Source organism: Phaethon aethereus, assembly GCF_964289735.1.
Source record: "Phaethon aethereus genome assembly, chromosome: 3".
NCBI classification, from domain to species: Eukaryota; Metazoa; Chordata; class Aves; order Phaethontiformes; family Phaethontidae; genus Phaethon; species Phaethon aethereus.
In genome coordinates, this window is record NC_138576.1 from 89,667,269 (window position 1) to 90,243,984 (window position 576,716).

At 39.8% G+C, this 576,716-nt stretch overlaps 4 protein-coding genes and 1 pseudogene across 5 annotated transcripts; 3 read left to right on the top strand and 2 right to left on the bottom strand.

The window, feature by feature from the left end:
* Positions 1-16,832: 16,832 nt before the first annotated feature.
* Positions 16,833-437,551, bottom strand: SMYD3 (SET and MYND domain containing 3; the record flags this gene model as incomplete). Its single annotated transcript, XM_081998098.1, has 12 exons — positions 437,305-437,551; positions 386,104-386,167; positions 378,823-378,930; positions 377,665-377,722; positions 372,184-372,320; positions 105,012-105,079; positions 102,433-102,535; positions 93,730-93,840; positions 71,265-71,352; positions 67,635-67,809; positions 23,906-24,014; positions 16,833-16,934 (listed from the first exon to the last, which is right to left on the bottom strand). The coding sequence occupies exons 1-12, from the start codon at positions 437,466-437,468 to the stop codon at positions 16,833-16,835; spliced, it is 1,287 nt and encodes a 428-aa protein (XP_081854224.1). The 5' UTR covers positions 437,469-437,551.
* Positions 437,552-444,921: 7,370 nt separating this feature from the next.
* Positions 444,922-455,313, bottom strand: TFB2M (transcription factor B2, mitochondrial; the record flags this gene model as incomplete). The annotated part of the gene is made up of 8 exons (XM_081998570.1): positions 444,922-445,108; positions 446,563-446,714; positions 447,994-448,056; positions 450,622-450,711; positions 452,296-452,444; positions 452,812-452,965; positions 453,860-453,948; positions 454,989-455,313. 8 exons carry the CDS (start codon positions 455,311-455,313, stop codon positions 444,922-444,924), a joined length of 1,209 nt encoding a protein of 402 aa, XP_081854696.1.
* Positions 455,314-469,753: 14,440 nt separating this feature from the next.
* Positions 469,754-503,830, top strand: CNST (consortin, connexin sorting protein; the record flags this gene model as incomplete). Its single annotated transcript, XM_081998357.1, has 10 exons — positions 469,754-470,186; positions 477,451-477,656; positions 481,583-481,613; positions 484,168-484,254; positions 484,731-484,845; positions 487,582-487,603; positions 487,785-487,881; positions 493,546-494,423; positions 501,787-501,922; positions 503,625-503,830. The coding sequence occupies exons 1-10, from the start codon at positions 469,799-469,801 to the stop codon at positions 503,828-503,830; spliced, it is 2,166 nt and encodes a 721-aa protein (XP_081854483.1). The 5' UTR covers positions 469,754-469,798.
* A 27,338-nt stretch (positions 503,831-531,168) lies between these two features.
* LOC309403624 (saccharopine dehydrogenase-like oxidoreductase) lies at positions 531,169-542,174 on the top strand. Its single transcript, XM_081997849.1, has 12 exons — positions 531,169-531,879; positions 532,130-532,242; positions 533,138-533,218; positions 533,696-533,825; positions 535,142-535,191; positions 536,739-536,869; positions 537,397-537,514; positions 538,679-538,798; positions 538,922-538,978; positions 539,509-539,620; positions 540,237-540,318; positions 540,803-542,174. The coding sequence occupies exons 1-12, from the start codon at positions 531,666-531,668 to the stop codon at positions 540,906-540,908; spliced, it is 1,314 nt and encodes a 437-aa protein (XP_081853975.1). The 5' UTR covers positions 531,169-531,665; the 3' UTR covers positions 540,909-542,174.
* Positions 542,175-547,112: 4,938 nt separating this feature from the next.
* LOC309404186 (protein ELYS-like) lies at positions 547,113-568,478 on the top strand (annotated as a pseudogene). Its single transcript has 15 exons — positions 547,113-547,597; positions 548,415-548,668; positions 550,002-550,181; positions 553,174-553,381; positions 554,650-554,766; positions 555,752-555,836; positions 559,433-559,583; positions 560,907-561,039; positions 561,127-561,308; positions 561,751-561,812; positions 562,749-562,877; positions 565,141-565,289; positions 565,467-565,517; positions 566,671-566,866; positions 568,023-568,478. The product of its transcript is annotated as a protein ELYS-like (transcript).
* The last annotated feature ends 8,238 nt before the right edge of the window (positions 568,479-576,716 follow it).

Here is a 576,716-nt window from a genome sequence, read left to right on the forward strand (position 1 = left end):
GGATATGGGCTGCGTCTCTCTTTACAGGCTTAGTCCCGCAGAGCCCCAGATACACGCTGCCACGTCGCATGCACCCAGGAGAAGCACCCCCCAAAGCTGTGCACAGGAAATTAAATGTTGCCTTCTTTAAGCTTAAGCGTTTCTGAAAATGTGTTCGCTGGAAGGTGGTCATTGGGTAACTGGGATGCATTGTCCTTCCTCTGCTGAGAACAAGCAGCCCAAAAGGGGCATGGTGGGCTCCCTGGGGACCTGTGGTGAGATGGCAAGCGGTACAGTAAAAGTAAACATACACTTGATAAAAAGAAAGTGAAATCCTAGCAAATGGTGCATGCACAGAATGCATTATTACAAGAGATGCCCTCTCACATAGTCTGGGACTTATACAGAAGTAGTGATGTTTCTATAAATCTAGTGGACACATTTCAGAGCTATTGTAAAATATCTATTACATGTGATATTCCTCAGCATCAACTCAATTATTCATTGTCTCCAGATTTGGTACCTCTGTAGATTAGGAAGCATAGCAAAAAGTGCGTCTAGCCATTATTTTAAACAGTAAGAGCATATGTTTGCCCTGTTTATCATGAAGGACCAAAATTGATTCCTGAAACCAAATGGATTATGCCAAGGATGAATTTGGCATACTGAAAATTATGTACTAACTAACTGAGCAGTATCACAGTCCTTACGAATATTTTATTTCTAAGGACTTAATTAGAGTAGCCATTAACACTCCCATCATAGACTAGTGCTCATATCCTAAAATCCATACTCATCTTCTCTTTTTTTGACGTTCTGTCAGTGCCTTTCAGAATTTGCCACTATACACTATATTTTTAGGAATTGTGATGGCTTAATGCATGAAAGGGAATGAAAATTTGTGGGAATTTGACATCTATGAAATGTTTTCTTGTTGAAAATAGCCTTTTATTTCAGGATTTATATTATTATGCTTCAAATATTTACCAAACAGATAACTAAAAGCATCAGGAACTTATGATATTGATCTTAGTCTACAGTAGTCAGCATTTTACGGAAGACCCATACAATTCTGCAAGTCATCCACGAAGTCCCGTTCTTTAAGCAATCGCCAGAGTAATGCTGGTTTTATGCTGATTTTTTAGAAGGCATCAAGTTGCCCAAAATCCACAAGAGCGCCATGAATGTAATGCTTACTCATCTGCGTATTCAGAAATCAATCTTCTTTCCCTGGGACAGCTTTAGTAGGCAGCGGCAACGTTAAAGCAATTAGGTTGGAAGGTTAATTCTTCGATCGCGCGTGTGACGGGAGGTCACAGCTCTTCCGTGCCGGCTGTGCAGTGGCGGCTGCAGGATACCCCACTGCCCCACGTCCCCACCGCTGCGCTCGGGGCTGGGCGGCTGGGCACTTTGGGCCTCATTCTGGGAACCGCTCGTCTTGGCGTACGTGAACCTGATTTGTACAAGTGGCAGAACTCGCTTTATAGCCACCAGCTCAAGGGAAACCTCTGGCTGGAGCGTCTGGCTGCCGTCCGGCCTGGGACACCCCACCGCTCTGCATGGGCTCCCGCAGTGGGCAGAAAGACGCGGGCGGCAGGTGCTTGGCCACCTTGTGTGGGGCAGCCCTCGTTCCTGGTGCGTTTGTCGTAACGGCACGCGTCTTTTCTCCTGCCCATCACTCCTCCTTCCTCCTCCAAGGAGCACCTATAAAGCCCTTCTCCTTACACCCTCCAGGATGAAGCTGACATGCCACGCTATAGGGAAAGCTTACGCGTGAAACGCTCTCGAAGGCTTCTGTTAAAGAAGCAGTCCTTTCTTCCCCATGTTCTTCAGCCTGCAAAGCCAAGCTGCTGCAGTTCCCATGTAGAGGCTGTCACCGAAACAGTAAAGCCTGTAACAGTAATCCCGATGAACTACTCTGTGTTTCAGGGTGTCATGAATTTAAGGCAAGATATTTTACAATCAATCACAGCTGTTTGTTAGATACAATTTCTGCATATGCATGAGGCATACAGCATAGTTACGTAAATTGAAAGCCTGGACTCTTAGCTGTCTATGAGATAAAGCTTTCTGTCTAGTCCTAATAGCTTTAAAATTGTGACATGAAGCTTCTGCATTGCAGAAGTGAATATGATTCTCATAAACCAGAGGGTGAGCGACCCTCTGATGCCAGTTCATATGGGAGGCATGGTTGCACAGCATTGGGGATGCACCAGCTCACTGCAGAGATCAAAGCATTCGTATCACTAAATACTGATAGGAGTGGATGATGAGAGGCATTATTTCTCAAATCCACTGATGGGTGACATGACATACCTTGCTTAATCCTGATGTCCTCATAGTCTTTGTTTTGTTACTCCACAGGCTTTTGCATTGGCGACACCCAGCAGTTTTTGGAGACACAAGGCTGGCTGTTGCTAGTTGTCGCAAGGTTTGAAACAGGTTTCCAAAGAGCTATGGCAAACAAAACTGTGAATGATTTGTCAGTACAAAGTTAATAATCTCTATCTTTTGCATTTATTGTGCGCTCATCCCAGGGTTATCTGAGCTTCCATGCCTGCTCTTGGAAATAATAAACCATTTTATTATTGTCTTTATCTTTTCCTCTTTCTCTTTCTCAAGCAAGCTTTAAAAAAAAAAAAAGATCAGTTTCCCTTGAAAATGTAGCACCCTTATCCTAATCCCATTGAAGTCAATATGGATTTTGCCACCAGCTTCATGGACAGCAGACTTATGCTCACTTACGCAGCATTTTGAAGCTTAAAAGGGTGCGATGATTCTGCAAAGAATGGAGGTGCTGAAAGTGAAATAGTAGCATTCATCTATAATATTTCAAATGACCTTCAACCCCCTCCTGAACAGGAAATAAAACACAACCCAAACGATCTTACTTTGAGTGGTCCTACTTAAGTATTGAGCAAACTTTATAATAATGGTAATAAATTGGTGCTTGAGGCAGTTTCAGCTATATTACATATTCTCTATATACTATAGATATGGATGTATTCACCCTCTATATTGTATATGTGTGTGTGTATTTACATATAGCACACATACATATATGTTTTATGTATGCATAGATACTAACTTTTCCAAGTTTTACTTCTTTCCCTCCCATAGCTGAAACTGCTGGTTACTAACATCCACATCATATTCTATGTATGAAGGATATAATTTATTTGTAAACTCAGGATGTTCTTGTTTTATAGAGTTGCTTGTATTTTATAATTTATTTACACATCATGGTTGGAAATGCTTATCTAAGTGCTATGCATTGAAGTGTATGTTTGCTGAATCCATTTCACGCTGTCCGTGGCTATGTTCTTTCTCGTCATAAAAGTGGTATAAAATAGGGCTAAGGAGGAGACAAACTGATGGATAGAGAACTTTTATGCTGGTCTCACCAGTGGGTAATTCCAGAACAGGATATATCAGTAGCAGATATATATATTTTATCAACTAAATTTTATGAAAAAAAAAAAAAAAGAAAAAGAACAGCATGAGGACAAGTTCAAAATGTGGAAAGTCACAGCCATTTCCAAGTTGGTCAACAAATGCATTGAGCCTTTTGCCATTAAAATTGTAAAGTTTATTGTTTGCTGGCTAAAAAATATCCCTTTTGTGGTATCTGAGGTGTGAAACTGTCAAAAATATGATGTCTGGAAAAAAAAATCAAATTATAGTGGCATTAAATGTTTACTTTTATCTTACCAATATATCTGCCTCCTCTTCCTGACTATTTCACTTTGGATGAGAGCATTTATGAAATGGCAGAGAAGAAGGTGCTTTTGACCTACAAGAGGATGTGCTATTATAATAGTGAGAGTGAGCAAGATCAAAACTGAAAAATAAAACAACCAAAGGGCTTCTACCAAGCAAGTATTGCTGAGAAGCAAATTCACCAGAAAACAATAAGGAATTGCAGGCTTTGATAGCAATGACAGAAACATTACAACCAAGCATAGCACCATCAACTTTTCCCCTGCTGCTGTCCAGAAACAGAAAGAAAACACAGTCACGGGGCCTGAGCTGGCCAGGATTTTACAGAAGCCAATAGCGCACACGTGCCTCCCCGTATTAGCATGGGTTGCGTCCGCATCTGCGAGCAAGGGGAAAATCTGAGACCAAACAAATTGTAATAACGTGTTCATAGGTATAATTTTTTGTCACCTCCAGCAATTGTGTCGGATTTGGCCACTGTGCAGGTATATAACACAATGTAAAAGTAATAAAAAGCGTTTGTGTCCATTACTGAAGACATGCTTCTCTCTCAGGGAGGCAATGGGGGCAGGTTCAGCTGACTCCTGAGCTTCTGCTAAGGTGTGTGCAATACCTGCCTGCCTTTTGCTTACATTTGTGATGTTCCCTGTCGACAATTAAAAGAGCGCCTCACTTGCAGGACGAGATGTGAATTAGCTCTCTGGCCAATTCTCAAATGCCCCTTGACACTGGGGTAAGCCCCAATAAGGATACTGTGCTCTTCCCGTTGGAAGAAAACAACAAGTCATTTCTTGTGGGGAAGAGAAAAAAGGAAATTATTTAAAATCTCCTTTAAGACATGTCATATGCTGGCAGATGACTCCCTCATATGCCCTACTTTAGGGCGGACATGCTGGTGTGCTGTCTAAATATTTGGTTGACAGTTTGGTGCGCATGTAAAATAGTCCTTTCTTCTTTCTTGTTACTATACCAGCTCGGTGGCAGAGCTAGCAGTCACAGCGGCAGGGCATGCAGTCATCTACAATGACCAGCTCTTCCAAACAAAAAATATCAAGGTGGCTACAGAGGCAAAGGCTGGCACATAATGAGATGGTGTAGTGGAGAGGAGGAGGGAGATTCTCCTTGTTTCTCCTCGTTTCTCCTCTCCCAGCAGCAAACCCTATGACTCAAGTACCACCTTAGTTGTTGCCCCTGGGCCAGTGAATTTGCGTACTGGTGCCTCTCCACAGTAGCTGTAAATTAAGATAAACGGCCATTTATTTTGTCTGTGGGCAGCTCAGAATAGCTCTGATTTTCTCTAAAGAGCTAAAAGGCTTATTGCCTATTTCTGAGGTAATTTATCTTCATTGCTGTTATCATGCAGCCACATCAGTATTAAAGAGCCCAAAGTGCCTTACAGGGACAAAACCAGAGAAAAATCAGTTAGCGCAAGTCCTAGACTTTGTCTAAGGCAGAACTGATGGTGAGGATCTCTATATGAGCTAAAACCAAAATCAATTCACTCTTGGCCAGTTTTGAAGCCTTATAGACCTTGATGCTGCACACCTCCAGTTTGGGGCAAGACTGCCAGGAAAGGTTTCAGGCATGGAGCAAGAGCAGGAGTTTACACCCAGCAAAAGGCTGGGTGTCCTTATGAGGCCTGCTTGAAACTGGGACAACACTGGCACCTCTTGTAAACTAATGACCCTGCCATGAACAAGTCTTACCTTGTCTTTAAAACCAGTATCTTGCCAGGCTAAAAATCAGGAGAGGGTTTAGCATGGGAACCTGACAGCCCCTATCTCTTTATGGGGTCTTGAAAAAGCTCCCCAACTACTGGAAAACCAGGAGAAAGGGAAGTAGTTGCTTCCTCTCCCACATCTGCCAGCAAACTATCGGGGGTCCCATGACCCCACCCTCAGTTTGGTTGGCAGCACTAGCTACCTGGAAGCTGCTGAGGAGGGAGGGAAACAAGAAAATTCATCTCACTGTCTCTCAGATGAACACAAAATTAATGTTTAGTTCCTCTAGAAAAAGGCCATCTGTGAGTGGATTTTATGTTTTATGATATATGTTAGTATTCTTGACAGTTGCCAATCTGGCAGTTTTGGAGGCTGGTATCTACTATTTAACCACTGAGCAATGCTACACTGGCTGTGACCGCACGAATTGCTCAAAGACCGCTTTCATAACCTCCAAAAGCAAGTAGGTAACTTGGAGGTTCTATCCACTCTCCCTTGCAGAACAGCCCTGGCAAGTGCTGACCTGGGAAAAGCTCTAAGATGGCCAAAAGTGGTCCATCCCCAGTGGATGCTTGTCTAGCGAAAAGACCTGCACTCTGCATTTCTGCATCTGCATCTCCTCTGCGGATGCTTATTGCGCAGGTTTGGCACCCATGCTTTGCGTCAGGTTGTGGGTTTCATGCCAACCAACTGGCAGCCAAATGTATGCAGCTGTGTGCGCTTGGCGCACATCCATACTTCTGTTTCTATCTCCTAGATATCCAAGTGCAACCAGACGCGTGGGCGCGGTGCATGGGACTTGGGCCTTGCTGTGTAGAGGAAGTCTCACACCTCCAGCAATGGAGGACCTTTGTCACTCACTTCAAAAGGGGCAGGGACTGTCTTTGTCCCTGTATCATCCCTGCTCAGCTTTATTCTCTGAATGATGAGAAAGCAGGGAGAAGGGAGTAAACCTGACATTTTCCTATATTTAATTTGTCAAAAGAGGAATTGCTCATTGTAGTTACAATGAAGTTGGGTGGCGGGGGGACACAAGCCACCCCGCTCACTGGGCTGTGCTCTGTAGACGACTCCGCACAGGAGCTGTTGGATGTTCTGGGCTGCCCAGCACAGCCCCTTGCAAACTGCCCCTTGGAGCTTGCTTGAAACGAGAGCGCCCAGCGATGCTGAAGGAGCAGCCGTGCTTTTACCCGCCTTGTCTTTCAGCGCCCGCCCATGCATCGTGGCCCAGCTCACTCCCATCTCTGTGCTTTAACTGGATGCTCAGGGACACAACTATGAAGAGAGTCATGGCAGCTGCGGGAAGATGCACAGCCCTGTTTTTATTAAAGAGCAAGCTGCCTGCTCTGCAACCATATTTGATGGAAACCTCACAATACCCAGCAAGTGGCACCATGGAAGCCAAGCAAGACGCTGTAAACATAATTTTTTCCTAATTTCCAAGGACAACAGAAGGCACGGCAATTACGCGAATAATGAGAAAGATAACAGTCCGGCTCCTTGCCCTGCGGCTGGTGACTAGGGCTGCCCACCGGGGCTGGCGTAGCTGGGACTCAAGCCTGCCCTGAGTTTCCAGAGGCTCAAAGAACATTTCTGAAGGTTATACGTAAAGCCATCAAGATGCTGTGAAATCCAGCATCTGAAAAGGTTCTGGACAACCTCTAAGCCTCAGCATTGCAGATTTTGCATTCACTGGACTCTATTCTTTCTGCTGGCAAGAACGGAACAATGGGAGCACCAAGCCTAGTCTGTTTGACAATTAGCATAGCAGTGGCATGAAATGGTCTGCAGAGTGGCCAGTCACAGGAACAAACACTACGTGTATACTAAATAAACCCCTGAAATCTTTGATGGGGATGCAGTTATTGTGAGAGTACTGGGGCACTGAAATACTTCTGCACTGAAAAAGTTGTTTTGGGAGTGATTTCTCCACCCAGTAACATCACCTAGGCACTCATGACTCAGTCTATGAAATATTTATTTATTGCCCCTCTGAACAGTTCCTGGCTTGCTTTTATGTCCTCTTAATAGTTTGCTTTCCAAATTTTTCCGTATGTTTGCAACATACACTGGCCCAAGAGGCAGGTTCCCCAGCTCCCTGGAGCAGGCTAGTGTAGACATCAAAGTCAAAGTTTGTGAGCCTCCTAGGAGGGCAGTGCAACGCTACCCTTCGTTTCTTACTGGGGTTCTTTTAAGGCTATTCTGAGCTGGCCATTTTCACCAGTGTACATCACACAGGCACTGGGACAGCGATGCTGCCTGAAAACAGCCCCCACCACCAGCGCAGTGCGGTTGCAGACTTGTTCTCCACTCTGTAACTGAGGCCAGTGCTGCTGGAGGGGGACGAGGCAGCGCGGCGCCGCAGGGAGGTGGGACCGAGGGGAGACGAAGGGAATGGCAGAACCAGCCCAGGTTCATGGAGGCGGGTGGATGCTCCTAGACTCATCAGGGATTTAAGAATGATACCGGGTGAGCTGCAAAGAGGATGGATGCGCAGGTGCCTCGCTTGCCCCTACGAAGGCACAGGACCCTCTGCGGCAGAGAGGGTCAGCCGGAGGCCTGCGTCTCATTTTGGGAGTCATTTCGCTGTCATACTGGAAGCAGAAAACCCACTGGGTCTAGGGGTGAAAAAGCAAACAACCCAAACCCCTGTAATCTCATAGTTATGTCAAAGCTAGCTATGAAGTTTTGGGATCTCTTTTCCCTTCCTCAAACAGGAACTCTGACTAAAATTGCCCCTGATGCCAAGCTGTTTTGACCTCTTCATAATCTAGCACCATAAAGTGTGGAGGCTGTTATACTGCCTTATCTTGCTGGGATTGTAAACCTTTGAGCTTTAAATTCCCTCTGTGACCCTAGAAATTCTTCCCCAGGCAAGACAGAGTAGAACTTTTTTTGAAGCACACAGTCAGGTAACCTGTAATTAAACCCCAAATAATCAAAGTGTTTCAGATGGGAAAGCTGTAAACCCGTTTCTCTGAGAAATCATTCACCTGTTCACATCCTAGAAGCTTTGCTTGGCTGCAGGCCACGCTGGCTGGCCAGGAGCTGGCCCACTCGCTGTCGGCCACTTCATGCCGTGAGATTTCGCTGCGAGAAAGTTCACGCGGCGCCTGGGGTGTGCGGCGGGGCTGGGTGAGGGCTGGCACAGGGGCACCGATGCCAAACCTGGGCTTCCTCTGCCCGGGACCGCCTGCCGGCCCGAGGCAACTGGGGGTTTCCACCATTTTCACCTGGCAGCCTGCGGAAGCTTTTTCACAGGAGCTGCAGATGGTAGAGGGAATTCAGGCCTAATGAGAGCCAGGTTCGCTTTCCTCCGGTGCCTTCTGCAAACCTTGACGCCGTGGGCGTCCCCAGGCCGCGGAGCCCGGCCCCGCAGCGCTGCAGGGGTGGCAGGGCCGAGCCCCTGCGGCCCCCAAGGCAGCCGGCGCCGGGGCTGGCCTGGCTCAGCCGCTACCAGGCACCGCGGGCACAAAAAACGTTGCCGTGATCCAAAGACAACGTAGTAGTTGAAGACTTGTCCTGCTTAGTTGTTGTTCTGACACTTGAAAAGAGCGGAGCCGCAAGATAAACATCTCCATGCCACTTCAGAAGTGATTATTTGGGGTTTTTTTTTGTTTTTTTCAAACAGAGCTTTTTGCTCTCTGTTCCTTCCCTCCTCCCTCCCCAACAGAAGCTGGACACTTGACCTCTTTTTGCAAGGGCAAAACCTCGACATGTTCAGGAGCGATGGCCGCTGACGAGAGGCGGTGTTCGTTGCCAGAGCAGGACACGAAGGGGGTGGTGAGGAAGGCACCGGTTTCCCTGCGGCACGGACTGGGGAAGCAGAAGCTCCCTGAGGCTCATGAAACACCCACTGCAGCACGAGGCAGGGTCCTCAAAAAGTGCCCGAAGGCACCTTTGTCCTGTGCTGTATAAAATGCTCCAGAGCTGGCTTTGGCACGTTGCTGCATTCCCCACACATAGAGGAAAGGTGTTTGTTGAAGGCATCATATCAGGCAAGAACAAAATCCTCGCCTTTGCTTCCCCCGGCTCCCCACTGGGCTCTGGTCTGAATTGAGGCACTTGCTCGGCTAAGTGACAGTCCGACCGGGGCTCGTTCGAGAGGAAAGAGGCCCAGGGTAAAGCCCATCTGGGTCATGGGCTAGATTTAAGTAAGTCTGTAGGTCTGCAGAGCTCTGAACCTACGTCGTTTCTGCAGCTCTGCAAACACCATCCAGGGGCTTGTCAGCAAACAGGCCTTTTCCCAGCTCAGGAGCAGGACAAGCTCCTCACTCCCACCACCCAATAACCATCAATTCTTGTGACTTAGCAGAAGATTTCAAAGGGCTGTTCCACAACAGATAAGATGTTAGTCTCTTGATGAGCTTTTCCACAACCTTGGAAGGACACATTTTGCCAAGGCTTTAGATTTGAATGGTAAAACAAACAGCTTTGTAGCCTGGGCGTATCACAGTCACGTTATATGGACTGCACAAAGAGCTTTGGGAGTCTGATTAAATGAACTTGGACAACGCCCATCTGAAGGATTTTTATCCATCTTCCCATTTGCCAACCATAAAGCAAAGTGGCATCCTTGCCTGGTGGCTGGCAGGCTGCCCCATCCCAGACTTGGGATCGGCATTCCTCTGGTCTTTGCAGAAAATATCAAAATCAGATTTTTATCTGTTTTTCACAAATTATGTAACAGTCCCCACAGAAAACATTTGGTAAGGGTGAAAAGAAAGTCTTTGTGTAGCAAAGTGTGTACATTGACCTTTTAAAATACTGCTATTTGCTGGTGCCTTCAGCCACAGATGTTCAGAAATTAACATTCCCAAGTTGTGCTAGAGAGTTGCCCTCACCCAGCATTCGTGTCGCGTGATGGGGAACATCATTTGCCGTGATCCAAAGACAACGTAGTAGTTGAAGACTTGTCCTGCTTAGTTGTTGTTCTGACACTTGGCAAGAGTGGAAGGCCAGTAATGGTGCTTTGATCACAGTCCTACACAGGGTATAATCTGGGTACAAGACGTTAATGACATTAAAGAGAATAGAAATCCATACCTCACTGAAGACTTTCACCCCAGAGCTTGATGGGATTTCAAAAAGGAGACAGAAGCACAACAAGGGCCCTTGCATCCGGATGGGAGAATGAGATCGCCCAGGAGAAGCGGAAGCAAACCCCCAGCGGCGACGGCTCCCTTTCACACCACTGCCATCGTCTCTGCTGCTCCAGATCCCAGACCTCCGGCTGTCCCTCAGCGTATGGCTACCGCCATAGGTGCGGAGGCGAATTCCTCCTTGCAGCCGTGAGGTGCCTGCAACTCTCTCCAAAGACCACAACAGCCTTTCCATCCTCCACCGAGGGCTCCGGCAGCGTGCTGCTGCCGGGGCAGGGATGGCAGCTCCGTGGCTTTGCCCCACGTCACTTGGGTGTCCCCAGCTCGGCAAGGAGGGTCAGGCCAGGCCTCTCCTCTGCCTCTTTCATCTCAGGATGCTCAGCACCACACCTGGCACCTGCTCCAACAGGAAGGTAGCACTACAAAGGCTTTATTAAAAGGAGCTTCATTAAAAGTAAACAGGCAAGTGCAGCACAGAGCAGAGCACAGGGCCTGGGGGAGGGGAAGAGAGGAGCTCTGCTAATTTTCTCATCAGAAAATTAGCATCTCCTGGCTCATGCTCTGAAAGTCAAGTGGAATTGTGAAGAGGAATCACCTGTGATTTAAAGTGCAGTTTTCCTCCAAGAGGTATGTAAAATTGCCACCTTCCTGTTCGGAGCCTCTGGGGACGGAGGATCAGAGCTGCTGAATTGGAGAGGCGGAGGAAGGGAACAACTGCTCTTTCCTCCAGCCTCACCCGCTCCACCAGACCAGCCCGTAGCTGAAACAGAGACGGGGGAGCCGGCTCTGTAGCTCCAGGCAGGGAGACCAGCACGTGCTGCCTGCCTGAGCCCAGGAGATGGAGGGGAACTTGAAGTAAAGAAGAGGCTGCGTCATTATCCCCTTCCCCCTGTCGTGGGGGCAAGGAAATCAGAAGAGATTGTGCCCTGTCCTGATTTAAGCATCTTTGGAGTTAAAAAGGACTCGGAGAGGATGCTTCAGCCCTGCTCTCTTGCTGTGAGCCCCATCAGAATTTGGTTAACAAGGGGCTGGAGTGTCTGAGACTACTGAAAAGCTTGTGTGTATGTGCGTTTCTCTGCGTGCCTGTCTCTGTGGCTACATAGAGATATATTTAAAAGAAGGTTAATTGGTCTCCTGGGAACTATAAAGAACTTGTTAGGTTCCTCTGTGTGAGCAGTGACTGTATGAAGCCTAATTACCAAGCCTGAGTTATTCTTTTTTTTTTTTTTTCTTTGGGGGGGGGAGAAATCTCTAAGGTCCTTATTAAAACCTACAAAAAGTCTAAAGAATGATGGAATTAGAATTGATTTGTCTGTGTTGATCACAAGTGCAGAGAAAATAAAAACATTGAACTTTCACCATGAAATACTAATGGGGGTCATATAGGCATGGCTTGCTTACACATCACTATTGTGGGGATAAACAGAAACCACTGTGCTGAATGGCAAGAATAGCAGGCTGGAGACTTTCATGTAAGGTACGCTCTATGCTCAGGGCAGGAAAAATACACACTTACATGTTCTTGCAGGGAGCATTTTACAAAACAGCCACCTCAAATGTATTTTCAAGCTGATTGACTTTGTAAAAATCATAAACGAAAAAGAAAAGGACTTTTGTGTGGGAAAATGTACATTGATAGAAAAGAGAAAGTAGCCATTTAAAAAGGGGGGGGGGGGGGGGGAAGAGGAACTCTAACATGGCTTTGGTCTGAAATGCCCAAAAGCATTTGCTTGGGATTTTTTGACTGTTCTTTAGATTTTGCTGAAGTGCTGTGCGTGGGGACCAGAGCTTTGTCTACGTGGAGGAGGCACAGCTTAGGCAAGGGCAGCTCGCAGCACTCTGCCCACGTGGGGCACCTCAGCTGTGGAGGAACTCTCAGGCCATACCTGCACATACCCCAAGAAAGTACAATGATGCCATTCCACCCCGTGCATCCTGCGCATCCCGCAATCAGGAATATGGCAGGACTGGAATGGAAACATTTTACGTAGCTACAGGTCTGTCACCAGTCTGGACATGTTCATGTGGGTCCGTGATTAATGTTTGTAAATTAACATGGCGACCAGCTGTTTGCTGACCTTCCCCAAAAGCTAGGCTGGCCAAATATTTCTCCCCTGTAATTAGTAGTTTCTGCAACTTTTTTATTTTGTTCAGGGGGGGGCTTCTCTGCAACACCATCACTGAGTTTGCTTCTCTCATTAACACCTTTTTTTGTGGGAGAAGGCACTGACCCACACACCGCAGGACTGTTTGCCGTCCTGCCACTGCCTGAACTCGAGCCCGTTGAGTCACTTATCTATGGGCCTCTTTTTCCTCAGCTGTGAAATAATACTTAGCTTCCTCGTTAAAGTAATCAGAAGTATTTTGAGAACTACATTTTCTGCATATAGCTCTCCTGCTGTCCTACAAATAATGCAGTAAGGGAATGCATATAGACTCTTTAAGGCCTTATAGGTATGGAGGTAGAGAGGCAGACCTATGGAGAGTGTCATATCCAGTTCCTTTTTTCTTTTTTTTTTTATGGTGAAGAGAAATTTCCCAAGGATCAACAATGATAAAGCCCAACTATGGTCATCTGTCTAACCCTGGCTGATTTGCCCAAGGTCAGACAGAGTTTTTGGTGCAGCGGAGAAACCAAGCCATAACTCCATGTCCGTAACTCTAAGATTTTCCTTCTTCGCCTTGTCTTATGGGAGATTTAATTCTGAATCAGGGGAAAAAAAAATCCTCATAATTGGCACAACCTCGGTGAAAAAAAGGACTCTGTTCATTAAGAGCCTTGCAGTGTCCAGGGACCATTTGGAATACATTGTGCAGGGAAATAGCCTCTATATTTCATGAATGTGCTATGTAAAAAAAAAAAAAAAAAAGTCTAAGAAAGCTAGTTTAAAACCTAGCCATCAGAGAACAGGGTTAGAGCGAGAGACAAAAAGGGCTGAGTAGTGGGCGAGTTTTGTTGGCATAGACCCATGCACGATAGACTCCACACATAGGTTGATAGACTCAAGGACATCAAAGCTCTAAAAAATTGGTTCACTGCATTCTTTATTTTCTACCACCTCTGCTATACACTGCAAGTTCTGTTTGCTAAGGGCCCAGAGAGTTTTTACTTCCAACATCAGGTCAGCACACCCTGAGGGGTATGGATACAGACAATTACATGCTTAAAGAAACAGCAGATTTTAGGGAACTTTTTTTTTTTAAGGCGGCAGCTGTTTTGTTCAACTGGATTCAATTATTCTTAGCAAAACTATATAATCCCCCATGTTTGTCTCCTGTGTGTTGGTACTGCTTTTCTTCCAAACACATACTACAATGCAGTTCAACTCCCTCTAAGTACAACAAAACGTTGTTGCTCCTGGATTAATTTAAGGGATAATGACAAATCAAAAGTAACTCAAAATGTGTTCCTAAAGCTTGAAGTGAACCCAGATTACCATTGTTTTCCAAAAGGCACTGGAAGAGTCTCTGACCTGCTGGAAGCAAGCAGCAAGCCTGCCAGCATTACAGATAATGTTGCAGTCTGCCTCGGATTTCCAACTTTAGCATCTTTATCTTAGCAAGCTGATACCACCTGAAAAATTTGACAGATATTATTCGTGAAGACCAAAACATGATGTCTGTGCAAAGACAACTCCAGCTACTTTGAGTCTGAGCTGAAAAAATAAGATTACTTGATTTGAAATGAGTGCTTATCTAGTGTTCCTTCCTCGCTGGCACACTTGCTTGCTACCGCACTTTCAAATGATGCATTTAACTACATCTCTCCGCTGTCACCAGCCAGCTTTTTTTTCAGAAAACAGGCTGGAGTGGGACCACTGGGAGAGAAAAATCCGCCTGCAACTACCTCCCCTGCAGCATCAGCAGCCCTGCTGGTGGTGGTAGTACATGTGAATCTCCAAGGGAAGCCGCTCAGTAAATGATTGGAACCAACCAGAAAACTTCTCTCTTTCCTTGACCAAGCCGACAGAAACATGAGTTTTGCATCAACAGTAATGAGCATAAAGCATGAATCATGCTCCTGTACTAAGCAGTCTCCACAGACCAGCCCAGAGAAGAAGGCCAGGCAGAGCTGGCAATGCAGCGGTGCCCTCAGGACCCTGCGCCAGAAACCTGAGCCACAGACCAACCTGGGGCCAATGTGGTTTCTTGCATCGCTCCATGGGCTCCAGACCAATTCCCTACAGCCCTGTGTGCGTGGCAGCACACTTACTTACTGCCGTGGTGCTCTTCTGCAGCCAACGTAGCACGCTCGTCCTCCATTTCCCAACAGTCGCTGAACGGCTTCTCTTGTACGTTTCCCTAAGCATCTGCTATAAGAAAATACCAGTGTAGGTAGATCCTTCAGCTTGATGTAATGTGATGTGGCCTTTCTCACCTGACATCAGGTGACTGCCCGTCCCCTCGTGCCCACCTTTCCCTGCTATTGCCCGTGGAGAATTGAGGTGTCCCCACTCTACAAGAAGCCCCAGAAAACAGCACTGCAGTTCACACATACAGACGTGTCTGTGTACATGAGAGCTGGCGGGTCGTCTCCCAGTATAAGCTGCATCAACTAATGCATCAGCTTACCTTACGTTCTGAAGCCCCTTCCATTTACAAAGCTTAGTACTAGATATGTAATTGTGAGATAACATAAGCGTCATCTTTATGCAAAAAGACATAAATTCTAATATGCATGTGCTCCTTTAAATCTAGAAAATATCTCTTGAAGACTGGGTACCCCTCACATTTTCTGGTTGTCCATAAGTGATGCCATTACTTTGTGAGAAATCCCAATAAATGCAAAGGTCTGACCTTTTCCCCCAGATAATTTCCTTTTCATAATAGCAAGAAGACCCAACCAAGCAGTGAATTTCTGCGAGGATTATTGCACTTCTTGGGTGGCTGATATGACTTGGCCTCTGGCATCAAGCCATGCTACGTACTCCAGAAATGCACTGCATTTCATAGGTTATTGCTTGCATATTACTGCCGGGCAAGTGAACGCTCCATATACTGGAACAAATTCAAACGCCTTGAAAGGAGATATCTTCCTCAGCGCTGGCATTCATGTGCTGTGGCTGTAAATTACGCCCAGAGTGTTCATTTTCTTCTAAAATGTGTTCTCATCTTGTAATAATTAATGGTGTCAAGTTACTGGTGTGAAAAAAGCCTGACTTTACAACAATGATGGATTAATGAAATAACAGTCATGGCTGGAGTAGCAGCAATAAATTGTTAGAGAGGAGTGACACACCTGAAGTGATACTTTCAAAGGCCTTAAATTGTTTAGGTTTCAATGTTTCTCATAAATATTTGGCTTTAGTTAACATTTGTTTCTGTTGTTCTGTGTGAAGGAAGTCAGCGGCTCTGGCCAGAACAACTCTCTCGCTGATGAGTGTGGGGAAATAGGGAGCCCAAGCCAAATAGGCTTTCCAAGACATCCTTCTCTTCCCCAAGGATGACCTCCTAATTCAGCGGTCATCTGCAGGTCTCAGAGCTTCACTATTTGGGGAAGTGAAATCCAAACCCCACAGGCTCAAGAAAGGTCTAGAAACTATACCTCACCACTGAGTTCACAGGTCCAAATCTCTTTTTAAGACTGGTATGAAGTATGAAACTTTTTTTCACTGGTATGAAACTCCTGAAGCAGATAAAATGGGGAGAAAACAGAGTAAGCAATTTCCGCATAGATACAATTTTGATTAAATTTTTATTCAGTCTATTTTAATATTCAATATTACAACATACAAAATGCAAGAAGGAGAGGGACAGAGCCCTGCAGATATATTGTGAGGGAGGAAAATCTCATTTAGAACATTGGGAAACTTATTTGATGTCAGAGAACACTGGATCAGGCTTTCAGAAACCACACCTAAGGACAAGACAAATGCAAAAAATATATTCTCTCTACTTACAATGTGTCTGACATGAGATCCTTAATTGCTGGTTTAATTAATGGCATAAACTGGTACAAAAAATTGACTGCTGATATCAATAGAATTATATCACTCTGTAACTGATGAAGACTCTGTATGAATTTCCCAATACTTATTATCAATTGAATTAGGTGTTGTAAATTGATAATTAGGTATTGTCAATTAGATTGTTTGGTAGGAAAAAAAATCCTCTGAAAATTGCAGGTGTTCCTCCAAACATCAACTCAATTCAGATCATACAGCAAAACTAATAAATACTAAACATTTTTGTAAAGCAAGTAGGACCTAATGAAAAGACACCAAAGTCATCAAGAAGCTTCCCAATGCAATAAAAAGCATTTGTTTTCCTTTCTCCTTGAATATTTCATTTTCCAGACTAGAGGTTATCCTCACTGTATTCTCATGATGGCCTCACACTGTTCCTTTATCTCCATCAAGGCCTGCATCAGGCTATGATCTGTCCCGTGGGTCACCTTCATAATATTATAGGCCTTGAGGAGAGAACAGAAAGGGACACATTAGTCATTGTGCAGACCGTGCAAAGGGTTGGTCTCTGCAGTGAGGCAGGGATATAAGTACTGATCCTGAAGTGGTTGGCAGCTGGAGGCTTGAATGCATGGCTTAGTAGAAAAAGGAGTGAAGCATCCCAAAGCGTGTAATGATTTGTGCCTGACGGAGGAGGAGGCACTGACACATTATTCATAGGTGTTAAAGCCCATGACTACGTTACACAGATGGATGTTTGGAACAGTAGAGGAGATACTTTTGCACTGAGGCATGAAGGCCATTTTAAGATTGGTCAACTACAGCACCCAAGGATTTGATACATTATTTAAAAGACAACTGTGATGTTCATTATGTTAGTGGCCTCAAAGTCCCGTAAATAGAAATGGATTAATGCTTAACCAATGGAAAAAAAGTGCCTTAACTGTATCAGGAAAAACTATGCATGCCATCAAACAAATGAGTACATTAATAGTTTCACTCTAAAAAGTCATGCAGGGGATGCTGGGGGTTTTTTGCTGCTTTTCCCAGGGATTATTTTCTCTGTGTGTTTGTCATCTTCTATTCCTAGGCCAATTTACACTTGCTGATACTGCCTGTAATGCTGCTGATTTCCTGCCACAGATATGTCTGAAATGCTCTTTGCCCAGCTCATATTTAGATCACCACATTTCATATGACATTTCTGCTTCTTCCTTCTATTAAATTCCTCCTGTAAGGAGAGAAGTACCAGATGGAAATGGATTCAGCACTTCTGAAGAAAGAACAAGGGAGCTAGAAATGCACTGGTAGGAGAAAAGACATCAGAGATTTTTCCTCATCCCCAAACTGAGAAATTGCCAAAAACTAAATGCAGCCTGTGTTTCAACGGGTTCCTGGTCCAGTCAACTGACAAAGTTCAGCTAAATCAGTTTTGGACTGCAGAAAAAAGGATCTTTTTGGAAACTAATGTTGAGGAAGGGGCCTCATTTCAATTGGAAAGATAAAAATAACAATAAATATATTCTTTGAGTGGAATGAATGAAAGCCTACTTCCAAATTCTAGAGACTGGCAAGCATATGGAAGTTCTAGCACAGTTTATTTTTGCTTCAAATAAGCTAATTCTTAAAAGAAGAGCGAAACAGCAAAAGATTGAAAGAACAAGTTGAAATAGCAGTCAAAATAAATCAGAGTGTGCAAGGAGCTCTAAAAAGAGTCAAATATGTTCTGAGGTACCACAGTGCCCTACTACTAAATAATAAAATACTCAGTTAAAAAGGAAAATGGAAATGCTTTCATCATCATTAGAAATGCCTAAGAAATGCAAAATAAACCCAGAAATCCTCCATTTTTGCATATTTGTTTTAGCAGAAATACAAAACTGGTCCTGTTTTTGAAAAATGTTTGCAAGTAAGTCATAATTATACTTCCTGAAAAGACTACCTGAATTGTTGTTAGTGTTCTGCTTTTCCTAATATAACATATTGGGGAAATGTTGTAAAGAATAGATCATAGAATTATTTCAACACAGTGGAGTGTGAGGTATTAAGCTGTACAAGAGCTTTTTTTTTTTTTTTAATAAATAAGTGAAAAAATAGTGTGAAAAGCAAAAATAAGAGGCAGTCCTTCCCTGGCAGAGACAGTGGGATGAAGAAAGATGAACACTTGCATGGTATAGGAATCGCTGGATGGTGCAGGGCAGGATAGCTGCAGGTAGGATCTTGTGGGCATTGCAGTGCAGAAACACGCAGCTGCGCCCAGGCTAACTAGTAAGAGACAGGATCACCCTGGAGGAAAGTGGCCAGGTGAATTGGCCATGGATCCAGACACACTTGGTGCACAGTGTTTGCATGCCCTGGCCAAGAAAGCTGATGAATTTATTGTGAATGACCTGTGCTAAGAGCTGTGCATTTGGATACATCTGAATCACGGTCCTGGGGCAGACGACCTCGATCTTCAGCTCACGTACAGGACAGAGGTCAGGCAGGCAGTGATGGACTTGGACACCTTGGTGCAAAGCCAGAGATGTCCACATGGATATGCCTCTGTTAAAAGGCAATATCAAACCTAATCTTGAGATAATGCCACCATTGCTGACCTCTCTCTCACCTCCAACATTTCCTTTCCATTTCCTTTTTTTTGTCAGTATGGCAGATAAATGCACCCAGTCCTTATCCTTCCTCAGGGAGAAAACCATTCTCATGCAACATACTGTCTCACATGTTGCAGTACGAGTCAGAACCAGCTGCAAGGAAGTTAGAATAACAATGACTTCTGTAATCCCCAGACTAAACTGGTGTTAAGTTCTGTAGCTGTTTTTGCAAAGGTCGGTGCAAAACTGGGGTAAGTTCACCTCCAAAGCAAGGAATTGTTTTACCGGGTAGAAGCAGCAATATGCAGGCGCTCGAACACTCCTCTGCTCTCCTAAATTGCACAGCTAACCAGCAGAGTTGAGGCTGAGCAGAGTCGAGGCTGAGCAGAGTCTTGTGGCCTGTGTGGTCTTCCTCTCAGCTAAAAGAACAAATCTAATCATGAAAAACTACAGTAATCGCAAGACAGCAACACAGGCCACAGTGCCATCAAGCACACACTGCCTCCCTGAAGAATATAAATCCCATTCTAGTAGTGGTATGGCTGTTGCTCCATGAATGCAAATAAAATGCAGGGCGGTCGTTTGTGCCTGATTTGCATGGGGATGGGATGGGATGCTCATCCCCACAGCTGCGGGGAACTCTGCGCAGATGCAGGACGGCACCATTCCATCACAGGGAAAGCAGAAAGCAAGTGGCCATGTGCCAAAACGGCATGAAGTGAGGGCTAGCATTTCAGAGAGAGTATCTGTTTTTCCATCTCTCTTGACTGAAGGGGACACTTGTTAAAGCAGGCACAGGAAAACCAAACACGGTCACAGTTACTATCAACCACAACTGGCAAACAATTCAGCGTTTGAAGCAAACATCTAGAGAAAGGAGATTTCTTCAGTGTTGCTGTGAAACTAGGGAGGGATTTTACCCCAGTTCCTGGGCTTTTTGCCTCCACACCAGGGATTACAGTAAGAAGGGAAACAATATTGTACCTATTGCAATAGGGCAAGGGGTAATGTTTTTTTCACTAAAAGAGTGTAGATTTAGACTAGATTAGATGTAAGGCAGAAATTTTTCACAATGAGGAGGGTGGTGAAACCCTGGCACAGGTTGCCCAGGGAGGTGGTAGATGCCCCATCCCTGGAAACATTCCAGGTCAGGTAGGACGGGGCTCTGATGTCCCTGCGCACTGCAGGGGAGTTGGACTAGATGCTGTTTAAAGGTCCCTTCCAATGCAATGATTCTATGACTCTACTGCAGGCCTTCATGAGACAAGACAGCCATGCCCATCAGCTCATGGGAGGACAAAGGTGGTCCTGCAACCATGCCAGCCAAGTGCAGGGTCTACAGGGGAAACTGGCTGGTTAGTGTCCTACATGTGTGCATCCTCCTGCCTGCCTGCCCCTGTCCACAGCTCAGCTCAGCAGCTGGGTCTCACTGCAGCCTGGAGGATGAAGCAGCAGCTGCAAAAACACGCAGCACTCAGCATCTTGCTTCGAGGAGATGACACTCAGAAGTGAAGTCATCTCCTTGAATCCAAGCCTTCCCCTCTGGACCCTGCCTGTCCTCCCAAACCAAGTCCAGCTCTACTCAGGTTATGGGCAACCAAACAGGTGAGCTTACAGTGCTGTGAAGGTAACAAATGATACCTAACAAATATTGATGCTAATGAGTGCACCTCAAGACAAATCTATACACTTGCTAAGGGCTCCCATGAGCTCCAGAGATGCAGACCTGTCCTGGGCTCCTGCAGGAGTGCTGCTTCCCAGTTAAGAAGCTTTTCTCTTCACAAGACAGCTTTTTGCAACTTTTGTTATTGCCTCTTTTTACAGACATTCCAGGCTCTTTAAATTAGGTTTCTCGGACTGGGCTCCAGCTCTGGTCTTTTGCTGACAAAGGTTTTCTTGATCTGTAATTCCATTTGTCCTCCCACCATTACATCTTTCATATATATATATATGTATATTTATATAAATTTAAAAATAATACATTGGTTGTACAATAAACCAAGGGCTACCCTTCAGGTTTTATTCCAGAAGTGGAGTATTGCCTTTCTGCAACACTTCTATTTCCAAAGCATGGCAAATTAGATCCTGCAGGGCCTAATATACTTTTAGGGTGTGATTTCACTTTAATGGCTAACATAAAGCCCTCCACGTTATTTAAGCCTTCTTTGGGGTGCAGGGCAGAGCGCTAAACCCAAAGGACACTAAGAGTAAGGTGCTTATGATAGTGATTAATTTTCGGGTGGCACCAAGAGCAGCAGCTAAGGGCTGGGCTGCAGACCTGCGTATGAAGATGTACCGGTCTTAACAGGCTGCGCATCTGATGCAGAGAGGCTGTCAATCCCCAGCAGCTCTGAGGCTGTGCCTGATTAAACAGGATTTATATGAGTGCGGTGAATTTCAGTCAGATCTCAATTCCTCTGCACCTTCCACATCTTTCTCCTTAATGCCACACTGAAATTAGTCTGACGAGGGCTCCAACAGGGTGCTATTCAGTGTCAGAGTGTATTAAGAAGAGTAATGAAGCAGAGAAGGTAATCGAGTTTCTGCTCTGAGCATGTGGCATGCTCTGTTGACACATCTAATCACAAAGGGCCAAACTGTGTTCTCGTATAATTCTAGGACATTATCTGAGTTATATTAGGAATCACATCCTTTACTCGCAACAAACTGGGAATTATTTTTTGCTCTAATGTGTTCCAGTGTAGACAGCAATGAAGGGAATCAGTTTTCAGATCTCATCCAAAGCAGCACTATGTCCTATGCTTACAAGTTGTATGGAGAAACGGGATGACAAGAAGCTTTTCCTCTTCTCAGCGGTGTGGGACTGAACTCCCAGAGAGTGGGAGTTCAGTCTCTCCCTGTCTCACACATGTGGGTGAAAAGGGGGAGGCTGAACGGGGAATAGGCAAAACCACAACAGGATTAGTTTGTAAATGGTTCTGCATCTCAGCTGTAAAGCACTCACTGTGTCCTTGTGGACCGCTAACAGCTTGGAGACCACAGTTAGAGATGCACTGGGGTATGGCACAGAACGGTAAGCAGTGCTGTATTCTCCCTTTTCAGGGAAAGAGGAGATCACAGCTTGAAAAAAGGTTTCTGTGTTAGCCATTGCTCAGAATTCAAAGGGTAATACAACAGCAATCTGTCTTGCAACGGGCAACTTCTTCACTAAAAACATACAAAACCCCATCACAACTTCCACCTTCACCGATAAGCAGCATTCAGATCTGTCTAGGGGGATTCACTCCAGTTTAATTTAATGCAGTATCATATTAGAAACGTAATTAGAAGAATGCTAATTGATATATTGCGGCAGTATCAATGAAAATAGAAGCTCCTCTAACTGGGGTCTCACTCCACCTGCTAAAAAGGAAAGTCTGAATGTTTGGAAATTATAAATATTATGGGGGAAACAGCAGAGCAGATTACCTGGCACATGACAGATACATGAGTTACTTCTGAATGATGCATGGAAAATAGAATTTATTACTCTTCCATCTTCTTTGTAATGATCAGAATTGGCCATAATTTACGTTAAATATATCAAGTGAAGATTTGAGTTACCAAGACTGGCATCATATGAAATACTAATTTATTGTTTCAACATGTGGAAATTATCAGTTATTCAGCTTGCATAATTAATCAGATGTACTAGGTTGTCTAGAGAGTCATGGCTGATAGTAACTTTACAGGGGATCCAGGCAGGAGTAAAAACCACTTCCCCCCCAACCCACAGTGCAGCCATTCCTTCTATCCCAAGCAGCTGCCCTAACTCTTTGCCACAAGACTAGCTCTTCATATAGTACAGATGTTAAACAAAGGGGACATACAGCCAGCTTCTGCACTTCTTTCCAACACTGGGGCCAGAGCTGGGGCCCGCTCCCACCCCACAGCAACAGGCAAGTAGCTGGACCAGGTGGCTTTCTGCAGCACCCGGCAAAGGCAACGAGGAGGCTGTGTCAGGCGCTGGAGGTGGGCCGAGAGACGAGAGGGGGAACTGCACGGAGCATGTTGGCACAGTCAGGCCAAGCTGACCACAGGACAATCAATAATACAAGGGAATAAGCGTAAGACATCTTTGAGGGGAACTGGAGGCAGCACATCTTCCAGGGGGGAGAAAAACACCCTGGTAGTGATTGAGGACTTGAGATGGGAAGCGAGTGAGATCCCACGTCCTGAGGACATGTTGCACATGGAAGGGGATTCTTCAACATATTTAAGATGGTCCTAACAGCAATATAACAGCAGGACAAGTAAGAGCTTGGGGTAGGGGGAAATTAATCTAAAAGTCAGCTCAGGTACAAGAGGGATGGCTTAAAGCTGAAATGTAACCAGCAAAGCACCAGCTGCAAAAACCAGATCAAAGAAGAGAAAAATGATGAATGATACAGAAATAGGAGGGATCAAGAAGCATCCCTGTTGATGTGAGTGTGGCTCACAGTAAAATCCAAGCATTAAAGGCAAAGTTCTCCAATCTGAAATGACAGATCCCCGATAGGGACTAAGGAGGATAGAAACTGCAGCTCTACTCCTGTTCTTTTACTTTCAGTGATCCCAGATTCACTTTGCTTCAATAACAAGGAGAGTATGAGGCACTGAGATATTTTTATCTCTTCATATCTAATAGTAATTTTTCATCCAGGCACCTCTGAGCTATCGAACTGTAATTAGCAGTGACTGATACTGGAGGAAGTAGTGCCTGAAATGCTGAGCACCAGTGACCCATCACCACACTCTGCTGCAGCCTGGGGAAACACCACTGATGGAAAAAGCAGTGAGGAGTATCCAAAGGCATGAGGTACAGTCAGAGCAGAAAGGAGGGACACATAACAGGTTCGGGGGAAGTGAGAGAGGGGGTCAGAAAAGAAACAGTTCATACTACTGACCTGTTTCAAGGTCTCCAGCGCTTGAGGAAACATGTCTTGACTGTACTGCAGTTTGCCCACTCGCATCAGCTGGACAGCCCTCAGTGGATGGAAACCAGGATAATACAGTCTGCAGAGAAAAAGGAGGAAGATGTGTCACTGTCAGCTCTCACCTTCACAGTCACTGCCTCTGCAGAGAGCTATTAGGGTGGGACTGCAAAGTCATTGTGAATGTTAATAAGGTACTCAGAGAAAATTAGCTGCACTACTGAGAAGCATGAAATACTGAGGGGAATTAACAAATTATTACTCTCCATCTCAGAGGAATGCCTTTAACATTATCCTGTTAGAAAGTGACAGGAGTGGGATTATTTAATTCACTACTGTTGGATAATACAATAGCATTTACTGTACTTAGTGTTGCAAACAGAGGTCGTTCACAATCTCAAGTCTCTGGAGAGGTATAATTTTAAGAGGAAGCTTCAGCAGGGAACCAAGTCCTGGATCCTCCAAGATGAAGGAGAGGGACTGCAGGGAAAGCAGGTATGTAACATCCAGGCCACTGTTTCTGAGGGTTTGCTTGCTGCTCCCTGTTGCAGAAAGAACTGGTGCTGCACGTTCAAGGAAGCATCTCAGACTTGGCTTGTGCATCTAAACAAGGTATCTGCTAGTGTGAGGATACACTCCCATTCTTCCTCAATTAATTTCACAGAAGCAGAGGTTTTCCATCAATCCCACTGGAGTTAATAAAAACAGAACTATGCTCCCTTTTTTTTCTAGGAAGCAGACGGAAAGCAATGTCATCATTAATTCCTCTCAAGATGCTCTTGAAACGTCCATGCTTTCATGGTGGCCACTCTGCATTTCCAAATCCCTCTGGCCCTTGGCTCACAACACCTGGATCTCACCCCAGCCCTGTGTCCTGGATGTGGAGAGCATGGCATCTCGGAAGAGCAACCTGGGGGCTGCAGAAAGCTGTGGATGTGACTTGCCTGCAACTGGCCAGCAGGAAACACAAGGTGAAGGGACACACCTGGAAGTTAAGTAAGTCACCTGCAAAAGATTTGAGATCTTTTTTGACTAACTACACAAGTGCCTTAAGCATGACTCACTGAAGAAAAATGTCCTATTCGATGAAACAGCATTTTACTTCCTCAAGTACACCAGTGGTATGCTTGAGGAGTGTCTCAAAAAATACAAAATTTGCCACAACTGCAGGAAGAAGAGCCACTAAGCTTCCCAAAACCTACTCTTGGAAGATTTTTTTTTGTGTTTACGTCAAACTTACGATCATCAGGGAATTGCTAATGAATGATACCACTGCAGTCAGAAAGACACTTAAAGCTGCAATAGTATGATTAAATGCATGACAAGACATTAAACGATGTAAATTTGTACAATGTATAGGAATCTTCTGATAAGTCTGCATGCAAATGAGGAAATTATCTTTCTCCATTATTTTTCACTAATGAAAATGCAAATACTATTAAATAAAAGTAATTGCTTAAATGGCAGTGTATCTGTCTGTCCTTACAAATATCAAATGAAGATGTGTAAACATCATGGAAAATGTTTTGACACACAAAAACCCCTTTCTGCTGATGTCACTCAGTTTCAGTGAAGACATACAGGAACACATGGGAAGCGTGCCTGGCAGGATCTCGGGAGCAACAGCTCTTGATCTCACAAAGCCTCTCACAAAGCAGCAGAAATGAACTCCTCGATGAGACTAATCCATCCTGAATTGCCACAAGCACCACCAAACCCTGTGGGTGGCAGTTCAAGAAGGTTGGAAAGCCAGCAGACAACAGAGAAGAAAAATGATAGCACTTATCTCAATCCAAACTGACCACTCAGGAAATTCAAGGATCTGGTTAAACAAACACTGGAAAATTATCAGTAGGTTTAATTTTAGATTTTGTTTCTGGTTATTACATCAATTAACATGGTGCTATCTGCTACTAGTTAAATAGGGAGAAAATGCAATTAAGTCAGAGATTTTGGTGTGAATTAGTGAAGAGTAATAAAAATTGCAGCGCTGACACAAATGCGAGTGGTGAGCACAACTTTGTAAAAATTGCAGAAAGATACCTATATGATTGCGTACTTCTGCCCTCACCTGTGACTGCCGCAAAGGAAGGAGCAAAAAGATCATTCATTCCCTCTCCTCTGGGCCACCAAAATGCCAGGATGCCTGGGGCAAGCATCACGGCCACAGGAGAATGAGCCAGGGTTGTCTCTCCTTTAAAGTCTCTCCTTTTTCTCTCCCTCTGAATAACCAGCTCCATCCAAAAGACCAACACAAACAGGGAACTTGGGTCATGCCTTGCCTGCAGCCACCACAGGGATGGCAGCTCACAAAGACAAATCCAGGCTATGCTTTAGTTCAGCAATATGGTGCCTTCACACGGGTCCATCAGAATTCAGAATCTGCCCCTCCATGCAAACAGGTTCCTTTCTATAGACCATACATTCACCTGCAGTCAATAAAGATTTAGGATTGTGGTATAGGCAATATTGGAGAAAACAGGTGGCAATTTACCAATGTCAGGTACTCGGCCCAGACAACCAGCCATAAACTAAAGCAAGTGAAAATAAGATGAGGACATAGAAGGACTAAGTGTGAAACGAAGAGTCCTGTGCTCATAAATATTTACAAAGCTGTTTTACTGAGCTGATTTATGCTCTGATCTTATGCATGTACATAGTTACATTTTGCAAGCCTTAAAACTGACATTTGAAACAACTGTTTATCATATCCTGGAATAAATCTATTAAACTATTGGAACACTTTTTGTAGAAGCACATGCATTGAGTGAGTTTACTAGAGAAATCCAGACAGCTTGCAGCTCTTCTGGGAGACGTGTAAGTGGGGAAAATGCTGCTGGCTTCTTCCAGACATCCCTAGGATTCAGTATTATGAAAAACTGGCACAGCAAAAAAACTAAGAAGCAGTGTCAGGTACTTGTGAGCCAATTTATTATCCCCACACACTGCTCTGAACAAAACAAAGTGGATAAATTTAAGAATAAGGGAGATATTTACCAGTCAAGGAACCAGTACCTAAAGACTGTCAACAAGAGACTAAGACAACTATAGAGAAATACATGCTGTAAAACAAGTTACAGCTTGGGAAGAGTAGGATTTCAATCTGAAAAGGATTTTATGAGATTTACCAAGGCCTGAGGGACAGGAAGAGGAACAGTAACATACTGAAAGCTGAAATAAAGATAGTTCTGTGGAGTGATGTTTCCTGGCCGTTGGCACTGGTCAATGCCCAGTAGTTCACTTGCAAAGAGAGATTAAATGCAATATAACAACTAAAAAGTAAAGCTGCCTGTAAACAAGAGAACTAGAGGAGGCTGAGAAAGAGCTGTACGTTTTGTATGACATCCTCTGCTCATATAAGGCAGCACAGCTTTGTTAGCAACTATGACTAGCATCCATGCTGGCCTGTCCCTCCATCCTGCCCTCCTGCCTATCAATTGGTCCCCCCAGTTTGGTGTTATCTGCAAAACCCACAGAAGTGCCTTCTGTTGCCTCCTCCAGGTCATTGATAGAGATAAACAGGATGAGTACCCAGTCCTCTGCGGTACCCCACTGTCACTGGCATCCAAACAGCCGTGCCCTCTCACCCCCACCACCCAACCAATTTTTTACCTCTCTAGCTCTCTACTCACCTGGACTGTACCATCCTGACTTGGATGTTAACTCCCTGATCTTCTCAACCTTGCAAAGATAATAGTGAGCAAGCTGGCCAGCTCTCTCAACGGCTTTGCTGGAGGTAGCCACTGGGACTGATGGGTTTGTAGGGGTCACACTCTCTCAGGTAATCCCTGGCTCAACCCTTGTTCCGGGATGTGCCCGGGAGACTTCATAGGTGAACAATGAAGCAAAGGCGGCACTGTCTAGCTTACTATTCAAAACTTCAAATGAAAGCTATTTCCTGGTCTCCAGGTAGCTTGCACCGGTGTTTTACTGTTCCAGGCACCAGCAGATCCTGCATTTCACTCACAAAATAAAAGGATACCAATTTTAACTTGGCAAAGATATGGCCCATACTTTGTAAAGCAATAGCTGCTTCTAATACACCATGAAATTGATAGCTCCTATTTGTAATTTAGCCACAAGGTTTGCCTTGATTAACCCCAAAGCGCAGTCACTGATCATATAATTTATAAAGAAAAGAATATTTTTCTTCATTCTGTATATTAGCTCTGAATGTCTCCAAGAAATCTCTTGTGTTCTCAAGTAAAGGACAATGTAACAAAGACAACCCTTGACAAATTTTAGCCAGTTCTTTCTATTTCTTAATACTGTAGTATCATTAATTCCACTAAACTTATCTCCCATTACAGGGTAAATAATCAGAGCTTTTGTGTTGTCTTGTGAATTAAAACCTAGTATTAAAAAAAGAGACTGCAAAATCACTGCCTTTTCTGATACCTCATATTTTAAAATAGACACCTACCTAAATCAGTTTGTGGGTTAACATTTATACTGTTGTCTTCAGCCTGATGTAATTAGAAGCAGGCAGGATTTATAAAACCTGAAATAAGGGTTAAAAATGGAAATGTTACAAGGCTCTTTAATACAGTGACATGTAAAAAGTGATGCTATAAATAATTGTAAAGTGGTTTGCAGTACCTTTTAGTGCAAGTAAATATGACAGCATAAAAGACATAAAGCAGTTTTAGGAGCCCCGGCAACAAAGAAGGAATTAAGAAGAGGCTCCTGGGCTTCAGGAAGGGTGGTGAGCAGAATGCAAAGGGAACAGTGTCAGCCTCATGACAGAAACGTACCCACTACAGCTGGTGGAAATATTCACCACAAATATAGCACCCAATAAGTTCAACGTTCTCGTCTTTCTCTGATTCATTCTTGATTTCTGAACTGCTCGGTGTTTGAGTACATTCATTAAACCTGTTCACTGAACAGCAGCCTAGGAATTATTTTTATGTTGTCCAGTTATTTGTTGTTTCATTGTTCAGTGATGTGAGACTGGTCATCTAATTCGCATTATATTAGTTATACTCCTTGTCTGGGATGACCAGTGGGTTCTAAATATGGGAATTACACGAAACATTTTTGTGAAAAGTTTAAGGACAAATTATTATTTGTGCTAAAAAGTATAAAACATTTGGTATCTATCAACATTTCCAGGGAGGAACCAGTTATTTTATGAATAGTCAAAGAAATCCTACACCTCAGGAACATAAGACAGCTAAACTAACTGTGCTTATTTAGGAGCTTACAGATCTTAATGCCAAAGGTCCTGCAGCTGTTCAGTCTGATCTCCTACACAGAATTTCACCTAGCATTTCCTGCTCCAAAACCAGCAATTTGAGGCTGAAATAGTGTTTAACAAGCAATGCTCTATTTATAGAAAATAATCTTAAGCAGCTTTATATATAATTTGCTCAATATTAGTATTTTTTAATAAGCATGAGCCCTGTGCAAGAGTTCTGCCTGGGATGGAACAAGGTTACAGGGTTATTTTTGGAGGAAGTGGGAATGTTGTTATAGATACTGGACTAAGCGACTCTGTTTTGCATACAAAGTATTACAAGTCTAGTTGGAATTGTAAAATTTCTAAGGGCAATGTATCTATATTAACCTGTGTATAATCTTTAGGGGTCCCTGTCAAAGCTTTTCAAAAGAATACTAGCCTGGCTTTCATGTTAATAACATGTTTTTTCTTGGAATAATAATGGTGTTAACCTGTTATTTTTTTCTGGTTTCTCTTTCTCTGTCTTTCTCCCTGTCTTTCTTTTCTTCTCTTAACAACTTCCTATTTATCGTTGTTGACCAGCTAAGTTTAAATCAGTTCGGTACCTTACAACTCTCCCTATGCCTTCTGCAGCAGCCATGTCATTTTTGGAGTGGCAGACTAAATCCTCTGCCTGGGTCAGACTTGATATACTCCAGCTGCCCTGAAATGTTTATTATGCATTTTATCTCCCCATCACAGTGCCTCACAGAGACAATGAAAGAATCAGTGAACACTTTAATGCTGGCATTCCTCTTTTCTATTTTTTCCCAGATTTGACCTCTCTCACTTGGATTTTGGGATCGGCTCCTCAGCACTAGCAAGGAGGTTCTCCTGGAGGTAACCGCTAGTGCACATCCCTAAAGCATTACAAAAAAGCTTTGCCAGTGATGAGAAGACACTATTATTAGTAGAAGCTTTATGCTGGAAAATCTCCCACAAACTAAAGCAGGAAAAGTAACTTTCTATGACTATTACATAAAACTATTAAATACCCCTCAGAGACTTTCTCTTCTGTTTTAACCAAATAACAGCAGAAAGCCAGCATCATTTTCCACGCCAGCTGGGACCTGATATCAGTAAAGAAGTGTAGACCTAACACCTCTGATCAAAGTTCACTCGGAAGTCTCCATACTCTTACAATATATCCTGGCTGTACATTTTGCAGTCTAACTTACATATGCTCTCTATCTGTATTATTGCTGTATTGGCAAAACTCTCAGTATCCTCAATATTGAAATTTTCACCAACCACCACAACTCATGTACGAGTCTCATCATACTAAGCACTAAAGAGTTTAGGCATGACAGCCTTTGTTCTGCACAAATAAGACATGGAGGCCCAGGCAAATGAAGTCATTTGTCCAATATTACATGAGAAAATCTCTGGGAAAGCCAAGAGTTGAACCTAGATCTCATTGCAAGTTTAAGATGGTTTTTGGTTCAAGCAGAGCCCAGTTCTTGTGTCTATGCTGTCTTGTCTATCTGTCTGGCTCTGCCAATCCAAATGAAAATAAATGTAGTTTTATAGGCTTGACAGGCTTGCTGTATTTTGCAAATGAAATGCAGAGACAGTAACCTTAGTTTAGAAACTTTTGTGCCAATTTATTTTTCTGTTGTGTTGTTTTTTTTTTTTATTCTGTCCTCACTCAAGAAATGTCCTGTTATTTCAGTGAAGCAATTGCCTCTGGAAACAGTTCAGGATTTAGATCCGTGAAATTATGGCTCAAAATATTTTTCATCACATCTGCATCTCACACTGTTCCATTATTATTTGTTTCAGTAATTTAACTGATGTGATCAAATAAGCAATCACACTTCTTAATCGACTGAATTCTCAAGAAAATGTTAGCTATCCATCTCAGAAATCATTTCTCCCTGGCTGCTGATCATTCTGCCGTATTCCTATGGTGATAATTTATGTCACATTAAAATGGATATTGTTCCAGATGTTGGATCTGCCAAGATTTGAACGATAACTTCAATGAAATGACAAAGTGGTATAAGCTGTAATTTTCATCTTGGCTCTCAATCTGTGTAACTCACCCACTCAAAATGCTGACAATGACTGTTTGAACTGTCCACTTTAAATGTTCTGTTTTCTTCTGGTGTTAAGAGATGTTAAGGAAAGAAAGAGTGCTCAATCTGGAATGGAAGTAGGAGAAGATTTTATATAGATTGCCCCTGTGTCCTGGCCAATCTTCAAAACATCTTGTAGCATTTGGTTTTTTTGTCATGAGTTCACCACCTTCACAGCTAAAGATGGTAGGACGGACTGTTGCTGCAGATAGAAACATACTGTCTCAGTCCTTGCTTAACCAGAAGACTAAGAGATTAAGGTCAGCAGTTTAGTTCAAAAGATTTATAAAAAGATTTTAAAAGCCATATAGATTACATTGGAAGAATGCCAGAAAACACAAGAAATGTAGGAAAGACAGCAAAGGAAGAATGGGAAAGCTAGTTAAACAGAACACACATGGAAAGACAAGTAAAATATGGAAGGAAAATGTACACTAGAGATACTGTAATTTGTGACAAAGACCTTGGTGTCACCTTCTCCTCCAGCAGTGAACCTGTGACTAGCTGTTGATGTTAAGAAAAATGGCCCACCATCCGTATCGCATACAGCTGAGAATAAAACTGCAACACTGGCTGCAGATATAAGCAATGCAAGTTCAGATTCCAGTTTTCTCAGAGCAGATCACAGATCTACAGGTTTCCATGATCTTCAGCCACAGACCCAGAGAGTGAAAGGAAAATGAAAAGCACTGCTGGATCCCTTATGCGACTTGCATATAACTTTCCTCTAATTGATTCCCTCTGCTCTGAGGGACCTGAGTTTCCCTAGTATCAAAGCCACACACACCTAATTGCTACTAGTGTCAGTAAACTTCAAAGAGGTCGTGCAAGTGTGTGAGTGTGCGCACGCAAGCACAAACTGCACAAGGAAGGACACAGCTGGTCGTATTGACATCTTCAGTGCAAAATGTCTTCACTCGGCAGTATCTCTGCTCACCTCAGAAGGCTTTTGTAATACAAGAGACTGACAACATGTGAGTTAGATCACTGGGTTAAGCAAGAGTATCAAAATTCCTTGTTTCCTTTTCTATTCTCTCTCCAGATAATTCTCCAGAGAAACAGTCAGGTGCCGGTAAATGACTTTCTCTCTCTTTAGAGAGATGATTACAAATACCAGTTTCAGACAGGATGGTTGAAATCTGGAGAGACATTGTCACTTTTCTTATGACAGCAGTGGGTCAGGAAAGAATCAAAACAGCATGTTCTTTGGATGCATTTCTGTCACTTTCAAGTTCTGGGGACTACAGAGTTATTGTGAGTTTTTTATTATTTTTGTATGCATATATCAGTGTTTTAGCAGACATTTATATATACAGTTATCGGTTCTGAAGTAACCTGTATAATTTGGGAAATAAATCTTGGAGCTATAATGGATATTTCTGTGAAAAAATTAGCACTGTGAACAAAATCAAACAAAATATTAGGATATTTTTATGAAAAGAAAGGAGAGAACTGCTGTAAAAATACATCACGCCTCCACATCTTGGGTATTGTGAGTAATTCTGATCCTGTCTTCTCAAAAGAGTTCAGTAGAAAGGTATAGACAGGGATGATGAGGACAGTTAAAGGCAGTGCAATGAAAGAGTAAATAAACAGACCAGAACAAGCTTGCAAAAGATAATGATTGTGGAAGGACTTGTTGATGGATGTACAAAATCACAGGTAGCATGGACAAGGCAAATGAGGAATGGTCACTGCCTCATAATACCCAGAAGATATCAGATGAAACCAACAACCAACAAACAAAAAGGTGTTCTGTCTGTCTCAGACACCAGCTGAACCATCAACCCAGCTCAAACTGCAGTTGATTTTTGATCAAAAAGCAAATGGATAATCAAGTCCAGGATCGTATTTTCTTCTTCCATGACTACATTGTTTGGCATGTTACAGTCACCCTGTGATCACCAAATCTTCTTCCCTGTCTGCTATTTCCAAATGATAAGCTTCCAGTTTAGAACAGGTGGAAGACTGTGAAAGGACTCATAGGAATCTCCCTCTTTTTTTGATACCTCCCCAAACCTGCCTCTTTCTTACACAGTTTCTTATCCATCTTACCATTTTTGTGCAAATAACAAACAGAATGACAGTAACTCTATAATACTCCATTACATTCTTCATTGAAGTTAGCTCTATGGTATTTTCTTTCATTTAGATTATATTGTCTTATCAAAAATACGGTCTTGCAGAATCCATTTTTAGCAAATCTACACTATTTTTTACAGCATTTTCCATTCCTTTCACTTTTTTCTCCCTTCACAATTTGCCCTAAATCTTTGAGGTGATGGCCGTCTGGTTCCCTCTTCTAAAGTACTATGGGTCTTAGTCTTCAATTGTTCAGTGTCACCTCTGATGGGAGGATGCTCTCTGAGCACCACTTTAAGCCAAGTGAATACAGAAAGGAATTCACTCTGCATCCAGTTAGCAAGATGGTCCTTTTTGCTTTGTGAGATCTTGTGCCATTGTTGTTCCCTGAGTAAACACCTTCTTGTTTGCACTAACTACCACAGTGGCATTGTGTTCACCAACAGAGTTTCACGTCAATAGCAATATGGGGGTTATGGAAAAAAAGTGAGACCAGGGATCTCTTGTTTTCCCCACAATCTTCACACCAGCAAGATGCTGGTTCACTATCATCCCAACAGCAGACATCCGATGCAGCTTCATGAGTACAGGCTTCTGATTTGGTTGGGTAGCTGTTGAACCTAGTGAAACTAATCTCACTGTTCTGCCAATGTATGGATGGCTTATCCCCTCACTTTTGACCATCCAGCTGCCTTCTGGACTCACCTCTCTTACACCTTTCTTTGCTTTCATCCAGTGTTGTCACCTTTCAAAATTTGTCAGGCCTGTGCTTTACCAGCTGCCATTTCAGTTTTTCTTGCTTCTTGGATACTCACTGTCAATAATAATAGCAATAATAACAGCTGAATTAGCATTTACAAAATTTAGTGAGTTTCTTAGGCATAACTTGTTACCAGCGTGTCTAAACAGGAAGTCCATTGCCTAATGTCAGATATCTCATTTAGACATCATCCTTACTTCTCCTGTCTCAGCTTTTCCATCTTCAAGATGAGATCTATTCTAATTTAGCCCCTGATATAAGGGCTAAATTCAGTCATGTTTGTGAAGTGCTTTGAGAGTTCAATAGGAAGATTCTGTAGAAATTCAAAATATTAGCACTAGTTCTGAAGAGAACTACAAATCCTTGGTAAGCTACACAGTTAAAATGTGACAGCTAAACGAGACCATCTGTCTGAACTGGAGAACACTTAACTTCCATCCAGCCACTCAGTGAGCTAGCAAATTTCTTGCATGACCCAAAAGGTATGTAAATCGCTCCAGAGTTTCCTAGGAAATAAAACAATCTGGAATAAAGGGGAAGGGGGAAATAGCATTCTTTACAGAAAGAAAAGACCTGCTATGAACTTTATGAACAGCAATCATGAGCAATAACCTCTCCCAGGCTCTAAAGTGCTGCCTGAAATGCTGGCTGACAATAAAGAAGATATTTTTTCAGGTAACATCACTATGCCTCTTCACGGCATGGAAAACTTTGTGCAATACATCAAAAGACCAAGGCATGCCTGAACTCTCTGTTTGTAATTGAAAGTAGCATGTTCACTGAGCAAGCATTTTTCAAGCAAAGCCAGGTTTGCTGCACACCTTGATTAATGAGAACATTTGTACCTTGGCAGAGCAGGCAGGGGGTAAAAATTTTTTAAAAGAAGATTGCTTGAGGAGGAAATAGATCCATTAAATGAATATTTCGGTTCATATGAAGTAAAACAATTCTCAAGATTTCATGCTTTACATGGTATTTCATATTAGTAGCTAGTTTAGTCTGTGAGCTATGGTCTCCAATGGCTAAATCCAACATGCATGTTTACAGATAGCAGAACATCTCAAGACACTTTCCACTGATTTAAACCATACAATGACTGATTTTAATGCTTGATGCATAGACTGCCACAGTTATATCGCCTTTGCTAGCACATGGCACACCATGCTTCTAAGAGCTATAAAACAATGTTAATGTCAGCATCACAGAATCAAAGCCAAGTTTCCAGAGCATCGCTCAGAATGCATAATACTCAGGATTAAAAGATTTTTGTCTCACTTTTTGTTCAAATGTCGCTTTCTTCCTACAGTGGTCTCTGGGACAGAGAGAAAAGTTTTATGCCCAGATTTTGGCTCAAAATTGTTTTTAATCTCAATCCACCATTTTTTAATCATATGTTTTTGTCCTAGAAGATTCTAAGGTTTTGCAAAATCATACCTAGCTATAGTTATGGGGCCCAGCCACTCAGAGCTTGTTTGGAGATGTGTGAGACAGGAGGATAAAAGATACTCTCCAGTAGGTGTTTTGCATCAAATTTCCTCAGTATGAGGTTTTGGGTTGCATTTCTAAATTAGATCATTAGAGGTTCATGTCTTGACTTGACAAGGATATATTTCTATAGACAAGATAAGGGATGAACAATTCATTTAAGCTAAAGTGCAATGCATTCAGGGACCTACTGAATAAATCTCTTTAGTAAAAACAGAAGTAAAGAGTTCCTAGACAGAAAATATAGGGCATGATACACAGGACCAGTTCAGCTGTTTTTCTCCCACTTAGTGGCTAATACATAAAAATACATGACGGGTCTGTTGGAAGGATAATGTTTTCTCCAATCATGGAAACTCCAGCCCTTGTGAGGAGAGCCATGGAAGGGTGGCCACTTCTCTGTGCCAAACCACAAGTGCAGTGGCTGAACATGACACTGAAGAATATGGCCATGAGGCCATGAGAAATAAAAAAAAAGAAAAACAAACAAACCAACCAACCCCTGGAAGCTGCACAGGAAATCCTGTGGAGTTACTTGACAGGGACCTGATCAGTCCTGTCCTTACAATGGTACTTTCTCAGGCACCAGTGGAGGCATGGACATTACATGTCAAACCTCCTTTCCCTAGGGGTTGCAAGTAGACAAACCGTCGGTACAGCACACTTCTGACAGGAATCCTCTGAAATGATCTGATAAATGTTTACCTTGCACCCCATTCACTGAGGGCAGCAGGCACAAAGGAAGAGCTACAACTGCACTATTATGCCTAAAGCACATGAATAAATGTCTTGTAGCTGTCTAAAATTACGAAACAGTGAGCAACTACATTTCTCTCTCAGCCAATTGTGTGGAGGCAATTAGCACATTGATTTCTGGATAAGTGGAGGAGGGGAAATGAGCAAAAGAAGCACATGTGCACTCTATCAAGTACTATTTTTTCTATCAAATAGTAGTTGTGTCCCACTGAGCTAAAGAAAGACTCTGTAATACTTGGTCCACAGCTCCCAGTAGATGATTTCTGCACAGTGAGACAAGGTTCACAGTTCTAGCTCAGAAGTAATAGTCAGGACACTGGGAAGAGCTCCAGCAAGCTGTTGTGCAAGCCCAGCAGAGCTGCCCAAGTAACCAATTTATGAGTCCTGGACTACTATATCATCCTGTGTCCCAGGTTACACCTCTTTGTGGGCTAAAACACTTTGGCATAATATTTACTGTTGGTGTCCCATCAGACATACCAGCTATGTCTGAGGCAGAACCTCCGGTCTATCTCACAAGTAATTATTTTGAACTGTAATAAGAAATTCCCTTTTCTCCCTCTTTCCAGATACTTGTCTCCTGTTTTTTTCTCTGTTTTCCTCTTCTAGTTTTTGTATCTTTCTTTCCTACTTCCTCTATCTTTACCCTTACATTTTCTTCTTTCACTATTCTCTATCCCACCAAGTTGCTTTTTTCCCCCTTCTAACCTCCTTTTGCCATCTTTTTATTCACCATTTTATATTTTTCCCACTCCTGGGTCCCATCTACCTACACATAACCAAAGTGGTGTGTCCTGTGGAGGATGATTCCTTATTTGGATGGGCTACATGCAAGATACGCATCCTTGAAGCAACAGTTAGACCACTAATAGCTGTTTCAAAGTAAACTCCCTATACACACTGAAAATTATATGGTAAGACATGCAATGGTGTACTGTGCATAAAGCCTCAGGAAACTACCCATTGATCTATGCTATGTCCATTAATCTCTGCAGCCTAAAGGGCATCTTTCTAAATTGGTACAGGAGGCAGCTATGAAAAGAAACCTGTCAATACTCTTTTGTGAGGCACAGGAAAATCACATACTGAGTCTTTGCCATTAAATATGAATCCATGGCATGAGGCATGCATCAAAATCTAAAATGGCATTTACTTGCCTTGAGCAAAAACAAAATGTCATGGCTCTATCTGATTTTGTAAAGTAGCACAATGGGACCCCACCATTTGATTGTCAATTTGTGATTTCTCTGAAATATGGCTTAGATATCTCTTGGCTTTCATGGCATCCATTCTGAGGGTTTCTATATCACCTCCAGTTTGTATTTCATGCTGGACCAGATGTAACTCAATAGAGTGCAGAAAAAGGCCTCTACTAGGTGACAGCTTCTCTCCCAGAAAAATGGAGATCTTTCCTGGAGTCACCTTGCAGATGCACATCATGGCACTGCAAGCTTTTGTAATAAAAAGGACTTCACGCTCTTCCTTGGAGCTGTATCTCCTTTCTTTCTCTGCTCATGGTGGCCCACTTCCTCCCATTTTTCATCAGACTCTGTCAAAGAACCAGCAACTTTGACTCACATGAAAGACCAGTTCTTAGAAAGGGCTCTGCTAATTGCTTACTGGCTTTCCACTGCCTTTTTGGGGCAAAACCTATCACATACTTTATCATAGCCCTTGATATTTAGGGCAGTTCTTTACATTGTCCCTTATCAGATGAACAGAGTTGTACTTTCATATAAGAAGGTATATGGCTCAGTTCTAGCCCTTGGTTGATGCTACCATCAAATGCCGTCCTTAGCCTTGAATCATCAGATCTGCTCTCATCCAGATCTGCTATGGATAGACAACAGGGTAGACATGTTGATGGCTGAGCTCCTGCTTTGACTTTTCTGAGCAGCTTTGCCACATGTTCATTTTACTTCTCTCAGGCATGTTCTAGATTCCATCTTAAAGATGAATGACCACTACTTTGGTGTTTAGGCCATGGTTTTGAGATCTAATATCACTTCCCCTCAGAAAGCACCTTGATTATTCTTTCAATCTTTTGGTATAAATTTCATTTTAAGTTAAAAGATAATAATTAGATGCAAGGAAAACACAAAGTTATGAATTTCTAGATGCTATCAGTCTTTTTAACAGTGCACTTCCAGAATAGAGGTAAGAATGAAGCCCAGTTCTAAACACAGAGTTATTTAGCTACAACACAGCAGAAGACCTGAATAGTTTACCCATGTAAATTATTATTTTTATATGTTGCTATAAAGTACAAATAATGCTAACTATGCAAGTATGTTTTGCAAAATACATATCTTTTTCATTACTGTTTTGAGGCATGATACAGTAGATTCATTAGAAGTGCAGAGTATTAACTTCTCCATGACATTTGTTTATCAATAGAGATGAGCCAAGAGTGAAATTTTGCTGTGCGTGAAAGTACACTGCCAGCATGAACACTACTGTGTAGTAAAAGTATTTCCACCATGACATAAGTAGATTTAAAATGAATGTGTGCAGATATGCAGATTGCCTTAGCATTTAAAAATATGAGCCCAGACAGATTAAATATAGCCATACCACAATCTTTTGGATTCCTACATGACAGAATATAGATCAAGTAATTTCATACAGTATGTCATACAGTATTACACAGCACACAAGACAATATTTTAAGCCAGTTTCATGTGCAGAAATATTTATATCAGGAAAAAAAAATTGAAAAAGGCTATATTCCCCCCAACAGAGAAGCAATAAATGGGGAGATTACTGCATTACAGAGTACAGGAATGCCTTGCTTTGTCTCCACTGCAGAGCATAAACACTCATCTCTTCTTTTTCTCTCTTCTTTTGGCAGCCTTGTCTTCTCGTTTTGGGAACAGAGAAGCCTCTTCTGAACCCTCCACCACCAAGTCTCCTTTAGCTTTTAACACGGCTGGCCCATGCCCAAGGCTCCTTCACTGAACATCTTCCCTGTGTATTTGCCTGCAAAGGGCTCCTGTCAAGATTGCTAACCTCCAGGTAATCTAACAGTTGTATTGCAACACAAGCCTCATGTATAGAGTAGGGTATGAAACCTGAGAAATAAGCTTGGTACACTGAATCACAGAATCACAGAATGGTAGGGGTTGAAAGGGACCTCTGAAGATCATCTGGTCCAACCCCCCTGCCAAGGCGGGATCACCTAGAGGAGGCTGCACAGGAACGCGTCCAGTCGGGTTTTGAACGTCTCCAGAGAAGGAGACTCCACAACCTCTCTGGGCAGCCTGCTCCAGTGCTCCACCACCCCCACAGCAAAGAAGTTTTTCCTCATGTTGAGGTGGAACTTCCTGGGCTGCAGTTTGTGCCCATTGCCCCTCGTCCTATCACTGGCACTACTGAAAAGAGACTGGCTCCATCCTCCTGACAGCCACCCTTCAGATATTTATAGACATTGATAAGGTCCCCTCTCAGCCTTCTCTTCACCAGACTAAACAGCCCCAGGTCTCTCAGCCTTTCCTCATACGAGAGATGTTCCAGTCCCTTAATCATCTTCGTAGCCCTCCATTGGACTCTCTCCAACAGCTCCCTGTCTCTCTTGAACTGGGGAGCCCAGAACTGGACACAATACTCTCCAGATGAGGCCTCACCAGTGCAGAGCAGAGGGGGAGGATAACCCCTCTCAATCTGCTGGTCACACTCTTCTTAATGCACCCCAGGATACCATTGGCCCTCTTGGCCACCAGGGCACATTGCTGTCCCATGGATAACTTATTGTCTACCAGGACTCCAAGGTCCTTCTCCATGGAGCTGCTTTCCAGCAGGTCAATCTCTAAGCTGTACTGGTCCATGGGGTTGTTCCGCCCCAGGTGCAGAACTCTACACTTGTCCTTGTTAAATTTCATGAGGTTCCCCTCTGCCCAACTCTCCAGTCTGTTCAGATCACTGTACTGAATGACTTCCATCACATACTCTCACTGTCAGTGCTTTTGTAGCATGGCTCCACAAACAAAATCTTTATTTTCAAAAGCAGCAAATGACCATTTACATGAAGAATAGAATAGAATAGAATAGAATCCCATAAATCAGAGCAGTGAGCAAACTGATGGCAATTTGGGCATTTAATACCTGTAGAGCAGCTTACCCAGTGTATCTTTGCCACCCAGCAACCATCCCACAACATTGCTATTGATTACCTCACTGTATGTGTATTACTGTATCATATTTAATTTTAACACTTGATTTAAAACTCCATGAACTCCAACAAATCTCTCAAGGTCAACAACTCAAAATAGATTAAAGACAGTTTACACATACTTTAAAGAGAAGGTGTTTGGTCAAACCTCAGTTCTATACTTGCCAGTGTATGTGGGATGATCCCAAAAAACCCCAAGCTGACTTGATTAGAAATTATGACTGCAACATGAAACACTTTTCGAATTACAGTTTCAAATTTTCAGCTTTTATAATATGTGGGCAAGCACACTGATTTTCAGGAAGAGTTTGGAAATAACTGCAATTCTTGGGCAGACATAATTCTTCCACGTAATACCAGAGTTAGACAGCTTGTCTACCTATACATTTTCAAGGTTAATTTGAATAATGTTAATGTTAAAGTAAACACTTCAGCCACATTGTAGATGCAGTCATTGAAAACTAACGCAGAGTTATTTCATACTTAGCTTGATTCATTTCCAAAGTAAGTCGGGACATACTGCATTAAACTGAGAAAAACAGAGGTATTTGAAAAGATTAATTAAAGCACTTTAAAATCTATTTGGGTTATTTACCCTTGAGGCAGAAGCATTGGTCAAATAAAAATGGTATGTTTAAAAAACTAAAAGCCCATGTTCCTTCAGAACATTGGTCCAAAATGTATGTAAAGATAAAATCCTATGACGAAGATAGTGTAACTCTCCTCTCTTCAGAATAAAATTTCATGTTTTCTATACGACTTGCTCTAAGTGGACAGGAGGTAGCTAGAAAATTGGTTAATGTGGAGAAAAAAAAGATTTGTCCTTTCAGATACTAGACAAAACGGGGCAAGGTGCAAACTAGATACAAGAATATATTTTGCATTATTAGGTTAATAAGCTGGTTGTGCTACATTTTGATCCAAAATTGATGGTACAATAAATATAAATTATTAAGTATTAATAAAAAATGGCATATTGTGCTTAATGTACTAGCAAATACTAAACTACCAACAAAGACCTAATCAGCTGCTATAGTAATTCTAGTCTCCATCTATGTCTTAAGACTTGTTAAGGGATATGATGAATTTTGCCCTTTACAAAATGTGTGCTTTCCCATAATCACGTTTAGTGGTTTTTCTGCACAATCCCCAAGTGCATACTGCACAGATCACAGTGTCTAATCAGATCCAAATATCCGATTTGAATTTTTAGTGAATGCTGACCTTTCCAATTTGCATTTCATTTGTGCTTGTTTCTAATATATATATCAAAATATTCCACTCTGCTTGTGTTTAAACAGAAGGCAGCATGAAAGCTGTTCATTAGGAAAAATGGAAGCAGATCAAAAAGAATAAAAGATTTTTAAAGCAAAGTACAATAGTTAATTATTGCAAGCCTAAAAACTGGGAGCAATTCTCCCATGTCTATAAGGGCCAGTACAGGTCCTGTACATCAATTAGGCCCACTTAAAGCACATTTTAACGGCTTAGACAGGATTTATGTGGTGCATAAGCCTGGGGCTTCTGTCTGCATGTGAATTTCATCCTCTATGAATATACCTGTCAAGATAGCTGAAATCTGAACATTAAGGAGGTTGTTAACAAATCCAAATCGAAATTCTCAGACGTTGTCACCTCAGTTGTATTTGTCACTCTTCCCTTTCTCATAGCAAAACAAAGTGGTTACATGCACAAAGCAAGTGCAAGCAACTGCAGTCACAGTATTAAATTTTCTCATTTAAGCTGCCCTAAAGAGGAAGATGGATGGTAGTCTCTAAAGAAAAAGATCGTCTCTTTCTCTTGCTCTCTGTAAAGGAAGAGGTTTTAGTGGAACTCAATAAAATTCATTTCTATGTCAGGAAATGCAGGGCAGGACAAATACTGTACTAAACTCCCAAGATACACAAGCCTTCGATTACCTGTTTTGTTCACATAAATATAATTCTTCAAATGCATGATTAAATGCATTCTATAAGGAGCTGGAATTTGATTCCTGATGAGCAATTATTTAGGATTTGTGGATTCTTAGTAATTACAGGTTTCTCCATTCCTTTACATTTCTACATTAGTTGTCATTTCTAAGGAAGGTAGAATCCTGAAATCTGGGACCTCTATTTATCCCCAGAATACAACAGAAAAGTTTTTTTTTTTTTAATTTGAGACATGAAACATTTTGACAAGTATTCAATTACTTGGATCCATGCTAAATTATGAAATAAAGGAAAATCTAGTGGAATAATTTTCTTCAGAATTCCTGGAGGAAAGCGATAAATACTTCAGGTGGGGAATTTGCACTGAAAGCACTATAGAATTCAGGCTTTGCATTCTGCTGGACTTTCTCCTATCAGATCCTATCTGATCTATTAATGATACCAGATTTGAGAATTTTTTTTTTTCCCAATTTCATTTCTGGGCATTTTTCTCTGTATCTCCTTATATTTCCTTTCATGCCAAATTGCCAAAATATCACCATTGCCTCATTTAAATCCCTCTTAGGAAATTACCTATTCTGCTGTTCCTGAAAAAAGCAGAATATGAACCTTTTCCCGCCCTAGGAATCCTCTAGTAACGTCTGCCACTGGGAAAGCATTCTGTCCACCTATCCTTCAGTCTGTGCTCTGAGGTCATTTGATGACTTTGTACTGTACATTGCACTGCACCTTCTAAGCATTTGAGCACTAATTCCGTCTCTATTCAGGAAAGCATTTAAAGTAAGTGATTAGGCATCTGCTTAGCTGACTTCTGTGGGCCTTATGCACATGTCTAAATCCCTTCCAGAGCTACCTGCAGTTGGTTCTAAATAGTTAACAAATAATCAGTTCTGCTACTATATTTGAACGTGACTTCAGAAAATGAGTAGGATTTATCCCAACAGTACATTCATGCTGTCAGCTCACAGGCATCTAACTTTAGATGCCTGGATGGGAAGCTTAATCTTCCCAGGTTCCCAGCGTAGGCAGTGCAGAGTCAAGGGCTCCTTGAGAAGGAAATTCAGAATACCTAACTCACTCTGCTGAATATTCCCCAGCATTAGTGATTCAAGATCACCTTATAAGCTCAGTTTTCTGTCGTGTTGACTCAGACTCCTAACTGTGGGGCAATTTGTGCCACACTTTGATTCTCCAAATTGAAATGGGGATACAGAATAATTGATTTTGCTTGTGATTTACTAATGTTTAACACATATGGGAAGCTTCATGACAATGCATTTCTATAGGAACAACATGCTTCTAAAAAGAGAAGCCACCTAACTGCAAACCTCCTCCTGTAAGTATGTTGGATGTGCAAAGTTGATCAATGTTCACATTCAATAAATGCTGTAGCAGTAAATGTCTAGAGACTAAAAGCACAATTCTCAAAGGGCCACACTTTCTAATTTCTTTGGAAAACAGACACAATCTACACCATGAAAAATTTAATTGCACTTTAATTACCAGCCAGCTGAATAGCATGAGATATGTATGCCTTCATTTTTTAATAGCTTCTGTCACTTCCAGTAAATTGTGGAAAGAAATAATGGATGCCTTGAGTATTCTTTCTGTCTGCTTCTACAAAAATTAAAAAAAAAAAAAGAGTAAAAAATTCAAAATGAAGATTCAAATTCTTCTGAATCAGTCATAATCCAGGAGGAACACTAGCAATAATGAATACGGATACAGAAACTCAGCTGCAGCATTCACATCAGTGGCAAGGTAATGCAAAAATTTGCCCCTTCAGTCGAGTTCTGCTACATTAAACTGATAAAAAGCTCTTGGCTGGCTGACTCAAGGTTGCTTCTTTGTTTTATAAGGTCAGAGCTTTAGCACTTGAAAAATATTTTGTATATTGCAATATTTACCTCATTTCCTTCTACAGAGATGTTGTAATCATTCAGGAATAGCACAGAAAATTGCATAAATAGAGAAACCCTTATGAATAAAAACATACCAGCATTTTGAAGGATTTTATTAAACGGCTGTATAGCCAATGAAAAATGTTAGGCTGGATACAGCGCAGTCTAGCCTGGCTTTTATGTTACACCCCACATGAGGAGGCAACTGAACAGCAGACGAAATGACAATATGTTGACAAAGTCTCTGTAGTGCTTAAATATTCTCATAACTGAAAACAAACTTACATTAAAAAAGGGTTTCTGTTTAGAGTTACGGGGAAACAGGCAAACCAGTACGTCTTCATTTTGGCTTCAGTGTCTTTTGTTCAAGCTGACCTCAAGCACAGGAGGGCTTCCTAAGTATAAGAGCATGGCCGAATTATTTAATTCAATACATACTATTGTATTCACTACATACCGTTGGGGAATTAGCAAGAACAGGAAGTGTGTAATAGGGAGAAATTATTTGTCTATCCATGCTCACAGAAGGAGGATGGAAGGAAAATGTATATGTGCAGCTTTATGCTCCTTACCATAATAGATTTGTCTGACCACAGGACACATGCATTAGCTACAAATGAACATTAGTTACAAATGTAAATATCCCTCTGGGGATGAGAAGATGTTATCTTTGGTAAATCTGTATCAGGCACAGTAATGTAGACATCATCATCATCATCATCATCATTATTATTATTACTATTACTACTACTACTACTACTAGTACTACTACTACTACGATTTCTATTTTTTAAGGGAGGAGTTAAATAGTGATATGAATTATTTGGAGAACCAGTGCTGCTTACTGTGACAAATCCTCACTGCTGCTTTGCTGAAAAGATACATCACACAAGAAAGCATTTGGCCTCTAAAGATACAGTACTGTCAAGACTGAAAACAAAATGCTCCCACTTTGTTATGACATCAGGAATCAATATTATGCTGAAAGTGTCAATGGGGCAGAACCAGGTATTTTCATTAGCAAATTATGGAGGAGAGTAAAGATCTTGAAAGGAACACTGTATTTTCTCCATATTTCTTATGTCTTATTATTCTATGTAGCATTTTAAATGTCCTGTTGTGATTAAGAGTGATAATGAAAACCAGGAAAAAAGCACATGCTTAACTATGGATAAAGCACCTATTAAAGCACAGTTATCCAACTTGGCAAATCAGTAGATAAGGAACATTCACTGGAAGCAAGTAATTTTGAGCTGCATCTTAGAATCATAGAACAGTTTGTGTTGGAAGGGACCTTTAAAGGTCATGTCTTGCATGTTTATATATGTTGAAAGTGCTCAAGTTTCTCCTGCAATTATTATCATGAAGACAGAGCAAAAAATAAAAGAAATCTATTATGATATCTTTTTTTTTTCCCCCCTCACATGTGAAATGTGGGCTGCTTAATATCAGAATGTTATTTTTTAAAATAAGAACCTGGAAAGCCTTGACGTTTCAGTGGCATTTCGAAGTCTGACTAGAGGTTACAGGGAGGTTAATATTAGTCATCACTTTCTTACTGTTGTGCTCCTTTATTCCCACAAGTTTTCCATAAACAGCATGAATTTGCATAGGCAATACAGCATTGAAGGAAGAGATTAGAGCATGGATAGCTGAAGAACAGTTACATGAAAAGTCAGAAATGTTAGCTGGTGTAGCACAAGTGTTTCTTAGAGGATTTGCATTGAAGAACAATATTCTTCCTGAGCGCTTGCTCTATTTCCCCTGTCCAGGATGACTAATCACAAAAACACTGGTATTAAATCAGTTAGCAGAGCTGAAACCCAGTGAAATGTGTAAAAGTAGATGAATTTAACCTTGCAGTATTCAAGGAATGGAAACTATACCCTGGGGCACATTAGAGAAGTACATGAATAGTAATTATCTAAAAGGAGATAACCAACGTGAATTTAGAAAGGCAAGAGCCTCCCTAACTAATCTACTTGACCTTTATCATGAGGCTAAAGACAAGGCTGATAATGGGCTCTGCAAATAAAAGACTCTGTTTGTATTTTCAGGAGGTCATGTGGGCATACACAACAAATAGATGAAAGGAGTGAAAAGAAAATAGCTTTATAAAAAACTCAGAAAACTCATAAGAAAGCACGTACTGCAAGGGAATGCTTTTAACCCTCCGTTGTCCACTGAAGCACAGGCACACACAATAGCTGCGACGCAACAGCAACACTGTGGGAGCGTTTGTTGCACCATCCACATGGTAAGTTTGAACAGTAACGTAAATGGTAACCAGGGAGCGTAGTTCCATGCGAGCTGATGGTCCATTTAAATATAAGTAAAGGGGAAAATTACATACAATCTACAGGGATCTCATTTTAGGTCAAAATTTGATTTAACAGACTAAGCAGCTATGGTACATGAAATCCCTTTCTACATTCAGCTTTTTTTTTTTTTTTGTTCTTTTTGTCAAAACAGCAGATGAACTGGGAGAAGGCAATGCTGGAGCACGGTAACAAAGGTAAACTAACTCTTAAAAAAAATTCTTTCTGGAAACTGCTCTTCTATTTTATGACAATCTGCAGATGCTTGGGGTGGGGAATACTTGGGCCATAGCGAAAGTCCACCTTCTGACAACCACATCCAAAGCCCACCGAAATTAATGAGGTTTGGACAATGTCCTCACAGTTTCACTTCCCTCTAACCAGGTGCCAGGGTGCTTATCTGTCCATTTGGAATGGAGCAGCCAAGCTCTAGTGAGCTGATTATTTTCCTCATTCCTGCACTGCCTGAGCAGAGGAAGTGGCTCCCCTCACTCTTCTTGGAAGATGGAAAAGATCCTCTGCTACCTTGGTTGGCGAAATGACAGTTTATGAAATGAGGACTTTGTGAGACAGGAACAACCTCTTCCTTGGAGAAAACAGAAGTCAGGTTATAGGGTCTTCATCCTTTTTCCACAGGAGCTACTGGAAAGAGGACTGGTTTTCTGTCCCTTTCTGGTGCAGTAAAGGAGTAAAATGACACACATTTGTACTCAAGTTGCTGAGGTAATGGGGGATAAAGGAGAAGAAATTACAGAAATGCACACACCCACGCATCCCAACTCATTCTTCACCAAGGAACAGAGAGCGGAGTCAAAGAAACGAAGATAAACATGTCACAGTCAAAGAAGCAGTAAGGAGTGTAAGAATAATCTGGGAGAGGAAGGAACCTGATCCAGAACATCTCCCTGAGGTTAGCCACTGAGACAAAGAGAAAAAGAAGAACTTCAACCAAGGGATCCTAGAAGATCCATACTGCCTCTAACACCAAATGTTCACAGATCTTCAAACCCCAGAATGAAAATGTATCATGCTCCTTCCTGGAACATTTTCTACATCCCCCTACCTTCTTTACTGAGCAGACAGAGGCCATCGTCAACTCTCCTTCACAGGGTCGTGAATACCCTTGCATGTCGCCAGTTCACTCTTCTTAGGCAGATATGCTAACAAAATATACCCATGTCAGCAATCTTGCATGGTGATGGGTGCAACCGGTGTATCAACACAAGTCTCTGAGGTCTAATGCCAGGTTTTGCAGCCTCAAGAGGAGGCTCATTTACTGCCCTGACTTCACCTACAAGTTAATTAAGAAATTTTGAACAGCTGGATTTTTACTTTGGTCACTGTTGCTAGTGACACCGCTGGATCCAGCACAAACACATCATATTACTATTTCTTGTCTTTGTTTCAGCATGAATTGCTTAGATGGAGTATTTTAGGTAGCTCAGGTAAGTCAGGAACCACTCGGAAAGTGTGAAATACCAGAGCTGAGAACACAGAAGAGAGGTAAACTATATCTGTAAACTAGTCCGTACAGTAAGCTAGACCATATAGGTAAAAAAAAGATCTTCTACAGATAGCATTCACTTTCTGTCATAAAAAAAAAATCATTTTGCAAACAATTAAAGTATTTGACCATCTAAACAGCATCTAGAAACATACACATTGCTCCTTTTTCCTCTTCATTTCAGAAGTGTGCTAGAAGCAGCACAAAATGTTCTGTTCACTATGAAGTGGAACATACTTGGCTGCATTTTAACTGAATTTATCAGGTCCCTGATTCACAGTCAATGACAACTTGAATTCTACTGAAATAACTATTCATAGTATGCATATTCTAGTCATATGTGTGAATTTGTAAAGTTAAAGCTTGGTTCCCATAATTAGAGCCATTAGTAAGGATTCCAAGATGGCTTTGTGTGAGTGCAGAAACCTGCAGAAGAATTATCTCCATTTTTTAAGGCCAACACTTGGCTGGAAGTGCCTTAATGCTCAGCTAGCATGGAAGCAAGTATTTTTACCTGAGGGATAAAACCTGAGCTTTTGGTTTTAAAGGTTCACAATACACTCAGTAAAATATTCTAAAATATTCTAAAATACATTCATTTAAAAACTCCACTAAAAATAAATCTGAGAAAACTGCAAATATGCAGTTCTGAAGGCAAAGGAGAAATGAATTTTGGGAAACAAATTCATTGTTATTTGTTGCTTTCTCAGCTCTAGCCATAATTTGCTCTGTTTGAGCCCAATTCTAGTATCAGTGACGGTGGCTTGTAACCTCTGGCTGAGTTAAGTCATGTTGTGTGGGGTTGACACATGTTCAACTGCTGAAAAATTGTTATTGGGAACTACAAAATGCAAGACAGTGATATAGTCTAATGTAGTAATCACCAGGATGTGGTCCCTTGAGGATTGCTTTGGGTTATGCAAGGGTCTCCCTGGAATCAAATATTTCAGTTTTAAAGGTCGGGAAAGCATCTAAAGGTGAATATTGTCTGGGGCACCACCTGGGTAGTAGGAGTGGAGATAGTATTTGTGGGTAAACACAGAGGCGGGAAGGGAAATCCTGTGCTGCTGCTTGTCACTTGTAGCTTTTCTTCTAAGAGGAAAAAGATTGGCATTTGGAAAAGAAAATACATGCCTGTAGCTGAGTGGACAGGGGTGGGAAGGTGTCTTGAGATGGGTAGGAATGTAGGGAAATAGGAAGATAGTGTTTGGTGGTACGTGAGATAGGGAAATGAGAGTTCAGTGTCAGGTGGGAAAGAGAATAAGTCCTGGAGATTTGAAAGCTGCCAAAACTGTCTTTGCAAAAAGAAGTTCATGCTCCACTGCAATCAGTAAACCGATCAGCTAAAGCTATCTAATCAGTGCTACGGTACCTAACAGACTGAGATGTTCAATTGTCACTGCTTAGTTACACTAACAGGAGAAACATCCCTCGCAAAGTTTAAACTTTCCATTTTTCCCAGCTATACTTTCTCTGAAGCTGCCCTTCATGCCTGGAAGAAGCTTCCTATAAGCATCCCTAAAACTACTTCATAGGCTTTCAGTAAGTTCCTCATTAAAACTCCTCCATTATCCAGGAACTTTGGTTCCTGGATAATGTCTAGATTATGTGGGAACTGGTAACAGGTCACTCATACCCACCAGTAGTCAGACCGACTAAGGCTGGGAAGGATTGATGTCCGGGTCATACTCTATCTTATTGTTAGCCTGTCCTTCCCTGACCTGGCTTTATCTTCTTCTGTGACAGCTCGGGAAAAAGATCCCTTTTTTAGTCTGATAAAAGATTTATGGAGCTATCATCTGTCTGCCAGTTCTTCTCTAGTAACTTCTGAATCCATTGGCCAATAATAGCTGAATTTGGCAGTGAAGCAGAAGTCTCAAAGATGTTTTAGTACTCTCAAAAACCAAGATAACAGAAGATAGAGATACCAATACTACATTTCCCAAGGTAAAGAACACAGTGTGAGCTTGCCTCGAGATATATATGATGGAACGCATGCAGGAAAAATGGTATAAATTCTCCACTCGTGGGAAACTCTGGTTTGTGCACTATAAAACCCATTATGCTGTCTCTCTAGTGAATTCTCTGATGTGTAATAAGTAGTGCATGAACACTGCAGCAGAGCTATCATTCAGTCAATCAGCATAAAAAGTTAGTCAATCAGAGCCAAAAATCTAATGGAAAAATAGCTCCCTTAGTTCTGGAGACCAGTGAACAACTCGATTGCTGAGTGTTGGCATGGTGGTATTTTTCCTTTAGAGCTGACATGCCACTGTCCAGAGCTTCTTACAGCTTTCTTACAGAAGTTGTCCTGGTGTTGCTCACAGCTACCATGAAGGACTTGTGCATTAACAAGCAGTGAAAGGCTACAAGGAACATACTGAGCTAGGCTCTGAAATCCTGTGATTTGAGGAGTCCACAAACTGCACGTTTCCAATATGCTTATTGCACATGTCTGCAGACAACATTTCCATATGCTTATACATTTATGGATAGCACTTCAGAGAAACCTGTGGCATACAAAAGGCAAACATTTAAATGTAAAGAAATAAAACAAATCTCCTGAGTGACTGTTGTTAGTACGCTGTCTTCAGGAGGAGAATAATCCAGACAACAATCTATAAAGAATGTCTACTTAATATTTTTTCCTGAAATAATGTAGTCGTCTTATTAGACACAGAGGGCTGGATGTATCTTACATAAATATCCCTTGTCCCTGGTCACTGGTATGATTTGTATCAGCAGAAAGTTAAAGGCCAGTGATAGCCTGGTCATAGGGCATGCATATGTTGGTGCCAGGGAAGGAACAGGGCAACATGCAGTGACACAGAAGGCAGATCTTGTATGAAATTGGAGATATTTTCACAGTAGAGAAGGAACAATGGTGGCAGCTATTAGAAACAAGGCAGTACATAAATCAAAGCTTGCTCCTTCAGACTGTGATGAGCCATCCCCAACACTTCCACTACCAAATACATTGCCAGCATCAGCCAGAGGCTGGATTTATTCTCACTATTTAGACTTACACTTACACTACACACTGACTTCATTTTTCTCTCACTTCAAGTTAGATAGTATCATTAGTCCCTGTGATCCACCAACCTCTCTTTGTCTTCTTTTTAAAAATTTTTTGAAATCAGAAGTCACTGTACTGAAGTCACTGAAAACCAAAAGCTGCAAAAGAGTAAAGAGGGCAACAGTCATGCAAGTATGAATCGTCACAAAATTGGATACACAATGTTATGATGTTTTTGGCCCCACATAATTTCTAAGTAAAAAAAGTTTCTGAGAAATGTTAAATACATAAATACCAGCTTATTAAGGACTGCTATTCAAAAAAAGACCATAATTTATTACAAACTCCTACACTGCTCTTCATGAAGAGGAAAGTAATGTAGTCAGACAGTTTAATAATTATTAATTATATGTTCCCTTTTCATTTCCCTGAACTCTCACTCAGTAGTTTTCTTCACTGACGTTAAGTTAAAGAGTGATAATTAAAAAAAAGGGACTTGATAATGTTTTTTATTTGCACTATCCAAAACCTTTTTGCTTAGCAGAAGAAGGTGCATTATACAGTGAAAAGCATCCTTTTGATGCCTCACAAAATCTTCTTTGATTTCTAAATCACTGCTTTGTCTGGGTTACATGATAAAGTAATTTGTAATCTCTATCAGACTGTGAAAAGCAGGTATCTTCAACTATTGAGAATAAAGTAAAATTGCAAAACGTGGCTACACTAAAATTAAAGAGCAGATGAAGCTTCATTGAACTCAGGGAGAATTAGAAACATCTGTCAACATATCATAACAAAAACTCCTACAGTGAACAAGTCATAAGTGCAGCGCTCTTACTTCCAGAGAATTTTGCTAATTTAAAAATTATGTACATGAAAGAGAAACAGGTCTTGAATTTATGAAAGTGTCCTTACCCATAAAGAACTGAGGAAGAGAAACATGCTACAGGATCCACACACACAAGATTCACACATTGGATGATGAGTGTATGAGCATGTGACTGAACTTCCAGGCATGTGAGAGAGGAGGACCTGTCGTTCCATTGCTCCTAGATAATGAATCATATAGCAGTAAATTATTCCAGCTGAATTTTCCCAGGGACTCTCACTGTCAGATGCGACAGACAGACGTAGAGACAAGCAACAGCCTCTGGATCGGGGTTAGGAGTATGAGGAAGAGGTCAGAAGAGCAAATTTCCTACCCAGCGTGTGAGACTTGACAGCTCTGAAGGTACCGGCGACGCTTCCATATGACTATGCACAAGCCATCTACAACTGACTGATCTACAACCAGCACAACAGATGAAACTGTAGCCCTAATGAAGCCAAGAAAATTTTGCCAATAACTACAATAGTGCCAAGTATTCCACCTGATGGCTTTGAATTTTTTCCAAACACATTAACCAAAGATTATGTTTACTTTGATATATAAAAGAATGCAGACTTAACAAACCCTCTCAACTTCATCCAGGCAGTGTAGTAAGAACTGCTATGTTATGCAATGATCTTTTTTTCCACATAATGTTCAAGCAACACTGAAGTTGCAGAGAGGATTCAAGATTTGCATTGGTTTTTAAATTTTCGCTCCATTTTTGCCATAGTATTTTTTTGCTTCATACATTAAAACAAAATAATTAAAACAAAGAAAATCAACAATTCTGTAGCACAAAAAGCATGCAGGAAAGTAAACATTTCCATTTATACTGTGCAAATTCTGTTATTCTGAAACATTCATTGAGATGTAATATCACAGAGTACTATGCCTGTAAAACGCAGACGTTGAGCTCTGGTGACAACAATTCTGAGAGAAATATGGGCCTCAGAATAAACAAATACGTTTGTGGCTATTCATGGCTGTCTGTCACCTTCTTTGAACTTTCTCTCTTTCCCCAATGGGGGTGAGAAAGGGCTTAGATTCAACCTGTAGCTGCATCACTGAGGTGAGCAGCAAAATGATGGAATTCAACTAGTTGTGGGAGCACCAAAATTTACCAAACACCTGGTGGCTCACGGTTGTTTTACGCTACCATAGCAAGATAGGTGTGAAGCTTTTTCCCTGCCACTGGGACATTAAAACCTGCTTTTTGCTATGTTGATATTGTGGTGCCTATTAATACATTTGAATGTGAGCTTAAACTTCTCTCTTTATAGGCACTCTTATTTTCTACAAATTTGTAGGAACTTCATATGCTTGACACCTCTGTCTTTATGCAAGTTGCTAGGTAGCACTAACAAGCAAAGGCATAGACAACACAATCATAGAAGCCTCATTGACACCAAAATGTCTATAATTTCTTAGCAGTTGCTGCAAGACCAAGCACTTACTGGGACAATGTATGGCACTCTTTCAGCATGTCCCTGACCCTTGCAGTTCTGCTCTTCTGTGCTCTGGGCAGAAAGAATATGCATGATACACTATTTATGGGAAAAATGGAGGGGTTTGGTCTGTGGTGTTTTTTTTTTTTTCCAGCTATACAGGTTTTACCATACTTTGCATAGTCAAGATCCAGTTAGGTTTGAAGAGATATGACCTTTATTGAGCCTTTCAAAAGCATGCTAAGGATGTGTCCTCCTACCAACAGCATATGCAAACTAGCTCAATAGAACATTATACACTATATCCTGAAGAACATACAAAATATAGTATTAAAGTTAACAGGAGACTGCAGCACACATAATTCACAAGAGTGGAGTTATATTTCTAGAGACACATTTTTAATATTATTTCTTACCCTGCTCACCCTAGGCAAATTTCTCCCAACCAGATGAAACAAGATCTCTGCTACAGGTACAGAAATTCTGCACTACACAGAAAGCAAGATGTTAGAAATCCACATCCTCTTTTTTATTTTGGGAGACACATTGATTTGATTGCTTTCAAAAAAGAGAAAAAAAACCCCACAAGATTCTGAAAATCTAGTCTTTCTTTTGATTCAGTTATTAACCTGATTTAGTTCAGTATAAAACAACAGCATAAATGTCAATGAGACTGTCTGCAAATTCCATCCCAAGGTTCAACTTGGTGCAAATTTTGGAACACAAAAATTAAATCGTCACTATCACAATGGCACACAACTCAAAATCCATAAAGTACTGACTGTGAACCTGTGCACAAATATAAGGGTCTTCCAGATCTTGATATGGAGTTTATTATTGCTTCAGATTAGCAAGTGGTGGAGCTCAGAAAGTCACCGTTAAGGACACAAATGTACTGTCTCCCTTACAGACATACCCTACTGGAATTCAGCTTGCAAATGTATCCATTGTCTTCAGAGTTTTACAGTGTGCTTCAACAGATCTGTAGGATGCTTAACATTTTTCTATTAAATGTTACAGATTTGTATGTCATTTCCATACAACCATCCCTCATTTTTATAGATGCTATTGATTTATACTAGAATTTTAAGACATGCCTGCTGTGGACTTAATTTTCCATTGAACTGTAATAAGACTCCAGGATCTTATTCTTTATGTTGTTGTAGAAGCCTTAATCTTTTTTTCAGTTCCTTAGGATATATCCATAATGATACTGTACTTTTTACCCATCTCATTATTTTAGGAGAGAAGCACACCTTTTTAAGTAAAAGTCCCTTCCTGATGAATTTCTGTGCACCTATTAATGTTGGGTTCCCCACCTGCAGCTACTGGCACCTTACTAAAAATTCAAGCATATGTTGCCTGTATTTATTTAGGTTAAAACAACGAAGCATCCAACAAATCTGATAGAAGCTGCACACTTTCATGAATCAGTCTATTTTACAGGTTCCATCTGCTCTTGAGTGCTTCCCAGAGAACAAACACTGTGTCACTATACTGCATATTTCCATTGCACTATCCCAAACACACTTAAGCTGCTGACAGATTAATGCTTAGTTCACTTGTGGCATACATTCTTGGGTTCTTACACATGTTCTTATAAGGAAATGGAACTCACTAAGCACTTAATCACAAGTTGTGGTAGTGTTATTGTATTGAATACAACACACTAACTTTGTTTCAGGAACAGGCGAAGGTATCTCTATATAAGCCATTGCTGTCACTAGCACTGCCAAAGACACTGGAAATCAAATCACTTTTGTCAACCTCAGCTAACCAAAAGCAAGCAGAGTTTTGCCAAAGGGTAGCCCTTGAGTCTTGGGATGAGCCACATGAGGAGTGTGCAGAAATGGCCAAAGGATTGCGCTGTTTACTGGAATGCAACTTGTATGGCTTAACCATGCATATATTTGCTTGAAGCCATTACAAAGAGATCTTGATAAAATGACTGCAAAGACAGGGATTAGGCAGATCTAAAAAACAATAGCAACAAAATGGAAGTAAAATACAACCCAACTTGCTAAAGACATCAGCAATCCAGGTTAATTGTGAGTTTACCTAGCTAGGAAGCAGTAACAAGAGAAACTGGTATGACTATACGCAAAATGTGAATATACACCATAAGTATCTGCATTTATGCCTGGGTGAAAGATAGAGTTTCGTGGAGAATCCTTTACATCCTTACCTGATGTGAAATAAGTTCAATTAGTTCAGAGCAGCTAAGAACCTCACGCTGTCTTGTGTTTAAATATAGGGCACAAAAAGGAAGGAATAGCATTTTAGGGTGAATATCAGAGAAATCGTAAGAAAATTTTCTTCCACATTCAGCCTGGTAAATATTTGTCCAGTTCTGACCTTTGAAATCGAGTTTATAGAAGAAAACTTAGCGTTTGACTCCCTAAGCAGACTGACCCCCCACTTACATACACCACACCATCATCACCAACAGTGAAGGCCTTTTGCCGCTGAATTGTATGTTGCTGAGACCTTCAGTGAAATCAGAAAGCACAAACCATCACTGATTTCTATGCAGCTGTGTCTTTTTCATTTATCAGAAAATTTGTCGTCACTCTTCCTTTGCTTAACTTAGCAGGGTCTGAGTACAATTCCCTGTGGGTTTTTATTTGTGTCACTGGATGCAGTAAATGCTCTATCCCTGGTGTTTTTCAAATGCAAAGATCAGGCACAGTGACAGTCCTTGCCACTGCAAACAGGAGGGGAGAAGTCATGTCCTTCGGCAATATTTGGAGTTGGTTGTTCATCGATGGACGCAGTTAACAATTTTAGTGAAAGTCAATATACTTTTATTTGTGTCACAACTTAACGTTGATGCTTCGTTACATGAAAAAGACCTTTTATTTCCCCACTCCCTCTCTTTCTTTCTCTTTACTGGCATAAGCAACCTTGCACAATTTGATAGCATCTCTTGATAAATATCCAGCATTGGTAGAGCTCACCTGCACTTTGCAAACATGCCAGTAAGACAATACACAGATGAACTGAATCCAGATGGGTAGCAACAGATAAAGCTTGAGTATGCATACAGGATGTTATCTTACTGCAAGCATGTAAACCTGCTTTTCATCTGAAAATTCTGAGATGTTGAATTGGTAGCAGTAATATTACCCAACTTGGCTACACATTTGGAAATCCCTTGAAAAATAAAAGGCCTTATGCTGGTGCAGTACTATATGTTAGTATCAAATATCTAACATAACTTATCTGTAGCTATTGTCATGAGAGCAAACAACTAACCAGTAGGACATTCCCTTGGTCATAAGTTACTTTGTGTGATTTTTTGTAAGATTTGAGAAGTTACACTATGTTTCATAGGACACAACATCTGTGTTTCAGAACACCTCAAACAGTACAACATGCAGCAATTTTCCATTATTCCCAAGCAAGATCTATGGTAGTATTTACATAAACATTTTTAAAACACGTATTTTGCGCCACCATCTAACGCCAAGTTCTCCACAAAATGCTGTGGTAAATCTTGCAAATTCCCTCTGTGACTAGAAAATTAATCTCCTAAACGTTCTTCCTTTCTATGACTGTATATACTGAAGCTTTTGTTTTGTAGCAATGTAGGATCTAATTCCATTTTTCAAAGTCTGCCAAGCACACTACTTCATGAAAAGATTTTATTTTCTCTTTCTCTTTTCTATTTCATCAACAATGAATTGAGTAGAAAGACCTGGTTTAGGATGCTTCTACTTGTTGGCTGTCATTTATGCCAGTTTTCAGACGACTTCTGAAATGCTGGCCAGGCTTAAAAGTACATTAAATCCTTGGTGTGCATCATTCAACATACCTGAATTAATATGGAAATGTGTTCATGATGTGTCCGTAATGAACGCACTTTGATTCCAGAACTTTATCTTCACTTCTGGCAGCCCATCAGCCACATCTTCCAAGAGTGCACTGCACAGCTAGAGAAAGCTGATTTTCCGCTTAGGGAAGTGTTTGCAACAGTGGCAGTGTTCGTTTTCTTTGCCCCCTCTCTCTTTTTTATCTTTTGTGATGCTGGGGAGAAGTTAAAAAAGAGGCTCTTTCTCCCTAATTTGGATATTTCTGGGCTTCTTGTAATTGTTCTTTGGTTGCCTATACTCTTCCCTCTCTCCCTTTACTGGTCATGTGTACATTGCGTTCCTCCGTTTTCCTCCAAGATGACTTGATTTTGTTTGTAAAATATGTATTTTTTATGACTTGCATGATTTTCTGAAGGTGATTTTTTTTCTCTCTGATATATTTATCTTGCTCTCACTTTTGCCAGCTTTCATGGCCCTTTGGGCAGCCCATTTTCTGTTTCTCAGAGTCTTTTTCCTTAGCAGAACTATAGCCTGTCTTTTGTAAGCCTTCCAAAATTTGTCACTTGTTGTCTTTGTTCAGCTCTCTACCCACAGTCATTTGCTTTTTGTTTCTTCTTTCTTACTTTTGTCTTCAAAGTCACATTACTAAAGGTGATTCAAGCTTCTGTGTCTTGCCTGATGATGTAATGACAAACTGAACCTGAGAAAAGAGGTTCCAGTATACTCAAGGGAAGGGAAGGTCATCTGAGAGAGGTAAGGGGGTGGGAGAGGAGAAGCACTGAATCACCTGCTTAACCATAGAATGAGATTATCTGAGGCTCATCAGGCATCTCAGGGTTAGATACCAGCAGACAGTGTTTGGGGTTCTGGCCCCTAAAGCAGATAGATTTTCTAGTAGAAAACCAAAGTGGAAAGGAAGAGCATTCCTTTTGGTGGCAGACAAGGGAATACATGCAGGGAGGTTTCACAGGTGAGCATAAGGTCACATCACAATGTCGATCCTTTCACTCTAAATTGCATAATCCAACATTTATATGTTGCACAAAGAAGTAAGGAGAAGATTAGCCATTGACTAAATTTCTGAAGGCTAGGAACGGTTGTATGCATGAGATAGTGCAACTAGTGTTTGTGCAGCAGTGAATATTCTCAGCATTTCCTTGAGTAGTCCCCTATGGCACAATTCTACTGCTCATTATATGAGGCAGAGCGCTATCCTATATGAGTCATTTCTTATACCAGGATTAGATAATTTAGAACTAGTCTGATATCTCCAAATGTTCCCTGTATAGGACTGGATTTTCTGGTTTTATGGGGTTAAGGAAAACTGACTAACAGACTTTGACCAGGTCAAGAGAGCTATAGCTCAGAGAGATTTGATATGGTGGACAGAAGTATGCATGAACTTGTTAACCAAAGTAGCATTATGCACAAGCTTAGTAAACACAGAACCTGAAAATAAGGATATTTCTGGTTTTCAGGGACATCCGAGTAATGCATTCCTAATAAGATCCTCCATTACCTTTTATCTCTTTTACTCAGTAACTGGTAAATTCAAGAGCCAGTGAGCTCGTACAGTAACTGTGTTGTCTCTAGGATTTGCTCACTACAGTAATTTACCTTTTCCTCTCACCTGCATGTTCAGTTTTTCTCCTCCTTTCCTGTCAACACCAGTCTGGGAAATTTCAGCTTTACTTAGCATCACCTATTTTCCTGCAGAACCTCTCTGACCTTCATTCTCTGGTTTCCCTTCTTGATGGATCATCATCTGGTCATTGATTGGCACGGTTCTTGTCTGACAATACTTCTTTCAATTTTCTGGTTCTGCACACCCCTCTTCAAAGCACCATCTTTCCATCACTCACTCTCCCTGGCCAACCTCATTGACTGATTCTTTAAACAGACTCTACGTTCTTCAATTTCTTTGCTCTCCTTATCTGCTGCTCCTTTCCTCTTCCCTCCCTCACAACTGTGTTTTTCCTTTTCAGTAACTTTTCCATTTTTTCAATAGAAAAAAATATTGCTTTTTCATCTTTTTCAGTCTTTATCTCTAAGGTTGCTTAGACTGTTTTCTTTTTTAAATACCACAATTTTCCTTTTTCACCACTGTTCACATCACCAGCACTAGGAACTCTTAATTGATTTCCTCCTCAGAAGTACTGCCAAGTCTCCACTCTCTGCCTCCTCAATTCAAATTGGCAATTTATGCAAACAAAGAAATAGAAATTTTTTTACTAAAATCAAACTCTTCCTAATTCTTTCCCCAGAGAATGTATTTTTCCTTAAAAATTCTCTGCTGCTATTTCCTGCATGCCCTCTCTCTTTTTTTGTCTCTTTCATCAGGGATAGTATTATAAGTTTATCTTTCTTTTTTAATGATTCTCCTGCCCTTTGTCTCCCCTTTCACCACAGTTTCTGCCTCTAAAATAGCTTTTTCAAAGCAATGCTCAGTTACTGTCAAAGGAATCCAAAACTCCACATGTGCTTCATATGTATCTATTTTTAACTGTTAATTGTTCCCTTGATATCACTTCCCAATCCCATTTTATCTCAGGTTCCAACCAAACCTTTGTTTAGAATCTGTAATACCATCAACTCCCGCCCTTTTTTCTTAGCGAAATTCACACAAACACTATGAATTCCCAAAAATCATTCTCAAAATCATCCCGGCTGAATAACTGTGCTGCATTTTTCTCACAGCACAGAGGTCTTTGTACTATTGACTCATCCATTTGTAGCTTAGTATATAAGAGATTTGTATTTTCTTAGTTCGTGTTTAATACTCACTTCTATTTTATTCATGTGTGTCCTTTAATTGGTATGTAATAGTGAGCAAATGAAAAGAGCTCAGGTAAGGGCTGCATTGGTTCTTTGTAAATTGCAAATATGCATGCACAAAAAAAAAGGATCCCCTGATTACAAGACAAAGATACCAACTATTACTGCTTAAGTAAAAAAAAACAAAACAAAAAAAACCAAAACCAAACGGAATCTTTCAGTTCTGTTAGGCAGGTAGACTAGGACTGAAATCCTTATTCTAGACAAAGCCTGAAGCCCTGAATTGTCTAACATCTTAATTTGAAAGAGATCCTACAGTGCAAAAAAAAAAAAAAAAAAAAAAAAAATCTCTACAAGATGAAGTTATCATTGACAGAAATCACAGCTCTTTCAAGAAGTGTCTTAAAACACCTTGGAAATGTTATGTGAGAGATGGAGAAATCAACACTTGTAGTTGTGTGAGAGAAAAATGAAACTGGGAAACTTGGTGATTTAGTTCACTAACATCACTAGCAGATAACTATCTGTAAGGTTCAGATTCAAATAGCTCTTGGCATAAGTGAAAGGCCAAACTGGAAACTAAAGCTGAAACTAGAAGCTAAAACTGAAGCTAGTATATAAATATAGAGCTACTGGATGAACACTGTCAGAAAAATGTTGCAGCAATGAAGCTATTTAAGAAAGTCTTAGCCTATCTAAGAAATGTGGTATATACTGAAGGAGGTACTGCAAACTAACACTGATGCTGCTGAACTTCTACTCACGTGTGACAGAATATATTGGACAACCTAGAGACATCAAAATTATGGCTGAAAAACAGCTAGCATAACTGGAGAGAACAGTAAGAAATTTTACCCATATACACAACATGTGAAAATGAGGAAAGGTAGATGGTGGAGCACTTACAGGAGTGTGAGCTTACAGAAGTCATTGAGGATTACGCAGCTTAGTATCACATTTGGGGACAACACATGGTTGTAATAGAAAGATACAAGAAAAATAACTAGAAAAGGACCAAAGAATTGAAGGTGCTGGTGCTATGCAGATGTACATAGCAAGCAAGCAGCAAACCAGAAAATCCATCTCCTATGTGGCAAATGGATTATCATAGAATCATAGAATAGTTTGGTTTGGGAAGGACCTTTAAAGCTCATCTAGTCCAACCCCCCTGCAATGAGCAGGGACATCTGCAACTAGATCAGGTTGCTCAGAGGCCCGTCCAACCTGACCTTGAATGTTTCCAGGGATGGGGCATCTACCACCTCTGGGCAGCCTGTCCCAGTGGTTCACCACCCTCATTGTGAAAAATTTCTTCCTTCTATCTAGTCTAAATCTACCCTCTTTTAGTTTAAAACCATTACCCATTGTCCTATTGCTACAATAGGCCCTGCTAAAATGTCTATCTCCATCTTTCTTATAAACCCCCTTTAAGTACTGGAAGGCTGCAATAAGGTCTCCCCGGAGCCTCCTCTTCTCCAGGTTGGACAACCCCAGCTCTCTCAGCCTGTCCTCACAGGAGAGGTGTTCCATCCCTCCAATCATTTTTGTGTCCCTCCTCTGGACCCTCTCCAACAGGTCCATGTCCTTCCTGTGCTGAGGGCTCCAGAGCTGGACGCAGTACTCCAGGTGGGGTCTCACCAGAGCGAAGTAGAGGGGCAGAATCACCTCCTTCAGCCTGCTGTCCACAAATAACTTAGGCACCAGACTTCAGACATAAATAATTTATTTTTCTGTTTTGGAAAAGGCTGTTGAGATTGGAGGGGTCTGGAGGGGAGGAAGTAGGGAGGAATGGAAGATAGGAGTGGGCTGCTGAAGTGTGTTAAGGGATTCCTAAAGATATCAGGCCAGGGACAAGCACGCTCCCTGTTTATCTATAAAATAGGTACACTGAAGCCATAAATTGTGCAAATATTGATGTAAACATCTGCCTTTTGGAAGAATACCTACAATTAACGAGAGACAATACACTTTCCAATTTATACTGGGTTTTCCTACCCAGACGGCCAACAAAAAAGAACCAACTAGAGTTTACAGTTTTCATGGTTTTGTGATGTATATTTTTGTCCTTTCAGATCTGCACAAGAGATATCCAAATTTCTCCAGAACACAAACCTAATTTCTGATTAAAATAACTAGTATGCAACAAAAAAATTTACAGTGAACCTGTGTTATGTCACATAAAGGATATGTGAAATAAAGTGGGGATGAAGTAGGAACAAAGACAGTTACCATACAAAAGATAAAGATGTTCATATATACCCTAATTTTTTGAAAAGCTGTATAACAACTATATACAGAGTACAGTGCATGAGAAGGTCTGACTTACACTAGGACACATGTTCAAGTGAAGAATGTTTTTGTTAGACTAAAATATAACTTACAACATTAACAGTGTCTCATGAGGATTTCTAACTGCTGCATGAGCTGCGGTGGTTTGTAAAGGTGGTCTAGCCTCCACTGATTTGTGCTAATAGTGTCAGCTAATTTCCTATAACTCACTAAACACAAGCAGTGAAGAGTGATCTGCTATCAATAACCTGTGAGGAAGTGAAGAGGTGATCTTGGTGTTGTCCACTGTTTCTACCTGCTTTAGCAGTTTGTTGCTATCAAACTCTCGTCCCTCTGTTGATTTCCTTACATTGAAGGTGCATCAAGGCTGCTTAGTGCTCTTCACTCGGTTTACAGCAACAGCTCCCTGTGGTACCAATGAGCTGTGATGCCCCCAGCCTTGTACATTTGCACAGACACAACCTACTCTTTTAGCAAATGTACCTCGTTCTTCCTTTCACAAACCTCTGATGTTTACTTGGAACTACTATCTTACCATCTCTAGATGACAAATCAATGGAACCATTCATGAAGCAAAAATCAATTTCTAATTCTTAATTCACACCTTTTTGTTTAAATGATGGAAAGAAAGGCCATTCCAGCTATTCAGATTTTCCCAGGGGCTGTATTTTTTTAATCTCTTACAGTCCTTTGGTAAGACTTTTTTTCTCTTCTTTCCATACATTTAACTCTAAACATTAGAGATAAATGCCCATGGCCATTTTCTAAAACCCAAGAAAAGTGAGCAAGGTAAATTTTATTCTTTCTGTTCTTTGTTTCATTATTTCTTTGAATTGCTTTCCCCACCTTCACATTTTTGTCTCCCTCTCAGGTGATCCCCAGAGGTAAGATTTATGTTTACTACTGATGTTTTCTGATTAAGACACTGAACTTTGGTCACTGAATTACTACTATCCGTAGAATCAGAAATCTGCCAGCCACGCACAAGTCCCCAGGGGACCTCCCCCAACCAGCGTGCCGACTGGCGCCGAATCCAGACTTTAACCCTTAAGCACTAGCATCCCCCAGTGGTCCTACGTATCACTGCAGTTCACTTTTTTTAAGTTTTCCAGGTACTCTAACTTTCAATGTAAATGTAAATTCAAATCAAGTGCCTCGGAACTAGCCAGTACTCAGGAGCCTGCTGAACTCAGTAAAGAACCGTATATATTTAATCATATGTAAAGGTGAAAAATTTTAATCTATTTCCAGTCATTGCATATATCATGTATATTACAAAACACATACCTGTAAAAGCATGATATTTTTGTGAAACACATTTGAAAATGGAGGAAGATCAGAGTATTTATTGGAGAGCCTTTACAAAGAAGAGAAAATAGGTTCAGAGTCTCTTCCAAGAATGTTAGGTTCTACAGCTATTTTTTGCTTTTTTACAAGATCATGACTCAGTAACTGAGATCATACTACAGTAACCATCAATTTCTAATATGCCTTTTGATTGAAGTTCACAATCTTAGAAACTACAGTCCATCATATTAGAATTCTACACCAAAAATTCTTTGCTGACATTTTGTTCACATAATGAAAATTCAACTATGTTCTTAGAAAATATTCAATAAGAAGCACATCCCAGCCACCATTCTTAAACACAGCCCTTTGCAAAACAATCTGAAATTGTGTTGACTGGGATTGTTCTCCCTGTTCTCTAAAAGACCTCAGTCACTGAGGAAAGGTGAAGTAATGGGATACTGCAAAACATCATTGGGAGGGATAGAGAAAAGGAGGAGTGAGAAAAGCAGACAAATGATGCACGTCTGACACAAATATGGGATGCTCACACCTACCCAGCTCCCTCCCACTCCAGAAGCAGAACAGCCACATCAGCAGAAGCCCTGTATTGGTGCTGACTCAGCAGTGGGAGGATGGAGGGGGAAGGATGTGCAAAGCTGCCAGGGGAAGAGACAGAACAGCACTTCTGCACCACACTTTTGTAGGGATGAAAAGAAGGAATTTCCTCTTCTTAATGTTGGAGCCCTCCAGTAACTCCTAATGCTGTGGCACTGGCGATGAAGCATTATTAATTGAAACAGCCCATCTGAAAATCAATGGGACTTATACATTAGCTTTAAGTTCAGCAGGAGATGATGAGCAGTGCAGAACAGAAATGGACAAACATGTTGTTGTCCTCTCTGTATCAGAATCTTGCCAGACCTGATGCCACAGGAGCTCAGAGGGGTGACACAGCTTTACGCAGTCCCTCTGCTTCCTAAACCCATTAGGTCCATAGTGTCATCTAGCTACTTCTTTTCCTCCTATTACTCTTATGGCAATAGCTGAGAACATCTAGCAGAGTTTTATAATAGATGCATACTTCCACTCTTTGTCTGCAGTGTAAGCACTGAATACTTGAGGCAAGGGGGGAAAAACCCAAACTCAATCCCCAAAACATATGTACCTTCTCTGCAATTTAAGGGCTAAATGCTGGGGCCCTTCTTCAGAGGTAACCTAAGGGAAGTCTGCCTTCCTCAGTATCTCTGAATTCGATCCTTCGTGAGCAGCAGTCAGCCCAGAGTGTGAATGTGCTGAGACATGACGAACCTATGTCTCACCTCTTGCTGATATTCTGTTATTCTGTGGTTAAGGCTCGTGAGGATTTTTGAAAGGAAGTTTATTTTTGCAAGCTGCTGAGTACTGACTATGATGTGGGGCAGCTTTCACTTGGGCAAATGTCTTAACTTTTGTTAAGGCTCTTGGACAGACAGACTATTACTACGACATTTACAAGAAAAGCTGTGGAGATATATTTGGCTTAGGCTATTCAGTGAAAGTCCATGTTGTAGGTTTTAACAAATAATGAACGGTTATGGTTCAGCACAAAAGGACAAGGCGGCTTTTATTCTTGACATCTCTCCCCTTCTTTTGGAAGTTCTAAAAATATTCAAGAGGGCCTAAACAATGTTTCTCATAGGTTATCATCACTACCTAAAACATAGAGGTTGGTATTCAGTATGACAAATGAGTTTTGTGTAGTTTAACCATCTGTCTCTGCCAGTTACTTCAAGTGGATGATTCTGAAAAAGTCAGAAATCATCATAATGAAAATACACATGATACAATGTGTCACACAGCACTGAAAATTAATCCTGCTGCTAAAGAAATGAAGAATGCACAATAAACACATTACCTGAAATTAAAATTGGTTTTGACCAAATCTCCAGAGCCTTTAAAGTTGTAACAATGATTTCCTATTTATAAGGACTACTCGAATTCTCAGGTGATTCCCTGTGGAGAGCTGTATGAATACTTTTTCCAGAGCTGAGGAAAGGAAAATAGATAGCTATAATGGAACTGCAGGAGCAGTCAAGCAGCAGATTGATTCAACAGGAGAAATTCAATGCATCCCAAAAGACTTCCTAGGATTTGCTCTCCTGCTGCTTAGGGCACAATTTGTTGTAATGAGAAACTGAAGATTTTGTTTCAGGTGTGTCAAAGCTTGTAGTGACAACTTGAAAGTGTAAAGAAAAAACAACAACTGAAAATCTCTCTTAAATAATGCTTTTGGATGAGGAGAGAACAAAGACAAGCTCTTCAAGGTGCAAAAAAGGTCAGATACCTCATGTAAATAGCATTCCTTAGAAGGTACTAATTGAATGCACAGTTGAACTCTTTCCTTCATCTTCAGACTCCTGCATTAAACAGCTTGAAAACTACAGTATACCTCAGTAAGCAAAACAGAGAAAGCTTTATTAAATTATCTGGCAAAATTGCACTTGGTCTCACTGTAATCTTTGCTCACACAAATGTCTGTAGAAAAATCCTCAGTTTACAGTTGTGAAGAACTGAGTTAACAAGTTATAAAATAAAAAACAAGTGAGGTGTTTGGGGTTTTTTTATTAAATAAGGGAAGATTTAAACAGGCAGACTACTCTGTTCATCTGGAGTGTGCCACACAGTAGAAGGCTGGCAGGAAGCGTGTACTGCTGCAGTACTACATAAGCCCTGTTTGAAAGGTTAAGTGGGACATGCATGATGTGAATTTCACCCTGAAGAAATGTGAAAATTTGTAGGCACTCATGTCCTCCTCTATGAGAAGTAATAGTCATTATGAACACTGACCTTCTCTACAGCTCTGGTGTACCACAGCCTATGAAGATTTCTTGCTAATGACTTTATAGTGAAAGCTCTGAAATGCTATATTGGTTCTCAAGTAAAGCCCAGAGTTTTATTGAGAAACAGGCTGCCAGATGAACTTTCTTCAGGCAAAATGCTGAATGCTGACAGCATCCTGGTTTGATTGGGGAAGACATGTAAAATCTGAGATGTTCGTATTCACAGCAGCACATATTGTTCAGAACTAGCATGCCCCTCACACTTCTCATCACCACACTGTGTACTAGAACATCACATGGTGTAAAAGAACCAACAGAGAAGAAGTGGATGCTCTAAAAAAAATACCTTACGAAGAATGAACATTCATATGTGAATGACATTGTACTTGGACATTCAGCACAGGTTTACATTTAGTTACAAACAATACAAATATCCAGAACCCAAAGATTTGAATCTTAGAGCCTTTAGAACACAGACCAAAACAGACAGCACCTGCCCTTTCTCCCCTAGATGACCAAAGTTGCATTACAGCTCCAGGCTCCAATCAGTTTCAAGACCTACCACATGAAGTAGGATCTCCTAGAGCATCTTTCCTTATCGATAAAAGGCCATCAGACTCAGGAACTCTCCCAGCACATAGCATAGGAGCAAGTACAGACCAGGAGAGAAGAAATGCAAGTGCTTCACCACTTTGGCCTCTTGCCAAAATAAGGGCCAGGGGCTTTTTAATTTCCAGTTGAAACTGCATTTTGCAAGATTTTTTTTTGTTGTTGTTTCTGTAAACTCTATGTATGGAGTATACAGAGAATATACATTATTTCCACCAGCTACCTGTCCCTCAAGCTTCACCTAGATCAGCATAAAACACTGATACCCTCATGGCAATGGAGTCTGAACCAGAAAGTCAGCTTCTGATGAGGGATGGGGCAGCATCTGAACAGTGAGGTGTGAATAGCCACTTATTATTATAGTTCCTATTATCATTTTATTTTCTCTCAGTCTCACTGTGGAAGCAGAATGGGAGTTCTGCCTCCTCCATTAACCTGGAAAGCAAGGCAAGATGTACAGCAAGAAATAAAAACCGTAAGAAGCACCTAGACGAAACTCAATCTTTGCTTTTAATGAGACAGTCCCCTCTGCCCTCATCTTGGGAAACAGTTGAACCAATTACATCTCTTACCTGTATGGTCCCAGAGTCCTGCTGCCGTAATACAAAGCTTCTTCCCAGGATTCAAGGTTAATACAGGCATCCATGGCACAGTCAAGCATTTTCAGCTGATAGATATTTGTGTCTGGAAGACGATGCACATTGTTGCTCAAGAGATTCTGGCATCTTGCCAGAACCTGCTCCCACTCTGTTATTAGCCTTAGTTAAAGAAATATCTTTAATCAAACACAAATACAAGTTCTAAATGTTGTTAGCAAGGAGTAAAAGCTACAGGGCTTTAAGATAAGAAAGCTGCCATCATTCCAGGCTCTGCTTCAGTTCTTGAAAACATACTTGAACTCAGAAGTGGTAGCTTAGGTAACTATGCTTTGTTTACATTTAGGAAAACAATTTCTAAAGAAGGCAGTATTTCAGCAATAAAGGGTAAAGGAAAAATGACAAAATGAAAGGATATTTTAACATACAACAAACTAAAATACTTTTTATTTAGCTGCTGAAACTTTGTTATTTACTTAAGATAATCCTCCAAATCTTACACCCAAGGGCAAGAACCCATGGAAATATGTCTTAACAAAATGTCTCAGAAGCTAAAAATAGAAATCAAATTTTTTATATAATAAAATAATGATGCATACTTTTAAGCTGCCCAAGATTTGGTTTAGAATTGTCATGCAATTAGAACCTTTTCTTGCAATTAATTAATCTTCTTTCTCCTTGAAACATTTGTAAAGAGCATTGTTTTTTTCATGTACAGCTGCATGTTTCATGCATGAGAAAGAAAAGCAGTTATATCTCATTGCAGTTCAGGATTAAGGATCTTGGCAGTAAGGAAGATTTTTACCTCTAATGCTACAAGAAGATTTTTTGTGTGTTAGGAAGAGAGGAAAAGTAAGCTGGGGCTTGCATTCACTTTAGTCAGATATTCCTTACCACAAATCACTTATTTTCATTATATCCTACACTGGTTTGACTTTTCTGTTGATCAGATTCTTCTCTCTCCAACCACACCTAAGCTGAATACCAAACTTCCAGATTTTAAATGAGTACTGTCATCTGGGACTTTATGGGAATCCCAGAATGCAAGCAGTCTAAACACCAAAAGGTACCATACACACCAGTAAGAACAAATCAAATTAAAAAAAAATTAAGACTTATAGTAAAAGGAGTAATAACATTGTCCTTTCCATACAATCAACTGAAGGAAGTTCAGCAGTTATCTTCATGACATTACTGAAAATACTATTCACTCCAATCCAGCAACGGACTTAAATGTACAATGATAACCCTGTGATGAAGTAATTAGTCCTCCTGAACATGGGAATATTTACATACTTACATTTAAGAATGCGACCACTATGTGGCTGGGCCAGAATTTACAGCATTGTTGTTACAAGGCTAAACTAATTATTTGTGAATTACTCTCATGCCCTTGGATTGAAAGAACCATATAAGGGAAGGAATGTGTTATTATAAAATTGCACCTTAACCTTTGTATCTCTGGCAAACATCCATGTATTCTTTATAACTGATTAAGGACAGACAAACAGAAGAATGAGGGGTATTATTTCCACTTGATGCAATTTTTGTAGAAGTACAAAGCACTGACATTTTTGAAAGATTACCATTTTAGTTGAGGCACAGTATCAGTCTGTCTGCTTTTACTTCTCATTACACTGCTTTGTTCACTCACTAGCATCTAACAGCAGATATGCTACATTGCAAAACCTGCTGGGACCAAATTTTCAGGTACATAAATTGCAAACTAGAAAACCCACTATCAGCTGCAACAGGACAAAAGAGAAGCTGGCTGTCTTGTATCTGCCCAAGACCAGAGGAACACATCTCAAGCAGCTCTGCTACTGTTGTGTGGCCTGAGATGCAGAGGAATCCTTTTCCCCACAACAATTCCCCTCCACTGGGCTTTAGTGTCTCCATTTGTATGCTTAAAATGGTATTTGTGTCTGAGACAGTTCAGTCGCACATGTTGTTTCAAGCTCTCTAACTGCAGATTTAGCATTACAACACTGTATCAGTTATAATCAGTAGCTCGGGTTTTGGAAGTCAGTAACTTCCTCAACTGTAGGAACAGTTGGTTTAATTTGCTAAAAAAAAATACATTTGCAGAAACTAATGACTATGTGCCTCAGTCAGCAAGGAAGGTTTTCTATTCTTTCTTGGCAAGCAGACAAAGGTCAAGCCCACTCTTCAGGTACTGCACTTGCCACAGCAAGCCAATTAGCACTGGTATTGTGGTGCAATGGAAGGAAAGATGACACATTTCAAAGAGCCGATGTCCGAGAATAGAAGCTGAACAGACAACAAGGACATATTTTTTCAACCAGTTCTGACATCTTTTACTACAATGTGTTTGATTCATTTTTAAAATCAGTTAAATCAGTCATCTTAATGAAAGACCCTAGCAAAATTCAGTAGGTGCAATTTCTCCTGCAATTAAATATAGGAACATTAAATAAGACCAGTATTCTGGCTGCATACTTTCAGTATAAAAATGATTGCAACTGCATGTTGCATATCTGTAGTTTAACCTTCAGGTTAAAACATGGGCACTGAAGTATAACTGAATGCCTGAAAGATCTATTTCAGTACTGCCTGTCTCAGTCCAGTGACTACAGAGGAACTCAAGACAGACTAGAAACCACATGAAAATTAAAGTTAGATGAGATGAGTGTTTCCCTTTTGCAAACAAACAAATCTCTCTGGATTAGAAGGAAACAAACTCAGTTGTTTGGGGTTTTTTTGCTACAATAAAAATTGTGATCATTTGTTTGCAGCTCAGAATATCACTATGCAAACTTGTTTTTTATGCTACTTAAAAGGAGTACTGGAAGATTTAATTCTCTCTAGCTCCAGAGAAAGCCCATGTTTCTGAAAATAGTAAGGCATCTTGCTACAATAGGCCAAATTCAGTCAATGAAATTCCACTGAACAGACTAAGATGAGAGAGGGATCAATATACTTATCGTCTTCTAGTAAAAATCTCCATCTCTCTTCTACTCATCTTTTCATGGTTGTTGCTGTTCACTAATTTTTTTAATTGGATTGAATATCTACATGATGGCCATTAGGCTCCAGTTCTGTTTATTAGTGCAAGATCATCTCATTCAATTTGCTTAATTATAAATTATTATAATATATTATTATTATAACTTATTATAATGATTCTATAATGTTCACAGTGAATCTGACTGTGATTATGTCCTTGTTATTGTCACTTCTGTGCAAAGAATGAGGACCTGGAAATGTTCACAGTGGGAGTAATGGGACAAAGAATTTAACAATGTTTCAGATTAAGCTTTATTTGATTTAGAAGTGGATTTATATGAAGTGGTGAGCTGAGATAGCAGCAGTCTAAACATGAGCCAAAATATCCCTTCGCATCCTAGGTACCTACCATCCCTGCCATGAAGCAGTTCCAGTCCACGTAATCAGAGACTCTATTATTATTAATACAATTAAGAATATTACGTTTTAAACATCAAATGAATTAAAATACATTTTAAAACAACATAAAAATGTAAAACTTTAGGAAATAAATCTCAAAAGATGAAGTGTGTACTAAGGGTCTCTCTGGACTGTTTTCAGAACTGAATGACAGACTGTATCCTGTCACTGAAAGGATACCTTCTTTTGATTTTGGATTTCTCACTTCATTCACAGCATCTTTGACTTCTTTCCAGGCATGCTCTTCACCAGCCAATTTCTCAGCATCCTGGTTAATGGAAACAAAAGCATTTGATGAGAAAAACAGTAAACTGAGAATATGCAGTAATGATGAAAAACAGGGTAAAAAGACTACACTGACAAAAACTACTTGTGGGGATTGTTTCACTATTTTTTGTAAGTACACAAAAAAACATTTCACCTGGCATTCATACTCACTCATTAAATGAGATGATATCAAGAAAAATGAATGCAAACTTGGAAATATTAAATACTCAAACCAGACATTAGGTTTCAACAAGAACTATGATCAACCAGAAAAGGGAAATAATAGCATGAGATTTTTACTATCAAAATGTATTTGAGCAGATAAAATTCTCTCAGAGACCTGCTATCTAATACTTCATAGATCCTCAACCACACTGTAAGAAAGAATTTAGCAAATAATTTTGATTAACCATGTGGTGACTATTACAGAGACTTTACAAACAGTGGGAGGCTACCTTCATCCATTACAGTTATAACCTTGAGCCTACAGGAGAAGTCTACTACTCAGAAAAAGCTGAACTTTGGTTTTCTTTTACAACACATTGTAATTTCTTCCCTATTCCACTGAATTCTATAAACAGCGATATTTTCCCATCACTTTGTCATAAAGAAGGCAAAAATGATTAATGGTTACAGCAGTAAGAGAAAGTTACCCTTTTCAACTCCCTAGCAGTGACTAACTGCACCTTAGGCAAACCACTAGGAACAAGTTTATTAAAGCACCTACAGACATAGCTAAGCATCTTGAGGGATTTCCAAAAGCATCTAGATATTCAATTTCCATCGCTATAAGCACTGAAATACATTTTAAAATCTGGCCTTTAAGACACTGCAGTTCATTCTCTCTCCTTACAAAAGGCCCTGCTACTTGCAAAAGAGTATTGTAAGTGCACATTCTTGCAGGAATATTTTAAATGCAGTTCTAAAAAAATCATCCCTCAGCAGGGCTGGAGGCCTGGAGATGAACAGAGAAAGTGTGTGAAAATCTAACCAAGCACTTTGCAACCCAGTGCTCACTGGGCATCACAAGAGTACCTCTGTTACAAAGCCTGTAATCTGTATCTGTCTAGAATGCATAATTTTCTTATTCCACTGCTCCTTATTTACCGTAAATTCAGAACAGAAAATATGTACAGTGAGAATCAGCACTCACTTTCACATTTAATTTGCAGTTTTGTCTTTCTATCAGCTCCATGAAACAGCAGACCTCTGTGTATTCCTGGGATGATTAAATCAAGACTGGTCTCAGCTGCCCCACCATTCTGTAGGGCCCTACAAGGAGGGCAGCCTGACTGCACTGCATTTTGCACATGTACTTCCCCTACAATCAGTTCACTGATCAAAAAGATCACCTGGAAATAATTTTGTGCACAGCTGAATTTGCCACCTGAAGGCATAAGGTGAATGTTAGGACAAACAAGCTCATACTATAGAAATTTTATCAGCACAGTCAATGTACCTACCCAGCCCTCTTACAGCTTTGCAATTGACTTACACTGAATCTGTTAGCTTCGATGTAACCTCTACCAGGTTTCATGAGATTACATCAATTTCTGAACTCAGCCTGTTAAACTGTAACAATCTCTAAAACATCTTTGTAGATCAAGCACTGCTTATTAATTGATCTAAAAAATAAATCTGGCCTGTAAGATACTAATAATGATGTCTGTGAAATTTTAGGTTTAAAGGGCTACCGAAAAAGCAAAATTCTTTTAAGCTATCTTTTCCCACTGGCCCAAGTATAATTCTCAATATTTCTGTAACATGCTGTAATCCTTACAACTAAAACCTCACAAACATGGGAATACGGACAGATTTATAAGTGAAAGAAAAAACCCAACTATACACCAAGTTATAAGCCAATGAGTGATGCATCATTAGGGCTCACTTTGCACACAGTGGGACTGATGGATGAATCAGATTAAAGTGTTCATTGACACGGGATTAATCTTTCTCTTTCTTGTGCAGTCTTTTGAGTTGCTTTCCATTGTCTTCTAGCATTTTATTAACAACAAAAAGCAGTGCAAGGTTGGGGTTTCCTCTAACCTTTCCACTAGTGCATAGGGTTAAGTCAACACTGGCTTCATACCCAGGTAGAGAATAGGGAGTGTCTGTTGGACCAATAGTCTCCCAGCCCTCTCTGGATTCATCATCTTTATCCTTTTTGTAAGAAAATTTAGGATGGAGTGAGCTGGGCAGGATGCCCAGCTCTGTGAAGGATTACAAGTCACAGGTTTCTGTGAGGTATTTTCTGTGTTCTCAAAATGAGGCATTTTGGGGATTGGCTGATGTAAGCACAAGCAAAGACCTGGCTAGCTGAGCCTTTTACACCTCTACTGTTTTTCATCAGGTTTTCATGCACCAGAGAAGTCCTGTCCTTTCCTAAACACTCTAGTTCAAGGCACAGAGGCTGATTCCAAACAGGCAGCCAAGCAGGGACTGCAAAACAACCAGGAGACCTTAACACTGAGAACACTTCTGCCTTCCAGCCTAATAAGCTTTTTCAAGTAAGTAGTTTCCTCACTTGGACAATGCCTTGAAAGTCATGGCCATGTGATACGACTAAGCCAGCTAAAAATACAAAGCTGCCTTGGAGTTGGAATTATGGAAATAATTGAAGCAATTAATAGTTATGCCAAAGTTTAATTTAATCTAAGGGCATGGCAGTAACAGCTATGGGAGATTTAGCTTTCCACAGAGTAACACCAATTCAAAGCATCTCTTTTCACAACATGTTCCCAGTCAAACCACCAGGTGTGCAGAGCTGCCAATAATAAAGATGGGCTTTTTTCATCTGTAGAAAAGGAGAACCGCAGATGAAGAAAAGGAAAGGGTTTTTGAAAAAGAAGGAAGAGTTAGAGACTTGTGCCTATTTTCCTTATTTCTAACGTTGATACTAAACGTTAAGAGTTTGTTCTTCAGAGCAATCAAATACTTTGTCTTGGTCTAAAAAATAATTAGACTAGATAATCTAGTCATAAAAATGCATTACAACTTTATGATGACTGCAACTGGCATGCTTTACAATTCAGCTTTCACACGTGCTGGAGAAATCTGAGAGTACAAGTGTTGAAGGCTCATGGGGAGAGCAGAAAAGACAGCCACAACACCTGCTTGTCCATGGCAAGAACACAACCTCGCAATATGCTTAATAACACAGGTACAATCCATTGGAGGCAGAAGCGTCACTGTATGTGCTAGCTGAACCCACAATCTAGGGCGCAGGGAAAGACAAAATTGATCCTGTGACTTATTTTGAGGAATTATTCCAGACGGAAGATATTTCCAGCACCTGATTTCCACTTACTCCAAGCATCTGCAGGGGAAACTTGTTCATTAAATGGTGAGTTAAGATGCAACAGCAACATTTCAATTCCATCTCTCCATTCCTCCAATACCATGGCAGGTGCTGCTACAGCTTGATAGTGTTGATAAAACCCACCTGGGGATTCATCATCTTAACACTGAAGCTTTCTGGAAATCTCTTATCTACTTACCCCTTGGACTACCTATCCCTAACTCCTTAGACCTGTGCTTCTAATCCTTTAGATGGAACAATTTCCAGTTATATTCAAATCTTCTAGTTAAACAAGCTATAAGCTAAACTCTTCACACCAGTCACCTCTCAAAAGAAGGACACTGTGTACCCTCACATTTTCTTGAATTTAGTTAGGGTACATAAAACACGAAGGCTCACCTACATAATTCAACAGGACAAAATTCTACCCCTGAAAGCTATTCGGCTTCAAAATAGGCAAATGCAAAATATTCTGTAAAGCAAAATTTTCCTGCCATAAAGAACTGTATTTCCTCCTCTAAATTTCACAATAATTTTACTGTATAAAGGATTCAAGAACAAGACTAATTTTTAATTCTCCAGATTCAGAAATTTGTAGATACTTGTTGAATTCTATGCTTCAGGAGCCTGCGAATGGGCATGATCAGCTCTGCCGAGCTCATCCTGTAAATGCTCATAAAAATAGTCTGTGGTACACAATACACCACTAAATGTCAGTATTTTCTTTAAATATTACAGTTTTCCACAGTTTAGGTTCTATTAGTGGCACTTGTAAAAACGAAGCTATAACCACTTATAACAAAGCTATAACAAAAGAGAGAGAAATAAGAAAACCAGAGGGTATCTGATGAGGATTATAATCTGTTTGCTTAGTAATCAAATGCAAAATGTTCTGCAGTTCTGTCTGTAAGCGATAGGAATATTTATTATGAAAGCAGTCTCCTGAAACAATTACAGACATCAGCGACCACAGAAACAAGCATTTGAAAACGTTCACCTGTTCCATTCCCTCTTATGCCTTCGCTCCCATGTTGTTGGTATGAATTAGTTCTCTCTCTGTCTCTTCTGCTATTCTAGTGTCCTAAACACATCCCATCCTTAACTGAACTCTGCTTAGAAAGGAGTATAATCTTCAAAGTACAGATACAGGTTTCTCTTTCCTTCCTGTTGCTTTACACCACTCTTTCCCTGACTACTCTTCTGTTTCTTATACTTCCTAAAAGTGCTCCCTACTTATTCATTTTGAGTGCCGCTGCTTTTACATGCAATGTTAGCAGTCACTGTTCTTTGCTATCCCTACATTTAAAATCCTGAACGTTAAAAGATTCCCACATGGACAGCATGTCCTCTGGGAGAAGAGATCTCTCTTACCAGAACAAGCATATGCCAACCAGTCAGCGTCATTGCCCCCTCTGCCCAAATGCGCTCCCACAGCCCCAACATTGCTCAACCGTAATGCATTGCACCTCCCAAAATCTCCTGAACATTGGAAAGGTTGATTAAGGGCTAGTCCTCCTTTCATACTTAGGCTACATTATAGAAATAGGACAGGGATTTTCTGTCCTCTCTACAAAGTTCATCTTTCTCCTTCTCACAGATGGAGGTAGAAAAACAGGCCAGAGATTTGGCATGGAGAGGAACCATGAAGCACTCCTTGCCTCCCTCCACAGAAGGGAAAAATGGGGGCAGGAAACTCCAAACAATAAGTAACTCCTACACCTCTTTTTCTCCTTCCCAGCCTCTCTCCTACAGGAAGTAGATCTGCACTATGTGCAGAACTTTTTCCAGTGTTCAGGTATCCAGTCACACATGGGCAGAAATGAGCAAAGCTTTGTAGGGGGTATTGGAGTGCCAGGCTGCCCCGAGAGAAGCAAAAACAAGGTCTAAAGTTTTCCATGACCAGTACCTTGTCTTCTAAACACACAAACGGACTACAAGAGTGTAATGTAAGCACCAGCAAATATCAGTTGTACAATGGTAAAAGCCTATAAACCATAATTCAAACAGAAATTAGGGGATTAATATGAAATATTATTGGGTATGATATTTTTGCAAGACAGTAAAATCACACTAAATAATCATAATAGTTCCTTCTGGACACAAAATCTATGACTATATAATGATAATCCTGTGAGACAGCAGCATATAATTCTGTTCTTGTTCTGTTTTTGTGGAAGCTTTAAAAATATCTTTAAAAAGGAATTTTTCTGGACTGTAATATTTTAACACTTTAAAAGCTACAGATACCTCAAATAGCTGAACATTTCATATAAATTGCTGACTATGGCTTACAATTTGCTTAATTTCTAAAAATTTAAGTGGCAACTACCGATACGCATCTGACAGAACAATTCACAGAATCATTAAGGTTGGAAAAGACCTTTAAGACTATCAAGTCCAACCATCAATTCTGACCAACCTGATGGCTCCAAATCAAGAAGTTTTCTTAGGTTTTGTTTGAAGAAAGTGTGAGAAGAGCTTAGACACATTTAAATTAGGGCATGACATTTTAAAACAGATCACTGATACATTATGCTCTGAAAGCATAAATAACGATTTTCTGTTTCTGATTCTATTTAAAAGTGCAGCAGCTCCTGAACGTAAGTTTCTAGTAAACTCAGTAACTCATTGTTTTATACTTGGTGGCAAAAGGAAAGCATTAAAAGAGTAGAAGATATTGCAGATATTCTGAAGATTCACCTTCAGTAAGATGAAGAAAAATGTTGGTGAGAAAATGTGATATGGAAGCTGCTATACTGCAGCTAAACTCTGTTTGTGACTTGAGTGCTTCAGAGCAAACAGGGTATGAGGACCTGCTCAGCAATCACAAGTGCATGCAGTTACAAGCACAGCAAGGGAAAATACACTTGAGCAGTTTCCTGAAATATCTGAGGTAATCTCTTATAAAACATTTTCAGTCTTTCTCATTTCTGTAGATAATTTGTGCTCAACTTTGAAGCCACAGCTTTATGATGGGACAGCAGTTGGTGATAGAGGACTGTATAGCTGAAGAAAAATGTATACTCACAGGCTACTGTGAAGCAAATTGTGGTACTAGAGTTTGACTCCACACTGGAACCTGGGCTGAATTTATATTTGTATACTCGATGAAGTTTAAACTCAGATTCAAAGAGGCCTCATCTCTTTTTATGAGGGCTGTGGTTTATAGAAACGTACAGCTTCAGTTGAGGATTTCACTCACCGTCAGTCTTGTAAATGTACTTCATTAAGAACGACGAGTATGCGAGATGATCAGTGCACATAGTCCTGACGTGATTCGAGACTTACACGTGATTTCTGACGTTTCAAAAGGTCCCGTGCCCCACCCCATGAAAACTAATGGCAGCTTCATAAATACCAGTTCAACTATCCTTTCCAACCTGCATATGGTTGTCCTCACCAGAAGCTGAGCTACCAGAAGAGAAGACCTTGTGTTTCCTGTCATATGGCTCTGAAGAGGGTGGATAGGACACATGGCAATTCCAGAGCTACTCTGTCTGCAGACAAAAACAATGCTGTGTTCCCTGTGAGGCTATTGGGATGGCATGAACCTGACTTCTGAACAAACTGAATTTGTACTTTCTATTTTTGAATTCTGAAAGTAAATAAAGTAAAATAAAGACATATTGCAGTGGGATGCCATATTGCAGTTGTGCAGAACATTGCTCAGTATTATATAGGCTGCATTACCTCACAAAATCGATATCAGCTCTTCATGGATTACTGACTGGTGTCTGGAAATGCTTAAGAACTGCACAGGCTAGTAATACTCTAAATTGTATAGGTATTGGAAAATTTAACAGTCGTTCACACCATTCGTGTCTAAGTGCTTTACTTAGGCATTCAAAGCAAGATGGAGGTTTCCCCAGACCCTGTGTACAATTAGTGCAAAAAACCAAGCACCTTCACATGGTAGCATGAATAACCTTCCCTTAATATTATCCAAGTTACATATTACAATATTTACCTGGAAATGTAAAAAGAGGCATCAAAAACAACTGTGGGAAAATGATTAAAATGAGATGTTTTTAATAAAGAGAAAATTAAGATCAGCAAGTCCATTTTAAGAAGTCAGTTTAATTTCATAAAAATAAATGGGACTAAGGTAAGTTTATCCCAATAACATCTTAGATTTAACTAAGCCTTGAAGTATAAGGTAAAAGAGGAGCAAACGGACTAACAGTTCTCAACCTCTCCAGTTGCAAGTCCAATACCTGTCAGGCTCACAATTCTGCACACCAAAAATAGTAACTGCATTTCTGTCAGACCCATATTCCACTCTCATCCACTGCAATCCCACTTCAGCTATTAATTTCTGTGATTTTTTTAGACACGTACATTTTTAAACAGCCTTTTCAAAGATCACTGCATCTGTATATTGTACGTTACAGAGGCAATCTCATAAATGTTTTATAGTGAAGCAAATTGACATCCCTTTTCCTGCTGACTCCCCTGCTTAGAGATTCCAGGGTCATATTAGCCTTTTTTGCCAGAGGAGAACACAATGTTTTCCATTTCTGTTGAGATACTCATGCTGACATTCATCTGACCAAATGTAGATATTTGGGCTACCCTTCTGTTTGACTGAGAAAAAGAGGCACTCTCAGGGTATAATTTTTATTATCCTAAAGCAGGCTTCTAAAATATGTCAGATGAATAACAGTCAAACATTCTTCTCCATTTAGACTCCAGTCTAGAGTAACTAGCTCAGGTGCCAACATTTACACTGTAGCTGAGATTTGGTGAAATAAATCATAGCTCTAGATCTCCATTTCAGATGTGGAATATGTGTTCTACCTTTGCAGTGGTGGTGCACTTTGTTTTAATAGGTCTAATTTACCAAGCAATTCCACTTACTCTGTATTATTTACCTGTCCTCATAAATGTTTATTATTCGGTCAGTCTTTGTCATCCATGAATTTTACTAGCTATGATTTTGCAGTTACTTCCAATTCATTTATGAAAATGCTGGGTACTGTAGAAACAGAGTTATTATGGACACAATCTGAAACTATTTGGTAAGCATTATATATAACTGACGATTATGGTGATTTAATGTTTAAATGTGTTGTCAGAACAATCTTTAGAGTGTATATACACACTTAGAGTGTATATGTTTAAATTCCTGTAGTAAGAGAAAAGACACCAAAAAAGCTCAAAGCTTTCATTAGTCTTGAACATCACAGCCTAACTGAACTTCTTAAAGACCAATAATGCTCATAGATCAAGTGTTATTATTAAAGCTTATATGTTTTACATACACTCTTTGTGATAAAAACCTAAGTAAGTAACATTCCAGACAGTATTTACTCTCTCAAAAAGCAGCATACAAGGATGCTAGGCTACTTAGCAAGAAGGCAAGATAGTATCCAAAGAGATCTGTCAAAATATAAACAAGCCACAGGGCTAAGCATCTAAACTTCACCAGAACATCTTGCCTGGACCTGGAGGCTCTTCAAATGAAAGGCACATGTACTTAACACATTTTGAAGTAATTTCGGTTAAGTGTTGTTCATTCTGGTTGCTGACCAAAACATTTCCCACATTTATTTTTAAACTAGGTCCCTTAAATACTACTACTCCTTTTGGTGAAAAAGGAGTCATAATTACACAAAGGCTATCCTAGTTCTTTTCATTTCCCTTTCTCTGTACTGTTTTACAAAATCCTTGTGCTGCACACAACTAAGGAGCCTGGGGTGATTGGCACTTTGCAGGCCCAAGACCCCAATGCCTACTCCAGGTCAAAATTATGGATATTGCAGTTTATTCCATGAGCAACAGGACTGAGTTTTGTGTCTGTGACAGCACTGCCTTTATAAATCTCCTAATTTCAGGAGCTTAGAACTGACTGCAAAATTCCCATCCAAGCTGCATAGGTTACAAGCTGAAATAAAAATTGATTTGACTATGGGAAGAGCAATAAATAGAAATTCACTATTTATCAACTCATAAAAGCCAGAAGATGGGAGGAAGGGAGGAAAAGCAAAGGAAAGTACTTACAGCTTAGCATCAGAGAAATAGGGCCTTATGCCAGACCACCCAAAAATTCTTGGCACGTTTATAATTCCATTGTAATTTCCAGCATCAGTCCAAAAAACCCTGTGGGTAATTTGGTTACCTGAGGAAGGATACTAGTCAGCCTAATCCCTAACAACTATGAGGCTGGTATTTCAGACTGTCTTAGACATTTGTTAAGGCAATCTCTAGGTCTATCTTACCAAACAAACTGACAGTTATAAGGCAAATCTGATTTATTCCTTAATTCTGCAACCTGTGGAGACACAGAGTGCCACTAAGGACATTTAGTGACTCAAAAGGGGTATGTAGGTCCAAAATCCTCAGAATATTTAGGTATTCAGAATGCATCATCAAATCCACATTCATCAGTGCATTGAAATATGTACTTAAGTTTAAATGCATTCATAAATCCCATTAAAGTTAATATTTATGCGAATGACTAAACACTTCACTAAGTAGAGGCATAGTTATTTGTGTATCAAAGTTCAGTTTATGCTTCAGTGAGTTGAAGAATTTGTGCCCACTGAATTATTGGTTCTAACTGAAGATATATTGACACGAAGTTAGATATTTATTTTGAACACTATATAAAGACAATTTAATATCTTATGCATGATATATTGCATGATAAAATGGTAGCTATAGAAATTATGTTTTTTAATGTATACTGCAATGTAAAATAACAATATTTACTGCAGAATATGTTTTCTGCATGAATGGGTATGAAATACAGGGAATTTAGGGTTTAGAAAAGCACATGCAACATGGTTAAGACCATACACAGTTGATCAATCTACTCTATATCTTAAAATATTTGACAGATCTCAAAAGTGAAAGTGGCAATTCCTAGAGCGCTGATAAAAATTGACTGCCTAACTCACTAGCATGTTGCTTGAATATTCAGTGTCAATGCTAAAACCCACACTGACCAGTCTCCAAGTTTTTTTAAGTCATGAATAAATAAAGGCTGACCAGTCTCCAAGTTTAAGTCATGAATAAATAAAGGTTGAATTCATTTTGTGCAACTGCAGCTCTTAAGAGAACACAGTATATGGAGTTTCCTCCTCTAGAATTTTAACAAATTTGATTGTTCCCTAGCTGAATATTAGTTTCATATAATCAAAGGAGAGGTGTGCAAATACCTCTAGAAGATGTTATATGGTGTTTTAGTCATGTCAAGAACTTCTACTTTGGAGAATTACTATTGACTATCCTCTAACACCAATTTAAACAAGTAGAGGTTCATCCAGTCTTTAGGGGAAGCAGCTAGAAACACTCCATAAGGCAAGTGAGTTTTTGAAACAAACTGTTTTCAGTACCTTTCTAGTACTCTATTATTCTGATTCAGTAATACAGCCATTTTAGCCATTGTCACGAAAAGTAGGAAAATGGCCACATCCCAGAGAGTGAAAAGGACATTCTCTAAAATGTCAAAATATTATGGAAACTATTATAAGACTCTTGAATATTTCCCAGAGCCTGTATTTACTGTTTGAAGAGCTATCATGCAGCTGGTTCCTGTTGACTGCCATTGTTACAAGTTTTTACGTGCCTCAGCCGTCAATGGTGATTGACCAAGGTGATTCAAAGCAAGGAGAGGTAGCCTAGATCACAAAACGTGTACTGAAAGTTAGACATCTTGACTCATACGGAAGCAACCGTTTATGGAACTTGCTGGAACAATATAATATGGTGATACATATTCTATACAGGGTTTCCAATTTTCCGAAACAGTTCATGGTACTAGTCATCTATTTCTCTGTCTCCTGATATGTACTCTCCACTAAGTACTTCACTAATCGCTTAAAAACAGACTAAAAAACCACACAGTTCTCCTAAAATATTTTTCCCACTCAGATGGATGTCACCCCTCTGAAAAGCACGCTATCTCAACCCCCCCTTTTTAAAATTTCTTTTGCAGGTGAGGGTTTGGGGGAGGGGAGAAGCAGCTCACTTTACATAGATACCCACCTTCATTAACCAAATACAAGATACTAGTAACTGACCTTCAGAGTATCTTTCTCCCCTATACCAAATGTCTGCAGATTCAAACTACTGTATTATTAGGCAGTAGCTGGAATCACATCAAAAGCTTTCAAAGCTCAGAAGGACTTATTTTGTGCATGGGAATGATGCAAACTTAACATAAAGTTGTACACTAGAAATGTTTTTAGAGTAAAAATGCAGTTGTCTAGATGTTGTCAAAGGAAGTGCAGAAACTTTATCTTATATCCAACGCTTCTCAGCACTGACTAAGACAAAGATTCATGCCTTATCTTTTCTAAAGCAATATGATGTAGCAACTTATTTTTCATTAATGATTATGGTCAGATAAATCTTGGGCAGAGTTGTGATACATTGTTTTATCACGCTCCCCAATTCAAATTGCTGTTTGCAGTGTAATCAAAGGCTTTCACACAATTCACTGAACAATCTTGTGGAAAATAACAGGACATCCTGCAATGGGTCAACAAATTACACAGTCCTCTGCTGTAATTCACATGGCTGGAGTAAATTCAGCCTTTTCATTCCTGCTGCCTTTTACACAGCAAAAAGTTCCTATTCATGTCTAAAAATAAAGCGCACAAATGCAAAATTTATAACTACAGCTTTAGTTACTGCATTGTTGTGATATTAATTAAATTACTGGCAAGAAATTGATATGGCACATTGCTTACCATAGCAATTTTTCAATCCAAAGCATTCAGTCTGCAGTTTTACAGTCTCAAAAGTTATAGACTTCCTTGCTATTCAGATGAGCTCATTCTTGCTTTAATAGACCTCAGAGGATATTAGTTAAGGACTGGAATTGATTTAGGCACTGAAGAGCCTGATTTTGTCTTTCTCAATCTATGGTGCTTCCTACAAATTCACTCAAAGCCCTGAACTTTGAAGAATTACAATGTCAAAAAGAAATTAGAATGAAGTCATGATACGTGATGACCTTGCCACAGAGTCCTAAATCAATTAATCAATCTTTGAAAAATAAAATTAAAAGTAAAATTTGGTTTGCAAAGTATGCCTAAAAGTTTAGAGGCAGCTGAGAGGAAAGCCATCTTTCTTCATTTAAATAAGAAGAGTAGGGTGAAACATGCACTTCCACAATGTGGCATGGGAAATAACAACAATGTGAGTCTTTGTAGTAAGCTTCATACTGAGATTTACTAAAGAATAATTAATCTTTTTAATGTTACTTGTATAATGGGCATTCCTATGTCTATTTTATGGAGGGAGATATGAAACAGGGCTGTACATTACAAAGATCACAAAACAAATAGCAGCAAAAGACAACCACCATCATCATGTACTTACTGCATGTGTAACACATTGCTCATGAAAAAGGTATGCTATCTTTAAAATTGTCCCTGTATCTTCCATGCATGTACCTATGTACATACATATATGCATCCAATATTGCTTTTCCCACTAAGACCTGTTTTTGGCCAGTGCAGGTATGTCTCCACTTCGCCACAAAAAGAAATGGCAGTGAAATGGATCACAGAATACGCTGTTCCTCCTAGCAGTAGATGGGCTAAGGAGATTGTTTAGTTCATAGATTTAACAATGGGGCAGATGAACAGATTAAAATCTGGACTACTGGATTAATTTTTTTTCCAGACTTTTTTTTACCCATTCTTGACCCATATAAGGTAAATCCGTGATCTTACTTCAGGGTCCACTGTGCACAAGTCTGCTTTACAAAACCGCCCATTATTCCTCTCCTCTGGAATTATCAGAAAACTAGGACAACTGACATAGCAATGAAGCTAATCTTTTGTTTTCACCAAACATTTACACCTACGGTATATGTAGTACTTCATTCTGATTTCCAGGCATTGTATGGACAGTAATTCATCTCAGAAAAAATTAACTGTAGGAAAGGTAACATTTATTAGCACAATTTTTCAGCTAAAGAAAATAAAACGAAAAGAAGACCAACTGCCCAACGTCGTAAAGAAAGTATATAGTATACAATCAGGATGGCATCAGGAACCAGAAATTTGGAGTATGAAGAAATTATATTCAGAATCTGAAGAGAAAGTCACAGGATGCGCTGATAGGAAAGAGCATCATAGGAACCACCATTCAAAAAATGAAAAAGGTTCCTCTGGATTAATTTTGGGTGATGACTTCAACAGGGAACAAGTTTGGAGGTGACAAAAGTTTTTCCTGAAATTATCTGAAAATGGCCTATTGCAAAAAAATTCAGTGAGCCAATAAAATTGTGTGCTATTTTAAGTGACAAATTTGCTGATAAAGAGTAAAGAGTCCTTTTCCATCTCGTTTCCTTCCTCCATGTTGGTGTGACTCAGAATATTTGTAGACTTTACTGTTGCTATTATTTATAAAACTGGCAGTATCAGAATCACAGCTACACTGTTTTGCAGGTTTTTCAACTGTACACAGTAAAAAAAGTACTCACTCCAAAGAGCCCAGAGTCTAGCAGGAGAGAAAACAGTGAATTGGAGGGAGCAAAATATACAGCATGCCAGCAAAGGTTGAAGTTATAATCACCCCATATATTGTTGATGCCCTGGTTTGGGCCTTTAAAGGTAAATGGTAAAATTCACTCCTTGTCAGAAAGGGATTTAGCTTACATCCACCAAACTGATGAGAAAAAGGTATTTCCACTCACTCTTTTTTTTTTTTTTTTCTTTTTTTAAATTCATACCCCATTAGTGACAATATATACTTGGGAAGACAAAGATTCAAGCTCCTATTTCTACTTGATTTGGAGCAGGAATCTAGAGAAAAGATACAGTGATCTGTCTGTACCCTCGACTCACCTGAACCTCACCCATTGCCTAAGCACTGACAGAATCGTGGGGTCCCCTTATGCCATAGGGAGTACTCTGACACCTAGGATAAAATGTCATTCTTGCTCTGATGCAGGTATTATTTTGTCCAAAGTGGAAAACCTTCAATGGGAGAGATTTTTGAACCCAGAAAATTGAATCCCAGTCAGTCCAGAAAACTCTGCAATTTAAAGTTGCGATATCTTTTTTTTTTTCCCCATTGAAATGGGATCTGAATTAAAATCTATCATATTTCAAGTAAATTACCTAATTCATGGGATTTAAAAAGACCGAACATCCTGCAGAGTAGAAGAAAGTGACTGATAAACAGATCAAGAAAAGGCATCCAAAATCAAGACTATTCCCTTAGGTACTACTGATATTAGAAACCACCTTGACAGACTGAAACACACAAGACTTTACAGCAACCTCAGTGAAAGAGAATTCAGAGATTCAAGATCAGATAAAGCAATGACTGGCTTCAATATATATTTAGAAAAAAATTGTGAACTAGGCTCCCCAAATCGCTGCAGGAAAAGGTGTGTGGAAATTATTTGCTTGATCTAGTCTTATGTTTTAAATTACTGCTGTTTCTCTCTGCATATCGTATCTTCTGGATATTTGTTTTAGATTGCTAACTCAGAGCAAGAATTTTCTTATTTCTGTTTATCATTCAGCAGAGACCAAATAGTGACTGTTACAGGAATTACACCATCTGAAAAAAAGAAATCATAACAGTTATAACTAGTTCTAATGACAGTCCCAAGGAAGCTGGACATCAAGAAAGGGTGAACACTGCTAGCCAGGCACTTAAATGTAGTTGCTATAGCCTGAAACAGCGATGAGAGTTGACTCTCTTCCCTTGACAAAAATGTGTTTCTGCTTAAAACATCTGCCAGAAGATTCACATTCCCTCTTAGATGGCTGGATCTGAAAGGAATGAGATTCTGCTCCCCTCAGATGAGCAGAAAGCCAGACTCTCGGGAGAGTGTCACACTCCAACTCCTACATTGGCTCCAAACATGAACTTGTTGGACCCAACTGATACAGGTTTCCCTATCAAGGATCCCCTGAACAAGCAAGGAGTCTGCACACAGCGCTGAACTCATGTCTATTTATAAGAACAGCAGTATCTTTTCCATGACCTTTGACAACCCAAGTGAGCTCCAGCTGACTGCTGCCAAGTCGTGACCAAAGCACACTGAGGGAGTCCTGAAGCAACTGGAAGAGGTAAGCTGTCATGGAAAAATGATCACGGTTCATTTGCCACTGTCTGTGGGACTGCCCTTTGATGGAAAAAAATTACAATGTTGAAAGATGGAAGAAGCCTCAGAAGAAGCTGAAGAGATGATGCCTTTATTAATGAACAAGAGAGTCCAGAAATTAGAAGCGGTTGCCTTGTTTTTTAGTGTCATTTTTGACATGAGAACAAAAAAAAAGCCCTCTGTCCTTGGTGATTTGGAAATACATCCCAAGAGGGTAAGATCCTCTGAAAGGGAACAGAAGAGTATTAGACTGACTGTTGGATTTCAGGAACCGATCCAGGGTTTATGTCACTACCAAGTGTCTTGCCAGAAGGAAGGAACTGTTAATCCGCCAATCACCTATGGAAAGAATCAGTGTTGTGTCCCAGTGGGCTGCTAATTATTGCCACTGGCTTTTGTAGGCACTGGTTATACTAACGTTGGTCTGAAACGGTAGGTGGGTGAAACATGACTGAGCTCTGGCTTGACTTCCTTCTGTAGTTTGCTTCAAAGGCAGTTCTAGTTGCAAAACAGTAAAAAGATTATGAGGAATGAACAGACTATTTTTAAAATAAACTTTTACAAACTCTATCTTTTGATAGGAAATGGATTAAACCAGCATTTTCTTGGAACAAAGTCCTGATTTATTTTTTTTTACACACCCTTAGTACCTTAGTACTTAGCAACTACCTTAGGATCATGACTAGAGATATAGATCCTTTACCTTATTCTTTGCTTTGATCGAGGGGTTTTATGTTCAGTTAGCTGTATGAACAGACTTGTTTTCAACAATCCTATTTAATTCTGCTTCCTAGGCTTCATCTTTTGAATTAATTTGGAGATCTCATCTTTCATATTGTACTTGGAAAACTTAGTGAGAATGTAAATGATTGAAAATAAATAAATATTGGGGAAACTGGGACACAAACTTCTGGAACTTGACAATTCAGCAATTTAAAAAGGCAATTCTTAACATATAATTTTATATTTCATGTGTCCTAAATATATGATCCCTGAGGGAGGGGTGATATTTTTGTACTAAGACTAGTACAGTGATCTCACGTGAAACCTTTACATGTTAATTCAAAACAACAATAAATAATGTTTTTTATGTAACAATGCCTCTGTGATTTAAGCACATGTTGTTCAATGGCATTGCTGACACCAAACATGAAGATCAAAGGTGAAAATGTTGTGTAAATTCTATCCTTGGCCATATTGAAGCATCTCTCAGAAACCACAGACATATTCTCTAGTAACAAAACTGATCAGCTTATGTAGAGGACCATTTACATTTGATGAAATTCCTAAACTACAGTTGTGTTGTTTCCTGGGATAGGAAAAGAATGTCAAAACTTCTAGTAGCTTCAGGAACTTACTCAGTGTTTTTTTATAAAAGAGGACGTATGGAAGTGCAATACCAGGTAAAGAATTGCAGGTGTCATTTTTATGTAGCTGTAGATAGCTTGGCTGCTGTTCAGGTGACCTAATTTTGAGAGTCTGTGAGTTGGAAACTGGACTTGTGATGTTCTCTACCAAAACTCAGGATGCAATATAAGTAAGAACTAAGCAAAGCAATAAACTGATTAAAGGAATAACGTACTTACTGGCATTATGTTATTATTAGCTTTGGCAACTATCAAATACTGGCCAAATATAAAATGATTCAGATTCAAACCCAATGCTTTTGACCTTGTAATAAATAAAAGCCTTCCAAAAACCAAGCTAGACTAAAATATTAAATCCTGGCTCCAAAGGAGAAAGACGACTCATAACGAAGTGATTCTATAAGCACAAATCTCCCTGAAATCCTTGGCTGAAAATGTAGAACATGAACAATACTCTGGCTCATGACTGTGGAAAAAACTGTTCTCCATTTAAAATGTTTGTCATCAATGTAATCCCATCTTTAATTACAATTAATGTAAGGGGCTTTTATGTGCTGGAATGGTAATATGTTGCCAAGAGTTCGGCTTTTAGGAAGGCACACAATTCCAAATTACAGTGGAAACTGATCTTAAAATGGAGCAAATAATAATGTATAAAGCTGTCAGAGATACAGCTAACTAACTGAAGACATTACAGTAGCAATAACAAAGTACTGACAGTCAGGAAATATTCTATGAGTGACTTTTAGAAAGGCATGTTTGTTTCCCTCTTTTAGTTACTGTTCCCCCCCCCCCCCCAACTGGGGCCAAAATCAGTTAAAAGTATTGTTTAGATTTGTAGCTAGTGTCATTGAATTTGGCAGTAACTGTACTGCAAAGGTTCACAATCTTATCTTAACCAGTTTACACTCATGTGTTAGCACTTGCTACTCTTCCCTTGTCAAATCAACAGCCAGGCTGCTTGACCAGTTGCTAAAAAAGACTGGCCAGCATTATGGTATGACCTCTTAGAATCAAAATGCAGCTGACGTTAAGGCCAAGGCACAAAAAATGGAGATCCACAGGTCCAGCTAGATGCCACTGTTTGCCTCCATATTTTCTCATCCTTGAGGAAAACTATGCACCTGGATTATTCCATGGCTGTGCTCACAGTTGGAGAGGCAGATAAAAAACTACTACTGTACAGCAAGCAGAGATCCCCTTTGAAGTCCTTTCATCAGCAGCTGATGGAGGAACGTTGGCTCTCGTGAAATGCAATGCAGTTGTGACCACACAGCCATGGACCTCTCCATTCGGTCCAGGGCTGTGTCTGCTCACACTGAGTGTGCCAGTGTGCATTAGTTGAAGTTGATGCTCAACTTCAACAACTTCAGCAGGGTCCCTGTGGTTGGGCTGCAGCCTGTTTCAGTATACTTGAAAATGCAGCCTTTGCCATATTACAGTCTCAGATCTAGACAATTGTGCAGGTGAACTGTGTATACTTAGGCAGTGGTTAGAGAAGATTCTTATGCTGTAAGAAGTTGCCATATCTAGCTAAAAAGTCCAAGTGACTGTGAATTTTAAAGTCATTGCTGGTGTTGGTGTGAATTTTGCTGTTTTATATAGCTGTGGCAGGAAATATTACAGTAAATGAGAAATAAAGAATATTTCTTAACAGATAAGTTGCCTCTTAAATCACAGTTCATCAGAGACCTGAAATATTAGAAAAAACCCTCACAGAATCATGTAACCTAGTATGGCAAAAGAGCACTTTCACACACTACTCTTGTTTGTATCCATAGCTAAACTGTGTGACTGTAGCATGATGTAACCACTATCTGAGTTGAATAAATTTTAGCGCAAATAACAGTGAAGAAGCAGTGACAGTGGCTGTAAGATATATTTGTCTACAGCAGCAGCCAGAGACACGTGCTTGAAGTGATCTGCATAAACAAATTTTACCAATAATCTGGATGTTAGCGTGCTGAAACCTACATAGTTGCAATTGCACTCTGCTATCTATGTCAGCTAGCCCAGAAACATAATCATGTGATCCTTGATTTTTTGTTAGATATACTTTATGGAGCAGCATAATTTACCTCACCCAACTTCACCAGTCTAATGTTTGTGTATGTACTTGAGGGCATTCCTTTAACTTCTTACGTTGATTCCAGTTTTCATAGATTCTACTGCAAGACAGAATGAATGAGCTGCTTGTCCTTTCTTTGGAGGGAGGCTAAAAACTGGCTTAGATTAGATGCCTAAATAAAGTTAGGAAAAATGAGTAGCATTTTGTAGGCTAAATCTGTTATTTGCTCAAGCAGATGTGTCTGAGGCTAAATGTGACTTTTTTTTTTTTTTTAAAAACAGCACTAAGATATCACATGGCAATGGGAACTGCATAAAGCACACAAAGAAAACTCAAACCATTCCACTGTAAGGAATTATCCTCATTAAAACAAGTCCATCACTTAAAACTAAAAGATCTTAGAAAATGCAGCATCTTTGTTATTCTTTGGACATAAGAATACTCAGCAGAAGTACACATTGCCATCTTGATGCTGCATTTGGGGAAACTGAGCAAAACAAGAGCTTCACAGAACAGTCACAAAAATGCTCCCTGATTTAGACAGACTGATCTGGTTTCTAGTCAAAAATCTGTTCAGTGCCAACTGAAATGGTAGCTTCTCACTAATTATGAAAAATAAGGGCTGGGTCTTAGAAAACACAAAGGTTTGTTTTGAATAAAATGAATTACCCAAGGTCATTTATGAAGTCAGGAACTGACTTGATAACAGAAACTTGATACCATCTTCCTTCTTCACTTGCGCATATAAGACTAAATGAACAAGCCTTTAGAAAATATAGTAGGAGACATGAATTTCATTGATAAGAAACTTGCAAAGTATTTTTATAAATATGAATAAATAAGCATACATGCAACTAAGTACTAATACATATAAGGTTTATATGCCCTTCATATAAACTTCAATGTTTATTTCCCACAGGATTCTCAGGATAGCTTTTAAAACATTACAGGAGATGTAGAATAAAAGCTACAATGGAAATTCCTTGACTTATAGTTTACTGTAAGTTGATGTGTGCATCTCAGGACTGATTCCTCTGCTTTCACTGGTCCCTAGTATGTACTCAGCAGCTGGCACACACACTCAGCAGGACTGGAATTTGGGAGTAACAAGAAGCTACAATCTCTATAAATGTTAGAAAAAGGATTCTAGCTTTTTTGATGAGATGACCACAACTGAAAAAATCCCCAACACCCAAGAACTTATTTGAAGGCATAAAGCATTTCTTAGCCAAACTGGAATTTGCACTTTTACTTATAACAAAGATTTATGAGACGGGTTGCTGTTGACTGAGCCATTGGATATGCAAAGCAATGTTGTAACATGGGAGTTTACTGTTAGCTGATTATATTTATTGAATCACAGTGTTGAATCTGCCAGCCTTGATGACCCAAAGTTGCAGCTGTTTTCTATTCTGTTGACAAAGACTTTGCCCTTTAATTTTTTTCCAAGATGTCTTGGAAATTGCCTCAGTATCAGGGGTATTTCAGCAGGGATAGTATTGGATAATTTTGCCAAATGATGACTTTTAAGCATCTAAATCCAGCCATTCTGTAATTTTAAAAAACAGAATTTCCAGAAATATTATCTCCCATTGTAGCTGCAGTTATATGCCTCTCAGCTTACCAACAGTGACCAAGATCAATGGGGAAAAAAAAATAAATCTACATTTCAAAGTTAGTCATGTAAACAGTTGTATTTATAAAATCTGTCACAGAGAAATGAAATGCACTACTATGAGGACTGCTGCAGATTATATCCAATCATCCTAGACTGAAGCTGAGGATAAAGATGTCTTCTTCATACACATCAACAGATAAAGCTGACACAAGGTTCCTAGCCCTTCACAGACCTCTTTACATGGTAACAATGAGGAAACTGCAGAATTTCAGAATGCAGTCACAAAGAGCTTTCCAAACATTTTGCAATATTCCACAGGGAATTTTGCCAATGGGCAAAAGATCTATAGAATTTGAACTCAAACCACAGTTAAAAATTTCGAAGAGAAAAAAATCATTAATTAATTTTAACCTATGTATGAGACTATTGTTTTCATAAATATAGATGCACATATAATTTCAGTACAATATTTTTTGATGTGGTATGTTGACTTTTACAGTGAGGTGTACTCCAGTCTCTGGATCTTGTTTCTTAAAACATTCCACATGCTGAATGGTCTTTATATCACTTGCCTACCCTTTCACAAACTATTAAGTGATCCTTAAAAACTCTTTAGCCTGCTTATTTTTCTTAATTGCCACTGCATCTGTGGGGATGCCATTCCCCAAAACTAATCTAAGATTTCACAGCACTTGAGTGAGCATCTTGAAAAGAAAGACAAACAGAGGTCTTCACTTCCCTTTACAGCCTCTGAGTAGCATTGCAGCAATCTTTTTCGGGCACAGAATGCCAACAACTTTTGCACATGGACAGGAAGTAATTTAGCATTATGTCATAAGCCTGAAACTTTTCTATGTTCTCTTTTTTGAGCTGCTTACTGATGAATCAAAAGATACATTATGTATTCAGTGGGTGTACTTTGGCTTGAGCAAAACTACACACACACAGAACTGTCCTACCCAACACAGAGTTTAAACTTTGGAGGTTTTTTTCGTTTGTGGTTTGTTGTTTTTTTTTTTTTTTCTGTACAGCAATTATTTCATGAATCTTATCATGCTCCTTGGAATCACATTTTCATCAAAACCTTTCTTATAATTTCTAATTTACTGGGAGCACATTTATCTATGGCATGTGACTCACCCCAAACATTTGTAAAAGAACAAGTGTACATATAACTAGAGAGACAAAGTGTATAAACTGCTATGAAGCCAATCTCATTTTGCATATTCCATCTGAATTCTTGTCAGGCTTGGAGCCAAAATTATTCTGGCCAGGCTGTATAAATATGAAGGAATATAAGTAAACCAGGCTAGGCTGAACACTAGTAAAAGGTCATACTGAACAAAATTTTATCTACTACAACTACTGACCTGCTACTCCAAGAACTTGTGAAAGAGAGCATAAAAACTACAAACAGTCATCTGAGGAGGTTCACCACTCTTTCTAACAACTGCTGAATATGTCTAGTAGTTCTTGAAAATTATTGATGCAGGTGTTTTTCAGACTTAATTTAACATTATTATGAGGATAAGCACAGCCTTCCTGTAGCATCAGACAAGTGGCTTCAGTTAAAGTTCCAAGATTATTCTTCTGAATAGAAAAAAAAATCCTTTCCTTTCAGATTAAAGTCATGTTGACTTTCATGTTCAGATGTCCTTGAATCTCAAAACTATCTGAACCACATCTTGGAACTGAAAGTGGTTCCTAGCTTTATTAACAATGCATGTTTTAGCAAGAAATTCTTCTTACCATGTTGTCAACATTTCCTGCTTTTCTTTCCTTCATGGTTGTCTTTCATAGCAATATAAACAGCACTGAGGTCACTTTCTTCTCTATTCTGCTCATTCAATTAGTAGCAAAAGATAAGTATTACGTAAAGGAAGGGAAGCTGCTGATAGGCTTCGGAAAATTCTGTTTCATTGGCAAGGAATTTCTTTACTCAACCTACCTTTTCTTGATTCTGGCAGTGAAGACAATCACATTCAAAGCAATACTGGCGCATCAGTTGCTTTTGGCGTTCACTGGTGGGCATCAGTGATTCAATATAGCTGATGGTGAGCTGTGTGCAGTACATACAAAACCAGAGTTGGTATATTTTACAAAAATTCCATATTCGGTGTATGTATAGCTATGGTAACATTTCTGAATACAACATTTTTCCAACATAAAATTTTATCTTAACAGCTGATTTCCTAGAAGAAAATGACTACTTCTACAAAGGTGGGGGGGAAAGGCCAAAAATAATTTCCATGGAGGAACACTTTTCCACATTTCCAGATCAATATTGGTTGAAATTATTAATCCCCCCAAAATTATCACTATTTCAACTTTTCATCCTAATTTAGAAGATAAAGAAAAAAGAAAAGAGAGAGAAAAGAGAGAAGCAGCTCAGTATCTGAATTCCCTGTGCATGAAATCTCATTGTCTGTCTAGCTCCAAAGCTTAAGTATGTATTTAGCACTGGTGTTATACAACATCCAACCTTCTCCAAAAATTTTATATCAGGGAAGCCCCTACTTTCTTGCACATATATGTTTGAGCTTAAGGAAAGCTCCTCTTATGTCATACCCGTCTTCAGTATGTCTGTGATGTTTCCTTTGTGACTAAGGAAGTGCAAAAGCATTTCAAAGTTGTTGACAAGAAAATTTATTAAAATGATAAAAGAAAATGCTTACATTTGTGCAATTTTCAACTCTCATGCTGTACAGAGTGAATTCCAACAAACTACAGAGAAGTCTGTAGTTTGTTCACTTTGACGCCTGCCAGAATGAGTTTTACAGGGCTAACCATTTGTAGAGTTCTTCAAATGTCTAAAGTGCTGCACAGGCACAAACTAATGATAAGGAAAAGAATATAACAAAATAACAGCCCAGCTCAGACCAGCATTCAGTCATACATGCTATTGAGTGATTACACTATATGTCCAACACACTTCAAAACACTCCAGAGAGGTCAGAGCTAAAAAAATCAGGTCACATTATTTCATCCTGAGCCTAGGCACTTCAACTAATTGGGAGAATTTTCACATGGCTCTCAGTTAAATCATGAGAGTCCACTCAAAGAAATTACAGGAAAACCTAACCAATTTGTAGTAATGACTGTGAAATCCATTGTCAGAACCTGCATTTTGCAAATTAGTGAGCATTCTAATTAAATGAGCAATTAACAAGTAACTAAAACAATGCCTGCATTTTTTCATATATTATTACAGTGTCATTTGATTACATATTGAAGGAGGACCGTATTAAAAGAAGACTACTGAGATAGCAAAGTCAAGTATTTAAAATGATAAGCAGATAGTCTGCTGAAAAAAATAACTATGGTCTCATAATTGAAGATTAATAGTATAATTAATGAAAGAGGCACATTAAAGTTCCACAGATAATCAGTAGTTAGAAAGTGTGAGAACTTTGTTAGCATTTGCATTCTATATAATGCTGTTCTGTCCCAGCTTGTGCACATCTGAGCTGAGAGGGGGTTAATTTCATCACTGTTGGTTTACAGCAGAACAGTCTGTACTACTCATTTACACAGGAGCTGTAAGCTTCCCTCTGAGCTTTCTGTGGTGAATGGATGGAAATTTTTTTGCCGATTTCTTTTCCATTCTTCTCCCAAGCTTGGTCTCTTGGGAGATTCTCTCCAATCTGCCCCTCTTCTCATTCTCTCTCTTCTCTGCCCCTGGGCATGAGTATCCAGTCTTATTCTCCACCCCTGGTTACCTAAACCTGGTTTCCACCCGCAGTCCTAGCTCCTTACATAGACATTCTTGGTACAACGGGCTGATTTTGTCATCCTGCCAGTCCCAGATCTGCCCTTCTGCCACCCCTGCATGCCTCATCTTACACCTTTTCCCCATATTTGATCACCAACACTATTACTCTCCCAAGTTAACAGTCCTTGTTGCCCTACTCTGATTTCTCAATCATCTTCAGTGACCCCACCAACTTTGTCCTCTTTTCTTTCCCCATCTGGTCCTACTCTGCATCCTCCTGAGTGTGGTAAGAAAGATCTGTCTCACTTGCCACAAAACAGTTTCCAGTCAAGCTGTAGTCCTAACCTCATCCTTCAGCCATTCCAAGTCCAATTTCCATCTCCCATCACAAGCCTCTGATCTTCATGTTTCCTTGTAACTCACAAGTGTTTTCTATCAAAATCATTAAACACACTGGCTTGTTCCCTGTCTCTTATCCTCTGGATAAGCATCACTGGTTCTGACCCATGTCCTGCTGGGCTTTAGGTTCAGGTGGCACCCAGCAGTAAAAGGGATTTAATCAAGTTCAGGCACAGTGCAAGATAGCAGAAATCTTCTAGGAAAAAAATAATTCACATGAGATTAGTCTATTCTTTGCCAAAATACTTAAGACAATGGTTGAAACCCCATCATTACTGTTGAATCCATTATTAGGCAGGGTTCATTTCTAGTACTGCAAAACACATAGCCAACATCAAACATGCTTTATCTATCTTTAGCCTACAGGCTTCATCCCTTTCTCTCTTTCCACTTTTGGCTTTTTTTTTTTTTTCTTTTTTTTCTTTCATGTTGCAGAAACCTTGGCAGTAGGAACAAGTTTGAAACCAGCAATTGCTTTTTCAGAAGTTACCAAACAGTTGTGGATATGAACAGTCACGTAACAACCTGCTCTGGATTAGAGCATATGACTCCTCAGAAGGAGGAGAAGAAGAGGCTTCGTCACATTCATACCTCCTTTTAGTGTTTTAACAACTTGCTGTCAGAGGCCCAAGTCCAAATTCCCAGTCCTGCCAGCAAAAATCCATAGGTGAAAAAGTGTTTGTAGCTGGCAGATGGAGTAGGAAAATGTAATCAGAATATTTAGAAACATGACCAACCTAATGGTGACTAAGTCTGTACTAATCATTTTATCATTTAAACATAAAAATTCTGTATTCAAGTCTTTCTCCTACACTTGTTTTAATTTTGGATCCCTCCATTAGATACAAGGCTCATTTAACTTGTACATATTTAGGAAATACGCCCATTTATCAAAGGTTGTCTTAATGGTATTTGCATGTGGGATGTATGGTATTAATTAAAACATTATTTCAGCTGACCAAAGCTTGCCTCTTTATTGCATCGCTTATAAAGAATGCAGTAAATCTTTTCCCCCGAGCTGGAGAATATATATTAAATAACATTTATGAAGGCAGGGAATTATTTAACAGCCGTGAGACTTATTGACTCTCAAGACTTTCTCCTTAGAAATGCAGCACTGTCTGAGCCCTGCTTCTTGCTCTGACACAGAAATTCTTTAACCATGTTAAAGAATAGTAGTTAGTTTCTCATGTTCTTCATCTGCCAAATGAGGTGCACACAATTTTCCAGTACTGCCATGCTGCAGTGGACTTAATTTATGGGTTTTGTAACAGACGATAAGCTATAAAATTTCCTACTACAGAGGATTCTGTAGAAAATTAAAATAAATTATTTTAATGCAAATGGCTGGGAAAAAAAGTGAGTCCTCTTGTTTTTGCAATCATGGCTCTCAGTGTTAGGCAGGGTTGTGTACAAAAATCTGCTCCTGAGACAGAGTTCTGTAAGTTGTGAACAGCCTGTGCTCTTTCTGTTTTGGCATATGTGATCAAAGCGCCTTCTAATTCAGAGCAAAATTTCATTTTAAAAAATGTAATGTGACAAACATACATAGGTATAAAACTTCCCCTCACAGAATTATAACAACAGAAATATCACATATCTTGGTTGAAATCTGTCATGAAGATTTAATTGCTGGTCATCTGAAATGATGATTTGTATTTGGTATGAATTTTAAAAATTAGCTGTTCTGTAAGAGTACAGTCTGTTATGTGACTTTCTGCAGAAAGATAAAAATTTGCTCTAACCGAACTCTGTGAAGCCATGCACTCATTTTGGAGCAGAATTGGACCTCAGCTCATGCATCCTGTCTCTCAGCAGGACTAATTGATTTGAGCTGTACAACTTCTGATTGGAGAATAGGCAAAATGAGCTCATGTCTGCCTGCAAAACACCAGGTAGACACTGTAATTAACAAAAAGTCAATTGAAATTATAGCACACATCTTGATGCTGTTTAAAGTGGTTAGTTAAGGGTAGGGAAATGATGAAGACCTCTTCAGAGCAGGATGCTTGTCTTTTTGAGAAAGTAAAGTAGCTGATAGGCTACCTTATCACTGAAGGAGCACTGGTGATCTCTAGGTGAATAATTTTTGCTTTCTTATAATCCCTCCCCATATCCTACCTTTCTTTGCAACACTTAAATTTCATTTTTACACAGAAGAAAGTGCAAGAAAGGAAATCTTTGTATACTGTCAAAGTAACATCACCTAAAGTTACAAAAGCTGTGATAGTCAGCACTACAACTGGCATTATCTTGAGGAGCAAAAAGGTATTATAATTAGTTTTGAGCTTCTGGAAGCAAGTTTCAGACAGTCCTGTAGTCTTTTAAGTAGGGACATATAGAATAAAATCCCCACAAAAATCTATTATTTCTTTCTTCCTGCTATTAGATTCAATTATGCTCAAAAACCTGGTACAGTGTACGAAACCCTTTCTAGCCACCTCGACCCCCAATCTATGCATGGAGATCAACAGTTGCTCCCAAGGCTTTCCCTCCTTCCACTTCTTTTGTCCTCTCCTCTGTTCCCTATCTGTTTCATCCCCTTTATGCCAGTTGCAGGACAGAAAACACATTTAGTGGTAATCACTACCAGCTGGTCAAGCACTAGAATTTGGGGTATCAACACAGAATCACACAGAATCACAGAATCACTAAGGTTGGAAAGGACCTTCAAGATTATCAAGTCCAACCATTAATCCAGCGCCACCATGATCAACACAAACCCATACTGCCTTATATGAATTATAACAGGGTCAGAGCATGGATGGGGAAGAAAAAAAAGAAAAGCTACAAATCTTGAAGGAAGTTTCCTGTCAGAGACAAATTTTCACTTTAAAAATTGTACATTTAATGAGGATTATAAATGTCATTTGAACAGACAAGTAAGTTATATAATGATAGGAATGAAAGCTGTTATTTTGAACATCAACTGAAGCATTCATTGGCAAAAGCCAATGGGAATGTAGTATGTTTTTGCTTAAAAAGGTAACCTTCTGCCCTCAAAGAGCATGCAATTCCATAGAATGACATTGGTATAAAACCCAAATAATATACGTAGAGATAAACCTGAACATTTGGTTTCTGAAGCAAAATTTAAGGACCAGACACTCCTCCATCTTGCCAGCTCTCAGTATTTTATTATGATTCCTGCAATACACTTTGTTTTCTTAAAGCTTCAACTGGGGAAACCATGCAATTATTCAGGAATCCCTTCTTTCAATGCCTACAAAAAAGTAACATTCATGACTCATGATTTCTTAGTGCTTCAGGACTGGCAACACTGTCTTTGGCTCAAAAAAAGGCCTAGATGGCTAGAATTTTTGCATATAATTTTAGGAGTGATTAGTTTTCCAAATATACAGCACCATCCGATTTAGAACTTTCATTCTATAAGGATTCAGGCAATCATTTTCTGGCTCAGGAATCCTAATTTTCTGCTGCCCAAAATACATTTTGGTCTTAGAATTTGAACAGATTTCAAAGCCCAAACCAAAATTAAATTAAAAAACACTAAATGCCACATGTCTTCCTGTCAAAAACATGCAAAGCCAACAAAATCTGCCTAGACATGAGACTAAAGCTGAACGGAAACAACTTCCATCAGGACATAAAAACTTTTTGAGGTTCTCATAATCTTGCATGCTTTTTATCACTGACTTGATAAACATGATTACTGTGTATAGCATGAGCACTCTAAAGTGTGGTTGGGGCATAAATGCTATTTCTGGATAAATCTGTATCACACTGCAGCAGCTACATCCAATGTAATGATATCTCTTCTGGTTTACAACCAAAATGAGGTCTGCTGGTATCTCCCTCTTTACATAATTGTGAGATGGCCACAGTGGCCAGTGACCTCCAACTCCCCATGTCTCGGTTTTCCCTGTGATTATAGGTGGTCAACAACTCCTTAACATGAGTAAATTGTTATAGTGTCCTCTGATAAGAGAGCACTACAAATGTGCAAAAATATTTTTACTTCTCACTGGCCTAGTGAACATATCATATTGCAGTGGTTGATATTTTCCTGGCAAGGGTCCAGAAGCCCTATCAAGTTTGTTCCTGTATGGATAGTAAAGCCATGTTCCTCTTCTACTAATCTCAGCTTGACTTACTATTTAGCTTCTCATTTCTAATAAATCTTACTGCTTATTTACTTTCTATTAATTATTACACAGAGGATCTCATTCTGTCTAAATCTAGTATAATTGTGAACAGGGTAAGGCAAGTTTTCTACTGCTTATAATTATTTAAGTTTTCTTGTTGCCTCATGACTTGAAACAATGTTCATCTTACCACCTCGGAGCACTCAATTTGTTCAGAAACCCAGTCAGATTCGTCCATAATGTGTGTTTTCTCTCCCATTAGCTCAGATCGTGACCTCAGTAATGTGAGTAAGAAGCTCATAACGAGTAATGTAGTTTCATGTACATAGGTGTGCAAATTCAATACATGGCTATTAAGAAAACTGAGCTTACCCTGCTGCAGACAAGCAGTAAGGCAGTGTGGAAAGAAGTTGTACCAGATCCACCAGGCAGAACACAAAATGAAAAAGAGTAGCAGTTGTGTAAGAAGAAAAGTAATTGGGTGTTGAAAATAATATTAAACTGCTGACTTGTATATACCCTCATAATTATTTTCTTTTCCTTCCCTTTCCCGTAACAGTTCTAAACTAATATTCACTTCGTATCTTTACTTTCTCACTTATGCCCACTTTTTTCCTTAGACACATCCTTATTCAAAGCAGTATGTACCTCAGACTGAGACTTTTATTTCCAGGTAAGTCAAGAGGGCACCTGCTTTAACACAGTGTATATATATGTATATATATAAATTCTTACGTGTTCCTTAAGGCAAGTTTTCCTTTCAGTATCAAAACCAGAAGCAACAGTCACAACAAAGAGACCAGAACCTGAGCTTTTTAGAAAGTTCTGACTTTATTTTAGTGCCTCATTGGAGTCAAAGTTTTTTAGAAAATATAATACACCCACATTAGGTGCTGCCATTTTAAAGCCTGTATTCACACAACTGCAAACAAACTGGTCCTAGCTGCCCTACTTTATAACTTACATTTTTCCTGATTGCCATACAAATTACTTGTAACTTACACCATACCTGCTTCACCACTGATTTTAACCTAGAGACTTCTATGGGTTACAGACAAGTAATGCTAAGTCTAAAATTTACTCATAGTTTCACAGCTGTAGCACAGTCTGCATGGTGGTCATACCTGCAAGGGAATTCTACTTCATTTCTCACTCCAGAACCACCCAGGGCCACCTGAGGCCCTCTCCCACTTTGTAAAAGCTGCTTGTTACAAAGAATTGCTTTATGAAATTTACCCAGAAAAATATATCCACATACCTAAAAATAAGATAGCTTCAGAATTTGGAATTCTAATAATTAACTCAAATGCATCCTGGGAAGATGCATTAAAATCCACTGTATATTTAAATAAACAACCCATCTTGGTGAATTTGGAAGCAAAGATGAAAGTTATGGTATATGGATAAAATGAAAGTGTCTATAATTTGGCTGAACAAGAATGCCGGACCAAAAGATGTCTACACTTAATAGCTCCACAAAGGTATACTGCATCCTAAAATATTTCTTTTGGCGAAAAGGTAAGCATGCAAAAGCATTTCTGTTGGTTCTCCATGATATTTTGCCTAACATATTTTACCATTTATTTATTTTGATGGCCTACCATCTTAGAGAAGGATACATTTAAAAAGAAAACACTTCCTAGGAAAGAAAAGAGATACTAATTCTAAATTAGAATACGTATGCCCTTGATCTTCCCAGAGTTTGAAGCAGAGGCATGAACTGTATTTCCATTAGGTCATGATTTTGAAATGACCAATAGCTAGGACTGCACAGATCATTAGTGCGTGTAAAGTTACGTATATACACGTGTCTTTGCAGGCCTTACTAAGCAAATTCAATATTGCATTGCTGCAAAAGACATTTACTTTGAAATGCTTACCTAGCCACAAATGATTGTTTTCAAAGTAATACAAATGCTGTCATAAAAACAAAGCTGAAAATACCTTAGCTCAAACCAGAAATCTCTTGAAAAGGATATTTTGAAGTATGTTGTAGTGAAATGGACAAGAAAGAAAAACCTTGTCTTGGTACTTTCACTGTCAATGAAAGGTTTACTACAACAGCATGGTTGCAGCCTGACAAATGCTTATTGTTGCAATGACTTAGTGAACACTGCATTCCACCCAGAAATATTGCAAGTGTTTCCATCAGGGTAAAGATGTTCAAATACAAACAAAATTAAGTGCCTAGAGGAGGAAAGGAGGAACAAGAATTTATCAGGATTGCTAGTGATTTATGAGAAGTAATGATTATGGGGCCCAGGCAGTGTGAAGAGATGATTCTATTTATCATTTTCCCCTGATAGCTATGTGCTAGAAAGTGGCATCAATATATCATCAAAATATTAAGCTGGTGGCCCTGCAGTCTGGAATTTATTTAGGGAGATGTCATTGTTGCAGGTGTCTGTGATGGAAGGGAGGACAAGTTAATTACCTCTTCACCCATCTGGATCTCTCGGACAGAGCGAAGTAAAAGTTGGTATCCTTCAAAAACGATCACGCAGTTTGGGTCACAGCTGTGGTTCAGTAAAGACATGCTGTGAGGGGTAGTAGAGGGGGAGAAAGAGAGAGAAAGAACTTTACACAGGAGCCTCCACTGCCATTCTCCTTTAATAATTTAAAAGTAGCTAACATGATTACATCCGAAGTATCAAGCAATTAAGTTACAAAAAAAATAAAATCCCTGGTAAATCAGCTGCTCTTGGTTAGGGGAGGAGAATTAATGCTTAGAAGATTTATATTCATTGCTAATAGGAGCCATGCCTAGTTCTCTTCACATGATTCTGCCTTCTGTGTACTCAGGGTGGGAGTGAGGTGATGGCCTCCCAGTGACTCTCTGAGAGGCCTGACTCAGGGGAGAGGGCAAAGCAGGCAAGTAAGGAAGAAGGCAACCTGGACAGTTCAGAGCAAAAGGTTAGTACCTTGGGACTGTGTTTTACTTCTGCTGCTTCTGCTCAGTTTCAGGGCACTAACCTTATCGGTTACCCCGACCACATCAGTGGAACTGCAGCTCACAGGGGCCAGCAATCAACCTGTATTTCATATCACATAGAAAATGGAGTACGCTATGTCCCAAAACCAAAGTACTTTGTGTACAGAGTTGAAAGAAACAGCCATTGCCTCTGTTTTATGCGTATTTCGGTTGAGCCTCTGTTCTTGTGGCGCGTGACAGCTGAAGCAGCACAGCTCATTGGGGCGCTGCAGCCACCCTCAAGAGACACACACCTTGGTGGATCTTGACACAAACATGCCCTTCCCTCTTTTCTGAAGACGGCTGTTAAGAACAACATCAACAACATCCACTATATACTTTTGAGTCTGATGTTCCATTAGCTGAGAAACAACTGACTTTGCTAGCCCAACATCAATCCAATAGCAGATACGGGGCTGATAGTTCTTCCCCTGTGGGAATGACCCTGGCATCGTCAGGCTGGAAGAAGAATTTTTGGCTTATCCAGGTCCTGGCTTCCTTTATTTGTTTTCCTTGTCTGCCCAATTCAGCAACTCAAAATCCCAACTGTTGTTGGTAAAATAGAGGATGTTGCTGAGGGTCAGAGCCCTGCACCAAACCATGTTTATTCAGTTCTTGACTCTTAAAGGAGCTATCAACAGGAGCCTGACTCTTTTGATATCCCTTCTGGCTTCATAAAATATCTGTGGTTAATCTCCACATGAACCCAGTAATGTAAACTGGGAAAGAGCCTCCATTTCACTTCCTGTGAGATCACTGGGCACACTCTCAAAGCTGCTGGCAAGGTGATGCAGAGAAGGACCACAGGATTTTATCTGTTTTAAAACATATTGGGATGCTGGAGCTATCAAGCCATGCAACAATATACAACCTCTTAATGAGACTAAACAAATTTCATCTCGTGGAAACACTAGTGGTTTTGATGACAATTTCACCTGTAAGCCTATGAACTGATTTGGAAGGACATTTGCCTAGGACTTGGGAACCACAGATTTAAGCTCACAATTTTCCCATCTCAGAGTGATTTGCTACAGCAAAACTCAAATTGCTCTGAACTGACTTGGGAAAGAATGTCTTGCATACCTTGGCATTGTATTATCACAGAACATAGATAGCCACTTTCTTCAGAGTCAGGGGCTTTTTTCAACCAGAAGAAAACCTTTGACTAATAATAATGCTCCAAAATAATGTTCTATTTTTCCCAAGTATGTGAAAGGATTTGTTTCCATTCAACTATGAAATCAAATGACTGTTCTGTATTTTTCATAACACTAATTCCCCCATCCTCCTAACTGCCTTTCCCTTATCTTTACCACAAAGCAGGCCTCAAGATACTAAGTGTCCTTAGTCAAATCTTACATGTGACATTAGTAGAAAAAGAAACAACAGTGACAGGCCCACTGAGGTATTCACAACATAGTTCAAGTGCGCATTTACCAAAAATTGAGGTGGTAAAATATAGTTTTTAAACTATACTTACAAATTTTCCACATTAATAATTATAGCTAACTAAGTCTATGAAAGCAAAGCCTTCCCTGGTACGTACTTCTTCCCTAGTAGAAATAATTCAAATATTAACATCCATCTCTCAAGAGGCTTATCTTTTCACCTTAACTGGTTTCTTAGTTATGGTAATTTACTAATAAATGCGTTCAATCTTTTTCTTTCAATTACCAGTTCAGAAGGTTCTTGGCTGCAAAATATCTCTATTCTAAAGCAACGCTGAAGGTGTTTCTTTTTACTAGTCCCAGTCACACATTTTTGACATCAGCATTTATCCTTACTTAGAAAAGACTACCTCCTCTGTAAAAATAAAATATAAAGATGTATCCTATTTAAACTGTTTTAACTCTATAATCAGGACTATTAAGAATGTTTTCAACTTGATCGTAATTTTTATTCTCCTTTAATTTATTTGCATTTCCCAGTTTCTTGTTTGGACATGTTACCTGTTGCTTTGATGGCCCTTAGAGCTACCTAGGAAAAAAGGAAAAAAAAACAACATAGATATTTTCCTGTGAATGAAACAGTGTCCACAGTACCTGGGATATAGGCCAACACCAACATCCTGCATCTCTCCATTACTGATGGTGAAACAGTTACAGGTCACCTGTAAAAACAAGGGAAAAAATCCAGGATTACCAGAATAATTTGGAAACCCCATACTCAAGTGAAAAAAAACTTCCAAAATAAAATGAAGGGGCAATTGTTAATTGGATGGGAAACATTCAAGCCCAACACTGGTGCTCTTTCATTTTAGCGCAATCACATCTGGGACACACTCTCCTGTAAAACTGCAGTCAATTAAAAGCAGAAATATTAGTATCCTGCAAAAATGTGGGGTTAAACACATGCAGAGGCCCTACTTCCCTGTCCAGAGGTGAAAAAGAAAGCCACCCTACACAGAGCCTGAGAAGCTCAGCCCAGAGACAACATAGCAGATGACAGTGACTGCTGATGAAAAGAGTGTCTCTTTCCATGTAGGGACTCTTCTGGTGCCAGGCTGTCACAGCACCTTTTAATGAGTACCAGTAGAGCCCAAAGAATATATATGGGGCAGTTTTGAAGTAACTAGCAGCTTTGACTGTGGCAACCTGATATGGGCATAAAAAATACAAAGACTGGGCAATAGCGTATCTTTCATGTTTCAGGTATTTTGCATGTAAAAAAATACCACAAAAAAGCACGTTCAAATTGCCATTCAAGAGAAAAATAACCTTACATTTGATCTCAGATATTCAGCTTGACAGTGTATTCTTCCATCATATATTACATGCAAAACTAAAGTGGATTTAGAAAAGAGTGGAGAAAAATGGAATTTGCTTGCAAGTAGATATAGCCCTACCCCAAACTATCAGACTGAAGTTTCATGGTGTTCCACTCAAAGATAGATCAGCACTTTGTAAATGATTAGCAAGTTCCATTTTCATGGGCTTAAACAAGAACCAGAACCCAATTCCTAATGTATTTTATAAATATCTGATTATGTTCGGAACAGCTGATTTTGTATTTTTAAAAATTTTTTAGATAATCTGTTGGTCCATTACCAATGACACACTAATAAAATATTTTGTGTAGAAAACACTGCATGATAGTGCGTTTACAAGAAAAGTCCCAGGTCTCTTCTGCATAACATTAGATTGCTAATATCATTAATTCTCATTAGAACAGAAAATGAGTTAGAGTAGGATTTGGCAGACATGAAAATATGATTTGAAAGTTGCAGTTTTATCTATAGAGTAATTGCCCAGAACAGTAAATTACACACCTCTATTTTAAAGAGGTACACTGAACAATTTAATAGTATATATCATCCTATAAATTGACAAATTATTATTTATGGGAGCATTAACCATAAGGTGAAAATGAAATCCTCTTTCAAAATTTCTCATAAATTCTGACAGAAACGTTAATTTAAATAAATGTACATGCAGTAGGGCATGTGTTTTTTTAAATGGTTAGACAATACTTTGATTAGTCTATTATTTATGTAACCCATTCAAATGTTCCTGATCAATTACCAAAAGCACACATCTTAATTATTTCTTTCCTGCTGGCATTGCATATAAAGCGTCAGACAACTTCTGAGCAAAGACTAGTCCATTTAAAGTGGCAATTATCCTGGTTCTAAAAATATTGACTTGATTTTGGTGTTTATTGAAAAAATAATGCTTTCCAGGTAAAAGAGAAAGAAAACCAGCTTATGTCGACCATAGCTCTCTCTAATGGATTATGAAGTAGCAGAGGTCAAACATCTCTCAGAACTAAATGAATACCTCTTCCTTGCAAATCTCCTATTATTATCATAAACTTGTTTATATTAACAATGTTGAATTTTGATCACTGTAGAGTTATAGAGACTGTTTTGTCATTTTCTATTAAAGGTATGTATTCTATTATGTGAAAAGTTTTACGCTCAGAAGTTGCAATAGTTTTACTTTCTCCTTTTCATAAAAATGCATTCACTTTTCTACCACGATATACATGAAGAAAAATGTGAGATGAATGGATGCTCTAAGATTCAGACATCAAGACCATCTTTCAAGAGTAGTTTCCCATGAGGCACTTTTTAAGCTCTCTGTTTTAGATATTTTCACAGTATGCAGTTGCATCTCAATACCCCAGTGAGGTAGTGTGCCATCTAATTTCTAATTATTTGCAGTTTCAGATATGAGACTGGGAATCCAAAATATACAGGGCCAGATCTAAAAAGGTATTTAAGTATGTAAACAAAGGCAGAAGTCTAACTGGTCCCATGAATTTTGAGCTAGATGATTTTGCTCACAGCCCTACCAGAGCCATAAGAAGTTTCAGGTTTGATTAACCTCCTAACCTCCTAGGTTAGTGTGCAGACTACACCAAGTTGGGTGGGAGTGTTGATTTGCTGGCAGGTAGCAAGGCTCTGCAGAGGGATCTGGACAGGCTGGATCGATGGGCAGAGGTCAACTGTATGAGGTTCAACAAGGCCAAGTGCCAGGTCCTGCACTTCAGTCACAACAACCCCAGGCAACGCTGCAGGCTTGGGGAGGAGTGGCTGGAGAGCAGCCCGGCAGAAAGGGACTTGGGGGTGCTGGTTGACAGACGGCTGAATATGAGCCGGCAGTGTGCCCAGGTGGCCAAGAAGGCCAACAGCATCCTGGCCTGTATCAGAAATAGTGTGGCCAGCAGGAGTAGGGAAGTGATCGTGCCCCTGTACTCGGCACTGGTGAGGCCGCACCTGGAATCCTGTGTTCAGTTGTGGGCCCCTCACTACAAGAAGGATGCTGAGGTGCTGGAGCATGTCCAAAGAAGGGCAACAAAGCTGGTGAGGGGTCTGGAGCACAAGTCTTATGAGGAGCCGCTGAGGGAACTGGGGTTGTTTAGTCTGGAGAAGAGGAGGCTGAGGGGAGACCTTATCGCGCTCTACAAATACCACAACGGGGGTTGTGGTGTCACGGGTGTTGGTCTCTTCTCCCAAGTAAGTAGCAATAGGATGAGAGGAAATGGCCTCAAGTTGCGACAGGGGAGGTTTAGATTGGATATTAGGAAAAAATTCTTTATTGAGAGAGTGGTCAAGCATTGGAACAGGCTGCCCAGGGAGGTGGTGGAGTCGCCATCTCTGGAAGTGTTCAAAGAACGTGTGGACGTGGCACTTGGGACATGGTTTAGGGGGCATGGTGGTGATGGGTTAATGGTGGACTTGATGATCTTGAAGGTCTTTTCCAACCTTAATGATTCTGTGATTCTAGGAGACAATCTTTCCCTGCCTTTTAAACTCAGGTATGAAAAAGACAGTGATACACACATAATGTGTACTACAGACAGTAAACTTTGTTATGGTTGCTTTCTGTCCTCTGCAAGCAGAGAGAGGAATTGAGATGGTGATGGTGAGAGAAAGATCTCATCATTTACGGTGTGAGAAATTCTGATATAATGACAATCCTTCACAGACAGTTAGCAGCTGGTAACAGGTATCAAACATGAAATCATCTGTCAACTGAGGATGGGGTTGTTTGGTTTTTTTTGTTTTAAATTTGTTTTGAAGTCTCTAAAATCTACTTAATTTCCTCTACATTTCTATTTATGTAAACAATGAAACAATGTAAACTTTTAAGACATTTTAAATCTCAAAGTTAAAGATCAGTCCCACCAAAGGGAGTTCTGAGATTTCAGACCAAAAGTCTACCACAAGAGTTATGTTGTAGACCACACCTCCCAAGAAACAAAACGAAGGCGGCATTTCTTTTACAGAACATCTGAAGAAAAATCCATTTTCCTAGCTTCCCAGGATGCACAGACATTTACATGCAGCTCAAATAACAGTTAAATCTGGAGTATCTAACACTGCTTGCAGGGGAGCACAGGTAAGCTTCTTGTTCCTGAGGCAACTGTTTACAGATCAAAACCTACTGAGACTGGAAGTTAACAGACTTCATTTCTAGGGGAAAAAACCCCAAGGCAAAGCAAACAACGTTTTTCTCATGAATCACAGTATTTCTTTCAGGTTTCATCGTCACCTTGCATTGGTTTTTTTCTGCCTTAACTGACCTACTTCATACTACAATCAGGTTCTGATTCTGTGTGATCCCAGATTTTAAAATAAGACAGAATAAAGAATTCTCAGCAATCTGGCACTTCAAGAAATGGGTTCTTCCTTACAAAGGCATGGCCTTGTTATCTTAACTCCTGCAGGATCGTTTATCTCGGGTATTTAATCTGCGTTGTTGTTCAGCTTGTCCCTTCTGATTCCTCTAAAAATTCCTCTCTCTACAGCTATGCAGCACTAAAACTGCATACCCACATAGGGAGACAGAACAGTTTTCACAGTGTTTGTTATACCCCCAAATAAGGAAAAATGCCCACATATTTCAGAACTTCAAAGTTGCAAAGTCAAATTCCTTACCATTTCTAAAATGTCTGAAATAACACATCTCCCAGCTTGAAAACTGAGGGAAAATTCCCAGTGGAGAGTCACAAACTTTTCAAACCTTTGCAATGCAAAACTTACTTAGGAGTATCCTAGAGCTCTCAAGGCTTATCATCATAGCCTGGACTGGCCATACAGTTCAACTAACAATTTAAAGAATCAGTTCTCAGTGTCTGAGTTGCCTCCATGGCAATAAATCCTGCACGTTTATTTAAAAGGAACTATTATTTCAAGCGACAAACAGTATTATATAAACTGGTTGAATTAAATAAAAAGATCTGTTCTTTTGAGAGACTGCACATGTTTTGGAGAGGTATCCTCTAGACAGTAAGGTAACCCAAGTAGAAGACATAATCTTTCCCAGACTGGTAAAAACACAGAGAGTAAACTAACTTTACTGACTGACCATTACTCTCAGGCATACTTTATCAGAAAAGAAAAATTACTGCAACCTGTTAAATTTTATTTCCTCTCTGAGTGACATATGAAAACTCTGTAAATTTGCACTGTAAGGAGGTCTCTGTTCTCAAGGCATCTGGAGCTACTGTCTGAGCAATCTCTGTCTGTGCCAGACCCACAGTCTAGTGGACAGCCATGAAGATTTATTTGGGGGTTTGCATTTGACAGGGTATGAAGGCTTCAGTTTAGCAACATACCGAGTTCAATTTGCTTTCAGTTCAGACCTCATTCTTATTGCTTTATACCATGGATTTGCATTTGGGTTAAATAAAGCAGACTCAGACGGAATAGCAGGACATCCTAGATTTGGAATTTTGGACACTAAGACAATGAAAAATGTCAATAAGGGAGTAAGGGAAAGAAAACAAATCATTATTGGTTAACACTTGCTGCACAGATCAAATTACAAACACCAGGACTAATAATCAATCATTTTTTCTCCATGTGTTCCTGTACATTACTGCAACACAGTGAGGCAGCTCTTATAACATGCGTAAGAAACCCTCACAAGAAGGGCTACCAAAGGTTATATTGCACTGATAGGGTCGATATAATTTTCAGCTTTGATATACAATGACTCCAGCCAGGCCTGCAAATAGTGTGTCACAGCTGGCATATTCTAACCCACCACCAGGAAGAAAGCCATAACTAACACTTTTTTCCCCCTAATGTATGAACACAGTGTAATGTAAATTAAAGATAAAAAATTAAAGATTAAAAAACCCTTCATGGATGATTAAGTTTCTCATTCACACCAAAGCTGACTGGGTATTCCTGGTCATTGGCATATATTTAACAAAAAATGCTGTAACCAGTTCTCATGTTAACAGGCTTCTCAAGAGACTCAAATGTTATCCAGGAAGAAGGGGTGGGCAGTAAATGCTATGCGAGGGGCTCACTAATTCAAATGACCAGGACATAACCCAGGGACTTTCTAGCACCACTACATCCCACTGTAGCTCTGCACCGATAGCTCTTTCCCACTTGAGGATGAACAGACACCAGGCACAGATGGTTGATAGATCCCAGCTCTGCTAATGACTTCATTTGGCACATGGAGTGCTAGAGCAACAGCACTAAGCACGGCAACAGTGCTAAACTGTAAAGGCACAGTATGCCACAGCAGTGACTGACCTGTCAATCCCATTTTGAGTGTATTTCTTTCAGCTGCTCATGGCCACAGCCCATGACACCCAGGCTTCCCCTGCAGACAGAGCTTTTCGCTTTGAAACCTCAGCTCTGTCCACTGGACAGGGTATTGGAGAGGGAGAGGAGATGGGACAAGGTGGGAAGGCGTACACTACCAGAATGCTGTGCTGAAAGCAGCCCTGTTACTAGGCACATTTGCAAACTAGACCTTTGCAGCTTATATATACACACTTGCATGTTTTACTAGATCAGGAACTTTGAATTCAATTCTACATTGCATTGGGACCTACCTACTGGCTTCCACAGGAGCCACAGAAGCAAAACTAGATGACAGAGACAGCAGAAGGATCAAAATAAACTGAGGAACGGAAGTGTTTTGTTTCAGACAGAAATCAAAACATATTAGAATGTCTTTGGGAAAGTTCTATCTTATTTGGATTTTCAAACTAAGGAAAGGGTACAACTAGTTAACTGTGATATTTGCTCAGATGCCAAATTTTGCTGCAATACCATGAAAATTGGAGGTTACATTTCTTTCACACCATGACTCAGCTTGCATATATTTCATTTTACTTCAAGAACAATTCATCCTATTAACCTCTTGTGCCAAAACGTCAATGTTTTGGCTGAACTAGAGACTAACATTACTTCAGAGCTAGTTACAGCAAAGATGTGTATTTCACAGTTTTATAATACACAAAGATGTGTATTCCAACTATTTTCATAGTTCTTCATCTTATGTCTTTGGAGATCTTTCTTCCCATCAACTACCAATATTTCAGGCCTTTTTTGCTAGCCTAGCACATAAAAGTTTCTGACAAGTGTGCAGAACACAGGTATCCCTTGCACAGGGTGTCACCACCTACAAGCCAGTAGACCAGAAATTTGGCCTGACATTAACAGATGATTTAATGTAAGTGTGCTTCAGGCATCCCTTTTTAGTACTCAGCTAAGTGGTGCAATTTTGACTGGAATGGAATGAAAATAGGTCATGGCAAATTACCTCCTCTCTTCTTAACCCCACACATACTTCTCCAATCTTTCAAATAAAAATATTTATCTATGCAGCTAAATATATTTGCTTACTAAGAATTTCAAAGCCATCATTACTAGGACAAATGTTATGTTTGCTATTGGTACTTTTTTTTTTTTGGTAAGTGTGCAAGATGTAGTTACAAACCTGAGACTTGAAAAGGTAAAGCCTGAAACATGCACAGATATTGCACTCTTTGGGTAAAACAAAATATCTTGAAGTTTTGTAGAATTCCCGTTAAGAGTTTTGTGCAACCTGTGCTAACCTTTTCACAAATTTCTCCTCTGACAACAGTTAGCAAGTCTCATGTTCCCTTTGGTGAAATTCTATCTTTTACCCAGCTCTGAAAATATTATTATTCCTGCTTTTTTGGAACTGAAATGCATCTATTTCTGGAGCAGAAGTGGAGAGAGGGAGCTGCAAAGCCACTAATGGATCATATTACAGTACGCTTGCAGCATTTGGCATTATTAATCGGAGTGGAGTGGAGGCATGACATCCTTTGCTTCATCCTCATTTTCCTACTGGTAACTCCACTCCTGTGAAATGGGGCAGAGTTATTAACTTGATTTCAACAGCCACTGCATGCCCGCCTATTGAAAATAAACTGCCTGTTTATCGAATGAGATCAAACTTCATGGGCATCCAGGAGTGTTAACTGCCTTTGTATTTATCTTGCGTATTTTGTTACAGATAGCGGTTTATCTGCTTTGTAATGGTATACTCAAAAAATAAATGTTGGACTTAATATGAAAAATTAGGTTGAGATTCAGCTATGGTTGCTGGTATGAAAATTACATAGGCAAAACCAAAACATTGATGAATTAATCTTGTATAACTTCAGCTAAAAATACATGTGGAATAAATTACTATCTGTCATCTCCTTCCATTATCCAGATGATTTCCCCATACCAGACTCATAACTGCTAGGCAGCCTAAGTTAGGTGAGATGAAAACTAAGCTAAATGTTTCAGGGTTTGCCGACTTTATTCTCACAGATGCAATATAATTGTTATTCCTTGTGGAGGTGCTTGTTGAGCTAGATGTTCAAGTATGTTTACATCTTGAAGTTCCTCGACCATAAGTCTTTGGATTTGATCTGTTTGGCTTAGTGGATTTTTGCTTCTCCTTCCTCTTCTCTTTTTCATCTTTAACTGTTGCCCAACAGTATCTTTTCTACTGGGGGGGCGCAGAGGGAAAGTAGGGGGAAGATAAAAATCTGGGAACAACTTTTTTCATACCATTTCTTTAAAGTTGTTTCCACCAGGAAATTTCTGAAAGCAGTAAAGCTGATAATATTTGAAGAGGAGGAAACCTCAAAAAGAGTAGAAAAAAATTAAATGTCTCTTCCAAAATGTGATGGCGTAAAATGAGTATTTAAATCTTAAAAACTTAAACATAAATAAAAGGTTTGATTTTGAAAATTCTTCTGAAAAAAGGCAACAAAAACATTAATCTTGATTAATTTAGAAATGTGGAAAACTTTTTTTTTTTGAGAAAACCCCCACATTTTCTAATAATTTTTTCATAAGTGGCATGTGGTTTTTGAACCAGCTCTAGTCTCACTTTGTTACTTGAGTCACAGCCTAAAACAGAGATGACTGGGGAGTTTTAGAACTGAACCCAAGACCTTTTTTTTTAAGTGTGGCGAAAAAAAATACACAGAAACCACTCATGCCAGCATACGACACTGTAAACCCGTGTGTGTCCATATCACTGCAAAGTAAGGCTAACCACAATCTACTTTGTTTTGTATTAACCAGACAAAATCTGAGGCTCTTGTAATGTTTGCACATTGAGGTCCAAAAGAGCACTGATAACACTGCCAGTTCCTTCCACTTTTCTTATGCCCTTTCCCTATACATAAACTACTACTACTCCTTTTTATAAAACTGTATGTCAAAAGAAAAGTAAGTATTGTTCTATTCATCAAATCATTAAAGCAAAAAAAAAAATTTAAAAAGCACTAAAGTTATTTAGATATAATTTATTTTTCAACATTCCTATCATTCAAACTGGGTGATATTACCACTTCTAAGAATCAGTGGGCAAGACATACCCAAGATTTTGTATGTCTTGGGTATATTATCTCTATATATAATCCAATAAATACATATAGATTATGTATACTCATACAAGATTTTGTAAATCCATCACCGTCAGTAGTCTAAACCCCGTTCTCCCCATTAAAGGCCTTTGGAAATCAGTAAGGCAATAGGAAACACATGCTATGTTCTTCCAGATAGTTGGCAGATGAAACATCTGCTGAGAGCAGGTCATTCAAATTACATGTAAAAGTATAACTTGAAAATTATATGAGCTCGTCACAAAATTTCATAAATAAAATACCATCCTTTTAAAGATTTTTAGTACTCGATTAGCATATGCCTGCAAAATGCTTTTGAACTCACCCTTACTCCTTCCTTCCACAGACAGCATATGAACAGTGTTGTCAGATACAATGCCTGATGCTACTGTACCATAGGGAGTGTTCTGCACAAGAAAGGCTAGAGCTGCCTGTGGCCGGTGAAAAAGAGTGGAGTACCAGCTGATATTCATCAAATATATTAAGTCCAGGTGGCAATTAGAAGTTTAACAGGACGAAGAAAAAATGTGAAACAAAAAGCCCACTATGTATTTAATCCCGAAATACCTAGCTGATTGCCTTAATGAGAGGAAAGAAAGGGGTGACTGCCTATTAAAGGCACTGAATAGATAGTTAAATCCAGACCGTAGTTCTAGACCCCTTTCCAACTGAAAGGAAAAACCAATTAGACTGTGAGCATGTGTGCTGGCACACAGAAGGGTGAATATGACCATATCAGAAAATAGCAGAATATGGTAAGGCAGAAAATAGAAGTCAAACTCTATTTCCTTCTCAGGACAAAATAGAACAATATGACTTTTAAGGTAAAGATGTGATGCATACAACAAATTAAAGCCGAAGCAGTAATTTTAAGGCCTGTATAACTCAAGTACTCAGTATTCAAGGGGTTCTTGGATTTCCATAGGATGTGTGCATTCTTAGTATGTCTGAAAAATCAACTCCCCAGGCGTTTCCCAGCCAGCACTTTTTCCCCCCCCCCCCCACATCTCTATTTTTTTAGTCTATTTCAAACGTTACTCTGACCAGGAAACAGTTGAAACAATTTAATTTTCAGAATTCCATAACATTGGACATGTTTAGTCTCAACACAGTACATACGCTTCTAGTTACTGTGAGGCATAGCTTTCATGCTGATGCCACTTGTTTTCTCATTCCCATAATGGTAGTCTGACATTCTTGGACAATCCTATTTGATGATAAACCACAGTCAGTCAATGAAATCTAAAAATACCAAAGACAATGTGCTAGCATTGTGTGCTATATTTGACCATATTGGGAAGTTACATGGAGTTAGGTCAGGGAAAAACACCAATAATCCTGCTCTACTCCTTTGGATCCGCAGGGTGCATTTGACACCCAGGATTTAAACCAGAGCATCTCAGAGCCTCATTTCCCATCAGTAGGCTAAGGTGGGAGACTTTGCTTGAAGAGGCTCTCTATGTTACAACGTGCTCCATTCAGAAATGCCTGAATAGTTGATACTGAGTAACAGAAACCTCTATTTCACATTTTGTTTGGATTCTTTTATGACTTTTGAAAGCACCAGTAGAAAAGAACTGTTTTGTTTCCCCAAGAGAAGGCACCATGGACATATTTTGGGTGGTTCTATGGGAACAAGGCTTACGGCACCCACAATGCCTGTACCCCAGAAACTAGTAGAGGGAAGATCGCCATCTCATCCATCAGGATTCCTTAGCAGAAGTGCCATTACTTCAACAGAACAGATAATAACTCCCAGTATATTGTTCTACCTACAACTGAATAGAATAGATTCTCCCCTGAAATAGCATTTTTCTTTATTGTACGAGACTAGTAGTAGCCATTATATAGATTTTCTGTATTGTTACTATATGCAATTACTAGTTAGGGAAAAAAATGTAATACTTGAAGGCAGCATTAAGCTACACTTTAATTTGAGTAAAAGCCACAGAGTAAAGAAAATATAATGATTTACTCCAAAATGAACTCATAAATTAAGTTCAAACAGAGAACTCCTAGTCAATGTGACATCAAACAATGAGTTGACAAAAGAGCTGTAAAATAGCTGCATATAGAGTAGCTTTTAATAGCACAGCTAGAATCGGAGCTTGCAGAAAAAGTCAGGAAAAAGCTAAACTCCTATGTATGCTTCCTGCCTAACGAACTCTCTTATGGTATACAGACTGTAAATTGGTGAGAAAATGATCAAGTAATTGCATTATATGATCTTTCACTTGTAAAGAAAAGAAAAAGTATTTCATTTTTGAAAAGTCTCTACCAGATATCTTGAAAACACAGAATTAAAGGAAGGTTAGACAAACACTACGTTGAGCTCACAGTTCAAATGCTTGTGGGTAGCTTACTAAAGTTACATTACATTACAGACCTGTATGTAATTGCTGTCTACAGGAAATACTTGCATTAGGAAAAGAATTTTCTCCTCACTCCTTCACCTTTGCCCTTTCATAAACTCACCAGCAAAGAAACTTCCTAAGAGCATTTCTGTGACGAACAGGGCTTTCCCCACCTCTATGACATGAACTAAATCCAACAGCCAGGAATAGAATCTTTCCACTTCTCAGAAACATGATTTTAGCAAGTATTAATTGATGAAGGATATGCTTTTATACAAGGAAGTTTGAGACAAAATCATCCACTCCCTGTTCATTTCTCCTTGTTTAGAGTTCACATTTTTTCGAAGCTTGTAACACAAATAAGCGTTTGTACTTATATTAATGTAAATTGGCAGTGACTTCAGTGGCATCAGATGAGTTTCACAAAACAATTAGGAGAAAAGAAAGTTCACAAGTTGAACTAGAATTAAAATTTCTGTGAGCATTGAAATTGGGTGATCTAACTCCATGTGGTTAAAATTCTGTACATTTCAGACAAAACAAATCCTTGCCATTAAATATCCACAAACTTTGGGTTGCTTAATTCTTAACCTAAGCTTTTCACCACAAATGAAAAAAATTTAAAAAATAACGTGCAATTTTCTTTCACTCTTTATTTTTTTCCTAGCTTGAGATAGCTTGAAAGGCACTGAAACTTCGCATTTATCAAAAATGTCTGTGTTTTCCCAGCATTCAAATGATATACTGCCATTTACAAAGTGACTGCCATAACCATGTACTCTTTCATGTGAAAGTGACAATTTTGCCTACCAACGAGTATCAAATTTTCTTTATTGGAAAAGTTGTATTATCTTCCCTCACATATACAAACCGGGAAAATAAATACCAGTAGTATACCATAGAAAGCTGATGCATACCAATATGCTTTAATTTAATTTTCTTTATCTTACAATTTTTAAGCCAATTCAATTGTTTTCATAACCCTGATTCATGATTTCAGAAAGTTGAAGAACAGACACAACCTCTAAATTTCAAGTCCAAACATTCACTAGTTTGAGAAAATTACAATCGTGTTGTGTTATATATTTCAAGCAAGAAAGATGGCCCAGATGGCTGTGCTTGCTTTACAAAACTAACAACAGATTTACAAAATATCCCTTTGATTCACAACACTCTCCCAGTGCTTCATGCTATGTTTTCCTGATATGCAGATTCACTCTCAGCAAATCTTTATCTACAATTTTCATACTCATTTTGAGCTTTTTTTTTTTTGTTTTGTGCAAACCAGGTCTTTACATATACCCAAGAAAAAGAAACCAGCTAGACAAAGTGATTTCAGCAAGCAACAAGGAGCAGCTGACAATTCTATTACACCTGACAAAACCCAGAGTGACAGGAAAGAACATAAAAATTTCTGGTCACAACAATACTAGTGAATCCTAGCAAATTCCTCACCTCCTCCTTCAACGAAAACTCTAAGTTTATAACTTGAAGCTCTCTTAAAAACATCACAGAACTAAAGAAAGCGCAAAATTGTATCAGAAATAGGAACCACAAGGCACAAAGTTATTCAAATCTACTGTTGATTTTCTCCTCATAGTTTGCATTTTGGCAATGACTCTCTTCCTTATGGTCATACTGGTTTTATCCCAGCACAATGCCAAAAAACTATATGCCAAAATACATTCTTCCTGGATGAACTAAATCCTTTAAAAATCAATATTCTGGCTATGATTATTTAAGCATTTATTATTTAGGAGCACATTTTCCTTTCATCTAGGACTTACCTCTCATCTGATTTGACTGCCTATGAAAATATTATGTTTAAATTGTTACATTTTCATTAATAAATGATGTAAAACTACAAAGTATTTGATAAGCCAAGATGTTTCACTCTAAGGGTCCATTCATGATACACTATGAATTTAAAACACAAATTACAAAATCACACTAGGTAAGATTTCATTGACTGTTAGCTCTTGTGATGAAAGCTATATGAGGACAAGCAAAATAAACTAATACCTTTCTTCACCAAGAAATGTGGAAATAATTCTCTTTTTACGTTATGTCTGAAAAGAGTGATCTGTTACCTTAATTCCTAATTAAGTTACAAATAAAATGTATTTTTAAAGTATTTTACATGCTGTGCTACTCTTGGCCATTCATCTCAAATATAAATCAGCTGTGTGAAATTACAGAATTGCAACCTTTAGGTAATCTAACAAGAATTTCAAATATCAAGCTTTCAAAGACCAAATACCTCCACTTTTTTCTTTTTTCTTTTTTTTTAATATTTAGCTCATCCTAATGAAAATATGAAACATTTTGAAAGTTTGAATAATGATCTAGTCTTTGTGACCATTCTTTCCAGACTGAGTCCAAGTGTTTTGTCATAGACAGTCAGTAACAACACCTCCCCAGTGAAGCTGAAACAGGTGCCCCTTTTCATTTGCGAGGTTCTTTCTAGCCATGAATGAAATGCCCAGTTCTCTTAAACTTCATTGTTATTACTTTTTTGAAATTTTATACTCTCTGTGATAGCACCATATCGAACAGTCTATTGATCTATTAGCACATGATGGGTCATTTAAATCAATCACTCAGCATAAGACACTGAAAACAAAAATATGAAAATTATACCTTAGGAGAAAATAGAGACTTCTAAATCTGTTTCTCCAAACTACGTTGCCAACCCTCCAGTTGCATACCCATGATTCTTAATAAAAAAAGATAAGAAGCAGGAGAAGGTAAAGTCACAAAAACTACAAAGTGACTGAATTAAGTAAGAGAAATAAAATTGAAACCCAAACTACAGGAGATAATGCATTAAAAAAATAAGTTCAAATAGATAACTTGCTTCTTTATGAGCATTTATTAACAGTTTTGTTGCAGAAGTATGGAGGAGAGAACTTGAAAAAATAGCAGTCGAGGTCAATGGTGCTTAATTTCCACTAGTTATTGCTTAAAGGTGTTTCAATACGCAGGCCCCAATAGAGTATAGGAAAAGATAGCGTTTTGTTTATAAAATGATTACACATCTTAATTCACTCAGCAGTTCTAAGCAGCAATCCAGCTCTGACACAGTAGTTGCCCCTAAGTGCCTGCTGGCATGCTCTTGAAGGTGCCAGTGCAGCAAATGACTGCCAGCAGCAGCTTTGGCCTCTGCACGTGAATGCAGGGCTGAATTCAGCCCTGTGAAGCTGAAGCTTCACCCACCTGTGGATCTCAATTTTCCTGACTCCAAGCCGTGGTCACCAATTCACAAAAACTGCCTCTTATTGACTAAGGAGGCCTTTATCTGCAGGACAACTGAGGCTACATATATCACATGCTTTGCCTTGTAAAGGGAGCTGCATAAATACTGGGATCTATCCACTGACACCTTCTCACCCAGTTAGCACGATTGTCTTCTGCTGCTTTATGAGTAAAAAGTTTGTTTAAGATTGTCACTTAACTTTGTACAAACTTGTCACACATTTGAAGATTGAGAAATAAATCTTCTCTCTTTGCTCTTCTTTGAGAAAGAGTTTGTTGCAAGCACATACAGAGTTTTGTTTTCCGCTGAGCTTTCTCACTAACCTCAGAAGGGTGGCTCACAGGTTACCGCTGCCATTTCTTACCCGCTTCAGTAAACCACCCTGCGCCCCACGGCCCACGAACGGTTCGTCCATTCGCTTGCATATAACTAGTTGTGTCTTACTGTGTCTAAAGACCTTGCAATATGACTACTGTAAAAAAGGCAATTTTAACTTTAGACTTATTTTTTATTGAATAGACATGTGATTTTCATGCAGAATCTGGTCACTGGGAGGATTCCCAAAGCAGAAGAGTCAGCGACAGCCCCAGGACCTGTGCATGAGATGGGAACATAACAGTAACAACTGTGTGGGGCAGCTTTTTAACATGTTGCTTATTGGTAAATGTGCCACTGAGTAATACTTGACAGTATTTAATGAAATAAATGCAGAAGTCTTTTACTAGAGGAAACATGTTAAAGTGAGAACCAAGTGAAGCACATGCAGTCTTGATAAATAAAGGATGATCTGTTTGTACCACAATACTTCCATGAGGCTGGCCAACAACAGCAAAGGGCAAGAAAGCTGGACCAGCCTTTAGAAGAGCTGCATTAGTACTGGCATGTGGGGAGATAGAAGCAGGGATGTTTTTGTCAAGACAAAAATAATGATTGAACTTCTACATAAAAGCCATTATTTAAAAAGCCCCATTTATACCAATCTGACAACTCTGCTCCAAGATATACAAAGAGATGGTTGCAAAACAAAGCTCACTGCTATTTACTCAGACTTCTCTCTGCCAGACCTGTGTGCATGACTATGAACATACTCTCATGCCACTTCATGTGTTTGTCTAAAAAAAGACATGTTATTTAACAACACAGTCTTTGGCAGAAATCTAGCTATAAAGCCACATATTTTGCAAAGCAAGTATCCATACTAACTAACCACACAATAATCGAATGTGGATATTATCAGTTTCAAGATTATTCACAAACAAAAATTATGCATATTTGAATTAATAAATATCTGAGCCTGTACATTCCCTTCACTTCCATGAGTAAAATTGTTTATCCTAATTAGAGCTGAGCAAATAATTTTCAATAAATCGTTTGCCCTCCAAAAGAAGCTTCTGTCTTTACTTTTGGAATCCCTGAAAGTAGATTATAAATCTGTCAAAATTCATTCAAAATCAGCTCAAATCTTTCTTTCTTGTTGTTGCTATTTTTGAACTCAGTAAACTAACCATGAATTATGTAATAAAAATTCACACTTGAACATTAACATTGTGACAGTTGCTGAGTCTGCACACGTTGGCTGCAATAAAATAAAATACAATAAATAAAACAAATAAAAATAAAAACTGAAAAAACTGTAGCTTATTGTGATTGCATCGTAGCATAGATGCTAAATATAAATCACAACCCCAAAGACAAGCTGGAAGAAGCCCTGCCCTAGAATAGTAGCAATTAGTGGAACAATGAATCTTGGAAAATATTCTTTATTTTTTAGCCCACACAGAAATTGTTACCCAGATCATCCCGAGAATTATGATTTTGGGGAGGTTTTTTTCTTTTCTTCTCACATTATCATCTTGTTATTGGAACAGCAACCACTTAAATGCTTTCTGAGAACTGGGATCAAAAAATAATAATGCTTCAAACTCAGGAAGTAAAATAATGAAGAATTTCATCAGTAGGGAGGAAAAAAAGGTAATGCTTTTGGAGATCCTTTCCTCATTGCAGCTTCTCACAGAACTTTTATCCTGCTTCTCCCTTTAGCAATTCAGCTTTGTGACTACAGGCTGAAACTGGAGTTCAGCAGGCCTGAAATACTATTATTTGTCTGTATATCTGTAGCTTTATATTTCTATTTGCTTAAGGACATAAAACAATGTATAGACATTAATTAGTTAAGCGTTATAACAGCCCTGTGAAGAACAGAAATGCAGAACTGAATCAGCGAGAGGTTGCATGTAACACCAAGGCCACAGAGCACATCAGCAGCAGTTTGGCATGCAAAGAGTCTTTGACTGTATCTCAAAGGTTTACAGTTAAAAAGAAAAAAACAAACCTTAATGTTCTTTGGAAAATAACAGGAGTATAAAATCCGCAGTTGAAATGGGATTCCTGGCTTTATGCATCCCTGTAGCACACGTCGGTGGTACCATGCTGCAGTACAGCTGCAGGCACGGTGTTGGTCATGTTATGCCAGTTAAGGGGCTATGTATTATTTCATACCTTCTATATTGGCTGTGTGATGCTATGAAATCAGCTGGTAGCTCCAATGCACTTCTCTGGAGCATTTTCAGTCTGCATTTGCCTTTCTCCATTTATGCAGATTACTGCATGCCTGTTGATTGCCATTACAGAGTGAACTCATCATATAGAAAACAAGAAAGTGAGCAACACAAAGAGGAAGGAAAGAATCTCAGCAGCCAAAACCTATAAAGCACCAGAGCACCTTTAAAAGTTCAACAATGAAGTAGGAAGGGAAAACGCTGAAGAATCAGGGACAAGAGCAACCAAACTAGGACTGAGAGGCTGTGCCACCCACCTCATCCACTTGCTGTAGGGCATCTGCTGTCCCTGCACTGCAGCCAGGTTTGCCATGGGTGACTTTGCCGCTCAGCACCTGCAGCACTGACGGTGAAGGGGTGCCTGCTGTGGGGAACAACCCGCCTGGGGTCTGCCAGGTGACGGGGCAAGCGGCGGCAATGGGGGGCTGCCATGTCTACACCCACAAACACAGGCAACTGCCAGGCCAGGAAGGCACCTAGGAAGGCATCCAGCACTAAACTTGTCAGGCCCCACATTTAATACTAAAGCCAACGCAGCTGGTGTGCTTTTTGCATGCCCTATTACAGCTCATGTTTTCAAAACACTCATACTGGGAGCTGAAAAGCTCCAAGTTGGCTCCTGCCTCACAGCGAGCTGAGAAAGGCACATGCCCCCTGGAGTGGAGGCTCGGTGGGAAGGGCCCTCACCATGACAGTCACCAGAAAGCCCTGAGGCTGCCACATGTCTCCCTGAAGCAGAGTATAAATGTGGTAGACACTTCCTGTCAGGGTCCTGAGGGCACCAGTGGGCCTTCCCCTGGGCCTCCCCCCACCTGCCCACGGCCCAGGACCTCCCCTCAGCCCCCTGGGGCAGTCAGCACCTGCCACAGGAACATCGCAGCAGGGCTGCTCTCCCGCTCCCCACAGCCCTGCCCAGCCATCGGCCAACGAGCCGGGCCCAACCACAGGCCCATGTCCCGGCACCACCTCAGCCTGTCCCCATCCCCAGCGAGCTGCCGGATGCAGATGTCCGGCGCTGGGGCTGCCCCAGTGCCCTCTGTGGCTGCCCTGCTCCCCGGTTGGGCGGTGGGACAGGCCCTGGCTGCCCGGCCCTGCCCTGAGGTCCCAGGGGAGCCCCTGCCATTCCCGGCACCAGGCAGCCACCGGCCTGCGTGGTGTCAGTTTGCTTTACTTGCTTTCTTCAGTGAACCAGGTCATGGCAACATAGCGCTGTGAAAAGATTACGGTGCCCAAGACATAATCACATCAGAAACCTAACTATGCCAGCCTGATAGCACAGACTTTCAGTTGCCACTACCCACCCTCCGTGACAGAGTATCCTCAACCAAATATTGCAGAAAAAAGGTTTAGTAGAAAACTAGCGTGTAAATTGATAGCTCCAAAACAGGTCTCACAAGAAAATCACAGTGATTCTGGAATTTTTTTTTGGTTTTGTTTTGTTTTTTTCACTGAAAGAAGAAAACACGGTGAGATCTAAAAGGCTGTCTCCCCCCTTCCCCTTCTTCCATGAGGAAATAGCCCTCAGCAGTCAAACTTCTGCTGTGACAGAAGAAAAACAATTCGTCATCAACTGTGTATTTTCCAAAATTATGCTCTTCTCTGTATATTGAAAGCATGTGCAGTTTCTGGCTCCTATAAAAGTTGTCTATAGTGAATTTTAGAAAAAAGAGAGTATTTTTTAGTCTGGAAAGTGAGAGATCTAATACATGTAGGGCACATATAAAGGTATATAGGGAAACAATGTATGTAGGAAAATAATGTATGTAGAAAAACATTCACTGCTATTCATTTTTAGTGGACAAGTAATATGAGCTGTTTTTCTTGGAGTCATTCAAAGTGCACAATGAAATCTATGTTATTTGCCACTTTAGGAGGGGCAGGCTGGGATGAATGGTAACTTATTTCCATGGGTTGTTTTCACTGTCGGCCCCAACTAGAGATTCTTACTTGAAACCCATATGCAAATTTCTGAAAACCATGAGAAAAATACATAGTCTATTTTGGTTTCAGATGATACGCCCATTTGCTTAATTCTACATCATATCTCGAAAATAATTTCAACAAATTTCCGGTGCTCCAAAATCTTCACAGATGCTTTTACAGCTATGCATACTGCTATAAAAGCATGCTATATAGCCTTCTGTGAATAATGCCAAAAAGTACAAGACTTTTTCAAGAAAATAACGCAATTCTTGTATAGTCATGTTGCATTATGCTTCACACAAATCATAGTCTCACTGGAAATACGAGTTTTCCTTTCTAGGTATGGTCCATAAGCCTCAATAACACCAAATAAAAGAAAACCACAAATTCTTGCATGATTCATGCTGCTTTCAGGAACAGTCTTAATGCAAGACATAGTTGAAAACAACTCTGTAGATGCCATGAATTTAAAAGAATGCAAAGGCATTTACATTAGCAGACCAGAAACTTCATTCCCAAGCAAGTAAGATTTTAACAAAAGTATAGTCCTTTGAGTTACATGGCACAGGGTACCTGACCATATGTTTTACCCAGACAATATCTCATCTGGAGATTATAACTGAAAGCAGCTGTGGCTTAGACAAATCAGAGGAGAATATTCTCCATGGGAAGGAGAAAATGGGTTTGACAGTGAACACGTTGAGGATAATCTGTAAACTAGATTTAACTGATGGTTTGTTAGAAAACGCCATGTTGCAGAATCCAAGTATTTTACAGAAATGCCAGTCTCATACAACTGTTGCTGTGATATTGTAGAGCACATTTAACTTGAGCAGTAACCTTATGAGGTTTGGGGAGTTTTCTGATTTTTTTCCCAGGAATTTCCTATTTATAAGAAAACTTTTAGAATCAAGTCTCATTCTAAATTGACATGAGTCAGGCACTTGGAGCTCAGACAGCTACATCATTACAAAGTACATCCAACATCACGAATAAAGCCATTATCATAAAACTACAATAAAAGTTTCTAGCAGTGTTCCTAAAAAGACTGCATATCGTACTATTGGACTAATTTGTTTTCTCACTTGCACTAGTAAGCAGAAGACCCCTGCACTCTAATGTAGTCATATTTGTAATGATTAGGCCCATCCAACTTCTGAGACCCAGCAGGTGCTTGCAGTACTGGACCAGTTCCCCAACTATGCTTATCAGCACAGTTCAGGCAGATTTCACACAGTACTGTTACAAATTATAACAGTGAAGGATCCATCAGATAGTGATGAAAATATAACATAATTAGGGAGGAAGTTGGTTGCTTTCTATGTAATGTTAAATATTCTACCTAGGCCAAACTCATTTGCTGAATTCTTTTTCTCTGATACTCACTCTCATTGCTTTTTGACAAGAACCTCTGTTAAGGTTCAAATGAATTAAACATTATCACAAGAAAGAAAATGGCAATAAGAACATTAATTGGTAATGACAGCAGATTCATGATAGCATCCTTTTTTTAATGTACAGCAGTACATTTGTCAAAATGTGAATCCTCTGCTCTGAGAATATTAGAACGTAAAACCAACCAACTCTTATATAGACTTTAAGAAACACCATCAAACCAATCAAATAAAAATGTAGAAGATTTATCACAGAAGCCCTTGACCTCCAAGATAGCTTTTCAAACTACTTAACTTTCCATATTGAAGTAGAACAATTTTCTTGTACTTATCTCAGACTGTGTGGGTGGATGAATGAAATCAAGTGTCTGTGAATCTCTCACAAAGATACGGTGTCTCTGTTCTCAGGCTCTAACAGCATCTCTTGTTTTTTTAAACCAACGTGTCTGATGAATGATACAGTTTTCACCATCATTTTAGATATTCAAAAGAATGCGCATAATTATTTCCTAAAAATAAGCCAGATACAATCTCTGCCTAGGTTTTTAAACTGTCTAGCTGGAGCGCTGCTTGGGCAGCGCTAACCGTAGGATCTGAGCACTTCCCGACTATCAGCCCGCACTCTGTATTCTGGAAGCCCGTGTTGTAAGAAAACCTCCCCCAAAAGCTCATGTCTGTCTGTGGTCCCATTATGAAAACCTATTTCTTCCGAGGATAAAGGAATCTTAAGTGAGCCAGAAGGCTCATGCCTTGCCCTTCCTTCTAAAATGTGTCAAAATTGTATGCTTATAGAGCCATTTAGTAGGGAACAGCAACACTTCTGAGACTTCCCAAGAAAATCCCCTGTCCTTCGGTTGCTTCCCCATTTATTTTATCATGCTAGTTACTGAATATAAAGACGTCAACATCTAACACTGTCTACTTCAGCAAACACAGAAAACTCAAAGGCAGTAGAGAGGATACAGAGGCCACACTGTCGCCAAGGACAGAGTGTTCAAGGCCTGTGCCAGAGCAAGCAGGCTGGCTGGTGTGCTGCCATGCACCTGCACTGGAAACAAAATCTAAAACCAGCAGCAGCCTCCAGTGCCACAAACACATCCCTGAACAAAATTCATTTTCCAAAACGTCCAAGAATCAGGTGTGTGACCTTGTATTGACACTGTCGCAATCTGAGTTCTACATAGCTTCTTAGCAACTTCAGACTTCATTGTGAAAAAATAAAATTACCTAGGTACGTAGAAGAATAGATTGTAAGGTATGGTCAGACAATGACGCACTGCATAGTGACTTAAATTATCATTAAATTAGGCAGAGTTTACCTGTCATGAAATAGAAGCATGCAATAATCAGTTGCTGCATCTCAGCTCAAGGGTGGTAACTTCTTAAGACATGCTAGCTTAATAATTTACAATCGTCTACTCACAATTCTAATTTACCTGACATCGCTTCAGCAAATAGATTATGCAGGTTGCAAATGACCTGCAGGGATATCACTGTATTAGTTAAATTTTTAACAATGCAAATTAGGACAGGTCCTTGGCTATACACTCTGTCACAAGTCATTATTCTAGTGGTGCAGAATGTAGAATACATAACATACGAACAGGGCTTCCAGAAACTATGGCACATCAGTAAAAATATACCAGCCTTCCTGATTTTTTTTTTTTCAGTGTCACGTAAGAAAATAAAACAAAAAGGTAGCAAATATGGAAAGAGAATGATAAAGACAGTGAGGGAGAGAAAAGACACAGTGGTGCCTGGCTGCAATGCTCACTAAGTCTTGCAGTAAAGGAAGAGTAACTGAGAATCTGAGCACCAATTTTCAAACCTTTGACTTGCAACATACTTCCTCTGTGGTTTTGGGCAAATCACTTTTCCCCTCTGTGACCAAGAGCTCTGCATTTACTAGAAATAGTTTGATCCAACTCTACGGCTCTGTATCCCAGTTTTCTTTCCTTTCTCCCTGTCCTGTGAGGATTACAATACCATTTCATAAGAATGTGATGCAACACCAACAAAAAGCTCAGACCCTTTGTTCTTGTTTCCTACAAGAACAATTTCCTACAACTTGCCCTAATGTCACACCCTGTTTTCTGCAGTAATTTACTAGCTACTCAAGCTACAGCCAAACCTCGTGGAATATAAAATCTGTTCATCTGACATAAACCCAAACAAGCTAAATATCAGTTTTTCAAACATATCTGAACTGTTAACCAGAATTCACTGACTTGGATTAGATTGTCTCATATGGTTGATAGACAGATACCAATTTCTCAAACACTGTTGTGTAAAAATGTACTTTGACATGAAAAAGATATCCAGAGATCTTTTTTCAACTATTTTGGATAATTTTATCTTCTGTTGTTTATTTGTAAGAACAATGACCTTCTGTAATGCTGCTTAACCAACAGTGATTTCCAATTAGTTTAGGGAAGAAAACAGCAGGTTTTCTTAAATGTAGATTTACAAGGTAGCAGCATCTTGAGTGACAGACAAAATTACTACAGTTATGCTTATTCTAATCGAAGTATTCATCAGTGAAAGATTGTTCTAACTCAATTATACTTCCATCTAAGAGGAAAAAACACAGTGTAAACATCAAACCTTAAGCGCTTAAAGAAACTCTCAGTGGTTTATGGGAAGAATGGTACAAGAGAAAGTTGTCTTGAAAGAGGCCCTGAATACCTGCTGCAATTTTACTTGCTTGAAAGCAACTGAAATGAGGGGTACCCTTGCCCCTAAATGACCACAGAAATGTAATCATGAAGTGTGTGGGTAAGAAGTTCTGAATTTGCATTCCTACAAGAAATTGCTTACTAATGTGTGTCAAATGTGCCCCAACAAAACTAGTTCAGGTATTCAGAAGTAAATTCTGTCTTTAAGGATCATTTTGTCCTTGGTCTTTAACGCCACCAGAAGAAGTAGGGAAGAGTATAGTAGTATCTGCTGTCACAGGCAGATGCCAAAGACTGCCATGACTAAGGTCATTCTCTCTTTAGCATCTGGGCCGTAATATTCAAAATCATCATGTGCAATATTCAAGAACATCATGTGCTGGCATTAGAAGGACAAACATTATGCTTGGTCTCTGCACAGGCTGAAAGGGGTCACAAAAAACGTGTTAGTTTGCTCATCAGCACAGAACTAGGTAAAACCTATCGCTGTCCTGCATCTTATGGTGCAGAAAAACAACACTACTCCATTTTCAGCATTATAACAGTGGAGAAACATATTCCCATGTCCAGCATGTTAGCACAAGTTGTAAGTCGCAAGTGTCTGACACAAATCTTAGGACACTCAATGGATAAACTCCTACTGACTTCAAACTGTTTTGATGCAGTGTTTTCTTATACAAGCCCGAGAGATGATGGTTTGCAGAAAATGAAGAGAGAGAATACATTTTCATAATACTACTTAGTCAGTTCTTTGGCAGAATAACATCTGCTCTCTAAAATAAGGAATTGTCTCCCTCCCATTCCTAAGGTCTTTTCCTCTAATTTTTGTTTATAATCATTATATTTTAATAGTAATCACCTTTGTAAAAAACAGATTATAATCCATGAAATATTTGATATGTTATTAAACATCATTTTCACTACTGCTAGTAAAAGAATGTTTTCTTAATAAACAATCATATATACACCAAAAAAACACTGGAAAAAAAAATCTGGTAATCTAGAACTCTAGGGCAGTACTAAAATTGCCTACTGAACTAAGCAAAAAAAATATTGTTACCTGCATATTCATCATTACTACTCATATTGTAGACCATTTTATTCTAGTCCAAAAAATCATTCAAAGGCATTTATCACTACAAAAAAGCAGCACTAGGATGATCATCAGTATTTTCAAGACAACTGTCTACATTTTGATAGGAGAGATACAAGGTCCATCTCTGCCATCACTTTTTACTCACTACAGTATCGACTACTGAGACCAGCACAACCATACCTCATACACTTGCTCTCCATAAAAGTTGCAAGCGGAGTGGTGCCAGGTGGTGCTATCTGTTCAGTAACACGGGAAAATGCCAGTTTTAGAAATATTCATGACTGATGAAGTTCAAACCTACCTTTCTCTATTACAGTGTTGATTTCAAGTTTTAGACTCTTTTAAATTGACAGCACATGAGAAGATAGTCACCAAGGAAAGACAAGAAAACTCAATCAATAAACAGAAGTCTACAAATTGCAAACTGGAGAGGAAATCATGCTGATCTTCTGAATGATGCTGCAATGTTTTCTCAAGTGTTGATCTAGTTGTCTTCCATCTGATTTTTAACTGATCGGCTACTGTGCTAGGACTCCCCAGCCTCATCCCTACACTAGGAATAACCCTTCCAGCTTGCAAACTGTCCTTTGCCAGCCACCTCAGCTAACTGGCTGTGGCACAAACTGCCCTTGCTCTTCCTGCTCTACCTCAGAGCACACATTTATGACCATTTCCTCCTGTGAAGAATAGTTCCTCAAAGACTAAATTGCATTTCATTGTGGCATGGGTACAGTGAGAGAAATGATGTGAGGGACAGGCGTTCAGTTGTGGCATCACCTTGACAGGAACTTCTAAGTGCTGCAGGCAGTTAAAATGGAAGTATGTACTTATTTATTGAATGGTTATTAAATCAGTCTATCTGATAAAAGCACTTGTTCTGAAAGAGCTTCTCTCTGTGTTTCATTCAAATCCATAGGAAGACTACAGAATGTTACTTGGATGACTCACCCATGCAAATGTATATCCTGAAGCATTAGGCACTGATATTTAACTGCACAGTATTTTTCCTGGTGTTCTGGTTGATTGAAAATGGCCCTCAGTGACTCAGAGTTTAAGGATACCTAACTGCTAAATGGCTATATACTTACTAAGGAAATCAAACTGCAGGCATCAGAGAGCACAGAACTCTATTGTCCGTTAAGCTGTGCAGGAAAGGCCATGCGGTGGGTTGACCCCAGCCAGCAATGAAGCGCGCACCCAGCACTCAATCCCCACCACCACCACCACCTCAGAGGGATGAGGAAGAGAATATGATAAGCAAAAGCAGGAAAACCTGTGGGTTGAGATAAAGGCAGTTTAATAACTGAAGGGAAGAGAAAAAAACCCAAGTGATGCAAAGGCAGTCACTTACCACCTCCCACAAGCAAACTGATGCCCAGCCAGGTTCCAAGCAGATGCTACCTTGGAAGGTACACCCCACCACCACCCCTACCACCACCCCAGGGTGTTTTTTTTGTTGTTGTTGAGAAAGATGACATATGGCATGGAATATCCCTTTGGTTGATTCAGGTCAGCTATCCCAGCTGTATCCCCTCCGCAGCCTACTCACTGGGAGTGGACAGAGTGCAAAAAAGAGAAACCCTTGGGACTGTGCAAGCAATAGCCAAAACATTGGTGTTAAAACAGTCAGCTCTGTTTTAGTCACAAATCCAAACCACAGCACCATACGGGCTGCTATGAAGAAAGTTAACTCCACCTCAGCCAAACCCAGCAGAGTCCAGTAAATCTGTAACGATTCCATGTGCTGTCAAACTAAGAAAAATTGCTGTCCTCTATGCTCCCTAGTGTTCACTGCACTTCTCTTCCAGTTACTTTTACCCAAGCTAAAAGGGATCACAACTAAACTCTACAAACTTGACATCTCTATTGCTCTCCCATGCCATTCTTGACCGCTCAGTAAAGCGAGGACATACCACTGCCATAATTATTTTCCATTCCCAAATGAGCTGCAGCTCACACCAACAGTGCTAGAAATGACCCTCTACACCTGTGGGAGCTAAGATACACTAAGGGTGTGTGATGGAAGCAAATGAAGCTTTTTAATTTTTGCACCACTGCTAAAGTAACAACCACATCATGCATAAACAGCTTATTCCTTGGAGTTTGATAGCCTCTTTAAATATGAGAATTTCAACACACACAGACTGGAGTCATTAAATGATTTGTTTCTAACTGATTATACACAGCTACACACATTTATTAAATATCTATCTTTGCACATACAGATACTTAAAACCAAAAGAATTTTATTTATTTTTTGCTTTTATAAAGTGAGTTTTAGCAGAGGAATATATTGATTAAATCAATCCTGGATGTAACTCCACTGAAATCAGAAGATTTCTAGAAGGCAAGTTTGGCCCAGTATATTATATTAAGGGTTAAATCAAGGCGATTGATGATAACTAGTTTCTTCTGTATTCTCTGCATAGCATTAGCTATTTTCTTCTGTCTTGCCCGTCTCTTTTGCAGAATATGAAAGAATTTCTCTTTTCCCCTCACTGTGTCTGCCTCCTACCCTACACAAAACCTTTGCTGTTTCCTATCTTTCCTCCTGGCAGGACTGAAAACATATCTTCAACTTCCAAAATTCAGACGAAATCTTCTTTGCAGATTTTTCTGGTTTGGTTTTATTTTTCTGTCACTCTTCCCAACTGTTATGGACCACATTATCATTTCCTACTTCAATTGCCTCATTGACACATTTCTTCCTCAAAGCTTTCAGTGATGATCTGCTTATTCTTATTTCTTAGAACTTTTAATCCATTTGCTATGGTTAAGTTTAAGGTCTCTAATTTTGTTAGGAAATAGGAGATGAATCTGTCGGACTCTCACTCAGCAAGTAAATACAACATTCATCTGAGCTGTGAAAGCTGCAGATTTCAGATCCTTCATTCTGTCCATAAAAGGCCAAAAACTCTTATAATAGCATTTTTCAGTTAACATTTCGTGCATTAGAAAGCACCAAAAATAACAGGAGTCCAGCCAGTGATCTGTGTCAGGCTACAGTACACACAGCATGCTTGAAATCCAACATCTTCAGATATTTCTATCTATCTCCCATTTAGTTGGCACTGCATGAATATGTGGGCTGCTTGAAGCATGTGTAGCACAAGACGACTAACATCTGGAGTATACAAGTGTGTCAGAGTTTAGAGCTGGAATTGTACGTGCAGGTTGAAGCTATTAAAAATGATTGTGCTAAAATTTCTAGCCACATGAAGAACAGAAAGTTTAAAGCAATTGGTTGTGATCTGTTTATCAAAAATCTTTCGCTTTTGGGAACCTCTCAACCTTCAGGGAAAAGATGCAGAAAGATCTAATGGTTAGAAGGTCAAGTTAGCAGAGACACTTTTGGAAAAGTTTTGAGGGACATGGATAAATTCTTCTGCATTTGCACTCTTAGATCCAGAGCATACATCTTTCCAAAAGATAATGTTTTAATTCAGCCTTAAATCATTGACCTTAAATGAAAGAACTGGGATTGAAATGCTGGAGTCTGTGTTTCACAAAAAGAAAGACCAGTGTATCACACTGAGTATTCTGATTTTCAGAATGAGAAAAAGAAATCCTTAACCTCTTTTCCAGCTTTGACAATTGCCTTAAAATTATATCTGTAAACTTCAGTTTAAACCTTTTCGTATGTAGCTTCATGCCACTGTATAGTACAGTTGTAGCCACTTCACTGCAGTCTCTGCACACCAGATCTGTGCTTTATAATAAGCCTGGAAAGTCTGTCTGGGTTAAGCTCTGCTACACATTCATCAAAGCTCCTTTCTTTATTTCCTTTACCTTTGCCACATACAATGTCTCAAGTAATCAATATTAAAAGGTGCACATTTGACGTAAGAATGTATGTCCCATACACTTAGAAAGATAAGTATAACAGCAAAGGTTTGTAGAAAAAAAGAAGTATCTTTCACAAGAGTGAAAGATATTAGAGGAAAAAACAGATAGGCTTTTGATCATTTTTGCAATTATATCAGATGGTGTAGCAAAAGACTACCTCTGCCTACAAGCCTCAATTATTTCTTTTGATGTTCATAGTTACAACACAGTTCCTAAACCCAGGATCTCTCATAGCACTGCACGGTAATCACAGCTCAACACTGCAGTGACAGTTCACATTCTCCCACTGATACTGATATATATATACACACAACTCATACTGAGTTGCAGAAGCAACATGAGGCAAATTCTGCTCATGCTTAGGACGCACACCCAGATTGTAATCACTTTGCTATGATTTGTGCAATACTATTATGGAGTGGACATTTTATGTAGGTAACGTGTTTATCAACATACACAATCACAGATCAACTTTACTTTCAAAAGGATTCCACCATTCTGAGACATAATTTAGTTTTCTGGTTTGCTAGCTCATACATAAAGAGTTTAGAGATGTTATTAGGACCTCTCCATAATCTTGATATACCATTTAAGTAGTATAAATCCATCTACCATTTGTACATAATCTTCTATCCACAAGTATTTTAAAATTCACAACACAGGGTATTTCACATGTCCATTGCTTGATGCTCAAATTTGTTAAATGAGAACATCGACTAATATTGCACAGGCTCCTTTATCACAAAGAACTATCACACTGCCTGCCTGGCCTGGCCAAATGGACACACTGGACTCAAGGGGAAAGCATTACCCCATTCCTGCTCCTTTCTTCCACCTTTCTGTTATACCATTATTTGCAGATTTTTAAAGGCTTACATTATAACCCCTCTCCTCTTCCTCACGAGAAGTAACGTGAGCCAAATTCTGCCTTTAAGAAGCTGTGTCCCCACATTCTGCCACTTACTCCTCTTTACAAAATGATTAGTTTCATTTTCAATATAGTTAATTTGCACATCTTTTCACCTGATATATTTGGGTATTACTCTCTTTCTTGGAGATACCCACTCAGGTACCCCCAAACACAGTAAAAAGGGAGGCCACTTAGGAAGTTACTTTCAGTACTAAATTACTACTTGCATTATTAATATGTAATACAGAATTTATACTCAAAGCTCCCAGTGCACTATAATTGATGAATCTAGTAACACATATATTTAGAATGAGTACTTCTCATGAAGTGCATGATTCATAGAGTTGAGTATCAATTGCAGAGGTGCTGTAAACAGGAAAAAGCCAGCCAAGCTAGAAGGAATGTGCTAATTAAAGAACATGAGTGAAATGCAAGTTAAAAGCATCCAGATAAGGAGAAGGGAAAAATCCTGGCCCCAAACAGGAAGGAAGGAGGGAGCGTACCCCTTGCTAGATTTGCATATTATATCCCAGGGCCCAGCCACAGCTAGCAGGGGAGGGAAACACTGATCCTTCGCATCTCTATTTAGTGCAGGTCCCCAGGCAGCCTTCCTATTGAAAAAGATCTAGGAAGGAAGTTGAAAAGAAAGACGGCAAAAGGAACAAAAGAGAAATTGAGGGAGCGGAGCTCAGAGCAGAAGCTGCTCCAACGGAAGGGCGGCTTCTCGGCAGCTCGCTCCGCAGATACGCTCCAAGGACAGCCAAAGTCATTCCAGCCAAAACTAAGACACGGTGACTAAGGAAGAGGGTAAGTTCAGAGGCCGAATAGTGGCATTTACTGTATTCCAGATGGGTTAGGGTATTTAAGCAAAGCTTGTAAGTAAATCTAATGCCTTTCACCAGAACAACTGATACAGTTTGGGGCGGGGGGGGAAACAAGTTTTTGGCTATCCAAGCCCTATGCAGGTGAGGTGCTGAGGTGTGACGCTTTGGGGCAGTGCGTGAGGAAGGACAGTGCCCTCAGCTCTGGCCCCTGAATGAGATGTCCCAAAAAAGACACAGAATTAAACCACAGGTATACCTGACCACATGCTTTCTTTTTTTCTCTTTTGTGTAACATTCTTTCTCATTCTGTAATTCAGTACCTAACCTAAACTTGACTCATTATTTTCTTTGACTTCTCCTAGCAATATGAGTAACTTCCAAATAACCTTACAGATAGGGAACTCTCTGTTCCTGAGGAAACAATTGCAAGTATACTCTTATTTCCAACACCTATTTTACGATTAGGGGGATGTGAAGTGTGTTCTTCCCTCAACCTGTAAATGGCACCACCGGGAACGGCAGGGACGTGCGTGGGTATGGAGAAGGCAAAAATTCACGTGCCTTCCACAAGCAACAGGTTCTGGGAAGATGGCCTCTACCCACAGCAGTATCCATAGATGTGAGAACAGGTCTAGCCTCTGGTGGCGTAGTCCAAAGTCATCCAAAGTCCCCCAAAGTCTGTGGTGAATCTGCCGACTTAGGGTACTTTGAGTCAGGTCCTTAAATCAGATCCCATGTGGGAAGCCGCGGACAAATCCATGAAGCAAAGCAGACTGACAATGCTTAGAGTTTATATCTGGAATAACTCTTCTAATTTCCCTGTTTTTAATTCGCACATGTTCCTTGGTATTCAGATCACTGGCTTTTCTCAAGCCCAGTTTGCCAATAGTGGAAGTGAAGCCTAAAGCAGAAGCATTTAAAATAATTAATAATTGTTATGGAATGGGTTTAATTTAACACGGTCTTAAACATTATCTGTGGTCTTAGAATATTTCTCTGAGGCTTACTGGAAATTTATGAACCGTGGGAAAAGATATATTGATAATGGAAGGAACAGACAAAAGCAAGAATGTTTTAAACTGCAGAATCTTAGGGAGTTTTTTTAGTTTTGTTTCATTTTAAAAAACCTAAATCAGAGTTTTTTTCTTAATTTGTCCAAACTCTGAAGCCTAAACAGAATAATAGACAAGAAAAATATAAATAAATAATGCTTTTGGCTTCTTATAGCTCTGTAAAGTTCTAAATTAGTGAAGGTCTTAAAAGCCAGTTCTTCAGCAAAGGGAGTAAACAAATTAAATAACCATTCTGCTATTCCCTTATGATGTCTGTATTGTTAAATGGTGTCCAAGCAACATAAAAGAAAAGATTTTCAACTGTTGAGGATCAGAAGAGTTTTTCAGAGTTTCACTTTAATTAGCTTAAAGCTTAAAAATATGTCCCATAAACTAATACCAAGTTCTTAGTCAATCTTTTCACATTTTTGCCATTAATTATTTCTGTTATGCCAGTGGAAAACCAAAGATACAGGCCCTAATCAGTGCTCCCAAGTTGTTTGTTCATGAACTCTGAGGGGACCAAACAGCCGTAATTGTCTTTCATAACCGGAAACCTTCCTTCTAAAGTGGCTCTTTGTCTGCATATCACATCTTTGTACAGCTTAATGTTGCTTTTATCACTTTATTAGTTTTGTTACTATTTCATGTGGGAAATGTTTTGATTAGATAGAATATATCTTCAGAGAATCTTCCTTATCTTTGACAATAGCTATTTCTGCATTAACAGCAATAATGCAATCCCCATAATCCTGAATTTGTAGAATTTGCTCATTATTTCATCGTAGTACCCTCACTAACAGCTATCATCCTCTAAATATATAGCCAGCTTAGCAATTATAATGACTGTATTATTACCATCTAACAGTGAGTTGTAAACTTTGTGCCTAAAATAGAAAACTTGACCAGAATCCTAATTTCAATAACAGAATGCATCATTGTGACAACACCAAGGACGCTGTTTAGTGACCTTCAGTATTTCATCTGGATCTGTGACTACCACGGTGTTTCTGGAACAAGATCTTGATTTAAAGGTGTCCCAGGCACGTTCTACGCAAGCAAGGAGGCAGACTCCTTGTAACCGTTGCCTAACACAGCCCCCGGCAGGTTCTTTCAAGGTATATCTACAACGCAATTGGATTGCAACTCACACAGGTGCATCTAAGACAGATTAATTTCAACCGTTAATATGACATTCAATCCCAGTATCAGGCAAAGCAGCTGAACTCCGGCACCGGCCAGCTGGCTGGGTGCAGGTCAGCTTGTACAGCCTGAACTGGGGTGTATGCTATGCGGGTTATGTTGCTTGAGTCCACTTGGGCAGCTTTACAGGTGTAATGCACACATCTCAGGTAAGTGTAAAAGACAACTATAAGTGTAAACCACAACAGCTAAGTGTAAAAGACGTTATAAAGACAACTATGTTATACATGCACAGGGTGGGTCAAGAATGCTTACTCAACAACCTCAGATGACAGGAAGGGGCATGTCAGATTCTCTCAAGGCAGGAGGACTCCAGACACAATATAAATGTGATCTGGTAAACCGCTTATGTTTCTCTTTCCTGAAAAGACGTACCTGCCAAGCATGTATTGTTGCTGTCAGCTGGATCTAAACACCTGTGCAGACCTGTCCATCACATAAAAACATTCTTTTGCTTGCATACGAGTTCCCAAATGTCATATTATGCTTGCTCTTTGCCAGACTGTGTGAATGAATTGCATTGTTTTGAGTTCACACCAACACAGTCCCCTGCTAAGAATGCTACAAACAGCCACCATCATGCTGAATTCAGTCCCACTTGGACCTTATGTGGCATCTTTACAAACACAAACGTTATCCGTAAGTTTACTGAGAAATGACACAGAATAGATAGAGATTAAAATCTGAAGTAGAAGTCACTGAACTGTAGTAGAGGAAATGAATTTCAGAGAAGATCAAGCAAGTGACCCAAAATATTCCAGGAAAGGGCTAAACAGCTTAGTTTCTTCCTGTTAAAGTATACGCCAAATTGTAATCGCTAATCTGTTCCTCAGTATAATCTAGAAAATTTATAGCATGCCATGCAGTTCCTAAGCTTTCAATTCAAGTTAAAACAGAAAGCAAATGAGCACAGCCATAAAGATCTGTTTTGGTATCTTGAGATGAAATTATGGCTCCATTTAATTCAGTGGAAGATTTGTCATTGACTTATGGACTTAATAATGTCAGCAGGCACTTCCTTCACATAAAAGACCAAACTTTCAGAATAAGGGTGTAGGGACCGGCTTTGAAACTAAATTCAGGATTTCTCATTACTTTCATTCCTCTCCCTCCAAAATAAAAGAGAAATCAATATTGGTTAATACAATGTTTATATTTCTGTCATCCTGTTTTAAATCTAAAGTGAAAGGGGTTGTTTTAACATTGCAAATGCTTCTTCCCTCCATAGAACCGTAGATCAAGGTTTGACATAAGAAAAGCATAACTCTATAGGGAAACTGAAAAATATTTGAAGTATTTTTTTCATCATCTTTGAACACATGGAGTTCATGGCATAGATTTATTACTATTAATATATGATGTATGCACTCACACATTTTTTATCTTGTGTCCTGTTCCTTATTACTGCATCGATGCCAACCTCCTCTTTTTTTCTAGTGAACTCCACCTCACATCAACGCTCTAGTTAATCAACATGTGCATTGGTCCAAAAGGTAGGGCAATGACGAGGACTGCAGGAAACACTGTTTGCTGGGTGTAACTGGTTTTCATACAGTTAATGATATCTTTCTCTGTTGGATAACATACTTTGTTGAGACAATTCATTGAGTCCGCTGCCAAGAGATGTTTCTTGGGAGTGATCTGAGGAATGAGCCGTTGGAAAGGAGGCAGGCGTGACCTTGTTTTGCCTGCACACAATATTCCCTGAACAAACCCTCAAAACTCCCCACCTGTTCTTGGGAAGAATGAAGATGACTAAATTGAGACCAATACTAAAGACCACATTGAAAAACAGGTGAAAGTGCCAACAGTTCCTTCTCCCCTTCTTTTGGTTTTAAGGCTTTCTTTCAGTCTTTTTGTGCAAAAGCAGGAGCATCCAAGTACTGAATTTATGCACTGCAGAAATAATACTAGGCAATATGACAAAAACTAGGCAGTATCACCAGAGAGGATTTTTGATCACATAAAGAAGCAGTATGATTCAATCAAAAAAAGAGCTACAATTTATCCTTAAATAAATAAAGCCCAAAACTAACATACACCAAAGTTTGAATTACATTACATAATGAGTCATATATAAAATGAAGTACTAGGTTTGCACTTCCAGTGGCAGCTGTGGACAACTATGGACTTACTTTTTTATTTTAATCCTCTTTTTATTTCAAATTTATTTTACTTTTAAATTTAATTCTATTTTAAAATGTATTAATGTATCCCCTGGAGCCACTGGGATTATATTACTGATAATTACCACTAATACATGTAGTAAGTAATACCCACATGCACATAAGCTTCCTTTTTCTAATGTGCACTTTCACACAGCTTGTCTGCTGGTGCAAAGCAACTGCATAGCCCTACTGATTCAGTAAAACAAGGCTGATTTATACCAGCTGGGGATTTATCCTTTCTTGTTTCCATGAAGTTGAACAGTATCTCACAGAGCTGTACAGATCTCTTATACAGGTATGTAACAGAAAATGTAGAAAGCTCTAAGATGGCTGAACATTTCCTCAGAGTACTGACACTCCCTTCCTGCTCATTTCACTTGTAAGACAGAAATAACTCTCCGATGACTTGACCTCTTCAAAAGGAAAAACTTCTCTGTACTGAGATTTGCTAATCAGGTCAAATTGCAGAAGCCAATTTATTGTTATGATCCTCTGAAAATTGAAAAAAAATGAATAATTCCTTACCCAAAGGCCTGAGGATAAATTCTGAAACAAACACTCCCTGTTTTACATCAGAAAATCACTTTACCCATTTGATTTAATGTTGCTGGTCACACATCACTGTCTAGTGAAGAACCAGTATGTGATTCCTTATGTTATGTTCCTCATCTACAAACTGTACAACCATTCGTTAGGATATAAATCATCAGCCTTTATAGTGTTTCTGCCGGTGGTATGTCTAGGCTCCAGGTCATCTATACAACCACAAAGGTAAGTACGTAAAAAGAGTCAGTATTTAACAAACTTACATAAACTTATATAAAATCAATTTCTTGCTAAATAAGGTTAGACATTGCATGGACATGCGGGTGTACAGAGTCCTGATGAGAAAATGTCAATACTTCAGGCATGTTGCCAATAATTATTCAAACACCATCCCTGAAATGGATTTTCTTCTTGCAAAAGAACAACCGAGTATTTCCAGAAATGAAGCAAAGTGCACAGTGTTGTCTTGGTTGGGCAGTAGGAAGAAAATATTAAATTATCTTATTTTGTCCATTAAAAAAGGAAACATCTATCATAAAAAGGTACTTTACAAGACGAAGCAAATCATGTAATCTTCAAACACTGACTCTTGCAGAGGCCTCAGCAATGACAGGCGGATAGTTTTGCCCCTTGAAATGTGATTTATAAGAAATGCTGGGTTTGTCAGGCTGTTATGGTGCTACTAAATACAAGTCAGAAGTGCTATATAATTCATTAGCATCTTTTCTTGATTGGAAACTATGCAGCCACCTGTCCTTGCTGTTATTCAAAAAAAGAAGACAAGGTAGTCATTCAAAAAGTACTGGACTGACAAGCATTCAGCAGGGATGAATACCAGCGTACCAAAAGACAAGTACAGAACAAAAGCAATGAAACTGCAGATGGTTCTGTGGTCAAACTACTGCTGTGAACTGCTGGGACTTATGCAAACCTCATTTCTGCATCAGATCATCAGAGACTTGTATCTGTCTCAGGCAAATCTCTTGTTTCTGGGGCACTGAGTCGTGCAGCAATTCTGCACAAGCAAAACTCTTGATGCACCAGTTGTTACAACTCTCACACAAATTAAATAAGTACAAGAGCTACCAGAGAAAAATCTTTAGCATTAAAAGGAAATCACTACCTAGAGTAAAATATAATTTCCATATTTCACAATTCACACCACTGGACGCAGTATTAGCTTGCAAGGATTCACCTTCTACATTTCTTAGTCTTAATTCTATCAAAAAATACAAGCAGTCTGACTTTACTAATAATATATCTTATTTGCTCCAAATACCAGTTTCTAATACCAAGAAATAAAGAACCAAAATTGTTCTTTTATACCGACATCTGCATAAAGTTGATGAAGATATAATAACTTTTTTTTTCCCTGTCTCAGTTCATGCTGTAGACAGGCTGGATGTGACCATTTCCCCCCTTTTCATTTCTTTACTTTTAAAATTATGTACCTAAACACTGAAATGCAAATTCTATACGAAGTGTTACAATACTGATGTTCATTTAAGACTGGACCTTTTTCACAGACAACGAACTGCTAAAGGTTATTGTTGTGATCACTGACATTTCACATACTTACCCAGGTCCAATGACAAGTTGTGATAGATTAGACCATTTGCTATGCCATGTTATTTAAGCATATAAAAAACATACGTATGCCTGAAAGTGTAGCTAGCTTAGCTGAAATATAGTTTTCCTTCCAGTAATGTAAAACTTCAGAGAGATACACAGAGCCACTATTTACTTCCAGTATGCTCAGTTACTAGCCCATAGAGAGACATGTTTTCACTGAGCTACTTATATGCTTAAAATGTGAAGCTTTTAAAAGGTGGATTTGTTGATAGAAAGCCAGTCAGTAACAGTGAGCAAAGTGAAGTATTGCAAAGCTTTTTTCCGATGTATATTATGTCACATGTGTGGCAGGCCAGTTTTCTATGCAGAATTTTTACAAGCAGCTGAAAAAATGTGAGAGAGAACCATGCTCTTGAGTTCTTCCATTTTGAAAACCAATAACTAAGTTTTCAAAATCTGTACACATGCTTTTAAGCCTTAGAATTATTATATACCAACTTCACAGCAATAGCTTCTTCTTTTACTGAAAAAAAGGGCACATGAAGAATAAAACTTCTCATGGACTCTTAGCTGAAACTTGAACTATGAATCACATCTATAATATCTATGAAGAGTTTACCTGAAATTTGTTCCCCCTATCACTTGTGTAACATTCTTACGCTGTGCTTACTTGTATACATGTAATATATGAACACATAACTTTAACACATTAACTTATTAGTTAAAATTTCAAAGTTCACAGTTGTTTTTCGATCTCTCTATAGAAGGCTGGTAAAAAAGAGACTGAAAAGAATCCTACATGAGGAAAGCAAAAAGGAAATACCTGTGAACTGGGCCTCCTGTCATTACAGGGGAGACCAGATAAGCTGGAGGATAGGTAGGATTGCAATTTTCTAGCCTGCAAAAAGCCCAGCATAAAACCCCACTATGTACACAACTCTTTCAGTCTTCAAGGAACGATTTAATGGCCTTCATTGGGAGGTTTAGACTGGGCATTAGGAAGCATTTCTTCACCAATGGGGTAGTCAAACACTGGAAGAGGCTTGCTAGAGAGGTGGTCAATGCCCCAAGCCTGTCGGTGTTTAAAAGGCACTTGGACAATGCCCTTAACAACATGCTTTAACTTGGTCAGCCCTGAATTGGTCAGGCAGTTGGACTAGATGATCATTGTAGGTCCCTTCCAACTGAAATAGTCTGGTCTGGTCTGGTCTGGACTGCTCTATTCTATTCTATTCTATTGCATTTCCCCCCTAACAATCAGTAAGAAAGCATGGGATCTAGCTCAGATTCTAGCTCTTTTTTTAATTTACTTGTGCTAAAATCTTTTGAGGGGGTCAGAGCTGAGGAAATTCTGCCAATATCACACTATAAACTTCAGGCTTCACAGTATGAAGCCTGGTGCAGTGGGAACCCTCTGAAGATAAGTATTTACAAATAACAGAGAGCATTGAATGAAAGTTTCAGTGTTCTCTCTTTCATCAGTAGTTATGCAGATCACCTTCTGCTCTACCACAAATATTGATATATATTAATCATGGAAACTTCACGGCTTGCAGGCATGAAAGAAAATCAATGCAGTAATGTTCTTCTTGGTTTTCCACTAGCCAACACATTTGCGTGACAGAAGAGGGCACACAATGAAGCCCTTTTGTGACTCTGTAGGTAAACAGAAGAGAAATGTGAGAGCAAAAATGCTGGTAGTGAACGGAAAATACATCTTTTAACAGCCCTAACACAAATATGCTTTCAATTCTGATTTTATTCTTCCATCTCAGAAGACTATATTTAGCATTCCATATAAGAGAACAGCTCCAGGAACCACATTTCTAGTAGGCTTTTCGTACATTTCAGGATTATTATTCAGATGTTACAGAGAGACCTATCTCCTCTCCATACATAAAAATTGCCATAGTGAAGCTTACTTATTCAATACTAACAGAACATTTCATTCATACATACTTCTCCGTAAAATAACAGACGCAGTACTGTTGTGTGACTTCATGACTAATGTAACAATGGGCGCTTTAAAATAACACCCTCCATAACCACATACATACCTGTGTCAGAAAAGTCAGGATACTGGATGAACTGGTGCTTACGTGTCACTGGAACTGATAAAATAGCATCTGTAGCATGAAAACCAAAGCACAGATGCAAGCTGAATCATGTATCTATCTAATATAATGAGACTTAAAGGAAAGTATACATTCATTTCCGCTGCATGAGGTACTGACGACTCAGGCTGCTCTGTCTCCTGAAATGCACAATGCCAGTGGAGTCAGTGGAGATATCCCTCTTTAAGTTTGCAATAAATTTTCATGCAGAACTTTTTCTACTGAATTGTGGTTCACTGCTCTATAAGCTTAGCCTGCTTCTGCCTAAAAAGGTATTATTACTCTGTGTAAATCTGTAATGGAGTGTGTAACAAAGAAGATTATAAAAAGCCACTAAATTCACTCTCTTAGAGTATCCCAAAAATCCCCTTTGCATGTAAGAAATTTGGGGAAGTCAGATTTCTTTTTGCATTGCACCAGGAAAGCAAAGCTAGATGCCGCAACTTGACTGCAGTTTTGCATGCTAGGTGTCCTGGTTTCAGCCAGGGTAGAGTTAATTTTCTTCACAGAAGCTAGTGTGAGGCTGTTTTGGATTTGGGATGAGAAAATGTTGATAACCTACTGAAGTTTTGAGTTGTTGCTAAGTAGTCAAGGACAGTCCAGCTTCCTGTGCTGGGCTGCCAGCAAGAAGACTGGGGGTGCACAGGGAGCTGGGAGGGGACACAGCCGGGACAGCTGGCCCAGGCTGGCCAGAGGGATATTCCCTACCATACAACGTCATGCTCGGTATATAAAGCTGGCACGAAGAAGAAGGAAGGGGTGGAGGGAGTTTCGAAGTGATGGCATCTGTCTTCCCAAGAAACCCTTACGCATGCTGGAGCCCTGCTTCCCTGGAGATGGCTGAGCACCTGCCTGCCCATGGGGAGTGGTGAATGAATCCCTTGTTTTGCTTTGCTTGTGTGTGCAGCTTTTGCTTTACTTATTAAACTGTCTTTATCTCAAACCATGAGTTTTCTCACCTTTACTCTTCCGATTCTCTCCCCCGTCCCACCATGGGGGAGTGAATGAGCGGCTGCGTGGGGCTTAGTTGCTGTCTGGGGCTAAACCACAACACTAGGAAATCAACTACACAGTCAGCAGTTTGCATTTGTAATAAAAGAAAGCAGAATCTAATTCTTACTACCAGAAGAGAATGTAACACAAGCAACAGTATACATTAGCAGCATTTCAAGACATCGTAATATGGCTGAAGCTTTTCAAAACTAACTTTCAGTATTAATGAATGCACATGAATTTCAGCCGTTACAGCTTATATTTAGTTTTCAAGGTTGTCAGATTGTCTTTAAACACAACAATCTGAAAGGGGAACCAAAATTAACATCACATAATGAATACCTGCTTAAATCTTTCTCTTCTGTAGAACCTACTACACAAATGAACTATTTTCAGTAGTGCATTCCTCTCTCGATGAAATTTTAAGATTTACAAGGAAAGAAAGAGATACAATTTTCTAGTTCTCTTCTAGAAACACAGGAAAAAACATGTGTTTGCCATGTCTTAATGAAGCTGGAGTAACTCACCAGAGCATATGAGCCTTACAAAAACTGTAAATTTGGAAAAACGTTGTCCTTGACAGGTTGGTTGATGTTCTTTCTACTGAGGGTTTTCTCCTGTGAAGTTACTGACTGCACTGAAGGTGAATAACAATCAACCAGGAACAGGTAACAAAAGTGTAACTGATCACCGTACCAACAATTTATGTGATTTCACTTTAAATCATCCTTTTCTATTAATTTCTGCTACATATTTAAAGGCCAAACTATCTCAAAATTTTATTGGAATTTAAACAATTAGTAAAAGTCATAAAGTAGTAATGTTAATGTAGGCTTTAGAGGGAAAAAAGCAACAAGAAGAAGGATTTAACAAAATATTCTGAAATTCAAAAAATGATTTTAAGCTGCTCTGCAAGTTCAAAGAAGGTGGGTATGCATTTTATGGAATTTAAGTGGCAAAATTTACCTGCTAACATTATTTCTCCTTCTGTGCATACAGAAGCCCCATACCATGAGGGAAATCACTGAAAAATATTTTACCATGTAAAACAAGACCAATGTAACATCATGCACCCTAGGGAAAAATTGGAGTTTTTAAAAATCAAAACGTTTTACAGAATGAAATCAATTTTTTTATTTGAAAATTTCAGTGTTTTTTTCTGGTACTTTCAATTCAAACAAAAGTATTGTGACATTAAAGCCTCAAAACATTTAATGTCAGTGCTGGAATATACTTCCCTGAGTCCCTGTGTGATGCTGCTTTTCAAGAAGAATAACTCAAGTTCTGTGTAACACCTGCCATCCTCAAGCACTGACGCCTGGTGGGAGCTGTAGTTCCAGTGACTATCGCCTCACCCCCTCGCCTCACCTACGAAGTCTGCGGTCAGACTCTCGCCGTCTCGCCGAATTGAGAAACGCCTCCGCGCCCCGGCGGAAGCGGGGCGCGGGCAGCACGGGAGGAGCGGCGGGCGAGGGAGCAAAACACCCGCCCGCAGCCCCGCCCGGCAGCAGCGCGGCAGCCAGCCGCCACCCGGGCCTCACGCTCACCCGAAACGAGACTTTGCAGTTCAGCCAACGGGAACGTTTTTTGTTGTGTTTGATTCAAACCAAGACGAAAGGTGTTCTTTGGAATGCCGTGGCAGAGCATTTGCATCTGACGGCACCGAGAGGCAGGCGAGGCTGTTGCACTCGACGGCCGGAGGGCCGGGGAAAGCAGGCTTTGCAGCGCGCCGCACCTCGGGGGATTCGTCAGCCGCCTGTTTCCTACCGTGCGGGGCCCCTGCAGGGCCAGTCGTGCAGGAACTCCAGCTCCGCACAGCAGCAATAAATGCTGCTTCACAACAGAATCCTGTGCCAATGTAATTTGATCCAGTCCTACTGAAGTTAATAACGCTGCAGAAATTTACAGCAGCAGATAGTTTGGCCGAGGAAGAATGAACCACTAATTAGTAAGAGCAAGGGTTGGCATGACAATCTCAGCCAGCTTCAACCTTGGTGTTAAGTACAGAATATCTCCATTTATCTCATTTGTTCCTGTCATAAACGTATTTAGGAGAGTTCTACCTGACGCGTAAGAATTTCTTTCCTCAAATTACTACGTAGTGCCTCAGAGTAATTTCAACACTTATTTCCTTTCAACAATTCAGGTAATTATGTTTAAGAACTTAGAAGAAGCTTACATAAAGTCACTTTATTTATTATGTGACAGATACTGTATGACTCATGAGTAACCATAGCCTGTCACGTTGGAAAATTTCATGAATAATACGTCATTTGTTATGCATGCATGTATAGTTCAGCATAGTCAAATATAACCAAACAATTAATAAAACAAACAAAGAATGCATAATTGAAGTGCTAAATCTGAGAACTCAAAACTGAATTGACTAGCAGAGAATTATTCATCTGCCAGAAAAATACACATTGTAAAGTAATCTGAATGCATTCAACCAACCTACAGCCTTTTAAAAAAAATTAAGTATTGCTATTAGAAATTGATTATACTTTTTAGTAGCAGTAAATCCCCATGAAATTAGTTATTGCTTACCATAGCTATAACATTAACCTTTTGAAGAAAACTTAGGAAATTGCTAGCTAATGCTAATGACCAATTTTGAAAGGGATTACTCCTTAATTAAATTATATCATATACAGTAGTAGTCATAAGATAGGATCTTTTTGATGCCAGCTGCATCTTAATGTGAACAGTCTGTATTGGAATGAACTACATTAATCCCAAATCAGTAGTTTGTGTAATTAGGGGGAGCATGAGCACTACTTAAATAGGTTCTTTTCGAATGACCATGAAAAAAAGCTTTGGTTTACATTAAAAAGATTGTGCTCTCTTAAAAAAAAAGTTAAACCATGAATGACTCCTCCCAAATACCTACCTAGTGTCAGACTTCTGCAGTGTGTTTGCTCAATTGCCTACTTAATGTGACCTAAGCACCAGGACATAAGGTAGCATGGGACAGTCTTGTTTTCAAGACAGATATTTGCCATTTAGGACCCTCCCTGAGTTACTGAGTTTTTACAAAGGGCCACTAGCTTCTTTTGTTACAAAAACAACAACAACAAAGCAAGTAATATCGTCAAAATCTGTCCGTTCTACACAAGATGTCATGAGTCACTCTAGCTATAGTATTAAATTTCAGAGTCTGATCAACATGCAAGGCTGTTTAAATAGATCGGTGGTGGTTTTATCTGTTGTTCAAATGGAATGAAATGAAAAGTGATTGACACAGTTCCAGTCTCTCTTCCTTCCAAAGAAGCTGCTGGACATGCGTTGGACCCCAAACCTGGCAGAACTCCAGCAGGCAGAGGAACTGCCTTTTAGGATTTCAGGTTGTGAAGCTCTAGCAAAAGCAGGTCTCTTACAAGAAACAGGGTCTCTCTAGCACCTCCAAGAACTAAGCAGCTCCTGCCACAACAGAAGAGCAAGAGAAAAGGGAGAAGGTTATAGGCAGCTGCCACACCAACTCCAGCAACCGAAGCCATTCCCTCAAGTTCAAATAAATTAAGCAGTCTCCAGCATACTCCACCTCACATGATTAGGCCAGGAAGATGAGCACAGGACGTCTATGTTTATGCCTATAGCAGCAGAGACCCTAGAAATGGGGCAGAAATCAGATCTCCCAGGCAGAGAGGAGGGCTGGTTAGCCAAAGGCATTGGTGCCCTACAACATGCAGCCATTTCAGCCCACAGCAGGACCCACGGTTTGGTGACACTGGCCAGTGGCGGCCACACCGTTGCCAGCACAGTGCCTCCCAGCCAGACTCTTCTCCCTTAGTAGGGTTGAAGAGCTGGTTTTAGAGTAGGGCAGGAGCTCACTCTCTCCTGCAGATAACCAAGTGCTCCCTAAAGCACAAGATCTAACGTGGAGGCACAAGTGGCATTTACTCCAAACCTGATTTCAGGCTCATTTGAGATTGAAATGCAATACAAATGACAAAGTATTTGTCATATATAAATTTGTTAAAATAAAACAAAACAAAATAAAATAAACCAAAATAAAATAAAATAAAACCCACAATAAAATCTTATGTAATCCCCTGATTAATCAAAACTGTTAAAGGGCTCAAAGTATTACAGCTGCAACTTGAAAATTGTATTTGTTCATGTTTCTTACTTATTTTTGTGCATAGTTAAGATGAGTAAAATCTGATACCAGAGGGTTAACTATTCCTAAACATGTAGAAGTTTGGCTCCAGATCTGAACTTTGTGGTTGGCCTTGCCTCCCTGCTGGCTGGAGCCCAAGCCTCCAGTACCAAGCACCCCAAACTGTGATATGGATGAGAACACGTGTGGGAAACTTTGCTCTTACGCACATCTAACTCGGCAGTTGTCATCATTTCCCTCTTCACAGTCTTGGCTGCAAATTTGAATGAAGCCCAGTGGTGCTGCAGTCCTTTCCTCTCCTTTATATTTGTCTTTTTCTTCCCACTTTGAAATATTTTTGCATACAATGCCAACTGAAAGCCCTCAAAGCTGGAATGCTTACTGTCACTTGGACTATGCAAGGGCGGCAGACTTTTATTGGAAACATTCCTTCCCTTCCTTTTCATTTTTGCTGCTCCCACGCTGTTGTTGGCAAGCTTTAGATCCGTATCAGAAGGAAAGCATGTAAAATGTATGCAGTTAGGCAGCATCCTCTAAGGCACTTCATGTGCACAAATATCTACAGCTGTGCGCTGCTTCTGATCTGTAGGAGACTACATATGGGCACTGAGATCAGAACACATCAAATCCCTGTTTATTAAATGCATGTGTCTTTAAAGCAATGAGTATTAATTCCTGTTAAAAGACTCCAATAATAATAAGAAAAATAAATTATATTTGCCTCCAGCAGAAGGGAAATTATGATTTTATTCTCTCTGTTCAGGTCATGCCAGCACAGAAATGCAACAACACAGAAGACTAATAAGTCCGATAGCGAGATGTACTAAAGCACAATTAGCATTCAAATCATATTTACAGTTTTTTCCTCTCTTGTACAGCTTCACACTTGTGGTAGCCAGAAAGAACTGGCAGCTAGAAGCCAAAACCAGGTGCACTCAGATTCCTACATGATGTACATTTTTAACAGTAAAGATGAGGAGCTGGGAACAAATTAACAGGCAAGTTTTTCATCTCCAAGCACATTAGCTGTCTTACTGAAGGCAATCCTTACAAACTAAGGAGCTGATAATTAAGAAAATGCTATATACAAGTGAGACTAGCTGATGCAAAGGTCCACTTTGGCTTCATGCCCTGAAATCTTGTGCTGTAAATGAATTAAAAATAAGTAGTAGATATATGGAAAAGCGAATGGGAAGCAACGCTTTCTTGGAATTATTTTTCTTTCTTATATATGAATTGAGACAGAACTCCATGCTGACCTTTGAAATAGATGCCTAAAAAGTGCAGCATTTTTGACATGAATTTAGGAAATGTAATGTAAGACAAGAGACTTAGGAAGGCTTACACTAATAATTCACAGGAAATACTGCATTTCAGTCAAGAAATTTTACAACCAACATAAATTCTTACGGTTACATACTTCAGCTGGCTTATGGAGAGTTACCATCAGTACAAATCCCCATAGAATGAAGCAATGATATACCTCAAAAGGTATAGACATTAGCAGAACCACGTCTTGCAGTCCTTGCTCAGGCAGAAATCCCTACTGACCTCTGGATAAATTTTACTTGTACAAATATTTTAGGATGTAACAAAGAAGTTCGCAATATGCTGAACAAAGATCACTTTCTTTTTTTGGACTCTGCTTACCAGGATACTGATACTACCAAGTCTTTATACATGTTTGTGTTTTTGTCCTGCTTTGATTTTCAGATTTGCATTGTATGTGCACTATATTATTAGTACATTAGGTCATTTATCCACAGTTCCGCATAAGGTGTTTCAGGACATCCCTTCAGCCTGAGCACCACTCCTAGAGGAGTTGGTTGTGCTTATGGGCAGTGACTCGCAGAAGACTCACAGCTATCATCTACAAGGAATATTCAATGATATGCATGAAATAGGTTGGTGGTCCCTACCTTAGCTGATCCTTGTGCTTCTAGTGGATATATAGATCCAACAGGACACACATCCTGGCACAAGTTTATATATTTGTAATTTTACTTAGAGAAGGAACAAATCTTGACTATAACATTTAGGAGGGAAATAAAAGAATAGCTGCTTTTCAATTATTTTTAAATACTTAATTCTACATATATAATATGCAATTGATTTTGCCTAGGCAACAGTTAGTTTGAAAAGGCTGGAGATTCTTCTGGGGTCTTTTTGTTCTACTTATTTCCCAGTGTAGTAAGATCTTAAATTACAGATACCTGACATAATGTTATGCCAATCCCAACACTTCACACTTTCATTTATATTTTTCCAGTCAGCACATGGCCACTTACTGGGTGCAACCTCAAACTTCTGCACTGGGCTGTATGAGAGCTGACCTTAAAACGTTTACCTGTGGAGTGAGGTGGGCTTGGCACCCTGTAGTTACTTTCCTGCAATATGAGTCTACCATTGAGATTTCCATTTTCTTGTCCATGCTATGAAATGACGTGTCTTGGTCAGTTTGTATCAACAATATCGCAATTCTCCTACAAGCGTGATGAGAATTTCAGCTGATGATATATCAAAAGGTTCTCCACACAAAGAAGTCTCCAACCAATTCACAGGTGACATAATACAAGTGTCTTTCCCCTAACGCTGATGTCAGGAATCTTTTGTCACCTGAAGAGAGGTGGAGACAGGCTTCAAAATCACATTGATACCCCTCCCAAAACAGTGACATTTTAATTCCTACATCCCTCTGGTGTGCCACTGGTAGGCCTGGGCAATTCAACTCTGCTTTCCTGCGTTCCCAATCTTCTGTTACCAGCTGTTCTTACACTGAAAACCAACTCTTGTTTGCAACTAGTCATGTAAAATACGACTTAAAAAAATATATCAGTAATAATGAAGATGGTAATATGAAAATGTTAAATGCCAGACTGTTGTTGATTTTGGTAATTCATGTTTGATGGACAAGCTGGAGATCCCAAATTGAGGAAACAATAATTAGCATGCTGGCTACCTCAAATACACATCCATCCCTCTTAACAGGTGGGTCTTGCTGTCTCTTAAGAGGTAGTAATAGACTGCATTCTTCATCCTTATAACATGTAAAGCCATGTGAAGATAAAACATGCGCAACTTGCGACAAATCTGCAAACGTCAAAGTTCTCTTGGTGGGAATAGCCCTGTTCACATAAAATGGCCATTTATTATTCTTAAATTCAGAAACGGGATGATGACTCACCATTTATTAGCAAAGCTACCTGCAGGCAGTAAGAGTGGTGAATGGAACAGAGGTTTGGGGGATGTCTTGAAAACACCACAATGAACAACATGGAACCATTTCTATTTGTTACATATGTCTACATTTTCTAATACAAAGTGAGATTGTAATGTCATATCCCCTCAGCAGCTTTATTGAGGAATAAAAACATGAAATAATATTTACAAATCTCTTGTGTTGCTCCTCTACCTTCTCAAAAAGACATGAATACTCTGCTTTTACGCCCATGTTTAACGGTGATGTTACAGTAATATTCACTACATTTTTAGTTTATAGCAGTAAAAATAACTTCACTGAGGAATTATGAAGTCAACTGCAATGGCCAAACTGAGGATTTGGTTTCAGTTTCAAACAAACTTTTGTTGGGACCTGTTTATTCAGTCATTACATTTAAAAAAAACCAAAAACAAAACCAACAAACCCACAACCTCTTAATCTTACTGGACCTTTATAGTTCCTCCCAATCTTTACTAAAACACTTTTTTGATCAGTGGAGTCAGTAGACTGAAGGAATTTTACATTTGAATATCATGATGATTTTGCCTGGGCAGCAAAGATCAGACTGTGCTCACATACCTCTTCTAATATGAATTTCACAATCTTTAAAAAGGGACTAGGGAAAAGGGAAATAAAATTCATACAAAAAAAGGAAAGTAGGAAAAACTATTAAACAAAGAATTTATGTATGGCACACAGCTTTTATTTAAGTCTTATTTCTGATAATTTTCTGGTGCACCTTTGCATACAAAATCCATCATTGCACACTCCTTTTCCCTGCTTTTGCTGAAACAATTGAAAACAAAATAAAAAGTTGTGCCTGCCTTGTCTGAGAAAGCCGCTGCACACTAAAAGAAAATGTATGGGTCACTGAAAACGGAGGTTTATAATGGAACACATCAGTATACAAAGTACGTTAAAATAAGAGGAAGCAAAACTTGCTAAACACAAATTTCATAATGTCATGCTGTGGCGTATCTGTATAAAACAGAAGCCGGAAAAACTTTGCAGGCTTTATAACCGTCCTATTAGTGGCTCTCAAGGTGCTGACTTACCGGCGATGCATGTGCACGAAGGGGAACTGCCACATCCCCACCCCAGGCGAGTGAATGCCTTACCTTCTCGCCTTCCTCCCATCCCTAGCTAACGTCTCGTCGTAACAACCCCATCCGCTACCACCGATAACCTGCCCTACTTCTTGCCTTCGTCTCAAAGGCAGCCTCAGAAATTGCTGTAAGGAAACAATCACGGCCAGCCTGGCTGGGAGCTGCAGGCAGAGAGGGAAGCTGGCCAAAGCCGTACGTGCAAATGGCTGACCTTCAAAACAGCGGTTTGCGAAACATATGTGCTGCCACAAAATAATATTTAGGAACCTTTCCAGTGCTGCCACTCTTAGATTCACACTGGGGCTAACCAATACTGCCCTGCAGCGCCGGAGAGACATTCCCACATCCACACGAAGGTTCCTGGTTTAATTTAATTCGGCATTAATAGTACCACTAGTTTCAAAATAGATCAGCGCAATGCATGGAGGCAGCAAGAAAACAAAAGCCAAACCCAGCCGGGCACCTCAGAGTGTCCCTCAGCGGGGGACCCCGCTGGCTGCCTGGGACAGAGCGCGGCCCCCTCCTGCAGAACCCCTGGAAGGCAGAAGCCCTCTCAGACTGGTGAGCCAGACCACAGGGAATGTAGCTGACGGGGTCAGCAGATTTGCTGCTTCCATGAAATAAGTGAGCCTTCCCCCAACCTAGCCTGTCTATAGCTTTGTGGGTTTTATTTTATAAAAAAGGTTTAGCTTAGGCCCATGAGGCACTGTGGGGCTCACGGTAACTGCCCTGGTGCTGAGGAATTCTTTTCCTAACATATACCTGGAAGTGAGACTGCAGCATCCTGCGCTCCCTCAGACTCCAGAAAAGCCTCTGTGCAATACTACCAAGACCAAAGAGGCTTGAGCAACCAGCGTGGCTTCAGCCGCAGTCTTACTCCCTTCACCCCTGACGGGCTAATGACTGCAGCTCACAGCATAAAGGATACACAATAAAGAGCGAGCTTGAAGACAACTTCTTCCTTCCATGCCGCTCATCAGCTCTCACCGGTGGTGCTCAGTCCTTGCAGCTCCCCGGATGGCAGCAGGAGCTTCAGCTCTCGCGCATCCCGTGTGTTTGGACGGACACACTCCAGCTGCTAAGGCAGTCCCTCTAATGGACTGGCAGTCTCATTCATAAACTTCTTCCAGCATTAAAAAAATTAAAAACTCATCTGATTTGGCATACATCTGATATACTTCTTCCATAACAAAGCCCATCTGCAAATATGTATTTTTTAAATGTTCCTTTTTCCATTGCTTAATCCCTCCATAATTTGCGCTTTTACTTTGTGAAGCACAGAAAGTTCTGTTGTTCATTTAAGAGCTTAAAATCTGTACCAGTTTCTTGTAACTAAAACCAAGACACTGCTGTACTCCAGCGAGATCCCCTGCACAAAACACAATTACCCTATTAATTGGCTACACATCAACAGGACAGCACATGATTAGACAACAGTGGGGAATCCTAATGATCCCCTGTGAGAATTGGGGCAGTGCAAGCCTCTCATTTTCTGCTCCATGATGTGTAGATGAAAAGTACACTGGAAAGAATACAAAATGAACAGCAGTATTTCTGTGCACATCCTAACTTCATTTTCATGGGAATGTGGAATCTAATGAAAGAGCAAGACCATGATTATCAGACGGAAGACAAAAATCCCACTGATTGTTATGTCTTACTTAAGAGCACAATGTCTTGTTCACATTTTTAGCCCCGATCTCTTCAAAGGATTGATATTTTTAAAGCGGCTGTTAGACACACCCACTCACCCCCCAAGAATTTGGGGGTTGACCAACGTCCACGGGCAGGCGGCAGTTACACTGTGCCACAGCTGTAGGCACACTTCACCGGACTCTACATGGAGGCTTCCCCTGCAGCAACGCTGTTCCTCTCACAGGGCACTGCAGTCAAATTAAGACGGGCCTCCCAGGACCAGACGTTGTGCCACAGCACGCTGCAAGGATGCTGACCAATTTTTATTTGTGTTTATTCCATTCCCCATCACCTGGGTAGTGGAGAGTTCAACCCATGCATAGGGTTTTAATCTTCTGAAGTAGAACGTTATTTTAAAATGAGCTATAAACCATGCTTACAGACTCTATTCAGTTCAGCTCAGGACATATTAACACCCCAAGAGAGATCTGAATGTTACCGGAGGCTGTCAAATTAACAGAAATACATTGACAAAGAGAGTTTGTTCAGGGAATATTAGTGCGGCAATAATGGTGCTAAGTGATGGCAAAGCACCATTTTGCTTACAGCAAAATTTCATTTTCGCCTGTGCACAACAATAAATGCAATTTCTGCCACCTGATTTTTGTCCTTGCTTCATTTGTTTGGCATATTTTAAAGGGATTCTGTGTCTTTCTCTTTCATGTTCTTTTCCAGCAGTTTCTAAGAATCAGTACTTTAAAATCTGTGATGCTTAGAAACTCCCCAACAGAGCTGATCAGATTGCTTTGCAGTTTTGGGAAATTTAGCGATGCATATACCACGGTACAAGTCCAGACATTAATCGGGATGTCAAGCATGTACTATTTTAGTGAATACCTGCTATCTGGTTGTGTACTCTCTGTCAGTCATCAGATTTTTGACTGCTCTGCATCTCTTGTGTCACACACTAGAGAGAGCTGTGCTTCCTTTGTTCCCTGGGCAGCCAATTTTGTGGGGCACATGCCAACGTCATCAGTGGGATTTTCCAGACGAGGTTAACCTCGTAGTTCACCTTGTCCAATACCAAGTGACTAGTGTTATCCTTATGGTATTTTCAAATACTGCTTATTTCACCAGCCTCAATACAACCTAGTTTGCTTTCCTTTCTTGGCCACAGATGTGCACAGGACAATCTCAATTTAGTGAGCGAGAACTCTCTCAAACGTAGCTCAGTTCTGTCTTGTTAACTTCATCTTCTCCCAAAGCTTTTCTATCTCACTGCTGAATTGCTATGCAGTTAGTAACCTCCCTGCTTTCCTTATTTTTTGCTATCAATACAATTCATCAGAAATTAGTCTGTTTTGAAAACTCTTTGAAGGAATTAAATGGTTGATTTAGCCTGAAACTTATTTAATGCCACGTCTGGTGATGATCCACACCGAAGGAGTTACAGTACAGCACTTTTTACACTGCTCTAAGCTATAGTCAGTAAGGAACTGGGAGGGAAAAGACATTTCTATCTTCCGAGCATGCGTGAACATCTACTGTTGTTGCAAGCATCTGAGACCCACAGGTCTGGCTCAAGGCCATCTTTCCTTCCATTTCTCGGATTTTGTGGTGAAAAAGCTCAGGTTATCAGAAGGATCTGACGGCACATCTATCTTCCTAGTGTTTGCATTCACCAGTATAGCACTCGAGCAGTTAATGGTAACGAGCAGTGTACCAAAACCAATGTGCTTTGGCAAACATCACTTCAGACACTTCTGTTGCAAGCTTTACACGTGTAAAGTAAATATTTCACTTTTACTTTGAGGAAGTAATGAAGCCTTTGGATCACAGACATTAAAACTACTCATATATTGAGATATCTATAAGCTGAAATACAAAGGCTGCTATCCCATATTTTGGATGACCTTCTCAACCCTAAAGTGCCCATGACTATGTGATGTTGTTTTGCTCCCTGTCCCAAGTCATTCCCCTGTAAATTCAATTAGCAAAAATAATTGCTTCACCACAAATTGACTAAAAATGCCAAGACCCATTTACTGACAACAGCAATCATTAAACAAAACCCATTTGCAGAAGAGCGGAAGGCATTTCCAATACACGTACGAGATTTAAAAATAGAAGACACTTCAGAGTGCTTAAACTGCAGACAAAACCCTGTTTAATTTCAGAGGTGGCAGGGTTACTAATGCATCAGCTACTTCAAAGATGGTAAAATAAATTGCTTTTTAAAAATGATGGCAGTTCCATCCAACCTGATAGGAAATATATAAGATTTAGCAAATATGAAATTTAATGAGAACAGATTGTTCAAAAGTTGCCTTAATTTGCATGAGTGAGAATAGCAAAAGGCATAACCTATCATCACAGTTAGGCTTAGCTTTGGAAATTACTGTTTAGTCATGAAACTCAAATAGTCAACTCACAAGGCCACCTCTCCCTGTTTTATTCCATAATGCTGGAAAAATAAAGTGTTGTTTATATAGCTGGAAGGCTTTGCTTTATTATAAAACACAACAGGAGAGCAATTTATTTAATATCATTATTTAGCATGTCCATGACCATAGATAAATAGCAATCCACTCAAGAATTTAAGGCCTCCCCTGAAATATTTTTACAATCCTCTCAAAACCAATGAACTTTTGACTCAAGACTGGGTTTTCTTTTCAATAATTATTTTTCCTAAATCTATTAGCAAGATCTGGTTACCTTTACAATAAATGCAATTAAAAACCCAATACCACGCACACAGGAAGGGCATATGCCCGGTTACTGGGATCCTCATTCTCATGCTGAGCTGGCAAGAGTTGTTCCTCCACATGGAGCTTTATTGGCTCCATACAGCAATTCAATGAAGTCCCCAAATAAAAACTTTAAAATTTTATTTGGTTTATGTTTGAAAAAGTTTCCCTTGCCTTTAAGAGGTCATATAAACACAGCACAGCATGGTTAACACTGACACCTAGACATCTAAGGTGTGCTATGCTGAGTCCTTTGAAAGATGCCTTGATGAGAAAATGGTCACCTGGGGAGATTCAAGCCCACTCATTTTTACGTAACAATAGTTTACTCTAATAGCAAAATGAGAAATGGAACAGGTGAGCCTGTAAGATGCTTTCAGAAGAGAAGCATAAGGAAATATATCAGGAAAACATTCAAGTTTACCAAAAAAAACCTGAAATCTGGGTTAAAAAAAAAAAAAGAAAAATCACTATCAGGAGAGAAGAAACTGGAGGCTAACTGCACAGTTCTTTGCAAATAGCGGCTCTGTAAATAAATTCAGGCACAGGAGTAGGTACACATTGTGTGACAAGGGGACTAGTTTTCCTGACAAGTCTGAATTTTCATCCGGGCATGCAGATGTCCATCTGATGCAGATAGACAAAACAAAAGCTCAAGCTCCACAACCGCTTTGAAATTGGGATGAACTGCTGCAAGGATATTGAGCGACAGGGCAAACCTTGCAAAAGAACAATTCTTAATGCTTCATGTTCAATATATGATGGCTATCGATCCAGTTATTGAATGTGTTTTACAAGGCATTGAAGTATTCCTGAAAAAAAAAACCAAAAACTGACAATATTTAGGAACAAATGGAACTTTTACAGTCTTTTTCTACCACCTTCACATATGTGCCTCTGTGTGTGCGCGCGTGTGTGTGTGTGTATATATATATATGGTATAATACTTAGATCAGTGTCTCCCACTTTTGTCAAACAAAAGAAGTGTCAAAATAGTAATATCATCTTTTTCCTATTAATAAAACAAGAAGATACTATCAACTTTCAGGAGAGGGAAGGCCTCATCATGTTCCCCCTTTTTCTCCAAACTCAGTGAACAGTAAATAGTTCAAAGGGTTCAAGCTTGCTCATTCACTCTCTTTTCCCAGCTTTGCATAGTTGCTTTGAAGCAGCTGTCCTCAAAGGATCAGATACTGAGATTTCTAATCCTGTTTCAACTTCTCAGCAAGACTTCTGAGCTCTGTTAAAGATTAGGCAACATTTTTTCTGTGCTGAGGCCTTCTAGGCATTCGAACAAGGAACGAGCCTCCAAATATACTAAACGAAGGTGACACTGCTGTTGGCCATGAAACCCCTTAAAGGAGATAATTTCCATTAACAAGAAAATTACAAAAATATACGTGATTTAAACCAGTCCTTGTTATCCCATCTGAATCAAAAAACATATGTACACAAGCAAACTCCTACAACAGAGTAAACAGGAAACAACTGGGATTTTAACAATCGTGCTATATTGAGAGTTGGTTGAAAGTGAATACTACCATAGCAGTCCTGCAGGCAAATATTTGCTGTGTATATGCGCTATGCCAGGCAATTTCAAGCACATGCGTATAAGCGCGTGTGCGCGTGCATGTGCAGGCATGGGCGCAATTATGAGAGCAAGAACGCAATGTTAGGAAACGCCGCATCTCACAGGTTCAGCGTTTCAGATTTCAGCTGGGCTGACGGTGCTTGTCAGTTAAATTATTCTTTACTTACTGCTGTGAAATATTTGGTGACACACAAGATGGAGATTTTATTTGCTGAAATTAAATAAAATGAATCATAGTAGCTGTTTGGATTACTAATATCATCCACATATGGCAAATTTCTTCTCTAGACACCATCCCCTGCCGACCCCTAATTTAAAGGATTTTGCAGTGGAACTGACAACTCAGGCTGCCAAGTTCATACCCACACAGAAAGCTCCTGCCCAGAAGGGATCAGGATGCGGCTGTAAAAGTAAAAGTAAGTGCCCAGGTAAAAAGCCACGCTGCTGACCATTCACTGTTCCTTTGAGATGTGATGCCCTATGTAACCCACAGGCGGGGCATGTGCTGGTACCTGCAGAACTTCTCCCCCAGAGACAGACGCAGAGGGCACGCTGTGAGCCGCCCTCCCCTCCCGCAGCGGGAGAAGGGGCAGGGAGAGGTCCTTCCTCTCAGCCAGGGGGTTCAGAGATGAGACCAAACTCTTCAACAGGGGAACCGTAACGGGAGAAAAGGTTGCAAAGGTAGCACTAACGGCACAGTTCAGAGTAGGAGAGATACAAGCGAGTATCCCGCCCGTCTCCTTTGAATGCCTGTGCATGCCACCGTTCTGTGAATGGCTCCAGCCAGGAGCCCGTGACTACAGCCAGGAGGGCCACGGTGGTTCACAAAGCGGCGGCGTGAACAAACACGGCAGCATGGCCGCTGCCAAGCGCAGCATTGCACCTAAAAGACCGAGAGAGACACACACGGCAAAACTGTGACTGGCACTCCAGGCAGCTGCCCTGCCAACGACTCGGGCATCGCGCAATGGAGAAGCCTCGAGTCTTGCTTGCTCCGGCTTTCAGGGAAGTAGGGAATCCCAATCTGCAGTTTGTTCCTTTACATGGTAAGAAATTCACTGCAGTGGATTTTTTTGAGGAGAATGGGGGTCTGCCTGACATTTCTGTTGTAGACACACAAAGGTGAGTGGTCCTCCAAAGGGTTGGGTTCTACCAACACAGAAACACACACCAGCGGTTCTGGTGCTGACAAGTTTATCTTGAAGACCCATTTTGTCTGGTTTTGAAACTTAGCTGACCAGAGCACAACTTCCTGCATCCCAAGGAACCTGTGCCAGAGAGCAGCCCTGGAACCAAGGGTGATTTTAATTAGGTTTATTTTCCTTTATAGCTGATTCTAGGAGTGCTGGAGAGGGGAAATGTGCAATCCTTCGTATTCAAACATATCAAGCAGCTAGGGATAGGATTCCTCAAAAGAATTCAAAGAGAACATAAAGCAAATGAAAATTAGAATTTTAAAGGATTGTGATGCATTTAAACAGCAGGGAAAAAAACAAGTGTGTAACAGACAATGAATGGGAGGAAACTGAAGTAGGAATGAGCTCGTGTGCTCTTACTGTTGTGCAAACCACACAGTGTGGAGAGTCCAGATTACATGCTACAGTTACTACGGAGGTGAAAAAAAATTATCTGAACAGCAGCCCTTGAATGTATATGCCCAAGGTGTGAACACAAGAACATCTAGCTGGATCAGTGATTCAATCACTGGAAGAAAACCCAGAACTTCTGAACACTTGGTATGGTAATATTGTTTTAGTTCTTACTTCTCATTGCCTGTTTGCAAGGCAGACCATGGAACTACCAAAAATGTAACATCAGAAGTTTCATAGATGACGAGATGGTTTTATAGTATTTACAGTCTGGCTACGAGACACGAGGAGATCAAAGCTAGAGTTACAGATCAAAGACACACGAAAACTTCTAACCATGGCTTTTTTAATCAGAAAGTCACACACTCACACAGAATTAGCATGAGTAATTAATGATCCAGTCTAGGATTAGTCAAGCCAATTCTAGACATACATCCCAGAAAGCTGACCAACCTCCTTTAGAGTCACTAGCCTTTTCTAGATCATGAGTCATCCCATTTTAAAGTGATGTCTGGTTTAGATTTGATGAATTTCATGCCAGCTTTCTTTTGAACTTCTGACTGCAAAGAGAGTCCAAACAATCTGCTTTGAAATAGATATCTATATTTTAAACGTCTAAAATGACACAGGATAGATTCCACCTCTAAGACAAGGCCCATTAGGGACAGCAGGAGAAGTTTATTCTAAATGGTGAGCAGTTCCATCAACACATTTGACAGCTTTTGCTATTTGCCTACAATTGGTTCCTGACAGCAGTGGTGCCTCATGGGAGCTGATAGCTCATCCTAGTCTTTGGTAGACTTTCATGAAGTTTATTTTAATCTAGAGAAGCTCAGTTCTGGAAATAAACACTGTAACAGTTATGCAACAGTGCCTCTGACTTTACCCCTTGAAAAATAAGGCCTGTGACAGTCATAAACACGTGATGCTCTTGTCTTAGTCTTTTTTTCTCTAATTGGGTTTGGGTATTGTGGCACAGCTTAGCCTTATACAAGTAGATCCACCACACCTTATGACAAACCCATTGTACACACCCAATGATTCGCGGTGGTAGAATTTATTATATGCATTGTGGGTAAACACTTTCCGCTCTTATTTCTCATTACTTATTCTCTTTTAGCAGAGATGAGTATCCCAGTATGTCCTCATTTTGGAAGTTTATCTTTTTTAAAACTGCAGTTGTACACTTCTGACAATGGCCAGAAAGACCCGACTGAAACATCTGAAATGTTTCATCCTGTGAAAGAAACATTTGACTATATATCTAAACAACATATTTGGGCCCTAAGGTTTATTAAATTAATGGTTCTGAACTAAAGTGAAGAGTTTCGAAGTAGTATGCCTGTAGTATGCCTACAGATATAATCTGCAATGCCAATAATGAGGAAGCTCAACTTCCAAATGTGAAAATAATTCCTATCCAAATTTTACACCAAATTCTTCCCCTGCCTTTCCTGCAAAAGTCACATTTAGTGCAGGGGACTGCATACTTGCTACATATGTGGTACCCCCAGCATCTTCAAAATTTCTCTCTAATCCTGTAACTTAAGAGCTCTTTGGGTGGAAAAATGGGGTTAACTTCCAACCGACAAGAGAGTAGACCTTCTGTGACTTCAGTGTGAATATGTGACTGTAATTCTGCAGTGTCAGACCATGTACCATAATTAAGATGAGGTTTCAGAAAGGAAAAATTGGAGGAAGATATGCCATGAAACACTGCTCAAAGAGCATTGATTACAAACTTCATCCTGTATGTAACAAAGATTTACTGTCCCTGGAAGAGGACAACACCTTTTGACCAGATGGTGTTCAAGACTGCCTAGCTCTTTGGAAGAGCCCAAGGAGGAGCTCAGGTCTGAAATTGCTAATTCCTGATCTATCCATCATGCTCCCTTTTCCCAGTGGAAGCTAAGAAAAGAGAAGATTGATTTGGAGCAAATCCAACTGATCCATTTTAAAGAATAATAACTTATATCCTAAAATATCATAATAGTATGAGAAACAAGCCTGAGATCCTAGGTGAAAGAACAAATATTATTACAAATAGCACAACATACTGGAAACAAAAGATTTTTTCCAAACTCTCAGCTGCCAGAGAAAAGCAGAGGATTCCAAATTCAGAAAGATTAGACAAGTATTTCAAATAAATATGAATAACATCTCAAGTGAGCTTGGGTAAATACAGTGTCAGGTACCTGAAGACAGTCTGGCGCTTGATCCATTACAAGCCCCTCTTTTCCAGCACTAAAGGTCAGGATTTAGAAGCCTTTATCTAACTTTAGTAGTGCATGATATTGCATTATTGTGGGAGGTGGAAGGAGAGACAAGGAACAAGGGAGGGACCAGCAGGGGAATTCCACATGTGTACTTTATTGTGAAAAAATACTGTAGGAGAAGGCCCTATACAACTTTGCTTGCCAGATAACATAGCAGTTGGTTTTATTTGTTCCAATAAAAAGTTTCACTAATGTTATATCGGATCTAAAATTTAAAGAGGCTAAGGATTTTCCAGTACTGTGCTTTTTTTCTGCTGAATGTTTTGGTAAGAAAAGAGAGAAACTACTTAAAATAATTTATTCACTGTCCACCCTGTTTTTTAGAAAAGCAAGATCTGGCTGCCTGTTTCTACGCAGGAACACTCAGGTACTTGTCATCTGGCATCAGCAAGCCAAATAATGCTGAGTCCCTTCTACTTTTCATTCCTTCAAAGGATTAAGTTCAGAGATTAACCATTACATTTTTCAACTACAGGCTCACATATTCACGAATAACAAAATTTAAATCAGTACTTAACACGTAATTTTATGCTGCATTTTGCATGCTAGCACCTATAACAGTACAGAGACAGAAGTCATTCTATACACTTAGTCTGAAATACTGCATGCATAGTTCTGGGGTTTTTTTTAAGAGTTCTATTATTTAGGTTTGGGAAAATAAGGTCAGACAGTGTTGTAAGTCATGATTTCGAAAGATAATTAAGAATGCAAGCAATTTCAATCTTTGTAGTATATGGCTTACCATGAAAAAGATATGTTAAGACAAACATTTCAAATATCTGTGATAACAGGAAGCCATACAAGATAATTTTAAAACAAGGTATTAAACAAAGATTATTTAGTTATGTTGGTATTATAGACATGAACTGGAACCCTACTTATGCTCAGCTTTGATTGGCATCCAAAACTGGCAAAGACTTGTGAGCACCCAGAAATAGGCTTTGACTAGAAGATGGAGTACAGAAGAAGAGAAAATGAGCCTTGCTACGCTCCTACCTTTTCAGTGCAGAGTTCAGGAGCCAGACCCACTCTGTGCAAATCCACCACCCTCTATGACCCAATTCCTTGCTGCTGTATCGTGCAAAACTTGCAACGCAGAAGTCACCTTGCATTCCAGAGAGGCTCATCCTGGCTGCAACAAGATGTTCTGTGATACAGAGGGGATAGTTATCTCGGTTTGGCAAAGGGGGCACAGATCATCATTCAAGTCATGATTCATGTTTTAACCTTTTCTTGCACATATTTTGCAGAACTGATAAGCAGCCTGTGGGCCTCCTGATTGTCAGTAGCCACCCTGTAATCTGACTTCTAACAGTGACAGTAAGGGCCACAGCACCGGTTCTTCAGGGACCTCCAATAATAAGCAGAACTATCTAAATGTCTAAGAAATACAGACTTAAGGGGATATTTTAGCCAGTATTAAAGAAGCGAAATACCAGAAGCACCAAACTCTCAGGAAAATAGCCTAATGATTAACATTCTGGTCTGCTTTACATGAATGTTATTGAAAAAAAATCTGTTAAAGACTAGAAATCTTTCTTTCCCAAAATTGAGAAGAGTAAATATAGAATAAAATTGGTGCTAAATATGCAGTTACATTTTTAAGCTTTATTCATATATCTGAAGTGCAAATATTATATATATCTCTCTGAAAATATTCTAGGAAATGCAACATCCACTCAAATTTTTAAGCTGTTATTCACTGTAGACAAATACTCAATTCATCACTGCAATCATTTGCACATGACAGCTGAGCTATTCCAAACACATATAAAATATTCTGAAATGTTTCTTTTTCAATCTTTTCTTTTTGCTCTTAAGACAGATTGGGGGCCTAAACATTGTTTTTCATAAATTCGTTTTTAGTAATATCAACATTTTCATTTCAACTTTTATTTTTTACTATTATTAAACTATAAAAGCAGAATAATTTTATATTATGTAAATTACAATACAAAAGTAAAAAAGATTTTTTTTCAATAGTAGAAAAAATGAAATACACACATTCCTATTAACATTCTGATTCTGAAGAATCTGCATATCTCAGTGCAATGTGTGCTGATGGAAAGAAAAGCAGACCTGGTTTAGAATCTGAACTATTGGAAGCAGGGCATGGGCAATATAAATTCTTTCAAATCACTCATCCAATTATATCAAACCAAAGTGAGATAAATGAAAACTACAAACTTTGCAGATAATATTCACACAGAAAATAAAAAGAATAAGTGCACTTATTCCTTTTGTGAGGCACTGAACACGATCGAAAAAAAGTCCATGGTCTGATTGGTAAGAACTTACATATACTCACCAAAAAGACCGAAACGGTATCTATTGGCTTCAAACACTTAGCTAGTTGTAGAATCTCAGGAAATTTAACGAAAACTTGTTCTGACGACTGTAATGATGCTTTTTATATGCAGCTGTCTCTGTCAGATCCTAATATATTGAGGTAATATACATTTGAGCAAATTATCATGGGCTAAACTGAAATGTTAGCACCTCAGCTGAACTACTGCGCCTTAAGTTTTGAATTGCCCACAGTGAAGCCATTGAATTATTTTAAAGCTCTTCTACACTTAGATCCCAAGTTCTTCATTTTAGTTTGAGCAGACATCGGAATTCTTACAATAAACACTGAACTCCCAGGAGAAATAGCAGGAATGAGAGCGGATGCAGTATGGTACTGGACTGAGCACTGAATCACTGTTGCAAAACCTGGATTCACTTCCCAGCATTACCTGTGCTCTTGGATTACCTTCAGCAAGTTTCTTCACCATCCTGCACCCCTCTCTCTTTACTTCCCATTATTTGCCTTGGCTGTTTCCAGCGTTTCTTCCAGGCAGACACCAGCTCGCACAATGTGTTTGGGCCGTTCTAGCACAGGGTGGCACTACTCCAAATTCAAGGCCTTTAGATGCTACTGTAGAATTAACTAGAATGTGAAAATAAAAGCTTAAGGTGTTTTCTAAGTGTCACCGTTTCCATCCTGAAGTGTCCAGTACTTTGACTACTACTATCCAATACATCACTGTTGCAAAGACTCAATACTGTTAACCCCTTAATCAAAATATTTTTTCAATTTATTAACATGAAATTTACACAGAAAACAGTTTTAATGTATCTAAATATTTGCTTGATTACTTACTACGATCTTATGAACTATTATGAGAAATTAATGCTGCGGGTTGAACTGATATTAAAAAAAGGTTTAAAGACATTTCTGCTTTCTTTAAGCTTTTTTCTTAAAATGTCTTCATCAGCATCAGTGACTTTTTTGAGGGAAGGGGGAAAAGAATTGCATTTGCTTAGGTAAATCTGCTCATATAGTTATCCCATCTGAATCACTTGTCTTGCCATAATATTTTAAACAAGAAAGCAGTCCTTTCTTAAACAAGAAACATTCTCCTCAAAGTGAGAGCTGAGATCTGTGTCCCTCATCTCATTTCCTGTCTTTCTGGTTTTTAATCAAAATATATGAGGTCATTGCTTAAAAAGGGTATTCAGTCACGTGAATATTGTGGAACTGGCAGAATATAGATGTTAGGTGGTAGAAGAGAGGCATGTCAGAGGATAAATCCCACTGATCTCATTCCTTATCGGAGACAATGGATCAGATTCACATGATCTTCATGGGATCTCACATAAAGACCACGAACCACACGTAGCCCGCTATACCATTCCCAGCAGTATGCACTGGCTATCCTATTATATAAGAATTTAGCGCTATATAATGCTCCTAGACACCTAAAAAAATAAATCTGTATTCTGCAAAGTGTTGAATGCTCTTGCTATAATCTCAGGAAAAACTCAAGCACATAGTTCAGGGCTCAGCTGAAACAGCATTAGACTGCTCTGCACCGGCCTGATCAAATCTTAAGGCCACCAAATTGCAAACATCCTCCTATACATACATACACACACATACATATAAAGAACAGGAGAGATATTTCCCTCTTTTGATGAAACATATTTCTGACATTTTTGTATTATACAATTTCCAAAGAACTTTTAAATGACAAGTAACAAGTGCTTAATATGAGCACTCGTAATTAAAGTCAAGTCATTGCAGCTCCCGAAGTGCTAACAGTTAATATTTATTTCTTTCACCAATCTGAAATATTTTATCTCAAGTCAGTTTTAATGTTCTCTGTTATCTTGCCTCTTTGAGGATAGGAAAGAAATACGATGCCCACAAGGCAGACACACTTTTACCTGTTGTAGGAGACAACTTGGCACAACAGCACTCCCAGGGAAGACTGGCAGTGCTCTTTCAAACGGTCTTCCTTTCACAAGCTCTCGTTTGCTCATTGTGGTGGGTTGACCCTGGCTGGACACCAGGTGCCCACCAAAGTGGCTCTAGGACTCACCTCCTCAGCTGGACGGGGGAGAGAAAATATAATGAAAAGCTTGTGGGTCGAGATAAGGACAGAGAGAGATCACTCGCCAATTACTGTCACGGGCAAAACAGACTTGACCTGAGGAAATTAATTTAATTTATTGCCAATCAAATCAGAGTAGGATAAGGAGAAAATAAAACCTAAATCTTAAAATACCTTCCCTCCACCCCTCCCTTCTTCCTGGGCTCAACTTACTCCAAGTTTTTCTCTACCTCCTCCCACTGCGAGAGAAGCCACTCCTGTAGCCCCCCAGCTACCAAAACCTGGCCACGCAAACGCAGTACGCTAGTTTACATGTAAAGTTACAAGAGTTGACACGATCTTCCCGTTAACAACTACCTGAGAATACTGCACAAGTATCAAACTGCTCTTTCCTGTTGTGAGGCACCAGCCTTACGGAGGTGACAGTCTGAGAACATGGCATTCTCACTTTTCTGAAGGAGCCAGACTTCCCAAGAAGATTGCGCATTTCCTACATCAGAAGGCCTCCAGGGGACCCCCTAGGCGTGTGGTTCCCATAACACCCTCAGAGAGGTATACCACCTTGCATTATAGAACCCCACCTGGAGTCCTGCGTCCAGCTCTGGAGCCCTCAGCACAGGAAAGATGTGGACCTATTGGAGCAGGTCCAGAGGAGGGACACAAAAATGATCAGAGGGATGGAAAACCTCTCCTGTGAGGACAGGCTGAGAGAGTTGGGGTTGTTCAGCCTGGAGAAGAGAAGGCTCCGGGGAGACCTTATTGCAGCCTTCCAGTACTTAAAGGGGGCTTAAAACAAAGATAGGGACAGACTTTTTAGCAGGGCCTGATACAATAGGACAAGGTGTAATGGTTTTAAACTCAAAGAGGGCAGATTCAGACTAGATATAAGGAAGAAATGTTTCACAATGAGGTTGGTGAAACCCTGGCACAGGTTGCCCAGAGAGGTGGTAGATGCCCCATCCCAGATGCCCCATCCCCGGAAACATTCAAGGTCAGGTTGGACGGGGCTCTGAGCAACCTGATCCAGTTGAAGCTGCCCCTGTTCATTGCAGGGGGGTTGGACTAGATGGCCTTTAAAAGGTCCCTTCCAACCCAAAGAGTCTATGATTCTATTTTGGAAGTTGTGCTCTACCAGAGAGAATGTCATAACACCATATCTAGCAAAATAATACAACTTCAGTCTCTTTAAACCGATATGAAACAGATTATTTTGTCTGAATCACATTCTCATTTTCCTAAAAAGTTTGATGTAACAGATAAATCTTCACAGAAAGAAAATATAAATATTTCTTCTGCATGGAACCATGTGCTCAAATGATAAAAGAAAACATGCCTTTCTTTAGTAATAGAACATGTAAATATAAACATCGTCAGCAGTACTAAATGATGTAATGAATATATAATACATGTTATGAGTGAGTTTGTATTGCCTTTTCCAAATTGTTTTTCCACTTGCACTCATAAAATTGTACAAGTCTAACTTTTTGTATTTAACATTCCCTTAGCACCCAGCACTCTGGTTATTTCCTACAAACTCTCTTGTAATCCACAAGGCTGTGCAAGGTCAGTACTTCCAGATATTGGGCCACTGCCACCTGAAGATTTTCCCACTGTGAGGATTAAATAGTTTCCTACCATGAACATCTCCTTCAGTTATCAGATTGCTTTTGCCACCTTTCCGTTTGCACTCCGTAAATGAAAATTATATGCACATCTATTTTGATGAGGAAAAAAACCATAAATTGAAGATCTCGTGTCAGAAGCCTAGTGGTTCAAGTAAGACTGTTTTCCTTCCATTTTAATACTTATTTCTCTTTTTCCTTGTCTTCATTAAACTGTTCTGTCTACGGTAATACAGATCAAAGTCCACTCTGAAATCCACAATCATGCAAAATTATCTACAAAGAACTTCATAATGCTGTTAAATTTGCCCATCTTTAGGGTAAGTTGCCCAAGATATAGAGATACCATTCGCATATCAGCTTTCCTAATGGCTGGAACTCAATTCTTAGATCAGCCCATCAGAAAGAATACTCATCAAGGCTAATTTAATCACGTGTGGCTAATGGGTCTGAACAGCCTCCTGTCAACGGAGAGAGAAACATTCACCAATGAAGCCTAATCTAACTGTTCTGAGTCCCACCCTGGAGGAGAAAACGCCCTCTCCTACACTGAGTATGGATGGAGCTGATGTTGGTGTTCACAAAGAGTTCCTTCAAGTTTATCTGCTCATTTCTATTTTCCTTTTTTCGGGCTAGACTGTCAGAGGACAAAACTGCTGCCAATAATCAGACTCCAGAGGTCTTAAGAAATATTTACATAGTCTCCAAATCTCCAAAATGTATATATTTAGCCAGTTCTATCTGAAATTGAGAATCACGCATAGAAATGTCATATTCCAGACATCAAAATCTCACTGCAGTGGAACGGCCCAGGAGATCAAAATAAAACTATAACAAAAAGCTCATATATAAACAGAGAATTTACAAAGTAAACTAAAATCTGAGCATCTGGAAAAAATCTTCATAGGCACAGTTTTTGCTGTGCAGGTGACAAGCACAGAACTTTATGAGATATAAACAGAGGTCTGCACTGTTGGACATTTATGTGTACGTATGCCAGTAAAAATTAAGACATGCGTGCGTGTATTGACACACATTCACACATGCAAGTGAGCTCAAAAACACATTCAATGACATGGCAGCTGTGTCAGTGTGTATGCATTTATGACTGTGAAGTGGATAGTATTTTATAAATTTCTGAAGCAACCAAAGAGCTGAAAAAGGAAGCTGATGCTGTGACGCTGACTGTCGCGCTGTCCCGGGTGTCCGCGCTTTGCGGGAAGAGGCAGGCCCCTGATGACAAGCAGCAGTGTCACTTATTTCCAGCTCACAGTCCTTGGGAGCAGGCATAGGGAACATACCAAGAAGACAGACAAGACACATACAGAATAAAAATTAAAATATATGTAGGGAATCACAAGGAATGGACGCAGACATTCATATAATGAAAGATTACTGATTAGTTTTCACTACTTCCTTGGCCCATGTTACTCTGGTATCTGGGGGCACCACAGTCTTGCAAAGCATTGACCCTCACAGCAACCCCAGGTGGGTGAGAAGTAGTCCACTTCTTATGTAGGTGGAATATGAGGTCTGAGCGGAAAAGAACAAAGAAGGAGGGGGTCTGATGCAGTCTGGGAGATGACACAGAAACTTTGCCAGCTGACGAGAACCAAGGAGCCAGAGATGTCTCTTCATTCAGCCCCTGAAGAGAGAACCAGGGACTCACTCAAGTAAGATGAGAAGCAAGGCCCAGACCTTCATTTGCCTTGTGAAGGCAGCACACAAGGTACAGAAAATACAGGATGACTTTAATCCCATTTAAATCTTCAAAATGGGATGAAAACACTGAGTGTACCTGGCTGACCCTCCACAAACAGGCAATGGCCTCGCTGTCCCATAGGCATCGGGGCTGGACTCTGCTTTCCCACAGACAAAGGTACAAGAGAGGTCCCATCTGTTTCTAGATGAAGTCTCTGGTTAAAAGCACAGATACTTTCATGAGTGCTTTCAATACTTTAAGGCCATCCCTGCATTACTTCGATATCCACTGGGGTGATACGGTACCATGGAGATGATGGAGAGAGGTGACCTGCCCACTCTAAACGCAACAGGTAACCTCTTTCCTTTAGGTGGAAAGTCGTTAAGGCCTGAGAGCACAGAGAGAAAGGGTTGCAGGTCATTGTAAACCCTACGTGAATCACAACCTGATTTTATAAATATTTCTTTTCACAGAGATAATAAACTGAACTAGATTTTCCTATGTGAAATGGAGAGAGAATTCTCCACAACTAGGAATACATAAAATGTAGTTTTCTTATTTGAAAGTATGTACCATCCAATTTCCTTATTGCAGTACAGCTATGTTCAGAAACACCAATATAGCAGAACATACTGGCCATAAGCTGTTCTTCTCAAAGCATATCACCAGCCAAAGCACCGGTATTAAAGGTAACTTTAAATTAATCTGAAATGGGATCAGAATAAGGATCACATTTCCCATGTTGCACCTATTGTCAGCTTTACATTTTTCAAAACTAAAATGTTTACCTTTTCATAAATTTAAAAGCAGCATACATGGAAAATACATTCTGGTCAAAACTGCTCATCAACCAAACATTTCAGGGTTTTCCTGGACATACAGAGTTCTCACTGCAATGACTCAGAGCTGAATATAAATTTTCACCCTGAATCAAACAGAGGACTTCCATACTAACTAGTGAATTACTTTCAAATTCTTCTTTTAACTCATTCCCCATTTTCAGTCACGTTTCCTCTGGGCTTTAAGAACGAATGCAGGCTATTCAGTTTCAGTGAAACTGGCTGGATAAATCAACTGCATCACACATTTTGCATGAGACAAAATATTGATCTATGAAGAGTTATTTTTGAAGGTTATTAGAAAAGGCAAACTATCACGTGATTTTTTTTGTAGCTTATTCACCTATCCCCATACAAACTGAAGTTTGTATTTATGATTTTTACAATTTGGTATATACTTAATATATATTGGAATATATATATTATATATATAATAACATATAACATATAACGTATCTGGAAAATTATTCAGAAGCACACAAAAATTACCATGCATTTAGGAATTTTAAACTGTAAATCTGCACTTTTAAACTACAAATTCACACTTCAATACTTACGGATAAAACAATATACTATTTTATGAATTATATTTAACTTGTTTTTCAGAGAAACTAAAGTAAAAAATTCAAAGATTTGGGAATAACAATCCCACCACAAATTTAAGGTTCTGATCTTCCAAGGAAATCCAGACTCAACTGAAAACATGATCTTTAATGCCCATTCCTGATTTCAAGGAGAATTAAAAGCACACCAAACAGAAGTTTGGTACAGGTTTCCTCATCACATTGCATACTCTGCTGTGCTTTGTGAGAACTCAGTAAAATTAACAATTTTCAGCTCAGAAAGACATGACATTATGTACCTGAACTGGAAGCCATCTTCTTTGTATATCATGTAAAGATATTCAAAAGGATGTAACCCAGAGTTTAGATGCTGGTCTGGCAGCATTTTTCAGCTGCTTTATATGAAGTTTGCTGCTTCTAACTAGACAGAATGCAAAGCACTAAGGAACATCAAAAGATGGTTCTAAGATAAAAATGGTTATATTAAAATCTTGTTGGACATTTAGATGGGAGTGGGCTTCTCACAGCTTTCAACACTATGCCTTGTTTTCTTCCTCTGATGAAAAATAGGCCCATCAGCAATATGAGTTCATTTTCACTAATCTGGGTAGAAAAGCTGCTTTTATTTTTTTTATGAAGAACTGATTCTGCAAAGATCCTTTACCCGTCTCCTCCCGCCAAAATAAACAAACCAATTCAATTAGGCTTGGGAAACACCATAGTCTTGAATAGAGACTCCATGCTCATTCACTGCCAACACAAGAACAGAGAGTTTGTGCAAATCTAAGACAGAGTTTGTTTTTTGTTTAAGAACTGATGCTTTGTCAATGCTTTTAAACATGAGTGGTTTCCATAATGCAGTCGGTATATTAAATTACCAGTTTAGCTTTCAAGCAAAGTCTACTGTCACAAGACTTTTCTTCCTCCCATATGTTCTAAACTTCAAAGATTTTTCAAATCTCTGTTTTGGTGCCGATGCTATTCTATTGAGAACAGGCACAAACAGAATTGTGGAACACAAAGGTAATGAAATTACAGGATCTGTCACTTAGATCTGTTTTCTTCAGTGTGGCACATAAACCAGACACAGAAATACAAATCCGAAGATAAACAGCTCATACACCGTTGAAGCACTGTGCATTTTCAGCATTTCCTTTGCTGAGACCCAGCCTTGAGTGGGCTATGTAGAGAAATGAACACCATGAAGAGCACAGATAGATCTGCTTGCAAGATACTTAACACTGCCTGTGGGATAAACATTCATACAAATCAAGACTCCACTGAGTACATATAAATTAAATATATCATTTGGAAATACAATAAACAAAAATGTTTCACAACCTTGGAGCTGATCTAAGCAAGTGCAGATCAAGCAGAGCACAATGTTCTTAAGTTACAGAATTTATTGACACTGCAGCAGTATCTGCAGACACTCGATTTCACCAGATGTGCCCCAGCTTCCACGCCACGTACATTATTCTACACGTTGTATGGGAAAATCAGGATAACACTCAGTGAACTTAACTGCATGAAAATATAGATGAAGGCTCAGGTTGATGCTGACTTTTGCTGAAATGGTTTGCAGTGACACTACCCAAGTGAACTAACACTGAAGAGCCACTTATTCCCTTCAGTGCAACTGGCAGCAGGGAAGTGATCCAGCCCTAAAGCACAGGGACACTAACCCATCCAAAGAGAGGCACTGGGGCCACTAAAAGGACCTGCAAGAAAAAAGGACAGCTACTTGTCTTCCCCCAAGCTAACTGGTTAGTGAGAGGGAACATCATTCACTCCCAACATCTGTACCCTTCATGTCAGCTTCAGCAGATTGTTTTCTTCCTCATGCCAATACATATTAAACATATTTACCAGTGATTTCATTATACACGTGAAAGATGACTGAATCACTGTGATCCCCAAATCAGTTACACTTCAAAAGCTCAAAAGCAGAATACTCTTTCACAGATCCAAAAATCTGACTGTGACTTATTGCCCTTTCAATATGAACGGTAGTATTTACTGACAAATTGGCAGTATTTTTTCAAACAACAAATGGAAATCTAGAAATCTCTTTCCTTATAGCAAAACCAAGACCAAACCAAAACTGCCTGAACTGCTTCTCAGTCACAGCTCAAATCTAATATCCCTAAAGGTGATGTCAAGAGCCATTCCTCAAAGTTAGCTATGTTAGATAATGACTATAAACAAGTAGATAACAATAGCTAAATAGCCATTTCCTTTTTGCAGCATGTTCTCACCGACATCAGTAGGTCTGCTTATGGGAGCAGATGTGAGCTGTGAGCTAGGACAGCAGAGGGTGCATCGTCCACCTTGCTTTCGAAATACACAGCAGTGAAGGGATAGGACTCACCTTGCATACGGGGAAAATCACAGCTGCTGCAGAAAAAGCATAGCTGTTGTCAGCCCTGAATTGGAGAAAACCTAAGTCAGCTTCTCCAGTTTGTCCCTAGGACAAGATGGATATGAGGACTAAGCATATAAGATGGCAAACGCCATGTTTTTACCTTTTCTGCTCAGCTGCATTGTCACAGCACAGACTATGAGCACAGTCAATAAGGTCTGGATGAACACTGCAAAAGGTATTAGATCAACTACGAAATGGAAAAATAAGCAGATTGCAAAGGAGATCCACAGAGAGCAATTTTGACTTTGGTCAACATCCAGGGAGAAAATTTTCATGCATCTTTCAGTCTCACACTTTCATAGTGGCAAAAGACTGAGTCCTACAGCATGACCATCCCCTACCCTACTGAACACAGCTGCTGATAGATGCAGCACCAAAAAATCTAGAGGAAAATTGTTGTTGTGGGAAGGTCCTTTCGTCTGTACGGGTCTTGGGCACCATTAATTCACACTTTGGGGGCATTCTTTATCCATGGAAATGTCTAACAAAATGGGAATCAAGTTATACATATTTTTCAGTCATCGTCAGGCAAGCAGTGGCTTACACACCAGCAAGGTGTGTATCTTTTCCCCACAGCAAGATTCAATGATCTTAATCTAACTGCTCATGTTGGAAGCATCTACTTCAAACAGTCAATTTAGTTTCTTTAAGGTATGATGAGGCAATTAGTGCATAGTCTCAGTGTGGAAGGGATTCTTTGCTTTTTCCTCAAACTCATAACAATTCACATCAGTGGAAGCTGAAGCTAACCAAATTCAGGCTAGAAGTTTAATTGCTGCCACGCCACCCACACTGAAATGCAGAGGCTTTACCATTGCCTGACGCCTTTAAATCAAAGCTAGTTATCTTTTCAAAGATGTGTTATAACTCAGACACACATCCATGGGCCTGGCATAGCAATTATTGTTGTGGCTTATTGTCCAATATTATAAAGGTCATCACTAAAGATCTTGGCTCTACCTCTGGCCATAGAACATTTTAATCTATGGTGCTATTCAATTTACCTGCACTGTTTCAGACGAAAAGGTAAAATGAATCATTCCAAGATACAAACTCTCTTTGTTTTAAGAGATTTTTGCTAGGACAGTTTTACAAGTATTTTTACAATGTGAGTCTTTTTTAAGAGAATGACTCACTTGTTATAATCCAATTGTATTATTAATAAGCAAATAATTCAAATAAAACAAGTGACTGGAAAGAAAATCATTACTAGAGAGTGGTTGTCTTACCTATTTACCACAAGCTGGGAAAAACCTGGCTTGTTTGGGAAGGAAGGGTGGGAAGTAACCATCAAAATGCTTTTCAACTTATTCCAGCTAAGTCATAGAGGGTGTGTCCTCTTGGACACACAGAACAGCTCAGTTCACAAGATGTAAATAGAAAGCAAAGAGAAATTCTTCCTCAAAAACATTTAATATAAACTAATAAGCATATGTGAAATTGATGGAAATGATTGATAAATTAGATAAAATATCATTACAATAAACTCCCCATAGAATTGAGGAATGTGAAATTAATAGTTAGCTGGCCACAGGCGGTATCAATTTCTGTTTTCTTTTTGCAACTATTTCTGGCATAATTCTATGATAATATAGACTAAAATTAAGGCCTATTTTTAAGTGATGGCCAAAATGTCTTTGAAAATACTTAGAATACTTGAAAAATGCTTTCTAATTTGATGATCATTTGCAAATTCTCTTTGTTTGGTTTATATATTGAAGGTAAGATTGTAGCAAGTGTAAAAGCAAGAAGGAAGTGGAAGGAAAGGAGGGTTGAGAGCCCTTGAGCCTTCTCTGTCCCAGCCTTCCTATTCCAATCAGCACCTGAAAAAAATAAATTGGTGTTTTCGTGTTCTCCTAATATTACTTTTCTCCTCTAGAACATTTGCTGATAGCAAGTCTCCCAAACTCTTTAGTTTCTGCAACAGTTTATCTGGAAATGACTTTCTGAAATTATCCTACTTCAAACAATCAAACAAACAAACCAACCAGCTCAGTGCTAGAAAACATTGGATACACAGATACACGACACCATAAGCAAATAACTATGGAAGAAAGTTTGTGAGCAATCCAGCAGGCAAGGCATTCAACAAAACCACAAGAATAGAGCCGCGAGGAATGGGACTAAGTGAAAGCCCCAGGAACGAGCATATGAAGAGGACAAACTACACTTCCTCCGTGTTTCTCCAAACATTTACAGCCAGAGCTTTTCTTAAGCCAAGCATGCTTTCATGCATTTATTAACTCTCGAGAGAATACTCTCAAGAATTTGTGTAACTTTTTAATATTCACAATGTCCTATGGCAAGGATTTCCACTGATTGACAACATATCACCCAGAGAACTAGCTTCTTTGTTTTGCTTTGAATTTACCACCTGCAAATTTCATCATGTATCCAACATTCAATAGCTATAAGAGTCTTAAGAAGGATAAATACTGGTGAAGTTTATCTTCCTCCTTTTTTTTTTCAACTACTTTTGGCTGAATTAGACAACTAATAGCAAAACAATCCAAATTAACCACTCATCCCAAGTTTGCTTCCTGCAGGATTCCTGTGGCACCATCCCCTTGCCCAGGGTTTCCCCCAGATCAGGTATCATGAGCTCCACCAGCTACAGGGAGTCCACTGGGACTCAGGCAGCTTTCAGGGACAACTTCTGGCACCTATCAAGGCAGTGGCACCCTTCCTGTCGCAATCACAATCTCAGGGCCAAATTCAGAGAATGAGTGTTAGGAATAGCTTGCCTTGCTCTAATACAACAGCTGTACTGTAAGTACATGAAGACTGGTAGCCACTTTTACTCCATTCTCACATCGGTCAGGAAGGCAAAATCTGCTCAGGCTGAGAGACCCTGCTTTGGCTTTTGCCAAGTTTGAATGCTGTGTTGTTACTTATTTGGCTTTGGTACTTGCAATGTACACAGTCAATTCTGGTTACATGTATCTTTTACTGCATTAGAAGCAGATGGTACCAATACTAAGTGTACCTGTAAAAAACAAGCACCCTCTGCTCTAAGGGTCTGGTGGAGAGCTATCTGAAATCAAGAGAAGAGCTCTCACCAGTCTGAACAGGTACCGTACCGTGCTGTGAGCACCGGGTGATCGTGTTCAAGGTGGCAGGCTGTGGATGAACCGCCTGGTCCTCCCCTTGGCACACACAGCGCGCGTGCTCCCGGGTGACACACCCTGTGCGCTCGCACTAATGGGAGGCAGGGAAAGAGGGGACACATCCATACCTGCGCCTCTGGTGCCTGAAGTGATTTTGTCCCTCGGGAGGGAGCTCGCTGATGAGTTGAGTGAGTGTGAACTATAGGCAGGACTCTTCACCATTCACAGAAATCAGCATCACCTCAGGTTTGGAGCTGGATGACAATTTTGCAAATACAGTGAGAAGAAAGCACAAGAGCTGGCTCCCCACCTCTGAGTGCTACTGACAAACTTCCACAGCTACACAGCCCAAAATAAACAGACTTCAGTAACCATCCTGGTAACACCTCAGCAGAAGCCTCGGCAAGGTTTGTAATGATCCCACTTTGGCAGCCTTCCTCACTTATACCCAACTCCTCACTTTCCATCAGCAAAGAAGTGAGACGGACACTTGCAAAATAGGGATATTCACACAGTGCTACATTTGCATCCATCAGAAAGCAAAAGCGCAGTTAAGGTTGAGTCCCACTAAATCAAAACCTACGATTAAAGAAACCGTTGTCTGCACTCCATAGTCACCTTGTGTTTGTACAGCAATTTTATCCAGTTTGTCATCTCATCAGCTTTCAGACAGTCACATATTTCAGAAAATTCATTGTGTAGCTACATTTTGCTGTCTCCTTAATTATTTCCATTAGATATTGTTAATCGGTCATATCATAAAGATATTGTTTTAGAATTGTTTTTTTGGTTAATGACTACATAAAAATTCTTCATCTGAGCCAACATTTTAATGTTTTAAAACATTTTAATTGCATCTAGAAAGATTCCAGAAATTGAAACACTTCTCTGACTTGCATACTGCCTTTATGTTATTGCTAGAATTTTTAATCAATTTGAATTAGCATTTACATTTAAAATGAAATGTGTCATAATCCAGTCTCTTTCTCTTAAAAAACATTACAATTCTTGAGAGAAGACAAGCTACTTTTTTTCACTTCATCTAGGAGGGTTTATTTCTATTCAGTAATGGTATAGATTCATATACTGTCCATTCAAAGATGGGGAAATTGATGGAAAGTAATTACCAGCACAAATTAAGCTTTTCTACTACCCTGAAACAAAATGACTATCACAAGATGCTAATTAGCTGGCAAAGTATCAGGAAAGAGCGTCTGGCAAGGGCATTCAGAAAAAAGAAAAGTACCAAGTTTTATTTATTACAATCATCCAATTTTTATGTGCTGCGTGCCTCTGGCTCCCCTATTCAAGATCACTCTTTAAGCATGGAGCGGCTGTTTCTTTCCTCCTCAGCAGAAGATAAAGAAGGGCTGAAGAGTACATACAATGTCAATGACATTTTTAAGTCAAATTAGCCAGCTATGAGCATAATTCACCATATAAAGTAGTGAAGATGCAAACCATAGAGTCAGGGCTTTGTTTTTTTTTTCCTCTGACAGATGTGACCTATGCATCAGGCTGAATCCTGGGTATCCTCTCCATATGCTAAATTATGCAAACCATTGCATCTTCTTTGAGCTTCCTGACACACCTCTATAGAAAAAAATGCTGCCACCCCACCAAAAGGCAGGCTGTCAGGAACAGTGGTTCTTGTTATTTCTATGCACGATCTATGGCACAGCAGCCAACGTGGCAGTGGGACGTCCTGTGCTCCCTCCACCAGGAAGGGAACAAAAGCAAGGCACCAGTTCGATGGCCTTTGGGACCTTCCTAATGCTTACAGGAACTACAGGATTCAACCCTAAAAAAGCAGCCAAGTCCGTGGGAAGGGGTAAGAATTGATGTGCTATGCCTTTTGTTTGAATTTGCCACAGCTGCTTTCCAGCTTTTCCAGCCACTTGCTGGTCTGAGCAAGTCTGTATATACATAGTTTCTTCAGTAATTTACTTAAATAAAATAAATAATGGATATAAATGCTAAAAGAGGAAAGAAAACATTTGCTATGCTTCTGGGCCACTTCTTTCCTCCTATAACTTCCCATATCCCGAAAACTCTGAGGATACAAATGCAGCCAGTGCAACTGCCAGGACACAGCTGAGGGGTAATGGTATCTGCCGGACTTTGAGAGCAAAAAGCGAGAGCAAACACAGGCAAGGCACTCTCAAAATCTCCTACTGACAGGAGGGGAAAAGCCACATTTCCTACAGGGTCGTTCCTTGTTTATGTCTAGGAGTTTGTTTGAGACTAGAAACTAATAACTTCCCCGTCACTTTTAAGATGTACTGCATCTCCCTCCTCCCCCACCCATGTATTTTTTCAATAAATTAAATATGTTGGTAATAGAAAACACAAGCTACACAATGTGGATTCCCAAATCCTTAGAGTTAATTAGTACTTCACTGAAGGGCCATTTAAGAAAAATGGACTTTTATTACTATGACTAATCAGAGCAATGCTGTTTACAGTAAGGGTATACTGTGGATGCCTCTAGACTGCTTTTGCAATATAGAAGAAAAATTGGCAGCAAATGGCATATATTGGCTTGCATCCATGCTGTTCCAGGTTGGTTGTATTTACAGTGCTCTGTAGAAAGCAGGCCCCAGTGGATATGTGGAAAATATGTCAATATATCCGTGTTCAGCAGCCAGGGTTTCCTCTAAGAGGGAACAAGCTGGTTTTGTGCCAAGAGGAGGCCAGAAGACAACTGACACCAGACAATCAGAGAGCCGGGGCCATGGCACAGAACAGAAAGTGAGCCAAAATGACAGCGTAAACATAGCCGTGAGATGTGTGTCACGCACTCAAACATGAAAATCACTTCAAAAGATTTTGGAAGGACACCAATAACTTCAAAAATAATTTGTAATCTAATCACTGTGTGGGCATTTACTGCCACAGCAGACAGTACCCAGGGTCACGGTAAGGGAAGTAGAGAGATATGAAGCTTTTGCTTCTGCTTTCATTTTGCTTACTTTCCCAACGATATTTTGTGCACACTGAGTTTTGCTGTCCTCTCTCCACATGTGCTTCTGCAGTTCTGTGGGTCTTTCACCCAAAGATAGAAAAGAAAAACAACAGAAATCATGGACACAATGATACACAGCGGGAATATGAATGGCATCACATTAGGCAAAGCTCTTACTTCTTGTTTGGTTGGTTTTAAATCAGCAGCATTTCACCGTGTCTCTTTTTAAATTAATTTTTCCCCTGACAGGCTTAATTTATTGTGATTTATAATTTACTACTTCACAATATTTAAGGTATTTTATACCAACACAAAAGTAATGTTAATCATTTTCCTCTCCTTTTTCTCTCCAAGTCCCTGCACTCTCTTTAAGTTCGACCAAAGAGTCAGTCTAGCAGTCGACACAACTGCACCTACCCAAGTAAAGCAGCAAGAACCTGTTCTCACTGGACCACTATTCAGACTGATGTTTATTTTGGCACCGGTAGGTATGGTATGTCTCTGCTAACATAAACTACTAACTGTGATCAATAAATGGACAACAAAGTTCTCTCGCAGAAGCCATCCATCTGTTACTTGCTGTTGAGGTATTGATTTGTATTCTGCACGTGTAGCCACATTACCACACAATATACATAATACAATGATGCAATTACTGAAACTAAGAGCTAAATCTTCATTTGCCTCATAGGTTGGGCAAATAAAAATAATAGACTCGTGACATTCATACCCAAGCAGTATTATCACTTCTATTTTCCCATTTTGAGGCCAAGGAAAACACATCCACATAAAGCATACCTAGCAGTATCTTGAGAACAACAAAAGGTTTCAAAAATTATGGTGGTGTAATAACTCTTCTTTCAAAAAGCTGATTAGACAATTTTAATGGGAGGTTCAGAATTTCAACAACAACAAAAAATCCGCTGCCTTGTTTAATGAGATACTCAGAACGAAGAGTGCTCAATTACAGTTTTATGAATACTTCCTCATGTCCCTTTAATTGCTTTTACCCATTCCTAATTAACCTCTTGAATGCCAATCTAGCTTTCTTTCTGGCATGTCCATTACTATGTCTTTTAAGTGTGATCCAGTAACCCAGAGTAATAGCACGATGTACAGCACACATCCACCACATTGTGCATGATCCCTTCGAGGAACATGCTGCAAACGTCACGTCGCAGGCACCTTCATGGTACAGCCTGGTGTCTGATGAGCTACCACATGCACACACTGCTTTATGAGGGACTATATGCTTTACTCCCTGGTCTTAGCAGACCTTTTTTTTTTTTTTTAATTAAATTATTAAATGGAAAGGCATCCAATTCATCTTTTTAATTAGTATATTTCACAGATCAGCTACTGATAGGTAAATTCACTAAAGATTGTGCACTTTTCCCACAATGAACTCAAAGTCCTCTGTGACTGACTGAATGCAGATAAATTCTGCAGCATCTTGTCACTCTTGCACTACAAAGACGACCCTTACTCCAAGCTGCCTTTCAGTGACAAGCTTTTGGCTAGTATTTCTGAGGAAGTAGTGTAAATGATTCCATAGTGGGGAGACAAGATGTATTTTGAAAACAAGCCAAGGACTTTATTCTAGTTAGGATGCAACTATTAATGTTGAGATAGATGCCAGAAAATCTAGATCACTTACAGAATAATGTTAAGTATAAAGCTTTTGTTAATCCTTGCTTTCCAAGATGAACTACTATAAGACTAAACTACTACCCAGGACACATAGTTTCTCTGTAGTGTAACAGAAAAATATTGCAGGCAGACATGAAAAGTATATGTAATACATCTGTTCCCTTAGTTCCCATCTGAGGCAGGGCAAAGATTGCACAGAGGTAAGAATATAATTCTGTAGGGGAAACTTGTGTCATAGCAAATAGAGACAAACACATTTGCACTATAAAGACAGTAAATTGCCATAAGCAATCCTAGATTAAGCTACATAAAATCAAGGAGAAGAATAAAGACTGAAAATGTAGAGATTTCTGCCTAGGCAGAGGAGAGTAGTCACTGAGATATAAACAATCCTGCTGTGTGTTTGGTTCCTCACGTGCCTTCTCTGGTTCTTGTCAAGTGCCCCCATAGCAGGAAGATCTCTGTCCTCATAAATATACTCCTGACCATGACTTATCTTGTTTTCATTCAGATTTCCTTGAACTCAGAATTAAATTTCTCTGGAAGAAAGTTTGCAGGCGACTATATCTCCCTCACATTATCTACCATCTGTGGATAGCTATTTTTTGTAAGAGCATATTAGTAGATTATAAAAACAAAGAAAGTGAAAAGGACAGCTACAAAACACAGTTACTTCCTGAAATCTCGTTAAAAACTCTATATGCTTTAAACAGATGCTACAAAATAGGGTGAAATCTTAGCTGTAAGTCAACCAGGTGCAAGAATCACACCTCAACCTCATGTGTCAGTCATCCCTGGGAAGAACAGCTTTCTCAAATATTGCTTTTGGCCCAGCACAGTTTTACTGGATTTAGAGTATTAATTGCCATTATTAATCAATAAACCAGTTTCCCGAAACAACATCAGCCTGGCTGCTTATTCTGTTATCTTCTCATTTTCCCTTACGATGGCCATTTCTTAGATGGGAAGTCTCACTGAGCACCTCCTCATTGAGCAAGTGTATTTTGAAAGTCAGTCTACATCAAGTAACGTTCTTGCAGCTCTTAGGCCTAAATGAAGATGTCAGCAGTGTCTGTGCCCAACATTCACCTCCATTATCTTCTTATAAATAAACTATTTTCAGATCACACTTCTGACAGTCGCTAAGGTTTCCAAGTACGGCTGTCAGTGACAGTGGCACTGCCCAGCATTGACAAGCATCGGGGACTTGAATGGTGGGCTGGAATGAATGGTGGCTTTTTGACATGCCCTGGGTATCTGGGTGGTTTGAGGGTGAGAGTCAGCCAAAAGGCAGCCCTAAGAGCAGCGCAGAGGGTACAGAGAGCTGCAGTATCTGTACAACAAAAAGCTAAAGGCAGAGCAAATGCAACCGTACAGACGGCTGTACAAAGACAGGCAAAAATATATCTACGTCTCTTAGACTTTAAGGTTTACAGGAAAAGTATGTCTAAAAGACTTGCTAAGACTGAGAAGAACTGTAGATCAGAAAGCTTGGGAGCCCTGAGCCATATGCCATATGATCAGTCTCTTCCAGCTGAATTCTGTGATTCTGTGAATTAAAAGTTGCCAGGACACATAGTTTGAGATAAATTGTGAAGAACAGTACTCCCTCCCAGCTTCTATTTTTTAAGCCACACAGAATGCTACAGACAAATACAATCAACTTAAAAGTCCAGAAATGCCTTCCAAGTCTCTAGGTTATACTTTACAGAAGCAGTTCTTAGTTTTGTTCCCCAGAGATAGAAACTAACAGTATATAGGCATTTTGTGATACAAGGAATAATGCAACAAACTTAAAAAATGAACTGCATAGATCACACACAGACAAATTACAACTGCTATCAGAAAGCAGGTATGTTGTGCAAGTAAGAAAATTTTTCATCTCATAATTTTTTTCAGTATAATGTCTGGAATATTCCAGTGTTTCTGTTATAAATTGATCTCATTAAAGTCCTGGCCAAATCACTATTTATGAGAACAAGTCCCTCTTTCCCATCACTCCTGCTATTTCAAACAGTTCATGATTTACTTCTTTAAATATCTTTATTTTTAAAGTTTTATTCATTTAATAGAATCACTGTATATCATATAATATCAACCGACTTCTGTGGCATATATTTACTCACAAGTGATGAATCAAGGCTTTCTCCCTTGAAAAAGAGAGGGCTTAGGTCAACCATAGATTTATTGTAACAGGTTATTATTCTAATGCTTCTAATACTCTGAGATTTTTAATAATAGATGCATGTTACAGCAGAGCTTTTGCTTAATTTTTTCTACTATCATTAAAGAATCCGATATGGAGACATAATTTATTTTTCTGACACAAAAATAAACAGGCTGACCACAGTACACTGAAAATGCATCTGCAATTAGTGCTGTGATTCAGGAGTCAATATGTCATGACTGCTTTTTAAAAAGTCTTTTGAAAAGACTCTTAAAAGACTACTGTCACATGAGTAAGAAACAAACCATGATCACTCTAAACTCTCAAAAGAAATATGGCTTTTGGAGCCTGTTTTTAAAGTGCAGAATCTATCTATACATTCACACATACATTCACAAATAACAAACCAAGTATTTTCAGAGACTTCAGAGAAAAGTTCTACTTTTTTTTTTTCATCCAAAATCTGGACAGAAAAATCTGAGTCTTGTCCGAAGTTTGATACTGTATACGTTTAATTTCAGTTCAGGTACAGCTCTGCATAAATACAGCACTTGATTTTACTGCAAGATTGTTTTGCTCTCTATGTCACACTGTACCAAAACTTTCAGTTTTCAGTTTTGAGATAGCAATCTGCCAGATTCTAAATTATTTTGTAACAATCCGCATAGAGGTTTGAAGAAGGAAATAAGGAAAACCAGAATTAAAATGGGCAAATAGCACATAAAACCAAAAATGGCCATGTCAAACCATTAGGATGGTTCTGCTACCTCTTCTGTACTGCAGAGGTAGACTGGAATAAAAAAACATTGCCGACTTCTATAAAGATGAGAGTATGTTTCTAAAAATGTAGCCAAAACTGTGTCTATGGTGAAAATCAGAAACTAAAAATCAGAAACTATATATGAAGATCAGAAAATACATCCTTCTTCTGAGGGAATTATTACTATTATACCAAAAAAAACCCCAAACCCAACACCAGAAGCAGTCTTCTGGTAACAAAGTTTCTTTCTGTACTTTTTAAATTTTAAGAACTACTGTCTCGGTTTAATCCCAGCCAGCACCTAAGTGCCACAAGAAAGCTAAGCTTAAGAAAGTTTGTGTTTCCTTGTTGCTAGTTGGTGGGGACACGGCTGTTACACCACGCAGCTGCTGGCTCACTCTGGGGGAGAGAATCGGAAGAGTAAACATGAGAAAACTCATGGTTTGAGATAAAGACGGTTTAACAGGGAAAGCAAAAGCCGTGCACGCAAGCAAAGGAAAACAAGGAATCCATTCACCACTCCCCACGGGCAGGCAGGTGTTCAGCCATCTCCAGGGAAGCAGGGCTGCATCACGCATAACGGTTTCTTGGGAAGACAGACGCCATCACTCTGAACGTGTCCCCGCTTTCCTTCTTCTTCCCCCAGCTTTATACGCTGAGCATGACGCTATATCATATGGAATATCCCTTTGGTCTTGGGGTCACCTCTCCCGGCTGTGTCCCCTCCCAGCTCCCCAGGCACCCCCAGCCAGCTCACTGGTGGGGTGGGGTGAGAAGCAGAAAAGGCCTTGGCTCTGTGTGAGCACTGCTCAGCAATATTATCAACGTTGTTTTCAGCACAAATCCAAAACACAGCCCCACACCAGCTGCTATGAAGAAAATTATCTCTATCCCAGCCAAAACCAGCACAACTGCTCTCAAACCCTGAAATCTAAATAAAGTCTACACAGCTGAGTGCAAACGGATGTTCATCCATATACTGTGTTTCACAGTCATAAACTCGGGTTCAGGACATAGGAAAAATTAAGGAAGTTTCTGTAGAACCTCAAAAAATGTCCTTCAAGACTTTGTATAAACCCAGATGCCTGTCACCAGCTGTCCCAGTGTAAAAGACTCACTGGAAGGCATGCAAGCTTCACCAAAACGTCCGGGCGCTCGGTCCCAGTATCCTTCTAAGATCAGAAGGCAGGCTCACTGAAAGCTGTTTTTCTCCACTTTTTTCTCCAATCTTAAGAATGTCAGCAGAGTTTCTGAGGGAAACATTACTTAATAAAGGATGACTTGCTGCTTTTCAAATACTTATGGAAATGTGATTGCAAAACATATTTAGCATCCAACCATGAACAATGAGTTCAAAGACAAATAACAATAGCGTATGGCACAATTTACACTTACAAAGCCTTCAAGTTCTTCCAGACCAACAGCATTGCAGGAAAGATCCTAATCTGATACAGTTACTGTAATTTCAGAAACTAATCCAAGTTCTGAAAGCAATTCACTGGCATTCGGATACGATCTGACTTACTTTGGTGTAAACTTCTGCTAGCCCAGTGAACCCCTGGTGAAAGAACTGACGTGTAGCCATGCCCTCTGCAGCAAAGGTATCAGCAAACGCCACTGCCACCACCTTCAGTCACCTCCTCTTGTCCTCAGGTGTCTCTCAAAATCGCAGGCCTTCAATGATAGACACAGCAGAGACTCCAGCAAGGATGATGCTGCATTTCTCCCCTCAAGACACTGCTCTGTTCCCAGAAAAGGCGGTTTACATTTTGCTTCTGAGCTTCTGGCTGAGTTAAAACTCCCATTTCCAGACAGATCAGCATTGTCTAAGTGCATCTGCCACAACTTTGACATGACTGAGATGCACCAAACTTATACCACTCACCCCCTTAAAAGATCTTGTTAACAAACTGAGATGTTTTAAAGTGACCTTTTAAAGTGACCTGACTGAAATTGAAGTATTTTGTTTAGATTTTCTCAAAGTAAATAAAAATATTGCAGCAAAATTGAATAGGTTCCCATGTGAAAATTCAGTTTTAATGGAATTTCCCTTTTCATTGTAGGTACACTGGGAGAAGGTTCCCAATAAAATATAAACACCATAATGAATGAAGCTAAAAAGCTGTCCAGATAATCCACTTCGCTAATCTTACTTTAAGAAACAATACCGAGAAATGGGAACTCAAGCCTAAAAATTAACAAGGCATGTAAGAAAACAACAAAAATACTGCTCTTTTCACTAATGCAAACATGAAATAATGAATACACACGACTCAGAGGAATAGAAACTGCTACCTCAGTGACCCATGTTGCGTATGGGAATGGGAAGGAGGGCTCAGCTTAAGCTTGGTTCCAGAAGTCTGGTCTATCCTGGCCTCACATGAGAAACAAAAGCAAGGCATCGATGGGCAACATCACTTCTCCTAACTCACCCACAAGAAGCAGAGAGGTGGGGTGGCAGCCCTGACTCTCATCTTCCCAAGATATATCCAAAGGGCTCTTGGGGAAGTTGAGGGTTTCCCTGATCCTCCCAAGGAAAAAAAACCAACCAAACTAACTAATAAGCAGTGGCATGGCTAACATCTATTCAAGAGTTAGTCATCTTCAAGCCTGCAACAGAGGCACTGATATTTTGGGTAAAACTGGTATTTTAGTACCCAAGCTGTCCTCTGGCACATCCTCTTTTTCACTATTGCTTATGTAAACCCCATTTAATCTTGTCATAGAAATAACAGTAATTTGAAGCAAAAGGTTTATTTGTTAAGTATTTTTGATAGCACTGGCTGCCGGAGGCTTTTCTTTGGGACATGACTTTTTTTTGAGGCACCTGTTAGCAGATGGGAAAGCAAATGGCAAGCAGACCTGCAGGCACTTCATCCGTGGTGCTAGCAGGCATTCTGCCGCTGGTCCAGTCGATGACAGTCACTCCTACGACTACATGCACCTTCTTCTGCAACACTTGCTTGTAATTTTGCCCGCCTGCCAACCTGTTTAAAAACATCCAGAGCTAACCAAACTTTTTTGTTTGTTTTTGGCTGCATCCTTATCAAAACTTTACCAAACTTTAATTTCAGCCTCATGAGCCCTGCAGCTGTAAATTAATTGAATAAAATTTACAAACATTATGCACTGATAAAGCACTTTCAAGGCTTTTCCCTATTCAGTTGACTTAGCTGCTTGGCATGACAGTTTTGCTTGACATGAGTTCAGAGCCTCTGGAAACCTTCCTAATCCCACTCTCCAGGCCTTGTGCCTATTCATGGAACCATGTTAATGCAAATCCAGGAAATTAATAAATCTCAAATGGTTTAAGGCCTCAGAAACATCCCTTGGTACACATTCCACCTTTTTTATATTGCAGGCATCTTGCTGCACAAAGTAATTCTTACTTGAAAGACCCAAGTAGAAACCAATGTTACTAACATTTAATAAAATATCTCATCTAAGATTATTGTGGGTTGAAGCATAACTGCATTTACTGCAGTCATTCTGAAGTCATCTGTTTATATTTCAGTGTTTACGTGTCAGTGTTCAAACTAAATCTTTTAAACAGAATCACTGGATAACTTATTTTATACTAAAGAGCAAAAAATCCTTTCTGCCCATATACTAATCCATGAAACCCCTGAGCCTCACCATTTCTGCAAATATTTCTGATTAGAGCAGGACGCACTACTTCTCAGAGACACGTCAGGCTGGTAGCTGTCTAAAGATGATTTCTTGCATTCTGTGCAGAAGTGGGAGTACAAACTATATATATTTCATGAGATATTTGACTGCATGGTAAAGGACTTTTCTTATATCTTTTATCTGTTTAGTGTTTTGAAAACAACGGTTAAGCAATAATCTTTAGGGACTATTCCTACAACAGTCTTTAGGGACTACTCTTAAAATGAAATTCAAGCAACGTGTCCGAGGCGTTCTTATTAGAGCTCACGGGAGAAGCATGCGGAATTAAATATCCAGGCTGTAAAGAAATTATTCATTACATGTAGGCATGAAGAAAAATGGAGAGCTACATTGACCTATAATATACATGCAGATAGGTCAATGAAGTTTCAACAGGGATGAATTAATCCCAATAATTTTTTCTCACCCAAAGCTTCCTTTCATTTCCGTTTGTGTGGGCAATTAACTACAAATTACATGACGCTAAAATGATGCCAAACAACAGAAATACGACTCTCTTAAATGAACAAAAAGTTTTCCAAAAGTGTCAGGTGCTTAATGAAGGGAGGACCAGCTGTTCCCAATAGTGATATACCAGAAGAAAGTTTCATAAAACCTTCATACATGCAGCAAAAGAGCATAATTCAAACCAAAGTCCATAATATAAATAAAATACTGGAATATATTCAGGCATATAGCAGATGGAGAGAATACGAAACATTGTTAATGTTTTGGCAGACTAATCATTTTAACAGAATCAGACCATTTGCATCAGACTTCTAAATGTACAGATGTGATGATGTCATGAAACTCCAAGAAGAATTTGTAAATATATTTCAAAAATCAGATCAGAGCTATTGAATGACACAAAGAAACATAAAAAAAATGGTTTTTCAGCTCATCCTGTTCATAATTCAGCCAAGGACTATAACTGTCAAGAATTTCATGGGCACTAGTTAAGCAATGAAAACCAAAATAAATTGGGAACCTAAAGGAAAAGCATTTTCAAAGGCACAGCATCCTTTCAGTGCCCTATTCCCACAGCAGGAAAACAGAATTTGGGCACATTACTACCATTTTTGCTTTGAAAAGCTCCCACATGAATTAGTTGTGCCCTTGAGAGCAAGTATTTGAAATGTCTTAGATTAATTTTAGGAAGGAAAAAAGAAATCTGTATAAACTTAGAGCAACTGGTACAATAACACCCTTGGTGGGACTGACCGCATGGGACACAGTGTCACTGAACAATGGACACCAGTGCTGGAGCTTCCGTGGGGAATACTGCACTAGAGTTACTCAGATGATCCCTGGTAAAATAAAGCAAGCTTCACCAAACAAAGAGATAAGAATAAGAAAAAGATAATTGAATATGGGGCAAGTTTCCAAATCCAAATTATTTAAGTCAATTTGATGTACAAACCCCAATTTTTTAGTTGTTCCTTCTAATTAGTATAAACTGCCTTGCTGATTCCTGGAAAAATAGTATTTAATTTATACAGTTCTAACCTTTATCTGTCATGACACAGTCAAGTAGCTAAATCCACCTTAGTCAACACTTAATGCACAAAGGAAGCTGAAATACAAGTCTCTTCCTTTTAATAGTCATAGGGGAAAATGTTAGGAAATGCCGGAAATTTTTACCTTTAATATTTATCTATTTAATATTATTGCCATTTCTAGAAGTATAACTCTGAGTGGCTCTAGGCATTTTATACAAAGACTGTCTGTATTGTAGGCATGGTACTGATGGAGGCCAGGGTAGCCGAGGTAACGATAATTCCCAAAACCTTGATATGAATCATATCTGAAGCACAATGAGGAGTCACAAGGTTAAAAAAAACCCATCATGCAAGCAGCAAAACATGTTTTTAAAAGCTAATGGTTTTGAGCTTGTTTTTAGCTTTGACCCAACTGTGTAACAAGGGTTATGCTCCATTGCATACCATCTCAGCATCGTTCGAAGAGCAATCCTTTACACACGCTCATCACACAGGCACCCAATCTTAACTCCTCGCGCCAATATTTTGATAGCACGAAGGTAAGCAAGTTTATAAAACACCTGAATTAAAGATCAGGAACTCTGTTGTCACTTCCATGTGAGTATTGGGGAAAATACTGAGGCAGGCTATAAATTTTGTGTATTGTCCACTTACAAGTCTCTTGATTTATACTCAAAAATCCTGCCAAACCAGCTCTTTACACCTAACATCACGGTCTGTGTACCGTGTTATATTAGCTCGTTGGCAGGTTCCACTGTTCATTTATCAATATGTTCAGGAAATAAAGGCTGAATTTCTTTCTGCTCCTCTACTAGTGATGCTGAAAGGAAGGAGCTCGAAACCAGATAAATAAATATATATGTATATCTGTCTACATCTATCTATCTCAATTATATGGTCACTTCAATACACATAAAAGCAAAAAAGAGTGCAAGACTAAGAACTGATAAAGTCTATCTGAAATGCATAAGACCTCTGCTAAGTACAGGTAACAGCCAATAACATTTATGTTTTTTTTTAAATGGAGACTGTTTTTTAAATATAATGGTGGCACTGCATAACAATCTAACATGAAACTCTGGGCAACACTAAAGCTCACAAAATAGACAGATATGTGTAATAATCAGCAGATACAGCAGATACATCCCTTCATCAGAATACATTGATTTTTAATGAAATGTGATTTAAAAAATGGAATGGTACATTGTTTCGCACACAATGAAAACTCTCAGACCTTAATAATTGTCTTTTTTCAATATATGGTTCTTATCTGAGTTTACTCAGCTGTTCTATCATTACTGTTTGTTATTTACAACATATGGTTGCCCCTTTGCAAAAGAGTAGTGATTTGGTGGAATCGGCCATAGGTTACAAGCTTTTCTGGAAAAGGAGATACTCCTCCTTATTTTCTCCTAGTTTATTTTTATTCACAACATGTGCACAAACTGAAATAATTTAAAGAGGATGCCGCAAACAGTTGCCAAACCATGCAGGGACAATTCCAAAAGCAAAAAGCCCAGATGAAATCACTTTGTCCAGGCAGGTGGTCGGAGACCACTCTTGCAGCTCGCGATCCCTCATTACAACCTCAGCCAAGTGCCTGCCTGCATCATTTCCACTCCCTCCACATGACCCCGTGTCAAAGTCATGTCCCAGCAGGTACGAATGTTAACTCAAAACACAGCAGTCATTTTCCCTTCTCCCTGTTCCAGTTTAGCTCCCTTGTTCTGAGGACAGAATGCATATATAGTGCTAAAACGGCACTTAAAAAAAAAATTATTGCAGAAGACGATGCAGGTGTAAAGCTGTGACCTTGGCTCTCCAAGTAGTCTTACATGTGATAAGCCAAATGAATTAGAAAGATAATTACCCGACGGTGCTTTGAGGGAAAACTAAGAGGGGAGCTGGTGAGCCGAGAGCAGGCGGCACACGTAGACCTGGGGATGCCGCTAGAAATCGAGCACTGATGACTGCGTAACTCATGGGTGAGAGGCTGAAGGCTTTTCAGGTGATCAGGAAGTGAGCCGCGGCACCGATACGCATGTGCAAATTTCATCTAATGATGGATAGTTTTGCTCTACATTATTCAGAGAGCAAAGCACTGAACTTGTTATGGTTAAATGAATGCCTCTGGAGGTATTTCCCATGTGAAATAGTGACATAAAGCGTTTAACTCACATGAGTATTAAAGAAGAGGTAAAATTACACTAAAACTGAAGACCAAGTAAAAAAAAAATGAAAGAAAATATATATGGATGGCTTATTTTTCTATCTGTCTGAAGAAGGGAACAAATAAAAGAGAAAACAGGTAAACTTACTTAGAGCAGCACTGTAAGCCCTGAGCACTTCCACTCATGCAACTCAGTCTGTGCTCTGACCTTCAGTGGGTGAGCACCAATTCCCCAGCTTCACCTCTGCACCTTTAGAAATTATGCTGCAGGTACCTAATACGTGTTTTATTCACCATCTTTTGGATACCCAAGCATCATGAAGAGAACTGGCCTTCAAACAGTAAAAAAAACCATTAGTTTCAGATTTTAAAATGACTTATTAGTGAAATAAAAACACTGACAATTTCAAATAACTGAAACAGAAATAAGACCTGTCTTTGGAATGACCAGGGAGCAAGAGGACAGGCTGCCCATATCTGCCCCAGTGCCTTCATCCATTCCATAATACACCGTTTGTCAAGATAATATGAGCAACAGCATCTAATATTAAATCAAGTTAAAAATCAAGTAAGAAAGGCAACATGCTGTTATGTAACAGTGAATACTGCCAGAAGGATTGCCTGTTTAAGGATCAAGGTCTTTTTGCAATTCTGCTGACAGATTATCACTTATTTAATTATTGAGGTCTGTACAAATTATGGAAAGACATGCAAATGTAATTAGGAAGGCTAGCCTTTTAATGAACTAACAAGAAGTGCTATAGGTAGTTAGACACTTACTCATTGCTACCAGCAACACTAGCAGCTTTCTCATTAAAAAGTTAGTTTGCAAAGACAATTTTTTTCAGGTGATGAAAAATGCATGTAGAAACCTAATACAAGTTCAGTCATGGTTTCTGCTCATTTTAAGGCCTCCCTTTATGCCAGAAAAATAGTAAGTGGTGCTCCACTTCATCAGTGCCTAGAATGTGAAGGTAGCGTAAAGTCATGGCTCCACACCTACATACCAGGAACAGGGAGTGTAGAATACTACACGTTACCTCAAAGGGCCAGGCAAAACATCACCCTAAGCTCCATTAAAAAAGAAAAACAGAAAAAAAGAAAAGTGCACGTGATGACACCATTATCCAGCTGTAGCCAAACAGATGGCAATGTTACTTTTCACATAACCGAGTCGTGAACTGGAATATTCACAGTGTTAAACCTGTCTTGAGCAGATAAAATTAAATGAATTGGACTGTAGAGTTACTGTCCTGATTCTTTGGGACTTTATGCACTGAAGGCTGCACATGTGTTCACTTCAGAGTCTTAGAAAGGACGCCCCAATTCCTCTCCTGGGTTTCTGCGTAACAAAAACATCTGGGAGAAAACTGTCTTGAGAGTAAAGGTTTAGTGGCAGCTGTGTGATAGTTTCCATCAGACCACAGCAGAAGTTACAGGAACCAAGAAACCACACCAGAATTGACTGAACTATTTTCTTCCTCCTCTCAACCAGGGCAAAAGCCGAAGGGAAAGCATTTCTTCCCTTCAGCCCATGTGTCACTCAATTACTCAGCCTCTTCATTCAGGGTGCGACAGGGAAAGGAATAACACTAGGTTCATGCAATAATTTGAAAAAACATTCTGGAACTTTTTGTTGTAGACAATCATCAAATCATTCTGCAACGATGTTATTGAAGGAAACCTGTCTTTGCCTCAGCGCATTAATGAGTTCAAATAAACTAAGCTGAATGGTATTTCCAAAACACAACACAAATCTCCATCACTGAAGATACCTCACCTGGGCAAGTCCCTGGGCTACCTGATCTCCCTGGCCCTGCTTTGAGAACAGATAGGACCAGACTGACCTCTGGTTCAGAAGGTCTATTCCTCTGATCCGGAGGTCCCCTTCAATCCCGAAGTACACTATGATTCTCTGATTGATTCTGCCAAATGTATGTACACATTCAATGCTTTCCGCAGCAATAGCAGCACAGCAGACTCGGGCATATATAATATTTCTCTACACAAAATGAAACACACAATACAGCTTGTATTATGATAATAGAGCAACTAAACAGAAAAATGTTCAATGTAATTGTTTTTGTTACAAGGATTAACATGGTACAGACCTTTTCATAAGGGTTCTTGAGTTTATAAATATTAGAATGTGTTTTCCGTAACATTTTAACCTCAACCTAGATAAAGAATACCAAGGTAGAATTTTGCAAGAGGATGTTCCATTCTCCAATTAGACCCGGTTAAGAGTAACAAGCAATATATTGACAACTTTTGTTTTTCAGTACCAGCAGTGGCTGCTAATACCAGCATCTTTTCACAGCAGGATCAATTCTAATTCTGTTAAGTGTCAAATTAAAAAACAAAGCGATGCATGGAAATGAAAAAAAACCACAAAACTCTGCTACCTGAATTTGAATTAATTATACGGGGCAAATATGCAATTATTGATTCAGTTCCATAACACTAAGAACTTGCCAGAGCTACCAGTGACCCAGAGATATAAGCATAAATGCTCATAATAGAAGCAAATCAATAATCAGCCTCCTGGTTTCCAAGCAAACCTTGGCTTTTATTTTCATGTTGCAAATTTTATGCTGTGAAGGTAGCTATGCATTTGCACAATATGATGTGCAATTTAGCTCAGCATCTTTAAAACCCATTCCACTCCCCACATACCGTGTTTTTTAATTATTATTTTTAGCAGCCACCTAGTATTCACTGTACAAGTCCTGGGCCTGACAAACCAGTGAAGGCAGGTAACGTTTTGCTACTGCTCTGATGTAAAGGATGTCTCAGTACACAGATGCAACCAGTGCTGGATGAGTAAAGCTTTGCTACCTTGAGAGCTCCAACAGTAACACTCAGAACCTGCAGAAGGAACACCTGAACAGAAAAGATGCACTAAATCTGGAATCTCTGTTAGTCTGTTGGCCCTCACTGAGCCAATGTAAAAGGTGACCTTGAACAGGGTAAGGCAGGAGTATTACAGTCATCTTCACACTCCCAACTGCACTACATAGTCTTCAGGAACAGCAAACAGCCTGAGCTCGTACATAAAGTCTTCTAACAAATATGGAATAACTGACAATTCCAAAAACCTGACAAATCGATGAGGATACTTCTATGAGTGCACATTACTCACAGAAGAAAGGGCTGCAAGTCTGTTTGAGCTGTTGGCATTTTCCAGTCATTTATCTTAAAAGGTATAAGGTCAAATCTTAAAACTTGACCGTTTTCATCTCAAAGAGATACCTAGAAATACAAAACCAATATTTCTAGTGAATCTTCAACTTGGCTAACTCTATAGAACAGGCACTGACAAACTGTTTCTGTGATGAATGGGATTCAGATGGAGGCAGACAAAACAATTCGAGATCCATATACATTGACATTTGCTGATAACATATCTCTCCCCTCTTCCTCTGTGCCCTAAAATTTTCTTCTTGCAAATGATTCACAAAAAGCAGCAACAAAACACTGCTTTTATGTCAAGCACAATGAACCATCAAGAAGCAGAAACTGCAAAATTCCTCTGCTCCTGCTCTCAACAAACATGTGCAATGTTGTCCTCAGATATAAATAACCAACCGTGCCTGCAAGTAGAAATCAGTTAGTAATTTAAGAATATAATTACTTAAGTCCCTGCAAACTCTTTCTGATTAAGGTAATGTTTACTATTTGTTTGGAGTCACTCAATTAGGATAATCTCATGATGTTATGTATGAGTTAAATAGTAAATGTTTTGGGGATCTGATCATTTAATCGCCATTTGTAGCTCAGTGTATTGATTTGTTATTTGTATAGTTTGCTAGGTCATGGATGAACAAAAGGCCACTGTGAACACTGACACTGTTAAGATCTAGCACACCGCAGAACAAAATGTTGTTTGAATTAGACATCTTACCACCTTCTACAGGAACTTAGTTTAATATTCTAACTTCTGAAATAAATTTTTAAAAAACCCACCTGTATTACTTGTTTAATGAATTATGGAGTTCTCCATAAAATCATAACTGTAACTAAAATTTGATGCTCAGATGATAAAAAGAGAGAAAAGACAGCTCTTAAAATAGTTAACAGAAAAACCCTGAAGTATCTTTTTCTACTAATGTATATACATTATACCAACTACTTGTAGGGGATGACGGGTATTAAAAATACATTTTAAAACTACATCATGCCCAACAGAATTTCAAATTCCTAAGTTTTTAAATCAAGTCATTTGCTAGTAATTCATAACTTAACTACGGCTAAAAAAAGTCTGCTTTGAGTAATCACAAGTAGATACTAACGAAAATCCCTAAACATGGAGTGCACCCTCAGCAAGTTTGCATGTGACACCAAGCTGAGTGGTGCAGTTGACACACCTGAGGGATGGGATGCCATCCAGAGGGACCTGGACAAGCTCAAGGCAGGGGCCCATTTGAACCTCATGCGGTTCAACAAGGCCAAGGGCAGGGTCCTGCACCTGGGTCGGGGCAACCCCCTGTATCAGGCTGGGGGATGAAGGGATTGAGAGCAACCCTGCTGAGAAGGACTTGAGGGTACTGGTGGATGAAAAGCTGGACATGAGCCAGCAATGTGTGCTCACAGCCCAGAAGGCCAACCACATCCTGGGCTGCATCCAAAGCAGCGTGGCCAGCAGGTCGAGGGAGGGGATTCTGCCCCTCTACTGTGCTCTGGTGAGACCCCACCTGGAGTCCTGTGTCCAGCTCTGGAGCCCGCAGCACAGGAAAGATGTGGACCTGTTGGAGCAGGTCCAGAGGAGGGACACAAAAATGATCAGAGGGGTGGAACAGCTCTCCTATGAGGACAGGCTGAGAGAGTTGGGGTTGTTCAGCCTGGAGAAGAGAAGGCTTCAGGGAGACCTTATTGCAGCCTTCCAGTACTTAAAGGGGGCTTATAACAAAGATGGGGACAGACTTTTTAGCAGGGCCTGTTGTGATAAGACAAGGGGTCATGGTTTTAAACTCAAAGAGGGCAGATTCCGACTAGATATAAGGAAGTAATTTTTCACCATGAGGTTGGTGAAACCCTGGCACAGGTTGCCCAGAGAGGTGGTAGATGCCTCATCCCTGGAAACACTCAAGGTCAAGTTGGACAGGGCTCTGAGCAACCTCATTTAGTTGAAGATGTCCCTGCTCATTGCAGGGGGTTGGACTAGATGACTTTTAAAGGTCCCTTTAAACCCAAACTATTCCATGATTTTAGGATTACATAATTTTCAGTAAAAATCCTACATTATCATTAACTTATTAACCCAACAAAAAAAATGTGTAAATTGTAGCATTATTAAATTAAATGGCAAAACGTTTGTTGAATTAACAGCATCAAGTTTTGAGCCAGTATTTGTCTAGATCTAGAAATGCTGAACATAATAGAAATTCTGAGATTCTGGGGGACTCTAAAACCAACTTGAAAACAGTAAAAGACAGTTTTCAGTGCCAAATTCATATGAGACTATCTTAGGAAAAATAAAGAGAAAGAAGAAAAGAGTATATCTTTGTAATTTTAAAAATATAATTAAAACCTATAAAATACCCGGAATTGAAAATGAGAGCAGAAAATAAAGGCAATGATTAAATATTCACTGCATGCAGACAACAGCCCTTTTAATAAAGCTTTCATAGTCCAGCTGAGTTGATTTCCTCCACTAAATTATGTTGTTGTTATTTGGAAATGGTTCTGGCAAGAGTCAAATAGATGCAAGAAAATAAAATTACATCATCAAATTTAAAAATAATAAAAAATAATAAAAAAGGAAATTTAATTTGGTAACAAATATAGCTCCACATGAGGAAAAAAAGCAAATAATAGTTGAAAAAATCCTAGTATAGCTGTGAAGAAGTTTGAAACCACAAACTTCCCACACTGACACGCAGATCCAATTATTATACCTAAGTACTATATTATTCTTAAGTATTACACATAGCAGCAGCCACCAGCTCATGTCTCTGACAATGTAAGACAAATGTAGCCTGAGCAAAGAGATTCCAGTTTGAGCCTGGGACAATGTAATTGCCCACAGAGAATCCAAAGGGTGACTGTATCTTGGAAGTTGTGTAAATTACACCAAACACCTGGGCAAACCTAAACCAGAAGCCAAGCTACCTTTCCACCAGGGACCCTTCGCACTGCAGTGAGGACATGGGAAGCTTGCCTACATGCCTCTAAGAAAAGAGCCAGGTTTCTATCTCCTTGTTCAACTGTAATACTTGTGCAGACTCACAAAGTATTCTCTTGAACTATTTCTATTACTGAGCAGTACTGTCCAGCAAATACATTAGACGCCCCTAATCAGCTGATGCAATTGTTATGTCTATTCTGCTAATGGTGCCTCAGATCAAACCCTCGTAGTACCTCAGAAAAATAAGGAAAGAAAAGGGAAGTTGTTGCCAGGGAACACAGGATTAATTCAGAGTGGCTCAAACATACACTTACACAGCAGTACTGGCTGCATTAGTCTTCACATAACGAAAAACAGGAGGTTCAAAGTGAATATATCCTCTGGAAGAGGAATCAGAACAATTCTCCTATAAATAAGACTTCAGCATACACAGGGGAAAAAACTGGATTCACTTCCCAATAGAATTAAAGTAATATACATACACACCTTGCTAGTATTCTACATAATGTTAAAAGAAAATCACTTCCATTTCCAAGAGGGGAATGGAATCTCTCTTGATAAAGAGATATAGAAATACTACCTCCAAATCAAACAGAAAGATCTCTTCCAGTTGTATAAAGAAGCAACTTGAGCAAGCGTTATCATGAAGATGGCTTTTTATCGCTCGTTTCCAAGCAGTGAAATCTGTGGCTAATGCGGCTGCTATGCAACGGCTGCTAATACTCGAGAGATGCTTTTTGCTGTTCTGATTTGCAGCGCTGCAGCACAATACTGAGGGAGCACCAACGACAGCAGGACACCACCAGGTCAACAGACATAGCTGCAAAACCCCCACAAACTATCCAGTGCAGGCACACATTAAGGACATTTACTTCTGAAGTTAATAAAACTTGTCTTACAGGACGCTACAGTCAGTAAAGCAAATGACTACCGATGACATTAGAAATGGACTGCCTTTTGTACTCAGTAATACTTTTTACAGCTTTCTCTAGGAACAGTGATGCATGACAAAATCCTAAGATTTTAATCTACCTTGAAGTGCCTTTTAATAGTCTTTATAATCAATCCTGTGCCAGCAGGAAAGATGTAAATTATAAAGAGCATGCAGTGTTGGGCATGTGCATTCATAAATGTGTTTTACCATATTTTGTAATCTTCTCTCAAGATGTGAAAAACTCAAGAGGTGAATTCAGAATTGAAAACAGTGTATCTGCATAATATTAGGAAGTTTAATAGCTGTCCCTTAATATCCCTTTAGCTTGCCAGAGCCACAAGGAGGTTGGGAAGGTACGAAGCAAAAAAAGTTGCAGAAGTATCATGAAGAAGCACAGAGGTGCTCCGGTGACACCGCAGGTAGGCTAACGCAAGCTTTGGATCTAAAAGTAGTATATACATGCGGCGGCAGAAGAGCAGGGCAAATTTTTTCCATGCTTCAAATCCATTATGTTGCTGTCGTGCCTCCTAAGTAATCACTGAAACAGGCTCTGAATCTTTAGGTCTTCAAACCTTTGCCCACAGGTCAGACCCACTACTGCCCTGAGAAAAGTCTCTTCTCTCCTGCCAAGGGGTTGATCTGGGTTTCGGTGCCCAGTGTTATGTTCAAACCAACACGATAATGTAGCAGGTGATAACTGGTCAGCTATAACGCTTTCCGGCGAGCACACCCTCTTTGGGGCTGTGTTGAGGACTTCAGACCACACGCTACTGCTGGGTCACCAGCAGGACGCAGGGCTTGTGCTCCCTGCCCACGTGCAGACTTGCCCAGATGGAGCTGGCAGAGGTTGTGGCTGCCGCGGTTTTTTCGCAGCACTGTGACAGCAGTGCTGGCTGTGACCAGCATCACGATGGCGGCTGTGACAAGGATGCCTGTGGCTGTGACAAGGATCACTGCGGTGTCCTGCTGCAGGGCTGCTGGCAGAATCCACACTGGAGCTCAGCGACACTTGCACTGTAAACCCTAAGGCAGACACGTTTTCCCCGAAGGAGTTTTTCTAGCAAACAGAGAAACTTCAGAGGATCAGGTATGTCCTCTTGAGGTCTTGTGGCTAACACCCCCAAGTTGGGTTACAGCACCATCATGCTCGGACTGCCAAGGTAAATGTGCAACAACACATCAACAAAAATATTAGAGGTCTAAGTTATACTGATGGAAGAAAAGAAGGACAGTGGGATTTTTTTTTTAATTTCAGAAGGACTTGTTTCTATTGGCTCGAGCTTCATTCTGCCATGTTTAGAAACAATATTGTCAATATTGCTTCAGGTTCAGTGGGACTGAAAAATCTGAGGATAGGATTTGATGCACATGTACATATTTATCTAAAAAGAATGGTTCTCTAAGATACTCAATACTTTCCATGAGGTATCAATCTGGTCTTTTTTAAGGCTAATGTCTTGCTCCACTTATATTAGTATAAAGCTAAACTAGTCACTGATCTTTTGTGCAGAGTGTGGAACAGAAACTACAGATCTGCTTTTTTTTTTAAATTGTGGCTTCCGTTATAGACACTTATTTTCAGAGGCTTATTATAAGTGGCTAGTGTTTGAAAATACTGGTATTTGAAACACAAGAGATGAATAAGCAAAAGAAGCTCACAAAAGTTTGTTTTGCAGTTTTGGTTTGTAGGGAATCAACAAACTTTTAGCTGAATGCAGTTTGCCTGTGTTGAATTAGAAATCCATAAAACCTCATAGAAGTTACCAAACTCAAACATTATATTAATATCATGTAGCTATACATGGTTTCAATTTAAAAATATCAATCTAACTGGCAAATCCACAAAGTCCTTTTGGCATCCTAAAATAAAAAGAAAATGCTGTGACACTGCCAGCAGGGTCACCAGACTGTGAGTACATCATACAGCCTATCACACACTCCCAGCCAGCAGCCAGCAGTCAACACGCGGTCTTCATGGCCAGGAGTACACTACAGCTGCCCACACGAGCAAAGGGAAGGCACCTGTACTTCACCTTAGCACTCAAGGCAGCAGCTGTGACTGCAAAGGCTTTCAGGTGAAGGAACACTCGGCTCCAACCATCTCTTTATTGCCCATACAAGGTTAACAGAGCAAATCTTTCCTTGTTATTACGGTTCTTCCTGCTTGTTCCCCTTCTCTTCGTTTGAAGCTTTGCTCTCAAAAATCTGTTACCATCAGAGCTCACTTGCCATTATTTTCTCAATGAGTTTGTGTAGCTCTAAGAAGCCAAAGGCAAAGGCATCACCGTGAGAAGTCATCTAAACAGAATGCTGCTTTTCAGATCAAATATCGACCTCGTCTACTTCCTTCTATAAAGCAAAGGTGGGAGGTGAAACAAGGATCAAGTTTAAATTTCTTAAATTTGGATTTCTTTGAATCATAGGTTACATTTTCTGGAAAAAAAAAATGTACAATCTGAGCTAACACAATAATGGTTGCTTCTGTTGATTTCAGTGGCCAAGCAAGACATAGTATGTTCTTTGGGTGGTTTGGGTTTTTACAACTTTGGCATGTATGATGAAACCAGACTCTCTCAAGGATAATTAGCATCATCTGGTTCGACATGCAGTCTTCCACCATAATAAAATTCTCACATTAGGTTTGTCTTTAACAAGACACACAAACAAAATGCATAAAGTACTGGACAGTAACCACATTGAGTATTTAAATCATGTAGGTGTAAATTATAATCCAGTTTTCTGTAGGACCAGTCATGAATTTTTAGTTCTAGGAGGTAAACTGGGTTGTAATTTTCTTCATTTTCTTTAACATTATCATAGAGCCTTATCAACAGTCTCCTTTATTGTGACTTGATATATTGGCAACAAACAATTGCTTACACAGTATGCTGTATTTCTTGGAGAGTCTTTGATAAATGCATTCCTTGTTTAGTCTTGTATTCATGGTAATTTGCATGTTAAACACATGAGGAAATCTAGAAGAATTTAAGGGTGAAGTGAACCAGATTTGTTCATTCTTATGATGAGGTTAAAGGAAGACAGTGATCTCTAACCGAAATAAAACTATACTCACATCACAAAATCCAGCCCTGCACAGAAGCTTTTCTTCAGCCAAATCTACTGGACTCAGGTGATAACCTGAGTCAAATGCATGTCTTCCACACGAGACCAAAAGCTTCCTTAGCTGCCCAGGTGGACCCAGGAATCACCAGAAGGGTGAACATGGGACTGTCACTGGGGTCAGTTCCATAAGCTCCTACAAAAAGCTTCGAAGGGCCTCCTCTGAATTTCTGTAGACTTTCCACTTCCCTCCGGCTCCATTAACATGCTCGTGATGTACAACAACCATTTTTCAGTTACAAAGCACCAGTTACTCACTTGTAAAAAACAACACTTATTTCCAGAATAATGGCTATAATACTGCAGCATCCATCACCTCGCTCATAAACTGAGAGATCTGGAACCACTTGGTCATTTAGTTAATGGGTTCAAATAATGAAAGTTAAACAACAAAAAATACACCATAACAACAAATACATTAGATTAAAGCAGCTTTTCATGTTTTGCCAGGGTTTTCTTCCCTGACTTAAATTAAAATTTGCAAATATAAAGAGTTTAATAAATGCATGTCTGGGGGTTAGCATGTAAGAGAAACAGTATCTATTAAAAAAAAAAATAGATTTTTTTACAAAGGTAAAAGGTACATTCCTTTCCCCAGCACAAAATCCTACTATAACACATTTTTAACATGGTACAGAAATTCAGCCAGTGTCCCTTACTTGGACTAAAATTGTCAAATAGCACCTGAAGTAATACAAACTCACACAAATGTGCGGAAACTAGTTAAAATGTCTGATACAGAGTTTAGAAGACCAAATGTGAGGCTGGCATTTCTCCCCTAGAAGAGCCTTAGAGTCTAACCTGAAAATACTTTCTTAATATACATCACATTGCTTTGTCACAAACCAAATGTTTCTTGTTCAAAACCACAATAAAGTATATCTATATCTAGAGACAGTAGAGTGTTCATATCAGCCAGCAAATAAAGAGAACAGAAAATGTTGTGCTTAGAAGAAAATAAAAGGATTATAAAATTTCATACGTTAAGCTAAATATATCTACATCATCTCTGCATAAGAAATAAAATACCAGCTTCTGCTTTACTACTCAGTCCTTCTTTCTCTTTAGAAAAGTAGGAATATAATGTTACATATAATGGAGTTTTTTCCTCTTAAAAGCATTGTGGAGAATCTTAGGAGGCTATCAAGATAAAAATAACAGGATGGACTTTATCAGTAGGCTGATAGACTGAACTCCGCTCAGATAGAAGTTAACAGACTCAGCAAACTTTTAGGCAGCACTGAGCTAGGGAGAGTAGCTGACATGGTGCCAGAGCCTCAGTCCAGAAGGACTTCAATCAATTTGAGGATTGACCAACAGAAATGTCATGACCTTTAGCAGAGAAAAATGCAGAATTCTGTAACTGGAGTAGAATAACCTCATACATTGATACAGGCTGGGAAATACCTTACCAAACAGCAGCCCTTAAGAACATGCCTGTGATGTTACAGTAGACACCAGGCTGCAACGGTGAGCCCTCACCACGAACAGAACGAATTGCACGCTGAGATGCATTAAGAGGACCACGGCAGCAGACCAAGGGAAGCTAGTGGTGAGGCTGCCCCAGAAGACCCTCAATTCAAGAGGGATACAGAGAAAGTAGAAAAGGTCCAACAAAGGGCCATCAAGGTGCCCAACGCACATAACCTATGCAGAGAGGTGGAAGGAGCTGGGCATGGTAAGTTTGGTGAAGAGGAAAACAGAGAGTGATGTAATAACTGCTTACAACTATTTGAAGCGTAGTTATATGGACACCACCACCAAACTCCTCTTGGTAGTGCCAGACAGCATAACAAGGAAAACAACCACACATAGCAGCTTCAGAGGTTAAAGCTGGACAGCTGGAAAAATATTTCTCTGAGCAGCACTGGAATAGATTGTCGAACAGGTTGAGAGTTTCTCTCCTTAGAGGGGCTCATCCAGATAAAGCAATTGGCAGATCTGGTCCTGTGTTGCAACAGCCCGCCTCCAAGTAGAAGCTTGGACTAGGTGACTGCTGAAGGGCCTTCAAAACAGCATTTTTACGATCCCTCAAAACAGTAGAGTTCAAAACTATCCCTCCATTCATTCTTAATCTCCTGTTTTACTGATCAGGTATTGTCAACATTGATTTTTTTTTCTTTATTTCTACTCAATATTTCAATGTGATACATATATTCACAGAACCCAACTTTTCAGTACTTCTTCAAGCAGAAGCTGTTCTTGAACACAATCACGTGTGCATCTGCCTAAACTGGAAATCATTTACCAGACCTATGGCACAATGCTAATTACTTTGTTTCTCGCTTAATTAAGTGGTGTTTCTATCCCTGCACAAAGATTTTAATTTTCTAGAAGAGCTATGTTGTTATACATTCACTGGCATCGCAGACTGAATATTAAGCACAACTGAATGAAATTTGCATGAGCACTGAAAATTATATTGTCAGGCAGCATCACCACCTGAAATATTGTCATAATTCTCATCGTAATCGCTGTATTTGTTCAGAATGCACTGATGAATTTGCACCAAACTATTAGATACAAAAAAGGGAGCATATCGTCTGGGAAATATAGCACCACTTTGTTCAATGAAATTCAAACATTCACATCACTGAAAGTTTCTTTCTTTCTTTCTACTTTTCCAAGGTAGCTTCTTCCTTAAATCTCTAACCAGGTACTGATGTGTGTCAGTATTCAAGAGAGACACAAATGGCAGCCTTCATCTCGAAAACAGAGCATATGTGCCCATTAGTTACAGACTATTTTTGTATGGGCTTTGTAAAGATGAAAGGGAGAAGCTTGGGGAAAAGCAGCAGAAAGCCCATCACTGAGTAACCTTAAGACATAATGACTTATGAAATCCTCACTGACTCGGAGCTGGGAGGGGGCTGGGGAATGAGTGCTCACCCTCGCACTGCTGAGCCGCTGGCACCCAGCACGCCGCTGCTGGTGCCTGCTGCCAGCCCTAAGGGTGCCGCCCCCCAGCCTTGCCCTTTCCTCCCCGCACAACTCCTCATGAATTTCTCTGGACGCCAAAGTCACCTCTGCCTTGTTAGCCTGCTTCTCGTCCACAACCTGGTATGGTTCGTAAATGAGCGTAAGGTGTTGTTTAAAGATGCAACCTTCGGTACCTTGGACATTGTGCACCATGGGGTTCTTCCAGAGGGCCACCCAATGTGGCCAGCAAGTGGGCTGTCGGGTACCAAGTTAGGCAAAGGGAGGAGATCCTAATTTAAGTTGTCCAGGAAAAAAAGTTTACAGCTGTTCAGTGGATCAGCAAACACACCAACTTTGAAGTGAGAAATAACAAATGGAGGAATCAAAGAGCCCTCACTTAGAAAACTTTGCAGTACAGGAAACGAAGAAATGCAACAGCAGCACCAAAAACCCACCCCACAGAGGTAAGCTGAAAGGCTGAGGATGTCCTGGATTCTTTCCAACAGGCAGGCACACTTCATGCTGCTGTAACTACATAAAAGGTTCTTGCTTGCAAATTCAGTGAGTGTGTTGCCATCAAGAAACCGAAGTTTGAATAATAAGCTTTGATGCAAATGCTTTGCTCTGGTCCTTAAGTCGTGAAAGGAAAAAGTGTCTTACAGCAGCAAAGAAAATCTCTCTGCAGCAGATCACAGGTATGTGTCTTATGTAATACACAAATGTTTACCCTTTATCCACTTTCAACGCTTTGCCATTTTGAACTCTTAGTACTTGATCTAACCCAAACAAACATTAGTAAGCACAAAACCAGTCCTGCCTTGAGATCAAAACAAACATCTGACTTCACATGCAATACACATAATAATTTTTAAATTTTTTTGGGGGTAGAATTTAAGCATAATGGTTAATTTAAATTAAATTGCCACTGTCTAAATTATTAATAGAAAGCTAAAATTATTAATGGAAAACTATTAAAAATGGTTTAACATTTGACTATCGAAATACTTGAAATATTGCTCAGAGTTAGCCTTTGTTTTTTTGGAGACGGCAAGGAGCAATGAAAGGGAATGTTCTTTTGACGGTAGAGAAAATTCAAAGCGTTTCATTTTTAAATATGTTACAATAGAAGCTGACTGAGTTCTACAACTCATTTTAAAAGTTCAGCCCAAATCCACTGCCTGTGGTAACAATAAGAGTTTCTGAAAAAAGACTTAAAAAACATGAACTGCTGATTCACTAGGTTTAAAAGCTTCAGGAACATTAAAGGCAGATAACAATGTGAATGAAGGAAAAACAAAACAGGAGGAAAGAAGTTTTTTGCTCTTTAGCCCCTTGAAAGACTTTTCTGTGAAATCATTGGGCCTTATGTCAATGATCCCATTTGATGGTTGTCTTTTAAAAAAGGTTTATTTACAGTATTAATAAAAACGGCTGTATATAAGTAATTGAGCATGTCAGAAGAGGCTTCAGGGGCATAAGGTGCTCAGCATGAATCACAGTGCTTTAAAATACCCAGAAGGGTAGTTAGTAATTTCTAGGGCTCCAACGTTTGTGTTCAGATGCATCGCAGAGAAAGTGCCAGCTCCTTGGTACTTGTGCCGATGGGGACTCCCTCAGGAAGAGAAACTTAACTATTCTGGGCCAAAATATTGCTAGTCCAGAAGGAAAATGGGGGAAAATGGGGAGATGAGGGGCTTGCCTTTGCATCACCCCACAGAACCCCCATGGCCCGGGCAGGGGGCAAACACACATTAAGGCATTATTTTCCCAAAACATCCATTTCTTTGCTCATCAAACTAGAGCTGGAAGATTTGTTGCGAGTACAGCGGGAGCAGATTAGACCGATTAACTGTACATGTTTCTCCAGCAGTTTCCCCCACTATCTTATGATCACCATGGGAATCGAAGTCCATTTGGAGGGTTACGGGGAAATGTTGAGGCTCGTGCAAAGAAGCAAGCCCAAGTACTGCCATGAATGCCTACAATACATAAACACAATTACAGTTTGGAAGCTCAATTACTGAATTAAGAGTGCTATCTGGCCAGAGAAACCTGATTAAAGACTATGCAGATCAGATTAGATCTAATTAGGTCACCAGAACAAAAGCAACTCCTCCAATTCTAAGGCTGAATCACCATTAAAATAAAAAAAGAAAAAAAGTTTGTTATTTAAATTTAAATCCCTATATTTAAACTAAGTGTAGCTCACTTAGAATTTAACAGTCATCTTCGGGAAAGGACCATAGATTATTAGTTACAGAAAAATACCTTGCACAGCGTGACACAGGTCTTTGCATTTCTTTTCTCCATCACACATATCCTGTATACTTAATAATGAAGTAATAGTCTGGCTTCTCATGGGGTTCATTTCATACAGGTGCTATATTTTTGAAAGAATGAGAAAATGTCTTAGCACCTCTAAGATAGTCCTTAGATAAAAGAACTTTATAAGAAATGAAAAAAGAAAATAAAAAAATAACCTTTCTAAAAGAAGTTTAAAAATAGATTGCCTTAAAAAAGTAAATTTTTTTTTTTTTGAAAGAAACATGAGTAATGGAGGAAGTTAAAATGGGGAGTAGTTTTAAAAAAAAAATCTCACACTGGAGTTATCTGAAGTATGTAATATCTCAGACATGATAAAATCTCAAGCACTATGGCAAACTACATCATCTTGAGAGGATAATTTTACATAGGAAGCAAACAACAACATACATACATTTTACAAGGATCCTGGGGTACTTCAAAGAGATCAGATGAATGAATCAGGGTCTGCTGTCAAGATTGACAGGACAGAGTCCAGAACCAGCATCTCCCAAGCTCCAAGTCCAAGCTGGGTTCCCAAGCCAAGTTATACACATTCATGCATATTTGGAAATTCAGGCAAATTTACTCCTCATGTATGCTGAATTCCACATTTCTGAAAACCAAGATGTTGTTTTAGCCCCAGAATGAGTTTGAGCAAGGAATAGCTCAAAACTCCCCTGGAATTAATTAGTGAATTCAGTTACTTTACAGAGTCTACTGGCAGCTGTAGGTAATGTTTCAGAATTAAAAAGTAACAATAATAATATAAAAATATTCAGAAAAGCTGGTATATGAGACTTGCAGACACTGATCCCACAAACATTATCGAATATAACCATTGGAAATAACATTAGAAAAGTCTATGAGATTATTTTGTTAAATATAACAGTTGGTAGAAATAATTGGGAAGCTCCAGCTTCTTCTTGATGTAGACTCATACAGAATACCTCCATACTATCATGGAAAGACCAGTCAATGCCATTTTCCTCAGGCCAGAATAGCAACTTCAGTGGGGTTAGAAAAAAAATTAAAGAAGCCTTTTCATTTTCAAAAGCAGAATTACTACAACCATACCTTTCAATTTCTCAAAAGTTCTCAAAAGTATTTTTTCTTGATCTTTTATTAAAGATTCTCATTCACCATCAAGCATGATTTCTTACTAAAATATATTTTTGGCCAACATGCACATCTGAGACATTATTCCAAAGACATTTCTGTAAAAAACATCATGGGAAGTGTTATACAAAAAGAAAACAAACCTATTTTAAATCCATTGAAACAACAGCTTTCAAGTCCTAAAAAAAATCACAAAATCTGCTCCTTCTTTTTTAACCAGCCTAAAGAACATCATTTATAAGGATACTTCTCAGTGACAGTCAATTTAATAGAAGCTGCACCTAGACCAAAATTCATAGCATCACACAGACTTTCACTTTATATCTCCATTGTCTTTCACCAGGTTTCTCTGGCCGGATAACACTCTTACCAGCAGCTTTAGGTCACTGCTGCTATAGCTACAGTTGTGTTTTCAGTGAACCACACAGAAACCCCACCTGTGAAGCTTTAACGGGCCCCAGATCTGCAAGATGGCCATTGTTTTCTTCCCAAACACCTTGTATGAAAATAAAAATTATCTTTACCCCTTTATATTCTTTATGATTAGATATTGCATAAATATCACAAGAAGAATTGTGAATATTCATTCATGATTTATAGAGTCATTCAGACCCACATTCTTACACATAAATAGACTAGGAGGTCATATATATGTATACATACATGTAGAAACATCTACGCATATTTATATATACATACACATATATCCCTGGGTACGTGGCAATCATCTGCACAGGTATGCAATGGATATGCAATGCAAATGTGAAACTGCAAATGTACATATTGTTTCTTAATACTCATCCTTCCATCAATTAACTTAAATAGAAACTAATACCAAGTACTTAAAATATTTGCTACATACACTGACAGTCTCTAGGATTAGCCCAAATTTGAACGGAAGAGAATAGTCATAACAACTATCATCAGCAGTAGCCTCTTTCTGTCATTTTTAACATCCAAATTGTAAGAAAAAACTAATCTGTGCCTGGTTTTCTTTCTGTATTCTACAGATAGTCATCTCTGGTATCAGCAGACTGAGTCTGGGCTTCACATCGATTTTATTTTTTCCTGATGTATACAGTGAAATTGAAGTCCTATGCATTTCTGCTAAATAAGGTTCTGCCTTAGCTAATAGCAAACTATGACAACGGTCTGCAAAGAATTGGGGAAGGGGAAGCAGTCTTTTAAAAAAATTCGCCAACAGCAGCTGTGAATTTATAACTGTCAATAAAATTGCTGAGGTTTTTATATGCACATTAACAGCATGCTTCAGTGTAAAATGGGATTCTTAATTCTTTTCACAGAGCATTAAATCATATTTAAGATTAAAAAAAAATCCATGATCAGCTACTGACAGGTCCCCTCCCTATCAAAGTCACCCTGCTTCCTGTGTTTGTGCTTTGTAGACTTCAACAACAAGCTAATCGCAAAAGATTCTTCTCGAAGTAAAATATAAAATAATAGGATGCAACTACACAGCATACTTTACTCCAAGCATGACTCCTGGAGACTAACGTGTTTTCTTGTAATGCCAGTGAGATGCGTTTCAAAGGGAAGGTAAGTCACAAGTAGAAGATGGTGCAGGACAGGGTTCCTTCAGGTTCCTTCAGTTGCATGGGAAAATGTCTTTCATTTACTGCACGCTTCATCAGAGGCCACCTTACACCCTGTGACGATGCAGTGATTAACTTGTGAAGTGGTTCCCAACCTTCTGCTAGGACTCACTGAGGAAACCAGCAACACCCGGGCCTCCCGAGAACTGTGCATTGCCGACATGTTTCTCAGTTCCCAAACCCCCATGAGCACCAAGGGCACCTTCTGACCCTTGCTTACATTTCATCCTATCCCTCAGAGACAACATGGAACATATTAGGCAAAGCCGCCCCCCGAGTTAATCTCGTTCCTTGAGAGATTAATAAAAGGAAGCGAGAAGCAGAGCATCTCCACACCTTGTCTACCCACCTGCCTCTTACCTTCACTGTCAGTGCAAACTAGCTAGGGCACCAGGGCAGCACGGGAGCTGTGAATATCTAACCCATGACTGTTGCTAAAAAAAACCCCTCTGTCATTAGGGCAATATATGAGTTGCATTTATTTTATATTTCTAATTAAATATTTCTACATAACATGGGACTTTCTTTTGGTCGGAATTTGGCCGTGACCTGCAGTCTCTTTACCAGAAGTCTGTAAGAGGCAAGACGACAACACAGCTGTATGCAAATTCAGGGGCCTAACAGTGTCTGGGCCTAACAGCATCCTGGCCTAACAGCTTCATCTCATTTGGCCTCTAGTTACAGAATAAGATCAAATAAACATCTCCAAACAGCTCTGGCAGTGGCACCTCCACCTCCGCGTGACGGCCGGGTCACCGGCGCATTCGCTACCAGGTGAGAAACACGAACAGGCCCCGCAGTGACACACAAGGATTAGGCTGGCGTCAGCACGCACGTGGACAGTCCCGCACCGGCCACGGGCAGACGCTTCAGCGGCAGCGGCGCCCGCTGGGGACATCGTCCCCCTCCCTGCCCGAGGGGAGGGTTGGGCTCCCGGCAGGAGGGTGAGGGAGCCTGGGCCAGCCTGGCCGAAGGGCTTGCCGGCAGCCTGCCCAGCCGCCAGCGCAGCGCGCGTCTGACAGCCCGCTACCCTCCGCCACGCCCCTGCTCCCGGGGCTCAAAACAGCACTTGCACCCAGACCGAGGGGGTTCGGAAACGCGACCCCTGAGCACTCGGCTTGCACCACCCCCTCCCACCCAATTCGGCGTGCTGGCATGCAGCAGACGAGATGGAGCAGCACACGTCCAGCTTCCCAACCTTCTCCAGAGAGAACGACAGCTTGAGGGACCCATTACTATTGAACCGGTTTTTAATGAAATGCTAAGTACTGTACACCACCACACAAAGAACATATGTGGCTGCAAGTGATTAATTACACTCCTGAAGAACCTAATAAGAGACTCTGGTATTTAAAATACTTTATGGCAACTATTAATTTTTTCTCTCTAATTATCAGAGTAGTGATGGAGTAATGCGCCCTTCACCTCAAATTTGCTTATTTTTCATTTTCCTCCCCTCCGTCCTATAGCTTTGTTAATGCTAATTGTTGGTTCTGTACAACCACCAACCTTATTTCACTTTTCATATATAAAAGATAAAATACATCAAGGCTGAAATCAAACCAAAACCCTTCAATTTCATCAGAAATAAATATTTCAATCTTTTTTTTTTTCCAGAAATGGCTGCCTTCACATATTCACACTATTTTATTTTCACCACATTTCCAAAGAGAATGAATTTTAGTATTGTGGTTATCTCAGGGGTCCATCTTCAGATGCTGAAAATGCTAAGCAGAAACGCATCACCATCAAGAAGTGCTGAGCATCTACCATTGAGCTCTAAAAATCAGTGGTAGTATAGTGTGCAGTGTACAGTGCTGGTGTACAAAAGTACTGAAAATTCAGACTTACGTACACTAACTTCAGGAAGCTACATTCTGATACCATCCAAATTAGAAATATGATTTTTTGCCCTGATGACCAATTTGACAGCTACGGACAGTCCTAGGTTTCAAATGGGACTCTACACAGAAATCAATGGAATCAGCATTTGAGAAATGGCTTTGCTTTTCTGTGCTGTGAACAAGTCTGAATCCAGAGTTATTGACCTTCTGCAGTAGCCTGACCCAAAAACACTGGCCAGCAGCAGGATTCAGTACGAGCTCCTAATGGCTGAAGGATTTTCATTTGCAGTGATGTAAAGTTTCATATTAATCAAACATAACAAAACCCCATTTCATCTTTCACTAATTTTAATAAACTGCAAAAGACTTCAAGGAACATTGCACCTTGCTGTAACTGTAGAACAAACAGAGTTATTGTGTGAAGACATAAATGAAGACATACACACTGAGCTGGCCCTTCTGAATACTCCTTTATGGTCTGTCTTAATGCTATTTTCCAAAGCTAAACTGTTCTCAAACCTTTATTTTATACAGATGAAAACTGACCAAAGCAGGAACAGAAAAAAGAAACTTTGAGGATACTAATCCATATGCCCCTAAATGTATTTATACCTTTCCCAAATGAGAGAAAAACAACTATTCTCTATGAGTGCATACGATTAACAACCATAATATAAAATTTTACCAATTTCAGGAAAAGACAATTATTTCAGGCATTCTTAACATTATTTTCAATTTTACAGCAGTTTCATGGATCTCTGCCGTTAGCTGCGGAAGCACAGTCGTGACACCTGGCTTAGCAGACAGTTGTCTATGCATTGCAGAGCTATAGGCACCGGCTTGCCTTGTTAATTCGCACTGTGAGGGTGCTGCTGGTTGGAAAAGGACACTCTGCTCAAGAACAATTATTTTGCCTTTTACCACTCCTGTTGCTGGTAGCTGCAGCCAAAGTACTTAAAATGTCATCTATTTGCTGCCATCTACAACTGTATGTCAGGATAAAACTAGATAAGCACAGACACCTATGGTAAATACGCTTGGCTTTGCAAGCCTGATGGAAGGATGCAAGCCTCATTTTTGGGAAAAATGAACATGGTGAGTTCTGCTGTTTTGTCCCTCGGAACATGATTCGCACGGGAAACAATGTGTCCTCAAGAATGAGGAGTGTAACGATGCTTTATTGCTTGAGAAAGCCACGTGCCCCCAGAGACTTTGGGTCATCACATGCCACAAGTAAGGCTGGTGGAGCTGGCTTTAGGCTCTAATAAATGAGGTAGAAAAGAGGAGCTGAAAAAACACTGTGACAAAAGATGCTTTTGTTACATGTTGCGATGAATCTGAATCAAAATGTATTCACAGTTATAATTTCTTCTAGAACTGGGAAAACTGCCAGTAGGAATAGCATGATTTTACTTTCCAGTGCCACTATAATTCTTATTCCTATCAAAGGAGGATGAAAAAAATTGCCAAGTTATTTCATTAGGAAATGCAGCTAATTTACAGGCACGGTAATTTTCCCCCTACAAAATTGTATAATGAGCTTTAAACTCACTAAATAAAGGGTCTCTTCTCTGAGCAATTATGCTTAATTTACACAGGAATTAATGGTGACTGGACCTCCTTTCAGAATAGCTTTAAAAGAGCTGCATTATAAAAACAACGTCAACAGCTTAGAAAAAATCCTAACAGTCAATGGAGTAAAAAATACTTATCTTTATAACAGTGCATATGCATAGGTGTCTTCTTAAGTATCTTTTACAGGATAAGCACACAACCATTAAATCAGGTATCAGAATTCAGCAAACCTATAATGTGGATTTTATATTAAATTACATGCTTAGGCATTATGCTGATAGAATGTATAGAAAAGCCTAACGAAACAGATGGACAGAAACACCAGGGAGCGACAATTTAATCTTTAAAAATTGCTCTCACTGTATTCAATGCTAACTATTTATCTATTTATTAGGTCTGTTTTTATTGTGGTTTTTTTCCATTCTTCAGACAGACTAACCAGTAAACTTTGGTTTATAGACAAGCCATGCCAAATGTAGCCCAATTTTCATCACATATTTAAGTACTATCTAGAAAACCCCAGCATTTCCAAAACGCGGGTATTTTTGATACTTACACAGAAACTAGATAGAAGACATTCCCAATGGCAGCCTGTTTATGGTCTCACTAAGGTAGTAGATGTGCCACATAAATAGATAGCATTTGTCCCTAGCAAGTTATTAAATGAAATTAAAATGCTTATTCCAGTTACCAAAACCAGTTGACCCTGAGGTTGTGGAAGCAAGGGGAATGCATTTGAAAGTTTTAGTTCAAAAAAAACCCCCTTTCTTCCTTTGTAGTGTAGGAAGTCCTAGTTATCTTTCCAATGTAACCTTTTCAATGAAGGGAGATTCATAAAATTTCTGGTCTGGAAGGGGCCATTAAATCATGTAGCCCAGCCTCCTTTATCATAATATTTCATAAGAGGTCTACAGATAATACAGAATCAGTGACATCTGTGAAAGTGATTAACAACATCTAAGCCAAAATATTATAAGTGAGCAATACAGACCAAGACCTTGCTATCACAGCAGCTTGATTAACTTACAAGAAATGAAAAAGAAGGTAAGTATTATTAAAAAAAGTAAAAATTAATCACTGGTATATAATCATTGGGAACCCAGTACATCGATCGTGATCGTGGGACCAGTATTTCCTCCGATCAAAATAGGGCTGAAGCAGTGTTTTTAACACATCATTACCATCTACTGGACAGGAGGGAGAATGCAGCTCAGAAACGAGACCGAGAAAATGGACATCCAGGCAGCAAAAGGGGCTACCAGGTCTATCAGGAAATCCTATAAAACCTTCTTCCCTAAATCTTTGCTTCACCTTCACCCTCCACGCACCCATCCTAACACAGTCTGACCTGCTTCTGAAGTTTAGAAGACAACCGGTCCAAAGGTGTGAAAGTGGATCCAGTAACTAATGTATAACCCAGCACCAAACCATGAATACAGTCCAAGTCTGAAGTCTACCAGGGGTACGGTGAACCAGAGCCTGAGGCTTCTCTGGCAAGCGACATGCACACTGTCTAGTTTCCAGAAGCTTTGACAGAAGGAAACCCTAGGATTATGTTCCTGACCCGAAGTTACAACGGCTTTCTGGAGACGTTTTATCATCTCTCTCCCGGGCTGGAAGTCATCTGCACACTTTGGAACAAAACTTAACGCTTAGGGAAGACGCAGGAGAGCAACAAGACCAAAGAATTTGACAGTCAGTGACAACGGCTTTCTCTGATAGAGAAGTCTCTACTTCATCTCACAGAAATCCATCCATACGTGGGTGGAAACATCTGCTTCTGAAAGTAACTGCACATCCGTATGGCGTATGCGTGTGACTAGATCCAACGGATTCAAAAGGAGCATATGCCTCTTGAATACAAATGTAGGAAAGCACCTGTGAAAATGCTTTTGAAATCAGAATCAGTATTTACTGAACTGACACAAACCATTTAAAATAAATTAGATAATAAGCACTATCAAAGAACACGAAATGAACTTACTAATACCTTCAAAATCATGAGGGACAACTTACTGACAATATTGCCACTCAACAAAATTTGGACATCACAGTAGCTCATATAAACCGTTCAAACCAGAGAGTTAGATTACATATGAACTCTGCGCATAATTTCTGGTAGCAAGTGGATGACACTGGCCACCTCTGTGAGGAGGAGGAGGAGGAGGAGTCCACCCCCAGACTTCCTCCTCCCCATCCCAGATCAGGCACGTCGCAGGCTGAGGTGGCCATCAGAGTGGTGGCAGCTCCCGGAGGCTGGGTGAGCACCCCCATGCAGAGCCCGTCCTGTGCAACAGAGCCACAAATTGGTGTTTGTTGGTTTATAGATACTGTGCACACTGAGCACCGATTTGAGACTTTCGAGAGATCTGGGGACTGCTGCTCAATCTGTTTGGAGCTGCTGAGCGACTTCAAACAAGTAATTTCACCCCTCCACCATCTCATTTCCCCACACACAGACATGAGGGGAAAAACAGCAACCTCCCTTGTGTAGCAGTTTGAGATTGTTATTTGTAAGAGGAAATTCCTACTGCTGCAATGAAATCCTTAGGAACTTCATCACATATGTGAATAATAATGTCCTGGGAACAATTTTTAACCCATCTTCAGCATTACTAATTGAAAAAAAAGTTTGCTGGACTTTGTTACAGACTATGAATGTTTTTTACAGGCCACTAATCTCCTCTGCTTCTCTACCCCTGCCTTTTCCAGTCAGTTTTCCTCTCTCATTCACCAGCAGCCTCCGTAACACTGCCGTGCTGGCTTATACTTGTTGCACTAGCAACTTCATGACATCTTCCCTCAGCCTTCAGTAATGCTGAACTTCATTCAATGATTTCATGAGTTGAATCATTATGCTGTTGTTCAGACATGCTCAGCTGGTATATGGAAAGGTGCTGAAGCTTTGCACAGTGCCTGGAACAGGATATCATCAAAACTCAAAGCAACCTTAAGTCATTCTCCAAAGTATTCAGAGGACTAAAACACAGCAAGAATGACCCAACACAACTAGCTGCTCTGATTTTTTTCTGGAGATTAATGACCACCTGTAAAGAAATGGGGGGGGGGGAAGGTTTATTTGTCAGCCGTTGACCCCAAAGAGTAATTTTTGCTTCGGACTCATTCTTCAGAGTATCTGGAGAAGGTGCAGCATGTCAGTACACGGCTCTCCAGAGTGTTCAATACATGGCACTCACCTTGCGACTGAATGAAAAGGTACATGCATCTCTAACGTTAAAGCAAGGATCCTGACTCTTCTTTTTAGATACCATCAATAACTGGCTTTTTCAGAGGAAGGAATGCTAAATATGCATGACTGCATTTAAAAACGGGGCAGAAGCACCCATTTCATAATCCTCAGCTTTGCCGCTCCTCACATACTAACACCCATCTTCCCAAACTGCAGAATGACACATATTTTTGTGTCACTGTGAAGAGTAAGATTTTATGCAGGAACTGTGTTAGTATAAATCATAAAAGTGGACACAGTATCTGTGTCCAAAACAGAGATGTTTTAACTCCTAGAGGCAGTAAGCACCCAAAAGACATGCAGTAGCACTGGCTACAAAAGCACTGGCACTAACGTCCCTCCAGGATTTTAAACATGTAAGTTAAGGTATATGTTAGCAGGTATTACAGACAAATGGGAACTGGTCTATGGAGCAAAATTTAGTGCTGAGTATCTGTCATCCCTACTGTACCTATCTCAGATTTTTCCGTTTCTCTGTTTAAACTTCAGGCTAGCTCTGCTTCGGTGCCTTGTCTTGAAGCTCACTTGCCCGTGGAGTGCATTCAGGACTCCCTGAGCACATCCTCCAGTTTAGTTTCATCAAAAAAGCATCAAGTTCTTGCACTCCAGGAGTGCTGCTCAACCAAAACCAACTGAAGGGGATTGATGGGGAAATTCACTTCAAAAGAGCACTCCTGGTCTGAATTAAAATATGAACACAGATGCACTTGTTGAGACACTGATTTTTTGTGCTCCATTAAGTTTTGACAAATGAGTATATCTCAGTAATAACCACATGGAAGCTCATCACAGGAATAGGATTTGTATTTTTTTTTGTAGCTACAAAAGACAGCGACTAAAACCCCCCAGGATGCTAAGCTTATATATGCTGAATTTTTTCCCTCTACAAAAAGCCAAAGGATTTTCAGCCTTAGTTTAATCACAGCTTACCACCTCAAGCAGGTGCACCTCCACTGCAACTGGCTTATCCCCTCTTTCCAAGATCCCATGATTTTTATTGTGAAAAAGTACGTCAAATTGCACGTTAGTTACTCTCAGGCCTGGAATACAGGGCATGGGATCCCGGGCATGGCCAGCATAGCAGGCACGCCAGCACCCCTGCTCACCAGCAGCCTGCACTGCTTGGTTGGATGAGGATGAGCTCCTGCTCTTGCCCATGTTCCAGGACACTCTGGATGCAGAGGAAAGGACCTGAGCAGCAGCAGTGCCAGGGCCCAGGCATCCCCCTTGCTCAAAGAGGGGTGTAGACATTACATAAGTTGGTTCTAGTTTGTTACTTGATATTTTCAGCTTTAAAGTCAAGTTAGCAAAATGGCTGTTGTTTTGAAAGCATTACAAAGCACACCAAAAAAAGGCAAAAAAAAAATCCTAACAGGGAACAGAAACTCCTCCATAAACTATTAGTATGAATTCAGCCCAACAAACCATTTTGATCCCCACTACGATTTAGCAGCACCTGATTGCTCAGTGACATTACCTTGGCGATATCAACCCAGCCTGTACACAAGTACTCAACATCATCAAAGTTACCACGGAAGTTAGCATTAATTTGCAGCTAATTTTCCCTTTGTGGAAAGAGCCTGCAGACAGGAAAAAGGATGAAAGTCACAAAAAGAGGGACATAATTGCGTACACCCAGACGTGGTCCCTCCGATATTCGTCCTGAGGCTCACTGGCAAAGCAGTGCAGAGAAATTGCCTCCTGTGCTGTTCTGTAAATGGGGTACGCGCCTCCAGCCTGGCAACTGGGAACTTCCAACAATATCAGACTGAGACCCTTCCACTCTCAGGAAACCAACCGACTTATCTCTTGCTTGACACGAGTTTTAACATTTAAACAAGTTAGAAAGGGGATTATTTTAAAGGATGCTAAAGGAAATAGTAGGAAACAACCAAATGATGTTAGTTACCTGCTACATGTCAACAACTACTGAACTACAAAATCTTCACTCAATCCCTTCAAATTTTTACAAGAACAAACTCCCAAATAGTTATTCTCTGATATGAAAGTGGGATTTTAAATTTTTGGATGAAAGAAATGTGTGTGCCTTATCCTCTTGCTATATAAAATACCCCTTTGGCTCTCATCCCTCCTCCCAAGCTTTTTTGAAAGCTTAGCAAAAGTGAGAGCATACCTTTCAGGCTTCCAAGATAGGACCTGAATTTTCACCTTACATATTCCAACAAGGTAGCTAGCAAAAATGTTTGAGAAGAGCCACAAGACATATATGTATCAGGGTAACTCACTGAAAACACAAAGTCACAGATAGGTCTCTTAGATAGCCACTGTTTTTGTTCTTGTCTTCACTGATGAAGCTACAATAGTGAAAGAGTTATAAAGTAGTGAATGTGACAGTTCTGTGTTAAAATGGAGTCAAACAGAGATGAACGGGTATTTTATTATTATTTTAATAAATACATAATCTAGCTGCTTTCCTTAGATAAGACATGAAATGGCATGCGCTGGATCCAGTGTAATTATTTCTATTGACACAACCTGCTTATGGTTTTTGGTGCTATATGAGAGTAAATCCCTGCCATCTAAAGCCAATAGGAGATGTAATCTTGACTGCCTATAAAAGAGAGGTACTATACAATTACTGAGGCAAAAGAAACAGGACCATTATTTCCATTGATGTTCAGTATTTTACCTATCCTGTTATAACACTGATGATACTCTTGGGAAAATGTAAAGCCTAATTTCTGTCCAGAATTTATATTGTTTCAGAATAAAGAGTACAACAGCAAAACAGGTACCAAAGGAAAAACAGCAAAAATAAACAGTGCATGAAATTTTATGGTGAAAGGACAAGTGATCATGGCTGCTTCTTGCTGCTGGAAACTTTCCTTTCCCATACTGAGTCACAGAGTCAGGAAGCCTGTCTGGGGAAAGTGCATAGCAGTGCTCGTTCCAAACCACAGTCAACAGATTAACAGAGGTTGATCTTTCCCTTAAGGCTATCTTTAACTAATAGGCTCATCCAGAATAGGAGGTAAAAAGTACTTCTAGTGAGGACAAATCTTCATTAGTATCTTTGAGGAATTTATTTATTTTCAACTGCTTCAGCATAGAAAGTCCAAGATAAAAGCAAAAAAAAATTATCTCTACAAATATTTTCATAAACTACATAGCTTTACTCACTAGTCATTTTTCTAGGAACTTTCATTCATGTAAGGCATTGCCTTGTCTGAGATCATTTGCAACAACAGCAATAAACATAGTTCAAGATACAAGAAATCTTGTACACACAAGAAAATTTTAAAATATTAATTTTATCTCAGTCTAAATGACCAGTCTGTTGGAAAAATTGCACTAAATGTATTCAGCACTTCAAGAATAAGGGATATTGTCTCGAAGAGATGCATCATATTTTTCATATATAATCTTGTGATACAGTTCAGTCCTCACTTTAACTACAAAACTCATTGTAATTATAGAGGCACAATGGGTATTTTTAATAGGGATTATTCCTTTACCTTTTTGTTTTCTGCTGACTACATTCAGAAAAGTCTTCTATGCTACTATTTCCAACGTATTCATGGAACAGAGTTTTAATTGAACTGTTGTATTCCTACAACGTTTTTGAACACATTGCATCAGAAACAATATGCAGAACTGCATGCTACAAATTTCTGAGGCCATAACATCCTAAGATTTGTTTTTGCAATATGACCTGCATGTACGATATACTCTGTTCCTGCAGGAAGGTGGAAAATATGCTAGGAAATATGTTCAAACTTAGGAAAACATACGGAAAGTAAGTTATGTAAAAAGTATTTTTAAAAACCCACACAAAATAAAATATGTCTGAGTCAATTAGTGCCAGGGTTAGGGGTTTTTCTACCTCTGCTGTTGAGAGGTAACCTTTCCAGCCAAAAAGACTGCTAGTGCTTTGAACTGGGATAGCCAAAGTGTGGTCAGCAGGTCCATCTAGACTTTCTTAAATACAGGCCTAACGAGGCACTAGAGCTAGGAAATCGCCTCTTGAAACCTTCCCTGCAGCTGCACCATGAGCTGAGTCTGCCAGGAAAAGCTGTGTGTCCAAGACTCACCTTCCCACCCCTGACTCGACAGAAAAAAAACCACAAAAAAACCCAAATGAAAAGCATCCATTCATCCTTCTTATTTGGCCATACCAGCCCTGTAACTTGCCCTCAAAAACTTAAATTACGGAAACACAGTGATGTAACCAACTTAGCGCACAACAGATAAAATGGGTATACAAGGTGATTATGGTGTCCTAAAGGGCAGAAGGAATTCACAGTTGACCTCTGCAGAGAATATGTAACTCCATGTCCATATTCGGGTCTAGACAGTTTTGGCAGACACATCTTATTTCTATGTCAGTCTGTGTTTAAATGTGACTTCACACCTACCTCACTTTTGCATGTGCATGCACAAATATGTATTAGAAAAATCTTTGTGAAGAAAATTATAGTTGACATAGAGCAATAATCCTCTGGCAAAGCATTTTACAAAAGATGACAGAAAGCAGGCAGCACGAGTAAACCTCTAGAGAAAATGCCATGGGAAAATGAGAAAATACAGTCAAAGAAAATCAGCTAATTAAGGAACTGGCATAACAAACACTTCTGAATTACTAGAGTTTAAAATAAACATAGACTAGATCATAAACTTACAGATGTTGTCAAGGTATGGTAAGGATGAAAGAAAAAGCCTCTCTGACCAAAGACGACTGAGTTGTGTGATCAGTTGAAGAGAACAATATGAATTAAAAATAAAAATGCTCCAGGACAAAAAAAGGTACCTATGAAGAGAAGAAAGGACAAAATGTTAAAAAAAAAAAAAACAAAACCCAAAGCCAAAACACAAACCCCCAGCCCACAAAAAACAAGGTAAGAATTGTGTCTAGTCTAGCAATAAGAAAAAAATCTACAAAGTTAAAACTATGAGGAGTGACTTTCTAGAAGGATCAAATTCTCAAACAGCATCTGTGTCAAGTGCTGAGTGCCGATCAGTCTTACCACAAGAAAAAATGTACCATGTACACTTATTAAATTCCAAACGCTGCTGTGCAAAGCTGTAACACATTTCACAGTATATTAACAATATAACAACTGCCTCTGGAGAGGCGAGGAAGTAAACAAAGCTAAAAATGAAAAATCAAATTTTAAAGTTTGTTGGACAGCAACTAAGTACCATTTTAAGACTTTAAACTAATGAGATGAGTGATGTATACCAGAAAAATTGGATTTATTTTAGAAAACCTGTGCACCCACAGTGGATGCTGAGCCCTGTCAGAGCCCTGATAGTGACCCAAGACACATTTGTTTCACCATACTCTGTGATTATGGTATCTTCACCACACTCCTTCCCCAGCTGAACAATAAGGATGATGACACTGGCATTTTTTAGGAAGCACACTGCGATCTATTAATTAAACTAGATAGATAAGAACTAAGCGTTAATAGTATTTTCACCAAGCCAAAGAAAGGATAAGCAGAAGAGTCTAAGAAATATCCTGTAGCAAAAAAAGTTAAAGGGACACCAAGGTTTATGTACTGCATTTCTGTGTGAGTTTTTCATTTAGTTACAAACAACTTCCAAGATCACTATAACCGAAAGGAGTTGAGAGTAAAAAAGAAACCCTCATTTGTTTATTTTGTTTAAAGTAAACATTGTTTCCTCAACTTCCTTGAAATATTGCCTTGAGTATTTATATTCATTTCTTCCTGCAACAGATGAATAATATTTTGAGGAAAAAAACGTCATAAACCTGTAACATCTGCAACGATTCTGGGCACAGACTAGCATCTGAAATAAATTTTATTGTATGACCAACTTCCTAGTTCATATATTCCCTTTAAAGAACAAAACACGTGTTTAGCTTTGGTTTTGATAACTATGAAATATACTTACCGTAAATTGTTGACTAAAGGGTGCTAAGTGCTACTTACCTGCAAAATAAACAAAAGAAACAGAGAGTTACTTAACAGTACAATAAACTGCACAGGAGAGTGATGTAATTTAGGTGGCTTGGTGGTTAATCATTCCTATTTTTTATACCAGAGTTAGGGAAAGAATGGAGTGACCCAAGGATTTAGTAAAACAGAAGTAGAAATTACAAACTCCGGGTTGAATACTGTGGCGGGCTGTGCAAAGCTCAGCCTCAACAAAAACACTTTATGACTTGAACTTCACTGTCCCCAGCGTGATGGTGAGACAAAGGTCTTGCACAGACGTGTTTGCTCTGACTCTCAGAATTGCTTCTGTCCCACCTAAGATGAGCTTCTGTAACACGGGATACACGCTCCTTATGATGTACGGTCTCCAGTATGTTCCTTTTCCAGACTAACTTCACAAGAACCATGAACCAATATTGTTTATATTACACAGAATTTCACAACTTAAATAAACTCATTAGCAAACTCCTCTAAGGTGCTGTACGTGCTCACTGAGAGTTGCGTAAGAGTAACTCCCATTACTGGATCTCACATTGCCATCCCTTGGCCTCATTTTTTTTTTTTTTCAAAACATTTTTCCTTCTGAAAACTACAAATGCAGCATCTGTTAGTATCTTCGTTTCTATCAAAGGTGACAAATTGGCAAGGTTGTAAGTCATTAACAGCAGTGTCTTTAATCAAACAATGATAGAAATGTTGGTTGGAAGGAGCCTCTGGACATCATCTAGTCCAACTTCCTCTATGGGGAGTGCATTTTCATAAAATTAGATAAATTCTTGAGTTTAGTGCTCTTTGAAACAGAAATATCAAACAAGGAGTTAAGTAAAGGAACAACACATGTTTCATTGCTGAAATATTATAACCAAACAGTTCTAAATATGTACTACAGTTAGACACTGCATCGTTTTGCAGCAGACACTCTATTATTGTGGTACTCGGAGATACAAAGGATTGAGGTTGATGGAGTTAACAGGTTGTTCATTTAAATCCGAAGTCTGCAGAAAATTCTCTGCGTACTCTTCAGCATGCAGCATCTTTGACACTGTTATACCAAATACTGTGTTATTTATCCCTTAAATCACAAAATGTATATGAAGATGCCACAATTTTTTTTAATATATTTGTAGTTCATACATGTACCAAATTCACATTTTTACAGCATATACACAGTGTCCAAACCCTAAATCCATAAACCCACTCTGCATTCATATTGGGGTCCTGTCAGCCTCCATAACAGAGAAGACTGGTAAGTGGACCAGAAGATCATTTAGAAATATCATCTATTACAATCCATCATGGCAATGATGTCTTTTGTTTTGAAGACTCAAAATAAAATAAAAATTTGAAAAATATACCTTTTGTTTTTGACAAGTTTTATTTTGGGAAGAACACTGGGATGAAGACAGAAGCAGCACTGCAGCCTTAAAAACGGCAAGACATTCCCCCTGATAGCTTTACCATTGATCATGCCAGAATTCTTGTTAAATGCATTTCATCTCAGCTCAAAATTTGAAACAGATATCATGGGCAGTCTAAATAAATCCAGAAGAGCCTCATAGGCATGTTCTTCTTTTAAGCCAGGTTTGTTAATCAGTCATGCTAAAAAAGTATAGAAGAACTCAATCTTTAGATTTCTGACTATAAGCCCAACAATAACTTTTCATATTTAGAATTCCCCTGGTGATGTAAGGAGATTAATGCAATACAGTATTCACAACATTATGACACACTATAATTATCTCCAGAGATGCCAGAAACAATTTTGACCACTGTGATAGACTGGGTACTATCCAAAAGAAACAAAGTCTGTATAGATTTTAAAATATATGGGTACAAGTGCACTATACTTTGATCACACTGACAAGAACTTGAAGGAAGCCAAAGACAGCTGGGACTGGGGAAAGGATGATGCCAATTTAATCTTTGAGATTGACAGCTCTGTTTGGGACAAGGAAAGCTGAGCGGTTGTTATTTGGCAAGGGAAAAATCACTGCGGAGGAAGAAAAGCTGTAGGAGTAATATATTAAAAATAAATATGGAACTTGAGGGCATGTTTAATGTAAAGCAAGCCAAACGCTTTTCTAAAAAATGTGGCCTTTGTGCTCTTTTGAGACTATTACTTGCTAAAAATGTGGCCTTTGTACCTTTTTGAAACTATTACCATCTTTTCTTTTTGCTCCTCTCCAGCTAAATCCCTCAGCAGACATTAAAATAGTTGTAAATGGTAATTAGTATTCAGAAACACATTTTACCATGAGAAATAGAAATGTGCCCTGAGGAGCTCAGCCTCACTGCTCCGTGACAAACTCCGTCTCCAGCACCAACCCTGGGCCAACAGCTTCCCAAGGCGTTGCACCACCGTGGCTCCAGGGGCACAACACGACGCCGGTGCCCGCTCCTGCATGAGTGTGCCCCTGGGGAAGCCCAAGAAAGGTTCCAGCAAGTGACAGTGGAGACTCTGGCTGACACAGACACACAGGTCTGCGGTCCTTGTCACAAGGAGCGATAGCGCTGCTGAGTCTTCAGGGAACTGGAAAAATTTGAACTCGCAAACCAGTTGGAGGGAAGGAAAAGCTGCCAGGAAAAGCTTCTCCAATTAGAGTGAACTCTGGAAACAGCTGTAATTTCCAGGAGATCCAGCTCCGGTGTTTGCAAGGGGCCATTACTTTCATGCTGTTTGTAAGTAATTCTGCCCCAAGGCATGCTGCTTTAAGGAAGAACCAAGACTCTTTAGAACTTGCACGTCTTCTCCAGCAGAAAGCTGACGGGCAGTTCTGCATTTGCTCCTACTCAACACAAGCAATCAAGTAGACTTGATTTGGCTTCACAGCTTCCGAGACCCGCCTTTTCATAGCACCTCATGTCCTGTTCTTCCCTCCTGCACACTGGGCAAGTTCTCCTTCAAGTTGGCCACAGAACATGGCCAAGATTTGTCCTCAAGAATTTCTTCGTCAAAAAATTCAATTTATGCAACAGTTTCGGCCTTCATACGATGACAACAGAAAGGCACCAACAGTGCAATCTGCTGCCATGCCCCTAAGAATCACAGAAATAACTGGCTTGAATCCTACCAGGAAGCAGAAATATAATTCTCTCAATGATTTATAAAGAGCTGTTGAAAAGCCTTTGCCAACCTCAGGAAATCAACAGAAGTTATATTTTTACTGGGTTTAGAAAGAGGGGAAAACAACACAGAGACTGTAGCTGTTGTTCTTGGTTTGGTTTTTTGAAGCCGTTAATTCATCGAATAGCTAGCTTGTCATACCAATATCTGACATAGCTGAACGAGGCTACAAGGTACAAGAATGTGCTTTCAGTCACCAGGCTATAATTCATCTGTCACCTGCAAGAAATTAGAGTGTTTCCTTACATTTTGAACAGGCATAGCAAACCTGCACTGCTACAGCTTTCTGAATTCAGAAAGAAGGGTCTCCAGCTTCCAGTTTTTTATATATACAGGTTAATCACATTAACAATGTCAATGTCCACTGAGGTAAAAAGGAAAAGAGACGTTTGTTTGCACAGTAACACATATCTGCAGCAAAGCTTTCCCTGTAAAGGGTAAGGAGCATCCCTGCAACTTCCCTTCAAAATTCCTGCTGTCTTCTACTGTAATCCCAATAGAAATCTGCAACATTTGGGCTTTACTAAAAATCTCTTATTAGAACTAAGATCCTCCTCTGAGCCCAGAAGAGTTCCCATGAGCCGGTTTCTCTCACCTATGCCCAGATAGAAGGATGTATTCCTTTGGACGACAAATATAAATACTTCAAGGTTAAAATATGTTTTAGTATATATTTCTGCAATGTGTATATGTTATTTCTCTGATAGGATATTGTATTTCTCCTTCACAAACACGCCTCAAACATGCTATAACTAATCTACTTGGCTACATCTAAGTTTAATGCACAGTAATAAAAGTTACTGCCTAAAAAGTTTGCTTTCGATCACTTCCTAAACATAGTGTTTCAGCTTTCAAAGGTATTTAAGATGCACCTAACTTCAAACATGTTACACAATGTGGCCTAATCAAAAGCATATTGAAATCAAACTCTCACTGATTTTTAAATGGCATTTGGATCAAGTTTTTGGTGCTCAGAGAAAGCTTTTTTCCCCCCAGCATATTTAATTGAACTCAAAAACATTTAACTCCGTTCTGGAACTCTCTTTTAAATGTAATTTTCCACAAATAATAATAGTAAAAAAAATAGGATTTAAATGGTCCCTAAAAAATAAGCATCAATGAACTTGCATCTGCTAAGCTAGTGTTTGGGTATGAATCAGAACTTCATTTATTATCAAAGAACAACAATCACATCATTCTCTCTGTTCATAAACTGCAAACAGCAACTTATCCAGGTACTGGTAACGTGTAAAAAGGCTTACGTCAAATCTAATTACTTTCATGATCAATAGAATTAAAAATCAAAAGTTTTTTGTAAATTCAATGTAGATCTCAGTGTAGTCTCATTACACCTGAACACTTATAACAACGCACTTCAGTTCTTTTCTAAAAATCCTTACATTTCTAAGCATTGGAGCAAAATCCTAGAATTCTTACTCAAACAGATTATAAACTAAGTTTTGCTGGACCAAGGACTGTAGATTTTGAGCTCAAACTCAGAAGGGAACCTGGACAGGGAAATTCCTCTGCCAATAGATCTTTACGTAATACCACTATTTCTGTTACAGGTCTGACTCTGGGTAAGATCTCACACGTATTCACAGAATCACAGAATCATTAAGGTTGGAAAAGACCTGTAAGATCATCAAATCCAACCATCAGCCCAACACCACCATGCCCACTAAACCATGTCCTGAAGCGCCACATCCACACGTTTTTTGAACATTTTCAGTGATGGTGACTCCACCACCTCCCTGGGCAGCCTGTTCCAATGCTTGACCATTCTCTCAGTAAAGAAATTTTTCTTAATATCCAATCTAAACCTCCCCTGGTGCAACTTGAGGCAATTTCCTCTCATCCTATCACTAGTTACTTGGGAGAAGAGACCAACACCCACCTCACTACAACACCCTTTCAGGTAGTTGTAGAGAGCAATAAGGTCTCCCCTCAGCCTCCTCTTCTCCAGATTACGAATTTTTGCAACAATGCAAGAACTATTGCAACAAGTATTTCTGAATATACACACACAGTTGATTAGATTTAGAAAATCTGCATTTCTTCCCTATAAACAAGTTCTCCTCCTTCATGTTGGAAGTCATCAGTGTCAAGATGAAAGCAGGTACATGAAAGCTGCAGCACGGTTGATTACCTTGCTTTCAGCTTTTCCCAGTGTGGCAATGCAACAGCTCCAGATTTCATTTTAGAAAACACTCCCTTCATCCAAACATCAAACACTTGTTCATGTTACCAGCACAAAAACTACTTAGAAACAGTTAGAATAATAACTGTGAACATATACACAATTACATTACCAAAAAAAAAAGAGTTTTGCTCTGGAAGCTGGCAAATTCATATGGATTTATCCAGTCTATGCTTTGGATAAAGTCATTCATCCCAACAAATAATTTCACAAGGTTAGTGGGGTTGAAAGTCTATGCTTGTGCTAAAAGGTGACATTTGAAATGCAGCAGATATGCCATTACTGTTAGCTTTGCACATTAATAAAAACTCCCAGTGACACAAAATACAATAATGCTGAGCTTTTCCAGGCAAAACATGATCTAAACCAAAACAACAGGGGCTCATACAACCCAGTCTGCAGTTCCATTAATTCAGTATAAATGCTGAATCAATTTAGTCCAAAGATTTTTTTAATCTGAAAACTTAGAGACACTGCAGTCACTGTCAGTGACTGACCTTGATGCAAACATCAGTTGATTATCTGTCAGACATCCCCTTTTTTGAGCATGCAGCTTCTGTTTCTTTTTTAGCAGCTTATGTCTTTCCTAACCATCATTCATTCCATCTCTCACCAGCACTGTTATTTTCTACTGTCTGCTGTTGATTTTTAAATAGTGGAAAAGAAACTATTGTATTGATAACCTCCTTAATAATTTCCTGTTCCCAAAAAAACCCTCTTAAATATCCTTTAATATTTCCATGCTTTTCCTTAATTTAAACTCCCATGTCACTCTCTGCCTCTCAGGTACTTGTTTATTGGTATTTCTGTATTCTGGCTAAGCCCTCTCATTGATACTCTTGATATATTTAACACTAACCTGTTATTTTACACTGAAATATCTTTCTATGCCATCAATGCCCTCACATTGCTCTACCCCATTTATGGTCACAAAATACATAACAGTTTTAAATTTAAATATAAAATACAGAAATACTGTAACAACTGAAAACTTCAACTCATGGCTTCAGAATCACAAATACTAGAACCAGCTGTCAGCTGGAATTCACTTCAATTTAGTTTGCTTCAGAAGCATGCTGTCCAAAATAAAACTCTTAAGTGGATTAACAAGTACTAGCTCAACTTTCAGTTTCATGATTCAGCTTGCACTGCTTGTAAGGGCATGTAATTATGCCAAATGAAACATACAATTGAAAAAAAATTCAGTCAACATTCTCAGAAAATGGTTATTTTTGTTTAGTTGTGGAAAAATGCTGTGACTGCTCAAGGGTAAGAAAGAGCTGGGTTTGAAAGCGCAGGGACCCAGGCTACACAGTGAGTGAACAGCATCCAATCTCCTTCACAAAAGTTCTTCCTATGGGCTGCGTATTTTTATCTTGGACTTCCTTAGCAGAAGGGAAGAAATGTCTTATATACAGGAATAATTGGATTCAACCATCATTCTCCAATATATATTTAACAAGGAACATGGCATGGCTGTTGTGCACACATGTCATTGTGTGGCTGTGATTCAGAGTCAAATTCAAGGAGTATAAAATTACATATTCATTTTGCAATACTTACGATGCAATGTATGAACATAGGTGCTTGCTGAGCAATGATGAATGATGAGACTAAAAGCCAGACATCTACGCTGAATAACGTAAATAATTCAACTCCTGTTTGCTCTTCAGACGTGCTGAGGATCTACACCTTTAAGCTGCAAATGCTTAACTCTATCAGCTGTCAGGTGCATGTCGCCCCTCGAAACTGCAGGATAGAGGCTTGAATTATTTCTGCTCTATTCATCACATTTTAGCCAACATGGAATTCTGTAGTCCACCAACAGCATAATAAAATTTACACTCACACACATATTTCACCTTAACCTTTCAGGCCAAGAAGATAACCATGCCTGAAGGCAAAGGAGCCTGGTCTTGGTATGGAGTCAATAAACCCTCTGGTTTCCCAGGATGCAGCCAGTTTGGCTACAAAGGCCATTCCCTGACTGCAGGTAGGTATCATACAGAGATACCCCCAATAAAGATTACTTCAGCTTGTCATCGATGCTGTGGGAGTTCCAGTTAGCACCAGCTGATAGGAGGCAAAACATCTGCTGGTATCTTCTCCTCTCAGCTCTCTCCAAAGACACTTTCAACTGCTGGGAGCTGGCCCTCATATTATGCTTTCTGCTGTAATCTTAAACCGACTCGAGCCCTTCAGTACTTTCCTTGACTTCATTCTATGCTGCTAATTTCACTCGCTCCTGGCTCTTACAAATCCTGAGAGTGCGCACTTCTTAATATCTAAAATACAGCTACTTGAAATCATGCTGCCAAAATAGATGTACACACTTCTAACTTGAAGCAAAAGGATAACTAGCATTCTAAAAGCAAAACAAGAATAAGACAGGCAGTGTTTTCCTGTTGACAAGTGTATAAGACAATGTAGCAGACAGGCACTTTGGAAACACAGGTGGGCTTTTATCCCTGCCGGTGCAACGCCAGTGGTAGGTCGAGATGTGGGGAAATCGACACCCCTAAATAAAAAAAAAGGGACTTGCAATGATATAGCACAGAGGAAGCCTGGAGCAAAACTGGCACCACCTAGAAAGTTGGAAGAGAGCCAGACGAATTAGGGCCCCGAGGTTTTTGGAGGCCTGTCTGAAACCGAAGCTGCTCCCCGCCTTGGTGGGAACTGCACAGGAAAAGGAGGAAGGGGAGAGGGTAGATGACGGGTATAGCCTTCGCTGCACATGCAAAAGCGTACAAATTACAATCCCTTGAGCCTACAGAGGCCAAGCAAGGTTCACAATGCCTTATTATCTTAAGCCACGTTATGAAAATGACTGTTTACATTGGTTCATTAATGTTTGTACAAGGCTGTGAACATGCGAAGAGGTAAGTATCAGCACAGGCATCAGCATGGTCTCTTAACTTTGACATATTCATGAGTGATATAACAAAAGAAACACACTTTAATCATGACAATTATTGCCCATGAAAGGTGGTGTTTAGCGTATTGTCTCTCTACATAATTTATGACCATTGAAAGTAAGTCAGAAATTAATATCATCAGTGGATATTGTTATCCTGAGCAGCTTATTTATTCCAAAAGACAAAATGTGTGTGATCATCAATAAATGAACAAATTCAACCCACTAAACTAGCCCATTTGGCACTGCAAGGCTACGTAGGCACGTTGCTAAAATACCTTTAGTCAGATTTGATGCAATGCCTTACATAGTACTGCCTGGTGAAAGGCAGTTTATTTCTCATCTTTCTACTTCTTCTAATTTTTTAATACTTTCATAACTCTAGCAGACCTCAAATAAACACAAGATTTTAGGAGGAAGTGCCAAGATCTATTGCCTAAAGCAAGTACCCCAACATTTAAGAAAGTCAGTTCTGTTTGGACACCAGCTAGAGCAGTAAACGCTATAAACAGAAGAAATACACATCCTCAGCTCGGCTGGATGGAAGAGTGGAAGCCGGGGGGACTGCACATAAGTCTCTCCGCCAACCCCTGCGCCCTTGCAGGGCAGATCCTTTTCTCCAGATGGGCTCTTGGCTGAGCAGTACCTGCTCATTTCCTGGATCAAAGCAAATTCTCCAAAGTCTTTCTTGATGCACTTTCTTATTATCTCTGTCTGACACCCTGAAAGGTTGGCCATGTCCCTCTGCCTCTCCCGGCAGTGACCTGGCTGCAGAGGCAGTGCTCGCCATATGCACTTGTGAGCTCTGCTCCACCAGCCTCCCCTCAACAGGCTTCCCCAGTGGTGCTCAGGGACACAGTGGCCTGCCCTGTGCCCCAAAGGCTTCCACGGAAAGCGGGGCGCAGGGTCGGGGCAGGCTTCCCCTCTGCTTCTCAGCTACAGCCGTTTAAAGGAGCATATGGCCTGCAGCAGCAGGGAAACTGTTAAACCTCAGGCAGGTTAATAATGAAAACCCTTGAAGACTGATGTTGGGACCAATCTCACTTAATACTAGTATTAATGACATTGGCACAAAAATATAAAAGCAAACAAATAGATTTCCTGAGACCTAAATGTCTGGAGACCTTGTCAATAGAAGGAGGATTGGGGGCTCACGCAGCAAGAGCTGGATTATCTGGAGGGGTAATAGAAATGGGATGAAATTTAATAGCGGTGTGCAAGGTCAGAAGCTTTGGAACTAATAACAAGACTTTCTGCTATAAACTACGAGGTTGTCAGCTGGAAGAGCTACGTAGGGAGAAGTATATTCGTAGAATATGGGATGTCTGCAAATCATCAGCCATGAAAAGAGTACACCCATCACATGATGTATCCTCAGAAGAGCGAAGGAAGATTAATTACCATGGTAAAGCCCCCTATGAGAGCTCCTCCTTTGAAATACTACGTACAATGCCCACCATGTTCCAGAAAGAGTCCTTCCAACCAGAACAGGCCCAGAAGCATGCTTCAAAATTATCAAGATAATGTCCTGATGCAAGAGGACTAAACAACCTCACCTCTTACCCTAGCAAGACCAGGACAGGACGGGTAGTATTCCTGTCTGGTCATTTACCAGGCAAATCAAACAGTCCAAAGGGGGCTTTAAGCTAAAAGACACACGGGTATAAATTTTAGAAGAAAATAAGAAAAAGCATGCCCAGCAGCAAAGTTCTGGAAGTGCTACCCCACCAGAGTCCCATCATCTTAGGTGGGGTTTGAAAGGTTCATAGAAAGATGAAGGTCAAGGGAGTAAACTTGATGAAACAGGACCAGATTTACAGTAGGAAAACAACTACCTATATGCTACATATTAGCACCAGATCGTTATCCAAGACTTTTCTCTGTGTTTCTCTGCAGCAAACATCCACAAAATTTATTTTTTTAGCATTTCTGAATAGCAGTGGCAAGTTTTTTTTCCCCTTTCCTCCATTTTTTGCAAGAGCACCAATAGCTTTTTGGGTTTTCACACTGACACTGTAATGGTGCATCTCTCAAACACCTGCGGGTACGCCTGACAGCTTGTCTCCTGCTGTGCCCCACAGAAGCTCTCTGCAACACAGAGAAGTAGGATGTGCCCATCCTGCCTTGCTCCAGCTGCCTCCTCTCAGCTGACTGTTATTATTTTTGTAATTTCTAAAACAGTATGGTGTATTCCTTCAAGTCTGTGCTGTCTGTCACACTTCCCTAACCTACAAATAATGCAATGTGCCACCTGTAAGAAACACATCACTTGCACGGCTCCCTCACCTTGGTGCCGTTTCAGACACATGCCTTCCCATTAAACAAGACCACTTGTTGTAAAGCAACCCTGTCCTTAGCTTTGCACCACAATAATTGCTGAAGGGTTATGCCTCACAGTCAGAGAGAAAAAGCATGCAAGATCCAAATCAGGCTGTTAAAAAACCCTCAACTCTGTGAAAGACAAAATCGGCCACAAGAAAAGGAGGCTTGACAAATTGTACAAATACGGCAGCAGCAAGTTTCTTGAGGAAAGAGTTAAAGCAAGTAAAGAAAAAGTAGAGGAGGAAAGAACATTCCTGATCTCAAGTTCTAAAAGCACCAGGCACACACACAGCTCCTCAGAGCTCTACCCATGCCTGAAAGTGACTTCAGGAAGCTAGAAACATCTCACCAGTGGTGCTAAGGAAGGTGGAAATGTATTCCACATTTTCCTTAACAGGACCCACGCATTACAGAAACAGCTGCTGGAGAAGGACAGCCAAGGGCTCAGAGCTGCAGCTTGGATGGTTAGTAGAAAGAGCAGGAACATAGTTAAATTAAAAGAGCAGAAAATGAAGGCCTTCCCTCAAAGGGACGTGTCCTCTGTCCCCAAATAATCAAATAGCAAAGGCATTTCTTGAGAGAGCTGTTTGTTGTTGAAAATTTTTATTTAATCAGATGAGGTTTGGTAAACACTTGAATAAAAAATGCAAGAGTGTTCTCATTTCTTTGGTCAATGCTGACCTGAAATGCCCCTAAACCAGAATATCATAGAATGTTAACTTCTCCCAACTTTGCCTCAAACTAGCATGACAGAAAATTTCAAAATGTCCAGCTCTCTTGGGGAATGGAAACTTCAGTTTCCAGTCAGCTCCCTCAGGTGTCACTGAAAAAATTAGACTTTGCATTGTCCTCTCTAAGTTTTCTTTAAGTGGGCTCACAGCATTTCCGCCTTTCTCCAAGAAAATGTGCATTTGTTATATAACTAACAGCAGCCACTGACCTCTTCTGTTGCACCTTACCAGGACACCTTTATTTTGCAGGCTGGAAACAAACGATCCCTTCTTAAATGTTAGGTGCCATCTGCTGAGCCTTGAATGCAAATGAACAAAAAGGCATTTGCCGAACACAACCCATAAGCAGGATCAATTCCTCCTGAAGCTGTGTCTATTACCTAGCCTTCCCTTCACTTTTCTAACCGTGTCAGACTCAAGCCCAGTGCTCAGAGCTGCATCTAGTTTGTAATTAAAACAAAGGTTTGATTTCTCTTGTTCCCTCTGATAAAACAGTAAAGGCCTTTTTCACCTGCTCTAGGAGAATCACTTAAAAATTCCACAGGCCTTAAACATTTCAATATAAATGACCTCCAAAAAAAGTTCAAGAGAACCAACTTCCTCACTTCTTTAAGGTTTCTGTGTTAAAATCAGTCTTTCACAATGACTGCACATTAGCAAACTGAAATTGTTGCCAACATGAACATTACACTTAGATCACAATATGAATTAATGAGCTTGCTTTTCACCTTCATCTCCCGCTTCTTCAGTGCTCGCCTCCCCCTCCCAAATGAATGAGCCATGTTCCTAATAAAGTGCTTGAAAGGAAGGCTGGGAAATTTAATAATAAAAAGCTCTCTGAAATTAAGTTTCTGGCAGTGCTTTAAAAAAGAAAATGTTATTACTTGGTCCTTTGCTTTTCCCCAAAGCAAATTTCAGTCCTTTGAGGACAGCACAAATATAAAGCAGATAATTTACAAACCTTTTATTCGGCAATTTGCCTGGTCCAAATAAGTAACTATAATAGGAACTGCCGACTGAGTATTTTAAAGATTCTGGTATAGGAAGAAAAACTGCATATTGGAGAAGAAGAAAGTCTCTGTCTAAACTATCAAATACTAGACTTTCAATAGGGAGCAAATTGTTGCACATGTTAATTCTCATAGGAAATAGAAGGGAGCATTAAGAACTGAAAACCCAACGATAATTGCTGGAGTTCTTATCATGTAGTAAGTTTCCTAATCTCAGCTCTTTTGCATTTGCTGTACTGAAGATGACAAAGGGGAAAATACCAAGGGTTTGCCTTAGACTATTCAAGTCCAGAACCACAAATGAGCAGATATTTGGTGAAGTGAACCCAGACTTTACCTCTGCTCATGTCTTACCAAAAAGAGTTATCAAAATACTCTTTACAATTTAGAAAACTAAAAAACGTCAATTAAATCGTGAAAACTTAATCAGGAAAACAAAAGCAAGGCTAATTCTGTAATTTTGCAACAGCTACAGTATCTTAGACTGTTTCTTACATAGGTCTCAAAGAACAGAGTATGAAAATCAGGCTCCACTGAATTCTCTAGGTCTCCTGTTGCATCCATTGAGTCAGGATTGTGCTATCACGCAATACATAATTCTGTAGAGGCTAGATTTTCACATCCTTTCTCGTAGTTGTACCATTTTGCATCATCATAAATGTGTATCACTTAGCAAGATTCACACTTTATTCCTTAATCATTTCCAGGGGCTATTTTGGACTACTTACCTTTTACCACCAAAAAGAAAAATGATTTTGTGCTCTGTCCCTCTACACTTCACATGCCTCAGACAGATGGTTGGTTCCACTAACCGAGTCAAAATACATAAAAGGCTGAAGTGTGTGGGAAAGCATCTTGTTGTGGAAAAATACTAAGATTTTTAAGCTGCTTTGTTTTAAATACCACCATAAAATATCTTTGCAGGAAGAAAGTTTTTTATTTTGAATTACTTTGTTACTCAAGGTGCATTGGTCACCTGAGGCATGCCTACTCTTCTTTCCAGAAACACTACCAATTTTAGCCGTGTACATTGATTTCAGTATTTGCACTATATGCCATCCTTCTCCTCTCCCTTCATTATAACCATCTTCCTTCTTCTGAAATACAGCATGATACTTTAGAAAAATATACCAGAAAAGATGTTTTCACAAAGCTTAAAAACAACCCCCCCCCAAAAAAGCCCACTTGGAGACAGGACCCTCAATTCAGAGATATTCAGAACTGGAGGTTTGGCTCATGACAGCCTACATTACATGGATCCAGAAAGATTTGAAATATTCGGACACTGGTCTTTGACTATGATAAAATTCGTATAAACACATGCTCTGGTTTGATGAGTTAAACGAGTTAAACTGAATTGCTGTAAGTCAAAAGACTACCTTCCACACACCTGTAGCAAACTTTCTGTTTCAGGTTCAAGGTCTACAAGCTTTGCTGAACTTGGCTGTTCCTACCCTTTACTCTAAAAAGGCTCCCCAGTCACCAGCCCAACACCTTCAACAAGCAATGAGCTTCTTCCCAACCTGAGAACCAGGTTGTCAGCTGCTCAGAAGCTGAGAAACAGGATGTCAGCTCAACTGTGCACAAGTATATGCAATCCAGTCAGATAACATGTGCAAACTACAAAGCCTCACATGGACCATGCATAAATGGGTGCAAGCAGGTGACTGTGTGAGTTGAACATCAAATACAGGATTATCTTTCTTCATAAAAAATTAATTCCACCAAACCAATTACTTCTATATCAAAAAGTTAGTAGATGATTCCTCTGAACGTTAAAACCCTTTGGGTTTTTCTGTCAGTAGTAGCCTTCTGTGAGACTGAAGGATGCTTGTAGGATATATATATATATGTAAAAAAAGTTAGTGGCTCCCTAGCTTCTGTCACAACATGAAAAGTTAGCTACAAGCTTTTGAATCATACTGTAATTTCTAGCAGGAACATAAAAAAAACACGTAGCACAGCATTTCCTTTAAGTAAAACTCCATCAGTGGTTCACCAACAGAATCCATCAGCCACAGGACGGGCTGAGTGTCTGGCCAGCAGCCAATACAGAGATGGCTCCAGCTGCTGATGGAGCAGGAACAAGCATCCAGGACCCAAAGACATGAGACATCCAGAACCACCTGCCCCAGTCCGTCCCATCACTGCCTAGCAGCAGGAGGCCACTGCAAGATCTGACAGCCCTGGGCAAAACCAGAAGAATGATAGAGCTGTATGCACACCAGCAGGTATAAATTCAGGAAAAGGAGAAGCTAAATCTCCTTTCATGACTTGGTAAAAACTGTTTCCCCCTTCTGATCGAGGTACTTGGGGACTTAAAAGACCCTCTCCTCCAAGTCACCTTGTGGTGGCATGATGCACAGCTCTGTCACCCTCCTATGTAGACCAGAGTTGTGTAATCACACCTAAAGCAGAAGCTTGGTCCACTGCACTACTGCAAGACTCATTTTGTAACACTTCTACTATTAATTAACCAGTTTATGTATACAGTGAATTTAATCCCACAGTCACACAGCAGACATTCCTATAACCCAATTAAGCCACAGAATATTCATAAAGTCATACAGATACGTCCAGAGATTATGTCCACCAGAGCACAGGACTGGTCCGGGAAAATACTTTCAACAGACAGTGAATACATGAGGCAACATCTTCAGCTGGGGTAAGTTAGTTTTCCTCACCCAATGCCAGTAAAATCCTTCAGTGCATAGTAACTGAACATTTGAGCCTCTGGATTTTGCATAGTGTTATGATATTAACATACATATCATGGTTAGTTTCCTTCTAAAACAAAAATAAAAATGGGCTGAGAAATTTCAGGATTGGATTTGGAGTTTCAGGTTGAAAACCCATTAGGTCTTGTGCCAGTTTAGATTTGGACAGATCAAAATTTTGAAATTATGCTAATGACACCTTGACATTTACAGGCAGGAAGCTTGTAAAACTTCATTTTTGACTGATAACATTTGGGAAGAGATATACATGTATCAGAACCAGAAAGCTGGCTCTGACACCCATTTTGCAATTTGTATGTTGTCTATCCAACAACAGTAGAGCATTCAGATGGATCAAAGGTACAAATTCTAACTCATTTTTCACATGGTGCTAAAATTCTATTGGAAATTGTGTTTTTTAAAGTGGCCAGGATTTTCAAAAGCCTATGAATAATTTCGAAACAGCTTCTTTCAAATTTAGAAGAAGAAAAGATGGATGAATAATTATTCATCAAACACTACTTTAAATAAAATTCAAGGTTAACACTATACGAGTGAAACTTTGAAATACAGATTTTTAAAAAAAAGTTATATATTCCAGAATTTAGGATTTAAATTCAAGCATCACTTCAACCTTGACTACCAGCTCACTTACTTGATGTAATCATTAATGCAAAACAATACTTTTTTTAGTCTTTAACTGTAAATCTTTGTCATGATTTAACCCCAGCAGGTGACTCAGCACCACACAGCTGCTTGGTCACTGCCCCCACGGCAGGATGGGGAGAGAATCGGAAGGGTAAAGGTGAGAAAAGTCATGGGTTGAGATAAAGACAGTTTAATAGGTAAAGAAAAAGCCACGCACGCAAGCAAAGCAAACCAAGGAACTTATTCACTACTTCCTCTAAGGAGGCAGGTGCTTAGCCATCTCCAGGGAAGCAGGGCTCCATCACGCAGAACGGTTGCTTGGGAAGGCAAATGCCATCACTCTGAAGGTGTCCCCCGCTTCCTTCTTCTTCCCCCACCTTTATACGCTGAGCATGACGCTATATCATATGGAATATCCCTTTGGTCTTGGGGTCACCTGTCCCGGCTGTGCCCCCTCCCAGCTCCCCGGGCACCCCCAGCCAGCTCGCTGGTGGGGTGGGGTGAGAAGCAGAAAAGCCCTTGGCTCTGTGTGAGCACTGCTCAGCAATAACGAAAGCATCCCTGTATTATCAACGCTGTTTTCAGCACAAATCCAAAACACAGCCCAACACCAGCTGCTATGAAGAAAATTAACTCTATCCCAGCCAAAACCAGAACAATCTTTTAAACAAATTCTGTACACAAAGTTTAGTAATGAAAAACGTATAACTTGTTACTGAATTATTCCATATAATCTTGAGTCTATCTTGATTTCTCTCTCATGTAAAGAGTTGTGAAAAATACACATAAAAGCTTTTAACCGTGCAGTCATCTCCAATAGTAATGTTAAATGAAGAAATCTATGAAGGCTTATAGAAACCTCCTTCCCAGGAAATGTCAGAGGTCTGTCGGACAACCCCTAAGAGTAAGATTTTTGCGTGTAGACTTATGATTCAGCTGCAAATAAATTGCTACAACATGTTACCATACAGCACCCTACGCTCGCAGAACTCGAGCAGGCTTAGAAACAGATCCTCATCTCCACGCCAAGCGCAGAAGTGTAGAATGGTTAAAAAGCATCACCTTCTCCCTCACGAGAGCAACAAGAAATGGTCCTTCCGTGCCAGCACTGCGGGCCGCAGCGGGGCTGGGGGTATCCAGGCCTCGCTCGCTCCTACGAACGCCTCTTTCAGCACGGTCTGTCAGCACAGGCCCTTAGCTGTCTCCTATCTCACAAGCACCATAAAGCATTTTCAAAATCTTGTGCCTCTTCAACAGGATGGAAGCCACACACTTTTCTAGTTTAGCTTAATTAAAGCAGCTCCCTCTGATAAAAGGCCAGGTCATGCCTTTAAAGGGTTAAATTATGCTGCGTAATAAAATTATGTTTTGCCCTGAATAGACACACCGAATGCTGTTTGTTTGGGGTTTGGGTTTTTTTTTTTTCTCATGAATGGGAATTGTATATTTATACAAAGAGCAAAAAGAGCTCAGTGAAAACTGACAAAGTGTGTATAATCCTTGGATGAATTAGAAAAGCCAAAATCCATAAGCAACTCTGTGTACGAAGGATTCCCAAGTGGAGAATCTCCTCCTGCATGATGCTACTTTTCAGAGATGAAAGGGAGTAGAGAGAGATTATCCCTCTACATCTTATTCACGCCTGGTATAAAATAAAATGTTTTTTAAAAAAAAAAAACCAAAACCCACAAACCAAAACATGTAGCTTAGTGATCCACTACTGAGCTCCTGAGAAGGAATCATTCACAGCTTTTAGCAGCAAGGGGAGGCACACAGATTTATGCCACCTTCCTGTGAGGTAATTAACAGGGACCTTCAGCTTTACTCGGCTGATTTTTCTCTCCTTAAAATGTCAGAAAATGGCCTTCTCTAGATTCAGAGTGAATCCTGAAGTCAATAACCAGTTACAAATTCAGACATCACACAGCGGACTCCATACTTCCCAAGCCTGCTTCCGGCATGCTTCACGGGGCTGGCGGGAAGGACTCGGCTGAGCAGGGAGTGCTGGATCCGGCCTTTCATTAGCAACAGGCCGCATTTCACCAGAGCAGACATGCTGCTCTACCGCACGTCACCTGCTGTGACAACAGCAAGGAAGCCTGCGAGAAGTGGTACTTGCTTCTACAGCATCACTTGAAGAATTGTCGACAGAAGGCAAGCAAGGCAACGCACCGAGGGCGTGGAGACGACCACCAGGACACGGCTCCGACGCTGATGTCGCCGACGCCAGAGGCACACCGCACGGCGGGCTGCCCATCCCCGCGACGGGGAGGACGGCTGCCTCCTGCGTCTTTGTGTGTATTAGTGCCACTGCGCGGGGCGGCTCTCCGCAGCTCAGCACCCCTCCATCCACTGCCCTCTGCCTTTCGGTATTATTGTTTTACAGGGTTACATTTAAATTACAGAGCTCAAACTAACCTGGAAAGTTAAATCCTCTGGAGAGTGAGTGTAAACAGGATTACCTGTAACTCCCAGTTCTCACCCAGCTGCACCACCACAGCTCCTCTGACCTCCGCAGAGGAACAGAATTTACACAGGGAGAACAACAAAGGGGTTGGGGGGTGTTATTTTGGTTTTCCTTCTGAGGAAGAAGGAAGACAGAGGTAAGAGACACAACTTGTTCATATTTTTATTCTGCCTGTTCACTTCTCTCTCTTCTGGCTTGTGGCATTTCACTGTTGCTGCTGACTGAGATCTCCCACGTTTCACCACAGAGGGGACGGCACATGCAAGCCACTCTGGCAGAGACCATCCTCCCCTTGGACAGTGGGTCGCTCAGCTCGCTCAGCTCAGTGGGGCTCTCCTCCCCAGCACCAGTTTTTGTCCTTGTCCCCATCCCACAGCACGAGTAGTCCAGCCCAAGCCCTTCATCTCTGGTGCAAGAAAAATCAGTGCTGCTCAAGCGGCTGCTAAGTCACCAGGCAGCTCCACCTGGGAGCTCTGCTACCACACTGACTGGAGTTTTCATTGCCTTCCTGGCCCCTCAGACACCAGCACCTCAGAGGATTATACTCCTCCCAGTTCAAGCAATAGCGGTGAGTTTCTGGATAAGCAGAACCGTAATACTTCAGGGTGAAAGAGGAGAGTTTTAAACAGAAAGGGACTTAACCTGACTGCTTTGAGACTGATGGTATAGCCGTATGTTGTTAATTCCTATACTGCTATCTATGGGGAAAAACAAACATCTCTTACAGTCCTTTGAGAGAGACCTGCAGCAACCACCGAAGAATGGCTTGAGTTAAGCACTCCTAATTCCACTTTGGTCCTGCATTTCAGACTTCAGAAATGTTCGGGCTGGCCAGTTCAAGAGACAGACCTTAATCCAAAGTCTGGACCAAGTCCAAGCCCAGAGTAAAGGTAGGAAAAAACCTCTGGGGTCCTTGTTGCTTAGTGTTAAAAGCATCTTAAAACATCCTTGTTGTGGTACCGGCACTGACAGACACATAATCCTCAGAAACTGTGATCTCTTCATTAGACACAATCCTACAGCAACTGAAGCCTTTCTCATCTGCATGTCAGTCAATATTGCCTTAAAATCTTTACACCCACATATAAAGTGGGGCTATTGTTTCAGAACTGCATCTGTCTGGTAGACTAACCAGCACTAAAGACTTCTGCCCATAGAGTTTGTTTACTATTACCCTGAACCTCCTGACAATTCCCGTATTACACTATATGGCTATAAACTTGCCTTTATATATCTCTTGGCTCCTATTGTAAATGTAGGAACTTTCCTGTACTTTCCTGTACATAAACCCCTTAGATGAAAAAAAAACAACAAAAAAAAGACAAAAGTAGCAGTAAAAATATTTTCTGTCAAACAGCTTAGATAATAGGCTAGACTCATTTCTCCCAGACGATGGGAGATGCCCTCTGATTAGATTTCAGTGTACTACGAAGTAGACAATTAGACGAGGAGACAGCATCTCCCACTCTGGGCAGACAGTTTCCAAGCTGGTTTTTAAACATTTGATAGTTTAAATTGAAACAAAATCATTAAACAGTTTAACAATAAAGAAACTTGCTTTTCAGTTTTTAAAATCATCTACTTAACTTTTATGTGCAACTGAATTCCCATTCATTCCAGCGCTTAGAAAACATTTCTTTGTCTTAATCCACACCATCACACAGTGATAAGCACAATTTCCCATTTATTAGTCTTTTTTTATATTTAATGCGTATTTATCTTAAACTCCTCCCTCCCTTCCAATGGGTAAATTTTCTTTATAATTATGTGACCATTTTCTATATTGTGGAGCATCTACATGTAAATTATTTTGTTCTCAAAACATGAGTAAGAATAATAACCTTGGTTCGTAAAGATCACTACAAAGGTCTCGAATCTGTTGAAGAGTGAAGCAGGAGCCACAGTATATATCCCTCTTAAATCCTATATAAGCTGTCAAAACTCTGATTCTTTAGCTCAGTTGGCTTAAAAAAATTAAAAATAAAAACAAAAAAAACCCCTTTTTTTTTAATTCGTTCTCTTCTGTACATATAACCCAAGGTGGCGTTCCGTCAGACAGAGACAGCTGGCAGCAAGGTTGCCTGTCTCTGTTTTGCAGATATTTGTAGTTGTCAGCTATTTGGAACAGTCCCCAGTCTTGTCTCACAGCAAGTCAGGTTGTGTACCCGGCTGGCATCAGGCCACAGGCATCATGGCAAACTGTAAAAGACTGAAGAAGCAATAGATTTTCACAGAAAAGAAAAAAAAGAAAAAAAAGAAAAAGAAACTGGACTGTGAAGTGTAAAAAAAAAAAAAAGTTTAAGCGACTCAGAATGAAAACCTCTTCAAGAAGTTCTGTCTCCACTTCTGGATTTCAAAACATCATCTGATTTGGGATCATCTGTTCTTTCAGTGCAAGCGTGACCAGCCTGCAGCTGGGAAAGCTGTCTAATCGCATCCTCCTGATTACATTAGAAGATATTATAGCAGGTCCTTGAGCTGTTACCTGAATCTAGACAGGTGACTTTTAAATAACAACTTCTTTAGGACAGTCAAAATTGCAGAGGACTTTGAGCGAGCAAAAGTAATTTTGAAGTAATGCACTTCTGAGGGAACGATTTCATCTGATCTTACACTCTGCTGAACTCCTAATTAGCTTTTACTGTGTTAACGCTCAGGAAGGAGATGCAGAAATTACTATAGGCATATTGATTAATCAGCCTATTCGGCAACAGCATAGCGGTGAAAATGTTAAGTTGGCGAACACGTAAGTTGTGCACCCCAGGGAGCACGCCTGGCAGTGAGCCCCCAGGGAGCCCCGGCACCACCGCAGGAAGGACTCGGGCGCCCCAGGCAGCACCCGCCTTACCACCACCGAGCCAAACCCCGGGGGCTCTGCACAGGGACGGCAAGGAAATGCACGGTGGGTCTGCAGCGCCGGCTGCACCGACGTGCGTGCGCAGAAACATGCGGTAGGAACGGGGAGAGAAACCCTCCACTAGGGCACCATGGATTTAATAACCACTTTATGCGTTAGTGGCAAAGCCACAAACAATTTGAGCAGGCCTTCACCAGAATGATACTGTGAAAGCAGAGGCAGGAATTACGCAGCCATTGCAGGGACAGGAGTCACTTAGAAATCACAGGGAACAGAGGGCAGAGTGCCATGAGAACTGCAGTGCTGATGGATAATGAAGACAGAACTCAAAGTGAAAACAAAATTCAAATTCCAGTCCTCGTATTTGGCCATGTTTCGAGCAGCAGCAGCTGGCACTCACTTGCAACACAGGGGAAGGTTATTTTTAAACGAGAAACTTCCAAGACTATGCAACTGCTCCTAGGAGCTTTTAGTGTTTTGCAATGTATAAATGGGAATTACAAATCAGATTTGCCATTGGTACCCTGGATTGTTGTTTTCTTGGGCTGTCAAGCTGTCTGCAGCTGTACCTTTACTTACTGACTCACTTGTCACCTGTCTGAAAAGGAAACAGCTTAAAAACTTGAATTTAATAGAGAGAGTAAAAGGAAACATAAAACAGAACATTATGAAAATGCCTTATAAAGCATCTGTCATAAACCCCTTCTTTTGTTTATTGCTGAAGGGATGGCAGCAGGTAACACATGCTCTGAAGCTGATGAGGAATCACTTCTTTACTGCAAAGCTCATCAACAATGTCAGGCCCCGAACATGAGCCATGGTTCATTAGTTATTTAGTCAGTTTAAAATCCCCAAACTCAGACTTAGTCTACAGTACAGGGCAGAGACATAACAAAGACCTTATCGCTCATTTGAGAAAATGCTTTGAACTGGAGGCAGAATCTCAAAGTTAGATCATGACTTTGGTACCTAATAACTGCTCTAATGTTAAAATGTTAGTTGACATGGTTTGTTAGCTGGTTTTGGTTGGGGTCCACTTATGTCATTTTACTGACCCTTTTTCTTCTGCCATAAGATTAGGGTGAGATAGGGACATAATTTGTACAGGACACCGCCTGTCCCCACTTTGGGGATGCTGCAGAATGAATATTTCTGGATTCTGAAAGCATCAGCTCTAACTCAGAGTGGCAGGATTAGTGTGGAAGCCCACCGCAGTTTGCTTTTGTAGGTATCTCACTACCACACCATCAGCTTTAGTCTGCAGATGTCTGCTCTTTTGCTACAGGTAGTAAGTGCAAATTTCAACTCTCCTCAACCACCTTTTCAGCCAGCAATTTCCAATATAATTCTTGAAATCCTCCCTGTGTTGATGGCCATTTTTTGAGACCATGGGGCAGGGATCATTTCTTCTCATCAGGAAGACCTATTCCATAAATCTCCCTTTGCCCACCAGTCTCAAACCGGGCTGCACACCCACCTGCCTTTCCCTTCTTCCCCATCTCCTCCCCTTTCATCAACCCAACAAAAAGTCCAAACTGCGCTATGAGAACTAATTTTGGTGACTGAACTTTTAAGCCATTTGTAGCACTAAAGCCAGCCTATGCAGTGTGCTCCACAAAACTTTTCCAGAATCCCTTCTTCCCCTCCCTCATCCAAGCTGTACACAGGAGTCTAAGAGGGATTGTAGGTATTTTCTTTTTTCACATGAATTACTACTGACGTTTAAATTGCACATCATGTTATTCCTACCATAGGCAATGTTTTAGCTTCTCTAGCTGTTTCCTGGTCATGCTTTTTCAGAACATAATGCTCCTGTGGTACTTCACAAGTGGCTCTGCAGTTCCAGATGAATTTTGCACACACATCCTGCGAAGGCAATCCCAGACAGCGCATACAGGGTGCCCAAAACAACACTGCATCGCAACGCTCACACATAGCAAGTGAAAAAGGCCAGCTGCATCTCTAACTTCCAATATGCAACTGAAGTATCCTATTAAATTTTGAGCTTTTGCACCATTTTCACTATACTGTTCATCTTTAAATTTTATGGGATCCTAACGCCATTCTGGCTCCAGAAATCTTAAAGGGTTACTAAGCGCTGCTGTGGTACTACCTTGTCTGAATTGAAGAGAGCACTGTTATTCAAGTTCTCTAACTGATCACACTCAGGAAAGATATAATCACAGTTAACAAAAGATATAAAATGACAGAAAACAAGTCATTTCTTAGTCCCAGACTGCTTTATATTTACAAAATTGGCCTGATTTAAAAGAGACGGGAAAAAAATGACCTTGAAGGTAATTAAGCTCACAGAGTTATTAGCCTGGGGCTCACCGAGGAATGGGTAATACACTCATTAATTCCTAAGACGGCAAAATAGTCAAGGTGCAGAACACACTCCCAAAATCCTCTGCAGCCCATTTCTATTTAAACTGCTTAATATTTACTCCTAACTGCCCAGCCTTCAACACGCTGCTTGCTTCAAAACCCAAAAGGGGACTGGGGCACTACACAGCTTCACCTTAACCTGGCCTGGCTGGAAGCTGTATTGGGAGCAATCTTGGCACTGGAATTTTTTGGCAAATTCCGAGAAAGGCTCCAGGTAACATCCTGGATTCATCTCTAAGAGCAGATAGCATATAGTAGGACTGCACCAGTGCAGGTCTCGTCAGCACTTTTGATGGTAGACCAGGATCTAATTTGCCTGCTTCCCAAAAGGTTGTTGAGAAACAGCAGTTGCAGTAACACCACACTTAAGCAATCAAAACAAAACAAAACAAAAAAATCACATTTTTTTGCGATTTTCCTTGAAAAGCAAACAAGTGAAGAAAGCTATTAAAAATTGCAAGGATTTTGCTATGAGTAACAAATCCGAGATTCCTGTTATTTGGCTATTGATTCATTATGGTTCACTTGGACAACATTTCAAGCTGTCCACTGAATCACAAAGGCCAAAAATTTGCATCAAACAAGAAACATAAATAAAGTTAGCTGAACTTGCCTGTCAGTGGGCAGAAGATGATCCTTAGCTCTATATTTTATCACTACTTTGCAGGGATCAGCTACACTCATTTCCCCTGCAGCTCTTGAGCATGTGTCCCTCATGGTTCATCCAAGACACAGGTCCAAGAAACTGGGCCCTAAATATCTGAGATCTCTCAATAAACACAGAATTGGCAAAAATGACAATTTAATGCAGCTGACTGACACTTGTAACCCCAGAGCTGGAATGCAAATTGCTGCAAATACCAGAGCGGTGAGCAGGGCACGAAGAAAACATTTTATTTGGCCGGCCTCTGTGGTACGGCAGAAATAAACCAGTAAGTGGAAAGATCACCACTCGATGACAAGTTACCTCCTGGCCCTGCACCAGTCCACAAGCTAGTCTAGCTTTATTGCATGATCACAGAAAACCTATCAGATGGGTTGACAACAGTTTGCTTACTGTTTTGGCACAGTGCTTAAAACTCTATCAGATCATGTTTTCATCCCAATATTCATTAATGCTCTGCCTCAGACTTAAAAACTGAACAGGCAAACATGGTAATGATCCCCAGAGAGGTTTCACAGAACGGAAGGGATGGTGTCCTCTCCCTCATCAAAGTACAAGATTTCAGCTGCTGTAACAAAACATTCACTATGATAGTACGAGGATTCCTGTGGTAAAAACATGGCTTTCCCTTTCTGTTCACACCACGTGCGCTAAAAACAATGCCCTAAACCCTATTTAAGTATAGTACCAGAGTAAAAACCAACTGTGAAACTTTTAAAATAAAATATTAAAACAAAATCTTGCAGCAAATCTGCTCCCTGCCTGTATGCAGTCAGATCTGCCGATTGAGGAGCAAACCAAAACTTTTACTTCCATCAGCAAAGCTGAACCAGCTCTCTTAACCCCTGACTGCAGTTTTTCTGACACTTTTTGTAACAACAACTTTTTAACTAAGTGCTGGCGGAGGTCACTTGCCGCAATCATGCCAGAAAAACCATTCTGCTTGCCACGTCCTGGCAGCCTAGAAGGGACACGGCACAGGGATGTCCACATACAAGAGCCACCACCTCCCCTCTTCTGTTGGAAGCTTGCCGTGTGTGTTGCAGGAGAGATGTGCCAAATCAGAATGATTCAAAATGAGCTTAATGCCATCTTCTTCTAGACTAGGACTAGGTCCCCAAAAAGAGTATGTGGTCTCATTACAGGAGTCCCGTGCCTACACAATTTTCTGAACGAATTATCACTGATCAAGGTGTGATTCAGCATGCAAACTGCCAGAGGCATCTGAAAAGCTCTGTTGTCACATGATGTGTAATTTCCTTCAATATTCAAAACAAAATTAAACTTAAGTTCAGGTGAGCGGCAAAGATGCTTTCTTCAAATGCAGAAACGTTTTATTACATCCTTACTCTCTATTGTATTACTGCTTCCTAGAGTATCACAAAGCTGTCTGTAGTTTGATAGTCTAAATGTACCCAAAGGTTCCCCTCACCCTCCTCCTACCCCTTTCATTTTCCTCCCCCTGCATTTCCTGAGAATCTTTCAAACGGAGACTATCACAACACCTCGCCTCTACTCTCCTTTCAGCTAAAAATCACTGTTTCACGATTTCTCAGAAACCGGTGCCAGCGCTCCGTCTCGCATTCCTGACCTGTCTGCACCATATACACAGCCCAAAAACGCATGACGCCGATGCCGTGCAGCTGCAGGGGTGCACGGTGCGTGTGTATGCGGAGGGGGAGGGAGAAGAATTAAGGTAGTTTATTGCCTTTTTCAGATACTTTGAAAATGAATGACAATATTCTAAAAGCTGATGTGATAATGTGAGATAATATGACAGTCACATATAACTAGTTCACAGAAAGGAGACTGGATTTTCTATTAACCACATGAAACGTTCTCCAGTGGTAGCAGAAGAGAAGACATCTTCTAGAGAAAAAATATCAACTGCAACTCTACCTCCAGCAAATGATGTTGCTGCATATTCCTTCGTAACTACCTAGGTTAAGGTACGAGAGTCCAAAGTAGCAAGCAGAGCAAGTTGCAGTGCCATGCAAGCATGTCTCCCGAAGTGCATTTTTGGGACCCTGCTGGTGCCATGACTGCAAAACTGGGGCTGCTGTTCTCAGGCACTACAGGAGCAAAGCAGCAGCCAATGTTTCATCTGAAGGAACCATGGCATTTTGTCACCCAAGCCAGGGGTTAGCATGGCACTAAAAAGCATAGGTTTAATTTTTGTATAGGTAAAAAAAAAAGAATAATTGTAAATTGGGATTACTGTACATACTGTGCAGGTAAGGATAAAATACATAAAAAATAGCTCAGCAAATAATCTGCCAAATTAGATTACAGACATAAATTGACTATAGATTATCCTCAAGATATGCGACAGCTGTAAAATCTTTTTGTAGCAGAAATTCAGGTTATTAAATCCTCCAGAAAAAGCCTATGATTGCTGGCGGTGTATCATACTAGGATAGCTTTTGGCTGTGGCAGACTTGAAACACAGTAGACAACTTTCATTTCTAAAAATCCCATTGTTATAGTAATCTCTTCTCAAACGTATCAGCATATTGTAATATACAACAATGCCACCTAATTACTTACAGAGCCCTGGGCACAGGTTCTGAGAGGGCAGCTGCAGCAACTCGTATCCTCATGGATTCCTACGAAATGGACAACAGACTTCCAAAACTCAGAGAATCTACAGATATAATAATATATTTTCCCAAAAATGAGTATCCCTGCTTTCTTAATGCACGGAAGTTGCAGCTGCTTCCAAATGTTTTCAGAACTGAAATTTCAAGTCAGTATTTCAAGCAATTTTTAATCATTTTTGGTGTATTTAAAACATTGCATTAGTGTCCTTCTCTGTTTTGCTATGAGAAATAGGGTATGAAGGGTCCTTCAATGAATAAAGAACGATGTTCTTTAATCAGTTGCATACATTTTGCTTAGCCTTTTACGTCTAAACATGGTTTTTTTCCTGGTATGAATTACACTAAAATGAAGCATTTTGTCTGACCTAATGAGATTAATGGACAGCAAATTCCAATAATTCTTACAATTATTAAAGAAAAACCCCTTCTTGAATCAGACATCTCCTTTAGCACTAGGAATTCAGTTTTTTCCCGCTCATGCAGATGTTCTTTGCCTGAATTTCCATCGTAGCATGGCAGCAGCCAGCAGCTGGTCTCCTGTCTGGAGTATGCTGCTTTGAATGCAGCCTCTAGTGAATTACACACCCTAAATCTGATGCAAATAGAGTCTTGAGATATAAGGAGTCATAAAGGAGATTTGATGGGCTTTAACTGTAGCTGAATGCTACACAAGGAACATACTCTGTAGTAACATGTACATCATATGGATCCTATTTGCTTCCTCATGATAAAGTGGCAACTTAAGCTGTGAAAATTACTGTCATCCATCTCACCCCATGCATTCCCATGCTTGGGAAGTGTAAGCGAATATGCAGCTACGTGTTTCGCAAACAAAATATTTCTCCTAAGTTAAAAAAGAGAATACTTTAATGCATTTCAGAAGAAATGATCAGGCAACGCATGGAGGCCTGGCATGAGCCCAGCCCATCAAAACCCATCAAATCTGCTTCACAGACACCGAACGCTCCTGCCTTGCAGGCCAGAATCAGAGCCACAGCACAAAGGTCCGACACCTCTGAAGTCAAAAGGACAGAATTTATTCCTTAACTCAACATTTTCTTTATTATATGCTACGAGGGCACCGCCTTTTTTCTATTTTTATGTGCGCTGACAGTATTTGTTCTCAGTCCTCCCACTGGATCTCACTGATCTCACTCTGTGTTCATATGAAGCTTGATGTGTGAGGAGCACACAGGCATATGTTCTATGATGCCGATTTATAAATATACATACATTTAGTTTATTTGATCTTAACTTGTGCATGCCGTGAGAAAATTGTGCGTTCTGCAAAACAGCGCTCATGACTTTTAAAGACTGTTTTGTTAAAATTTTCTTTTGATTTCAAGAAATAATTTTTGAAATATTTCCTTGAAATACAAAGACGTATTTGCATCGTAGACATTTCCTTATTCTACATTACCAGTTCTTTATACACTTCTATCACATTTGTTTACATGATACCTCTTTAAATCTAATAGTTCTTTCACCCATTTATTGTTTTATCTTTGCCGTTATCAGCAAATTTTCATTTTCTACCTCTGGATCCTTTCTTTACCTACTTTCTTTACCTCTGCCACAGAGAGAGCATAATCCCACATTATTAGTTATCCCACAGTGATATTGAAGAATTTATTGCTGGTGATGTAATAGGGAAAAAATAATTGATTTTAATAAAGATATGCTTGAATCCATCAGCTGAAAATTTGGTCTGATTTTGTTGAAGCTCAACTCAGCAAAACTCTTATAATCAGGAATAGAGACTGGGATTGTAAGACATCAGTGCAACCGGCTCCTGTAAATCTACATGCAGGAACAGATTCCAAAATTTTGCCCTAATAGCCAAATGCTACAGTCTCTGCATATTGCTTTGTAAAACAGAACTGGGTTACTGAGACATCATAGGACTTGAGAGGTCCGGGGACTGGCAGCGATGTTTTCATTTGTCACATGGGATAGAAATTTAAAGATGGCTTTGCCTAGAACAACTGACAAAATATTTACAAAAATAAAGAAATAAAAGAAGGTTTCAAGCAAGACACAATTTCTCATTTTAATGGCCTGCCTGAACTAGCTTTCCTTACAAAATGAAAAGTATGCAGCACAACACCTACTTTTTAATTAGTCTCCACTGATTTTTTTCTTGTATTATATGAACAATTCCTATACAAATTTTCCGTAAAGTTTCTCAAACACTAATCATATGAGGAAGCTCATTATTCCCATTTTACAGACGAGAAGACTGAGGAACTAAGATTACAGATGATCCCATGCCTCAAGAAAACTTTGACATATTTGCCTGTCACGCAGGTGCTGCCCAGAGCCTGTGCTACGCACCCACAGCTGCCCCCAGCTCCGGGCTCTGCTTGCGCCTGGCCAATTCAGGGACCGTGGGACGACAGCAGCGCTGCCCGAATGGCAAGGGGAAGGTTGGCTCATGTGAGTCCTGCAACCGCACGGAGACCTATGAATACTTCAGTTAAAAGAAAGCATATGCTTCATCAATAGAGACTCTGCACCAGAAAGTAGCAAAAGTGAATGAATAGACGATAAGGAAATGATTCATTTCACATCTAAATACTCTTCTGGTGGAACACGCAGAGGAGGAAGAAACCATGGGGAAACGGTGGAGAAATGTTTCAGGGCCCAAAGTGTCAGCGTAAGTAAGACCTGAAGCAGTGCATGCAAAAACTTTTAAAAGGTTCAGGGCCTGGGCATAGTACCACAAATTAGAAAGTCAGATAAAAGCAGTGAAGCAGAAATTACTTACTTCTTTTTTTTCTTCTGTGGATGCAGAGACACATAAAGCAAAGAAAATTACATTAAAAATAAGGCTAAGTGATCGGGGCAGGGGGGGTGTGGAATCAGACTTTAGTACCCTGCCAGCTTATACATTGATACGCATAGAAAAAAACTTGGCAGACAAAGCTACCATGGTTTCCCCAGGACCACTGAGGGACCTGGCAAACCAGCAGGAATATTGCCAGGACAGGTTGTCCCTGCCAGCTAGCAGGCGTAGTGATTTGGCACAGGCTGTCAATTAAAATCTTTATATCAGCAGGACAGACTTGATATCCAACAACAAAGACAAAAAAATGTTTATAATTATTCTGAATTAACGGAGAGGTACCATTTATAAAAGATTTATCAAAAGCATTTAAACAGAAAATTGGAGAAGGAGAAGGGAGAGGAAAAGTTCAACATATTCAACTTTAACATGCCTCGGTTTTAGAAATATATACCACATAATTATATAAAAACATTTAAGTGAGCTGCTCCTCTAAGCAGATGCTACACATAATATATTTTGGGAACTATTTAGCGTAAATAATTGGTAGGATACCAGAAAGTGTCTTCAGGTACTGGAGGGACCAAAAGACTTTGAACTCTACACACATCATCCCCCCTCAGAGCTCACAGCCTGCTGCCCACTTCCCTGAGTACAGGAGCACGAGGGACGTCCCCAAGGCCTGGTGCCTGGGAAAAGACAAGGTGGTTCCTAAAAGCAAGTCTACCCTGAAGAGATTGTCTCCCAATGGCGGCAAGATCAGCAAGACCAGGCTCACCAAGAACAGACAAGCCTCCCAAGGCCAAAACGACAAGGAGCCTCCAGTCCTGACCCCTGTTTATTTGGGCAGGATTGACCCTGAGTAGACAAAGGCAACAGAAAAAGGCATTTTCTCTCCAGGGACGACAGGGAACTTTCAAAAGTGGCTTTGGATAATTAAAGGTGGGCTGAACAAGATATTTTGTCCTCTTGGGACACAAGAAGATTATGAACACTAGTATGATCCTTGGGAAGAAGGAAAGGGAGGAGGATGGAAGTGGAAAAGATAAAATCAAGATGCCAAAACATCTCTCCTGGCACCTTTACTCCCCACCACTGGTATACATAGCAGTATTGCAAAGCCAGGGAAGTTACAAGCTTTCTGAAGCTAGAAAATGAACTTTGTTGAACATTTCCATTTAATAACTGGAGGAAAGAAATGGCAAAGTGACTGCCAGCACTCACTAGGTAGAGCTGACAAGTTGTTTTCAGTCGCTTTTCACGAGCACTATCAACTGAACAGATCTGTGCCAAGACACCAGGAAAAGCTATTAGTGTAATAGCATGTTTACGCACGTTGGAGCGGTAATGGAAGGTATTGCAACCAGGACTGACATTAATACAAAGAAATTGAAAAGACAAGAAGGAAAAAGCCGTGAGGCATGTAGTTGGATTCAGAAGACTGAGTGGAAATGTAGAGTTCAGGAAGAAAGAGTTTTACAGTAGACAACTGCACATATTCGCAAGTTAGATCATACCCAAACAAAATATCCAGCATTGAGACTAATGACCAGTAAAAATATCCCAACAGAGACACAGATTCATTGAAACATAACACATATTGTAAACAATTAGTAGAAAAATCACTCTTTGAGGATACTAAAAAATATCTTTAAACATTAGAGGGGCCAAGAGACTTTGAAGTCTTTCTAGTGTTTGTCTTATAATTCATGTCTTCTAGACTGTCATGCAACTGCAAAGTTTTCAGGAAGCATCAGTGATAATCTGGAAAGCCACAACAGGATGAAAAAAAATGATACGGTAAAAAGGAAGGAACATTATTCATTAATTTTCTTAACTTCATCTTTGCTTTTGACTGACATATCACTCAAGCATGTACTAAGAATCAGTATTCATATACTGAAAAGCATCTAAACGGAAATATCTCAAATTTCAAATTGCACTGAACATTAAATACAATATTTGAATAGAAGCAGGAAGAAGTACAAGTAGAGAGTATTAGACAATAACCAGCTTAACCCATGGTGAAATAATGTAGTGCCAGAAGTTACTGGTAATCACTTACAGAAGTGTAATAAATCTAGCTTATTTCTACCAACAACTCATTATAGAATTACTTTCTAGAAAACTGATGGTACATAATGCAGCATGCAAAAAATGTAAATAAAGTCCCCACTGACACACAAAAAAGGATGCAGAAAGGCATAATACCTCAAGTTTCTGAAGCCCTTAAATATATTTCTGAATACTTCCAGTCTACCCAGAATTTTTTCCAGCTTTTAAACAGACCTTTAACATTCATGCCTTTGTTAGCACTTACGTTTTTTAGTATGTGTCAGCACCTTTGGTATGTAAAAAAATCACTCTGTATTATGTTTTACCATGTATTTCACAGTTCTTTGTTCCTTGCACCACAAATAGAATTGTTTTTTTGAAAACTCTCTAGACACATGCTGTACTTTTTGCATTCTTATTTGCTGCAAAGCGTTGCTCTCAAACCAAGCAGCACTCTCCCTTGACCACATAGTAAATATGAGAATGCTAGGACACACTCAGAAGTTATTTATGCCCAATACCTTTTCTTTGTCTGGTAAGTATATCATTCTTCACCAGAAAGTGCATAAAGGCAATTATATTAGCTTGTGCTGAAAGCAGAAACACAGCACATAAAATAATAAATAGCAGAAAGGGTGTTTAAATAGGCATGTAGAGTATGCTATACACATTAAAGAACATAATGAGAGAAATATGATCCCATTTTAGCAGAAACAGCAGGACGGTAGGACTGGAGTAGTGTGGTCTGCCCAGAGACCTAGAACCTTACATTTGCCAAACAAATCAAAATAATACATTTTGGCCAAAACAATGTATTTTCAACAATGCAGTGAAACAAAGAGATGGCAGTCAAGGTAACACCAGAAACTGCATCTCAATAGTCGCAGCAGTTCTTTAAAGAAGAAAAGGAAGATGATTAAAGACTAAACACTGAGCTACGACCAAGCAATGTTCTCCTTCATTAAGCTGGCATCATTTCAGGTAAACTCTACTGACCACAGTACATTACTCAATAGGGATATTCCAGTTTTAGTACATCAAAAATTATTTCTGGATTAGTATTTTAACTATGTAACGTACAGCTGACCTCTGCAATCAATGGGAAAATCAGACTTGCACAACAAGTGTATAATATTTTCTTCTTCTTCCCGATCCCCGAAACGCCACCAAATACTCCTTGAGCTGCCCCGCTCCCACATGTTAGTGAAATACAAGGAGCAAAACCAATTTCATTGCTGTGGGCCCACACCTCCGTAAAACGGTCCCCGCTGGGAAAGAGACCAGAAGGGTCTGTGGTCCGTGCTACTGGATCGCAACCGCACTTTGCAAACTGAGGAGCTGGCTCAGGACTCGTGAGCTTTGTCCTGACCCTCCCCAGAAGAGTCCTTTCAAAATCGGGGTATCCTGAGCAGGGGCTGCCCGGCTCCCGAGGCGGCACCCAGGAGAGGGCTCTCTCGGCCGGACCGCGGGGCGGAGCGGAGCCGATGCCGACACAGCAGCAGCTGCCCCGCGCGGCAGCCCCTGCAGAAACCCCCCTCACCCCCCCCCGCGGCGGGCAGCCCCTCGCCGCGTTGCTTGGGCTTCGCACCGTGCAAACGCTTCACCTTGACTTTTGCCTGTGACCGAGAGCTTTGGCTGGCCACAGATAGCGCTGGCATCTTTTCATCAACGCAGCGCTTATTTCGCTGTTGTTAACTAGGATTTCCTGGGAGTAATTTTGTCTTTTTCTGCCTATACTGTTTTGCTCCTGGAATGAGTATTAGGAAGCAAGCACGGTACAGAGTTTGATAGACAGTCTGTCAGGCCAACCTACACCACTTCTGTGAACAGCACGTAGAAACTGGAGGTTTATAATAGGAGTGCTAAGACAATTAAAACTACAGCAGCTCAGACTATGATGCTGTAATGTAATGGTAACTGTGCTTTTACGGTAATTCAAAAGATACCAAGAGAGAAGAGAAGGAGGAAGGGCAGAAAAAAAGAAAAAACTTTCAGGATTTATTAGATATTGGCACTGTAATGTCCCTTCTTGGAAAAAGCAGCATGCAGTACCATTCCCTGCTGACTCTAAAGCACAGTGACTGCAAGCACAGCTTGCATTTACGGCAAACTCTGAAACCTGTCAGTCAAGGAATGGAGCTGCTAATGCCAAACCAACCAGCAGATTTACACCTGGGAAAAGAAGCTATAATGTAATACATTTTCTTTGCTCTCATTTATAACCATAGTGGGGGAACTAACTACAGGGGGTACTTAGCATATTTACAAGACACTACAGGAGGCTTTTAGCGTATTTACAAGCAACAGTGGCATAATTTTACATGCAGAAGTTTAAATATTGTAAAATCTGCTCTGTCTTTAGCTTCTATGATTTAAGGCATCTGTATCTACATCTCAAATTGAAACTTTGAAATGGAATAATCTCTGTAATGAAAACTCCATGCTCTACTAACTCGTCACACTCACGGAGATCTTGCTATGAATTCTTTAATAGTAATAGGGCATTTTGGTTTGGAGTTTCTCTTTATTTTATTTTATGCTTTATTTTAAAAGGCGGAAGAAAAAAGCTTTGTTAATGCTTAAAAATAACATGGGATTTTATTTTTAGATGTTTTTGTTTGCAACTATAAAACGTGCTGACACTAAAGATGCGTGCAGCATTTTCAGACAGTTGTGTCCTGTTAAGCACCACTAAACACTGGTGTGCTAGGCCTTACCTCTTTCACAGGGTAAGAAAAAGAAATCAGTGTATTTTCTATTCTGCTCTTGGTCTTCGCAAAGCATACCTGGAGGTGGACAGAAGGAACAGGGTGTATGCCAGGAACGGTCTGGTGGAAACTAATTGGGTGCAAAAACCAGACTGGGCCTGGCCCAAATGGGAATCTCTTTTATTTCCACTCCTCAGCACTGGGGGAGCCCAGGGCAGGGGCTCACCAGGAACGACAACGCTGCTGTGCCATTTGCTTGGCAGCTGGACAGAGGTGGGGCTGAGGGGTGCTCGGCTGGCGAGACCAGCTAAAGCTGCTTCTTCGGCTACGCTCATCTTGTATTTTACTATTTGAAAAATAAATCCTAGACTACATAAACACAGATCACACCGCTCCCGATTTTGTATTTGATTTAAGAATTTTAATGATCTAAGTAAGGATGGTGTGCTTGATCTAAGGAAGAGGCACTGTACAATGTGTGAGCACACTGACATCCAGAAGACATCTTTTAGACAGACTGAAGGACCGAGTCTGATAGTTTCCCCCACGGGAACAGCATCTACAGAAGCCACGGCAGTCAGCAGCACGTGCTCACTGCCATATTGCAGGCTACAATCTTTTATAACCTTGATCTATGATATGTGACTACAGCCTGTGGATAAAGATCAGTTTAATTCCTCCTCTCTCACTGTATTTTAACTCATTTACTTGCAGCAAGGCTTGCACAAGCATAAAAGGAACGATGAGACAGAGGACAGATTCATCCCCACCTGGATTTAGGAATGCAACTGAGGCACTTAATACAGAAATGTCACCTAGAGCTCTGCCTGGACAGGTACTGATGTCCCCAGAGTAATTCAGCTCACCCAAAATCAGCTTCAATAAGAAAAAACAAAGACAGAATTATGAATTGCTTGAATTTGACACTAACTAACACTAACTAAAACATAATATTGTAATAGATATTTTTGTAGACGTTATTGGCTTTTACTACTTTATAACGCATTTACATTCTTTATAAAATTATTTATCCCAATCTATACATAAAATTTCCCTCATTTTTTCCATTAAGTCTAATAAAAATTCATTATATATTCATGCACCTCAGGGAAATTTCCCAATTATGTATGGTTTGACACAGACTGCAACTTACAATACCCACAAGATATGTTCATTCAGGGTCTTTGGTAAACACAATGTCAAAAGAAAACCCAAATTTTCCTTATTTGTCTTTCTTTCCTAAAAGTGATGATTTAACATCTTAGACGCAGTAAGACATCAAAGAAGATAAAACCAGAAGTAGCTTTGTTATTTTTACCTTAATTATGGCTCACCTCTGATGGAAGGTGACGAAAAAGAAAGGAGAGGTTCACAGGTTAGAAACACTGGAGCTTAACAGAGATCCATTTTCTGGTCGTCTTTGAAAACCTATTTCAATGAGACACTGCTTGTTGACAAAACCAAGGGGAGATGCATACCGGATCACCCCACCCCACCTCGCAAGCTGGAGGCAACCTGTGGGCCCGCTCACAGCCCTCCAGCTGCCTCTTGCCACATTCCCAGCATCTTTCACGTGAAACCCAACACTCCCCTGAAGGACAGGCTTTTGTTAATTCCCACCTCACACTACTCATAACAATACTGTATAAATGATGGGCCAAACTTTACCATCATTTAATTCTCATTACACCCGTTTCATTAAATTAAGGCAGCATCCAATCATGGCACCATAAGCGTAGATTACCTAGCTGTTTGGGTTTTTAGCTATACATAGGAAGTAGGGTTTTAATATCTCATGTTAAGGCACTAAATTAGATGCTTGGGTTACCTGATACCATGAAGTAAATAAAAAGAGGCAGGTATCTAACGCAGATGTCCCGATTTCCCTGTGGAAGTCCCAATTACGGAACATAAGCCAACCTCGAGACCTGAGATTGCATGGTGTGAGGGACCCCTGGCCCAACACACAGATGCACATGCATGCACACTCCTACTGCAAGTAATTGTGGTTGCAAAATAGGAGTTTGCCTCTAGAAATCACAATGTTGATATTTTGTTGTGTCTGGTGCAATTGCTGCTGCTGTTGCATCATGATGGGAGCTGCACTTCTTCGTGTAGTTATTTCGCTGTCACTGCTCTGCTTTCCTTTCTTCTTCTAATGTATATGATGGAGTGTGTGCTGATCCACAAACCTGAATAACTTGGAGCTTGTGAAAACTGATCGCTTCCAGTGCCTGAACTACCGTCATAAATAACTCGGATTTAGACCCTGCTGCAAAGTAACAAGACCGCCAAGTATTAAGACAATAATTAATTAGCTGAGTTTAAGAGTAGTCACTCTTCGACATAATAAATTGTAACTGGTGGAAACTGAGTCAAAGTCCACCGCTAATAAGAGATATATTATACTGCCATAACTGTTCGATACAACTCAGAGTGTGACCGTTAAGTATCCCTGAGTAGATAAATTCAACTATCTGTATTATTTACTGCTGTAGTATGTATCACTTTGGTACTGTCCGCATTACTTGCCGTTATTGTGCATACATTTCGTATTCAATGAAAACGTGTATTTACAAAATGATTAAGCGATACAGGATCTTCAAGGCCCCTTAGAGAGTACAATACTTTTGATAGCATATAGTCTGACATAAAATTATTTTACTCCATGATTTATTTGCATGCTGTAGACTAAAAATATTTAGAAAGCTGTTTTCTGAATTGTGAGTAATGGACTATAAGAATCTAGCATTATTGCTATTTTATTCAGGAAACTACTGTTACACACAGCCTTGTCTCAGTCGTGTTGCTCCACTTCTATAGCTTTACCATTTTGTATTATACATCTGGGGCAGTTTACAGTCCAATGAAAAGGGATTCATTCTGTTCTGTCTCACTTCATTATTTTTTGGGGGTGTATAAACCAGCTTGACTCAACTTCCATTCTTATTGCCATTTTTATAGTGCAAAGTTAGATGCCTACTCGATCAGTCCTCACGCAGATAGGTAAGTTTCACTCCACAGTTTTGTGTTGCCTGATTTGAAAAGGCTGCACAAGATCTACTTGGACAAATGTGGTATGCCAGCCTGAGCCTCAGGGGAGGATTTCCTTACTTAAAAACTTTTACAGTTTCAAGAAAACTTCCTATAGAACACCATACACAGCTGTGGGATGCACAGTGCCCCTCAGTTCATCCCTTTGGAAAACAGAGAAGCTGGCAGAAGTAATGGGCTGAGTTTTCAGAGCCAGCAGTACATTGGCAGCCAGCCCAAACTGAAGGTGCCTCCTTGCAGTCCCCGAAGTCACTTCTCGATGTACACTGTAGCACTGCAGACAGTGCATTTACTTGCAAAATGATATCAAGAATCGTATGTGCCACAAATAAAACTTTAATTATACTAATATTCTAATGCATCGTAAAATGACTTCTGAAAGTCATTTTTTTGAGGTTTTTTTATGACTGTTGAAAGATAACAGCAAACTACTAGGACATACAAAATACTTTCTTAACTTGCAAAATGCCTATTGATACCTTTCTGCAATGAATGCTGCCTTTTGAGATTAATTTTAATGCACTCAAATGTATTCAAATTTCTGTAGGAGAGAGGATTAAATTCTACTAACAGTTTTCCTGTCCTGAGGGAATATGTCCAAAATCTTCCTCATTTTACAGCAGGAAGACTGTATAAATAAGAAAGATAACAGAAAACAATAGACTGAATACTGAATAAGGGCATAGCACGTATGCATTATTTACAAGGCAGAAGGTTTAAGTATTACAAAAGTTGAAACCAGCTCCCATATTAAAGAAAGGGATATTTGAGATATTACATGACTCCAATACTAATCTTTTAGGACGTTTGGAATTCCAATTCTATTCAGTAAGAAACACTGTAGATTGTGGTACATTTATGAACAGTAGTCAAAAATATCTTTTCAATTTTATCTTTAATATAGTTGGAATAGGGGAAAAATCCACTTAAATTAACAGGACTGAATAAAAGAGTAAAGGCTTGCAGACTCAAATCCTTTTGTTTCTAAAACCTTATTATCAAAATATGTGAGAAAATATTACCACAAAATGAAAAATATTTTGTGAAAAACACTGCCAACTGGTTTAAAACTTCTGGACCTGGACGCTGGTTTCTGAGGAGGCACTCTCAAACCCATGTGAAATCTCCAGTGGGCAGGAGAGAATTAGTTTCGACACACAGAGTCTGGCTAACCATGTTGTTGCAGCACAAGACTGTTGCTTCAGTCCCTCAAAATGTTTTCCCAACTCTGACTCCCACCGAAGCCACAGAGCAGAAGGGATCCTTGGCACCTCAGAGGATGAGGCAAAACCTTTCCTTTATTAAGCTGCTAAAAATGAGGTAATGTAATATTACCGAAGGGAGAGAGGGGGCTTGGTTTCTGCTATGAAGACGGTGAGAAGTCCTTTCTCGACTCTTCCTAGCAGCACACCGGGAAGAAGAGAGAACCAAACCAAGAATGCTGAGACAGAAATACCAAAGGACAGGGTAAGGCCGAGAGCCCAGGTGCCCTCTTCCCTCTGCTGATGGATGCGCCCTTCAAAGCACTCAGCCTACTGCCCACTGCGCTCCTCCTCCAAATTTCACCAGATGAAGCTTTTTCAAAGGAGACCAACACAAATCATTAATATTTGAATAGTAAACACTGCAACAATTACTCTCTTTTCTGATGCACTAATTATCATCCTTTGATATGCTTGTTTCAAGCAAGGAATACTTTTCTGAAGGCAGTGGAATAGACAAGTCTCCATTTTCAAACATTGCTATTCCTAAATACTTATGGTATAAAAGACCCAACATGCAATCTATCCAGGGAAAGTGTCAGACAACAACCTTCAATACGCTAAAATTTGGCTCATTATTGCATAAACCATCAAATAGCACGTACCTCTGTTTAAAGAAAAAAAGGAAAATAAAAATCCGTGCCAGCTTCCTAGTCCTCCAAAACCCTGCTTAACATAACCATAACATGCCTCCACAAGAGAGAAGCTACAGATGGCTTCATGCTACAGAGCTTGCGCACACCCTTATCATCTGCTACTACCAAATCGGTGTCTTTTTCTGCCTCTCCATGCAATGTCCCAGTCTCTTGAAGATCAGGTTACAGAGATCAACGAAAGCTAGAACCGTGCGGGTGGTGATACTGTATGTTATTTACTCAGTAAAAATAACCAAATACCACAAAGCTTACACAAAACAACTTCACCAGTATGTAGAACCTCTGAGGTACCACAGGACAGTAACGGGTAGCACAGTCCTGGAAAGAGCACAGTGCAAGGGAGCAGCACCAAGACAGTGGCCTCCCTCTCTTCCTCCCTCGGCCCCAGGTCAGTAATAACACTGATTGAAGGATCTTCCATGTGCCTTGAAAGCAACCAGCCGACTCTGAAGAGCTTTTTTTTAATGATGAAGCTCTTCAGCTAACTGCATCCAGGGGCAGGAGCCCCATTTCCATGCCGGAGCTGCGCAGCCCCCCAGAAAACGGGGAAAATCCTGCTTGTTCAAAATGAATTTAAAAAACACCATATAAAACGAAAAATCAGTATTCCATATTAAAAAAAAAAAACCCCAAAACACCACAACAGAATCGGCATAGTATTACTGACATTTTTATGAAGAGATGGTGAAAATCAGTAGCTCTACTAAAAATACATCTATCCTTCATGGACACGTAGAGTTCAAAAACCATATGACATACTTTGCTACATGCATATATAGTAACATTCCAGTAGGTGAGAACACTCATATTTGTGTATGAAATCCATCAATGACTAGAGAGAAATAAAGGCTATTTATATTGTGTTAACATACAAGTTGCATAACAGCTAGGTATTTAGATGAAAAACATTCTCTTCTCTTTTCAGTCCCCAGGATTAAGATGATATTGCTAATTAGTAAGTAGAATTATAACACTTTTTGAGGACATTTCTGCTGGACTAATATGGAAATCTTTCATTCCCTAAAGAGAAAAAATTTTAAACAGTAAATAAATTTATGACTTCTAGTCATACTAATGTAGTAAGCAAAAATGCCTGAGGCGCAAGGAGACTTGTCCTAGTGTGCACACCAGCCATTTGTTTGAAGGCTGTAAAGCATTTCATGCTTCCCTCCCCTTTTAGTGCATATTGCTAAACGTAAGTATTGCTCCATACCAAATGGCTGGTCGCTTTGGGTTGCTGTTTTGGTGTTCTTTTTAAATCAAACTCTTCTGGAATCTTCCTTTCTTTCAAGCAGCATGATATGATACAGGAACATTTACAAAAATCTTACTTTTCTCTGTATCGGTTCTCTTTCTCTTCTGTCAATTCTCTTTCTTTCTCATCGTTGTCTCCCGCCACCACCTCATTTCACTCAAGGGAGATAAACAAATAGCCGTTCCCTCTTAAAAAACATGGCGCTGTTAACATGTGCTCTCATGGACAGTCTGGAGACACTGTGTGAGCAATGATTACTGACCATCCTTTTCTCATGCAACTTGTTAATGAAAACGAGCTGTGTGGAGAAACATTTTCTGTGCTATCAAGACCGTTTATGATGATGTATGTACAGCACACTACATTTAATTGACACTCCTAGATTTTAAGTTTGCTGCAGAATGGCTGTTTTTTCAAAGCATTCATTATTCATACAAAATACTGCACACTCCATCGCAGAACCTGAAAATCCAGATTAACTGCCATATTCAAAATCTTGCGTAGTATGCAGCAAGGCTTGCCATTCTGGAGGAGCAAAAGGCTATTGCTCAGGCTTTTGGCATACGTGTTTTCGGTGTTAGAGCATCTCCCTCAGTGGAGTACCCTCTTTTCCTAGGCTTGCTCTGAAAATCCTGTATTCTTTAGCCAGTGTAGGAACAATGTCAGAAATAATTAAATTTGCTTCCTCAGCATCATGACACCAGAAACTCCAGGATCACTATCTGGTATCAGCACTACAAGCTTTAATGATACCCGTGTACGCTCCCTCCAGTTTTATGAGACAGAAAAAAAGATTGTAGGCAAACACATAGTCAGACCTACCTCGCCTGGCTGTGTTGCACATCAAATGTAAAAAAAAAAAAGTACAAAAACCTTGTTACCTTTTCAGCTAATCAAATTCTGTGGCTTACTGGGTGTATATGCGCACACTGACCTCTACAATGTCATGGCTTTCAGGTTACTTATTGATTTCCAGGAATCAAAAATGCGATGCAAATAAGGAATTGCTACTCAATTAGTTCTTATCACGAGCTTGCAGTCTGTGGTAACGGTATGACACGCGGGTCTGCATAACAATTGGAAACAAGCCTTTTCTAGCCAGGTAACCGTCCTCAAAGGCAAGACGTGTCCCCTTTCCCAAGAACAGATGTAGTCAGCAACATGATTAATGCCTCTGCGCATGGTACAACACTGATTTTAACAGCTGTCAGCAATTTCAGATGGTATGGGCAGTCGCTTCCCACTTATCCTACACACGTGATACCAATGTAATCATGGTTTCAGTCTGCACACAGAAGGACAGCTTTTCTTTTTCTCATTATTATTATTTAGGTCCATCACTGACAGCTAACTATAATGAAACTATTTGGAGCTTCTTTAAAATGTCTATCGTTTACCATATGTTCATTTACTTTTTAAGAGACAGCTATACCGTGCAAGGTACAATTCTTTGCCTACCAATATATGTCATTAAAATGAATATTCATATGGCACTTCCAGTGGCTTTGCTTAATATCAAACCTACCGGAGTCATTAAAAGCTTGTCATCATAGCCTACCAGTGCCTCTGGCACTTGTAAATTATGAACTTTAACTCTCTCTCTGCAAGTGCTAATCTCAGCATAAAATAGGAAAATAAAGTACTGGCATCAGTTATCAAAGTTTATAATTTTCATGAGTAAATTGGGATTTTTATAGCCCCTCCAGCATGCACTTAGCTTTATTAGAAGTCACTACTAAGTTACTCTTGACTGGTCCCAACAAACAGAAAACCACTTTAAATATATTACCATTTCTGTTTCTAGATTTCATGAAACCGCCCTTTATCAGCAAGCAGATATTCTTACTAATTCCAGAAATATTACCGTTTGTCATCTTAAATCAGGCAAGGTGCTGCAGTAGAACTTGTGTGAAATAAAGGCTCAGTTGCCTTCCCTTCTGTGGAAATCCCCCAGTGCAAAGGCCAAGCAAACACCAGTTTGTGTGTGGGAAAAGTGAGAATCAATGGCTAATTAAAGTTCTCTTAATCCAGAGCAGTACCCTGCGGGGAGTTCTTATATGATCAGCGAACAGGGTAGCATGCCTTAAGATCTTGTGGGATGAAAAGCTGCTGCCACTCCACACCCACCACGTTTGGGGCGTCGGAGCCGTGGAAGGGGAGGGGAGGGAGGGAAGGATGCCGTTTTGCCTGCCTGATGTGAGCCACCATAAAGGTGGCCTGGTTAAAAGGGGAAAATTACTGAACAAAAGAAGATGTCTGGTGAAAAATCCTGACAGAGAAAATGCCTGCCAGCCTGGGAGCTGTGAGCCTTGAAGACATCCTTGAAAAGTTCAGCTGGCCTTCCTGGAGTACAGCTGGGTAACTAGAAACCACAGACCTCCTCAGATAATATTGATAGGTGCAAAACCAAGGAACAGCAACAGGAACTTATTGTCTGAAAAGGTGAAAAATAGTCTGGCAAAGGGGGAAAAAAGTTCTCTCCAAGAACTTCTCGTACCTTTTCCTAAACAGGTTGAGTTTTGCTTAAGCTTTCTACAGGCTCTTGGACTCTCAGCTGGGATGCCTGGCTGACTGCAGACCCCGGGACACAGATCATCTTTCACAGAACCACAGAACAGTTCGGGTTGGAAGGGACTTTTAAAGGCCATCTAGTCCAACACCCCTGCAATGAGCATCTTTGCATCTACAACTAGATCAGGTTGCTCAGGTTGGATGGGGCTCTGACCTGGAATGTTTTCAGGGATGGGGCATCTACCACCTCTCTGGGCAACTTGTGTTTCACCACCACCATTGTGAAACATTTCTTCCTTAGTTGAAATCTGCCCTCTTTTAATTTAAAACCACTATCCCTTGTCTTATCGCAACAGGCCCTGCTAAAAAGCTTGTCCTCATCTTTCTTAGAAGCACCCTTTATATATTGAAAGGCCGCAATAAGATCTCTGTGGACCTTTCACTTCTCCAGGCTGAACGCCAACTCTCTCAGCCTGTCCTCATAGGAGAGCTGTTCCAGCCCTCTGATCATTTTTGTGACCCTCTCCAACAGGTCCATGTCTTTCCTGTGCTGAGGGCTCCAGAGATGGACACAGGACTCCAGGTGGGGTCTCACCAGAGTGGAGTAGATGGGGAGAATCTCCCCCCTCGACCTGCTGGCCATGCTGCTTTGGATGCAGCCCAGGATGTGGTCGGCCTTCTGGGCTGTGAGCGCACGTTGCTGGCTCACGTCCAGCTTTTCATCCACCAGTACCCCCAGGTCCTTCTCAGCAGGGCTGCTCTCAATCCCTTCATCCCCCAGCCTGTGTTGATACCGGGGGTTGTCCCAACCCAGGTGCAGGACCCTGCCCTTGGCCTTGTTGAACCTCATGAGGTTCACAGAATCATTACGGTTGGAAAACACCTTTAACATCATCAAGTCCAACCATCAACCCAACACCACCATGCCCACTAAACCACGTCCTGAAGGGCCACATCTACATGCTTTTTGAACACCTCCAGTGATGGTGACTCCACCACCTCCCTGGGCAGCCTGTTCCAATGTTTGAGCACTCTCTCAGTAAATAAATTTTTCCTAATATCTAGTCTAAACCTCCTCTAGCATAACTTGAGGCCATTTCCTCTCATCCTATCGCTAGTTAATTGAGAGAAGAGACCAACACCCACCTCACCCACAACCTCCTGTCAGGTAGTTGTAGAGTGAGATAAGGTCACCCCTCAGCCTCCTCTTCTCCAGACTAAACAACCCCAGTTCCCTCAGCCGCTCCTCATAAGACTTGTGCTCCAGACCCCTCACCAGCTTCGTTGCCCTTCTCTGGACACACTCCTGCAACCCAATGTCCTTCTTGTAGTGAGGGGACCAAAACTGAACACAGTATTCGAGGTGCGGCCTCACCAGTGTCGAGTACAGGGGTACAATCACCTCCCTTTGTTCACACGGGCCCACTCCTCAAGCTTGTCCAGATCACTCTGGATGCCATCCTGTCCCTCAGGCATGTCAACTGCACCACTCTCAGAATCACAGAATCACTAAGGTTGGAAAGGACCTTCAAGATCATCAAGTTCAACCATTAATCCAGCGCCACCATGGCCCACTAAACCATGTCCTGAAGCGCCACATCCACACGTTCTTTGAACACTTCCAGAGATGGCGACTCCACCACCTCCCTGGGCAGCCTGTTCCAATGCTTGACCACCCTCTCAGTGAAGAAATTTTTCCTAATATCCAATCTAAACCTCCCCTGGCGCAACTTGAGGCCATTTCCTCTCGTCCTATCGCTGGTTACCTGGGAGAAGAGACCAACACCCTCGTCGCCACAACCCCCTTTCAGGTAGTTGTAGAGAGCGATAAGGTCTCCCCTCAGCCTCCTCTTCTCCAGACTATACAACCCCAGTTCCCTCAGCCGCTCCTCATAAGACTTGTGCTCCAGACCCCTCACCAGCTTTGTTGCCCTTCTCTGGACACACTCCAGCACCTCAACGTCCTTCTTATAGCGAGGGGCCCAAAACTGAACACAGTATTCCAGGTGCGGCCTCACCAGGGCCGAGTACAGGGGCACAATCACTTCCCTACTCCTGCTGGCCACACTATTTCTGATACAGGCCAGGATGCTGTTGGCCTTCTTGGCCACCTGGGCACACTGCCGGCTCATATTCAGCCGGCTGTCAGCCAGCACTCCCAGGTCCTTTTCCTCCGGGCAGCTCTCCAGCCACTCTTCCCTAAGCCTGTGGCATTGCATGGAGTTGTTGTGGCTAAAGTCCAGGATCCAGCACTTGGCCTTATTAAACCTCATACAGTTGATCTCAGCCCATCGATCCAGCCTGTCCAGATCCCTCTGCAGAGCCCTCCTACCCTCCAGCAGATCAACACTCCCACCCAGCTTGGTGTTATCTGCAAACTTACTGAGGGAGCACTCGATCCCCTCATCCAGATCATCTATAAAGATATTGAGTAAGACCGGCCCCAGAACCAAGCCCTGGGGAACACCGCTTGTGACCGGCCGCCAGCCGGATTTAACGCCGTTCAGCACAACTCTCTCGGCTTGGCCATCCAGCCAGTTTCTCACCCAGCGAAAAGTAAACCCGTCCAAGCCACGAGCCGCCGGTTTCTCCAGGAGAATGTTGTGGGAGACGCTGTCAAAGGCTTTACTAAAGTCCAGGTAGACAACATCCACAGCCTTTCCCTCATCCACTAGGCGGGTCACCTGGTCATGGAAGGAGATCAGGTTGGTCGAGCAGGACCTGCCTTTCATGAACCCATGCTGGCTGGGCCCGATCCCTTGGTTGTCCTGCACATGCCTTGTGAGCACTCTCAAGACCAACCGCTCCATGATCTTCCCCAGTACGGAGGTGAGGCTGACAGGCCTGTACTTCCCAGGATCCTCCTTCCGGCCTTTCTTGTAGATGGGCGTCACATTGGCAAGCCTCTAGTCATCTGGGACCTCCCCTGTGAACCAGGACTGCTGATAAAGGATGGAGAGTGGCTTGGCAAGCTCCTCCGCCAGTGCCCTCAGTACTCTTGGGTGGATCCCATCAGACCCCATCATAGACTTGTGGGTGTCCAGGTGTCTTAACAGGTCCTTAACTGCTTTCTCCTAGATTATGGGCAGGTTATTGTGCTCTCCATCCCCATCTTCCAGCTCAGGGGCTGAATACCCTGCGGATACCTGGACTGGCTATTAAAGACTGAGGCAAAGGCGGCATTAAGTACCTCTTAACTTGTACTTATACACTTAACTTGTACACTTGTACTCTTAACACCAAGTACTCAACTTGGTGTCATCTGCGAACTTGCTGATGGTGCACTCAATCAAAGTGAGACTCTGTCTTTTACTTTATTGGACCCCCTCTGGGCCTGCTTTTGAGGTTGGGTTGGCTTTTTTTTTTCCTTGCTTCTTTTCATTTTAGGCACCAAAACAATTCATTCCAAGCAGCCAGGCTTTTAAAAATATGAGTTCTTGCTGATCCTCAGTTTTTTTGGAAATGTGGCCTTAGTCTAACACTTGTGTGAAAGGCAAGGACTTCTGAAAATCTGGCCCTTGTATACGCCAGTGCCAGATACACAACATGTTTGTGTACACATGTCTGCTGAATGTTCAGCACCTAAAAACCTGGGCATGCAATCTTCCAAAAGGCTGGCAGTAACCATCCAGGACAGCCATTTATCAGAACAAACAAGCGATCTAATTCAAAGTAGGCAGCTAGGAAGTATTCTGGATTTCCAGCAGTCTATTTTACACAATGCCAGTGCAAATGTCTGCTTTTCATTTTTGTCATTGTATCACTGAACAACTAAACAGATGGTTCATGAAGAGTATGCAAAACATTTAATCATGCCGGGCAAGGTACAGTAATACCAGCTGTTCTGGCCTGCCGACCTTGGTGGAGTTCAGATAACATTGAAAGAAAGATGCATGTCATGATACTCTCTTTTCTTTCCCTCCTGAGTCCTTCTTTGGTCTCACCTCTACAAAACAGAAGATAAAACTAGGACATTTGTCTGATATGCTGTAAATGCAAGAAGCATTCCACACATTTTACCTCGCCCACATATGAATTTAGTACTTAAAAACAGCAAAATAATGCAACCTGTAGAGGTGCTCCCTCCACAGCCTTATTATCCTTCATAGGTCTATGGCTAAATCTCTGTATAGCACATTAATTCTGACCAGAATTTGGCTACAGATAATTATATAAGCTGAAGCTACCAATAAATTATCACAAGTGCTATTCCTCAGTTGAGCTATGGGTGATGCACTGGTGGGAGAATAGGGATACCCACCTCACCTTCCTCATGTGCCACCTTTAAAGCCAAGCAAAGAACTGTAGCCCCTGAGTAAGGATTGATAAGATACATGCTTTGACACCTGTAGGCATCCCTTGCTGACAGAGGGATGAAGAGAGAGCCCTTGGGCCAGGTTTTGCAGCCAAAAGCATATGGCAGATGACGATATACAAATAAAGGGGAAGTTAGAAATACTCTACCTCTTGCACCAACATAAGGCTCTTTATTTTTGTCTTTGTCCCAAAGACATGCATTTTTCCTAATACCCTAATTCCTAGAAAGTAAATCAAATTAGAAGTCAGAAACAACAAAAAGCTCATAAGCATTAACAGCTGATAAGAACAGTACAAAATTACAAAATAAGCCCAACCTAAAAATTAAATTAACCCAAAATTTGGGGGAAAGCTATTTCAATCTACATTTCTTAAGCGAGCCTCATGACACTTTCATACTTCAGTTTGACTTTAGCATGCACAGCTCACTCCTGCTTCTCTGCATGGGTTGAAGTTGAACTACTTGCATTTTAGATTGACAGCTGCACAGACTCTAGTTTTATGGTTTACAAACTCTCACAAAAACAATGATCTTAATAAACATTTGAGAATTTCAAGGTAATCAGGAGCTCTTTGCAATCATCACAGACTGAACCACAAAGCTGGATTTAGCAAAGTGTTCTCAGTAAATGCAGCAAAAAAATCTTGCAAGGCCACATGGCCATTACCAGGCAATGTTTTCCCCATACTTCAAGAAATCTCTGATTCCTGAGTTTGGAGTGTGGGTTTTTTTAACAAGAACCAGCAAAAGGTGCTTCTAACATCCCCCCTAGCTCAAGCTCTTCCTCACTGAGACAAGTAAGCCTTCATTAAGCTATCCGAATTACTTTTTAAATTAAGAGAGCGGTACATGTTCCTTCATATGAGAACAATAAGAGGCTTTTGGCAATGATCCTGCTTGACTAATTACAATATTTTACATTTTTACACTGCCTTTCGTCTCCCTCGGTCCCAGACTGCTTCCCTAAAGAGAGGGCTGTGTCCACAACTGCTGCCTCCCAGTCATGTCACACTTGCTTGCAGGATGTGCAAAGTCCAACTGACTTCACAGGTGTTTGCCTCAAACACACAAGCAAAAATGCCACTGTTGACAGTACACTGAATTAATTTCATTAACATAGAAAGCACAGGAGTAATAAATTCATGTCAAGGAAACTGGCCTGATCCAATGAAAACTGGTTGCTTCCACCAGGCAAACATATGTAACCTTAAAAGCAATACCAGCAGCTGACGTACATCTCCCAATATCCTCTTGAAAGCAGGAAAGGGTGAGAATAATGCAGTGTCATGCTAATGTTTAAATTGCAGGGGTAGCTCCTAAACAGCATTTTCAAAAGCATCCAGAAGTTATTTAAGCTGGTGTATAAGTTTCAAAAGCAGAACTTCTTTTTAGCAGTGATGTTGCCCGTGTTTACAGTTACAGCACCAAAACCCCTGCCACAGGTGAAGATACTCCCATTGCGTAGTTTATTACAGCTACATTTGGCCATGAAGTTGTTATTCAAAACCAATGACCACATGCCAGTCCTCCTTTGGTTGTAGGGTCTCCTCTGCCCACAAGCTGATCACACTAAGAAGTGTACCGCTATCACCATGCTGTCTTTCAAGGGTAAAAACCTGCTCTCTCAACCAGGAAAACCATCGATAGCCTACGTCTGGGTACCACCTGTTGACAACAACAGTAAGAAGCGAGCTCAACTACATCAACTGAAGTAAAAACCCTCCCAACAGGAACAACCGCTAGCTGAGAACGGCCTCCCTGCATAACCACACAGACCTCGCACAATCCCCTGTGGGCCTTCATTTCTGACCAACAAAAGCTGGGAAGACAGAGCGACTCCCACGGTCAAGGTCCCAGAAGAAAAAGAGCGCGTGCTCCCCCTGCGCTCCCCCTGCACTCCCCCAGCATCCCAACGGCACACAAATCACAGCCGGGCTCAGTGTGGGGCCATTTTCTCTCAGGCTTTTTGCTGTTAAACAGAAGGGATTGTTATTTTGTTTTGTGCTAAGAACTACAAAGTGCTTTTTCTCTCCCCCTGCAAAGCGCTGCTGTCCCTTAGCCCCGGAGCCCTTCTGTGCGTGCGGAGCGGTACCATCCATCAGGGGAACCTGTGATTTTGTCCATTGTGCTGGTCGGGTTGTGAGCAGGGCTATAACGGGAACCCTGACGGTGGTAATTCATAACAAGTCGCCCCACTGAAGTCACTGTGTTGTTCTGTCCATTGCAAGTAGAAGGAAAAATGTCAGCAATGCTGCAGCGGCTGCTTCAGCTCCTTTTAGGCATTTGGTAAGTGAATGTGTACATAATTACATGCCAAAAAGGAAATGGCACTTCGGTGGCAAGGGAGATGCAGTGATCCACAGGAGGTGGTGCCGGCTCCAGCCACAGCCGCTCAGGCCACAGGTCCACCAGAACAAGCATATGCTCCTCACACACCGCTTATAGAAACAACAGGAGTTCAAGTCTCATCAGAGTTGCACTGGTTTTAACCCCAGCCAAACTTCAAAGTTTTTCTTGATTTACACCCAAATGAGATCAAAATAACCCCCACCATCTTCAGCTCATTGTAAACAAAACTCTTGAAAGCCTGGCCCAAAATCAAAGTCCCCAAATCTTTGTGGGGGAGGTAATAAATCTGAACCCTTCACAGAATCTTTTTCTTCAAATAATTGCCAGTTGGATTTGCATTTCTCATTTAGAAGCTTTCCTTCAAAGGAACTATGAACTTAAAAGAAACTTGGTAAAAAGTGTGACAAGACTAAGCAAATCTAATTTCTGCAAGTGAAAAGCATGAAACAATTACAGAAGGAGGACTCGCACTCTGCCGAGACACCTCACATCCAGTGCTCAATGAGCTAACTGGGAAACAATATGATTTGCATAGTGTTAAATTAGCGGCATAAATGTATGTTAATCATACCCAGCTACAAGTATCTTGCTTCTCCTCCTGTGTTTAGTACAATAAAGTGGTGTTGTAAAATATTAAAGATAAACTTCTGTTGCAAAATTTAAAGACAAATCCAAAATCCCTTGAAGTTGAAGCTTGTTCTCAGCTTGGTATCTTTATTTGGAGGGTTTCAGGCAGAGCAGTTCCTGGAGTCTCTTTCTCTCTAGCTTCCCCCACACTGTCCCACTACCAGTCTACCTCTGCAACAACCTGCTGCCTTACTGTTCTCAGTACACTGGTTTCATCTTGCAGACCTTCCACCAGCTTTTGTTAAGCTCCAGATCAAACACAAGTGGCTTTAAAATTGTTTAAAGCCTAAGTTGCCCTCATCAGCTGCTGAGTGCCACTAAACACAGCAGAGCACTTAACCTGACTACAGCTAATAGGTCCCATCTTAATTAAAAAAAAAAAAAAATCAAAATAAGGGTTTTCTATATGAATTTTCATTCATCACCACAGGCTGGGTTTTAGCAAGTCTATATATTATCAGAATATGGAAATACATTAACTGCTGACCAAAACAGATACTTTCTGTTTAGTTACTTCACAGGTATATAGGAAACACTTCTAAGTGCAGGTAAAACAGCCATTTTATATAAAGTCCTGGTATTTTGTTGAGGGGATGTCTGTAACTCTCTGCATTAGCAAAGCCAGATCATTTGCAGAAACATATAGCACTCCAGACTCAGCATGAAGAAAGCAAATCAAACATAAATAAAGGCAGAAGCTGAGATTCAGTCTTTAAGCCAAAAGAGTATTACTTAAGTAACAGACTCAGCAAAACCTAAGATGCTGTCTGGCAAAGGGAATGCTTTATGGTTTTCTATGTCAAATTAAATGAGGATTTAATGTGAAATATTTGAAAGTGGAAAAGTGAGATCTTCGTATATTTTATGCATATATAAATAAGACAGTTTATAAGGAAAAGAAGCTTTTTTGCTATGGGTATTGCATGTGTATGCATTGTCTGTTGATACAAACACAAAACAGATTAGGAAAATCAATACTCAATTCTTTTTCTAGATTTTTATCCACTGTAGTACATAAAAGCAATTTAGGTTCTGGCTGCACTGAATCCTTACTTCAGCATTTCTTAGACGAGTGTATTTGTCATTCCCTCTGAAAAACAATAGATAACAGGTGGCAAATCAAGGTTGTTTTACATTTAGTACATTTTAAAAATGTAAGCAAAACACAAATTTAACTGATAACTTTTCTTGAAAAAAACACACTTAGACTCTCATACTAAAAGGAGCAAGAGTCAGAAAGAGCATCAGTCATTGTCAACAATGACCAAAACACCTGCACTGCAGGAGTCCACGGGCTTTCTAAAACCTTGTCACTAGAAAATGAGAAAGAAAGGTTGGTGACACAGTTAGCTGCCTGTTCTACGACCTTGAATAACCACTGCATGTTCCAGATCACTCTGTATGGAGAACATCATTGCTCCTCTCTCTGACAGTGATGTTGACTAGTTTGTAGACTAAGCTATAGAAAAAAGATACTGAGTTTTATGCTGGTCTACAGAAGAGAGATTAAAATTAGTTTTAACCACAAAGTTCATAAAAAAATTCTGGCCACCTCATAGGGTGACACAGTTTGGTACTGAACCTTGGCCGCAGTCAAGTAGACTATGCAAATTTTAAAAAAAATTGAAAACTATACTTTCAAGACCTAATATACAGACTTACTACGTCATTTCACCCTTATTTCTACTAATGTGCTTAACTACTTTTTAGTAAATAACACTTTTTAACTCCCAAAATCATAAAAGCAAGCCTTAGTTTCCAGTTCTCTGGACTTTCGGGAGTGGAGTCCAAAAGCAGCTGGCAGCAAGACCCAAGCACAGAGCAATCTGCTGGAAGGTCATCATAATACCAAGCTTAAACATGAAATGTTCAGCTTTATCCCTTTGGCTGTGGCCAGCAAATACATTCTGCCAGCAGCAGATCCAGGTTAGGATGCAACTATCTCCAGTTGCTCTTTCCTATAATTTTAATTTTTCTTCTCCAGTAACGCTTGCTTAGTGTGGGAATGGCGTCCGCTTTCAGGCAGGTGTGTTACTGCAAGGAAGATTATCTGACCAGGCCTTAGGCCAACTAGGAGAATATTTTCCTAAAATTCATTTTTAAAATTGTGTTCCCTTTAAATTGAGTTTCCCTTCTATCTCTTGAATGGTGTCAACCACAGCAATTATGCATGTTATATTCAAATAACCGAGCACTGGTCTTTTGCCTGTATCTTAAACTCTTTGCTTTTTCATTCTTGTCCTGCACAAATGTGTTCCTGTCCTCCTCTGTTTCCAGTAGTCAGTAGGATGTCTATAAACTTCATGTATTACTGTCTGATTTTCAGAAGCAGTGAAATTGCAGCACAATGTAAAGAAAACGAGTCACAGCTCCAGGAGAAGGAATCTCCATTGAACAGCAAGGGCAAGCACACAAATTGGCTGGTACTGAATAACAAGTTGAAACACATGACAACAAAGTCAGGGGGATCGTTTTTGACTTGAATAGGATAGGAAGAAGAAAAAAAAAAAAAGCAGGTGTACAGCAGTGTCTGCCTAGTGTTTTCACACACAGACTCAGATGAGAGGAAACAACAAAAGAGAGGACCATGCATCGGAATCAGTGAAAAGTAAAACCAAAAGGGAGTTCTATAGGAGGTGCTTTATAGTCACAAATTCAGGACCCAGAAAAACAAAGATGACAAGGCATTTAGTACAGCATTTAGGAGGCATGTAGATAGCTCTAAAAACAACATTGTCATGTCCTTTGTCTTAAGGCAGTCAATGCAGAATATAGTATTTGGAGTTCAGGATCTGATGCTACATAAGGATGGTCCACGCTGCTGAGGACTGACACCCAGCTCTAGCTGGATGTATTATTCCTACCCCTTATCAGCTTTGGGACACTTGATTTACTTGTAGTTGGAGCAAGTTTAGGTCTGCCTTGTTCCCCAATAGTGCAATGGCAATTAACCATTTAATGGTTAAATGGGCAAGGATCTGGCCAGCATTTCTGAGTTTAAACAAAACATATGAAACTTACAGCAACTAGTTGATGGGGAACTGAATAAAACTAATCTGGAGATGACTACAGATTATTTCAACATAAAATATCACAGGCCAATGAGAATATTTTGCATTAAGAATAAGGTTAATGAAACAAAGCTAACAGAGACAGAAGTTGTGATTTGAACAATGTTCATTCAGCCAAGCAAAAAATGAATGATTTCAGGGACAGAAATATATGCACCCACTCCTGTCACTTGAAATAGCACATTAGCACAGCAGTTAATGTCCAAAACTTAAGTACCGCCTTCTCTATTATTATTCCTACGATGTAGTACCCTCTCCCTGCACTCTGTTTTGAACTGGATAATTACAATTGCTGCCTCAGCACTTCTTCACTTCTCCTTCAAATCCCAGAATATCATGTACATTTCTTACCGGACGAAAGACACAGGTTGAGTAAATTATGCAACTTCCCTCTCCATACCCGTAACAAGTAGATCTCCTGCTCCAAACACCGGAAAAGAGCTGCAACACCATTATTTTTGTGGTGACTGTGGTGTTTTAAAGACATCTACACACTAGAAACTGAACTGAGACTTCTAACATATTTCATGCAAGCCTTCCAACACCTGTCAAATGGTAATGACTTTCATGGACTGGGAAAGATTAATTTTTGTCTTTTTAATATATTATCAGATACTCATTGAAATAAGGTACTGAAAACAGCCAATTTCTCCACAGTTTCTTTCGTCTTCTCATGGTTGAAGTCATCTGTACCTTTCAACACACTTGAACCCTAAATAAGAATTCATCTCAGAAATTATTTAATGTCTTTCCAAAATATCCTGACCATAATCCACATGTGTAATTCTCATTATTATTAACGTAAAATACATGTGTGAAGGAAGGGAGACTATACACCTTGAGACCAAATATTGCACCACTCCATGAAACTGAAAAGGAAGCTATTGCCTTTCATACCAAACAACTGAAGTATGAGCATTTCTTTTACAACATACCAATACTACGTTAAAGCAAGCTTCAGAGCTGCTGGTTTTCTTGAGGGCGCTATGCCTGTTCATCTCATGAGGTTTTAATAGTTGGGATGACAAAAACTCAACTCTGAAAGGTCCTCTTAGACATAATGGAGTTATTCCCTTAGGCTTCATGACTGAAATATATTCAATGCCCATTTAAAGAAAAGATATCTCATAAATACAAATGTGTAGTTTTATTTTTTTAAATACACAGTAATTTCTCTGCCTCACCTCAGAGGCAGTTCTTCTGGGGAGGAAAAAGAAAGAAATGAATGACGTAGAAAAGTAATTTAAGTCACCTTCATTATAGAGAACATGAACTAATTCTTATTCCTGATTAGTACAACACTTAAACCCCACCTGATGAACTGATTAACTGGAAACAAAAAGACAGATATTATCCTACATAACACAAACTAAAAGAACTCTTGTAATGGATAAACAGTGAGGTCAAGATTGTTATTAACAGAGATACATTGCAAGTCCTGCTTAATAAATATTTGTGAATTTATGTTTATAAAACACCTGCACCGTTAGTTCTGATGAAAGCACAATATTGACTTGATGGGCAAGTTAATAATTCGCATGCATTGGCCCTTATGTGGGTCCTTAAAAAATACAGTTTCTACTTGCAAAGCTGCAGGTATACTGAAATCTCATTCCTCCTTAGCACACGCATTTCTCTTCTGAGTATATAGATAGTATTAATGTGTAAACTTATTTAAGAGGTCAAATCCATTCCTCTGGAGCTGTATAAGCTTTAAGAATACCTATCGCCAGACAAAATTTCCACTTTGAAATATCTGAATTCCTGGACAAAACCATTTTGTTTATAGCTTGCATTATTACTAAGTTAAAAAAAAAAACAACAAACCCTGCAAATGCTAGCATCAGAATAAATATCATGAAACTCTAAGCCAGCAATTTCATATAATAAATCTGGGCATGTGTGTTTTCTCTGCTTCTGGACTTCAGTCCTGAAGACTCCCCACTACTTTCACCAATGCAGCAAATCAGGTCAGATTTAGGTGGCTGTCCACATCCCTAGATCTCTCACCATAAACCTTGTCTACGTGCTACTGAGAACATCGATCACCCAGTGGACCCTCAGCTATATTACACAGAATTCCTCAAATGATTAGCAAACTTGGGAAGAAAGTTTGCCATCAACTGACTAATTAGGAAAATGAAACCAGCATATCTGTGGCTAAAACCATTCGGGACTTCTCCTGTGCCCAGCTCTCCCCCAGCAAGTCAGTCCTCCCGTTCCCTCCCCGGCTGCGGGAACAGGCACTTCCCAGAGTTACTAAGGATGCCCTGGGAACGTCACTCCTGGGACACCCCAGCTTTCCTGCCAGCAGCCACAGGTGCATGCATGCTGTGGTGCAGACTATAAACCCAAACCAACAGATCCAGATGAATTGCTTCTGAAGAGATCGTTATGCCTTTTAAGCTGTGGGGAGAACAGCAGAGGGGAACCTCCTGTCTCCAAACTCATGTCTTTCCCCAAAGGAAAAGGCAGATCCTCCCTCCTCTATCCAGAGGTTTAAAAAAAAAAAAAAAAAGCCTGCTCACACCTCTGAAACAAAAGAGAGAAATTGAAGACTATCACAGATCTTAATATCTCATACTCAGCATCAACTACAGTTATTTGACCTCGTATTCTCTAAATTACATATTTAATTATTTGTAATTTAAAAACTGTGTGGGAAGATGAACCCTTTTCATCTTTTATTTCTTGGCCTCATTCACATCCACATGCCAGAAGCTGTCACAACTTATGCTACACCACAAAAAATGTCATGTTCTTTTCACCACTCCCAATGGCAAAGATCTTTATGCTTTTGCATACATTTGCAACAAGTGCTTTGGCATACATTTGGCCTTCTAAGTCTGAGATCTTCTGGAAGGAAACCACCACACTAACACACTGAATATGAATTTTCAATTGACTTATCCAAACAGATTGCCTTCTCAGTTTTTGTCTGGAATAAAATATACTTAATTTTTAATCGTAAAAGTAAATAACATAAGCAAGCACATTCTGGGACTCAAGTATAAATGACAAAAGCATATGTTACACCAGTGTTTATATAGAAGCATAGAGCACATTTCTCTAAACACTTGGTTATTTTCTTTCCAAGCACTGATACAGTCCTGTGAATAGGAATGATGTTTCCTGTAAAAGAAATGCCACAAAACCATCCTACATAGCTGGTGGGATTGTAGCGGTCTGAGGAGCAATATGCCTTGCAAATGCTACACAGCCCACTGAGCATGGGACTGAGAAGACCTGGGCTCTGCTTTCACCCTGTAGCTGCCTAACGAGCAGCTACAGCAGTTTTTCATAGGAAAGCCTAACCTTCCTGGGCCCCAATTCCACGTCTGTGGAACGGGAATAATGGCATCTTTTGATACAAAGCACTTTGTGATCAACAGGTGAAAAGATACCAATACAAGCTTCTTTTCTCTAACACGTCAGGTTTTCTCTGCGCAACCTCATTTATATTATTCATGCCTGAAGGATGAAGAGAAAGATACTTTAGCACTGTGATGCTAAAATTGTTCTTTGCTGTTCCCTGCTACTGCTGTAGCATATTTTGTTGACAGACTCCAGTACGGCTGGTGTTAAACAAACAGGAACGGTACCTATGTCTGCTCGGAGAAGCGTTGCCTAGCAACTGCAATAAAAGGGTGTTTTACCCTCACCGATCCACTGTAAATTAATAGAAATCTCTCTACTATATTCTAAAACCTTACGTTTTAGTGGCTGTATAAATGTTTTATTATTATTATTTTGTAGCTAATATGTTTCATTTCATGATCTGCTTCGGTCAAAAACTGGAGCAGCCAGAAAAGGTCAGATTATGAAGCACAAAAAGGTTCAGAGACTTGTTTGATGTAGAAATACTCTTTGACAGCTCATTGAGTTTATTTACTATACCCTTTTCTTCTGCCATTTCAGAATCTGTTTCAGCTGCCCCACGGGAGACTGAAGCCATTAGCCTGAATTATCAATCTGAATACAAATTTCACAAGGTAACACCAAATTGTGAAGATTTTGATTCCTGTAGTTACTGAGACACTTCTCCTTTAGAGAGGTTACAGGTCTGTTATTTGTTTGCATATTAGCAGCAACGATTTTCAGCATGCCTGACATTACAATGTTCATTTATCATATGTGTAATAGCTGAATACCAGAAGACATACTGCAGAGTGCATGTCAACATGTAAAAAACAAATTAGTATCTGAGATATTAAATAGGCTACACAAGCAAGGGAACACATCAATCAAACGTGGAGTAAAGAAAGCTGGTAGAGCTTTAGCCGGTAGATTTTAGCAAGTTCCATTTCCAACCACATTGAAACAGGAGCAGAATTTTGATTTAGAAGGCCGTTACTGAAGATCCCAAACCAAAAAGGCTGGAACTTATTAGTGAGCATTAAAGGCCCCATACTCTCCTCATCACAAAAGCAACCATCTTTGGTAGCAGGAAGGATCAAACAGGTTGGTAAAACCCAGATGTGCCGATATGCCTCCTTTCTTCCACCACGTCCAGACATACTTTTACCAGCTCTGCATGTGAACCTGAAAACGTCCTGGTCTACAGCCAGCACCCAAAACAGCATTTCCTCCATTTGACGCATGCTGCCCTCAGCTCTCCGTTTTCCACACCACACACACTGCCCATGTGTATTAACATGGTATGCAATTTTTAAAGTTACTCCATCCACACTCCCAGCTCCCCAACCTCTCATATATTAAATCTTAACGGGAAAATGGCTTTGCTATCTGCTGGACTCGGGCGTGCCACCAGAGAGCAGCTAGTGGAGCAAGATGTTACACACACAGTCACGGAACAACGAAATCAAGCATGAAGAAGCAAGACAGAAGAAATATATTATTGGACTTACTCAAAAGTTTTACACATTTTGTTATTTCCTGGCTCTGCCTGGACCATTATGGGAGATTACTGTTTGTTTTGTCTGTAACTATAAGAAGGTGAGGAAGTTGAAGTGCTTTGCTTAGCAGAACCCTCCACACCTCCCCTTCTCTCCGCATGTCAGTGCCCTGTGCTTCGTGCACTCCAAGATCAAATGCAATTCTAGAAAAAGCAGCTCCTGGGTTGTTCTGCTGTGCTTGTCTCTGCTTGAAGGGTGAACTTTCATGTAAACAGCATTTTATCGCAAGTCAGGAATTCACACAGAACCAGCAACACTGTAGGATGCAAGATGGACTTTCGATTCTTTCAGAAACTGCGGGAGGCTTGAGCCATTGCAGGGCCTTCAGCTTAGCACTGTCTGTGCTTATAATGGTTTCCATCCTCTTAAAATACGCACTGTATGTTCTGCTCCCTCAGCAAAGCAACTGGGGCATATTCTATGAGAATAACAGTTAATAGACGTGGCCATGATTAAGAACTACAGATCACAGAAGTCTGATGTAACATTGTTTAGTAATTGCACAACTCCCTTGAAAATTTACCTTGAACTCATATCTAAATTCCTTAGAGTTGGGAGCTCGTTTGTTTGTTTAAAGAGGCACATTAAATTACTGTATTTTCAATCCAGGAAAAGTATCTGTGGTAATTGCTCACAAACCTCAGCTTGAAAATACATTTCTTTACAGTTGACTTTTCCAGCATGGAGAGTCCTAAGCTGGTGATCCTCTAGAATGGAAACTACTCCATAATTTCAATCCTTCTTCTAGGTACCTAATTCAGATCTATCACACCTTTTTGAATGGAGAGGAAAGAAGGGTCCAAAAGTGAGAGCACCACTGACCTACAAACTGGCACTGATGTTCCCTGCATCTGTTTTCCATTTCTTTTCCAATACTTTCTACTTCTGTTTTGAGATTTTGATTTTTTTCCCCTCCCTTGTGCATCACTTAACATTTCTCTACACTGAATTTGATCCGCCATTAATCACCACAGTATGCAAGCTCTTCCCTGTATCATTTATGAATATGTTGTGCTGCATGCACCCATATTGGACTTCACTGATGCACTCATTCTTGGACCGAACTGACTAACCCACCTTTTCTTTTTTACCTTTCAACCAATGGATTATTCTTATACTTCTTCGGAACTTAATTTCTTTGAGAGCCTTTAATGAGAGACTTCCCTTGTCCACACACTTGCTGAGACCACCAGGGAATTCCACTGATTTCTGAAGCACAACTTCTTTTTACAAATGCTGTGCTGGCTCTTCTTCCATATGGCCTACAAATTCCCGTAAATTATGGGCCACATGCCCATAAATTTCACTTCTATCCACTTCCTCTGAAATACTGATTTGTGATTTATCTTTTTTTAACTAGCATGCCTTTAGCCTCTTGAAGTCGCAAGGTAACAAAGTGGTTTTAAACAAGTGGTGGCACACTAAATCATTTGGCTATTTCTTCACGTTCCTAGTAATGAGGTCCTGATAATTTTGCCTGTCGGATCCACACCTTCATCTACCAGCTGTTCAAATTGAAGCAGGTTTTTCCTGTAGAAAAGAATGAGTTTGAGCTAATGCCTTCTAGCATGTTTTTCAAAATACTAAAGAAAATTTTGAACAGAACAGCCCCACAGAAGCTAAATCTATCTTCTTTATGTGGCTCTTTTACAAAGACTTATGCATAAACATAAGAGTCATAAAAGCTCAGAACTGGTGGAGAGTCTTCTATTGAGATAAAAACAACAAATTAATTATGGCAAAGACACAAGGTAACACTAATATCTTGGAAAGACGCTTTTTGTTCTTTGATCTAATGTAAAAGACTAGTAGAAACACTTCCACAGTACGCAAACCAGCTGAAACAGAATTCAACAAGTTATTTGTCTACAAGTCACCCCCCCAAAAAAAGTTAGCAAATATTTACTTGTCTCTGTAGCTAACCCCACCAACCTTCGCCTCCTCCCCTGAGGCAGGACTGTGACTTGGAGTAAGTCCCTCAGGGGCGCAAGGAAGGATCGAGCAGGCGCTGAGGCTTCACCCCATGAGCAGACAGGCAAGGACAGATAGATGCTGGGTTTTACTCCTCCAAAGTAGTCAGCCATCACAGCTGGGATCGTTGGAGAGAGATCAGAATGTGAGAGCGGTATAGGCCAAGAGCAAACTATTACACACGCACACAGCAAAAGAAAATGGGACAAAGTCGTACCTCAGAGGGTGCCTTGGTGGCAACACGACTGCCGAAGGCTCCTCCCAGTCTAGTAACACTTGGTAGCTGTACTGACTGAGAGCTGCGCTCAGAAACAAAATCTATCCCTTCCCTTTGCAAGAAATAAATTCGGACACCTAAGTCTGTTTAATGAGTACTAATTTGTTCATGAAGCTGACAGCTGAATTTCCTCTTCAATCTACATTATATTGCATGTCACTTCTGTTGGTTTCTGGGGAAAACAGGAAAAAAGAGCAGCCCTTATTTAAAAACAAAAAACCATTCATGATGAGATTGACATGGAAGTAAGTTGTTTCTCATCAGTAATTGCTTCCCCCTGGGCTTGACAATGTTTACAAATGAAAGCTTTTTCTTCATATATGACTTGACCTATCATGAATTATACCTGCTGGTACCAATTCCACTCCTCCCTGCACACAGAAAAAAAGGCTTGCTATCTGAATTTTGTACTGTAATTAAATATTTTCTGATGCCATATTATTTATTCTTCCTCACCTGCAGCTCTCCTAGCATTTATACATCTCCAAATATTAGCAGGCAATTAAAAAACTGTTATTAACAATATTAATATCCTAAGAGCTTGTTTGATGTGAGTGAGACATGGGACTGATCTGCTTGACTGCATGGAACAGATTTTTTTTTTTTTAATTTGTGCATTATCTAGCACCTTGCAGTCTTTGTCCACAATCAAGGCTCTTAAGCAGTCCAGAAGGAAATATGAAAAAATTAATGATAAGGCAAATATATCACTTGTCTCATTTGACCACTATAAAATTAACCAAGAGTGAAGCAAAGTATTAAAAAGAGAAGAATAGGTATAATTTTGTTATTTTACATTTTTAGTAATGTTTTGCTCTTAAAAGAAAAATTCAAAATAAGCTACAGTTTTCCACCCAAACCAACTTCAAAGATAAGTAGGACTTTTTGCACTAGAAGGAAAGCCAAGATCAAACAAAACAGAAACTCTGTATTTCAGACATTCAAATCTAATTGTCTGTACAATTCTTTCAAAACTTCAAGATTATTTTTTTTTCCCCTCTTCTTCTCTATACATTATGCGTCCTGATTCTACCACAGCATAATTCAGCGCAGTCCCTGGAAATCACTGTGTGTTGGCACCAACTGAGAATTTGGCCAAGGAGCTAAAGGTATTCACTCACAGACTCAACTTGGTGTGCTTCAGAGCCGCTCAGTAAAAACCCCTCAACTGCAACTCTAACTTGCCACACTCATACACTTGACAACTTTATGGCAGTCAGCTTGCCACTTTGCATCTTGCTCTGTATTTCACACGATCTCCTGCATGAGATGGGCACTAGTTAGCACCCCTATCTCTCTCCTCTGCACCCCCAAACAGCAGTGGGAGCAAGGGGGGCTGCCTGTCCCTTCATGAGCTCGGAAGCCAAGGATCGGGTAACCCTCTCAATCTGAAAGGGCACCAGAGCTCAGAGCCCCGGGGGGTGCTTGGCGGGGTGTGACAAATGTGGAGGGGATGGGTGGGGAGCAGACCCTGATGGGCACAGGAACAGGAAAAGCAGGCAGAATTGAGAGAGGATCCATTTTGTTTAGTGTTTTGCTTAAATAACATCGATGAATAAAAGCATCTGCTAAAGGAGATTTGGGCATGACCGGGTTTTCTTTTTACAGTGCAGATGATTGCGACGGCCCCCCACGGTCAGCCTGTGCTGTGCGGGTGCTCGCGGCCCTGGGGCAGCACGGCAGGGCAGTTCCTGGTACCTCTCGGCAGGGACAGACCAAGCCACACAGAAAGCTTTGCGACGGCTTCGGGTATGCACAGGGGGACAAGCCAGCAGCTGTTTTTCCCAAAAATCATTTGCTGATACAACAAACCAAGTTTAAAAAGACATTAACATATAGATCAACAACAAACTTTTTACAGGCTCCACAAGCAAAGTGCCCGTAACCATCAACAAGTGCTTTGCTTTATTATAGACAATATGATTTGAACTTATGTGCCCAGTGTACTAATGAAAACTGAATGTGCACTGCATAGCAATGCTCATGTTAAGTATATATGTACGCTAATATTAGTGCTCACTAACATTCTCACATTTGGTTGCTAAAGTTTTTTCAACAAGCCAGAGGTTTTCCCATTTTGTTAACCCATGAGAAAAAGGAATGGCCTTGGCAAATATGTGGTTGAAATGCATCTGAAAGCCAGGATCCGCAAAACACCTTATTTCTCACTTAATGTTAATTTAAACCTTATCTATTTGTTTTTAAGGACTTGATCCGGGTGCTCCAATACATTCCGGACTACAAATATACTGAAAAGAACAAATTTTGCAAGGGCCATTTTATTGGCATGCTGTAGCAGAGCAGATTTCATCAACTTCATATGAAATATATACATGAAAATATGCATTTTGTGTCCAGCATTTAAACTAATGCAGTTCATGTAGTGTAATGTAGTTAAGACACTAATTAGTGTTCCTAACAAATGGTGAAGTTTCAGCCATTTAAGGTACAGAAAATATTTTCATTTATTCTCTAGCCTTTCTACTCTTCTTCAGAAATAAAGCTATGTATATTTATGTCTATTTTTTTCTCTCAACAGAAGAAATAAATTAACAGCATCAGAAAAATAGGATTTTACAATGAGTTAGTATTTATCACACTAAACCACTAAGACTTCTTGCTCAGCTGGAACCATGCACATTCCCAGATGGTGTATTGGATTATAAATTCACAAAATGAGTTTACTCTCTCAACAGTTTTGCTTGCAATTTCCTCCAAAAAGTCATCTAAATACTACCACAGTTTCTGTTCCTACTCCCTGTGAAGTCTCCCATATCTTTTCTATACGGCATTATTTTATTTTCCTATCATGGAATAATTATATGTAGAAATTATGCCACTGCGCTAGTTCTACAGGATTTTTAATTTTTGTTATTTATTACAATATTTATAGTAAGCTACTTACAAGTTTTTTTTTTAATCCAATACCTTTCACATAGTTTCATTTTCCCTGTACGTGATATCTTTAATAACCAAACTATGACCTGTCATGTTTTTTCTTGGTCCTTTCTGAAGGACAATGAAAAGTAAAAATTTTTCCGTGTTGACACCTAGCTGATCTAAGGTTTAATCAGCATTAGCAAAATACTGTATCTCCAGTTATTCAACACCTGTAAATACACCAGCTGTGAAGGCGACAAAACCCCTCCTCTACAGGAGAGCTGCACAAAGCCTAGAAAGACAACTGCATTTCTGCTGTAAGGAGAGAGCAACGTGGTGACCTGCAGCACAGGGTCAGGTGCTGACCCCAGACCTGTGGGGTTTTGGCACTGAGGAGGAGGGTTGGCCAAGCATCTGTCCCTGGAGCAGATGTTCTCACCTCAGACTGACTCATCTAGAGAGAAATGGGGCATTCAAGAACTTTCTCACTTGGTGGCCCACTCACTGGTCTGACACCTGTAACCAACACCTGTAAGTCGGTCAGAACAACAGCGAGGACTGGAACATGGCAGCAGGGCAGGTGCCCTCCTACCCAAGGTGTTCCTCAGCACCTTCGAAAGAGGAAGATAAACCTGCCTTCCTGGACACGGATGGTGTCCCAGGACACTGGTGAGTTAGAGGAACAGCGCTGTGCTTAGAAAGGCTGTTTTTTTCCCCTAGCCATTCCATAGTATCTTGTTTTTACCTTTTAAGAGCACCAGAAAGGTGTTTGGAAACCCACGCAAAGCTTGCGCATCGCCACCTGTGCTCCCCGGCAGAGGCACAGGAGAAGCGAACACACGCGGCTGCAGCACCCCACCCTGGGGACACGCAGAAATTGGGCAGGGCAGCACCATTTCTGAAGCTGGAGGAGAGCCCTGGTTCAGGCAATATTCCAGACGAAGCCAGGGGAGAAACGGTGCTGCAGCCCCCCCGGGGCGCAGGGCCACGCCAGCGCAGCAGCCGGCGGCCGAACCAGACGGGGCCCGAGAGCCAGGCCTAGCGCTGCCCGCAGCGCTTCCGGAAGGCAGTAGCTGTGTGAGGCCGGGGTGGGGGGCGGGTATGGGGTGTGCACGTGTACCCCCAATCACAGGAGAAACCTGGCACCAAGCGGATTCCTGAAATGGGAGCGAGGGGGGCACCCCATTCACCTCTCTGAAGAGACGTTCCTCCTCAGAGGGATCACCCACAGAAGTCCCCATCTGACGCTCACAAACCAGAGAGGAACACGCTGACGTGCGCTACTTTAGAGATGAAACGGAGCATTTGTTTCCTCACCTCACCTGGACTCAAGATAAATATATCAGAAGAAAAGCCAGTTTTATAGCTAAATTAGTAGGTTATATTGCTCAGAGCATAACACAATGTTAGATGAGGGCTTTATTTGGCTTTAGGGCTTGTCAGTGGCATTATATAATCCAACACCCAAGGACTTACACTATTCTCCCTTTGTTCTGAAAGGAAGGTTTTTTGCAAGTTTATTGATTTTTTTTGTACAAGTGGAAGGATGCTTGTGGGTACTCTTTGGAGGTGTGATGTTACAGCTCTAATTAGGTCATCATCTCCTGGTAAATTGGAATGTGGCTTGTTTTGTTATAACCTGATACTTTTTGGACATTTAAGAAGTTTAAAAATGTCATTGTTTACTGCGTACATACATTTGACATATCTCAAATAACAGCCGATCCAGTTAACAGGATTAACACAGCAGTCACAGTGCTGCAGTGACACCTTTGTTACTGTAGGCCTCTTAAAATAACCCATTTTTGTAATCTGCATAGAGGGTGAAACAAACCACGATTTCTGAGAAGCATCACTCTTGCTCCCAAGAGATAAGTGATGAAGCAAAGGCAGCTATATACTCTCAAAATAATTCTGTGAAGTGAATGCAAGCAAATTTGATGTTAAGCTAAGCCTCTCGTGAGGATGCCTACTGCTTCTAGCCACACTGGGAATGTCTAAGTCACTCAGTCAAACATCATTACTGGTTAATGACAGAACAACTCATACTTTCAAGTTTGCTTGGCTTTTACTGTCAAACTTGTGCAACACCTCAGATGGTTTAGTACACACTACATATTAGAGAATAAGAAAAAAAAAATTAAGAAGCTACAATCTTAACAAAAATGAACAGTAATCAATAATTTACTGTTCCATTGTAATCTCTACTGTCGACAACATACCTTCCTGGACATGGAAATGAGAAAATAAGGTAACAATATTTAAATTAATACACTGTATACATATTCACTATGTGCTGTTCTTGCAAAATCCTGCACACAGCTGAGCTGTTTAAGCTGTCATTGAAATTGACACACTGATCAAAGCACCTGGAATGCAAAAATGTTTTGAAGAGGAGCTGTGGCTTTCTCTTTCTTTCTGCCTTACCAGACCTCTGGTGACTCATCTGTAAGACATACTCATGTGTTCCTCTGTCAGCTACTCTTTTCAACATTTTACTGTGTTTACTTAATGCAACAGGTTAACCTTCAAAAAAAGCCTAATGAAGAAAAAAAATTAAAAGCTGTTTGAAATTAAGAGATTTGGTATTTAATAAAAATACGTAAATTTACAAATCACTGAACAGATAAAGCTACTTTTTAGTTAATAAGTGGAGTTCTTTGGGATTATTTCTTTTTCCTCATGCATTTCACGTGTCCTAGATGACAGATTTTACCAGCAATGGTTCAGACCAGGATGGCTGCATATTGGAACTGCTATGTATGTATACATTTACACACCTATATATACATACAAGATCCATATATATACACCTATACACACACAAATATATGCACACATTTCGTATATATACGCATACCCCTTCAGAGACCCAAATGTACTACAGCCTTTAATCAAAGCACAAGAGGAGACAAGATATATATGGATTTGTAGAACTGAAGATCAGTCACTGACCTGGCAAGTAACTTCTTTTTCTTTGGCTGTTTGTGAACATATGCTCTCTTTGGATGTGAGTCATATGTGGGACTATATCACAAACAGACACGCAGAAAGTAATGCATCACTCACAAATTACAGGCACTTCATACCTAAGCAATTCCGGAACAGGACTGAATCCAAAACATTATTACTACTGGGAAGTTCATTGGAGAGGCAATTTAACTAGAAGATATCTTTCCTAAGATTCCTAAATTATCCTGTGTTACTTGCTAAATGGACAAAACAATATCACTCATCCTCCTGGTGAATTTCCCGTTAAGCCCCAGAGGTGAGAAGGGCAAACGTTCAGGCTGTGGTTATATAGTCATCTCAGACACAGATATAGCTTTGCCCCCGCAGTTCAAACCTCACCCTTTCATTTTAGAGATGCATAGCAAAACTGATTGGGAAAACATATTTTTCAAACACACTGAAAACCAGAGTAGCCAGTTTTGACGTATCTGGAATTTCTGGTGCAGACAAAGGTCTTTCAGCTGCCTCAACCTACGCCATAATGTGAAGCTGGGAAATACAGCTGGGGCTTCAAAGACCAAAACATAAAGGCCTGCTCTGCATGATTCAGTTTTGGGACTTCAGGCCATATCTTCCAAATATGTTGGGTGTTTCTGCTGTAACAAGTTGGTTATTGGCTATTCTGTAATAGGGAGAGGTCTGTCTCCCTCCTCGTCTCTTCCTCACCGCATCTAGCTTTTCCCTCCAAAAACTAACCAAGCTTGACGGTTTGAGAAAACTGCATGGCCCCATATTTAGTACCAACAGAGCTGCAGGCAGAGCAGTCAGAAGGGCCAACATAAGGGTCTTGCCAAAAACACCGCTCATACAAGCACTTTGTCATCCGCGTCTGTGCAAAGTCAACCAGGATGGCTCACACGACTGCTGTGAGGTATTTAGGCTAAGTCACCCCGGCACCGTGAAGCAAATACAGAGAACCCGCACCCTGGACCCGGGCGGCAGTGATGGGGCGAGAGCGGCAGGCAGGCAGGCAGGGACACGCAGTCCCACACCTTTCCCTGATGCTCTGTCTTTCACCGTACCGATTTCTCCAATGACGGCCTTACCTCGGCCCCTGAAGAACGTCAGGGTCTAATATGGGGTGGGGGGGCAATCATTAATGGTAAAAGAGTTTTGGCTTCTGCAAGATAGAAATTCCTGTCTAGTCTATCCACTGCAAGCGCAGGTAGATGCCGAACACAGCACTGACCGCCCCACCGGAGGCAAGTTGCATTTTTTTTTTCAGTTCACGCTGAATGGAGTAGAGCAAACAGGTAACATTCAGACATGCAGCTGCAGAAAAAACCTGTATCAGCATATTGATGTTCATCAAAGTGATGAGTTAAGAGAGTTAAGAGTTCAGAGAAGGAACATTTTCTGGTATTATCTTGCCTTAATCACTGATCAGAAACAGTAGTTCATCAGAAAGCTGACTCACACAACTGTGGCTTCCCACAGATAACAAGCACACTTTTTCTCTCAAATACTGTTTCTTTCCCCTCTGGCGTCCCCTCCCTCCAGATTTTGCATTCTTCCCTATACGGTTCTTTCTGCTAGGAAACCTGTGATTACAACTTCCTTTGACGTTCAGAGTTTTCTTAAAATTCTGCCTGGATTTTTTTGGCTCTTGATTCTTGAATTTGCTCTTTCTGTGAATCATGAATTCAGAGATGCATGAACAACTTTACTTGATAGACTGTGTATTATGCTACCTCTCACGTTTCTCTGTTATCTTGCATGTTGTCAAATCAGACTTCACATTACGTCACAGCTACTCTTTCCGAATGGTTAGTTTTTCACTGAAAGTTACGCAGATGGGCAATTATTTTAAGGCTTGAATATCTGCCAACAATTGTAGTGGCATAAAGCTGATCCCCAAAGCCCACACAACCATAGAGAACACCAAAACCAGAAGACAACACTGAATGTAAATTATGCTAATTTTTATGGATGGCTGAGTTAAAATGAAAATTTTTCACACAACTAAAAAACCCTTCGATCACTACAAGTATATGCTTCTGTATATATGAACATGCAAAATTGCACATTTTAAATCCCAAAGAATAACTAGAGAGAGCTGAACCAACTTAAAGAATAAAGGGGTTTTATTTATTTATGTATTTTAAGATAAGCATACTACTCATGGGAGAAGAAGGGAAACCATCCTTTAAAGTCCTACATGTATTTAGCTATAAAAATGAATAAAATATAAGCACCACTCTTGAAAAAGAAATGTCACCTAGAGAAGTGTCTCACTTTCCATGTCCTCTAGGTTGACAGCAGAATGGCCAATGACTAATAATTCCTCTGTTAACTATCTATTACCGATACACTGAAAGTGGGACAAGAAAAACGGAGCATTTCACATAAACCATCAGAAAACTGTCCATGCACTTTGGCCACTTCCTGTTGCCAGCACACATCGATTCTGCATCCTGCCACTGTTACTGCTGCTGTACGGGTGCAACGTGGTCCTACCTACAGAACAGCTTGAGGCAGAACCAAAATCAAAAGAAATCACCAAGTTTACATCTATGTCCACCATGGACAAATGTAACAACACACATACAAGAGCTTACCTAAGTATACAAAGTCATACAGCACCCAGCCAAGTGTGGCACTGGTAAAATCACCTGCTACCTTCCCCTCTCTCCACCTAAAAAACCCACAAAGTTTTTATCAATTTTCCGGAATCTTAAGCAAACCACCAGAGGCCCTGAAAAACTTACATTGAGAATTATGACTTACTGGTTTGCACAGAATGAAACAAAACAGTGACAATAAGGATAAAACAAGTCAGCAATCTAAATCAGGCTTTCAACAGAAAGTGTTTCCATAAAGTGGTCCATGCTTCAAGGTCCTCAGGGAAAAGTCTTTGATTTCCTGAAGAATCATTTACAGAGAGACATGAACATTTAGTTCCAAATCCATAAATAATTAAAGAAGTTAATAATTAAATACATGAGCCAGTCTTGTCTGAAAAGAAAATTTAGAAACTGTTGCAAGCACTTCTTGAATGACATTGACTTTCTTAAGCATAGTACAGACTTCCCTCCTCTTTTTGTACTCCTTCTCCAAATAGAGCAATGCTAAACAATGAAAAATAGAGTACGTGATGTTCCACAACAGACCCAGAAAAGGCTGGCTGCTGAGACACAAATTTCTGGGGGACTGTTCATGTTACCAGGACTTTCATGCCTACTCTAGTAGTCTATACCACCATAAAAGTCATACCAGTAGAATAAAAGGGAAAGATATTTCAGGCAAACTGTAAGTATTTCTGAAGAGAACAAACCCTGCTATTATTTGAATCACATGAAAAAAATAATTTTCTTGATTTTAAAATAATTTTATGTTTATTTTTTCCACATATGATTCTCTTTCCTTTTCTCCACTTCTTTTCTACAAATTTACAGAATGCATGGCCTTACGTACAGTTTCTCTCTCTGTTACACATTTCCCTACAAAACCCAAATTCAGCCACAGACTTCTTAGTAATATGTAAGTGTTCAAAATGGGCTGCTCAGAATGAAGAGAAAAATTCTATTGAAAAATTAATTGTCATTCATTTAAAAGCTTTTTCTGTCATTCAGGTTAAAAAAAAAAAAAAAGACTGTAAGCAGTCATCTAATGTTTTACTTCATTATCACGCAGGTCATGTTTGCAGAATGTCTACTACATAATTTTGAAGAAATCCTGACATTGATTTAAGGCACATGAAATTCTGTGTTCATACATGGACACATGACCAGCCCCAGAGATCTGTAAAGATCCTTCTGGGCACGAGTGTCCTACTAACCAATTATGGCCCATGAGTAAAGAAGAAAGGAATGAGAAAGTGAAGGGACACAGTGGAACATGTCAGTTAGCCATTTATGATTAACAAGGCCAACCATAACAATATGCTCCAGTGCTAAGTTTTAAAATTTCATAGCAATAAACTTATTAAAATAGATGCTGTTGCAGAATAGCAACATAAACCACACAAGGGTTCTGATTTTGGAGCATGCAATACTTAAAGATACGTTTGATAGCTGCTGCAGAGATTTCTTATTTCCAATAGAAGTGGAGTTAATTAACCTCTGGCTTTCCAAAAACATTCAGAATGAGGAACCACCTTCTAGAATGCAATGATTTGGTTACATGCTAAAACTGGTTTATTAATTTTTATTTATTTATTTATTAATATTATTTATCTATTTACCTTCACATGAAGTACCAAAAGCACGTTCGACCCTTCACAGAGGAAGGACAGACTGTTCCTCTCGCTCACAGCTACTGCACCCAAATACAGTCCCCAGACTTGAGTGGAGGTATTAATGGTGGTGCGTGTCAGCCTGCAAAGGCAGGGAAGACTATACATCTCGTAGAGCCACGAGCTCTGTGAATGAATTTACACAACAGATAGCAAAATGAACAGTAGCCAGCTCAGAGATAGGTGGCCTGAGAAAAAGCGGTGTACTACAGGGGAAATCAGGCATGTGATGAAGAACTAAAAAAAATTTCATCACGACAATGTGAACTCTTCTTCTTCCGCTCCCATTCAAAACAATGCAGACGGGCTCCCTGAGCAGATCGCAAACGGGATAGCACCAGCCTTACAACTAGGTGACTGCTAATTGCTACCTGGACAGAGAAAGATTGCCCGTTATTTTAATACTTGAAAGAGAACTGGGTTAGCAACCTCCGTATAATTAGTTTCCTAACACGAGAAAGGGTTTCAGACGTAGGATGCCTGAGGAGGAGGGAGAGAGGAGGGCTCATTCCCCACCCTCCTTTGTTCTTTTTTCTCTCTGGTGACCTCCCCTTTATTTTCCTACACTGCAAGGGAGAAATCATCATTAATGGCATAATGCATGTTATTATCCATTAGCATTGCTTTTCTTATGTTAACCTATCCTATCTTCTTGACTTCCACAATTCTGTTGGAGACACTCACTATATATGCATGTATATAAATTGCCATGACAGCTTTCCCTCAAAAGAAAACTGCTACTACAGCTGACCAAAAAATTTCCATTAAAACAATTTTCTACTACAGTATGTCTTTGAAAGCACTGTGCTTTTGCTAAATATTATTGACTAATTTAAAATAACACTCAGTGTTTTTTCTTAAAACAAAATATTTTGTTTCACAGCAACATCTGTTGCAAAACATATTTTACTTCGCTCACTCACGAGTGTTCCCAATATTCATTCACACCATCATTGACAGTAGCCCAAAATTACACGATACCACAATCATTTGACTATTTCAACTAAATGTTTAGACTGTGCGACAGCATGAAGCACATCGTGAACCGCTACTACTTTCATGACACTAATAACCTGAAAATTCAATAAATGTCAAAACTAATTTGGTGTTGAAGCAAAAGTTAAATTTCCTCAAGTTAAATCTCACATATTATTTTATCTCAAATTTGCAATGTGTCTTGCAAATAACTCAGTTTTGCAAACATGAAGTCAACGCAAAATGCCTTCTCCTTCTCCTCTCATTATGTGGCTTCAGCTTCTCTCGTTCCCAGAGCAGAACCCTCCATGGCTCCACCAGCAGCTTATCCCATCTCACATATGCCTGTCCACCCCTATAGAAAAAACAAAGCACCAGCCCCACAGCAACTGTTCTCTCTCTCTCAAGACAAGGGCCTACGTAAGAGAATTATCCTCTGCATCCATGTACAGACATACCAGGCAAGCGTGGAAGTAACTTCAGTCCTCACTTCTTGGGCTTGTCCAACAGAACAGCAAAAATATTTTACCACATACATACTCTAAACCACTAATGCCACTCAACCATAAAAGTCCTCTTGGAGAATGCTGGAGAGGTAAGAATAAGAGTAAGGTTTGGGATAAATAGTTATTACCATATTTTATAGCCAGCTGTTTATAAACCTCTGGTCTACTCGACATTTCAGTGTTTTTCAAACCTCAGAAATCTTCCAAGACTTCATTTCATAATCCCTAAAGTATAGGGTTGTTATGCTTACTAACGCAGAAGAAAAAAGAAAAAAAAAGAAAGAACAACAAAAAGAGAAGAAAATAAAGATTTGGAGAAAAAGCAAAATAACAAGAAAAGAAATCTCATTTCATTCAGATAAATGTCAGTATTACATTGCCAAGCATCCTGAAATTTCTGAAATAATTGCAGGACAATGAAATCTGAATGACAAGGGGAAAAACTGCTGGCCTACCAACATTTTGCTGTCCCCTATTTCACCTCCCTCGATGGCAAGAAACCTTTAGCTTACTGTGATGAGATTGTAATGGAAAAAAATTTTCTGCCAAATCCCAGCATCTGTAAAATCAAAGACAAAATTGCAGAACCAGGATCTAATTCTGGACTGACTCTCAATGGTCTTAGACACAGATAGCATATATTTCTAAGCTCTTTGGTCTGAGAATGTTACTATTGTAGCATTTCTCCACGTGCAGAGTTTATAAGAGTTTCGAGTAGCCTTTGGCAAGTTTTTCCTATATAACGTATGCAGGCTCATCTATCACATAAAAGTTTGGAATTAATGACACAACCACCTTTTCTAAGGGAGACAAAAATCTATTTCACCTTCCATCTTTCCTGGCAAAAGTTGTTTTTTCTAATTTAACTCTTTCATTTAATGATCAGGAACTACATTGCCATTAGCTACATTTCACAAAAGTGCAGACAGGTCAGTGACACAGATATCTCATTTTTTACTCTTATTGTCCGAAGTTCCCACCAATGCATACTATTTCTCCAGACCAGTTAAAAAGCAACAACAACAAACCACCACAAACAAACCTAAAACAACAAAAAAATCCTGATCTTATCTTTCCTTTTTTTTGGTCCCATAAAAAGAGAAAGTTGCTACAAATCATACTCTCCTGCAGTGAATGAAACAGTGAATGCAGAAAGGCACTGCAAAGCTAAAGTGCATGTGTGAAACAAACAGCATCTCTTTATCTTTCTAAGAGTGTAACACTTCTTTCTAAAACTGTCCAAAAGTGCAGCTTTTAGGCTCCTTGCACTTTTACAAGAAAAATATTCTGTGAAAATGTGACCCTGTAAGCAGCAATTCTAATTTCTATAGCAGAAGGCTTTAAATGCCTCTCTGTATTTAAAGCTGTGTTCATTTAATGGCCAGTCAGCTCACTCCTGCTTTGGCTACCTCTAGAGGGGAAAACACATTCCCATTAACAGTTCTCAGGCTGGGAGAAACCTCTGACCTGTGCACAGGGTTTAGCAAGGTCTGCTTTCTCTGCAACAGCTACAGACGGGGGAAATCCCCGAGAGACTTGTTCCTGCTCTTCTCTTCTGATGAAGGAACCCTTTAAAGCTCCTCTGCTTTTTATCATCCAAAATACAGCTCTCATCAATAACCACAGGAAAGAGACATCTAATTGTTTTTAACGTTTGGATTTTTTTTCTCCAAACACAAGGCCAGAATATGAGGATTGAATCTAGTAGGTTTAAGGGTGAAGAAGACATCATCAGCTAATCCCTCTTGGTAACAGTGAGGTACTAGGGAAAGAGAGACAAGAAAATTCTTGGAGTGGGTCTCTATACAGAGACACTCCATGATATTTAAAATCCAATCTGAACCATGAAGATAAACAGACCCCTTCAGTAATATGCATATTCCACATCATTGCCATCACCGCTTACTCACACGAAGGCCTAACTTTTGCGTACAGTTCTGATCCGGTATCAGCCCAATATAACATTGATGTTAATGGTGCTCCTCCAAGTACATTTGTATTACGGAAGTTAAGGGTGCAATTTTGCCTTTAAAAAGTACTAGATATGATGATGTTTCTGCAACACATATGGTTTGTTTGGGGCAAGGTTTTTTTCCCTTTTTATCTCCTTAAAAAAACAACAATCCTTCTCATGGGGTAGAATCTGGAAAGCCTTCTTCTTAATAGACGAGATTGCACTGTCTCCTATAAATATTGTTTCTACTACATCTACATGATCTAAGGTAATGGCTGTAATAGAAAAGACAATGAAAAATAATGGATGAGCTTATTTTAAATACAGGAGGCTTTGTCTTACCGATTATAGCCAGAGGATGCCATAAAATAAAATCATCCCTTAAAAATGCCAGTCCACAAAAGTAGTCAATACACATCACGATAAGCACTTGCTAATCAATAGTGGTAAGTCAGTCCAATTTAGCTAACAGATGTTTCTTCAACAACTGGTTTTGTAATACCAACTCCCTAGTATAAACATATCAGGCCAATGCTGTAAATAAGAAAGCTGCTTAGTGGATTGCAAGGCAGCAGGATGAAGAAATGGGACAGCACCAGAGTACCCTTTACCACTCATGTGAAAATCTGTTCTATGTTTTGCAGAATAAAGAGCTGCCATAATGCTGGAGCATACAATTGTTTTTAAAAGGTACAAAAATACAATACTTAGAAAAATCCACTTATTTTAGAAGAATTCTACCTGGTCACTAAAAACAAGCCTTCACTAACTGCAAAACAAGTGGTAAGGGAAAAAAAAAGTATAAAATTGAAAATTATGGTTAGTAAAGGTGAAACATGAAATATATACACTCATGAGATTGCTATGCTGTACAAAAAAGATTAATTACAGGCAATCATCTGAAATAACTGGAAAACTAGCAGTGTATCCTATGTGTATTTTCTTGCTCACATTTAACCATTACATTAAGTTTTCAAGCTTTATTCAATGTATACTGTAGATAATGAGCACTTTACCTGGACAAGACCTCCCTACGGATGGTCCTGACTACCAAAGCCTTGTTTTTATATGAGGGGGGAGGACATGTGGAGAACTGACACTTCTTGTCAAAAGCAGCTGAATACTGCAGCACTCTGATGTGGTTTCAGAGAGTGCAGAAAAATGTCAGCTCCTGGAGAAACGGGACATCCTTGAGTAGCCATAGCTTTGATTTCTCTAACAAAGAGAAGAGAAAAAATAGGAAAAGTTATTTACTAGACATTTGCTTCAAATAAATTGAACTGAAATAGAAACACACTCAGGTTGATTTTTTTTAAGCATATTCAAATACTTTCACAGCAGAAACCTTATCTGTGTATGCAGACTTCAGCAACAAAAAACTTCCTCGTTAGGTATAAACTCAGGCTGCAAGAACAAGCCGCCTTCTTTGCCTTTGACAAACGCAGTTGCTCCTTACTCTTACCCATTCCCACATGGTGCTGCAGAGGATCTTAGTCCCATCGCTGTGGCTATGCCACCCATCTCTGTGGGCTCACCTTGGCTTCCCCTTTCCTCTCCAGTCAGACACAGGCTCCTTGACTGCCAAGGTGCTCTCTGGCCTATTTTAATTTCCCTCTAAATTCCTGAAGTTTTGTTTCCCAGCTTGCCAGTGATAGTGAGGTCTATTTGTTGAGGCCTATTTGTTAAATTTTCAAATCTGCAATTCTATGTGTACCTCAGGGAGCAACACTTTGCTTTCTAGGGCTTTGCCGTCACTGTGTAACATGCTGACTGGTGCTGTGTCTCACTGCACTCTCAGGAGGACAGGATGGGCCACGAGTATTTTCAGCTGTTCCCCTTCTCCCAGGCCCACTTCATTTAATATTTTTATTTCTCATCTTTTAGGTGGATTTTAAGCTTCTAACACAAGAAATCTGTTTTTAAAGCCTGCTCCCTTTAAAGCATCAAATCAAATTCAAGGTCTTGGGGCCAATTGCAGGCAGGGGTTTCTGCTTGTTGCTGCTGGTTTAAGAGACGTAGTTGTGTCACAAAACCAGGTTTTAATACCTGCATAACTTCACAGAGATTTCTCAGACACCTAGTAAGTTAGGAAGGGGTTTGCCGCAGTGCTTATTTTAAAAAGGTTAGTCACCTATTTTTAACCTGGACATTTGGGGCAATCCAGGGCAGAGGTTCTAGGCATGGAAGGTATCACCTGCTCTTCAAAATGAAGGCCATGGTCAGCCCTCCTGACATGGCCAAGCCTTCAGCACTATCAGAGAAGCCTGTCTGTGCAATACAGCTATGAGGGAGATGTTTCCTTCACAAATTTATGAGCCACATCAGCATCCCTGCCTTCAGTGGGCAAGAATCACTTATCCAATTTGCCTTCCCACCTAAAGCCACAGCACAAAATCAACACATGAAGCCCATTCAAATAAAATAAAGCCCCTTAAAGTACACCTGCCTCTCTGGAAAAGTTGAAAGAGCAAATCGTATTAGTGAGAGTATTAGTTGCCTGAAGCAAGATTAGTTAACTAAATTGACAGCCACATGAGATGCTCTGTGCATCTAAAACAACCGTGGAAGCTGGCAGGCATGACACAGACACAGGACCTGACAGAAACCAGCAACTGGGGGCCAGGTGGGACACTCAAGACCATCTCAAGTGGCAGTGGATGCTTAGTCTCACACTGCAGCATCTGTCCCCTGACATGTTACTCAAAGTTTTCAAGTGCTGCAACAAGAGGAAATTAAGAACTTCTGAAGTGAAAGAAGGGCTCTCTAAATAAGGTTGTCATCCCTCACCTCCTGTGCAGCAGGAGGGCAATGTTTGAAAGAGATCTTAACATGGACAGGCCGCTGCACTTTGTGTCTGGCTGCTCTGGTCACAAGAATTCAGGTTTGTTGGATTTTTTAATGGCTTATTTTAGCAGTGTAGCAATGCTTCAGATACTGACTCCACTGTATACCTTTAATAGAACTCCCGAACCATGCAAATATGAACACTAACACAAACAAAAGTTATTTTTTCTTTTATTTCATTGCCACAGCCTCTTGCATGTCTCCCTAAAATTAGACACTGAGGAGCAGAGACCAGGACACGTGAGGTTTCCTGCTCTCTCAGGCCCTGCAAGTATGCGTATGTTGGGTGCAGTAGAGAGGCAGCAATTCTTCAGATGCATTATAAATTACTCTGGACTAACAAGGCAAGGATGAAAGTAAATTCCTCCAAAACTTGAACAGATGTGTAAGGATACCATTTATAATATTCTAGTGATAATATCATCCACATTTTACTACTCCTCCAGTTAACCGAGATGACACTTTTATCACACAGTTGACAACTGAAGGTACTTCATGAATGACAATTTTTAGAAAAAACGTGAATTATATCTGAAGCACAACATACCCCAAATCCCAAAAACATTCACTGACTTTTCACTGCTGGCAATTATATTTTTAAAAGAGAGTTCTAAAATCAGTTCCTATAATTCCCTATTATAGGAGGGAAAACAAAATCAGTTGAGAAGTGTTTATCCTTCTGGTTTGTTTGTTACACAGTGGTGTTGACTGGCTTTTAGTCAATCCAATAGAACTTTACTATGGCAACAGTTGCGTTGCTCCATATCACGCAGTCTTTGACGAAAAAAATAAAACCAGCACCTCCCTCCTCATATCCCTACACTTTGATCTTCTTGGAAGTGGACTTAAATGCCTCTGCTTCCCAGATTTCCATGCCAGTCAACCTATGCATATAAGATTTCTACCTGATTGACAAGATTTTTCCTATTTACAATTAATCAAAGCATTTTGCTTTGAAAGCTCCTTTGTGCTACATGGTACATTCAGTAGTTAGGGGGTTAATGCATGAAATGGATCACTGGGCTGAAAATAAAAATCACTGTTAAAAAAATGTGATACCAGGAGAATTAGGCACAACATAATATTGTAACCACTGAGAATTCTCAACAGTAAAATAAAGCCTTGTACTCCCAGCATTTTCATTAGTTTTCCAGTAGTGCTGGACGCAGTGTGAATTACAATGAGCTAGAAAGCAGTGGTTGCTCTCTTTAAAGAACGTGCACTGTTTAGGGGGAAGTCATTTCTTCAAATCATACTGTGCTGGTTATTGGTTTGTATATGCTGGTATGCATTTTAGCACTTAGAAATTATATTCCTCTCCATTACTGAATGGTGCATATAGCCTGCAAAACAATATGTGTTTAGCAGCTCTCAAAATGAACCTCATTGTAAGGTAAATATTTGTTTAGAAGTATGCACAGTGATATTAATCTGTAGAAAGAGCATTCTGCACCAAATCTTTCACTGGGAGGACATTTTTTAAGTCCGTAACTGGAGGTACTGTGTTTTCATTATAACAACTGCAGAAGATAACATTAAGAAGATGACTAAAAGACAAAACAGGAAAAAAATTCAGGTTGATATAAGCTTCTAATACAAAATGTTGTTCTGCTGGTAGTCCGCTATTCATCAGAAGAAAAAAAAAAAACCAACACCAAAAACAAGCAACTAAAATAAACCCATTTGGGCAAGTAGAGCAAGTGTTTGTTGTGATTTAATCCCAGTCCAGCCCAAACCAGTACAATATCATAACACCTCCAATCACCTTGGAAAAAGAGACAAGCTTATGTGTACAGAACTACAAATTTCCCTGAAACCACTACTTATATAACTCTTTAAGAATTAAGCAAATCATCTGCATTTGAAGGAAGACTTGAGTTGATCCAAGCCTCAAGCCTGAACTTCCCAAAGACTCATTTGGGGAATCTATAGGTATGGGTCAGAAAAACCAAAGGATATGCGCTCTCTGACCTTTTGCTGTGCACAGACCTTTAACGTCAGCTGTCTGACATTATCTAGAAGGCCAAGCTCAGACCAACCTGCACAACCACTAGAAAACCTGAGCCCCTCATTCTCAAGAAACCAAATCAGCCTAGACAAAATTGTATGAAGCCTGCGATACGCCACTGGGAGAACCCTGGTATGAATTCAGCAACATGTGTCACACGCAGAAGTTTGTAGCAAGTATTCACTCTCAGAGCCTAACTTGATTCAAGCCCCTAGGTCTCAGAAAGCCTAAAGAAGTGCTGAAAACCAACTGCTTACCTCCTAAACAATTACCTATACCATGCTATATGGACATTTTGACATCTTCCACATACAGTGAATTTCAACGTAATTCACAGAAACGTCAAGGTTGGAGAGAACTGCTAGAGATCTCCTAGTCCATCTCCCCCTGCCCAGACAGGGTCACCTACAGCAGGTTTCCCAGGACTATGCCCCATCGAGCTTTTAATATCTCCACAGGTTGAGACTTCACAACATCTACAGGAAATCTCTTCCAGTATATGATCACTCTCACGGTGAAAAAGCTTTTTTTTGTGTTCAGATGGAATTTCATGGGGTTTTTTATTTGTGCCCATTGCCTCTTGTACTGCCAGCAGGCACTGCTGAGAAGAGTATGGCTCCCCTTTCATCATTCCCTCCAATCAGGTATTTATACATGCTGATAAGATCCCCCCTGAGCCTTCTCCAGGCTCAACACCACCAGCTGTGTCAGCCTCTTCTCCTCTGACAGATGCTCAAGTCCCTTAATTATCTTTGTGACCCTACACTAGATCTGCTCCAGTATGTCCATATCCTTCATTGACAGGGGAGCCCAGATCTGGACAAAGTACTGCAGCTGTGGCCTCACCAGTGCCGCATAGGGAGGAAGGATTACCTCCCACAACTTGCCAGCAGCACTCTTCCTAATGAAGCCCAGGATGCTGTTGGCCTTCTTTGCAATGGTGGTTCACGGTCAGTTGGTTGGCCATCAGGATCTCAAGGTCTGTTTCTGCAGGACTGCTTTCCAGGCAATCAGACCCCAGCAGATACTGGTGCTTTGAGGTTGTTCATCCCCAAGGACCAGACTTTGCATTTGCCTTTGCTGAACTTTATGCAATTCCTGTCAGCCCATCTCTCCAGCCTGTCAAGGTCCCTCTGAATGGCAGCACAACCATCTGATATATCAGCCACTCCTCCCAATTCTGTATCATCTGCAGCCTTGTTTCTCCACCTTCTCCTTCAATCGTGCACACCAAAACAAGTGGTAGAGATTTCAATGTGAGCAGTGCCAGCCTGGCTCTGGCTGCAGATGCAGCACCGTGTCTGAGCTGCTGAGCTCCAGGGCATGGCCTCCCTGCTCAGGCACAGTGCTGCACCAACCGGCTGTCCAGTGCCTGGCTCCGAGCTAATGCCCCTGCATGAACCCGCACAGCTCGTCACGCCACAGGCGTGCATGCGCAGTGTCTTGACCTGCAACGTGATGTATGGTTTAGTGGGCATGGTGGTGTTGGGTTGGTGGTTGGACTTGATGATCTTAAAGGTCTTTTGCAGCCTTAATGAGTCTGTGATTCTGTGATATAAACTACTGACATTTTAACAACATTTTGCCTCACTGTTCATACACTCTCTAGTCAGCTGTAAGTAGGAGGCACAACATTTGCTGGATTGTTATTTTCAAAATTTTAACATTACCTCCAACACTGTCTGATTATCCACCTTCTTTTGATGTGGCACTGCCTCATTCTCAGTAAAAGTGAGGGGGTTTTTTGTTCGGTAGGCTTGTTTTGGGTTTTATTTTTAAAGAAAAGGAAGTAAAACCATACGATTTTTTTCCTACAATACTTAAAGGGAAAGACTTTTCTTTAACCATCTATGCTAATAACAGAAGACTCTAAAGCATGCAATTAAAAAGCATTAAAGCTTTTTTCCCCTAACAAACAATTTGACATCGTTCTCTTGAGGATTCTTTCTTCTTTTTTCCTCAAAATGCGAACAGCAAGCTGTTTACAAAGTCATTAAGACGAAATATTTACTGAAGAAAAATAAATAAATTTCAGCAAGTAATAATCAGATTTGGTGCCGTTTTCTGTTTTACAGCACGTACCTTTAGATACCAAAACTTCGTTGGACTTCAGTGGCAATGAAAGGACAGGAATGCAAGGTATAGAACATGCCCACATTTGCTGTGTTCACAGGGATCTCCAAAGTCATGTAGTGCCTCTAAGCAAGGGACAAGCAGGGATGGTGAGGCAGAGAATGGATACCGTACAATCTATCGTGTCTACACCTGCTACAGTTTACTCCCATTTCAGAATAGCAAAAAACAAGACCACCAGTAAAACCATTGATGGTTTCATATCATGAAATAAAGACCCATCACATCATGAAATAAAGATCTGATGCAGTCTCTTTATTTCATGATAAAGTCTTATGTGAATGAAGCTATTGCTTATACGCAGACTGGCTGGACTGAACAAGGAGGAGATGACCCTTCCACGAGGTTTGTCCCACCTCTCAGAGGACAGAAAGACTAAGGCACTCCCTGGTCTGCTGGTGGTACAAAGCCTGGATTTGAGGCCCTCACTCACATGGATTCATTGGCATCTCTGGTGGTACGGGTAGTCCACGCCACAGCTTTTTCCTCCATTGGGCACTCCCCAGCCAAGCTACCGCTATTAAGAAAGCTCATGTAAATATGACAACTCTGAGACCTCCATCCTCCTGCCAAAGTCATTCAGAGCTCACTGATGGGTTTAAAACATTCCTGGAGAAAGAGGCAGCAACACAGAGAGATTAAAAAAAGCTTTGTCTTCCTAACAAATCTGGCTAAAATCAGCCAAACTACAGCAAAATAAGGACAAAGGAGGTAGCCATAGCTGACATGCTAGTAACAGTTTAGCTTTGAGATTACAGAAATCCTGCACATGTAAAAAACCAATCCTGATGAATTAATGAGCCACTGTATTTTACTTCAGTTGCTCTCCACACCTCAGAGAAATAATTTTAAGACCTTATCTTACAACTCTCTTCCTGGAAGTGAGGCAGTGTTACGACACCACTGAACTCCAGCATAGCGAGCCAAGTGAGAATCACTTTTTTCTTGAAACACCGATGACTGCAAGGCAGAGTCACAACTGCCATGTTTCAAATTCATGTTTTAAAAGTTTGGCTACCCTGGAGCGAGGCGTGGCAGGAGGGCAGAGCTACACGGAATTTTTCAGGACAGGCAGCCAAACACGCTGCATTCCCACAGAGAATCACGGCAGGAATTTTTAACGCGGGTACTACTTGTGCGGCACGTCCTCAACAGCAGCACGGCAACACCTCCAGACTCCAAGGTGGTCCACTGCATTACTGGTGATCACTAACAGTCAGGAGCTAATATCCCGATCTTTGTCCCACCTGGAAGTCCAATCAGTTCACCACCTGTAAATCAAACTCGAGCCCAGCCTTAAGCAGCAAAAAAACCTGTGGATTGACTTTTTTGTGTGTTACCATTGCTTATTACAGAAAAAAGTAATAAGCAATAGATTAATATGTTGCATTTAGTGAACCACTCAAAAAGGTTGGTTCTGTTAATTACAAAAGATGTAACTTTCATTAACTGCATAATATATAGAAAACTTCTCATTTCCAATTAAAAAACATTGCCTAGGACTTCATGAGTTTTTCAACAAATGTTAGGAATAAAAAAAAAAGTGCATATTAAGGTAATCTGTTAAGAGTACTTACTATATTTATCCAGGTGTTTAGTGTGATTGGAGTACTACACATTTGCATAACTTTTGGATTTTCTAGACATTAAGAGAGAAGCAAACATAAAGAGAAGCCTGTGATTTATCAAGTGTTTTTTCAGGAAGGAAGAGTAATTTTCCTTTACAAGCCATCTGTACCGTTCACCATGTAAATAATTCTCTGTTCAAGACAACAGAATCTTATTTTACTTGTGGGTTTAACATACACAGCACATTCCCACCTCAATTCTGTTCTACCACCAGAGGACTCATTAAGAACTATCAATTAACACAACAGCTACACTAGCAGGCAGAATAATGAAAGAACGTTTACACCTAAAAAAAAATTTTTCCCCTCCTTTAATTTTTATTTAATTTCAGGGGGGAGTGGACAACATATCAGTATACAGTTATGGATGTTTCTACCACAAGGCTTCCAGTAAAGACAAATTGTGATCACCTTCCTATGGCACCTTACTAAGTCTCCTGAGTCTTCATTTATTTATACAGAATCCATCACTGCAAAGTCGAGGAGCACAAACAGATTAAATACACTCCTTGCATGCGCCCAGGTTGCTCTCATTGACATTGCCCAGGAAAGCAACTGTAGATTCAATTTTTTTCTTTTATTCCTTCAAACTTGCACACAGCAGAGAAACTGTGACCCAAGTTTTCCTTCCCGAGACTAAACCACGCTATTTACTGAGCGTCAATCACAGACCAACTGACAGATACTTGAGCTGTGGAGAACACACCTAAACTTCAGAAGAAAAGACAGTTTTCAATGGAATTCTTCTGCCTAGGGTATGAATTAGTACATTGGTAAAGCAGTGGTGTCACAAACTCCTCCCCATCATATTTTTCTGTTACAGGGAAATTCAGTGATATGTCATTCCACATATGATAAATTGTCTTCTGTGAGCATTTATTTTTCACAGATAAACACTAAAAACCTCATCCCTTTCAATAACCACACAGGAAATTGCCTAATAATTAGGCAGTGCAATTTAGAGTTTAATAGCCTGTGGGATTTAGGGCTCCCACCTTCTCTGAGAGTCACACCTGTGCCCTTTCAGCATTACACAGTAGCTTAGTGTTCTCATTACAGTCCGAAGATTAATATTAATGAGACAGATTCTCACTCAAGGCACACTAACTTACATGACTAATTTAAATTTTTGAGTGCAACTTATAATGAGAATTTACCTTTATTACTACTATTTTTAAGAGCTTTCAGTTTCTTCCTCATATCAAATGATACCAGAAATAATTCAATGTTGGTTAAAGCCAGGAAAATAGTAATCGGTTCCATACAACAACAGAATTGATATTAAAAGGAGATTTCGGAGTTTGTAATCCTTTTCTCTTTGAGGACAGATGAGTTGGTTTTGACTCAGGTAGGCAAGCCTTGAATAAGTAAATCATTTGTAAATATAGGGGTTGAGGAAGCATCCTACTTAAGATTATCAGAATTGCTAATTCAGGCAGCCTTGTAAGAGGATCGCGATTACACAGTAAAAATTATTTTTCCTGTTATCTACGGAAAGCAGATAGAATCTAGCTTTGCAGAATGGGTTTTCTGACTGTCTCACAAGGAAGGAATTACGATGCAATTTGTGATTTAAAATTTCAGTCACCTTTCAGGGATTCTCCAGGAACTCAATATAACACAGCAAAATTTGCTCTGCTAAGAAGAAAAATACACTGCAGAGTACCAGCAAATTAGTGGTATAGATACTGCTATGTACAGTGACATTTTGATTGCTGAACCAAACACGCAGATCGAACACACAGGGACATTTGAATATCACCTCTAGCAAAATTAAAGGGTTCTTTCTCTTGAGGGTTGGGGTGGTTTTTTAGTCACATGGTACGTGAAGGCAGGCTTGTACAACCACAGAGCCTATCAGATCTCCTCCAATTTTAGCTTAATTTAACAACAGAACAGTGTCTGGAAGACATCACAGTCCAGCAAGTTACAGGAAAATTAGAGGCTGGCTAAAACAAGAGAAATATAAAAAATTGTCCCTTTGAGGGAACAGCAGAATGACCTTATCAGTACTTTGGCTGGACACAGGGCATGCTGCCTCTTACTTAGGAAGATGCTTAAAACACACCAGATGAAACACAGAGCAGTTTAGGACCTAACTGTAAAAAAAAAAAAAAAAAAAAAGTTTGGTTTTTTTTCTTTTACTTTTAAGCTTTTTTGCAGCTGAAAGCTCAGCTTCCAGACAGCAGAACAAAATTCATGGGGCAGCTTAATTCCTCTTAATTCTGCAGCTGTGCACTGACACTTCTGAAATACAACAGCTCAGTGTCCTACAGCAAGTTGTTCTAAGCTGGATTCTTCTCAAATCCAATACATCACAGGGTGCTGCCAGCCTAAGAGAGCTGGAATTTCCCAGCTCCTTCATATGCACTACAATTTCGAAAAAAAAAAGAACTCAGAAAATTGCCTAAGCTGGATCTGATAACATTTCTCTTCCTACCTGGTTCACCAACTTAGCTCCTTAACGTAATTAAGGCTCCTAGATTTGGGGAAGATGTCAGATAACTATAATTTGCATTTTTATTTATTTTTTTATAACTGTCCAAGCTCAATTTTTTCTTCCTGCATAGGCTTCTATACTTTGCAAAAAGTAGAATATGTCAAATATATTCAAAAGCCTGCAGTAATTTTGCTAATAGCTTCCTTGTTGGCCAAGGTGACAGAATACAGCAACTGACACGGTACCTGTAGCTGTCACCAAAGGCTAAGCGAGCTTAATCTCCTTAACTCTTCCCTCATAACCAACTATTATTTGTTCTATATCACTTTTATTATGACTGCTATTAACTGCATTTTTCTGTCTGCTTTGCTTCAGACCGTTTGAGTTTGAAATCTGCCTTCAAGGGAAGAGGCCAAATAGAGAGGCACAACTCCAGGCGCGTCCCTACCCACGCACTCACCACACTCCTCCATCTTGCAAGGCAAATCAACACAAGATCCTCCCAAAACCAAACTGGTGTGCTTTTATCCCACGTTCACTGCACTGAACATTCACATTCCAGCCGTACTCCTTCACTACCTCCACCCCTTTTCTTCATAAGTACTGTTAGATAGGATTTATACCTACTCTAGTAAGTACTCATTCCTGGTTACATAGAGAAGTGCAAAATTCACATTAATCCTCACAGCATTAGCTGTGGTTTTGTTTATTATGTCTTCAGGCAGTTTAACATTCAGTCCTCACCTACCTCAGAATACACAGCAGCCTGGAAGTATTTTGTGTCTGAGACACTATAAAATCAGGCACTGTAAAACATACTTGTAAAATTTTTCCCTATTGGGGAGGGGGGGGGATCGTTCCCAGCTATTTCTATTTCATTTTGATTCTGTCACAGAAAAAGCATTTGGGCACTTGAACATATGACAATTACTTATTCTTCATTCTCATTTACAATTTGATTGTGATGGCTCTAAGGAAACCTGGGAGATTAAATAAAAATACAAAGCTTGTATGCAAGCATAAGTTAAGGGTTTAGTTTTCCCATTATCAAGAGAACAGCATTTGCATAGTCAGGGACATTAATCCTAAACTCACTTTTTGTTTTGTCTAACCAACTCCCAGTTATAAAGCACTTAAAACAAAACAAAAAAACAAACTAAAAAACCACCCCACCAATATGATTTTGGTACTCCAGTAAGTAAACTGTGACGTGCATCCTCCTTGCAGAGTTGTTACACAGAAAACCCTGTGACACTCCCTCATTAAAGGTAAGGGGCAGACGCTACCCTTTCCTCTTGCACACTGGTCACACGCCATGACTAAGTTACCACATGCGACATTTGTCCAAATTCACCAGACACGGCCGCTGCTGAGGGCTTTGCTCCCGCCCCCCCGCCCCGCTACAGGCACAGCCACGCGGCTGAAGGAGCACAGCACCGCGGCAGCCAGCGCAGCAGCGGCGTGGCGAGAACGCGGGCGGGAAGGCACGGTGCAGTTCCGTGGGATGGGCGCAGGGAGGGAGGGAAAGGAACGGCTGGGATAAAAAGGACAGTCAGCGTTATGGAACAAGGTTTGATAGGACATGAATGATGGAAAGAGAGGAGAGAAACAGAACTGCACAAGCGGAAGAAAAATGACTGCATCCCAAAGACAGAATTAGGGGATCAAAAAATTAGCAGAAGCCTGAAAACAGAGTATGAGAAGGGAAGAACACATAGCCTTCAATATTTTAATCTTGCGTTTACATGTGAAAAGGGAGAGCACGAAAGATAAGAGACATGAAGGTGCAGAGAGACAGGGCCAAAGGAGGAGCAGGAAAAGCACTGCAGCAAGTGAGAAAAAAACCAACTTCTAATGGTCACAGGTAGCAAGGCTTAGAAATTTCCTCATTGAAAGAAAATATCCAGACACCAAAACCTCTTTGTTTTGTATGCTGACAGTAGGTTGGCACCAACATGGTTTAAAACTACCAACTCAAAATATGCTGCATGGGAAGTTTTCTGCACTTGAGTGTGATTCTTGAAGACACACATGTTAGAAGGAGCGGGCTTGGATAAGTCTCACAAATGTTTGTGGCATGCCTGGTAGGATTAAAAATGCACAGAGGGGCAGATTTGGCAGCTTCCTTCCTGAAACCAGCGGGAAAAACCTTTCTGTCCCACGTTTCTAAAACCCTGCAGCAGCTGCTGGAAGCCAGGAAATAGAAGTTTCTGTGAGCATGGACCTAGCACCTCTGCAACCAACACCACAATTAGGAAAAACCAGAGAAACCACCCAGGAGCTGACTTCCATGGGCAGAGGAACTAGCAGGGATGGCAATGTGGCAAACACACTGTGGCACCAGCAAGCAGCAGCAGCTGATGCTTGTGGTCCAACACCTTGGGCACTATACACTTGTCATGAGCAGAAAGTTGTCACTATTAAGCAAAAAGAAAATATATGTTTTTCACCCTAAAACCTTGATAGTGGGAATAGTCACATTAAGAGTTGTAGAAAGGTCGTTCTCTGTAACCACCTTGGAATAAATCTTTTCTATTTTTTTTTTTTAATTTTCCTCTCCTCCACTCTGCTTTTCCTTACCAAAAGCAATACTTGGTTAATACAGAAAATATAAATCAATCATTCCATTTCAAGTTTCTGGCAGTTGGGCAGCAATGAAGGCACTCAGTGTTTGAAACAGGAAGGAGGACTGGCCAGATATAAATCAGGGAAGGGCACCCAGGGTGGGCTGCAGTTTTGCTTGAGCATCTCACACTTAGCTGACAGCACACTAATGTACAAAGAGTGATCTTTCTTAAAGTTGCTAGGCAGACCCATCCAGACCCTCTGACTCTGCTGTGGATGGGGCCAGAAGGTCAGTACTGCACTAGGACAGCGCAGAGCTAAGCACGATTTCTGCCATTCCCAGACAAATACTTTTAGAATACCCCCTAGTCATTAAATAGACCATAAAGTTATCATGCTTTAAATTTTCTGGCTTAGTGTTACCTTGTGCATGTCAGTAATAAACTATGCTACATGTAAAGCAAAACTTATAAATCAAATATTGGTGGTGATAAATATAAGGAGATATAATTATTAAAAGTCCAGGGAATCACAACTGCTGGAAATTCAGACTTGTGGTTACAATTATTATATTTAAAAAAAAAAATGCTATTTAAGAAACACAGACCTAAGTCTGACTGGAAGTGAGGCTATAAGGAGGCAAAGAAGAAAAAAAAAAAAAGTATAGCATTGTTAAAAAAAGTCATAGTAATCTAACCTACATTCAGCAAACACTAAAATTTCCTTTATCACAGTCATTTTTTTACTGCATAAAATCCACTAGAAATCAAAGCAAAGGTATTCAGATGCTCTGTATCTACCTAGTTTTTCTAATTTAATAATTTCTGTAACTGACTCCAAAATTCCTGATTTCCCGATCTCCAATTATCGCTCTCACAGAACGACTGCACTAGTACCATTTTTCGTTCTTGGTTTTTACCCTCAGCTTCAATGACATTCTAAAGTGATTTTTTTCTAGGAGACTTTAAAGACTTTGTTTTTCTTTAAATAAGCAATCTACATAAATAAAGCATCTTCTTTTAAATTTACAAATGAAGAAATGCTAGGAGCTTCTTACAAGCAAGGAAGTACTCAGGTTCCTTTTTTTGATCCATCCACATCGCTAAATCTAAATAATATTAAAAATTAAATGTAGCTGTATTATTTAGCAGTAATGTTTGTCTGAAACCATCAATCTTGTTCAGCTACTCTACAGAGGATCAATCCTTAAATTTCATTTCAACTTAACTTTGTAAAAGAGTAGAGTTCAGTCTCACAAGAGAACTACAAGAGATAGCACCTCTTTGCCATAAGTATAATAAGGGCTAGAAAGACAAGCCACAACTCACAAAGGCTGATAAATGTCTTTTGGCATGACTGAAAATGTTAGGATTTCTTCACTTCTGGCTTGTATTGCCCAGCCGTAATTTAGAATGATGTTAATAGAACTTCATTAAAACATATAGGAGCTCATGAATTCACAGCAGCTGGTGCATTGTAACATTAACTAAATGTAAACAGCAGTCCTGTAACAAAAGAAAAAATAAAAGAGCTGCTTAAACATTTGCAATGGCATCCTCACTTCAGATTACGGATTACAGAACAGGCTGCTAAGCGAGGCTGTGCAGTCTCACCATCCTTAGAGGGCCTGAGCATCCTGGTCTGACCTCAGAGCAGACCCTGCTTTCAGCACTGAGTTGGGCATAAATTATCCTATGATGCTATTTTATCTTTTCTAATTTATCTAGGATAATGGCTCAACTGATTCTGATGTTTGTCTTCCACTGGTGATGGTCTCAAAAAAACCCCACCAAACAAAACCAAACAAAAAAAAACCCCTGAGAAAAACCCCAAACTGTACCAACAACACAGCACCATGCAAAGTTTCAAAGCTTTTCGGCTTCTCTGTATGACATTAGTTGTTAATGAATAAATGACATTTTCTATTATATAATCAGAATATTTCTTTAAATCAACTCTTCAACTACAAAACCAAAAGACTTCTATATAAAGACTTGTATTTGTTTCTGAACATGAGACCCTAAACCTCAGTAATTGCACAGCAGCCCAGAAGGAAAAAACCTTCCCCAAAACAAATCAGTAAGAGTAACAAATAAACATAAAATCATCTACATAGGATGACTGGAGTGTAGTGGTATGGATACATTTCCTTTTCCAAGCAAAGAGGGTCCTCACCAATGCACTTAGGACAACACTATCATGGTGCTCATGCCCATGTCACTACACAGTGAAAGACAAAGCTTTTGAGATGTTATAGAAATATTGTACTCAGACCTTGCCATTTTTAGTAGAATCCATACCATACTGGAGTAGCAATCAAGTCTCAGTAATTACAAATGCTGTCAAGCAGGAGTAGATGACAAAAACTCAAGTGTCATCCGTATGCATTAGCAATGCCACTCTGTCACCAGCCTCGAACAAATAGTGATGGAGATCTTGTTACAACACAGCAAGGAATAAATAGGACTGTAACAACATACCAGTACAAGGGATAAGTGAGTATACTCTGCCAGAAAGCATGAAAAGTCTCTTTTTTATTTTCTCTTTCTCTCTCATGTACTGTTCCAGTGCTTGTTCTAAAGAAAGCAGGAGTCTCCTGAGAACAGCTCACCTCCACCAAACCCTATAGCCTAAGCCCAAATTTCCATGTGTGCGATATAAGATCTTGACACTGTGGTACATGTGCACATGAAGTTGGACAACGAAGGGAAAGAAAGAAATGAAATACTGTTTCTAACTTAATTGCTCATATTTTATGCAGAGACATGACACCGTTGACCAGCTGATCAATGGACTTTTGCTGCTGTTGCAGACTGAGAACCCCACTGAGCTGTGGTGCTGGGAGCCTCTGCTTCTCAAGCAAGATCTCTTACGTCTAAGACAGCTTCTACTGCCTCCTCAGCACCTTCTGAAGCTAAACCTGACCCCCATGTCTCCTCCACCTATTTTCTATCCTGAATGTGCATTCAAAAGTGTGGTGGACTGAGGCAGACTCATCTCAAACACCACCTGTGGAACACACCTTTCCACCCACCTCCTGCATCAGAGATTCCCGCTGCCGACGCACCGGGCGCCAGCCCCGCATGGTGGGAGGGGACAGAGGCCCCCACGCTACCCAGGGCACCTTGCGATCATCGTGTGGGCACTGAGGAATGTGTGCCATTTCCCTGGGCAACTGGAGTAAAAAGGTGGGACTGAAGGTATAAAAGGTGGTGATCAGCGTCGCTGGGCGGAATTGGTCAAGCATTGGAACAGGCTGCCCAGGGAGGTGGTGGAGTCACCATCCCTGGAAGTGTTCAAAAAACGTGTAGATGTAGCACTTCAGGACATGGTTGAGTGGGCATGGTGGTGTTGGGTTGATGGTTGGACTTGATGATCTTGAAGGTCTCTTCCAACCTTAATGATTCCGTGATTCTGATTCTGTGAATTCTCCCCACTGAGAGAAGGCTGCATGAGGCCCTGCAAGACGTCGCTCTGATCCACAGTGGTGACTATCCCCTGCCTAAGGTCCATCTTCGCTATCTTTTCCCTTTCTATCTCTCTCTTTCTCTTTCTCTCACTCTGTTCTTTGACAGTAAAGCTTGGAGCCCTCCCAACCGATATGTAACCCCGTTTGTGTTTTGATCTTGACCGGGATGATCATATGAACTGTAAAGGTCTGGGCTCTTCTGGATCCGTACAAAAAGCAGAGGAATTACCATGCACAAGAGCTCCTGAATGCAGTGAGCACAGGAAGCCAGAAGCCTGGGGAAACAGCTGCTTTCAGAACTTGGATTGGAGCCTTTGCTTCTCTCTAAATAGCAGCCCTTCCAAACTCCTACCTCCTGATAGCAGGTGCCATTTCCCCCCTCGAAGGTGGCTGTGAGCCCCCAGCCACAGTCCTCCAGGCCAGCCAGCCCTACGATGCTCAGAAGAGCTCTGTAGCAGCCACGGTTCCTAAAGGCATTCTCAGGGGGACCTCCTTCCTGCCACGAGCCATGCAGTATAGTGACATTATAGTCACTATAGTGACAAATAAGTTGATGCAACACCTCACGCCTCACCCCGAGTGCTCCTTTCATACCTGAATGCAAATCCTTCCCTTCATTTCAAAGCCAAACTGTAATCTGACCTGAGGCTAAACATCAAACCCATGTTCCTTCAACTCATTTTTTACTCGTAAGTAGCAGAAGCCAGAAAGAGTACCACACAGAAAAGAACCACACAGGTAGTTTAAAACCCAATGTACACTTAGAAACTGTTTTATTTATTAAGAAGTACTGCAACCACAGCAGACACACCAAAGCAACGCTCACCTCTGCAGGCAGAACAGACCACATGCTTTTGGAAGCATGCTGCTCACCACCAAACCTGCAGATGTTTTAGTCAGCTATTGTGGTTCCAGTGTGACAATTGTTCTCTTTTAAGTCTAATCAACTACCACCATAGGGGCAGATGATGTGTCCAGGGAGTGTTTACCTTTCAGTTGTCAACCACATTTGGTAACTCTCCTAAAAACTGCTCCGTGTTTTATAGCAGGCTGTGTGTTGCGCAGGTGGTTGGTTTGCAGCCTGAACTTCAGGTCCCGTACAGTACAATAACAACTAGCTTTACAGCATCTAGCTTTGCACAAATACTATGCTGTAGCTATGGGAAATCTATCACCACCCAGGGAATCTGAAAGTAAGCGATATTGATCCTTAGCCAACTTAGTGGTCAACTCTTGAATAAGCAACATCCATCAGAAAGGTTTTATTGACAAGAAGGCAGACAGTCACCACACCCACAACCACCTTAGAATTTGACCTAGAGATCTTAGAGCAACGTGATTTTCTGTGGTTTGCCAGATACTAGAGCTCAGCAGAGTACTTTATGGCATTCTTAGAGACTCATGACTTTTTATTACCCTGACACTGAATATTCAGGCTATTGTTACCATGACACAGATAATAAAGATAAACTACATAATTTATTGGTAACTATCATTTATTAGTCACCGTAGCTTTTAATACGGTAGTTTGTTTAGGTGTAAAAAGCATTGTTTATCACTATGCTCTATCATAAAGCAATTACTTTTCCAAGCAAGCAATCCTTGTGATCGCAGCTCATACAAGCTGTCACTTGACAATACAAGGACTTTGATGGCAGTAGCATTTTATGGACTTTTTACCCTTCTCCCTGGCTCCCAGACGTAATCTTTGGTCATACAGCACAGAATGTTAATCATTATGAACCAGAAAGAGACTCGGGTTAAAAATAAATTAGGAGAGGATGATTTTTGAACTGAAACACTTTCTTGAACAATTTATAGCACAGTTCCTGTAAGCAGCACAATGAAGTCTGCCCCAGTATAGCAGGTACACAGACAGACACAAAGGAGCAGAAAGCTTTGTGTGAGCAAAACCATTGTATCACTGAGCTACAACCACCACAGCACCCTGGGAGAAGAGTGATCTGTGGCCAAGGTGTTTCTCATGGTAAGAGATGCTGCTCAGGAAACACACAGCAAGTTACTTCTGCTTACTGAAATGACATACACACATGAAACAGCGACTGCGTCAAAGTGACAAATACAATTTTTCTTTTAACATCAGAAAATAGACAAATGAAATGAATGGTGAAAAACATGAAAACAGTTTTTCAAACCAGTTTCCAAGGGCACCTATGAAATGAATACCTTCAAGTTCAACTTCTACACTATGCAAAATGGTGGAAATAACAAAAAAGAGAACAGAATTAATACAGAGATGAATATGATGAGTCTATACAGATCTCTTGGCAGAAATCACACCTCACAAATCTACCAGACTTCTTCAAAGAAATCATCTAACTTATGTAGTGGATGACTGTGATTTATCTGACAGCCTACCTGAATTTCCAAGAAAGGTTTTTACAAAATTCTTCACTGAATCTCTCCCTCTCAGAAGCTGAGACTTCTTCAAGTAGGAAGAGAAACCTTCTCACAAATTACTAAGTGGTTAAAGGACACAAAATTACTGTAGAAATGGTCAGTCTTCATAATGGGGAAAGGGTCTGTGGAGTCTCACATGCATCTGTGCCAAAACCTACGCTGTACAAAAGTCTGCTGACAATACAAAACTATGCAGGATAATAAAGTCTTAAACTGACCATGAAGACTTGTGGAATTTCTATAATTAGTGACTGGAAAATAAACCAGCAGATGAAATTCAAGTCTGATAAACGCAGAGTAACACTTTTACAAAAAATAACCGTGACAAGCCACACACCATAGTGGACTTTAGAGTCCAAATCCTGACATCAATCAGAACAGAGATTTTCTCGTCTTTGTTTAAAGTTCCCTGAAAATACCAGTTGAAAGTCAAGCAGCAGTGAAGAGCGCAAATTAAACGGTAGGTGTTATTAGGAATGGAACAGAGAAGAAAACAGAAAAAGGTCAATGTGACAATGAATAACTCCATAAAGCATCCAGTTCTCTGGCACAGCATGTAGCTGTGGTCACTCTATATCAAAGGGAATGTAACAGAACTGGAAACATTACAGAGAAGAGCAATACTGTGGATGAAAGTTATGGAGTGATGTCTAAATCAAGAGAAACTCAACAGACTCACCTCGGGGAAAAAGACATCTTAGATAAGAGGCAAAATTATGCATGGAAGGGAAATGACGAACAAATAATCATTTTCTCACATATGAGAAATATGAAGCAGAATAGAAATATCATGCAGAATATTGACAAGAAATTAAACTGCATGTAAAGTATAATCACATCACAGACTGTATTGCTGTAGGAAGCTGTAGAAAATAAAGATAGATAGCGACAAAAAACAATTGATTAAATTAAGTGGGGAAAAAAGTAAACTTTGAACAAATCCAGATTCAACTCTACTTTGAAAGACTCAAACTACAGCATACTGCATCCTGGAAAGCTACACTGGGCGGAATGATAATTTTGTATTTGTCTTTAAGTATTTATTTCCAGTCACTATCAGACAAGCCAGTGGGCTACATGGATTTTGGTTTGACCTAGCACAGCCATTCTTATGTTCTGATTGCCCCATCCTTGCCCCAGCAAATCCCACCCTGCTGACATCCTTCAGTGCACAGAAAAAGAAAGCTCATCAGCTTACTTGTCCTGACCTCTACTCCTTCATCTCACCAGTGGTTTCCAAAAGGGCACAGGGAAATCCCTGTGTAAATCACAGAGGTGAACCCTAAGGAAGAGGAGTAAATCCCTGCACTATGCTCTGACATATTTCGTATATCAGTAAGCTGCTGTTCTCAGTTTTCTTTGTAATACAACTGCTATCACTACTGGCATTAACTACCACCTTTGCTGACACTTTTAGACAGGCCCCACAATTCATGACTACAAATGGTAATCTCCATGAACAAGTTGAGAAAATGGTGCTCATCTCTCTCTATACATCAAGAGCCACAACAAAAAGACACATGCATGTCAGCAACTTAAAATGTTGGAGGATTGATTCTCCCAATGAAAGCAGCACTCCTCACATCTCATTTTCATGACTCGGTGTGGTGTAAATAATTTCAAACAGTCAAATAATTGGATACCAACTCCTCTTTGAAAAAAAGTAAAGTAACCGTAAAATGACAGGACATTCGAGAATTATGCCGGCCCTGCCGTTATCAATGGCATACCTTGATAGCATTTCCGCTGCACAACTGGTACACAATCACAAAGTAAAAAATGTACAAGAACGGCTACAAAATACAAACAAGAAGAAACTCCACTCATATTTGCCTGCATTTTCTAGAGCTTGTTATGATGTGTGAGGAAAGTGGGTACTTCACAATAACATTTACCAAAGTACAAGCAATGGGCAAAGAGATAGAAGCAGATGAGAGAGTGGAAAAGCTCTTTTTGGTATCTTACGGCATGCTCTGTTGAGCATTCACAAACAAGCTCTTTGCCTTTTGTTTCTAACCAAGTTTCCCTCCGTGCCACTCTGGACAATGCTGTCATTCTCCTGATTACTCAAATTTGTGATCCGAGCATAACCTCCTGTTAAGACATCCTTCAGATTACATATTCAAATTGTCGCTTATACTGACGTAACATTTCAAAGACTTAAGTCTCACATAGATTTTTTAAATTTCTTTTCTTTAAGTAATTCTCTAGTTTCATAGTATCCATGCAAGATTTACATAATAACTTATAAAAACTACACAGGGCATGGCAGTATCAAGGGAAGCCATGTATTTGAATCATCCTCTAGAAGGCAGCTGTCATTCCATACCACTGTAGTCACTAGGATGGCAGAGAAAAAAACAGGACCATAACAAGGGCATCAGGGAAAGCAGTACAACAGGAAGTTTAAGATAAAGTTCCCTTAACATCATCAGTAAAAACTCCAGTAGAAACTGCATCAGTGAATATAACCGAAGTTGGAGAACTTCTACACTTGAAGATCTTTAGAAAAAGAGTCTTAAGTGATTTACCCATGAAGCCACGTGAAAAAGCAATCATTTGGTAACTATCCTGAAATAGCTAACAGTCAATAATATCATATTAAAAATAAGAAAAATTCATAATCAATATAATTTCAAAATACTAGATAAATTTGACAGAGACGGTATTAATTTTTTAAATATTGAATATCATTGCCATATTTGGAGCAAATTGATAATATTTTCATCTGTGTATCATAGCATTAATATCTTAATTTATAAATGATTCTAAAATGCATGGACTAAAGCAGTAGCTCTAATAAAATAAATGTTTTAAACCACATTCTGTTAGTAATCCATCATTTGATCTTGATATGGCCAATAAAGCTACTTACAGAAATAGTTTCTATTTTCTCCCATCAAAGCTATATAATCTTCAAAGACAGACATTCACTAAATTGAGGAAGGTCATGAATCTGCATGTTTTAATAAGTGTGTATCAAACAACCTAGGAAGCAATGAAAATTAGGAAAAAAGTAAAAATTAATAAAGCTGAAGAGAAGAGATAGTAAAAAATGAGTTAGTAGCATATGAGTTGACCTTATGAAATATAAGTGATCCCTTTTCCTCTTTACAGGTTATATACCAGTTTTCTTCTCTGGAAACTGCAGCAGAGATTAAATCTATAAAAGAATCTAATTAACGATACAAAAAGCTGCAATATTTTTTGCAGCTGTCACTTAAAAGGAAAGTTATTGGATGTGGATACCTGCCTCCAATCTAGAAAGTTAACAGGGCAATGCACATGTGTAGCATAGAGTTGTGCTTTGAATAACTGCAAACACACCTGTGCATTTGTGCTTATCTGCTTTGTCCTTGGAGGCAGAGTGATCTATGATTTGCAAACAATATTTTCTGGGCACAATAAATAGTAGAAAAAGGAGGTGAAACATGCAAACAAAACTATAAAACGGCTACTGATGCTACCCAGAAAATTTGGAAAAACATCCCACTTTTAGACAGTTGTTCTGAGAGATCTTATTCTTTCTTAACTACCAGAAATATCAACAGCAAAGCAGGATCTTAACTGCTGCTTCACAGTTCTGTCCCTGCAGCTTATTCTTCATCTAAATTCACAACTGTAGTTTGGTATATCACCGTTAATTGCTTCAGAGACCATGAAACGTCAAAAAGTAGGTGGTTTTGAATTGATGCAGGAAATTAAGCATGGGAAACAGAGCAATTCCTCAAGTCCAATTTCATTAACCGACATTGTTTAAAGCAATTCTCTCTCTTCTGTTTTCTGAGCTTAAAAAAAATATTATGCAATACAGTAATTACATATGGGGAATTATAATCTTTAGGCTAAAATTTTCAATTTTAGTTACATACTTCATGCTTTGGAAGCAGGAAAGGAGGAAGCTGGCAGCTTTATTCTCTCATATTTTAGCCCTCCCACATATTTCACCGCTGAAACAAGCCAACAGATTTGGTGCACAGTGAATTCTGTCGGTTTTTACATTTTGACTTGGAGTAGGTAATACTATGCCAACGTGAAAGACACTGGCTGTAGGAAGAGGCGCACCAGTACCTTTTCAGCTCAGGTGACGCACACTTTAGATCTCCCATCATTAGCATACTTATCAATGATCTAGAACAGGGAAAAAGTGGAAATGGATAAAGTAAAAATGGCAGTAATAGTTGCAGGTGAGAAAGTTACTACAGTGTGCAGGACCAGAGAATACAATGAGGCACTTCAGAGCACACTAAATGAACTAGTAAAGCAACAGAAAAATATACTCCATGTTGACAAATGCAAAATAATGGAGAAAAATGACCATCCAAATTATCAGCTCGAGAAAGCTGGCACCAACCACAGAGAACAATGGCAGAGAAAAAATGGTCTCTGCTCATCAGCAGTTGTGGTTAAAAATCAACAAGGATGTGTAAGGAATACTACAGCAAAGCATGTGGATTAAAATTTGAAGGATATTACTGAATTAGTGGATGAAAGAGGAGAGTGAAGAAAATCACTTTAAGTCATATGTATGGGAAAAAAAAAAACATGACTGTCACCTCTGGAAGGAAAACCTAAAAGCAGATGACATTGTGAATACTCTAGAAATCAGTCACGAGCTTCTCATAATGTAAGAACAAAGGAATTCTCAATTGAAGAGAACACTCAAGAGAGAGTAAATTCAAAATGGATAAAACTAATACTCTCTCCAAATTATGTGATTAAAATGCACTTCCACCAAAAGGTAAGTGAAAAGAAGAACTTAACAGATTTCAAGGCAGGAACAGATATTCAAGAATTTGTCAGTAATATCCATAGGATTTCAAATTAATTTATAGGAGCGATGTTAATCTTCCTTAAATCAGTTGCTTATGAAAACAAGTCCAAATATCTGTCTATTAAAACCTCATCCATTCTAAAGTTGATTACTTTTGGAATTTGGTGACTACTGTAGATGGCCACCAGATCTAAATTAATTGACTCTTGCTATGATTCAAATAGACATCCATTTCCACGCTCCGTGAAGGATCTCCAATAGACCAGAGGTGGAAAGGAAAGGAAGAGATGCCAAAAATGCAACTTCAACAGAAGTAACAGGAAATCTTTCTTCAAACTGCCCTCATAAATTTAAAAACAGCTAGGTATTTCATCTGTTTCATGCTTTCAAAGCACAAATACTTTAAAAAAATGTTTGTTAGAGATGGCATTACAAAGATAAGTGATCAGAGATGAAGTTGAAAGGGCATCAGTTCATATTGGAGAAACCAGTCTGCACACCCTCACTATATAGTTTAGGAATAAGAGCTCATTAACAATGTTTTACCTTGAAGTGCCAGAGAGTATATTTATCGACAGCTACTGTGGAGCAGTTAACAACACGTACTTTGTACCTGTGTCTAAATCCTTACACTCGCACAGCTTGAAATGGCTTAGTGAAGTCTGAGGTTTGCTGTTGGTTGTTTTTTTCTTTTCGTTCCTTTTTAAGATAAAAATCAATTTCATACTTCAAAAACATTATGAGAAAATGAAGATAGTTTCATTACTTGACATATCTCTCTACTGAATTAAACTGCAATAGAAGAGTTGAATCCAAGCTACTGTACATCATCAGCATCCAAGTGCACCAGTTTGAAGTTAGTTTTAAAATTATTTGTTAAGCTGAAGAAAAATAATTTGGTCTGAATAAAAGCAGTACAATGTAGTTCATACTGATTTAGCTCATGTTAACCATAAACAAATCCAGATGTGTTCAAGTAAGATTTTTTCACTAGTTTAACTAAACCAATTTTTAACTAAATTAAACAACCTCTGTGCTGTTCTTTTTTTAAGAAAATTACTAGATGGGGAGAAGTTGGCACCTTCAGATTTGTCAGAATGACAACAACCATCTTAATGTAATAGGTCATTTCTGCTCTGAAAGAGTTCAAAAGGAAAAAAACCTCAAAATTTTCTACTGCTTACACTTGGAAAACCTGTGTACAGGCATAAAGCAGAGGGAGATAAGAAGGAACTAAAAAGCCTTCAGTTTACTCGATCAATAATGCTTTAGTATGCTCTCTTATTAACCAGCATACAGGTCATTCTTTCTAGCAATCCCTTTGTTTTGTCTCCGGTTTTGCAAACGCTGTTGCATAGAGAATGCTAGAATAAGTTTATATTTGTTGTCAGCTTGTATCTCTTGTGTGCTTACATATTTGTTTGTATAGCTGGGTTAACTATGGACCAAACCAGTGGATTTCTCCTATGAATTTAATCCAATACTTGAAATAACTAATTTATATAATCAACGTAGTGACACTGCCCTAAGACAGATCTGGCTTTGCTTTGCTTGGTTTGGTAGGAAATATGGGCAAATCCTGAAAAACCAAATTATTGCTAGTAACAAAGCAGTGTCCTATTGATTGTCTTCTGAAGACCTTCCCTAATGCAATTTAGAATATCCCTTCAGCACAGAGAAACTTCAGCTTTTTCCACACTGCCTGTACCTTTTTCACCATCATACAACATATTTTTTACATACACAGAAAAACTGAGAAGATTTTGTTCTTGCCTTAGAAATAAAACTGTTCTAAAACTAATTGTTTAACACCAGTAAGGGCAAAATGAGAAACTAAAGCCAAGAAGAACATATCACATGTACAGATTCATATTAAAGAAGTTTTTCTTCTTACCGGGTTGGGGGGCGGCGGGGGGAATCTACTCTTCAGAGGGCAAAAAGCAATTCAAAGCACAGGCTTTTTCTTTTAAGACAGAATTTACCACAAAGGTTGTACAGTCCGTCAGTGTCTCTTGCTACATAAGATAGTTTCTATCTTTCTATCTACTATCACTTCTGTATCACTTCAAGATACACTTCCGAAGGACATAGGCTGGCGTGTAGGATGTTTGGATAGTAACTTTTAATTGAATTTTTAAAAGGATAAATTTAAATCATTAGTTTGGCCATCATCTTAAAGCAGAGAGGCAAACCAGGTCTAATCATTTGCCTTTCATGTATTTTACTAAGATTGCTTAAAGAGCATCAGAAGTAATAATACAGGACTGCACTACAGACGATACAGATAGATTTGACTCTGCACAGCAGGGGCCAAAACATATAGCTGCTTAAACCATTAGGTCCAATAGAGTCTTAAATACAGTGTCAAAAATGCATGCTGCAGGTCTCCAACCATTAGACAATCTTCCTGAGTAACTATTTTTGCCCACCTTTGGCTTGACCTTAGTAAAAATCTGAGTTTCCCCATCTCAGATCACAGCTGAAAATCACAGGACCTCATTTAATTCCCGGCTTCTCTGGAGACCACACATGCTCTGAAATGACAAATGAACTGCTCACTGGAAGTTATGTCAAGCACCAATACAGTTAACCAAGATTGCTTCCGAATGCTGAAGGTCAATATATGTTGCTTTGTTTTAGAGAAGATTAATTAAAAAGTCAGGATGCTTTCTCAACAAGTGTAAGCCACAGAGCAGAACCACTGCTGAAAATCCTACGTGAAACCCACCGTTTGTCAGCACCCGTCTTCATTGCTTCTAGATGCCCTCCTACCCAGTGCATCTCCTTATTCTCTTTCTGTTGTCCTCTCCTTGAGCAGGTATCTTTGAAGTTTATTTGATGGGAGGGGCTATGGACATAATTGAATGCTAATATACAGCACCATTGCTCTCCCCCAACACAGGGGGTCATTTCTCAGGTATGTTACTCTATTCCAGTCTGAAGGACTATTTGGCAATATTGAGCACTGCAATGGCAAATACCTTCAACACTCTGGTCTACTAGCTTTTCTTTAGCCCATTTCATTTCCTATTTTCACCAGCATACAGTTTCCTTGCATTTCTGAGGGAAGCTAACAGTGTGTAAGTTCAGCATAAAAACAAGCATTCTCTATTTACCGAGAATTTTCTTACGGAATTATTGCTTGCTTGCTTGCTGGCTCCCTATTAAGATGAATTCCCTGGTTATTGGCCCAAATATAGCTGATGAAGATTGAGAAATTAAGTTTTAATTGCCACAAAAGTCACACATTGTTATTGCTGCTTTGTAGGTTCTCTGATTTACACAAGCACAGACCAGCTCCTGCCTCAGTCATTGGAAGATACTGAAATCAGTCACTTGAAATAAGCCATCTTTTAGTTGCAAAGGTGTAAGGATGTGTACTGGTGGCTGGGGACATGGGGCTTTTGTGTTTTAATGTGCGTAGTAGTATCTTCTGCTTTCTTGTGCAACAGTTCTTCTACTGAGCAGTATAAATCTGGGGATCACTGTCCTAGGTGCTTTCATATAGAAATGCTTCCTTTTTGAGGTTTGCACTGAAACACCAAACTCCCGAGAATCTTTTGACCTTGAGACTTTTTTGCAAATCGTTTCTCAGACCACCTTATTAGAGCTGATTGCAAAAGAAATAGAAAAAGAAGTTCCCACATAACACCTCCCATCCTGTGGGAAATTTTATGCACTGAGGGCTTATATACATTTTAAAGCAACATTTCCACTTACAGATGTAGTGGTTTCCTGCTCTTTGTTACTATGTGTTATTAGCCTCAAAGTATGCAATTATCAAGTGATTGCATCAGAAAACCTGCTGATTATAGCAAATTACTTCCATATCATTGAGAGTTTTGCCAATTTTTCAACATATTATCCTCTTGCACCATTTCCCACATCTTGCAGACACCACACTATATGCCTGACATATGTTCTGCAAAGCATGAATCTCTGCAACAGAGCACTGCTTGGGGCATCTTAGGTTATGCACCAACTGACGAGACATTGAAGATAATAGCAGTGGTTGGAACAGTCTTAGCAGTTTTGGTGCTCCTTCCCACTTCCCCTCTGCAGAAAACATAGCAGTCCTCCTCTAACGCCCTAGCACACAACACTGGCAGACCCTGGCCCATTTTGGGTCTAGGAATAGAAGCATAAGAGACATTTGTCCAGAAGTCTTATTGCTGGAATTTTTTAAATCAAAGCCGTGCTAGTTCAAGACACTTACAATGCTCTCTGCTAAATAAAGGGATGAAATCTAAATACTCTTTATGGTATAAACCTTACCCATTCAAAAGGAGACTAGCAGTGAAGAAAAGAAAGGTTTTGTCCTTTGCAGAAGATAAAATGGAGAACCACAAACAGTTCTGAGCAAGCAACCCTGTTGCTAAGACTTAAGTGAAAATGAAGACACAGCACATGGGGACAGACCTTGAAAGGCTAGCTCCCGCTACACTTAATACAGTGCAAGAGCATAATGCGAGGGAAGGAACCGATGAAATATTGGGGGAGAGGGGAAGTCAGGTCTTAATTTTTTGTTCAAGGGTTCAACTGACTAGAAAGAGTAACTATTTAGGACCTGTGTCCAAAACTTGTAGATCCATCCCAGGAGAACTAGGTTGGCAAGAAAAGTATTCTTTTGTTGTCTGTCCAGGAAAAAAAACAACACAGGTGCCAAAGCAGACACATAAACACACGGAATAACATGAAGGAGGCAAAAAGCTTTGAATTGTGGCAGCTCAAAAGGGACAAGTGAGAGAGGCAGCAGCTCCCAGCTGCTTTTTGAACTAAGATTTATCAACACACCTACTCTCTAAATTCAGGAAGGAAAATGGGACTCAGCATTTGTAACATGCTGCAAGCATTAGCAATCCTTCAACCAGCAACTTTTCATAAGCTTCCCAGAGCTAACTTTATAAGGGAAAGTCAGTCCAGAGGAGCAGAATCAACAATGTAGTTTTTAAAAAGCAATATAGTTTGTCTCAAAATGGTCAAAATGAATTTATCCCATTTTGTAACAAACAAAACTTTGTGCAAGATCATTTTAAAGAATATTATATTCTAATGGGAAAATGTTTCCCCTCAGAGTATTTAAAAGGCAGTACTGAATAAATCTGTATTCTAATTCATGACTTCTTTCCAGAGAAACATGGCGAAGTCCCTAAGTCCTGCTATATTTTTTAGAAATGTACACATGGACAGAGGTATCTAATGTTTGCACCTGCAGTCCCAAAGCTTGGGGAATCTTGCACTAGCTTTAATACCAGACAAGGTAAAAATAATCATGGCAAATCTCTGAGAAATGATGACAAATAGAAACAGAAGTTTGGTCCTCACCCTGAATTTCTGTGTAATCTACTTGGATATATTTTAGTAATGTATAAAGTCATATCCATTTCTGTTACATAATCTGTAAACAGAAGTAAAGAGAAAAGCAGGAGGAGGATACAACTTCCAAAGAAAAGGAGATTTTGGAAAAAAAAAAAAAATCAAGGCAAATTCAAAGCTGCTATATTTGCTGCTGCTGCTGCAAACACAGTCATAAAAATTTCCAATAATATTAAGCTATTCCAATCTTTCAATATTGAAATATATGATGTTATTTCAGTCTTGACTGGGCAAGAAGTTTGAATTTAAAAAAGAATTTTTGAATGTTCTCAATATTATGTTTCCTCCTACATTTTCATTAAAACACAGCACATTGTAGCCCTGGCCTCAGTTACATCATTACATTGCATCAATGGTATTATTAAAACTAATATTGGACCTAATTTGAACTATGTTGACTATGAATCAGAATAGGACAAAAAAGCAAAGGAAAAAAAAGGTGATTACTCCTTTTCAAAATACTTTCTGTAAATATCATCATTTTAACATTCTTATTGTTAATATTAGTTAACAGTATCAACCAACATAGAACAAGGTTAGTAACTGTGCTGAGCTCAGATGTCTCACATGACTCTTAAGATCCAGTCAAGGTTTTTAAAATTCGCAGGGGAAAGAGCCATCTACGTATCACTTGTGAAAGAGTGATCAAATGCAAACTAAGAATTTCTACACGTGTCACTATTGAACTAACAAGAAAGTTAAACCTTTGTAAAAGATATATGCTGTCACAGAATCACAGAATCATTAAGGTTGGAAAGGACCTTCGAGATCATCAAGTCCAACCATTAATCCAGCGCCACCATGGCCCACTAAACCATGTCCCGAAGTGCCACATCCACACGTTTTTTGAACACTTCCAGAGATGGCGACTCCACCACCTCCCTGGGCAGCCTGTTCCAATGCCTGACCACCCTCTCAGTGAAGAAATTTTTCCTAATATCCAATCTAAACCTCCCCTGGCGCAACTTGAGGCCATTTCCTCTCGTCCTATCACTAGTTACTTGGGAGAAGAGGCCAGCACCCTCATTGCCACAACCCCCTTTCAGGTAGTTGTAGAGAGCGATAAGGTCTCCCCTCAGCCTCCTCTTCTCCAGACTGAACAACCCCAGTTCCCTCAGCTGCTCCTCATAAGACTTGTGCTCCAGACTCCTCATCGGCTTTGCTGTCATTTACTTTTCCCTGGAACGCAATAATCTAAAAATGGGTGCATTTAGGTAGCTATTCCATACGTGCAGTATGCATCAAAGTGGCTAGGACTGCAAACAGTAGACAAAGCTAAGTACCTGCAGAAAAAGCAACTGCATGACAAACATAAACTAACAAGGACTCTCCTTATCAGACACCAATTTATTGTTTTTCCTTATTTCATCCTCCTCCTGCCTTCTGATTTTGTATGTTAGACATGCTTACCTTAATGAATGACTATGGCCACTCGTGATCTCAGGCAAACACTATAAATTCAGAAGTACAGCAGTGGTCCTAATGAAGTTGATGCAGATTTCTTTATGACAGGAAGGAAGCTGGGAGGGATATGAAACTTCAGTTGGTGGGTAGCGTCTATACGTATATCAGTACTTCTACCTTTGAAGAACTTGACCTGAAGACTTTCATGTACCTACATCGGGTTCAAATTTTTCAGTTTAAATGTCAGTCATCACAGAAATTAGTTTTTTCCCTACCTTATTGTTCCTATGCTTTTTGTAATGAATATACACTTTTTCTGCAAAGTGTCATATACACCATTCACATACTCTTCATGGACAAAATACTGAAAATATTGTAGGAAATCGGAAAACCTCCAGAAAAGGTTATTTGTTCATTTATTTTTAAGAAAAGGACTCAAACCCAAAATCCAGTAGGAATAAGCAGAGATGGTTTTAGTGGCTGTCTACCAAGTTATATACACAGTTTATTTCTAGTCTGATTATACAAGCTTCACATTCGTTCTAGCTCCTCAAGTGTACAGTCCTGCAGTTTCAATTTCCATTGGTACTAAACTGACCCCTGCTGGCATGATTTGTAGTTGTTGAAAACATCTGGATTTTTAAAGAGGTTTGTAAGGATGGAAACAATTTTTTTAATGGCACCCAAAAGGGTGCTAAACCACCTCCTTGTACAAATTTTTGTAACCCAAGGAACTCACAAAATTAATTTCTGAAATGACCCAGAAAAGAGCAATCGGAGCATAGGGAAGAAAAATGAAGGCAGACATACAAGATTATGTGGCTATTCAGCAAGTCTGTGCATAAGAGAGAACCAACCTTAAAAACATATAAACTCTTCATAACAAAATTATGTCACTTAAAAAAGTATGAATATAGTCACACATTTTTAAGTTGCATTATTTGAGGGTTACGATACTTGACTTTTTGGGGGTTTAGTATGTTAACAGCAACTATTGAAACTAATGGGTTTTCTTGGAGCTTTTTTCCTCTGTTAGGTTAGTTTTTCCCAGAGAATGCTCACATAAGGATGCTGTAGAGTAATAAAATTCCCCCGCATGGATGCCATCACAAAATATTCTCAGGAATAGTAACTCAAAGAGAAAGCTGATTTTGTGGGCCTGGCCTAAACTGCAGCACCTCACACAAATAAAACTATTCATTAGGAGAAGGGTCACATGAAAGTTGAGAAAGCGCTGTCGTATTTTCCTACAGGTCTTGAAAGTGCTTCTTAACAGGTCTGATTGCACTTCTGCCCCATTTCTTTTTCTGCCAAATTTCCTTTGTTGCTCTTTCCCGTGTGCTAAACGGCAGCCTCTGGGATGCACAGAAAAGGCAATACAAGCTAACACAATGTCTCTTCTCATGCACACTCGCACATGTGTAAACAGGTTGGCCTATGCATCTTTTTTTAAAATCAGTCAAAATAAATGGCACCCAATTCTTTCCATAAGTCCATAATGAACATGGTCACTGTGATGAAACAAACATGAAGATACGTGTGTGCTTCATATGTGTTTCAACACTGAAAACCGTTAGACAAAGAAACTGAATTCCCAAACAGCAGAACTCACAAAACCTAGTTTCCTTGGCTTCCATTCATAACATCTCCCTCTGCTTCAATTATCTTGTGCCTGTTACTATATTATGGTGCCCATTTCCTTAGAGAAGACACTAAGGGGTCTCTTTCCTTCTCACCTACCTGTGTATTTTCACAAAACTTGTAGGAATACCTTTAAAACCTCTGTCCCTCTATTAAATGTGGTGGTGATGAGTTGGCAGTTCTGAAAGTTATTGGGGAAAGAAGAAATGATTGTCACACAGACAATACAGAGCATGACCAACCAAAGTCACATACTTCCTTAGGAAACCAAGTCAAAAATGGATGTGAATTGAAAATAAAGACCGCAAAAGGAGGAAAAAGGAAGTAAGTTATAGAAAAGAAGAGCTCGAAAGTAATGTTGTTGCTGTTTTGTTTTGTTTCCTCAGGACAGAATAGAAAGAGAGTGGCATGACAGCAACTGAAGACAGTGAAATAACAGCATTGGGAAAATAGGGTCAAAAAACCACTCCACTTTTCAGAGTACCTGTTTTTCTGCATCCTGTCAAAATGAACTCATTTAGTCATTTTACTCACATAATATTTTAGCCCATTCAAACCATTGCAATTGTAGCACGTAAAGCTATATATGCTTGGAAAGAAAATATTGAGAACAGCAAGATGGGGGATGAAGTTTAATTTAATAGACAATACAGACTAACACTCTCCAAAGACACTTCTGTGAAAACCAGAAAAAGAAGCAGCCACTTTGTGAAGTAGGCTTTTACTCTGTTCTGATTTATCCCGCCAGGCTCAGGATAGATTATTATAGACATATGTGCACACATGTCCCCAATAGCCTATAGACAAGCTGTTGTATACACGTTTGAGTGTCACATGCACATGTGTGCAAAGCATAATTATAAAAAGCTTCAAGAATGTATCTGAAACATTTGGATAGCTGGGATTGATGAAGTGTCATTTGTGGACATGCACATATTTTAGATAACGCAAAGCAGGTATTAAGTCCTGATAACCAGCCAATGCTCAGGCATTTATAACACTCCCAGAAACAGGCTACAAGATATGACCACAACCCTGTAAATGAGTTTTTAAAAGACTCTTTAGCCAGGCCTTGTATTTGTTGCTGCTGTTATCTTTAGGTTACCACATGTGTTTGGACATTCTCAAATATTACCTGCTTTTATTTAGCATTTAAGAATATTAAGGCTGATAACAGAGAATTAATACACACACAAGGAAATGTTATGATGAAATTATTAGGATTATCTAAAATCTTGCCTTACATAGGATTTTTAATTTTTTTTTTTTTTAAGTTGGATACAAATGCTATCAAGGCTGTGTATTAGTGCATACACAGAAAAAACAATCTATGCTCTTTAGTCAGAACAGAAACAGCTTAAAAAGTGAGAAAAATATAACTTCAGGTATGTAATTGAGGTGCTCCCTGTGCCCATGGGTCATTTGTCCCCTACATTTGGCACCAATTACATACATCCCTTCCCTCCCTCCCTACAGTACTGAAATCAAAACAAAGCTTCAAATGTAACTACTTACAGGAAAAAAAAACCCAAAACACCTGTTTTCTGGCTAAACAACTATTCCCATCCACCATTTTGCAAGCTTCCCCAAGCATACACACTTAAACATAGTTAATTATTTCTTGTCTTCTCCAACTGATAACAAATTTTTGCTCGTTCTTGAAGACTGAAAGTCACTCCTGCAGATCAAAAATGCTTTAACAGAAAAAGGGAATAGCTCATTAATTTATTATATCATATATTATATCTTTAGGCAAGCATGATTCCAGGCATTTGTTTACTTTAAAGATATAGTATTCAGTTTTACATCCACAGTTCAATAATTAACAGATTAACCCGCTTTTATTCACTGAGGTTATGAGCCAGCCAATTATAAGTTAAACACGCTTCATCATTCAAGAGACACATTTTCTACTCCACATTTTGAAATTAGTACTACTGGACTATATATCCAGTCTCATATACAATTAGAACAAACATATACTACAGCAAATGAGAATGTCCTGTAGAATTCTGATTTTCCTGGACAAATGCTGAAGTAATTCAGCACATAAAATTTGTCATTTGTTTGCAAAGTGTGCAGAAGTACTGAAAAGATCAAAGAGGTTCAGATTTACATTTTGTTTTGATGAAGTGACACTACCTGCAAACTGCCCCTTTACTAGACTGGGCTGTCTAAAAAAATTCTTCCAGGGATTATATAAGGAAGCAAATGCCTTTCATGCATACTCTGGTTTTTTTGCAATACCACAATCCAAACTAATGGAGGGTAGTGACAAAACCTACGAACCTCCTGAAATTGTATAATACAACCTTGCTGTTGTCACTTACCAGCTGTAAATTTCTTCCAGCCATGTGTCAACCTCATTTCTACAAGGCAAATATTTTACATTTTTAAGCATTCAAGTGGAACTCTATGTAGTGTGCTACATGGAAATGAGTTAAGAACACTCTGAAGTAAACTACTGTAGCTCAAGGAAAAAGCCAAAGCAGAAGGAATGCATGGTGCAAAATAAACTATTAAAAAAAAAAAAAAAATCATGTTAAATTCTTGAACAAGCAAAGAATTAAAGACAGAGTGACGCAACAGGTAAGAGGTGGTTCAGCAAGAATTCTAGCTTGCATTATTGATTTTTCGATACACTCAGCAAATACATTTCTGCCTCAGTTTATTAACCTGAGCAATAGGAGTAAAATACCAAAGGACTCAATAATAACAAATTAAACAGGAACATTCTAAGGCTACAAATAACATTTAAAATCATTCCACAGTAAAATTGAAGTTTAATCTTTTTCCCCTGCTTTGTCATTTTGCATCTTCTATTAATCACACACCAATTAAAAAAAGTTAAAGACTAAATACATACATATGAATATAGGCTCATATAGTAGGGCGCTGACCTGAATTACATAAACAGAATAATTCTGCTTATGACATTACATGCTATTTCAGCTAGTTAGTTGAGAAAGCAAGTCCTCTCTCACCTATTCAACTCAGTTGCATTAGAGCTTAAGCACCTTAATAGAATAGATAAGCCTTATTCTTCAAAAGGATAAACCATGCTCTGAAAGCAAGCAGAAGCTTAGGTTGCCCATACTCCAACTCAGAAGCCAGGGCTGCCTTGGCACTGGGTCCCAGTTAATCAACCATACTCAGGGAACAGCTCGGATTCACTTCCATGCTAATGGTGCTGGTCACAAAGCCTCCTATTTGGCTACCTGGACGCTTTACAGGAGTACATTTAAAGCTACCTGCAAAACACTGTAGCAAAATGCTCAAAGTCATGACTCCAGAAAGGCTAATTTTGCTCAGGGTATCAGGAAAAAAAGTAGTGCATAGATCAAATCCAACAAGTACCAAGTTGAATAATTTCGAAAAATTTAAGAATAAGACACATTTAATTGAATACATTTAAAGACTGGGTCAGATACTCCTCAGGAAAAAAAAAAATTAGAAGTAAAACTATACTTCCAATGCTTCCTAGCATCCCTGTGCCCTAAGCAAGTGGAGCACTCTTCACTATACATTTGGAATAGCACTATTTGCAAATTGCATACCTTAAAGACAGTTTCTTAATAAACTCTGTCTCTTTGTCTCTACTTTTGAATACATATAAAATACAGTTATCATACAGAATTGGTAACTGAAATTCAACGTTTTGCTATGTAAGTTATATTTACATGTTCAGAGGAATGGTATATAATGGGAGAACTTGTAGTGAAAGACTAATTTGTGACTTGCATTTAGCCAGAAGTACTAGACCACACGTTTGGAGTCCATTAGGAGTGTAAGAGGCCCACTGCATCTGGTCCTCTTTACGATCTAGGTCTTCCTGCTTATTTATATGTGGACTTCATCTCAGTTTCAGATAAGGTAGTTTCCTAAACTAAGATGAATAAATAATGATTCTTCAAAAAACGCAGCAATCTTCTTTACAGATGATAAGAAATGTAGACGAATGCCGAGAAACTTGGAATACTACCACATTAAAAATATGTAAACTTTTTGCTGACAGAGCTGATAAGAGTTGATAAGATAGCTTAGTCAACACAAATGCCCATATGTCTAGACCACTGAGTACAACCACGATTTGCACATACAGCATGAGTAATCTATCTTATTCCAAACTGAGCAGACACAAAAACATTTTTGACCAGAAATAACTCATCTTACCCACTAAATACACCACATACTTTAAAAGTCAACACAGCTACTCAATTGAGTAAGGCAGCAGGATTTGAGTTTTTTATGGATGCCTACAGATTCTGTTTTAAAAAGCCTTTTTCAGCTTTCTCAGAATTGTAGTTTCCAGCGTTGATCTGGCATGATGGACTGCCGGACTCCTTGCAATACCAAAGATTAAGTCTTCAACAGACCAAATCCAATAAGGGGATCAGGTTTTAGTGGGGTTCCTGTTGTTTTCTTTCTAATAGAAAAGGTTGATCTGTGAATTCACAATTGCTGCCTGTGGAGGTTTGTTTAGCTTCCACAAGTACGTCAGTTTGTTATTCACAAGACGATCAACAGAAAGATTGCAAAAGAGACATTAGCATATGCAAATTTGATGACAACCCTTCTAAATATTCAGTCAACTGGCTAATGTAGATTTTTAAACTGCATGTAACTGCTTTCTTGCAGTTCAAACAGCACATCAACAAGACAACTAAACAATTTTAAGAAACCTGTAGGTTTGCTTTTCTTTTGCTTAATAGCAAAACAACAGATTTAGTAGTGGCTAAAGGAAAAAGTTCTCAGCAACTACAGATTTGAGGCCACTGAAGTTATGAGCTGTTCTCAGAGGCTCATAATTCTTGCACATCAACCATCTGTTTTGGCTGAGATTTTCCAAGCAGACTGTCTGATTCAGGCCTTCTTTTTTTGGGAAAGAATGAGGAGATGGTGAGGAGTGGAGGAGGTGGCGAAGTGAAAAATTTACGCAATAATATCTCAAACTTTTTTTAAGTTGTTAGGAATACTTTCTTTTGCCCATAAAAGAAAAAAAACCTTGTAAGTATTTTGTTGGGTTACTGATAACACTTCTACACTTTAAAGTAATGGTAAAATCTGTTAGAGGTGTCTAAAAATAATTCACCAGCAACCAAATTTATAAGACTTGGAAAAAATGCCAGCATAAAAAATTTCAGTACGAACTTTTCTAGTTTTGCTCCAAATATGCATTAGCCTCTCAACTTCTATGTGCAACTGAAGATGTATTTTCCACTTTTGGAATAACTGGGTTTCCATGTGACCTTCCTTAATTTACTTACCTTGCAGTTTTTGAGAACATATCAGTATGCAGACCAAATTAGTGCAAAAGAGCTATTACATCTGTTTCAGTGAATTCATACTGATTGTGATCATTGTTAACATTCAAGCAACACTGAAAACACACAAGAGATCATGTGTTTCAGTTTACATTCCTACTACACTTCATTTCTCAAAGATGGGCAAATCCAATCACAAAGTCTAGATATTTAGACTCTTTACTGGTAAAAATTGACTAAAGGAAAACTCAATCTGTTTTTTAAATCCCAAAGTCTGTACACACAAAAGGTATTTCAAATACTCCCCTTTTGCAATGTATATATTTCCATTCTTGGAAAAGTCAAGACATCCTTAGCATAACTAATGTTTCCAACATTGATTAAAGATAATGACATAGAAACGGCAGAAAAGCAAACTAATCTCTATTATGTTGCCAAGACTGTTGTTGTTACCTTCTGTAAGTATAATCTTCAGTTTAACAACTGTAGTCAGAATGTTGTTAAGCTCTTTTTACTTATCTGAAAGTATTTAATGCCACAAGCTTTTAGTATCAACAAGAAAACGCTGTTATTTTTTTGCCAAGAGAAATTAGACATAATATCACCAAGGAGCTCAGTAAAGCAGCTGACAGTCATAAACCCAAGACATTGTCATTCTGAGAACACTGACAGGATTTAAATATACAGCAGCAGACCCTGGGGTCAGGATACCCACTCCACCTACAAAATTAAAAGATTTTGACCTTGACACCAAGGCAGGATGAAGCCAGCCCCAGACAGTTGGATTCCCTGGGCAGCAAAGATAAATTGTGAAACAATCAAGAGGCATGCCAAAGAGAGGGAGGAGGAAAGGACATGAAGGATCTGAGTTCATAAAGGCAGAACAAAGACAAGGCTCAAAGGAAACAGAGATTTAAAAAATGGCTCTCCTCACAAATTTTACAAGCAAAATTCACTTTTGCACTCAAAGGTGTGTTTCTTAGCTTTAAGCTTTTCCCACCTTTCAAAGAGATTATTTTAAAGATTTGTAATGGCATTTCTAAATGCATCAAGGCATTTGAGTTTTTATAACTCAAACCATGCTGACAGGATACACACTACATAGCATGTAAATTGTGTAAGTGGTTTGGAAAAGGATGGCCTAACACAGAAATCTACTAAGCAATCCTATCACTTCCATGTGAAATCGGGAAGGAGCATTTCTCCTATTTTTACCACCTCTACTGTTAGAGCTACATCATATTTCTCCTCAGCTTTTACCACCTTCCCAGTTTTGTCACTGCATCTAGTGTCTTTTCTTGGTTTTTGCCTTTTTTTGTATCACCCTCAATCATAACCTGTACCTGGGTAGCTCTTCTTGCTGCCCATTTCTCGCACCCTATGCTCTTCTTTTTCTTTTCTCTCCTTAGCCCACTTGCTTCTTTATGTTTCCCCTGCAACAGCTGCCTATATTTCAAATGGTCTCTTTTTTCCCTGGGAAGCAACCTTTTCAAATACTTACTCAAAACTCACTGTCTTTGCCTGGCTCTCTGTTACTGGCCTTGACTTCAGTGTGATCTCCTCTAGCTTTGCTGCCTGACCTTCAAAAAAAAGAATTCTTGCAGCTAAACACAAAATGTACTACAAATATTGTAGCGCATATAATCTGTCAAAGACCAATCTGGGCTGCAGCACCTCGGCAAATGTGACATTTGCAATCTTCCTTTGTACTGAAATTGCTTTGCTATGCAAAATTCCAGTTTCCACTTACAACATAAAGTAGCCATTACTTATTTTCTTCCAAACCCTCTCCTGACACAGAAGCATGGACATGCCTTGTGGCATGCTGAGTACACGGACTCATTTTCAACGCCCACGATACAGGGTGGGAAGGAAAAAAGAGCAGAGCTGGGAAGAGGGACTGAGGAAGGTTAGCTAAAGCTGATTGCAGGCAGATTCCTAAAAAAATAACTGAAGAGCAAAAGGCAAGTTAAACAAAACCCCAACTCGTTGCATTTCTTTTGCAAATTTAAATTAGTTCACTTCTAAGCCTATGCGATAATATTTTATACTTGGGTTTGGCAAAATATACAGGGGAGCACCTAGTTCCGTGCCACTGTGGACTCCTTTGAATGAGAAGAAATTACAGTTATGCTGAGATAACTAATCTGCATTCCTTTTGCAGGATGAAAGCTGTGAAATCAACAGCTAGCAAAAGAGGCCATGCTCCTACTTCCCTTAAAAGCAAAGCTCCTGATTGCTTTCTCTTTCCTACACTTGAGGGAGCTCCTCCTCTTCCTGCTTAATTAGCAAAGAAAGAGGTGATCAAGTAGGATATTACAAGTGGGTATACAGGAGCAAATGTTAACTAAACCTACAGTGGCAGACGAAACAAAAGCAGCATTGGCATTACCAAACCTGAAGCTTTGAAATGTGTCTAAACAAATGGGTCAGGAATAAAGGATATGCATGGAACATGCTCCATTACTCAAAAGTTGGGAGCATATAAGGACATTCCCACTTGTAGATTCACATGCAGCCTGCACACTGGTGCATGGGCACACACAGCCCTTTAGCTACACACTTCTTGGTACTTGGAAAAAAAAATCTTTAGGCTTCTTGTTCCACTGTCTTCTATCCATCTTTCACTTCACAACATATTTAATATACAAGATTATGCAAATGTATCAACATAGCAATGTGATGAGATCCTATGATGGTCTGCTTTAATTATTCAGGCTTTGCAACCTCTTATGTATAATTTCAACATTGCCCAACACACAAGATTGATAAACTAACCACAGTACAGCTTCATTTCTTGTAAATGGTTATATGCTGTAAATAGCGATTGAGGAGTCTGCAATAGTTTCAGTTAACACAATCCATGGAAAGCATCCAGGATTTTCAATACAAAATTATGCTTGGACACAGAATAAAAGATTTAAATGAAAAACTCAGAACAACCAGTCAGAAAATTCCTGGAACAGGGTGATGCAGAAGAGAAATACATTTTTTGTTGACCTGAGAAGCTTAGAATAATTTGTTTGAGTTGGAAGAGCACGTAGCACAATGTGGGAGAAGAAGCTGCCCAGTTCTACCAGTTCACAGCCCATGAGGAACTTCTTCCCCTTAATCAGTATGGACATTCACCCTCAGGAATTTAGGCTTAATCTTCGTGTCTTGACAAGAGCTGATGTTACCAGGGAGTCACCGGTAGAAATGTTACCGGTAGTCACTGTGCTAGAAAGACTCAGGAATTCGGCCTTTCATATGGCCCCAGTAACTTATTCTAAACAGTCTTGATAACTGTCAGTGTCTATTACTAGTTTCATGATATTTGATGCTTTTCTGAGCAATCAGGGTGCAACAACGGAATTTGAAAAAACAACTTTTTACCATTCATTACAGCAGAGTAAAGTAGGTAAATGTCATCCTTAAAAAGTTACAGACTACAAAACAAATCAGCACCATCCCAATTTTGCTAATCATTATTTCAGGACTCCTGAGAAACTCAGGAAGTAAAATTCATTACATCTCACGATGCCTATATATTGAAATAAGCCATCAGCGTCTCGGACTGCTGGTCCAGTAACTTTATGACAGATACATAAATAGATGTCATTCTAGCAAGACAGAGGTGATGAACAGGAGCTTCATAAAGGATGACCCCTTGCTATCAGACCAATTACAAGAAATGCTGAACCAGTAGCGTGTCAGTAGCTAAGGTGTTTCAGCCATGTGAAACCCATTCTCTTTTCTCAGATGGAGAAGTGCAGCCGAGGCTCATTAACAGTTGATAAAATGATGATTCATCAAGCAAAAGAATTCTCACTTCATCATAGGCAGTTGTTTCTGTTAAAATAGAGTTAACTATATTATATTGTTCAGCTGGTTCTCAGAAAACACAAGACGGTATCATAATGCAAACTTTTTCGGTTACATTCTTACTGTATCATTTGTTTTAAAGTGCATGCTAAATGCCTTAGCTTTTAGAATATGTATGCTTAATGCCTTAGCCTCTATGAACACTGGAAAAAAAAAACACAAGTAAAATCCTTGAGGCAGAACTTATCAGAACAAGTCAGTGTGGAAAAAAGCTGGTTTTATCATTATCTTTTCACTGTAAGAGGCAAAGGTTTGCATTGCCTATTTTATATTTGCCATCAAATTGACATTTAATATTTTGCTAATTCTTTCTCCATCAGATAAGTTTCTTGGCAAAAAAGTGATACTTTCTCATCTTTAAATGTCAAAATTTCATTTACTTTTTGGCTTGCAAACAGTGCAGGTCCATAAAATCCAACTGTAGGCGGTTACAGAATCTCTCTAGGATTAATTATGCTTTTAATTAAATTAAAAGATTCCTCCTTACATGACCTCCATATCAATCCCATATGCACATTATCTCTTCTCAGGCTTGTCTCAGAGGACAACAGACGCCCCATTACAGAACTAGACCATTTTCCCTTTTGTTGCATCTGCCAAGAGACTGTTTGGAATTTAATTGCTGCCCTTATTTATGAATTATAACTGCAGGAACAGTTGTTTGTGTGACAAATATTCTATGAATTTTAATTTTTATTGCGACAGTTATTGTAGGAAAAGAAACAAAACACAGGAGGTTTTTGTTTTGTACTGTTTTTAAAGAGAAGTACAATCTGCCTTATAATTAATTTTTTTATATCCAAAACCACCTATTGTATCTGACTGAACACTATACACATCTAATTTAAAATATACACAAACATCTGCATATGTATTTTATCTATGCAGAGACACAAACTTTTTGAGCAGCTAAGTATTGCTGGGAGGTAGCAGCAAACCTAAATAAATTTATATTGGGGGGGGAAAAAAAAAACCCAACTAACCAAAACAGTTATCCAGTGGATACAGAAAGAAGCGACAAACCGCAGTGGCATGCAGCACTGCATACACAGCAGTGTGTGGAAAAAAAAACCCCAAACCACCAATCCACAAATATTGTTCATTAATCATCTTCTCCAGTAGGGGCTGAATAAAATGAACAGATCCCCAAAACTGAATTAGATATGGTCCGATTGAAACGCAAAGCACGTGGTGGGAGATAAAAACTGTAAACAACATAATAGGGTCCTTACGTGAAAGCATGTTTGCAACACAATTCTAGATAATGTCCCTTTCCCTTTTCCTTTCTGAGCAGCCACAGCAGGAGCATTAGTTTCTTACAAGCCTGTCACAAAATATAAGGGACTGGAAATCAAACAACTGCACGCTGATGACACAGAAGATAGATTCCTGACAAGTAGCAATCTTTCAGACAGTGGCAGTGTTTCTTAAAAGACGACAAATGGGAATAGGTCAACTCTCTCCCCCACACACCACCTTTTCTTAATGCAGCTTGATTCACATTCAGTTTTGGCTTGGCACACTTAGTTTTATCATAGGCAACTGAACAGGAAGGTGGGAAGTGGCATCCATCTCACTAAAAACTGCAGAGCACATTGTGTTCGTGCTCTGTAGAGGTCAGCAAGGCCCTGGCTCATGAAAAAACACCTGCTGCGAAGTGTACTTACAGTATCAGTATCAAGGATGAGGAGTGCTACTCTGGGCCTTCCTTTCCTTGGCAGGGTACCCAAACCCACAGGAAACCTGCAGGTCCAGCATCACCAATGCAGGCTTCCATGCAATGTGAACAAGAGTTGGACAGTGCAGCTTCTTCCACGGCTAGCAGTGAAGAGGCATGCAATATGACCCTCAAATTTAATTTTCAAGATTGGGCATATATTGGTTAAAAATAAGGCTGGTACAAGACACAAGGACGGATGAAATCCCTCACCAGTCTTTAACTTATCCAGGCAATTTCTGTTTGTAACAGGAGTGTCAGAGTAGCAGCAAGGTCAAGCAAGTTATTATTAATGAAGTCTCATTGTAGAACAACTTGTCTGAATCTCTCTTAATATACTTCTCAGCTGAAAAGTCTGTAGAGCAACGTCTAATCAGAAACTGGGGCAGGGGGAAGGCAGAAAACCGCAACATATGAAATCCAACCCTCATGAGACATGCCCCACCATTCAGGTAACTGCAGGTACTGTCTTGGGCACTGACAAGCTAATGTACACCTCAAGAATTAACAAATGATATAAATGGAACAGACAGTTAACACAAAATGATGCTCTACAGACAAAGAAATAACGTACGGAAAAGTAGTTAAAGTGGATTGATTCTGAAAAGCAACAGATAAACTTAATTTCTCGTACCTAAGATTTCTTCATTTTAAAATTAATTTTAAGATGGGATGTAAAGTACCTCTTCCTGGAAAGAAGATTTTTGGCAATATATTCAATATTCCTCATTGCAAATTCTTACTTGGAACTTTTAACAACCTTCCTTATCCAAGCTGTCAACGCCCAAGAGCTTCCTCTGCAATGGCTATTGTTTTCCTACCAAGTGACTTGTGTTTTAATCTAATGTGCTGAACAGTTGTCTAATGGAGTGGCATTTGCTCCTTATGCCATTAATTACCTCTGCATTTTGACTTAAATGGGGCAAAATGCCATTTGTGTTTTTTCTATTATGTCTATTACTCCAGCATGCAGATGCCACCTGCACTACTGAAAATCAACTTGACTGAGCACCAAAAGGCCAAACATCTCCTCCCTCCGCCTCATTGATTTGTTCTACTCTGTGGGAAAGAGCATCTAATCAGGTGTCTTCCAGGAGGATGACACTAACCTGCAATTCTTTTACTGGGAAAGCTTATCAGTTAGAAATGAGACTGTGATGTGTCCTATAAACACTTGGGACTTCAGTCATTCTTGAGCTCAATGCTCAAGGACTCTCCTACTTATCCTCTTGGTACTGGGAGGTGTTCAGGCAAGATCCTGCCTGTATCTACCATGGCTATCACACAGATAGACAGAAAAGAAGATAAGACTTCAAGAAATGTGACTTCACCCTACTACACATTTTTAGTTCAGGATTACTACTTTAAATCAGATCTTTTAATGAACCAGTACTCAGTGCAAACTCTGGTGTAACAGACTCTCTTATTAGTTCCACTTTCAAAGCTAAGAGGAAGTCAGAAAGTTCTTGCATAAAAATTTCTTTTTCAATACATAGGTCATTTCAATACTGAAGAGCCATCTGTTCATGCTGTAATGAATTTTTTTTTATCATGGCATATTTTAAAATTAATGTCATTAAGAGGAAAGTAACTAATACATGAAAAACAGCTGAAAATATAATTGTAAGTGCTCAAATAAATTTTCAAAAATAATTTTGAAGCCCTGCTTTATAGAAAAATATACACTATTTTTAAATTGGATTGGAAACTGGTTTTTTATTTCACTTTCTGAAAATTCAGAAATGTGACCATTTCTAAACGTGAGAAACAAAGTTCAGCTTCCTATTGTGTTTGAGTTAATCTCAGATTGTAGTAGCACACTGTGGAAGGGACAGCCATAGATTACTCCAGCAGAACTTGAAATACATACATATATGGAGGAACATAAGGAAGCACACTACCAGGAAAAAAAAAGGAAAAAAACCCACCTCTGACTTCTTACAGCCATCTGGATATCTGATAGCAGTAACTGAAACCCACAGAGCATGATATAGCTTGGCATCCAGAAAGACAAAGATGTTTTCAGTATGGGGAAGAAGGGGAAACATACCTCCAACATTTATCCAAGCAATTTCCCATTCCAATGGCACTTCCTGACAATTTTCAAAAATATAGAGTGTGTTTGGACCAATCTCTGATTTCTGAAAACAATGGCATAATTTGGAAAGCAACATAAAAGGTAAGAAATCGAGAGTTAAACACTGTGTATTAACAATAGTCAATCCTCTTACACCATAAGGCTTCCAGAGGCTCCCTGCTGGACTGTCATCACCATGCAAGTGTCATTTGATTCTGATCTACTTTGGTACAGCAATAAATATACTTTCTTGGAAGTCATTCTAACATTATCAGAATGCAGTGGTAATGTATGACTATACTAGGAGAATTTCTTAAAGCAAAGGAAAGGTCTAAAACTGTTGTCAAAATGAAGACTTTCCAGCCCAAATCTGAGTTTTTTTCCTTTGGTATTGAAAGAACAGCCCTTTTTATTTTGCAATATCTCAGGCTATAATAAGGTTTAATACTGTAGCTACAAGAAATAGCTATAATAAATAAACAAATCACAAATAAACACATCCCATTTTAACGTAAGGGAGGCATGAAGAGAGCAGCACTAGAGAGAAGTAAACATATTAAAGGACTGTTTTTCTTTCTTTCTTCCTTTTTTAACATCTCCCCCAGAGTGAATTATTCCAATAACCTGCCATATAAACCTCAACAGTTTCTCACAATTTGCCTGTGAACAGTTTTCTTAATCTCTTCGTTTACAGATTTTCCCTCAAATCTATCTGATAAGGAAATAGCAACTCAAAAACACTAGGGAAACAAAGTGGCTGAAGTGTAATGCATACACTTATTCTCATATACTCATACAGCTACAGATTGCTGTTCACCCAAGTTTTATTTCTAGGCCAAGTATTACTATTTTTAAAATTATCTCTGTCTGCTAAGACAGAAGAGGCCTGGTCTCACTTTTAACATGCTCATGAAATTTGACCCAGAAGCAGCATTCAACCATAACAGAGCCAAATTACTGAAGTTCTCATTATATTCAAGCTGGTGCAGAGTCATGATTGATATATGAGTCCATCACTCTCAGCATTGATTTGCAGAGCTCTCTGAACGTCTCTGAGCAGTACAGTCCCCTTAAAGCATTTTCCCTTCTCTCTGCTATACATCATAACTGAAATTGTCAAGTCTTATTTAAATGTCTTTGTTATATTAAAAATATTCATCACGTAAATCATTGTTTCAGCTATGCATCTTCTTTCCCTTTAAAAAAAAAAAATCAAATCACAGCAACTAAAAGAATAGGAAAAAAGCTGATGCAGCAATATAAAGCTCTCATGACTGTCATAACAATGAATGTTAAAGAAAAATATTACAGATATATTTTGCTGTACTGTATTGGTTAAACAAAGGCTTTCTGGTGTCCCATTGTAGCCATTGCGCATGTAAGCAATATGGGTATCAAGGTCAATGAATCTTTCACTAGACTCTTCATGCTCTCTAGCTCTCTTCTCTAAGCAGCCTTACACAGAGTAATTGCATCATCTGCAGGTAAAACACCCATAAAAAGAATAAGCCTCTTATTTCTTTTAAGATCTAGAATCTTAATTAAAAAACACTGCTTCGTTGTAAAGATTCATAAACACAACATATTAAACTATAATTTTTTTAAAAAAAAACTACAGCATGTCAATTAACAAATAATTAATGACTTAGTAAAGTTCCTCACTCACAGAATCTGCATCAGTTTAATTCTACATAAAGAACCTGTATCAGTTTAATTCTACATAAAACAAATTGTTAAGCAGCATACTCTTCATGGTAGGTAAGGAAACTGCCCACTCAGCATGTTTACCAAACTTGTATGTGCCTGCACTACATCTTCAGTAGGTAATCAAATACAAGTGTGTCTTGTCAAAGGCCAGATGTATTCAGCTGAAAAACTGCTCTACTCAAGAAGGAAGGCAAAGCTAGTATTTCCATTTTCTTTTGCCTTATATAATACTGAAATTAAATTAAAAATCAGAACAAACTACCAATATAAATTTTTGCCAGCATTTATTACCATAGCTAGCATATGATGGTGCTCTGGCAACAAAGGCCCTAGGCAAACACACGAATTAAACTATAGCATCTCCCTATGTATTATTGTTTATAATCATTCCCACACATGACTTTGCTTACAAGACTTTTTTTTTTTTTCCTTACTATTTTTGGTTACTGTCAAAGAGGGGGAATGGGGAACAGAAAGAGAAATTTACCTAAAATTGTTTCTACTTCATGAGAAGAATTGGCCCAATGGTAACATAACAATATCTTATATAGAGAATATTTGCTACTAATTTTAGCATGACTAAATATAAATTTAATTTCTCTCTATATGTGGAAGTATCTGCAGTTAAAATTCTCTCTAAAGCAAGTTCAGGATAGGACTGAAGTCTTACTCAACCTTCTACTTCATCAGTCCCACCTTAAATAGCTCCATAAATATTCCCCTCAATAAAGCACCATAAAGCTTAACATTTTTTCCCCTTACTTTCAAAAACTCCCTTGGCTTTCTCCAGCCAAAAATCATCTCAAATCCTCTTTCCTCTATAGCAAGCACCAGTTTTTTCCTGCCACTTCACATATGCTGATTAGTATCTTCTATTTAAAGGGATCAGATTTAACAAGAGTGAATTCTCAACACCTGGATCACTATATCTCTCTCAGAAATATCAGTATAGTCAGTGAGACTTTTACCAAGAGACATTTAGAATCAGATCTTGAAATCACTTTGTCTTTCATAATGTAGGATTTCTGATGAATATTTTTTAAAACAGGAAGAATGCTCTATTATATGAGCCAAAGGCAAATATACGAGATCAGTTAACTTACCGAAAGGTCACCCATAAATTAATTATAGTGGAAAGTACTGAAAAACAAATGCGCTAGAAACAAATACAACAGTAATTCTGAACCATCAAGATACACCCATGCTGGAGCTTATAATTATGATGCCACCTACATGCCTACTTTTTTATTTATTACTTCCACAGACTTAGAGACTACTAAATTCTATGACCTGCTTTTCCATCTCACACAAATGAGGCTTACTTTCTCTGGATTAGTTTCAGCTGGTTCAGACCCTGAACCCTCCTCCTCTTTTTGGTGTGTTGAGTGCCAAAGCTGCAGCAAAGAAGATGCGACTATGTGGTTAAGGATGGCAAGAAAGGCAAATCACAAGTATCCTCACTTCAGTTTAACTTGCATAGTCATGGAGTCATCCTCTTAGCTATAGTTTGCCCCTACAGATAAGCTTCATCACTAGAAGAGGTGAATGCCTCCAGCTCAGTCCTCCAACCCAGTCTTGGATGTGTTCCTACTCCCCCTTTACGCCCTCTAGGATCCACAGTCCCGTAAATGGAGGATGAAGCGTTTCCACTGGCTGACAACAGCAACACTCCCCCACCACCCCGCTTTGGAGAATTAGTTTTCTCTATCAGTGATGCTTCACAGCTAGCTCAGTTTAACATTAAGGATGATAGCACCACCACACTTCCATTCATTTTCATTTCTGGTGTAGGTACTTGGGGTCCAGTCACATAAAATTCACCAAACAACACCTTTTTCCTCATCAACTTGGCCCTACTAAAACTATGACTCAAAAATTCATAGAGCAAGAAGAACTCAGATACAAAGATTCTGCACAGCTAATTTAGGGTCAGCCACGCAACCTCAACAGCCAGGCCAGATGCTTTGTTTACACAGCACAAACGCAGTACAAGGCAACAGTCCAGTACGCGTGGGGGTCCTTAAGAGTCCAGTTTACCAGCAGAATAAAGATTAAGTAGGTTTTCCATGACAGACTTCATCAATCTTTCAGCACTTCATGCTTTTAAAGTCACCTATGAAAAAAACAGATTTAAACCCCAAGTCTTGAAATGACACCACAATGGTGATTTGAGTACAGGCTCATCTGGAAACATACACTGATAATTAATCCCTGGTGAGCAAAAGTTGTTTTAGTCCTATAACACAATAATTGAAAACTGTCAATTCCACTCTGATATAATTAAACAACATTAGATCAGTATCCAAAAATGATATTCATTCGGTAGCTGACTGGCACTTTTTATAATATCTGCCTTCACCTGAAACCTCTTGAGATTCTTTCATTATTGTGAATGCATTAGAAACCTAATTGAAAACTGCTTTTCAACAGTTTAACTTTGTTGTTTGAGATTTAGAAATAAGATTGTGAGTGCAGACTATAATTTGCTGTCTCTGCTATATCAAAATCATTGATCGTGTTTGCTAGAAACACACAAATCAATACAGCATGTATAGATTGTAACAGACTAGAAATATCGAAGTATACTTTTTATCCATAACAGGAAATAAAGCTAATTCAGGTAGCACAAGAATTACCTTTTTTTTTTTTTTTTTTTTTTTTAAGATAGAATGTTAGTGGTGGGGGAACACACTCTTCCAATTGTCTACCAAGGACTGATTTCAATGGTCTATTTTTCTCCTAGAAATCTCACTTTTTCTGTTGTTTTTGTATGACAGGCTGCATTGCATGCCTCTGAATACCCAAGTTTGGCAACAACACATTTTCTGAAGCACCAACAAGAAAACAAATGAGAATAGGCAAAGATAAATAATTGGAAATAAGATAATAATATCTATGAAGAAGCTGGCATGTATCCATTCTGGAGCTTCTTCTGGAGAATGGAATGAAAATGCTAGAAGGTAAGGTGATAAAGGAGGAAGACTGAACCAACAGCTGGGAGAAAGAGTCTTATTTTACCTCTTCCTCTCTTTAAGGAGTCAAATGCAGGTGAAAGAGGTCTGTGTCCAGAGGGATGAGGTGGTAAAGATAAGGAAGTTATTTCAGCTCTTCGAGTAAGTTTTTAGTAGTTTGGGAAATGCACAAAACCTCCAGTTTCTCCTTTTTTAACCAAAAAAGCTTACCCATCCTGATCACAAACAGATCTTCCTGTAAGAAACTCGTAAGAAATTCAAATACGGTGTCACAGTAGCATCTACTTTACTTGCAAATTTCATTTTCCTTCTTCAATTGTTTTAATTTCGATATACCACCCCATGAACTCAGAAAGTTACAAAACCAACTTACATTGCTGAGGACCCAAAGCATTAGGTAACGTAAAATTCAAGCTCTTACATCATTCTTATTCTGTTTGCTTTACAGAAATTGTATACTGCTTCTCAACTATATCATAGTTTTCCTGCATGCCTTCTCATAAAATGCATTTACATTAAATCATACATTAAAAAAAAAAATCATTTAAATGTTACTAAGTGATGTTGACTGGTAGCACACAGTAGTACTAAAAGACAGTCCTGCATTTTTATTTATGACTAAAAACATCAGAAAAACTTTTGATACAATATATGATATGTGGTTAAATACATATTGCCTTCCTTCATAAACAAATATACACAAAGATTAAAGGAATGAAGTTGAAAGTATTTAATCAGGCGATGTTTAGCGAGAAATACAAGCATTACTGGGGAACAGGTATCTTTGGTTTTTTATCTTTGTGTGTGCTTTTTTCATGGTGACATTTGTACCATTTTCAGATCTTCTAGGGGAGGGGAAAATTGTTTATACTACCGTAGAAGTTCCCAAAGGTAAATAATCTTTTCTAGAAAAGTTAAGAAATGTCACTTTATTATTGTGTTCACAGCAATTAAATAATTTTGCCTTTTGTTTCCGCTGTCTGCAAGTGTTTGGCGAGGGAGGTACATATACTACGTATACATACAGTATTTGGACAAAACACTGCCACATTTGCAGGCAGTATCTTTACAGATGTAAAGGGGTAAGGATAAGGTTATGAAGCTATTACCTCATATGCTTGATAACAAAGTTGTTATATAGGATTTTCCTCAAAATTTAAATTAAACATAATACAAGTGTATATATATATTAAACATTAGCATTACTGTGTGGCAAGATCAACTAGGCAGAAACGTCATAGTTTAGGCAAGTTGTAAATCTGTAAATGCAAGAACTACACTTCTAACAGCTACAATATTGTAATTTGGTTAGTTTTTTTTTTAATGAAATATTTTTGTATTTCATTAAAGAAGTTCACAAGTTCAATTTATGAGACTATAAATAGCAAACTGTTTACTTCCTGACTTACTACAAATGAAGAGTGTTGAAACTGGTAATACAGGGTAGGAAATAACTGGAACTGCTATTTTGTAAGATGTCTGAAATACCCGGGACTACACCTGACGTCTGCCAGTGCTCTACTGTGCACTGGCCTAAAGGAACAGTACCACTGAGGACTAGGGCTAATTCAGTATTTTCCACTTTCAGGCATCACGTTTCAACTCTATAATCTATGATCAAGCAGTGCATGAAAAACCATTAGTAAGCATGGGATGAGCACAGTAGAACCCTTTCATAACTCAAAACTTGAAATATTTGGCCAAATCCCGCAGCAAGTATAAGATGGCATTTTGAGCCTTTTTGTCCTCCCTGCTCTTTTAGATTCTCTGTGACTTCTGACCACCCTTTAAGCTTCCATCATTCTTCACACCCTACCTTCTAAAATGTAATTTATTAGACCATTTTTTCACCAGAAAATTTGAGGCAGGGAAGGGTTCCCCTCTGTCGTCCAAGAAACAAAAAGTAAAACTGTGTAATACGTTACCACAAAATGCACCAAACACACATTCATAATAAACGCTAAGCTGTTCATGTCTTGGAGGGATCTGATGAACCTAAGACAGACTATCAGTACTGAAGCACTTGTTCAGAAGGACAAATTGAATTGACCTGCATCCATATAACGTGCCAACACTTTAAAAGAAGCGTTAAGTGGTGGCAACCATAAAAGACTAAATTGTTGACATATAAACAGTTCCCAAAAGAGAGTGAACATATTTGCTCTTGGAAATTCCCATGAGTTAGCTACAGAAAATTGCAGCCCACCCTCCTCAACAGGGCAGGGCAAAGATTTTATGCCACTCTTCAGTTCAATAGAAAGACACGGATGGTATGTTTGAAAGGAATCGTGGTCTAGCACAGTTTTACTACGCTGATATCATATAATTCTTCGTTCTGTCAGCCGGCCTTGTTGCAATCATTTCTTCAGGCTTCAAGCACATGAATCAAACCTATGTCCCTCACTGGAGCTACTGACCCTGTGCATGAATACAGCCAGAAGTTGGACCAGATGCAGCTGGCTAAGGCTGCTGAGGCAAAACTGAAATGCCACCAGAAAACTGTGGAAATCAATCAGAACAGTGGGAGAAGATTATTTCAGTGCTTTTGTTTGCCAGTACTAATAAAATATAGTAAGAGTATGGAGTCTTGCTCTGAGGTAGAGCAATGGAGACACAGTGCTGCTATGGCTTCTGCCAAGGCAAACTTAATAGGAGCAATGGTCAGGTGAAAACAATGCAGAGAATATTGTCCCTATTACTGAGCTGGCGTAATGGGTTCCCAACAGGACAGAAGGAAACCTTCCCCTACCTGGAATGCACACGTAATTGGTCTTTTACAACAACTCATAAGTAAATATTAAAGAGAAATCCCAACAAAAGCCTAAGTAAGTTTCAGCCAAGTGATACATGTGCATATGACTCTTCTGGGGAAGAACTAAACTCCATTTCTTTTCACAGAGGATCACACCTAAGGGTTTCATTAATCCTTGAGACACTCCTATTCAAATGGATAGCCATAAATTGTAAGCACTATTTTTTTGCCTCTTCTATTCATACAAAGAAAATTAAAGAAAAGACAGTTCCAGTTATGTTCATTGCTACGTTTACCCGAGACTGTCACATCAGGAACAGATTACTGTAACATAATCCAGTCAGACCACATGAGGCCAGCTAAAAACTGAAGCCAGTGCAGAAAACAGCTACTTGTTTAATTTTGCTATATGCTGGCAACATAATAGAACTTCTCTGTAGATTGGCTTCTAGCTATATATTGCTTTTCAGATGGCATTTATTTTTAAAGCTCTACACAGGTTACCATTTGTTTACTGGCAAATACCCAGGTAACATGCTAGCTAATATCACCCCTCTTTAAAGAAAAAGCAGTAGTTATCAGGTGTTTTCCATGAAATATCCTCAACTCCAGACCTCACTTCTCAGCAGAACACGCAGAGCCTGCCAACTTCGCCAGCCCCAAATCTGCACTTTTTCTCCTTGCATGGGAGGCAATGGTGGACACAGGGCTTATTATGGAAATTGGTTAAGCATCCTGGTGTGAGACTGTCAAGGTTTTCCTTGGGGTGTGATGCGAAGATGTAGTGTATTTTTCTGAAAGTGTCTACAATTTTTGCCTGTTAAGGTTTTAAAGAGGAATAGCTGCAAACATATATTCCTCACAGATGCTCCCTTCTTGCTTCTAAAAAATATTTCCATTTCTATCAGGTCAAAAAGCTACTTTTTAAAATTGCCTGCATAAAATGACTGTACAGACATGGATTGATAATAATACAGAGAATTTTCCCAGTCAATTTGATTATCAGGAAGAACATCAAAAGATTACTTATCTCCAAATATGACCTCAGCATAAATTAGTCAGCCACAAAAAATAAGGATACTGTATTTTTTGAACTTGCTCTATCTCCGTCTGACAGTCTCAAGTCTACCAAGAAATTGTGCAACTTCTTCATATTTAATCCTTCCTATGAAGCCAAGATTCGCAAGTTTAAAATAAGCTGTTGTATAATTATTAAATATCCTTTTATTAAGCAGTTTTGTGACTTCCTAATATAAAAGGCTTACATTTGCATAATTCCATGATTTGTTATCACAATAACTGAAAAAGAAGTTACATAAATATTTTGGAGAGTCTTGGCTGTTGTCATTTACTGGAAGTGAACATTTGACTTCATTCCAAATAAAACATTGTAGACAACATCTTTATCTAGTTATGAAAGTAAATAGCAAACTAGTCTTACATGAAGAGGTACAAAGAAATCACTCATGGGGAAAAATTGTATTATTAATGTTAATGTATTTTTAAAAGCAATGTCTAGATTAAGACCATACATAGTATTTATATGACTACAATCCCCACAGAAATGTTGGTTTGCAGCTCTCCACTGTAAGACACCACCATCTCCCTGCCCTGCCCCCCAGTGTTCATACCATGATGCGAAAAAAGCTGGACACAAGTACACACACACACAGACAACCTCTGCTTTTCATCAATACCCACCATTGGTCCTCTCACCAGTACCCAAAATGAAATTTTTTAATCCTAGAACTGCTTAAGAAGGGAAGTGTCCCAGGTACTTCTGCTATGGCACACATGACATTCTGGTAAAGAATCATCAGAAGAGACTAATGTTCCTAATTCTTTCTCAAGAAGCTGTTAAGTTAAAACTTTAGCTTCAGAGAGAGTAGCATACCACTTCTGACTTCCATGTCATAAAGAAAAGTAACAAAAACATTTTCAAACTCAAATAAAGACAGTAGACAGTAGCATGAAAGGTCTTACAAGCATTATAAAAACACCCAACTGTAATAAGATACAGTACCACGGTAATCTGTTAGATAGAGGGAGGAAATATTATCTGCCTTAAAACAGACGACAATGATTTCTATGCACTGACTGGTTTAAATAATTCCTTTTGTTACAAAAGTCTTTTGCTTTCTTCAACTTTTTATTTACAAGAAACTAATGAAATGAAAACTTTGAAATAAATGAAAAGATACCAGCTTCTGTCTCTCTTTCACCACAAAAACAGAATAATCAAGATTTTAGTCCTAACTCTCTAAAAATCCCTGCAAGACTGCTTATAGGCTTAAAGTGACAGTTTCTGTTACAGTAAGAATACATGGGTTTGGTCAACTGAGGATGTGATTTACTGAGTAACAACATGATGCAATAAATATTGGCTGTATTGAAATAAAAAGGTAAGTAAGCAGGCATGTATATGATTCCTGTGAAACAACAAAAGTAAAGTAATTTATTTGTTCACTTTCCCACATAAAAATCACATGCAGATCATTTCCACCGACTGATCATAAAATCCACATGTTATTAATCATCTGCCTCCTTGCTAGCCACCCTTATACATTTTCCAGAGAAAAAAGTATAGCAAAACTGCATTTCCTAATACAGCTATCCACTGAAACCAGCAAAGCTATCTGAATTTAGATCAAAGATTTTTCACATGGTATGGAGAGAGCATATTAGAGTACAAAAATGACCAGTGCACATTATAAGGATAAAGATTTACAGTGATAGCTATAATTTCATCCTTCCATTAAATATCCATCCTGTTTAATAATGTGACCTATTTAAAATTTTTCTAAAGCATTTGAAATGCATAAAATTTAATTACACTCTGCCAGGGAGTTTTAATTCTTACTCTTATGAACATGAGTTCCAATACAGGTAGGTATATCAGAATTCTCACCTTAAGTTAATTTCCCCCCAAAATCCAGTGCCAGAGGTTAACCACTGGAGCGCTGTTCACCTTTTTCCAGAACAATAATAAAATGCAACTTCAGGAATCTTATACAGAAATTAGCTTTTGAAATAAAAAGATTTGTGAAAAACCCTGACATTAGGAATAAGGAGAACTATTGGCTGATTTACTTGTAGGCATTTTTGTAACAAGACTCAGTAAGTCTCAGTCAATTCTGATTTCAAATCAAGATAAAAAATTAAACATTATATGACATTTAACTTTCTGTACCACGAGACACTGACGGAACAGGTATAAAATGGAAAAAGACAAGCAGCCCAAAGTAGGTATACCAATGTAGTCAAAAGATGGTGTTAATGGTTGTGCCTTGTAAGCAAAGCAGGCTTTGGATCAGGAATTGGTGGAAGAGTAACCATTTTGTCAGATCACATCGCTTTGCTCACTAATACAGAGAAAAATCATTCTTCCCTTCCTTTCAAAGATGTTTGAAAAGACATGAGGATTTCCAGAGGTAGGCAGACAGATCTACAGGTTTCTATTTTGATAGAACAGGATTAGCAAATCATGATTTAAGGACGGCTATTCCAGGTCAAACCAAAGGTCGATGTGCAGCACAGTATGTTTCTGACCGGCCCATACCAGATCGTTTGTGAAAAGGTGTAGTAACAGCACAGACACAGAGGGAGCTTTCCACTGATACATCCATCCCAGCACCCATCGACCTCTGCCGTAGGAATCTCCTGAGCTGTATTCATCTTAAAAATGACGGTGACTTCTCTTTCAAAACTGCAGATCAGCAGTCACACCAGTCTAAGACATGACAAATCTGCTGTTATCTTCTTCCCCCACACCTTACCTTTCTCTCCCCCAACTTCTTACACACAACTAACAGTACAACGGCAACACAGCCTTAGGAACACAGGATGAAGTGGCTCCCACAGCTCCACCCAAATTACCACAGACTTGATGAAGTAGAGAGATCATATCAGACCAGCCAGATGGTACCTCTGATGAGGCAAAAGGACTCTAAAGTCCACGGTAACAGCTGTCAAGGCAGACCTGCCAGCCTGTAACTTGTCTGTAGCCACCCAGCACCTTGGATCCTGTGCATATGGACCAAAAATAAATAAATGAAAAATCACCAGATGAAAACCTTTGCTCATCCTCTTACACTCTCTCTCTTTCCCTTTTTCTGTCTCTTTTTTCCACACCACAGCAGGGAAAGTGACAATCAGGGTTCAGACACAGGAATGAGTTGCTGTACTTCAGCATAGCTCAACCACAGCAGCTCTGAGAAATTCCTCCCCACCCCAAAGGCCAGGTGAAACACAGCTGCTTAATGTTCTTCAGCGGGTGCTTTCAGTAGCCGCAGAGCACGGCCACCACCTGGCTCATGCCTGGAAACTTACTCTGGTGCCTACGCCCTTACCCTGAACTCACGGCTGGAACGCAGCGCTACCCTTCACCCAACAGGAGCTGCTCAGCAGCCTGACAGACCTTCAAAACAAGCCACGTCTCTACCAGTGCTCAAAGTCCATCAAACCTTTTTAGCCTGTCTCCAAAAGTGGCCAGCAGCAGGAGTCAAGGGAAGAACACATGAATAAGACAAGTGTTACTTTGGGTGAAACTTTCTTTGTATGCTCTCCAAGGCTTCACTGATTTGTTTCTCAAGGACACTGCAAGCCAGAGGTAGTATCTTTGTATTATCAACGTTTTTTTCTTCCGTAGTTTTAACCAATGTAAATTATCACAGATCTAAAAATTCCACTAGTGTAGGAACACAGAAACAAAGAGATTCAGTTTTGATTACATTTATTCTGTACTATGCAATCCAAAATATTTGTGAGTAAAAAGAATTAAGAATATTCTACAGGATTTCAGAATCTCATAAATCCGTTGGTCGGTCTGGTGTAGTAACCAAGCCAGGGAAGATCTCCACATTCAAAACACTAAACTGTCCAAGTGCAAAATTTTACTCCTTTTTAAAGGACTTTGTTAAAACCACTGTCGTAAGACCCAAAGCTCGTTTACTGTGAAATGCTAGGTAAAATGCAACTGTGACTGGAACCCCAGCCCTTTTCTCATTGATCTGATATCTCTCTACCTGAAGCTAATTGGAGAATAGGAAAAGGCCATCTACCCCTTAGTACTGCCTTGCTCCTTTTCCTGAAGCGTGTCAAACGGTTTCTTGGTTTTCCACTCTCACCTTAAGAACAGCTAGCATTTTCCAAACTGAAATAGAAAAAAAAAGGGTTGGAGTCAAACATACAAGAGTTTATTTTTTCAAGTTCAAGGTTCAGGAAACAGCAATCTTTTAAATGATAACAGTATTTTAAAAAAAAGTAAATAATTACATTAACATAATTAGATCACAATATACTGACCCAGTTCAGCTTAATTTATATGTTGTTAACAGGCCATTAGAGACACTGCAGCTTTGATATGAACTAGTCTTAGCCCTTAAATCGTTTGGTTACAGCACAAGAACAAACAGAGTCTCCGTTGACAAAGCAGTTTCTGGAGGCAGCATTATAACACCGGTCATGTTGTTTGAACAGATCCAAACTGGCCTGTAAGAAGTTAACATAGTCCCTTTTTAATAAAGACAAATGAGCTTGAAAACTAACCTATCAAAATAGATTGTATTTAATCAAAAAAGGAAAAGTTGCTATCAACAACATCCCTTTAAAGAAAGCGAAAAAGTCTGCAAGCTTTTAAGGCATGCAATCTACTGCATCCAGATTTCCAACGGCAATCCCAACCCTATAATTACCTAGTAGTCACAACTACTCTTCCTGACAAAGCTGAGCCTACACAGGAGTAACAATTATAATAATATTGTGTTGAGATTATTCTTCACTGTGTTTTCTCATGCTAAACCAAGCAAATTTCAGAGAAATACTGAATACTAAAAGGGATAAAAACATGAACAATTCAATGCTAGATCATATCACACATGATCAACATTTCCTGTTTTCTAGCTCAGCTTCCACTGAAAGTCAATGATACATTTTAAAATATAAGAAAGAAGAGACCCATGTCACTTCTGTGTCAACATACATTTTAAAGGGCAAAAATAACTCCACCGCACCCATAAAATTCATGAGGAATTTTGCTCAAAATTTCTACATCATGTGCTGTCTGGACTTAGCTGCTAACACTGCCTTCACAAAAGCAGTTAGCAGATACCAAATCATGGTAAAGATAAATAGATCATTTTTATATCTTCTTTTATCTCCATGTACTGGTTTCTTGACACATGCACGGTAGCATTTACCCAAAGAGCAGAAAGCAGTTACAAACAATGTCAATGTTATTTACATGATGGATTTTCTGGTAATCCAGTAACACTGCAAGAAGAAAACAACATAAACGCCGTAGTGAAAGGTCGTCTTTATTTTATTTTGAACCATATAAAAAGTCCCCTTTTTAAACCACACTCAAATAACTTTTGGATTGCCTCTCCTGCTCTTTTCAGTCCTTTCTAGCCCGTAGGAGATACTCCTGCCTACAGATCTGTTCTGCTTGTAACAATGCTCTCCTGCAGCCAGCAATTCCCACAGGACGCCATTTCTGTAAGCGTGGTATCACTGGTTCATTCAGATAGACCCAAGACAAAGCCATTTAGATCCAAAGAGAACTCCAGATCTTTCCCATAAGAGCAGCAATACTAAAGCTGTTTATGAAGTTTTAAGTATCACAATGGCCCTCTTGCTCTCCTGTGAAGATGGTGCATTTCAGCTGAAAAAAACATTTATTTAAAGTCCTTGGGAATTCTCCTGTAATAAACCCACAACTCAAAGATCAGTATCATCATCCTAGCTTTAACTCTACATGTGTGTAAGAGAGAACTGCAGGAAAATTATAAAAATTACTTTGAAAAGCTTATTTATTTATTTCACTGCCTTTGACCTATTAAAATTTCAACTCTCCATTTGCCTGGAAATAAGTGAAAAACAAAACTTTTTCTATTTAATTTCAACAATCTTTTCAGCTTAGGCACTGCCAGGTCCTTATTGTCAAGCAAGTTCCATAAATCCTAAAAAGCACTCATTTATTAAAAAAAAAAAAATTCAAAGTATTTTGGTGTGATCCAAAAGGTATTTAGCTTAGAAAGGTAGGCAGTTGGCAACAACTGTTGAAGCTTAAAATACAAGATATCAGGCAAGGAGTTTATCTCACATTAGAAGACATAAAAGGTAATTGCTTCTTTTAACTTACCAACTACTAGAAATATATCTGAAATAATTTGTCATGGGCAAAGTCCATTAATACAAATAATTGTACAACCAAATTCCGTTTACAGGCTGTCTATTATAGCATATGATAGTTATAAATGGGTGAACCATAGCTCAACTTTTTTAAACACTGTATTTTCTATCCTTTATGCTTTTGCAGAAAAGTCTTCAGACTTATTTCCCAATTATTCAGTCACAGAACAGAAAAGTCTTCAGACTTATTTCCCAATTATTCAGTCACAGAACCACAAAGCACTCAAAAAATGAAATGCATAAGAGTTAATTTGGGCAATGTTTCAACCCAGAAGCAGTAAATAAGCTTATTTTCTTCTGCTGCTTTTTCTTTCTCAAAAGAATTTATCAATGATAGCTTCCTTGGCAACAAGACACAAACACATAACATCACTGATTCAACCAGCTAATCAAGGACAGATGTCTCAAGAGGGTATCAGAGCAGCCCTCTGCATTTCCAACCATGTCTCACTTTTCCACAAATAAAAATATGCCTGTAACTAGGAAATCCAGTGGCATTCTGAAAGTAAAGACACAGTTTGCTTCCCAGTGCATCTTTTTATCTTTTAATTACAGGTTCCCTCCCAGATTGAAAAAAAGAGCAGAAGTATTTGTCACAGCCATATGGAAGCATGAGAGAGCAAGAGTGTTTTTGTGGGAGATACATTTAAAGTAGTTTTCATCCTTACTTCCAAAGTACACTAGCATTTCTGCAAGATGCTGAGTGCCTTAACTTATAATAAACATATCCATAACATTTTCAAAGTTATTTCAGAGTGTTCTGGCATAAGATCAAGGTTCATGACAGTTATAAAGGTCTTCTCTTAGGAATTCAAAGTACGCAGAAGGGTATATGTGAACCTGTGAAACCCACACGTACAGAAGTCTTGTGTGATCTGCAAGACTCCAGTTTTATTTTACCTAGAAAATGCATCCTACATAAAGTAAAAACCCCAAGCAATCCTGATTTCACTTACCTTTCTTTTGCATAACAACACATTCCAGTTACACATCTGAAACAGTAATTATTGAAAGCTTTTTATAGCATAAGACTATGGTGTAAGATTAATTAGTAATAAATTAACACTATCATAATAGCAGTGCTAATTAATTCATCCTAACCTATAGCAAACAGTATGAACAATGCTGCTAGCATTAACAATTATTCCATGGTGTACATCTCACACTGAACATACATTCTGCTGAACGTAATTCAAGTATAACATCTCCCAGAACACAGAAGACCTAAGGCAGTCTGTGGAGGTAGACTGACTTACCAAGACAGAATGACATGTGAGAGGATGCAGACAGCTTCTGGCAACAAACCAGTGTGGGAAAAATTCAAGTTTATTTCCCCATTTGTTCTTAAGCAGCAATGAGTACATTCAGATCTTGTCCCTGATCCCATAAAATCAATGATGGGACTCTCAATGATTGAATCTCAAGTTACTGGAATCTCAGCATACAAGGTTCAACATAAGGCCACACGGTGGGAATGGATTCCCAAGTCAAACAGCACATACATGCCTGGGTACATGGTCCCAGGACAGGCTTGTGCCTCAGCACATGGGAGCACACAGCAGAGCAAGGTCCTTGGAACCCAGATGCAGCTGGAAGTTGTGCCTTCCAACAGGACAGCCCTCCAGCCGCACAGCAGTCCCTCTTCCAGGACCCCATGCAGGAAGCATCAGTGGACTCCTTAACCGTGTCTGTATCTAGCACAAGGGGTCTGAGAAGATGAATATTACATTGTAAATGCAGGAAATTAATAAGCCTCAGTGGTGATGCATAGAGTAGATAGCAGAACCGCACGCCCTGGCACAGGAGACCTGAGGGTCCACCTTAGGGATGTCAGATTCTGAACCCTATTTTTTGGTGTTTGGAGAGCTCCTGAAGATGCACATAGTGCACTACTGCCAGTGGTAGCCCCTATTGCTTGGCTTTTGTCAAGAAAAGGCTACACAATCCTGAGGGGGAGAAAGCCTGTACAGGTATAATCCAGACTGTAAAGCTAATCTTCCTAGAGTAAAGATATTGAATGCATGGGCAAAAACAGAAGTTGCAGAAATCACCTCAAAATTCAAGAGAGTAAATCAAGTGGAATTGCAAGCCAATCTGCAATCTGGGACAGAATGGTAGATAAACATCACTATGCAAAACTATATTTGAGCTCTAAAAATTTTTTGAGGCATTCTGGATATAAAACTACATTGGTTTTCTTTCCATTTAGCCTTAGTTATAAAATCAGCATTACTGGCAGAAGAGCAAAGTTGACTATTTAAACAAAGCTAATTCCAGTTTCTAAAAAGACCAAATGAGCTTGGTCATGATCTTTTACTCACCTTTACTTGGAACAACAACCAAAAAAAAAAAATTAAAAAAAAAAATCAAAGCCACTGTGCCTCATTATTCTAAATTCCACTATTTATCGTTACATGAACTTAATCAATGTAATTTGCTTGCATGAGCTAGAATAGCCACCTGGCCTCCCTCTTGAACATCCTCCAAATTCTCTGCGCAATTTTGACTCTAAAGAGTGGCAAGAGCATTCATATACTCAGGGCTTCTCATTTGCTGAGTGATGAGTACTTTTGTTAGTAGCACTGTAATGACAGGTTAAGGTAGATGGAGAAAATTTTATTGGTCTAGAAGAGTTGTTCATTTTTCTGCTATAAAGAACTAAGACAATTAACATCTCCGCCCTGAAATGGTGGGAGATGTACAACAAATACCCACTGAAAAGATTAGACACCAGGAGAAAACTTGCCAAACTGCAGTTACACATCTTATTTCATATTGTTACATGAAAATAAATCATTAAATGAGACCAAAGAAGATTCCTAATCACTAACGATACTAATAACAGAATTATCATCAGACAATCGAGCATTTCCCACTTAATCCTAGCTGAACTAAATATAAATTGCCACAGAAAGACAGAATGTGACAGCCCCCTACCTTAACACCTTGAAAAGCTGACTGTGAGAACTGTGGAGTTAAACAGTTCAGGAGAAAGCAGTAGATAAATACAAATTACTGTTATTATATGCTTGCTTGAACCAACAAGCTTGGTGCAACAAGCTTCATCTTATTTCTGCCTGTGCATCATCTCTCCCTTCCACCCCAACAATGCAAAAATGTAGTCCTCCTCCAACTGCACACTGACAATAAAACTCCATGCAAGTGTGTATCAGCAAGACAGACGGATTAAAAGCATATTGTAATATATATTCACAACTTCCCACTTCCTCTTATGTATACAGGTTAACACTAGTAAAATAACTAATACAAAATATGAACAACTACACAAATGAGTAGGAAACCCACTAGCCCACTTTCCCCTCATCAGCTCCACTTCTCACACTTAAGCACATTCACTTAAATTTCTACAAATATCTGTATTCTCATCCCAAACAATCAAGTGATGCTCTAGCAGCAACCAACCATGCACAAATGTTGTCTCAAAGTTAACTGGAAAACACCATGGTCTTCCCTAGTAAATGGGCTTGTTTTTTTCTTTCTCAAGAGATTCCACATTTCCCTCATCCCTCTCACCTAGAAATGGAGTGACCAGAAAATTGAATTTGCAAATTTACTTTCTTGTGAATCTACAACATTTAGATAGTAGTTAAAAAAGTTACTAGAAATCATACACTGTGGACCTACTAAACTGAGTTGGTTGGTTTGTTTATAGCATGGGCAGGTTTGCCAGCTGTCCTGGTTTCAGCTGGGATAGAGTTAATTTTCTTCCTAGTAGCTGGCAGAGCGCTGTGGTTTGGATTTAGTATGTGAATAATGCTGATAACATACTGATGTTTTAGTTGTTAAGTAGTGCTTACACTAGTCAAGGACTTTTCAGCTTTTCATGCCCTGCCAGCAAGAAGCTGGGAGGGGGCACAACCAGGGCAGCTGACCCAAAGTGGCCAAAGGGATATTCCATATCATATGATGTCATCCACAGTGTATAAACTGGGGACAGTTGGCCAGGGTCGTCACAGCTCGGGAACTTGCTGGGCATCAGTCAGCAAGTGGTGAGGAATTCTATTGTGCATCACTTATTTTGTATATTCTTTTATCATTATTATTATTTTCTCTTCCCTTGCTGTCCTATTAAACTGTCTTTATCTCAATCCATGAGTTTTACCCTTTTTGCAGATTATCCTCCCCATCCCACTAGAGACTGGAGGAGGAAGGAGTGAGCGAGTGGCTGCATGGTGCTTAGTTGCCGGCTGGGGTTAAACCACGACAGCAGCATAATTTATATTACTTTTGTTGTTTGTGGTGCCATTCCTTGATTAGCAGATATAGACTTTCAAAGAAATACACCTGGCAGCAACGTGCTTGGAAAGCAGTTGTGCATATGCTAACTCTTCTGCCAAACAGTAGGCCACTTCATGGTCAAAAATCTCTCGCTGAAAACACACTGTTCACAGCTCTGGACACTCCCAGCTCTTTCAATTCACTCTGCCATACCAATGGATCACAGTTTCTTCCAGAACACACAAGCTACCATACACATCTCTCTTTATTTGGCAGGGTTTATCTATATTTAGACAATCTGTGTGGTTATGGAGATATGTTATCTCTCTGGTCTACAGATTTGCTTCTGTCTTTCTACACAAGAACATGGACTATGATTCATTATCTACTGATAACACCTGCAGCAGCAGGGACCATGGTGAGACATCAGCAAATCTACCTAAACTCAGCTGCTTCCAAGAAGATGCAAGTATTGCAAATAAGAACCATTAATGTTGTAAGAGATCCTGCTGTTAGAGTACTTTTTGTTTCCAGGTTCTTGTATTCTCTAATTTTGTGCCAGCACACGATACTACAAGGACAGTTAAGCAAATAAAAGATAGAAAGCATATCCATTTAACGTCTTCATTAAGTCAAGAAGTCTCTAAAGAGAACTGTGTAAAGTTCAAGTTAACCAGGAAAACACATTTCTCAAAATTACAGTTAACACAGTTACCCCAAATTGCTTCTATTTTTTATACTTTGTGGTTCATGCATGTTGAAGACAATGGTACAAATCTTGCTGTAATTCTCAGCAGCCACTGTTAATTCATCTCAAGTATATTCTTTTTACAGGAGATTGTTAAATACACTTATTCCTGTTTTAACTAACAGGTACAAGGTTATTAAGACAACAAACTGAATTCTTCTCCTAGTCACTCTCACCATCAGTCAGCTGTAGAGTCAGCCTAGTTACATCATCCAGTAATGGTACAAATTTTGGTCCTGACTCTCATTGCTGGCAAACGGACAGAATGGGGGCAAACTGGTGAAGTGCTGCACTAAGACCACTGGAGCTTGTTTTCAGAATTGTGGCTTTTCAGTCAAACAAACTGGAACTTACATCAAAAATTACTACCCGATTGTCTGGTATGGCTAAAAAGTTATTTTAATGAAAAAATATTGCAATGGAATGAGAAACATAATGATCTTGTATAATTAAGATAGCAAATGCTGTTGGACTTATATCTGTCATGGGTCCAAATCCCCTACAAAAATTCCAACACTATCATTATATTCTCAAAACAATTCACTTCTTCAGCCAATATATAAAACTATAGACATACTTCACTTTTTAATACGCAATAAAATACGGTCAACACATGCAGCATTAATTATAAAATCTAGGAAAGTAAAATCTCTCGCTTAGAGAGATGTTCATTTCAGATACATGCCATTTAAAGTATCACTAGGATGATGGATATTGTCTCAAGTTAAACCCATAAAAACATTTAAAAAGTTGGAAGTTTAAAAGCAAAATAAGTGATTCTGTGCTGTTACAAGAGTTCTCATTATCAGCCAATTTATGGACTTCTAACTCACACATGAAGTATAAAGGCAAATATGACTCTTCAAAAGATTAGACAGCACAAATGCACACCATGCAAGTTGCTGTTTTAAATACAGATTTTTTTTAATTGGAGTACAAGCTTATTCAGTAAGGCTGAAATGACTACAGAATGAGAAACATGTCAGCATTACTTAGTTTATGTAATTCCTGCATAGCAGAGGAAATTGATGTTACAGACAGCAAACAATTTGTGCACCTCCATCCCTTCTTTACTATCTTCCCAGGCTAGAGGCCCACACAGGTAAAGTATTTTTCACCCACAACATTGAATGAACGTTGACAAATCAGTAGGCTGACACTTCACCATTTCTATCTATACTAGCCACAACAAATAACCACAACCTATTTATATGACAACTCTGACTTCAGTGATCTTATGATACATAGAAATATCCATCAATGAGCGGGTGTCCAATCCAGTTTCCTCTGGAACTTGAGTGAAACCTTGGCCTTGATGGTAATGGAAGAAGAAAGAAGATTAATTTTGTACTTGTGAGTACAGGCAAAGCACAAGTTTCGTTGACATATTGAAAAATGATCTTGTGGAATGGGAGATGGAAGGGAGCTTTAATCCTGCAGTTTTTCTATTTTAAACTAGAAAAATACCCCCAAATTTCCAAAAGCGATTACAAAAGTCTTAATGACAGCCTACAATTACTTTAAATTCAGAAGGGAGATATGTTCAAATCCATCATCTGCAGTATCTATGACATTAGGGACACATCTGAGTGCACACATGTAAAATTTCAAAAAGCCCACAACCAGTACAGGAAGTTTCAAAGGATCTGTAAGAAGAAATGCAATTAATTGACAGTTATAGGTATGAAAAAACCTAGTCAATATTTACACAATCAAGAAGAAAGAGGTGGGTGTGGGGAAAAAATTAAATAAATCACTAAGGGAAATTAGATGAGCTCCTAAAGGAAACTTTGGATTGACTTTGCCAATCAACTTCTAACTACTTGACGACAACATGGGAACTTCCAGGGCAGGTGTGTAGGGAGACACAAGAAAGAAAGCTATGACAAATCATCATGCCTGCCAATCTCAGAGTTCTCACACCTTGCTCTGCAGTATCTGCTGTCAGCGGCTATTACAGAATAGCTATACCCACTGCTGTGCCAAGAAGCTGTCTAAATTAGACTTTGTCACCTTCAGATTGCTAAGTACAAGCTAAGTGATCTCAAGCCAGCTCACAGTGTGCATCAGTGCTACGACCACTCCGTGACTGCTGCTCACCCACAGTAAAATACAGGATAGTGGATTAATTAGACTGTGATCCTGACCCAGTATGTCTATTGTTTCTTTATCCATCTTATTTCCACAACAAATTTAGGAGTAGTTCTAATGAAATAGGACATGCCAAAAAAAAATTAACATCACAACTACAGTATTAGTAAAAAGAAGTATAGATACTCCTATAATGGGGAGTAGGGAGAGAACACTCTTTTAAGGACTAAATTTCATTTAAGTAGGTATCATTTAATTGACATCTACCAAAAAGCCTATATGGGACAGTTGTGGTTTCACCTTCTGTTGATACTTAAACTGTAACAGCTATTTAGTTCTATAGTATACCTTAGACAAAGTTACACTCATTTTCAGAGAGGGTCTAAAGCAGCTGAGATAACAGCAAGTCAACAGTAACACCACAAATACATAGCTCCCCATCCTATATTCAAAGAGCATGGTATTTTTCAACAGACTATCAATCTACTCCAATGCCATTCTAGAAGGAAAACAATTTTTAGCCTTTTCATCTGTTAACACGTTAAACAAGTCTCAGAGCTGATTAATAGTCCTGCCACACAGAATTCTATCTCTGCTCACAGCCAAAACAAGCAAGCAAAAATGCTTTAGGCAACCCCACTGCAGGTCATCCTACAGGCAAGGATAGAACAGTTTGCTGCCAACAGCATTACAAGCAGTTATCAGGCTTATCCTCCTCAATTAGAAGCTTTTAAAATTGCTGATAGAGGATGTAAGTGTTTTTCATTTACTACTCAGATCTTTACTAAATGTCTCCATGACCTTGTTTCATGCTGGCTTTTCCTAAACATACAAGGTTCCTCACCCCACATATTTTTGTGCATATACTCCAATTGCCATAACAACTAAAGCTTTTTATCATTACTGTTTCCAGTTCACTCTGTAAGGGTGTCAGAAAAGAGACTGATGTATATCACATGTCAGAGACCATTATCTTTTTAAGCACTGTGTTTTGTGGGTATTCTCTGAGCAGCATTAGGCAAAGTAATGGTAATTAAGTCCCTGGCCACCTGGATCCTTTTCAGTTTTGCACAGCACTATCTAGACCAAAACCAGAGGGAGGGAAAATAAAAAACTTGAAAAAAATAAGAGCTGCACAACAGCCTACACTACCATGCCATTTATTTCTCCATACACTTTTCTATCTTCTTATTACTTGAACATAGCATGATGGATAAAGGGTCCACTGAACAAGAAGTGCACATGCTTTCCTCCCTCCATCCCCTTCCCACCCTACTCAGCCCACTGAAGGCAGTAACTTTTCCAGAAGCTTATGCTTTTCAATCAGGGCTGAATTAACCTCCTTAAAAAGTAGTCTTTTCTCTTCCCTACCCCTGTCCCTCCAAGAACAAAGCTCTCTTTCCTACCACACACAACCAAATTATTACAATTTCTACCCAAACATTCCTTGTTTTAGAGCTCTTCCACCTTGTTCTCTACACCAGGCAGTTTGTAATGCAGATGGTGCATACAACTAAATGAGGGGACCTGAATTATACCACAAGCTCAGCTTGAAGTATTGTAAGTCTTATGGTCTTACTCTCACTGCACCAAGCTTTGTTAGCAAAAGTTTATATTTTACTTGTAACCACATTGCTCGAATTTAGAATCAGATAGGATGGCTAAAGCCTTGTTTCATGGTCTGGTACAATATCCTATTGCTCTTAAAGGTAACTATTGTGACTAAAAATTAAGATAATTTCTATGGAAAATTATCTCCCTAAATCATAATTCAATGGGGAAATAACAGGAAATAACCTGAAAAATCACATTAGATGAAAATAACTTCCTGTAAAGGTGAAACTTTCATTTGCTGAAGTAGAGAGCGAGGAGTTTTCTCAGACTGTTTATCACCCTCATTCTAGAGTACTGCTGCAACATTTCTTCTCATTTTATTAAAATTTTTACTATTTAATTCTATTTACACCATTGTTTCCAAAGCTGATGCACAGTGGTTGCCACTTCCTCTGTAATCTTCACTTTAAGGAAGAACACCTAGTTAACCAAACATAGTGAGAATCTTAGCAGCAGTATAGAACTATTTTTGCAAAATTAAGAAGATACAACCTAAGACACAGGCTCTTATTCACAATTGTTCCTATTCCAATTGTCTTTACACTTACTCCTTGCTACACTGTAGAAACCAGCAGCAGAGTGTGACTGCTACCCTGTGTGGTAGTAGAGATGTGATTGAGTTCTGATTGCCCTATAGACCTCTTATGAAAAGACAGCTATATGGCCGTTCTCTATTAGCCTTAATTTTCTTCCTTAGAAATAATATTCATCTGCTACACAAGAAAACTATAAAGAATCATTGCTAAATCTTCTTCAAGTTCTTCTTGAGCCTTATTGGAAGCACTATGCAAGTGAAAAGCATTATTGCCATTTAATAAACATGCTGAAATCATAGGCAGAGATAAATGAAAAACAAAGTCAACTTCAGATTTTCTGCTTACTCCTACTCTTTGAACAGTAGCAGAATTGACGGGAGAACAAAATGTACCAGGTAGACAACTCTGTGATCCCAGACCACGTAAAGGAATTGTTACATAGCCCCAAGACCTTCCCTACCTTTCCTCACTACAAAACAACCTCCTGACTTTTTTCCTCTCCCTGTACTTACAAAATATCACCCTTCCTCAAAACTGCTAAGAAGCAGAATAAAAGTTATGCCAGAAATTAGTCTGCATCATGGACGTTTTCTAGTGCTATACTCAACTCCAGAGGTCAAACAGCTCTGCCCGTTAGCTGACACTGTCTCTTCCAGGTTTCTGCAAGGCTTTCTAACAAATCAAAGGGAGCCATTTTGTCAGGAAGCACATCCAGGCCCTTGAATTTTCCTAATGTCTCAGTTACTGGATCATTACAAAAAAAGTGAGTTTAAAATGCTGAAGTCAAAGTATGTAAATAATAAAATCCAATATTCAGATGAATCTTGGCTGTTTGCGATGCTGCACGAACCAGTGCTTAGCTTTCTCTGAATACCTTTAGCTTTTCCCATTTCCTTTGGTTTTATGTACTGTAAAAGCAGAGGCTGACCTTAGATTATCCCCCTCTTGATAGATAAGACAGCTCCTCAGATTCAACAATAAATGTTAGGAAAGTGATCATTCATGTCGTCTGAAAACAAATATTAAGGTCTACCAGAATGACTTTTGTTATGCTCCTGTGGAATACACTGGAAAGAGAGTACAGAAAAATTCTACTGAAATTATTTAGGCAGTGACTGAGCACAGTATTTCTGATGATCACAAATCAGTTCTTAGCTGTAAGTGTGAAGCTTTCACTACACACAGAGAGAACAGGAGAGGGGACACACTATGTCCATATTCCCACCAAACAAAACTTTATCAACAGAAATACTAAATCAATAGCATTTTAGATAAAAAGATAATCACAAATCTCATGTAATAGACTTAAAGATGGCAACAGTCAGAGAAAAAGGTTCTGATATAGTTTGATGAGCAGGAACTTACTCCTCTGACTCTGAAATAAAAATAAGAGAGTCAAGAAGATTGACATATACACAATTGTATGTGGAGCACCTAGGCTTAACCACCCTTATTTTAGGTATAATGATTTCTGGAAATTACAAGACTCTGGAAATTATAAGAAAAAAGAACTATCAAAATGAAAAGGTTTCTGCAAAATAATTTCCTGGGCCATGACTAAAAATAAATTTGTCAGTACTGGCCTGGTCTTCAGTTCACCATAAACACACAAGTTTGCATGAGACAGGGTAGCAACGTACATTAGGTTTAGAATTACACAAAGAACAATGATGGATAAACATGCACTTGCTTTTGTCATCTCCAGAAAAAGAACTTCATGGCCTCCTAATCATAGGGAAATTGAACAAGTGTTAACAGAGTTAATTAGATTAGCAAACCTGGCATCAGAAAGCAGCCTCACCTATATACCTTTAACAACTCTTAACTTGCTCGTAACTTTACTCAACTTTATCCTGATATTTCTTTTGATTTTCTTGATACAAATCACTTTCATTTCCCTGCTAATATGGATTACTAACTAGTGAATCCTAAGTAAGAGTAACCTACCGAAAGTTCTGCTAAAGAGTATCTTGACCAGGCAGATATACCTCATCTTCAAAGGTCTTCTCAGAAAATATATGCTACCTGATGCCTATAAGATCTGGGGGAGCAATGTGAAGATCAAACATACTTTTTCCAGGCATATCATTAAGTGAGACTATTTCCTTCAACTTGCACTTGCACAGGCCACCTGACCAAGGGGAGCCTGTTGACAAAGCCTTCTCACTCCAGCTATTTAATGACAGAGGTTGCATATATCTTACTATTTTTATAAATGTGAGGATCTGAAATTAGGAGATCTTTAAAATGGCTAATGTTTTATCTAACATCAAAATATCTTATTTTTCTTATTAATTGCAAACAAAAAAAAAGTTTTCAGACAATTAAAAAAAATCTTCAAAAAGTCAATTCTAACATAGTATGAATAGTTGCAATTCTATGTAAGGCACCAAGTCTATATTTGGTCTAAAAAAAGAGTCGTCTTGGGCCTGATTCCAGTCAGTGGAATCACTCACAGTTTTACAATCAATGTGGTAGGTACACATTTCATTCAATGACTTAAGTTGTCGTAAGTAATCTATGTGGTTCTGTCTACTATTATGAAAAGAACCATAGATGTATATAAAAAAAATTTAATTCTTTACCCTGCACCCATTAAATGCCTCACAGGATTCCAGGCCACCTCCTCACATACGTAAGTAAAAGCTGAAGACTAAAAAGCAAGGACTGATTTTATCTCAAGGTTATGGAAACATCATTAAACCATAAAACCATGGTGTCAAAAATTTATCTTGACATTAGAAAATGTCTCAGTGGAGTTAAAGCCTTATCACGTAATTAACTGCAGATAATTCTGTTTAATACCAAGAATCAGAATTTAAAAACAGTCACAACCTTGATAAATGGCACGTTAAATAAACTGGAGCTTCCGAAGAGTGATCAGATAGCAAGAATGAAAAAAATCCAACTCCAGCACAAAGGGCAGCTGATACAAAAGCAAATGGTCTAGTAAGCACAACACTGTCAAAAATGAAGGTACATTACCCTTCTGAAACACCTCCCCATCCAGTAGAGCTGATATTTTCCACAGGTCTTATGCAAACTAAAAATATATTGGGGTGAAATTCCGTTCCCATGGAAAGAAGTGGAAAAACTTCCTTTGATTTTAGATGGGAAGTTTCCACAAGTTTGCGCTCAAGGGGACTCTTTGCCCATTAAGTGTCACAAGCAAGTGAATAAAACTATAATTAATTCTCACAAAGACAAGAGCAGTGGCCAACAGAGAAGAAATACAGTTTAAAAGAGCTTCTGAGAAGTTCTTCTGACCTAAATCAGGTTGGAGTTTTTCCAAGAACTCTCTGGAATTTAGTCATCTCACTGGAGAACCGTTTTTCTCTTTTGTCTGGCTGTCTGCTTATTTTCCTTCTTGAGGATCCAGCATCAAACAGAATACAAAAATGACCTTTGACTGGATCTTTTTGTGGCATGCTATGAAAGAACTGATCCAAGAAAGTTCAATGTTAAAATAAGCACCTACTGAACTTGAAAGGAATGTTGGAAGAGGTTGGGAAAACAAGATTACATCTTGAAGTCATGTATCTGTAGTATTTCTTTATTCTATGACCACACAGAGAAGTCATCACAGCTGGTCTTTTTTTCAGTTGCACTACGGAGAAGAGACCATGTAAGTCTTTTATCAGAGACTTTATAGTTCCAGAGCCTTAAATTTTACCTACTGGGAATAAGCATACCTATTCAGATTAAGGAAAAAAACCAAACAAACAGTATTTTTTGCATTGACATTCAGCTTATCTTCCAAAAAACATTCTATGAGAGTAGCAGAAAATGCCTGCTGCTACCTCACTAGGGATGGCGGCATATTAAAATCATATTTTAATGTAATGCCATACTTCATAACACACTCATCTGACAACCAAATTGGGAAGGCTATAAATTACCCAATGGAAAATTAGAGTGAAAATAGAGCTTTCCAAAAAGCACTGTACTTGACAGAACTCTGAACAATTTTTAATCACATGCGAAGCATATGGATTTAGTTGACAGCTTCTTTCTCCTGATCAGCTCACCTGTTCAGTCAGATTCTTCTGTCCATTCTGTCAATTCTTTTTATTATTATCAATATGAAGTACCCGTACCCATGATAGTTCTATGTCATTTGCTCTCCATTTTCCTAGGGCAGACTATTGCACAGACTCAGCAAAATGAGCAAAAGGAAATGAGACCTACTTTAATGGTCTGAAAGCCTCTGAATTTGCAGAAGGGAAAAAAACCCCACAAACTAGCAACAACTTAAAAACTCAGTACTTTGCAGTACATTCAATAGGGTAGGGACAAATTCACACTCAACATAAGGAATACGTTACGTTAAAAATATCTTTGTGATAGCAAAGCTACAGTGGGACAAATGTTGTCATTAACAGGAGCATTCCTAATTATCCAGTTAACAGGATGCGGATCTGCGGAGTCTTGACTTTCACTCTGCCCTTGATGCCCACTTCCGTCACCTTGGTAAAATACATGGGAGGGAAGAGAAGGTGCACATATGTGCAGATGCTTGTGCATGCATATCCATAAAAAAATGTAAAAACCTTCCTTATTTTCTTCACCAGTGCTCCAATATATTGCACAACCATCACACTGCTCCTGTAAAGCCACCACAGCCAGCCTCCATTTTGCTCATCTTCCGTCCGTAGCAAAAGATTCCACAATTGTACAGATTAAAAATATGTAAAAAATCATATATTGCATTTTGATTTAACGTCTTTAAAAGCTCTTCCTTTGTTTATGTCAGAAGAAAAACATCTAAGAGTTTAACTTGCTTCATAAGAAAACACTTATTAAAACAACTAAAACATACATGAGCTAAGATAAATCTTATGGTAGAATTTATCAATCAATTGGAAATAAAAAACCCTAAATCAATTAAAACTATGAGTCTTCTCCCTATGAAGTAGTTCTGCTAGCATTGTTCAAATGAAGCTTTCTGAATTAAAAGCAATAAAATATGTACAGCAAAAGCCAACAATATTTAGTTAGTAACACAACAAACATTTTACATATTGTGGAAATTAAAATCAAGTACTTTTACATGTAGCCTTTTAGAATAGATGATCCACATGGTCCCTGAGAAAGCAGTTTGTGGCATACAGTACTGTCAGGAACATCCATTAGTACATACTACTAATTGACAGAATGGAATGGTAGTATAGCTGCAAAGATAAGATACTGCACTTTGCAGAAAAAATCTAGGTTGAACAGTGATGCTATATGTTCTTTATCACTGTGCAGAAATTACTTAGGTTGATTAACTTAATCATTTTTGAACATGCTTGTTTTTAATGCAACTTTTTTTTCCCAAGAGCTTTAGCATGATTATTTAAAAAAGGAAAAGAAAAAATATCTTCTGGCTGCTGCTTTAATTTTGAAGTGTTACAATTATATAAAAGTTATAATTCTGCTTAAATACTGACTGAATAGAAAAAATAAATAGTTTGGTTTCACTTTGGCATATATCACATTCTGGATGTATCTACTGAACTCCCACTCAAAAATAAATCAAGACCACAAGGAAAGGATAATTTATGAGTTGTCAAGCAATCACATTTTAACACTTACTTTTGTGAAGATCTGAAAAAAGTCAATTGCAGGTGGCAAGAGAGATGCATCCTGTATCTCCGTTTTCAAATACAGTTGCAACGTCTGTGCAAGGTGCCTGAGGCCATCTTTCATTTCTTCACTTAACTGTTCAATATCTTAAGGGGAAGGGAAAAAAAAAAAGGTACGTCATGTCGTAAACAGAACCTTTCGACAACATTTTGAAAATGTCCAACGGCAGCCATACAGTCTAGACATTTCCAGTCCCAGAATTAATCTTGACAGAGGGCAAATTTGACAGAGGGTGGATGTTTGCCACTTTTTGTGACAGCTGCCTACCAACACACAAAAGAGTTTATCAGGTTTCTACTGCTAAATCATATGAATACAACAGTGAGTCAAAGATCAAAAGCCAAAAGGATAGAGCAGATGTGTAAGCAGATGTAAGACATTACATATGAAAATTAGGCATCTGGGTTTGTAACATTAAAAATGTGCTTGAAAGTTTATACAGCAGTACCTTCCTCCTTGCAGCAGTGCATATTTTTATACTGCATTCTTTATTGTTGTGTCAGAAATACTTTATGCTGGCAGATCAAAAGGGAAAGTATTTTAGAGACAAAGGTAGTTTCAGTAGACAAAGGTAGTTTACAGCAGCTGGTAAATGGAATGGATATGGAAGGATATTAAGCAAATATCATTTCATTAAATACTGAAGCACCATTATTCATGCTATACTGATAGGAATCCCGAAGCAGAAAGAAACACAGTGCCTTATTTTCTAATGAAGTGATTATGCACGCATCAGGTCACTGATAACATAGAAAGTGAAACTCAGCTGCTCTATTAAGTTCAGTGTCTGATTACCTGATTCACTTTTTTTTTTTCCTCCCAGTTAACACAAAATGAGTAAGGCCTAAATGGAGAATGTGAAAGTGAACAGATTCAAGCATCAGGCAACAAAAGGCAAAATGGGTTATTATGCACTACGAATTAATTTATTCTCTGCACAATGGTGAATTGTTATTTTATTTTAAACATCTATCCTAATGGGAATGGAAATAACATTTTACAAAGAAAGGTTCCTCCCCATACTTTAAATCCAAGCTTGTTGGCCTCCTGGAAGGACAATTCAAGATCTGTGTTCCTCTTTAGAGCTATCTCCTCGCTTAAAAAGAGGATGCAATTAAAGCAGATGTCACTGTGTTTGTTTAAACAGCTGTCTAGTGTGTAACAATACTTGGGCTTCTATGCTCCATCCCACCCGGCATCCCTCTGCTTGAAGGTACTGTCTATTTTGTAGGTTGTATATTGGCTATCACGGAGTTTCCATTTTACACACCCCACACAAGTGAGCTGCTTTAATAATCTCCTATGAACTACTTCTGGCAGAGCACTTAATGCTGGTTTACTAAAATGGCCAGTAGCCATGGACAGCTATCAGCCAGAAGTCTTCCAGTAGAACCAGCTACAATTTGCTTCTAGTCTGGTATGGGTTTCCTTATTGGCAAACTCTTCGGTTCTGTTTAGACTTTCTCAGGAGCCACTGAGGGCTACCCTGCTTAGATGAATGATGCAATCCTACCAGTACACTGTATTATGGAAAAATGTACCCCTCTTCATGCTACATTACAGAGTTCAAGAAGCATCTATATTAACTATTGTATATTGTTTCCATTTCCACTTAAAGTAACACTTTCCAAGACCTGCTCCCATCGCAATGGTCAGTCGCTGCTGCTGAAATGCCATGCCTGCAATATGCTGAGCAAGTAATGACGCCAGAGGAATCTTAAGGGTGGTTTATCCCTACCAGGGTTAGGGATGGAGAAATATGCTCTCCCAAGAGCAATCATATTCAGCTCCTCACAAAGTTCAAACCAGTTAGTACTAAGTGTGCTGAGATATGCCCCTCCGTACTTGGCACAAAGCCTTTTTAACCAGAGCATTTGCCTTTTGATAGCTACCAACAGTATATCCTACCCATGTGCATCTTAACAGTGTGGACATTTGAGGGTGGTCTTGCAAGCCTGAATGAATGTACATGTTCGAAATCCAGACATATGTGCTCTTCACAATGTATGGAAATCTCTGGTATAGAAAAGTATCATACCTATGAGGATTGTGTCTTCAAGAAAAGAAGTAAACTTTTAGATGACTGGAATTTTTTTTTTTTTAAATCGTAAACATACACTTACATTTCTTATCTAATATTCCTTTGAAATTAAAGATGTTCTTTCCTTCAAACGCAATTTTTCAAGACTTCATGTCATTCATCTTAAACTACCTGATGCACATTGCAAAATGTATTGTGACAAAGAGAGGAAGACACGATTTGCTTCACTATTAGCAAATAAAACACCTCTAGAATGGAGAAGAGGAATCATGTAAGCAGCATGGTATAAATGGACACTGCAGTTTAGGACAGATGTGAGCAAGAATACTGAATCCAACTGGAACTTCAGGGAGCATTGACAAAGACAGGAGCAGAATGCAATTATCCATGTTGGAATCTGTCCAGGACATCAGAGCTAATGATGCCAGCAAAAAGTCCCACGTGATCTTTAATGGCAAGTGATCAAGACCTGGTTTTCACAGTATATCAAGAAGCCAAGACCAAAAGCAAAATGAGGCAAAAATTGTGAATGTTTTCATTTTGTGTCTTTAAGAAACTTTTTTTTCAATTGTGTAAGAACCCTGGTGTGGAAGAGAAAATGCTATATAAGGCCTGTGGAAAGTTTTCTTAATAAGGCATGGAGATTTAATAATGCAGCTCTGATACTGATAGAAGTAAAGTAGCAAAAGGTCTGCCCATAGTACAGCACACAAATTCTCTTCTGCATACTGAATCTTGGTAAATGAAAGCAAAGCTGATTTCTGAATGATCGTAACAGATAGCGAGCCTGTACAACCATGTAGTTAAGGACTTATATAATAAATGAGAACCAGCAAAAGTAACAATGTACACAGACACCCCTCCTACTTAATCTGAGTTTCAGGGTACTCAATGAATCTGAAGGCACTATGGAGCTGGGAACAGAACTTCATAAAGCACTAGATGCCTCCACATGTTTTGGGTTTTTAATATATGTATTACATATTTTATAATATAATTATTCAATAAGTGTATAAAACTTTATATGCTTTTATTCAGTTTATAGAAGTCGCCGACACTGAAAATCACTCAACCGTATAAAGCAACACTGAAAAGTAATAGTGTAAAGGAGGCTGAGACAGCATAGTGACAATAACAATTTTCACATATTTTGGGCTTCCAGGAAAAAAGCAACAACAACAACAAAAAACAAAAAGAAAAAAGAAGAGTATCAATTAAAATTTTATCTATTTGTCATATTTCTGATTAATATTGAAACACTGCATTATACAGATGCTTCCTGAGAAGTTTTCCGCTTAAGAAGATCACAATCTGTGTTTCTAGTTCCCTCCAATGAAATAGTTTGCCCCTATATATTTAGTTTTCTAATGAAAATACTTTTCTGACTTTCCTATGGATTCTACCAAGTACTGAAGGAAAGTAAATTTTTATCAGCAGCATCTATAAATTGTGGGAAAAATGTTATGAAATAACAGTAGCTTTTTGAGGATACTGAGGCAGCAAAAGCAATCAGAGCTGCTACAAGTTGTCACACCATCCCGAAACACTCTTTTGGAGTATTCTAACTGCAAAACCATAGTGACCATCTATTCACTCTAGCAAGGAAGCTGTGAAAACAGCAAAAGGAAGAAGTTAGCCAAAACCTTTACATAAGATTATGCAAGCGTCATAAGCCATTTGTACTGTATTCTGTAAAGTATCAACTTTGGTTAATGTCTAGGAGTCCTGAGCACCTTGTGTTTTGGAGTTAAGATGATTACACAAGAATTGTAGTTAAAGCTCTTAGACTAAATACAGATGAAACCATATATGTGGACCTCTCATTTGCCTCCTCCTAAACTAACTTGCTATGGACCAGCTGTTTCAGTATCAGTGAGAGGACAGTCATCCCACCTGTATCACAGGCCATATCAGCATTTCCTTCCGAATGAGAATTTTAGTAGAAGCTTCCAGCCATTTTACAGATTTTTGTACCATTTATCCACTGCAGCTCAGGCCTGTTCAATACCAAACTTCTCTCCAGACAACTTATCACACTATTCCCCTTGTCTCTAGTTAAGGGTAGCTGAGATCATCTCCTGAGGGGTACTGAGAAAGCTCACTTTGTATGGAATTCTCAATTACACAAAAGTCTTTGCCTACACTCAAGAAAATTGCTGTACAAGTGATCAATATTTAATTTTGAAGGGAAGCTCCTCCCTTCCCTCCGGTTCCTCCTCTGCCACTGTGCAACCAGCCATTGGTACAATAGAGCACTATAAAGAATTTTTTTCCTAGACCGCAGCAGTGCCATGAAGCATAGAAGTCTGTAGTCTTCATCATTTTGACTTCACTTGAAGCATCTGGAAATGCTGCTTTTAATTCAGATACTCATCCAATTACCCATAAACCTTTGTTACACAATTGGAGAATATCCATGTCAGAAAACCCTGATGTTTTGAATTATTGAAATGTATTCCTTCTATACCTTTTAATTTGTTGCCTTATTAAGGTCTTTAGCCCTTTCACTTTGGGAGAAGGCAGCAGAATGTCAGGATGTATAGAAGTAAAATGTAATACTAGTTTTTTATGTTTATGTGTTTTTTAGTTCTACCTAACCATATCGATAGATCAAGCTGGTTTATAGCCAAAGGTCTGAATAACACTAAAAAAATGCTGAGGTAATCAAAATATTCACATTATGCTCTAGAAAATCCCTTTAAACAAGATGCAAGGATGAACTAAGAATGTATTTCTTCCCTTTTAAGTCTTTAACCTTTAAGTTACCGCAAAACCTGGAAAAAACGTTTTCTATATCAACATTAGCTCTGCTGAGATATTATAATGAGCATTCTTTCCTATCCAAGCAGTTGAAACTTGTGAAATCACAAAAATAACACCTGCACAATTTTTTTTTTTCCCCTCCATTGAAAAGTCATGTAGAAGAAAATCATACACATATCCCTTGTAAATTTTACATTTCTTTCCTTTTTCTGGAAGTTATTTTGAAGCTTTATGCAACAGCACATAAATATTAAAAAAATAAAACCTCAATGTAAAAATACACATATTTTTGTATATGTATATAAAAATATTGGCACTGTATGTAATTATGAAATAAGGCAGACATTGGGTAAATTAAAAACTGAACAGGCAAGGTGTACACTGTAAAATGAAAAAATATTAAAGTAAAAAAATCAGGTGGAAGTTTTGCTTGAACAAGACACACATGTTTTTTCCTTGATCTTTGAAAAATTGTTCTTCCCCACAGAGGTTTTATCAGGTATTGTATTTGATTCTGTTATTCTACAAAGCAGACCTTCAGAAGGCAAGCTGCAAGAAAATCAGATGGCCATTCTGTAAAGCAGAACTTGGAAGTATTTCCTGCAATATGGTTAGCAATTACTCACTTGACTGAAGATCGGAAAAAGAGTAGAGTCTCTCAGAAAGGCACACTGATTGTCTAAGCTGTGGAGAAAAGCAGGTAATTAACACTTACATAGCGTGCTTAACCTTGAAAACAATCTACAGGATTGATTATTCAACGTGATATGCTCACAAGATAATCAGGTAAGGCCAACAGCATCAACATAAATCCGGTCATTCCATACTTTCTGTAAATTATCATAAAAATACCAATTTTTTCCTTGGTGTTATAAGACTTTCTACTAATATTTTTTTTTTTTACTTTGGCAGCTTACCCTTAGTAATTTACTTTGGCCCTTCACTCTGTAATTGAAAGCAATTTATGAGGTTAGCAGTCTCAGATTTCATGCGACTATAATTAATGCACAGTATAGCTAGGTACATATTTGCAGTTCAAAAACAATCATGCACACACTCTTCCCAACAATGTATAAATTAAGATATTAAATCATATTTTATCACCTCAGACCACAACAAACACACACGTTTTCCTCCAAGACAAACAGCATCATGGCAGGGTCAGCAAAAAAATGGGCAAATCCTTTTTGATTTACAATCCCACATAGTCATAAGCTGCTTAACCTAACAGAAAGTTTAGTCTACATAAATTAAACTGTGGGAATGTCAAACACCCGGGACTTCCAAAAGAGTTTAGAAAAAGAAAAAAAGAATGTAACTGAGATTAAAAGAACCCAATATTGAAAGCATGGCATTGTGCCCTCTAAAGGAAGGGATAGCTAAGGGTGTTTCTATCCGTACCACTCATCCAAATAAGGCTGAAGGAGGTTCCTACTGAAGTTAATGGAAAAGCACCAACAACTTCAGTAGTATTGAAGAAAAAACAATGTCCCTCTGTGCTTTCCTTCCAGGCAGAAATAAGTTTAGAATGCTACCATCGTCATAGGAAGAGACAGTCAATAAACAGGTCCCTTGAGCTTAATTATGTCCATTTTAGTATCTCTTGATCCTTTCAGCATTTCTGCAAATTAATAAGTAATCTTGTAATGCAATATGCAGTCCAATTTTGTTTATCAATCCTAGTCACTTCAGCTTTCTAGCTCTTAATTACATTAAAAATGTAGAGTGAAAAAGTATTTATCTGAATCTGCTACACTGAGTAAATCTAAAAGAATGTCACTTACTAGTTTAAAAACAATCCTGCCAGCAAGTCTGACAGAATCTGGAGGAAAATTAGGCTCGGCGCTCTTAAGACATCTGCATTCCTGCTTGTGGTCCACCCAAGCTTCTTTCTATTAGGATTTTTTTTTAAAGGAAGAGAAAGAAAAAACTGCATGTTATTTTACACAACATATATTCTGGTTTTATATATATACACACATATATTTTTATACATTTATAGTTATATATGCACACAAACAAACATGCTTAGCCTCACCATGGGCTGGACCTGGGGATCCAGAACCACAACGGCATCCCAGCCATTGAGCTGGGCTGGGAGGAATGGCTGCAGAGCCAAAATTCAGTTCCAAAGGACCAGGAAGGTGACCTTCCTTGTGTACTGCTGTCCACTGACTCTGGCAGCCTCCAACACAGGCATGCTGACTGCCAAAGAAACAGTAGCGTAGTCTAAGACTGCAGCTATAATATGAGTGTTGTGGCAAGGGACGGGCTGGGTTATCTACTCAAACCAACCCCCCATCACGCCATTCCCTCTAACGTAATTGTGTAACTACGGACATTGGAGCTACGGCAGGGCACGTTTAGGACACAACAGTCCTGAATTATGCTACCCCAGAATTTAACTTTACTTTTAAGAAAACCCAAGAGAAGCACAAACAAAAAACTGTATGGTCAAGTTCCCAGTCCCGTTCCCTGTCAATACAAAGCTCATTTCATTCTGCTTCCTGCTACTGTCTGATGACACAGTTCGCACCATACTTTTTTGAACATTGTATCTGATGCCTTTCACCTACAAAAGGAACATGTAAAGATAGAATGAAAACTGCACAGAAGCCTAGAATACCTTAATTTTTTGTCCCATGTTCCTGCTATACAAATAATTTTCCTTACGTTTATGCAACATGCTATCAGTAGCGTTATAAGCTTAATTCAAATTGGTATCACCAATCCAGCTGGCCAAAGTTTTTGTTAGATAAATAAAGGGGCTCTGATTCTCATTTCATTGTGGCAAAAAGAGATGGAGTTGCATACTTCTCAAGATTGGAGAGAACTAGAAGGGATGCTAAAATACCCTCTACTATTTTAATTCCACCAACATACCCAACATTTTAGGCAAGCGTTCACTCAGCAGTCAAGACCACAGAGGCCTTCAGAGTCTATCCACTTCAACAGAATGCAGCTGCTCTAAAGCAATGGTCAAGTTCTCCATGCTGCAAAAACTGTCCCCAAACATCCCTGAGCTGATGAGGCATTAATGCCCACGGCTGGGAGGACCGCTGATGATACGGTCAGTTCAGACCAGGAATGGTCACTTTACCAAAATAGAAGATGGAACCAGAAATATTTCAGTTGCATGTACTACCTGAACCTGCAATTTTTGTTTCTCAGGCCACTTTTACTAGAGTAGCAGACAAAGACTAACACTTCCATAGCAGAGACGAGACAGGATGATAAGGTAAAGGAAAGCTGCTATACATTGAAATATGTAATTTTATTTTTTTTCCCCCTTTCCTTTCCTTGTCCCCCCAAATCAGTGTGGAAGAACAACAAGAGAGAGTTTTCAGTTAAAGTAACATGTTGAAAGAATGTCAGTTTCTGATCACCTTTTTTTTTTTTTTTTTGGCCTTCTGTCTTTACAGGCTGAAAGTTCTGTTTATAATTTACAAAAACTCCAAGCCCATCTCATTAACATAGTACATATTTACACATTTTATTTACATGTTTACAGTATATGTTTGAAGCCACACAGCTGTTTCAAGTACTTTTAAAAAGCAAATCGAAAAGTGAACAACAAAAAAGTGCTACAATGACAAGAACTCAGAATAACCAAGGGCTTCTGAAGGTGACATTTTCTCATAGATATGCAGTAAGAAAAAAAAAAAAAAAGGAACTCCAAAAAACAGCTTCTGTTAGGTAACTGCCACATAGAAAATTATAAAATGTCTAATATAAAGTGACTACATGTTCAGCAATTAAAAAAAGGGAACGGCTATGGTATGTGCAAATGCATGTCACACCTGTAGACACTGATATGCTAATTATAAAGATTACAAAGGCCATCACACCATTTTTTCTTAAGCTGCATTTAAGTGGGGGAATTGTTTCAGGTAACTAGGTTTCAGCACCAGTAGCATTTCTTCTATTTCACTCAGGTTTTTCTTCCCCTTTGGCTTACACATAATAAATAAATTGGACTTTTTATTTCTTTCAGATACATGGGAGATTTGTGATTTCATTTCCTTTACCCATAACTCTACAAGGGGAAAAAAACGACACCAAGAAGGCATTAATCCAAATACAGTTAGTGTCACATGCTATCTGACAAATGAAAGTTAAGTATCTAGTGCTGAATAGAATTATTCCTGTCTAGAAGAAACAGGGTCATGCTTGTAAATGTCCGGACATCATTCTGTGTAATATTATATTGGCATTTTTATCCCACTGAAACTAAAATTGTTCTTTGGAGTAAGCCTTTATCTGTCAATTTTTTTCCCTACATAAATGTTGCAGAGAATTTTAAACATGCTAGAGGTGACATCAAAATGATTAATAGCTTACCCAACCAATAAAGCCCTAATGAGATGAAATATGCAGTACCACATAGCATCATATGCCACATTTCTTTGAGATGTGTTCCCACATGAGAAGAACAGTTCAAACACACGCCTTCTGCAAAACAGGGTTTCGGCCAAAATCAGTGCCAAAAAGGAATTAGTCTGACTCCTCTGCAGGAGGAGTGCTGGAAGGGGGACTGCCACTCGCTTTCTCCCACCTGGCTGGGGAGAGGGGGGAAAGCTCCAAATGCATTAAGTATAATGAAATTCAACAATATTTCTTCTCACTACCAATACAACAAGGATACAAATTACAGAACAATATGAAACCAGGAAGATTTATGACCCTGGAGAGACCTACTTTTAAAGTTGGTCTTTAACAATACTTATTGGTGGGCTTGTATTAGTCCCACAGTTCTCCGTGGGAGGTTTTCTTAACTTTGCGTATCCTGGCTTTCAGTCAAGGGTTTTTATCACATATCCAGCATGAGTGTAAATACTACAGTGCAGAGGTATGGCCACCTGGTACGACCATTCTCCCTCCCTGCCAGGGAAGGTCTTCCAATTTTGCAACAGATTTTTTTTCGCCCTTTTGTCAGAAATGAACACTGTCAGAAGGTGGCAAAGAAAGACCAGTAAATAGTGCAGGGCAGTACCCAGCCATCTTCCTCCAGGCTTCACTATGCTTAGCAACTCAGAAAGAATATCCCTTCTTTTATCCCCTCCCAAATCATTGTCTCTCCTTCAAGCTCAGTGTATCCCAAGTCCAGTTCCTCAGGTTTTACACAAGTGAAAAGGCTGCGAACCCACGTGGCTCAGGAAATAGTGCAGCATATAGTTGTTTACTAGTGGCAGACTGCGAGTCTGCTCTCCTGAACCAGCACTACACAAACATCAGTGCAGCACTGGGTGTCACGGGACAACCCAGGCCCAGGACCACCTCCTCCGGGCTCAAGGCACGAGCACAGACACCTCGCATCTGCCTGCAAGGTCTTGCATATTTTTAGCCGAGCTGTTTTGCCAATGCGTGTCCATTCTTGCACAGACATATGCTATCCCTGTCTCCCAGTGGTCCCTAACCCTATGAAAGATCCTAAACCAATGTTTATGAAATGAAGGTTTCCCTTGCCTCCTCTGCAGAATAAAAAAAATGAATGTTTCCTGCAGATTAACATGCTAATGAAAAGCAGTTAAAGACTAGAGCTCACTCAAAAAATAAAACTCAAAGCAGGATATTTTTCCATTGGAATGCTTTGATTTGTTAAGAAGATAATTTGTAATTTCCAAAGGATCATCCAAATTTTTACAAAATGTCTTTGGTTTTGTTTTGCTGGGTGTTTTTGGGGGGTTTTTTTTTGGTTGGTTTGGGTTTTTTGGGGGGGCAGGGGTGGGGTGTAAATTAAGCAATTTCAGTAATGTTTGATAATGGCACATTCTGAACCCTGCCTGAAATGACTGTCTCATTTGTTAGGGATTATCATCTGGTCCCCAATCTATGGGATGGACCAAATTAAAAAACATTGCCAGAGGAGATCACAGCAGTGATTATGAGGAGCAGCAGACATGGTAACTCTATGCTTAGAGGGACACACAGCCAACAAAACACTGTTAAAAGGCAGCTGCAGGAAATTAGGCATCAACAAGCAGGAAAGGGGCTACAACAGAGAAGTGTCAAGGTGGGGTAAAAGTCAATGAGGTCCAACTGAAAGAAACATTTAAAAGCAAAAAGTCTACATATACTTGACCCTGAAATCAGAATTCCATTGGAAAAGGTCAGCGCAAAGGATCTCTTGTGATAACTTCCAGTCCCGCATTTCTAATATCTTTTGAAGTAAATTAAAGTGTTAAAATTGGAAGCAAACTGCTTCAACTGGCCTGATAAAAAGGAAAATTTTGAAATTTCAAAGAACTCACTTGCAACTTTCAATATTGACATTATGGAGACTTCTACAAACTGAAAATTCTAATTCTCATATAGTTTTGTTCAGGACTCCTGGCTCTGCCCACATATCTCCTTAAAGGATAACAATTCTCACAGTAAGTTCCAAAAAGAGAAACACCGTTCAAAAGGCTCTTTTTTTTTTCTCCTATAGGTTAGCCTGAAGACAGTTTTTCTCAACCAGCTCACATTTTAAATCAAATGAAGATTTTTACAAGATATTTGCAGCTTTAAAAATGGCTCATTTTGGTACATCCTAACATAGAAATCCCCTGCTGCATTTACTTTGAAGTTTTCTTCACACAGTTCACCTTTATCCTAAATCTAGTTCAGATACTCAGATTAATCTCTTTTTTTTAAGTTAGATTTTTACATTAATTCTGATTTCATTTAATACATTAACCAGAAAACTCCAGAAAACTGACAGTTTTTAAGCCTAAGATAAGTCTTTTGAGTTGTAGAATTCATTTAACACACAGCAAAAAAATAACCAAATCATCCCGCAACTAAGTGTAAATTGTAAATCCAACTGCATAATTTGCATTTTGAAGCTATCTGTATTTATAAAACTAAGATAGCCCTGTTCTGTCAATATCCACTGTTTAAAATGTGCAAACTACAATTTCATTCAATACCCTGCTGTTTATTTTGTTCAGCAATTAGTTCAATTAGAAGTGCACATATTAATGAATTGCACTAAAGCTACAGAGGCTAAGTAGAGCACAAAGCCTTTGGCTTGGTCGAGGAGAGTTTTGCTAGCAGCTGCTACAAAACCAGAGCTGCACAGTAGTTTAGCTCGCTTATCAAAGGAAATACAAATTAGAGGACAGTCCTCAAAAATAAACAGATCTGTCTCATCTGTTTTAACTGGATCATCTGCCCTGAGCATCAATCCCAATAAATTCACTGTTCTGACTAGAAAACAACATGTTTTTTCAGTTATTCCCAATTGCTACCTAATATGACAGGTTATTGTATAACATTAATTAAATATTAATTTATTGATATTAACAGTTCAAGATATTATGTAACAGTAAATACACAGCATTTTAAGTCTAGATTACTTTTATCAGCAGTAGCCTGCCTCGCTGAAATTAATACCTTCAGCTGTGGACGGCTTCAAGCACATGAACCCTAGAGCTGGAAGCACAAAGCAAAGATACCCAAGATGGCTTCAGACTATCCAGTGTGAATCCTTGAGGCATGTTCAAGTAGCTGTTTTCCCCAAGGAGGAAGCCCCATTTCCTACTTTTGTTGTTACTACACCTAAGCTGGAGCAGGGTATTGCATTACACCTTGCAGATTTGCCAGCACAGTCTCATTTCACGATAGAGTCTCGCCAATAGAAGCTTTACCGATGACTGTCCTGGCAAATATTTGTTTTAAACTTACCTTGTAAACACGGTCTTTTATATTCTTCACAGTCATATTTCCCTTATGATCTCCCACAATAAATCTACCTGTGGCATTATTATTGATGCTACAGTAAGCACCTAATGTACGTTGCACACATTTTCCATACAATGAATCAAGATGACATATCTTCCTCCTTTCCCCTTCCATATGTTTTAATCCCAAAAAGGAGGGGTTTCTGGCATGCTGAGAACACTGCAGATCACACTAAGGCAGAATTGTTTCTAGAAGCACATCATTGAATATCAAGGACTTAAATTCAGATACATTTAATACAGCATCACTACTAGTCCGTTTTGACCATTAGTTGGTTTTCTTCATTTTTCTCTACTTAGAAAAGCAAACAGAAATCACAATGCAAAACTAAGAGGAATTATTTAAAAATTCAAGGGTTCTGCAAGGTGACCATCATGGTTCAAATCTCAGGTGCCTGGTTCTCTGCTGTGTTAGACTTTATGCAGTCATTTACCCTTGCATGTCCACTCAGTACCACATCCTGCCAACTTTTGTACACATGCTTAAGTGACAACACAAGCCAAATATAAAAGCTAAGGTTTTAGGTTTTAACACCTTTAAGAACTGTTTCATAGGATAGAATCACAGGATAATTCAGGTTGGAAGGAATCTATGGAGATCTTTAGTTGCTGAGCCCGGTCAGCTCTGGCACCAGAGCAGCCCAGAGCTTTATCCAGTGGGGTCTTGAATACCCCCAAGCATGGAGATGACACAAACACCCTGCCCAGTCTGTTCCACCTCTTGGTTGTCCTCAGGGTGAAACATCTTTTCCTTATATCCCATGTGAATTCTCTTCTTTCAACTTAAGCCTGCTGTTCCTTGTCCTACTGCCATGAACCACTGTGAAGTGCCTGGCTCCATCTTCTTGATAACCTCCTCAAAGATGCGGTTTTGCCCAAGGCCTTCTCTGCTCTGTACATTCTTGACCATTATTTCCTCTTAAAAAACTGGAATATATACTTTGCCACGATAAATAATGACCTTTAAAGGTCCCTTCCAACCCAAACTATTTTATGATTCTATAAAAACTACTCTGGAAATGCAAATTGTTTTACTGCAAAATTGACTTAAGAGCCTTCAGTCTAGTCAGCAATGCTGAAAAATTATTCCTCCCCCTCTAACTGAGCACAGCCAAACACCACACATTTCAATTTAGTTTTGTCTATTGCACTGATTATAATCTTATATTTGTAACTACAAAAATATTCAAATAAAACAAGGCAACATGTTTACATGCTCAGTCCATAACTACAAATAAGTGTGGAGGTATGACAATGCGCAAAATGCATGGAGACCTTGTAAATAAAGTATTCAAATGCCTGTTTTCTTCAACCCTTTATAGCTGTTATTTTTCATCTTACCTGACAAGATTTACCACAGTATTTAGCAACCTTGCACTGAGAGCATCTGTGCAGATGTTCATTCCTGTTTAGAAAAAAATGAAAATCAGTTATAAATACAGCCAGAGCTTTGTATTTATCCTTCTTACATAACTAGCATATTTCAAGTATTCCAAGACGAGAAAAGTATCTGAAAAACAAGAGTAGTCTAAAATGCACTATTACACAGGAAGAAATAGTGCATGGTTATGTTCAAAGCTATATTCACAGTTCTTTACTCATGTGACTGAGCACCTCTGGGGTCACTTCGGATCAACAGTAAAGATAACAAACGTGCTTTTTTTTTTTTGCCATACAGCTCTAACTCTGAGGAGTTCGATTTTGTAGGTAACATCATAGAGCTGTGCAATACAGCTAGATGTTCATTATCCGTCTTGAGTCTTGTCTTAAGCAAGCATCATTAGCTGTCTTAAGCAAGACCTTGCTGTGAACCTGCAGTTGTGACATCAAATTATAATTTTATAACTGAGTCTGAGGTTGACACGTCAGCAGAAATGTCTGTCTAAAGAAAATATTTCTGATTGGTGGACAGTGAGACCAAAATAAAAATTCGGGGGGGGGGGGGGGGGAAATATAGTGACATCTAGAAGGATAACTACCAGAGGTATACGTCACAATCTAAGGTTAAAAGAACCACCTGGCTCTAATACCATTCCTGATGTTGTCTTAGTTTACAGTTATATGAGTTAAGAAAACATCACTGAAGTTCTGTAAATTTCTAAACACTAAGGAAATATTAAATGTGAAAGCACACACAAAGCAAATCTTACACCCCAAATACACAAGTTCAAGTAAAGAGGTTTACTTCAGATGAGCAGAAACAAGACATAGATTTTGGTGCTTCCTTCCCCTCTTACTTTCCTGTAGATAATACAGCATATGTTGCATTACTCTGGTAACACTCGATGGTTTTCACTTTAATCTCTTATCATGCAAAGTTACTTACATGCTTTGTGGGCATTTAGGCAGGAAAAACAGTATATACTTTTTTAGTTGTTAAAACTGAAAGCAGGAGAGCTGCATTACAGACACAACGGATAGACTGCATAACCTTATTACTTCCCCTCAGATGTCCTCCTGGCCATCCCTCTGACCGTAGCCAAGCACAGCGCCCGACTGGGTACCACTGTTATCTCGTGAGCTGCACACAGCTGAACGCAGCTCAGTTACACCCAAGAAACAGTCACCACAAGCTGCTCCTCAATAGCCCCTTCTCCATCCTTCTGCAAGGCAAGGGGGGTGTGTGTGTGTGTGTCAGACACTCCACTCTCCCCCTCAAAAGGCAATTTTAGTAATGCAATATTTGCATTGCTATAGTGCTGCCTCAAAACCTATTATACAGATTAATTCAGCCATCCAATTTAATTGGGAGATAACTAAGTATCTAACAGCCCATTTTGATCTGAAAGGACAAGTTCAAATGATCAGACAAAGGGCCTTTCTCTGCAAGATTCCTGGTGTCTGCACATTGGTACTATGTGTGCTCTTTTCATTTGCACGCCCAACTGATGTGACTAAAACAAAGTGTAACTCTGTCTCTGCTGACACCAAAAGAAAACTCTTCCACTGTCATCAATACTCTAGAGGCTGCATACCACATAGTCAGACTCCCAACTCAACTGCTCTATGACATGACCTTTTTTATTCTACTTGTGCAACTCGATTGTCCACAAATTTTAATTTCTATGGGTGACTTCAAAATGGCAGAACATTCCCCAGAGACCACATCCAAAAAAGACAGCACCAATGTGCCCACAATCTAGAGCTTCAGGATGATGAATTTAGCCCACTGATTTCAGCCATGACACCAAAACTATCAGGAGTAGAGGCAAAACACCAAAAATACCATGGAGCATCCTCTAACACACCAACCTCTCCTTTCTCTCAAGTCCCACAAGTGGAAAATATCCATATATATTGTATAATAATATATCAAATTATTGATATATTGAAAATATAATATATCAAAGTATTGCTATGTTTGATTTATTAAAAATAACAGCTTATACACTATCTTAGGATTCTTGTAAGCATTCGGGGAGTTTAGATTGCTGCATTAGTCAAAGATTAAGAGGAGCATTATGTACAGATCCTTACAATCAAGTAACAATCTTTTCATTTCTACTGCATAAAAACCACTATTTTGTTGCACAATATTTTGTAGGAATTCCTACTACTTACCAGGAGAAAAATTAATTAGAAATATTTCAGATGTAAGCACATGTTTTGCTAGTGCCTTCTTTACCTTCCTACCTGCAAAGCCAGCCCTGGAGTCCGAAAAAAAACTAGCAACTGTTGTATTCCTATAAACAGAATCTAAAATCTCATACAGGCACAATAAGTTTTTCATTTTAAAATGCAATGCCTGAGGACAACTCAGAGTTAGAAAAAAGTGTGAAATCTTCATTTTGGCGGCCAGGGAGAGCTGCTTCATTTTCAAGGTTGAGCAATGACACAACTCTAACCAGCCTATGATAGAGGAGCACATTCTTCTCATTCTAAATTAGAAGTTCATGTCAGAGCAGTTTTGGAAGAAATACACTTCAGTGGAATAATTACTGTAGACAATGAAAAAGAAACAGAAATGCTGTTTGGACCCGCTCATTGATTTGGATATCAGAAGTAGTCCAGGTATAAAAACATGCTCATAAACTATGCATACAAACCCTTCCCCACCGAGTCAAGTTTTGACACATCTTTTAATACTAAGCAGCACATTGTATCTTTGTAAGAAATCTACACCTTCTTTCTAGACATTTGCACAATTAACAGGATAGATTAAAACTTTTCTGAAGCCAGACCTTTCAAATTACTGACAGAAGACACTATAAGAACTTTAACTTGTTTAGCTATTGCTTTATTACCTTTCAATTCTGCTAGCAAATCATTCACAACATTGCAGGCAACATTACCACTAAAAATCTGCCTAGTGACCTAGAACAACAAAAAGAAAGCCAAACACCTAGAACTCTGGTTTGCTGTTCAGGTCTCCACACGCATGGCCACAGCCCTCGAGGTGGTCACTCTGCAGCATGTCCCTGTTGCTCTTTACAGGTCTGTTTTACATGGCTGTACAGAATCACAGAAAGGACATGAAGGAGATTTCAGCCTCTCTCTTTCTAGATACCTCCTTTGTATTCAATATTCTACGCCCATGCTAGTAGTCTCTATCAAACTTCTCTTTGTCGTTATACAGTATTATCTGAATGACTAAGTATCACTTTACTGCAGAATGACTGAGAAAAAACATTTTGAAGGCAGGCTTCTGCTAAATGCTATTCATCAAAAGACAGTAATGAGTTAGGACTCTGATAACAAAGCATTTGCAACTTTAGTCCCATACACACTCAAGTACCAAAAAGTCTCAGCAGCAACAAGTAAAACAGAGATTCCCAAAGCAAAGCAATTTTAAATTCTGGCTCCAGAAAGTTACATGAATGAATGCCCATAACTATCAGAGAAGTCTCTCCTACAGATTTCACACACTCCCATCAGAATGCTAGATCTGACAACCTTAATACACTGCTTTGGTATTTTTCCAAGAGACACCAGGATTTACTGGAACTATTGGTGTTAAGTTACCAATACATATTCATTCTTTCTTTTGTAAAACAATTAGTGGATCTGTTACCACAAAGCACCAAACTCCTTCAGCACTCACTGAAATTTCAATACTTTACAGAATTATTTCCTTTATATACTTTGTCCCTAAGGGTTAATGATGCTGCAGTAACAAATGCATACACACGCAAAAATCTAAGGACCATCACTCAAAACTTGGATTTTTGCCAAACTGACACCACCAGTTAGATTATTTGAAAAAGGTGACTCCCTGCTGGCACTGTATAATGAATCAACTATCCATTCATCTTTTGGGGTTTCTTTGAATGACAAGCACATGTAGAATGACTGTTACAGAGCTGAATAGTAAAGCTACTGATGAAATCATTGCTTTTTCTTCCAATCCTCTCCTCCTTGGATCAAAATAATTCCTTTCAATTTATAGCACCTATGAATCTTGCTACATGATGTTTTAAACATAAACCAGTATGATCTAGAAAACTTATTCTTGAATTCTTTATATTAAGATTAAGATTCATGTACTCATATATACCGGATTCATGTATTTTAGAACATTTTAAAAAAGTGAGATAATTTGCCTAGTTTATTCCTCTCCTTCTCAATATTTTATTAATTTTATTAATGTTATAGGCTTTATTGAACCGATTGTAAAGTCACTGTCAAATATTCCCATGCATTTCTCATTACCTGTAAACATCATCTGGAGACAGAATCAGATTACTCACAAGGTATCTACTGCATCTTGCCTAGTGTGACTAACATCATGGATGACAAAATGCACAGAATTTGATCTAATGCATTCAGTAATACTTTTCATCTCTGAAAAAGTTTCTGCTGCAATAGAAAAGAAAGATGCAGCATTTGAAAATAAATTATTAGTTTTCCAATATGGCTTCAACAAGATTTTCCAAACGACAACCCCTTATGAAACAGCAAGCACAAGTGAGGATCTTAGCCTGTACTAAAAAAAAAAAATCCACAGAATAAAGTAAGCAGGGGTCGTCAGTTGTCCTCTAGCGTGTCAGATAAATAATCTTTACCATGTGGAATCTGGTTATTACTACATCTTTTCATCATTGTCTACAAACACCATTCATAGAGTAAGTTCTCCCAATGTGTACTGAACTGGGGAAAAAAAAAAATATAGGTGGGTGAGGGAAGTCCCATGGGATTGATATAGGCAGGAGACCAGAGAAAACCTATGAGATAAAAAACTAGTAAAATAGTTCAACTGGAAGTGGCACACACACCCTCCCCAGCAAAATAACTTCTTTTCTTTTGGCTTTTTAAAAATTCTTTATTGTTAAAGGTACGAGAAGACCAGAGCACTGTAAAGGGGGGCTGATGACAAGCAGTGGGCCACCTGGGTCTATGGGAAGCTGCTCCCAAGTATGAGTGGCACCATAGGACATAGCCTGAAAATGCATGGCTAAAACCCTGAGAAGAATGTGCCAAGTCTGAATCAGAGTGAAGAGGCTGACGAGGGTTTTCCTGGACTGTCAGATCCTATTGGAGCCATACCTGCACAATGTAGAAAATATGCCCTTTTAAAAACATCACAAAATACTTCTGTTTGCTAGGGAAGGGCCTAACATAATTAAAAAAAAAGACAACAAAACCCAACCAAATACAATTAGACTACTTAATTTATAATGAAAATGCATCTACACTTCTCTGCTGATCGCAGGCACTTGACTTTCAGCCCTACTCACAAGATAAGTGTCAGATATAACAGAACATTTGATTACCAGACTGCGCTCAACACTCCTTCCTATGCAGTTTATTCACACTTCCGCTTCTGCCACAGCTTGCAGGACAAAAGGGCAATCTCACACAAATCCCCTACTGCATTTTTGTTGTTGATATTGTTTTTCAGTTAATAATCCAGCCCTATAATACATGTAACAAAAGAGCGGCTCTTTCAGACGCATGTCATGTTGAACTAATTTCCTGAACAAATTCTTTGACCTTTGTGATTCAGTCGAACATGTCAAGTGCATAAAGTCTACTTGGATTTTCTCAAGTGTGTGCATTTCAGACCTGCCACGAAGTGAAAGCAATCAATACCCACAGTAAGCAAACATGTCATTCATCATTTTACTAATATGCTTCTGTCTTCTAATAATAAAAATAAAGATGCAAATAACAAACAGCCATTTTAAATTTGGTAGATCTGAGAGCTGAGGGCTTATGTTAAATGCAATTATAACTTTATCTCCTCACCCCTCTCCCAGCAGAATAACAACGCACTGTAGCGGCACTGTTGGTACCCAGCTGTTACCCCATGGCTCACCCGCATGGGCACCAGGCACTGCAGGTGGGGGGCATCTCCCGCATACCAAAAGCCACAGCACAGCTCTGGGGACAACAATGAAGGGTTTTGGAAGCCAGAAGTAACACCCGCAGGGTGTAAGCCTCTGCAACATCCCAAATTCAAGCCCTTGGCAAGCAACAACCCTCTGCAGCCAGCGAGCCATGCCCCTGGGTGCTGACCTGTGTGACTTGGCAGGCTGAGGGCTTCTCCCTTTCTCCTGTGCCAGGGCCCTGGACCTGTCTTCAATCACAGATTGGCTGGCAGAGAAGACGACATCCTCCATGTGCCCCACAGCTCACTGCAGCCTCTGGCCTCTGAAATAAGGCCACCAGGTCTTTCTGCCCTAAGGTTATTCTGTACATTGCTCTCGGGCCCCACATAACGTGTTGAGCCTGGGTGAACAAGACTACAACAGGTAAGAAGCCTTCGAAATCTGTGTCCCTAAAAGTCAAGCAAAAATCTCCCATATTCTCCACTTGCACACTTTATTGCATTAAGTATATGAATTAATCTTTTTTTAATGTAACAGCAGCACTTAGGAGAAGCAGCTTTCAAAAGAGGTATCAGGAATGTCGAATATTTAGAGTGAAAAGACAATAACTACAGCTAACCATCAATAATCAGGGTCACTTATTCAAGCAAAAACTAAGACCTTTTATATAAAGGAAAAAATACCAATTTTATTTCAAAATAAAATTATAATCTGCTTTATAACTGAACATACTATAGAAGTGATATTGCATTGTCCAGGAATAACAAAGGTGGGGAGGGAGAAAATGTGAATAGCCAAAGCACTTGGCCTGTAACAAAAGTTTAGTTAAAGCATTTGCACTCCTAAGCATACCACCTAGTAACACAAACAAAAATACAGGTTGTTCAGGATGACTTCCCATAACTTAAGTCTTGGCTTCTGAAGTCTTACATGCCACTCTGAATGCCCACATTCGCTGCTGTTTTCTGTAATTCTTGTTACACCCAGCCGTATATTTAACACCTTGAAACATTTCTGGATACATTTGATAAGGAAAAAACAGAATTCAAATAGATGAGGGGAGAGAGAGGCTCCTTCTGCTTAGGATGGGTGTCAGATCTAGTCAGATTTTACAAATATTGGTTTTTACATATGTATTATCTTTATTTGGTTTAAAATATACACTGACTAGGTAAGGAACATGCTGGGTCATATGACTTCAGCTGACAGGAGGCTCTGGATGGTATTTTTTTGTCTGTTTTTGCATGTTAGGTATTGTGTAATTTTTTTTCTGTATCTTGATTTTTCTTCTGAAGAAAACCTGACCTGAAAATTGTGAAAAACATTTCCTAAATAAAACCTTGTTGTGGTATACAGCCATTTCTTCATTCCAGTATCACTTTTTCTGACAATTTCTGTTGTATTTTTAGCTTTTTCTTGAGGGCCGAAGAAGCCAGAATCAAGGCTGGAAAAAACAATAGAAGACATCCATAAGGTAGATTTTCATTTAGTCCTGTGTAGAAGCTAGTCTTTGTGTTCATGCAGTGATAGCAGCATTGCTAAATTCTGATAAGATGATGTTTATTTTTCAAAACTTCTTTACACTATTTTGAAAAATATTAGATATTTTCAAATAGCCAACACTCACAGAATGGTTCAAGATTCTTAACTAAAAGGTTATCTAGAGTCACAAAGAGATGATTCTGCCTCACTTAAACTGAAAAAAACCCTCCATTTTCTAAAAGTAAAGATGCTAGAAGTGCAACAATTATTCTTTTACAACCAAGAACAGAATTACACACCTCTCCATTAAGCTGGTAACTGATAAAAAGCTTCAGATGCAGTGCTTTCCAATAAAATCAGTGAAGAAACTTACAAGAAGAAATACCTAAAAATATGGCCCTCAAACAGGCAAGAAATTTAATCTTACCTTTGAATACTACTTCTTCATTCAATATTTACCTCTGATCCTAACCTATGCAAGGAAATAGAAGAAAATCTCTCTACTGAAAACCAAGAAAAGACTTCAGAAGTAATTTTAGTAGTACAAGGCCCTTTAACTGAAAATGTTGTTCAGGAGAAGCACTCAGCATCTCCCAAAACAGTACCTTTTTGTTGTAGGAGACAGACTAGCTTTAGAATAAAATACCTTTTACATTTATATATGCGTATATATGTACACACATGCACACTTTATCAACTTGCACCATGAATAACACAAATGCCATCACAACAGAAATCAATAGTTGTGTGAAAATACTGTAATTATCCTCCCAGCAAAACTCGCAGCTATCCCCCACTGAGAGCACTGAAGCAGAAACACAGCAAAATTTGACTCCGAGAGCACAAGGTAACTACTACAAATTGTCTCCTACACCTCCTTGCCCTGCAAAGCTACTTTAACACAATTTCCCTCAAATCAAGACCATCTCCAGTGTTTGCCTGCGGTTGGCACACCAACGTGCCTCCAGCAATTTCAGGCTTAAACAGATTAATTTCAGTCACACAGCACATTCACTCTACCTTGGGATTTTAATCAAAGAAGAAAGCCAAATACTGAGGAAGACTAAGGTTATATTTCACAATATGAAAAGGTCCTACCTATAACTTAGAAACATTTAAAAAAGCTACATGCAATATTTTAAAATGCTCATTTCTGGAACACGTGGTTAAAATCTAGTGAAGCCAAGTATAACAAAACATCCCATCTTTCACTCTTCCCTATAATAATGATGAATGCATTGGTCATTAATGTGCTGTATGTCCAAATATTTTTTTCTTTGACCCATAAGTCAACATTCCACAAAAAGAAAGTTGTTACTCTAAAATATCATACTGCTGTAAATATTTACATCCTGCTAGTATTACCTCCTGGATCATATGGATCTATGATTTTCAGTGAAATATAAACCCCTCTGACCCTCTCATACAGGAATATCTTCATCAGCTTTTTTCTTTTTTAGCTCCTTTCCCTTCTTGACCATATTTATATTTTTAGGGTACCTTTTTTTTTTTTTTAACCCATTTTTGGAGGCTTTTCTGCCTCCAAATACAAGCGGTTACACCCTAAAGTCCTTTCATTCCCTATGAAACATATTTGGAAAGTGCTGAACAAAAAATATTTCAGGCAACAAACTTGGACAGGCATAACAACACAGCTAGGGTCAAAATAAATTGCTGTGCATTTTGTCTTGCAGATTTAGAATAAGGGTAAAGTTGTATATGAGGTTAATCCCTCATTTTCATCTGTTTAGCCCTTATGTCCAGATCACACCCAAGCTAAGATACAGTTGCAGGTGACTAGAACAGGATATTCAGTTCTGCTTACTTATAAGCTGAAGAACCCTCAAAGCTAGAAAACAGGGCTGGAATGCAGGAAAAAAAAATGTATTTCTATCAGGCAGCAGAGAGGGCTGATGATACAGAGAAACAGATTCATGCATATATTGGCACAGATCCCAGAGAAACAGCTTATTTCTCCTTTGCTCAGGTGTAATCTGATATTGTGCAGTCTTGCAAGATATCCAAAGTGTTCTTGTCATAAACTGGATGCTCATAAAATCCTGCTGAAGACTTTTGCATTAGAATAACATGAGAATGTTCTTGATGTCAGTAACTCTGCTTCCCGCCTCCAGCCAGCCCTCCAGAGCAGGATAGCTCTGGAAAGAAAGATCACTTTTAGCAGATCTACAAACACCTGTAATAAATTTACAAATAGCTGCCTAACCAGGTCTCTCTCAGCCTAGCTGGATGGACAGTCTTTTAAATTACCATTAGCACACACCTTCCAACTTTTTAAACATTTTATTTTCAAATCTTCTATATTTCATCAGTTCTTTTCCTGTCATTTCGTTATCTCCAGTTTTGCAGGCATTTTGGTTTTCTTGCCACTCTTTGTATTTTTCCCCTAATTTTCTCCGTGTTTCAACACCTTTCTTGTTTGGGAATGTCTTTCCCCTTTTCTAGATTACAAAGGCCTTGGGTTTTTTCTTGGAGGAGTCTCACTTTGTTCCCCATCAGCCCTAAAAGGGGAATTATCTCCCAGTAATTTCTGTCCAAGAATGAAACAAAACATGGCTTAGAAATACCTGAAAAAAGTGGACTTTTATTCATAAAACACAGTACCAAATACCCTTACCAAATGTTGATTTTTCATTTTACACTCCTCACAGCAATTTTCATTTCACATCAGGGTGATCACATTCAAGCAACTTGATCTGAGAACATTTTACAAAGTTTCTTCCTATCAAGTGCTTAAACTCTCTTATGTAACATCTCTCACTTCTCTCTCCAATAGATTCTGGATGTCAGTATAGAAGGGATGTCTTCTGCTCTGTCTCCCTCCTCTACACATCACCAAAAGCTGGATTTCATGGGTCCCACTCTAAAGGTTAATTTTTGGAGATGTTCACCAATAAGAATGAAGGTATTTTGTATTACCTCCCCTGGGACAGCAATGCTATCTAGAAATTATTCAGAAAGTGCAGAATATATATTTTTGAAAAAATTTATTATTGACTTCTATAAGGCAGCTACAGCCAAATTGTTATTTTTCATTACAGCTGCAGACACAAGCTGCTTTCAAGGCCTCTGCTAAATCTTCCACTGTAATGAGCACAGAAATACCAAGGCTGAACTGCGTGGTGGTATTCGTTCACCTCTTGCTTGCTTCCACCCCCGCTTCATTTGGTGTCAATGCCCCTACAGAAGCAGGACGAGGTCCCGAACCTGTTTCTTGCTCAATACTCTAAATCAGAGAGTCACAGCTGTTGTGGAGCTGGCCAAGATGCTGCAACTACTGCTCTGAGAAAGCCTCCACGAGACTGGAGTCTTCCCGCTCCAAAATAAACAGCCAAGGAAAGCCATAAATCGGTTCCAAATCACCTAATACTTCCTGTACTCTGGTGACATCCACTGGCTAAAAGCATAATAGATGTTTCTTCAATTTCAAAGATTAGTCACACAAGTTTCCCTTTTCCATTTAGTAGAGAAGAAAAAAAATCAGAAGAAATGCCTCTGTAACTATAGTGACACCTATACATTTTCAGAGAAAAGGTAATTATAATTGAACAGCTGAGAGCACTAGTGTTAATTTGCCTCAGTCCACTTCCCACCCATTCTACATATCAACCTTAACCCTAACCCCTAACCCTAACCCTTCATGGTTTCCAAATTTGTCCATTTCCAACAGAAAGGTCTTTAAAAAGAAAGTGGCCCAATTCAGAAGTGTATTTTAGAACCCTGTGTCATGACCAGCTTCAGAACAAGCTCTCCTGCTGAAGAATTAACATTTTGACCAGGAAGGCATCTAACCCCAGGAGTAACCCTGAAAATTTCAGTAGCACTAACTGACATGCTTGAAGATATGCACATGTTTAGACATGCCTGCAAATGGCAGCCCTCTCTCATGAACTACTTCTGTTATTAGTACTGCTATGTTTCTAACTGTAGTGAATACTTTTATGAAAGTTACTATTCCAATTAAGGAAGTGTCCAAATAATTTAGTGTCTCCCAGAAACTACTCCTTATTTTAGAGAGGGAGCACAGATAATACTCGCAAAATTTTTTTTGAGTAAGTTCTTTTGGACATATAAAAATGGAAATAAAATGTGGGTAGCTTTCAGAATTCAAAGAACTCCTGAACTAATTTTGTTCAATCTTAAAATTTTTAATAAAAGACCCCATGCATTTTTAAATTACACCTTCTCCATTTTTAGTTCAGTTTATCACACAATATAATAATGATGTTGCATTAACATGAGAAATAAACAGGTGATTTTTAAAAATCTGAAGCTACTATTTTCATTAATAGAATCTATTTCTTAATCAAGTCATGGGGATTTCAATATACAATGTGCTTCCTAACACTTAGCTACTGGTTCTCATTTTTCTCTTACAACAACATTCCATAGCAAATGTTGAAAGAAGGAGGAGCTGTCAAGCCATACTATCTGTCATAAGATGAGAGACTGTCATCTACCTTCCTGTTGACTTGTCCCAATCGCAACGCATCAGCGCACACAGTTCCATTTCAAAAATTGCCACTGGTATTGAAGAAGATTCAAAGAGGCATAGACACTGTAAGGAGGTTTTAACTAATATGGAGAATCAGAAATTTATATGGATTGGCTGTGGATTTTGCACAATTATCCAGTTAAAATTAGTTTTTATGTTCCAGAAAATACAACTTTTACATCACTATAAGTCTTCAGTTAAATCTCATTTTCTCCATGGCCAAGAAACATGGGCCTTTAATCATCATACTATAGCTTCAGTGATGGGTCATGAGTGAAATCAGATTATTTGTTTCAGTTCAACAACCATGGAATGAGACTTGGCAGAGCACAGTACAAGAAAATGAGAAATACGTTATTCCTTATTTGCAAAGAAGGTTTATGAAGGTTTATTGTGATGGGCAAATGCTGAGAGAGAGCTAGAGTTTTTGATAATGTCTGTCAGTGCTGATATGGCTTATAGATATCAGTAGAAGTTAAATTATCAACAGCAATGCTCTACTTTGTAGAATAAAAGAAATGCCAGCAGTACATGTTTGATAAACATGAGCCTCTGGTAATTTCTAAATTCAACCATGCCCCAAATCAATGAACTGAAAAAGTGTGTGGGAAGGAATGATCCACCACAATCACACTGTTTTGTAAAAGCTTCACTTTCATTAAGATTACAAGATGAAAAAAATTTTTCAAGTGTGCGCATATACATGTATATGTTTTTATCCATATATACAATCTCTCTTGGCTTTCTTATCCTTATTCTGAATTTTTCATCTCATATTTGCTACTTCCTCCTATGTCTCATGAAAATGTTACATTCTAATTCATCATCTCTTCCCAATATCCACCACCACCCCTGCAGTTAACACAGTGACACTCAGAAGAGGTTCCGCACCACGTCAGGCACCTGCCCGCTTCAACAGCTCTGCTGGCACACACATTAGTGGCTTGTGCATATTAGAAAGGCTTGTACAGTATCAAAACTATCTACATAAACCTTACATTTAGCTTATTTTACTGCCTGAATGCTGGTTTCCAGTCAAACTTTACATCCAAATCAGAGATTTTGCCCTTATAAATGGAGGGAGGAACAAGCATTCTTCTACCATGCACACTTCACTGAAAAATGTTACATCATGCCAACAACTTTAAGTAGCTCGTGTTAAGTCCCCACTGTTGTTACAGGACTGCAACAGGTACTTAAGTTAAAGCCGATTTGAGTATTTCTTATGAAAGCATCCAAACGCACTAGTTGTAAATGAGGAGCGCAGAGAAAGCACTCCTCTGCAGGCCAGCTGCAAGAACAAGCACCTTGCAGACCGCGAAGCGAACACGCAGCCTCCGTCATTCTGGTTGCTTAGGCTGTGCAGGTAGGTATTTTTTTGCTGAAGTAGGTATTTTTTAAGGTCTGAACCAAAAAAGCAAAATTGAACTGTCAGTATAAACAATAGGAGGTGCAGGTTTAGTTTCGGGTTTGGGGATTTTTGTTTTGTTTTTATCAGGAAGCTGGCTCCTCTGTTTGCTTAAATTGGGGTTATTCTCAGCCAGTAAGTGGATTGAAGCCTCTGATTAGTTTCACAGAGATCATTAAGACAGCTAAGAGAACCCAAATCACACCTACAATTTAAGCTGAATCTAAGAACTCAACATGAAAAGACCCCCACATCTCTTTTTGGTGGACTCTTCAAAACCTGAATACACCATCTGAAAAGAGATCTGCTACTTCTCAGTGAACGCAGCTATGGGAACACTCCTCTGTCATCTACAAAAATCTCCTACTAAAATATTTGTCTGAAGAAAAAGTCTTTTGCATTTATAAGTGCTACTTGTGGAAATCACCTCTTCTAATACAATATAAAAACGATGAAAACATTCCAACACAGAAAGGCAAAAAATAATTACAAAACTAACCACAATGAAGCTACCTATTACCATGGAAAAATTCAACTTTGGAGGAGACAAGATTTCTTGACAGCCGGCAGCTTCAGACCATGCAAAATTCCCATCAGCCAAGGAACCACTCGGATATCAAATTCAAAATCTAACCTCTAGACGACCCATGTTATTTGGGGTTATTTAACTTAAATCATGTTTCAGAAATGGCACGTAGTGCATTTTCTACTGATATGATGGCTTCTACACTGAACAGGTTACGTTTAAAGAACGTACGTTTGTTCAGGGCTGTCAATTAGAAAAATTACGTATTTCAATTAACCTGTGTTCTTACTCAAAAATAATTATTGTTTTATTCTTAAAAGCAGATTGAATTTACAATCTGTTATTACATAGCTATCTCAGTTTTTCTAAAACAATTTCACTTGATGGGCTGAGTGGTGGCATCCCCTCTGCTGTGCACTAGCGTTACCAAAGGCTTAGTGCATGCTAGTTACATAACAATTAACCAAAATTTGGTTAACTTCACATCAGTAACCCCAAGATTTTGTAGAAATTCTTCACAACAGAGAGAAACTTGCAAAAAACCTGAAAAGCTTGCATTTATTTTACAGATATATGTATGTATACACATATACGTATGTATGTTTCCAAACTAAGCCACTTAAAATTGGGAGAGTATACAGGGGACACTGACACAGAATAATTTGCTGATTCAGAACCATGTGTTTGCACTTCATATAAAGCTACTTTTTCATCCAATTTGATTAAAAGTTCCCAGCATGATAATAGGTCATTGCACTGCTAAAGATGAGGCCTTCTGCTGGAGATAGAAAACCAAGGCTCTGACAACTGCATTCATTTAGAAAAAATAATAATGATTAAAAAAAAAAACCCTACAAGTTCATTTTTTAGGTTTGGGGTTTTTTTGGGGCCAAAAAAACCTAACAGAAAACCCTAACATGATAGGCCAAGGACTGAGGGATCAGTCCTCCATACACACACAATCTTTTAAAATTATTTCTCTGCATTCATCATCTTAAACTATGGGTTAGGTGAACAGCAACAGTGTCTCACCCCATCAGAGACAGCAGAAGTTCCTTAACCTACCTGACTAGGAAACTGCAGGGTTCGTATTTGTAAAGACTTTTTAAAACCTTGGGTGGAAATCCAGATTAGTGCATGTTTGATATTAATCGTTCTTGTAAAACCCATGAACCTTGAAAACATCTGTGAACATTTTAAACTAAAATATGGACCGAGCTTCCAAGACTAATTTGTGTTGGCAATGTTCAAGACAGAATTACAAACAGATGTTCTAGGTCTGTCTGAAAAACTAAGGGATTTGGGGATAAAAGTCTTCTGAACAATTAATGACATTGCCAAAATAAATAAATATGCAGTCATCTGCTAAAACGAAATATGTATAAATACATAACCCCAAACCAAAGTATATATCCTATGAAAATATCGAACAGATTAACACAAGCTAGGCAGTGCCAAGACAGTTGTTTCAGGACACTAAAAGAACGTGCTACAACGCTCTTTTAGAGTGAAAATATGATATATTTAATAGTACCACCACATATTAAAAAAATACATGTGGGAAAAAAAAGAACCACTAAGACTTGGACTCTGTAAAATACTTAAAAATTAATGACTCCCAAAATCAGAGTCTTAGCTAAGGAGAAAAACAGATAACAGATTACCAATTTATTAACACTTTTATATATCCTTAGAAGGTGCTTTTATTTTCACACGGACATTGACTTTGAAAATAAAATTAGATTTAAAAAAATAAAATAAGAGGACGTGCAAATATTTTAGAATGCTGGCAAGAAAAAATAAATCCTAAATGCAGTATATTATTTCATTTGTGAAGTATTAAAATAACATATGAAGTGTAGCCTAAACTAATTGCAAACAGACAAATTGGCAGGATAAAACACCCTACCATCCTATAATGCTTATACTGTTTAACTGGAATTCTTATAAAGACATAAACCCAAAAGCAGTTTAAGTCCTTTTTTGTAGTGGATTTCTGTGTTTTTAAAGAGAACTTACTCATTCTTGGATCTCTTCTACTCTTACAATTTGCTCATTCTGTGTAATTACTAAGAAATACCAAAATTCTCGTAGCTATGACTTGAAGAAACCAGTTAAGTTCCCAAATATTTATTTGATTTAGAGTTAAAACTGTTCAAGCATATTTTCTAAGATGACAAAAACTCTGTTTATGAAAGCATACTTAGGATGTATACATCAAAAACATTTATGCATTAGAATTTTCTAGTGGAAAAATATGTTTGTTGGATGAGTGGACAGATGCAGGTAAAATAGTGACTAAAGGCAACTATGTAAATGAAAGGAGGAAAACAAGAGATTTCTGGGAACGAGAACCGGTGTTTTCTCTGGTGCTGAATTCTGAGTCCAGAAGACAAAACTTACATAGAGTACCATCACCTTGCTCAGCGATGGACTTCTCTTGTACCACTGAAGTCTTTGACAAAGTTTTCACCAACTACACTAGTGCAGGATGAAGACAGAAGTAGAAACAGAAGTTACACAAATGGGTCAGTTTCTTCCAGCAAGGATTACTCTCCTCTGACCAGTGAAAAAGTAAGTTAGCATTGACACCAAAATCATCATCTCTAGGTTTCAGGTGAGACTAGAGTAGATCAACTCTGTACTAACGCACTGCAAAATACACTGCCTGCTGACATTAGCTGGGGCAAAGGGGGCATTTATGAGCTGCAGCCCCTTGTGCTACGACCCAGCTGAAACCAGCAGTCAACCCAGCAAGTCTAAAGCTTCAGGCAGCTGTGGTACTCTCCGGTCAGTCATTCTGCTGCACAGACACACATTAAGATCTACATTTTGTAATAATAACAACCCAAAACCTTAATTTGGGAAAAAAGTCTTCTACAAAAACTTCAGCACTAATGGAAAGCTGTTTTAGTGATCATTATTCATATATGAATGATCTACACAGTGACAGCCAGGAAGTAGTCCATCCTCGAAATTTAAGACTCACTGACATGTTTGTCAATAACTACTAACACTACAAGCATGTCTCTGATTCAGGGACTGGGAAAACAAAGGAAAAGAGAAAAAGCAGGTATAGATTAGACCAGCCTAGGAAGAGGAGCTTTCTGAAGATTTTCAATTCAAATTAAAAGACATGTTTTGTGGGGACCATTCTTGGGACCCTCGTAACTTCCAAGGAGAAAGCAGCGTGCAGTGCTGGGAAGATGCTTACACCACAACTCAGCATAGGAGATCCCAGAACCATAAAACCAGTTAGTTAGTTTGTGCAAAATCTCCGGAAGTCACCTCATTCCACCTCCTGCCCAAAGCAGAGCTGACTTCAGAGGCTGATCAGGTGTAACACAATCAGATGTTCTTCTTAAGTATAAGTGCCACTGAAAATGCCACAGTCATCAAGTCTGCTGGTCTTGCTATACATCTATAGATCTATCCGTCTGTAACGAAACCAAACCATTTAGTTGTACTGGTGAGCAGCTACCAACATGAGTTGGGTCACTGATTCCCTTCAGTGACATCCAGGATCCACTGACATTCAAATTGCCATCACTGGGATCCAGCAGCGAGTATAAAGAATCAAGGGTGAGTACAGAGGAACAGAGCAGGTCACACTTGTGGGAGCTACTGGAAGAGGTCATTCTTTAGCATCAATAAGCATAGGTCATATACATCACCTGAAAATCCAGTTCTTTCAAACTGTCCAAAGACTCAACAAAGAAACACTGTATCAAGTATACACCACACATTTTTCTGGTCTCTTTCTACACAACAACAGAAAAAAATCTTTTGCTAGAAACAAACAAAACCAAACTACAAAAGCAGCGGAATTAAAAAAGCCCTTTATATATCCACACATTCCAGAATTGTATTGTTGGTAATTCTGTTGGTAATAAAAGAAAAAGCAGTAACTAACAGCACATATAGCCCTTACTATCAAAACAAAACAAAAAAAAAATCAAACATATTTACTCAAAAAATAATTTGATATCTATATAGAGCAGAGATTATGTGATTTTTTGTTATATAGTCAGGAAGCTTACTACGTTTAGAACACAACCCCAAAATGCTTGCAATAACCCACTGGCTATAAAACTTAATAGATGTTAACAACAGATCCATTACCTAGCATTCAAATAACTACACAAATAATGTTAAAAAATAAAGTACTTCTTCATCTGCTGAAACAATTTTGCAAGTCCATCTGAAAGAGGATGAGACATCCATATACGATAATCTTGTGAGTTCATGGCAGAGATTCCTTCATCCATAATACCAAAAGGAAAGGAAAGGTTATACAGGTTAATAGATACAGAATATCCATGATTGACTGCTGTATTTCACTACACACACAATATCTTCCAATGATCACTGAACTGTTGGGAAGTTTGCATGAATCAATGCTTTCTTCACATTCAAGATACCAAACTATGAAGACAAATTATAATTATACAAATGCTCACTACAGTACATAATGCTAAGACAGTATCTGTTTACAATAACAAGCAGAGGGCAAGCATAACTTGACTACAGAGGCTCAAATGTCAGTTATGTCTCAAATACAAGTTGCAACCTCAAAGCCTACATTCTTACATTAAAAGTTATATTCTCCAATACAATATTTGCAATTATGCAAGGCAGCTTTATGCCCAAATCCTCCTCCCCTCACTTTGTGTGGGGGAAATCCTTTTTTTTTTTTTTCCCTCCCCTGAAGCTAATTGCTTGCAGGTTCAATTCTTCTACAAGTCAGGGTTTCCATGCACTGAGCAAATGAACCTCTAAAGAAACAAGTATAAATGGATTTTACTCATTTCATTGTTTTAAATTCTACGCAACTGGTTGTTTTCCACAAACCTGGAAGATGCATTGGATCAGTGTCACAAATTCTTGAAAGTTTTTAAGTACTGTGGCATCGATGTCAATTCTGAACTCCTAATAACAGCAGGAGTTTAACTTTTATTTGTTTGGACTGCAACAAAACAGGGAATGAAATAAGAAACACGGTAAAAATGCCAAGCAGACTGCAAGGAATGAGGGAAAGCGGACAGAAAAACCATGCAACCTTTGAAAATCCAAGCTCAAAAGAGCTTGGGAGCAGTGATTTAGGGGAAGAGCCACAGCAGCTGGCCACCCACCCTGGCAGCAGACCAACATTCGCAAAGAAAGGAGACCTGGTCAACCCTGGCACAACGGCACCTGCAGCCCTCTGCCTTTCCACCATTCTTTAGTGTGCAAATACCAGAAGAAATACACACAGCAGCACACATGGACACATCCACCCTGCTCACTGAGGTCGTGCTGCCTCTCCCATTTCCAGAGGAGCGATTCGGTGCCCGCCAAACTTCTCTTGCAACCACTGCTGCCGCAAAAATCCTTTCATGTGCCTGAGGTTTCAATGGGCTCAAACACTGACAGTATCACCAAGACCTGCCAGTGGCACTGGCATGACACAAGAGGCAGCTAGACTAAGTTTAGTGCTACACGGGGAATCGCTTTAAAGGGATATGCAGCTAACCTGTGAAGATCTGAAACTTAACGGGAGTCGAACTCTAGAATAAACACCTGCAAGTCACAGTAGTAAAGCAGGCTCACAGATAGTCTTTCTACGCATTTTATCTCATCTCATCTGTATGTTGTCCCATGATGTACTTCACTAAAATTTGGCAAGAAAAATCTTCCAGCAAAATACCAGCTGAGCTGTGTTTGCACACCCTGCAGAAGCCACACAAAGACCAGTGCTCTCACTAATGTATACAAATGACTGCCTGAAGGTTGCACAGATGCTCCACAGTGCATTTGCACTGATGCTGCGGTCATTTTGAAAAGCCCTTTCCCAATCTGTTACAGAATACCTGTTTCTAGTTTCCTGACTTGGGGGATAAGCTTCACCATCAAATGGCTTACTGATAATTGTCTTATGTTCAATCTGTTATGAATAAAATGCATGATCTTCCTGCCTCACTTTGAGGAACAGTTGCACATAAAGCAGTTGGAGAACTGACAGTAGCATTTAGGTAGATGATAAACACGGCAATTTAATACACGTTAGAGCTTGCACTTCAGTTCTTCTACACAAGTCATGTGGCTTTTAACAGCTGATAAATTTTCCCCTCCAACATGGCTCCAACCATACTGCCTGTAAGCACTAATTATGGAGTAATCAATGTTAGCCCATACTCCTTGCTAAATGGTTTACAAAGAATGAATAATAAAACCTACTGCAAATGGAAACAGATTACCCTATTACCATAGATTCTGGGTCTGCGTTCAACCATTTGCTATCAAAGATAGCACAAATTAATCCACAGTAAAATTTCTTTGCTCTCTCTAGTCAGATAGAACTGGGCATTTACTGCTTATGCACACAGTGCTGAATGCAAAGTTGTCAAAGATAACCTTAATCTAGCAGCCAGATGACTAATAATCATAAAAAAATATAAAGACAACTTAAAATTTAAGATCACAGGGACAGAGAATTGTTGCACATATTTCCACATTATTCCATTTGTGTACAATGATTTACCATATCCCAGGAGCCAAAAATGTCCCCTACAACACACAGAGCTGCAACAGAAGAGTGTTACAGCAAGCCATAGTACTGACCATGTCCAGTCTTCAATACTTTGTTTTTTAAAGCATCTTTTTGCTTAGTCTCAAAAATCATAAAAACTGTTAAAAATATACCAGATGTTGCAAGCAGCACAGAAAACTTGATACAGTTTTACTGGAAGAAAAAGGAAAATTATAATTTAAAAAACTATTTTAAAATACAGTACTTCTGGAGAACACTGGCGGTGTTCTATGATGTGTTCTGAAGATGGGAAATAGTATTTACGGTGGCAGAATTCAATCCTATGACTGTACTTACATTATTGAATAATCTTTCCTGGTTTGCTCCTCTGCTTTTTTAAAATCTTCATTATAACTCTCCCAGCTTCATAGACTCTGGAGTTTGTGAAAACAAAAATCCATCCACAATGAACCTTTTTTGGAATATTTCATCATTTAATTAATGATGAATAGGAAAAAAAAGTCGTTGGTTCACTCAGCATGGAAAAGTCAAAGTTTTTATGAGTATAATCACTGCAAAAGGAGGAAATGGTATGAAGAATAAATGATATTACAGTTGCTTCTGGTCATTTTGAAACTGGCCCTGCTGTACCCCCACTAAGTTGTAACATTGACTGTGAATGCCAAATGCAGATCCCACATTACAGCAGCTGGGCAACTTACAACATGAGCAGGGCTACTGAAAGTCAAAAAAAGTGTCTTAATTGTATATGCTGAACACCGCAGTGAAGCAGAAATACCGGCACATTCTTTAACAGGATTTGCCTGAACAACCGGAAGAGCAGTGCTGCAACAACCAGCACCACAGCCCAGGCTGATGTGCTTTGTCACTGGGACCTTGACTTGCCAGCAGAGCCCCAGCATTAGCCATCCCAGGGGCATTGGCTTTGCTCAGTGGGGGCAGTGGTCTGGAGAGGCAGGGCTCTATGGGTTGGGTTCGGTCCCTTCTGTTGTCCCTTGTCACCGTGCTTGACAGGTGACAACTCTTGAGGGTTACTCATAGCAAGGACCTCTTGTCCTGTGCTCTCAGGTCTGGAAGCCTGGATTTTACCTGTCTTTGTGCTCCAAGAACCACAAACCTTAACCCAAGACCAGGAACAGATTTTTAAAAGCCTCTTCAAGCTAGGCAAACTTGTTTCAAAGACAAGAAAGATTTATGTCATGGATCTCACACACTGTTATACTATACCTCGTCATTTAATTTTTCAGGTGCTCTACCACTCTTATCCTAAAAGTGGGAGGCAAAAAGAAATAAGAAGTCTCTTCAAACAACTCTGGTAGATACAAACTTTTACTGCTTCCTACACTGCTCATTTCAATGCTGAGTTCATTACCGTATCTGGCAACACCGTTTAAGTAGCACTGAGTATCAAGAAGCTTTAAGGGAGGTGCCATGAAACAGGCAGGCTCAGAGATGTCCCACAGGCCCACAGCAAGTCAGCGCAAAGGAGACCGATGTGAAGGGGTGCCAGCTTGCGCAGAGGTCACAGCTCAGAGCTATGGGCATCTCCACAGCAAAGGGGACAGGCAGGCAAAAGAGAAAGAGAAAGGGAGGGGAGCAGCAGCATCCTGGTGCAGCAAAATACCACCAGCTCTGCTGCATCTGCTCAATGAACAAGCCCAAACTGGTCGCAGGTAGAAGCGCTGAACTCCACCAGTGCAGTTTTGAAAGGGTGGCTGGCTTTTTATTGTCCCACAGTTCTGACAACATTCCCGTCTGTCTGTGCACTCACACACACCTCAGTGTTTGTAGGCAAGGTCCTCCTCAGGGGCAGGATTGAGAAGTGCTGCTCCCAGGTGGGAGAGGGATGGTTCAGCTGCCTTAACTATGAAACAGGTTGTCCTGACAGTGTATTTCTATTCTGCAGAGGTTTGGCTTAGCTTTGATGATCTTTGATTCCGCCCCACACCGTACGGTTTCCTTCAAACGTATGTGTACATTTGGATTTCACAGAAGATGATGATGAGTCAACAACTGCAGGTGATAAAGCCCAAACTTATGTCACCAAAAAAAATGTTGATAACATGACTATCTTGGGGAGGATAGGAATGATTTGCAACTAAACTGAGCTTTGAATGCAACTAAATTAAGTACCCAGGTGCTATATAAAAAATGTCTCAGAATAATTACATTCCTACTCCAAAAAGAAGAGATAATGATTATTTGAACATATATCCAGATGTGGAAGTGACTGAAGTTACTTTGCATCACTGAATATTTTTAAACATTCAATATTTTAAACTATATTGTGTACCAGAATCTCTCAAATATTTACCATCCAACCATTCTTGGACAGAAATACTGCATATATGTAAAAGCTATAAAAACTATTTAAAAGGCAATCTGTTAAAGCTTCCATTGAAAATGATGCACAATTTCTAGTTTTCTTGCCTATTTACCCATCTAAATGTGAGACAGACAAGATAACATTAGCTCAAAATACAAAAACTGAATGAGATAAGACACATTATCATCACACTTGTAAATTTAGAGTGAATGGGTCCAACACGTGTTATACTGTACAGAATAAAAGCTATGTGTTATATTCCATTTTTTCCCTAAGGACTGCTACTACAGTAATGTTCTAGGCATGAAAGTATTATCATTTGTAAATATTAATTGCAGGCATAAATAGCTAAGGTCAGTAGCCCCAAAATAAATTGGCAGTTATTTTTTAAGCCTTTAAAAATTTTCAAGGGATATTACTTAATGCTGTGCCTGTTGATTATAACCTGAATTTGTGTTTTTCTTCTGTTTACCAAAAATGGGTCAGTCATAGGGTAATTTTTGTTCAAAAATAAACATACACGGAAAGACATGGATATGCATGTTCTATTTCTTCTCAGAGATTTTTCCTCCTTTTTCTAGGGGCCATGTGGCAGCAGCCCAGCCAACCAATTAAAACAAAGATTTAAAATGGCATTTGGCAAACACATAACTTTTGTTTTTTATAAAACAGTGATAATATTAAGAACAAACACATTGACTATGAACTACACCCTAGAAAGCAAAAGTAAAGTTTCTGATAATCGATACCTACCTCGCTTTCTGGGAGAATTATGTGTGAACTTAAAATCACCTTGAAGCTTATAAATGTCTTGCAAGATTGTTTGTATTATCAAACCTATCTAATAAGGGCAAAGTGCATGGTGACCACTGTCAAATTAATTGTTCAGTCAAGAATCAGTAAGTAAAAGGCATTAGCTCTGTTATGCTCCATTGCATACAGTTACATCTTTGATAACTGCCCCGTGGGAGTTTATGGATCCTACATGACCCCTGTCAAAACTCAATTGACTTCTTCCCTGCAAATTCTATTAGAATTGGTCCCTGCATCACTGCCCACAATAATCAAGAGGAGAGAGCCTGATTTATGTATAAGCATTTTGGTTTAGTCTAACTCAATAGAATATAAAATAGATGAGGTTAAGAGATGGCTGTTAAAAAAAAAAAAAAAGGCAACTGCATCCCATTCTATACCACAAATTAGAAAAGAAGTTTAAAATCTCTAATTTAAAAAAACGGAAATGCTTCAGGAACAACAGGAAAGGACAAAGAGTCTTGTCTAAATACTGGCCTTTTGAAAAGTACCAGTACAAAAAAAAACAACCCAAACATAAACAACTAATATAGTGTGCAAATGTAATTGTCCAAATGTTCTGAAGTTTACCTACAGCAAGAAGCATCACTTTTACAGAATTTAAAAGTTCCTAATAGCAGCAAAACTGATTAATTTATTGAGAAAGCATATGCTATTTGCTAGCACGTTTAAAGATTAACCCTTTTTCAGAGACTTGGATACTGCAAACAAAGAGCCCATAAGTCTTCCTTCATTTTCTTAAAGTTATTGACATTCCTCAGCTATAAATATTTAGCAATGTTCGACTGTTCAGCTCAGTTCATAATTTTAAGACATTAAAACTGACCAACAACCTAAAATCTTCATAACATAAAAGATCTCAGAACACTGGCACAACAAAGGCATTAATTTAACTTTAGGTATTTCTTTTCCATCGTTATAATTTTACTCCTGAATTTCTACAGTTTAGTAGAAAGATCCAAGTGGCTTTATGTATAGAAACTACTTTCATAATTATGAAAGTTCAGGTAAAATCTGTTGGAAGTAATTATCAAATGATGAGCAGTACATGCTTACAGAAAAGAAGCAGATAAATTTAATTATCCAAATATCATACTTGTGATACATGGGATAATGAAAGCAAGAAACACATCAGGAAATAAGAGAATGACTGAAAATAATCTATCACCGTACTACAAGTTCAGGAGGCTATGATGAAGATTGTCAAAGTCAGAATGGGCCCATTCTCAGGAATGTTTACACTTATGGAAAACAGAAGGGCAATATAATACAAAGCGCAAGAGATAAGCAGACTGCATAAAGAAAATAAAAACTTTTAACCTTTGCTAGTTTAAATGTACTTTGGAAACTACTTGAAGCCATGCAAAGATATTCAGATTTCAAAGACCAAGATACTTTAAACACTTGAACCAGACACCAACATAGAAGCTCTGGAGGAGTTAAACAGCCAATGTAGAACCTGAAAGGAACACTTTGAAAAGTCCTAATCACAGGAACGATGCACCTACAATGCACAGGTTAGAAAACTTGCAAACACAACTGAACTGACATTGAGAGCAGAGCCTTGCTTAGGCCAACTTCACTGCCCTGACAAGAGAACCCCTCTGCTGGTTTCGTTTAAAACAGATAAAACCTTCCAGTAAATGCATTAGCTACATCATAATTGCAACCAGAGAGCAACTGATCTCCCCAAGATTATTGAAAAATCTACACAGTTCATTAACCATGTAATTATCTTTACTGCCATCATCCTAACCACTAAAAGTCAAGATGCATCCCTCAACTGTAGCTTTATGAATCCAAAATTCACCTCTAAATCAAATAGATCTAAAACTTGGGTTAAAGACAGCAAAAGTCAGATTCAGATAAACACACACTGGTTGTCAGAAAGCCACAAATTCACAGCAAGTTTTTCTTTAAAAAGAAATCTTACAGGTTTGTAGCCAAAATTTGCAGCACATATATGAACATAAGTGTACCCATCCAAAGAATTTGACATTTAGCCTTCCCTCAGTGGTACACAGGTGCTTAACTGCAAAAAATATCTTGAAAGATCTAACCAGATCAGCTAGTTGCTGTTCTTTGGCTACCTTCACAGAAAGTGCTTTTCTTTAAATACTTTTTTGGATAACAAACTTCTCTTCCCTTGCTCTCTCTCATGGTAAGTACAGGCATTTGCATCTCGCCCACCCAAGCCAAACACACCATCCATCACAGCAAAGCTGCAGCACACATGGTTGATGAGACTGTTGGCCAGCATGCTGTGCCACCACACTCAAAGTAAAGCATATGCACGCCTCCAGACAAATTTCTCCACCTAATGCTTCATCTCAGCAATTTCAAATTGTGCATCCTAACAGCTCAGCAGGACACAGAGGGGCTTAGCGCACCCCGAGGTGAAGGCATATTCTGAAGTCAGAATATGCCTTCGCACGATGTCAGCGTAAGGGCCCTAAAGTAGGGAAGGATTTATGACAGCCCCAACCCTGGCATGAATTTCAATCCATGTAAGGTACAGTTACCGAGACCAATTGGGAGTAAGATTAGAACAGGAAAACATGGAAAAATTTGCATACTTGGACATCTTCAAATTGCTTTAAATATCATTGATAGACCTTTCTTAAAAAATACCTGCAACGGGCATCTGCCATACGTGGAAAACAAACAAACAATCAACTTGGATTTTTATTTTAAATCTGCCTCACAGAGAATATTTACGTGGGTTTATTAATTGCACTTATAAAATACACTGCTACCAAGCCTGTGGCACCCAAAATATTTAATGTATATGCAAAACGTACTACTTCAATTAAAATAAAAAAGAAAATACATCTCCCAAAAATAAGCTAAGACCATATGGCAGAAAAACTACCCAGTGTCTACATATGACCACCTTTAAAAGAATATAGAAATATTTTAGATTGCCTATGTGTCTTGGAATTATATCCATTTACTTAGAAGAGCTTACACAATGATGGCAGTGGCTGGGGGATGCCTAGAAACAGTCTGTCTAAATGTCTCAGTTATAGTCACTACTGTTTTTTAAATACTCTAATACAAGTTTAAACCTGTCTCTTAAGGAAAAAATCCTGCCTCAGTGGAAGAACTCTAGATATTTCACATTAATTAGAAAGTCAATCATAATGTTCTCACAAAGATAGTTTTCTTATGAAAGAAACTAAAGGAATACTCAATCTAAATAAATTTATTACCCAGGATTAATGCACTTAACTTGAAACAGAATTATCTTCTTTTCCTCCTATTTTAAGTATACCCTTGAAAACGTCTCTATTTGTAGTAACAGATGTCTTTCAATCAGAAACCACAGACAAACAGTCTCAAGTCTGTTTTTTAATGCAGGAAACTGTTTGAAAAAACAGTTGCATAGCAAAAGAAATTATAATATTTGGATAGCAAAGTTTGCTCTTGCAAACTACAGCCATCCTTTGTAAACCAAAAAATGCTCATGGGACTTCTAAACCTCGTCAGTGGTATCAGGGCCACAGATACCCAATCTGGTGATTAGCATCATCCGCTAATACCATAAAGGCTGCGTCGTTGTACAAATACCTGACAAACAGCTTGGCAGCAGTGATGAACACTCCAAAATTTAACAAATAGAAGTGAACCTCCTAACAGCACAAAAATATTAATTGTGACTTTAAAAGAAATGCTGTTCTTAGCATAGTACACAATTTCAGTCAGTCTACACTATTTGAAATTTGAGCTTTATTCTACCAAAACTACTTCACCCTTTGTCTTTTGCCCCTCTTGGAACCAAACCAATCCAGTTTTCAAGTTTCAAGATGCATACTCTAGGCAGTAACGTAATACTAATAGGCTTTAAGTTTACTTCTTATCTTCCAGGAAGGCTGGACAGTCTTCAAGTAGGAAATCTTAAAGGCGCAGGAGCAGGCGGTCCCCATGTGCCGTAAGAAGAGCTGGCGGGGAAGGCGACCGGCCTGGCTGAACAGGGAGATTTTGCTGGGACTCAGGGAAAAGAGGAGAGTTTATCACCTCTGGAAGAAGGGCCAGGCAACTCACGAAGAGTACAAGGATCTCATTAGGTCAAGCAGGGACAAAATTAGAAAGGCAAAAGCCCAGCTAGAGCTCAGTCTGGCCACAGTCGTAAAGGATAATAAAAAATGTTTTTACAAATATATTAACAACAAAAAGAGAGGCAAGGAGAATCTCCATCCCCTACTGGATATGGCGGGGAACATTGTCTCCAAGGACGAGGACAAGGCTGAGGTACTTAATGCCTTCTTCGCCTCAGTCTTTAATAGCCAGTCCAGGTATCCACAGGGTATTCAGCCCCCTGAGCTGGAAGACGGGGATGGAGAGCACAATGTACTCCTCATAATCCAGGAGGAAGCAGTCAAGGACATGCTAAGCCACCTGGACACCCACAAGTCTATGGGGCCTGATGGGATCCAGCCGAGAGTACTGAGAGAGCTGGCGGAGGAGCTTGCCAAGCCACTCTCCATCATTTATCAGCAGTCCTGGTTAACAGGGGAGGTCCCAGAAGACTGGAGGCTTGCCAATGTGACGCCCATCTACAAGAAAGGCCAGAAGGAGGATCCTGGGAACTACTGGCCTGTCAGCCTGACCTCTGTACCAGGGAAGATTATGGAGCGGTTGGTCTTGAGAGTGCTCACAGGGCACCTGCAGGACAACCAAAGGATCAGGCCCAGCCAGCATGGGTTCATGAAAGGCAGGTCCTGCTTGACCAACCTGATCTCCTTCTATGACCAGGTGACCCACCTAGTGGATGAGGGAAAGGCTGTGGATGTTGTCTACCTGGACTTTAGTAAAGCCTTTGACAGCATCTCCCACAGCATTCTCCTGGAGAAACTGGCGGCTCCTGGCTCCTGGTTTACTCTTCGCTGGGTGAGGAACTGGCTGGATGGCCGAGCCCAGAGAGTTGTGGTGAACGGCGTTAAATCCGGCTGGCGGCCAGTCACAAGCGGTGTTCCCCAGGGCTCGGTTCTGGGGCTGGTCTTATTCAATATCTTTACTGATGATCTGGATGAGGGAATTGAGTGCTCCCTCAGTAAGTTTGCAGATGACACCAAGTTGAGTGGGAGTGTTGATCTGCTGGAGGGTAGGAGGGCTCTGCAGAGGGATCTGGACAGGCTGGATCGATGGGCAGAGGCCAACTGTATGAGGTTTAATAAGGCCAAGTGCAGGGTCCTGCACTTTGGCCACAACAACCCCATGCAATGCTACAGGCTTGGGGAGGAGTGGCTGGAGAGCAGCCCGGCGGAAAGGGACCTGGGGGTGCTGGTTGACAGCCGGCTGAATATGAGCCGGCAGTGTGCCCAGGTGGCCAAGAAGGCCAACAGCGTCCTGGCCTGTATCAGGAATAGTGTGGCCAGCAGGAGTAGGGAAGGGATTGTGCCCCTGTACTCGGCACTGGTGAGGCCGCACCTTGAATACTGTGTTCAGTTTTGGGCCCCTCACTACAAGAAGGATGTTGAGGTGCTGGAGCGTGTCCAGAGAAGGGCAACGAAGCTGGTGAGGGGTCTGGAGCACAAGTCTTATGAGGAGCGGCTGAGGAAACTGGGGTTGTTCAGTCTGGAGAAGAGGAGGCTGAGGGGAGACCTTATCGCTCTCTACAACTACCTGAAAGGGGGTTGTGGCGACAAGGGTGTTGGTCTCTTCTCCCAAGTAACTAGTGATAGGACAAGAGGAAATGGCCTCAAGTTGCGCCAGGGGAGGTTTAGATTGGATATTAGGAAAAATTTCTTCACTGAGAGGGTGGTCAGGCATTGGAACAGGCTGCCCAGGGAGGTGGTGGAGTCGCCATCTCTGGAAGTGTTCAAAAAACGTGTGGATGTGGCGCTTCAGGACATGGTTTAGGGGACATGGTGGTGCTGGATTAATGGTTGGACTTGATGATCTTAAAGGTCCTTTCCAACCTAGTGATTCTGTGATTCTTTTTCCAAAACATCCTGAATCTTGAGCAAGCTTGAAAATGCACACCTCTATCTGTATGCATTTAAAAGTTATTACTTATGCTCAGAATAAATACCTAATTCAAATTTATAAGCTAACAAAGTTTGAAACCTAATCTTAATGTGTTCATTACATAAACGCAATACAAAAGAGTAATTGGCAACCATAGTCCAGCTATTTGTCACTATTCTGCAGCCTGCAGAAGCACCCGAAAGCCCCATTAATGTGCTGTACTGCAGGCACCTAGTGAACAGTGTAGCCCCATCACTGAACCCTTACCAAAACAATACCCTGCTGGTTTACTTGTGAGGAAGCCCACTTATTTGTAACAGGAATACAGGAAAGAGCGAGCGAGCTCCTCATATGGTTTTAAGAAAAATCAAAATTTCTTCTCTGGTTGGACAGTGCCCATAGTTCAGACCAGTAAAATCATTGCATGTGACAGACTATGAATACAGATGACTTGCAGCTATAAACATATCTGGGAGGGCTCCCTGTAATCTTTGAATAAATTTGCATATATTCTCATTGATTTGTATTGTTCTGTAGGAGAGGACAACCATAGCATCATCTCAGATAATAATTCTACTAGGTTTAAAATAAGACACATATGAACTACCACAAAAATTCGTATTAAAAAAAAAAACATGAAAATTTGTAACTGACTCTTGGGAAAAAAGGATCCATGCAACATCAGATACAGCTAAGGAAGTTGTAAATAAACCCAGATTAACAAACAGATCCAGGACAATTTGCATAACATGAAGCCCAGATCCAACATCTAACTGAAGCAAAGTCCAAGGTTTATACCCTAATTAAGAAAAAACTAAGCAGGGCTTGCTCCATTTCTTGTTTAGTATTAGCTACACATACAGTTTCTGGATAAAAGGGGAAAGCTTTGGGCTTTTAACCACACTGCGTCTGATGGGAACAGGCCGTAGAACAAGAAGAACAAAGCCATCAGTCTCACACTGCCTTTGGGCCACCAGCTGTTGCTGAGCTGCAAAGCCGCAGCCATGATCCATATCCTGGTTCTTTAGCTCTAGTTACTTACAGCCCAGTCGACAACAAAAAGGTCTCCTTAGACCTCCCTGCAACGATTTCCTTGTGTCATTTCTCCATTAATCTACTGCAACACATTTTTTCCCAGTGTTATCCTTGAAGGCCAGCTGAAACTTCCTGCTATTTCAGGAGACCGCAGCTGGGCTGCTGAGGAGAACGGGTTGGTATGCGCAGTCTACCTTCACTTCATCAACTGCCCTGGTTTCCAAACACTTCTGGATGCAATTACAGGCAACTGGAAACCTGTCCATGAGCCAGGACAGGTGCAATATTCACGCTGTTCTTCTGAAAGACAAGCGGCAGAATTAACCTTCCCCTGTCAGTCGCCCAACCCTGAAGTAGCACAGCATGGTGGAATGGCACATGGCTGGTGTATGTTGCAGTCCTGCAACTTCCAGTTAGGATATTAGTGGGGTGTGGAGGGGAGGTTTGTGTATCCTTAAGGCTCACCTTTAAAGGACACAGGAAACAGAAGGATGCATACTATAGCAGGAGGTCAGTAATGTGTTCTGCCTTTTTGATTTTAGTTTTGGTTTTGTGTGGGTTTTTTTAAGAACACAATATGATCTGAGGTGCCACTAGGCAGCATGTTGGAGGGGGCATTCTGACAGCTCCACATCGGGTAGCATCCCATTGCTTCCCAAAATCAGTTCATTCTCTTGGTAATCAGAAAACAAGCTCGCCTGCCCTCTCGCAGAGGCACACAGTGACAGCAATACGCATCACGTGGTGCCCTTAGCTTTCAGTTCCTGAGCTCACCCTTCTGCGGAACCCTGCCCCACAAAAAAGTTACCTTAAAAAGCCAGGCACATTCCCTTTTAAATTCGTATCTCATTTTGTTCACAAACAAAATTACTTCTGCATGATTTTAACCTAGTTTCTCCTACACTTACAGAATGCAACTAGTAACAGCTGAGCAATACTCTTCCCCTTATAACTTACTAGTAAGCAACATGCATCCCTCACCAGAATTGTTACTTGGTTTTTTGCAGTTTGGTTTTTCAGCAGGATAGGATTTGTTTCTTGATACCACACAATAGCTGAAGATTATGTGATGTCAAGTCATCTCTTGTGTCATGACACAAACTAGACTGAGGAAAATGCTGCTTGCAGGATTAAAAATAGTCCTGAATTGCAAAACTCAAGCTAAATAAAAGCTCTGTCCTTCTCGATGGCAAACTAGCATTTTTTTTTTTCATCTGGTATGTATGATAACCATGAAGAACAAACGTCTTTTAACTAGAAATAACACTGAATTGACCCTGGCAGAAGTTAAGACAGAACTCTTGTAAGGTTCAACTACCTTAAAATCCATACACACACAAAAGATATCTGTCAGCAGAAAGAAAAACAGCTGGCAAAGTCTTTTTTTTTAATCAAATAAATCTTTCCTCCTGCAAGTGTGTGTCACATGATCAGATAACTGTTTCACTATACTGTGTATGCTTTAAATGAATTCTAAGCCACGAAAACCATTTCAACAGAAAATTCTATGATCGCAGAAATGATGACATAGAGATGAATGATGTAAAACATACTCAGTTATTCATAGCAACTGCAGCTGATATATATAGCTTTTGTGCACAGTCTGTTACAACTGAATGTGGAAGACTGCAACATCACCTAATATTTTCTTAACAAAATCCACAATTTAGGTACTATTTTTTCAGGTCACATGCACACTTGTTATTCATTCTATATAATAATAACATATGTAAATTTTAAATTCTAGATAATATATTCAAAATGGAGAATTTTGGTTTCTTTAAGCAGAATCTGCACAGCTTTTTTAGAGCCTGACTCAACCTTCACATGTTTTCAGTTCTTCATAGTCATTTTGTTTCTCATTAGTAATTTCATTTCATGGCTGGCAGAGTAATCATCAAATACATCAAGCATCAATAGCCAGACCAAGCAAATAATTATTTCTTAGACACGCACAGAGCTTTAGATTACAGCCAGTGTCTACAGAAGTAGTTTTAAACACTTCAGCACTATAAATAAGAGACTGGTTCCTGGTTTAAGACCTCTAAAATTGAGCATCTTTTAGCCACATAGTGGCCCACATTCATTGCTCACATTGTGCTAGACAATTCCCAATAAAATGGATTTATCATTTGAACATAACTTTGCATTTCAATGTTAAATATGCTTCCTCATCTGCCAGAAAGAGAACACGAGCATTGAGGGTATGTTTACATTTGCAGATTAAAAACATTGAGTGTCTGAACCTCCAGTTTACACAATCAGCATGATTGGAGTCCCTCCTCATCTTTCTGTTTTGAAATTTCTGTTTCTTCCCCAGTTGGGTTGGGTTTTTTGAGTAATCCTGCAGAGCTAGCCTCCAGAAAAATGTCAGCCATCCAGTGTCACAGAATGGGATCAATCATGAGGAAGGAACAAAGAGATTTAAATACAACTGCATCAACAGTAACAAAGATAATTTATCAAAATCTTCACTTGCTATTAGGAAAAGAAAAAGGGGGAGGGAGGCACCTGAAGATATAAATAGATAATATCTTCCATTACTGAAAGCCTTTCAGCATTTGGGTATTTAATATACAAACATTCAGAGAAACAGTCTAATGTCTTTTGGTACCAAGACTGATCCACATCTTGTATCACAAAATGTTACACAGAATAGTCCATAAGTGAAGGAAAAAAAACCAAGCAGACCCTCCTTGTACATACACTGTACATAAATCAGGCTTTAAAGTTAAAACTTTATTTTCTAAGCATCAAAATCCAAATCCAGAGTACAAGTTTCAGCCAGAATTTAGCAAATTAATTGTTTAATAATCCTATGGTCCTGAAAAATGCTGCAGGCTTACTGGGTCAGGTCTTCTTGCAAATAATAGAGCAAGAATTTACGAGGGAAGAGCAAAAAGTTAAAGGAGTTAAATAAAAATGCAATACCAAAATATATGGAGATCTAAAGGATTTGTTTGTGCCAGGCATATGAAATGCACATTTCACCAGCGCTGTAACAGATGTTCAGAGTTCTCATGTACTCTTGGAAGTACAATTTTCTAATTCACTGCAGCATCTTATGGAAATGAAATAGCAAGAGTAAGTATTCATTTCCTGAAACTTGACTTCATATCCTGATTAGGTCACAAATGAAGTGAAACAGCTCAATCGTACAACATGATGCACCTCCTGCGCCTTATGTTCACTTCAACAGGAGTGGATACACCGACACACCTCCTAACGTCAGACCTTGTGTTGACAGGGAAATGAGAGCTACAAACTTAACACTCACTGAAAAACATATTTGCAACTGCAAAAACATCTCCAAAATAGAGTATAACTTCAAATTTCAGATTAGCTGAGGCATGTGGAAGGCATCAATCAAAATTACTGTTATAGAGCACCAGCTCCTATTCTCTTGGAAAGAGATACACAACTGCATTCTGGCTGCTTAGAAAACAAAACCAAAGTATCCTCAAGCTGTAGGTAATTTAATTCTGGTGGTTTTCATCTGCTTTTCTTGCTGCTGGTCATTTTGCAAGTGGGTAGACAGACTTCATTTGTTACTTTTGCCCCCCCTTTTTTTTTTTTACTTTTCTATCTGTATTCACATACAAGGAAATTCAACACCCATCAAGAAAGATAGGGTTGTTTAAGTTTTAGGTCCTATAGCCCTAAGTAACAGATCAGTCACCAGCACAACTGAGGGAAAAAGAAAAAAATCCCACAGAATTACTGAAGTAAATAATCTTATTTCTGATCTAGAGAAACTGTAATTGAGAAAAGAGATTAATATATTTGCAATTAGGAGACCATCAGGCCTTACAGGAAGAGCAGCTTTTCCTTAAACCCTCATAGTGCCTAAGGATCTGTCTGTCAATATGGCAGGTTGCTTTACTAGACACACAATATACCAAGCATATCCAATATTGTAGTAACAACATACTGACACTTGTGGAATGCTTTTCTCTTCCCAATCACAAACGCGAGTACCATATGTAAATATTCAGTCTTTCCCACACAAAGGGAAAAGGGTGACTTCCCAGTCACTAATTCCTACAGCTTCGTGTGAGTTCAGCAGAAAAAAAAAAACTATGTAAGAGAATGTTTTTGATCAATTTGCCATTCATAACCTTGAGAGTTAGTTTCTAATTCATTATGCATGCTTACAACATGTTGTTACATCCTACCTAAATACTGTTTCTGTGTCTGGCATTTATCTTTTCAGTGAAATGGACATGCAATTAAAAAACCCGAGCACGCTACTAAACCTTTTTAGACCCATTAACTTTTTTAATGTTGAGTATTTAAAGCGAGGTTAAGGGAAAAGTAAGACAAATGCAACTAAAATTGTTGCTTAGGAACAAAAAGGCAAACAGAATAGCTTTTTTGTCTGACGTAGAAAAGTAAGTTTTTTCATGGATAATTCTTGTGTTAGGGTAATTCTAGAAACAAACCACAGTTATTATGTCAGACTTTCTCCAGACTTAAAAAAAAAAAATTAAAAAAAAAAAAATCACACTAGCTAGGCATTTTCTTGCTTATGTGAACAATGATGCCTTTTATTAAGGCTTTTTTTTTTTTCCTTCACATTTTAACTTCATTTCCAGTTTTAAAAAAAAATTTTCCCCATTCTTTCCATCTTTCTTCTTTTAGTCATGTTAAATTTTTTGGCTATATTCCCAGGTTAAAAAAAAACAACCAAACAAAAACAACCTCTCATATATAAAACATTTAAGTGTTGGCAATCATACAAAACCAAGGCCAATCTTGAAATAAAAGCATGACTCCTCCTACCCTCACACCAGCATATGAATCAGCAGGCAATACCATATTTCATGTGGTGAAATTTCTTTGTTCCTTCCACTAATCTAATGTAGTTTCATGTAAGTGTATTGTAAAGCAGTACACAAGAGAACATAATCGTGTCTATCACAATCACGTCTATTTACTTCCTCTTCAAACTGCATTGATCCTCTCTGATGTTCATTCCCTGGGCTGCTGCCACCTGTGATCACCAGGAACAGCTTCTCCTCGTTACAGCAACATGTCCTGGACAAATTCTTCATCTTATTAGGAAACAGCTTTGGTTACATGACAAACCAGGACACACCAGCTCTCCCTAAGGAAACTCTTCAGCCCTGGAGCGCCCCAGAAAACAAGCCCCAGAGGGTCTTAGTCAGAGGTGAAGCCCCAGCAGCTGTTGCAGGGTACAAGTGCTGAAGGAAACCACAGTTCCTGAAGACACTCGGGGCCAGGCTCTGCTTGTAGCATGTAGTCCAGAAACAAAGCGTGGAGGACCTGACCTCCACACAGAGCACCCAGAAACACCTACCTTAGCACCACCTAAATATCACTCTCTGTGCATTTAAACCAAAGCACAAGAAGAGCAGCTGCACTGACTTCATCCTTCCTACCCCACGGCATGATTAAGCAGCTTAGAATCTTTCAGCATGAGAAGGAGGGGCATTTGCTTTCCAGTAAGTCTACTGCTGAAACAGGCTAGGGAATTAAACTGCGTAATTGGACAACATCGCTCCTCATAGGCAGCACTACAGGAACTACAACCACACCAACATAAAATGTTTATGCTTACTGTAAACTTAAATGAGAGTCAACTTTCTGTTGATGAGGCTTGTCAACACAGAGTTATGAAAAGTAGATGAAAAGCCCAATGTGAAGCAAAAAAAAAAAGTTTAAATGTTGTAAATTTTTTTCCAGGAACTGCTATGACATTTTAAAAATAGAATAAAATAGAATTTTTATATGAAGGATTCCTCCAGAAACCTGATATTGAAACCAATACCATACAGAGCTTTGCGGTAAATCTCATTAAGCAACAAATAGATTTGATGGCCTACCACCACCATATTACCTTGTAGTACACAGTGCCAGCAGTAACCATACTGCTATAATAAAACTTATTTCTCCAAATACACACCATATTTATTTGTTAACTATATTGTCAGTAACGGTAAAATAAAAATCAAGAAGAAGGAATTAATTTTTTTAAACTAATTTAATCTAAAGTTGGTTGGGAAATAACCTCAAAAATAAGAACTATTTAGAGACTGTTAAAACATAATTTTCTATTAATTTCAGCTACAAGATAAGTTTAAGAGAACATATTGTTCTTACAATTAAAATTAATCCAGCTTTTTTTATTGCATAAGAAGCATACATATGCATAAAAGCAAAACAGATATGAACAAAAAAATACACATTTGGAAACTACTAATTCTAGGAGACAGACAAGTTCAAAACAATTAAAATATTTTTCTGTTTATTAGAAATTCTGATAGGATATAATTGCAGGAATGAGTCCACAGAGATTTTGTTGTTCCCGATTGTGAACTCATATCCCCAGCAGCAATGAAGACGACATACACACATCAAGGACAGACTTTACTTCATAGGTACAAGCCTGGGCAAAACTAAAGGTCATTTATTTCCACCAGTCAGAATGAATACTAAGGACACATCACAAGATAAAGCCAAAACACCTGCTCTACTAAAAGCTACTCAAAGTTTATGGCAAAATTGGAAGCCTTTCAAAGCTGAGAAAAGTTTCTAACCTTGTCTGCTTGCAGAATGGGGTAGGATGGCAGGGAAGAAGGAAGTTTCTGTTGCAGAGACCTGGGAAAGCACAGCCTGGGATGACACTACTAAACTTACAATCACCGATTAAACACTGTCCTAAGGCAAAAATCCTACACACTGAGCTTATGCATGCATTATGGTTTGTACCTAAGTTATTATCCGCAATAAACTGATAACCATTCATTAACTTCTGAGCATAAGAGACAACCGGCAAGCTATTTCATGCCTCGAAAAATTTACAGCAAAAGGAAGAGAGGTAAACACACAGTGCAGGTGACTTTGTATCTGGAAAATAAAATGAATATTTAAAAATGCCAGTACCTTCTGGCTGTGAAATGGGTTGACATTGAGATGTCCCAACAAATGCAGTTTTTAAAACTGATACAGAATCCTTCTGTGCCATCGAGCAGAAAAGCAAGCATAATCTTTCAGTTAATAACAAGTGAAGTACTGTTCAGTAGAAATGAATTTTATAATTAAAGCCTATATGAACATGTGAGAATGAGTACCAAATATGTGCTTCACAAGCTGCCCTAACTACAAGGGTCATAAAATAGTATGTGTACAGAGAGTTACAGCTTGTAAGACTCCATGGGGGGAGGTTAAAAGGAAGATATGAAGATTAAAAATTAATAAGTCTACAGTACGTTTTTCTGAACAGAAATATTCCCGAAGTCACAACTCCCAAGGCAATCTCTAAGGACAAGGAATTTGGCTCCCTACTTATTTCTGAAGCACTTGGGAGTTCTGTAAATTATTTCATGTGCCTCAAAGCAGATTAATAAAGGAAGGAATGCTGCAGAAGTGACCAGAGCCCTATACCAGCTCCTCCCAACAGAAAGCCAAACATCACTGTATTCTGTGCACATGAAACAGTGACATTGCTGAGAGCCACCTGTTCAAAGGCAGAATGTGTCCTTTAATAATTCAATTCCTCCTGAGACTCAGCAACAAGATAAGAGGCTAAAAACAACTTTGGAACAAGATATTCAGAATTGCAGGTAACGTCCACGTTCATCGGTACAGACCAGGGTATCTACATGCTCTTCCATCACCAGGCAGCATAACCACCTCGATGCCACCATGCAAACAGCCTCAGGCTCTCCAGCTACCTGTCTAGAGCTGGTGCTTCCAGCCCACAGCTCTCAGACAAATAGAGACACACAGTTTTCTAATGCCCAGCCCAAAATCCAGTTCCGACACCGGTTTGCATACAAATTCTTAGAGATCTTTTCCATTCCTGTTCATTTAAAACACTTTCATCCTCTCCTTAGTTGCTTCTCCACTTCAGGAAACACAAATATTGTACAGAAATTATGAATCTCTTCCCAGACCTGTATTTTCCCCTTCATTCTTTTAAATGTTCCCATGAGTCACAGAGAGGGGCCACAGCCTTGTAACTTTCCAGGAAAAATAAGGACTGTAGGTCTCACCTTTCAAAATCTCTCTGAGCTTTTTACATATACACGCAAAAATCGGAAAGCATGTTTCATAACTCTTCATACCATACATATGTTGTTACTTTAGCTTCCATCTGCTAAATTCTCTCTTTGATGTGGTGATTTATAACAATATCATCCACAGCAGACCAGTAGTTTAAAAAACTGACATGTTCTTCCTTTATGATCAGTTTTTCACAGAAATATTTAATATCCCTTCTGCTTAGAGAAGGTCTTTAGGTTATGTCCCCTGAGCCCATCTCAGGTAAACAATTTTTCATACTGACATTTTCTTTAGTCTGTTTTAATTCAGATTCCATTGCCCCTTTTCTGTTCTTCTACGGTATCAGTTAAGCTGCCTTTTTTCCATGCATACACTTTTTTCTTGGGCCAAGGACAAGCAAGTTTCACAGCTTTTCAGGCTGGAAGGAACCATCATATGATCTAGCACCATAATATTCTGACCTGGCAAATTGCACAGGCCATAAAGTTTCACACAGCAAAGCTTTCAGCTCTGGCAGAATTAGGACACATTTTAGCAATTTTTAAAAGCTGTGTTAATTCTGAATATACATACAAACTTGTTCATGTTGGACTTTTTCCTAGCACTACTATTAAATGTATAGCAGATATGCCTTCTGCTGCCTATAATAGCTTTCTAAGATGTTCAACTGGGCTAAGGTCAAATATTACCCTTAAGGTGATATACAAATATATCATTAAAATAGCTTCTATTTTACATGGTATCAACAACTTCTAAGTATATGGGCGAATGCAATAAACTTCAAATCTCTCTCAAATACGCAAGCAATGAAAGACCTTATTCAATTTCACAGCTGAAGCAAGCGACAAAAAAAGGGCTCTAATCCTCCAATTACATACTTGAACTACAAGGTCATCCTTCACCTGTTGCGTTCCTCATACATGCATGAGAATACACCCATCAGCTCGGAATTTCTTCAGTTTTATACACAAGCAAGACAAATTAAAAAGAAGGCAAGCGCTGACATTCTTTGCTTTGATTGACCCCCTATCCCAAGGTGTGTTTGAAGATTGTCTACGAAGGCTTCATCTGCTGGCAGAAAGGGAAGAAAATGACAACCATGACAAACCAGTCCTTAGAAGTGAGAAATCTTACAATAGCCTCTTCAGATAAAAACATAAGCAAAGTAACATGTATTATTGCAAAGATAATTTCTATAAAGGCAGTGAACAGGAACATAAGGGTAAACCTTTCCTGAAACACTGAATAAAACACCATAAAAATAAAATTACTTAAGTCTTGATAAATCCAGTAACTTCCTAATCAATGAGAAGTTAGTTGAATACATATTTCAGAACACACAACGTTGCACATGTTTATTTATTTTTAATCCTAAATTCTATAAGGGGCATTAACTCAGCACAAGTGAATCCAGCCTGTGTTATATTTTATATATATGCAACAGGATTCTCCAGTCAGCACACTTTTCTGTAGAAAGGTAAGTCCAGCAAAACAACACACCAAAAAAAACCCACCCCAAATTTCCACAAAGTCTTTAGAAAGGTCTAATTGTTTTGCCTACAATACTCAGCATGCCCGCGTTTCTGATGGAGTTTCATTAAAAATCTAATTTAAGTAGTTCTGACTTACCAGAACACACAATAAGGCACTAACTACTTAAAATAGTGTAATTCAATCAAAATGACTGCCAAAGCACTAAAGGCTATTAAGTGGCAGCAAAACCCACATATGAGCAATATACAGACCGACTGCATGTCTAATAAAATACTAGGTATCTATTAGAAGTGGCAAGATTAACTTGTTTCAGTAACTGCGTGGCTAACTAAGAGCCTTTATAACCCTCTTGCTATTATTATGAGCAATTCGTGAGCAAACACTATTAACTGTCACTCTATTTAGTGCTCATCAGCACAATTTATCTACTGTCTCTGCCACAGAAAGGGACATTCTTAGAGTAAGAGATACTATTCTACACTCATTTTGGGGAATAAAATCAAAACTACGGTCTTTACAAAAAAAACCCCACATAATTCTGCAACAGATTTTATTAAAGATAAAATACATTTCATTGTTAAATCTCTTTTACAGCTGATGTCAAATATATCTTGTATGGATTACTGCATAGCCTCTATTTTTCCTGGGCAAAAACTTCAGACAGAGCTATCATGACATGTTGAGTTTCATACAGTATTTCAAGAAATTGTTTCCACAGCTATTCCACCTGTTGTACAGCAGTATCAACTAATAAGACGGTCTTAATATGACAAGTGGATAAAATTTATAAAAAGCTGAGTAGCCAGTCTCATTTGCTAAAACAACATAGATACTTATGAACCCAAACCTCTGAAGTGGTTTTCTGTGCCACTTCAATTTTTAATCTTTCAGTCTGTTTTTGCTTCTTCAGAAATCTGGACTAAGATACTTTCAACAGCTAGAGGACTTGAAGTCAAAGCACTACAGAAATCAAAGTGAGCTATACAAAATACAGACCTGCATCAATACTCACCCAATGCTTAGAATATCTAGATCCAGAGTTTGGACAAAACAATCTAAAATTTTTTCAGAGGAAATTAAACTGCAGTGCACTAGCCTGGCACAAACCTTTCTTATTCCATACAATATTCAATAAAGATTCCTAGCACAATGATCTGCGGAATTTACTCCTCACACACGGACAAGTTCCATAGAAATGGAGGAGGTAAAATTTGTGAGATATACTTTTGTACACAGCAAGTGTTCCTCAGTACACCACTTCGTGGAAGGAGCTGCAAACTCCTTTCTGTGACAGAAAATAGCAGCCAGGCCACAGCAAGAAGAAGAGGTACTATAGTTTGTCTTAACAGGGAGAAGTAATACTTTAAAAACAAACAAAAAAAAAACCAAAACAACAAAAAAAACCCCACACCACCATACACACAAAAAAACCAAGATGGCACTCTAGTTTGAAACTTTATGTTAAAGTGAGCTGCTTTCAAGCTTTTCTTGACAAATAAATAAAAACAAGTTTCTGGCCTTTGAGAAGCGTGAAATATACTGAAACAAGATTTTACATAGGAAACATACATAGTTTATTTCATGGTCAACATTTCCTGAGACAAATCTTTCCTCTTGGAAGGCAGTACTTCACCAAACATCTTGTTTCAATTTCTCTCCCCCTATTCTACCATGATCCTTCCCACTACCAAGAATGCCACCACCACAAATCACTAGCACACACTCCTAGCAGTTGAATGAGCCCTTTGAATTAAGGCCTACGAATAAACCATATTAATCTGAATTGTAAGAAAGGACTTATAGTTGATAAGAGTGGTTTTACTCCCTCTTTCTCAAGGATGATCTTTTCCTTTTCTGCACTTCTACATCACAACCACTCCTAATCACACCCTCCTAAGTTGGCTGCCTCAACACACTTGCTGGCTTTTTTTGAAAGCTGAAACCTGATTATGCAGGCAGCAGGCAAACCCTACATGAATGCCCAGGCAAGCCCTCCCCAGTGAAGCCAAAAGGTGTATTTCCTGCCTTCTGACTGCAGGATCAGATGCTCTGATACTCAGAGGCCAAGACGACAGTTTCCTTTTAAAAAATATTCAGTCTTTAATTTCACTTAAGCTTAAGCAAGCAAGCTAATAGCAGAACAAGCCCTGAGCTGAAGTCAGCTAGTAGCTAAGCTGATAAACAGGAAAGCTACAGATTGCACGAACAGGGCATTATAGCTTGAGTTAGCATAGGAATTACTCACTGGTGTTCAACCAATTGTGCCACTTGGTGCCAACCATAGAGTCATCAGGATGCCTTTGGGAATGATTCAAAACTTTACCCTGGCTTCTAAATAAAATCTCCCATTCAGCCACAGAGGCAAGGTGTGAGAATTACAATTTCAAGAATTAAGCACAGATCCTGAAATAAGTAAAATCAGTGACAAAAATCAAGTCAGAAAAGTCAAGACACTCTTATGTAACCAAGACATCAGCCAAAAAGAACGTATTTTCTTTGTAGTAAGAAACAACTGAAAATGTCTGTAGTGCTTCTTCCACTAAACAGAAACTAATGGTAGGAAATGCTTCTGGGGAAGTAAAATATGGCAGAAACATGACTGGGTAAAGGAATGAAGGTGGGCCCTCATTGCCCAGGACTGAACCGGGCTACAAGGTGGAAAAAATCCTCCTCCACACTAACAAGCCAGTAGGTCCTGCACTCCTGAAAGCCCTGCTTCTCCTGAAGACATCCATAAGAGCTTGGAAATTCCCCTTACTGTCCTTTTTAAGGTTTCATTTTTAGCTCCAGCAGACTAAAGGCTAGCTACTACCAGAAGGCACAGCCCTGACTGTCCAACCTTGACCCATCCCTTCAACGGCCACTGCAGCTCCTCTCTCCCCCCAGCAATAATTTGATTCAAGGGTACTGAAAGATTTTTATACTTTGATAAAGTATGTTTTCTGCCAGCTTAGCTCCCTGTTCCAGTATATCATAGGTCAGATAAGCAGCAAAGCTGACAAATGAGAAGCAGGAGGAACATACAGGAAGGGGAGCAAGGACTTGGGGGAGAGGTAAGAATAACCTGCCCTTTCAGCAGCTTCTAGCCAGCACATCATGTAGGCTGTCACACGGATCTGTACCCCACTTCAAAACATGAATAGGTGGAGTGGACAGACATGCCAGAAATTCTATAAGCCTTACCTATATAATTTTGAGTAACTCAGAACAGCTGTTGCAACTGGTTCTGAAGAAGACTGTAGATGTTTCAAAGGAAAACAGCATCATCCCATACACCATAGAGCCAAAAGCACATAGTGGCTTTTGAGTACAGCCACAATGGAAGCAACCATTAACAATTAATTAATTGGACAAGATATCATTAATAGTTCTTAAAGAATTTAAACAATAAATTTTCTAATGCAGAGCACAACTTATGCAAAATGAAAAACTTTCTCAAGAGATATCTGAAACTGTGTCATTACATATTATATTAGCTAGAAGTTACTCATATTTTAATCACTTATGTTTTCCCTCATAGCACTAATTTTAATTTTGTACTTGCATAATTACAATTCACCCTAAGAAAATTAATACTAAAGATAATCCAATACACAAACTTATTTTCATGCCTTTACCATTGACCGCAAGCAAAGAATATTCATGCAGAACACATTAATATTATGAACTGCACTATGCAGAAAAGAAATATAATATCAGATCTGGATTGCAGATACATAGTAAAGCCTAAATTCAGAAGAAATTACAAGATGACTACAACTTAAAATTTTTAGTCACAGCTTGACAAGATAACAATTTTGATATACCTTTCAAATTACAGAACAGAATAAGCATGGAAATTGTAAACACAAAATCACAACATGGTAAGACCTTTAGGGACTTTTAAAGTATGGCTAAACTCAAATTTTCATTTTCCGTAAGTGACAGACACAGCAATAAACACTTGACCTGGGAGAATTTGTTTTTAACAATGTCTTTCCCTTTTCTATTTCTTATGTTAATAGAGGCAAAGCCAGGTTGGCAGCAGAAGGCATTAACAGCAGCCTTGAGACTGCAACGCAGGGGAAGAAGGGAAGAAGGAGATGGGCAAGGACCCACACCTTGCCTAAAGCAAGCCCAGAGCATCCAAAGCAGTAAGGAGGCATGGAGAAATACTGCGCAATGGGAAGGAGAGGGTTTACTGCAAACAGAACCTGAATTACATTCCCAAAACAGATCTCCAAGAGAAAGAAACAGTTGGTCAAGGAAAACACCTACCAAGGGACATTCCTAACAGGAACGCAGGAAAGTCCTGATCACCTTAAAGGGTGCTGTGAGGGAGGCAGCACAAATCAACAGGCAGGCCAGGACAACTTAGTATGAATGCTACCCTGAATACCAGAGCTTCTTCCTTCCCCACCCTCAACCTGACTCTGAGCAGAAGGAAAGGGAGATGGAGTCTCTAAGTATAAGTTGTGCTACAGGCTTTATTCCTGTTCAGGGTAAGTTCAGGGCCTTGTCTGGAGGAGATACTGTGGAAAACTACAATCAATAGTCTATTCTCTTCACTTTCTCTTGCAGAAGGCTTTTCTGGCAGCATGGGACAGCAGCCTGGAAGCCACTTCACCTATGGCTCCAGCTGGCATCAGGACAGAAAAAAAAACATTTCTATCCTGCTCTTTCTAAGATTGCTTCAACCTTCACTATCACGGTAAGAGGACATGGGGGAGGGAGAGTATCTTCTTAGGAAAATGCTACATTTTTAGGCTATTAGTCATTTAACTACAGACAGAAATTTTTGTTGGTGGTGGTGTGCAATTTCTGAGGTCTTGGGAAACATTCTCACACATCGACATGGAACTTGAAATTCTGATTCTTTATATAGCTCATATTTCCCATCCAATTTTGTTTCACATCCTTTGCCCTTACTTCACACAACACCAGATATATCAAGAGATGAGAGTACTGCAATTCCACTCCTAACTGATTAGTCAGAAATACTATAATTCCCAGGATTATCCTACCTTGGAAACACAAAAACATACCTGCTCCTAATAGTCACACTGCTTCCACATTGTGATTACCACTAATCAGATATAATTTCTTTATATTCCTCTACATCATACAAGGTTATGCATCCTGAAAACTACTGTCTGGAATTTTGACTGTCACTGAAGGGACATAAAATACACCATACTTTTCACATCTTAAAATTGTTATTGCCAACAAACTCATGACACCAAGTCATGCTGACCAACTTTAATTAATTTATGTGGTAAGTGTAAGAATTGTTTTTTATATTAAGTTTAAGGAATTTTAAAAACCTTGTTATTCCAGTCTATTAACAATCATGGAAATACAATAGTCTACAACAGGAAAAAAAAAACACCAACTTTTTATATGAGCAAACTATAAAATGGGGATTTTGGTTTATATCTAAAAAGTGTAACTGTAATACTTAACAATCTTCATTTGATGAGAATTCCTGGAAAGTTAACAGTCAAAGAATGTATCATCAAATATTAGTTTTCCACATATCAGTATTCCTGTAGAACAAAATACAAGTATACCAGGAATACCTAGAAGAACAAAAAAGTATGTTTTCCAGAAGTTAGTATAGTTTTAAAGCTATCTCTATATCAACCAGCAACAGAAGTATTTTTCAGAGATAAATGAGGAGCCAGTGTAGATTTTATAACCTTATACATTACTGGAAGTCTCATATAAACTAAACTTCTATCCACGTAAAGAGTAAGCATCCCTTAGCTCACACCTCCTAATCACCCAGCACAGCTGGAAGCAGCAGAACTCAGGTGCTGTGCTAATGGAGATGCTCTCTTTGGCCCTTAAGGAAGCCTCATAGGTTTGTTGGTGAATGACAGCACCTTCATTGAGAGATCCCCATTGCTACAGAGCCAAAATAACTAGCTCCTTTCCTCTCTGGACATCCCAGTTGCAGGGTGAAAGAGGTACAACTTGGAGGGTTAAGGGCTAGCTGTCCTCAGGCAGAGCTGCGCTAGTCCAAGCCAGGGTCACAGGAGTATGAAGGATCATGCAACCACAACCACCCCCCTTGTCACTCTCTTTCTAAATCAAACCCTGCTTCTCTCTACTTAAAATATTCCACAACATGGTTATAACATAATGGTATTTTTGTACCTTCAGGATGCTGTTAACCTAGGCACTCCATACTTTAAGAATGGTATGCCAACTTTCATGATGATGATAATAACATAATGCAATAATAATAATGATAATATAAACCAGCAGCTAATTTAAGACTGTGTCTATGTTGAAGACACAGTACTGAATACACAGTCCTGAATGTAAAAGTGTGTCCATTTGGCTATTTTTAAGCCAGATGAAGTAGAGCAAGGAGCATGCACTTGCTGGCCTGTGTTTAGCACTTCGTAATTGCCCAACTATTTATCAAATTCTTGGTTATATTTCCCATACTGTAGTAGTGTCTCTACGAAAGTCCTAACTTAGATATTTTTTCTCTCTCTAGTTATATTTACAAAAGCTGCAGTCTTATAAAAACACATTCATACTTCCTCTCATTCCATTACCGGAGTCTGAACCTCTGACCTTACCCAAACAAGAAACACTTAGATCTTTTATTTTTGTAGTCTATGTATAATGTTGTACACTACCTATTCTCAAACATTCACTTTTCTTAAGTGTCTCTTTCCTTTAAAGGCATAAGTGGTATAGCATTTGGAAATAGGCTAGTGTTAACTCCTTTTCCTACTTGCTCTGAGACACAGATTCTGGAAAGTTTGTTTGCTTGCTCCCAAGCATCAACCAGGACTTAAGTTTTCTTACAGTAGATTCTTGTAAATGCAACCCATCACAGAAATGTTCTGCAAAAAGCAAACAAACACCAAAGACGTAATTGACTCTCATCCTCATTTTTACTCCCATTCTATAGCAGACTGGGTATATTTTTCAATTCAAAAATCTGAAAGTCAGTTGAAGCAGTGCCATCACTGCCATGTACCTTGCAAGAAACTCAATCACCAGGGATTAATGGCCAATAGAACATCAAATACAAAGGAAGAGAGCTGTCAAGCACGGAGATACCACTTTGCATTCACTTATCAGACAAAGAATATCTTTAAAAGCCATGTAAAGATTTAGCAAACTGAGCAACACCACCAGGTAAAAAAGACAGCCTGATAAATCAGCACGTGCAAGAAAACTTTGCAATCTTAAATTTTCCTACATTAAAAGTCAGTACTGATTTAGGATTATTTTGTTAAATGGAGAAGTAACTGGCTATATCCAGAGTTTAACAGAACTTCTAATCTGATCCTAATAAACCATTAAAAAAAAAGGAATATTAAAAAGAGAACCAATTAATGGCAGAAAAAGAGGTCAAATAAGTCTTTTCCTTTAGACTTAAAATTTTGCATAGAAAGTTGAGAACATCAGTATTTTCTTATATCATCTATAATCTCCTCTAACATTAACAGCAGAACTCTAAACATATAAGCAACTCAAGTATTCCAGTGTTTGCAGTACTTTGCTTTTTTAAGGAAATAAAAAAATTCAATCATCACACTCACTTGACTATACTAACTGCAACCCTGGCTTCTGACCCTGGCAAGACAACGGAGACTATAATCAAGAATAAGATCATTAATCACCTGGATGAATAAAATCTACATGGAAAGAACAAGCACAGCTCCTGTGAAAGGACAGTCTACTTTTCTAAACTTGCCCAAGTTCTGTGATGGTGTCAACACACATATGAATTAAGGAGGACCCACTGAACATAATTGTGGAATGGCTAAGTTAAGCTAAATTGCCAGAGACTGGAAGAAAGGTCATTTTATAAACTGATAGCCAGGTAAAGTATAGAGAAGAAAAAATAAGGTACAACAGTCACTTTTCAGAACAGAGAAAGGTCATGGAAGCCTCTGGGGATCACAGACAATTAGCTTTATTCACCATCTTTATCAATGTCCAGAAGAATGGAAAATACAGTGAAATCCCCCAAGTCTGTAAATGAAACAGCTTTCTTTACCCCCTGAATCCTGCTATATAAACCTGTACTGAGCTGTACTGCCACTGACCCCACCTTAAAGATTTATTAAAGCATGGAAGAAGCTATACAGAAAATCTTTAGTTAATAAGAGAGGAAAAATCTTGTTTTCCCCAGTAAGCTGTTGGAAGAAGATGCTGACCATCCAAATATTGTCAGACTTCCACAAAAGCACAAACAGCATGTTTTCCGCAAGGCACCGACCCTAACACTACAGATACTCTTTTGCAAAGAAGGTACCATCAGCCAACACAATGTCACGTGTTCTCTCAGGACGCTTCTATAGAAATACACACTGTCAACAAACACTTTTCTTCTTTAACAAAATTTATATTTCCAAACAAATCTTTACTATGTATCCTTTTTCAGGACAGTATTTTTTTAATTGCTAATGGAATATAATTCAAAATAGCTACGCTGTCATATTAAATCAGCTATAGCAGAATATTTTAGCACAGCCTTCTATAAAACCCAAGATGAACCTATTCCTTAGAAAATACAGGATTATCTCTGAAGTAAGAAAAAAAATCACAAAAGGGGAGACAGTTGCCAAAATCTGCCATCTGGTCTATGTACAACGTAGACCTAATAACACTGACCAAAAATTTTAACTTCACTGTACAAATAGTACCAAAAGTCCAGTAAGGTACGGAAGGGATATTAGTCTTTCTACTGGTAGATGCATTAACTATATAGATATAAAAAATTTCAGTATTTTACATTCACAATAATGTTCACTTTAATTGAGATAAGACTAAGCAAAACTACTGCACTAGCCGAGCTTTCCTCTCTGAACCAGGGCAGCAAACTCTGCCCCCAACAGCCATCCTTACCCTGCTTGGGTACCTCAGACCCTCACTGTAAGGACCCAGCCAAGGTCAGAGTAAGTTAGCACTATAGCAAGCCTGTGACCCCAAATCCTGGCGAGACCATGCTGCCTCTCAGCAGGCAGTCCAGAAACAAGATATTCTGCACATCATAACCCTTCTTCTGGCTCGTCTAGAACATGCAGCAGCCAAAAGCTGCATCCAAGATTTACTACTACAAGTTGGGAGACAAAAGTAAATATAGAATTACACTTCACAGTATAAAACCTCGAACATTAATTTTATAATATATATAAGATTGCTAAAATGCTAAATCAATGTCAGGCACATGACCTTTTGTTTTTAATTTGTGCTCCTGTACTGCCACCTAAAGATCTGAGTGAAAAAAAGGAACAGTAGTAGACAATGCAACTATTATCTGTAGTCCTGGAAATGAGCGGTGATGGTTTTTCTAATACCTGGCTTTGAACAAAGATCACATTGCATATTAAATGAAAACCAGTTTCATTAAACAGTTCGATTACACATCCCACTTCGGCAGTACTTCTCCATTATCCTGATTTCCATACATTAAAAAAAAAAAACAAAAAACTATCTATGGATATATGTATCACTCATTAATTTAACAAAGTCTGTTGAATAAGAAGCCACTGCCTTTAATTAGAGGAGTAAGAAAGTCAGCTTGCACAGTTGTGATCAATAAACTGTCTAGCCACAGTGTATTTTGCAATAGAAGTTAGATCGGTCAAAAATGATTAATTTCCTTATTTAACTTTTACTTAAATTTTTTAATTTAACTGATATCACTATTCAGAAAAAAGACAAACTGTCACGAAAGCATAACCTTTTACAATATATCAGGTGGTAACACCACTATTTCTCCCAACAAACCTTGCCCTGGTTACACTTCTATATCCAAACTCTTCAGATTCATTTTCCTTCCACCTGTTGCTGCACTCAGCCTGTCTTCTGAAGCCTGCAGCCTCTCACAACTTGAAGTTGAAAAGGTACAGGCAGACACCACCCCAAAGAACTGATGTCACGAGTCAGACTTCACAGATGTATTAGCTACAAATCTTTTGGGGGGTTGGGGTTTTTTTAATATGCTGAGGTTAGATGCAAGTGTGACCTGGAACACAATGTCAAACTTTTCTCTGGGAAAATGAGGACCACATTATCATTTCTTTAAACAGAAGCTGAGATGCCCTATAAGGACATGAAGCAAAACACTGGGAATGTTTCAATAAATTAAAAAAAAAAAAGAAGAAGAAAAAGGCTAGCAGTATTGAATTGTTTCATACAGAGTTTTGGATTAACTACCAATATGCTTCAGGTATTAATATACAGATCTCCGACAAACAGGCCTGTCACAATGTATCTTGCTGGAAAATTGCTAAAAGGTAGAAAACAGTTATGTTTTTGGGTTTTTAAGCAAACACAGAAACTACCGTGTGTTTGTCAGTTTTCACTTGTAAGGATTTGGGGGAAGGCAGGCATTTAGTCAACGCATGTCTCAGAAACACCTGCTCCTCACACAGGGTAAGGCATGTACCGGTGACAGGAAACGCAACCACCCCACACTATTTCGTGACGGCTGGTGCCGAACGGCTGCCCTCGCCTCTGCCAAAGCCCAGGGCAGAGCGTCACGCACACAGTCATACGTAGGGTTTGCTCGCGGGGCTATACCGGATGAGGACATCATCCTCCCCACAACACGTAGTTTTGAGCAGGACGGGGGCAGTCGCCCAGGGCTCCCCGCGATGGGGGCTTCTCACCGCGGCCCATTCGCCCCACCACCGCCGCCGGCCAGCTCGGGCCTTCGCCCCCCAGACGCCACCAGCCGCCCAGCAGAGCTTTGCCGCTCCTGCCCCCGCCAGGCTGAGGGAGGCCTCTGAGGGGAGACTGGCGCCTCCAGCCGCCACCAGCCCGGCGCGAAAGCGCCGCCGAGCACTGGCACAGCACCGAGCCACCTCCGGCACTACTGCCGCCGCCCGCCCCCAGCCGGCAGCGGGCCCAGGACACCTCCGCCCAAAACTCTCGCGCCCGGGAAGAGACGCCCTCGCCCTATTAGAAAAGCCTTTAAAAAAAAAGCCCTCATTAAAAAGAGCGGCAGGAGGTAGCCAGCGGCACATCCCAACCCTGGCGGCAGCCGCCCACCCCGAGGCGCGCGGAATCCTCCCTCCCCGCCGCGACTCCAGGCCACCACCGCGGCGCTGCCCCGCCCCAGCGGAAGGGGCGGCGCTCGCCGGACGGGGCCGGCGGCAGAGGCGGTTGCGGTATCCCCTCGCCGGCGGTACCTGCGCAGGCAGCGCTCGCACACGCCGCCCAGCTGCTCCTTGGTGACGACGTAGGCGAATGGCTCGGCGCGGTAGAGCAGCTCGCCGGGCCGCACCCGCCGGCGGGAGCGGAGGCCGCTGCCCTTGCCCGGGCTGGGGAACCGCTCCAGCGCCGCCGGCTCCATCCTACCGCGCGCACCGCCACAGAGAGAGCGCGGGCTCGCCCCACCCCTCCGCCACGTGATGCGGCGCTGCCGCCGCCATCTTAACTGAGGGTTAGGGCCGCCCCCGCGGCGCGTAGGAGCCGGCCTCCCTTCATGAGGGGTTATAGAGTCATAGCCTTTAAAAGGCATCTACAGCCCCCCCTGCATTGAGTGGGGACGTCTCCAACCGGACCAGGTTGCTCAGAGACCCATCCAGCCTGACCGTGAATGTTTCCAGGGGTGGGGCATCTACCACCTCCCTGGGCAACCTGTGCCAGGGTCTCACTACCCGCATTGTGAAACATTTCTTCCTTACATCTAGTATAAATCTGCCCTCTTTTAGTTTAAAGCAATTACTCATGGGTTGACCAGACATTTTCAATAAACATTTTTCCTGGCCAAGACCCAACCTCACCTGTACTGAGAGGCCACAAGGCAGAGGGTAGCCCTTTGCCTAAAGTGGGGGTTAACCATACGTTGCCATTACTGTGATGCTAAATTAAGTGATTATCAATGTTTCTATGGCCAATTACAAATAGGAAGTATTTTGGTGGTTTTTTGGTTACTTTGTAACTTTGTGGGTTGGTTTGTTTGTTTTTATAGGGAATGAGGCAGGGAGAAAATGACTAAACGTAAATCTTGTTAACCAACAGACTGAAGACCCTTCCGACACGTGTCCTCACAGCTGCCACAGTCCAGCCTCGGAAGAATCCTGAAGCCATAGGAAGTTCCAACTGCCACATTAGCTTTGCCCAGCACCATTACTGCTTCACTTCTGTACCGACCCAGCCTCAACACCAATACAGCAGTGGAAGAAAATACTTGCCAAAAATAAAAGTGGCATGAGGACATGTGGAGGTTGCATACCCACAGCTTTGTATGTCATGTGGTGAACTTCCCAGGTTCTCGGCTGCGCAGAGGTGGGCAGCCCTCCTTCACCCCAGCCCAGGGCCGTGTCCTCCAAGAGGTCGCAGGAAACGAGAAAGCCCCTCCAGCAGGGCCGCTGATGCGCGTGAACGCAGCAAGTCCACTTGCATCCTTCAATGTACTGCGAAGGGAAAAATCATTCTCGTTTTGTACTGACACCCAAGTTTGGCAGTGACTTTTCTTCACCGAGGCTACACTGAAACCAGGATAGAGAAGTTAGATGTCAGGTAGGGGCTTCATCGTATGTATCTCTGGGAATGCACCCCCCACACAGCTGCTTTTTGTCAGAGCCAATCAGTTACAGGCACCAGATAAATCACAGGGGAAAAGGCAAAACACTTGCCCAGTTAACTAAGAGCATCACTCTGAAATGGTGATGCTCAAAGCCCATGAGATGGTAAGTGCTTTCTGTATGGGTCTACGTAGCTTTCATTCATTTATGAGATCACACACAGGATGCAGGGTAAAAGTGCTAAACTACAAAAAGACTTGGTCTGTTTTTCCTCATTATGCCTATAGAGGGAGTTAGGGCTTTTGTTTTGGAAAGGAGTGTTAGGTCGTCCTATCAGAACACTGACAGACAGACCTAACAGTTCTGCAAAACAGCTTTTCACTTCTAAAACATACTCAGTTTTGCTCTCAGTAATGATTATTTCAGTCTGCAACGGTTTTCATCCAAGTTGCAACAGGATAATCAAAAATGGCAATATGCATATCCAAAATACTGCTACTGTGAAGAACCAAAGTACATCAAGACACAGGAATCCCACAAAAATATGTATTTTGACAGTCACGTAAATGCTGCAGTGACATAATTCATTACCAAAAGAACTGACAGCAATCTGGCTGTCAGTTAAATAGTTGTGCACATTAGTATGTTTATCTTTAGTACTCCTAGCAAATTGTTCAATTTGCAGTTTTATTGAGTTTCTAAGCAAGCATTGCCCAAAACCTATAACACTAACAAACACAGTAATAACAGAAGTTAATGTCTCTCTCGGGTGGATAAACTTAAGAGATGAATGGTCAAACAATATACAAAAAGCATGAACCTCCTACCCAAGAACTGCAAAATGTGCACTCAGGGAAGAGCTGAAATAACCACCGTTAAACCTGAAAGGTGTAAAGTCAGCTTTCCTCACTCACGTATCCCATAACACAACAAAATCTCACAAAGTACAAAAACGTGTCTGAGGGAATGACAGTAGTCTTTCTCACACACACACAAAAATCAAATCACAACCTCAGAGAGCCTAGCTACTCTACCAAAACCCCAAGTATGAAAGAAAGGGGCTTTCATCAGCTTGGCATAACTTGTGCAGTGAAACAAGCCACAGAATCCCACAAAGAACTTTTGGCTGACATTGCATTTCAATTGATATGAAAACATAATTGTAGTAAAAGAGTATTTTCTAGTACAGATAACCTTTTAAACACAGCATAAACACTTTCATTGATGCAGTGTTGGATATTTTGACATCACTAATAAGAGCCTGGAAAGCTGATTCTGAATATCTACATCTATAGTTTACAGACTGGTCTGCCTAGGAAGGCTATTCAACACACAGTCTTTGAGCAATAGCGAGCAACTCCAATGTTTTTGGAAATGTCAATCTGAATTTTCTGAAAAGCATAATGATATTATGGTTACATATGCCAATAAGTGGTCATTTAGGCCTTGACTATATTTAGGTGAATTAATCCCTGTTATTAGTATGGGGTTTTTGTATGGCAAAGTCATCCACTGACCTAGACGGGTCAAGAGTTCCCAACTGCTATTTGAAATGCATGACACATTCTGGATAGAAGCAGCTGGCAAGGCATGTAATGAAGGCACGTTTGTGGGAAATACCACTTAATTGTGGCTGATGCTGCTGAATTAGTCATACTTCCTTACTGCCAGTGGATGAGACACTGTAGTGGAAGCTTAGCTCTTATATCTGAAGACAGCATGTTTTACAACATGAATTTACAGGAAGAATTGGAGTAACGAAATAATCCAAATTCTACTCGTTAGTCCTAAATGTGCAATACCCATCCCAACCACCACAGCATAAAAGTGAATTTTTCTGGGAGCAAAATATGGCTCAAAACACAAAATGTTAATGGATTAGTACAAAATCTGTTTCACTAATGGCACAGAAGCGCTATCAAATAATTAGTTGAAAGCTTGTAAGCACAGATGGATCTTTTGTGAAGACATAGGAATCTCCTGATGAAGTCTCCTCACTTTTAATGTTGGTGTGCTAGGTAAATTATTCTAGAATGTAAAATTATAAAAAAACCTCATGTAGAAGCATTTTAAGCACTAATTCATAACAATGAATTTCACTCACAGTAACATAGATTTTACTTGTTGATTTTTTACTATGAACTTTACAAAAACTTTCTACTTTGAGTCTTCCCTGCCTCTAACACATTAATTTCTTCCAGACGGCAGAAACAAGCTTCTGAAGTTTGTCAGCATAATTTCTCAGCTGTTCGTCTATTTGGTGTCTTATCAATAGGATCAACTACATTAAATGTTAAAGTCTCGCTTACATTATGAGTAACTGGCCATTTTGTGTATCTTAACTACTCCTAATTTCCCTTGGGCTTTGTATGCTTGCTGCATGTTGAGTTGTATCAGCTGGGGACAGCCAGTGTGTCTATTTTTAGACATGACATGTTAAACAGCATACACAAGGCAAGACGCAATAGCTATTGAGTAAGGATACAACCCGGTGAATAAACATCACTAGCTTGTTCTTTCTGAAAAGTTACTTCTTGTATCCATTTTCTCAGTGTTTACAGAAGAAAGGTACAGCTTTGCTAATTAAAGGCTTGCAAACCTCAGATGGGAGTTTTCAATCTACAGCCCCATAGATTGAGTTTAGCCTGCCATAACAATTAATTCAATATATTTCTCAGGAAGCCTCAGGTTCTTCCTATCACACACATCTTAAATTACACCACACAATCTGTTTCCTGAGTTTTATGTTGATACTTCTATCAACATTTTCATTATTACCTGCAAGGTTAAGCTGTAATCATTAAAATATGCAATGCTGAATAAGCTTAGTAGCCAGTATATACACATTCCACCTTAACAACCCCTTATCACATCATCTACTGTGTTAATTACTACAAGGTCACAAACCCTTCTTCTGGATCAAAAGCGAACTACTAATTATAGAATCCAACTTGACTGATCTCCTAAACCCAAGTGGCAAAATTTCTCATTAACTGGGCATCATAAGGACCAAGTTTATTTCTGTTTGTGTTTGCTATGATTCTAATATAGTTAAATAGTAAAACGTTAGGCAATTGCCATCACAGTCATGCAATTTTCTTTTACAGGCAGATGGATGGCACAAATGACGAGGGCCATTAGAAAAGACTTAGCACCTCTGAAGTTACAATCAGCATACAAACTGTGATATATTAATGCTTTAATATGCCAAAAGCCATTTTCTTCGCAACTCCTCTAAGAAACAGTATTTGAAGAGTGGGAGCAATACTTAAGAATTCTACTTGATAGATGTATCATGTGTGGTTCATGTTTTAGAGGTTCATGAGTTTTTTAAAACAAAGGAAAAAAAGGAAAAAAAAAAAGAAACCACAATGCCACAGTCTGTAAATAACTGAAAGGAATACGCTATACTGTGAACCTTCTATTAAGTATGTTTGTTGTATGCATATTGTAACATTCATCTCCTCCAAGATCACAGATTCAAAGACAGGAAAACATAGGATGAAATAAATCTGCCCAAAAACTTGCAGCTAATTAATGTTATTTTAAAAAAACTATTACTTTATATCTTATATAAATAGCATCGTAACACTAAAACTATGTAATAAACAACTGAATTGTGCAACATTTTCAAATGTTGGTGCTAATTTCAAAATACTTTTTATTACTTACTGTATCTGGCAGGATACACTCACAAATGAATGCACTTTCAGAAATGGGAAACTTTGCTATCCCACCATGATAGAAAAATAATTCCTGTAGACCTTTTGGTCTCAAAGTTAGCATTAAAGTCTTCTCTTCTGATAAGGTCTAGCATTTTAACTTTTGAGTGAATTTGCAGTTTTGTTTTCTCTTTGAATAGCGTTTTTGTGTGTTATTAAATTGTAAATATTAACCTGAATTTATATACTGTTTTCCTAGTTGCAAGTCCTGTCTTTGTATTTACATGATCCAAAAATAACTGAAGAGATGTTCACTCAATTTTCCATCAACATATCAAGGAATATAGCAAAGGCAGATACGCAAAGGAAAGGAATACCAGTAGTGTACGGTTAGTTAAAAATTGTAACAAAAATGCATGAGAAGCCTTTATATACAGTTTAAAATTTCAGTGAAAGTTTGCATTCAGCATTATCCTACAGAAGCTGTTAACCTGCAACAGTAGGAAGTACTGAGTGGATAGCATCAATTTATCAAATCCACAGACCTATTTCAATTTCACTCCCCCATATTTACTCATGGACACCAGTAATTTTCACTTTTTTTCCCATCTCTTCCATCAATACCAAAACCATTTTTATAGCAACAGCCATTATTCTCTTCATTTCACATTTGTGATCAGGGCTAAACATATTGCTTACACTTAGACTTAACGGCTGAGTTATGGTTAGCATTAAATCTCCTCATTTCAAGTCCCCAGTTACACAATATTCCTTCCACTTACAGACTCCTGCTGTTACCTTAGGAGTCTCTGCATTGTCTCAGTAAACGGTGTTTTCCAACAGCATCAAAAAAATCACAGCAAATAATTTTCTTTCTTTCCGTTCATGTTTGAAATGTTATCAGCAACACAGTTAAAGAAGTTTATATAGACAGTGGTGGTCTTGTATTTTATGCATTGAATATTTCTCCTGGTATGTTGATGTAAGACATCTTGCTGCAACACGAGCAAGATATTTGATTCAAGGTGGTGGTGGTGGGTGGAAATCAGCCCAGGAGACACCGCATTCTTTTAGACCAGTAGATAAGACAGTTACCATCCACTAAGATTGAAAAAAGGTGGAATTGCTTCTATTAATGTAAGTTTGCCATTCATGGTCAATTTGTAATGCAACTTACCCGAAATCGTAAGAGATGTGAAGAGAAAGAAAGCCTCAAATCTTCACAGCCTGCACCAAAACACCAGTAATGCTGTGAGACAGACTGCAAATTAAACCTCAGCCTTTCCAGTAGCTTCATCATAACATCAGCACACAGGCTTAGCAGCAGCTTAAACAGGTAACTGCAGCCTAGCTAGCAGAGTGAACTGAGGCTGCTTGAAATAATTTTTTCTTCTGCAGATGGAACTGCAGGAGGAAGATGGAGATGAATGCTTGTCACTTCTATATGTCACACTATGCTTAAGAAATACAATTCTGTGTTTGCATTGTTTTGGTCACTGCTGTTTTCCAAAGCCTGAAAATAACTCAGCCTTTACCAAAAAGGCATTTCATTAACTTGTATTCTGCTAAAAAAAAAGCATATTTTTGGCCACAGCTTTTCCCAAAGGAAACCGTATAGAACACAGAACCAGTACAGCCTGCCAGCCCTACCAGACACCAACAGAACAGTTACATGGTAAGAGGAAGAGAAACTATGAACAGGTTGCATTATGAAGTACTATGGGTAAAAAAAGAATTTTATTAGCATATGGTTTTAAAGTAAATTATTTTGTACATATAGTATACATTAAACAAATACATATTGACAAAGGTTGCAGGTAAGTTGATTTTTTTTCCCCCAAACTGTTTATACAGCACTGAATGTTCTGGTGACTTTGTTTTCAGACCTAAAATAAGATAAAGCCTATACGCACATAGGTGTCGGTGTATTGTAAACTGCAACAGGCTGCCCAGTGTTCTTTTCAAATTTTCAAAAGAAAGAATTGTTACAATTTTTTTTTCCCCAGAGATATAACAATATTTAGATAAAAACCCCAACTCGGTTGTTGTTTTATCATGCTGTCATTACCTTGTCTTCTACTAACCCACCACTATTGATTTATGATGTTGACTTTAGACTGCAAGGTTTCTAGATCAGGAGACAATATAACAGATTCAGAGGGTTTAAAGACCTAAGTATTTTGGGAAGCTGTGAAAGGGCATTCAAATCACTGAGCACTAAAATACAAACCACACAATGATATATGATTATAATGATATATGATTATATCATTATCAATAATGATATTTGGTCTGTTGTTTTTTTCAAATGTTGTAAATATACAGCAGTGTAACAAAAAGTTCCATTTAAGCGATACATCCAAAAGTAGGTCACTAATACGCTCCTGGAAAAGATGCAAAGTTTGTCCATTCTAGATAGGATTGTGATCAAATAATTGTAAATCCGTTACTTTCATCCTGTGTAGAAGGGCTCTTGTTACTTGCTAAACTTATTTTCCTGTTTGGACAGGAAATCATCTAGCTAACAGTATCTCTGATTTTATTTAAATCAACTTCTTACCAAAGTAATCTTCCAGAAGCAAAGGTGGTCTTCCAAAAGACAGCAGCTTTAGATTTATATATTTATGTTCCTTATACTTTCCAAGACTTCATCATGGAACCAAGTTTCAGTAAGCATATTAGAGTTTTGCAAAGCCTCAAAAAGACGCCTATAATCTTCTGGGTATAAATTACGTGTTTCAGCGTTTTTTGGAATTTCTAGAGCTCTCAGTAATTTGCCACCATTGTGCAAGCTCCATGACCTGAAACAAACAAATAAATCATAATAGAGCATTTCTTTCTGTGAAAAATTGAAGAGAAGGAAACAGTATCTTAAGGTGCATTTCACTCTTTCGCAGCTTCTAGAAGAAGTTAACATCTTCCTACAACACAAGTTATTTTCAATCCATACTGCAAACATGAATAATAAGACATATAAATAAATAAATAAAATGAAACTCTGCTAATAAGACATATAAATACCAAATAAAGACCCCAGCAGACGTAGACAATACCAAACCACATAAGCCTCCTCATTAGAGGGTGGGTGCCATCCCTCCCCCCTCTGCCCCAACTGCATAAGTCAGTAACAGGCATTACAGTATAAAAAGGGTTTATTCTTCAATGCCTGGGAAATTAAAGCCAAGGTCATCTTCAAGAAGATGACTCGGTATAACATGAGTTAGTGTGATTTACACCTCCCAGGTATTTTCTTCTATATATAACCAGATGTATCTACTATCTCCCCATCTACATCATTGCTATGAAAACTAGACCTTTTATAAATGTGCATATACATTAACTATTTTCCAGACAAGAAAAGGGTGTATAAATACACAGAAGATGCACATTAGAAGCCTTCAAGGTTAGCTCCACTTCCCAGTCGAAGGACTGTGTGCAGATTAGGTACACCGCTGACCTTTAAGAAAGAAATCCATTAAAGCTCTTTGCACTTGTCTTGGCTAAATGAGTTACTGGAATTTATTAGCTTCCCTCCCCCCTGCGCCTTTCTGGAAATTAACTTCCATAAACTACCACCAGCAAATGAGAAATACATTAATTATTTTAATTAACAAGTTGAAGTCAATGCTTTCCCGACTGCAAACACTTCCATTTTATGGGAAACGGAAATTTACTGATCATAAAGCAAAGCAAATACCTCCAATACCAAATACAGTAATTAAAGAGTGTTGCATAATTTGTAAATAAGTCTAAAGCCTAATTTTTTACTTAGATAACAGAAAGCCATTTGAGGATATCCTCACTCCACCTTCAGTAACCTTCAGCTGTTTTCATTAGCATTACTACTTTGATGTCTGTTATAAACTTGAAACTCAGCTTTTAATTTCTACACCTGCAAAACTCTTGGTGACTGTATGATGTCTGTAAAGTGAGTGAAAACTTCTTGCAGATACATGACCTCACCTCCATTGGAAGTACAGACAATTACTGTACATCTACATTCTAAATACTTGTTGATCTTCCTGTCAAACTTCAAGTTTTTATAGTCTGTGAATACAGGCCAGGAACAGTCCCCAAAATACTGTCTTGTGGATTGCAAAAATGAAATCTTTTATTCTACATGTAGATAATTAATTTAAAAAAAGAAAAGCTGTATTTCAGCTGCAAATAACTACTGCTTTGAGAACATATTTTAATATTTTCCTGTATTACTCTGAAGAAAAAGTTACAAAAACTGTAATTCTTTCTTACTTACTTTAATCTATCAGTAAGTCTAGACCTGGGTTTTGCAAAACATTGTTTCACCATGAAAATAAAGGTAGATGAACTTGTGGGCTTCAAGCCTTCTGTAAATAAATTTTGCCGAGGAGTCAGTCGTACCAAACATAAATGGTCATTTGGCAGCCACTGCAAGAAAGACAGAACAAGCCACTGAAAAGTCATTTTTAAGACAGTGTGCCACCAGTAACATTTCTTAAAGAGTTTTAGAATTCTTAACAAGATGTTTTCATTGGAAGCTGAGGCTTTAAAATTTTTTTCCAGAATGAAGATGATTTATCTCCCCCACCCCCCAAACAAGAAAGGAAATAGAAAATAAAATGGACATACTATCACTTCAGTTTTATTTTTATTTTTTAAGGCTGAACTTCCTTAGCTGAAATAGATAATACAGGCTTGATGTAAGTTTTCAAGAGATTATATGGCCTATAGTACTCCTATACGGTGCAAGGTATCGGATCAGATCACTTTAACTACCTGCCTTTTGTATATAAAGATGTAATTATTTGAGTGTGACACTAAGACAATATTGTAAATTGAGGATTTTATGAAATTGGGAGGGAATGGAGTCTTTAACTGAAATAAATGTACTTCTGTCTTGGCAGCAATGGATATATCATCCAATAGCTCTCACATTTGCACTTCTCCTAAGGCTGTCACAATACTTCTTACATAATCCACCTACTATGCCTCTCTAGATGGCTTTACATCAACACACCTAAGTGTGGAAGGCACACCCAGTCAGTTACATTCACTTATAGTCACTTACATTGTACAGTAACATTTCAAACAACACTCAATACACTACCACAGCAGTTTTTTAGGGAGGGTAAAAACAAATATTAAGTAAACATACTTTTATGCTCTTGGTATTAAATAGAAATATTCTTATATTATGGAAAAGAACATAATTTCTCTTTCAGAGAAGTAAAGAACTTTACACCAAGTATTTTTCCCACGTCCCAACTTTAAGCTTTGAGACACTTTTCAGCAATTAATTAGCACACAGAATCTATACTGGACATGTGAATAACCACTTTAATCAAAACCAGCAGCATACTGATTGTGCTATTAGTTGTGGTAACACTTGTTTTGTTCAAGCAGGTAGATGTGACCCTGTCAGTAACTTCTTTTGAAAAGGATTTTACCTATTCACATCCCTTTATGCTGTTTATTCACTCTATGTCCATCACAGACAATAAAGATACTAGTTTATTTCAGTTTCTAAGCTAACAGCAATTCTTCACCTCACTTCTGATGTATCTACATGCAGCCTGTAAGTTTTAATTAGAAGAATACTTCTTACAAAAAATACATGTGTAAATGCTGTTATAAGTCATTTTAACCTTTATTTAAAAGTGGTTTAGCTGCATCTCCAAAAGCAGAAAAGTACACACAACAATCTTACCGTGCTTTTTGCTACCGCCAGTCCCCCACTTTTCAAATTAGTTAAAAATGATGACCAAGGTTCCTATGGGAGGGAGCAAATATATTACAGAATTCAAGTGCTTTGTTAGAATGGAATATTTCAGTTGGAAGGGACCTACAACAATTACCTAGTTCAGGTGCCTGACCAATTCAGGGCTGACCAAGTTAAAGCATTGTTCTTAAGGGCATTGTCCAAATACCTCTTAAACACCAACAGGCTTGGGGCATCGACCACCTCTCTAGGAAGCCTCTTCCAGTGTCTGACCACTCTGCCAGTAAGGAAATGCTTCCTAACATCCAGTCTAAACCTCCCCTGGTCCAGTTTTGAACCATTCCCATGCATTGTATCACTGGATCCCAGGCCAAAGAGACCAGCAGCTCCCACTCCACATCCTACCCTCAGGAAGCTGTAGAGAGCAATGAGGTCGCCCCTCAGCCTCCTTTTCTCCAAATTAGACAAGCTCAAAGCCCTCAGCCACTCCTCATAGGACATTCCTTCCAGCCCTTTCACCAGCTTTGTTGCCCTCCTCTGGACCCATTCAAGGACCTTCACATCCTTCTTAAATTGCGGGACCCAGAACTGCACACACACAGTACTCAAGGTGAGGCCACACCAACGCTGAATACAGCGGGATAATCACCTCTGTTGACCGGCTGGTTGTGCTGTATTTGATGCTCCCCAGGATGGGGTTTGCCCTCTTGGCTGCCAGGGCACGCTGCTGACTCCTATTGAGCCTGCTGCCAACCAGCACCCCCAGACCCCTTTCTGCAGGGCTGTTCACCAGTCCCTCCTCTCCCAATTTATACTTCTGCCTGGCATTACTCCATCCTAGGTGCATAATCCAGCATTTTGACTTGTTTAATTTCATCCCATTAATCATTGCCCAGTGCTGCAATCTATCTAGATCCTTCTGCAAGGCATCTTGTCCCTCAAGAGTCAACAGCACCTCCCAGCTTGGTGTCATCAGCAAAATTGCTTAATGGTGCATTTAACTCCTGCATCCAGATCATTAATAAATATGTTGAACAGAACTGGCCCTAGAATTGAGCCCTGAGGGACACCACTGGTGACTGCTTACCAGTCAGATGCAGCCCCATTCACTGCAGCCCTTTGAGCCCTGCCCTTCAGCCAGTTCTTCACCCAGTGCACCATGAACCCACTTATCCCACAGTTGGGCAACTTGTTCACAAGGATGCTGTAAGGGACAGTATCAAACGCCTTACTAAAATCCAGTAAAATTACACCTACTCCTTCCCTTCATCCACTAGGCAGGTGACCTTATCACAGAAGGATATCAAGTTAGTTAAACAGGACTTTCCCTTTGTGAATCCATGTTGACTGTGCCTGATGATTGCATTATTCTTTAAATGCTTTCCAATATTACCCAATATCATCTTCTCCACAGTTTTTCCAGGTACTGAGGTAAGACTAACAGGTCTGTAGTTTCCTGAGTCTTCCCTCACGCCCTTTTTGTGGCTTGGAGTAACAGTGGTAGCTTCCAGTCAGCGATGACCTCCCCAGACTCCCAAGACCTTTGGTAGATGATCAAGAGGGGTCCTGCCACAACATCTGCTAGCTCCTTCAGAACTCTGGGATGAATCCCATCAGGCCCCATGGACCTGTGAACATTCAGCTGATATAGCTGGTCCCTTACAATTTGTCCACAAATGGAAAGTCACTGTTCCCACAGTCATGGTCCTCTGCCTCCAGAGGCTGGACAGCCCAAGGTCTATCAGTATTATTAAAGACTGAGGCAAAAAACACATTGAATGCCTCTGCTTTTTCTTCATCCCTGTTAGTCAGATGACCATCTTCAACAAGTATCATCTTATTCTTTAACTCCTTAATATTTACCTTAATATACACCTTATGGTATAAGGTATTTGGAAGACTGGCTGATTTGGCTGATAGTGAAACTTTTAATTTTAGATTATCAAAACATTTAAACTATGAAGGCAGGTTCCTAGAAAAACAGAGCACAAGGAAAGATAAATCTAAAAAGCATAAAGTAAGTGAGAGTTGATGGCCACATGCTCATGTGGAGGTGGGGGGACAACATAAAAAACTTTTTAAAACTAAACCACAGCAGGTTCGACAAGGTAAGATAGTTATTGACTAGCAGGAGAAGCAGACTTGATTGGAACATAAAGGCACCAAGACTCAAAAATATATTCCTACTGAACACAGCTCAGGAAGTCAAAAGCATACATAATGCAAAATGCAGATGACATAACAAAGAGCAGACTATGACAGATTGTAAGAGCAGTTTTCTAGTCTCACATGACCCTTAGCAAGATGGAAGAGACTTATGCGTTATGCAAACATCTCTTTCTTATCTAGCAGCTTCTGAGAATAAATGTTTTTGAGTACAGTGGCTTTTAATGAAAATAGAGACATCATACTTAATACTGATGCTGCTTAATTGAAAGTTTTACACAACACATGACTGTTTCAGGTTTTTACATCCAAAAAAAGTTTTCAATAGTTCTCCAACTAATTGAAACATCAAATTAGCTTCCAGTTAGTTTATGATAGCAAAACATTATAAACCCTTTTCTAAAAACATGTCCATAGCATTAGAGCAGCCAGCTGGTACAAAAAACTTACCATATGCAGTAGCTGAATTTCACATCCTACTTGCCAAAGTACAGTAAGTGCTTGGTAAGCCCTCCCTTCCCCAGGCTTTGCTGTCAATACCTAACGAAATGGCAAAGAGCAAGTATTGTTGTTGCAAAAACTAAGATTGCTTCTTTATCTAAACAAAATCTTTATATATATAACAAGCAGTAAGAAATTCATAGTTAAGACAAAATTCCAAGGTAAAGTTACATTAGACCTCAAACTTTTGTGCTATTTTAGTACATCCTGTCAGAACACATGATTAGAAGACTTTATGGCAGTCTATGTATTTCTTTCCAGCAGCTATTTGGATAACTGAACTGTGTAGGAATTTCCAGCTTATACTTTCTGGTCCCTTTTAAGGTAGAGAAGTTTCACACAGAAGAGAAACCGGGATCATATTTTGTATAAAAATCATAACATGGGCAGAGTTATCAGCTTGCACTGATAAGACAATATTCCCAACAACACACACAAGCAGAGTAAACCAAACATCAGGTGACCGCACTGAACATTAAGCAGCTTGCAGAGTCATCATCCAGATCAATATTACCGATCAGACAACTCTTAGAGCAAGAAAAAAAGAAAAACTTGCAGTTATTCTCAAACAGGGCAAAGAAAGAAGTAAATTGTAGCAGGGAGATTTAACTTCCCATAATAGATTTAGAGAGCCTCATCATATAATCAACCAAAAAAACCCCTAAAACCCAAAAAGGAACCAACAGTGCCCACTAAAACAAAGTTACAATTGCTTTTGCTTAGATACACAACTCTCATTTAACAGGGTTCATAATAAAACCAGAAAACTTAATAAAAAACCCACAGCAACTGCATTAAATGAATAGGCTGCCCCCATTTGCTCAAAAATCTGGCCATCAAAAACATACCATTTAGGTGGATATTTCAGTGGTGTCCAACCTGTCATTTCGCAGAAGAATATACTTAAGATTTTTAATTTTTTCAGTAGTGCGTTAGACACAACACAGGTTGTGTAAGCACACCTGGAAGTCTTTGCTTACTTCAAGTAATTAAATGTTTGTGGCTCAGTATGAACCTCAGAGTTTCACAGAAAGAAAAGGTACCCTTAACTACAAGTACAGTTCTAGAAGTTTGGGACAGCATAAATTAGGAACACATAACCCAGAAATCTGCTTTGCACCTTAGTGTACAGAACCTTAATAACAAGGTGTGTAAATCACTCATATTTTGCCTCAGGTTTTTTCAGTATTGCACACAAAAGTGGCTCAAGAGACCAAGCACATCTCACTAAGTATGGTATTTAGTAACTGAATCCTCTTCATGAGGCATTTTGAACTCAGTCTTCATTGACTATTACCTGCAACTAGTAAACAATTTTCTTGCAAACACTCGTTACAGAATTTAAGCACCTCACAAGTTAGAATGGAAAGCACCTAGTCTGCTGCTGCATATCCTTCTCAAGGACCAGTCTTCACATTTATAAGACTTGTGGTTATGTGACAACAGAATGTTTCTTGACACTGCTATTACTGCATAAAGAGAACAAGTAGGAAATAGACAAGACCTAAAAATTCTGTCAGAAAAAGAAATTCACTAGCAAAAACATTAACTGTACAATATAAATGTTTGTGTTCTGTGAAGCACTACTTATTCTTTACTACCTGTAAAATCTCTTACACATACCTTGTACTCTTTTTCACTTATAAAGATGTTGAGTTCTACTCTTCCATATCTGTATATGGAACTGCATTCATACAGGGCAAAAAGAAGCCTCCACAGTGTATTCCTTTCCTTTTTTTGTGGTAAGATCCCAAAAATTTTCACAGGTACATCTGTTTCAATAGTGTGTAAAAGTATGTTTAAAATTTTGCAATAGGTACCAGACAATCTCATTAGTGCTAATGTCTAAACTATAAACAAGTAAAGAAAGTCTGTCAGCTCATTTTGTTCAAGAATGAATGCAAGTTAAGCTCAGTTTGCGTTAGCCTAAACCACAAATACCTGAGATTTCATATTGCCACAAGGGTTTTTTGAAGCTATCAAGAAACCTAAATAAAGCTGAAATGTAGGAAATAGTATCCATTAATCCAGCATATATATTAAAAAGAACATATACCTCAAGCAAATCCCAAAGATTTTGCCAAACTGCCTATGCACCCTTCAAAGGTATTTGTAACATGTGCAATCATATACATATACCTGCTCTCCAAGGAACTGCTGCTACACCCATGGTTTCAAAAAGTTTGTCAGAACACATAGCAGGTGGTTTCAACTTTCCAGCCACCAAAGGATCCAGTCTGAAGAAGTCACCATAAATTACCTTTAATTGTCCATCCAGGCTATTCTCTAGGGACTGAATAAAATTAGTTTCAGTTGAAGAAGTTTGGATGCAGTAACCTGTCTTGCAAAACACCCAACCCAAACAACAAAAAAAAAATGTTCAAGCACTACCTAAAATTGTTACCCAGTCAACAAGAGTCAAATCTCAGAGCTGCTTCTTTATGCAAGGCATTTTAACATTTTTGTGCTGTTCAACTGGAGCTTTAAAACATATTCTTAAATTAGTAATATGTTCTGCAATATCTTGCAAAAAAAGCTATACTCAACTAAGCAAACCACTACATTTAGATTTACAACTGGAATTCTTCATACACGCAGACAGAATGTCTTTTATACACATTTTAAGTCAAGCAGGAGTCTTTGGTTCCAAACCTCTACTTTACAGCACTGTAACACAATCTTTCTAGTACAGCTTCGGCAGCTCTGGGTTTGAACACCTTTGAATCCATGCAAAGGCAAGGTGAATAGGAGAGAACACATGTAAAAGTCTTAATATTACCAGTCAATTGCAGGACAATAGATCAAATAATACCATGAAATAATCAGAATAACCAAGACTATTCTTACAGATTTTGTAAAGCTACATACAGACATCTTGCTTAAACATACATGACAATGACTCTGATTACTATTAGCCTCAAATTTATGCACGAAACTATTCATAAGAAGACTATGAATTCCTACATAGACAAAATGTCAAATCAATTGATTATAAAATAGCCTGTTGCTGAATATGCAATGTAAAACCAAACAATACTTACTATTGCTAAGTGTTATTTCAGATGTTACAAGTAATGATCACTGGCTAATTCCTTTTTGATCCAACAGTTATTACACAATTGTAAGTTACTGTCTTATTTTCCCCTTAATGAAGTTTTAGAAATGTGCTACCAAATCAAAAGCGTACCTGTAAGTTTGGAAGAAAAGCCAAGTTACTTTCTAGAGCTACGACTCTAACACCTGCATTGAGCAGAGTTCGGGTCAAGACTCCAGGACCTGAATAGGGGAAATAAAAAAATGAAAAACAAAAAAATTTAAACGTGCATTTTTTCTAAGATATGTCTGTTAGTGATTTTCCCAACACAACACTTGGGACATACCACCGTCAACAGAAGGTAACCTGTGTTTGTTTAAACACACTTCAAACCAAGAGTTAGAAAAAAGGTTTACACACAGTCTGCCCGAGATTGCTCAGTGAACTACACGAAGCACAGCATTACAATTAGATATTGAGGAACATTAGATATAACATTTCAAATATTTCTACTACTTTTTCTTCTGCCAACTGAAATATACTTTGAATCCTTACACATATTATCTCTACAGGTAGATAGAAAGAGAATGCAAAAGAATTGCAAAAATGCAAAGAAGCCATTAAGCAACTGCAGAGGGCACTATAATGGCCCACAGTCTTAGCCGTGCTTTTACTGACAAAGTTCGTCTACAAAACCAAAAACACTACCTGGACAGAAATTTACATCTCTACTTACTCTATAGCAAAGTTTTAAGATCGGTGACTCAAGTCGCCAGACTGAACACTCACTCATTACTCGCAAAGCCCGCTAAAAAACGGGCGCCCCGCCACCCGCCCCCGGCGTACCGCAACGCCGCGACACCCAGGCGGCCCAGTCCGTCGCCAGTGCCCGCCTCGGGAGGAGACCAGGGCGGCGGCCGGCGGGCCGGGGCAGCCCCCAGCATGGATCCCGTCACGCAACGGAGCCGCCACCCCCGCCCGAAGTCCCGGGAGAGGCAGGGCCCCGGCCCCTTCCCTCAGCAGCACCACCTCTTCGCAGCCCCGGGAGAGGCAGGGCCCCGGCCCCTTCCCTCAGCAGCACCACCTCTTCGCAGCCCCGGGAGAGCAGGGCCGGGGGCCCGTTACCGCCGGTGGCGAGGGCGGCAGCTCACGCCGATCCCGCAAGGTCACTGGGGCACACCGAACAGCGCCGCGTCCCGGTCGCCCCAGGGACGACGAAGCCCCGGAGGGACCCACCGCGGGAAGGCGGGTGGAGGACGGCCGGAGCCTCGGGGCAGCTTACCGGCCGCACATTCGAGCAGAACAGGCTGGGGGCCGGGGCTGGCTCCGCCCTGCAGGCAGCGCTGCACGGTGCGCGCCAGCTGCGGGCAGGCGATGAAGCGACGGACCGGCACGCCGGTCCGCTGCACCTGCTGCACCAACCGTTCCGCCTCCGCCGCCTCCGGCACCCGCAGACACGGGCTCGGCCACTGCCCCGCCGCCCGCCTCGCCGTCACCCAGCACGGCAGCAGCCCGCATAGCAACGGCCGCAGCCTCGCCGCCAGAGCTGCTGCCACAAAGCGGCGGCAGCGATCCGCAGCACCCAGCGGGGCCCAGCCTGCAAGCATCACCACGCCGCCACCACCGGCCCTACGCTAGGAAGCACGATCGCCGCGGCAACAGGAGCGTCACTTCCGCCTCTCTCTGGCCTCTCTAGCGCTCTTCCGCTCTATCGTCGGAGGTCTCTCGTCCCGCGGTGCTCTCTATGGTACCAGCCCTGCACCGCCGAGAGCCTGCGGCAGCGCGGCAGGGCTATCCCCCTCACCTCCACGCCATGCCGAGTGGCGGGTCCCGGCCGCCCGAGCCTCAACGGAGCTGAGGTGAGCTGGCGGGGGCTTGTCCGCAGGCGGAGAGAAGGGGAGGGGAGATGTTTCCTTTGGTGCCGCGCACCGTCGCCTTCCGCTCGTCCCGGCCGCAACTGGGGGCTACGGGGCGGTGAGGGGCGGGGGGGGGGGAGGCGTACGGTGAGGACCGACGGGCGGGCGGCGGGAAGGTGCCGTCCCCGCCTAAGGTGAGGCGGTGGGGACGGCACCTTCCCGCCGCCCGCCCGTCGGTGGCAAAGCTCCGCTGTGAGGCGAGCGAGCGCGCGCGGGCGGCGGTTAAACGGCCGCGGCGTCGGGGAGGCCAGTACCCGGGCGGGCTGCGCTCTCTGCCCGCCTGAGCCGGGATGGCAGGCGCCGGCGCTGCCGTTCCGTCACCCGGAGCGGTGCCCCTGGAGCAAACCGGAGGGATAAGAGCTGTGGTGACGGTTGGCCCTTCAGGAGCGGGGAAGGCTTCGGCCGGCCAGAAACGCTTTGCCGGGCGCCGGTGGAGCGATTCTCTGCTCGGTTTGTTGGTGGAAGTCCCAGGAGCTACGTATTTAGCTTGAGGTTTGCCTGGGTGTTTCACGGGAGTCTTTGATCTCCGCGGCTGCTGCTAAATAGTCACTTCGGGACTCGGTTTTTTGCATCGCTCTGCTGCCCTCAGTAGGTGCAGGATCCTGCCCCGGCAGACCGCCGACATCAGTCCTTGTCGGCTTCTTTTTGCCTGATAACCGTCTTGCAGTTGCGTTTTAGGCAAAACCAGTAATTCAATAGCAGCGACGTTGTCCTTTCAAGAACTTCCCTAATGCCTTAACGAGAAATAACTTTAGGACCATCTTCAAAACATATTCAAGTTCTGCGAAACTGGAGTTCATCCTTCAGGGATGCTGAAAGAACTGACTAAAACCTGTCGGTGGCAGGTGAGCGGCAGTGGTCTGATGGAGTTCTGGCGAAGGGGAGAGGGAATCCTCCCAAGTGCGTTTCCCTGCTCCCTGCCTAGTTTGTGTAGAAGGCAAGAGTGTTCTGGCAATCACAGAGTAGACTGGTCTTCAAATCAACAAAAAAATAGACATTCTGTACAATTTTGTGCAAATTGCTTAATTTCTTATATCTGTTTCTCTGTTTGTAAAGTGAGAAATTAATACGCATCTACTGTAATTTTGTTTGACAAATCTCTTAAACAGAACCTGGGACAAAAAATTGTGGCTTTGCTGTTCTCTGTTTGGTGGATCTGCATGTGGCATGAAGAGGGGCTGGACTGAATTTAGGAAAGGTTGCAAATGTCTTGTCAAATGCAGCAGCTCTTCGTATCTGTAATTTATTTTTAAATACTCTGCTCTTTTACACTGAATGCTGGAACAGTCTCCCCTGTGCCCTAAGGGAAATGGACAGCTGGATGATGGGATAGACCTCAATCCATTTTTAAACTGGACTTTATGTTTTTAATAGCTTTCTTCCTCTCTTACTAATTAGTCTGATAACTCAGTGAATCATTGGACTTGTAGAACATCGAGCAGAATTTGCTTTTCTTAGAGCAAGTGTTTGGTAACGTCCTAACTCAGTATTCCATATCAAAGTTTATTGATAGCTATGGCCATAGAAAGGCTAGGTATAATTACTATATTTCCACTTCATATTCCATATATTCTAAGGTTAAAGAATTTTGGAATTTTTTCTTGCAAGTCAGAGCATTCAGAAGTGCTAGGGTCATCTTTGAATGGGCTATATAGAGTAATTGAGGTTATTCAGAGGAGTGTTTGCTAAGTAAAGCCAAAATGCCTGACATTCTTAATACACTAGAAATTATACACTTTTCTTCATATTTTTATTTATTTTAGCTTAGCACTTGACTGCATTGAGCCATAGATCCCTGTAGGATAAATTTATGATTTTTTTTTTCCCCCTAGAACTGCCAGATATATACTGAATCTTGCATGTGTAAAGGACTACCTCTGTCTGACCTGGCCATTATCCTTGAGAAACTGTTGAAACTCTGGGAAAATGGTAAGGTCTGTACTTCTTTGTTTTAGAAATTACAATACAGAAAGTTGTTTACTACGCTAAAGTGTATCCCAAGGTCATTTAAACAGTTATTTTTAAGTTAATATCTGATTGTGGCATATATTTTCTAGTTTAATCCATCTATTGACACATGCAAATATTTGAATTTACAGTCTTACCTCATAGAGCCTTATGTCTTTGTAATTTAAGTACATTATTGAGTGTTCTAAAATTATTGTTTCCTCCTAATTATTGTTTTTTGAAATAAATCAGAGAAGGAATTAAAAGGGTTACCTGTTTGATTGGATTCCAACCTGTGCTCGAACCAAAAGAGCTCATTAGTAGTATGTGTCAAAAAGATCAGTAATGAGATATTTTTCTTCTCAATGGTTCTAAATTTCTTTTGCATTTACTTTTCTTTCGCTCCATTTAAAGTTTATTTTTTAAGTTAATATTAAAGCATTAGTCTTTTAGTATTATTTCGCTCTGTATTAACCAGTTAGCCATTGACAAGCATTTCTAAGTAAGGGGGAAAATTGCAGTAGTACATACATCTTGATATCAGTTTTTAAAACTCTTATGCCCATATTTAATTTCAAGTACAAATTCAGTAGAATTCCCATCTTGTGCAAAAAAACTCAAGAGGTATGTGAATAGAAATTTGCAGGATCATAATTTTTCTTGTCCTGGTAGAGATACCTATCATTAGAGTCTCCTATTTGTCTCAGAATACAGATTAAGTTTGTTAGCATATAATTGTTTCAGAAACTATTTTATTTTCTATTTTATTCTCCATATCTCATTTTATCATTAACTTATTGTAAAATGTAAGATTTACTCTTAATACTGATTGTTCTTTTTTTTTAAATTAGGCATATATTGAAAGGCTTACCTGTTACCAAATACCACCTCTAAAGTGAATTTTTAAAAAAGCTTAGAACAGAACTGATGTTCAGAAAAAGAGCTGAAAGAGTTGCTGAAGTATATTAGCTTCAGTAATGTGAAAATAAAATGACCTGCTACATGCTTGAATTGGCAGAAACGTCTCTGTGCCTTGCTGAGGTGCAGGTTGTCACAGAGTTATCGTTTTCCCTTATTTTATTCAGCATACTTCAATAATCTTCTTGTAATACTTTGGATGATGACCAAGAAAAACTGTAGAAGGAGTGGTAAGAGATTTCTTCAAAAGTGCGGTAAGCGTGGTGCACTCAGGAAAACAGTCTCTAGAAGAATTATTTTTTTAAAAATCAATCAGAGAGTAGCCTCATTCTTTTGTCCTATTCCCTTGTCATCACTGTCCCCTGCTCCAAGTCCATACATGCACAAAGGAAATGTCCCAGGAACTGAAGTAGCATTTAATCCTGTGCCACAGTCTGGTTTGAGATCCAGTAAGTTTGCAACCTGTGGGTTGTATTGGATGTCTTCCTTCGAAGTGAGAATCGGTCTTTGTAATGAGGTTAGTAATTTTGTATTTAGAGCCACCATGCTCTATAAACTTTAACTAACTGCTTTTCTATGTGTAATCTCTTGACAACGAAAAATGCCTGGACACTTGGATGTGGGATGTGGAGTTTCTCTGCTGTTCGGCCAAGCTATTAGTAGTAAGGGAAATAAGAATCCAAGGTTTCTTGGAAGCCCGCCTGCTCCACATGACAGTGTAGCTTCCAGCCTAGCTCTGAAAACCTGATTAATAGGGAATTGCTGTCCATTAAAAGTGGGCTAGATCAATTGTGCGGATCACTGGAGAGTGGGTGCTCATGTACCAATTAAGTGAAACTGTCAAGGTAGTTCTCCTTTGAGATCATTTCTGAGCACTAGGTGTATAGTCATGTATGCTAATATAAGCTTATTTGAAAAAAAAAAAGTTAAAACACTCCTCCTTTGCTATTTTTCTGTTGTAATAACATGCTGTTTAATAGGAAGGCATTTTCACACCAGGTGCAGATTGATTTTGCAGCCTTAGAAACACTGCAGCAAAGTTCACAGCTGACGAGAGCCATTCAGCACAAAAATAAACATTTTAAAATAAGCTGATGCCTTGAATTCTGTCCTTACTGATGCTAATAACAGTGTTCATGTTTTATTTTCTGTTATTAATGAACACTAAGCAGCAATATTTTTGACATTTTCAGTGGAGAGGCAGAGGGTTCTGTAGTGTGAAGACTGTTGCATAAGCTGTGTATTGTAAGGCATTTTGGCAGGGGTACAAACTTTCTCACTTTGTGCTATATCTGTTCTGTGTGTACAGAGAAACTCAGTCCCTAGGCATATCAATCTGGCATCTTTCATCAGCACTAAATTTACTGCATGTATTTTTTGTGTGCATGGAAAAAAAGTGCTATTAAACCTTTGTGATCAGGACTAAAAACATTCAAATAGGTGCATCTTCTGTTTACTTCTCTCAGAATTCCTCTTTGTTGAATTCTGATGAGCACATTCTGCTGGCTTTCAAATTCACTCCGCCTGTGTTTGTGTCTGTATCTTGTCACAGGTCTTTATTTCGAACACTTTGGCAATGTTACCTTGCTCAAGAACTTGTCACGCTAAAGATTTTTTTTACTCTTTTTTTACTTATTTATCTACTTACTGTATAACTGTGATGTCTTTGAAGATGTGTTGCTAACTTATAAATACAGTGTAGAGGAGAAATTATGTTAGTGCCAAATATTTCTGCAGACAAATTTTGGTGTGTTGCATGCTTGCTTTTTAGGAACAGAGTTGCTTAGGAGCATGAAGTTGTTCCAGTACACTGCTCCATCTGTCCAAACTGAATTGCTAACATGTGGCCTTATAATGTGAGCTTTAACACTGCTTTGCTCTGTCCATGGGATTCATTTAATTTTCTTGTTTTATTTTGTTTGGAAAAATAATATTACACTGATGGGCAAATTGAGGTTAATTCAAAATAACTTTGGGATTTAAAAAAACCCAACTAATCCTGGTATTTATTGTAATATGAGCATGTTAGGAAGATTTTTAGATTCACTTGATGTCCTTGAAATAATATGGAAATTTGTGGTGTATGTTTTGGAGGTTCTTTCCTAATGGTTGAAACTTGGAATTTTGTGTGCTTCCAAGTGAGGTCATGATGATCTTATCACTTTAGACCAACATTTCAGCTGGACCTGCATCACATTCACTTGTTGTTCATACTGTTGTTACAGTGTTACAGTTGACTAATGGCAAAATAAACAAATTGGGGCATCTGTCCTGAAACCTATTAGAAGTTTGAGTTGTTCAGTAATATTTTGGTATCTTTATTCATGTCTTTATGAAATAAAGTGACATTCACAGTGCAGAGCTTACACATTGGATCCCAGGAAGATTTTATGACAGCTGGCATGTAAAATTACCCTTTATCCAATGGTGTTTTGGTAGCTGCTTAGTTTCTTATCTGGATTTCTCTTTTTCTCATGAAAGACTATTAAAATCTACTATTTTAGCACTGAAATATGACATCATTAATACAAGGAGAAATAGTAATCATTCAATGTCTCTATAGGCTGGAAATCTCCTCCTGTCTTGGTATCATTTAAACTACCGCAGTTTAAATTTTAAGTGAAGTTAGTTTTTACCCTCTTACAGTACTGGTTCTAGGTTTTATTAATGTTTGTGACATTTGGGACTTTCTAATGGAAGTATGCTATTTTAATGGAAATTGCTACTTGAAGTGGCCTTGATAATAAGAATTTTCTGAAAAACTGATCTGAAACAAATTAGATTTCTGTTTACAGGCTCAGGTATTACAAATATACATTCAAAGTCTAATAGAAAAACTGATAACTGTGTGTTTAGAAAACCTCTCAAAGATCTATTAGTCAAAAGTATGTAAAAATTATTAGAGGCAGCTCATATACCGAGCATATATTTACACAATTAGAGCTGAAATTAATTACCTTAATAACGTCCTGTTGGAAAGGGGAGAGTTGAAACAACTCTCAAGGATAAATTCACTACTGGGTTTAAGTGGTCGCAGCTTCATTAACTTCAATCAAGTTACACCAGTGATTGATTTTTCTGGGGATTCTGATTCGTTTAACATAGGCCTTCTGTTTTATACATGATTGAGTTCTCACTCATGCATTTAAGGGCAAAAAGTTTGACCAAATTTAAGTGTTTGTTTTCTATGTCATTACAGTCCTTGTATGGTCCCCTTTACCAAAATACTTATTTCACAGACTTTTTATTGTATTCATATTTGTTACACCCCTGTGAAATAAAGCAGTATTTTGTAGTTAGGAAATGCATTAAAGATGAGTAGCAGTTTGACCGACTTCACGGAGGAGGTTCAGTGCAAGGAAGCAATTTTATCTCAGTCATTTGTACCTGACACTGAATAATGTAGAAACTAGACCATCCTTCCCTCCTGAAATATGAAACCAACTGATGCAGCATTTTGGTAGCTGGTTTTGGTTTTGGATATTCTAATTTTCTAATGATGACTATTATTGAAACTCTTAAAAATTAGGTCTGTTCTTAATTAACCTTCTGGTTGGACCTGCAGGTTTGATAACAAAGGGACCACAAGTATGTAATACTTGATAATTTTATAAATTTTATGGACAGATTTCGATTCTATTTGTGGTTGCTTCTGACCTTAGTATGATTTAGGAACTAGCTGAATATTATGACCATACTAATTTTCTTCATATTGATGACGGCTATAAAACTTGCTCATCCCTCTGGTATAAATTATGCAATTCAATCTCACTATGAAATTCAACTGTCAGAAAGTCTTGAACACTCGTTTCTTCAGATGGGCAATTATTAGATAATACCCATTTCAAGGGACTGTATTCTGTTATTTCTGCCTTTTCATATGTATTTAAAGTTGTTACCTGAGATCATGAGGGATTTTAGATCATTGTGAGTGTTTTAGCTACCTCTTGTGAGGTGGTAGGATCTATCAGCTTTCTCAGGTCCTGGTAAATTAAAGATTTGGATAAGAGTGAGCTGAGCTGATTAGTTCTTACGAAAAATAGTGTGTACTGATTTGCAGGACTTCATCCCGCCTCCCCCAAGAAAAAAGTAGAAAATTTATACATCCTGGAAAAGATGCATAAATTTGTCTAGTAGGAAGTTTTTAATTTTTGTAATACTTTGTAATCAAACTGTGCACATTCTGAAGTGTGACAACAATCTGGGAGTTGTTCAATTAGAAGGAAAATGTGAAAATCAAAAAAGGTAAATTAATTCTCCTCATAAGACTTAAAAGATGATTCGTGCATCCCAAGGCAGGACCAGTTACTCATAGGTTATTCCTGACCAGTGTTTACCTAGGCTGTTTGTAAAAGTGTTGCAGTGATGGTAGTTCTCCATCCTCTTAAAACTGCCCTTCTACCCCTACCTGAGATAAGTCCTGGTGTTTCACTGCAGACAAGAAAAAAAATGAACACGTTAAATGGTGAGATCCGTTCTATTCTTACACCATTCTGTGAAATTTGTCCTAGTGAAGCTTGAAACACAAAACTTTTCAGACACTTGGGGGACTGATCAGTGTATATTTTGAGTGCTGACGAAGAGCTTGTTTGTGTGAAATTTTCATCTGAACTCTTGTCATATATTCTAATAAAAGATACTGCTTGTTGCCAGACAAACCTCTTGCATTGGGCTGCTACTTGAAACATATTTTTATAATAATGTTAAATGTGGAAGAGTAGGTTATGCCTGGCAGTATATGTTTATCATTGTTTATTAAAGCTGTGAATAAGCAGTATGACTAGGAAGTTGAAAATAGCATGTGGAACTTCCTTTCAAAACCTCACTATTCCTGCTGTTTATAGATGTAAAGATCCTTCAAATGCCACTGCCACTTGAGAAATGTCATTTCAATGTCAGAAAGTGCCAAACTGCCCAAGTGTTTATGCTCAGACATTTTTTGTAAATACAGTGAAATTAGATAAACCACACCTGCATCTGAATATTTCTTGGAGGACAGCAAACTTAACACACTTGAAGAGACAGACCTCCTAAACAGTGTATCTGATGCAGGAGCAGAAAACACGTATAAAGACATTTTTACCCCTAGTTTCAAAGCTGAACATAGGGCAAACTGAACAGTCAGGAGGATGTTAATGAGATTCTCTCACAGCGAGGCTAGCCAGTAATGGGATTATATGTAAGACTATCTTGTGAAATTATAAACTACTAATGAGTCCATGCTATAAGACAGCACAACAGCATGGTAATTTTTTTCTGTGGAGATGTCAGGTTGGGTATTGGAAATATATACTACTTATACTTATAAATACTTAGTATTAGTATTATTATACTATTTATATTTCTAAATAGTTAGTATAAATAGTATAAATCTATTTATACTGTTTATATACTATATATAGTATTTTTATTTCACTTTCTTTAGAAACAGCAGCATTCCAGCCATTAAGTGTTGCACATAAAACACAATGCAGAGTAGAATTCTGCTAGCTGGAAGTGGTCTGGCTTTGTGAGGTGATGATAGCTAAATGAGTTGCCTACCTTCTTTATCTGCTCTCTCTTTTCTTCTGCAGCAAATTGTGTGATGGTCAAGTATGTCTTCAACAGCTAGTACTTTTCTCTGTTTTTTTTACTTGGCTGTGGTGAGGCAAGGGCACTCTGAAGCAATCTAGCGATAAAATTCCAGGTTTCTTTAGGTGTATCTTGGCTTCCACCTCAGCAGAAGCAGCAGACAGTTGTAGAGAAGTTGCACTTGCACTTTCTCAAGAGAACATACGGGCTTTTTGTTTATTACCTCCTGTAACAGCATAGTAGGCATTGTCCTTTTTCTTGCAAACTAATGAACTCATGATGGTATCTTGTATGTAGCTTTTAGATAGTGCCTTGTAGCTACTCTGTCATCTAGAGTTTCCTCTCCATTGCTGCATCTTCATTTTGGTGGTAAATGTAATTGTTCATAAAATGAGATCAATGTTCTTCCTTGTATACGGAAATTAATGTGCAATAATAAGAAATTGCAGGACACCTTTTGGTTTTGTATGGCCATGATAGTTTTCACTTTGGTTTGTATTAATTTGTAGATTATTTATCAATATGAAATGAGATGCTAACACTTAAATGTGGTCTTATAATGTATCTTTATACTAGCTATGAGAAAGAAAAACAGATTTATTTTTGTTAGGCGATATATGGGTTAGGTTTAGTCATTCTTTAAATTTCAGTGTTTCTACAGTTTTCCTTTTTTTGTTCTAGTGGTAGAAGCACCAACTCTATAAAGATAATGGTTTAAAAAAATCCTGTTTGCTTTTCACAGAATCAGTGTGATTTTTGTTCCCCCCCCGCCCCGGGACTTGTGAAGCTGCTTGTATTTAAGAAAAGCAAGAGACTACAAAAACCCTGCAACAATAAAGAAAATTAAATTCCCTTAATCTTAGGTGCTATCTATTTTTTCCTGTCCTTAAACCTTAGACTTTCTTAATTTCTTCTTTAAAAGGATGGGGATTCCACAACACCTTTAGACAGCCTGTTGGGTTATTTATATGGCAATCTTTTCTAGGCTGAATAACTGTTACCACGTGTAGTGCTGTCCCTTCTTCTCTACAACTTACCTCACTGTGATCTAGGTTCTCTTACTTGTCTACATCTTGTTTTGTGTATGTTGTGCACAAAACAATAATACACAGCTGTAGTTGATTAGTGTCTGGTAGGACATACTGAATTGTCTTGTGCCTGTAGCACTTGCTTTATATATCTCGGGAGAATAAATACTTGCAGTCATGGTCTGTTTGGTATCTCTTTCTGAGATGCTTTTCATCAGAACAGACTGACTGGTTAATTGCCATTTCATATAGATGTGCTTCATTTATTCTAAAAGGTATGGTGTGTTCTGTGTGTTGTAGTGAATTTCATGTTATTCCTTTTGGAGCACTTGTTGCTACAATTAGTTTTGAATTAAATCCTCAAAAATACTGATGCATCTAGTTGCAGATTTTATATACCTATTGTGTTTTCTCATCAAAGTTAATGAAAAGATTGAGTAGAAGCAACACTGGGAATCAATCTGAAATGCCCATGCAATTTGAATAGAGCAATATTGATGATATAATGGGGAAATTGACTTTCAAAGAATTAAGAGACTTAAATGTCCCTAACTACCATAGAATAATTAAGTGGCATGAGAATGTGACAGGGAAAATAGTGTCTATGGCAGAGGAGCTATATGAAGGCAGTCAAATGGAATAAAAAAAATCATTTGCCATAAACTTTTTGAATGTTAGAACCTTTTTAGTCTTTTGCCAGCAGATCTGGTGTTATAATCTTGATCTGTTCTGTAAGATACTTCTGAGATCAGTAAATGAAATACTATGCTATATATTCAGTAAACATTCACAAAAACCACTAGCTTTCCAGGATAGAGGAGCTGTTTTAATATGTGGAGGGTGTTTGTGGTTTTGGTTTGGGTTTTTTTAATGCCCTCTTCAAATTTTGGCTGTGCCAGGTCATGAAAGATCTCAGTTCTTCCCTTTTTTTCAGAATACAATCAAAAGAACTGTATTTAAGGTTATGTTTCCATAGTAAGGAGAGGTGGAAGAAAGGCTCTGTACACACACAAAAATGAGCAACTAAAAAGTTGTTGAAATTATTTGATATTATATGAAGTACGTGAAAGAGAATACTGAAGAGCATGGGCTGTTTAAAATTGGAATTGACCTAAAATAGAAGTGAGCACCATGATATTAATGTACATACCATTTGTCTGAAAGCAAATAAACATACAACTAATTTCCTCAATACAGACTTTGTCTTTTAGCCACTTGGCAAGTATTTTCCATCTTATTTTTGATTTGTGCTATAATCGCCATGATTATATATGCTAATTGCATGAATCTGTGTGGCAACTGGAACAGAAGCACTTTCATTCATTGGCACCTTTTAACAGAGGTCAGCACTGTTCTGCTCAGCATTAGCTTTTATTTCAATTTTCAGCAACCAGTGAAAGGAGGGAGGATGTGCCTAGGAAGAAACAAACATTTTTTCTTAGCATGTTGTGTGTGTGTACAATTCATTTCAATGGCAAAACAGTAAATACAGTAACTGCATGTTAATGATCTGTTAAATAGAGTTCAAACCACTAGTGATTTTAATTCCATTTTTGTTTATAAATAAGTGCTTCTACTTGTGTTTTTAGAGCTGAAGTTCATTCTCACAGGATTTAGCTTTACTTTGGTAGCTGCCTGGTGCCTAGGTAAAATCAAAAGGAATAGCAAATAGCAACATGGAAAGCCAGGAAGGAAAACAAGTTTCATCTGAGGGGAAACAATCCTTTTAAAAGATCAAGGCCAAAACTGTTCTAAATTCTTTGAACTAGCTCTTTCTGGATTTTCATGCTTTAAGGAGTCATAAGGGTTGTAGGAAAGGAGTTAGATTTTCAGGGCTACTTTTGGAGAAATACTGAGTTTCAAACAATAAACCAAGAAAATATCTGTGCTAGCTGCAGAAGCTCTCCAGCCTCTCAGCTAGAGGGGGACTATCATTTTAGCCACATGTTAAAAGGAAATGAGTTAATATTTTCTATCAAAATGTTAGCTTCCTCTATAGAAAATGTCACTTGTCAAAAACATCTTTTCCTCACTTTGCATAATCTAATAGGAAACACCTTCTTCAAATGCATTCAAGTTTCTGTTTCTCTGTGACAGCTGTTGAAAGGATAAACTGTTATCTACTGATAGAAGCAAGAGAGTGGTGGTAGGACATCCTGATTTTTAATTATTGCTGTTACAACTAACTCCTTGCTGGCTTTGGACAATTTACTTGAACCTCTTTTGTTTGATGTATCTTTTAATCTATGAGCTGGGGAAGGCAGCAGTAGCTGTTAGTTCACATGCTAGGAAGAGTAAGAAGTGAACCTTTCAAGTTGAACATGATGTTTGGGATTATTTTTTTTTTAATGCTTTAGAACAGTTATCAATAAATCATAACTATAATAAAACATAAAACATAACTATAGTGTGTTTGTAAATAATATCTTCTAGTTCTGATTCTTGCTGGTATGATTAAAATTCTGTCCTCCTTTTAACCTTTCATTTCATGTTTAACTCTCTTTGAGAGAAAAGGGCTTGATTAAGGAGCATTCTTCTAATGAACAGATGCATTCTCCAGATACGTATCTCCTCTAGAGTTCCCTTCTTTGTCTTTCTTGTGCTCAAGGAAAGTCAATTATCTTATTTGGTTGCCAAAGGAAAATACAACTTGCTTTTCTAGTGTACAATTCATTGTTCTTCTAGAATAGAATAGAATATTTCAGTTGGACCTGCAACGATCACCTAGTCCAGCTGCCTGACCAATTCAGGGCTGGCCAAAGGTTAAAGCATATTGTCAAAGGCATTGTCCAAGTGCCTCTTAAACACCGACAGGCTTGGGGCATTGACCAACTCTCTAGGAAGCCTTTTCCAGTGTTTGAACACCCTCTTAATAAGTAAATGCTTCCTAATGTCCAGTCTAAGCCTCCCCTGGTGCAGCTAATATGTTATAGAATAGGCAGTATTTTTTGTTAGACTGGTATGGCTGGAAATGGTTAACAGGTTCTTCAGGTTGGGAGCAGAGATAGACTTGTCCTAGTAGGTGCTGAGTTTTGCATTTGTGTTGCCCTACTGATGGTGGCTTGTCGCCCTCTGCATGTTTCCCTGGAACTCTTCACTGTCTCTTTAGCTAGCCTGTACCATCCTTGTCTGCGGGGATGGTATAAGAGACAGTGTCAAAAGGCTTACCAAAGTCTCAAGGTAGAGAGCATCCATTGCTCTCCCCTCCTCTGCTGAGCCAGTTCTCGCTTGTAGAAGCCTGTCAAGTTGGTTAAGCACTATTTACCTGTCAGAAATCCACACTGACTACTGTTGATGACCTTGTCCTTCATATGTTTGCAAATGGTTTCTAGGATTACTTGCTATATCACCTTCCAGGGACTGGAGTGAGGCTGAGCATCCTGTAGCTCCCTGAATCCTGCTCCTTGTTCTTCCCGGAAATAGGAGTAACTTTTTCTTTTTTCCAGTCCTTCTAGCAACCACAAAGGTTGTGGAGGGGTAATTTGGGGAAAACCTTTTTAGTAATCTTTAACAGAAATATGTTTCGGTGTATGGAGGAAAACCTACTTATTCTGTAAGGCGTTTTTTCCATTTTTCTGCAACTTTAATTCTTCTAGCAAGTGAAATGAAACATTATCTTGCATATTTAGCAAGTGTGTATTTATTTCAGTTGTATATACCAAGACATAAGACTGAAGAAAGCCAGATGAAAACAGGTTTCTTAAAATGCCTTTTTATTCAAGGAAAGAATAGGAAACTGCTGTAGGAGTCTTGTCTAAGCTCTTTTATAATACAAGAGTGGTTGCTGATCTTTGGCTTCACTATTTGAAGTATGTGAGCTAAATCTAATGAGATGTGTGTAAGAGCTCTATTTCATCTATATAGCTGCTAAGTTAAACCAGCAGTATTGCCATGCTTCTAAAAGCTAAAGATAAGAACTGATACAATAACAGTCCTGTATAAGTACCATGTAACTCTACTGCTGAGTTACCTTTTTTCCCTGTGAATATGCATCTAGTTGCAGCATTGATCAGAGTTGCATGTTCACAAAAAGGGAAAATTGACCCCTGCTGAGAGTAGGTGGGAGATTACGTTTTTTTATTAACAACCATCTGCTTCTGTGTATACTGAAGACATGTTGAATGTTGTCTTGAAAATAAAGTGACAATCTGAGTCAATAAACAGGTTCTACTTGCATCCAATTCTTGTAACAGAGTTAATCTATCTGCATATTTGATGTGATACCATCACTGATAGAATTAAAAATTGTTCTGCTTTTATTCCTCTGTGGTTTATTTTTATTTCAGGCAAACTATGACTTTATGTGACAAGAATGCTTTTGTTTTAGCCATGGATTTAAAGGGGAGGGGCAATTTCTCTTTATCTTTTTGTTTTTCTTGTTATCTTTTGTTGCCTTGTTACTGTGAGCACTGCTGTAAATATCAGCTGGGCTACTGGTCAGGTAACTAGAACTGATTGTAACTGGTGAAAAATACAAGTTTATAGATAGCTTTTTGTATGTAGATATGCTTTGATTTATGACTTACAATGGGGCAATGGTTTACTGTTTGAAAGAATTTCCCCATACTTCTAAAGTGTCTCACTTGGCTGGCATTAAGTACAAGGTTATTTATCCATTTTAATATACATATTATAAATGCCACTTCTGGTTTTATATTTTAGGTCTAAAAATATTTGGAGGGAGATTAAGTGGTTCAACAAGTAACGCTCTAATGGATGACGGAGAATTGCCACCAAATGCTCTACAAATAGACTCAAAGGACAGTCTTCCTGCTGACCATAGGGTGGAAAGTTTGGCATCTCATTTGGTTTCTTCAGCTGATGAAAATGAAAATCAACTTGACAATGATGGGAATGAGATTCTGACCAGTAGTAGCATTGCTATGGGACAACAGGATAAAGGTGAGCAGGACAGCATCAATAATAATGAGAATATGGACAGTGGAGACTGTATCCCAAGCTGTAAGGAAAGTGAGACTGAGAGGAGATCTGTAAATGTCCATATGGACCCCCAGCTGGAGGAAAAACCTGTTACAGAAAAACAGACAGGTGGAAAAAGAAGTCCAAGAAGCAAAAGAAGCTCCAGTAAGAAATCTAAAGGTACTTTACTAAAAAATTATTTTGTTCTGTTTACTTAAAATCGTAACACTGTAATTCTAATCTGTGACCTAATAAGAAAGATATATTTTAGTTGTCATGCTAATTTTTTTAAACATTTCCTTAAAGGTGGGTGGGTTGGGGTTTTTTTTCAGAACTGTTAATAGTCCTAAATCAGATTCAACTCTAGATGTTTTCACCTTCTGTATTTAAACGTTGGCTATGTAGCAAATGGGACATATCAAGGAAGCACAAGTAGAGGAGGGTGCGGAGTTTCAATATGGAAACTGCGCTGACTTCCAAGTCAAAATAGGCAGACATTCAGGCAATACGGTTTTGTTCATTTGAACATCGTGCTCGAGTGCAAGATTTTGGTGTCTTGGTCTAGTGTCAAGCTTTGAAATCTTGGTATGAGTACCAAATAGCTTGATCTTGGCCTGCTGTTGGTAAAATTTACTTACATTTATCAAGGCTTAATAGATAGTCCTAGGATGTGCGTTTTGGATAATGAGCTGTTAAAAAATGTGTTTCTACCAATTTTTGATGTTACTTCTCTTTTAGATCTTTTGGATATGCATTGGATAAGGAAAATGTAAATGCTTATTACATGTTCTTTTTTGAGATGCTTCTTCCCTTTTTGAACGAGTAGGATTTGTATGTGTCAATACAATGTGTTATTATATTAGGTTTTTGCCATAAATCATAAAGCTTATGTGTCATAGTGCTGCAAATATATTAATTAAAATCATTGTGTTTCATCACATAGATATCTTTAAAAGTTACTTGGAACAATTGAATCATGCCTGCTTCTTCTTTTAAATGCATTTTTTTTTTTCATCTGAAGACTGAGAAGATGGGGAATTTGGCTACTTAAATTAGATAATTTTAAAATACAGTTTTCCCACTAAGTGGCAAGTCTTTTATGGCCTAATCTGAAAACTGATGATTATCTGAAAGGATTATAAAATAGGTAAAGAAGGGAAGGTAAGGAGGCTTTGTGTTCCATATCTTGTATGTATAGGCAAAATCTAGAAGAGAAAAATTGTATTTTCTAGTAGAGAGAAGAGGATCTTGAGATTTGTCTTTATAGGGAGAATGAGTGTTCATTAAATGATGCAGAAAGTCATTAAGTATATATTTCAACTGTAGGCTTAATGTTTAAAAATAGAAGAAAATAATTAAAGCAAGAGATGGGCATGAGTGATTGAGATCTAGTCATCTGTATGATGGAAATGACAAAAAACAAGTGGATGAAATGTGATACAGACGTTTGGACAGAGGTATTGAAGCGTGACGAGAGGAAGAAAAGGAGAAATTCACCCAAACACTGAAAGTTAAACTTTGGTTGCATTCTTTCTCCCTTAGTTTGTATTCTTGTTGATAAATGCAATCAACTGATGCAGAAGTACCACAAAACAAGCTGTGTACAGTAGATAGCAGTTTTAAGGCAAAAAGGAGAAATCTGAAATATAGACAATTTCATGGAAAAATAGAGACGTAAAATACTACAACAGAAAACATCCTGCCTGCAAAACTCTTAAGAGTTTTTTTTAATTCCTATGAACAAACTCTTACTACTTTATTATAAAAAACTCTGACTGTTGTAATTTTATATTTTGATCTTCCTTTTATATTATATGTCCCATTGATTATGGGCTAATTTACACTTAGCTTTTTAGATATTCTCACATGATGGTTTTCCTGTTTTCATACAGTGCAGTGACTGTGTCACAATTTCTTGATGTTGTAAATGTTTTTATTTTGGTGACAATCTTCCATTTAATTTTTAACACCAGCTATTTTAAACAATTCCTGAGTTTCCCTCTACGTAAAAGAACCAAACTAGCTTTCTTGTCTTTATACCAAATCAGAGATAAAGGAGAGAATAATCAAACCAGGATGGAAGATCCCTGAGTGTGTGACAGCAGAGTGCCACACAAGCAAGCTGGAATCACAAACTAAATACTTGCATGGCATGTATTGTGGTGATATTTTTAAAATTTTTATTTTTAACTATTGCAAAATCATGAATAAGTTACTTTGACTCGTAGCTAAAGACAACATTTATGAATCTTCTTCTCTTTCTCTATAAGCAAACCTGAGTAGGGTCACTATTAAATGTTGCCATTCTGGAAAAGATGACATTCAACTTAAAAAGTACATTGTTCATATTCCTTCTCTTGCTAGTGACTAAAGCAATGAACCAGGAATATGGAAAACTACATTTTTCTTATTTTTAGTTATTTGGGACTTGCTCAGCAGAAGATTGGTGATCATCAGGGAAGCCAGTCTTCTGCTCTGGACATATGCTTTTACTTTAGAAGAAAGAGCGAGTACTTGCACTTGCAATGTGTTTGAAACCCTCTAAATATTTTATTATAAAGCATAAACAGTTATTAGTATTTGATTATTATGTTTCTGTATATGCTTGCAATGTGTTGAAGCTAGAATTATCCTAACTCCTACAATCAGTAGATTGGAATGCAAGATTAAGAATGTCTGTATCAGGTTGAAGATTCACCTAGTTCAATAACCTTCCCGACAGTGGCCAATAGAGGATGGCTAGGTAAGAGTATAAGGACAAGGCAAAGAGGTAGCGATTTGTTCGCCTGTTCTCCTTGCCGTCAGCGATTACCTGTTCTGGACTTCCCTAAGTGGGAGTTGATGGACTGTAATAGCTTACGGTGAATTTGTCACTTAACTTGCAGGGTTATTTTCAGTCGATTTCGGTGTCCTGGAGTAAGTAGTTCCAAGATTTCACCTATGCATTGTTTGAAGAAGCACCTCCTTTTAGACATCTTGATGCTGCAGTAGACGTATTAGAGTGAATTGACAAGTCTGTAGCTTCCAGATCCTAAATTTCTCTCACATTCTTTTCATATACTAATAGTAGTTTTGAATAGACTATGATTATATCTGCTTAAGGAGGACACTGGTGATCAAAGAAGTGATGTAAATTTAAACTTTGGTGATTATTCATACTTGGGTTCCTTGTAATGAATCGTACTAACTTTAGTGCAGTAGAGGTAGTGACTCATGAAGTGTCATCTGCTTCGATGTATTTTTGTAAATGTGGACTTCAAATTATGTCTGTTCTCTGAAAACAATTTCATCTTTTTCCAAAAAAATCAGTCCTGACATAACTAGTAACTTAATATTGTAAAATCACAGTGTGTAATTCCTTAATGTAGCATAGCACAGTAACTTGCACTTAATCATTTTTCCCCAAGTTAAATTCTGTAACATACGCTTTTCCTGTAAATTATTCAGCATATTTCTTGAAGCAGCTTGAAGGTGGGGGAAGAAAGTAGAGTGGTTGGGATGGATTTGGTGCTGCAGCAAATGAAATATATGAATATAAACTAGTCAAATTATATGAAAATTCAAGCAATGTTATTTTATTTAGGGTTCTGTGCTGCACTAAATGAGATTTTGAGCTTGATCAGTTAGAGCTATGTCTTTACCGCCAATACTCCTGTCTTAAAATTTCGTCTCTTAAAAATGAAATATTTTCTTAAAATACCTTTTTTTTTTTTTTTTTTTTTTTATAATTCTTGAATTAATCAGTCTGAACCAGCTTTCTGGTATTAAGTACCAAAGAATGTTTAAAAAAAGAGATTATCATATGTTTTCTGTACTAGAAACTTCTGTTACTGGTGACTTAAGCTAATGCTACTGAACGTGAAAATTAAAATCCAATTAAAAAATGGAGGACTATCCATAATTGTATTTTGATAGCAAGTGCCTCATACTTGCACCTCTGACCTAGGCAGGTGGCAAGAGCATCTTAATTTCATACCCTTGTGGTACTGACAAAACAAAAAAAAAAGGTAAGTCACGTGTTTGTTATTTTTATTCACAAAATTGGATCTTTTTGAAAATGTGAGGCTGCTTCTGTGAACTCCTAGGGAAATTTTGAGAAAGTTTGCTTCTCCCTATATCTTACGAAACATTGGCACACCCAGCTTGGCATAGAAGATGTCAGTTGAAATCTCTGTGAGTCTGGCAGAGCAGAAACTTGAAGCCAGCTCTCTGCCACGTTCCTAGTGAGTGCTCTGGCCATTGGAGAGTTGATACCTTCTGTGTTTTTTCCCATTGATTTCCATAAAGGCTTTGGTTCCATTCTAGTATGGAACCCAGTATCAGTGTATGGAGTAAATATCAATGCTTTGTAAAATGGAAAAAACCTTAATCCTTACTTCTTAAAATATCAGAAATATATGTAAAATACTAATCTTCAGTTAAAAAAAAATCTACTTTGGACAGTAAGATTGATTCCAGGGAGAAGCAGTGTTTTATGCCCTTTTCAAGAACATGGAGGAAAAAAAATAGAGATCTGTCCTTGTTTCAGCTGGGATGGAGTTAAATTTCTTCCTAGTAGCTAGTATAGTGTTGTGTTTTGAATTTAGGGTGAGAATAATGTTGATAACACACTGATATTTTAGTTGTTGCTGAGCAGTACTTACACTGAGTCAATGACTTTTCAGCTTCTCATACTGCCCTGCCAGTGAGGAGGCTGGGCATGCACAAGAATCTGGACAGGGCAGCTGACCCCAACTGGCCAAAGGGGTATTCCATACCATACGTTGTCATACTGAATAATAAAAATGGGGGAGTTGGCCAGGGGTTTGTGGCCACTGCTGGGGCATCGATCAGTGGGTGGTTAGCAATTGCATTGTACATCGCTTGTTTTGTATGTTAATTTATCATTATTATTATTTTCCCTTCCTTTTCTGTCCTATTAGATAGTCTTTATCTTAATCCAGGGGTTTTACCTTTTTTTCCTATTCTTTCCACCATCCAACTGCAGGGGGAGCAAGCGGCTGGGTGGTGGTTAGCTGCCTGCAGGATCTTAGACCATAACACCTTCATGATGAGATAGCATTATGAAGTGTTACTGTCTCAAGAAAAGTTCTTGGTTACAGTGCTAGTAAGGCACAAATGCTGTCTTGTGTTTGAAATAGAACAAGGTAGAATTAACCTGAATGGCTGTAAGGCCTTGCTTCAGAATCAGGGGAGTAGTTAGAGGGCAGAATTCAATTCCAAGTGAGTGACAGCTCAACTATATGTAGGAATAATATGCAGTTTATAAATTATGTGTTAGCAATAGTACCACAATAATATTAAAAAGGAGGTTTTTCATGATAGTTGCTATTGAGCATGTTTCAGTCAACATTCATGTTTTGATATGACAGGTGATTATTAACTGCTTAATAAAGTGCAGTTTGAAGTGACTGTTTTGTTTTTTTCCTGAGAGAAAAGGTTTGCCAGAACATGTAGACCCTCTTTTCTGGTTTCACAATCATGTGCTGAACGGAAAGCTATATTTTTAAAGACAGCCTTAATTCCATCTCTAAAAGTACTTCCTGGCTTGTATCATGCATCCAGTTATGTCTCTTGTTGCTTTTGGCCCACAGCAAGCGCGAGTAAATACTGGAAAAGCAGCGACATTCATTAATATTGAAAAAGCAATGTTAAGTTACACCCATATTTTGTCTGGCAGTAAGCCCTGTGAAAATAGCCACCCACAGAGATTATTAGTACTCCTGACCTGGATAGTTTACTTCATAAAGAGTTTAAAATAATCAAAAATGCAATGGTGGAACCTTCAGTGGACAAGCTAATGCGTTTCTTAAGCCCTAAATCTTAAACTTGATTCATCACTATAGGGTTTCAGTTGCGATGAACACAAGGGGGTCTGAAATATGCTGAGCACCCAAGCTGTAGAAACAGTCAAAGTGTGATGGTTACTTGAAACAGTGCCGCATCTGTCCTGTTTTAAATGAGAAGGTGATTTTCAGAAAATGGGTGTAGTTGGGGAAGAATAATGTATGCATCATAAGTTGAGTTTATGGAAGTTTATTGTGCACATTTCAGTGGCCAAATTCTCTAAATTATTTTTAAACATGGGATTTTTTTTTCCCAAGTTCAGTCCTATGTAAATGTATCAAATTCAGTGTTGTTTTATGAAAAAAAGTTGGTCATTAATTGGTGGAATAAGCTGTAGCTTTCTGGTTACTCCTCAGACTGTGTGTTACAGAAAGCCATAATTTATTCTTTTATTGTCTCATCTTCATGAGGAACTGGTCCAATCTGTATACGGGTAGTTGATTTCTCCCACTACTACTGCTTGCTCTACATTTCTTCCCTAATCTCATTTAACATTTCCTGGTAACTATCATATTCATGATCAGCAATACACTATGATTATTGCATTTCTATCAATAAAACATGGGATTTGCACCCAGAAAGTTTTTCCGTAATATTTTTATACTGTTGTGCTTTACATTATCCTTCATATATGTTGCCAGTCCTCCACCTGCACGTCTGGTTTTTTCGACTTCTATAAAATTGGAGACAGGCAACTGGACTGCCAGGGAATGTACCACGGAGCACCTAGTTTTCTGCCTACCAAGGAGTTCTGGAGGCTAAATTCAGTTTACACATCCTTGTGTCATTTTTACCAGTGTAGATCATCACTGCTGGCTCATTCCCTGGACTCTTAAATAAACTATCCATCTAGTTGAGGTCTTTCTTTTCAGTCAGCAGGACCATCCCCCTGGCCATCTGTCCCCGACAATAGAATCCCCCACTGTCATTATCTGCTTCTTGCTGTCCTTTAAGATCCTGTTGTCACTGTGCGGTGCCACTATGTTATCATCTGAAGAACAGGTCAAATTGTCCTTCCTGCCTGCCTGCTTTCCTTCCCCGGCACATGTCCCTGTATAAGGTCCTTGGCAGAAGTGAAGAGAGAAACTGAGAACCTCCTTCACGCTTTCCTCGCCTATCTTCTTTTTGCCCTTTTTGAGCAAAACCATGTTGCAAACAACACCGTTTTCTGTCTCTGCTATATTACAATTCAATCTTAACATAGAATTTTGTCCACTTGGATCTAAGTATTGATTTTTTAGCTGAAACTGTAACACTGGTCACAACACCTTTTATTTTAGGTCATTCTGGTCTCTTATTAATAACTCTGTAGAATAGTTTAGACTAAGTGGGGGTTTTTTGCCCCAAGTTAAAGTCAGGTCCCATTTAGAAATGTACAAAAATACCTGATATATGTTACTGTGTTTTTTCAGGTAGGTGAGCTAACACTGAGACAGACCGATCACAACTAATTTTGACAAGACCAGTATTTTATTTACTTGCAGAGATGTTATTTAAGATATTAGGGTTTTATTCATAGCTTTTATGTTGAAATTTCCTTAAAAAGCAACTTGATGTATTTTTTGAATCCTAACCTAAGTACTTATTCTTTTTAAAGGAGTTCCTACAGTGGGAACCACAGCAATCAAGGAGGAAAATACTCTTATTACAGATACAGATTCTCTGCATGCTGAAAATGCTGTTGAAGCAAATGAAAACTTACACCAAAAAGAACAAAAACAAATGTTGCAGTCTCTTTTCTCTTTGCTCCGTGAAGAGGTTGAGCAGATGGATTCAAAGATACTGCCCCTGTGTCTTCATCAGGTACTTCCTATGATTCTGGGGTATTGCACACAATTTTGGTTTTGAGACCTTTGTTCATTAGGAAAAAATGCATTAATTCAACATATGCCAGTATTCATATCTTGACTGGGTATTTTGATGTATAACAGGTGGTCAAGGCCAATATCTCCTCTAAGGTCTTCTAATATATGTTAAATTATAAATTGCCTTGAAAGTATATTCTGCAGTTAAAGGAAACTCTTAAGGATGGGTTTTCTAATTTCCCGAATGAGGAAGTTCTAGTTTGGCAGGAAGATTTAGGAAAATCATTCTTCAATGTATCTTAAATATGGTTTGTAAGACACTGGTATAGATACAAGACAGCTGATGTCTAAATAACATTTTAAATCTGGAATTATTTTTACTGTTGCAGACTTCTTTCTAGCATGAATTTCATGAATGAATGGTAAGATTTAATGGGTTTTAGTGTATACCTTTTTTATAGCACAGTTGCCACAGCTGCAAGACCAAAGGAAATACTGTGTGATTTGAAAAGCAATCTTTTTTACTAATTGGCCAGTATGTTTTTCTTTCTGGAGACTATGATGGAAGATCAATATGTTGATAGGACTTGATGCAGTATTAATTTATAGTTTAGTTGTGTCAGACTAACAGTGGACTAGAAGACTTATTGTCTGGCTGTAGTGTCTAATATGATCAATATATATAGATACTCCACAGCGTTTGATTTGACTTAGTTGCATTATCTTTATTGTGGAAAATTGGATAATTGTGATATTTTAAACTTCTAAACTGTGATGACACTCCTGCATTCTTGTTCTCTTTGATAGAAACAAGCGATTATATTTGAGAAAGATGTTTCTCTTTAGTATTGCAAGTTATAGGTAATTTACTTTTGGCATAGAATTTTAAATTAGTTTCTTTAATCTGTGTTGGGTGAAGATATTTGATATTGTTCCTTAACTTATTTGAAACTTAGCATTAGGGTTAACTGTTTGTACTTTTAGCCACACCAAATTCAGTGGTCGTTCATGAGTCAGTACAAAGGTCTGTTTTGGAAAACACCACAGTTAGGGCAAAAACTTAAAAAGGCTTTACAAACATTAAGGATTGTCATCGAACATGATGGAGGTGAAATCTGTTTGCTGCTTTGTATATGAGAAAGCCAAACACTAAGGGCAACAACCTTTTGAAAGTCATACAGGAACTGTGACAGAACCGAGAACAGAATCTGCATTTCCAGGTTCAAACATGTAATCAAACACCATCTCTTTTTTCCTAAGAAATATCAAGCATTTTGAATGGAGTGTTTGAAAGAAATCTAACAGAACATATAAGGATCATAACATACTTTTTAATCAAGGGAAAAAATAAAGGATTTTAAAAATAGCATTCATGTTTTCATGTAAAGTGAGTCTATTAAGATTTTTTTTTTCCTTTTCCAGAAAATTAACCTGTTGTCTTCAATCTTTTTTTCAGATTGCTAATACAGTAATTTTCTTTTATGCCAAGTCTAGCAAATACTCTTCTATCACACTCTCTTTTTATTCTGTCTGACAAAATTCAATGTAAAATAAAGAGCTGTGTCAGATGTTCTGAAGTATTAACAATCTGTGTTTTTAGTGGGAAGCCTGTATGAAATATTTAAAGACTGTGAGATATTAGGGGCTGTTCTAAGGGTTAACTTTTAATTAAAATAGGCTGTAATTTCTTTTCCTGTCTTGAATGGGATTCATGTGATTTGTTTAGCGTTTGTTACCAAATCTAAGAAGTACTTCTAAAACATAGATACAGAGCTTTGGCAGCTCCAGAAATCTTTAGGAGACTACTGCAGATAGCAGACAAAATGTGCAAATAAAATTGGTCCCTTACCAATTCTGTTTTGGAGGTACTGAGCTCAGAATGGTCTAGTGGTTAGTAGTAAGGCTCAGAGCCAGGAGTCCTCTATGAAGTTGCTGTCTTTTTTGACCAATTATCTTTAGACTTTTACAAATGTGCCAATTTGTTAAGACCTTCAAATTATAAGTGCCTAAATTGATATGCCCCAAAGATGTTGAGACTGAATGTTTGTGTGCTCCCCCAGAAGTCATTGGAGTATCAGCTATGAGGTGTCTCAACCTGAATGTTCAGATGTCGGCATACCTGCGATTACTGGACACATTTTGCAAGTGTGGCCCTTGCCACACCATGCATGGCAATAGGAAGACTTCCAACATTCTCTGTCCCTAAAGATTGATTAGTTAATGCTTGTAAAGGTCACTGATACTGGAGAATTCTGTGGAACAAGATATTTTTATTTCTGAGGTTTGTGGTTGTGGTATTTTATCGGATTTAGAAACAAAGCCATCAGTATACCTCACATTTCTAGGAAAGCCTGCCCAGTTTTCTAGCAAGCACAAATACATTGTTGTTGCAAATCTCAAAGATTATTTGTCTACAGGAAGGAATTGGAAGAAAAATGTTTTGGTTACCAAACTGTGATCTGTTAAAGATAGGCATTATAAAATTTCCCAGCCAGGGTGAAGTTGTTTTTTAAGATGTTGCAGCTAGACATCTTGAATGCTTAGGCATAGAGATCCCTTGTTGAATTCCTAGCCATTGGCTAAGATAGCAGCTGTTACAGCAGCATTTGATGTCAGCTTACACATTTTGTTAAGCTAGGAGTACTGGAGATTGACTTAGGTGTTCCAAGTATTTTATATCTAGTCTGTCTTATGTTTGATTTTCCTGGTCCTCAGTAACTGCTTTGGAATGACTCCCCCCCACACACACACCCATTAAACCTCCTTAGCACTTTGCGCTCTAAATGCAGTAGGGAAAGTTTGCTTTTTGCCTTGTGTCAACTCCCTGGTATTTCTTTGTTTTTACATATCTGTATTAACTCAACATCAATCTAAAAGAACAAGACTTGAAGAATTGTTGTGATTTTTAGGGTTTTTTCAATGGTAATATTTGGCAGAGCTGTCTTGTTACAAATCCTATTTTAATTGTTCTGTTATAGAAATATCAGCCTAACAAAGAAGAGCTGCAGGTTTGTTCCATGTCCTAACAACTACAGTGCAAATCAAAGAACTGCCATCTGGCTTAACTGCATGACTTGCTCTGTTGTTGAAGAGCTTCAGATATCAAGATGTTAGGCTTAGTGAGCTGACATATGAGCAGAACAGCATCAGGAAAGGAAGTGGCAGAAGGCTGCTGCATTGGTATTATCTGGCTTCTTCGGGTGGACTAGGAGTAATACAGAAAAAAATGAAGAACCTGAGTCCTTTTATTTTTATTTAATTAATTTAAATATTCATATTGTAAATATTTCAAATTTTATTTATTTGAAATATTTGTTGTAAATATTTATTGTAAATAGGGTATAAACAGGAAGGTCATTCATATGTCTCTGATGCTGTGATAGGTGATATATTTAGTGTCTTTTATCCAAAGATTGTTCTTTTCTTGTCAGTCAGGAAACCTCCATTTCTCCATTTTTATCACATTGCACTATAATGCTTAGGAGACCTCAGCAATGATCTTGATTTGGTCAAACATAAGGAAACAATGGTCAGTAACAGAATTCAAACTCTTCAACTCATATGACTAAACTCAGTATTTCTGTTCTAGGTCATTTTAAAACTTTCTAATATGATCATTTAAAACGTTTCTGAAATAATTTTTTGTTGTTGTAACAAGATTGAAGACAACTTTTGAGCAAATCCATTTGTGTGAGGACTTAGTATTTCTTTGTTGTTTGATACTCTTCTTAAACATCTTTCCTAGAATAAGAATACATGTGTTTAGTCTTTGAACTAAATAGTTTGAATATTCATATTTTATCCAAACTAAATATGAACCTGCAAAACACGTTTTTAAAACTATGATTAAAAAGTTCATATTATATCCTTAGCACTCTCATGAAAATTATAGAATCCTAATTTTTCTTTTTGTTACTTTTGCAGATAGCCGAGACATATTTTCAAGAGGAGGAATGTATCCTTTTACTTGTAGAAATTGTTACACGATATTAAAATAATCTGGCATGATAAAACATAAAGGACAAATGCTTTATTGTTGACTCAAAGGTTGTGGGTCAGGGTTAGAAAGAAGTGAACAGCCGTAATTTACCCATGAGTGAATATACAATATGTTAGCAAGTCCTTCTTAATCAGACAGCTGGAATATGAGTTAAGTAATAAATCCACTTCTAACAGCTGTACTGATACAATCATGAGTAGCTGTGCACAAACAAGGAAGTAAGAAAATATTTTCAGAGAACTTCTGTTTTGATAGGATAAGTTCTAAGTATTAGTAACTGGGAATATGTCCAATCTAGGTAGGACATGTATTCTATTTTATCAAATAGGGCAACGTTGTTGTAAGAAAAAAATATCACAGCAGTTGATTAGAGTATGTACTACAATTGTCTAGATTGGAATAAAAATAGCAAATACACTGAGCTAAGGGAGATCAGCAACCTGCAAACAATAGCAATGTTGTTTGGCAAATGCTAATTAGTCAAAATCATATCAAGGTAGTTTGAAAAGCTGTCATAGGAAAATATGGGTAATTGCCTCTGGGAACAGCTAGTTCAATGGTCCAGTTTATTTTGATTTGTTCTTAGATAGTATAAATAAGCTTGGTCAAAAAGTTACAATAGTTCAACTGTTGCTAATTACTCTGATATTTCAATAATTGTGGGAGACCATAATCATATTAAACCTTAAAGTGAAATTATATTCTTAGAAAAGCTGGACTGGGTTTTCCTCTGTTTGCTTTTAAGGGAAAATGATCAGACTATAAAAAGAAGAGGCAAGAGTTGTAAGCCCTTAAGGTATATGTGATTCACTAAGATGCATCATAAATTACAGAATCTGTGCATACAGATTATTTCTTTATTATGTAATTTGTTACAAACAAAATATAGCAAATAGGCCGTTGTAATGGTTTAATAACAAAGCATAAGAAACTTGGAAAGGTATCCTTGAAACCTAGCCAAATTATATTAGCCTGTAGTACAAAATGAGAGAAATAACTGTTGCAATATTATAAAAGCAATATATAAAATAAAATAACCATCACTGTCTTAGAAGACTGTACTTCTGTCTTGGTCATCCTAATTCAAAAGCATCCATCAGAAAATCCAAACTACACAGCACAAATTAAAGGCATAGAAAAATTCTGTAGTAAATTATGGCTTTGCAGGGGGAAATAGAGTAAATTTAAAATGCATTTAACAGTATGATAGAAAGACAGTTTCTCTTTTATAGAAGTTGCTTTAATCGAAGGGCACTGTATTTAAAGCTAACCAAAGGAAATATTTTTAATGCAATGTACACCTGATGTGTGGAATCCAACACCACTATATAATACATATTTATGAAGCATATCTCCTCTGTACTTGGAACCATCAGTTTCCTGAGGTTAATAAAGAACTTACTTGATCATGTTGCACTGTATTAATTATCCATGACAGGCATTTTAATTCATCCAGTGTAGAACTTCAAACTAACAATAATTCAGGGTTTGTTGCTGTGATCCTCTAAGGCTAGCTCTCTGATCTGTAATTCTGTTTCTAATAACAGATTTCTTGAAAGCAGGGAATATTCTTTCCACTAATATTGTTGTTTATAAGCCATGCTATGTATATGTTGCGTGATGCTAACAAGAATAACAAGTACCAGTTGTGTTTTTGTAATGATTACTCCAGTATTTTAATTAGCATGAATAATGGAAAATACTTTTTCTATATTACTAAGAAACTCATTCACTGTACTTTTCATTGTACTGCAGAATTAAATTTCAAATAGCTGGCAAAACATGGCTTTAAACAGAACTACTAACGAATTGGGCTTGATGGAACTAGAATTATCCTGACTATTACAAAATACATAACTATCAGTATGCCTTTGTGAATATATTGATAACCCTAAGGGAGGGGAAAGAGTTCTTCGTATAGAAGAAAAGTAAGCAGAATCTTTGGAAAGAAGACAAAAGGTGAACTCAGCTGTCCAACAGGACCAACAGTGGTTGAAAAGGGAGAGGGTATTTTTTGGAAGTTTCAGTTAGGGAAATTTTTTAAATACTGTCTCCCGCTCGTCAGTAGAAAGGAGCCATGTTTTCTGTTAGTTCTGGTTATTGGCATACAATTGTGTTTCTTCAGAGGTACATGCTGGTATTTGTATAATTGTTTTACTTTTCCCAGAGATTTCATTTTCTGATAAAAGTTGTCAGCATAATAACATTTTGCTCATTTCTTTTCTAGAAAAACTTTTGTTGGACTTAAGGCATGTGGGAAGAGGTGACTTCTAAAGGGAATAGGATTTTCATTTTTGGAACTTTTCTCAACTTATTTTACTTCTTACTTGCTGTTCTCATGTCTGCAATTATTTTCTTGCACAGAAATCTGGATGCTAGCCATTATTCATTTTGATCCAATTACGTTAAATTTCAGGTAGATAAAGATGGCCCTTTCAGATATGGTGCCAAATATAAATAAATCTTAACATCCATATATGTGTGCATTCTCCATTAACCTTCCATTCAGATGAGAAGGCAATGAAGTTCATTCAGCTTGAACGACTGTATCACGAGCAGCTGCTTGCAAATCTTTCTTCCATACAGGAGCAGTGGGGTGAGTACAGGGTAAACTAACATGGTAGAAGAAAAAGTTAATTTGTTTTGTATTTCTAAATAATAGAGTATGCATTTTGCCAGCTTAAAAATGTTACATAGCAAAAGCAGCATTTATATCAGAATTTCTCTGAGCTTATTAGGAGAAAATTATTCCTGCTTTAGATTTCTTCTCACACGTTTCATGAAAAAGGTGTAAGTAGTTTGTCATTCTTTATTCTATTAATGGAGAATTTGATTGGTCCATAGGTTTTTTGAGCTTATTTTTGGTTTAGGGTTAGTGAATCTGATGTGATGAAAATAAATGTATTGTGAAAAAAATACAGTGCTAAAAAAGCATAGTCTGAAACAAGATTGTAGAGCACACACAGAAGAGTTGTCAATATTTCTCCATTAATTAGTTTCACGTATACGTTTTATGTTAAGCAAATACTGCTTTTAAAATACTTTGGGTAAAATTATTTTGATTTAATTTAGAAAGAAAATGGAAAACAGCAGTTCCTAGTCTGGTTACAACACTGAGGAATTCATCCAAAGAACTGAGTGGTGAAGAGCTGGAAAAGCTTACTAGAGTTTGTTCTTCGCATCAACAGTAAGTATAAGAAAATATTACTGCTTTTCCAGTACTAATATATCAGCACAGCTGTTGTCTACTTGCTAGTATAAGCGTTTAAAATAGTTGATATCAAAATAAGAGTTGCATCCAGTTGACTTCAGTGAATTTGGTTATAATGTGGTCGTTCTTTTTGATATGTAACTAATATATTTCATCAATTACCATCAATTTTCACAACATTGTAATATGGCTTGAGGAATGTATAGGGACTAGATCTGAACTGTTTTCAGCAAATCATTAGTTGCCAGAAATAAAATTTTAAGTTTTAGCATTTTCAGCCAAAGTAAAAACTGAGTAGTGTTAATTTAGGAGGAGGGAGATGTAGAACTGATGATGAACTTTTAGACTAGATATTAGGAAAAATTTCTTTATGGAAAGAGTGATCAGGCATTGGAACAGGATGCCCAGGGAGGTGGTAGAGCCACCATCACTGGAAGTGTTCAAAAAACATGTAGATGTGGCACTTTGGGACATGGTTTAGTGGGCATAGTGGTGTTGGGTTGATGGTTGGACTTGATGATCTTAAAGGTCTTTTCCAACCTTAATGATTCTGTGATATGGTGCTTGTGACTAATACCTATTGTTTTAATCGTCGTTTTTAAATGCAATTGCTCAGCATCTCAGACTCCAGCACTCACACCTACCCTGTAGGATTTTATTCCAAAATTTTCCACTTTTTAGGACAATTCCCTAATGCTTTAAGTCATTCTTGTTATCTTCTGTTGATTTCATATAGGTTGCATAAACATTATGAAGCAGTGATTCTGTAGTTCCCTAGTGTGTCAGTATTCTGAAAAGCTGTGAAATCTTAGTTTGCACCTGCCTTACCTGATTTATCAGCCTCCTGAATCAGTATCACAAACTCTTAGGCAGTGCCTAGGGTGCTCTTCTGGGTAGTAACACATACAGGATTGTACCCGTCAGGAAGGAGATGATCATCTATTTCATGGGTGAATGTCCGTCCTACTAGACATTGAGCTGAAGGGACAGATAGAAAAAACTATACCAGCTGCCACTGAAAAATGATCAGCCAATGATGATAAGGAAACTAATCACACTCAAAGGTTGTGAAAAAACCAAACTGTGACAAGGAGAGATGGTCTCAATCAGATGGGGGGAGAGAACTTTTTCAAATATGTTTGTATTGGTTTAGTCGGTCTGGATGTAACAAAAGCTAAAATGCTCCTCTTGTTCATAGAGAGTATGGTTTGGCTTCCACTTTTTTTTGTTTTCTGGGTGACTGTACAGAAGTTTGAAGGCTGACTGCCAGAACGCAGGCAGGGATTGTTTATTTGTAGTCTGAATGAGTTTGGGAGGAAGCCCCTGGAAAGCGTACTTCTGCATTTCCAAAGGAGGAGGCGGCAGCTGTAGCACCATAGCATCATGTTTACACCCAGAGCCTGCTGCTACTGAGAGACTGCTTTCCGAGTGCCTGCAGGGTTTCTCAGCCTACATTTCCTTGCACGTGACCTTGCAAGCCCACAGAAAGATTAAGATAGAGGTCTATTGTGATTTATATGCTGCAACTAGCAGCACCTCCCTATTGTCACTTCTGCTGTCACCTCGTTGAGAATAACTCTGCTTTATCCTTCTGATTCTTCTGTGCAACCTCACTGCAAAAAAAAAATTTCAGTTATGTAACATCATTCCCGGTTCTCAGAAATGCTGCAACTTGGTAAAATTAAGGCTTGTGTTCATGTGCCATGATTAGTTCTCTGTGTTTAATATTATTACTCTTCCAAACTCTCTAGGCAATTTGCTTTTATTTTTTTTTTTCCTAAGCTTTAATCTCAATTTATCTTGTAATTATAATTATACTGGAATTTTTAATAACATGCAGGTTCTGGAAAATGTGAGCATTTTGCTTTTGTAATTGAAAGTAATGTAACTTTTTCTGATACTCAAGGTCTATGGCTACATACTGGACATGTTTGTCCTCTAAAGATAGTTTTGAGTGTCCCTTATTTGAAGTTTAAATGGTAAAACTGAAAAGTCCGTGCAGCCTTTGAAAGTTTTTCTTAGAGAGTATGAACATCAGTACTTTTCCCTCTTCTGTCTCCTGCTTTTTTTTCAGTAGATTTAAACAAAATGCTCAACATTTTATCGTCATTGCTGTATGAAAGACTGTGAGACAGATTGTGCATAATAAAACATATTGTGCATGAATCTCTATATGCAAAGTCCACACTGACTGTTAGCAGTGCTGACTCACCTGTGAATCCCAGTGGAATCAGTGGGAACTGCCGTATCTTACAGTACCCAGAAAACGTGTCCCAGTGTAAACCATCTGTGGAGAGGGCAATATGTTTTGTGGGGTTTTTTTCCATTCCTCAGTCTCTGTTATAGTTATCAGTATTTTGAATATTAGTAGATACTGAGTCCTTACATGATTTTTAAAGTTGGTAGAGTTCCTTCTGAGCATAAAGTTTTACAGGAATTTAGGTCACTTGATAAGTCGCAGTAAATTTTCTTTTGACTGCTTTCTCAATTAGGTGGAGCAATGTTTGGGCTAATAGGTCTTCTGATGATACTCAAGTATGGTACAGATCTGTGCTTGAAAGCACGCTAGCGTGCTGACACTGTTTCAATGTAAGAAAAGTTCTGTGCTAATATTAGAGCAGAGCAAAGGCTTATAAGATTTCAATGACATTTGTTATGAAGAGTGTTGCTACTGAGTTGTTTCATTTATTCTTTTTTTCTTCATTGCTGCAGGCCACAGGCATCCAAAAATAAGGTAAGTAGCTGTTTAATTGAATTCTGCTTTATCAAAGATTGCTAATAAATATATTTTTAATATTATTATATATAACATTTCCAGTTTAGTATAAAAACTGTTTGAAGTTTGGCAGTCTCAAAAAGCCAGAGTGTTCCTGTTTAATTTCAAAAATTACAGGAAATAATATTGTATTTTACAGCTAGTAGCTGCAGAAAATACATGGGAAAGCGGTTGTTTGCTTCAGTTAATGGAATCAAAAAATTTAAAGGAAAGAGCAGCTGCTGCTTTTAAATCAGGTATGTGTGTGTGTATGTACATGGGCATATGTTTGTTTTAAATATTATACTGTAATGACATGTTCTTATAAATACTATGAAGCTATTTCATTTGAAGCTACAATATTTGTTGGATTCCCACAGATTCATCCATTTGTGCAAATTTTAATTTTTTTCACAATTGCACAATGGATGTACTATGCAATTTTAATTAGTCATTGATGTTCAGAATTGTAATTAAAGTAATTCTAGCCTCCATCAAAAAAAGTCTTTTAAATGTGTATGCATTTACAGCAGCCTACATAAGCTACAAAATTGTGTAAAACTGGAGATAAGATACATAATTTATATGTATAAAATACAAGGTAAACAATCTGATGGACATATATTCTGAGCTGTGGCAATTGGGTATAGATAACAGTATTAGTAACTATTTTAAATTACATGCAATATACTGATTTTGAGACACTGCTGCTGTAACAGCACAGAAAATTAGGAAGCTTCTGGGGTGTCTTAGAGAGAAAAACATACTTGAGTTAATTTTTTTCAGTACATACTTTTATGTCAGCTTCATTTTCCTTCTCCTGCCTTGGGACAGTGGCTGTTTTGAGTAATTTGTTAGAATCATTGGGTTCTTATGAAACATTTCCAAATTAATGAATTGTTAAAATGGGGACAAGGGGAAAGAGTATTGGTAGACTACCAGGCTGTGCTTTATCTCTCCTCTCTTTGAGCAAAAGTTTCTTTTTTTGCCACATTCCAGTTGCCAAAATTGGCCTAAACTGAGTACCTCTCCTCAAAAGCAGCTAGAATTTCTCACAAGATGAGAGCTGGCCTAAGTGACCTCAGGAGGTGTCTTTCAACCTGAGCTATCCTACAAGTATGTATCAGCCAGGAGGATATTGAGGAGAATCGGGAATTAAAGAAGATACCAAGTCACAGTTCTCTACAAATGTGGATCCTCCTCATCTTTATCCTCTTTTACCATGACCCCTGTACTGCCTTTTCCCTGTCTTTGTTCTTGTAACCTAACTAAACACAAAACATTGAAAACACGAAACAAACATGTTCTAGAACTCAGAAAGCAGATCAAAAGAACCCAATTCTTTTTGGTTTTGGATGGTTGGAAATTCCTATGGAAAGAAATTAGGCACTTACAGTTTTTCCATTGTTTTTATTCCAAGTGGGACCAAAAGCTTTCTGGAGAGCAGAATTTCTGAACATTTGAAACTTCTGAATTAAGGAGCATTTTGTGTCAATGTTAAAATACTGTAGTACAACATCTAGACATACTAAATTTGAAGTGGAATTAATTGATGGTGTGAATGGATTTTTCCTTTCTCTTAATGTAATTCTTCTCAAAATGTCATCAAAATCTTTGGGCTCCTGTGAAATGCTTGTAAATGAATAAAGCTGTATTATCCAAAAGAAAGGGAAGTGATCGTGCCCCTGTACTCGGCACTGGTGAGGCCACACCTTGAATACTGTGTTCAGTTTTGGGCCTCTCACTAGAAGAAGGATGCTGAGGTGCTGGAGCGTGTCCAGAGAAGAGCAACAAAGCTGGTGAAGGTTCTAGAGAACAAGTCTTAAGAGGAGTGGCTGAGGGAACTGGGCTTGTTCAGTCTGGAGAAAAGGAGGCTGAGGGGAGACTTTATCACTCCCTACAACTACCTGAAAGGGGGTTGTGGCGATGTGGGTGTTGGTCTCTTCTCCCAAGTAACTAGTGATAGGATGAGAGGAAATGGCCTCAAGTTGCACCAGGGGAGGTTTATATTGGATATTAGGAAAACTTTCTTGACCGAAAGGGTTGTCAAGCATTGGAACAGGCTGCCCAGGGAGGTGGTGGAGTCACCATCTCTGGAAGTGTTCAAACAATGTGTGGATGTGGCGCTTCAGGACATGGTTTAGGGGACATGGTGGCGCTGGATTAATAGTTGGACTTGATGATCTTGAAGGTCCTTTCCAACCTTTGTGATTCTGTGAAATTTGGTCTGCTGAGAATTTTCCAGCAGTGCTAAATACTTTTTCAATAGGAAGACATGACTATTTCAAGCCTAACTCAAGTTTAAATACTTAAGATTTGCAAAAGATGCTTTTCACAAGATTAGCACATTCTTGAGAAAGCACTGACTTCTCACCGTGACAGGTCTTTCTATCTCTGGTGGTGCGTGTGTCAGTTAGCTACTGCTGCCTCTTACTAAGTCAATGTGTCAGCAGCATGGGGCTGAATGTTTTTGTTGCAGTTAAAAGGTTTTGAGTAAGGGAAGGCATCGGTACGAACTAACACAGAAATTGGACAAAGATGATCCATAAGTCTGAATTTGTATATGCCACTCAGTGCTGCACAAAAAATATTTGAGCTGTGGCTGAGTGATCCAGCTCAGGACTAGAAGCAATATGGCCATTTGGGGCTGACTCTTGGATTTTGCCTGAACCTCAGCAGAATCCTATACTATAATAACCATACAGTTCCTAATATTTAAACTAACCTGTTCAGCATTAGCCTAAATGCAGGGGCCTTCTCATTGAAAACTTAGCATGCTTGTCATCTGCTTTTTGTGTGGTTTTTTTTCCTCTACATCATGAAAAATGAGAAGTAAATGTGTAAATTACTACTTCTCTTAGAAATGTATCTGCCAATCTGCAGGGAGAACTACTTAACTCACTTAGCTGCTGGTAGTAGAAGTCTGACTTACAGTAAGACAGGAAAATGAAATTCTCAAGTGGTTTGAGGACTGTCCTTCATGTGAATTCATATGCCCAAAATCAGAATTTATCTAGCAATTATCAACAAGTATTAGCTTATATAGAGAGCGCTATATTACATGGTAGAGATTATTGCACTATACTATGGTAGCATCTTCAAAGTAAAATCACACTTCATTACTAACTTAAAGGAAAAATTACTCCATTGACTTATGGCAGGCATTCGGGATTATAGTTTGAGCCTAGGCTTGTAGGCAGTTGATCCTAAGAATTCATGATTCCTCTCTTCTGGGGTTACAGTGACCAAGAAACAGCTTTGTAAGAAGTTGGCTAGTCAAGATTCTTGCGAGAGTCACTGAATTAGTTTTCTGCTGTTCTGAGCAACGGTTGTGAATAGTGTTCTGTTACATTTTCCTTTCTGGTGGATTTTCTCTTTAAGCCTGCCAACAGAGAGAACTGGGCTCTTAAAGCTATGTGTGTATGTTGAAAGATGAGATTTGATATATCCTATATCCATTAATTTGTTCAGTTTCTGACTGAAAGCCTTAATAGACTTAGTGTTAATGAAAGATAATCAAATTCATGGGTTTCATGAAGGCTTTTCTAATGAAATGATGAATTTAATAAAACCTTTAGCATAAGTTTGCACATATAGACCTGTTTCCAAGGTGGGGAGAAACTGCTCATACCCTGTTTTCTTTTAGGTCATGTGGGATTTATTTTTAAAAGGGAAGGCGGACAAAGATGGAGAAGTGTGAATTCTCCACTGGTAGAATGCTGTAGGTCAGTACTCTTCTCTGCTAGTCTGTCTTGGATTAACATCCACTTGGATAAAAAAAAGTGATGGCTACAGGTTTCTGTGATGAGCAAAGCAAGTGTCAATTTTGAAGTAACTCTGGGGAAAAAAACATTTCTTAAATTACCATAAGTGCTTTTGTTGCTAGAAAATTTTCAGTAGACACTTTGTTATGTCTCTGACAGTCAGATAAAAATTACTGCTGTGTTGGTGCATATGTCTGTATTTAATTTAGTCGGAAAAAGCATCTTTTCTAATTACATGTTCAAGTATTTGTCTTAGTTTGCCTTGAGTCTATAGTGGGCATGGGTTGTCTAAAGCAGATGTTTTGAAGTAGGTGTAAAGAAAATATTGAAAGCTGCTGTAAATTTTATGTGGAATGTAACAATGATCATTACATCTCAGTTCCTGTACATCTGTAGTTAGATAACAATGCTAGGATCATTTATTACTTTCTCAGGAACAGAGCCCTGAGCTCAAGGGCCACCTTTCATGGTAAAGAATTTGAGTTACTTTCCAGTTTCATTTACTCTTTGTTGCAGTTGGGGCTGCCAGCAAAGATGCCTGTTGTAATGTGGATGTACCCACTAGGAAAAATTGACAGATGGTAACAAAATTTTGTACCAATAATCCAGGCTGTGTTTGAACTCATGACCTGTATGTGAAGGGCTCAGTATCCCGTTACAAATCCCTTGAGCTATCTACTCATCTGTGTCTAATTTTCAAAAAGTCCCTGTCTCATACCCATTTCTTCTTTCAGTGATTTACAGAAGTTAGGTTCCCTGTACCCTTTCTATTTGTTAATGTTCTGATTTTTTTTCTGCATTTTGAGATGGTTGGTTAGTCTCTTTTTCAATTTCCAAGCCTGTCTTTTCTATGCTGCTTTGTATTTCATTATGCTTTAATATGGAGATAGTTTAGAATTTAGTAAAATTGTTCAATATAATGAATTAATGGAAACATTTCTTTAAAGACTAACAAATGTGACCCTCTTTCATGTAACAGGTTCAGGAAATTGCTCAGATCTTAAGTGAGGTTTTAACAGGTGAGGAAGGGTAAGATTGGCATAGACATCTTCAGCCATTCTGTGAGAATGTATACAGTTAATGAGGGCGTTGTTTGATCTCTTTGGTAATCTATTCATAAGACCTTTTTGCCACACAAAAAAGTGCAAATGAGTGTTTTTCTAGAGGTATTAATTTGTTGTTTGAGGTTATTACTATTATTGTAACAGTATTCCTACTATAATGTAGTCTTAACTTAGTTTTTATTACAGTATGGAATAAAAGATAGTGTCTGTCAGCTAACTTGCTTTGGTATTCTAATTCTAAACACCCCCTTTCTCCCTTCATAAGCTTTGGGTTTCTCATAATGGCTAATGTCTAATAATTTTATTGACATCTTGCGCTAACTATTTACTCCATCAGTAGATCATGCCAATAATAGGTAAATTCATAAGCTATGTAGAATACTCCTTGTTTCTCTCTGAAATTTCAGATAAGAAAAATCAGTGTTCATTTGCATTGTAAACGTGAATACAGAAATAAGCTGCATCCAAATGCATTTTTAATATGTAAACTAACTTACATATCCAAAAATCAACCTCTTTTTATGCAATCCATTATGTAAAATATTGTAATTGGATATTTAATCTAGCATTAACCAAAGGAGCTATTTACCCATTTAAAAGAATTGAATTTAAAATTTATTAAATTAGTGTGATTTCAGCTTCTTTAATGGAAATGCGGATATCTCCCTGTGTGATAGATACACTAGCATCAAAATAAAGTTTTCTTTAATTTAGTGCATTTGTCTGAACTCCAGGCCTCCATGAGATGCACTCACATAAAAGATGCTTTAGAAGAAATGTGGCTGCTCAGAAAGGTACTTACATACATATTGTGCTTGAAGTATGGGGGTAACTCTTTTCAGGAGGGCACTAAAGCACGTGCTTTGCCTGCAAGAATGTGTGTAAATACTTCACTGAATCAGGAGTCAGCTTTTCAGACTGTGAGCAAAACTTCTATTCTGACTGGAGTATAAAATACCTGCCCTTTATGGGAATGCATTTTGAAATAAAGCATTAGGTTACAACATTATCAAATCACAATATACTCTTCCCCCCCCAGCTGATGCTTTGCATCATTTAAAAACACTGGAACTGTTTTTCCTGTTGCATTTAGGTACTGAAACTTGTCCTGGCACTGGACCGAAAAAAGAAGATGAACAGCTGAGCACTAGTTCTCCAGGTGAAAACAAAACTGAGAGACAGACAGAGGTAGCAAGCCTTTGGGTAACTTCAGGAAAGGACCACATGGAGGAGCAGCACTGCAGTGCTGAATCAACATTGGAGCCACACACCCAGTCCACAGGGACAGTGGGCAGGCCTTCTTCGGGCTGTTTATCATCTGGGGATGCCAGTAAAGATAACAGTTTGCAGCTGAGAGAAAGACAGTCCTCTGAGGATGCTGACAAAATAGAAGGCACAGCTGGGGAGCCTGGAGTGAAACTCCCTCTTGAGCCAATGGTAGATGCTTTGCTTTTAACAGATGCTAATTATATGCCTACTGATTTGGTTCCTACTGATAAAGATGTGCAAGCTGATAGAAATCTGCTTAGATCAAAACATGCTGCTGGCGCTTCAGGAATTGCTAGTGGCCAGCTTGGAAATAGTGATTTAAAGGAGCAACAGAAACAGCCTGATAATGATGGTGAAAAATCTTCGTGGGACAGAACTGCATCAGCTGTATGCTCTGGGTGTAATAAAGGGTTTGAGCATGAGAGTATTGCCCATTCACGAGTATGCAAGGAAATCAAGAGGACAGCAGAACAGGAGGAGAAGGTAAATAATGAAGAACAGGAAGATTTATTTCTCAGATTTTTATATGGTAACATAATAGACACTGAAGAATCATTTGCAAACTTATCAAACCAAGAGGACTTTGACACTGTTCCAGATATTTCACCTGAACGCGCATCTTACAACTCACTGGAAGCTTTATCACTAGATGACAGCTTTTCTTCTCTTGATGAACTTGCAAGAAGGATAGAGATTGCTGAGGTAAATACCATGAATCCTATAAAATCTTCCATGTTTATCTCAATTAAAATATTCTATATATTGCCAACTTCAAAATGTGCTAAATAGTCCTTCATATATCACTTTTTTAATCTGAAAAGAAATTATACTTATTTAACTGTTCTGAGGTAATTCCAAAAAAGTTTCTTTTGCCCATTTTCCACCTCCTTGACCGGCAGTGTTCTGTGTTTCTAAAAATTAGATTGATTTTTAGATATGATAGTGAACAGCTTTTTTTTATTCTGACAGAGGCTGTTAGGAGATGGGCTAACAATTCCTGTTAAATCACAGTTTCACATCAGAGACCTAGATGATGCAAATGATGTAACATGTGGTTCATTTCTATTCGTAAAATAAAATTCGCTTTTCTGTGCCTATTCCATATAGGTGAGAACTACATATGTAATAAACTCTGTATATGAATGTATGGGCTTCTAATTTTGCCAAGTTTAGGCAGTTATGTTGTTCAACCAAAACTAAGAAAGAACTTCTAAACCTGAACCCATCTTTCTGAAGCACTGCTGATAGGCCACAACAAGGATGAGCGTTTCGTAAGCTATATTGCTCTTCTGCAAATGTAGAAGATTTATTGCTTTGGGACTTTTTTGGAGAGCATATGATGAAATCTTTTCTTCATTTATCTTCTGGTTTTGGTGCATTTGCAACCACGGGACCTTAAAAGCTTTTTCTTTAAATGCAAAAATGAGATTACTGTGAAATGATGTGATTCCAGATGTAGAGAGGGAAGACTTATAAAAAGGTATCTTCTTGTTAATCTCTATTTTTAATGCATTTAACAATATACCATGCCTTGGCAATAAAGTCACAGTACTTCTCTATAGATCAGAAGCTATGCACAGAGACCAAGAACCCCCATTATCACTCAGGGACAGCAGCCAGGCAGGGAACTAAATACTGAGGATCCATGCTGATGTTATTACATGTTTGGCAAAATCTCCAGAGCTGGAAAACAGAGCTTTTTTTTTTTTTTCTCCCCACCTAAACAGCTTCTGATCTCCTTTCCAAGATCTTTCATCCTGACTTGTCCCTAAAACACCTTTTCTTTCTGTGGGATGTCAGGAAGCATATCACATACCAGGACTGTGGGCTACATCCCCAAAGCTGTACACAAGCTCTTGACAACACGCAGATGTGGAAACCCACATACATGTTCAAACATGTAATCAAAGTTTTGCAATAAATCCATTGGCTTGTGTTCACTTAGAGGATGGTTTGAAGAAAAGCATTTTGTTGACAGTCTGTGCTAAGCCAATATACATGTATAACAGAAGAGTAATTTAATTATCATCCCTAAGGATTAGACTTCTTTTGAGCCCACTGAAAGTTCAGCATTTTAAGCTACAGGAGAGAACTGTTCTGTTTATGTAGAAAAATCCTAAATTGATCCTACAGCAACTATTTTAAATTGCTATGCTTGTGCCATTTGCATTTTAGAGGATGGGATAGGAAGCAGCATATTGATATTGTTAGAAAAATTATGCTTGTATTGATTGGCACAGTGACCGATGATGATGCTTTACAGGGAAGCTAGTTTCATTTCTAGTTTGCTATGCCGATGCTAGGACTGACAGTACTCAGATGGCAGAGTTGAGTCTCTGGAGAGGAAAAAATACCTTGAGTCTTTCTGTAGTACTTTTTCTGGCCATATAAGGCATAATGTTGGCTGGCACTGGTGGGACTCTTTGAATCATGCTTAGCAAGAAGCCTGAGTTGTGTGTGAGGTCAGGGGTTTAAATCAGGGAGAAGAGAAGAAGGATTAATCTCAATACTGATTAAAATTTGTAATATGCAGCATCTGAGCCTGTTTTGCAATACCTGAAATTTCTGCATGCAAGCAGGGTGAGTTAAGGACAGCACAGTAGCTTGTATTGTTTCATTATACACTTATATTTTGTTTTTCCGGTTAATCTTACCACCTATCATTACCTTAGGGGTTGCTTTTCAGAAGTGGTTCTTCTACACAGCTTCCCTGGAAGACACCAGGAATTGAGAGTTTGGCACCCCTGAGAAAGCAGCACTGTTAAACTTGCTTTCACTGATTTTGTTTTAGTGCTAAAATAAGATTCCACTGATGTTTTAACAAGCAGACTGATCTTTGCACCCAGCCATAACACTTCTTCTTTTCTTGTCCTCCTGAAGCCTTTCAAGCTGTATTGTTCAGGCTGTGGCCATCTAATAAGATGACAATATTTTTAGTAGTTGTGAAAGAAATACCTAGAAAATGCATTGGTAGCCACATGAATGAAATTAAATTAATTACATTAAACGCACCAGTGTGACAGTAAAAAAAAAAAAAAAACCAAAACATAAATAAAATTGACTGTCATAAAACTTCTCATTGAGTATTTACAAAATTGCCACAAATAAATTAGAATGGAAGGCAGAAATAAAGATTATTTTGAAATAACCTAGGTACAAAAATTGTATGGTAGGACAACATTTCATTAATATTCTTCAATGGAGGTATAATATTAAGTTATTGAAAATGGGAAAGGGTAAGTACTTGTGTGTGTATTTACAGTTAGAAAGTTCTGTTTGACCCCTTATTGAGATCAGAGAATCATCTCATGTAGTTTTCTGGTTTAGATCCTTTATGTCACTTGCTTTTAGTCTGCTATTTTCAATAACTAATTACAAAACTAAAAAGCCAATAAATTCTGACTCTGGCTTTAAATAATTGCAAAACTAAAATAGTGCTTTACATATTGTACAATCCCTTATACTGGCTATTTCTTCAGTAGTACAAACCATGCATGCCAACATGCAAATGATGGAAAATCACTGTCATTTTATAGAAACTAGATTCAGATAGCTTTGAAGCACTGTCAGCAGTTGGCAGCAACAGATAGCAGAAGTGTGTAACCTCTTCTTAGATCTTCTTGCTATCATTTCTGAGAGAATGAAATGACACACCAGCAGTCAAATTGTAACCTCAATAATGTGAGTTGCATTTTGCCATATGAAATACAAGTTTATAACATAAGCTTTTTATCGGAGTGATGATTGGAGAAATGAGTTTCTTTATTTGAAAATTACCGTTTCACATTTCTTTCGGAAAGGAAAGGTAGTGATACTTTCTACTGCAACATAAGGTAGTAGCTTTTGCTTGGCACTGTTTGCACACCAAGACTTTTAAGAAGTACTGAGTATGTACTGACTAGCAGCTGATTTGATTGCAGAAAGGAAGTCTCCACCTAGCTGTACTAGGTCTGGAGACAATGCCTTGTTGAGATCTCCTGTTCTCTTGTATGGCTTTGGTCCTGTAGTTTTGAGTTTGCAAGAATTATGCTTCTGTATGAAATGCTTTCACGGTATCTGAGCTATTTGTTGCTGTATAAAGGAGCCCCAGTACTTGCATGGCAAATGTATTAGCACAAAAATGATTAGTCTGATGCTGTGGTATGAATATTGAGTCTACTAAGTTAGCTCCTTTTCAAAGTCATTAGATACATTATTCATGTATCTAATGTAGTTTATTAGCAAAGATGTTTTTCTGCTGCTTATAGCTTAACCCAGGGCAGTCTTGTTTTTTGTCAATTTGTTGTACAGTTATGGATTACCGCTTTAAAGAAATCTGGTATTGCTAGAAATAAAACTATAGGCCTTTGCCAAGTAACTGAATAAGGAATACAGCCCACAGAATAATATGCAAACAAGACTTCTTCTTGAGTAGTTCTCTGCATTCAGACCGAAATACTTCATAAAATGAACTTTTCTTCCCAGATTCCAGTTTGCAGTGCCTCCAGTTCAGGGGTTTTTATTTACTTATGTATGTTAAAAATTATTACAATAGTCATGTTTAATCTGTTTTCTCTAAGAGCTTGAAGTGCAGGACCTTATTTTCATAGTTTTGTCTAATATGTTTATAAATATATATACACATCATATTTGGTGAAAATATGCATAATGCAAGAACTTTTTAAAATACTTTATTAGCAAATGCTGTTTTAAGCAGAGAAGAGACAGGTAGTTTAATTAGAGCTTATTTTTTCTTATTTGCAGCCAGGATATTAAACTTCCTCCAAAAAAGTTTAAAACTTTTCTGTGAAGCAGAATCACTTTGTATTAACAGTGGTAAAAAGAGAAAAGCTAAAATATTTAAGAGAGTTTCAATTAACCAACAGTCATTGCTGCTTTCCTTTTTGACTGTTGGTCAAAATGCCACTACATACCCGTATGCCATTTTCAGTTCCTGTACACTAATTATAAAAGCTCCAGTGAAAAAATTTTGTGAAGGCCAGTGAAGCTGAGTAAGTGAAAATACATTTACAGTTGTTTTAATTGAATTGTAGCATTGAATTGAATTGAATTGAATTGTAGCTCCCATACATTTAGAAGTAAAACCTGAAACAGCCGTGTAGGCTGACAGGGAAAGTAAATGGACCTCACTGTAGCAAGACTTTCCTTCTCAAGCCTTTTACATAACTGTAATCACCAAAGCACACATTTCCACATAATCCCATCAAAGATAGCCCTCTGGTTTTAAGCTTGGAGAAGACAGGGCTTGTGACAGTCTTTCCAAAACTGCCAAGAGCCAACAGACAATATGAAGTGTCTCAGTTTGAAACGAGTGCTTGCAGAACAGACCACCACATACTAACCTTAGGGCAGGCTGATGCAAACGCTCCGCCGTCCCAGGGTGACATTCCCACCAAGCTGCTTGTGAACACCGTGCCAGGCGACAGCTAGCCTGCTGCGTGGGTGGTGCAGGAGGAGGCACTGATCCTCTTTATGAAAGCAATGCTGTACACAGAAGCTTAAAATAATCTACTCTTTTAAAGGACAAAATTTCATCTCCCCCCTCCAAAATAAGTCAAATTAACACACTCTTATACAATCCCCCTTCCTTGTCACAACAAGGAGACGTAAGTGTTGATTTTCTGGCTGGCCTGATAAATTTTCACGGCAGTTCTCCAGGGCTAACAATATTACCAGTAGAAGCTTCACCCCAGTGTGCTTGTCTGTTGTGATGAGACACTTGCGGGCTATTATTTTGGCTTCGTTTGTGCCAAATAGTGGTCCTCCATATGATGGCTTAAGCAATTTCTTTCCACCACCTCCACAGTTTCACTACTTTGTAAGTACTTCATTGCATTGTTGCATTAAATAATCCGTTCAAGCTCTTGAGCAGGTAATCAAAAGGGAAAGTGAATATCAAAAGGGGAAGTGTGGGAGAGATCAGTTTTATCCTTTCAGTTGTGATTTTGGGAAAAATTGCTAGCCTGTAGGCATATACCCACAGTAACCAATTCTGTGAGTTGCTCAGGAGAACATTATTTGTCTAGTTGAGGGCTATAAAATACTGCCAGACTAGGGATCTGCAGATTGCCGCATTTACCAATGTTCAAATGTTGCAAATGCCATAGTTGGTACAGTGCCTATTGGATTGTGCTATACATTTCGCCATGTTCAATGCACTCTCTCTCGGATTACAGCACGCTTTGATGCATTATATAAGCTTGTAGCATGAAGCAAGTTTAGGGACGTAAGTTACGAAGTCACTTGTTTTCTGTTTTTCTGCAGCTCTTCTAATTGCAGCACAAACGAGTTTTTATGTATGGTCTTCTAACTTGATTAGATTTTGGGGGGGGAGTTAAACAGTCAGTTGTCTGCAACTACAGTGTTATCTGGGAAGTTGCTTTTTTTCCACTTTGAACTTTTGTGAAAATTATAGGCATTTGGGGGTCATCATCTCCCACATAGATGAACTGCGAACTCAGTTGCGAATGTGGTATGTTTTCTTATCTGTAGCACAAATCTATACAGATTACTTTTCAATTTAACAAATGTTATTGCTGACCTACACAGTAAGTTTTAAAAAGTGCTAATCAGATTTATGAAGAGATGACTTAAGACTTTTCTTCAGGTAAAGGTGATCTCAAGATAAAAAAGGTCATGTCTAAATATGCTTCCTATTTTAATTTCTGTTTATTTCTAGCACACCAGGAACTGCTTGTTTAGGAAAACATTTTACTTGTGATACTTCTCCAACTTTAATATAGCTAGAAAATTACAGACTGCTCAGGCTGGTGTAACATCCTAGTATGGCTTAGCATATACTCTTGCAGCTAAGCTGTCGTGGTTTAGTCCCAGCCAGCAACTAAGCATCACGCAGCTGCTTGCTCGCCCCCTCCCTCCCCAGGTGGGATGGGAGAGAGAATCAGGGAAAAAAACCAATCTTACAGGCTGAGATAAAAAACAGTTTAATAGGACAGCAAAGAAATAGGAAATAATAATAATAATAGACTATACAAATCCAAGTGATGCACAATGCAACGATTGCTCACCACCTGCCCCCTGGCCAACCCCAGCTCCTACACTGAGCAGGGCGTTCTGTGGCAGGGAATGTCCCTTTGGCCAGGCTGGGGCAGCTGGGGCCGCGTCCCCTCCCAGCGCCTCCTGCACCTCCCCGCTGGCAGAGCCCGGGCAGCTGGAAAGTCCCTGACCGAGTATAAGCACTGCAGCTACTTAGCAACAGCTGCCAACACCAGTGTGTTATCAACACTGTTCTCGTACTAAATCCAAGCCACAGCACTATAACGGCTATTAGAAAGAAAATTAACGCTATCCCAGCCAAAATCAGGACATAAGCCTAATGCTGTAGCAAAGGAAAGAGAAGTTACAGTTTTCTTGACTTGTTGACTGTATTGCTGTTTGACAAGCTGCTTGGGTGATGACCAGCCTGTACGGAAGAATTTTTGAACTGCCTCTGTATCCAGAGAGCTTATTACAATGTGGAGCTGGAATCTAGCCAGAGCATTGAAACTTTCTTTTTTTCCTGGTGTTACCTCTTTTTGGTTTTGTGGCCCCAACTTGTAGCTGCTTGTCCACCCTGGGGAACCAGTTGCAATGCTGGAAAATTTCTCTCTCATTAGTATTTGACAGTCTCTGCAGGATTCTGTCTTTGGAGAGGCAGTAACAGCGTGTCATTGACTTCTTATTGCCTTCTGATGATAGTGTTTTTCATGCGAACCCTCCTCACCATTGCCTCAACTCATGTGACTTAATAATGTGAGCTTACAAAGAAACTGTTGCAGTGAATACAAACTATGAGCCAAACAGTCAATGTATGTGTATTTAACTTTGATAGCAATTAAGGGCAGGTAGTGTCAGCAGACAGCAGAATGATACTGGAGCTGTCTTGCGTGTTAAAGAATGGACATATTCAAGAAGGAGATTTCACAAGTGCTGCTATGTTTAAGAAAAGTAGAGTGGAAACCGTTTTTTAACTCTTTAGCTCATTTCCTCCTTAAAGTCATTGTTAAATAGATCTTATGCTTGGATTTCTGACATCTCTGGTGCCATTCACTGTCTTTCCTGATAGATTGCCCCAGCGGAAGGATTGGTGTCTATACTAAAGAAGAGAGATGGCAGGGAAGGAAAAACAATTGCTCAAGTCCAGCAAAAGCAAACAAAAAGAAGAGTGCGATTCCAAGAAATGGAAGACACATTGGATCAAGGTAATTTCTAGCTGTTAATTCATGGGTTGCACTCTTTGGGTACAAATGTTGTTGATCTTTTTGTTCACAAGAGAAAAGTGAGCGTTCATTGTGCATACTGTCTTGGCTTTTAATCAAGTAATAAGTGAAGGTGATGGATCAAAGATTATTCTGTATCAGGTTTGGGTAACAAGGCTACAGAAGGATACAGTAAGTACACTTCTGTTTTAAAGCTTGGTTGAGACTGAAGCCACGGGGTTTTTCCTCTAGCTGAATGATTTGCAAGTGACATCTGATGGATGTCCTTTCATTAATGTGTAGAGCTTAGAGGTGGGAGGTGTAGGCTTTCTCCCTAAGTCTACTCCATGCAGGTGAAGAGCGATGCAAAAGAAACAAGTCTGTTGTGCTTTGTCCACAGGTAGCTTTCCAAACCTTTCTAGTAGACTGTGGGATTGGAGGGTGTCAGATTTTAACCTTGCTTTATAATTAAACATAATTAAACATTAAGCAAATACAACAGTATTTGCTAGCTGTCATTAAATTTGGCTAAACAGCTTACTGCTTTTTTGATAGGCTAAATAGCCTCATAAGAAATACAATATATTATTTTCTTATGCTTTTCTTGGAGTTTAAGATCTCTATTATTCAAACTAAAGAGATGTTAAAAATGCTTTGGTTACTAATGACAGTACTTTGTATATCTACCGTGTGTGCCAGCCAGTAAATGGTATTAATGGAAGTCTTTAGTGCTTAGAAGTGTATTAAGCGTGTCTTACACTGAAAAGAAAATCCATTCACTCCCCAAAAGGGAGCTAATCCCATCTTTTTCTTGAAATTTTAAAACAATTTATGTTTTAAATAAAATTTCAATTAGAGTTTCTTCTGTGATTTTTTTTTTCCCAGGGATTTAGTGACTCAAAAGGAAAGTTGTTTATTATTATTTTAAGTCTGATTTCAAACACACAAAAAAGTGCTTGAATGTTTCTTCTTTTTTTTTCTTTTCCCCTGTTTCTTCTTCCCAATACAGAGTGAAGGGAGGTCAGAAATTTTCTTAGAGCCTCTTCAGTCTGACAGCAGATGCAGATGTTGAATACATGAATGCATACAAGTTACCAAGGACAAGTGAGGTTGTGAGGATGTAGCAGCACCTCTGCAACCTCTTTATTGCTCTTACTCTGGAAGAAACAATCATGCAAAGAGTTAACACAGAATAACTGACATGTACAACAACCTTCACAGTAGCCTACCCTGAAGGTTTTGACTCTGTCCTTACAGTCCAAATGTAGAGTAAGCACAAATGGTTCATGGTAGCACAGTCAGTGTCAGTACAAATGAAGCAAGAATGTTTCTATTTGTTTTAGTTTCAAAGCTTTTGTTTTGTTTCAGCTATTTCTATGAAGGAAGGCTTTGGTTGTGTGACATTCTTATAGTTAAGTGTATTTTGCTTCATGGCAGAATGACTCCGCAAGTGATATCAGCAAGGGCAGGTAAACAGGTTGCAGAGATTAAGCTATATAATTATTTAGGTTCCTGAAAAGACTGGGTAGAGAAACATACCGTTGCTGGTATGTATTATGGTCACTTTGACACTGTGAGCATTACTAAGTATGTTTACCTCCTGACTCGTTCATGGCAAAAACCCCTCTCAGACTTTCTCAGATGCATTCATATTGCTTTGTATATCGTCCTTTTTCACGTCACTTTTCTGCTCTTATATTTACAGATGAAGTAGCTGGTGGCTCCTGTATTTTGCTCATCCTGCTGTGCATAGCAACTGTTTTCCTTAGCATCGGAGGAACTGCATTGTACTGTACCTTTGGTGACATGGAATCCCCTGTGTGTACTGATTTTGCAGCCAACATGGATTTCTATTATACCCAGATATTGCAGCGTATGGAAGAACTTAAACACTGGATCGCCTTCTCATAGTTGAAATGAGCAGAATCAGCACACTGAGAACTCACCTATGGTTACTGGAGAGGGTAGAAAAAAATAGTGATTTCAAGTCTCTAACACTTGCCACCTGCAGGTGATGTGTATTTGATGATGTACTTCACTTTTACTTAGAAATCAAGAAAATTCTACTTTAGCAATCAGGTGGCAAAACGTTCACATCTTAAGCTGTAGCATTGTGGCATGGGAGAATAAAGTTATTCTCTTCATTCTTTTAAGAGTAAGCAAGTAGCTTTTCAAAAACTTGAGCGAGTGAAGAAGAAAGAAGAAAATTAACTGTCTTCTATATGCTCTCCTATTGCCACACATGGTGTAAGCAATCTCTGGAAGCTTAGTGAAAAGACAGCTTTAATTTACGGCTGTTTGTGCAAAGGTGTTGCCTCCAGCTCTCATGCAATAAGTCTGTGTTTTATGGAAACATTATTTTTCTTCTAAGTCTTACTGTTTTTTTCCATTTTAATTCTCCTGGTGAGCCATGTAATTATTTGGGTGGAGTGGGAAGAGTGCTGTGGCATTCACAGAGCCCTCATTTGGTGATTAACAGGCTGACCCTGTATCTTATAGCTTACAGTGAATATCATGAGTGGGATAAATCTGCTGGCAGATTTCACTAAATTTCCTGGAACTTCACTCCCAGTATTCTGTGGGCTGTCTTAGACATGGAAGGTTAAAAAAGAAATCATTGGTCTCACTAAGCACAGAAACAAAAGTTAGATGTTTAATAAATTATTCATGTTAAATAGTAAAATGGTTGTGGCCAGTTTTAAAGCACCTGGTAGCAGGTGTGGGGCTTACTGGGTTTTCTGTCCAGCTATGTTACTGACTTGCAGTAATCACTTTGTGCCTCAGTTTCTCCTCCGTAAATGGGGAATAATGATCCTTGCCTTTGTCTGTGAATATTTATTGCAATTAGGGCTCGTGTCTGATTCATCCCAGATGAGTGCACAGGATCACTGAACTGTGTGGCTGCAGCCTCTGTCAATGAGTGAATGCTTACTTAAAGTGGGACTGATCCAACAGAAGAGATGCAGAGGCTCGCTGCAGATCCCAGTCATTTTAGTAGTTCCAGCAGATAAAGCACATTTGCATCTATTTGCCCTGCAGTTCTGAGACCTGTATTGTAAAATCTGTTCTTTTTCTATCAGCTATACCAACAAATTTAAATCAGTACAAAGAGTCATTTTAAATGGGTATTTCTGTCACTTGGTGCTCAGCCCTCCCTGTGTGGTACGCAAGAGAAACACTGACTTGACTGTGAAGGTGAGAATTAGACACACAGGCCTTTGGCCCACACTCTGGTCAAAATGTGGCAACTGTTCTTGCCCAGAGCATAACGGCCTAGCCCTGCCAAAGCTGTCAGTGTGAAACGATTCCTTTACACCTCAGAAAACAGCATTTTTGAGGGGTCCACTTCACTCCGCTCCGTGATTTCCTGCTTACTAACATTGTATGATGCAGTGTGTGCAGGTTTAGAATATTATTTTGTAAAATACTGTGAAAAGACATCTTCAAGATACTGCTCAGAATTATAACATTAAATGATCATGCTTTCTGGCATTTGCAAGCAAATTGTCCCTCCAGTGAGCTTGATTGTTCCTAACACACTGTTACACTTAACGTGTTTTTAAAGAGAAAGTTAAAATCACATGGGTTTTTTTCTAGAATAAATTGCATGTATGATTCTCTTTTTGTTTTCACTGTGGAGGCTTAGTTTGTACCTTAAGGAGCCTCATGTGCAGCTCTATATTAAACTAGCAAATTTAAAATGCCCAAATTAATGAAAACTTTTGCTTTCAGAATGAAACTTGAGAACGGTAGTTTTTTGTTTGTTGTCCTCAGAGTATTATAATGCTGGGCTAATTTAAAGGAGAAAGGGAAAGACACTTTTGTACTTTAAAGTGTTACTGGCTGGTTCAGTTTATTGTTTGAAGTCTGGGTTTGTTTATTTATTTAGTTTTCTTTTACAGAGAATCTTAATTTTCTTTTTTTGGAATTTACAGAGTAATCAAAAAGCATGCATTCAGTTAAAACATGTATTTATAGTGACTGTGTAGTTAGAATATATTTTGGGTTTCTGTAACTTTGCATTGAGTATTAAGTTTATTCCTAAAGAGACAATTGTTGATTGCAGCTTAAAAAAATCTTTTTGTTTTTGTGCACTTCATTACCAAAAAGATCAAGAGGTATATATAGAACTATTTATTCAAAAGTGTATTAGATATGGAGATCAAAGATCCTCTACTTCTAGGTTCATTTAATTAAAAATATTTTAAAACAATTATTTTATTTAAAACCATAACGCTATTTAAAGTCCAAGCAATTTTTAACAATCAGTTCAGTTTAAAATCAGTGGTCTAAAGCTTGCTTTGGGCTATATTCCTGGTGCAAAGACTCACCAGTGTCAGCAGAACTGCCTGCAAGAAGATGGAATGGAGAGGTTGGGCACCACTTTACCAACACGTACCTGATGAAAAATGAGCAGCCAGGTGTTCTGTGTAATTCAGCTACCTTATGCTTGTGTTGTAACTTGGAGCATCACTCCAGCCATCCCAGCCTGTGCCAAGGTACCACGCCTGCAAAGTCTGTCACGATTTGAGGGAGTGGAAGGGGCACATAGGCACAGGCAGCCCAGCTCCTGATCTGACCTGTTCACTCCTCAGTTGCAACCAAGTGGTTAAATTTGGATCTAATTCCTGTTGGCATTCCTTTATAAAAAGCTGATGGTACTAATTCTTGCTTCTTGTGACAATTCTGTTAGTGCAAATACTTTGCATGGTCTGTAGTACGTTATCAAACTTGCAGCTACCAATGTAACAACATTTGCTTTGCACTGAACCTCCACAGAGCGTGCGGATAGGCCTGCTGTTGGCCTTCCTATGTGCTCTGTTCTCTGCAGATTGCTGGTGACATTGCTTCTGCCTAGGTGGCCTGAGGGGTTAGGATCTTACAGTCAGGTAAATCCAATCTGAAAGAAAAAGGTTTTTCATTTTGGTTTGTTTTTTCCCCCTGTGTGCATTTTAAAGCCCTTTGTGTTTAATTTTTTATTTATTCTGTTTCTTTCCCTGCCACTGTCTTTATGGCTGTTCCACTTGGTAGTAGGGGAAATATACTACGCCAGCATAAAACCATTTGTAGTTGGTAGGAAAATTCAGGGAATGTTTCAGTACATGACAGTAGTTAAAAGTAATTTCTTAAAATATGACTGGATTTCAGACTGATAGTGTATCTTCAAAGAAGTTGTGGCCACTTAATCACCTGCAGCACTCTACTAGAAACACCCACCTTCCAGTTTATTCGTTAAGCATAATTATTTTGAAGAGATTCTCATGATAGAGCAAACAAGACTTTTGATGTAGATCCAGCATTCGCTGCCAAAAAGAGCTTTCTGATGACATAATTAACACCCTCACCCTGAATGGTGTAGACTACACCAAGAAAAGCACTGTGCGGTAGCATAGCCATGCTGTAATACAGGCTTGTCTTCAAAATAGTAAGGAAGCAGATATTCCACAGCCCAGATGTGCCAGCAGAAGTTTGTAATCTAGACACAGCCCATGATTTAAAATATTTCCAATGCCTTTGCTTTCATACTTGGAAAATGCAGAGCCCTGGTGACAAGCAGTAGGAAGTAGTCTAAAGAAAAGGGAAACTCTTGTTTAGGGTTTTTGGGAGTAAAGTGCAAGCTTGAACTATCAAATAAGCAGAGTAGATTGGAAGTCCAGATTCTTGTGTGACTGAGTACTGTTCCACTCAGTAACCTAAAGGGATGTTACCCTCCCAAGAAAACATGTTTGCCTACTTTGTACTGTAATGTAAAACCAAGACCATCTGAAAGGACTAATAACTATTTGTAACAAATTTAACTTAAGCTTCCTTTAGCAAAAGGAGTAAATAGTTGTGCTTGAAACTGTCACCCAAGCTTGTAATTTAAACACTGTAGCAAAAAAAAAAAAATAAAAACTGTCCCAAAGAAAATACATGAACCTTTTTGGGTACTGTGATTTCTAAATGCATAAAAAGACTGAGAAGATTTTCTGTGAAATTCAAGTAAATGAGCGGTACCTCATGAATCTCATGGTCAAACCCAAACCAGAATGGAAAATGAGGATACAACACATAAGGTTTTGCTTGTTTTTTTGTGTAATGTAGTTTTCCTGGGTGGGTTGGTTTGTTTTTCTTTTAATAGCTAAACAAAACCCCATCTTCCTCACAAAAGCCTGTTTCTTCTAGGCAGGTGGGTTTAAAGGACTAAAGTGTTGCCTTACTGCAACTTTCTGAAAACAAATCGACAGGCAGTAAGTTTCAGAATTCCTGGTAACTGGATGGGTGACCTGGATAGTGGTCACAGGCCAGTCTGCTCTTTGAGTTCAATTAAATAATGAACCCCAATTCCAACTCAACCCAAACCAACAGCCTCCGATTTGAACAGGAGCATGTCAATACTACATTTTGCAACATCCCCCCCGCCCCCGCCCCACCTTGGCTCTTCCCCACAAAAGCCACAGAATGAGGCCAACCAGAATTTTACACTGCTAAAAAAGTAGCGAAATCCTAAGAGAAAATGAGGCAGTTTTATATATTTTGTTTTGTTTTTGTTGTCTTTATGTTTTTTTCAAGTTGTTCTTCACAGTCAGAAAAAGTGAGAACAACAATGAAAAAACAGAAAAAATAAGAGATTTTCATGTAACTTCATTGAAACTTGTGAGATAACGTCACAGAGCACCAAATTAAATCATAACATAGTATCTGGCAACCTGGAGGTGTGACCTAAGAGTGGTCTTTTGCCAAACAAAAATACCAATGACGACTACTATTGCACTAAAAACTATCGATGACTCTCATGGATTTGTTGGTGTGTAGCACTGATTTCAAAACCTGTGCTACTTCTTGTACTACTGTTAAGCAGCTGATGTTTGAAGGATCACATGCTGACTTCTATGTGCCTTACTGCAATAATGTAAATATTTACTCCAAAATAGCCACCCAAAGAAGCCTAAAGTATTTAAAGTCCTTTTTTAAAAAATGAATTTTTTAGACATTGCTGCTTTGAGGCTCCTTTTATAACATTTGTGATTTGTATTACTTTGAATTAAATGTCATGGTAATTCTTCTTTGGCATAACATGAGCCTAGGGTTTACTGCATTCAGTAATGACCAAAAATTGTGCTCATCCCTTGAGGGAGATGATGGGGAGTAGGTGTGTGCTGTTTTAGAGTTGCACTGTGACAGCTAAGATATTACAGAATTGGTATCAGTGAATTTCAGACAAAGGTCTGATTCTGCATTTGAGTTTATCCTGAGCTTGTTTTTAATAGCAAGCAGGCTACAATAAAAAATTTAGAGACAGCACCAAAATTTCAAAGGTATTTCCAACACCAGACCAAAGTCCCCCATTAATCTAAAATTGGTGAGCTGCCCTTTCTTGAAAACAAGTTTGAATCCAGCTTCACATGACGATAGATCAGTCAGCTCTCTCCTCTCGCTTTTTGCCAAGAAACCGTCTGGCAAAGTGCCATCTTTTCGCCAAGATGGGTCCCTGATGCAGGACTCATTTGTTAGGCTGTTGGGGAAGTTTCCAGCAACACTTCTGTCAAATGACAGTTAATGATTGTGTCCCCTTTCATTGCCTGGCATTGAGAATGAGTTTAAGCCCCGCTATTGTGTTTTCATAGACTGATCAACTTTAAAGTTGTTACCGAAAACAACTTTCAGAGTGAGAGCTATAGTGTTTGGGGGTTTGTTTGGTTTGGTTTGGTTTGTTTTTTTTCAGAAAGTGCCACATGCCGAGTACCGCAATGAGAAAACTTTTACTGGTTTTCAGAGTTTTGCTAAAACATGACCAGATTCCACTGTTTGCAACGCATGGAAGCGGTGCCAATGCAGCGTTTCCCGTAATGCACCCCCTCAGCTGGTTGGCACTCGCTCTGCTCTCCTGAACCCAGCCTTGCACAGGAAGGTCATGGTTGCATCACAAGTCGCGATGAAAACATGTATGCGCTAGAAGTTGTGCAAGATGAGGATATTGTTACTTCCACATAAATCTTACACCTAAAAATGTACTTTTTTTTTTTTTATTTCATTTAGGAACCATTCATCAATTTTCCTTGACATCTTTTTATTAGAGAGAGACAGCATTAAGGCAGTTCCTCCACTGCTTCTCCAGGAACTGGCATTGATGGTTTTTACCAGAGATAACATGCCATCTTGCCACTATGTGATGCTAAGAATCCTCATGCTTGTACAGCTTAATATTTCTGGCTTTTCTGCCAGAATTTCTAATGAAATTGGTAGATAGTCTCTGAGGCTATGTGAGTAGCAAGAATATTTTCACACTGCTTTTCCTGAGCTAGCTGCGTTCAGTGTGCCACAGAAAGGACTCGCAGGAAAGGAGAGCGCTAAAGGTTTGAATCGCTAAGGAGCTATAGTCGATTGCAGCAAGACAAAATGTGAGTAGCTACCATCATAGAAACTAGCAATGTTGCTCCAAAAAGGCCCACCATAATTAATGAACAAGAGTATATCTGAAAAGAGTTACAAAGAAAAAAATTATATACTGAGGTTTCTCAGTGACTATTCAAAGATCTGAGGCTTCATGTACAAGTTAGTAAATGAAATAAGGGGAAACAACTTCTCAAGATTGTACAAAGGTAAAGACTGAGTATATTATGGGAAAAAGACTTGCAGAAATAATGTAATAAAGACTTTTGATCAAAGACAATAAAAATTATTGGTAAAGGATGAAAGATATTTCTGATAATGAAATCTATAAGTGATCTTTTTTTTTTTCCAATCAGATTTTATAGAAACAGAAAAAAATGCACAATAGTTTAATGACGTCAAGGAGGAGAGGGACTAATGGTTAAAATATTGCTGAATTCTTTGTAGGACTCTTTTGGAGGAATTTAAGCAGTTTGTACAAGGTCACGTAGCAGGAAGAAGCAAAGCACAACCAGAGCTTATAAATCCTATCTTCTGATCTTTTGCCTGGTCCTGGTTCCCACTAAGCACAGATTAGGGAAGATAAATGAGTATCCTGTTGTTCACATTATCTTTGACTTCATAGAGCTTTCAAGACTTTCTTTAAAGATATTTTTATATTCTCATAAATTTTGTTGTGTTTTTAAGGAATAAAATCGATTCAAGAGATGAATTTCCTTCCTAGTATGCAGCACTAAGTCCAAATGCCATTTTAGCATATTTTTAGTAGTTGATGTCATCTTACCCGTGGTAGCTGGTTGCTATTTACATGTATAAAGCAAATTGTATCAACAGACCACATGGGAACACACAGTATAATGGCAACTCCTGTCATCAGAAAATGAGGCTCAAGCTGTCCGTAGTCGCTTTCTGTAGTCACTTTGTGTTTCGCCATCTAACCCTTACTACTCGTGCTCCGTTAACCACCAGGAAAGTAACAATGCTCAGCAGAGCAGGCCCTATTGAGAATCCTATTTAAAAAATCAAGCCACAATCTCACAGCTCTGCTGGACTTCACACAATACCTATCGCTGTGCCAAGAATGAGGAAACAAAGCGATGTGGAAAGAAGTAGCGGTCACCAGATTCTGCCTCCCAGCAGCAATGAAGTTCTTGTGAGGCACAGAAATGTTTTGACCATAGAGTGGATGTTGTCATCACTGTCTGCAAATGTGAAAGATGAAAATAATTTCAAATGTTCTTGGCATCCCTCAAAATGCCTTTAATAACCTTTTTTTTCCTTTCAATTTTTCTATTATTGAAAGCTTTCCCTTAGTTGAAGGCAAGCAGTAAAATTAAGCAACAGTAAGGTTTTTTTGTGGGGTTTTTTTTTTTTTTTGGCATGTACTGCCTCATATTTTTCTATAAATAGGGTGTTGCTTTTCTGAGACAATTCACTGCTGGGTAATAGCCCATGGTTTACCTACAAAGGCAAAAAAGATGGCCATTAGCAATAAGTGACTCATGTATTATAAAACAGGCCCATTAAAAAGAACCACCTCTATCAACTCATGCAGTAGGATCATGAAGCGGTATTTTCTGTGAACTGGTTGAATTTTGCAATGCGGAGCAAGCCTTGCACAGCCCACCCACGCTGCCAGCTCGGCCTGGCACTTTGTCCTGGGACCTTTCAGAGCTACCATTTTCCAGCAGGGAGCAGCCAGGGAGGCAAGTATCCTTCCCTTTGCTCCTGTGACCACCGAGCTGCCCAGCAGCTGCAGGTCTCTCAAAAGCAAACAGAGCAGCCATGAGTCACCTATAAAGACCTCTAGAGTTTCAGTCATGAAACTCCGAAGCAGCCTGTCTTTTCATACGCTCCCCACAGCTAGAGGTGAGGTAGGCGGCAGGTGCCTGTCGTAAGGCCATATCCACACGAGCCTGGAGGAGATGCTCTTTGCCACGTAATCCCCTCTGCAGGAGAGCAGCAGCCACGGCTGTGAGTCAGATGTTCTACTAGCAGGAGATCCAGCAGTGTCCTTCAGGACTGAGCTTAAGACTGCCTACGGTCCAGCACAGAAGAGTCTGCACAGTATGTCCTGTGGTCCTTTCAAAAGTATTTCAAAGTAATTGCTATCCTGAGCACGCCCAAAAACGTTTTAAGAATCTAAACCTGCTGATCTTCCTTAAGTAGAAACATGTAGTATGAGGGACTGAAGGCTTTAGGGTCCCACAACAAAGGCATCACAGAAACCATAAAAATACTTGCAGAAAGTTTTGAATGGCAGCAGTGCTGCTGAGACTGCCTTAGGATTTCAAGATCATTCAACTGTGAACAAGAAGGGCAGACGTCACATGATTTCTTAAGGAAAAAAGGCTACACTCTGTGGCACTTAGCATCACAGAGCACTTAGCATTACAATCATGAATTCAAATATGGTTTAACAGGTTACACTAGAACAGAGACAGGGCAAGTTTAATTTTTTTTCTGGCTATTGTTCTGAACTGCACTGTTAAATAGCAGGCACTTGCTTTTCAGTGCTGTGCTTATACCCTTTTCTATTTTAGTTTCCTCAAACCTTCATTCCTGCCTCTGAATGACATCCCTTTTAACCAATTGGCTCAGGGTTTGTTTTTTTTTTATATGGCCAGAAAAAAAATTGGCTGTGGCTGAAAAAGGCTGTGCTGTGACATGGTTTGAAGTAGTTGGCAGAGAAACTGATTAAGTGATAAGAACACAAAACTGGAACTTGGGAGGGTTTGATTTAATTGCCTGCTCTCCCATGAAATTTCTTATGTGGTCTTAAGCACATCACTTAATTGTCCTGTGTTTCAGTATGTAACGGGGACAATTCTCCATGATGCTCCCTGTGGCTATGTAGCAATACACATTCTAACGTTCCTTAGTGGGGTCATGGTAATCTCAGAAGTAAAACATTTTAAGCAATATCAGCAACTTGCTAGCCACACTTCGTCCAAAATGGTCACCCTGCATTGTCAACAAGTAATTGCAGTTAACCCTACGTCTGAAAAAAGAGGGAAGGAAACCCTTCTTATTTTTTACTTTTTTTTTTTTGAGTTTTCTATTAATATGATAGCTGTTTCAGAGGGGCTGTAGGAAAGAAGTACTGAAAAATAGGAAGATGCACTTTAGTATTCCTGCCAGTTTTGTGCTGTGCCATCAGGTGGAGAAATTGTATCTGGTTTTACTTTTTGTGAGGTTTTTTTAACATCATAATGACTGTACTGTGAGATTTTACAGCTATTTTAGGCTACCTGTAGAACTATAAACTGCTTTTGCATCTTAGCATTTCCCTATGGGAGTGAGGGGTAAAACCATTTGCTTGATGGATTTCAGTATCTGGTACCTGCAGTATATAGGCTTGTTAGTCCTTCCCGTTTTTACTACCTGCAATGGAGCAGAGCTTTTAATGGTCTTAATATTACCAGTGGTTAGCTGAGGGAGGGAGGCAGGAACAGACTGTGGAAAATATGACCAGGTTGTTGTTTAGTGTTCATATTAGAAGATTTGAGAAAGAATCTGAAAGTCTGTCCCCCATACTATCACCATTTACAGCAATTAAGCTTTTTGCTACTGCATGACTCAGTATAGTGACAGGATTAGTGGGGATTTAGTGATTTAGATATATTTAGTGATTTAGATTCTCAGGTTCACTGAGAAATTGCCCATCACAAGCTATTCACTGGAAATCTTGAAAACAATGTGAGGAGGCTGACATAAAGGGAAAAATGAGCCAAATTAAGGTACAGCTTCTGGTCCAAACACAACCTAGAAATTCCCTAGTGCAGCCACCTCCAGAAGCACCCTTCTGTCATATGTATTAGCTGTGGAAACTGCCCTTAACTGTAGAAAGATTTGGGCATCTTGCCTTCTGGTTCTGTGTTTTTTCCCTTTTTGTAAGCGACTTCCGTGTGGATTTTTGTGCAGAAGGTGGAGGTTATAGCTTTTGCCCATTTTCTTTCAAATATGTACCCAGGTGGTGGCAGAGTGATGCCATTGTAATCTCTTACTGAAATAGAAAAAAGATATGGTCACAGCAGGTAGCACCCATTTTTTGGTGCTATCATTACATTTCTGTGCACCCATTTTTCAGACCCAGGCACGTCCTATTCTTTTCAGCTGATGCTGGGAGTACTAAATACAGAGAAGCCACCATTTAATGCTGCCTATCCCCATGTCACATTGGAAAACCAGAAATGGACATTAGATGAATAATCCTATGAGCCCTTATTAAAATTCATTGTTAGATCATCATGAGCTGAGGTACTAATCTCAGCACGTCTCACTGAGGTACTGCTTTTCAGCACGTGTCATGATTTCCAAGCCACGTGTGAGCAAAAGGTAAAAAAACTCTTTAGCAGGGGGAGGGGAAGGGTAGGTCACATAATTAAATGAAAATAGGTCGTATGACTGGGATTTTCCTTGTGATGAAATACTCGTTACTGCCAATTTATTCAAATTGGGGAGGGAGAGAGGAGGAAGGGATGTAACTGTATTGTCCTTTCTTCAGGCTATTTTGTGTTTCTCATTGTCTTTTGACCTCAAATATCTCATTCTACAACAAAGTCACAGACTCCTGCTGCTGCTGGTTCTGTTACTGTGAGAAGCATTGCTTTTTAAAAGTATATTTACTGATAGATTAGGTTTGAAATGTCACCAGGACTGCATATTATCATTAAAAGAAGTTATTTGCTTCCTTTTGAGTTTTTCTCCTTAAGAAAAAGAATTTTGTTTAGGTGTACTGCAAATTTCCAGTGTAACTACAATTTGAATTTTGAAATCGTCTTCAAACCAACACATGGCCCATGCGTGATATCTGTACTTGGTCCAACTTGCACTAGTTTAATGTGCATTGTTGAGCAGCCTTCTCTCAAATTACGCAAACTTGTTGGCACAGATCAAGTCTTCTCTTTTTAAGGCATTACCTCAATATTTATAAGAAAGCCTTCAAACACTGTAGTTAAATTAGTGCTACTCCATCACTTCAAGTGAATAGTTTCATAAACAGAACCTGATGTGAAGGAAGCATTTTAACGAAGACATTAATCCACTCATTGAATAAGGAAGGCAAAAAGAATACCGAATAGCTTCCCAGTGAGTAGATGAAGAGGAATACTTGGAGACAACAGGGTATGTTAACGTAGTTAAAGACAACACCATAACACATAGGTACCAAAAGCCCAAATCAGAAAGTACAAGCCATCTTATTTCTGGGATTTGAGGCATTGACTTTACATTCTTAATAAATAGTGCTCTTCACAGAAGCAGCAACAGAGCTGCATTACTCTAAAATATGAGGCTCGATCAAAATCAGAACACTGTGAGTATTACGCTATTTTCTTACAAAGCAAAATCATAGCAAAATGGGAAGAAGCCTTTTGATAGTTTTGCAACATTGTCTCTAGCTAGAGCAAAGCCAGATTTTTATATTCTCACAACTGTTCTTGCACAAAAATTCTGTTACAGATTTGTTACTGATCTTCTAGTCTTGGAGGTATGCATTTTATTACTATTATAATTAATTTTTAAAGCACATGAGGTGTCATACTACTTGGCAGTGCACAGGTCCTGGTATCATGAGGGTTCTGTATACGCTTCACTTCCAGTGTGTGTCTACATCTCCATAAACCAGAGCCACTGAGTACACAGACAGACCTTGCTCCCCCTACTCCCACCTCAGGGAATTCAGGGAGGGATTCACCCGCAGGGAATACCAGCGTACGGGCAGCCCTGCTCCCCAGGCGCTGCGCCTCTGACCCTTACTTTGACAGGACATGGCTGGGGCACAAGGGTGCTTTTGTCATTTCCCTCCCACCATTGCAGTGCAGCCCTGTCAAGGAATTTAATTTCCAGTAGATTCAACACCTACCTAAAACTAGTGAAATGCTTTGAGACACTCTTGACTTAAAAAAAAAAAAAAGCGCTAAAAAAGAGAAAAAGAACTTACTCTTATGACTTGACACCAACATGGCTTAATTTCAAGCTTGCTCTCTCATATTTTTTCAATAAAAGACATACTGAAAGAATTCCATAACTGGCTGCTATAACTTTCCTGTTGTTCCTATATCTTACTATCCTGGTGTAATTTTTTTCCCTTTGATTCTCTCAACACTGCAGTTCAGAAACTGGAAAAGCAGCATGACACTGCCTAATTCCCTTTTATGACACTGACATCCTGATATTACTGTATTTTTCCCTTCCAGGTGGGTTAGCAAGAGAGGTTATAAATCTGTTTTAATAGCAGTTTTTAATTTTCCTGCAATTCATCTTTTTCATGCTGGCTGGGTAATTTAATTTGTTGTTGACCTAGTTCCAGTTATGAAAGATTAGACTATTCATTATCACAGAGGTTTCATCCTTTAGCCCTTAAAATAATTAGACCTTCTGAAAATATATGCTATAGATTATTAATAAATGTTGCAGTATTTTGCTTATTGAGTTCCTTGCTTCATATTAAAAAATGTTGTTTGTACACAGTCTTGATGATGATTCTTTTTTAATTGTACGGTGAAATTACCACCAGGAAGGGTGACACTGAAATTTAGCCATAAACTAGTGTTTGATCAGCACGGCACGTGATGATGTCACAGATAGCATGGCTTCATTGCATGAATGCCTCCCTCCAGCAATATTGAGGCAGAAGCACTCACTGTAATTAGAGGTTTGAAACCTATGTTGTGTAATTGGTTCTGCTTCACTGTGCAGAATGAGTGTCCCTTTTAAAAAGTGGAAGAAGACAGAAAAACAGGTTATCTCAGGAATTCTTGCTAACTCCCTGCCTGTCCTGCCACCCCCTCTAGGTGACCGATTCTTGCTTGCTTGCTCTCACTTTGGCAGTCTGGGAGGATCAATCAGTTCTCTCAAAGCTTCTTGGCAATTTGTCTGACTTCTAGCAGGTTTTGGGGAGGAGCTGAATCCAACTGACCTTGGACAAGAGGTTGCAGCTGTGAGGGTGATGGCTATGACTTTTTTGGTTCCACCTATAATGGGAATGTGCCCTGGTTGCATCAATGTGTGACTAATTTCCTGGACAGCTGAGCCAACATAAACCTCTGGTGTAGGTAAGGAAAATGAAATTGTTACTAGTTATAAATTCCAGTGGACTTAAGGTAAGTTCAGCTTTTTTTGACCATGCTTGAGATTTGGATGCAGGTCCAAGGTATTGCTGCTTGGCCAGAAGTTTGGTGGGATCTTGGACAAATTCCCAAAGTGCCTCCGGGAGGTTTCTAGGGTGGCAAGATCTGCAGAACAACATTCCTGGAGCTGCTTGGTGATTAATGATGAAGTCTGTAATAACATGTTCACTATAAATGTTTCTGCTCTTTTCCCTTCTAAGCATGTATTTAGAAACAGTCCATGGAGACTTCTGTGCCATCCATACCCACCAGAGTCCTTTGCTCTTCTGTTTGGCTGCCATAGGAAACTATGTGAGTGCAGGAGGGAGGCAGCTGTATTTAACAGTGAAGCCAGCTCAGCCTGGGAGAAAGCGAAAGGGCCGCGGGGAATGGGAGGGAATAAAACTGAAAACATTGCAGCTATGGCTTTTGGATTTGAATGAGAGAGAAACTCCTCATAGGCCTTATTTGTAAGGGTCATTTAGGGACAACCCTTTTGCAGTCCAGAATCCTTATCTGCTGCTAAGCAATTACACAATAAGTTAGTTGAAATTTCAGACATTTTATGCAATCAGTTGCTTCTAGGAGACTGATAACCAGAGCCGAAGGCCTCGTCTCTGTGTTGTATTTATTTCCACTTCTACATGTTTTGTCCCAAGTCCAACAGTATTTTTGTAGTCTCAACTAATGAGTGTATATGCTTACTAGAGTCCAAATTTTTTAATATAAAAATTGCTGTCCCTTGTGGCTATGGAGAAACAAATATTTTAAGAAGCTTGAAGACTCAGAAACTACAAGTTAAATACAAAAAGCCTTATCTTCTCTAGATTTGTTTGATTGTTTTTACTACCTATTCATTGTATTTGAATATTTCAAGCTCAGTATTTATTGTCCATTACAGTGTACATAGATATTACTTGTTTGTATCCATAAAATGGTGTTAAATCAATCACCTGGCAAGAAAAACAGATACTGCAAAGATTAAGGGGTTAAGATAGCTTGCATCAAACCCTAACTCCAAAGTCCTCGGGAGTTCCTCCAAGTGTTACCTGAGGAAGATAAATGCCGTGCACACAGGAGGACTTTTTAGTTGTTTGCAAGCAAAAATTTGTGCTTCCAATTTTTTGAAAGACACTTTGCAGAATCAAAATGAATTCTTGGTAGTATGTTGCCACGTCAAACTGAGGAGATGTCCTCTCCCTCCTTGTCCATCAGTAAAATGCAGGTAACTGTGAGGTCATGTGGTCCATGTTCTTGTCTGCAAATGTGGCACTCTCAGGTGCACTCTCTCTGCAGAGAGAATGCAAAGACGAAGCAAATTAAAAGAGGACACAGGTGGAGGATGGAGACAGAGGGAGTGAGGTCTGGGCACAGCTCAATGGCTTTCAGGTACTGGAAGAAGACAGAGGGAAAAGCTAGAGACAATCTTGTTTAAGCAAGAGTCCATGTATAACAGTGCCTTCTCGTTGTGTTTAGTTGTGTGTACATCTTCAGTCTTATTTTTGGCAGCAAGTAGTATTTTCACTTTCATTCCTTCCCTCTTCTCTGCTGTACATTCAAGAGAGAGAAAACGGGGCATGTGTGTGGGCTGATGACTTCAGAGCAGAGAGTATTGAGAACTCCTACAAGAAGAAAGTTAACCGTAGTCTCTGAGAACGCTGATAAGGAGTAAAACACTAACCTTTGGTTTTAAGCAGACACCTCAAACCCAAGCAAGCATCCAGACTTTTATTTCAAAACAAATGTTGACCTCTGTGCAGCAAGTACTTTCCAGACTGCTGCTTCAAAAATAGAACCTTTTACACACTTTGCCCTTCTTTGGATTTTTCCTATTCCCTCCCTGCTTACATCAAAAGAAATAACAACAGCTCTGCAGTCCTGACCCTACCGATGGGAAGCTATCCTAAATAGGACAGAGCACATACGTACGATCCACACACCAACGTCAGCAGAGTACGTAAAAGGTAAATCGTCAAAAAACAGAGGTGGCACAAGCGAGCGGTGCCACCTGCTGCTGGCTTTGCGGCGGCTGGGCTCAGTTTTCGGGGGCCGGAGGCCGTGTCCCCCAGCACCATTACACGGGGGAGCCGTGCGAGCGAGAGGAGATGTCTGGTAGTCAATGATGCGGGCTGATGGCTGCAGCTGAAACCAAACTGCTTGAAGTAACGATATTCTTAGTTTCTGTCTGCAGACATTGCAGATTGGTCACATAAAAATACAGGGAAGGACTGAAGTGCTAATGAGAGGAAAATAAGTCCACATCGCACGGCTGTAATAACTGATAGCAGGACAAGTCTGTTCCTCAGATCTAAGCAACACTGAGTGATTTCTCTGCTCCAGCTGATTTCAGTGCACAACCATGTGATCGTCAATTCATCTCGTTAATGCTTGGGAGTAAATTTCAGGTTATTTGTAAAGTCCTCTGAACCAGACATACAGGTTTAGCATCTGTTTTTAACTGGTGATTCTGATGAGCACCTATGGCCTGTTTTCAGGTGACATGCTTAAATCCTAATGAGTTATTTTTAAGCTAAAATGTCCTAGTTTCACTTTCAGCTTCACCTGCTGGATCTTGTTATTTATTCCTATAAAGAAGATTGGTCAATTTTCATAAAAAGTCAAATTCCATGTGTTGTATAAAAAAATTAAAGGTCAAGAAGGACAAGCAGAGCTCTTAATATTTACCACGGGTATGGAACCATTGTAAGACATAAGAGAGTGATCGTTAGAAATAACCTCTCTTCTGTGGGGGCGGGTATTGCTCTTAGGTATATAATGAAATGTAAAGGCACTCTGGCTCCAGGACCACTGAAGAGCCTTTGGTGGTGCTACATCAGAACTTAACTTTGTTTTAGTGATGTTTTGTTTTTTAAGAAGGCCCTGGCATGCTGCCATTAACTTGGTTTTATGCTTCTTTTCTGTTTTCATAGCCACAGGCCAGATGGTTTCAGCACTATATGCTTCCTCTGATATGGAATCTGACCACACTGGTCCAGATAACTACTTGTAAGATACCTTTCACTCCACGTGCTATATTTCTTGTTATGTATCACAGTGCACTCAGAATTAGCCATTTCAGCTAAAACCAAACCTAGAAAATTCTGGATGTTGTAGGAAGCATGCAGGCAGCTGGTGACTGAACAAAGATGTCAATGGGGCTGTTATTCTCCTTGGAAACCTCAATTACCACTGGATTTGTAGGGCAGGATAGAGCATCTGCTTTGAAAAATTCAATTCAAATGCTTAGCGCATGATCAAATACTGAACCAGCCTGGGAGGTGGTCAGTGCCGTAGTTTCTACTACCATAGCCTTTGAGTGCTTCTTCCCCTTCTGAGATCTTTTGTAAAAACAAGTGAACAAATCTGCTGTTGGTGAGCCTACGACGAGCCTGATTTGGTGGGCAGGGAAATACTGCTGCTCAGTAATGTTAAATTCAAAGCTCCAGTTCTTCATTCTCTTCCTCATTTGGGTAAATTAACTTCCTCTACAGCTTTCACTCATCCTTGGCTGATGGGATAACACCTTCTCACCCTGCTCTGACTAATTTTATGGCTGCTGTCATGCCCACTCCTAAATGTGTACCTGGATTTGAGAATTCCAGAAATGAGTTCTCAATGAGGCAGGGCAGGAATTATGAGGGAACTACTTCTCTGCTCTGCCCAGAAGGGGGTAGGACTGTATAAATGGTTGTTAGTGGCATATATCTAGGAGACAAGAGATGTTTTTGGTGGCACAGGAATCTTGAAAAAGGGTGACTATATGAACAGAAATAAATTTGTGGTTGTTGCTGAAAGATGCAATAAAATGCAGTCCCATGAACATAGCAGGAATGATAACAAGCCAGAGAACAGCAGTAGCAGGAAACAGTAATGCTGATGCCCACAGCTTGCTGTAGCAGAGAGAGTGCCTAGGTAAGAGGTTACAACCAAGACTCTGCTACAGCTTTAATAAAAGTATGTCTGCTTTTCCTCCCATTGTAGGGAAAAACATAGCTAGATGTGTGTAACTGTATGAAGCAGCTGGGGCAACATTTCATGTCCTCTGTAGCAAAAGCTCACTGCACACATAAAATCCCTTCCATTCCTTATTCCAGGAGAAAATAATTAAACTGGCGGGCAGAGAAAAGCCATCAGGATGAGCATACATGTCTCAAGCCACATGTGCAATGAGAATTTTTTTAATGTCTATTTTAGTTTTTAAAAAAATTGACTTTACAAATTGAACAATTTTAAATATTTTTTAAAGTTTGCAAAGGGGATGTTATTGGGGGAGGACTGCAAATCCTGACATTTAAATGAATCTCCTTTTTAGGCTTACAGTGGCCATGTTTTTGAGTTCATATGTCATGTAGAAAATTGAGCAGTCTGAATTTTTTAAAAAGTTAGTGATTCACCCATTTGCTCATTCCATAAGATACCACATGAACTCATCTATATGCCAGCCTTATATCTGACAGCTGTTTTGCAGGGAAAAGCCCTGTCTCTGTTTTAGAAGATATATATGTTACCTGCAGTAGGAAGTTATACAAGTCTGTTGCTTTTGTTTTGCAAGTGCTTTAGAAACAGTGTAGTTTCAATTTGTCTCTAACACGATTAAAACTGCATTTGTTCTTTTTTACTTTTCTGGAAATTTCTGAAAAGAAGAACTTAGCTTTGTGAAGCAGAATTGATGTGAACTGTTACAGGACAAGTACAAAGATCCTTTGCCTGTTTATTTGTTTGAAAAGTATTTGGGTTTGAATTTAGCTATTCAATCAATGGTATGGCAGCTAGTAGTGATCCTTGAGCGTAGAAAACCATCACAACTCACTAGAGGGAGCTCAGACACAGTTTCTGAGCCTAGCAAGGCGCTACTATACCTCACCCCTTTACTTGCCCTGTGTTTTGTCAGTAAATCTCTCCAGTCGATGAACTTAGAGTTTCTGTAACTACATGCATTATGAAAAGTACACTGAGCTTTCAATTGCAGATAATTTGCAAATCAATACTGAACTGGGGCAGAAGGTCTCAAATTTTAATTTGTTTGCCAGCGTTGGTAGGTATTACCAGAATACTTTTTCCAGACCATAAAAATGGGTCAGAAGAGGTTTGTTTCCCCTCCTGCTTGCCTCTTCCCTCCTAGTGCATTACTTCCCCTTCATTAGGTCCTCAAATCCATGTATTGACAACCTTCTGCTGCTCGCCCTGCTCCTACAAACCAGTCCGTCTACCTCAGACGCTTTACTTTCCTGAGTAACGCACCTCGCTCAGATCCCAGCCTTTTGCCCCTGCCTGCCTACTGCATACCCCCAACCTAATCCACTAGCCTACCTAAAGCACATTAGGTTTCACCAGTACCCTGTGCTTTATCTTATTCTTTCCCCTTATCTTTCCTTGCTCCACCATCCTGAGCTGCAAGTGCTGGTTCAGGCACCCACCTGGGTTGCTGCTGGAGGCATTTTGAGAGGAGCAGTTGAATGCAGTATGTACAGCAGCGAGGTTCTGTTGACTAGCTGTAATTGCTGTTAAGAAAGTGCTTATCTAATGTTCAGGAAGTGATTAATGAGTATAGACCTTTATAAATGTGCTTCCCTTGTGGTCAGGTAGTTTACTTGCCATCAGGAAGTCCTCCCCACATCATGCAGTTACTGTTCACATGGAGGTAAGTGTTCTTGCTCAGACAAGAGTCACCACACAGCAGACTTGGAATCCGCTACTGCTGCCACGTAAGCTCATTTTTCCTTTAAAAAACACTTGTAAAAAAGTTTGTGTGACACACCTTGGGAGCCCTTCTGCTGGAGGACACTAAAATACTAGTATGAGTTAGCAAAATCATCCAAACCACTTAGGACAGTCTTAGGCAGTCTGCTAAAGAGGAGGTGCTACAAGAGAAGGTCAGAGAAGATCAGATTGGGGCCTTTTACCCTTATCACCCTGCACATGTTCAGTGACATAGTGAAAATGGTTAATAAGGTCAATTCATTGTTTCATATGAGTGAAGCAAACTTTTGTAGGTGACAAATAAGATTATGTTACTAAAGTAAAGCCTTAATTAACTGATTCTCAGTCCAGGTTAGACACCTTGATGCTATCCCAGAAATTCTGAAGAGTGGGAGAGAATTGCCTCTGTGTTGGCAAGTGAGGCTCTGTCCTGACACAAACTGATGCGGGGCTCTACACAGGCCTTGCAAAGAGTTACCTGGGGTGACTCTTGGAGGTATGTCAAGAACATGGCAAAACATGCTGCACTGCAGATACTCCCCGCATTGTAGGACTATTTAGTTCTTCAGTATTTCTCAAAGTTCAGTTGCTGGCCCTGCACGCTGCTGAGCAGGCCAGCTCTATAAAATGAGGGGAATTTGCTGTGTCTGCATTACGTTCTGTGTTTTTGTTCTTTCTGTCCTCACAGTAAGTGGTATATGCGCTGACTGCTCAGCTTTAAACTCAGTCCTGAAGCAAGACACTGGTCTGAAAGCTAAACTTCTGCTTTCTACAGAATGAACGAAAGGCTATAGTTAATCATTCTCGTGGCAATTCTCAGAAAACCTTGATGAGATGTATTTGTAAGCAGCAGCTTTTGGAAAATGTGCCCCATTCCAACATTACAGACACTAGAGATCTGTTAGGATCTTTCCTATGAGGAAAGTGGAAGACATCTTGCCTTTGCCCACATTACACACAGAACTAAATTCAATTGCAGCTATCCTGCAAGAAGCTCAGTTAGGGGCTATTGAATAGTAGCTACATGGGAGACACAGAAGCAGCAGCTTTGAAGTGTTCAGCATAGAATAGTTGCTTCTATTTCAGCATACAAATACTTGTGCAGGGTATGGTGGCTGAGAGAACAGGACATTTGGCATTCTGCTCTCCGCAGCAATTCCCCTGCACAAGACATCCACATAGAGCAAGAACAGCTGCACAAAACTAAATGGTGTGCTCTCTTTTCCCACTTTCTTTCACAGGAGCAAGGGGGAGAAAATCGCCACCACTGCACCATTTCTTCTCCCCTTACCAGGAATTCCCTTCAGTCTCTGAGAGTTCATGAGGGTGTAGCATTAGTGAGAGAGGGAACTTATGATGGTGTGAAGGTGTTAAAACTGCTATAGGGTTAGAAAGAATATCTATGTGCTCTGCTTGCAGAATGAGAGAGACAGAGCTTTGCATTGAGCTGCTGTGTTTTCTGGGATGAAGTTCAGAGTTTTGTGAAGGACCATTCTTCCTAACCCTTAATGTAAAGGAAACAGACGCAGTGGATAGGTGGCCTCACACTGGAGGTGTTCAATATAGTACTGGTCCCCAAGAAGTTCTGTAGGCAACTAAAGTCAGTAGAGTACAGAGAATAATATCCAGGAACTGTATGTTTTTGCCTGCAAGCAGTTTTAGTTAATTAGAGCATACAGATATTTTCCCTTTATAATGCCCTTGCTTAAATAAGATACAAGGAATATTTTAAGACCTATTAGACTCTGTTGTTATATTCACAACATAATTGAGGGAAGGTGGCTAAAGAACTTTACAGTTCAGTCTAATACTGAAGACTGCAAACTGTAAAGAACAGGCAGTCTATCTAGCCATCTGCTTACTCTTGCTGCATCGTATGGCTTCCTCAGGGTTACAATTCTGGTGCTTTGTCCCACTTAACAAACTCAGTTTCAGATGTCCTGTCCATTGGCACGCATCGAATCACTGGTCTCATTCTATGAACACTTCCCTTGCTGTGAGGAATGGGTTGTGCTGGTCACTCTGTCAGCCACGTTTGCTCAGGTATTCCAAGGCCGTCACCCGCCATCCCTAGAAGTTACATCCTCAGATATTTGCAAAGCATTGTCATGCCTCTGTAGATACTTTTAATTTAATAATATATACTTTGAACTTTGGATTTTTCCTGGAAGGTGTCTCCATTCCTATTCCTGGATAATTATTTCATGGATTATTTTCTCGGAACTGTCTGCAATTTCTCAGTCTATTCATTGTAGTGAAGTGGCTGAACCAGAATGCAATGTTTTAAATGAGACTTTCAAATGGAGACAGATTTTTCTTTCCTTCTCTGCAGTCTGGTACTTCTACATCGCTGATATCTCCCACATTTGGCATCCACTGGCAAAACATTTATCCCCGTTTCTTTTAGTGTAGCTGTATTCCATGTTTTAACTTCTCCAGAATAGATTAGTTTGCATTTTCAGAATCCTTTCACTTTTAATTTCTCAGCTGCCTTCAAATTATTTCTCTGCAACTATGGAAGAAAGTTTCAAATCTTTAGTTGTTGTCATCAAAATGACTACTGAGCTGTGAGGTAGGGCAGAGTCCTGCAGTACCCAGAAATATTACTATGGTGTTTAACACTTCAATTTACTGTGTGGCCACTTTTATTAGAGAGTGCTTTAATGCAGTGTTGGTTATTATTTAATGTCATCAGAAAAATATGGTCTTCTCTTGTTTGGTCTCCATCTACTGAAAAAAACTGTGGCATTTCAGGACATGGTTTAGGGGACATTGTGGCGTTGTGTTAATGGTTGGACTTGATGACCTTGAAGGTCCTTTCCAACCTTAGCGATTCTGTGATTTATCAGTCTTTTCATACCTCTAAGTGTTTCCAGTTCAATGTGAGAAGTAACAACTGCAGTAAATATTGAATGAAGAGCCTGAACACCAGTGGCAGTCAAAAGCTTTGACCTCTGCTGTACTTCTATGGGTCAATGGTGCCTTCATTTCTTCTTCTAGCAGATTGTTTAGAGTTGTGTATGAATGGGAATGGGAATGTGAATGTGTATACAGCTTATTAACAAATAAAAGGGTAGGATCTGCAGGTGTCATAGGCTGCCATCTGTTTTGTAATCTCCCAATTTAGAAATAAGCATAATAGGTGGAAATAACTTTGTTCATTTATTATTTTTACTATTTGGCTGAATACACATTTGGTTGAATACATATGTAGATACAATATACATATTACATATGTGTATGTGTACATATATATTAAGATGGTCCAGCACTTGGGTCACAACAACTCCATGCAATGCTACAGGTTTGGGGAAGAGGGGCTGCAAAGCTGCCTGGTGGAAAAGGACCTGGGGGTGCTGGCTGACAGTGGCTGAACATGAGCCAGCAGTGTGCCCAGGTGGCCAAGAAGGCCAACAGTGTCCTGGCCTGTCTCAGAAATAGTGTGGCCAGCAGGAGTAGGGAAGTGATTGTGTCCCTGTATTCGGCCCTGGTGAGGCCGCACCTTGAATCCTGTGTTCAGTTTTGGGCCCCTCACTACAAGAAGGATGCTGAGGTGCTGGAGCATGTCCAGAGAAGGGCAACGAAGCTGGTCAAGGGTCTGGAGCACAAAGTCTTACGAGGAGCAGCTGAGGGAACTGGGGTTGTTCAGTCTGAAGAAGAGGAGGCTGACGGGAGACGTTATCGCTCTCCACAACTAGTTGAAAGGGGGTTGTGGTGAGGTGGGTGTTGGTCTCTTCTCCCAGGTAACGAGTGATAGGACGAGAAGAAAGGGCCTCAGGTTGTGCCAGGGGAAGTTTGGATTGGATATTAGGAAAACTTTCTTGACTGAAAGGGTTGTCAAGCATTGGAACAGCTGCCCAGGGAAGTGGTTTTGGTTTTGAAAAAGGTTAGGTGGTATTTTGTTTTTAAAATAAAATAAAAATAAAATAAAGCATTACTGAACTGCCACATGTGGCAAGCAACTCTCTGTTGGCTTCTCTGCTGTTTTTAATTTCAAGCTCCTCTTTTTTGTCCCATTCTATATGGCTTGGTTTATTACAAATTCTTAAGTTCTATATGGGGTGGCTTTTTGGAGCCTATTGCCTCTTGATTATACAGTAATATTCTGCATAAATTAAGGATAAGATACACCATGGCACTAAGAACTTTGGGCTTTGTTCCAGAAACATTTGTTCTCATGGTCTTAACCGTACTGAGTAACTGTAGCAGGTACAGAGATGCCTGCCTTTTTTTTTTTTAATCCCTTATATACTCACCCACATAATTCTATATAGCCTGCAATGAATTATCCATGCATTGTTAATCATCAGCCTTATTTCCCAACACCTCTGCCTACTCTCATGCTCTATTTTTCTTGTGTTCTGTAGTAACTTTTGCAATGATGCAAGCCAGTGATCTTAATTCATCCTCTGGGGTACAAGACATTTACCATGCTGTGTTTTAAAAAATTGCCTTCATACAGCATTGTGCAATTGACATCATACAGCACTCTTTCTGCTACCTTAATATTATTTTAATTAAAAAGTAATCATGGAACTACATCTGCATTTCCACTGTAATAAATAAAAAGTACCCTAAAGTTATAAATGAGTATAAAGAACTTTAACACAAAAATTGGTGTCCAAGAAATATAAAAATATTGATAGGAAGGATTTTATCAGAACACCTACTGTACAAAATGAAGGGACATACAAGTGCTCTTATAAATGCTTGCACAGATTCCTCAGATCCTGCCAGAGGCTCCAGGTGGAACAGCAGAAGCTAGCAAAGGGAAGCATGCCCCTTTTTATTTAAGGAATTTGAAAAGATACGGCTTGTGTGTGTGTGTGCATACGCTTGTGTGTTTCTCTGTCCCAAAGAAATTGGCAGGGACCTCTAGTAATTGAAGTTCTTTTAGACTGAGGCAGTCTGGCTAAATGAGGCTTTAAATGAAGTACCGAAATCTTTAAGTATCTGTATGCAAATACACATTAAAAAAAAAAGTATCTTCAAAACCGAAAACCAGTAATTTATTATAAACAGCAGTATCTTTTTTTTGTGAGCTTCTAAAGATGATTCAGGTGGGAACCTCCTTTGCAGAACTGCACTTGGCAACACATCTGGTATTTCTTGTCTTCCTGTTGGGCAAGGAAAATCTGTAAACCCATCCTACTGCTTTCCCACAGAATCATTTTTGCAATCCTGCGTTGGTGACACTAAGTAGGGAGACAGGTTAACCTTCGCCTTTAGTCAAGACTGCTGTAAGTCTTCCATTGAAAATCAGAGCCTTGACATTGCCTTGGTGTTTGCTATTTCGAAACTCAGCTGTCTATTTGCTAAGTTCGCAGGCAGGAATGTAAACTGGCTTAGAGACTTTGATTTTTGTTCTTTTTTAACACAGTGAGCTGGAGGGAAACTGGAGATGTCTGCAAACAGAACTCTTCCACTTGCCAGCCCCAGGTGTCTTTTGAGAAAGAATGAGTTTGAGCTACCATAATGATATTTTATGTAAGCAATGCCAGCTCCCACACCCCCCCGGTTTGCGTTGTGTTTTGATGCCCCTCTAGTTGGTTTTCAGGTGTCCCTCTGCAGCTCTGAAAGCCTGATTTCTTGCTTGTGTAAGCTGCAATTTAAATGAATTACCTTGCTCCAGCAGATGTGTTTTAAAGAAATACAGCTGACACTGAAAGAGTAGATGAAATCTTGAGAATTGTGGATTGATAAACCAGGTAAGTCTGCCCAATCTGGTGTAAAGTTTCAGTCACCGAGAGGAGACAGGGTTCTCAGCACTGTGTACAAGCTTGTGCTTGCCAAGCCACTGCATAACACCACAATGCAGGTCTTATCAAATACATGTGGCCCAAGGAAGCTTGTGCAGTCCTGATTCTTTACAAATGGCTAAACCACGACACAAAGTCATAGGTTCATAAATTGCCTTGTTTTCTGGGAGTAACAGGGGATTAGATGTGAAAAGAGGATAATACGGAAGAGGGAGAGAAGGCAAGAAAGACAAGCTTCTGGAGCAAAGGAATGAAGAAAGCAGTCTGAGGATCCCAGACAGCCCTGCAAGCTATGCCAGAATCCATCTGCAATTTGCAGGCTCCTTACAGTGTCCTGTCACTGAACAATTTTAAAAGTTAGTGCAAAGCCTGAAGAAATAGCGATTTTTGTTAACTTCAGATTGGGAGAAAAGTATCTATTGCTTATTGTTGCAATGTTTTTTCAAAGCCTTTGTAAAGGAGAATGGAGAAGGAAAGTAGAACAGCAAAGACAGTGGCCTCAAAGAAAACAGACTTTACTTTGAGAGTTGGTGGCAGAAGAGAAAAATTGAGCATAAGAGGAAAATAGCTCAGAGGAGTTCGACAGTATTATGAGCAGAGCTGGAAATTATCCCAGTGTGTAGGAAGGACAGGAAGGTAGTAAGAGACCAGCTTGACTACTGAGATGCTTGGTGACCTCAAACTCAAGAAACTGGTTTTGCAGAGTTGCTCTGTAAATCAGATAGATTAACAAAATTATCTGGACTAAAAAAAGAACACAAACCCCATCTTTGTCCTTCCCTCTCCCACTCTTTGTTTTTTGTTAGACTGAGTTGTTTCACTCATACAGCTGACGGTGTAAGCCTACAAACAACTGCATCAGCACTACTCGAGGAGCTGATGCTGATGCTTAGAGGTGACCATCTCCTGCTGCCTCGCATATCACAGAATCACTAAGGTTGGAAAGGACCTTCAAGATCATCAAGTCCAACCATTAATCCAGTGCCACCATGTCCCCTAAACCATGTCCTGAAACACCACATCCACACGTTTTTTGAACACTTCCAGAGATGGTGACTCCACCACCTCCCTGGGCAGCCTGTTCCAATGCTTGACCACTCTCTCGGTGAAGAAATTTTTCCTAATACCCAATCTAAACCTCCCCTGGCGCAACTTGAGGCCATTTCCTCTCGTCCTATCACTAATTACTTGGGAGAAGAGACCAACACCCTCGTCACCACAACCCCCTTTCAGGTAGTTGTAGATATTTCGAATGTATTCAGAAAGCACATTAACCTTCAGTACAAATCTGAGATGGTAAAAGACTGGCTAGGCAGCCGTGACTGGAAAAAGCCCCAGAGGTAGAACAGATCATGAGCTGCAGATGCATCAATAATGTGACACTTGCCAAAAAAAAAAAGGCAAATGCTTGGGGCATGTATGAACAGGGGTAAATTCTGGCACATCACATAACCTTTTCAATCGATTTAGCACTGACAATGTGAATGTAGGGCCTAGCAGTGGACACTAGATTTCAAGAAAAATGTAAACCAATTGGAGAGAGTTCAGAGGAGAACAGGAAAAATGTATGTATGAAGTGGCCTGTGAGGAAAGATCAAAAGAATTAGTGCTTTTTAATCTAGGGAAGACTGAGAAGATGCATGGATGTTTCCAGCTTTGCAGCATCTTTTTAATATACTCCTCAGTGACTGAATCTTTTACTAATGTCCTCTAGAAACATGAGAAATAGTATGAGGTTGAAACTACAGCACGTGGAGATCTAGCTTCTTGTCTCCAGCCATATGTATAATAAAATGCAGGAGGAGATTGCCTTGGGAACAGTGTGAAAGCATCTATCACTAGGTTTTCCAACAGGTTAGACAGGCATCTGTCAGGAACAGTTCAGATATGGCAGATGCTCCTTGGGAGAAAGGGCGAGTGAGCAGGATTCATGAGGTTGCTTCCCACGTGACTTGCTGCAAGCCTCTGGAATCCAGGTGAGCAGCCTGTCTGTGAAAAGCACAGAAAACATGACCATACCTCACCATGCCATGCAGTTGCAAATGCTCCTTGCCATTGTGGCTTTCCAGGGTCACCGCTTCTCCCCACTGCAACAGGGACTTCAAATTTTGCATTGTTCTGCTTTTGCTGTTGAGCAAAACATAAATATTTGCTGTACTCGGGGGGAAAACAGAGTATTTCATTTTACTTCTAGGTAATTAAGGTTTTCTTCTTGATTAGTAACAGTACTCAGTTGATCTATACTCATCTGTGCTGAAATGCTTATGGCAGTAACTCAGCAATGAGCTGTGCTCATCAGGACAGATGTCTCCTGTGGAACCAGTAATGACGGCCTCTCTCTAGAAACGTTGTTGCTTAAGCTGCTAAGCTCCATAACCTCTTGGTATACTTCTGGTATCTTGAGATCTATCTTGGTATACTTTTATTTGTTCATGGAATGTCAAAAAACCCCTCAGCCGCCGAGAGACAGCACCCCTCCCTCCTTCCCAGCTGCCGGAACGAGAGCAAAGCTTATACCTCCCCCGGCCGGGGCCGAGCCGCCGCTGCCAATGGCGACAGGCGGCAGCGGCTGAGGGCCTGCGCTGGGCGCGAGGTACAGCTGTGTGCCGCCAGGGCCCGGCAGGCCCACAGACCCGCGCGCCGCTCGGCACGGCACGCCCCCAACCGCCGCAACGGCCGTCACTGCCGCCGCGCGAGCGGGCTTCGCGCACCGCCCCTGCTGGCGAGGGGCCGGGCCTGGGCGGGGCCGCCTCGTACCGGCCGTTACCTGTCGCTAACCGCCAGTGCGGCGGTTCCTCTCCCATGGCGGGCGGCGGCGGCGATACGGCCGGGGTGCCCGAGCGGCCCTATGAGCTGGTGGTGTTCGGGGCCTCGGGCTTCACCGGCCAATTCGTGGTGGAGGAGGTGGCGCGGGCGGCGGCCGGCGAGGAGCTGCGCGGCGCGCTGCGCTGGGCCGTGGCCGGGCGAAGCCGGGAGAAGCTGCAGGCGGTGCTGGAGCGGGCGGCTGCGAGGCTGGGTATGGGCCGCGGCTGGGGGCCGTGTGGCGCAGCGCCGCTGTCTGGGGACGGCGGGGCCCGCGCGGCCCCGGAGTCCCGGCGCTGTCCGTTGGGAGCCGCCCACGGGCGGGTGTGAGGGCAAGGGCTGAGGGGCGAACGGGGTAAGCCCCTCGGGTATCGGGGCTGCGCCGGGGAGGTGGCGGCTCGTCCCGGGAAGGGAAGAGACGCCTGCGGCGGGCGGTGTCGGTGACGGCGGTCTCCGGTGCGCAGGGAAGGAGGCGCTCGGGGCGGAGGTCGGCGTGCTGCTGTGTGATGTGGGCGACGCGGCCTCGCTGGCCGCCGTGGCGAGGCAGACGCGGCTGGTGCTGAACTGCGTGGGCCCGGTGAGTGTGGTGATCCGGGCGGTGCTCGCACGGCGTCCGCCGGGCGCGGCTCCCGGCAGAGCCCGGGGCGGTGTCTGCCCCTCGGCCGCCGCTCCTCGCCTGCGTGCGCGTGCGGGGGGGCTCCCAGCTCCTCAGGGCCGGCAGCGCTGCGACAGCTACCGGGCAACCTGCCGCTGGCTCCGGCATTTCAGGAGCCGTCCAGACGACACGCAGCTTTTTGAAGTGGAGCCAAAAGTACAGCCGTGTGCTGTAAACGCCTAAAGATTTCCCACCGCGATTTCTGGTGGTGTAATTCACGGACAATTCTCGCGGAAGTACTGCAGGGTGTTTTTTAAGCCTTTCACAGGCAGCATAAAAAACTGCTTGTAAGGTGGGGAGGAGGTTTGGGTTGGGCCAAAATGTTTTAAGTGGCGCTAGGGTTGAAAATAGAGCTGGGAAAAAAGCCCCTAGGCTTGCTCATTTAAGCTCTTGGCCCCTTTAAAATTCCAGTGGCAATATTTCCAGCACATTTAGAGGGGATCAAAGTATGAGAGCTGGAAGTTGGATTATGATAACATCTTTGAAATTGAGTGTTTAAGTAGAGGCTATGCTGATAATATGAGTGCAAAAAGCAGAAATGGAGATTAGAAATACTAAATTGGCCTTTGTACTCTGATGAGGGAAATACGGTGGAGTAGTGCACCAAACTCCATTAGCAGTGATGAAGTTCGTTAGGCTGTTGTGCTCTCTCCACCCGCCCAAAAAATGCAAGTACTATTCAATTTTTGTCCCACTTAGCAAAATCAATAGTCACCAAGGGTTTACTTGTATTATAGATACGTTAGATAAAGCACGTTGGGTGAGTTGTGGTGTGTGGGTTTTGTTTCATTACGTGTGATGGTCTTTCCTGCTATAGTATAGATTCTTTGGAGAGCCTGTGGTGGAAGCTTGTGTTGAAAATGGTGCAAGCTGCATTGACATCAGTGGAGAACCCCAGGTATGTGATGGCAGAAAAATGCTACCTTACCTCAAGGATCTATTAAAGGAGTATTTGTTCAGTATGTTTCATGTTTCTGCTAATGTTTTTGAACATGAAGACAAATTCTGCCTCCTGATCTACGATTTTCAGGTGCATTATTTGTTTTAAAGTGCATTAATGTGTATTAGTTGTATAGTTTTCTTACTTTGAGATGAGCCTCTCTCAGGTTCTCTCTGCAAATGCAAAATTTTTGGATTCTGATTCAAGTCTGGGTTGTGATTCTACATAGGAGTTTTGTGTAGATAGCATTTCTTTGCACTGCTGTGGGGGTTTCATACCATAAAACGTGAATAATATGTGTCTGTCTTAAAGATGCTCGTAAGTGGTCTGAAATATGTATGGTGCTATGATATGAGAGTAAAGTGCTGATGGTTAATATTGGGTATGGCCAAATACAGAGTTATGCTTAAAATCTTTGTTTGGACTGTGTTTTAGTTTCTGGAAGGAATGTACCTGAAATACAACAAAAAAGCTGCGGAAAGGGGAGTATATATCATTGGAAGCTGTGGCTTTGACTCTATACCAGCCGATATGGGAGTACTGTACACCAGAGACAAGCTGAAAGGTGACTTAAATAAGTGTGACCTTATGCTGACAAAGAAATGCAGATTATGCTTTCACCTGGCTTTCTAAAGCAGCAATGCTGATGTGGAAGCTCCCTCAGTCTCTCTTTTTGCCTGCCTTTACCAGCTGACCAGTTTCAACCAAATCTGATAAATAAAAATTTAAATCATATTCCCATTATACTGGAGGAAATTCTTCACTAGGTAGAAGAGGGATTCAAGATAATATTGCTCACTAAGAGAACAGACCCTTCAGTTGTCAGCAGCGGGCTGTTCAGCTAGCGTGTGGCTGTCCCTACATAAGCCCCAGCACAGTGCTTCTTGTGCAGCAGGAATCCTGTAGGGAAGAGACACTGGGGACAAGGAAAGCTGTGGGAAAGAGATGGCAAATTAGTGGGTAATCAGGTTGCATAAGTTTTCACGTTCTACCACGAGCACCAAGAAAGCTGTTGTGTGAATGTAAGTAGATAGACGGTGCCTTGTAATGCCTTTTCTTTACGAGCAGCTAGACAGTAACTGAAAGAGGATAAATACGTTTTAGAAAAGATGTGAGATGATTTAATTCTATGCAAATAGTACTTGATCCTAAACTCAAATGAAGATATTTTGTTTATCAGGTCTCACTTTAAATTGGAAGGGCCAGTAAGAGTATCCAAATGTTTTGCTTTTATGTACTATTAAAACTGTTATTAAGTGGGATTGCTTTATACTGGAGCATATCCTTAACTTTCAATTTAAGAGGAGTCTGTCTGGATCTTATTGGAGGGAGAGGAGAGGCATGGAAATGAGTATCTGGTGGTTCATGGGGTTATAATTTGATGGCTGATACTTGTTTTGAATAAAGGTGTCTCTTATCTCTTCCTGTTTTGGTCACCTGTCTCCCCAGTTGTTTTTCATACTGAAATTTGCCCATACATGTACAGTTTTACGATCTCACAAGGAACTGAGCAAAGCAAAACAAAGTGGAATTTGGAGGAGTTGTTTTGTTTTGCTGTTCATCACAACTAAGCATTCTTTGCAAAACACAAGCTATGTTAAATTTAAATGTTCTAGGAAATCTTGTGTTTCTTTTTTTTTGCAGAGGAAAAAATGTAATGAGTAAAGATAATATTAGTGAGCCTTATTGATGTACTTTACATAAGAAATTTGATACTTGCTAGCTAAAATGGAACTTAACCTCAGTTTATTTTACTTTGAGATAAAGATGTGACTCGCATTTTCAACTAATAACATTGGTGGCCTGCTATTTGAGTCTACCAGAGTGGCTTGGTGAACCCATGACCGTATATGACAAGTAATGTTTTCTTCTCCCTTAAAGGTACCTTAACTGCTGTCGAAAGTTTCCTTACGGTGAAATCTGGGCCTGAGGTTAGTTGGTTTATACCTTCTTGGAAACTCAAGAGGTATTTGTGATAACATCACCGTAGCCCATTAGAACAACTGTCATTACATTAATTCAGACCAAGTGCCAAGCTGGCAGTTCTTTGACGATAAGCCTCAGAATTTTATTCTTTAGGAGCTAATAAAAGTGTCCCAAGCAAACACCCTGTTGTAAGGTTCATTTGCATAGGCTGTCTATGTAAAGTTTTGTGTTAAGCTGTTTCAAGAAATACTTAGTTTTTGCAGAGATGTGTGAAGGATTCGTACATAAGTGAACTATAACAGATATGTAGTGTGTTGCCAGTAATGCTAGTGTTTGGCTGTTTGTTTTTTTGTTTGGAGGGGTTGTTGCAACATACTTCAATGCATGTAATCGTAATACATATATGTAATAATTGTAGTAATGTGTAATATATGTAATAATTCTGAGGTCAACGATGACACAAACCAAGCCAGTGTTGGTGCCCAATGCACTGGTTCTCCTGTCCTGTGCACCTATCTTGACAGATGGGGCCCAAGTTCTTGTGAACATCTGGAAGAGTGGAGGAGGCCCATGGAATGGGAGAATAATATCTACCTGTTAAAGGACAGGAGATAGTAGTTAATGAGAATGTATAAATCTGTATGTAGGGTATAAAGATGGTTTAAATATGTAGTGTTAAGTGTTGGTAAGAAGGGATTTCAGTAACAATAATTAAATACAATGGGATGGTTAGAAGATGCATATATATATACACACACATATATATATGCGCATATATGTGTGTATTAAATTATGTGGGACCTGAGCATGATGCTAATTGTACGGAGTATGGGTTGGAGATTGTATTGGGACTGGCTGAGATGGAGTTAATTTTCCACATAGGAGCCCTCCTAGTGCTGTGGTTTTTATTGGTAGCTAGAACAATGTTGATAACACACCAGTGGTTTGTCTACTGCTGGACAGTGCTCACACAGCATCAAGGCTGCCTCTCCAACATTTCCCCTGCTTCACCCAGTAGGCTGGAGGTAGGCAAGGTCCTGGGAGGGAACACAGCCAGGACAGCTGACCCAAACTGACTAAAGGGATAGACCATACCATATGACATCAGCTCAGCAATAAAAGCTGAGAGAAAGGAGGAGGGGTGGGCGGCATTCATTATTGCGACATTTGTCTTTTGCCCCAACTGCTATGTGTACTGAAGCCCTGCTTCCTGGGAAGGGGCTGGGCATCACCTGCTGATGGGAAGTAGAGAATAAATGTTTTGTTTTCCTTTGCTTCTGCGTGCAGCCTTTGCTTTTACTTTATTAAACTGCATTTATCATGACCCCCAAGGGGGTTTTTTCCATCTTACTTTCTCCCCTCCCCATGTCCTGTTGAGGAGGGGAGAGAGCGAGCGGCTTGTCGGGTACCCGGTGTTCAGCCAAAGTCAACCAACCACATTTCAATGTACTTCAATGCATGTAATCATACTACATATATGTGATAATTCTAGGGTCATTACTAAAATCATACATGAAACCTTTAGATACTGAATTTCATGGTATGTCCCCAGGGTTCTTGTGTACATGATGGGACCTGGAAGTCAGCTGTTTATGGCCTTGCAGATCAAGACAACCTGAGGAAGCTTCGCAAAAAGATAGGATATGCCCCTGTTCCAGTAGTTGGTGCAAAACTTAAAAGAAGGTATAAGAAGCATAAGATACGAAACATGCTGTGTTCTAACAGTTCCAGTATTTATTATATAGGTGGTTAACATATTATTAAATACTAAAAAGATGCAGTTAGGACTTCGGTATAATAGGAACACATAATTTCTCATCTAGTAGAATTGAAGGTAAATTCAGTTTTACTGACTTGTTCGTATTTTACTAAAAACAGAACATGTCCCAGCATTTACTGGGTCTCAACGTTAGCTTGTTCTAAAAGACTTTTATTGACACGGCAAACTTTTCAGTTTGATTTCAGAAGTGATCAGTAGAACGGAAAAAAGAAATGTGAGAAGAATATCATTTTGATTATCAAATTCATCCTTGCTATAGCACATGGAATTTTGAGTTGGAATGGTTTGCTCTCGGTGAAAAAAGATGTCATAAAAATGCTTGAGAAAAAGCCAGTATTGGTAGGCTGCTATGAACAAATTCTTTGTTTGCTTGAACATTTGAACATTTTTTCTGAATTTTCTGGGTTTTTTTTTTTTTCCTCATTTGCAGGGGACTTGTGTTTTACAACCGGGAATTCAAAGAGTACTCTGTTCCATTCATGGGATCTGACGTTTCCGTTGTGAAACGATCTCAGCGTTATTTGCACACAGAGTTGCAGGAAACACCTGTAAGTTACTGTTAGTAGTATGCTATGTCTTTATTACAAGTTTCAGTGAATCTTTCCTTTATGTAATAACTGTTCTTGTTGCAGATCTGTGTAGTAGGATTTCTGTAGTTAGGTCAATAGTAATGAAGTGCAATGTGCTTTTGCTTCTGTAAAGAAGGAAGCTTGTTCTGTTGATCACCTTTGGAAGCTGCTTGACCTGATGTGGTCCAGGTTTTCCTGGGTGCACTGGCCTGTTTAATACTACTTGATACTCTGCCTGATGAGCTTGCTTATTGCTGCCAGCATCATAGTTATGAGAGTCTCTTGTAGGGTTCTCATGTTGTCTGATTTCTGGGTATGATTTGTAGGGACTGGAAGCCTTGAGTCACAGAAGTATTTGAAAGGTAGGCTTCATGATTTTCAGGAATGATAAATTCATTGAATTCTGTTCCTGTGCAGAGGCTTTTTTTAATTGTATCAGTAGCGCTTCTAAAAGCATTATAATTGTAGTCTGTGTGACTCAGGTCAGGTGAGCATAGTGTAGTAAACATTCTGGTAACTAATTCAGATGCTGCTCATTTGTATCTGGAGAGTTCTTTGATGCTTGGGTCTCTGGTGTGCAGAGTAAAGGCAATGTGAAGAGGTGGTGGGGAAAAGATGTTTAGTTTTTGTTTTCCATGGTTTCCTGAGAGGAGACCAGCACCAACAATCTGTGTAACAGCTGTGCAGAATCACAGATACCAGTTAAGAGATGAAGGTGAGCTAGGGCTCTAAAGATATACTTGGGAACTACTAATGAGAAGGGCTTGCCATTGCTATTCCAGAATTCTAAAGTAAGGCCTCGGTTTCTCTTAAACCAAAGCACAAAGAGGAGGAAAGAAAGATCTCTGGAAAGAAGCCTCAAATCAGATACCAAAACTCATCTTTCTTTAAAGTTTTCCAGTGTTGTTGACCATGCTTGCTCCCTAGCCATTCTGTACTTCTATTGTCTTCTCATAATGAGTTATGAAGTGCAGCATTATTCAGAGAGTTGCTTAGAACTAAGACGATTGTTTAAGGCCCTATTTAAACAGCTATCTATCATATCAAACAATTGCATCCTGATTTAGGGGTAGATTAATTTTTACAAATTAATTGATGCCAACATTTTAATGTAAGTTCACGGAAAATATTTTTTTGCCTCAGGTGCAGTATGCTGCTTATGTGAACATAGGTGGTCTTGGCTCTGTTATCAAGCTGATGTTTGCTGGCATTGTATTTCTTCTTCTTGTGAAGTTTAGCTTTGGAAGAAAACTTCTAACAAAAGTAAGTGTTCAAAACACAAAAGAATTAATTGTCTGTAGATCTTTTTTTTCCCTCTAGTTTACTGTTGGTTGGGGTTTTTTTTTTGTTTTATTTTTTTGTCCTGTCCCCACCCCCGCTATATAGTACCCGGAATTCTTCTCTGCTGGACGCTTCACAAAGAAAGGACCAACACAGAAACAGGTAACCGACCGTTTTCCATCACAAGTATTGAATAAACTTGTTATGGTAATGGTGGAATAGTAATCTAGAGTCAACTGCTTAGTCTCAGAGAAATAATTTCTAAATGCACATTGTGTGTGCCTGTTCAGATAGCTTTGAATATTTAAATAATCATGCCTTCTGCTACCAGACATCAAAGTATGTGGAACTCATATGAGAAAAAGTGGATCATGTTGCCGGATCTGATGTACTTAACACGCGTGGCTCACAGCACTCAACATGTCAGAGTTGATGACAGAGGGAGACTGAGTAGCAAAAACCCAGGACTGAAAGCACTGAGAGAATAAATGGACTTTAGAACAGTAACAGTTCCAACGAAGCAAAAGTGATTAAAAACTTAGATGAGATTGAACCTTTTAAGCAATAACTCTAATTACTCCCATGTTTAGATGGATCGTGGTATTTGGCATAACAGATACCTGTATTTACTACTTGTGCTTGCCTGATATGAGTTACTGTTTTGGTGACCACACTTGTCTTGTCCACTACAGATGGAGGGAACCTCTTTTACAATGACTTTTTTTGGCGAGGGTTACAGTGAGGGGCAAGATCCCCAGAATGGCAAACCAAATGTAAAGATCTGCACTGAAGTGAAAGGACCAGGTATGCATGTTAGTAGCAGCTAACTGCTTTTGCCTCATGTTCCCTAACTCCAAAATAGGTTTGTGGTTCCGCTGCTGTTCCTTTCACCCTCAAGGAGCTCTTGCAACATGGAAAAGTCAACAGCCTTTACATAGTATTACTTTGGATACTACTGTTCATTGTGACCTGTTTTTTGAAATAGCCAATTCATTCCTTTGAGGCGAGATGACGCCTGAAGTAAAGTTTGAAGACAGCAAGAATGTATATTCAGAAAGGAGTTTAATGAGGCATAGCTTCTTTAAACAGAGATGTAACTGAATGCAAGTCTCGCAGCAAAAGTCTGAATTTAAGCACAGGATGGGGAAAGCTGTTTCTGTAATGGAGAGCCCTTTGGCACCATGAGGTGATCGCTAATGGTTGTTGAGTTATAGGACTGTATTTGAAGCAGTATTTTTCCAGATTAGATCTCAAGGACTTCACCAGCTGCTTGGGATGATTAGCAGGTAAAAAAGATATTCTTAAATGGGGAAGGCCATTTCATTGCCAGAGAGATTATTTTTCAGCCTGCTGTAGGTAAGAGCAAGACTATGTTCTACATTTCAGTATGCTGTATGGTGTTTGGGGTTTTTTTTGTCAGAGCCTGGCTATGTTGCTACACCAATTGCAATGGTTCAAGCAGCTGTATCTCTTCTGGAAGATGCAACTTGTCTGCCTAAACAGTAAGTACTTTCCCATGCTTGACCAACTTCCCAAGAACAGCTTGACCTGCCTTAAATTTAGCTACTGTGGGCATATGTTTCTCTTTGAAAATACAGGTCTCATAACCCTGTAGATTTCTGTATTACCTCACCCAAATGGCTGTGCAAGCGACATACTTCACCACAAGCTGCTGTAAAAGCCACTTACTCTTCATCTGCCTTTCCATTTGAAAGGATGTAGTCATAGGTTTTTAGTAATGCTTTTGCAGAATCTATCACATCAGTGTCTGTATTTTCAGTTAATGGAATGATTTCTATTGAGTTTGCTGGATGCAGGAATGATCCTCTAAATATGACCAGCCTGCCAAATTCCTCATACACTCTCCTGTGGGACAAAGTGGCTTTTTCTTTGTTAGGCACAGAAACACATCTTTGACTTCAGAAAAAGGTGTCTTGCAGTCACTGTACCACTAACGTTTTTCTCTTTTTTGCTTTTCATTAACAGGGGTGGTGTATATTCTCCAGGAGCTGCCTTTGCTAAAACAAAACTGATTGATCGCCTCAACAAATGTGGTGTTGAGTTCTCTGTTATTAGCAAGCCTGAAGTCTGAAGTCAAAACATAACTGTATGAACTAACACCTTTCCTGGGTCTAACTTCAATAAAACTCATTTGGCTGTAAAAGCTTAATCATAAAATAGTTTCACTGTGCTATTGTTTACAGCAGAAACGGAAGAAAAAATGAGTTAAAAAGTATAATATTACTTGCTATAGTGAGCTAACCCATGAAGGCTGTTGAGTTTTAATTCACGGGCATATTAAATAAGTGACTTACTGGGTACTAGTTGTAAAATGTTGAATCTCTTTCATCTAAGTTTTAAGTTACTATTTAATGGCACCAGTGTGGCATCTGCTTCACAAGTAACCACAGCTTTCTGGTTCTGCTCCATTCCCCAGCTATTAAAAGCAGGCAGGCCCTGGATAACAAGTGCCTTAGCAGGTGAAACCACTAGTTACTCCTTGTGCTTGTTTGGGATAGGTGCTGTTAGTCTGTGGTGGTCTTACTTCATTCTTGCAAAGCTTTAGTGCCCATAGTGAAATAAAAGAGTAGTTGTTCTTTGTCAGTTTATGGAATAGTTATTTTTTCTTCTTTTTTTCCTGTGTTACTATAAAGATCAGCTGATGCCATACAGTTGTCTCAAGGTATGTTCACTTTCATCCTTACTGGTTTGCCTGTAGTGAGCTGTACTAAAAAAGGAGAGAAGAGAAAGTACAAAGAGTAGGTTTGTCAATATGACCATGACCCGCAGTGTGATGGTTCCTCTCCACATGGCAGGCAGTGGGGCCAGGGCACCCAAGTGGCCCTACGAGCTGAGCTGGTGGTGTTCAGGGCCTCATGCCTCACCATCTAGTTTCTGGTGGAGGAGGTGGCATGGGCGGTGGCTGGTGGGGAGCTGTGTGGTGCGCTACGCTGGGCCAGGGCCAGATGGAGCTGGGAGAAGCTGCAGGCGGTGCTGGAATGGTGGCCGAGATGTTTCTAAAGCTCTGAAAATTATTCGGAGAGATAAAAAGCTCTCCATCTCCCTCAGGAAAATACACCTGTTCAAAGATGCTGGAGTACACAGTTAATTCACCTGAGACAAAGAAGAATCTATGGGAGTTTTATCTTAGTTAGGAGTGCAACATCTGGTGCACAGCACAAACAATCTCAGCATTCAGGAAAACAAATTTTGCTTCATACTACTGCCAAGTGTTCTGTAAAGAAGCTGGCTTTTACCTAAAACAGGTCCTTACAGCAACATTTCTCTATGTTTAGATAAAGTGTTAGAAATATGCAGAAAACTCTTTCAGAAGAAATGGGGTTTGTATCCCTAATGTAGAGAGGGGTATAGATTTTGTGCCAGCCATGTTTCTGTTCTGGACAGATAGAACTGTAGAATCATTAGGGTTGGAAAAGACTTGTAAGATCATAAAGTCCAACCGTCAACCCAGCACCACCATGCCCACTCAACCATGTCCTGAAGTGCCATGTCTACACGTTTTTTGAACAATTCCAGTGAAGGTGACTCCACCACCTCCCTGGGCAGTCTGTAAAGAAATTTTTCTGAATACGTAGTCTAAACCTCCACTGGCGCAACTTGAGGCCCTTTCCTCTCGTCCTATCACTAGTTACTTGGGAGGAGAGACCAACACCCACGTCGCCAAAACCCCCTTTCAGCTGGTTGTAGAGAGTGGTAAGCTCTCCCTTCAGCTGCCTCGCCTCTGACCGTTTGCCGAGAGAGCGTCGAGCCAGGAGGGGGACTGCCCCCTGCACGCGCTGCCTGGACCAACTGCCGCGCCACGCCCTTGTCAGGCGCCACGTCCTGTTTCTCTACCTGATCGCTCGCGCTCCCTGAGGGCTTCTCTGGTACGTGAGGGACTTTGGCCGCCGTCGCTCCTGTCCCCGCCACGCGGAGCCAGAGCGGCAGCTCGTCAGGAGCCCGCTCCGCCGGCTCCGGGGGCGGGGACTCCCTCTCTCTCCCCCTGACCTGCCGGCTTCGCGGTTTTGCCACTTTAGGAAGGGTTCCCCGGCGCGATCCTTCGCCTCGGTGGCCTCACTGAAATGGCGGGTGCGCTGCGTTTTGAACTGCCGCCGTCGCTCTTGTCACCGACCACGCGGAGCCAGAGCGGCCGCTCGCCAGGAGCCTGCTTTGCCGGCTCGCGGGGCGGCGGCGGGGGGATGGGGGTGGGGGGGCCTGGGGCACCCCCTCCCTCCTTGCGTTTTCGCCTTCGCGATTTTGCCGCTTCAGGACAGGAAGGGCCCCCCGGCGGGATCCTCCGCACCGGAGCACTTCGCCTCGGTGGCTTCAGATGTAGGATCTTAGCTGTTGGGGGCTGTTGGAATAGGGAGCTGAAATCCTTTCTGCCTTTCGTCTTCTGCCGCCAATTTGTGCTTCTAAGAGAGCTTGTGGGGCATCCACACAAACTCTGCAAGGCAACCTGTAGGCTGCACTTGAGTGAAATAAGGCTCATTGATTGATTGATTATCAAAGACCGTCTCTGTTATGCTAGTAGCTTTTTAGAGTAAAACTCGGGGTTGGGGGAAGTTTGTCTGCCTCAGTGGGAAAGAAATGACTCGGTAATCTAGTCACTAGATCACCTGCTAACTCACTCACTAAATCCTCTTTCTTGCAGGAGTAAAATACAGCAAAGTGCCAATTCACTGAACGTGACTGCTAAGGTGCAGAAAGTGTCTTTTCCATCTGCTGCTCCTCCAAGGCTTGTGAGTTGCTTCCTGTTTTCCTGGGGAAAATGTCACTGAAGCAGTTGTTAATAATAATTCAAAAAATTCCATGACTATCATCTTTACCTGTTATTCAACAAAGTGGGTGCTGTTTTTCTGAAAAGAACGTAGCTGTTCTTCCTGTTCTTCTTTTCGGGCTTCTTCCCACTCTCTGTCCCATTTCCTTTGAAAATATGATCTGAATAGTGTAACACGATGTTGTCCCTTCTCTGATCACTGAGGAACACTCCCCTGAAGTCCCTTTAGCTTCCACATCGGGCTGAAGGAAAGAACAATGCCTGTCAGCTGCGGCCTTTCCCAGCGAGGTCGTGAGCCTCTGCGTGCAAGAGGGAGTTAAAAGTTGACTGGCTGTGTTTTGGGTGCTGTCCTTTCTACAAGTGAAGGGGTTTTTTTCAATCCTTGCAAAGTGAGCATGTAGTTTCACACGTGTATGAGCTAGCACAACGGCTTACTGCCTCAAGATGGGGACGGACGAATTCCCTCTCCTGCTTCCCATTGCATTGTCCTGCCTGTTTCGTCGTCCCAGCTTTTATGGTTCCTAGTTCTCTCTGCAAGCCAGTTTAACTCTCTAACCTGGTGGAAAACGATCTGCTTTTCTGGGTTAGTTTCCTGTCTGCTGAGGGAGTAAACTTGGCTCATAAAGTGCACTAAAAAGTGTTCAAGTCAGTGCAAGGCAAGCCACAGGAATAGAGTAGGAGAACAAAAGAGCAGAGGGAGAGATGGGAGGCGGCAGCGAGGCCTCTCTTGTGGTCAAAATCTTGTGTGAAATCGTATCTTCAGCTGCAGCTGACCATAGGTTTAGCTTTTTCTTCAGTAAGGCCACAGCGTTGTTGGCCTTTGATTTTCATGTGCTACAGTCACTGAAAACTGACATCCCAGAACTCTGGCTTCGCTGTATGTCATTCTGCTTGAACACGTAATTGCTTGAATTTTTTTTTTTCCCCACCTGGAGCTTTTTAATCCAAAACTCTATCATCAGTCTACGACTTGTGACGTGTTCCTGCCCTTGGAAATAGCTGATGATGCTTGGAAGTCGTAAGTACCGAGGGTGAAGAAGAATGATAATTTTGGCAACTTGTACGCAGACCACTTTGGTATAGGATACAGCTGGGAGGTTGGATTCCGGCTTACTCCTGAACGTGGAGTGAGCCTGTTGCGTTTTACACTAATCTGCCTTCTAACAGACAGAAAGAGGAATGGGATTGTAGTCGCTGTTTTCAAAGAGAGCAGAAATGCAGTTAGTGTTGGATATATCCCCTAAAGGAGAGGCTTCATGCCTCTACCCTAACTCTCTCTATTTTGCCACTGTTTTGATTTCCCACTACTCCTTGGTTTAGCTTAGCAGAATGATGCAAGTACAACATCCTAAAAATTGTTTGTTCAATGTTTTCATTAATGATCTGGATGAGGGGGCAGAGTGTACCCTCAGCAAGCTGGCTGATGATACAAAACTGGGAAGAGCGGTGATAACACCAGTGGGTCATGCTGCCATCCAGAGGGCCTTTGACAGGCTCGAGAAGGGGGCTGGCAGGAATGCCATGCAGTGCAAGAAGGGGAAGTGCCAAGTCCTGCACCCGGGGAGGAGCACCCCCATGAAGCAGGATATGCTGGGGGCTGCCCAGCTGGAAAGCAGCTTGGCAGAAAAAACCCTGGGTGTCCTGGTGGGCACCAAGTTGAGCGTGAGCCAGCAACGTTCCCTTGCAGCAAAGGTGGCTGACAGTATCCCGGGCTGCATGAGGAGGAGCATTGCCAGCAGGTGGAGGGAGGTGATCCTTCCTCTAATCAGCACTGGTGAGGTGACAGCTGAAGTGCTGCAGCCAGGTCTGGGCTCCCCAGTCTCACCAGAGAGAGATGGAGCTACTGGAGAGAGTGCAGCAAAGGGCACAGAGATGGTTAGAGGGCACTGGAGCACCTCTTCTATGAGGAAAGGCTGGGAGAGCTGAGAGCTGGGACTGTTCAGCCTGGAGAAGAGACGTCGCAGGGCGGATCTCACCAACGCATGTAAATACCGGAAGGGAGGGTGTACAGAAGATGGAGTCAGGCACTTTCCTGTGGTGCCCCGTGACAGGGCCAGAGGCAATGGGCACACGCTGAGACATGTAAAAGATGCTCTTTGCCTACTGTGTTAGTATCTGGTATTACGGGCTACTCACAAAACACCGGCGTTAAATTATTACGATTAAAGCACGCCAGAGTGCTGGTCAAGTTGTGGGGCTTTTTCCTCTCTGGAGCCCCTGGATGCAGTGCAAAAGTTTACCCCACTGTCCCTTTGAAATGATGACAGGTGCCAAAAAGCAAACCCAACAAACTGCTGCAAATGAGTTGTCCCGGTTGGAACTTGACCTGTGTGAGGTGTGAATTCTGGCAAAGTAGTCAGGCTGGCTGGCTGCAGCAGTGTCCCACAATGCTGGCTTTGCCATCAGCAACATTTTTTTCAAACTGTTGACTTGTGCCTCTTGCGGGACCCTGACTTACCCTGACTTGACACTTGCTGTGTTTCACGCGCTCGTTGTTTTCATGCTGGCAGAAGATGCTGGAACATGCTCACAAGTAGAGTGCTTGTGACTTGCAATCGAGTAGATTCCAGTGCCCAGGTTTCAGAGCATGACCTTGCTTCGCAGAAGTAACAACTCATAGAAACGGTATTGGTTTATAAACATTTCCCTTTCCTAGCTTTGTGTTGCTGCCAGAGTGTAGTCTTCAAAACTAGCCGTAACCCCCAGTGCTGTAAGGAAAATAGGTTACTAGTGCACGCTGGAAGAAACAATCCTAAAACTGTAGTTGCAGGAGAACACGTGTGCTGCAGTTAATGCAGCAAGGCTTTGTGTGCACATTTAGGTGGCTGGCTGTAGTGCTTCGTAGTACAGAGTAAGGGTTCTGTTTGACGCCTGAGTTGCTCAGCGTGTGTAACAGCCGGGAACAGTGAACGACGCGTACTGCCTGCCTTTTGAGACTTCATGAAGAAAGCAGTGCTGTTTGAGCAAGATAATTAAACTGTCTTGTCTTCCGGGGGCTTTTTCAGTAACGCACAGAACTTGCAAAACATGGATACTTCAAGCCGTTTGTATTCGCACGTCTATGGAGTATCTCTTATTTGGCCTCCTATGTAATCGTGTCAAACGCTTCAGCTTTTAAGTTTTCCCCCCAAAAAAATAAAGGAAATTTTTGTTAATTCCTGCCGAGAAGTGAGAGAAGGACAGGCAATAGGAAGGAAGGGACTGGAATAAGCAATACAAGGATTCAAGCCCAGGGAAAAAATCAGTGCCTCGAAGTGCTGCGTTATGTTTACGTTGTCAGAGTACGGAAAACTACTTTCTAACTGATGAGCTCTGAAAGTCTGTATTGCTCGTAATGTGAAAATATCAACAGTACATTTTCTGGAAGAATTTGAGAGTGAAGGTAGTTAAGAACTTAGTATTCCTTAATGTTCAGAATAAACATGCAAAAGTGAACAAGACATAAATGATGCATGAAATCTACTAGAAGACAACTGACAATAAATGATATGGTATAAAACCAAGGGAAAGGACAAATGGAAACTTATACCTGTTACTGAGAAGCTTTTTAAGATACGATTTTTCTCAGGCCCCGTCTTACTAGCCTATGTGAGTAGACTTGAACTCGGTGTACTGTGTTTTTTCCTGTTACTTACCTTGTCAGTACCTCTGTGACGCCTTTTGCTGGTGATCTCACAGGCATCGGGAAAGCAACGGGTTCTCCTTTTGCTCTGCTGTGGGATCAAAAGCTGTCCTGAGTGCCATTTTTTTAAGGAAAAGAGCTACAGGCGATGTGTAGGAGATTTTTCAGAGCGTACTGATGAAACTTCTGTCAATCTCGGAAATATTTATGGCTGACATGAGTCTGGTTTTGCATTTTTGCCTTTATTTCCAGTGAAGAATGGGAGACCTAACGGCTCAGGTAACGAGCAGTCTGCTGCAGTTTCCCGAGGGGACTATCCAGGCCCTTGCGGAAGACGGAATAACCCCAGGTTCTGTGCTGTGCGGGAAGTTTTCTGGAGGTGAGCATTTTCCTTTAGTTTTTAGGTATAAAGTTGTCACTGCCTGGAGGTTACCTGACGCGTAGGGTCACGGTATCAGCTGTGTCAGGTTGGTGCTGTTAAGACGCATCAGGTTTTGGGAGAACAAAAAGGATGTTTTAACGATTAAAAATGCTAATAGTAAAACACTAGCATTAGGTGTTCAATTAACAAAAGCAAATAGTTAAACTTTGACATTACAACAGCTTGCACCGGTCTTGTGCCATTAAAATAATTCACTTAGTTACTATGCTCAGTCAGTGGGCCCTCCTCCATTTTTCATGAAACAAAAGGCAGTTTTCAAAAAAGTAATAGTGTTGCTTTGGGCCGTATTTATTTGTACCAGCTCAAGCTCTAGGACCATCCTAACGTCACATGCAGAAATAGTTCTTCTGCAGTGTTGCAGAGGCAACCCCCCCATTTTTCTTTCTCATTTGTTGCATCTGAAGTATGCTCCAAGAGTTGTATTCCCGTATGTATTCAGGTGATTTCTAGCAAAAACAAGCCAAACATGGTATAAAGACTGTAGATAAATATATTGTAATCTTTATCACAAATGATCAGAATTCTTCAGTGCAGGAATGGCAAGTACAAATGCAAAATAAGAAGGTTGTTAATTCTAAGGTGCGTTGCCTGAGGATTTCAGTAGGTGACTTTAAATAATTGACCCGAGTGAGGTAAGTCAGTCTTCCTCTGTTAGGTACTTTTCTTGAAGGAAAGGGGCAGTGACCGTGACTTTTGAGTTGTTTTCAACCTTCTCTTGGAGATGGGCCGTAGTCAGCTTGCTTTTCTCTTACAGGGAGAAAGCGCCTAGCATGGCTGGCATGTGGTCCTCAACTTGACGTCGTGAACTCTGTGACAGGAGAGCGGCTCTCGGCATATCGTTTTGGCGGCGTGAATGAACAGCCTCCCACTGTTTGTGTGGTAAAGGAGTTTTCCTGGCAGAAGAGAACTGGACTACTGGTTGGATTGGAAGAAGCCGAGGGAAGCGTTCTCTGCCTGTACGACTTTGGAATATCAAAAGTGGTTAAAGCAGTTGCTCTTCCAGGAAGGGTGCGTACTTTTTAGTCGGAGAAACGAAGCTTTTAGGTGGTTAGGTGCTGCATAGTCCTGTTGCAGGGAAAGCTGTGGAGCGTCTCTTTGTAGGAGGAATTTTTTCTATATTGCCTTAAGACGCTGTCACTTCCGAGTACCCCGTCAAGACAGCCTTGATGTAAAATCCTGGACTTAACGGTACCATTATCGTTTGAGTTTACTGATAGTAAAGCAAGTTTTCTGGTTTTATTGTAGAGCACAGAGCTACCTAACTCTCCGCTTGCACAAAAAGGCATTGAAAAATACCTTTTTTTGGCCAGAGAGAAGAACAAAAAACCCCACCCCACTCTTCAAACTGTCTGTAACATATGTTTCCTACATGCTTGATTTCTGTCAGAAACACTGTCTTCAAAATATACCAACATACTTTTGTTGTATAGCTGTAGTGCAGGCGTCTTCATGTGCTCGTAGCTTGTACCTCTGCTACAGCAGTCAGTATTGCCCTGGGATGTGTTGCAGTGCTGAAAGGTCTGTCTTGACCTCCTAATGAAGTTGCATGCAGACCGCGTCGCATGTTAAAGAGCAGCGTGCACTTCTTCCTGAGCTGGAGTAAGTTTTTTGTCTAACAAGCTGCTGTTCTTCCTGCTGTTATTTTAGGCTGGCTTTTTAAATCTTTGTTAGCGTTCATAAAAGTGCTGGTGTGCATTTAAAATTTTTTTTTTACTTTATCTGGTCGTTATTTTTCTTCTCAGTGAGGACCAGTGTAAATGTGACGAAGCTACTATCTGCCTTCAGCACTTTCTGAAAATGTCTCATTCCCATGGAAATGGTATGTTTGCCATGCAAGTTGCCCACCGCCTTGTCTGACTGAGAGCCATGGCTTATCCTAATGCCTGTTTGGCAAAGGCGGCACCGGCTGTATGGCAGTGCTGATGGGCTGTGGGCAGTGGGAGAACTAGATTTAGTTTTCTTTTTCTTACTTAAGTCTCTTAAATATGATAAAGTTTCTTGCATAGAACTGATTTTCTGTGCTTTCTTAGAGTTAATTATTTCTACGGAGGAGGTGGAAATTGGTAAGCTCTAGGAATAGAATTCCCAACTTTAAGGTGAAGTTAATTCAGTTAGGTAACTGTAGGAACTCTAGTAAGTGGAAGGCAGGAACAGGTTTTTGTAGAGGGCCTTCTGTTCCCCCCTCCCACCTTGATGTAATTGGAAACAAGGCTTTGCTTCCGAGTCTGACGATCCTGTATTTATTGTCTTGTTTCTGATGTGCTAATTCTGGCTTCACTTCTGAATGATTTCTCTTCAGCTTGTCAAACAGCTTGAATAGCAACTTGTAGTTTTCCTGTAGGTAACTGCTGTAGAACCCATAACTAATGACGGAGGACCCAGCGTGAGCACTGGGCACCTACATCGGAGTCTGCGATGGCTCTTTGGAGTGGCAGCATGGCTACAGATGCTGGTCATCTACTTCTGGTTGACCTTTGCTTGGATGATTTGTCTTGCCGTCAGAATGAAGCAGAAGCATCGGGTAAGCTTGCAGGTGTTAAACTTGATTTTGAAAGGAAGGAAAGGTGTGTCTTTTAAATAAACAATACGCGTCCCACTTTGAAGATACTAGTGCGCAGACATTTACGACTGCTGATTGCAGATGGTGGTTTGACACCGTATAGTCCTGAACCGATGAAGAATGGGAGTGGCTTAATATTCCTCCCAGTGCTCTAAATGCCTCCCTCCCACCCCGACCCCTATGTCGCTATGATTCTTGCCAGTGAGGTGTAGGAATTGTAGCATCTGAGTCGGTGCAGCTGCCTGATAGGGAGTTGTGTCAGAGGTGCCCTATTTCTCCGGAATGTTCTTGTGCTTCTGCAAATTGACTTGGGGCAAAATTGGGGCTCGTTTTTTATAATAAATCTGATGTATGAAAAATCACACATTTGGATGAATGAAATCTCTGATTTGTGTACTCCGATTGCATACGCTGTTTCGGCTACTACAGCAGCGGCTTCAGGAGTAGATGTCTCTTCAGATAGATAGCTTCATCATGAGGCCCAGACTCCTCTGATTTACAGAGCGCAAGAAGAATTTGTCTATGAAGGTCACACTTTTACCAGGTTTTGAAATACGAGTGAGAATACCCGTCGCGTCAGAGAGTTCTTAATGTTCTTTGAACACATCCAGCATGGAAATAGTAAGAGAACTGTTGCATAAACGGGTGTTTTGCCTGGGACGGTAGAAGTAGATTATACCTGTTGTCACGTCAGTGTTTAAAATGGCATACCGCATTCATTTATCACAGAATCACAGAATCACAGAATCACTAGGTTGGAAAGGACCTTTAAGATCATCAAGTCCAACCATTAATCCAGCACCACCATGTCCCCTAAACCATGTCCTGAAGCGCCACATCCACACGTTTTTTGAACACTTCCAGAGATGGCGACTCCACCACCTCCCTGGGCAGCCTGTTCCAATACCTGACCACCCTCTCAGTGAAGAAATTTTTCCTAATATCCAATCTAAACCTCCCCTGGCGCAACTTGAGGCCATTTCCTCTTGTCCTATCACTAGTTACTTGGGAGAAGAGACCAACACCCTCGTCGCCACAACCCCCTTTCAGGTAGTTGTAGAGAGCGATAAGGTCTCCCCTCAGCCTCCTCTTCTCCAGACTAAACAACCCCAGTTCCCTCAGCCGCTCCTCATAAGACTTGTGCTCCAGATCCCTCACCAGCTTCGTTGCCCTTCTCTGGACACGCTCCAGCACCTCAACATCCTTCTTGTAGTGAGGGTCCCAAAACTGAACACAGTATTCAAGGTGCGGCCTCACCAGTGCCGAGTACAGGGGCACAATCACTTCCCTACTCCTGCTGGCCACACTATTCCTGATACAGGCCAGGACGCTGTTGGCCTTCTTGGCCACCTGGGCACACTGCTGGCTCATGTTCAGCCGGCTGTCAACCAGCACCCCCAGGTCCCTTTCCGCCGGGCTGCTCTCCAGCCACTCCTCCCCAAGCCTGTAGCGTTGCATGGGGTTGTTGTGGCCAAAGTGCAGGACCCTGCACTTGGCCTTCTTAAACCTCATACAGTTTGCCTCTGCCCATCGATCCAGCCTGTCCAGATCCCTCTGCAGAGCCCTCCTACCCTCCAGCAGATCAACACTCCCACTCAACTTGGTGTCATCTGCAAACTTACTGAGGGAGCACTCGATCCCCTCATCCAGATCATCAATAAAGATATTGAATAAGACCGGCCCCAGAACCGAGCCCTGGGGAACACCGCTTGTGACCGGCCGCCAGCTGGATTTAACGCCGTTCACCACAACTCTCTGGGCTCGGCCATCCAGCCAGTTCCTCACCCAGCGAAGAGTAAACCCGTCTAAGCCACGAGCCGCCAGTTTCTCCAGGAGAATGCTGTGGGAGATGCTGTCAAAGGCTTTACTAAAGTCCAGGTAGACAACGTCCACAGCCTTTCCCTCATCCACTAGGCGGGTCACCTGGTCATAGAAGGAGATCAGGTTGGTCAAGCAGGACCTGCCTTTCATGAACCCATGCTGGCTGGGCCTGATCCTTTGGTTGTCCTGCAGGTGCCCTGTGAGCACTCTCGAGACCAACCGCTCCATGATCTTCCCCGGTACGGAGGTCAGGCTGACAGGCCTGTAGTTCCCAGGATCCTCCTTCTGGCCCTTCTTGTAGATGGGCATCACATTGGCAAGCCTCCAGTCTTCTGGGACCTCCCCTGTTAACCAGGACTGGTGATAAATGATGGAGAGTGGCTTGGCAAGCTCCTCCGCCAGCTCTCTCAGTACTCTCGGGTGGATCTCATCAGGCCCCATAGACTTGTGGGTGTCCAGGTGGCTTAGCATGTCCTTGACTGCTTCCTCCTGGATTATGAGGAGTACATTGTGCTCTCCATCCCCATCTTCCAGCTCAGGGGGCTGAATACCCTGCGGATACCTGGACTGGCTATTAAAGACTGAGGCAAAGAAGGCATTAAGTACCTCAGCCATGTCCTCGTCCTTGGAGACAATGTTCCCCGCCATATCCAGTAGGGGATGGAGATTCTCCTTGCCTCTCTTTTTGTTGTTAATATATTTGTAAAAACATTTTTTATTATCCTTTATGACTGTGGCCAGACTGAGCTCTAGCTGGGCTTTTGCCTTTCTAATTTTGTCCCTGCTTGACCTAACGAGATCCTTGTACTCTTTGTGAGTTGCCTGCCCCTTCTTCCAGAGGTGATAAACTCTCCTCTTTTCCCTGAGTCCCAGCAAAATCTCCCTGTTCAGCCAAGCCGGTCGCCTTCCCTGCCAGCTCTTCTTACGGCACATGGGGACCGCCTGCTCCTGCGCCTTTAAGATTTCCTTCTTGAAGACTGTCCAGCCTTCCTGGACCCCTTTGTCCTTCAGGACTGTCTCCCAAGGGACTCTCTCAACCAGTGACCTGAACAGGCCAAAGTCTGCCCTCCGGAAGTCCATGGTAGCAGTTTTGCTGACAAAAAAGTTTTATGGTGTGGTTATGTGTGTGTAGATCCAGAAGTCATTACTAGAATTCTTGCTGAAGTTCCACAAGGAAGAGAAACTGTGACCAGAGAAGGAAGACATCTCTGTTTCCAATTACAAAATCCTTCAGGAGCAGCAATATCAACCCTTTGCTACATAAGCAGAAGCAATCAGCTCATTGTGGGTTTTTCAGATGGCTACCTGTCACTATGGAGTATGAAAACGTTGCAGCGGGAGTAAGTAGGCCTGTACCCTTGACCATGCCAGGACGGGGAGGGGTCTCAATTTTCTTGCTGAAGGAAGTATGTTAATTGAGGAGAGAGACCTTTTTCAGGGACTGGAATTTTGATTATAACCTTGGAATGTTTGGAAATCCTCTTCTGAGACAACTGCTGAGTCCTACATGGATTAAGTGGACCGCCTTCTCCCCCATGGTCTAGCATTGTTTTCCTTCTTGTGCCTGTGGATTGAGGAATCGTGGAAAGCATGCTCCTTTGGGGTGACGTCAAGCAGTTAGGGTGCGATAGAGCTGAGTTCTGTAAGACAGTGTGTCCTCTCGGTAGGATTCAGTGAAACCAGGAAATGTGTGTATTTTGATGAAAGAGATTTTAGAAATTATGTTGCAGCACCAGTTGCTGCCATTGGGGCATACATGGAAAGGCTTAAGTATGTTAAGAATGCGCTTTTGGTGATAATATTCTCTAAGTGTCCAGGATGAAACTAGTGAGACATGAAAAACCAGTAGCTGATCTGTGCCAGAAAGTAGATTCTTTCCTGCATTTCAGCCTTGACTGACATAGGGGATTGACCCCTTCCAAGGCAACGATGCATGTGAATGAAAGTTTGCTTGGAAGACTTGCAGATGAGGATAAGGGGCGCATAAATCTATAAGCAATACAAACGAGAAGTTTTTAACTCTGCCACAGAGCAATCGCACTTGAAATACTTGAGCAAATTCAGATAGGGATTCCCTTAAGCACATCTGCAGTGACTGACCAGAAACTATTGGATGCGTAAAAAGACGGTGGAGGAATAGTTAGGGGGGCAAGAATGGATTGTGAAGGTGCAGATACGGTTCAGAAGCCTGGAAGAGAAAATGGTTTACGTCGTCCAGGTGAAGAAGTGAGGAACTTCTTCTGCTTGGTGCCATTTTAGCTTTGTTCAGGAGCTATGCTTCTATTTAAGTTCAATATTGAAGTAGGGTACAAGAGCAGGACCAATCTTCTGCGTGGCAGCTGTATTAGTCATTTGTGTTCCTTGTTCTCAGGCAGAGTAGGATGTTAGCCCAGGTTATTGCATTTGATGGACAGTAGTTTCCTCACCTCCTGACTGTTGCATAAAACGTAGTGGCTTCCTTGACTCACTTGTCTGAGCCGGAAGTATGACCTTTTGTGCTTTGAGGATAAGCATGTACGGTGCTCTTTTCTCAGAAGATGCTTCTGCCCTTCTGCAAACAGTTTGTGCCAGTGGGCTGACCTTTCTTCTTTTTTCTTGAACCCTGTAGGCACCACTCTCAGCTTGAAGGAGGAAGGATTCCTGTCTATGCTGTCACTTTTCAAGAGCCTGAGAACGATCCTCGCAAGTGTTGCTACTTGTGGGCTGTTCAGTCTACACAAGAAAAGTGAATTGAAACTTACTGGAAGCCACTGACTTTTTTTTTAAAATATATTTGTTGACATACAGTTGCTACATGTATATTTGTTTTGTTTATTTAGCTGTGTGGGAGGTTCTCTGAGGTACGGAAGTTGTTACGCTTAGAACGCAAATTTGACAGGATTTAATGGACGTGAAGAGGGACCTAGTAGTTCCTACCTCCTGAAAAGAAGGCAAAGCAGCAGCAGCTATATTTTTGTGCTTGCATTCTTAAATGATTTCCTTTGTTTCTTGATGACTGCTTCATGGCTTGTTTGATATTCGCACCACGGTATTAAATTACTGTTAAAAGTAGTTGAGGCTGCAGATCTAGCCCAGTAAACGTGCCGATGTAACAGCCTGCTGCCCCTAAAGGAGGGAGGTGACAGTATTGCCGATTCCCTTGCGGCAACTCTAGCAGTCTTTGGAGCCTTCATAAGCCGGTTCAGCTCAGCTGGCAGATAACTATCACTGGTCAGCAGAAAAGTCACCGGTTGCCTGCTGGGCTAATGAATCAAATCAGTATGTGGAAGGATGCAGTATATGCAAGAGAGGGACTGGAACTTTGGTGGGAAGGGACGGGGAGAAAGAGCTCTCTCTTCCAGCACCGGGAAGCTATTTAACCAGCTCAGGTGTTCATGGAGTGGCATTCTGCTTCAGTTTGACTTTAAAGCAGTTTTGATCGAGAGCTCTTCACTGTGAAGAACTATCTCCAACATTATTTAGTCCATGCAACATGCTAAAGCCTCCAAATTGTATGGTTAGCATTTACCCCTCAAGGTGTGCTAGTGTCAGAACATCCTCCTTTATGTTTTAGCGGCTAAATGTGACCAGTCGTGATGTTTTGGGAAGTGGTGTTTTTCTTTTCAGCAAGAGCACACTCTTAAGAATACTTCAGTCTAGATCTAATAAAATGATAATGAGGACTACAAAGCAGCTTTGTCATCAAATTTCCTCATTTTTACCTTTTTCAGTGAAGGTGATGTTGTGAGTTTACATCTGTTGCAGTTAGAATTTGGTGACAGAAAACGTCTGGCATCAGGACAAGTCATGTATGAGTTTAATGTGCTTGTATGGGAAAAGATGAAAACAGTTATTTTCTCTAAGTGCGTATCAGTTAAGTTGTCAGGGCTAATATTTACCATCAAAATTCCGAGACTTCTGAAAAAAGAAGTGCTTTGCTGAGTCTTCTTGGGCATGGCCTGTGGCCATACTTTTTGAAAACAAGCCATACAATTGTATACTGCAGTGTCGTGTGTTCCAGCTAGATTCGTCTGTAAAGGGCTCGTATAAATTCAATTCCTGAAGAAGCAGCAGCTTTTACCCATAAAATTATTCTTGACTGAAACACCAAATTAATGGCACGTAGGAAGAGAAGACAGGGCTTTGAGTAGCTTTGCTTAACCAAACTGCAGGCTTGAATAAGCTTCTGTCTGTCTCCCTTTCTTAAAATACGCTCCCCCCCCCCGCCTCTTTCCCCGCCCCGTCTCCTTTTCTGATCTTTGTTTTTATATTGTTGTTTTTCTTTTGAGCTCTGCAGGCTGGACTTGGAATGAAATGTAGTTACAGCGTCTCTTTAAGTGTTGATCCTGAAGCTTAGTAGCTGTAAAGGTAACCCTTTCTACTTTTTGGCTGGGTCACCTATGCAGTCTACTCTTAAAGCCAGCAAAATATGTACATACAGTAAAGAGTGGTATGACTTGGTCAGAAGAGCATACATAAATTTTTAGAACTGGCTTCAAAGGTGTTGCGTTCAAAATATAGATGAGGTATCATGTTTATTTCTGATATCTAACAGATGTAAGCCGCATCTGTATAACGTATAGTTGTCTTCAGTAGCATGCTTGGAAGTCTTCCAAAACCTTTTTGAGGGGAAAGTAATCTCACTTCAGAGCAAGTTTTTCCTCCTATTTTGATACTTTCTCATGCATGTCCTCAATGGGTGTGGAATGAAATAGGGGTGGTTCGTTTCTAAACAGTCGTGGTACGTGTTCTTATTGTGACTGTGCGTTTTGATTTTCTGCATGAGCTTGAGTTTGGACCTTTTTGGTTTTCCTTCTATACAGGAAAGCTGCTTCCTCTTGTAAGGAAGCAACGTCCAACTTGTAAGCGTTGCTTTTGACTAGGTAAAGGTTGGGTGTTTGGAAAAGGTGGTATTTCTTTAAAATGCATTCTCTCTCACGGTGACAAAGTAGAAATCTCTTCAAGTGATTCAGCATGATCTAGATATGGATGTCTTCTCTTTATCTTTGCTTATGCGCAGTGTTTTTTTATGACATAACAATACCGTGCTGTAGAGGAGGAGAGCACCCTGATGGGTTTTTTTAGCTGTAAGTGGGCTTTCTCTGTGGTTCTCTGCTGCATCTCTTGTAGTGCTCTAAGCACTTTGGCAGGTTGATAGGAGAAGGTTTCTTTGATCTTTCTGCAGTTTCACTTTTGAACTCCGCCTTGTTTTATCCTCTTTTAAAAGTTATTTTTGGCTACAGTCTTAGCAGCGGCCCAGACAAATCCTGGTACTGTGTGCTTCTTTGGGAAAAAAAGCGGTTGTCTATATCCATTCCTCTCGTGGCTACTTTGCTCTGTCTCAACCCTTCAATCTTAAAATGTTTGACTTTCAAGTCTTTGGCTGTTCTTTGTCTTGGCCGTCTTATTTTCCCGAACAAAAGGTGTGACGCGTGTCAGTCTTTACCTCAGAGGGTTGAAACGTTTCATCAGCCTTTAAAAATGCATCTACTAGAAACTCCAGTTGACACTGTTGAAAAAAAGCACACAAAGGGATTAAATAGTGTTACTGTGTTTGTGGCCTGAGAAAGCTGTGGTGTACTTAATGTAAGACTTTTAAGCCAGTGCAGACCATGCAACCAGCCACACGTTCACAGGCTTGTGAGAGATGTCAGGCACCAGTCTCTGGGTTTGAGGCAGTTTACTGCCCTGCTGTTTCCGCTTCCCTGTGATGAGTGTCATGGAAGACTGAAAGAGGAACCAGTCGTACAAGGTAAGTGGAAGAGAGAATGAAACAGCTGGACCCTCTGGGGAGAAGAAACAGGTTCTTCAGCTAGCTTCCAGATGAGCCACTTACACATACCAAGACGGGACAACACCTACAGCCAAAAAAAGCACCAAAGCCCAGCAAAACCAACTCCCAACCTGCCAAAACCTCCCGAAGATGCACTAGAGCAGAATCTGTGCTCTACAGCGGGCACTTTTAGTCTCAGAATACTTCCTTGTAGTCACAGAGTGGTCAGTACTACATGACTGTCTGCCTACATGGCTGGCCGAGTCAAGTTTCTTGTCCGACCTCAGTGGCAGCAAAGGTAAGAGTTGTTCCCACTTGCCAGGCCAAGTTTGAGTGCATCTCATCTGAAAAGTGTCTTCATATTTTACTGGTCGATAAAGACAGTGCTTAATATCTTCCATACAATGGAGTTCCTTCCCTTAGATTTGCTTGCCCCAGGGTGGAGAATGTAAATACGCTGCTGTGCTTCAGAATTATTTTTCTTCTCAGTAATGAAAGAGTTAATTTTGGTTTTTAAATTATTTTTGGTTTAGACTGCCTTGATATTTATTTCCTGGAACTATGAAGAGAAAGCTTGCCTTTTCTCAGATTCGGCGAATTAGATGTAGCGCATGAGATCATCTGGGAATGTGTTGTTTCATGCCAGTTCATTTGAGAGCTCTGAAAGCTTAGGGAACTTGGGTAGAATGTGGTCTGATCAGTTTGGGGGTTGTTTTATGTTAGGTGGTGCGTGGGGTTTTTGGTTTTGGTTTTTTTTGTTTGGTGTTTTGTTGTTGTGGTTTGTTTTGGGTGTTTTTTTAGTTGTAGAGCTGCCATTTGTGCACAATACACACATTCATGTGTTGTGCGGTAGACCGGTTGAACAAATGCTGTATTTGCAAAGAGAGCATTTCAGTTAGTGCTTACTTGGGAGATGGTGGTAGCAGAGGTTCAACACAATCCTGCCGGGGTCTCTGTGTATCTCAAAGTAGTTTGCTTACTCTGCACCCCATGTCCTCTCTGTTTTCCCCTTTTGCTCTTGGCTGTGCTTGGTGCAGGAACTGAGGGATATTTCACCCGTTAGTCTCTGACAAGCTTCGAGGAGGAGCTGGTAAGAGCTGACGTGGTTTGAAAGAAGATTGTGAACCAGTAAGAAGGCCTCATAGTTGCGACAGAGGGGTGCATGTTCACTCCAGTGCTCTGCCTATAGAGAAGAGCTCTCAACAGAGCTTTAGCTGCTGTAATGCCACGACTTTTCTAGCTCCATCGGTTCTGTAATCAAGACATGGAGCAAAGAGCTTTGCGTGCATATCTGTTGTATTATTTCAGGTATCGCTTTGTAAATACACGTTTAGGTTTGTAAAGAAGCCTTGATGCCGCATAGAATTCTGCAAAACATCTTCCGATCTGAATAACGTTAGGGAAATGCTACATTTTGGAGCTGTGCAAAGCCTTCAGAGCCAAACTTACCCATTACGATTTGACATTTAATTCTCTTGCATGTCAGTTGTACCTGCTATTTACCGTAATAAAGAACTCAAGGGAAATACACAGTATAATATGCATATTATGTCAGAGAGAGACATTCGTTCATATTTAGGTATACTGTATGTTTTAATCTCAAAATGACCTTTTTCCTCCTCTTTTATTCTTTCCCCAGGGTTTGGAATTCTGTGACGAAAGGTACAGCTTAGATCTCATGGGTGGAGTCTTTCCCTCGAGAAGGCAGACGAGCAATATTAAATTACTCAGCTGCCAGACTGTAGAAAAATTTCACAAATGCGTTGACAGAGAGGATAGCGTTAATGAAGGTTTGTTCTGATGTCCGTGTTTGGTTATTCTACAATAAATGGTTTTGGAATCTAAGCAATGAATGCTGTTCTGTACCCACAGGCTGAAGGTCTTAAATGTCTGCATAGACTAGCTTGTTGGGCTTATTTAAAAAGAAAAACTGTGTGCTTAAGTGATGTGGGACTTCTTTCAGGGGAAAAATAGGTTTTATTTTGTGCTTGCTGAAATGCTATAGTGATATATGGTGGGGTCATGTGTATAATGCTGGTCAGTCCCTTTTTTCCTCCAGCTGTCATCTTTGAACAACAAGATCATTCCCTCCATTGCTTAGGAATGTTACCTGATCTTTTTTTTTTCTGTTCAAACCTGTATCTGCATCTGCATCCAGTTGTCAGCCAGTCACAAATGCTGCTCCCCAGGGCTCGGTTTTGAGGCCCATCTTGTTTCATATCTTTATTGTTGACCTGGAGAAGGGGATCGAGCACACCCTCAGTAAGTTTGCAGAAGACACCAAGCTGGGCAGGAGTGTTGATCTGCTTGAGGGTAGGAAGGCTGTACAGAGGGATCTGGACAGGCTGGACGAATAGGCCGAGGTCAATTGTTCAACAAGGCCAAGTGCCAGGGTACTTTGGTCACAACACCCCCATGCAACGCTACAGGCTTGGGGAAGAGCGGCTGCAAAGCTGCCTGGTGGAAAAGGACCTGGGGTTGTTGTTCGACAGCCAGCTGAACATGAGCCGGCAGCATGCCCAGGTGGCCAAGATGGCCAGCAGCATCGTGGCCTGTCTCAGAAATAGTGTGGCCAGCAGGAGCAGGGAAGTGATCACCCCCCTGTACTCGGCAGTGGTGAGGCTGCACCTCGAATACTGTGTTCAGTTTTCTTTACTTCAATATATGCTGGAAAGGGGCTAGTCTTAAAACTTGCAGTTGACTCAAATCTGGAAATTAATAATGCCAGCTGATTGATACGAGTGTACACGATAAATAGTTGTATGCTTTCTGAAAGTAGCAATGTACGTGTCCCTAGCATATTTTTTTCCCTAAACTATTTGTCTAGCTAAACGTCTTGATCAACTGTTAATGTCTGGAATACTTAATTAGCTAATAATTGTGTGTTTGCTTTGGCTTAGAACTGATACCATTTGAACAAGAAAAAGAGGCAGTATGACTGAAACCTATCACAGAGGTGTTTGCTATTCCAGACATTTTTTTGATTATTCTTAGTAAGTGTTGTGTTTCATGAGGGATAGAACAGAATGAAGCCAAAACAGAAAGTGGTGTTTTGAAAATATCAGAGAGATCATCTTTTCTACACATAAGAAACAATGTCTTGTCTTTTACAGTAATATCTCCCGAGACCAGTGTGTCAGTCTTCACTTGGCAAGTGAATACATGTGGTCAGGGAAAACCATCTGCTTATTTGGCTGTATTTGACATTAATCGCTGGTATCATGCTCAAATGCCAGATTCACTAAGGTAGGTTTTTCTTACATTGTTTTCAATACCCCTCCAAAAACTTCATTTGAATGCCGGCCTTTAGCTTATGCACTTGTTTTCTTTAAGGCCAGAAGAATTCCTTCATGACTGCCCCTACTTTGGATTGTGGTCACTGGACACTGTGATAAGCATGACTTCTCCAAACCTCCTTTTGGATATTCTGGTACATGAGCGGAGTCTAAGTCGGGGAGCTCGTCCTTCTTATCCACCACCTGAGCAGTTTTTTCATCCAAGGAACTATAATTTTGGTAGGTATTTCACTGCTTTTGGTTGTGAAATTGGTTCTCCTGTTCATTGTTTGTCAGTCAAAAACCAAACCAAAACAACACAACCTCCCCCCAAACCCAACTCTGATTACATTGTACTAACAAGTTATTTAATATTGTGGAACGTCTCTGACAGTCTGCTGAGTTTTGGGTTTTGGTGCTCTTGTCATGTAGCCTGTGAAGTGGTGGCGGTCATAAAACGAAATGACTTTGAACGGAAGCTCAAAGCACAGCGCCTCAATAGCACTAGAGATAAAATTTCTGCACGCAGTAATTGTTTTTTAAAACAGGTTTGTAAGTGATCTGATGAAGAAAATGGGTCCTCAGTTATGTCTTTCCAGACACTGCTATTTAAAACTTGTAATCTGGTCATAACCTGGCTGTGAGAGTATGGGAGGTTGTCAAACGTTCCTTGTTTTTGCAGATGTTACGTACTTGCTGACCTGCGGAGTTGTTCATGTGACTTGCACCGGCTTCCAGAAGGAGGTGATCTTTTACTGTGTCTTTACCGAGAATGTCAAGAGACGTACCTTGTCTAAGTTTTCTATTGCGCGGCTTTGAGTGTCAGAGACCATTTTATGCTTGTGCTGCCCACCCACGCGCATAATTGCAGTTGTGTCCTGCCAGTTTTATGCAAAGGGTAATGTTTTAGGTGCACTCTTGGGGCTGTAAAACTACCGTTGTCTCCTGTTGAAGCACGGTCAGGGATTGAATGTCTAGAAAGGAATAGAACGCTGCTCCCGGAGCAAGAACAAAGATGTTGTGGAAGTCGGGGAAAGCTGTTACTTCTTTACTACCCCTCAGTGGAACTGCCTGCATAGTCCTGAGTTAGGGTTTTGATCCCCGGTTAACTTGAAAAAGGTGGACAGAATGGAGGAAGTGGAAAATTATTTAACTGTTGGAGAAGAAATGAAATGTTTTTTTCTCCCAAGCTTTGCCGAGGTATAAGTTCGGAGCCACTGCGCAGATTGTGACAAAGAACTTTGCATTAAGTTTGAGCTCACTAAATATTTCCAACATGCATCAGCTTCTGCACAAACAAGCATAGAAAGGACCTTCCAAAGTGTGATTTGAAGTTGTGTGTTAGTTTTAGCTTACATAGAACGTATTTTGTGTCAGCGTTCATGGAAACAGGAAGGCCTGTATATTGACAGAGAAGCTAAACAATGCTTAACTAAGCATTGCAAGGGCTGATAGTTTGTCGTACAGGATTTTTTTAAAGAATCTGTAACGGTTTGTCTGCCAGCTTTAAGTCTCTACATAGTAACACTTACTCAGATTGCAAACCTAAAGCATATTACTGATGCAAGCTTTCTGACAGTTTACCTGAACATTTCTTTTATTGCTCTTAGTGGTTACCCAGAACCTCGGTGACTGAATAATAGTGCTGTCTTAATCTGTAATGCTCGATTGATGTTTCAGACCTTGAAGTTTTTAAAGAAACAGGGTCCTGCAATAGGAGAAGCCATTCATGAGAGCTACAAGAGGTGTCTTGTAGCTGGCTTGCTGTCTCCGAGACTAGTTGATGTTGAGCCATCCAGTTTGAGTCAGGTGAGTGCACATCAGGGAATCAAGGGGGAAATACGTCCATCTTGAGCCTGACTGGCAACAGCCCCAGCAGATCTGTCTTTAGAGACCCGTCTATTAATCCTGCGCCACAGATAGGCACAAGGAAGTGTGCAGTCCGTGCTGGTCATGCGCAGCAGAAAGTGTCTTTCCCTCAGAACGACCTTGATCCCCATCACTTTCTCAAGCGTTAGGTCCAGTGCAGTAGCTGACGAGGGGGGTGTCTCACTCGGATGCGAGCTATTGCAAACATCAGCTTGCTGCACTAAACAGGATCATTTGCTTCCAAGGAAGTGGGCTGTGGTAAACAACTCCTGTTGTCAGCTCTACGTGACAGTTTCATCACTGCTTGCCCTCATTTCCCCTTCGTCAGCAGGCTTTTCTGCAGCCTCTCGAAGCAGATCTTCACCTCGGTAGTCTTTGCCTTGTGCTACAGTAGTCCCACTTTTCTCCTCTTAGATGGCCCTCTTGTTGCTGCAACACCTTAATCACCTTTGTCTTATGACACCCATGACCTTCTGTCTGCTTTCTCCCCCCATAGTGACTTCACCCCCCTCTGTCATAGGCTTCCCATCTGCAGTGCACCTACCTTTCTCTCTGAAGAGTTTCATGAGAGATGGAGCCTATGTGGTGCACAGCCCATCTTCCCCCAGGCAGGAACTAAGCTGAAGGATCAGCTAGCTAGTCATTGCCCAGTGGAGCAACTAGTAGGAAGGGGAAAGCAATCTTCCTGCTGGCCTCATCTTCCTGTCTCCTGGATTCTTCACCAGATTTGTGGAAGTGTGGTAGGGCAGAGAACACTTCTGCACAGGGTGGTAGCTAAAATAAATTTCTTGGCAAGCTGGCCTAGCATGTAGACTGTTTCCTTTGCAAGCCTGATGTAGACTCTTACATTCAAATGAGATATTCTGATCATGACTCCAGTTTGGAAATAACTTGGTAAATCAAGAACGTTTTTAATACCCTTTGCTACCTCTCAATCATTCAGAGACCTGTGATGCATTTGAGCAGGGATTTCTTTTGCATGTTAGTAAGACAAATTTCAGAATTGTGGTCAGGAAGCTTGGTTAGGAGTTTTGTTGGCCACCGTAAGCAGTATTTGGTGTGTTTCCCTTGTCTGAAACCCGTTTTCAGAAAAAGGTGGGAATACCCCATATGTATTCTAATGTGTAGAAATTGCTTTGGGTGTAATGAATATGCCTAGAAAGGAAGGATACTTTTGAATGTGTTTAAAAGCAAACAAACAAACAACGAACCTAAAAGAAAAAAGTAAAATTTTATGAAGGATCATTTCACCGGAGAGAAGTATCAGAACACCAGCTGAATTAAGCTGCTACTTCGTGTCGCGTGTCTGTGCATTATCCTTGTAAAGGATTACCACTACATGATAATACGGTATTTGAACAGCCTAAAATTTAAACCCATTAGAATTTAAATGCTTCACGTCTTTTCTGTCATTTTAGGAAATTGTACCTTAGCATTTTGGGTGTCAGAACGGGTTCCTGTCGTCATAGTCCAGAAAGCTGCTTGACCTTAGTTCCGCTGTTTCCCTGCAAACGTCATTGCGTAGTTATACTTGTTCTGTCCCCTTCGTGCATTCCTGATGGCAAACTCAACTGCACAAAATGGGCAACGAGTATTAGCAGAGGATGTTCCCGAAGCCAGTTAGTTGGAACTCAGTAAATTGAGACTGTAATCCGAGGCATGGAAACAAAGATTAGAATTAGCCTCCGTAAGTTGAAATTTCGGAGGAAAAGTGAGAGTGTTCCTCAGAACAACAAGCAGCCCAGCCTGCAGCTAGAATTAAGCAAAGAATGTGGAATTAGTTGCATGTGTCCTAATTGGGTTTGTGGTGTCTGAATGAAGATACAGTTAGACACGGACATTTAGTGTTGGTGCTTCATATATATTGAGGGACAACAAGGGAGAGCCTGCTGTTTTGTCAGCCATTTGAGAATTGCAGGTGACAGCAAGTGTATCAGAACAAGGTTCTGGAGAGTGCCAGAGCTGTTTTACCTTGAAGTTGTGGGTTCTGTTATTCCTCTAGTCTTCCTTCCACTTTGTCAAAACTACCAGGTGAAGCTGGCGTGTGCTGATGGGCAGAACTTGCTGCTGGTGTGTGCAGTGGGTGTATTTTCCTCGACCTGTAGAGGAAATTTATTCATTAATTCGAAAGAGCACAGATAGTTCTGAGCGATGAACTTCTTGCAATCAGTTAACTTTTTGCTTTATGCTTTTCATGGATCAGAATGATCGTGATGCTCGCTTGAGAGAGCGAGCGGTTGCCAGAAATTCCACGGTAGACCAATATGGCAAGATCCTGCCTAGAGTTCAAAGGAAGCTGGCTGTGGAGAGAGCCAAGCCTTACCGTTTGCCCTTCATTGGTCTTAAGTCAAGGTACTTTTTAGGGGGTGAAATATAGCGGACAACTAACCATGGCTTTGATTACACAAGGCTGATGTTTTTTCCCTCTTGCTTTACAGTTGCAAGACCAACATCATTGTCAACAGTAACAAAACAAGCTCACGCAGGAAATGTGCATTCTTTCATCCGTAATGTATTTTCAAAAAATAGGTACTTTTGGGTGGGATTTAAGCAGCCAACCAGTTTCTCGCACTATGCTAGGTAAGCAGCCTTTTCACAAAGTTTAGTCTTGAGCTACGTGTTGGGAGAGAGAGGGAAAAATCCTTTTGAATGATGCTAGTGTTTCAGAGGGAAGGTGCGCCTGAACAAAGATTTGTTTGGCTGTTTTGTGCATACGATATATAACATTGAAGAAACAACGCAGCATAAGTAATAGTTGGAGAGAGTTTTTCTGCTACGATGATCTTGTAAACACATATATTTGCATATTTATGATGGCAAATGTGTTTACAGAATTTAAGATAGCTGAAAGTAAAGCTATGATTCCCGTCCAAGCTATTGGTGTACGGATTTTGATAGACTTGATCGCGTGACCAAATAGTACTCTTTTACCTCCTCCTGCCCAGTTTCTGCCTCGTTTCTGCCTTTTTTACCCAAAATCCAGGCAGAATTGTAAAGAGCAGAAAAGAAGCTAGCAGCGGTCTGATGATTTTCCTCTAGGTGGTACGGTCAACTAAATTTGAGTTCTGATACGTACGGGCTTCAGGGGATTGAAAGTCACTTACATTTTCCTTTTAAATCTAGTCCTAGAGCTACAGAACCACCAGCCGTAACACATCCTCTCCCTGACGCAGAGTTGCGCGATGCATTTGTTGGGACACTATTTACAAAACGTTCACAAAACTGTTCCAGGTATAGTAGATCTACAGAACGACTATTTCAAAAAGGTGTGGTTTCTCACATATATGTATGTGTGTGTGTGTGAGAGAGTGTGTCTTTACTCTCAGTGTTTGCAAAGTGTTCTGTTTGCATTTAGTTTTGTATCTGTTAAAGAAAAGGCCAACTCAGGGACACAACTAAGCGGAGAATCTGAAGTGGTCCCAGCATTGAAATGTGGATGATTTTTCTTCTGGCATGAGATGCACATCACTTGTGCAGCTTAAAACTGGACTAGTCTTGCCTCAGAGGCAGTGACTTGGGAAATGAAGTATGAAATGTAAAGGAATCATCAAAGAAAGAGAAAATGGCTGTAACTTGTTCATGGGCCTCATGCATCACCCGAAGTGTGAGGGCTCACCCGTACTTCTTGTTTATTGTATGTTTTTGCTATGTTTCATCTCCAATTTCTTGAACGCAGCATCATTTTTTGCATTTTTTTAATTATTTTCCTCTTTTAAATTGTGGATCTTAACAGACCGCTGGATTTGGTGGTTCATCCTGTTCCTACATGCTCTGCAGCACAGGGTGGTAGCTCTCAGTCACCGTGCAGAGCCCCTGCTTTGTTCATGGCCTCCAGCCCACTGAAATCAAATATCCACAGTTCCATCTCACAGAAGGATTTTTCAGGGGCATCAGAGCGGAAGTTACTGGAGACTCCTCCTGTGGTTAAGGTCAGTATTTTAAAGAACCTGTATTGAATATGCTCAAAAATGGTTATGTTAGACCTTCTGTAATGTCACGTGCCTGCAGGAACGTGTTCGTAAGAAATGCCAACGAGCTTGGCATTTTTTACCCGAGAGGTGTTAGGGGCTGTGATTGTTCCAACCTGCGAGTTCAGCTCCCCGCTAGACCTTTTGAAAGGCTGGTCTGGCAAGAAGGTAAGGACTATAGATTGAGCCAGTTGTTTGGGTTTGTTAAGCTTTGTGAATTAACCCTCTTCAAAAGCAACATGAGTCATGAGCTGCATTTACTTTCAATCTCTCTTTTCGCAAGGCTGCGTTTCCTTCAGCTATGGTAACAGTAGACGCCTGGTGAAGAGAGCTGTACTGTTGTCTGTTCTCCAGCCCTGAAGTGCGCAGTTTTGTTTCTTGCCTTGCATCAGGGGTAGCGTTTCTACAGCTGTCGAACGAAGTTGGTCCATCTGAACGTTGCCCCCTTCTACTCCTCCTTTTGTTCTGTCAGTTGGATTCCCTGGTTCGGCTCCTCATGCAACTGCCGATCAAAATCAGGGGCAATCAGGGGCATTTTTACGATACCTTTTTTATACCTGGTTTTTGTTTTTATTGGCTGCTATAAAGAGCTGCTCAACTGTAACAAGAGGCTCTCCCTCCGATACGAAGTTCTTACTAATAATGCAGCATGGCCAGATTAATTTACTTGCTCCATGCTACAGGCACAGTGAACGCTAGGATATTTTAGTAGTGCATCCAACTCGAAAAAGCAAGCATAACAAAAGAGAGCTCTTGGGTTATGCTTTTAGTTATGCAAAGCTCCCTCCTCTTGAAGGCACAGTAGTGAAGCCAGTGAACAGTGCTGAGAACAAGCCTCACAACAGCTTGTAAGCAAGCACTTACAAGACCCACTTCACCTTAATTCTCCAAGGACCTGGAAACTCAGTAAGCAGTCAAAAGTGTGATTAGTTTTTCCCCTCAGCTTTAAAAGATAGTGCTAGAATGAGAATTAATTTTGTAGTGCCTTGCTTAAGGTGATGCTTGTAAAACTTACAAACACTGGTACATATTTTTCTTTTGTGTGTGTCTTGCTTTGAGAAAAAGCATATGCATGTTATTGGTTGTGAACTTTTTTTTTTTTTCTTTTTTTAAAAAGTTACCAGAAGATGCTAAAGCGCTGTCTGGAGACTCATCTGAGCATCATCATGGAGTGGTGGAGGATGCTTGGTCTGAAAGTAGAGAGAAACCAACGCTGTTTACTCCGAGCAATCCTGAGGGTGCTGGTGCTGAAGCGGAAGATTCTTCAGAGAGCAGACCTGGAGATGGTTTGAAGAAAACGGATGTCAGCCAAGAAAATAGTAAGTTCTCTGCCAGGTCAGACCAAACTACTTTGGAGTGTCATGATGCAAAGTCACCTGGCGATTTTGAAGATGATGTCATCTTCATAGCTGCTACACCAGCTCATTCTTCCACTGAAGAAACTGCTGATTTTCCAGAATCGAAGAAGGAAGAAGACAGTCAAATGGTCGAAGATAAACCTTTCCAGATGGAACAACCCGATTCATCAGAACTAAGAAAAGAAGCTGGTGTGTTTCACCCTAAGATAACCTAAGATCCTGAATTTTTCAAATGGCCTTCAAAGAATAACCTGATAAAGGAACTTGGCCATTGCTGGGCTACGGTACAAACAGTTCTGTACACTTTGAGTACTCTGGAGGCATTAGAAGGCAGTCTGTATAGCCCTTGTTTGGCCTGAGCTGGCAAACTTATGCCAGTCCTGCCTACTGTCTGCAAAGGTAATTGCTGGATCTGGAGGAAGCAGGCGGCAGAAACAAGGCAGAAGAGGAGGATGTTTCTAAAAGGGAACCTGTTGAGATGAGAACAGGTTAGCAAGCAGTCGGGCTTCAACACCACCGGTCAATCATTAGAGAGCAGAACCAGAAGAGACCTTAGATGCATTCTTGTGGGAGAGGGGAAATGGAGTCAAGCAAGGAAAGAGCATTGCAGGAATGCGATAAATATCCAAAGAGGAATAAAAAACCTTAGTACCCACTTTTAAGAAGGAGGCATGTTTTGTGATGTTTGGATGTATTAGGTCAGTAACATGTCAAGCTTAGTTTGTAAACAGAGTGTCCCTGGTCATTTTGTCTCCTTGCCTGAAACTACGCATCGGATTTCTTGTTTTACTGGGAAGAAGAATTCAGACCTCCTGTGCTTTTGAAGCCTTGGCAGCATTATTCTGTCAGATCACTCTCCTAGCTGAAATGCATAAAGGCTCACTTTAAAATCATATGAGTGTTTTAAAGGACATGATGATAAGTGCAACAGGGAAGTCATTCATCTGCTTGTTTTTGTAGGATTTGTGGAAGAATCAAGTGCTGAATGTCTTCCCCTTCCTGAGGATGGTAAATTGGTGTTTAAAGCTACTGAGGCTGCTACTTTTGGGACTGCAAGCGAAGGGTAGGTTTCTAAAATTGATAAATCTTTGGGCTCACACAACATGTAGCTACTGGCTTTCCTGTGTTGGAAGCTATGATTTTGACGAGGTATTGGTCCTCTCCTGTGTTCTTAAATGTAACGGCTTTTCTAGTCCTTTCTGTCTGTGAACAGAACTGGCTTGGCATGAATAGAAGTGAGCTTGACTAGCTGCCAGTTTAGGCCTTTTTTCTCCGGTCATTGCAGGCCCCAAAGTGTGCTGATGAAGACTTCCTTCACCAGCCTATGTAAGCCTTTCTACAGTTTGAGGGTTACTAAGCAGATGCTGTGAACATACGCCTTGCTTGTGTCTGAAAATTGTGTAGCTACAAATTACACCTGAGGTTCCTGTAACTTTAGTGGCTTTGAACACTTCCTGGCAGTATTTCATACACTGAATTTTTATTTTCTGCGTGTGCTCAATTAGCATCTCCCTGTTTCTGGTAGGGAAGCAGTTTTCTCGCCAGACACTTTAAAAGCTGGAACGGCTTAGTGCTAAAGAGAGAATGTAGGCAACAAAGTAAGCCTCAATTTCAAGTGGTAACATACCCTGGTACAAACTTGTTCAGTTTGTTCTAAACCTGCAGTAGAGCAGTTGCACTCTTCCTACAGAAGACAAGTAAGACCTTATTGTTTAGCACAGCTCTGTTGTTACGTTACTCTCTAGCGTTAGATAGCTGGGAAGAGCATTAAGTACTTGATTCAGTGAATTCACAGAATGAGTCACAAACTGAATGTAGGTACGTTGGTAAAGGAACTTGTAATTTTTCTTAATTTCTTCTGTTCTGAAACCTGAAGATTTTACAGTGCTAAGGTAATTTGCACAGCTCTTCAAGGTTTGGTTTGAAGCTTCATGATGAATTTCTCTCTCTCTCTCTCTCTCTCTCTGTGTTCATGAAGTGAAACAAAGCACCAGGGGTCCAAGATGTCCTGCTCATCAGAAGAAAAAGCCAGGAAGCGGGCACAAAATCTCTTGGCAGACACAGAATCTGCCTCTACTCAGGAAGACATACGTTCAGGTGCGAAAGTGGAAATCCTTGATCCTCCTAGGCGAAGAACAAGAAGAGTTCCACATGCGAAACCAGAAAAAATGGATACGCATGAGCAAACACCTGCCCAACCAAAGGAGGAATCAACCACACCCAGGAGCACAACCAGGACAGGGCGTCGGGGCAGAAAGAGACGATCGGTATTGGAGGAGAGCACAGGGGAGGAGGCCTTCCCCCGAGGACCTGGGGACACTCCTGTGCTGCTTAAAAAGAGAAACCCATCTGCGCGTGATAAAATACTAAGAACCTTAATGGATCGTATTGCAAGAACCTGCCCGGTGTGCAACTGAGGCCTCAGATACCTGAGTAGTTTAATCCCCTGTCAGAACTTCCTCTCACGGAAGACTACTCTCGGGGTTGTCAGCGCAATAAATTTGTTTGCTGCGATTTCATCCGTTCTCATATAGTTTATCAGAAGTAGCTTAGTTGTTGATTTCTGGTGGGGGCAAAACAAGCTCCAGGCAGAAGCCAATCCATAGTTCCTCATGAGTAGTTAGGCAATGCTTGTAACCTGTTAGTCTAGGCCAATCGCAACATACTATGAAGTAATAGAATTTCAAGTAGTAGGAGAGCATTTGTTTCTCCCTCCCTGACCCCGCATGAGGGAACGCTGCAGTGGGGCAGCTGCAAAGATGTGGCCCCAGAGGGACAGGTGGGCCCGAACCCTGCTGTCCTCGCTGTGTGTGCCCTTGGCCAGGCGGCGGGGTGCTGGGTGACCGTGGTGCTGCTGCTGACGCGTGGCCGAACCATCTCGGCGCAGCCGTGCTGGGGGAGGCGACTGCTCGCGGCTCTGCTCTGGAAAGCGGGCCTTGCTCCTATCAGCGCCCCCCCAGCTTTTCCCCTGGTCGTCTCTGTACCAGAGCCACAGTTTTTGGTGAACTCTGCTGTCTGAGCAATTGACGTGGTAATTTTTCCTGCTGTTGATGCCGTATTTTAAGAGCTTTTTCTTGATGAAGCAATCACTAAATGTTCCGTCATAAATCTGGAGGACTGGGCAAAAATCCTCAGGGTCTGAAAGAGACGGATTGAAGGAAGGAACGTGAGTAAATCTAAGGCTAACCACGTTAGGCGAAGGGCTCCGGAGTGGAGGATTGTGCCGGGGGACCCTTCCTGAAGCGGCCAAACCGCGAAGGCGGCAGCACAGGGAGAGAGAGAAGGTGCCCCAGCCCCGCCCCAGGCCGGCGGAGCGGGCTCCTAACGAGCGGCAGCTCTGGCTCCGCGCGGGCGGGCACAGGAGCGGCAGCGGCCAAAGCCCCTCACGTACAAGAGCAGCCCCAGGGAGCGCGAGCGACCCGCAGCGCCGCCAAGAGGGCGGGCAAACAGGACGTGGCGCGTCAGTTTGCGCGTCAGTTCATGCAGGGAAGGTGTGCGGGCAAGGCACAGTCCCCCCCCGCACTAGAGGCTCTCTGACGAGTGGTCGTCGGCCTCCCAGAAGAGGGCCGGCCATGTTCTCCACTCGGCTGAAAACCGTGGCCAGAAGGAATGTGGCGACCCAGGCTGAGCTCCCGCTCAAGCACGTGGCTGTCCAGGAGGTGTCTGGCTGCAGGGGGTGCCTGAGCCCAAGAGACAAAAATAGACAAAAATTAGAGACAAAACGAGACAAAATTAGAAGGGCAAAAGCCCAGCTAGAACTCAGTCTGGCCACGGTCATAAAGGATAACAAAAAATGTTTTTACAAATATGTTAACAACAGAAAGCCAAGGAGAATTTCCATCCCTTACTGGATATGGCAGGGAACATTGTCACCAAGGATGAGGACAAGGCTGAGGTACTTAATGCCGCCTTTGCCTCAGTCTTTAATAGCCAGAGCAGGTATCCGCAGGGTATTCAGCCCCCTGAGCTGGAAGACGGGGATGGAGAGCACAATAACCGGCCCATAATCCAGCAGAAAACGGTTAAGGACCTGTTAAGCCACCTGGACACCCACAAGCCTATGATGGGGCCTGATGGGATGCACCCAAGAGTATGAGGGAGCTGGCGGAGGAGCTTGCCAAGCCACTCTCCATCCTTTATCAGCAGTCGTGGTTCACAGAGGAGGTCCCAGATGACTAGAGGCTTGCCAATGTGACGCCCATCTACAAGAAAGGCCGGAAGGAGGATCCTGGGAAGTACAGGTCTGTCAGCCTCACCTCCGTACTGGGGAAGATCATGGAGCGGTTGGTCTTGAGAGTGCTCACAGGGCATGTGCAGGACAACCAAGGGATCGGGCCCAGCCAGCAGGGGTTCATGAAAGGCAGGTCCTGCTTGACCAACCTGATCTCCTTCCATGACCAGGTGACCCGCCTAGCGGATGAGGGAAAGGCTGTGGATGTTGTCTACCTGGACTTTAGTAAAGCCTTGGACAGCGTCTCCCACAGCATTCTCCTGGAGAAACTGGTGGCTCGTGGCTTAGACAGGTTTACTCTTTGCTGGGTAAAGAACTGGCTGGATGGCCGAGCTCAGAGAGTGGTGGTGAATGGCGTTAAATCCAGCTGGCGGCCGGTCACAAGCGGTGTTCCCCAGGGCTCGGTTCTGGGGCCGAATTCAGGTGAATGAACTGTGTACTCCAGCACACTCCAGCACTTTGAAGAGGCATTTTTTCTCACAGAAAGTGCTATCAAATGAAAGAAGGAAGAATACAAATAAAGAGGGGCATATGTGAAAACGTTGACTGTAAATGCTGATAGTCTTCAACCAGTTTACCTGAGTTTCTTCAAATGCTAAGTCCCGTGATGAATCAAGGGTGTTTTGAACACACTTAAGGACAGATTCTTCAGTTGTTACTTGTACAAATACCATCGACGTGGTTTTGCGAGGGTTTTCTTGCGTTGACGCTCGCGTAAGCCAGTTACTAGGATTCAAGCACCTTCATGACTGATTTTTGCAAAAATGACCTGTATCTTCTCACCTCTCTTTCTCGCTTTCTGCCTGTCTCTTTTCTTGCAAAATGTTAAGGAGAGCTAACTTGGAGCCAGATTGCTAAGACACTAGGGTTCTCCTCTTACGGTGAAGGCCTTAATGGTCTGTTTTTCCATGTGAAACCTTACCTGATTTTTGGCAGTGTTTAAAACTCCTTGAAAAGCCTCCTTCAAAAGCTAATGCCAGTTAGTACTTTTCCTGTGCTTACAGAGTGCGGCCGTGAGTGCAGCAGACACCTGTTATGAAGAAACTGTCAGCTTTACGGTGTGCTGAATGGTCCACTTTTGTAAGTGTTTCCTCTCTGGTCTTGGTGCAACTTGCAGCCAGGCACTGGTCAAAATGACAAAAGATAGCAGCTCAAAGTGATTGCCAGCTGAGGGTGCAGAAAGAGGGAATCTGTCAATAAGCAAGGGGGGCCCATTAAGAGCTGCTTCTGTATTCCTACTAACGAACGGCATCTATTTTTACAACTAAGTGGAACGACAGAAGTAACTATTTTTCCTGAGCATTCTGGGTCTCGCTCACATGTGTGACTTAACTCAGCTCCTCTCCTTCCCTTTCTCTGCCAGTAGCGCAGCACCTCTAAAATGAAGCTGTAGTTTGGGGTCCCACAGACCAAACATGGTTTGAAGCGTAGGACATAGAGACGATCCCTGCTGCCAGGCATTTGCCGTCTCTGCTTCCCAATCCCAGACCCCAGCGACAGTGCCACACGGAGCTTTTTCCTTCCTGCCCAGGAGCAGCTTGCTTCCCGGCCACTTCCCCAGTCCGTCGGCTCCTTCTGGAGGAGAAGGTTCCCTCTCTCCTCGCCTTTGCTCTCCTCCTGCCCTTCCTGGGGCTCGGGATGGAAAACCGCTCTCTTTGCTATCCTTTCAGTGAGGTTTCCGCTGGCACTCCAGCACTAATTCCTTCCTATTCCAGCTCCCATAAAACGAGGTGCCATAAGACACGTCTGTTATCCCGAAGCGGATCAGGGCTGAGTGACCCTGTAGCCGCAGCAGCCGGGCTGTTAGCAGGTGCCAGGAGCAGAAGGTTTAATGTTTCCAGCACCAGTTCAGTCCTGCAACGAGCTGACTTGCTTTCATGTGCCGATGAACGCAGACCAAGAAACGCCCCACGCCCGAGCTCACTCCGTGCAGGGCCAGCTGTAGTTGTCCCTGCAGGGGATTTGTCTGCCCACTTGGCGTACCCACACTTGCAGTGGGTCAGGTCTGGTTTGGAAGTATTCCATCCCACATTGCCCCACATCCTAGAGGCACAGCAGTCATGGCTCCATTGCTGCCAGTTAGGTTTCGGGGCGGGGGGAAGAGAAGGGTTCTCCTGGGCTGGCAGGGGCAAAGCAAATGAGGCTGTGATTGCTGGTAGAGAACTGAAGAAGAAAGAACTGAAGAGAACTGAAGGCTGAAAATAACAAACTACCGTCCAGGCTGGCTGGGCTCGGGAGCACAGGGCAACCAGCAGACAGAGAAACACGTAGGTATTTCAGCATAAATACAGCTACAAAGAGCAAGTAGATTTTGACTTCCCCAAAAAATCATTGGGAGGCATTTTTGGTAGGCAGTTACTGTAAAGAAATGTGGTGGGAATGCAGCTGAGGTAAGTCCACGGGAAAATTTCTTATGAAGTGGGCGGCAGAGAACGTTTTGAACAATCTCTGAATTAAACGTTTTAGTTATCCTGTTTGTGTATGGCAATAGGCACCTGAACACAAGATTTCCATTTCTTCATTAGCATCTCTTATGAGAGGTGTTTCACAACGTATTAACCCCGGTGTGCCAATCCCAAGGATTTCAAAATACTTGGGAGGGAGAGAGGAGACCTGCATGAATCCTGCTCAGCCCTGATTCACGTGCAGGAGCACAGGCCTTGTTGTGCCACCCCACCCCTGTCCGGATTAGGACTCCCTCTGAGCCTGAGATGAGGCACGGGAGAACCAAGGCCAGCAGGAGCCTTGTCCTGGGTGGGCACTGCCCGCAGGTGGGTGCTCTCCCCTAACTGCCTGCTGGCCAGCTCGTGCTCTGCTTCATTAAGGCAGCCTGACAGCGCTGCTGAGTCTCTGCCTGCCGGCATGGGAGTAACAGTTAATAGTCTGTGACTTGGGATTTTTTCCAAAAGTTGTTGTTTTTTTTTTCTCCCCAGACATACTGCTTTTAAAAACTTAAAAAGGAAAAAAACAACCCACGAGACTGCCTTTGAGAATTGCTCCCTATACTCATGTGCAGCACTGGCATGGGCACATCCAGTTGCTCAAAGTCAGTTCCCTTATCAAGTGTTGATGGTTTGCTCAAGGTAAAAGTCCAAAACAAGTGTAAGGAAGGATATTGCCGGCAGGAGTGAAAAATGTTCCAACTGTAAAAGTAAGGAATATTATAAGGCAACGAGAGTGGGCAAACATCAGAGCTGAAGAAAGAGATGGAGGTGTTTGCAGTTGGCAGTGCACCGAGCCATGTCAAAGCAGCTCAGACTTGTGTTGTTTCAAAGTCCTTGGTTCTCCAAAGGGAGAACCAAAGATTTTTCACTTTAAAACCAACCATGAGATAAACACCCTAGAACTTGGGGACAGATGTGTTCTTTGTTCTTAAAAAAATTGAATATATATATATATCTATAGTGCTTTTAATTTGGGGCATGTTTCTGAAAGCAACCAAGGTTGACGAGTTATTTAGCCAGACAGAAGCATTTCAGTAGGAGGCTGTGGTGTGTAAGAGCCAGGGAGTGCAGGACGGGCTCCTCTGGGAAAGAAGGGGCGTGATGGTGACTTGATTAATAATCATTCAAGGCACACCTTCACTGAAAGGCCATACGCTGCTCCCCTCCCCCTTGCTCTTCACAAACCATTTCCTTGCTTCAACATGGGTAACTGCCAAACAGAGGAGGCAGGAAATTCGCTCTCTGCCTAGAGCGGCGATTGCAGGGAGAGGGCTGGGTTTAGTGGGGAAAGCACAGCTTTACAGGAATCCAGCATGTTTTGGGGGGGTAACTTGATTTTTGCATGAAGCATCCATCACACAGCAGAGTTGCTGACTTAAACAAAGGTGCGTGAATTCTTCATTAATACACTGTGACTCCAGGTCTGGAGCTTCTGCCGACAGAAAGAAGCGTGGTGTCAGTCTTTCAGGTCTAACAGTTGCTTCCCAATCACGTTTGGTAAAATTATGGGAAACATAGGGACTTAATTCTGTGGGGAATGCCGAAGCCCGTTTGGGGCGTATGGCTAAACGTGGTAGTTGAAGCACCTCCTTGGTGCCCATCAGTCCGGATGATTGTATCCGTCTTGGCTGGCAGCTGTCCCGTGCCTTTGGGCACACAGTACTGTGTCCTGCTCTGCTGAGGACAGCTCCTCGTTCATGTACTGCATCACCTTGTTTTCCTACATCGATTTGCCTGGGGTTTGCTTTTTCAGGACAGTGAAATGAACGGAATCAGGT

Bases quoted from the DNA above. Each gene is read 5' to 3' on its own strand.
- LOC309403624 (XM_081997849.1), top strand. From the start codon at position 531,666: ATGGCGGGCGGCGGCGGCGATACGGCCGGGGTGCCCGAGCGGCCCTAT. The intron at 538,799-538,921 runs GTAAGTGTTCAA...CCCGCTATATAG, and splicing joins GAAGAAAACTTCTAACAAAA to TACCCGGAATTCTTCTCTGC. The intron at 538,979-539,508 runs GTAACCGACCGT...TGTCCACTACAG, and splicing joins AAGGACCAACACAGAAACAG to ATGGAGGGAACCTCTTTTAC.